Raw genomic sequence first — 576,716 nt, 5'->3', positions numbered from 1 at the left:
AAGAATTAGTAAAAAAAAAAAATAGGTAGAAACTATTAATATATTTTGCTCCAGCCAAGGATATGTCTTCTGTATAATTTACCATGGTGATCTAATCACGGCATACCTTACTAACCGTAATGAATTGGTGAGGTCAATTTCCAAATGGAGTTAAAATTTTCTCTGTGTGCAAGAGAATCAAACAGGACATTGTGTGAAGTTGCCTAACAACAGACAAACCATTCCAGATAGGTACTCTGGAAAAAAAATATCACATAGGTTTATAAGTATAGACTTTAACGGGCAGAGGGACACTCGCCTCCAATAAAACATTTTTTAAAAAAGTTAAATTATAACTATAGATCCTACTATTTGCAAACAGTAAGAAAATGAAATTGATTATGGTATTACTGCTATCCTCATCAGGACACTTCCCTGGATCATCACTAAGGTTTACAGCTTAATTTCACAGATTCACACCATCTGTAGATGGAGTGGGGTTAAATGTCTCTCTAGGAATGTGACTGAGGTGAAAAAGAGGAGGAGGAGGAGGTAGTTGTGTTAGTCTGGTCAAGTGTCAGTTTGTTTGATATTCAACAAATGCCTTTCATCTTCTAGTGGAGACGAGCAAAGAAAAGCTGGCTGATTTGGAGGGGGGTTAAATACACACAGACTGTTTTCACACATGCACTTTGGACAGTTTAGTGAGAATCAGGTCAGGATTTTTAAGAGCTGTCATTTTTCACATGTAGCACACAGCAGGAAATGGTCCCTTTCAGGAACATTTGCACAAAAAGTTGGGATCGGAACAAAATAAAGGCTGGAAAAGTAAACGGTATTTTAATTGGCAATGGATCAGTAACATGACTGGATGCAAAAAGAGCATCTTAGAGAGGCAGAATTTGTTAGAAATAGTCCTTTTACGCATATACAAGTATAATATAGAATAATAGAATATTTAGGGCTAAAGACCTCATAGCACCCCCAATAGAGTACTTCACTCTAAAACTGCTGGTTTGCTTGTGATTCCTATGATATTTAGAAGTAGATTAGGAGACAGAGTCTTCAGCTTTCAGACCTCTTTTTTGTGAAACCAGCTCCAGTTTGGATTCAGGAAACAGACACCCTCTCTACTTTCAAGGCTTAAAACTTTCCTTTTTAACAACGCTTGTAGCTAGGGCCCTTAGTTAAGATAAGATAAGATAAGATAAGATAGAACTTTATTAATCCCTCGGGTGGGTTCCTCTGGGAAATTCGACTTCCAAAAAAAGCACAGCAACGACCGAAGTTACAGTTACAGAATTGTTATACACACACACACACACACACACACACACACACACACACACACACACACACACACACACACACACACATATATAAATACAGAGACACACACACACACACATATATAAATACAGAGACAAATATAAATAAAATATACAAAGGGGATAAATAGAATAAATAGGAATAAAAAATAAAAATACAAGTGAATTGCACATTTCAAGTATTGAGTCTATTGCACTGTTGACTATTTACAAAAAGTATTGCACAAGGTATTGTACAGTGAGGTGAAGAGGCACTACAGCTTAGTTGTTCCCCCCTCCTTTGTCCTCCTGTTTCCCCTCCCTCTCCCCTCCAGGGAGGAGTTAAACAGTCTGATGGCGTGTGGGACAAAGGAGTTTTTAAGTCTGTTAGTTCTTGTCTTGGGGAGAAGCAACCTGTCACTGAACAGACTCTTCTGATTGTTTATGGCCGTGTGCAGAGGATGCCCAGCATTGTTCATAATGTCCAGCAGTTTCTTTAATGTCCTTTTCTCTGCCACTGTCACCAGAGTGTCCAGCTTCATGCCGACCACAGAGCTAGCCTTCCTGATCAGTTTCTCCAGCCTGGAGCCTAGTTACGCTAGGCTAGGCTAGGTTAGGTCTAGGTTTTATCTTATCTTATCTTATCTTAGGCTGCTGGAGGCCATAATGCACCTTTTTCACTCACTATGTGCTTACTCAACACTCTGCATTTAATCATTAGTTATTATTAATCTGTTGCTCTTTTCTACAGTGCATCTTTTGTCCTTGCAGATGGCTGTCCCTCCCTGAGCCTGATTCTGCTGAAGGTTTATTCCTAAAAGGGGGTTTTTCCTTCCCACTGTTGCCAAGTGTTTGCTCAAAGAGGGCTGTTTGATTGTTTTGATTGTTAGGATTTTCCCTGCATGATTGCAGGATCTTTACCTTACAGTAGTAAGCTATATAAATAAAAACTGAATTAAAATTGAATTGAATTGATTCTGTCATGGAAATCATAGCGTGGGCTCACAAACACCTCTAGAAAAAAACTAACATCCGGGATGTCCAGGAATTTGGTGGGATGTTTATTTAAAGACCATGCTTTAAAGAATTCTCCAGCACTGAGCGTCATCGGAAGGCTTCTCTGTGATCTTTTAAGACACCAGATAATAAATAAATGCATGGACTAGTTTTTCAGCATTATTGAGACAGAATATTTCTAGTTTTGGCAATACACTGTCTAAGAAGGAAGTCTTTAATGTTGTTCAATGTACGACATGTTACTGTAAACTGAATTTACAGGGTTGTGGTGTGACTAGCTGCTGTCTGCAGTAAATGAGCTTGTATTGCAGTAAAAGGTCTGGATAATCCCTTTCTTCTCTGCAGTATCTGGTGATGCCCCACAATGATCTCATTGACATGAATGAAGAAACCGCTGTTGCTACTTTAAGTGTGAAAGAACCGTTAGCAATCACACATCTTCCACCTCCCCATCCGTTAGTGTTTACTCACCCAGCCCACTGCAAACTTCCTCACACACATGCACACACTGCAAGCCCACTTTCAGTTCTGTATTTGATTTCCCATCAGCGCATCAGGTTTTACAATAAAAGTTGTGAAGGTGGTATTTTTATGTGTGTTTTGTGGTCTGGGGGTCTCTATGATGTGTTCCTGTTTTCTCTAAATATTACTATGTTTTCCTCTCAGTCCAAAATTAGACAACCGACACTTCACAGCAAAGGGCTGATGGTTAATTTAAAAATGTCTTCAAATTGCAAACCTCCCAAAAGCTGCAAAGACGATCAGAGACAAAACAACACTAAAGTCTGAGGGTTTGTGGTCTTTCCACACTGTATCACAGATGGTTGGATAGTGTCGCAAGCCCCTTCCTCCACACCTTTCCATCGCTCCATTGTTGTGGTGTTTGCTGTGAGTTTCCGAAACCAACAGTCCAACATTCATGTCACACTGTGATTGAGCAAGTATGTGGAGGCGAGAGAGGAGTCAGGCTTTGGAGTCTTGATTGTAGATCATGGCTACTTTTTACTAAAGTACTTGTTACGCTTTTCATGTGTAACAAGTACTTTTTACTATTTCAAGAAATATTAACAGAAATTGTAATTATTGCACTTCCATATTGCATTTTGAATTACTTGTGTTACGCCTGTTTTGGAAATTATTTGAACAATAATGAACTTTTTACATGAGATACATGCTTTTAAAGAACAAAGGCAATTTGCAGAGCTGTAGAAACTACAGAGGGATAAAGTTAATGAGACATACTATGAAGCTTTGGAAAAACTTGCTGAAGCTGAGTCAAGAAGAGGTGCAAAATGGTATCATGCTGGAAAAGCAATTGGTGGAAAAGTATAGCAAAGGTCAGAAGGAGTTTGACTGTGTTTTTGTGGATCTGCAGAAAGACATGGAAGGAGAAGAACGGTGGTGGTGCAGGACATGAATGAGGACACCATGACAGAGGTGAGTTAGGAGTAACAGATGGGTTCAAGGTAGGCGTGGGACAACATCAGGGATCTGCTCTGAGCCCTTTCTTGCTTGCAGTGGTAATGACTGGGTTGACAGATGAGGTCAAGCAGGAGTCTTCGTGGATTATTATGTTTGCAGATGATGTCGTAATCTGCAGTGAGAGTAGAGCTGAGGTAGAAGGTAGAAGAAAGCCTAGAAATGTGGAGGTATGCTTTGGAGAGAAAAGGCAAAAAAGGCCAGTAGAAGCACGACATAATAGATGTGTGTGAATGAGAGGGAGGCAAGGGGAAATGTGTAGATTCAAAAAGTAGAGAGTACATGAATTCAAATTCAAATTCAAATTCCAATTTTATTTGTCACATACACAGTCATACACAGTACGATATGCAGTGAAATGCTTAGACAACTGCTCGTGACCTAAAGAAAAAAGAAAAGGCTATAAGATAGGAAATAAATATGAAAATTAAAAAGGGTAAATTTAACTAGGAAGGAATAAAATAAAATAAAATATAAAAATTAAGGTTAAAAATGAAATAACTGTACAACACAAATTAGAATGAAGGGCAAATTTAACTGGGAAAGAATAAGATAAATATATAAATTAAAGTTGAAAATAAAATAACTGTACAACAAAATACACAATATACAGTATAGAACTATATAAGAATGTATGAAGAAATATAAATATATATATACACAATAACAGCAGCTGTACAAGTATTAACTGGAAATGAAGAAATATAATATCCAGTGTTGTGCAATCCACATCCACATGAGTTTAAATACCTGAGATCAACCATCCAAAGCAATGGACACATGGCACAAGAGAATTGAAGAAGAAAGTCCAGGTGGGGTGGAGTGGGTGGAGATGAAATAAGGTAGTGAGACCTTCTGTGATGTAAGGTATGGTGACAGTCGCACTGACAAGGAGACAGAAGGCCAAGCTGGAGGTGGCAGAGCTGCAAAAAGGGTTTTTACAGGGAGTGACCACAATGGACAAGATTAGAAATGAGTGAATCAGAGTGAGAGCTCAGGTTGAAATGGCTTGAAGAAGTTCAACTTCAAGTTAGAGGTGCAGGGTTTAGACATGTGCAGAAGAAGAAAAGTGGAGATGTTGTGCAAAGGATATTGAATATTGAGCTGCTGAGCAGGGGGGAAAGTGATTGGCCACAGAGAAGATTTATGGATGTTGTGAAGGAGGATATGCAGATGGTTGGTGTGACAGAAGAGGATGTTAGGGATAGGGTGAGAGGGAGGTAGATGATTCGCTGAGGCAACCCCTAATGGATGCATCTAAAAGAAGAAGACCTGTTTGTCAGGCTTTTAAATTCAAATTCAAATTCAAATTTTATTTGTCATGTACACAGTCATACACAGTACGATATGCAGTGAAATGCTTAGACAACTGCTCGTGACCTAAAGAAAAAAAAGGAAAAGGCTATGAATAAGATAGGAAATAAATATGAAAAATTAAAAAGGGTAAATTTAACTAGGAAGGAATAAAATATATAAAAAAAAATTAAGGTTAAAAATGAAATAACTGTACAACACAAATTAGAATGAAGGGTAAATTTAACTGGGAAAGAATAAGATAAAATATATAAATTAAAGTTGAAAATAAAATAACTGTACAACAAAATACACAATATACAGTATAGAACTATATAAGAATGTATGAAGAAATATAAATAAATAAATATATATATACACACAATAACAGCAGCTGTACAAGTATTAACTGGAAATGAAGAATGTAGTGACCAGTGTTGTGCAATCCACATTATGTCTTGTGCAGTGCAAATATGCTTAAAGTGATTTAAGTGATGAAGTGAAAACAATGTCCAGAATGTCCAGTGTGTGTGTGTAAGAACTATATGTGTGGGTCAGTACTGTGTGGTGGTGTGATTGAGAGACCGTATCGCCTGCGGGAAGAAGCTCCTCCTCAGTCTCTCTGTGTTGGTTTATTCTTGGTTGGTTTATTCTTACTCTACTTAAATGAATCTCTTGGGAGATTATGATTCTTTGTGAAAAATGGCTCCATATGTTACACACAAAAAAAAAAGGCTTTTTTTTGCTACCAGGCAGAAGTCTGGCAAACAGGCTATTTCCGCGATGCAGTATCAACACTGGTCCAAGGAAAAGAAAACAATTTGTTACCGAATGTATCCACAATTCTCTCAGAATTCCATTCTTTTTCATGTATGCCAGCGCTTCCCTTAAGTAAACTTGTTCTACAAGTTTAGGTCTATTAGAGAGTGATATGTTTAGAAAATAAGTAATGCTAATGAAGACAGTCTGTAACAGGTTAGACAGGATTCAGAGTTTTCAAAAACTGGTCCATTAGTGTGACTCATGCAGCCCCCTGATGCCTCCCAATGACCTCTTCCCCCAAGCCTGTATTTCTGCTCTAAGCAGGGTTCCTTGGTGGCTAGATGTTATTTTCATGGGCTTTTTTGAATCACCCAGGACCCATTTACTTTAGGAGAACAGACCAGGGTAAGCTGCCTATATCAAACAATCTTGTCTCTCGGACCCCTTGGGAACACATCTGTATCATCCCAGAAGAGCTTGGGAGAGGGAAGTTTTGCCTCTCTTCTTTGCTGCCTCAGTGACCTGTATCAGTAAGCTGTAGTGGATCGATGGGTTGATGGATGGATGGACATCTTCCTGGTTATTTACGCCATATTTAATGGTTCATCTCAATGTGCACTTCTTTTTTTATATTGGAGATTATGTATCGGAATTTCAGGAGCAGGACCACGCCTCCAAACACGCTCCTTCAGGCTGTCATCAATATAAGTTCCCTCAGTTCTGCAAGCTGATCATTCTTGTTTACGTGCCCCACCCTCCCTCCCTCCTTGTTCTCAATTCTTTAACTTCTTCACTTCTATTTAGTACATGGGGATCTGCCAGGCCCGGGAGCCATCGCCAGTCCCCTTCGAGGCCTTCCCCAAACCGCAGCTCAATTCATGTCAAAGCATTCACTTTTACCTACTAAAACGCTGTCAAACCTAAAATGAGGACGTGGGCCCAGCTAGTGAAATGAAGTTACAATGCATGTTTGCACATGTGTTGCACAAAATGTAGTCAAATGTTCAGGGATAACATTATAAATGAAATTAATTACGTAGCATGGCAAGGAAATATTGTTGAAATTAGAACAGCTGCAATTTCGAAATATAATTGTTCTCACATCAGCTGATTCAGATGCTGCTGAAAGCATGCAGACATGTAGAGAATGACAAAAATGAGGGCAAAAGCCTTTTGACAGGCTTACATAAAAGTTTCAAGCTTTGTTGCAGCCTCAGTAAAAGAAAGGTCATTATAGACAGGAAGGAAGGGAGGCAGTAGGAGGCCACTGCAATCATCTTGTTATCTCTGATTATTACCTGAGTCTGTATCGTTTTTGGAGGTTAGAATGACTGTAAGAGGTTTGTTCTTTCTTTCAGTTCAAACCTTTATTTCGCTTTAAGTATATTTTTCTGAATGGATATTTTAAAGTAAATCATTTTTGTGTGACTGTAGGTGCTGATCATTTTAGTTGTCAGTGTTTTCCCACCAATGACATCTCTGTTTAAAAATATCCACAGCTCAGAACAAGGGGAGAGGGTAGGAGAGAAAAACCCATCAAATTACCTCCACGTTTCTTCTGATTTAATGTCTTACTTTGCAAAACAAGCAACACTTGCCATGCACTGAGACTACATTTGGAAGTTCTCGATCTAGTCAAACTAATAGATAATATGTTTTAACATCAGGCACTAGTCAGACCAATCAGAAGCAGGCGTGCACCAACAGGTCCTGTCACTCAGTAGGAGCAGCTGTGTCTGACAACCATGAAATTAACTCCATAAAGAACGAAAAGCTTAACGATTTTGGAGTATTACTGGTTGACTTATCCTAAGATTTTTGTAGATATTTCTTTTTTCCTGTTTTCTCTTCTAGCTTAATCATTAACCTTTGATCAATAAGGAAATCAGGAAGGAGAAATCTTACCTCTTATATAAATGTTTGTCCAGTGCAGCATAGTAGAAGTGAAAAACTAAGAACAACAAAGATAATGTAGTATAAAATTGTTAGTCTTGGGAAAAATGGCAAAGAGGATATTTTATGTGTTTATTATGTTAGGTAAAAGTAGTAAAATCCCAAAGTGCTTTGACATTTGTAGCAACAATCTGTTGCATTTCATCGCTTTTTCCATTTTATTGTTTTATTTGAGCTTTGACTTCTGCTGTCCCCTAAGGGCCACTGTAGGTGACTGATGTGGCATCTCCAGGGAGTCTATGGGGGTTTTCAGTTAAATAAAACAAGGAAAAACATTTGTGTGCTTGTGTTGCCTGAGGGTACAGACAGAAGATGAGCAGGAAGTATGTAGAAGACAGTCATGGTAGGCGCAGTGTCTTCTTTGTATGGTAACAAGAGAACTACATTTTGTAACTAATGAAAAACCTGGTTGTTTCTTCTGGTGCTGCATTACCAGTCAAATATTTTCTTGAATTTGAAGCAAAACTTGGTAGAAACCTTAAAAAAATACATTTTAAAGAATAGCATTACAGTTGATGCATTGTATAAACAGTCTTAATAAAGAAAATACTTTTTTTCTTGCTGGATCTCACCAGTTACACACTAGTTTGTTGCCAATGTCCATTTTAAGTGTGGTCATTAACTGCTACATGTTTCTTATCTTGGGGCTCTTTAAAATAAAGTCTGTCACTGTCAACTTAACCTTTATAAACTGTTAAACCTTTTTGACAGGAGACTCTTGATCACTTAAATGAGACTTATACTTTTTTAAATAAATCTCTTCTGGACAAAAGTGTAATATTGTGTTATAGGTAAAAAAAAAACAAAACAAAAAAAACAATGATCCAAACAAAGACTGTAAGTTTAATGAAATTTCACATGTTTATTTTAAAATGAACAAAAAAGCAGATGAAACATTTCATTAGAGTTTATGGGCTGCACAGGTTTGGAAAACAAGGGTAAATAGTAGGAGGGAGCACGAGAGACCGAGTAAGGTTGGGAGGATTGGGGGAAGGTGTGGAGACTGAGGGTGTTGCGTAAAGAATAAGAGCTGGGTGAAGAGTAAGAAAGAGCACGAGAGGGGGGGTAAGGTAGGGAGGAGGTAGAGGGGTTGAGTTGGGGTGTAGGGACAGGAGGTAAAGGGCAAGAGTCGGAGGGAGTGAGAGGGATGGGAACCAGGCAGAGGTTTGGGTTCAGATCTTCAGTTGCTCTTTTATCTTCCATCTTCTCGTCACTTTTTCCCTCAAGGTTTTCTTCGATGTCCTCTTTTGTCTCCTGCTTTTCCTCCTTTTCTTCCTGCTTTTTCTTGTCCTTTCTTGGTTTGTCCGTTCCCTCCTCTTCTCCCTCGTGGTTTTCCAGTTTTTCCTCTTGGGAATTTGTTTCCAGGGTTTCTTCCTGGTTGTCAGCATCAAGTGCAAGCTCCTATGTAGAGAGAGTAAAATGTATTTTACTGAACTGTGACTCAGTCTAACAGAAGTTGTTAGGACCAAACATGACATTATGGTAAAGTGAAATGATAGCAGAGACAGCTTACCTGAAGGACGTTCTTCCATTCGTCCAGATTTTCCTGTAAGTTCTCCATCAGATGCTTGTTCTTAATTTGGAGCTCCTCCACTTTTTTCTTCTCCTCTTTCAGGCTCTTCTCGGTTGATTGCCACTTGCTGCTCCAGTGTTGTTCCCTGGTGTTTATCTCCATGTCTTTTATGGTCGATTCATGGAGGAGTTCTACCCAGGCTTTGGTTTGAGCTCTTCTTTTCTTCACACATCTTTGAAGCGCCTCATCCTTGAGTTTGAGCTCTTCTTGGAGGCTACTCACTTCCATTTTGTGAGCATCTTCAAGGACGGCAATCTTCTCCTTCAAAGATGCATTTTCCTCCTTTGCAGTCTTCAATTCCTGAGTGGCAAAATGGAGTGCATCTTTTAATTCTTGCACCGTTTCACTTCCAGCAATCTTGTTAGCTTCCTGCTGCTGTTTCATATCAGCAGCGCTAGTCTGCACTGGCCAAGATGCCTGAATGATAAAAACATGCACGTAGTCCAAAATCAATCACACAGTGTGATGTGTGGCATTAGAAGTTTAAGGTGACACAAGAAGAAGCAAAAACTGAGTCCTACAGATGTTCTAAAAACACAAATGTTCACAGAGTTTTGTTAAAAGTGCTTACAAATGTTTAAGTATTAAAAATTAAAGTTAAACTCCAAAGTGTACTCTGCTTCCTTAAGATTATGAAAGCTTTAGACACATTTTGAGCAAAAAATTCAAAAAAAGCTTTTGCTTGCTCACACGAGAAAAGCTTACCAGATTTTCTCAGATGTTGGGTCACAAATGTTGGGTCCATTTGGGCTCAGGAAACACTGAAGAGTCGCTGTTACACTTGTTTAGCTGTCGATATTTTTCCAAAGCGTTTGTCGAGTCACAGCAAATAGCGACAGATGCTTGTAGGTTCAGGATGGTGTTTAGAAATGAAATATCCAGGTAAACACTGCAAACACTGTGTTTGGAGAATCCTGTTCAAAAATCATCAGGCGATAGTGACAGCACTACCCAGGTGTTACCATGGAGACCATGTTGTTTTGGTTTCTGTGTTCTTGTTGTTACTGACTGAACTTGAAGCTATTTAGCTATTTACTGTGATTAAAAATTAAAACTAGTTTCAATCAGAAAGGGTCCTTTGGGTGTAGCAACCTTTTCACTTAATCCTCAGGGGACCCGTGAGGCTTTCTGTCCTATACCTTTCATTACTTTCACCTCCAGCCTCACCTGAACTGTTTTGAGCCATAAAATGTGCTGTGCAAAGATCTCCAATCCATGTTTTAATGGTGAACGGTCATTAAAGAACAGGGTGTAGGGGCTAATTGGTTTAGAGAGAGCAAAACAAGAGCAGGCACATTCAAATCGAGACTGTGGTAAATTTTCAGTGTTTAAAAGCGGAGCGTCAAGTAAAATAGAGCTGTGTGAATATCTCATACTGGATAACCAAGAGAAATAGAGACAAACTTTTTACAAACAAATCTGGTTTTCAGATTCTGGGTTTCTCCGTTTGCTACCAGAATTTATATGAATGATGAAATTTCTTCTCCATGTTAGCCGTCGACTCCTGACTGTGGTGATGGTGCCTCTTGGTGCCTCTTAATGCAGTTAATTAACATAATACGGCTTACTGTACAGCAAATTGTAGAAACAAAGCATCCAAGAAGTCTGTGATGCTCAGGTCTTTTTTTTTTTTGCATTGCATCCATGTTTGTGTGGTGGACCCAAAATGTGTTTGATACACTTATTAGCCAAGCCAGACAGCTTCAGCTGATAACTTAGCATTTCACCATCTTGCTCAAATACAGTCCAATACTAGCTCCTAAAACACAGAAGGCAACTGTTCACGTGGGTTATGTCTATCTTTTATATACAGTCTTTCATTGTTATTATTAAATAAATCCTTTTTGATAATTTTGTCTTGTTCTCACATGTAGGTTATTAAAAGGAAAGAAGATCAAATATGGAATAAAAGTTGAAGCTTAATATGCCTTCATTTTTTATACATTCTAGTAGGAGGCCTTTTCATTGCTAGTTTTCACCAATTCAAAGGCCTTGATAGTGCCATATGTCAGGTTTAGATATTTAGCATCCGAAAGCCACATTAATGATGTACATGAAACATGACATCCATTCAGCTGAAAGCACTTTATATCTAATGTAAAGATCCTACAGTAGTAGAGAGACGGGGCACTACGACCAGCACTTCTTGACAGTGGGGAGGAAGAACTCCTTTTTAACAGGAGGAGACCTCTAGAGGAACCAAGCTGAGGGGCAGCCGACCATCTGTAGCGACTGGTTTGAGGATGACAGAAGAACAATGACAAAAAAGAGCATAAAATTCCATCAAGTTTCCATCGAGGAGACTAAAAGGTTTTATGTGTGTGGAGTAATAAGAAAGTTTTAATCTTCAGGTAATCAAAGAAATACAGTGGTTCTACATTCTATTACTCTTTTTCTTGTCTAACCTTTGATTAATGTGCTTTTTATTACATATACTGTTCTTTCTTCTGAAGTAGTTCATTGCCAATTATAACACACGCTCCAAATGTTTATCTCCCCAAATATTTGCATAAAAGTAATACATGGAAACGCAATCATTTGCAATTCCTGATGCAGATTTTCTGGAATTCTACAAAGATTTTCATTACATTTGCATAGGGACTGATCCATGATAAACATCTGGGTCACTTTAAGAATTGGATAGATAGCAAAACTCTTTGGGGAATTTATACAGAGAAAAAAATGCTCCCAGCACCGGCAGCTAATCCCACTTCGTAATTCTTTGGAAGAACCCCCTGCTGCACTAATACAGTGCTCTCAATGAAATAAATGAGGAGGTTTTGTGATGAAGAGCTTTTGTTGATGTTAAGGGGCCATTAAGCAGTGTGCTAATCACATACAATCAGAGAAGAGAGTGCTTCTAACTAGCTGCTATTGTTAGAGTTACAAACATAAAACAGAATCTAAGTCCGACATTACTAGTATAGTTAATTATTATTTTTTATTCGTTCCGATTCCTCCCACTTTAAACAATGATGTCTTCTTAATAACTTGAGTGAAAAATTACAGAATATCTTAGTGTTTTATATCATTTCCCTTTTGCTTTAATGACATTGTGTTGCCATGAACTCGCCAAGTTTATGCAAATCTTGATAACTGAATAATGATATCCCAGCATGATTAGAAGATCTTCCAAAGACCTTATTGTGATTTCAAGAATGTGTTGCTTTGTTTGCTTTCAAGAGCCGCCGAAAAATGCTCAGTGGGGTTAAGGTTAGGTAATTATGGAGGAAGGTTCATGACTGTCAGAGCTCCTTTGGTTTTTCAGAAGTTCTTTCAAAGCAGACTTGAATCCTGAAGAAGATAGAAGATAGACAGAAGAAAGATGCAAACAATGCACTAAGACACCAGTGAAGATAACTGGCATGTCATTTTAATGGACTGGGTAACCCTTTAGCATAATTTTCCCATGTGCAGAGTAGTCTGATGTGAACCTAACCAAATTGTGTGTGTGGCTCTTTTAGAACTTTCAGTACCTAACACCCCCCCCCCCCCCCCCCCCAAAAAAAAGAAAAAAACACGTTTGAAAATGACAATAAAGAAGTAACTTGTGTACCAGTGTGTCACAAGACGAGATCCTGAAAGAGCATTTGCATTTGACAAGAAAATATGACCACTTCAGTACATCTCTGAATAATAGAGTCCCATTTCTCAAAGACACAGTGGAGTTGAGGGTAGTGTTTTCCTGGACAAAGACTTTACCCTATTGTGCAGGCCACCCTGCTATGTGAACTACACACCCCCAACAATTGTGTCATCCATGAACAGTTTACTAGTGGACAATGCTCTTACAGTTTAGAAAAGGTGGCTCATCAACCCCAGCACTTGTGTGTGTGTCTTCCCAAGCTGCTGACTTGCAAGCCCAACTTGTTTTTTAATATCACACAGCTGCTTGTCCATAGAAATACTTTGCACTACAACCAGCAAAGATGTGTTCCTGCTCTGAAAATCTACTCTGAGATGGAGAGCTACTTTTCTTTTAAATTGGGTTAGGAAACTGGGTGTGACTTCTTGCTGCAGATACACTCCCTTTCTCCCCCATAAATATAATCCAAATCAGTAGGAAATGCAGTGATTTAGTGCAGGTGTTCAACTCTAGAACAGCAAAACATACCAACCTGAATATTCCCACCATCTTGTTTAAGTGTGGGTTTGATGCAGTGCAGTATCATTTTCTCTACCCTTCACTTCTGTGCAAGTACCCTTCTGTTCGTGCAATAAATGCTATACATGAATACTTGAGTGGGACTTTTATACTTACAAACGGTAAAATACTGACCTGCCTGTTTTTTAAAAGCCACATTTATACAAAAACAAGCCACTTATGTGTATTATATATATTTCACTCTGTAACCCACTCTCTGAATACAACACAGTGCATATGTGGCAGGTCCATAATGAGGGATGGTATGTTAAATATGCAAGGTCTTATTTTGGATCTTCCCAGGCAGATGCTCGGTCATTACACTCCTACAAGTGGGGGCCCTCTGTTAAGTGAAGTATATGAGGTCACACTTTCATGTGACCTCTGTAACCCCAGCTAAGGAAAAAAAATCTTGTAGACATCTCTTAATAGTCTTCTTTCAGCAGGAAATTTGCTGATTGGTGTCTTGTGTTCTTTATTTACCAAATTCTTTATATGTGATAAATCTGCTTTTTTGTCCCTCCGTGGACAAATTGCCTTCCTCTGATGTGTGGTCATTTTTAAACTGCCAGCCCTGCACACAAACACAGCAGCTACAGGATGAAGCTTGTTCTTCGATTACTGCTCCGATTTGCATCTTGTTTTCCTCTTTTACTGTACTTTCCTGCTATCTCTTTCCTATACGTTCTGCTGTTCTTCCTCAGGATTCAGGTGAAATGATGAATTTTTAAAATTCTATTTTTTGTGTTCATGTTGCAGCTGACAACAGCTCAGGGGTTTTTCAGTGCTGCTCAGAAGATCTTACCCAAGATCAAGAACTTCTTTCTCCCTTCAAAGTGCTCTGAAATAAGTCCTCCAGTGGAGGCTCCCACAGTGGAAACACTGTGCACGGTGCCCAAAAAGTAGCTTGATTTACTTGAACGGACTTCTTATCTATCTTAGTGTTATCTAAAAAGACTTACCTCAAGGACAGCTGGCTTTTTGTAGTTCTTAGTTAACACTGTTAATATGAAAAATTGTTTAAATGTTTAATGTCTCCCCTAAAAGAAGTGCAGAGTCTGAAAGATTTCTTCTGTATTTTACATGTAAAAATGTGTTTTGTTTGTGTTGTAATTATTTACAGGTTTACATGAAAACAAAAACATTCACTGTGGTCTATGAGAGCTTCGAAATAGAGAAACATCTTAGCTGCATAAGCTACACACAGAGGCCCTCTATGTGTAGAGTAAACACACGACTTAACGCCAAACAGCAGCATGTGAAAGAGAACATGATAACACGATGCCTTAACATAACTGTGGAAAGTTTACATCTAATAGTAAACATAATATTTCCTGAAATGGAAGGCTGCTATTATTCTATGGTTTTCCTCAATGCTAAAAAAAAAATCCTCTGACAAGTTCAGTTAGTGCATGTTCCAGTACTTTTCTTTTTTGCAGAAAAAGACAAAAAGGTTGATGTTCAGTACTATCCTGTTAGCCCTGCTTCCATGCTCTAGCATCATGTTGCAGGAGTGTGGCCCACTGGATGTACACTGCATTCCAGTCTGTGTTTGGTGTGGGTAGAGGATGTAAGGTAACTCACAATGATGGAGTAGCTGATGACTTACCCAATAGAGGTTCTGAAGGACTAGTTGCAAACTTTCAAGAAGATGTTAATGTTTATGAGGATTTGGAGGAAGATTTCACTCTGGTGAGCTTGGCTGATGACATTGGATATCCCATTTTATGCTGCTGATGATAGTGGTCTCCAGAAACTTCACAGACTCTGCCACCTTTGCATTGTTGATAAGCAGTGGGGAATGTGAGAATGGAAGTGCAGATAAGTAGGTGCCCAGCTACTCACCTTCCCCCGTGGCTTCCTGTTTGGAACTCTTTAGTGTACTCCCAGATTACTGTGGAGTAGTCTGGTGCAGACATTCACCAGAATATTGGTCAGGCATGCTAGGACATCAATAAAGTACCATAATCTTTCATACTTGGAGTGACTCTGCTAGTATAGTAATAAGAGAGGTATAAAAAAAGAAGTCTTTCAAACACATACACATGCATACACACGTTTTTCCTACGGTTTCTGCTGAAAATATGAGCTTCTCTAACTGTTGCGTCAGTCTCTCTCAACTCTGTCTTCTGGGAATCCTATGCTCCCGCATTGCTGGATTGTAGAGATGCCTGTAGAGATGGATGTGGCCTCTAATGTGTCCACTTTGCATTTGTGTCAACTGTGCGCTTAGCCATGCTACAAAAATTAGGAACGCTGCAAGTGCTGCAGTTTTTAATGGAGGCTGAGCTTGACTGGATAATCCAAAAAACGGTTGGATCTGTAGGATAAATGCTGAGTATTTTGTTTGTTCTTTCTCTTTGCTTAAATTCAGATGTGTGAAGAGCCTATGGTCATCTTTCTCTGTTAAGGTAAGAAAGCGAGAAGTAGAAGATGTCAATGTAATTTGGTAAGGAGGAGACTTGTCTTGAAAAGATGGGGGTGGGCCATTAGTGTGCATGACAGAGGACCTCTCTAGCCTATTGTGGTAAGTCTTTTTAGTTCATCAGCTTGTCCAGGGGTTAGGGTAATTGCAGAGCTTTTCTTATTATAATGTGTTATTGCCTCCAGTGTTTTTCTTGACAGATGCAGGTTTGTTGCTGATTGAAACAAACTTACCTTGGCTTGGTTCTCACATTTGATAACATTCTTGAGTTCCCGTCTAGCCAGTATGTATCCATATCGACTTTATTGTACCACCTGTTCTTTCTGGCATCTGAGAGCCCTGAGCTGACCTATAAATCAGGGATTATGGTGATTGTACCTTAGTGTTTGGCTTGGAAGGCAAATGTGCTTGTAGAAGTTGATAAATGAGCATGTAGGGTCAACAAATGAATTGCTGTCCTCAAGATCTCCCAGCGCCTCCTAATCTTTGGACTCCAAACAGTCCTAAAGGAGGTTTTCTTTGCAAGCTCCTGTACCAAAAGCAAGTTAGTTCCTTACTATTAAAGTTAGAAAAGGGTTCAACACAGTCCTTCCCCGCAGCTGCTTACAGCCCCCAACAAGGTTAAAAAAGTCCTAAACTGAGATGCAAAGGATTGTAAATGTACCAGAGAACTCACACCCAGAGGCCGTGTTCAGTGTTTTGAGAAATTTTCACTGAGCCATGAACAAGGTCTTCCCAAAATACTATCAACATATCATTTGTCCCACCAGAGGAGAGCCAACACAGGATCACTGTTACACCCATTCAGACGCTGCTCCAAAACCCTCCCCCACCCTGCAACATTCCATAGGCCATTCAAAAGTTCAGGCTCTACCTAACCCCTGCCCCATCAGGGTTGTGTGTGCTGGTCGTTTAATTTAAATGAAGACAACTACCTGATACATACGGATTTTTTCAATTGTGATGGCTGAAATACCTGGACTTTAAAGCATCTTTGCATGTGGCATATATATATACATATTTACATATTCATTGAGCCCTTATATTCTGTTTGGTGTGACAAAGCAGTTGAACCCCCATTGCCCCCATTGGTTTGGATTTCACACCTGGTATTAGATGCTTTCAGTGAACAGTCTGAAAAATTCCACTGAGCTGTAGCAAAAGTCATGATTATATTGGTCAGCAATTGTAACCTTCATTTTTTAAAACATATTTTTACTTTAACATAATGCATGTATTATACTTTAACAAATATATCACATAATTGAGATTTAAATATAATTCAAAAAAGAAACAAAAATAAATAAATGGAGATACAAGTAATTGACATACCTCAGATCAGTGGATTATTTTGACCATGTCACCTTGCAGCAAAGGGATAGCCATTTGGAAGTGACCCACTTGCATTAGGAGCGCAACAGAGAGTTGAACCAGTCTTGGTCATGTGATTATGAAAGTGACCAGGTGAGACCGACACAGAAAGCCACTGTTGGGGTTGTAAGACAAAGCCAACGGCAATGGATGGCTTAAAATCAGCCAGGAGAGCACTTCACAGATAAATGTTGTGGTATTAATGATTCTACTGTAGGAATGAGCGTGGGTAGAGATTCTGTCATAAAAATTGGCAGGCACTTGATGACGGATCCAAACATTCATTGGCAAACTTGCAGATGAGTTAAGAATAAAGCTTTAATGTCCAGATCTTTGATCTTTGATGCATATAAGGTGAAAATCAATTTAAAAGAGAGGCATGTATTTTAGTATTTCTTTTAAAAAAAAAGTTCTTCTCTGTTGATTTATATATATTTGGTCCTATACATTATATATACTTGCAGACTGGACTAATAAATTCATAATTAGTTGTATTTTAAGATCCTTTAAATGCCAGACAAGATAAATAGCTTTTAAAAAGAATTTGATGAACCAAAACTATTTCTGTCATTTCATCTTTACTTACTTTAGTAGTCACCCATCTTTTTGGTCTGAAACTGACCTTATTGAGTTCCACACAATAATGTCAAGAAAACCCACATACAACCAAATCTCGCAGCAGGTCTTTCACTATTCTAAACCTGAATCTACATCTAACCTTAAAACCAAGCCGTTTTTTCTTTCACTTACTCACCGACACATTTAGCTAAAACCACAAAGACAAGTCAGATGTCACGGGGAATTTTCATTACTCTCAAGACACTGCATTTGTTTTTCCACTCTACATGACAAATGAGTGGGACCTCCCCTAATCTCCTTAATTTGCATGCACTGAGTAACCCTGGTTTTGTGAAGAAATAATTCTATAAGCTTGATCAAAGTGTGCAATCAGCAGTCTCCTGACCTCAAACAACTGAGCTCTTATGGTTTTTTTGATCGTCAGGTTGATGGAGGAAGGATGTGTGATGTATCACTTTTTTTTTTTAAACTAAAGGCTCACTGCAAAGTCTTTCAGGTCTTTCAGTCTTCTATGACGTGAAAGAGAGCATCATGTATCAAATCAGCGTTCATTGGTTCATTTAAAAACTTTCTCCGGGGTGAATTCAACTTCTTTCGTTAAATTCTTTAAAAGGAGAACTTGTCAGTTTTACACATCAAACACTGTTGACAATAATATATACAGAACTTGAAATGGTTAAATAGAGCAATGATAATGTTCTATCTTTGAGTAATGATGTCAGCTGAGTCAACATTAGGCAAACATGGCTTCATGTTGAAAATGACAAAGCACAGTATCTTTAAAAAAAGTGACCTATGTAATTTGAGTCTTTCTCTCCTTACACATAACAGTTATGGGCTACATTTGCCACATTTAAAATAACAACCCCAGCCTGTTTGAAACAGCATGAGGAGGCAGGAAGGGCGGTGGTGACTGTCCCCCTTTGGGAGCTTTGTTTTTGTACTTAGTTTCACTTCATTTTCACTCACTGTTTGGGTGTGTATTGGCTACTAAATCACATATTTATGTCTAGAAAACAATTTGTTGATTTAGTTAAAGCATTTCAGACTGCACTGAAAAATGATCCAAATGCAAGACCATTAGGCAGCAAGTGAACTTCAAGACAAAGCTCACATATTACACATGAACCTCCAGCTCAGCTACCTTTACTCTTATGACTCTTCATCACAGGCAGCTTTGATTTATTTCTGACTTGGCCTTTGTGAACATGTATGCACTATAGCTTAGGGTCCTTCTATAGCAGTTATTTGAGTTTTCCAATTGATATATATGTTGATATATTTCTCCAAAGCTTTCACAACAGGAAACTGTATTGTATCATCAAACGGGCATTTACCAATCAAGAGGGAGGTAAGATATCCAACACACAGCTGATGAAAACACCAGTAAGATATAAGAATAACTGCAGCTCAAGGAGAAGAAATTAATTCTCAAATTTGTGCAAAACTATTCGTGAGCAAAAAAAAAAAAAACAGATTTAGAAGAGTTCTGATGTTTTTATGTCTGATGACATAAAGTCATAAGTCTTGACTGAAAATAGGAAATAGGACAATAGCAGTGATGGTCAACCAGAGTTAGTCAATGGATGATGTAAACGTCTTAGGAGACTCACTGAAAATCCAAGATTAAGTGTTTGTGGAGAAGATAATTTAAAAGGCAGGATAAAGATGTGTTTTTAAAAAATAAAAAAACTGGCCTGAAAAATGATGTGAAGTGTCACTGGACTAAAGACGAGACTGTGAAATTAGGAATAAGGAAAATTTGGGACAAACAGAAGGAATAAAGAGAAGAGTGCAGGAGGAAAAGCTCAGATTCCTAGGATTCCAGGCAGACCTAAGAACACAGATCTTTCTTATTGAATTTATGCAAAGGTTCATTAAATTTATCTGGCATTCTCTTCCTGCTTGGAAACACGAGCCAGGGTGGAGTTTTAGTCACAGACTCAGTCTCCTCAAACCTGCGCCCCAACAAGACCAGAAAAGAGCCAAAAGAATAACAATGTTTGAGACAGACAGTGATCTGCTCCTTTTGCATGCTAATGATGTGTTAATGAGAACTTTTCACATCAGATAACCCAGAGGCGGTGCAGTGAAGCCAAAGGTGCAATCGGAAAGCAAACAAGCTTCTAAGTGATCAGGTAAAAGCCTACAGCCTGCTTGTCTCCACCATATTTGCACTTGAAAGCCATAAGACACTACTATATGTAGCATCCCACCCCCCATTCACTGAAAACTGTGTGTCAACGCTGAAAGCCTCTAATCAGCTACTCAAACAAGTTTCAACTGTATTTGACATGGAGGATGTTGGACTACAATATCAAGTAAATATAATAATTTCAAAGAAAATGTTCAAAACATATGCTCACAAATGTGGTTTTATATATAGTAAAAATAAAGGGAAAATGGCATCAGTGTAAATACGCTGGTGCCTGTAGGGGATAACGCAAAGGAAATAACTAAAAATCTCCCTTGGCAGTTTTAAAGTGATCCATCAGCCACTGCACAACGCAGGGTGTCATCAATGCACTCTTAGTCTTGTCAGATATTAACTACACACCAACAAAGTAAATTCTGTTTATGTTTAGTATGTTGTAGTAAAAATTGCTCGTAAAATAATGTATTTATTATTTTGTAATGAATTGCAATTGGAATTAGTTTTTATTTTGTTTTTAATTTTATGCCTTTGATTGCTTATCTTCCCAAGTCTAGTCGCAAAATGCTCATATTTTTCTGAAATCTGCCAATGTGCCTTTAGCAAGCTTTCACAACATTTTCCATGCAGCAGTCTTGCACCAAATATCTGAAGTTTATCTTCAATAAGTATGCACATTTCACACATTTGGCTCCTGGTCTGCGATTTCAATGTGAAGGTATTTACATTAGAACAGGCTAACTGTAAATTACATTCATTTTCTCAGCTTGAAAATCATTTAACAAGACTTATACTACACACAAAAAAGATAGAAACTAAACGCACGCACACACACACGCAGACACACACACACAGATAAGCAAACAGACAGGCATTCACACTTTCCTGGCAGCCCCACTGGCTGTCCTGCACACACACAGTGTGCCAACCAGCCTGCCTCGGGATCTTACACTCGTGACATATCTGATATAATAGCCCTATTATTTTAACATGACTCTCAGAGCCAGTAACATGTAGACAGGAAACGCATCATCATAGTTGTTCACAGCCCTGGGGAAGGCTTCTGGCCAGGCAAAAGAGCAAAGGGTTCTGGGTAATGGGTTACAGATGAGGGGAATGTAGGGCAGCTGTGTCAGCTAAGACTGAGTTAGAAAGACCACCGATTACCGGCTGTTGAGCCACATCCAAGCTAAATGTGGATTTAACATCTAGGAGGTGAACACATGATGATGAAGATGATGACTGAGAACAGCTGCCTTATAATCTATGTCCAAAAGAAAGATCATCGTTTTATCACATGGAGACTTTTAATCAGAGTTTTGTGTCATATTTATTTACAGTGAATGTGAAGACTCGGAGAAAGAATTTAAACACCAGTTATGCAGAATTAAAATGGAGTTGCAGAATATTCATGGCATTGTTGACAAATGAAAATCAGCTTTTTACATAAAAACAACTTTCTTGTTTACCTTTTGATCTGGTAGGAAAATTTGAGAGCTCTGAAATAAGGCTAATGTTCAGTATGTCTGGTGTATATCCTTAAAGGGAACCTATTATGCTGTGAGTCAAATGCTGAGGCTTCTGACTCCTCTAAACACTCAATTTCAAGCTTTCAATTTTTATTTCTACTCCCAGGTCTGCATGCTATCAGTAAGCGGGCCTATCCATATATGACCATCTGAGACATGCGTTGCTCTTGCAGAGTCCAAGAATAAAACCACGGAGCTCTAAATGAGCACACCCTTTAACGCTAGCTGGAGTATTTGATTTGTAACAACTGGATCAAGTGAAATTTAGGAAAAATGTTCACCAGCCATTGTCACCCCTCCCCTTTATCATCAGTACCATTTGCTGTCCTGTTGCTTATGGCAAACAGCAATTTCAGGGCACATTTTTCCCTATTACACAACTAACTTTGCTTAGTTATCTAACTAAGTTCTTGTGCATAAAGAAGTTTTGCGTTTAACTATTAACAGGTTAGTGGATTTCTAGACTGGGTATGAAAATTTTGCATGTCACTAAGTTTTAGCTGGTAATTTCAGTTGTCAGTTACAATAATTACCATGTAGCTGTCAATATTAGACAAGTGAAACATTTGTTTGACTGCTTCAAATATTAGCTAATAAGGAGTGGCTAAAATACTTCCATTTTTAAAAAGAAACCACTTGATTTACAAAATGTTAATTTAGGTTATTGAAAGAACTCCACTGTTAAATAGATATAAGGCCTCAAATAACCTTTTATGTTGTTGTTTTAATAAGGTGCCTGGTGTCACTCATTGACTTCACCCACATCCAATTACAAAAACAACCCAAAAACAAACAAACAGAACTACAGCAGCTCAACTAATCAGTACATAAACTAGGGGTTAATAACCAAAGATTTTCCCTGGATGTAGCGGACGGGAATTAATGTGAAGGAGACCAGATGACAGAAAAAACAACCACAACAGACTTCAGTCGTTTTCCAGAACTCTGGTTATATCATAACCAGAGGCGGATCATACCACCAATAGAATTTAAGAGATTTCCCCTTACACACTCCAGCTACAAATAAACATATACAGTAAAATACTGCACTTATTTTAACACACCCCACATGCATCTGAATACAAACAAAACCCAGCTAAATAATATACAAACTATTTAGCTAATCTTCAGCCAAATCAAACTGAAGATTCAGGCTCCTCCCACCCTCAGCTCTCATCTAATGGTTTAGACCACTAACAGTGAGTAATTAGATAACGTGAACGTTATCTTCTCACACCCCCATTCTCTGCGACCGGCTGGAGCGGGGGGCCGGGAGGAGGAGTTGGCCATCCGACTGCGGTCTGGAGTGTGGGGCCTCCCTGCTGCTGCGGAGTCGGGGCAGTCTGCTTCTCCCCACCGCAGGGAAAAAGGGTAACACCACCTGGGTCTGGGTGCAGTTTCCCCCTCCAGGGGCAAGGGTACCTAGACCCGGTTCTTAGAGTACGCTTGGGGAGTATGATCGTGTGTACAGCGTCTCTTTATGTCTGTCTCCACGTTGGGTGAGTGTTGAGTAATTGCATATGAGAGCATGAGGGTGGGAATGGATGTTTGTATCTGTGTGTGCCTGTATGTCTGTGCCTATACTGTATGTCAGGTTGGGTATCAGACGCCACCTCTCTGGGGACATCTCAGGCCCTCCAAGGTTTGGAGGCCTATCTCCCCCTACTACCACTTCCCCTGCCAGTGGCGGACTCCCTCAGACATCGGTGCGTTGGTGGTTCTTTGTGTCCGGGGGTGGGCGCCCGGGTACACACCGGCTCACTCCTTGGTGGCTGCTTATGGCCTGGAGCCTGGGGCTCACTCGGGCCACTTCCGGGGCGGGGTGCCCTCGGCCTCTCGGCCCGGGGCTCGGTCACTCTGGCACAGCTGGCTGCCGGCGGAGCTCACGGGCACGTCACTGCAACTCCCCCTGGCTTCTGCTCCGCGGCTGCTGAGTGACCCCTCATCTGGGACTCTCCTCAGCTCTTTCTGGGACAGTGGCGCGGCTGCCCCTCTGTTGGTCTTCCTTGGTCTCTTGTGTTCTGAGGGCCTCTGGATGTCTGGAGTTTTGATCTCCTCCATACCTGCTTCATGCCCTGGAGGACGGGGCTGTGGCCCCCCCACACCCTCTAGCAGATCATTACATGAAGGAACCTTTAAAAAACAAGCGCGTCCATGCTCACAGGTGTACACACGGGTGCTCACACACACAAACGACACCCTTTTTGGCTCCTACCTCAAAGCACACTGTGTTCTGTTGATGTTATGTGGTGCACAATAATGTTTAATATTTAGTATTTACTGTCATATTCCCATATATCATTGTGATGTTGTTTATTGTATTGCTCTCGTTTTCTTCTGCTTGTTTTCTTTTTTCTTTCTCAACAGGTGATCCAGGTGATTGATATATGCATTTTTTTTTTTTTTTTTTTGTCTGTTTATTTAGTTGGTTTTTGGGGGGTTTTTTGCCCTTTATCCCCGTCCCTCTTCTCCACTGTTTTTCCCCCCTCTTCCTTTCTCCCTTTTCTTTTCCTCATTCAAGTTGTCCTGTATCTAGCAAGTGAAAAAATAAAAAAATAAATAAAAAAATAAAAATAAATAAATAAATAAATAAATAAAATAAACAATAAAAGGTGAATCAAATAGACCATTACGGCAAGGCTGGGATGGTCTATTTGGTAAAGTAAATCCGTTGGGCATCTTTCCTCGCCTCGCAAAAGAACCAAACGGGACAGGCAGGAAAAAAAAAAAAAGATAACGTGAACGTCATTACCCATAATCATGCGAGCACTCCCTGAATCAGGCTTTCAGGAAGTTGACTTCAAAAGAGAAAGTGGTTAGTGAACTTCAAAATAAAAGCATAACAAAACCAAAACTTCCTGTCAGACATTGCGAGTGTGTGCTTCTTAGTGACGGAGATGCTTCCCCAACCCTCACACTGGACCACTCCTTGTATTTCAGATTGCAAAAACACAATCATATGGGGACCAGATTTCACGATAGAGTCAGAATGATACACTTATGATGAGTGTGTTGTACTGTGGTTCACGGTTTGTAGTCAGAATGTGGTTTGGAGTGAATTATGTTCTAACATTTCTTTTCAGTCTGTCATTATTTCCTGCACATTGGAAAATAAAATGGGCACTGCTTTTAGTCTCTAAAGCTTTATTTTTGCCCCCCCCTCTCTCTCTCTCCTTCTCTTTATAAACTCTTTTCATTTGTTTCCTCCCTCGTATTATTTTTCCATGTCTCATCTTCACTCTCTCTCTTTTTTACGATGTGGCAGATCAGAATAAATGACTCAGAATATTTAAGTCACAGAACCACACAAGAAGTAAATACAGCCAGCTACTGTGCAACGCCCACACACACACACACACACACACACACACACTGGGCCTGGTCTGTTCCAGCCTGAATTTAAACACTCCACCCAAAACCTTACTATGTCAAATACTCAGCCTTTGGAATTTTTTTTGTGTCCTCTTTCATAAGTCGCATGAGCACTGCAGATCTGGACTTTTGTAGACATTACACAGAAGAACTTCTTACACTGTCTTCTCAGTCTACGTTAAAGGTCTTCAATGGTCCAAGCAAACACGGAGATCCTGCACCCTTCATGGTATCAGTAGTTTTTGTTGGGTTTTCTCAAGCGGAGTGTACCATGTGTTGAATTTAGAGCATCTCAGTTGAAAGTGACCAACCTGAAACAATCTGAGCCATTCAGAATTTCCAACTTCCCAGTCGGAATGCTTTCAACTCGGAAACTCGGAGCAGCATCACCAACCTGTGTCAACAGTCCAAGGTGGCGTTAGTACACATTACACATAAGTAAGATTGTAAAACTTAGTCTGTACTACTAGTACTACTACTACTATATATTGGCGACTCACTAAATATGCCATACACAGAGCATTGACCAGGCTCTACCTATGAATGTGCTGTAGGGCTATTTTTAAGTGCAAAAAAAAAAAAAATCAAACATTGCTCGTTACTGCTTTTGATGCATGATTAGGTCTACCTTGAAGGAGCAAAACAAATCCCATTTATTCTTGCTTATGTTACTTTATCACTGGAAAGGGCTCAACTTAGGAGTGATGTCACTCACAGTTCAGATGCCCGACTTCCAAGGTCGGCAAGGAAGGCAGCATAAGCTGCTCAGTGACAAATGTTAACCAAAGATACCGTGGGAAAAAAGTATCAGAAGCATAAGCTGACCATGTGCGATGTGCATATTTGTGTGAAGAACTGAAGGTTGGTCTGTTGGTCAGTTGTTGGTTGACCAGTCAATTCTCAGGTAAGCAGCTGAAAGAGCTATTACTTCAGACTGCACTATAAACCTGCATGATTCATTCAGAGAAATACACTGTGGTAATCAGCAATCAGATTAAAGATAATCTTAACCCCAATCTTAGCAGGAAAAATATAAACACAAAGCTCCACCTTCTCACTTTTACGTCCCTTTAACTGAATACTGTGAACAGGAAAGCTGAAATAATTACTTGTGTATATTAATGTTGTTTGAGTGACTTATCAGGCTTCCCTTTCTTAAAACGACAAGCCTAATCTGCCGTTGCAGATAAAAAGGCTTTTATGGTATCTTGACCAATCTTGTAGTCACTATCTGATCCACCTGACAGTCACAAAACCACTTGCTCACCTTGACCTACATAGCTGTAAACTAAGCTGCATGTCGATGGTTTAATGTGATATTACACTGACTTACATTTATTTTCTGTACACTTTTTCCATAGTACCAATTACCCTTACCTTCAACCCCCGTCTTTGCCCTAAAATGGAATTTTTAAATCATGGGAGAGTGACAGGTGTGTGAGGGTGAGCATTTTTAAATCATGTTTATTTTTTAGTGATCATAAAGAACATATGTTCACACACATTACAGCTATCCTTACATTACTCTCTTACTCAATATAATGTGATTTTTAAATTAAGTGTACTGTGTTTTTTTCCCTAAAAGTGAATATAGAAGGGATGAGATTACTCAAGGGAGTTTAACACACACACATACACCTACTGGGCACATGTCCACGGATTGCACATGCAGACTGCAACACATGGAATGAGCTCAGATTGCACAACATACAATTGCTGCTGAGCACACTTTGCCCTGGGAAAATGCTTGCATATCTCTACACATGGGAGCGGTCTGGAGATACCGTTGATACGCGAGAGTGACAGGTGTGTGAGGGTGAGCATTTTTAAACAGAAGAAGGACTATGAATTTGCAAGCCAGACGCAGTGGGAATAACATCTCACGCAGGTCATCATAGGGACAAGTATAATTCTCACGTTCTTGTTGATATTTTGCCAGTATTAAAAATTGGACAAATTGTTACTTAAAAAAAAAAAACCTGTACATTTAACAGGAGTTTTACTCATTCTGGCTGATTAGCCCAGTACTACAGTACCGTGCAAAAGTTTTAGGCAGGTGAGGAAAAATGCTGTAAACAAAGAATGCTCTTAAAAATGGAAGTGTTAATCTTTTATTTTCATCAATCAACAAAATACAGTTAATGAATAAAAGAGAAATCTAAACTACATCAATATTTGGTGTGACTATCCTTTGAATTCAAAAGAGCATCTCACTCGATGATGTTGAGATCAGGGCTCTGTAGGGGCCATACCATCACTTCCAGTACTTCTTGTTCTTTTTTATTTTGACGATGGGTTGTATGTTTGGGTCTGTTGTCCTGCTGCAGAATACATTTGGGGCAAATAAACAATCATTAATATTTCTGAAGACATTCTGTTTATAGCATTTTTTCACACCTGCCTAAAACCTTTGCACAGATCACACATCTTTTTGTCTTGCCAGTTTAAGCCTAGCTCACCTAAATGGTTGGGAATGGAGAGTATAGAAGATAGGGAAGAGGAGAAGTAGGAAAAATAAGTGTGGGGCTATACAGGAGGGTTAGTAAAACCTTAAAACCAGTGTAATGCCAGAAAAACAGTGGAACACATGTTCCTCCTTATTTGTCTAGGGTTGCATATTGTCTAGAACATTTTTTATGATAACAGTTTATGCTAAAACCATAGACTGTAAATAAATGATGGATGTAAAATCTATGACATCACCAATTGATTTCTGGATTCTGTTTTCAAGCATTAAAGTTGTTGAAAAATGTTTTGGGGTTTTCTTGGCCTTAAGAGAGTATTTTTACACAAGAGAGTGGATTGTTAAGCTAATGCTAACAAGGTGCACCTGCTAATACAATAAAATAATCCTCTAGTACACATGTCTGAAACTCAAAGCTTGCAGGCCAAATTTGGCCCGCCATGCCGTTTTATGTGTCCTGCGTGAACTTCTCAATGATTATCTTAAAATAAGTTTATCGTTTGCTGCTTAAAAGCACACAGTGATCATAAACTACATTTCCCACAACACATTTCGATTGTTTGAAAGGGAGAGAGACAACATCTAATTTAACTTGATCTGTTATTTAAACATACACATGTGGTATCCACAGAAAAGTCAGAATCTTAGCTAAAAGCTTACAACATAATTTCAATGACCACCAAAAGCTAAAACAGCAAACAGATGTAAACACAAAGCGTGGATCCCACGTACAGGAAATGCCAATCGGGTGCGGAAAACCGACATCTCACAGATTCTGAAACTCCAGATTTCATCACTCTCCAACCAAAATTCATTGAACGGCAAAACAAGATCACTACGCTATACTTCACTTTTGAAAAAGACTTTTAATGAATTTCCACTTACGTTGGCTGTCTTGCTTCCACCATAAAATTGCACTTCCTTCATAGCTCTCTCTGTGTGCTTCGAAAGACTAGTTTCCCATCAAAAATCCCTAATTCGTGCATTATTTGCTTGTTTATTACACACCAGTCTATTGGTGAGTACAATAACAGCTGAAAGCCTAATTTCTACTATCCAGTACAAAAGAAAATTTCAACTTTCACAAATTGCAAAACGAGTTACGTCTCTAATAAAACCTCTTTGTGAAAAACAGATGTTTGTTTTTCCACTTTCAACTATAGAAATCTGGTTTTTATGACAATTAAAAAGCAATCGCCACAACATTAAAAAAAAAAAAAAAAAAAAAAGGCTTCCTGACACCGACAGAAACAAGAGTTTTGCTGGTCCAGCCTGCTTAAGATCAAAGTGGTCTATATGTGGCTCGCAATATAAAATAAGGTTGACACCCCTGTCCTAGAAGCATCATTTGAGTTTCCATGTTTATGCAGACGACTTCCAGATTTATTTGGAAGTCAGATTTACTCTTCCTTTCTCCGGGAACCAGCTAACAAATATTTCATTCTTTAGCATCTATACTGGTGCATTTTTGCTGTATATGTGTATTACTATGCAACTTCCACAGACTTTACTATATTACTTTGTCAGGGCATTCTTGTAAAATAGACTGTTATTTACAATAAAAGATGAGCTCATACTAATGGGTATGAACAGATATGTTCTCTTAGGCGATAAAAAGTTTCAGGTATATTGATCAAGTGGTTTTTTGTAAGAGACATTAATAGCATGTCACAGTCCCCCCCCCCCAATTGTCCCTTCTGGTAAGTGCTCTGACAACACATAATAAATTACCACACTAAAAACTTCATCTCTAATTTACACTTTAAATTTTATTTAAAAAAAAAAAAAAAAAAAAAGTGCATTCACAACAAAGAATGAATAAGACTAAAATAAGTTATATTACAATATTAAATGTACACTTGAACAAAAACTGTACAATATGTACAACAGAACAAAAGGCAAACAAAAACATCATAGGCCCGATTGCAGCCAGGTGGAGGTAGGTTTCCTAAAGAAAATTGAGTCATCCCTGCTCACTTTATGTTTACAAGGCAGTTATGACTAATTTCTATGAAATGAACAGTTAAATATTTGCAGAAATACAATTAAGCTTCCCTGAAAGAACTGGTTTGAAAACAAAGGAGACAGTGTCCTGAACAGCATGCATCTCAAGGCAAAACTGCTTCTGGCTATCAACGTGTCAAATACTTACTGATTTAGGAAGAACTTACTTCAAAACCTAATTAGGCCATCTGCACATTTCATTATTAACCTTAATAGCAACATCAGCAAATAAATCACCTGACAGTCGAGGATTCTGCTGGACATGTTCATGTCTTAAACTATTTTTGTGTGTTACAGCGAGAGTATAGAACAGCCTGTGAATCCAACCTTTCAAAACAGGGAATGTTTATTAGTGAGTGGCCCTTGTTGATTGATAAGTCTTTACATAAAATATTTATTTCAAATCATAAGTAGTGTGATTTTTGTTTCTTTTAAACACTGTTCATTTTTTACAATTTGATCCAAGTACAAGGGCCACCAACTGACCAATCAAAATGACACTTACTCACCTGAACTGACACAAAAGAAAAATGACTGAATCAAGTGACTATGATTGCGGTTGTTGCAGCCTCCTCCGACTATTTAAAACTTTGAGTCTGTCCTCTTTTTGTTTTTGTTTATTAAAAAAAAAAAAAAAAAAAAAAAAAAAAACCCAAACACACACACACACACACACACGCACGCAAAATATAAATGTTAGAGATTTTGCCCAAACTTTGGCTGCTTTGCAAAGCTTGCAGTTCAGTCTTAACAAAAAACAAACCTGAAGTCCACTTAATATGGCTCACCTTTGAGCTTAACAGATAACACATGACTCAGTGAGTGAACTAGTGTTGAGCTGAACTGTGGCCAAGCATTGCTGTGTACAGCGTTGGGATTAACATACATCATTCTGTAATAGTTGTGTTTAGCCCAAACATAAAAGCCATACAAGGCTGAAGGCACAACTTTGTAATGACATTAAGTCAAAGTTAACAAAGCACAATTAACTCTAAAGCCACCAAAGACCTGTGAGAATGGAGGGATCATAGTCAATATGGCTATAAAAGATCCTGAAAATAATATTCAAGTTTCATTAAACTACAACACTGTACTGCAGTGGCTTCCAGTTAATTGGTCTAATTGAGACTTTGCTTTAAATCATTGACATTTGACATACTCCCACAGATGACGCAAAAGAAATGACAGGATGTTGTCTTTGTCTTGTGTATTGAGGTGGCAGGGGGACCCAAAAAAAAAAAAAAAAAGAAAAAAAGAAAAAAAAAGAAATGCACTACACTCTACAGTCAAGGCATGACAATGATTAATTATGAGGCAATGTGTGTTATATCATGTCCAGGGAAACTGTGTGCATGTGAATATACAGTCTACATGACAGAAACAACTGTATGTGCGCTTTCCAGCAGGAAAAGCCATTTCTTACTCCCATCTATCTACAAAGTCTCTTCCCTTACCCCGCCCCCCCCCAAGAAGTCTCTGAAAACCTACAAATGTCCAATCCTGGTCCGTTACCTACGGAGCTGCTCTAGTCTGGCTTTCAGCTTTTCCTGTTTGGCTTTAAGTTTGTCTTTCCTGGTTTGCAGTCTGTGGGACTCATCCTCTAAACTATAAATACAGTCTCTGGCTTTCTTCAAGATCACCACCTTAGATGCCTTGTCATTGTGCGACAACTCAGGCACGTTGTCACGCAAGCGCATGAAACAGTTCTTTAGCTCGTTTCGGCGTTGCCTCTCCATCACATTGTGAGTCTTTCTCCGCTCCTCCTCATCCTCCGTCTCTGTTGAGTTTCGGGATGAGTGACGCGATGAGGTTGATGAAGAACTGCGTGAAAGGCAGTGGAAGCGTGACGGGCCATCGCTCCCTCGTGCACGCTTGTTTGATGGCGGCGGTGATGCAGGGCAGGGAGCAGCGTAGTTGTGCTGTAGCTGGATTTCAAAGCGGTATCGCTGCCGAGCACGTTGTTCCTCTTCTTGCTTCTGCTGACGTTCAGCCAATGTAGGCTCAGGGGAAGAACTTGAGGAACAGCGGACCACAGTCACCACATCAATTTCCTCCTCTGTAAGAAAAAAAAATTAAAAATTAGAGTAGTTCTTTGGCCCCCCATGACCATGTCATAATCTTGGTGGGTTGTGGCACACCGTATAGACTGCACAAAGCCCACCGAAGGACACCAGTCAGTTGTGAAAATCTAACTTGAAATAGTTAAAAGTTTACAACATCCACAAAGAATTCCAGTGGAATTACCAAATCACAACAAGCTATCATATCCTAAGAGATAGTAACCACTGAAAAACTAATATAAATGCCAATCTGCCATCTCCGTTCTAGCCCAGAGATGCTGCAGGGCTTAAGGCAGTAAAATGACTCATTAAAAGCGTAATAGATTGAGCCACAACTCTCACTGCTAAACATGAGTCACACACACATTTCTCTTAAAACCCCTAATCTACTTAATGTCACTCAACATCTTAAACCTCACCCACACCTTAATAACACACTTCAGCCATTAAGGCTTCTGCAGATTAAAGGTGGGTGCTGCTGTCTTGATAAGCTGAACACAGAACAGTTTGGGCTTAGTGCCAGTAAACATTAACAGAATTGTCAATGAAATGCCAGTGAGGCTGTTCTGGGTGTGGGTGTTTATACTGATAAGCACTGCAACAACAAAGCAGGACTGAGATTAAAGTAAGAGTTGATCATCAGCACTACAACTTAATGAAAACATTCAACTTACCAGAGTCGCTAGATGAATATGTGGACAGCTCGCCACCAACTGATCCGTAGTCTGATGTGGCTTCACTGGGCTCCGGAGCTTCCATAAGGCTCTGGCAGTCAAGTGTGGAGCCGGCGATCTCCTCAAAGATGCGGGTATCAATGTCAGATAGTACGGGGCTGCAACCGAGTAGTGAGGAGACAAGCTTCTCCTCAGCTGCCAGGCACTGCCAGAGGCAGTCCTCAGCTTCCTCAGAGCAGGGCTGGTTAAGCTCGCCTTCTTTCTCAGCATCAGAGTGGAAGAAGTCACACTGCCAGTTGAGCTGCATGTCATGGTCCTCCAGTAGAATATCCGACACGTAGCTGAGCTGGTCCTCCTTGGACAGAGGCTTATCACCACCCAGCCCAGACTTCATGGGGGGCGACTGCGGAGGTGTCGGTAATGCCTGGAGGTCTTTCATCAGGCTTTGGCAGAACTCGTCATCAAAGAGCAGCGGCTCTGAACAAAACCAGTCCTGCGACTGAGTGAAACTTTCCAACATGTTTGAAATCTGTGACAACGACAACAAAAAACGGTATAAATTAAAAATCTAAGAGGTAGTGGAGCTTATAAAGTTAAAATCCAGAGAAGCTAATCCAGTAGTGTCTTTACAGCAGCGCAGAGTCAGCGTCTAATGGGTTAATCCCAGCAGCAGCAACACCTGTTGTAGTGATAGTTTTAACCTGTTCCTCTAGACTGAGTCCCCAACCTGCAGGCTCTACCTTTTTATCTGTGTTTACATCACTATAACCCCGCCCCTCTGCTCCTGGGGAGGCCCTTAAGCCCCCCCCCCCCCCCCCTCCTCCTCAAAAAAATACCCCCCTACCCATGACATCACAGGAACAGCTGGGACACACAGAAACTTTACACCTCTTTCCACCATTTACATTGTTCCTACTCAGAATAATAAAACACTCGCAAATTAAGTCAGGCTGACTGCTGACACAGAAAACAATACTCTAGTGAGTCTAAAGGAATGGGTGCGTTGCATTTGCTACGATACTTAGGCCACTTGCTGCTGTTAAACAAATACAAAAAAACCTCAGCTTTCTGGCACAACACAAAGGACAGTTTCCCCAACTCTGTTCAGAAATACACTATTAAGCACACACACACGCAAAAACATGCATGGGACACTAAATGTTGATTTTCTACTCAATTAGAAGCCACTCCCAAAAGCTTTAACAACAAAAGCTTTAAAAAAGTTTCACTGAAAACAAAAAAAACAAAACAAAAATGAGCATTTCTCATTTAACCAAGGTCGTTTCAGCTGGAACAGCCTGACCTATGGTCCTATTTGGGGGAGGGGGAACTCTTATAATACTCCTGTGGGGTCGTATGGTATGTGCATGTATAGCAGGCAGTGTGGGAGAACAAAAGCAGCAGTGTGTGTCCGGGAGTTAAAGGCTGCCTTTCTTTACCATCACGGCCTGGGAAAAGCTGAGCTACAACTTAAATGCAGAGCGCAGACAACGATTACGCAGCAATATTAAATACATTCTACACTTCCCTCTCTCTTAACGTATCCAAAATATCTCTTGCACGAAAGAAGGACTTCGACCAAAAATACTTGAGACCAAGCACAGCTGGAATGTGAAAACAGAAGAGCACGAATTTCCTTAAGTTTTTGAACGCATCTGCTGTTAGGTCGTCCTGCCTTCATGCATCTGCAGAATCTATTGTGCAATGATTCATTTAACCAAATTCACTAAGGTGACACACTAGAAAAATAGAATATAAATAACTACACGGAGTCTAAGAATGAATCTCCGTAAGAAAAGTAAAAGTCAACCGTTCGTAAAAGCACAAAGTCCGTAAAAGGATTTAAAGGTTAACCGGCGTTGACGGTCATTTAAACCCCGATGCGTTAAACAGCGCCGGGACCCCACGTGAAACCGGCAGTCATTTTTTCCTCTTTGAAGCACCGCTAAGATACACCAAAAGAGAAAAAAATACAAAGAAATGCACAAAACCCCCATTCTCACATGCGTGCAATGAGGTTTCCGATAAAACAGCTGTCTTACCTTCAACTGTCCTTACAGGAGAGTGCACTCAAAATAAAGACAAAAAGTAGAAATGCCCTATTTATCCAGCAAAGTCCACAGCGAGACAAAAACGACTAGAAAATCCTGCCCAAGTGAAACTTTCTGCGTGTAAAATTGAAGTTTGTGCAGGGCAGCATTTCGGGTGTATCCTGCTTTTTCTTCTCTCCTCCGCCGCTTGTATCAGCCAGAGTAGGTGTGGCTGCAGCGGTCACTGAGTTTAATACAGGGCGTACGCCGTGATCCTTCCGCCGCCGCTAAACTCGCGCCAAAACATAATAGCCAACAAAGTGTCGTTAACGGCAATCATATCCACCGCTGATGTAACCGCAGTCGGTTTCTCTTTTGATTAAGTCCACGCGGAAAAAAAGGGGGTGACGGCAATTTGGTTTAATTGCACACTGAAGCCGGGACTATGCGCGGAGTGATACATACGCTTGCTTGATTTCCAGGAATACGGTGGCGGGTAAAGTTGGGAAGAAACACACGTGGACTGAGAAAAAGCCGGGTATCTAACTGCTCACTGCCTGCCTACTTTTCTCATTCTCGCCTTAAGGCGTCATTTGAAAGCTACAACAGAGTTAAGCCAATATAAAACCATTTAAACAGTGATTTTTTGACAGTCTAAATGATAAAACAGTCAAGTGAACCACACTTGAGGTGTTAAAATGAACATTTTTATTATTTTTTTAAATGATATATTTCAGAGATTAAAATGAGTAACACATACATCTCACTCATTACTGGAGAATGTAGAGGATACGCTCACGCATTTTACGGGTTAAGGGGTTTATACCGCGTTTCCTCCCCCTCTTTGTCCCTTTAATTGTAATATGAGAAGGGGAGACAGGCTGACATACAGATGGACTGAGTGCTCTCAGAGCCACGTTATCCTCCAAATCCAACTCTTGCGAGAGTGTTTCACCATCCACCCCTCCCCCTCTACTACTACTACTACAAACTAAAGGACCTAAAGCGTCATCATATCACCTACTCCACTTTAAGCTTATGCACAATTAAACATTTCAAACACGAAAATGTATATTTTACAGTCCTTTTTATTCTTCAGAAAATGCTAATTTTTATTTATCTATGATGTAGTTTTTGTATATTTTGTTGCAGAATAAATTCAAACAAAACGGAACGAACAAACACAACATATGCACATTTTACTGTTTCCTCCATTATTTCCTAACTGATCGTTTACAGATCCTTCCTTGTAATAAATTATCTTCCAGTCGTCCCACTCGGACACTGTAGCCCTCCATCCAGTGAGTCCCTTGCGCTGCTCCACTTACGTAACCGTCAAGGATTTTGCCGGTACACGTGCAGACACGTCGGCCAATCAGATTGCCAGTTAGCCTGTTCACGTGAGTTCTTAGCAAAGTCCAAGGAACACTGTAAGGAAATCTTATACCAACCCCTTTCTATAAATTAAATTAAACCCAACACACGTGCCAATGATTTTAAAATGAGCTTTATTACATGCATTAAAAGTGTGTCTGTATCTATTTTTTAAATTACGTATTTACTAAGATGATCATGACTTATGATATGCATAAGTCTCCACAAAAAAGTCTCTTATTATAAGCTCAAAGACCCCAGCATGTATTCAAACATGTAAAGTAACAGCTCTTCTTCATTCACTGTTATTCACACACTGCTTTTCTGAGCATACTCTGCGTCTTTAGATGTAATCGCAGCCCCCTAGGTGGTCTGCCACATGTAAACTACTTTCTGCTGAGTGTGAAAGTGTACTCTGTGTTTTCACAAGAGGGTGAAGTATTAATATCACACAGACAACAACAGCAAAGCTGCACTGAACTTGCACTAAAGAAGCAATCTGCTGCTCCACATTTTAGAAGATGGTTGTTTTTTTTTCGGGGGGGGGGGGGGGGGGGGGTTACAGATAGAGATCACAAGAACATTTTGGTACAGCAGCAGTGAACATTCACACAAAGAGCAGGGAGCAGGCTAAATAAGTGGATTAATGTGCCACCTACAGGCCAACTGGCAAACTGACTGGTGGTTGGCCCAGTTTCACCTGAGTATGTTGAACATCTTGACCGAATGACTGGATTCTTCGTTTTCTGACTAATTTCTTAATTCTGGGATTTCCAGATGCTTTCACATGAATCCTCCCTCAAACATCTGCACCACAACATGAAACCTTTGTTAAACTCAGCTGAGATCAGATGATCATTTGCTATTAGTTATGAGTGAAGTTAAAACAAGACTTTAACACATTTACAAACTGCAAAATGTTGCTAAAATCAGAGTAGTTTGAGGTTTGCTTCACAAAACCTCTCAGCATGTGATGTGTTTGCTTTCACTTCTGTTAAACTGTGTGATGAGGTAAAAGGTTTATCAACTGACTTACTGACTGACAAACCAACTGACCGGCCAGTGAACTGGATGGCATAAGAAAGCTATTAGGACACACACACACAGCCAAAGCCTAGGGGTGTGAGAGAAGGAACCAGGGAATGGGATTAACACTGTGTGTGTTCTCCGCTACGATCTCCTCCTTATTAGGAATCTTCATCCGGCAGCATGTATCTGCGCAGACAGACAGGCTGCTGCTGCTTTAATTAGACAGCAAAGCTCATTCACATAGAAGCTGTGCACACTGACGCTGGTGGTTTTCAAAGTGTGAGCTGGAGGGCTGGTTCCTGCTTAGAACTTTCAATAAAATACCCCCCCCCCCCCCCCCCAAAAAAAAAAAAAAAAAAAAACGACAACAAAAAAACCAAATCAAACAAAAACAAAAACCCACAAAAAAAACAAACAAACAAACAAACAAACAAAAAAAAAATTTCTGACTTTTTTTTTTTTTTTTACAAACAAGTCCCTTAAATGAGCAAATACAGCCAGACCTGCAAAATGGCTTAATCTAGGACACAAAGGGATCCTATGAATGCAATCATAGCAGCAACTGCAAAAATGTGTAACAGTCTAAGACATCTGCAGATTTTTCTATGTGTTCATTAACAGGTTAGAACAGGGTGGGTCACATTTTTTCCAGAGTGTTAGAGATCTGAAAAAGAATCGAACAGAACATGGTTGCAGGTAATAGTGAAACTACACCAAAATATTATCGATCTAAACACTGTAAAGAGCACAGATCTTGCCAGACTTTTTTTCTTACAAAACAGGTGATTGATGAAACAAGTTATACTGAAATTTCATTGTCATTGCATGAAGATTACACAGCATATTGCTTCCTCTTATTCAGTCTGGTAGTCATTTTCTTTGCTTTTTAGGCAGTCTGGCTTAAGGCGGTCCAGGGATAGTATCTTTGTCTGAGCTGCAAAGTTTATGCATTAGAAGACCACAAAGATCTATTTGCAGGACACCAACATGCCAATAACCTCCATAATAATAATCCATCCACATTAAAAGCCTTTGATATTAACAAATCCATCTGTTATTACAAAGCTGTGAAATATTAAGGAAATGTAATCATAAGATAAGCACTTGAATGAAATGGAAACAGAATAGGTAGATTTTTCAGTTTCCATTTTCTCCATTGAAGTGAAACCCTCATGTTAGAGTTGGAGAAGGGCTAGGATGTCTCATATCTACCATACTGCTTTGCTTAGAAACCCTGCTGCTGCAAGCATGACTCCCCATGGAGTAAGGTTCATCGGGGAGGGGGGTGTAGGGGACCGATTGGAATTTGGCTGTTGGCAGCCAATTGTTCCTCTCGGTGGGGACAGCACTAGAAAAGCCCCACTTTATCTATGGATTTCTGTCAATTCCATGATAAAGGCTGACATGCAAAAAGAGTTTTAGATTAAACATGACATGACACCTAAATGAAGTAATTTCAGTTGCCATTAAGAGTTCTGTCAGAGGTCACTAATGAAATACTGACCTATGGGGCAAGGTAACTAATGAAATAGTAAATGACATTTGAATGGCATCAGTGTCTAAAATGCATTAAAAAAGGAACTTGTGTCATCTTACAGGTCTCATACAGAAACAACCTTGACCTTTTCAGTGATGTAGAAATTGAAGTAATGAACCAAGAATCTGCTGCACAACAATTTGTCAGTGTATAAAGCGGAATAAAACAAACAAACAAATCTCCAGTGTGTCCTTTGTTTTGGTAATTTAACAGAAGCTATATGGTCTGAGATGCATCTTTAATAGAACCTTCAAAAGCTTCGAAACATTCAAGTTCCCAGATGCCAAAGAGTCATTTAAATTTTCCTCTTTTGGAAGTAAAATCCTTTCTCACAACATCACCTCACGTTGTATGATTACTCTGCTGAATTTGAAATTCAGACACGCCACATATCTAGTTATTCCGAGTGAGTGAAATGAAAACATCCACGTCATGACTGTGATCTTTCTAATAATGGTGGTTTTTCTTATTTTTAAAAACATTTTGGGACAAAAGTTGTTATTGTTGCATGAACGGTAGCCCCTAGCAGAATTTTTCGATAGTCATCTTAAAACCAGAACTCATTCATTATGGAATTTTAATGCTTTGAAATACATCATCATGCTGTGCCATTTTTACTTCTTAATTTAAACCCTTGGGGGTTCGTAAAAGCCCCCACATATATTACTGATGATGTCATGTAATTAAAGTGAGGGTGTTTGCTGACATTTTGGAAAGACAGTTTCTCCTGATAGCTAAAACCTGTAAATTGCTGCTGGTGGACCCTGAGGATCCTTTCAGATAAGCTAAAATAAGAGCATAATTGTACTCTTTTTTTAGCTGCCTCTAAGGATTTTTGGGGGTTGGCAGGGTGGTGGTTAAGGGCTGCGGACCAAAACAGTGGGGGGAGGAAAAGATGAAGAGGAGAAACAGATCCCTGACCCATCTAATAAGGCCAGCTTGTTTTTGTCACTTACAGATGAACTGCTTGTCTTTTACACCTCAGGCTCTGTTGACAGTTTAAACAGACTTCTACTACATATTTTAAAAAAATGGATGAAAATCTCCTTTGGACTCCGGCCTGCTTTGTAAAGTCTGATGCAACCTCTGTCAGCAACAATTGACGTTATCCTGTTTATCATTACAACTATAGAGTTCCATATTAGCCTCATATCCTGAATATTGTCCACAGTGGGACAGTCATCGTATCCGGGATACTTCAGGTAAATGCACCTTACTACAAGGGAAACTTTGTCACCTTCTTTACCAGAAGAAAGAAAAAAAGAGGAAATGTTCCAAAATTAGAAACCTCCTTCTGTCATAATTGCAGGTCACTAAGGTCACAGAGAGAAAGACTAGAAATGGTCTTCCTTCATTCCTTTGAAATTACAGCTCTTATGGCATCACCGCAGGATCTTACCAAACTGTGTAATGAGAGCCCTTCTCAAACCGTTAGTGCTGGTGTGTCGCAGAGCTGCATGTAAAGTCGACACCACGTTACCATCGTGCTGAAAAGCAACATTTTGCCACCTACACTACAATATTGGCTGCCGCGAGCAATGGCCACAATCAGCTCCAGAGAGGTGAGACTGCCATTCGTGAACTGCAAAACTGCAAATCAAAGGCAGGAAGGAAGTTATTTCATGAAACGTGGGTGCTGCCAGGTAAACAGAAGGAAAAAGGAAAATGTTTTTTCTGGATATTTTTATAACGACGCTAAACAAGCACAAACAAAAGCTGGTAAGGAGAGATACAAAAGCTTTTATAATGTTGCAGTTTGAGCAGGTTAATCAAATTCTCCTTGATGATTCTTCAGCCTGGGAGCCATCAAAGAGTGAGAATTAATAATAACAGCAAAAATAAAACACGTCTGATATTTTCACATGAAATTACCATAAGGTTTATCACTTGGCCCTGCTCATCATCTTCTGCTTTGTATGTGAAACAAAAGGTTCAATTTTTTTTTAATGTGATGTTGTCCTGCTGGGTTCATCGAGTAGCAAGCTTGCAGTGGGGCAGTTTGCAGCTGAGTGTGAGACACTTTGGATTAAAAAATTAGCACCTCCAAGTCTGAGGCCACGGTTCTCAGCTGTAAAAAGGTTAACGACCCTTTCTGGATTGGGGCGTCTGAGCTACTTCAAGTGGAGTTCAAGTATCTTGAGGTCTTGTTCATGAGTTGAGGACATTGACAGACTGATTGGTGCCACGTGTGCTGTGATGTGGATTCAGTACTGTCTGTCGTGTTAAAGAGGGATTTACATTTCTATGCTCACCTATGGCTTCGAACTGTGTTTACAAGAATAAGACTGCAGATTCAAAGGGTGGTTGGGCTCACACTTAGATAAGGTGGCAAGTTTAGTCCTTTGGTGAAGGGCTTACCACTTCTCCTCATCGAAAGGAGATGGTTGTGGTGGTTTGGGTATCTGATTAGGATGTCTCCTGGGTGCTTAAAAGGATTTCTCCTGGGATTTTTTTTACCATTTCCTACCAGGAAGAGGGGTACATCTTGGACATATTACAAAACTGAGCTGCTTTTCCACCATCCCTGGACTCGCACCAGTTTGCATACAGGGAGAACCGGTCAACCGAGGATGCGATCGCCACAGTGCTGCACACATTACTGAAGCACTTGGAACACAGGAATACCTATGCACAGCTCCTCTTTGTAGACTACAGCTCGGCTTTTAATACCATCCGGCCATACAAACTACGTCCCAAACTCCACCAACTGGGACTTAACTCCTCTCTGTGCAACTGGATTGTGGACTTCCTCACTAACCGTAGACAGAGTGTCAGAGTGGGTAAGAACACCTCTTCTACCCTTGTGGTCAACACCGGTGCCCCTCAGGGGTGTGTTCTGAGCCCTCTGCTATACACTCTGTTCACCCATGACTGTATTTCCTCCTGCGCGTCCAATCTCATTGTTAAGTTTGCAGATGACACCACAGTGCTCGGACTTATATCCAACAATGATGAGACAAACTATAGGACAGAGGTGCAACAACTCGAGTCATGGTGCCACGACAATAACTTGGTCTTAAACACCAAAAAGACCAAGGAGATCATTGTAGATTTCCGGAAGAGGGGTCATAACAACCATCTGCCTCTCTTCATTGGCAGTGAGGCGGTGGAGAGGGTGAGCAGTTTTAAATTCTTGGGGGTAACTGTGACCGAGGACCTGTCCTGGGGCAACCATATCACCTCAGTTGTACGGAAGGCCCAACAGCGCCTCTACTACCTGAGGAGACTGCGGAGCGCACACATTCCCAGATCTCTGATGTTGAACTTCTACAACTGTGCCATCAGCAGCGTTCTGACGTATGGATTTCTAGTGTGGTTCCCCAGCTGCACCAAGGCCGATCAGCAAGCACTCCAGCGGGTGGTGAAAGAAGCTGGCAGAATTATTGGAACAAGTCTGCCAGAGATCAGTAATATCTTCCCCACTCGCTGTCTGAGGAGGGTGCACAGTATCCTGCGGGACCAACATCACCCTGCGCGCCACCTTTTCCATCTGCTGCCCTCAGGGAGAAGGTACAGGTCTATACAGGCCAGAACATCCAGACTGGCCAACAGCCTGTATCCACAGGCTGTGAGGCTCCTGAACTCTCTGCCCCCCTCTCACGGACAATAACCATATCCAACTTCTTAATAGCAATGAACTGGTCTGCATTGGTGCATCATATCTTTATTCTCTTTCCCCTCCTGCCCCCCCCCTTTCTTAAATAGATAACTATCATATCTGATATCATATCTCACAGTACAATAATATTGAATGGGTTGCATTGTTGTATTTTGTCATGTTTCTCAGGTCTTTGTCTGAATTTCTACGAACATTATTGCTAAGGATTGTCTTATTGCATTGGAGTCACACTGGGTTAAATATGTACACTTGGGTTTTAAGGGGTATTTATTATTTTCTTCTTTTTTGGGGGTTGTATGGAAGCCCCAAACGCAATTTCATTGTTCTTGACAATGACAATAAATAAATAAATACTAAAATAAATACTAATACTAAATGCTAAACAAAATAAACGCTCTATCAACTTCTTGATGAATTTTAATGAGTCATCTTGCAGTTGTCATTTGTCATGTCTATGTATTACAGGGTTGGAACATGAGTAAGAAATACACAACTCAAGTCATGCTGGCGGACACATTGCCCGGCTTAATGAGGTCCATATCAAGTGTCAGGGACCAGGACGTACTGATGAGAAGTGAGCAAGAACAAGGTATGCATGGACAGAGACTGACAATATGGAATTCATTTTAATTGTACTAGTGTGTAGTGTACAGTTGTAAAATTCATTAATGTGGGGTCATTTTTGTGCACGCCTTCGCAACGATGACGGACAAACTGGCACCAAACGCTTACAATTACTATTGTTTCAGAACAACACACTGGAAATATCTGGACTTTACATCACAGCCAGGAAATAAAACAATACAATAAAACACCAAACAGAGCCAGAAAACATAAAACGCACCAGCCGTCAGCAGCTGGTTTTTAAAGTTTTAAGTGGTTACGGGTGGAGTTTTCCTTCAAGGATTTAAATGGAAGCCAGCGTTGACTGACCTCAGTCAGCTGCTGGGAGTAGAAAGAGGAAGAGGGACAGGCAGTCGGGAAGCATTTTTTCTGGGAACAGCCTTATTGTGGTGTGTGTGTGCGCATGTATGTGTGTGTGGCTGCACATAGTTGGTGGTAGTCATCAAAAGGAGTAACCACAGCTTTGCCAGGAACATGTAACAATGCATCCTGCTGAACTTTCTCCAGGACTCTGTGAGAGAGAGTGTGTGTGTGTGTGTGTGTGTGTGTGTGTGTGTGTGTGTGTGTGTGTGTGTGTGTGTGTGTGTGTGTGTGTGTGTGTGGACAAAGTTTAGTTTAAATCTACATTAGTTAGGATACATGTTTGATCTTTACAACTTCAAAAGCACTGTGATTTTTTTTAGAGTTATGGTTACAATTAAGTGTCGCTATAGGGTATAAACAGCTGGAGAATGTCCTCAGTTCAGTACTAACTATATTAACTATAGAAAGATCAACAAAGTTGTTGGTTCCTGTTCTTTTGTCTCCAAAAAAGCACCAAACACCCCAAAGAGTGTCAGAAAATAGCTTTTATCAGGGCAAGCTTTAGCTCTTACACCCATCAGTATCTCAGTTACTCAATCTGAAAAGGCCAATGCAATGACATTCAAAGAGGAGTATTCGTTCGTATTAGACATTTTTCACTGCACTTACCTTTTTCACCCAGAGTTCACCTGCAGTTGGTGTAGTTATGAAACTGCCAGGCTCACGCTCACTGTCTGACCCAAGAAAATCTCACTGGCATAATTATGTTGTGTCACAGCTTTAGAAAAGATGGAAAAATACTAGTATTAGATGCAAAGACTTTACACAAAAGATGTGATTCAAGGAGTGCATGTGACATGTAGTAACATGCAGTTTTCTTTATGTTTTTTCTCATAGCTGAGAAATTTGCCTTTGAAGTGTGCTGCAAGAAAAAAAATGCTTTCCAGCGTAGTCAAACTGAAACGGCTATTTTAACCCAAACCATGATATTTTCCTAAAGCTAACCAAGCGGTTTTGTCGACTGCATCAAAAGAAGTAGTTTTAGTGACTAAACCTAACCAAACTGCAATTGAAATACCAAGGAGAGGGTGGAGTGGGTGGAGACAAGACTCAGGGAAGGATAGAGTGAGAGTGAAAGGGACATTTTTGAAGATGATAGTGAGACCTGCTATGATGTATAGTTTGGTGATGACAAAATGACAGGAGGCCAAGTTGTAAGTGGCAGATTTAAAGATGTAAAGATTTTCATAAGAAGTAATCAGGATGAGCAGGATGAGGAACGAGTCCATCAGATGGACAGCTCCGGTTGTGTGGTTTGGGAATGTAGTGATTGGGAATTTTTAAGAGATTTATCAGTGTTGGGAATTTTGAGTGTGTTGGTTGTGTAATTTGGTTTCCCCTGCTTATGGAGAAGGGTTTTCACCCACTGCAAACGTGCTCCCATACAGTCCTCCAAAATCCCAACTGCACATTGCTGGATACACTGCTGCGTCCATCAAGTCTGCAGCAGTGGAGTTCACCAGGAAACAGAAAAGCACAGAAGATTCATCAAAGATCAAAAATACAGCATAAAAAGCACAGACAGTGGCTGTAGTCGTTACTTTTCATTGTTCGTAACACTTGGTTTCACTTCAGTTCTTCATTCAACCTCAGTCTCTGCCACTGGCTGATTGACCGACAACAGCACATGCATGATTTACTCACAGACTAGACAACATATACTCTGCAGGTAGACACACAACCCCAGCATAAAACAAACATTAGCGGGAGGTGCTTGGGTAACAAAAAGCCATGCATCAGGTGCAGTAGGCCTCTCTCTTTCTCAGTGAAAGAGTCCTCGGAGCTATACAAATGCCATCTAATGCATCAGTGGTAAGTTATACTTTGAGGTTTCGTCTCTTCTGAGTGTTCCAGGATGATGAGTTACTCTGGCTGATCAGTGCTGGATGTTTCCTCCAGAGGTATGTCATAAAAGTTAGTGTTAAAAGTGGTCTTAATGACGTAACAGTTGACTTCTTGTTTTATTTTTCTTGCATAGAGACTAATGCACTTATTCAGTTACTTACTCAAAAACTTGCAGGAGCCTGGGCTGTGTGGTATTTACTGAATACATGTGTATGTAAGGCTAGGATATGCTTTCATATTTGTTATATTTATGTTATGTGTGACTCTATATGTTAACTCTTTTGCTCTTTCCATATATAGCCTTCTTTGTTCTCTTGGTATCTTAAAATATAGTGCTAGTGATTCTTTGTGCTGGTGATTTTTCACTTCTTCAGGTCTTCCTGTTGGCAGCCAATGTGCACAATGGGGCCAGTATGATTAATGGTGCCACCTGGTTTTGCAGTTGTATTTAGTGATATGTGAGCGCAATTGCTCAGTTGAGTGGTGATTATAATAGTGTCCTACACTATGGTACAACATCTGCCTGGCCTCTCGTTTCCTAACTTCATCTGTATCAGGACCACTGGATGTTCTTTAAAAAAATATATTCACAGATTTGAATTTCAAACATATTTATATAATCAAGTGAACTGCTTGCAACAACCCTTGTATTGGATATTTTTGCACTGCTGCACTTAGTTAAATCTTAATAAAGCAAGAACTCCCAGAGAAAACAAAGTTGGAGGGACGAGGGTGAGGAGGTTTGGATGTGTGCAGAGGATGGATAATGGACAGAGCTGCCAGGCAGAAGGAAAAGAGGAAGAGCGCGGAATAAGTTACAAATGATGACAGGGATAGAGTGAGATGAGGCAGATGATCAGCTGTGGCAAACCCTATAGAGAGCAGGGAGAGGAACAAGAGCAGGTAATGAAATCATGAGTCAGCATGGTATTTGATTAGACGCAGGAAATAAAGCCTACTCTTCCGTAAAGGAGTATGGTTGAATTTTATTGACTGACCTTACTCTTTATATTACCTCCCCTGACTCTCAAAAAGGCTTTCTGCGTTAAACTTTTTTAGGAAGCATTTCTGTCTGAAAGCGCTACAATTTCTCCACTATTCTTCATCACGGCGTAGACACCAACTCTGCAATATCGGCTGCACTGCAAAGGCAACTCTACTGAGGGTTGGAATGTACATTTAACCAAATATGTGCCATGCATGAGAATAACCACCTTTTAACACAGCTGTTGAATAGTGTCTTATAATCAAATGCAGCAGGTTGTGCAGATGATGTGGTAATATGTCATAATTAGTTATTTGGTTAACATAAAACAAATCTTGGACATCGATGAATATAAAAAAAAGTCCTCTGTTTGCGATTTAATATGCTATATCCTACTTGGCACGTGAGACTGAAATCACATCGAATCATGTTAATACTGAAAAGAAGTGACCTCTCTTATTCCTATTTATTGTCTGTGGCTTAATGTGTTTGGCGTTCTTGTGCCTTCTCCTTCACTTCTCCTTTCCCACGCTGTTAAAACCATTCATTCATGATTTCAGTATTACCACACCCTATTGTCTATCTTATTTTCTTTAGTCAATCAGCAAGTTTCTGTTCTTTAAACCGCATTGCATTTCCACCATTCTGCTTTCAGACATTCTATTGTGCACCAACATCTAGACTCCTGTCTCCTCACATCACCTTCATTTATGGACAACTCTCAGTGAAGATGTCAAAATGTCAAAATGTTGTCATACACTTTCAAATGATCTCACTATACTTAAGGCCCGGTATATTTATCTCTAAGGTAACCAACTCTGAAATCATGCAAACTTTTTTTTAGATGTCCTATCATGTTGTCCTGCAGTGGGAAAGGACTTTGATCATTTTTTGGCACACTAGCTGTCCAACATGTTCAGCATGACGTAACAGCATGCACAGTGGTACACACATTTCTCTACTATTAAAAAAAAGTTTGTACCCATAAATACAACTAGATAATTACAAATTATTAATTAAGAAGTTATATATTATTATTCAATAAAGAGATGTTCTCTTATTTTGTATGAACAAAGTTCACAGGACATTTGGATCTGGAGTGCTGAAGATGATCCTCAGGAGTGAGGAAGACATTATGAACACTTAATCGTTTCTGATGATTAAGAACCCTGGAATGTTTTTCCTGTGTTTTCTGTTCACTAACAACTTTAAATATATTATCTCCCCCTGCTGTTAATGCAATTTTCTACATGCGGTAATGCAACTTCTGCATGCATGTCCATTTCACATTTTGGAGAGGCAAAGCATGTAATGAATATAGTGAACCGGTGTGTCTATTACACGCTTTGCCCTGATAGTGGGTTGTCTCTTTTAGGTCTACGGAAACCTCAAAACTGCGTATATTTATTTTTTGTTTATTCTGTTTTTTTCTTTTTTTTGGCCTCTTTGACTGAATATAGTATGTAATAAAAATCACCAGAAAATGTTTCCATTTTCAAATACAATTCAATTTTTATGTCACGAACACATTTATCTTTATGTCAACTTTCAAATGGAGCAAAAACAGAGAACAACACAGTTAAACCACAGCTTTGTAGCCAGCAATGTAATGTCGTGCAAGCCAGTAGATAATAAAAACTTTGTCAGACAACCATCAGAGCAGTTTAAACACATGGATAGACTGTTAAAAATGTTCTTGTGCGCCTTGTGTTACAAGACAGTACAATCTAGTACATCGCTATTATACCTTATATACCCTAACTGAGACGAGTCAGAGCTATAGAAGCAGAACAGGACATTTATCCAAAGTGGGACAAAGCTGAAAAAATTAGAGCATACAAACCTCAGTGTCTAGCAAAGTTATAAGAAAAATACAGCTGCAACCATTGCTGAAGCAGAAGCACTCAGTTTCATCAACCTTCTGCCTGAACACAACTACTTTCTTCTTTGCAGGCCAACGGGTCCACAATCGACCTCAGTAGAAGTCCCTCTGCATACATCCCATGAAGCATGATGTCACTGATGAGCCCAGTATCTGTGCCTCTGCTTTTTTGGGGAAATGGATTGAAATACAGTATTTAAATTTTTAACTTTAAATATAATTTGATAATTACAATACAGTGATATAAAATTATCTACTACTGTAATTCATGCATAATCCTACTTTGATAAACCCATTTCCAAGCCTCCAAAAATGTATCAAATGTATAACATCTGACTGCAAATTTTTTAATCAGATGTTCTTAGAAACCTCTTGGAAAAAACACATGGGTATCATGTAAGTGCCTTTGAGAAGACATATGAAAGTAGGAAAATCCCCAATGAGAATTAACTGACCCCCAAACCCTAAATTGACTTAATCTGAGATAGAAACCCTGTTTTAAGTTCCAGAAAGCATTTTTAGTGAAACCTTGGGAGTTCGTTAGCCTAGCGTTGGTTTTCAGTTCTGAGAACAGAGTCAGTTACTTTCTCTGTGAACCTAATCTGCTCATTGGCAGGTTTCCTTTAACAGACCCTGAGTTTTTTGTAATCTCCCTTCTGCAGAGCTCGAGGCAGCTTCTGAACATGTTGTGTCCTTTTGTCAAACACCCTATAGATGGTAAAGTGTATTAAATTCACTTTATGCATCCAGAGGATGCAGATGTGCTCTGAGTAGCTTGTGGAGCATTGCAGTTTTTTCAGCCCATTGTGCTTCCACCTGGAAGGACGTGGACTACACCAATAAAGTTTTGCTTGTTTGCTTCTGCACATATTATCATTTATGTACAGCATTCTTGATGCATTTAATTGGAGACATTACCTCAGATTGGAAAAAATTCTTTGCTTTGCTTCCTTTTCTTGCCGCCAAAAGTCTGAAAACTGAAAAAAGTGTCCCTCACATTCAAACACCATCTGCAAGCTTATATAATGTTTCTGGGCACAAGCCCGAATTATAATACAGAATCATTAGAATTATTTGGTATCTAGGCTCCAAGCTCATCACTCCCACACAAATATAATACACAGAGAAATAAGAAAATGATGAATAACCATAACCTAAAGCCTACAGGAGAATGCTCAGGTGGCAGAGTAGAAATTTTGCAGCCTAAATACTGTGATCAATAATTGAGGTGAGCAAAGTGTATGTGGCAGTCCAGCTTGAGCTTCCTGCCTAAACTAGCTCACAGGCATCACAACATTTATTAAATACAAGTCTACAGCTATTGTCTTCAGATCTTATACACAGATTTTTGATTAGTTTTTGTTTCGCAGGTGAGAATTTCCATAAATACCAGATTTTGTTTCACTTCTTCTTATGTTAGTGAATGACACTAATTTATAAATAAAAAGTTGGTTTTTGTGTTTTGGTAATGCATAGACTACTCAGAGAAAAGTAAGCAGCCAGGTCTCCTGGCGATGGGAAACTGTTTTTTGTTTAAAATACATTAAATATGACTTTAAAGCAAATGCATTTTAACCGGAGTAATCTTTCGTGCTAGCAACAGATTCGTTTTCGAGACTGAGGGGGAGGCTTCACACTATCAACCATGGCAACAAGGTTCTTTTTTGACCCCTTTCTCTGATCCTGAGCTAGATCCACATCAGTGTTGCAGTTTATACTTAAGTGCTACATATATGCCACAGGTGCATCATAACTGCAAACCTCTGAACCCCTATGTAACCTGTGACATAATGACACATGAACCTTCCTGGAAATGGAACTCCACTCAAGTCTATGCAGCTCCCAACTATTTTGATTGGCCTGTTCGGTGTGGTTAATTCCTTGAGTGCCTCCCATCTTCTTTTCTCTGCTGCTTTTGAATTTATCAGTGAAAGAAAGACAATCAGCACTAAAATATAAGGGCTTGTATATATACTAGAAAGTTCCTGGAGCGAAGACTTGGAAAAAATATCTTTCCCTCTCCAACAAAAAAAATGACCAAAACAAAAAGAGGAGACGCAGGAGGAGGAAAACCTGCACCAGAATTTTATTTGTTTCTCTTTGAAAACAACAGGTTGTCACCACAAGGTGATTGACACATAATGCACCATGCAAAAACATGAATGATGACAACAGTGTCGGACACTTGCATGGGCTGCGTTGTAGGCGCTCAAAAACTTCACAGCAGAGGTCTCAATTAACAGTTACATAGTTCCACAGAAGTCCTGCACACCCATGTTGGGTTTTAAGAGAGAGGAAATCAGTTGCTTGTGCGTGTGTCTGTGTATGTGTGTGCATGTGTTTAAGCACACAATGAGTTGTCTGCTGTGTCAGGGGAGATAAATGAATCCCGACTGGCAATCAATGGAAAACAGAAAAACACTGGTCCACCCCACAGTGTTATCAGCAACAACAACACTGCTGTCTTAACACACACACAGACACATCACATCAATGTATACACACACAGACACACACACACCCACTGATAAGAAAGCTCTTTGCATTATGCAACACGCAGCATCTGCTCACTCACAGTCACACACTATCACTTGATTTCAGACAGGCATCTCACTTCCTCCAGGCTGCTGACACACACACGTACACAGACATGCTCACACAAAGTTACTGAAACTTCTGACTTCTCTTTAAGTTGAAAAACGTTTAAAAGGTAGGTTTTCCTCAGAAAAACTTCCCCTGATATGAATGAAGACATACACATCCCACCACACTAATTTAAGAGAACAATGTTGCAACCACATTCTGCACATTGCTGTTGTATTAACTAAAAAAAAAAGAGTGAGCACAAAAACACACTGCTTACATGAGCAGGTAAAGACAGACTGTCTACTCAGATATGCCTGCAGCCACAGTAACCATGACTGCTACTGACTGCGGTTGCCTCATGGGACGATCAGTTTGGATGGCCGGACAAAGCCTCCATGCAGCTCTGACTCCCATCATACTGATGCATTTTTGGCAGTCTTGGTGTTGCTATGCACCAAGTAATCAACTGTGGGCCTTGGCAAGTCTTGGAGTCATTTGGAAAATGAACCGATCTTTGCAGTGTTTCCTGTTTACACCACCACAGCGGATCTTAACATCAAACAAGATTTGATTGAAGTGCAGATTTTCATCTTCATGGGATTTAACAAAAGTGTTTGGGAATTACAGTGATCTTTATGCATAGTCCCCCATTTTCAGAAGCTCAAAAATACAATTAACTGACATGCTGTTTCCCTCATTATTCCATGACAACTTAAGCAGATATCTGGAGTTGATACCTGAAAGCTGATTGTATTTGCCAGTTTTTTTACAATAGCAGGTCCAAAGTGATGTCAACACAAGTGATGGAGGCATCATTAGGTTGAAAATCAAAGTAAACCCATCAGAGAGGTAGCAGACACTGGCCAATTCAGCAGCACCAAAAGGCTTGAATGACAATGGAAGAAAATGAAAGTGCATGATCAGAGAATTATTTCCATTCTTAAACTAAACTAAAAGTCAGGAACATCTTTGAGGAGGCAGGTGTATCATTGTTGAAGTCTACAATCAAGAAAAACCTTCACGAGAGGAAAAACAGTATTTACAGCAATGTGCAACCTGCTGTTACACTTGGGCCAGAAACATCCACAGGAGTCTGATGTTATGGAAAAGTTTTGTGGACATATGAAAACAAAATTAGCCTACACCAAAACAATGGGCTGATAAAAGAAAAACGAAAGGAAAGCTCATGGTGTCCCATTACTTTTGAACCACTTATATCAACCACTATGTATAGAAAAAAATGCAATACTTCAAAAACATTATTATTTGATTTCAAATTTACTTTGGTGATGTGAAAATTCAAAAAAATTGCAAAACTTCCAAAAATCAAAGCCTATGTACAAGAGTATAATAGTAACTTTTATAACACTGTATATAAAAAAAAATCCATCCAGCTTATTGTCATATTGTTTATGTTGTAATCTTACATGTTTTTCAAGCTAGTTCTGCCAGTCACAGACAATGGCCTATCAACCTACCTGTTAGCTGCCTCCTTACTGACAGCTGCTTTAGTGCCTATAATTCAATGCTTTTCTGAACATGAGCATTTAAGTCTGCTTCCCTGGTATCTCATGTACTACTTGAATCACTGTGACTTTTAATTTTGACAAATGGGAAAGCATGAAAGGAGCTGTCAAAAAGCCTTAGATAGTCATGATTAAGACAAACACATAAGGCTGAGAGAAAAAAGAAGATGAGTGACAACAGACAAGATTTTGTACTGATGAGTTATCTATTGCTGCAAATTATGAAGATAGGGCTGAAAAGTCCAGTGCCATAAACATGCCAGTTCATTTTGTGTGGGATTACACAAAATGGAAAAGCAGAAAAAAAATGGACAGATGGATCACTATTCACCTTGCATAACACCTTTACCTTAACCTAAATTGACCTTTGTGTCATTCTTTACCCGTAAACGCAACACAGAAAGTGTGTCACCATCAAATGGCATGCTATTTATCATGCAAGATCATAATACTTGACTGTGAGCCAAGACAGCTTTGCAGTTACGGCCTAAATAAAAATGACTGAAATATCTGTAGTAGTGAAAATATTTTCTGCACTGATGTTAGTGCTACTGTCCGCACGTACTTCTTCTTTTTGTTATAGATTTCTCACCTTGACAGCTAAAAGAACACACTGCAAAAGGACCGCCATACACTTGCAGCAACATTAACACATAGTTTGCAGTGAAGAAACTCCTTTAACCTTTCACTAAAAGAGGAAGTCTGAACTTCACTGACACCACGATATGTGAGAGATTAAGTTTAAAAAACTGCTTTTTAAATGTGATATTGGCTTAAATCTGTTTGGTTTTGTTGTTAAAAAATGTAATATGACTAAGACCCCAAATGCAATCATTTTTTAATTTTATGCCATATACACAGGGTAATAGGTGTAGCATCATCATGATGATGATGATGATGATGATTATCATTATTATTTATACTATTAGTAGTAGCAGTAGTCATGATAGTGGTGGTAGTATATGGCAGGTCAGTTGTAGATCTTTTCATAGCTCTGCTGGACTAAGATTTGCATTTCACATGTGATCAAGCAGCAGAAAATCAAACTGCTCTATGAGCTTTGTACACGTATTTACTGAATGAATAAAAACTATGAATGGAAGCATATCTCCCTCCAATCTGCACATATGTACACCCAGCCAGAACTTCCCCATTCATGACTGTGCAACAGGAGGAAGAGGAAGAGGCCTCCATCAGCCAAACTGCCCGTTTTCTCTTCCCCTTTCTGCTTAAAATAGAAAGTATAGGATGTACCGGACACTTTGTGTTGCAAGCGTGGAGAACGTGTTGCATGCAGACCGCAGGGCGCACATCTCTGTCTCTGAGTACACTCTGTAAAAATGTTGAATTCAGCAGATGTGTGAAGAACTTACAGGAATCATGTGCAATGCTTTCCTTTAAACCACCATCTCTCCCTCTTACTTTCTCTCTTTTTGACAAATGAATGAACTTTGTTATCTAACTGTTAGCAGTTACTTTGTTAAACTGCACATATGACCAAGAGATAGATGTAACATATCTCTGTCCGCAGTTGTAGGAATCCACAACGTGCACATGACCGAAGTCTCGATTTATCATTTGAGAAGAGCAAGAAACTGAAACATTATTTGATGACCATGGTGCGGCTAGCTTTTCTTTAAAAAAAAAAGTATTTTTGTGTTCTGGGAATATCTCCTGCCTTTCAGGTCATACATGTAAAGCACAAGGCATTAAGTCAGGTACACCCCAAAAGGAGAAGCTGGGATGTTGGGTTGCAAAGTGGCTTGCAATGCAGCAATTGTAGGTAGTCTAAAACAGTTTCCCCTATTTGCATTCATAGCATATAGGGCAACATCCAAGCAGCATATAGGATGCCCTATATGGTAGCTGGATTTTTACATAAATATCATTGAAGCTGACTATGTGGCCTACCAGAACTGAAACTATGCTCAATTTTGATAAAGGATGCTTGCGATGTTATTATTTTGCTTTTCATTTGTCTTGTCTGGCTAAAGCCAGCACAGTGGTTGGGAGTTTGGAAAGAAGCTGCAAAATTATATGTGTTCACCACCAGATCAGCCAGTAGTTACCCCAGATATTTTATTCTGAACACCACACAGACTCATGCATCTACCTGTTTTCCTTTGCTGTCCAATTCAAGGTTGCGGGGGCCTTTATCCTATCCCAGCTGTCATAGGGCCAGAGACATAGTACACCCTAGACAAGTTACCAGTCTGTTGCAGGGCTAACACAGAGACAGACAACCATTTACTCTCACATTTGCACCTATGACAAAGTGAGCAATTAGTCTAACCCTGTGCATGTCTTTGGACTGCCAAAGGAAGCTGGATTACCTGAAGTGAGACCATGCAGAAACTTCATACAAAAAGCCCCGGTATCAGCAGCTCGGTAGATTTCTGGTAGCAGTGGATCTCCCTCAAACACAGTACACAATTGACCTTGGACCTTAAAGGATGTTTTTTGAACAACAGCTTTTAAGAACCTTACCAGATGTCTCAATGCTGTTTAGACATCTGGCAGAGTTGGCTTTGTTTTTGCATCTAGTCAAAACACCATCAGAAGAATTAACTGCCCCGCAGTTACTTATTTTTTGGCAATTAAGAAAAACTAGAAGAACCATTTATTAAATTAAAAGAACTGATTAGATGATTATGAGTTCCACAGAGTGAAGCGTGACTTTAGTGCTACGTGGTGGGGTCAAATTACAAACATTCGTGAGATTCCAAAAGACTGAAGCAGTTTGTCTGCATTTATCTTTTACTCATCTTTGACCTGTGATATTGCACATCTGGTCAATAAAAATTGGAAGATCACAGTGCTTCTTATGTTCACAGAAGGAGTAATTGATTTCTAGACATGTTGTCAACTAGTCCTTTCACATGTAATCACTGAAGGAGAGTTTGAGTAAAGAATCCATGAATTTAAAGGTCTCCTAGACAAACCAATCATTTTATCCTGTGCTAAAGTAAAAAGGGATTATTTACTTTACCAGGAATTTGAACTAATGGCTTTGCATTGCAACGTGGTAAAGTTGAGCAAAGTTCAAAAACCATTTGCCACACTGGCCTCATTAAAACGAACAAAGCTCTGGTAATGTTGATATTTACAAGGCCTTGGAGTTGCTCACAGCGTGAGGTTCCTGGGCTCCTCCTTTCTGTGTTTTCCGTGTGTCTGGCTTTGTGCCCGGTGTCTCCAAGCACTCCAGTTTCTACCACACTTTAAATTGTTCATAGGTACATATGTGGAGAGGATGAACTGCTAACCTTTGAATGTATCAGTGCTGTGATAAGAACAGAGTCCTTTCCAGTCTGTAACTCTGATCAGTGCAGAAAGAAAAATAAAGGCAAAAGCTCATTTATGTAGATGTCTGGTGAAGTACCAGCGCACAATTTCCCCTAAAAAAATGCAATGACATTTAAATGTGCTCCTGGTACAATTTTTAATCGTTTGTGGTACAATGCAACCCCTTTTTTGCTTTTAAAGGAATAATTTCACAACATTTTACGCTAGTTTTTATAGAAAGAAATACAGCAGCTGACGCAGGACCGAAGCCACTCATCTCTTCCTGCTGACCCTCTGGCTTGCCCCGCTTATAGTATACTCAGTAGTTACACTGATTCTATTGTCACTCAGCCAATATTGTACACAGACATAAACAAAGCACACTGTCCTATTGAGCTGAAGTTAATCTCCTGCAGGCCTCTGAACTCACAGTCACAGTTTCTCCTTTGTATGACTGAGTACCCATTTAGCCCCATGGAGACAATTTTACTGTCCTGTGAGTCCCTCATCACATGTTTGTTTTTTCACTATTAATCATTAAATGATCTAGAACAAGAGTGTACACAATGTTTTAGTAATAATGAATCCATTTAGGGACAGTTGTAACAGGAATTACTTACAGGAATAGAATAAGCACACGTTTCTGTACTTCTGTATTTTCTCTTTTCTGAAGGATATTGCATAATTAAGTCTTCCAATAAAACTTTTGTTACTAAATTCTGAAGCAACCCATGTAGAAAGAACTTTTTGGGATTTTTTCTGATACAAAAGGACCAAAAGAAGCTGCCGTCAGGAGGTAGGTTAAGTGGTGATGATCGAACCATACATGCATGGCCATTTTTGATTTTATTTTAACTTGCCATGGTTTTGGTAAAGACCCTTGTTTAAATTTCATTCTGCCACATCTAAAGGCGATGACACAAGCAAACATTATTCATACAGACATTGTTTAACTTTAAAGGGTAACTATAGTTCATAATAACAGTTTACACAAATGACCTTTGTGGTTGTTTCATGAGGAGGACAGTCCTCTCAGATGATGACCCTACAGTTCCAATATGTGACCCCACAGTTTGCTGGTGCGACTGACATCTGTACACATAGTGTCTACCGGACTTTGCACGATCATTAGTCACAGCCAACACAGCATTAAACAATTTTAAGTTTCAGGAACACCTGAAAACTATTAACAAAAGAACACGATTAAAGCAAGGTGAATTCAAACTTATTATGTGATACTTTAAATGCTAAAATAAAACAATTCATCGCCTACAACATGGCCTAAACTAAGCATTTAAAATAGGTGGGGTATTTGCTGTGGGGAGTACAAAAGCATTATAGCCACCATGTGATTACATGTCGATTTGTACCACAACTTACTGCAACCCAAAAAGGGCAAAAATCTTTCAAGCGTTTCAAGTGACCACCATCTTTGAGGCCCATGTGTTGTATGTAAGGAGCAGTGAAGAAACCACAATTACTTACCACAGCATTTCCACTGGTTAGAAAAACAGAGAGAGAAAAACACACTAATACAGACAGTTGCTTCATAACCTTAAAATAAAGTTCTCATTGTAATTAATTAAAAAAAGCAAAAAGTGAACAAAGAAACCTTATCTCACAGCAAACCCCCAACTAAATCAATTTCAAATGTATGTCAAGCAGCATGTGTGAAGTAAAACGCTTCTCAAATTAAAGCCAAATTCTCATTTGATGATGGTGCTTTTTTGAGACTGAAATATTGCAAATACAATTCCTCTTTTGTCCTCTATCAAGATGCTCTACTACAAAGGGAGTTCAGTATACCCAAGGTATCTTTCCATTATCTAGATTCACTTACCCTATCATTGGCAGTCGGGATAACATTCACACAAAGCTGGTAAAAAAAACGTGCTGGTGGCAGTTTTTGGTCAGTCTGAAAGGAGTCATATGACTCTTCCACAGAAAATGATCCCTACGAGCGCCACCTTCTCCAATCAGAGACCCTATCAGAGGATGATAAAAGATGACTAGAAATCTATAAAGAACATAGTTTCTTAGTTTAGTTTAGTTTAGTTTAGTTTAGTACATCTCCTAAATGACTAAAATAATACCTGGACACTCCGATGAGGCACACAGTTCATGCTTTATTCAGTAGTTTCAATAAGGTATGGTGTAACAGCCTGCACCTATAAAAAGTATACTCCCAGAAGAGAGTCTATATCATACCTAACTCAGAACATAACCTGCTCAGGGTAGTTTTAGTTTTCAGTCTATCAGCTGCAGTTTTGCTGCTATTTAAGGATTTGACAGTAGAGAATGAATTTAAAAGGACAGTTTAAGATGGATTATCACATTTTACAACATATTCACAAATAAAACAAGAAAATGTAAAAGATAACATAAAAAATAAAACTGTATAAAAATAGTTTTCATTAGATATAATGATGCTTTGTGCTGCTGGGTACACATGCTGCAGGAACACAAAGTTCTCTTGCCACCCAATAAGGTAGCTGTACAAACTTGAAGTGGACCAATCAGATAGGGAGAAGTACAAACATACAGAATGTTTGGCAGCTAACAATCTCACATGTTAACTACATGTGAAGGAGGCAGACCGTGTCTAAGGCCAGCCACAGTTTTTGGAGCTGGCAGCTTGTTGACGTTCCCAGCATTCCCTGAAACTGGAACTGTGGAAGATTCTCTGAACTTCTGGGACGTACCAGAAGGAGGAGGGGTGGAAAAAGGGCGGGAGATCAGGGTTAGTGCGGTGGAGTGTTCTTACCACTGGACTTTATTTTTAGGACTACAAGAAGAAAGACTGGGAGAGCGAGAAATGCAAAGACAAGCTGCTTCAGTCACATTTTAGAAGAAAATTGACTTATCATCATGACCCCAAGAGTGTTTTTATCATAATCTGCTATATATTTATTTGTGCTGCATCACTTCTGCATTCAGCAGCCACACTTGTCTGAGTTTGCCCAGCAAATTAAAGAAGTAGCTTCTCCTTTAGTGTTCTTCAAATGAAAACCAAAAGCAAGCAAGCAAGAAAAAGCAAGAACACGTGGGAGAGAGGAAGACGATTACATGTCTGCACTGGGTTGGCAAAATGTGTGTTTTTTTTGTTGTTCTGGCACTGAGTCAAAACTGTGTTTGACTGCAGACTCTGCAGAGCGGTTAATAACCAGCAAACATTATGAAATAACCAGTGAGAATGTTGTGTTTATCCACTTCTGCCACTCTGTGACTGCAATCAAAATGTGAAAAGGGGCCGCCCTCAAAGGTTAACTATTGCACCTAAAGTGTGGGTTTGCAGCCACGTTGACATTTAATGCAAAAAGCTGGAGTAATCTTTAAACTTGAGTTCGATTTTGACCACTCCTTACTGAATACGTTTGAACCGCCTGCAGGGCAGGTAGTAAAGACATGCCTTTTACCAAGATGTTCCATTTACCGCAAATTCCCTGGTAACAAAATATTGTTACATTACTGATTATCAACAATAATGAGTTCATGAGGTTGCCAGTCTGTCACAGACCACTATTCACACTTAACTGGTGATGATTAATCGGTAATTTAGAATCACCAATGAACCTAACCCCTGTGGACTCTGGAAGAACATGCAAACTCCACACTGAAAGGCCTCAGCCAGGTGGAGGATTTGAACCCAGGAACCCAGTGCTAACCGCCATTTCACCATTCTGCCCAATAATGGACATTTAATAGGCTAATTGCGTTTATAACGAGTGATACTATAGTTAAACTGCAGCTCAATAAATGAAATTTCTGAGACCTTCTACTGTCTTTTATCATGTTCTATCCTTTATGTTCATAAATACATGTGGTTTGAACATGTCTCTTTTTCTTTTTTATTTAATCTTTGGATAAAAGCATGATACATTGCCTGCATCAGCTGACACTAGTATAGATCAAGATAACTTTTTCCCCACGTGCACACACACATGCACACACACCACAATCCATTTGAAGGGGACGTGTTTGGATGCTTATCCATCCTCTCCATATTTGGCGGCTTTTTGCAGTCACACACATTCCCCTGCTGCTCCTTCTCACCACGACTGGGACAGAACCCAAGAACCTGACGACCTCCCTACCCGCCCCTCCTTATCCTGCTTCAGCAGGTTCACTGGGTGATCTTCTGGGAATCAAAAGCACCAGCACTGTTTTTGGACAGCTGGGCAGCGGGAGTATTTCTTTCTCCCTCCAGGAAAAGTGACGAAGTGTTCACAGAGTGACACTGAGCCTGAACTGTGTTTGGCCGCACAGCCATTCTATATTTGTAAGGCTAAATGCCAGCCTGCTCTATATCATATACAACTTATGGAAAAAAATACAAAAAGAATGACCTTTCTCTAGAGTTTACTTTGGAGAAAGTTCCTGTCACAAAGCCAAAAACATGCACCTTTGTAAAATAAAAAAAACGTATTTCAGTGATCCACACGGCACTCTTTCACTCATGATCATGTGTTTAAGCAGAGGTGGCACCAACACTGCTGATTGGCCGGCTATACTGTAGCAACTGGCCCCACCTTCACTCATGCAGCTGTAGCATGCCTCATTCAGAGTCCTCTCCAAGAATAAATGTGCTACTATGTCATCAGAGAGAATATGATGTGTCCAATGCAGCTGAGTGGGTCAGGTCAGTGAAATCCTCCACTCGCTCTATTTCAGGCAGGAATCTGCTGGCAGGAGTTTGCTGCCTCGACACCCCGGAGACCAAAAAAAAAAAAAAGGCTTCGTCACAGATTCTACACCTGACTCTGCTCTCTAGATAGCCATCCATGCCTACTCCTCTACACTTACATACATAGCTTTGAAGGGCTGTACTGTTCGAGGCATTTGGAACAGTTCCAGATGTTTTTGACTGCTTTTTGAATTGTATTTATATATGAATGAAATATTACATATGGGTGCTGTCTTCCTTAAGCTCCTGTTGTCTAGCAGAGGCCAAGGAGTTGCGCAGTATCTTAGCTGTCACCAGGGACTACACTCTTCTAGACAGAAACTTCAGATGTTGTGTCTGGAAACTGCTGCAGCCAGTCGCCTAGTTTGAGGGTTACAGCTCCTAATGCTGTACCACTGGGACCACTTTGGACTTCCACATCTGCTCCAGTTGTTCCTTCAACCACTTACTTCTCAGTTTTCTCATTCTCTTTCTTTCTGATATTGCTGTCAACTGGGATCTCCACATCTATCAGTACTGCTCTCGTCTGCTTCTTGTCAAACACCGACATTTGCAGTTGGTTCGCCAGCAGCTGCTTATGTGTCTGGAACTGAAACTCTCAGAGGATATTAGCTCTTGTTGTTCTCGGCCACTTTAGGAGGTGTATGCCATCGGGACTTACAAACTTCTCATCCATAAGCAGCACAGATGTGGCAGACTCTCGGGGGAATCTTTGCACAGACAGTCCTGCCATTTTCACGTTCTTAGTCCTAGTCTATGTGTGTCTTGTTCCAGTAGCCCACCTCTTATTATGTATTTCTTGGTCCTCGACATCTGACCCAGTCCTTGGTTATGGCAAAAGGGATAGTTTCAAAATCAAAATCCTTTGGCATCCAGGGATTTATTTTAATATACTTTTTTTTTGAATGAGTCGCCCAGTTTTGGAGAAATGCAAGCCTACTGTAAAATATAATGGAACAACGTGCCACTTTCTGTGTGGTGCTCAATAAGCCAAGAAATGCATCTGAAAAAAAAGATATTAGAAAATATCTTGCAGAAATGATCATGGGCTTTTTTTCTTTCTAAATGACACTCAGTAACTGTGGCACCGTGTCACACTGTGGAAACAAACATCCAGCTACTTACAACGCAACTGTATTCAAACACTCAGCTGACCTGTAATGTTAGCTGCAGGCTTTTACGTCAAACTGCTACCAAAAAAGATTTTTTGTAGTAACTGAGTCATGATTTCTGGAAAGAGACGCTGCTGATGAGTTTTTAAAATGCATTTTTGGGCTTTTCCACTACTGTCGGTAGAATGCAGGCTATAGTCAATGTCTCTAAAACGGGGTGCGCCACAGTAATCTAGATGGATAAGGAGCACTAAAGGCCAGAGGAAAAATGCTCAAATTAACTCCTTTTAACTTCTCATAGAAATTTACTCAGTGGCAGCACTTGTTTGGGGCTTAACCAACATGTAACCAAAAGCACACCATGTTCCCTAGCCTTAATCAAACTCATTGAATTTAGGATTGGTCTGTGTCTCCTGTTATGTGTTCTGACCTTTCCTTCTTAAGGTCTCAGTATGTTTAAGTTCAGTTTTCACGGAGTACTTTGTTAGGTTGTTGAACGCGATTTTTATTTGATTCCGTGGTATTTATTGCAGGAAGCCTCACAGGTTGTAAACTCAAGCAGTCGGTCCTTCAGAGCTCTTTAAACACACACACAGACACACACAGTCAGTGCAGAGTCAGGCTGACACAGCTGACGTGGCGTCCACACAGCACGTGGAGGAATGTGTGGAGGGAGGTTAAGAAAAAAAAGGGCTGAGAGTTTTCAGTTGAAAGGATCTGAAGGGGGAGGGCCACATTTAAAGCGCTCTTTCTCACTGGCACACATTTTGAGCCCTTACACAGGCAAAAGCACTACAACCTAAAGCTCGTGTGACAACCCTGTGTTTGTATTTTTGAACGCTTATGTGAGTGACTGAATAGGTGGCTGCAGAAAGCTGATTGGCCAGCATGACAGCTGTGGTGTCAACAGCCAGCTTGTGGGCTTTTCTCTTTTTCAAACCTGCCCCCATCATGTAAGCAACACCTTTTGTGCAGCATACTATGTGCTTACTATGTGCGTCATAGTAAACATGAAAGTCAAAAGTCAAAGTGCATGAATTCAACACAGTAAGTTGTGCTTTTATAAGTTTTCAACTTGGAGACAAAAATGTAACTTCTTATTTTTTCAGCATCTCCCTTTAGGGGTCACCACAGCAGATCATCTGTCTCCATCTTTTCCTAGAACCTTCTTCTATTAGTTGATGATCCGCGTGTTTGATTCAGCAAAGACTTTACACTAGATGCTCACCTGATTCAACCCTCATCATTTTTCTGAGTTTTGGTCTGGAACTAGGAGCACACTGGCTTGTGGCCCCATGTGGGTGGATTGTTTAACATCTACAAAAAATCTCCACCACACTAGTGACATATTATTAGTATCAAACCTGAAGCTGCATCACCACCATCTTCCTACAAGCTCCAAATTGTTTGGAGGGGCGTGTTGCGGTCCAGTCTGACCACACTCCCACATTTTTAAACATGCGTACAACAAATCAGCCTGGTTCTTCTCTTTTGGTGTGTGGTAGGTGTATAGCTTTAAATAGTCAACTAATCATTATGAGTACCTCATCTGGGTACTTGTAGCGTAGTACATGTAGCTATGCTTGTTAACATGAACATGTAGGTACTCGAGTATGCGGTATGAGGCAATTCTAAATACCCTCATGGAAGTAGTCAGAGCTGCATATGGAATGTGTAGCATTTTGTTATCTCTTTTCTCCTGTTTTTGTATGTCAGGCTCTGTGGTTTTAAGCTTTGGTTTGACCTTGGAGGTATTTTAACATAGGCTGAATAAGCCACATGCCCATAAATCTCACAAATTCTGCTGGAAAAAAGACAAGTAATAAATACTTGCATTAGCTTTTAAAAGCTATGAAAAATGGAGTTTCACTTCCATATTGTGTAAAATGCACAAATGATTCACCTCTGGCTCCTTGAGAAAATATGCAATGAAGTTGCAAAGTTTTATTGTTGCTCAGGAGGCTCATGTTCCTCACACCCACAACCAGGACTACATTTACATATGCACTTATGAGCCTACAAACATCATGACATTCAGAGGTGTAAAATGGAAGAGAAAAACAATATTCATGGCCAGAGCCTGTACATTCCTATTGGGTTAAAGTAGCAAATAAAACATAATCTGCTTCACCATACAAACCAGTGAAAGCTGCTGAATAAGGTCTAATTTGCTCATGATACCTATGCGCTGGTTGGAGTGCTTTCACAGCATGAATCTGCCCCCCTGAGAAGAAGCTGCTGGAGCCACCATGTCTGCAGATTGCACAGGACAACAGGAGCAACATGTCAGGATCAAACTGCATGATAGGAGTCTGATAATGGCTTTAGTCCAACAGACAGTGTGTCAGAAGCATGAGCGAGCATAGACCATGACATTTATCCTCTGGAGACAAAGCTTGATGAAGATTAAAGCACTCCTTTTTTCTTTTTCACTACTCTCCCTAGTCAGAGTGTAGCCTACTCAATCAAAATCATTTGTAGTTGCCAGAAGATCGCAAAAAGCAGTTTGTAACAGCTAACAAGTTATATTATGTCACAATATGTCTAAAATGCCAAGTTTTAATGAATACATAGAAATCAAACTTTTTTTGTGCATGCCTACACCCATCATACTCATCACTAGATTTGAAGGTGGTAAAGAGTGATGACATCTCCAGTCAGCTCTGACTTTAATTGGAGGGGGAAACTGCCTGTAGGTCCCATAAGGTCTGTTTGACCACTGAAAAACAAGCATAAGAGGGTGATTTTGAGGTCAACTTGGAGCTTTTTTTTAACCTCCTGTAACCTGATCTTAGTGTGAAGCACTTTGTGATTTTTATCTGTAAAATGTGCTATATAAATAAATTTTACTTACTTACTTACATGCAAAGTGTCACTGCTGAATGGCAGGTTTTATTGCCACTGCTTAAACCCTGACTAACTGCTTTGCCTCTCCCCATCTTTGTGCTAAACTGAGATAGCTACTTGCTGAAGAAGTGTCAAATTTAGGGTCATGACAGTGGCACTGGTATTCATATTTCTTGTGAAATAGTAAAATGATATTGAATGGTAGGGTCACATGGTGTGTAAGAGGGAGAAAAAAAACTACAGGCTGGTTTTCTGTGGTTGCCAGTTTGTTTGTAATTGGTAAATCATTTGTTTTTGCAGCTTGTACTATTATCATTCAGGTCCGCCCACTTTCATCTGTCCTGCAGCCCTTCGTGCATTTCTTGATCACACGAGTCCAGACTCACCGGTTCACCTGTTCTCTGTAAAAATGTCTGAAATGTTTCCGTAGTCTTGTCATGTTACTATGATCCCAGATCCTTAAGTGTGTTAAAAACCAGAAAGAAAAAGTAAATCAATGTCAGAATTTTAATATTACATGTAAGACTATCTTAACACGAACTTGGCTTTTGCAGTGTGTGGATGTTGCAGCACACACCTCTAGTTATGGCTGTGGCATATCTTTAAATTATAAGTTGTTAGGGTTTTTTTTTTTATAGCTGACATTAACTGTGGGGATTTTTTAAGCCTCAAGGGTTCTTTAAAGTCATGAAACTCCTGCACAACCTCAGTTGCATTATTTCAAAGACACTTGATCTATTATTGCATTTTTTCCATCCATTTACACATGGTTTTATTGCACTAAAATATTTTCCAGTTGCATATCGGGAAAAATGTTTCCCCTCCTATGACTCTATCTGCAACAAACAAGTCCTCTTTGTTCTGTTTCAGCTTAGCAGCAACACCATTCAGCAGACCATGACTTTCTTAACTTGCTGAGAAACTACACCAGGAGTTTGTTATCTTAGCTGGCGTACATTTCTCCAGACATGTCTTTGATTAAATAGCTGTATTTTTCAGTCATTCTCCAAGCTAGCGCTAAAGGTCCTTCTTCATTACAGACACCAGCACACTTGCACTCTGACCCAGGTTGTTTTTTCATCATGAAAAGAACAGCCCTTTCGTATGCTGTAGCTGGAAGATGGGCATCTGCAGCATGAATCTTTTACCAAATCAGGCTAGCATAGCGTGCATAAACAGTAGTAAAACTTTAGAACTTATAATTTGTACAACCACTCTTTGCATTTGTTACTCCCTTATTAAGGTTTATGCAGAGCACCGACCAGGATCTACTCATGCAGCAGTGTTTTAAAGTGCAAAAAAGAATCTTATGCTGTACTCCAGGTATTGTTAGCAATACCAATGGCTAGGAAGCAACACACTGACAACCTAGCAAGACATTTTCAACCTACTGATTCTGGAATATGGTCATAAGTGGGACATCATTCCCAGCCTTAACACTCAAGATGTAGCATAAAGGTTCCCCTCTTTGGCTGTTTGCTTCACCTGGCATATTTAAATGGATTTGAGCAGAGGCAAAATAAGGTTTTCTGGACATAGACAAGACTTATGACCCTAAACTTAATAGGGTGTTGTATGTATGTAAAGTGCAGTGCTGGACGATGGGTGGCACGGTGGTCAGCACTGTTGATTCACAGTAGAAAACTATGAAACTCTGAGGCCTTCTCTGTGGGAGTCTCTATGCTCTCATTGTGGCTGTGTGGGTTTAGTTCCTCAATCCAAAGACATGCACCTTAGGTTGCATAGCAATTCCAAATTGGCCGTGGCTACAAGTTAGATGTAGTGCATAGAATAACTAAATGTATTGGTAAATTCCAGTCCATTTCCATAAAGTCAAGTTTATTTTTGATGGAATGTTTGAGACCAGGAACATGCTGTTTACTTTACATGGAACCTCGTGCATTTTTTGGTGCCCATATTATCAGGTTAGGGAAGCCACAAGGTCTGCATGACTGGGTCTCACCATAAATATAAAGTAAAACACCTGGTAAGTTATTTAACCATGTATGTTATTAGATCAGAATCAGGACTGTCTGTGGATACCACACGTTTGAGCCACAGCAGTTCAGTGAGGTGGCCTGCCACGCACAGTTTAAAGGGTACAAACCCTGCTTATAAGGTTTCACATTTTCTGATGAGTTTAAAAGACCACACCTCCCAGTGCAGCATCTTTGAGTTCAGCAGATTCTGTAGTTCTGCTGGCTTCATCATACTGTGACCTTCAGCTTTTTCATTTGAATATCCCAGTCTGTAGTCTGAGCTGTGGTGGGAACATTTTGCTGATTTGAATCACTTAATTCAGTTTAAAGCTCTGTAGCTGTTGTGTCTCATTGTAATGGATTAGCCTATACAATGTGCACAAAGGTAATTGCTCTCATACTGACTTTTTAAATAGGCTTTTAATGAGTAAATAAAGCACAGTGACTCACAGATGAACATGGTCCTTTATAAGTCACCATTGAGGGAAGCTCACTGGTGATTCATTTCAGTCAGCTGAACAAAGACAAAAGACACAAATCCATCCACAAATGCAGTCCAGATGCAGTGGAGTGTTTTTAACAAACACGTGTTTGGAAATGTAAAAAACAAAAACAAATAAACCAGCGAGGATTGTGATGAGGTAATGGAGATCAGGTGTGGTGAATCACATTAACTGATTCACCTCCTGTTTGGAGGAGGTGGGCGGACTGAGGGAATCCAGAAAGGCAGGGAATGTCGGAAAAACAGGGAGGGACCCTGATGCATTAGCATTTTAACAATTTTGGGAAGACGGTGCATGATATAAAGTGGCGCACAATACGGTTTCAGGTGCAATTCATAACAGAATGTTGTAATGAAAAGATGATTGTCCTAGGAGTACAATACGTCATTTACTGAGTACTTTAGAGCTGTGCTCATCACTTTCAAGTAGCACCAACAGGAAACCTACACCCCCACCTTCAAGACAAGTGGTAATTTCATATCCCACTTGTCTTGGTGCCTGTGCTGTGAGGGAAGCTCAGTATAGCCAGGATATCATTTCCTTATTTGGTTTTTCTTACATTACCTTATCAACTCAATAAATCAACTTGTGGTCTCCCAGTGCATGCTCTTTCCCAGTGCACGTTTGCGCAGAAAATCCAAAGAGGTTTCACAGTGCAAATGAATAATACTGGATTAAAGTTGGTGAGCTTTAGACACTGTGGTCAGTAGGACTGGAAAGATAGCAAAATGTCAGCTATAAAAGTGTAGAGCTAGGGATGTCCTGTTGAATTATATTACTATTTAAGGCCTAACATGGCTTTAGAGTTGCCATAAGACTGTATGCTGTATGCTATCAGCACACGCTTGATTTTGGACATGTTTACTGATGCCACGTTAGTATAACAAACCCAAAGTATTAACAAAGAACAACTAATTAATTGTAAAGTGTTTTATCCTAATGTCATTTCATCCAAAATTGTGAAATTACAAGAAAGGGCCTCAAAATCTGACTTTTTGCTGGGTTGACTGAATGGAATATTAGCTTAATATTACATTACGGCATGTAGTTGTCTGGCCTGTTTAAGCAATGTTATCCACTCTGAGTGTTAGCTAGTATGATAAAATGACTAAATTAACAACAATCAGAGAAATAGCTATTTTTTTGTGATATATGGCTATAAATATAGAGTCAGAGAGAATATCTGAAAAAGTCTATAAAAGAATGTTTTTGGGCTTTTCTGTTGAATGTTAGCCTCTGTATTATGTCACAGGTCAGCTGATGGCCAAAGCAGACGGGAGATGGACTCAAATGAGACTGAAACCATGTAAGTTTAAAATACGCAACCAACTCTGAATGTGTGCTATCATACTGACCATGTATTACTATAGTAGAATATAATGATTGCACAAATTCATAGTCACTAATGACACTTGTCACTAGTGCTGGGAGATGCTGCAAATTTTGGTATAGATCTGATACCAAGTAAATTAAGAACAGTATTGCCGATACCGATACCGATACTTTTAACCTAAGGGAGCTTGTGTAGAGGAGAGGAGTCTGTCTTGATGTATTCTGTCATTTAAATCTGCCATAGGCTATAAAGAATTAACGTGATGATATTTCTTCATTTTAAAAAAAAAAGATAAAAATGTATTTAACACAGTTCAGTGGGATACAGTGGGGTTAGGTTAATTGGGGATTCGAAATTGTCTGTAGATGTGAATGTGAGTGAAACTGACTGGCTGTCTCTCTGTGTTAGACCTGCCACAGACTGGCGACCTGTCATCGTGGAACTGCAAAAGAGAATGATGGACAGTGGGATACATACTGGACTTTGAGGATAGAAACAAAGTATCGATTCACTTGCGGTAGTATTGATCCGATACTGATACCAGTGTTGGTATCGATACAATCGATATTTGGATTGATCTGCCCACCTCTACTCATCACGTTTTGTTTAACAACAACAACAACAACAACAACTAATAATTTCCATAATTTAAGTTGAACAATAAAAAAACCCTGTAAATGCATTATGAGATAATGCATTTACAGGTGCCTACACAGGTGTGTCCAACATTTTCTGCCTTTTCTCTCTCCTAACACTTCTCAACACCACAGGATCCACAGGAGGATTTAGTGGAGGCTGAAGACTCTCTACAGTAAGACAGTATGCTGACCTTGGGTTTTTCAAGTATTACCCGCTTATTATTTGTGTTGTTTCACACAAATGTGTGAAGTGTGAATATTTCATGTTTAAAGTATTACCAGAGAAATGTATTTCCTTTTGAAACACTTATCCTCATGCTAGTCCTCTTAATTATTTTGCTGCCAGTTGACATCACTGATTGTCACCTCTCAGTCTCCTTCTGACCTATCAGAAAGTCTTACATTTAAAAGTTGATTTAATTTCTCAATTACAAAATGAATCTCACACATCCTGTACATCACCTACTCTGGAGCAGGTTAGTTTTGCAGCAGAAGTTGCCCTTGTAGTGTACAGTCTACTCTGGTAAGCACCAAATCCATTTGTTAAGTGAGAAAACCCAGTGTTAAACCTGAAGTAACCCCTCCAAGCCCCTAATCCTGTTTCGAAGTACAAAACTCTGTTTTGGCTGCTTACACTAATATTTCTCAAAAAGCTGAAATGTGACCTGGAAACATCCCAGTGTGTAACAGAGGGTGTGTAACTGATTTAACAATAACAGTTTTGTCAGCAGTCTGACCACAGCCAGCCAGACATGTGCAGACTGAATCCATGCTATTTAAAGAACACTGAATGTAGAACTTCGTAATTATGATTATTATTGTTTGAAACATGTATGTTTTGGAAAAACCCGAAGTTCCTCCTCATAATAGTTGATGGTAGACTGACTCATTAGACAGCTGTCTGTTGCCTTCAGTTCCTCCTTAACAAAAGAAAAAAAATAAATAAAATGAAAAAGAGGGATATTAAGAGTCAGGACTGACTCCTAATTCCTCAAGTTTAAATATAAAACAGCTTGTTAGGATATCATGAAGTGAAACTCAGACAAAGCAGTCTGAGATATGTTTCACTTGGGTTTTTTTTCTTTCTCATCAGAGAATTAAGCAAACCAGCAAAAAATAATAATACTTTGGTTTTAATTAAATAACACCAGTTCTCAACAGCAGTCACTGCAAATGTGTTATATTGTAAGTTTATACCACACAATATTAGTATCAGAACCCTACTGACTACATGATCCTCTATGAGCAAAAACCTGGCAAAGGTGGGGAGAAAAAACTCCTTTTAAACAGGAAGAGATCACCAGCATACCCAGGCTCAGACAGAGGCAGCCATCTGTTGTGACTGGTTGGAGCTTGAAAGACTATGAACAACATCCAAGTCAAAATCCAAACTACGAGAGCAGAAATAAGAGGTGCACGCAAAAAGTCTTGGGTAAATGCATGGGGTGAGACAAAGAGGGAATTGAGAAGAAGTGTCAAGGGCTTCATGGGAAGACCTGCAGTCAGAGCACATATCTGATTATGGATGTGACAGTTTTGACAACAGGAACTCAAACTCAGAATAGGAGCTGGTTTAACAGGAGACAGGCCTGAAAACTAAAAGCTCCATCTCCCATTGTGCTTATAGAAACCAGAACTATATGTATGGAAAATGATTTTCAGCTCAATTCTGGATTTGACAGGGAGCCACTGAGGAGCAGTTAATAAAGGGGAAATGTTCATGTCTTTCTGGTTCTTGTTAGTGCTCTCTGTTTTTTGGATCTACTGAAGGTTTTCCAAAGAGAACAACAAAAAATGACAGTACTGTAGACATATGTCTGTGAAGGTTCTCAGTCATCCAGGTCATCGTAGTCAAAGGAGCTTGCAAAGAAAACCGTCTGGACTTCTTTAAGTTACATGAAGACGTTTCACCTCTCATCCGAGAAGCTTCTTCAGTTCTAAGGTCAAATTTGACCTTAGAACTGAAGAAGCCTCTTCAGTTCTAAGGTTCTAACGTCTGGACTTCTTTAAGTCCAGACGCTTTTCTTTGCAAGCTCCTTTGAGTACTGTAGACAGTATCATTTGTCAGTAACGACATACTAATTATTTTAACAATACATCGAAGACTAAATCTAAGATAACTGTTTAATGTGTGAGTTAAAGGACGTATCCTGATCAACACACTGACTCCAAGGTTCCTCACAATGGTGCTGGAGGCCAGTTCAATGCCTATTAAAGTATATTTCTGAGATTTTGGGAGCAAATGCAATGACTTCATTTTGCTTTGTCTAAGTCTAAGCATTGGTATGCCATCATCTTGAACCAAGTGTTGCAGAATAAGCACTATGTTATAATAACTTCACAAACTATAGAAACAGATATAATGTTTAACTTGTCTTAAACCAAATATCCACTTATACAACTCACAGGAGAAACACTGTTAATTCAGGGAAGGGAAGGTGCACAGATGCATACTATTACGGTGGTCAGGATATAGTACTAAAATGAAAGCACAGTACATAAATGATAGTCTATACAATGGTACAGAAGGGATTTGTAGATATGTTGTAGAAATGAACAGCACGTCTTATATTTACAGCACATTTTATAGATTGTTTGGCCCCACTGGATATTTGACTGGTGCTCTTTTAATATCACCATGTAGCATCTTTGTCTTAAGCAATGCTTAGAAAGCAGAAATCAGGAAATGATCAATTTTTTAAATTTTATTTAACAATATCATGACATTTTCATTACTGTATAGTGGGATTGGGGTGAGTTATTCATATGAGTCAACATGTTAACTTACACACTTTCCTGCACTTAATTCTTTATCAATACCTAGTTGACCAATAACCAAATTCATATACCATAGTAGTTTATAAAAATCAACAATGTGAAAAGTGCTATAAACAGTTTGAAAATCTATAACACTGAACATTTATTTGGTATTTACTCATGTTAAAGTAATGACTTTTTTAACTACCCACAGGAATGTTGGAAATCAGGATGTTTTTTTTCCATAAGCTGAAAAGCCCAGAACAACCTCAGCGTGAGTCATTACAGATCAGAGGCACAGTAATGCCTGAAAAATTAAGAATAAAATGATGGTCAGCTTTTTTTTTTTGGTGCTATTTGGTGCATGTTTGATATTTTCCTTTTCGTTGTGGGGAGAAATGAACCAGCTTCGTACGACAACCATGAGTCAATGAAGCTGTCTGTTCATCAAGGGAAGTATGGTCATTTTTAAAACTGTCTGCATCTAGCTGGCAGAGGAAATCGGTAAAGGAAGTTCATCAGTCATCTTGTCCAAAATCCCTTTGGTCCACTTTGTCGCCTGTTACCCTGTGTGATTGCTGTTGAGACTGGACAAAAATGACAGGATACCCAAAGGAGGAAAGGTCCTCCTGTCCATCTAACGTTCACACCAATTACCCGTTGCACCCTTTGTTTGGCTGCGTTAGATGCATATCGTGTTTTTTTTATCTAGAACATTGTCTTTTATGAACACTGGCAAGAGGACTTTCCTGAACTTTCAGGAAAGGGGAAGTTTGTGTACAATAATTTTGTTTCTTATTCACTAAAACAAACAAATAGCCAGTGAAAAATGAAAGAAAGCTAAACAATAAAACCCCAACAATCAGACGACCCTCTGTTAGCAAGTACTTGGTGACAATATAATGGAAAACTCCCTTTTAACAGAATAAAAACCTTCAGCAGAACCAACATCAGGGAGGGGCAGCCAAGACACACTGTGGGAGAGAGCCAGAGATTAATAGTAACTAATAATAATTAAATGCAAAATGGTTTCTAAACACAAGTAAAAAATGCATCACTGGAAGCTTCCAGTCTGGCCTATTTTAGCGCAAGGTTCAGCATCAGCTGATCCAGCCCAAACTATTTGCTTCATCTAAAAGGAAAGTTTTAAGCCTAAAGGTTCCACAGAAGAGAGGAGTCAAAGATGAAGGCTCTGCCTCCTAATCTACAACTATTCATTCATATCTCATGTTGTTGAGCTAATGAGCCAAATTACAGGAGACCACATTATGACAATCCAGAGGACCACAGAAGTAAGTTCACTATGCAACACCATTGCTTTGTACTTGGAAGTTACTTTTGACATTGCAATCTTGCATCTACATTTAGTGTAAACAGAAGGAAAGATTCATGCCAGATTACACTAAAATACAGACTCACATCCTTATTGAGGATCACATCTTTTAATAGCAAGCATAAATGAGAGTAACTAACAGGGCTGGAATAATCCAGAGAATGTTCCACCTTTAGTTAATAAATAATTAGGTCCAATAGGTATTTTAATGCAAAACAGCCTGCTGTCAAGAAAAATACATTTTCATGGGCTCCAGCCTGGCAGTCCTCATAGCTGATGCCACACAGGCAGTTAATGGTTCAGCCAAATAAAACAAATACCAAATATACCAAATATAACAACTAATATAACAAAAAAAAAACAAAAAAAAAGGTACAGATGCTGTAAAACATAAAACTACAGTTTTTATTACATTTTTATTTTAAAACGTACATCTGTATGACGTGTTAGTACTTGTAAGTTATCTGGTTATGCATCTCACAAAAAATAGAAGATGTTTATATTGTCCAGGTTATACAGAAAAGTAAATGCAGGTAAAACTGGACAGTTTTACTGTGGTGCACAGTTTACAGTGATGGGCGTTGCACTGTGGTGATGTTTTGGGGTAATTTTCTGGTCACACCTCCAGTGCCTTTTTAGCTTCATTTAGCACATTTAGGACATCAGCAGGTAGTTTTATTTCAGTGAACAACAATGCTGTAACAGTACCAGTGCTTTTTGTATTCTGGGAAGTTAATAGAAAGCCAAACTTAAAGCTTGTTGTGTTCTACAATAGTTTTCAAACACCCAGTGTAAACCTGGCTGAATTGCCTGAAAGGAGGTTTTTTTTTAAATTGTCTGTTAAATGCTCTGACTGTTGTTCAACAACATTAAATGACTGTATTTAAATTGTTAGGTGTATCCTAGACATGCTAAGAAATATTCAATTTGCAGCTCAGTTTTAGCCTTAATGTCTAGACACTTGTGAATCACCAAATCAGTGCTTTGCGCTGAGGGAATTCACCACCTGCTGAAGCAAGTAGATGCGGTTTATATTGAATGTGTAGTAACTTGGCAATTGTGTAATAAGAGATAATCCCACCTGTTATAGATTATTTGTAATTCATCAGATTTTTCTTTTCTGTGTAACAAACTGAGCTCTGCTCTGTCCATTTTCATTCCTGGTTTCCAGACAGAACATCTGGTCCCCAGAACTACTGACTACGCCTTTCATTTTTCTACCAACAAACCACTGTGAGAGGTTTTTCCTGTGTGTGTGTGTGTGTGTGTGTGTGTGTGTGTGTGTGTGTGTGTGTGTGTGAGAGAGAGTGCGCACGCGCGCATCCCAAATCCCAAAGCTAACATCCGAAGCTAGTAGATCCCAGCTGATAGTTCAGCGGTTCGCTCTGATGGCATCACAATCCAGAGACAGGAAGTCGGTGGATGAGTATGTGGAAACACACAAACACACACACAGCTGACAAAGAGAGAAAGTATGGACTTGATGTGCTTTTAAACCTCAAAGAATCACTGGTGTTCATCAGTTTTGATGGTTTTATGTCATTCAAAGCTTTATACTAAAACACAGACACAAGAAAAAAAAAAAAGACCCTTACAGCCCTGCTGTTGTATTTAATCTAAGAGTACAAGCTGTACCGTAGTAACAAAAATATAACCATAAGGAATTGTACCAATTTAACAGCTCTACACCACATTTGGCATGTTTGGCTTTTCATAACCTACAATTACCAGCTGAACTGGCACATGGGAGGACTTTGCTCTCAGGGCTTTCTGCCTGTCAGACTTAAGAGATTTTTAATAGTGCTGAATGTGTCCATTCAAACTCAAACCAAGATAATTTTTCTGAATCAAATCAAGTATTTTGATGCCTAACCCTAACTGTGACGGAAAACTTTATTCTTCTAATAGCAATAAAGGTTGCTATTGATTTCACTGAAGCTTGTTGCCCAGAGATTGAATTCTGGAAACTATTGTGATTCCTTTAATGCCATCATTGGGTCAAAATTAAAATTGATTAGCTTTTATGACCAAATACCTATGAAAATGATTAAAATCAGATGTATTTTTTAGTGTTTAGCTCAAACAAGAAGGAGATTGCATATTATATAAGATAGTACAGCACTTGAACAGTTTGTTTAGCATTTTGTAATTTATTTTATTTCCTTGATCCCAGTAAAATGAGCTATCCATACATTACCCAGCACAAAAAAAATATTTAAAACTACTGTCACAATCAGGAAATATGTGCGCTGCACTGTGCAAATGTTCGTGAACCAAAATGAATCTGGATTAAGAAGGTAGTGCAGTCTGCATCGTATCTACCTACCTGTCACACCCCCATTTCACAACATGAGGAAACAGCTTTACCTGGAGGTGAATTGGAGAAAGTGGTGAAGGTGTTTTGAGAAAGAAACCTGCAGCACTACGCCAAATAAAGCAGGACAAAATCTCTTTTTTTTGTCACAGTACAATATGAGCCACACTCCACTTTTCCAGATTTTACTGGAAATGTGTTCTTGTAATAGCTTATAAAAAGCACTACATGTACATGGAAGTGTTGAAGTATAGTGACCACAGCACACAAACTATTCCAGGAATTTTGTCCACTTTATCACTGATGCAGTCAAACTTGATAATCACAGTCTAAAGATCACAGGCAAACCTCCCCGAAGAGGGAGGAAGAAGAAAATCTAAGGGTAAGCGAGAGCAGAAGTGGGAGATGTTCTACAGTAACATTTAATCTTATCTCATTTGTTTATAAAGTCATTCCAGTGCATGCGTCAGTTTTCTGGAAGCTGCAAGGATGGGAAATGGGAAGGCAGAAAAAAGAGAAAACTATTCCTTTTCATTCCACACAGGGTGGGAGACATAATGGTTTAATGGAAGTGAAGTAATGAGATCATTTCTAGAATAACAGCGACTGAGAACAGTTTTCCTTTTTTTCCTTTTTTTTCTTTTCTTTTTTAAACAAAACAATCAGACTCTGTTTCAACCAATTTCTTTGTTTCTATTCTTTACTCCCTTGACTGTTACAAAACATTCTGTACAATTCCAGATCTGGGAAATTTTTCCTGAATCGTATCTGAGGTGTTTTCAATAATCCGAGGGCTAAAGGAAATGAAAATGTTACCTGGTGGGCTGGTGTGTTTGCTGTGTGGACCCAAAAGTAGACACAAGAGAGAGGTAAAGAGGGAAATGGAAACACCTGGGGAAACACAGCTGATAAAAATCAACATGATGCCAGAGGGGAAGCAAAACTAAACACACTGAACATGGAAACACAAGACTTTCAAAATAAAGCAGGAAACACAAAGAGAAGTAAAACGGGACACACATAGGAAGGGGGAAACGGGCAACACCAAAATAATAAACAAAACAAAGCTAAACTGATTAAATAATAACTGAATAAAGACAGTATGACCTCCTTAACTTACTCAAAAACAGGAGAAAACGGGTGATTAAAAGAAACGGCAGCTCATTCCTACCCACTCCACTTCCTCAACTGTCACCAAGTGACCGCAGCCAGCGGCTGCCACAGGTGTACTGCTTGGACGTTGGGAGAAACACAAGAACCTCTCTCGCCGCAGTGCTCCAGCCTCCATTTAATGGGCGGGTCCTCCAGCTGGAACCAGTCACTCCTGAGCTTGATTGCACAAAACAAAGACATACAATGCAGGTTCGTAACATGGGCATACATGGCATGGCTCTGGCCTGGGAGCTCCTTGTCATTGTATGTTTATATGTGGGAAGCTGGAAGTGGTGAAGGCAGCAGGAAGTGCCAATCAGGCCTCACTGACAACAGATCATACTTTAATTAGGTATAATGAAAGGGTGAGCTGGGGTAGAAGTGGGTTGCAAAGCATCTTGCAGATGCACAGCAGCTGTAGGCAGGCTAAAGCTGCTTTCTTTCTTTCTTTCTTTGTTTCCAATACCACAATAAGGCCATGCTGCTTGAAATATCTTAACCCTGCAATGTCAAGTGTGTCATATTTTATACATGTGGTTTCTAGACCTGTACATTATAATTTTCCATTAAAAAACCTGAATAAATTGCACAATATATTGTTATGCAATACACAAAACAGCCAGTTTTAGCAAAAAATATGTAAATAAAACCTCCATGCATCCATCCATCTATCCAGGGTCATGAGGGGGCTGGAGCTTTTTCCAGCAACTACAGTGTGAGAGAAGGGGTACATTATGGTTCAGGCTTTACAGGGTTAAAGTTAGATTTCTTCTTTTTCTCATCTTTGCTGCTTAATCCCACAGACAGAAAACTAGCAGAAAAGGTTTCAATTTTTAATCAGTTCCAGCCTCTACAGTTTGAGCGCAGCACACATCTGGCATTTCCAAAGCCACAAAATACCCTAAACACACGCAAACTCTGTCTGACCTTTTGTCTCTGTGTGTGAAGATGAGCAAAAGTCGATAATGATAATTTAAGGTTATCATAAAATGTGTCTGTGTGCTTGTGCGAGTGTGTGTGTGTGTGCGAGGGGTTTACAGCATGTGAATTCACAGCCACAGAAGGGTGTGTGCTGAAGGGTGGGACACCGTATGAGGTACTGTGCGCGTAGGTGTTTAATTAAGAAGATTTGTTGTAATCTGTTCTCAGACTTCACAAATAATAAATCACACATGAGCAAGAAAGACGAGTTGGGTAAGAGTTAGTTTGTTCCCTCAGTGGAAATGCTGTTATAGCACTTACTGCCAGCAAGTGGAGACCTCAAGTGACTTCATCCACACTGAAAAAGTATGTGAAAAAGTGCACAGATGAATACAAACGTTTCTACAGTATCATAACAGCTTATTTGGCCTGTTTAATTTCAGTATTGGGACATAAATGAGTTTGCAGGAAACTCATAACATTACCCAACACATTAGAGTGTATGAAAATTTCACTCTTTCCTCATGAGATCCAGACAGATGTAGGATATATGCCAGATCTGTCATTTCAACTCAAATTGCAGATGAGATGCAGATGAGGAGTTGCAGTGTGAAAACGGCCGAGCTCAACCCTTCAACTGCACTGAAAAAAATGGCAATACCATGCACACATGGTAAATTTTTTGTTTGTTTGTTTTTTGGGGGAAAATTGCAAAAATAAACAGCTACATTAATACATATTTTAAAAGGTCATGTGATTGTCTTAGATTATCTCTGAGCTGGCAGGATTATTCTGAAAGTTACTGACAAAGTGATTCAGAGCCACATGTGGATGCAGGACTTGAGATGAAATGAGATTTTTAATCTCAATGAGATTTTGTACCTGGATAAATAAAGGACTAATAAAAACAACCTGCCAAAGGAGCATTCTCCAAAAGTCTGAATCTCTGCTGTAGGGACGGAGCCCACTTTTTCAAAGATATTCCCGCATTTGGTGTTTTGATGATGCTGGTCTGGATGCTTAAATAGGGCACGCCTACTCGAACAATTTAGTAATCCCTTGTGTCTGGTGGATCGGGCTTTTGAATTCATGGAAGAGACCACTCCTGCCAGGATAGAAATGTTTCATCATTGGATAGAGGGGATTATTTTATGAAGAGTTCAGATGACTTAAAGTAAATCACAGATGCAATGGGCCATCACAGTGTTAAAGCACAACAAAAAGTGACCAAAGGTTAATCTTTTCAATAAAAAAAAATTATGACTGCGGGTCATCTGACAACATCTGACCAGTGGTAAATAACCTGGCACTTAAATATCACCTTTTTACTAAAAATCTCATTCACAGAATTACACACAGATTAGCAGACAACCTGCTCTACTACCTGACCCACAGCCAAAACCCGCAAATCACCCACTATAAAAACAAGCTGAACCCCAGGCCAGCCATAAACTCAACCTAACATAATACATCAAAGCCTGAAAACAATCCCTAAACTTATCTTGATTTTACATCCACGGTGCCACCAGCTGTAAGTGCTCTTAAGCTGCTGACATTTCGCAACTGCACCAGGAGCTGTAGTCAAACCTGACCTCTGAACCCTCTTCAGAAACCAGTCTGACTTGACAGCAGCACTTAATGCAGTGTTAAAAGGTTGTGCTCATTTCAAGCATTTTTTTACACCAGTGTAGGACTTTCCACGCCCAAAAGTCTGAGAGGATCCACTTGGGCATAATGTGATGTCAGTTTAACCATCAGGGCAAATGTTGGGCTCAAATGCGCCCTCTAATTCATTAATTTATTCTGACACATGCAGATACTACATTACAAGGGCACCAATAACACATGCGAAGTCCAGGCAGACATCAGTGAAACAAACAGCTACTTTTCAGTATAATCCAGGGAGCAGAGATCAGGACAATTCAGCCTGAAAACACAAACAACAACGCCTTAAACCTAAGACCTTTCAGGTGTCACATCGTCCCTCAATTTAAACCCAAAGATGGCCTCAGGTTGATGTCTCGACCGCCCAAGACAGAAAGCAGGTAAGCCAGAATAGTAAATATTGTAAGATAACATCCTCCATCCATTCTCTTCTGATTATCCGATTCACGGTCGCGGGGGACCATATTGTTCTAAGTATACAGCTCTCGGCTGTCTGGATCAAGTTGGCCCTAAAAATACTATTAAACACATAATACTTCAAACAGTTAAGCACTAAGCAAGTCTTTTAAGGCTGCAGTGTTGTGTTTGTCATAGAAAACTTGAAAAAAATAATTTTAAAAACTCTGCAATTTAAAATAAGATCATCAGTTCATTAAAAACAGTTGAGTTAATTAAGAAACTGCTTTAAATGTTCACAGATCTTCACCAAAAACACAGTCATGGGTAGAAATCTCTTACAACCACATCTGGATGGGAAATGACCCCACATAAAGTCACGACCCAACAGCTGAGGCAGGGCTTTATGAACTTGAATATGCACTTTTGTTTCCTCTGGGGCTCATTAGGTACATGCGACTGAGTTCATATCACTCACAGAGCACTATGACCCAGACACAGTTATATTTCCAGTATCCAACTACTGTCTGTGGACTGTAACACTGAACTGCTCAGCCTTGCGTGGCTCTGACACACTCTCACACACACACACAGGAAGTTACTCAAGCAAGCTGTAATTTCATTCAGATGCTCCATCGCTCTGTGTGTGTGTGTGTGTGTGTGTGTGTGTGGACAGTTGAAACAAGTGGACTGGTTGAAGTATATAGTCGCCATCTAGTGGCTGATGTAACTACTGCCGATTAAGAAATAAGAAGGAAAGTATTTAATACTTTATTATGTAAAGATGGAAAAATAATAATTCAGCAGGACAATTAAAGTCACAAATCCCAGCTCTGCTATGATAAAGGCAAGCCAAATATAAGATGCTCAAATCTCAGGAGTAGTAATTTAGTGCTTTAGCACTGTGTGTCTTGAGCATCTTCCAGGCTTTTGCCTTACTTTGGGGTCAAAATGTTATAATTAAGAAAAAAATGTTAAAAAAAAAACCCAAATAAAACAAAACAAATTAATGTATAAAGGCCAAAAATAAATAAGGAGGCCAGTCTATGTACAAGCAAAGCATACCCACCAAAAGTTCAGGCTTCAGCTCTAAGGACTCGGTTTCAGATATTTAGTTCTGCTCATCTCCCTGTATGATGTCTTTGACAGCCAATTAGTTGAAAGCCAGATTAAAGGGAGAGGGAGGTAAAACAGCTTGTTTCAGAGGACAATCTGAGAAAATGCACCACAGATGGTATGAAAGATGGATGTAGCTCCATCACCTACTGGTTTCACAGGTTCTGGTTTGAATCCTTTGAAATTTTTTGCATGCCCAATCTCTGAGTCCTTGCAGCCTGTCATAGGGCTAATGCAGGGATTCAGAGATTTTCAATTGGACATGCAAACAGTTTGATGCGACAAATCATTAGCCATTGAGTGTTTCATAGCACAGATAATCCTCCATTTTTTAAACATAGTATGACAAAAATTTATATAACAGGCTTAATTTCTCATTCGGGATGAGTTCAAATGAGTAACTGAGCCCATAAACAAACAGAGGTCAAGATAAGATCCACTTTCCCATAGACTTCTATAAGACAGGAAGTCTTTTTGGAACCACAGCTATCACCATCAGGTGGCTTTCAGATAGGATGCAAGTTTTAGACACTTCAGCACTGGTTTAATTTTTCGGACATGGAGGCTGTGCCCATGTTTGTCTTTAGGATCTCCACACAAGAACACCAAGGCATAAGATAAATAAGGATTATTTTGAACTGTTGACCATGTAAAGCTAATCTAGAGTCCAAGAACCAAACCATGGAGCTGGAAATAAGTATAATAGCTCCCTATGAAAGATCCAAACTCTGCTTCTGGTTTGATTTGATTAATTGTACAGATTGTACTAAGATTACATTACAATATTAAAACCAGCACAGTGATGCAGTGTTGGCACCGTCCCCTCTCTCTAGGCTTTCCGGCGTCCTCCGCGCATGTTAGATCTAAATTGGCTGTGGACGTGGGGGTGTGTAGTATAGGGAGTACCCTGCCTCTAGCATCAACTCTATCCCTCCACTCCCTTCAGTTGGATAAGAGGTTAGGAAAACGGATGGATGGAATAAAAAAAAAAAAACAACAACAACAACCCACACACAGTGGAAGCTGGTGTATTCAACATTTATTGTCTGTCATTTTAAAAACTGTTTGAGGACAATCAAAATATAAATACATTTCTCTCTGTCACTCTCCCTCTCTCTCACATACACACACAAACACACACACACGACCCCTGCCCCTGATTATGATGTTAAAAGGTGCAACAAAACAACCATCAACAACTGAGAACAACCGGGATCTTTCAAAATCAACCAGATTTCAGAAGCTTTTACACACAGAGAGATCCTTAGAGTATACAGTCATAACAAGCAGGACCCACCACACTGACATGAGCTTCAGTCACAGATTCACACCATGTTTTGCCGTCCTCCTAAGACCATCATGACTCAATATGTGGAACAGTTAAAACAGAAGGTGGGTATAACTTGAACCATATTTGAGAACAAGTTTAAACTTGGACAGTTTGATGAGATTTGATCAAGTAAGAACTGTGAAGAAGTTATTTGCATAAACAAACATCAATACTGGGAGGAAATCTGGTAATGACTTTGCAACTGACTTTTTTTGGCCAACACTGCATTGACAGAAAACTGAACTTTGAGTTTAGAGGTCCAGTGAGACTTTGAGGGTTTCCAGCTTTCCTTGAACACAGCAGGAGGGAGAGCTTCTGATTCCCAGTTCCAAGCTGCAGAATCTAAAGCTAAAGATACCCAACACTGGACTGAAAGTTGGTCTTCCCCCAAAATTATGAAATGAACTAAAACCTCAGTTCAACTCAAGGCTCAAAAAAGCTCACAGCATGTTCTTGAAATTGTTCATCATTGATGTAAGCCGAGCCTGAAAAGATCGTTTCCAAACCAACGATTTCAAACCCAGATTTCGGTTCAGTCTGATGATCTTCAGAATAAACAACAGGGGCGAAGTTCAAACTGGCAGAAACATCTGGACACCACATGGTGACTCAACATGTGAGTCAGGAACACAGTCAGACTCAACCCAACATTTACACGCTCTCTTCTTGTGGTTTGAAGCTGCCTGCTGACCCCTCTCATTTAATGACTGAAGCTTTTGGGTGAGAATAACACTCGGGTCACGAGGATGAGGAGGAATATCGTCATCTAAAGCTACTGGCTGCACCAAATTTTTAACATCCGCATTTCACAAACAAACAATAATTTAACCGCAGTCTAAGTGAGCAGATTTATTTTTAGTTACCCCGTTGTATGAGAGAAATAGACAAACCTCAGCAAATCAACCGCTTCCCTCGGTATTCTAATTCAAGAATATCGTTTTTTGTGTTCAAAGTGTTGAACTGTTGGATTCAGCCCCTCTCCTGAGGCAGTGATCAGTGCATCTGCACATATCCCGAAAACAAAAAATGATGGTAAAATCATGGGAAAGATTTCATTTCCAAGTCACATTATGGGAAGAGTCAGGGGTCATTTTGGCCTCTAGGGAGGCAACTTCCTCTAGAACCGTAAACGAATTACAACAATTTTCTGTTGACAGTCGCTATAAAATGTCATGTGACCAAATCTCACTGTTCAGGTTTAGGGGGAAAAGAAAGCTGAATGACTAAAACGGTCAAGGGAATGCTGAGGAGAGGAGGATATGTAGAGTGCAGTCTGGAAGATGTGTCATTAGAACCACAGACCACCAGTCAGCTATTGTGATTCATCTTTGTATTTTCTTTCCAACCCGGTGAGATGTCATAGCGTCGAGTTCTTACACTAACCTCAGACCAGTAATCCTCAGACTCAGATAGTGTCCCTATGTGTGTAAACCTGATGAAAGTCAGACAGATGGAAACGGTGCAATTAAACAAATATTCCAGCAGTAAATCCGAGGGAGTTTTATTCAATCCCCATTAGTTTTCCCTCCTCGGTTATCAGGTGGGCAGAGAATCAGTCCTGACATCTGTTTTTTAGCCGCCATATGTAGAATTTTTAAATTAATGACTCCTTCAACTTCCAGTAATAGTTTTGAGGCATTAAATGTTATAACTGTTAGCAAGAAAGTAAAAATTTTAATCACGTCTTTGAATTTATTTATTGTTCAGCAATTCCAATAGTTCTAATGCTGTGCCGAAAGAGGGGTGAGTATCTGAGACAGCTGTCTCTGATGGTGGAATAATGATGGAGGACACCGACATGAGGCTATTTTAAGTCAACTCAAAAAAGCAGATTGAAAAATCAGACGTCTTTACATAGTGTCTTTAAATTATGTGGGAATATTTGTAGTGCTCTGATTTTATCATTTCGTTTTTTCCCAGCTACACACAGATTGAGGGCTGGGCTACACAGCTTTCATTTATACAACACTGAAACATTTCTGTCATCTATTTAGCACGCCTGTGTTTTACTCCACTCAGGTCTTGCTTGGTTTATAACATGGCCAGGGTATTTATACGAGCTCTGATAAAGACCTGCAGGCCACATCGCCAGAATAAATTGGTGAAAATGACATTTTTCATCTTTTCACCGGACATTTTGTTTATGCGCTGTATTTGAACTTTTAGACATTCAACACAGGAACAACACTGAAACTAATATACTGGGAAAGTGCATCTCAGGAATCAACTAGGTGTTAGCGTGACTCTTTTTTTTGGAGGGACAGAGGGGTTAATTACATTTTAGCAATATTTAAACACTAAATTCATCTTCTCACTTGTACAGAAACAGACATAAAGGGAACATGTGATGAGAATTTGCAAGTCAGACTAAATTTAATATTTTTCTTGGTAATAAATCCCTTTTGAAAAGACCAAAAGCAACAAATGTGTGACTATCTAAATACAAAATACTAAAAAAAAAAAACCCAACTGCCCAGTTACTTCTTAAAATAGCTGGTTAGTTAGCTTCATTCATTTGATTTACAACTGTTATTCAAAACAGCCAGTTGGCAGCAATGGAGCATGGTTGGTTTAGCTCTTTTTGTGGAACTTGCTGAGAGTAAGAAAGATAAAATAAGACAAACATAACCAAAATAATGAGTTTGTAATCTCAAAAAGTTTGAAGACCAAGACCACGAACTGTATTTTACATGATTGTGACTTTTAAGGCCTACTGGAGCTTCAATTTTATAAAATGTCATCAGTGAGTCCAGGTTACATGAAGTGAATAAGTGATAGATGGCCTGTCTTTCTTATTCCTCTAGACACTGGGGTCAACCACGATTCTCTAACAATCATTCGGTGTAGTGATCTGACAGTGGACCGGTGCGCAGGTCCTTTTTCCCCCCGGAGGCTGGGTGTGCATCTGCTGCTGTGCTTGTAATCAATCACAGAAAAATCAATCTCTGATTCTGTCTCTGTCCTGTGTGGAGAGGAAAATTCAAAAATGCGCAAGTTCCTCTCCAGACTTTTTCAAGAACAAAAAGAGAGGCAGAGAAATTTAAAACCTGGACGATTTAAAACTTCTGTCTCTCTCTGCATTTCTCTCCCTCGACCTAAGAGAAGACAGAGAGATGGAGAGCTGTGCTCCCGCTTTCAAACTTCTCCCTCCACCTTTCTGCCCTTCTTCTCTCTGTCCTTCTGGCTCTGTCATTGTCTTGGTCTGTGTTGCACCGTGGAGGCCACTGGGGAGCGCTGTTAGGATGTCTTCCCCAGCTCTATCTTCTTCTGGATGGCACGAGCTGAATGGTAGATGAGCGAGTCGATCAGACCGGCCACTGCACAGGTCAGGAGGCAGGATAAACACAGAGACACAGTTTGATTACATTTTTAATAATATATACATATTTTATTGCACAGGTAATAACACAAAGCATATGTAAATAGCACCACTGACCTGTAAATACTCCTCCAATAATGGCACAAACTCCTGTTAGGAAATGTGTAAAGGACCTGAACAGCGAGAGAGAAATTATTTGGTATTTAGATTTGGCAAAAAATACATAATGATATCCTGGTATTCTCGCCAGCCTATCTGAAGGCTAGACCGTCCCCATTTCACAGCCTCGCACTTACAGCCTTCCCGGTCTTTGAAGGACCCGGCCCACGTAGACTGTGAAGGCCGGGTCCTTCGAAGGATGCGGCCTATGAAGGTAGCTTGAGTCTTATAGATGACCTTTTTACATTGTGGCAGAGTCACAATGTAAAAACTTATCGTGTTTGAAAAACGGTCAGCAATAATGAAAGCTACTGTTACAACTTGCCTGTGTTTCTCTGTGAATTTAACCATCATGGGTGACAGCTCATATAAAACAAAGACGCCTGGCAGCCCCTGGTCTCCTATTAGCCCGTTGGCCACTTTCTCGTGCCTGGTCACTGAGAACTGGTTTGTTTTTACCACCTGGTGAAAAAAGTGAAAACCGAAACACAACAAAAACCTGAGTAATCCAGGCTGTAATTTATGTGTTTGTTTGTTTTTTTTAATTAAATAACTTCTTAAAATCACATATTATGCTTTTGGTGCATTTGAAGAGTAAACATAAAGAGACAGTTCGACTAACCTCGCCGTCAGTTTTCACGTAGATGGTAGGAACAATTTTCACAAAATACTGGTACATCATCGATGCTGTGAGGAGGAACGTTTTTACCATTAAAATATGAAAGCAGTCACATTAAAAAACATAATAAAAAAATCTAGACTTCAAACCCAACCACAGCTCTATTCTATTGTCTCAGATATTAAAACAAGTGTTCATGACATGTTTTATATTTAGGACTATTTTTAATTCAGTTTACAACACAGTACAATCTGACAAACCCTAAAAACAGAGTCACACACACACAGTGAAGCTTACAAAGCTGGATCACAGCATGTCAAATAACTTCAAATGAATGCATAGAACTAGTTGTTTGAAGAGTCCTTCTCCTGACAATATTTTTATATTTCAGCTTTGTGCCACTTCTCATCTATACCTCAGGAAATGAGACACTTTCTGCTGGCTGCTAAGATTGATTTCTGGATCACAGGCACTAAGGACAGGGAAGACCAGGAACCGCAAATCCATTATTATATCCCAAAGAACCAAAATGTTTTTGATTAGTAAAGCTTTTTGTCAGAATCTTGAAAATTACAGGAGGGGGTTCTGTACTCAAAACATATTATTTAAATTTGGATTAAATCTACATCACAGGTTTTAAAAAACTGACCTTAAAACAAAGGAGTAACAGTGATGTGTTAAAGAACACAATAGTGTGAATGCATTCACACAATTAGCTGCTTAATGGAAATAAATGGGAAAATTTTATTAAATGTTGTAATAAAACACAACCACAGGATGGCGCTGTTTGCTCCCCCCTCCACGTTACTGTAGCTCTTTATAACCTTCCTCTATCTTTTCCTTCTTCCTCTATCCGGTTATGGAGGTCTGCTTGAAAGGCATTTAAAAGCAGCTGCGCTCAAACTCACGAGAAACCTGAAGTTTCAAATCTAAAACCCCCCTCCGTTTTAAACACACAATTAAAGGTAAGCGTGACTTCGGAGTCATTCTTTTTAGAAATCACACAGTCGGTGGGACCAGGCCTCGTCTATCTGTCAAGGCCACAGGTGACGTTAGCATGCTAAGCTAACATAACAAACCACACGGAGAGAAAAAGGTGAATTTGACAGGTTTCGCAAAAAGGAGACCACACTTTCCTTTGTTATCTTTGCTTACATAAGCGCCCTTAAACGGCAAACGTTAACACGCATGGACAAGCTATGGACAAGCTAACATTAGCCTAGCATCCCAGCTAGGGAACAGAGTAAGTCTACGACCTGATTTGTATTAATGCGAGTCAAGGCAACAGATTAAAATGTCTTTAAGCTGTAATGGTTTTAACTTGAGTGACTTAAATTACAGATTAATCTCGGGTATGTTTTTATAATATTTACTGGCAACGATGCACAAGTATATCCAAAAAGTCAGTAAACATACAGAAATGCGCACAGCTGGAAAGGGTGACGACTAATTGCTGATGGTAACTGCAGAGTAGTGGAACGCGTGTACAACTGGGATCACTGGGTTAACTCTGTGACCTTAAGGCAAAGAAACCCAAAACACAATGTACATAATTGTTATACTTGAATACTTTCATTCCAAAAAACTCAACAAGGTTCTTGCCGCACTTTGTGAGCTGTAATGACGACCCTGCAGTGATCTGAGATTGTTTACAAGCTTCAACCTGAACATTTACCCCTGACAGCTGCTCACCTACATCCTTGCAGCTATTCTTAGATTTATATTAATGCAGTTTGCACTACTCTTATACAATCTCAATCTTTACTCTTCTTTAACACAATTTTTAGTTATTTTGTTATCATTCTTGTGCATAAATACAATCTGTTATTATATACTGTACTATTTTTATTTGTTATCTTGCTTTTCTAGCACTAGTTTTCTTTCTATTTTGACATAAATCAGAGGCATTGAAGCCTCTGACACCTGAATTCACAAGTAAAGTTCAAAGCCCTGGTTGTGCCACTTAAAGAATAATATTCTTCAGAAGAGTACAACCCAACATGTAATTTTCTCATATGGGGATAATATTGTTGGCTGATATTGCCAAGAAGATTACGTTTACTGACAGCGCTGGCTGAGATTTATTTCACGATGTTTACATTTTTATGGCTAACATGAGGAAAAAACATCTTGAACAGTTCATGTATTTGGGTACTGAAGTGCTTTTTCTCCTGGCAAAAAGGGGGAATGAATAGCTTTATCAGACAAAACATTTGAATACTAGAATCAGCCCTGAGTTTCAGAAATGGTGAATCATAAGTTGCAATCTAGAACTTGCATTGGTTAATCTAATCAAATGGTCAACAAAAATGATATGCTATAAGTTTTAGTAATTGTAGTGCATTTACTTATATGGCTTTGTAATCTGGAGTGTTTCTGTTGCCACTGTTTCTGCAGATAAAATAGCTAATATTGATGAAATTAGAAAATATTATAATCTCACAAGTCATCATTTGTAGACCTACCACAAGCCGCTTTTCACAGAGTGAATTAAGGATTCCAGAGGGTCTGTTTTACAATTTTTGAATAAGAACAAATACATAAGATGATAATTTATCTAGCTGGTCTTTAACCTGTTTTTTTGTTGCAATCCTCTGTAGATGCCGGTGGCTGTAGGTCCATATGGCCAGACCCAGCCAAGTTGTTTTGATCGGGTCAAAATGGGCTTCATGATGGGTTTTGCAGTAGGAATGGCTGCTGGTGCCATGTTTGGTACTTTCTCCTGTCTCAGGTAGGTTTGAATTTGGTGTGGGAACAAACTATTTATATAAGATGTAACAGTATTGTGCTGCTCTAAGTGGTAAATACAGACAGTGCATTTTGTGCATCAAGATGTTTTGCTACAATAATTGAAAAGAATCTTATTAAAAATGTGTTTTATGGAATTTTTAAATTTGGTGTAAATGTTGCTTGCTTCAACTAGATGAAGAAATGAAAGCTTTAACATGTATCAATCTTGGGGCTAAATATGGAGTGTCTCACTCTAGGTCACATGAATAAAAAGTAAGACTGTTATTTCTCTTTCCAGGATCGGCATGCGTGGCCGGGAGCTCATGGGAGGAGTAGGAAAGACCATGATGCAGAGTGGAGGGACGTTCGGCACTTTTATGGCCATTGGTATGGGTATTCGCTGCTGAAGACAAGAGGAAAGACCTATATACAAATATTCAACAATGAGACTCTTCAACTATTTCCAGTCACAGCTTTCTGTCCATTCAGTGCTGCCATGTTCTCAGCCAACAGTCTAGTTTTGTCAATAAAAGTTCAAATTCGTGAAATGGTTTTCAGGGGGCATGTGATTTACTTTTTGATGCCTTTAAAACAAACAAACAATTTGTAACACAAGTAATTATATTTAGTTCAGTGACACAACAGGGAAATACTTTTTCTTATCAATGCTGGTTTCTTTCGGTTACCAGCCAACCTTCTATTTTAAACATGAGCGGAAACCTGGAAGTTCACAAATGGCACATCTCTAACCACAGTTAAGAGTTTGGAGGAGTTGATCAATTTGTCACTGAACAGTTGTTTGACAGGTTAGTCCAACTTGGAAACATTAATCTGAGAAGTAAACCCTGAATCGTTTGAGAGCAAGTGCCAGGCTGCTCCTGCAGCACTATTGATATTAAAAACAAGAACTTGTATCACTCACCCTGTGGTGCTGTGACATCAGTCCCATCCAGGGGGTTAACAAGACCGGGGTAATCTTTACCAAACGACAGGTGTTTTATCAGATGGGTCATGTTTATCTGTAGAAAGAGAGATTACAAGTTAGCGGATCTCAGAAATTTCTCTGAGTAACTAGAAATAAGCATAAAATTTCACTGCTGAAACAGCCAGATAGCTTGGACTGTAACATACTTGCAGTATGTATTATGAGAAATGATCAAGAAAATGTTACTTACATTGTCCAAGCCAAAACTCTGCAGGTCGTGTACTGCAAAAGAAACAAAACCACTTTAAATCACTTACTAAAAAGTAAAAAAAAAAAAAAATGCAAATACAGGCCATGTGTAGTAAATGAAATAAAATGTGTTCAAATCAGCTTGTGTGATTGAGTAGTGCCCCTTTGTTCAGCTGTTTGACTCAATTTGTGGATGAATCTGTGGCTCCCTGGCACAAAAGTTCATTCCAGAGTTGGTAGATATCTGTCAAATACTGGAGTATCTAAAATGGGATAAATTTAGGGCACTTTTATGGTAAGGAGGTTGGATTTAGAGGGACTGACAAGCAGCAAGTTCTACAATGGCTCCACAGACAAACTCGTCACCTTTTTGGAAGAACTACAATCACACAAACAAGTGACAGCTGCACAGTGCAGAAGCTGATCAGGGCAAACTCTAAAGCAAACGCCAAAGGTTTGAGTTCACCACATGCTTAGCAGTAATGTATTACCCCTTTATTGCAATTAGTACTTGTATGTGCAGTAATAAAAGTACTGGTTTAGTAAATCTTATGACAAAAAAGAAAGTAATACCTCTTCTAATTCAGAAAAGCATATTTAAAATACCTTTTTTTTTTCTTATACAAGCTGTAAGCCTGGTCCAGTATAATAGGTGCCATTATGTATTTGATCAATTTGAAATTTTACTTCTCATACACAGTCAGGGGACTAAAACAGCACAGAGACCAGAAATGTTAGGTCCACAGATGCTTGCCATTATTATACACAATGTAACTTGGAGCTTCGATCATCAAGCAAAGAAGAGGAGCAGTCTACAGATGTCGAGTTATGTTGAACCTACACAATCTTTCCATTTTCAAACTTTAAAGATGATGCTGACTTAAAGGGAGCCGATTCTGCTTTATTCCTGCTCCATGTGTTTTTTTCTTGGACTCTACTGCAGTAGTTTTGCATTATTTACAGTCAAAAATAATTCATCTTATACTGAGTGCAACTCCTCAGTTCGCCTTCTCTGTGAAGTTCTCCCTTCCCGCTCCCTGTAAGCCTGTTGTGCTCACAACTAAAGTAAAAGGACTACATTAGGGACATCCCCCATTTCTAAACACAAAGCCAGTAGGGGGGAAAAAAGTGAAACTGAGTGTTTAGAAGGCGGATCTTTTGTCTCACACCATTACTTGTGTGCTGACCTCATTATTTTAAAGTTCAGCCATGTTTAATAAGAGCGTCCACCAGTGGAGCAGTATATACTGTCATACACACACACGTGTGTGTATGACAGTATATACTGTCACACACACACACACACACACACACACACACACACACACGTGTATGACAGCCAATCAGAAAAGGCATAATAGGTCCCCTTAGAAGTAACAAAAGGCTTTACACAAATGCAGCCGGACTCCCCAACACCCATCAGCAACACTCCCCTTGAAATCCAACACTTGTGTTTTTAGCTCCTGCTTTTTCATCACGTTGCTTAATTATAGCATAGGTATATATATATATATATATATATATATATATATATATATATATATATATATTCACAGTAAGTACACTGCTCAAAAAATTAAAGGAACACTTCTTTAATCAGAGAACATCATCAAGTTAGTAAAACTCCAGTTTTAGCTGCTTTGGTTTGAATGAAATTAACAACAGACGCACTAGAGGGGCAACAATGAGACAACATCCAAGACAAGAATGGTCTTACAGGTGGAGGACACTAGCATTTTTCCCATCTTTTTCATTTCTGACAGTTTTTTGTTATATTAGTGTTGCATTTAGCTAGAGTCAGCATCACTGCTGGCAGCATGAGGAGACACCTGGACCCTACAGAGGTTGCACAGGTACTCCCAACTCCTTCAGGATGGCTCATTAATACATGCCACTGCCAGAAGGCCGTCTCCCAACACAGCCTCAAGAGCATGGAGGAGATTCCTGGAGACAAGCAGTTACTCTGGGGGACCTGGACAGGACTATAGAAGTTCCTTAACCCATCAGCAGAACCGGTGTCGGCTAATTTGTGATGAAGCAGGATGATGACAGCCAGAGCTAAAAAAATGACCTCCAGCATGGCACTGGTCTGAATGTCTCTAGCCAGGCAATCAAAAACAGGCTACCTGGCACCGTGGAGCCTGACTGGCATTTGCCATAAAATACCATACTTGGCAGACCCATCACAGGTGGCCTGTGCTTTTCACAGATGAGAGCAAGTACATGCTAAGCACACGTGGCAAATATGGAAAGGGCCCAGAAAAGCCACACAGAGCTCTACAGGTTAGGCAAAAACACCCTGACTGCCCTTGGGTATGAGGATGAACTCCTTGGACCCATTGTCAGACCTCATGCTGATGTGTTGGGTCCTGGGTTTGATTTTGGAAAAATGGTTGAGCCTTTTTCACTTTTGTTTTTCAGGGTGTCTTTAGCTAATGTGTTTTCCCCACATTTTTTTGAGCAGTGTTCTTCATTATGTGCAACTATTTATTGTAACAATAACCAGGCTAATAAACTGCATTAAAGCTGTTCTTCAAAAGAATAAAAAAAATAAAATCTGCAAAAAAGGATGGACTTACTTTCCACAGCGTGCACTACAGAAAAAAGAGAAAAGAGTCACAATAGTAATGCAGGTAGACAGCAAACCATGTTACATTAATGTGGTTGGGCATGTCAGTAGGGGCTGCACAACTTTGACAAACTGAGTTTTTATGCTTAATATTTTTAGATTTATAGCATTAAGAAACTAATAACTTAACTCAGGCAATGAAAACAAGCTCTTTGTGTTTGTGGTTTGGCTGTTTAGGAGTATTAAAAGCTTAACTCCATTATACATTTTGATTTATAAGCTTGAGATTTACAGCACAAAAAAATATCCAATTGAGGAGGATTATATTTGTCAGCTCTAAAAGGTTTGAGCCCCTTGTGATTTAGAAAACAGTTTGTATCCTGTCGGAGTAATTGTGCAGTCCCAGACACACACAGTACAGAGGGTTTAAGGTCAGTCCAGGCTGGAGATGATTTGGGACCAGAGTAAGGATGAAGCTGGTTTATTTCAGCCACAGCCTCGCTTACAGTCCTCAAGTGATTCTTGTCTCTTGTTTCTTCTGATAAGCATTTAATATTACACCGTTGAGATTCAGTCATGATCTCACATTAGCAACTTAAGAACAAAGGTCAGTGTTTTATGTTCCAGATAGGAAACTAAAATCAACAGTGGAAAGTGCAGTAAAACGTCAGCTTCCTTCACTGTTTTACCAGCCAGCCAGGTTTTTACTAAAACACATTCTTTATACTTTTAAATTTGGTATTCAGACAGTTTTAGAGTCAGATCAGAAGTAGTGTTGTGGCAGATTTGCCAAATAAAAATAAATGTTTTTAGCATGTGGTAGCTGGCTACTGTTAATTTCCTGCTCTGGTACTCCATGAGGTCTAAGTCATCAATGAGAATAAGAAATGCCCTAACCCACTGTTATTGTGTCTTAGCTGAAGATGTCCAACTTCCACATCCTGATAGTACACATAAGCAATTTTACTAAATGAACCAGTCAAAGCATAAATAGCAACAAGTGTCTTAGACCTCATGGGGTGACTGTACATATGAGGGAAACATTTAGCAGGCAGACAAAAAAAGACAACAACTTCCAGTCACAATAATGAGCAAAATGCATACACAATGATGGCAAACACAACAGAAACACAAGGAAGAAATGAATAAAAGGAATAAAAATGTAGACAAACACTATGTGAGAGGTAAAATGATGAGAAAATTGCACTTTGGCTGAAATAAACTTGCTACGAACAGTTCAGAACAGCTTTGTTAGCTCCAGAAAAAAACTTTGGTTTATCTACAAACTCAAAGTTCAGCTATCTTCTAAAGAGAAACCTCTGAGTACAGAATATGACCCCCATCAAGAAACACTGCAGTCAGCTTTGTAAAACCTGATGTGGGTTCAGTCAAACTCCCAGGCAATGCATGAAAAACAACACGAATGACATGCAGTGTCACTCGTACCTCTTTCCATTAATTGCAAAGCACGAATAACAGAATGTATTGTTTTCTGCCTGTGAAATCATAAAACCTTTTCAAAATAAAAGACTGAAGATTTCAGAACTTAATGGATTTTAGATAATATAACACACTGACCATTGCCTTTTTCAAAATAAAAAAACCAGCCTAAATTTACATTTTGTATCCGCTGACCGGTGAGTCCGTGTCTCAGATCCTGTATTGGTAGACACGATCAGCTGACTGCACTGTAGCAATCCCAGCTACTGTATGTCAAAATCTTCATCACTGAGCTAAAATCAGTTCTCAACAAAGCAGTCTGAATAGTGACAAATTGCTGTCATATTTATTTCACAAGTAATAAATACTAAAGCCAAAATGATTTATATTTATTGTTATTATTTTACATTTTTCAAAATGTAAAATAATAAGCAAGCTTATTGTGCATGATTTTCTGTTTTTAATGAACAGATTTAGATGTGTGGCTCAATGTGGACATTTGATTGATGGATGGCTGGATAAATGAATAAATACAGACAGAGAGACTGATGAACAAACATACCCATCAAAGGTTTATAAACACCCTTATGATAGCGTCATAAACTTGTCTGCTAGTCACTCCAAATTTATTTGGAAAAATATAGTCACAGTGATTCTTTCTGTTTAATTTAGGTGTCGTTCAACAGCGCAGTGATGAAATCCAGGTGAAACACTCCAGACTACAGTGTTCGTCTCAGATCACTGCTGAATTGTCTGTGATAAAATATGTTGGGTGTCTTTGCCTATAGAAACATCAATTCATCAAAAAGCTTCTTATTTAGAATCTTTGTACTTATCTTAGATCCCAACAGTTCTATAGATTCTGGCTTTTTAAAGGTATTTTGGGCTTCTGACTATAATTACATACAAAGCTCTGCCAATTAGTAAAATAAAAATAAACTAAGGGTGTTAAAAACCTTTGGTTAGGTGTGTCTGTGAGCTGAATGGAGTGGCAGCTTACCGTGGACATGAGACTGCTGGAAACTTTTTCCTGGAGCGAAGTGGAAATTTCCTGCCACCTAAAGCATAAAAACCCCACCACAAAACATGAGACATATGTATACATAGATATATCCATTTATTAAATTCACTTTGATAAAAATGTCAAGTGATAGCATTGCAAAGGAGTTTTTGTTTAAACCGCAGTTACATTTATAACATATTATTCCTAGTCAAGTCAAGTCAAGTCAAGTTTATTTATAGAGCACATTTAAAAACAACCAAGGCTGACCAAAGTGCTGTACAGTAAATACAGATAAAAATACAATAGAACACAATTTCGTAAAACACCTCGCTGATCAAATAAAAAATAAATAAACAAATAAATTAAACCTTTCTAAAAGCCAATGAAAAGAGGTGAGTTTTAAACTCCTGTTAAACTCTTTCTTGCAAAAACGCTACAAAATTTTATTTTATTTTTTTCAATATTATCTTGTTATATTTTAACTTTGCTCAAAGATCATCTCAGATCATCTTCCACACAGTGGTCCCAATAACAGGGCACAACATTGCTGCATTAGGCAAATAAGGCCAGCTTATGACTGAAACTGGTGCTCAAGGAAACGGCGAATTAAAAGCCACACAGACAAATAAGAGTGACATTTACTTATGTAAGTCTATTAATAACTTTCAAAACAGTTTCTTCATAGGCTGGAAATTCTGGATCTTGCAATACAAGAACCAGCTACGTCAACATAAAGTTACACAGTTGTGTATCATTCTGAGACTTTCTGAGTTGTGTCATCCCAGGTATGACATACTACTGATGACTACTCATCTCAGTAGTATTCTCGTTCTGAACACTGGATGTCCTCCCGAGAGATAACAAGCCTGCTGATCTTTGACAGCCCTGCCATGTTATTAAGGATGACGTGTAAGACTTCATACCTTGTTGACTTCCAGGAAGCCGTAAACCTGACAGCCTTCATTCTTCTGCTCCTGCATCTTCTGAGTGAAACCCTCTCTTTTACATTGCTCGATGGTGTCTGCACTCTTGAACGCCCAGCCTCGCCGCCGATACGCTTCGCGCACATCATCACAGGTGTTGCAGCATCTGGACACACACACCAAGAAGAACCAAGGCGAGTTAACACAGGGTCATACAGTAAACAGAGACAGAAAGAGCAGCCTGTGTTTGTGTCTTACTTGAGATCTTCAGTTTCAGCTCCGTAGCAGCTCTCGCATCTGTCTGGGTCCAGCGTGCTGGGATCAAACACTTCGCCATCATCAGCCTTACCGAGCTCTGAACAATAAAACACAAAATAATCATGATGATTAGCAGCCAAACAACATCCCTACTTCAGCACATAACTCTGAGGAAGATAAACCCTTTCTAAATTACATAGTTGTGTGTTTTTTTATATATATATGTCAGTAAAGAGACCCAATATCCTGTCAGTAATGCAAATATGACAATATTATAAAAAATATAAGAAATGCTCTTTTTGTACAGATTCTTGTCATCTTCATATATTTGTATTTTGAGGTTAATAATGAGACCACATAAGCAAAGTTACAGATGAAACTGACAAATATTTCCAATTGATCATCCTTGATCATCCTCAAGTTGAAATCTGATATCAGAACAGACCTGAGCAGCATCTAAGCAAAACAAAAGGTTCAACTGCTCCCATATTATAAGAGCCACAAACAGCTTTTAAGTAGCGGTGCCTCCTGCATTCACAGTATTGTTGACTGAGGTCTTCTATAGAAGAAATACATATGAGCTTATACATCAAAGAACTGTAAGACACTCTCTTTGTAAATCATTTTCAGAATGCTTTCATTCTCCTGGCACAATAAAAGAAAGAAACACTCCCAACAAGTTTCACCATGCATTCCTTTATCTGGGAATTAAAAACACTCCATGCAAACATTTTTCCCAAGTGGTGCTTCCCCAATTGGAATCTTTCATTTTTAGTGTTCTGCCAATAACAGATATCCACCTTAGTGAGAGTGAAACAGTCGACCAATGATGCTCCATTAACAGGAATTTCCCAAAAGTCCCCACAGTCAGTGGTGCTTTCTATACTAGAATGCCGAGAAGCGACTTGACTTCTGGATTTGTGAGCATACGTTTCTTAATTTTCTTAGGGAGTGACAAAACTATAAAATTCCTCAATATTTCTGACTCTGGAAACATTAATAAGTCACAGATCTTACGTGTGTATCAGTGATGCATGTTGATCACTGGAATGTTTTTATGTTTGAGAAGCAAAAAAAATAAGCAGGAAAATGGAACGAGTTTGCTGACTCATCGTCTGTTTTAAAACTATGCCCAGAGAATTTTACAATGCAGAGGCTCTGCAACAAGAAAACAAGCAAACAAACAAAGGAAAAAACTGAACAAAAACAATCTAACAAAAAAATCATCACATTATTTGTTAATCCACTGCGCTGCCAAACCAAATATGCACACCTCCACACACTGTCCAATCTGCTGAGCAGTATCAGCACCTTAATGGTGAGCGTAACATCAGCTTTTACCGTGCTTTTCTGCCTCCTGGGTGACAGGTTTGAGCTCTTTGTCCAACCGCTGTTTGAACAGATTGTGTTCAACGTCCAGCTGCTGCTCACCAGCCACGTCCATTGCATCTATACTAAGATCTGCCAAGAGAAAAAGCAGATGTAGGTCTTTATCATTAACATATGTTATGATTAGCATGCTAACTTCATCAGTCTGGAGCTTCTTGAGAAAAGAGAACTTACAGGCACACGGCATGTGAGGGAAAATAATATCGATGTTGATTTTGAGTTTGTCTCCCCGTGACGTGTCGACGTACAGCTCAGGATGGACCTGCCGGGCACAGGTGATTGTTAACTTAGTCATCCACGTAAAACAGAAACACCAGTAAAAACAAACGTATTTAATCAGTCAGGGAACAATTTATCTCTGATGCTTTTTGTTTTTTTAAACACCAAAGAAACAGAAAGTTAGTCTTCATTTCTGCACTAAACACAGTAGAGATTCTGAGAAAACCCTGGAAAAAAAATTGTTTTTGTTTGTCCTTCACACTTGTGTGTGTAGACTTTTAGTCTATTTCACTGTTTACATGTGCAGACTCATCAGAGCAGTCTAACAGGTATTTCAGGCCATCTTTATCATCACAGTCTGTACCTTTAATCATCGGGAGAAAAAATTAACACAATCAGGATCTTGGAAACCACGTCATCAGTGTCAGTTAACTGGTATCAGAGGAAACCAGATTTATGATTATGGTTCTTTGCAGATAATAAATATGGATTCATTCATAATGGAAATTTAATTGGAAATTTACTTTATCAAGGAGAAATAAACTGAGACACTGCACTAAGCCCCAGTATGAGACTTAAGTTGTCTGCTGTAACCAAAAGTATTCGTTTGGTATCATATATGAGAACAAGAACAAAAATAATCATCATATTTAGAGACAAGGCAGTAAATATTTTCTTACATTTTACTGAAAAGATTTAGCTCTAGTTCTAGAATATTATCTAGAATTTGCACATTCAAAAATAATTGTGAAATTTCTACTAATGAATTTTCTGACATGTTTGATTAGACCACTGGCCTGCACATGTAGAAGCTCAGAAACAAGTGTAAAAAAGCAGATTTGGAACTAAAACCTGTTATTTTTTACTTTGTGTGCCAGGTGTTGGGTTTAATTTCACAGGGTGGAGGATGACACCATCTAAAGAGGACATCAAAATAAAGTGGATAAACTCACCTCTTTAGTCAGATAGTATTGCAACTCAGAGACAAACAGGATTAGCATGATGACACCACTGATTATAGTCACTGCAGAGACAGAGGAAGTATGCATTTTAACACCACACAATATCACATTTCTGTATAATGAGAAAACTCTGAACTATAACCAAGTGACTACATGAAAGGAATACGTGTACAACAATAACATGGAAAAGAAGCAGCATTATTGTTACTTGTACCTTCTTTCCAAAAGTAATCCAATATTCATATATCACCTAATTCTGGCATATACAGACTGCATATATACATACATAATATGGCACTAATAAGTTCAGAAACTAGCCTACACCACAGTCAGCTCAGCTGGAATACTGGATAGTACTGAGTCAAAGATCTTCTGCTGAATAACTACATCTAGGTCTAGATATTTTTTGACACCATTACATTTAATATTTACAGAATACATTTAATATACATAATGTACTCAATTGTGCAGCATGGTGGCACAGTGATTAGCACTGCTGTGAAGCAGCAGTGTCAAGGCGATATTGAAATTTGGTCTTGTCCTTTGGCATCACTAAATGACACGCTGGGTCAACAGTGAGTCAGAACTGATGCTCCCAAATGCTCTTTTTTTCAAGGATCATGTTCTAACTTTCCCTAAATCTAAGCAAGTAGTTTTCAGTCCCTAAATCTGAATAGCAAAAGCAAAAACTGTTTGAAAATCAAATGAATTAGCAATTGAGGAAAAACGATGAAAGTGGAAAACACAAAGGTCCAAATGTGAGCCGAACCTCTGTCTACTGTGATTCTTATGTTTGACACCCCTGGTTTAGATGATACAAATACATCCCTCTTCTTCTTCCATATTCACAAAACAATGTGTTTTGACAGTCATGTAACAGTCACCAGTTTAAAAAAATCCCTAGATTATAAATAACAATAGCCCTGTTGGAAGATCAAAAAGACTAAAAAGTCTACTATACCTCACATTATTTATAAATCATCCTCTACACAATTTTAGTTCCTACCAAACTACACAATACTGTTGTAGTTCACACATCATGATAACAAGACTGTCTCTAAGCAAATGTCTGCATACGGCGTTATAATAGATATGTTGTATATAACCTTTCTAATGATGCTTGTCCCATCTCTTATGTTATTGTCATCATAGTATAATTAATTTAGTTCAAGCCTTTTCACGTCTGTTTTTACCTCTTGAATTCCCTCTCTCGAATTAATAGTTTTACTCTATAAAAACCACAGGAGAATGATTACAAACTAGTCAACAGTCTTGTAAAATCATGAAAAATCCCCAACAAGTCCTTCACAAAAAGCCTGTGACACAAACTCCTCAAAATGTGTGATTTTAAACCGGTTTCTCTACATTTGCACCCACACTTTATGCTCAACTGTTCTTGAGCTAGCTGCATCGCTACTCTGTTATCGGAAATGTAAATATTACCGGCATCTATTCTGCTTGATTTCCGGCTTCCCTTGAGTTGCCACAGGCATGCTAATACTGTAACTTTATTCATGTGTACTGTATTTGAGCACTGACAGGAGAAATGAAGCAAATAGCTGTGTTGTTAGCCGCTGCAGCTAACAGGCTGTATGTATGAATGGCTGCTGCTCTGTGACAAATTAAAGCCTCTCACCAGTCGCCCCTCCCCACGTCTTCACTCGGAAATCCTCCAGAGTTTTAGGATAAGCGTCAAACTGCTTCAGTTTATTTAACGTGTCCATTTTCTAAACCTCCAATCACCCGCTACAAAAAATGTTACCGACAGATTCCTTCAGACACACACACCAGCCCTCAACTTTCACTTCCGGGACACGCGAGGGGCAAGCTTGGGCCAATCAGCGTCGGCCGCGTATTTTTTTTCTTTCTCCTTGCGTTCCTTGTTTTCTTCATTCAAAGGTCTACCTGTGGACACGCTGGTTTACATACAGTTGCATACATTTTACAACAATAATCACCTTTGTGGTGATTATCAGTAGTTACATTTAAGGCTATTGGCAATCAACAACTGCATTATAATTAACACCAGTAATAAATAAATAAATAAGAAAGAAATATTAACGATTCATTAATACAGAAGATATCAAGAAATTCATTATTTATTTGACTGTGGCCAGTTATTTGTAATTTTTTATGCTTTGATACTTTTTGGATATTTCCCACATATGTTGATACTTATTCATACTTGTTTCAGCTGATGTATCAAATGTCAGGCACCAGAAGGAGCTTGTATGTTTTTGCAGTTCATGTCTGGGTTTAGGCACAGCACTGTGGTTTCAAGTTACTCAGTGGCTCTAATTTGGCTTAAGGCGTAAAAATGCTGTCTCACTTTGTTAGTCCAGTGTTGGACTGGTGGATGGTGACATGTCCAGGTTGTATGCTCTTCAATGCCTGTCCCTGAATGGGTTGAAAAAAACTGAGAAAGAGCCTAAATTATTGATCGTATCTCCAGACTCCCCAGAACCAAATCCAGTGGTGCATCTTTTGAGGTGGAACAAGCTCAATCCATACATCCTACAACCCAGAGAACCCAAAAGATCAGTGCCCATATCGTAACATGAGATACAACACTCCAGAGTCCTGGGTGAGAGCTATTTTGGCTGAATGACAGAGGCCCAGCTTCACTGTTACGCAGTCTTTCACCACCAATAAGGTGGCAAACCTGCTCAAGTCACATAGTTAACTGTTCCTGTGAGACACAGTAGGGATGGGAAAGAGACATATTAATAGTAGGTGTTGCAAAAGTCAAAATCTGAGCTGGAAGCACTACAAAAATTTCATGCTTGAGTGTGGACATAGTTACTCAACATTTGAGGATTTGTGGAAGAGGTGCAGTGGTGAGCACTATTGCCTCGTAGCAAGAAGGATTAAGGTTAGAACAGTTTGCATGTTCTCCTTGGGGGTTGCAGATGCATGGGTTTTCTCTGGATGCTACCAAATTTCAAAGACATGTTAGGCTAACTGGTGAGTCTCATCTAGATAAAAATGTTCAAAGCGATGCATAGTCAAAGTAGCATTTAGTAAGGAGTATTTTGAGCTCTCAGTAAGCACAAAATATAAATGCTGGCCCATTGCTGCAAATGTGCTAAAGTAAAGATTCACAGTGCAAAAAACAAACAAACACAAGACTCAGTAGCCTAATCGTTTTTAATCAAAATGTGCATTGCTAATAAAATAAAGACCTATTTACACAGTGAGACACAATAAGATTGTACAGAGACAGCATTACACAGACCGATCTACAGCAGATCTCACTAAACATTTTTACTTCCAAATCTCCAGAATGTCAAACATTATATTTTATCAGTATGTTCAACTTGAGGAATTTATTTTCAGTGCCAAAAAACAATTACCTGTATTTGTACCACTAACTGAGATAAAACAGTGCGAAACAACTCTGACATTAAATTGTCTCCATTTTTTTTCACTGTCATGTTTTTGAACAGAAGAAAGACAAAAGACAGAACCTGGAAGAAACTGATGATGTGTGGAGCAGTAGAACAATAAATCCTGCATAAGAGCAGGAACAGAAAAAGTCCTTAGTCAGCCTTCTTTTTCTGCCTCAACCTGAGAGAGGAGCTCTCTGTCACCTCGCCTGCCCAGCCTGACCTTCAGATGACCAATGACCTCATGTCCCACCCCGAGGTCAGCCACAGCTGTCTGAACCAGCTGCAGTCGGGTTTCTCTGAGCGAACGCCTCAGTTTGGCGCGTCGATTTTGAAACCAGATCTGAGAGAGAGAGAGACTGGGTTATTCTAAGTGGACATTTGATATTTTTTCTTATATATACACACATATATTATATGCACTAAGTCTGCTAAATACTGATACCCTAAACACAAAGCCCCAGCCTTAAAAAAGTAACTACATGACACAGAAACTTATTTTGCAACAGTTAAGATAGTTCTGCTTGGTACTATTTATTAAAACACTTTTCAACAGTGCAGACATGGTATTTCTCATTTTCATAGTTCTGATAGTCTGGGTAAAGATTCAGTTCAGTTGGTTTAGTTGCCGCTCCTCCCTGAGCCTGGTTCTGCTGGAGGTTTGTTCCTGTTTAAAGGGAGTTTTTCCTTCCCACTGTTGCCAAAGCACTTCCTCATAGGGGATCATATGATTGTTGGGGTTTTTTGTTTTCTTTGTAGTATTGTAGGGTCTTTACCTTACAATATAACACTCGTTGAGGCAACTGTTGTTGTGATTTGGTGCTATATAAATAAAACTGAGCTCAATTGAATCTAATTATTTATCAACTCCAACTCTAACATGGCAGATGGCACAGGACTATGTGAAACTTAAGCACACACATCCAGATCTGTTTTCTAACATGTAGTGTTTAAACCTCACAGTTGACCTATAAGACCTGCAAACAGTTTGATGGATGAAATCTAAGGAGTTTCAGGGGAAAAGCACAATCACTGGGTCCTGAAATTAAATATAGTAGGAGCAAGGACAGGGAATGACAAACGTGAAGCGGTAATACATTTGGTTTTTCAATATTCTGTATGAAGCTACCTGTATTCTGTCCTCATCCAAGTTGAGTCTCTCTGCCAGCTGTTCCCTCAGCTGAATACCAGGATAACAATTCACCTGAAACACTGTCTCCAGTATATTCACCTGGGAGGATGCACACAATGATATTAACCCAGGAAAAAACCTGTATTTCCTCCTATAATAGATGGATGTCGTGATTACTGTATCATAATTGAACAGAATTATTGAAGAAGTGGCTGATAAACTGATTACCTGGCTGGTGGTAAAGGCAGTGCGTGGTCTGCGTCCGATATACCAGTTTGATGTCGGCTGGGAGTTTAGCTGCTGCTGTTGTTTTCTGTTCTCGCTCTCCACATTATTTTCTGGTTTAATGGAGAAAAATAAAAGAGCATTTCACATTAATGCGGCAATTATAATCAAACGCAACATTTAGGCAGCATTAAGCCAAATTCTAAAAGTAACACTGGAAGTAAGATTTACTTTTCACACTGATGAATCTTACAAATGCAAAATATGAAATATATAATTTAAGAAAAATTATGTAGATAAATGTAACATAATAAATTATGCTTTACTTTGGCTTGATTTTGAGTTTTGTGTAATGAGCCAGAGAAAGCTTAGTTTAGTGGGTTACTTCCAGTCTGTTGCCACTGCTCAACTGTAAAATAAAAATGAAACCTGGTATGAGGGACAACAAGAAAGGAACAAGCAGGAGAACAAAGAAAGACATGAAAGAGAAGAAAAATGCATGTTCTTCAAAAGCAATGGATTTAAACATAGACTAATAAACTCAGTTTGTTTCCTGTACAGCAATAGGACATAAGGAATCGCCCCCAATCAGGTTTTAAAAAAATACTGAAAGTGTCAGACTGAAATACTCAAAGTTTAGTATCAACTGGAGGATGTTATGTTACAAAAATTACAGACTGAGCAGTTTTATAATGACACAAACATGAATCAATGTTGTGATTCAGTGTAATCTAATTGCAATTTTTTCTACAAAAAAACCAGACAAAAATGAACCTTTAAACCTAAACTTTAATATTACATATGATAACTGGTTTAGTTTAGATTTTTTTGTTTTTAAATGCTTTGGAAATCATGTCGTATTACAGACCAGAGGTTAGCACTTCATCAGTAACAAACAGACTACCCATTACTAACTCTTCAGACCTTTTGTTCCTTACCTGCCCAGGGTCGGTGGAGTTTCAGGCAGTTTCCGGGTCTTTCCAAACCCAGAATCCGATCAATGGAAAATGCCAGCCTGCTTTCAACTGTCACAGACGCCATAATGATTACTCTGACTTATAAACAATCCTGAAAGCCGAGGGCCCCCGGCCTGCAAACAACAATCTTATGTCGTTGTAAAGAAAGAACGAATCCAAAAATCAAGCAGTAGTTGATCACACTGTGGTCCTTTAGCTCTGTAGTCTAAAATAAACTGAAGAGGCCAGTGCCTGTTTTAGTCTGAGGTGCATGAAGCAGCAGGACAACAAACTGATGACTGCTGGTTTAAATGGGAATGGGAGGTTTACAATGGTCACCAATTAGAACTAAGAAGTCCTTTTTTCCATGTGAATAAGATTCCCCGAGGTTCCACATAGGAGCTAATCTCAGCTAATTGTGTCTGTGTGACCTAAAGACAGCATAAATATTTAACTCCAGTCAAATACAAGACGGCAAAAGTATTTGCAAAATTCACAGGAAACAAAAACAGCTCATCTGACAGCATTTGTGCAAATGTGTAAGTTTCTCTCCCAGATGATAAACTGTATGAGTGTATGTGTGAGATTAGGTTGGGAAGTCTTTTTTTGAAAACTGCCACCATGAAACAAATACAAAGCAACACTGACTCCTTTTCTTCTAAATTAGCAAAGTAGAAAATCAGTTTAGTTTTCACAGTAAAAAAAACCTACATCCTTCTGTTACAAGACTGAGGCAGAAGTTAAACTAATAATAATGATAATGATAATAATGATCCAGTGAGATCCACTAATGCTATTAGCTTAATCTGTTTGTGTTGTGATGCAGATGAAGCTCGTAGTGTCTGAATGCAGTCTGAATCAGCAGGCAGGAAACCCTTTTCAGAAACAGCTTAGCTCCTAATGAAGGCCTAGGGCAGCTTTAAATCAACAGCACACTTGTTTGTTTATCCATGAATGAAAGGTGGGACGGATGTGACTACATGCAGAGAGAAAAGCCACTTAAACTAAACCTCAGTGTGACTGTGGCCGTAGAGTTGAAGCAATATTTCAACATTACTTATCACAAGGCCGGGGACAAAAGAAGAACACCTTCCTTGGCTTTGTCCAAATTTAAAAATAATGAGAAACAGAAATGTAAAAACAGCAGTAACAGCTTCTTGTTTTCTCTGTAAATGGTTTTCAGAAACATTTTCAGCATTGTTTAAAATGGAAAGGTACAAACACTGCCAACTCCCAAATGGCATTTAAGACCCCGTGTGAAATCAGTCTCAGATTTCGTCTGTTTGCACTCTGCGAGATGTGGAGATTCAGCAACACACAGCAGACACAGGGAGCTTTAAAAGAAGGGAATACTAATTATCTGTCTGATTTAAAGCATCAACACTTCCTCAAACACCAGCATGAGGTCGAAGACAGACACACAAGGGCCAAAATAAAACTCTACAACCATCAAACTCTGGAAACAAACACAGCCAACATATAAGCACCACAATTTTTAAACAACAATTTAAGTATGTTATCTTTAAAGCACTAAAAAAAAAAAGAACGTAATCAACATAATAAGGAAAATAAGGACACACATAGCTTGTGATTCAGGAGGATGACAGGGTATGTGGCTATGTGTGTCGTAAATCTGTCACTTTCAAAGGTATGAATACAGTATACATGCTAAAATCCTAACATTGTGTGTGAGGACACATAGATAACATACCAACAATTTGAGGACATGACTGACACAGTGTGTACTCTAAGTTTTTTTTGTGCATCTGTAAATGCTATTGTTGCTGTGCTGTGTTTAAAATTTAACATAATAAGTGTTTTCTTTGTCAGTCATTTCTGTTACAAATTACATATTTTTCAACTAAATTTGACCAATAAAAACTGATTTTGGTGCCTTTAAAACACCATGATGTCACACCCAAATGCTACACATAATTCTGTTTTGCATTAAAATATCTTTACACTCTACACAGGCCAGCCTTTCTCACTTTATCTCCGCTAGTTCCTTCTGCAGAGCAGCATATCAAAAATCCCTTGCACATTCCAACATGTTCACTAGAAAATGAGGGAGTGACAAATAGTTCATGCCGAGCAGGAAGAAGGGTGAGTTACAATAAGTGAAAAGATTCCTCTCTTAAATAAAGACTGGAATTCATTTAAATTGGCTTTGGAATTTTACTCCTGTTTGCTGAAACAAATGACTGAGACAACCTTAAAATACAATGAAAATAATGAAAATAAAAAAATACATAGCAGTAAACTGGTTACCTTATCTTGTCTTATCTTATCTTATCGTTAATAACAGGGTGGAAGTCTATTTTTGTCATGTGTGGAAGAGAAAGCATATTTTGTTAATATTAATTCCTTATTTTAGCTCTGAATATATGACAGTTCCTAACCCTGTGATGCTAAATGTGTTGTATTATTATTCATTCACTCTGCATCATCAATGTGAAAAACTACTGTTTACAATCACACACATGCAGTTTTTTTCCAGTGAGGAATACATTATACAGAAATGCCAGATATAGCAAAAATTATATTTAATATTGGTATTTAGTTTATTTAAAAAATAACAGAAGGCTTAATAAAAAGTTTGGTTCTCAAATAATTTGAACTGAATTTTGTGGCAATTTTTTCATGGTTCAGCCTTTACAGAGTTAAAGCTCCGCCCCTTATGTAACACACTTGAGATATTCCAGTAACAGTTTGTCGTTTTTCCGCATCTTGCTTTCCACCCCTATCCCCTCCCGCCCAGCACACACACTCAAGTGACTCGAAACTTTATTTAGCTCAGGCAGATCACATCAGCAGCATCTACTGTGAGAGAGCAGGAGGAGGTTCCATAATTCTGGCACTTCAACCTGCTACAACACCGTATGCTGAAGTTTGCTGTAAGTTTTACTGAAGGCATGATCCAAAGGTAAAGTAAATATCAGTGAGGATAAAGTTGTGACTGACTACATTCCTTCTATGCTTTCAGATTCACCCAGAGAGAAATGTCTTTCAGATCAAATGATGATCTGTCCTGTCCTGTCTGCCGTGATATATTTAGAGATCCTGTTGTCCTCTCATGCAGCCACAGCTTCTGCAAAGCTTGCCTGAGGAACTGGTGGACAGAGAAACGAATACAGGAGTGTCCAGTTTGTAAAAGAACATCATCGAGGAGTGACCCAACTTGCAACTTAGTATTGAAAAAACTGTGTGATTCAGTGTTACAGAGGAGACAGAGGAGAACTTCTGCAGTGTCTGAGACCCTCTGCAGTCTCCACGGTGAGAATCTCAAACTCTTCTGTGTGGACCATCAGCGGCCAGTATGTGTCGTCTGTCTGCATTCAGATGAGCACACCAGACACAAATTCAAACCAATTAATGAAGTTGCATCAGTTAACAGAGCTCACCTCCAGAAATCCCTGAAACCCTTAAAAGAGAAACTGAAGCTTTTTTAACAAGTTAAAGAAAACTATGAGAAAACGGCAGAGCATATCAAGGTCCAGGCCCAAACCACAGGGAGGCAGATCAAGGAGCAGTTTCAGAGGCTGTGCCAGTTTCTACAAAAAGAAGATGAAAACAGAACAGAAGAGTCAGGAGATTACAGATAAGATTAAGGCTCTGAGCAGAGAGATAGACAGTCTTTCAGACGCAATCAGTGAAGAGAAGGAGCTGAGAGCTGGAGACGTCTCATTCCTGCAGAACTACAAGATCGCAACAATAAGAGCTCAACGGCGCCCCCTGCTGGATGACCCACAGCTGGTTCCAGGAGCTCTGATAGATGTGGCCAAACACCTGGGCAACCTGGCCTTCAACATCTGTAACATGAAGAAACTGTTTTCCTACTCACCTGGGATTCTGGATCCCAACACAACAAATCCAGAACTCGTTCTGTCAGAACATCTGACCAGTGTGAGACGTGAAAGTGAACAGAAGCTCCCTGACAACCCCGAGAGGTTTGATTACTGTCGCATTGTTCTGGCCTCTGAGGGCTTTAACTCAGGGACTCACAGCTGGGACGTTGAGGTTGGAGAAAGCGAGGACTGGTTTGTGGGTGTTGCTGCAGAGTCCATTCAGAGAAGGGAAAGCGCCCGTCCTGTTTATGGAGAATAGGATGCTTTAATGGTAATTACATAGCACGGTGCTTATCGGATCCCTCGTTGGCTCTTACACTGAAAACAAAGCCCAGAAAGGTCAGAGTTCACCTGGACTGGTACAGGGGAATACTGTCGTTCTTTGACCTAGATACGAACACACACACTTTCACAGAGAAGCTGTTTCCATATTTTTACACTGTAAATGTGTATCCACTGAAGATAATACCCAGGAAAATAGCGCTAAAGCCCTGGTCAGACAGTATTAGTGTAGGAGTCTAAATCCATTTTTTAAAAAGTAATTAAAGGATTTCTGTTAGTGTCATATTCAATGTTGTTACGTTTGATGTGATCAATATAAAGGGTTAGCATTTTTAAATTGGTCAGATTTCATAACTCATTAGTTTAAGAAATATTTAAGATTCATATGCAAATTATATATTTTTTGGCACTTAAAGGTGGGATAATTATTTAGTATAATTAATTTATGCATTCTATGTGTGCTTATTATTGGATGCTATTTCTATATAAGGTTTAATTTGGACATGCACTGAGAAAGGGGAAAAAAGGCACTTATTGCATTTTTAAGAATTTTGTAAGGGTTTAATATGAAACGTATCACCGCCATGACGTTTGGAAATATCTTGGTATGAAGTAAAGGGCCTCAGTGAAGTTTATCAGAGTCTCCTGGATCTGTTTGTCTGGAAGTGTGGATTCCATTGAGGGAGGAACTTGGGAGTATCGCGCTAAGGATTCATTCATTAGGATTTACAATTAGTGTTGACTGAAAACCTTTTGTAGCCATTCCAGCTGTCATTCAAATACATTAAATTACAGGTTCTACACCAGCATCACCACGTAGCTGTGGGAAACATGTACCTGAATGTATGGATTTAATCATAGTATAATGTGCCAAATTGAATGTAAGTGCAAATGATGCCATTCAAAGTATTGGAAGACGTATTTAAATATCTGAAAATTTCACTTAAAAATAAATTAATCAAGTGCAATAGAATATATTTATTTAAAAAATATATTGTAATTTTTTCTTTTAAGTTCCTTTCTAATCATGTCTTATTTCTACATACTTTGCACATTATTTGAAAAATCTATTTTCCTTTAACATGGCTAATGTGTCTGAAAACAAAACTTCAGGAGATGTGTTGAAGTGCTTGGAAAAAAAAGTCTTAAATGTTACTTGACATCAATACAATATTGTTTGTTTCAAAATTTATTTCAAACAAAGAAATCTGAAGATTTGCGGCAGTGTCATCTATATAGAAAGAAAATGTAAACGGTTTATGTGACTGATTTTATTTTTCTGTAGTTTAATGAAATACAGAGTTGAATCAGACCAAAGAAGCCATGACGTTTCTCTCTGGAGGTCAGAAGTCGGGAGATTGTTTAATGAATATGTGACAAAGTTTAGAAGCAGAACGTCACAGGCAGCATCTAAATGTGTGAATTTCGCTGCTGTCTGAAATAAAACACATGCCCACAGAAAGGTTCCTTTAAGATAATTTATTTTGTACAATAAAACTGAAGTCTAGAGCATGCTTTGTGGAGAAGACTGTGGAAGAATGACTTCTCACACACCCTGGATGTTTCACTTCTCACCACTTGCATTGCTATTGAGTATCTTACAAAGATGGACAGTCAATCAACTTAGCAGTCAATTGTGACAAAGAGACTGATACGAGATGTCAAAACAGGAACTGCTACCAGTAGTTAACTCGTTGCCGATCAAACAAACTTTGCAGCAGGTGCGTTCAAGAACACCACAAATCTGAAACAAACATGAACCACAATATGCAGGATACTTAACAAAAAACAAAACATTTCATAATATTTGTTCTACCATGCCACCAGCTTAGTAAAAAAAAAAAAAAAAAAAAAAAATCTGTAAGAATAAACATAGTACATCCACTCCAAGTTCTGTTCCACCTCTCAGAAAGGCATGTTTGTGTTTGTCAGTAATTATGTGGCTAAGATCATCACACGGTGAGCATTGTGGGGTCATTGAACGCAGCCCTCTCCGTTTTCGGCCCAGGTTGGGGTGTGTGAGAGGCGTTTTGTTCCATTTACTTAGGAGGCCTGTAGGCGATCTTCCTGCTCTTCAGCACAGACCACCTGTGTCTCTTCATGTAGTAGAGCAGAGGCACAATGATAGCTGAGCCCATCAGCAGCTGATAGGAGAAAGAGAACACAAACATTAACCAATGCCAAGATCCATGCTTAGACATGTTTTCTATGTTTTAAATATTCTTGAGACGACAGGAAGGTCACATAAGAAGTTGTACAGTTTAGTGCATGACATAAAAACTTATTTTATACCCACAACATGTGTCCTGTAAAATATCTTACAGAGTTGCATGTGTTGATTTAATTAAACATATCTAAATTTGGAGTATCACTCAATTAAGAATGGGTGTCATTTTAAGTGCTGGCAAAGACAAAAAATAGGCACTCCAGTTGGTGAGAGGTGTACCTTCAGTCCCATGCGTTTGCGTTGGTCATGCTCGGGCTCAGCAGCCCACCTTAAGAAAGTACACACATCCTTAGCAACCTGACTCATGGTAGCAGGGGTTCCTATAAGAAACCAAGAGAACAGAAACCATCAGCAACACTTTTTTCATTTGTTCCTTCCAACCCCCCCTCCAAACTGTCATGCTTCATTTATCAATGTAATAACAAATTACTTTGCAATAAAGTTATTGAAGTCATTTATGTGCAGCAAACGAGTTAATTTAACCAATTTAGCGCACTGGAAACACTTAAAATATGCTACTCAACACAGCAAATGGATTCACTCAGGCCTCACTCTGAGTGCCACAAGTCACAAAGAGGCGTCTTTCTGTCACAGCCTCTCAGAATGGTGAACAGATTTTGATCTATAAACGCCAGTGTTTAAAAAAGTAAACCTGCGGAACGACTGGGCAATATTTTCTGCCAGAAAAGGATACATTGAGCAAAGAGCTGCAAGTGTTTTTGAAATCCATGAATTTCAGAAGACTTCAGACAAAAAAAAAGCCAATTAAATGCTTGTTACTGTCTATTTGGTGAATTCCCACATTCATTTCCATCCACCATTATATTTTATGACGATTTTATTTTTTTAAATTCGCCTTAGACAATATGATCACTACTGAGCAATCCACCCTGCACTCTTAGTTTCAAACTTGAGTCACAGCTAACCAGACAGCATGGCCCTTGCAGTCTCCTATGCCCCTACCTGGAAGCTCATTAGGTGCCTGCAGTGAAACCCAAAAACACAAGTGTATGTATATTAAAAGGTAACAGGAAAGGCATGTTTTGCATGTCTTCGTTTTTTGGTTCACTCCAACAAACTGAAACTCTTTCTAAAGAGGGGGAAAAAAACAAAACAGAAAATAGTGCTCCCATTTCTGTAGCTGGAGAGAAGATTATCCAAACATGCACCTGCACTTCTTACCATCATCATACTCCAGAATTTCATTGTAGATCGGTGGGGCCATGCCAATAGCCTGCCCAGGGAAGTAGGGGTTGTAGTAAAGTCCCTCTCTCACTATCACTCCTGCAGGAGGGTCGCAGTAACCCGTCAGCAGGCTGAACACGTAGTCTTCTCCTCCGTGTCTGCAGGGAGCAGAAGGGTGAAATGAGTTAATGCTAAGGATACTGCAGATTTTGCACCTTTCAGAGTAAACACAGGTTTTCAGGACTTACCTGGCGTTCACAATGTAGCTAAGGTCTGGAGGCAGGGCGCCATTGTTGGCGGCCCTGGCTGCCTCGGGGTTGGGGTAGGGCTTTGGGAAATAGTCTGACAGCTTTCCTGGCCGGGTGAACATCTCGCCACTCTCATCAGGACCATCAACTACCTCTACCTAAACACAAATCATGAGAAGAGATGGGTCACCACCTACGGGCAGAACTTACTTCTACAGATAAAAACAATGAGACAATTTATAAAAAAAAAAGATTCGGTCTGACTAAAATACCATTATGTGATTAAATTAGAATATTGGCAGAATCAAGACTATTCACAGGATCACATCTCCCCACATATAGACTCACCTCTTCAGCGATGGTCTTCACCTCGTCCTCTGTGTGCGACACTCCCACGAGGTTTCTGAAAGCCAGGTATTCCATACTGTGGCAAGCTGAGCACACCTGCTTATACACCTGGTAACCACGGCGAATACTGTGGGAGGCAGAGACAAAGATATGAAACATAACGAGTTATTTTAAAAGAGCTGTCTGAAACTGCCAAAACAGATTTTCAATGAAAAATTCAGTCTGTATAAAGAAAACAAACGTGAATAAAGTGAAATTCTCTGCAAACTCAAGTCTTCAAAGCCAGCTAATTTTTAGTGGCAGTTTTACATTCAGTGCCTTTCATCACTCAAAGGATGTTTACAAGCACTTGAACAGTCTGTATACATTCAACTCACCTAGCATGGTCCAGAGAGGACAGAGGTCCAGCGTGACTCCAGGGGTACTGAGGGGGATGAAGCTCCAACTCGGATGCTTTAACCGACTGGTGCAATATCAGTGCAAGCCCGGCTCCACCGGCTGTGACCACACCCAGCGTTGTCAGGGCAACCTTCTTCCCCCTTGGCAGGCTGGCGAAGGACATGCTGGCCTGTGAATGGAAATAAGCACAAAAAGTTACTTTAACAAACTCATCCAATAAGGGTAATCTACAGCCGACTATCCATTAGATTAAGTTACTTTAAATTATATTAGAGCTGAAATGTACTTTGCTTGGGCATGGCGCCCAAGTCTACGGGGCTACTGGATATCCAAGCACATTTGACAATTTATTTTTTGGTCTGAGTACATAATTATTTTTCAAGTTTACAGTTTCCCAGTGAGGCTAAGGTCTTCCTGCTTTGTGTTGACCTTTTGGCTGGTATCCTTCAACATCACACAGCTCTCTCTGTGGACTACAAGAATAATTCTTGTTCTACTCTGAAGAATTGCTATGAGCTGAAGGCCAAGGCTGAGTAAAACCTGCTGCAGGTAAAGAAGTTTGTGTGCAAGGTTTAGTTAATTGAGTGGCCCTTTTTTTATAATCCAGTCTGGTTGTCCTTATGAAACTGCCCTTCACAGCTGATTTTGTAACCAGGTGTTAATGGCAGCATGCGATAACAGCATCCTCACATCAGCAAAACAAACATAACACACCAACCTCCACCTCTGACATAAAATAATGCATGGCAACATTAATTTAGGGTACTTTATTTTAGTTAAGGAAGAAAATCAATATAGTAGTTAATAGCCTAATGATTGGCATGCATGTCATTTACTAACAGTAATGCTCCAATTTAGCCATTTCTCGCTATGCCCTTCTCCATCTCTACTGGGATACTCCCTCTGATTAAGCATTAGTAAATAAGCAAATAGAGTTTGGGAATCATATCTTCGCAGTCTGAAGATTATATCCCCAATAATCAAAACAAAATGATCTCAAAGAAACTAAAGCTGAAAAACGTCTCCTTGTCCCTGAACTAGGTCACAAGCTCAGTTGGGGCCAAATGACAATTATGTTCAGCTTCTTGGGTATTTTCGGTTATATCCATCGTCTGAAACGCGCATCAGTGAATTGTAGACAGGGCACAGATATTTAGTTTGGCGATTGAAATTGAGGACGGTTTTTATTCACCGGAAGTCCTTTCAGTCCTTGAGATGCTAACTCTTTAGCAAGCTGTTTAGCTCAGCGACTTCAGCGGGTGTCGTTACTGACAGAAGTCAACAATCGCGACCCACGCCAGCTGAGTTTAAATATGCACAAATACAGTGGCCAAACAATTCACATTAATCTTCATGCATCGCTGGCCAACGTATATTTTAACCACGTTGCACGTTTGCCGGGTGCTGGATACGACATCATGGTTTAGCTCACCGGCTAGCTTCCTAAACACATTGAGGAGAACCTGCTTTAAACTGTCTTTGGCATTTCATTTTGGAGATACTGATGCCGTATCACTATCAAGAGGTTATGAGTGATAAAACGTTTAAGAAATTAAAGCTACAGTTGTTGGTCAAATCCTAAAAAGTGTGGGAACACGAGTGACCTTGTCTCACCCCGCTGTCCGCACCAAGCTAACCTTAGCCAAGACACCTCACAGCACCGGTTTTCTATTAAATCGTGTCCTAAACACGTTCATGTGTGATAAATACTACTACACTACCTTGGAAGCCCTGAGAGTTTTCGGGGTGCTGAGGAGAGCCCTCCCCTTCCCCGATAGCACCACCGCTCGTAGCGCCGCCATCTTCTTTGCGGTTCTCGCTCTGCTCTGGAAGGAGTTGAGGCAGATAAACAGCTTGTTCCGGTCTGAAACTTCAAAATAAAGACGGCCAGTGTGAAGCGTTTTGGCCTCAGTTGTCAAAATAAAATCGCTGAGACCATGCCCTCCATATCTACAATGTATGAAAAAACAAGGGAATTACTGAATACTGAGTACGTTCAAATTACTCTAGATTTATTTTGAGTTTTGCATAATTTGTATGCAGTTGGTTTATTTAAGTAACAAATTTCTGACATTTTCAACAGCTAGTTTGCCATAAACTGTGGCATACAATATTTCAGAAGTCAGTAAACGCAAGACAGAATACATGTGTGTAAATAAGCGAGAGAGAGATGTAATAATGAAGCTGCAAGGAACAGAGGTAGAAGATTTTAAATACCCAGACAACCACTCACACCTACAGACAGTTTAGAATCAGCAGTTAAACTAATATGCATGTCACTGCACTGTGGGATGAAGCCAGACTGCCTGAAGAGAAAACCCACCCAGACACATAGAACATCCCATCTGGACAGCAAATTCAAACCTAGGACCTTTTTCCAGTGAAGTAATGGTGCTAACCACTACACCATCCTAGTACTATATAATACATTATATAATATAAATGTACATATTTTCACAAATTAAGATATAAGAAAGAAGTAATACAACTTTATGCTTATTTATTTATTTTAAAATAAATACCTCTGCAAGTGGAGAATATGGGCCTATTGCGTATTTATTTTCTTCATACTGTCTCTTATTATGAAGGTAGATACAAAAGTACACCGGATCTATAAGATGCTAGCTAACTTGACATAAATCTTACACAACTAATTTACACAACATTTTTTTTTGGGAGGGGGGGGGGGGTGTTAAGTAACGTTTATTTGTAACATTCTGTCATTAATAACATAAAACTAGTATTTACAGATTTTACCCTTACAGCTTCTTTCTGACCAGATTTCTAGCAATGAATGAAATGTAAAGTTGTTGTTTTTTGAAGAAAATGTGAAAATAGCCCCACCTAGTGGCCGCTCCAGGACTTTTCAGACATCCATCCATCCATCCGCTTCCGCTTATCCTTTTCAGGGTCGCGGGGGGCGCTGGAGCCTATCCCAGCTGTCATAGGGCGAAAGGCGGGGTACAACCTGGACAGGTCGCCAGTCTGTCGCAGGGCGACTTTTCAGACATTTTTACCTAAATTGCAAAGGCTGATGTCACACTTCTATCTGCTGCTATTTTAAACTTTTTTTCCCCTGTAGGCTGACCTATGGCACTGTGAACGACTGAAAGCATGGTGAAATTTAAGGCTTTTACTTTTTAAATCAAATAAATCAATAAATCAATAAAGTAATAAGTTATTAATTAAACTAAGATCTTTCAAAGCTACAGTCCTTTTATAACAAGAGCTTTCTTTGTACCCCCTAAACTGTTCCTACATGAAGTCATATTCATGATGAAAAGATTTGTTTTCTTTCTTTCTTTCTTTCTTTCTTTCTTTCTTTCTTTCTTTCTTTCTTTTTCATGTATTCACTTTATTTATCAAAGTGGCAACAGTGAAGCTTCATTTTAACCATAGGGTCTCCATCCTTTGCCATCCATCCATCCATCCATTTTCATCCGCTTTGTCCGGGGCCGGGTCGCGGGGGCAGCAGCCTAAGCAAAGAGGCCCATCTAATCTAGTCCATCCTTTGCCCTTTATGCATATTTTTAAGGGATTAAAAAAAAAAAACAACAATATGAACAGAAGGAATGATTACAGAGAGCAAATTTTCTCACATTGTAGGTGTGGTACCTGCAAATTCCAGAAGGTGGAAGCAGAGTTACAAAAAATAGAATTCACTTAATAAGTTCATAGTAAAAACAAATAAATAAATATGAGCAAAAAATACAATTAAAGATAAAAAACAGTAGATTTCAATACAGATATAATAGATTTATGGGACTTGTTTTTAATTGTGATCACAGAAACAGGAAAATTCTCTGCAAGCATGAAGCTATAAAAACCCAAATATAAACAAAACCATTCAATAAAACCAGAAATATACTATGACCCCCAACATATTTTGAAACAAGTATAAACTGGGGAAAAATACAATTTTTTTTATTGTGTGTAATAGTAGGTGTTATTACAACATGAATGAATCTTGTGTCTCCAGTATAGACATGAGACATTTTTCAGAAACACAGATGAAGAAAGCAGAGCTTATCTAAATAATAAAACAACAAACATCCAGCTTGAAATATTAAGATACATAAAACATCTAACTTGTTTAAATGAAGTGAAGTTCATTGTAAGCTTAACTGCAGATGGATGTTTGCTGTTTAACAGCAGGCAGGTAATAAAGTATTAATCAGCCCCAGAAGTCACTGTCTTTGCTGGTGATTGTTGCTTGAAAGAAAAACTATTCCAGTTCAATTCGGTATTTTTTTTAGTTTACTTCTGTTGCACAGGTACCATTTTGCATTTTTGGGGGAGACTGGCCTGCAAGGCTGTATTTCTCATACTGTGAAAGGTCACCAGAGATTCTTTTTCCTGTTTCAATTAATATTTGTTTTTTGGTTATTTTTTTTCAGTAACATCTGTGCAGTTGTTATCTGGCAGAAACTTGAATGTAAATCTTGCTTCTTCTTCCGGTTGCGCCCTTTAGGGATCGTCACAGCAGTTCATCTGGGTCCACCTCACCCTATCCCTAGCACCCTCTTCTGTCCCACCAACCCCCTGCATGTCCTCCTTCACTACATCCACAAACCAAAATATATATTTTTTGCCTTTTAACTGGCTTTTTTTTTTTTTTGATAGGTACAGCAAAGGTCGAAAGGAAAGTGGAGGGAAAGAGAGAAGGGAAGACATGCAGCAAAGGGGCACGGCTCGGACTTGACCCCGGGTCACCCGCTTTCAGCCATGCGGCATATGGTCACCTGCTCATCTGATTGAGCTAAACCGGCGCCCGGCAACTCGATATTTAACATCCTTTGTCGAATACATGCACTATTCCTTCTCTGCACATGTGCGAACCATCTCAACCCCATCTCTCTAATCTAGTCAACAAACCTTCTCCACCTGAGCTGTTCCTCTGATGTAATCATTTCTGAATTTGCTCATTCTGATCACAGTGAAAATCTCTGCATCTTCAGCTCTGCCACCTCCAGCTCCACGTCCTGTCATTATTGCAGGTCTCACTACCATCTTGTAATTCTTCCCTTTCACTCTTGCTGCTGTCCTTTAATCATGGCTCCTTTATTGTGGCTCAAGAGTTGGGAGTTTGCCTTGTAATAGGAAGGTTGCTGGTTTGAGCCCTGGCTTGGACAGTCCCGGTCGTTGTGTCCTTGGGCAAGACACTTCACCCATTGCCTACTGGTGGTGGTCAGAGTGCCCGGTGGCGCCAGTGTCTGGCAGTCAATGCGCCCCAGGGTGGCTGTGGCTACAATGTAGCTTGCCATCACCAGTGTGTGAATGGGTGGATGACTGGTTTTGTAAAGCGCTTTGGGGTCCTTAGGGACTAGTAAAAGCACTATACAAATACAGGCCATTTACCATGTTAAATGGACTGATTTTTGTATAGTGCTTTTCTACTCTCGTGAAGCACTTAAAGCACTTTGTACAACATGCCTCATTCACCCATTCATACGATCACTTTCTTATGCTTAAGTGTTTTTCTATCTGATATTCACACACATTCATACTCCGATGGAAGCATTGGAAAGCAACTTGGGGTTAGTATCTTGACCAAGGACATATGGCATGCAGACTGGGGCAGCCAAGGCTCAAACCACCAACGTTCCAATGAGTAGATGGCCTGCTCTACCTCCTGAACACAAATCACCCCTCACAGTTGTCTCCACCTAATCCACACAGCTTGTACCGTGTTGTTTGCCTGTCTTGTGCATTTTCTGTTGCCCTGGATGATTGACTCCAGGGAGATACATTTGTCCACTGTCACTATCACAACTCCTTGCATGTTCATGTTCTCATTCACACACCTTCTGTCTTACTTCTTCTTGCTTTCATTCCTTTTTCCTCCACATAATGCCTCCCCCTCTTCAGATTCTCAGCTACCAGTTCCATACTCACTAAAGATCACAATGCCATCAGCAAACATTGTAGTCCTTGTCTGCCCACCCGTCTATTACCACAGCAAACAAGAAGGGGCAAAAGTCACATCTGTAGAGCTCTTTATGGCATGAAGCCATACAACTGCTCACCGATCACCAACTCTCTTCTTAACCTGCTTCAGCTACTGTTTCCTGTAGCTTCTCCCTCATCAGCATTCTCATCAGCATTCTCCCTCTGTAGTTGATACAGCGCTGCACATCAGCCATGTACTTGAAAATTGGTACCTGTACACTTCTTTTCAATCCCTCAGACATCCTCTTGTTCTCCAGGATTGTGTTAAATAATCTGATGAAAAAGTCCACTGCCTGTATGCTAGACAGTATCATCTAGGTCAACTCCCTGTCTGCTCTTCATAACTGTGGAAACTGGAATGTAAATAAAGCTCCAGATTTTTTTTTAGCATGTTTGTTAAAAAAAATAAAAAACATATGACACTTAATTTAACAGGTATCTCTTCCACAGCATGTCTTTTGCCCTGTCTTCTTCCCCCACCCCCCTCCCTGAGCCTGATTCTGCTGGAGGTTTCTTCCTGTTAAAGGGAGTTTTTCCTTCCCACTGTTGCCAAAGTGCTTGTTCATACTATCTCTGTTGTTTTATTGTAGGGTCTACCTTACAATATAAAGTGCCTTGAGGCGACTGTTATTGTGATTTGATGCTGTATAAATAAAACAGAATTGAACTGAATTCAATTGTATGGCAGTAACAAGGCCTGGGTGCAGCTACAGAAATGTTTTGAAACAACAGAGGGTTATTACCTTTTCACAGAGGCCCAGGTATAGACAGCATTTTATTCCCTTTATAAAATAAATCATTATTTAAAAATTGAATTTTTATTTACTCCGGTTATCTTTGTCTAATATTTAAAATTTGTTTGATGCATGTCTGAAACAAGTGTGATCTTCTGTAATGCTGCTTTTTGTCCCTATGTATGATTCCAACAGCTTTAAATAGACAGTCTTGGGAGTTTTCAGGATGCAGAAAATTACTAAACTAATCACTCGCTTTCTCAAAAAATCAGCTGTGAACATCAAGTACATCATTTCTAAGAGGTCAGAAAGAAATGTCAGTGCACGTGAAAGAGGCCATCATTAGAAGGATTTAAAAAATAAACTCATCAGACAGGTAGCAAAAACTACAGGAGTGGCTAAATCAACAATCTGCTACATTCTCAAAAAGAACAAATACACTAGTCAGCTCAGCAACATCAAAAGGCCTGAAAGACCACAGAAGTCATCTGAAGTGGATAATTACAGTATTCCTTTCTGGGGAAGAAAAACCCTTCACAACATGTATCCAAGTAAAGAACACTCTCCGGGAGATAGGCGTGTCATCGTCACAGTCTACAATCAAGAGACACCACCATGAATGGAAATACAGAGGCGATACAGCAAGGCGCAAATCACTGGTTACACTCGAGAAGAGCAGGTTAGACTTTGACAGAAAACATCTAATAGAACGAGCACAAAGGGTGGCATGATGGCTAGCAGGATCACCTCACATCCTGTGTTTGCATGTCATCCCTGTGTCTACGCGGCTACTCCCTGGGTACTCTGTCTTCCTAACACAGCCTAAAGACTTGTATGGGGTTAATTGATGATTCTAAAAACTGACCTTCGACGTGACTGTGAACTGTCAATAACTGTCTGTGTTTTTCATGTACTCCGCCTGTAACAACTGGGACAGGCTCCAGCCCCCCACAGTCCTGAAGAAATTGCATCAATGGAGTCTACAAATTTCTCTAAATTTCTGACACTTATGTCTTCCAATGGAACCAGGTCGCTAGTGTTTACTGATGATGTGACTGCTGAACGAAGCAGCTGGATGAAAGTGAACACGGCTCTGCTCTCTGCTCAGAATCAGCTAAATGCTACAAGACTCATCAGACAATGCTGCACACATGCAAATGGACAATGACCCAAAGCATACTGCAAAAAACAATCCTACCCACATATTGCCAGTATGTTCAGTGAGCAGTACTCAGATTCAGTTTCTGTAGTAGAAACTGTTCTGATCTCATTGTATAATCAAACTGCCTTGTTGAGTTCTCAGTTCTCGCTGAGTAAATATATCCGCTGAAGACTACATTTATTTTTGCAGGTGTGTGTCTGTGTTTGATGAATCAAACACATGATGGGATACTGCACACAGCAGCAGTTTTGCCCATCAAGGCCCCTGATTAAATATGGGAGCTCACTATTGGGAGTGCGGTACTGCTGCTGAACTCTACCATCAGATCAGAGGAATCCATCGCCGCAGTGTTTTTTCATTTAACTCGTACGTCAGGAATGATTTTTTTAGGTCAAAGGATGTTGGTGTGGGTTCATGAACAAAGAGTGGGATGCTTTCATACTTTTATTGATCTGTATGAATTTAACTGAACTCTCAGCGTGACAGTGAGGTGAGCTGCAAAGACACATGAGAATACTAAACAACACCTTACTTTCAGAGCAAGAAGCAATCAGAAGACAGACAAGCAAAGTTCACATGGTTAAAAACTTGCAATGAAAGTAAACATAATAGAGTGTGGAAGAAAAAAGCACTTTACTGATAATCAGAGCAGCTTCTTTCTGTTGGTTTCTGCATTCTGCAGCAAGCAGGCTATAAGACTGCCAATGTTACACTGCAAGGGATAAGAGACTAAGTGAAAGTACCTTTACTGTAGATATTTGTCTTGGGCAGCCAGAGTGGTATTACAAGTATATGTAGATAAGAGTTACATGCTTTTAATGTGAGCAGCTAATTAGTTATCTAGCTCGCAAACTGATGTGCAGTGCACAGCGCGTCTTTGTTTGGTCGTTTGTTTAACAACCTCAAAGTGAGACGTGCATATGTTAAGATGGTAAATAAAAAGAAGGCAGCAGCAGTAATTACACTGTGTTGTTGACCACGCTGAAAGTTGGTTGCATAGCCGTCCGCTGTATCGCTCAGTGAGACTTTTTACTGTACTTGTGATACAAAGCTGAAATCATTTGTTACACACAGATTCTCAGTCTGACCAAGAGTCTCAGCTGTGAGCAAAAGATGACGACCAATAAAATTCCAAAAATATATGTTATTAGCTAAATTGCTGAGGTCAATAGGAAACAATATCTGCTACAATGTTTAAAAAAATGGAGGGATAAAACTTTTCAGTGCCCCACTGGCAAAAGGGATAAAACACACAGTGCAAGGCCAGGGCGAGCTATGTCACAATCAGCTACACTTCACACGCTGACAACTACGACAGGAAACAGCAGTTGTCCTCCCAGACCCACCACCCTGTAAGTAATAAGCCGGCAATCACCCCGGCCTCAGCAAGCCAACTCTGCCTTTAGGCTGTGGTGTATAGTTGGCTCTGGACTCCACAGAGAGACAGAAAATATCAGCTTCAAATGCTTCTTAACTGTACAACTCACAGAGCAGCAAACTGTCCAGTCGGGGCATAGGACATACCTGCACAGAGAGATAGAAAATACAACAGCATTGTTTGCAGTACGGACAATAAGTAGACTATAGTTTGATTGGCTGTATGAAAAAAATTCCATTCTACAGTAGACATGTGTGACACACCATAAGAAAAGCCAGCCAAAGACCCAGACTGAGAATCCAAGCACAGATGGAAGAGAAAAAGATCAACTCGACTTTCTGATATTTCCAATGTTTCTTATCTTAACTCCTCTGTCTATGAAAAATGCAGTTTATTGAATAGTTTCTGATGCATAAACTGCATATAAACAATGCACTATTTTGCCCGAGGTCTTCACCCAGCAAACCTCTCAGTTTTGTGAGGAAAATCCCCACTCAGCAGAACCACACACAGCCTGGGGGTGCAGCCTGGTCAGTCAGCCAGCGAAATTTGCTCCCTTGGTGATGGTGGCAACTTTTGCATCCTTAGCCTGTGGCAATAACAATGTGTGGTTTGTGATGATCGATGGTGTCTTGTAACCCTTCCAGAGCCTATATGATAAGTTTAATGATTCACAAACATATTACAAGTGAATGCTTATATAACAAAAACAACAATCAACCTACAATGTCAAATCAAATTTGGTGGCTGGATGCATTTCCAATCCTTTCAACCATAGACCTCTATTTAAAATTGTAAAATAATACATTTCGCTTGAACCAAACAACAGAAATATACAGTATTTCCTTCTGTTTCCCATTGCACAATCCTGGTGTGTTCTTTAAAGTAACAAAAACAACCCAAACAACACCCATTAAATACCCCCCAGTATCACTGAGGTGGAACAGGTCTGCCAGCAGTCTTTCAACAGTCATCCTCTGTTTTTGTATTTCAATGCAGGAAACAAAAAATGGCAGTAAACGGAAAAAATAGAAAAACAAAATAGAAGAAAATTTTGAAATGATCATTTTTTGCATTGGAAAACACAAACATGCAAACTTTTACATAAATAACAAAGGCATTGCTTCTGGGAAAGGAGATGGAAGTCAAATTTACATTAATTGCCCATTTTTGCTTTTACAGCGTAAAAAAAGAAGAATTTAGTTAAAAGTTTAATGATGCTTTTCACAATGGATTCTTTTTAACAATTATGGTGTTCAGAAATGTTTATATTCTACCTAAAGACATTATTAAAATGTAGCGTGCCCTTAACATTCAGACAGATTTGCTTTATTTCGGATGCACAATTCAATTTTCCTATTATTTATGAATTTACAACACTTCATGTATTAGTTGCTCTCTAGTTTTGACAGACATTGTTGTGAACAGTGCACTCATGCATTCTGTGCAGCTCTACTCCATAGAGACTGAAGATGAGCTGTTCAGTCATCATTAAAAAGGTTGCGTTGTGCAGATCTTTTAAAAGAGAAAATCTGCTAATTAAAATGAAAATAACCCAGATTAGCATTTGTACGCCGATGGCTGAAGTAAATGACACATTGCATTATTTTATAGTTTTCTGTCTTCTGTTTAGGGGCAATGGTTTTTTGTTCGTTTGTTTTTTTCAGCTACAATATCTCCTTCTTTGAGGCCGTTGAGACTGTCCATAGCAACCATCCAAACTTCCCTCTCTGGCATGGGACAGCCAGAGAGGGACCAGTGTTTCCTTGGTCAATAGTTTAAAAATCAGACTCGGCTTTTTGTCAGACTCAGGGACCACAGTGTTGCCCGGTTTCAAAAATGGCTGTTTTGATTTTCATGAAGGACACGCTCTCACGACTCATCAAGTGATGCCTCTGACTAGCCAGTCGGTGCCATACCATCTGTTGATGCCACGTTTTCGGATTGCCTCAGAACGCTTGGAACCACAGCCGAATAGGTACCAAAAAACTACCTGGTAACAGGTACTACCACCTAATTGAAAACCCTAAAAACTGTGCCCAGCCAAGTGTTAAAGGGCTAACGGTGTCCTTTGCATCATCTGTATGGTGTTGCACTTCTGGTTCCAGTGAAACAGGTCTGCACTTCTATTCTGTCAAATATGGATAACTTGTCATATTTAAATGCATTAAGTATGTATATTTTTTAAAATGCAAGATTAGTGCTAGTGAAGAACTATATTTTAACTTAAGCCACAACCATTTTAATAACTATTAGTAGGTATGTTTGTGCTTTGTCTGACAGTGAAAACAAGGGAATCAAAAGGTAAACACAAAACTGCCAAAGGCTAATTTGACCATCAACCTTAAAGCACAGATTATGCATATACAACACATTCTCATTGTGGAACACATTTTGACAAATGTGTCTGTCTCATCATTACTGTCGTCACCATCGTTGGATTTACTGGGTACGGAAATTTTCCCCAGCAAGATAAAATGGTTCAGATTTAGACATAGAATTCTGCATCAGTAAGTTGTGAGGTGGTGAGTGCATATCTCTTATGAGACTCTTTCTATCCTGTTTGGGTTCACTTCTTTCCCCAGGTCGTTATTTATTTATTTATTTTTTTTACTTTTGCTTAGTTGTTATGTTTATGAACTAAAGTGAGCTTGGTTTATGTTCAGGAAAATATTATATAGATAAAAACGACACCCCTTCGCAACAGCAACAATCCACATTGAAAAATTATGAATCTAGAGTGATGATCGCATCTCATTAATGTCAGTGTATTATGGTACCAACATTAGAGACACTAAATGAGAACACTTTGTAGAAACATGGTGGACTTTGTGGAAAAAAATCTGCTTTTCTGTTGGTATAAAGGGCCCATTGTAATCCTGACAAAATATATAGACATATTTTTCAGACATTATGTATTGACAATATGAACACCCTAAGTCCTGCACACAATGGGCTTTTTAATGAGCAAGTATAATCTGTAACAGTTGTGAATTGAATTAACTGGGTGGTGAATTGCAACACATTTACAATGAAAGATGCATACAGAAAGAGAGGATTATTAAAAAAATGGAAAAGATCAATATTCAAACAGTGGCGAGCAGAGCTGACAGCTGAAGTAATTATCTCAAATCATTTTCATGGATGATGTTGTGTAATTACAGACGTGCTAGCTGTCGTGAAGATTATGGGCTGTACAGGGTCTGGTTTATTTGTTCATTCAGATGAATTGTGCTGAGATCCTTATAAGCGCTTCTATCGGCACGCGTTACTTGGGTTGTATCAGTTCTGTTGTATAAGTTTAAATCACAGTGAGAGGCTCTTTGACAGGCAAACGTATCTGCTTTCCAAGTCCATGACATCTGAAGCATTAATTATAATGATGAGTGCAGATAAATAGACTTGAAAAGAGCAGGTGACTGATTTAACAGCTACATTTGACAGTACATTTTTCCTCTCAAATGTACCTCGGGGGCAAACTGCCCTGGAGACATTAATGGTACTGTGTTTTTTTTTATGGTTTTTGCTTGAAACTGGTTTTCTCTGGTTTTTGTCCCATAAGTCCACAATTTTTAGTTTGAATTTTTGGTGGAAGTTGCTTTTACAGTTTTTTCTGAATGCTTAAACCCTAACTGTGATTCCTGTAGCACGATCTCTAAAACTATTCAGACTTATAGCAAAACCACTCACTGAGTTTGCAAAACTAAAAGCACAAAAACTGCTTTGCACTCAGTTTGCAATTTTGTAACACACACTTTGCAAAACTGTAGGCACAATTCACTGCACAACACTCAATTACCAAATTTCCAACACACTCCTAGCAAAAGTATACACATGTATGGCTATCATTAACACTAACTTGCCAACTGTCTGGCACACTTTCACATGTGAAAACTTTTTTAGATAATTCGTTCACTTTGCAATCAGCCTAAGCACTATAATACAGGTAAGCTCTGTGTGCGGAGTACAATGGAGGGAGCAGAAAGAGTGAGAAGTAGAGGAGGCCGAGGAAGAGGACGTGGAGGTGAAGAAGTAGGATGAAGAGGACGACAAGGACAAGGAGGAGCAAGAGGAAGACGAGGAGGAGGGAGAGGAAGATGAGGAGGGGGGAGAGGAAGGGTAGGAAGAGTAAGAAATAGAATTGCTGATGACATCAGAGCTACAATAGTGGACCATGTACTCAACCGTGGAATGACCCTGAGGGTAGCTGGCCAACGGGTTCAGCCTAACTCGAGCCGCTACACTGTAATAATAATAATAATGGATACTTTATTGATCCCCATGGGGAAATTACTTGTTTTTCTCTGCATTTGACCCATTCACTCAGTGAAGCAGTGGGCAGCCCACTAAGCAGGCGCCCGGGGAGCAGTGTGTAGGGACGGTACCTTGCTCAGGGGTACCTCAGGGTAGCCGTTAAGTGGATTCGAACCGCCGACCTTCCGATCATGGGGCGACCTCTTTACCTACTGAGCTATCCCTGCCCCCTAGCAAGTACCATAAGGACATCTTGAAATGAGAATCGGTTAGTACAGTCACTTCGCACAAAGATTTGTAGCACTGTCATATGCCAATGAGAAACACACCAATACCATTGATGTAAAAATACTGAAATTGTTACTTTACAGAATTGCTAGATGACCAGATGCTGGGGGCAGAGGAAGCATGTTCACTGCAGACCAAGTAACCCATATAGTCATTATGGCGATTGCAAATAATCCTATACTTGGAAATAAACACTTGTGTTTGTTTTGATGTACTTGAAGTTTGGATCCCTCTATGCTTATGGATCTATGACAGAAGTATGAGCTCAAACTGACATAGCCTACCTTGTGCACAGAGAAAGCAAAAGCCAGATGTGTTTTGTATTCATACCATCAGTGTGCAGTTGGCGCATTGTGTGCTTAGTAGATGATGGCTTGTGTGTACTGTTTGATACGGAAACACCATTTTTACGAAGGTGTGAAGAGTTAGTCTAGCTGTGTTTGCTTTTGCAAGAGAACTACAATGTTTTGATTATTGGGTGACAGGTTTTCTTATTTGTGTGAAGAGTTTTGCAAAATTAGCCAATAGTTACAAAAAATGTGCTTAAGCAATCAGAAAAAACTGTAATATCCACTAGATTTTACAGTTTTTTCTGATTGCTTAAGCACATTTTTTGTAACTATTGGCTAATTTTGCAAAACTCTACACACAAATAAAAAAACCTGTCACCCAATTATCAAAACATTGTAGTTCTCTTGCAAAAGCGACCACAGCTAGATTAACCCCTCACACCTTTGTAAAAATGGTGTTTTCGTATCAAACAGTACACACAAGCCATCATCTACTAAGCACACAATGCGCCAACTGCACACTGATGGTATGAATACAAAACACATCTGGCTTTCGCTTTCTCTGTGTACAGATGTCAATTTGAGGTCACACCTTTGTCATAGTGTCATGTAAACATACAAGGATCCAAACGTCAAGTATTGGTGTTTATTCACACTCATCAAAACCAAGACAAAGTCAGAACACAAAATAGGAATGCCACAAATAAAAGGAAAAAAAAAGACAATCAGCCTACATCATGTCGTCTTTCTGGGTCCGGCCACAAAATTTCGTCCACATCGCATGCGACATCCTCCAGTCCAAGGCACCGGGGAAAATATCTCCTTGCATGCCGTATCCAGGCCTGACATGATGCCTGGTCAATATCTCCACATGCCTCCTCCATTGCCTGTAAAAGGGCTACCTGTTGATGAGGATGACGGTCATACACTTTCCAGCGCCAGGCAGAGAAGAACTCCTCGATGGGATTCAAGAATGGAGAGTATGGAGGGAGGTTGAGTGCCATGAAGGATGGGTGGTCTGTAAACCAGTTGCGGACCAAAGCAGCCCTATGGAAACTAACATTGTCCCATATGATGACATATCGGGTCTGCTCTGGTCTCTGAACAGTGAGCATGTCATGCAAGGTGTCCAGGAATGCAATAATGTGTGCAGTGTTGTATGGGCCTATGGTTGCATGATGGTGAACAACACCATTTTGGCTTATAGCTGCACACATGGTTATGTTACCACCACGTTGTCCTGGGACATTGATGATGGCACGGTGTCCAATGATGTTCCTGCCACGTCTCCTGGTTTTACTGAGGTTAAAACCGGCCTCATCTACAAAAAGTAGCTCATGTCCCATTGCATCTGCTTCTAGTTCCATCACTCTCTGGACAAGACGAAACAAATGCAACACATCAGGCCCATGCACAGCACTACAGTATGCACTTCCAAATTCAGAACCAATGACACTAGCTTACCTGCACATAGTCATATCGCAGTTGCTTTACACGTTCTGTGTTTCTCTCGAAAGGAACTCTGTAAATTTGCTTCATTCTTATTCTGTGGCGCGCAAGTACACGACTTAGTGTAGAAATGCTTGCACTGTGTATATTTTGAAAGATGGTGTCATCATCCATTATGCGCTGCTGTATTTCATGCAGTCTTATTGCATTATTGGCAATCACCATGTTCACTATATGGGTCTCCTGCTCTGGAGTGAACATTCTGCCTCTGCCCCCAACATCTGGACGTCTAGCAATTCTGTAAAATAACAATTTCAGTATTTTTGCATGTATGGTACTGTTGTGTTTCTCATTAGAGTATGGCAGTGCTACAAAGTACTTACCGATTCTCATTTCGGAATGTCCTAATGATGCTTGCCACAGTGTAGCGGCTCAGTTTAGGCTGAACACGTTGGCCAGCTTCCCTCAGGGTCATCCCATGGTTGATAACATGGTCCACTATTGTAGCTCTGGTGTCATCAGTTATTCTGTTTTGTACTCTTCTTACCCTTCCTCTTTCCCCTCCTCGTCCTCTTCTTGCTCCTCCACGTCCTCTTCCTCCGTCCTCTTCTTGCTCCTCCACGTCCTCTTCCTCCAACCTCTTCACCTCCACGTCCTCTTCCTCCAACCTCTTCACCTCCACGTCCTCTTCCTCCAACCTCTTCACCTCCACGTCCTCTCCCTCGGCCTCCTCTGATTCTCACTCTTCTCGCTCTTACTGCTCCTTCCATTGTACTCCACATGGACAGCTTACCTGTGGCCTGTTCATAGTGCTTAGGCTGATTGCAAAGTGAACTAATTATCTAAAAAAGTTTTCACATGTGAAAGTGTGCCAGACAGTTGGCAAATTAGTGTTAATGATAGCCATACATGTGTATACTTTTGCTAGGAGTGTGTTGGAAATTTGGTAATTGAGTGTTGTGCAGTGAATTGTGCCTACAGTTTTGCAAAGTGTGTGTTACAAAATTGCAAACTGAGTGCAAAGCAGTTTTTGTGCTTTTAGTTTTGCAAACTCAGTGAGTGGTTTTGCTATAAGTCTGAATAGTTTTAGAAATTGTGCTACAGGAATCACAGTTTGGGTTTAGGCATTCGGAAAAAACTGTAAAAACGCCAAACCAAAAACTATACATGTTTTCATACACCCAGTGTCTCTTGTTTGTTTCTATGGAAATTGATAAATGCTGTAAATGTCAAAGCGACATTTCCTCTGGACAGAAATGTCTCCCTCTGGATCCTGGTGTACAAGCTTAAAAGGAAGTCTGAAACAACCACACACAAAAAACAACATGCACAAAAAAACATGTAATGCACATTATGGATAATGAGTACCAAATGTACTTTTATTGCTCTGAGGCCAGAAAAGTCACTGCCGCTGGATCCTCCGGGGTGTCCTTTGTTTGAAGTTGCGCTGTGTTTTTGTGCTCAGTCCCTGTCATTTGGATCAAAGACAAGATTACTGAGAGGTATTAGCTCATCATTACACTAATGCATGATTTCTTATCTGTAATTTTGTTTTTCTGTCTTTGTATATTCTCTGACAGGCCTGTTTCATATCACTTAATCACATTTTGGCTGACCTGCTCTGTCTTAGAAGTCATTGTTTTCTCAGGGTTTTTTTTTGTGTTTGTTTTCAGTCACCAAAGATTTTCCACCGCTCAAATTTTGATATTTGCAATATTGCAATATTGATACCTCTTTCATAAATGATGAACTTCACAGAGCTTTGGTTCTAATGTACTATGCCATGTTATGCACATGGGTATATAAGCTGAATTTTTTATAAGTGAGCCCTGAACAGCATTCGTATGCATGTTCATCCGTGACTGTCTATCAGCGCCTGATGTGAGTACTTAATTAGAAAGGGTAGGACAAAGTGACACCAACTGTTTCTCAAGATAAGTTTTTGTTTGCTTCGAGCACAACATTATGCTGCTGATATGCCGATGTCTATGTATTTGAAATGATTTGATTCACAGCAATTTTTTTTTTAGCTATGACTTTTCAAAGTTAAAGTGTTCTCGAGGCTCTTTGCCATCTGTGCCTGATTGATGGTTGGGTGGATTTGAAGTCACATAAGGCTACCAAGAAAGTTACCAATCACAACACAGCCATCTACCTGATCCATCTGTGTGTCAAACCCCAGCACTGAACCCATGTTACACACATGTTACGCACAAGGCCCTGTTCCTTAAAGGGAAAGGCTGGGTCAGCAGAAAGCGAATCAGAGCTCATGAGTTAAACATGAGCATCGCGTGCATGTTGTCACATGGATAAATGAAAGCTTGACTAGACGAATCTCGAGTGATCCTTCAAAGCATCGGTTTTCAACTCTCAGCATGTCAGTTGGTGATATTTAAATGTGTCAGGGGAAGCACGTGTTTCCACTTGTGAGCAGTCTTTAGAAAAAGGTAAGCTAGCGAGTCGCTTCTAAGCTTTACATCCATACAAATGCCCTGCCGGCCATATGGGGAAAGGAGTGGTTTTGATCTTCTGTTTGTCCTTTAAGCGCATTGTTACAGCTCTACAGCAGTAAAAAGGAGGTTGTGTGGAAAGGTTCAGCGTATAGCAAAATCGGATTTGTTTTCACTTAAATGCTTGTACAAATATATACATCCTCGTACATACACATGTACCACATACTTACTCATACCAGTGACTTTGCATGACTTTCTGATGAATTATGCAGCCATCAAAGTGGCACAGCACACAGGATCACTGAATTTATTAACAAGCAGTGTAGACTGAGCTGTGTTAACCACCCAACATCTTGGAAACTCACAAGCAGGTCATTTTGTGTTTGTGACCTTGGTGGATTCTTAATTCAGACGTGTAGAGCGGGCATGAAACTGTCTCCTTCACCTCCCATAACACTGAATAATTAAACTCTGAGCTTTTAGGGATGAACATCATGTGGCAGAGGAGACAGGGAGCAAAGGGAGAGAGGAGAAGTGGCTGGTGGGAAAGGCTTAGATGGCTTCAGGGTGGAGGGGTGGAGATGAATTGAGAAGAGTGTTGCTGTTGTTTCTTGTTTTTGTTGTTGTTGTTATTTTCCATTAAGAGCATGTTTTTGTTATAATTCTAGTAGTGACATGTTTAATTGAGGAACTAGCATGTTTAAAAGAACACGGGATCGTAATGTGAGTCTCCAGCAGAGATTAAAGATGTTCTGTGCATTCCATGGTTTGTATTAGTGTCGGCAGTTTAACGCTGCACCTGTTGTGGCTTTAGCAGGCCTACTGTGTGCCGGTGCTTCACTCCCACCGATTCAGCTGCCATCCATTTCTCCTGAGAAACCAGCCCACGCAGCAATTAACTACACAGCTATAAAAGCTGAGAAGACGAGCTGCCCGGTTTCAGAGTGTGAGTGCCAGCTTCAGTACTGTGGTGAGCTTGAGGTGTGTTTCTAAACTGCTAGTGAGTAGCTGTGTTTGTTTGCCTGTAGAGTTTTCCACAGTAGTGCGCTTTGCTTCAGTGCTTTGAGCAGCTGTGAGCAGCAGTTACCTTTTGTTAGTAGAAGTGCTTTTCAATGAACCATTTGTTAACACCTTGGGCTTGCTAATATTTTGTTGTTAGACTGACATAAAATGATACATGTATTTGTGTTGCATACAAATGTTCATTATTTGGATCTTAAATTAATTCTTGTTTGGATTCTGGGCACTTCTGAATTTCAAAGATGCCAACTGACAGATAGATATGTTTTTTTTATTAACTCTTTATAGTGAAACAAAACGCTGGGATAAACACACTGACACAAATAACCACTTATATCTACATATCTTTACATATGTATTGTAACCCATGTCCAAAAAACATGTAACAGAAATTTAGTTTCTCTTGTGCTCTTGTGGGCTTCCCGCATAGCTTCATCTTCTATTTCTGGGAGTCTTGTTCTGACCACATTTACTAGTTTTCCTTATTTGCACTGTAGCTCTCATTACAGTTTTTTCTGAATGCTTAAACCCTAACTGTGATTCCTGTAGCACAATCTCTAAAACTATTCAGACTTATAGCAAAACCACTCACTGAGTTTGCAAAACTAAAAGCACAAAAACTGCTTTGCACTCAGTTTGCAATTTTGTAACACACACTTTGCAAAACTGTAGGCACAATTCACTGCACAACACTCAATTACCAAATTTCCAACACACTCCTAGCAAAAGTATACACATGTATGGCTATCATTAACACTAATTTGCCAACTGTCTGGCACACTTTCACATGTGAAAACTTTTTTAGATAATTAGTTCACTTTGCAATCAGCCTAAGCACTATAATACAGGTAAGCTGTGTGTGCAGAGTACAATGGAGGGAGCAGGAAGAGTGAGAAGTAGAGGAGGCCGAGGAAGAGGACGTGGAGGTGAAGAAGTAGGATGAAGAGGACGACAAGGACAAGGAGGAGCAAGAAGAAGACGAGGAGGGGGGAGAGGAAGATGAGGAGGGGGGAGAGGAAGGGTAGGAAGAGTAAGAAATAGAATTGCTGATGACATCAGAGCTACAATAGTGGACCATGTAATCAACCATGGAATGACCCTGAGGGAAGCTGGCCAACGGGTCCAGCCTAACTCGAGCTGCTACACTGTAGCAAGTACCATAAGGACATCTTGAAATGAGAATCGGTTAGTACAGTCACTTCGCACAAAGATTTGTAGCACTGCCATATGCCAATGAGAAACACACCAATACCATAGATGTAAAAATACTGAAATTGTACTTTACAGAATTGCTAGATGACCAGATGCTGGGGGCAGAGGAAGCATGTTCACTGCAGACCAAGTAACCCATATAGTCATTATGGCGATTGCAAATAATCCTATACTTGGAAATAAACACTTGTGTTTGTTTTGATGTGTTTGAATAAACAGCAGTACTTGAAGTTTGGATCCCTCTATGCTTATGGATCTATAACAGAAGTATGAGCTCAAACTGACATAGCCTACCTTGTGCACAGAGAAAGCAAAAGCCAGATGTGTTTTGTATTCATACCATCAGTGTGCAGTTGGCGCATTGTGTGCTTAGTAGATGATGGCTTGTGTGTACTGTTTGATACGGAAACACCATTTTTACGAAGGTGTGAAGAGTTAATCTAGCTGTGTTTGCTTTTGCAAGAGAACTACAATGTTTTGATTATTGGGTGACAGGTTTTCTTATTTGTGTGAAGAGTTTTGCAAAATTAGCCAATAGTTACAAAAAATGTGCTTAAGCAATCAGAAAAAACTGTAAATAATGGTGATTTGCAGAAATATTAAATCCACTGGACTTCAAAACTATAGAGGAAATCCAGCTGTGTCTTGCTCTCCTGCCCACTGATGCACTTTCAACTTGAACCTATTAGACCTCCACCCATGTAGGACTGAACAGGTGAGTTTTAAATGTAACAGTCACAGAGCAAACTGAAGCTGAGAGCAGAATGAACCACCACTGTGATGTGCTGGTTGTTTCCATTACACGGAGCATTATTGCTGTCACGGTCTATTTGCCTCACCTGTTCGCACACATACTCTAACACACACTCTGCCCCTCAGGCCACAGTGCTTATAAAGATTAAAGGCTTAAATGCAACTGACAGACAGAGAAACAGAATGGTTTGATACATAAATACAGAGGGTGGACATCATTAGTAGAATAATCAAAACACCCTCATTTTTTATTCTAATACTGCACATAAATTAACTGTGTATATATTCTAAAAACACCATGGGTCTTTAGTTACCATAGTGCTGTTGTTACTGGCCGGTAAACCCATGTATTGTAAACCCATTATAAATCCACTGAGTAATAATTTCTGACTTCTGGGAATTTCTGCTAATAAACTAAAAAAATGTTCTCGATTGTAGTATTTTCTCCAGAGCTCAGAAATGGCAGAAAATCATAGAAAAGAAGAAGAAGGAATCCGATTTCAAAGCAATTTGCATTATTCATCAACACCTACTACAAACTGCTGGAGGGAAGGCTCCGGGTTTATAATGAGAATATTACTTAAAGAATAATGCAACTTACCATATGCTGCAACTTTTCCAAAGAACAGCTTGAGCCGATGAAGTAAAGTCTAAGGTCAGCCTTTCCTTCCTCGCATATCTCCTCTTAACTCAATGTCTTTATAACTACATTATAATTTCTGTATGGACGGAAAGAGTTCGGTGGTTAGCACTTTTGCCTCAGAGCACGAAGCTTCAGAGTCCAGAGAGTACATAGCCTCAGGTTCAGTTTCAGCTGAGATGGGCTCCAACTTCCCATAACCATAGTTAGATAAACAGTTAAGAAAAATGATGAACAGGCAGATGACAGATGTAGAGGGATTTACAGCAACAAATGTTACTGTAGGTTGTAATAATCTCTAGAAGCCTTTGGGGTTCGTTTTTTTTCATACGACTGTTAGAGTGCAGAAAGTGTCAGTCACTTTTTTGTAAGCATTAGGGAGAAACTGATGCAAGAGAACACTGTTGGCTGAAATTTATATCCCATTAATACAAAAGTTGATAATATAATACTGTATAAACACTGGAAACGGGTACATCAGTGAGACAGCTCAGGCTGAGTTGGTTTGGACGTGTGAAAAGGAGGAATACTGCATATATTGGATAAAGGATCTTGAATATGGAGCTGCCAGGAAGGAAGAAAAGAAGAAGACCACAGTGGAGGTTCAAGGATGTAGTGGAGGAGGTCATGCTGAGTGTTGCAGTAGGGGCAGGTGATTCACTGAGGTGACCATTAACAGGAGCAGCTGAAAGATATAACTGCTCACTTTTACCAATCATCATTCACAAATACTGAATTTTCTGGTAACTGTTTTCTGCAGTTGATTGTGCAGTGTCAATCTCGTGCTGGTTTTTGACTACACAGAATCAACCTGATCAAAGCCCAGTTAAGATGGTTTAGGTTGCGGCCGGCAGTGGGTGACACAGTGTGTCATAAAACATTAAAACATGGATGTTGCATCTGGGAGGTCACAGCACGGGTGGAGTCGTACCTGACTGCTCTCTCAAGTCTGGCATGGTTGACCAGTATGAGCACAGAGCGCTCTGCCAAACGCCTTTTTTCCTACCACTCACCTACGTACAACTGCAAGAACTGGTGAAGCAAAAAATGAATAACGCTTCCAGTGTGTGTTAGTCAGAACTGTGAAATTGAGTAACACAACACAGCCAGTGTTGTATACACCCCTAAAGTTGCCATTGTCTGTTTACATTAAAGTCTTGTAAGCATGATTGATCAATGGGTAATGTTTAGTCTGTCACATCTCTCAGACATGTAAAGGGATGTAATAATTAGATGAGATACAATGACCACTGATTACCTTCATGTACTTCATAATATAATGGAATGGAGAGTACACATTCTTTAGGACTCACGAAAGAAATCGTAATTAGAAACAATGAGAAACATTGCTTTGCCCTCCTCTGCATCTTCTCAGAGCTTTCCAAATTTATTTTGCTATGCCCCCAAGGTGGAACGAGTGCTGTAATTGGTGAGAACTGTCCCATTTACACACTTAGGCGCACAGCAGGAAGGAGGAAGCTGCTGTGATGTCGATAGCGATTACAGCTACAGGTTAAATCTCCTGAGCCGCAGATCGACCGAAGCTCTCTGCTGACTGTTGTCACCTTAAATGCAATCCGACAAGAATGAGCAGCAAAGGAGAGAAAGACAAAGTTTTACCATGCAGCTGCCACAGTTTGGTCTCTGCTGCTTTCTGTGCTAAGAGAATAAAAAAATGAAAGGAGTCATGTTCAGACAGTCAGCTGAAATCTGTTTCATCTGCACATCAGGTATTTATTTAATTTTGCATTATACATCATAACCAGATCACTGTTTACTTTGCAGCTTAACACAGACATAAACAAACCATAACATGTAGATTGATATTTAGCAATTTCAGGTCGAAGAAGTACGGTTACTTCCTTTAATACTTCCTTACATAAATAAAAGAGCAAAAGCATAAAGGGTCATATTTTTCTGATCACTCTTTGCATGCAAATAATTATCATGAGCACATCTATAATGATAAAAGCCCCATCCGTATATGAAGATCAACATTTGGGTAAAATAAATGAAGCTAAAAAACCTTTTACATGGAACATGACTAATGTACCCCTCTGCTGTTACACCCATTCTTTAAGCAAGAATGGTTTCCTGCTGTATGTAGCAGACTGCAGTGTGGCATAAGCGAGCCAGGTGGGGAACACTTTGACCACACATTGGTGGACATACATGCACATGACCAATAGAAATGCAGAGTGACAGGAGTGGGCATTTATAGCACACATAAAAACCATGAGTGATCATAAAAACTTTTTTGGGGGTCCCCTCAAACCTAGTAGTCAGTGCAGTGCATAATACATTTTATTGTGAAAGGGCTTTAATGCTGACATCCCTTAAACCTGCATTAATGGGTGCCAAACAAGTCGTCTTGCTGCGTCAGGAAAATAACCCTCTCACTAATTAAAAGAAATGAAATCTTATTATTGAATATAGCATAATGCTCCTTTTGCTTATTGGATAAGCAGAAGAAAATTGATGGAGTTTGTCATGTATTATATTATTAGGTTTGCTTCAGTCCACCAAACAATGATAGTTGTTACATCCTTATTTATAGAATCTATGGTACAATTGCAAGAGGTTCCTGACGGGTTACTGGTCGCACAGGATCAACAGCCAGGTCTACATTCTTTCTGCTGGGATCATTGCTAATCCATGAAGTGTGTCAAAGTGAAAGAAGAAAGATTATTGTCAACAACGACCATCACACACGTTACATAACTACATGGAGAGGACGTTGTGATATCTTTAGAGGGTGTGGATTCACTGAGTTAAAATATGGAAACTGTGTCTCAGTAAAAGTGTGTCTGAAGGTGTGTATGTGTGTGTCAGTATCAGGATCAGAGAATGACAGTTTTCCTTTGGCCCAGTCCAGATGAACTCTGATCCTCTGAAATCTCTTTCTTATTGAGAGAACAGTTGGGGGGCCGTCACTGGAGTTTGCTGTGTACTCACCATCACAGAAAACAAGTTTTAATAAGTTACATTTTTTGTCTTCACTGTTGGCAGATCTCGAAAAGACTCCTAGTGCCCAGACTGGACTGTCTCCAACTTCAGCATCCCAGCTGTGAATATCTGAGTTGAAGCCCTCAGAGCCGAGGACGGAAGGATAGAGATAAATCCTTTCAGGGTTTTCGGGAACCTTCTGTTTCCTTGCACGTCTCACACTGGTTAGATTTTCAGACAAGACGAGATCTGGATGAGCAGTGTTTGGATCCAAAATCACAGGAGTATATGAAATAATGTCCTTCATGTTGCTCCAGATGTTGAAGGACAAGTTACCCAGGTGTTCAGCAACATCAATCAGAGCACCTGAGACCAGTTGAGGAACATCAAGCACGGATAGCTGCTGGACTCTTTTCACTGCAGCTTTGTAGTTGTGTAGGAAAGAGATGTCTTCAGCTCTCACCTCCCTCTCTGTGGCTCTGATTGTGCCTGAAAGATCTGCAATCTTTCTGCTCAGAGTTTCAATCTTTACCTTCATCTTCTGACTCTTTTGCTTCTCTTCATCTTTTAGAGCAGCAATCCTGGCATCCTCTTCGTTTTGTAGAAACTGGCGAAGCCTCGTAAACTGCTGCTTAATCTGCTTTTCTGTCTCCTGGGTTTGAACACTAATGTGTTCTGCAGTTTGCACACATTTCCCTTTAACTTCCTCGTAGAGCTTCAGTTTCTCCTTTAAAGGCTTCAGACATTCCTGGAGCTCCTGTTTGTGAGTGTGCGCAGCTTCATTGATGGGGCTGAATCTGTGGTTGACGTGCACTGCTGAATCTCGACAGACAACACACGCTGGCTCCTGATGGTCCAGACAGAAGAGCCTGAGATTCTCAGAATGCACAGTGCAAAGTGTCTGGGAACCTCTTGAAGCTCTCTGTTCTGTGTTCTGTAAATACGCCTCACATAGGTTCTTCAAAGCCAGGTTACGGGGTGGATTACTCTGTAAAGATATCGTCTTACAAACCGGACATTGCTTTATTGGTTTGTCAAGCCACCATCTCTGCAGACAGGCTTTACAAAAGCTGTGGCTGCATGACAAGATAACAGGATCTTCAAAGATGTCATGGCAGACGGGACAGGAGAGATGGTCTTCTGACTGTGTGGTCATTTTCTCTCTGAAAGACGCTTTAAGCAGAGCAGATACACAGATAAAAAAAATCTTAAAGTTCCTTTACCCACCTAATCTTTTTCCCCCCTCAATGACCTCCACAAACATTCTAGTACTCACAGTATCAGGCGCTCTTTTCTGCAGCTCGTTTCCAGAGCAGACTTCGTAGTTTATGCTGATAGCGAAAGTAATTATCTGTCAATGTGTGTCTGTATTCTCTGCACAACTGCTCACATGAATCTGTGAATTCACTTTTATTGGTTGCCTCAGGTCGAGTAAGTCAGCAATGGGGTGGAGTTTTATTTCACCCTGTTGTTCTGGCTTTGTCCTTTTGCTGATGCTTTCACAGATGAGGAAACCCAGCTTTTGTGCTCTGGTACAACTGCAATGGTGGAAAAAAATCCCACTGATGATGCAGAGGCCTCAAAAATGCATAAAATCTCATGTATCAAATATGTTACACATCACAATAGATAGATGTATGTGTAATATTTCTTTGCTACGCTTCTTTCTACTTCCTGATACAAATATAGCACTTTCCATTTATTTTAAAGCTTTGAAAACATATATCTACAAATTTATTGTGCTGCTATAATATAAATAAAGCTGCCCTGCAGTATATAAATAATTAAAATGATCCACTTTATATACAAATTAATTAATTAATATGTTTGATCTGTTGTATTGTATAAGAGTATGCATGCTTTTAAGATTTTTTTTGCTTTAAGAGTACTTTTACTTTAGATACTTCAACTCTATTTTGATGCTAAAACATACTTTGACTTTACTACAAATATGAATTTTATTTATATTTATTCATATTTAATTTATAAATAAACTTATAATAAAACTATATTCTTATAAATAAACACTGCTGCTGTAATGGAATCTGAAGATTCATGTAAATTCATGCATTGAAACATTACGATTATTCTGACGGACAGTTGTTAGTTAAGATAGCTGTAATTGTAACTTGTGCATGTTCTGACTTTTCTATTCACTTGTAATTTAAACAAAGAGAACAATGCTCTCTTTACCTTGACTGTAGTAGATAAAGGGCAATGATTTGTCAGTTCGTCAGTTAGGGCTTGGTTACTGGTTACTCGGGACCAGCTGCCAACTCTACATTCTTTTAAGCTTCGCCTCTAGAGCATCTGTAATTTTACAAGCAGATTTACAAACTTAAACTACGTCCACAAGACCCGTTGACACCTTGTAATACAAAACATAACGTAAATAAGAAAAATATAATTAATCTGTCACACACCGAGACCTTTTTCAAATTCACTCTGGCTATAAACAAGTTACAAAACTCATTAGTTCTTACAGTTTTTGCCCGTTGCTTGAACACATTTGGCAAAACGTCGCTCATTGTGCCAAAACTCTAAACACAAGTAAACACGACACAACACTGGGAAATATACCATACACATCTGTGCCAAAATGAAACTCCACTCCCAAAACCTAAACTCTGCTGTCAAAACCTAACATTCCTCTGTCAAAATGTAACTCTGTTGACAAAATGACACATACTTGCATCATATGCAAACACTTACAGATCAGGGGGAACACACTAGTCTTCTTTACATAAAACACTGCAGTCCTTGATTTCCATTGTTTATTCAGAAGGCATATTTACAGGAGACACATTTCCAAACAACCAAAAACGCAAATAGACCTACTCAATAGTGTACATCGCAGTACCATGAATTCAGATAAAGCAAAAAAAAAAAACCACAACACAATAATACTGCAATAGAAAAAACACTATACTGTAAACACAAAAAACCATGACAATTGTGCATAAGTGGGCTCATGGATCCCGCCGTCTGTTGGGGTCTGGCCACAGGACCTCATCAACATCGCAAGCAGTGTCCTCTCCCGCTGGGCACCGGGGAAAATATCCTCTTGCATGTCGAAACCATCCATGGATTGCTGTCACCTGAATGTCGCCACAGGCCTGTTCCATTGCCTGCAGAAGAGGCATGCAGGCATGTAGTTGGCGGTCATATACACGTCATCTCCAAGCCTAAAAAAACCCTCAATAGGGTTTAAAAATGGTGAGTAAGGGGGCAAGTATACCACTTCAAATTGATTGTGGTTGGAGAACCAGGCCTGGACCAGAGCAGCCCGATGGAAACTGACATGATCCCATATCACCACAAACCTGGGCTGATCTGCTCTGTTCTGTACAACTATATCATGGAGAGCATCTAGAAATGTGAGTATGTGTTGGCTATTGTATGGACCCAGTATTGCATGATGGTGCAGAAGCCCTCGAAGGCATATGGCGGCACATAATGTGATGTTTCCCCCGCGCTGCCCTGGGACGTGCACAATTGCCCTTTGGCCAATTACATTACGACCCCGTCGTCTTGTTTTGCTCAGGTCGAATCCAGCTTCATCAATGAAAATGTATTCATGAGGCTGTGCAGCTCCATCCATGGCCGAGATTCTCTGAAAAAAAGGGGAACATGTCACTGTACTACAGTGCTACACATACGGCACCCTCACCCCATCACACAGGTACCTGTGTAGCTCTCAGAATAGATCCATGTGGTACTGATATGGTACATATTCAGCTGCTACTGGACTTCACCAATACTCTATTGTAAATGTAAGGGACAGTTACACGTACCCGTACATATTCAGCTCGAAGTCCTTTGACCCTGTCACTGTTCCTCTCGAATGGGACTCTGTAGAGCTGCTTCATGGTGATGCTGAGTTTACCCAAGATGCGTCTGATGGTGGTGATGCTCACATGGTTTATGTTGCTGAACACTCGCCTGTCTGCAAGTATTTTCCGTCGTAGCTGGTGGAGACGGATGGCATTGTCTGCCCTCACTAGGTCCACAACGGCAAGTTCCTGCTGTTGTGTGAACAGGCGTTGCCGTCCTCCCCCAGAAGGTCTTTGGGTCATTCTGGAGGAATACAACCACATATTGTCATCAGTTTGCTTATTTTTCTTACAGTACTTTACTGTATGTACTGTGTCATCCACTGTACAACACTGTACTTCAATATAAGGAATCAGCCACTTTGGCTGCAAAAGGAGCATTAGCACCCCGTACACTTGATATGGTAATGTGATATACTGTAGAACAGTGCTATGAAACCATCTGAGTAGAGCAGAAGGTATGGAGGTGAAGACATACCTGTTTTCTAGTCGGAATGTTCGTATTACAGATGCCACTGTGAAGCGGCTTAGATGTGGGTGGACTCTCTGCCCAGCTTCCCTCATAGTCAGGCCATGGTTGATGACATGGTCCACCAAAGTTGCTCTTATTTCATCAGAAATATGGGTCCGTTCATGGCCTCTTCGGCCTTCTCCTCCTCTTCCTCCTCCTCCTCTACCTCTTCCTCTTCCTCTTGCTCTCCCTCCATCCATGCTTGCAAAGTTCTTGAAATGGCTACGCTGAGGGCTTTTTGTAGTTGGCTAATTGGTGTTCGGTTTTGCAAGTAAGTGCCTTCAGGTGTGTATTTGAGTGGTTGCAATTATCCGATGTGTTTTGTATTTTGGATACATGTGTTTTCCGAATGGCACCCTGAGATTTCATTTTGTGAGCGAAGTGTCTTATGTATGAAATAGAGTGTAGCATGCAGGACCATGTGTGTTGCATAAAGGGGTAGGAGTGTTGCATAAAGGGGTGCAAAGCAGCGCTTTTGTTTAAGGTATGGTAACAAAAGCTTCACGTTGTGTTACTTTAGTCTGAGCATGGGTTTATAGTGTTCAAGCAACGGGCAAAAACTGTAATAGGAAAGCATGCACTCCATAAACAACAACAACAGAATCTTGATTCTCTGCAGGGGCAAACTGAGTGTTGAATATTGTATTATAAATGACAATAATTCAAACAAATACATTCACCAAAGTGCCAACCCGCAGGTTTCATACAATATACGTCCTGTAGAGTCTTTCAGTGGTCACTTTTACATTACAGCAGCAACACAGCTAAAATTTAGCCTGACTATTGTTTGCTCTAGACCTTCACTTAGGAGAACTGCTGTCATCAGTTAATAAGAAATAGCTGTATTTCTGCAATAATGACTAATCCTCAGTACATGGGAGAACTTCTCAATCAGGTGAGCTACAATGGCAGCCAGCTGCTGATATTGTTGAAAGATTAAATGGCCTTTTACGATTTAAGGTTAATTTGGATAATAACTGTCACAGTCCTGGGTCTGCGACCCAGTGTTTTGAGTTTTGTACTATTATTGATCTTTGATTTCATCATAAGTTTTCACTGCTAGTGTCTTGGTTTCATTTTTCAGTATTTCCAGCTCCCTCGTTCTTTACTATATTATGACTTCTAGTCTTTAGGTTTTGATCATGTGCCTCCCCTGTGTTCTGTGTTATGTCTACACCTTCCTGTCCCACGTTTCAGGCCTCTGTGTTCTGTCTTCATTGTCATCCTTGCCTCCATGTTTGTGTGTTTCCTGCTTTACTTTGAAAGTCCATGTCCTATGTCAGTGTAATCTGTTTTGCTTCCTCCCGGTCTCTTCTTGTCTGATTAGTGTCAGCTGTGTCTCCCTGCTGTGTGGCATTTCCTCGTTTCCCTCTGTGTGTATATACTGTGCGTGTTGACCTCTGTTCCTCGGCAGATCGTCTGCGTTATCTCTGCATACCTCTGCTCATCATCCCATGTGTATCTCTCCAAGCGTTTCGAGGTTTCAGGTTTTCTGTAGTTCTATGTTTCCAGTTCCATGTCTAGCTGTCCCCAGTTTAGGTTTTCGTTAGTTGTTTTGAAGTGTTTTTGCATCCAACAATAAAGGCTAGCTTTTTGTTTATCCTGCCTCATCTCCGTGTGTCTGCGCTTGGGTCCTCACACGTTTTGCTTCACTAACCGTGGCAATAATTTTGATTATTAAAACAACTTGAAATAAAAAGTAATAATAATGTAAGCTTTAATAACATAAAACATGATGAAAGCTAAAACTAAAACTGTAACAGAAGCGAGAGCAAATGCCCTGCTTGCTGTTTTAATTAGCAACATCCTTTGAGCTGCATGTGTGACATTATGCATTTTATTGATATATTGTAGATTAAAGTAAGTTAACAGCAAAAACAACTGTGCTTATTATAATTTTTAATATACATGGCCAATATACAACAACAAATAACTTTCCATATTACAGTCACTCACCATATAACTGTCCTTGCTGATCCAAGATTGAGGCATTAATATCAGTACAATGTGATACATGGGGAGCATGCATCATTAAGGCAAGATCAACAGTCATTCCCAGCTCCATACAGTGCTGTGAAAAAATATTTAACCCCTTCCTGATTTCTTAGTTTTTGCAAATAAGTCACTCTTAAATATTTCCTATCAGGAAACAAATTTTAATATTAGACAATAATAACCCAAGTAAATACAAATTGCAGTTTTAAATGATAATGTTATTTATTTAGAGGGGAAAAAACCTACCCAAAGCCACCTGGCCCTGTGTGAGAAAGCTATTTTTGGTTTCAACATTTAAGCTGAGTTTAATTTCACAACCCACACCCAGGCTGAATACTGCCGGACCTGTTGAATCAAGAAAGTATTTAAATTGAATTCACAACACTTTATTTTTATTCTTTTGATTCTATTAACTTGGCTTTGTATGATTTACAGTTTAATACGATCCTTATTTATCTCACACTGCTTCTTGTTTCAGGCCTTCAGTTCATCATTTTTCTGGAAAAATGGTGTTACCATGAAATAGACCGTCTTAACTACTGAGATTCTGGATTATAAAATATACAGGTTAGTGTTAGTGTTAAATTTAACACATAGAAAGTATCAAATGGAGAATTGTAGTCACCACTGATTGTCTTTGGTCCTACATACTAAACTGAATGGGAAAATCAGTAATTTCTCCCACTGAGAGTGTAGTGACAAAAGAGATTGTATGAGTGAGAATGTAAAAAGAGATGAAAAGTGAAACTGTCTAATTACTGTGAGATAAAACAGTGGATGACTTGCAGTCACATACGTTTATATTTCATATTGATCCACACTTATTCAAGTTCTTTGAAAATTCTACATTAAGTTCACGCCACATGGAAGATACCAGTCCTATTGTGCTAAAAGAAGTACAACAATAACACAGTAGAAATCTGTGATCAATACATGGTGCCTTAAACTGTTATTACAGTGTTGCTGTTCAAAGAAACCGGCTGCTGAGAAACCTTCATTTCTTGGCTCGTATTATTATATTTCTCCTCCTCTGCTTATCTGTAAATAAAATGAAAAGATAATAGTAAAACAGAGAATTCAGACATTTTTTTTCTTTGCTTTCCCTTAACCGCAACCAGGTGAGGCAGATGGCTGCCCTTCCTGATGTTTTTGAGCGGGATTTTTTTTAGGCTTTTTTTCCCATCAGTACTGCCTGACGGGTGCTTATAGAGGCTGGTTCGGCTTCTGTCTTTAATATTGTCAGGTCTATACTCACAATATTAAGTGCCCCAAGGACGACTGTAGTAATCTAGTGCCATAGAAATGTAAGTAAATTACATACTTAGTTATTAATCACACAGCATATGGACAGTGGGAGATTTGTGATGGGACATGTTGACCAAAAAAACTAAAATAAATTCACGTCCTGAAAAAACAATGACATTCTTTCTGATGCTTTGATTCTCTCTACTATATTTTTCTGAAACTTCAACAAAGATAAGAAGGTTTACTTTGCAATTTACACATAACAAATGATTATGTGAACTATGTTTTCCTCATATTTCTCTTTGGATTTCATTTCAAGTTGAAAAGCTTGAGAGCAAATTTAAAGAGCAACATTGTTGGAAATCTTGTGTATATCATGTAAACATTCATTCCTTATTAGCATGTTAGGACTGTTTGATAACTACCTTCACTTTACCCATCACCAGTGGCGTGCTGTGTGAAAGAAGTCTTTGGGAAGTGACTTCTGCCACATGCAGTGCTGCAGGTCTTGCTTATAAAAAAAGTAGTGTAAAGTGAAAGTACATTTCAACAGTATTTCAACAACAATTATTCATATTTCTCACAGCAAACTGGAGGTTTTTCTAATAATAACACAGTAATAAATAAAATAAGGTTAGCATTCAAACATAAAAAGAGCTTTTGAAAAGTTGTCTTGAAAAGTTAGTTGCCCTTTTCTTCTTTTTTTTCCTTAGCTACATTTCACATGTAAACCATTTCAGCTTTAACCCTCATTTTTTCTCTGTCTGTTTCTCTGACTCTGTCTGTTTCTTTGAACTTCTTCATCTGGTCTCCTCGCAGAGTTTTCTGTTTTCAGACATGCTCTAAACAAATTATTTAATTGGCTGAGGAGCATCACATGAGGTGAGTTCCAAAGCACAGAATTGGTTTGTGTGTGTACTGTGACTACTATAAATACAAAGGACAGATTAAGCCTTGTTGTAATTACGCTAAAAGTCACACTGTCACGGCCAGGGGGATCAGTGTCCAGCTGATCAGAGGTTTTTTTTCTATCTTTCTCTCCAAACTTCCACTCTCTCTCTCTCTCTCTCTCTCTCTCTCTCTCCTCTTCTCTATCGCCGGGTTCACGTTGTGGGTTCACGCCCTCGGTGAGAGGAAACACCTGAGTCTAATCAGGGCGGCTAGCATTTAAGCCAGGAGGCGACTGCTGTTCTTCGCTGGATTGTTGTCTGCCGCGCGTTAGTGAAAGTTAAGTCTACAGCTAAGCTAAGTCAAGTGTTTGAAAGTGAACTGTGTAACTAACCTCTTGGATTCCCTCCCTGTGTGATTCTTTGTGTCGAGTGTGGAAAAGTGAACCTGTGGCCGTGAGTGTGGAGAGTTTGGAGAACGCGTGACTACCCCCTTGGATTTCCCCAGAGCCCCGTCCTTCACTTAATTGTATATTGCACTGCCCTGCACTGCCTGTAAAGACACTAGGTGGATTCTGTAAATAAATTATTGTGTACAGCTGATTCTGGAGTCCCGCGCTTGAGTCCTCCCCGTCGAACCGTAACACGTACAGAGTAAAATAAATACGGTGCATCAAAATCTAGTAATAGGTCTGGATGGACCACAGTCCACCTGTTGGTGACCTAGGGTCTACGCTATCTACCCTGGTAGTGGGAAAATCTGGGAATTGTTTAGATAAACATCCACTGTTTGCAATTACCATATACAAATATGATGCTACACAACACAATATGATATGTCTTTTTCCTAGATCCTAATTACAGGGGAAGAAGAGCAAAGGTGCTCAGACCGCTCTGTCTCTAGTCAGTCCCTTTAACTCTTCTGGGTGAATATTGAGGCTTTTCTGAGAGACAGCTGAGAGACATTATCTCTATAATAAGTACGGATTCCCGAAATACCTCATCAGGAAGCATCCAAGTCAGACAAATGTACCTCATCAGTAGGCCCCTCAACAGGAGCTCTAGTCTGCGCCCCTTCTGAGTAACTGAGCTCCTCATCCTATCTTTAAGTGTGAGACAAGACACCTGCTCTGATAATTCGGTCAGTATCCACGGCACATGGCCGTCTGTGAGGTTAGGAAAGAACATCAACCAGTAAATCAACAGCACATGCCTTCAAGCTCAGCTTTCTCTGCACCATAACAGACTGTATATTATACAGTAACTGCACTGCTGGATGCTGCACCAATCAATCTGCCAAGCTTTCACTTTTCACTCGTTAACAAGACCCTGAAGTACGTGCTTCCTCCTGTGGCAGCAACCTGGACTCCACTCCTGCACTCCCCCTACTAAGAACCATGGTCTTGGACTCAAAGGTGGTAACACTCATCCCAGACATTATATTATATTATATTATATTATATTATATTATATTATATTTGGGCTCATGTATCCATATCTTATCGCAATTGTATGGTGGCCCAGAGACTTCAAATGCACTGCATCTTAAAAAAAAACTACACAAAACAAGACACCAGACACAAAATCTCACAAAACACAATGCAAGTTTTGGGGAGACAATAACATGATGAATAATGAATAATGTCATCTACAAAATGACAAACTAAAAAATGCAAAGGACTGCACTGAGATACACTTAAAAGAAGCAGAGGCTTTTTCTGTGCCTTGAGGATGACAAAGATGCAAGGTAATATGTGTTTTATCACATTTTTCATGTAATAGTGTAGATACACGTTTGCTATTAGCCACTTACTGTTAGCTTGTCACTTCTGCAGCTGTTCTGTGACATTATTGTCTCCTCCAAAACAATTACGTTGTTCTTTATTAAACTTCCGTTGTGTTTTTGGATGCTTTTGCAGCCTTTTTACTACTGTGCGGTGGTGTTTTCTACTTGGTAGTGTTTTCTTAAGTTGCAGTGTGACCTCTTTGACCTCTCAAGGCCACTGTATATTTGTGTAAAAAGGTCTTTTCAAAGCTTATAGACATTTATCAGGAAGTACACACTCACATCTTAACCGAGTCTTTATTCTTCAAATCTACAACTGAAGAATGAAGACTCGGTTAAATACAATAGTAAAATACGAAAGAAAAAAATTAGTTTCAAAATTTTACATTTTTCCTGTTGTTCAGAAGTAATGCACATGTTCAAATGTGACCTAGATTAATGATAGTTATCCAACCTTAAAGTGTGATTATAAACACAAAACAATATCGTGCAGGATCAGCCTGATATTATTTGTATCCCACTGTAACTTTACTGTATAAAGAGCTAACATCTCCAAAATGTCAGGAGTAGTTAGTCATTACAAGAAGTGTTTGTGAACTAAAAATCAAGAATGTGGGATACTGTTTGAAGAACCCAGCCTGTGCTCCCGCTGATGGGAAAACCAATTCTGCAGGGGAGACCTACCTTGGCATTTGTGCAGGTGAAGCCAAAGGGAAGATATGCTTTTCCTGGATGATTGAGAATGCATCAAGACATGATAGCCTTTAGTTTTTGTACTTCTTATGCAATTGTATCCTCTTCTTTTTTACCTCTTTGTGGCACTTTCTTTGCTCTCCATCTTGTCCGCAGCCATTTCTGCATGTAGATAAATGCAGCCATCCTCATTCCTGACTGCTCAGTTGAATAATTTTCTTCTCCTTGGCCTTTATGTTGAGTGGGAGCTGTTACTCAGAACAAATGACATTTTAGGTCTCTGTTGCTCAGGATGAAGAAATGAGTAGCAACTGGCTCTGTGAAACGAGATGGATCGCACAAGTCGATCAGTCAATCTGCTGGGTTCTGTTAACGAAAGAAAAATCCGATGCAAAATTTATTATAAATTTATTATTTAAATTATGTTAAGAAGAAACATGAATAATGAGTTTGTCTCAAAATAAACACAGAATATTAAAATGTCTTTGTGTGTATGTGTGTGTTAGAGAGAGACTGATTACCTGGAAGCTCTTACAGACAGAGGTGAAATAGAGGGCAGAATGCCTTTCTGGAACAACTAAAGAAAAGATGTAAAATGAGAAAGGATTTGACAGACAGACACAAAGAAAGAGACGAGAGAGACCAGATTGAAAAAAAAGACAAGAGAGAATATTTAAAAAAAGACATGAAGGCATGAAAGAAAACAAGTGTCAAGGTGAAGAGAAGAGAGCAGACAGCCTGCCAGTGACATTCACATCCAAGGCAACTGCTGCTTGCCCTTTTCAACAAGGCACACACACACACACACACACGCACACACACACACACGCACACAGACAGACACACACACACACACACACGCACACAGACAGACAGACACACACACACATACGCGAACACAGACAAACGCACGCACGCACGCACACACACACGTGCGCACACACACGCACGCAGATAAACACACACGCACACACACACATGCACACAGACAGACACAGACACACACATGCGCGCACACAGACAAACACACACATGCACGCACACACACACGTGCGCACGCACGCAGATAAACACACACACACACACATGCTGTGAAGAAGGTGAAGATGTCTCAAATATGAAGGTTGACAATATGACATCCATCATATATGGATGTCATATGTGGTGGCTGTCGAGCAGCTACCTTCAAAAGTCAGGTGAGAAGTCTGTCACCGGTATCTGGTTGTCATATTTATGAGGAGGTAGTTGATTGTGACACTGCCCCCTGGTGATAGTAAACACCTGCACAGCTATGTGTAGGCTCTGATGCCGGCCCCTTAGTCACAATTTTTTCAGCCAGGAGTCTGTAGCTTGTGTACCATTATACACACTATTTGACTTTCTATTAAGAACTCCTTTTTAAGGTTAAAGAAGTGACTGCACTAAATCACCTTATAAATATGAATCCTTCTTGTGACAAATATTTATCCCAGCTTAAAAAGGATGACAAGCTGTTCTTTACAAGCATCCATATGAGACCAGCTGGGATTGACAGACCCATCTCACACTGTCATAATGTGCTGCATCACAGGACCAACTCCAAAGGACACCTTATACCGTTCACCTTCTTGAAACAGCAGGGGCATGGGCAATGTGGCAGTCTTTGCTTCTCTGGGAATAGGAACAGATTGGCTCCATATGAGATAAAATTCTGATTTGGGACCACAGACTGTTTATAAAAGATATCCTTTCCTGGTCTAAAAAGTTGGTGCAGTTTACTTTTCTGAGTTTGCATGTTTGGTTTCTTCTGAGTACTTGGGTAAAGTAAATAAGTAGTAAATAAGTCAAACTAAATAAGTAAAAGGTATCATGCAGCTTGTAGTATATAGTGCTTACATGGTTTGGAAGACCAAATATGTTCCATATAAATGCCAGTTCCTAAAAGGAAACCAATGCAAGAAAAGGCACGGTGAATTAAACCAGAGAAAACAAAATTGCTTTGAAAAAAAGGAAAGAAAATTAGAGCTATAACAGAGTAGTGTTTCAAACTAAAGATGTTGCAAACCTCCAAACTTATTTTTTGGGTCAGAGATTATAAACAGCCTTCTTTCCTGCTCTTTGTTTTGAATTTAATCTGATCATAGGTCGTCACCAATTCTTTGTCTTTTAAACCCTTTCCAGACATTGCTGGCAATTACATATGCAGTTTCTGCCAAGTTGGAAAACAAAACCTCTGATGTATAAGATCTTTATTTATTTTCATGGATCTATTTAATTTTATTTATGAAGTCAACTTATAATACTGGGGTGGCCTTAAAGTTCTTCTTCACAGAACAGAAGACATAAAGTCAGATTAAAAGTGAATGTAATAGAAAACAACTTAGAACAAATTGCAGGAAATGAGGTCGCTGTGTGTGTCTGCATGTGTTTGTGCAAGAAACATTATATTTATTTTCTGACCTCTTTATTCTGTGTCCTCGGGGCTAATGTCAGTATTCAGATCACACAAAGCCATGAAATAGATTCAAACTTAAACACTACATCTTAATCCACCATTTGTTTACCCAACTGAAAATGTGGAGCGTTTTCTACATTTCATACACACTAGACACACATGGCGAATACAGAAATGCTAAAGACATTGCACTCAGTTGTGTGATGGAACAGAGACTTTCAGGTCAGTTATTCAGCCATCCAAGATGAACTTTGCACAAAGTACAGTATATATATGTGTGAAAAACCATATATATATGGATATATATTGTGATTGTTCTGTGGTCTCAAAGGTACGGTGGCCCCTAGAGACAAAGCACGTACAAACTCCAAAACACGTACAAACTCCAAAACACTTGCAAACTCCAAAACACAACGGAAGTGCTCCAGGACGCTAGGGGCAGTGTTGAGCTCGATTTGCAAAATAAACGGCAAGTTTGTCTGTATGGGACGGTCTAGTCTCCGTCGCGCTTCCCAGGTTGCCTAGCAACCATGATACTAACCGCTGGAAACGTGTCACACAACTTGGTTTGACAGAAATGAGGGAGAACATATTTTGTTCATTTGTTTGTTTGTTTCTACAAGAGCTTTGTGTGGTTTGATAAGTATCTGAGGCTGAGACCACAGGACAGTAAAACATGATTTTTGGGCTTCATTTCTGTACTGAACAGTTATTTCAAGATTAGTTAGTAAATAACAATTAGCTGATGTTGTTCATGAGACTAAAGTCATATCACTTTGGTAATGTAAATATAATATGGCCAATATTATAGTTATTATATTAATCATTATTAGCTATTACAGCAGTGAACATGAACTCTGTGTCAAATACTGACCAGTACAGATTCAAGTTGCAGTTATTTATATGTCTTATCACCTTAAATCTTCACTCAAAGACAAGTATCTTTGACAGTGTATATATAGGTGTATCATATATAAGAGACAAATGTTGTTCCTTCAGTATGTTGGCATTACTAAATTTGGCTCATTGCTTACATATATTTATAAAAAGAAAATGTACAAGCTGTGATAACTGTGTCTGGTAAAATGAAGAGTAGACTGATATATGAAATATTCCTTTATTGGGTGAGAAAATCAGACCATGTCATAACTGCTTTAAGTCATACAGAATAGATATCAGAGCCTTAAACAGGCTGGCTTCTGCTAAATGGGTCAAACTGGGCAGAAAGTATACAAACACATAACATCCTTATAGAATATGATGTAACACTATAGATCAACTTACCTCAGAATATATAAAGCATATAAACAATTATAGCAATATGATGCAACAAACACAGCAGTGCTACTAATCCAAAATACTCAAAGCTTCATAGAACTGAAACAAACATTTATTTTTAGGTCCATTCTGCTGCTCAAAAGCTCAACACTGCCCCTAGCGTCCTGGAGCACTTCCGTTGTGTTTTGGAATTTGCATGTGTTTTTGAGTTTGCAAGTGTTTTGGATTTTGCAAGTGTTTTGGACTTTGTACGTGTTTTGGATTTTGCAAGTGTTTTGGAGTTTGTATGTGTTTTGGAATTTGCATGTGTTTTGGAGTTTGCATGTGCTTTGGAGTTTGCAAGTGTTTTGGAGTTTGTACGTGCTTTGTCTCTAGGGGCCACCGTACAAAGGTGCCTACAGGACTACATTTATAGTAAAAACAATTTATAGATTTTAAGGCTGGTCCACCAATGAATTAATGCATGCAGAAGTTGCATTACCAGCAAAAAACAGCAAAAAACATATGAAGTGCACTCCAGGGTCCCTGGAAACAATTAAGCTAGGTGGCTCATAAATATTTACATATAAATGTGTTAATAATTTCTGTTTAAATGCTTTCCTGAGATTATTTTCAGGCTGACTTAAAATATTTCCCTCTGCTGTTACTGCAGCTTACTGCAACTTTTGCATATGTGTCCATACGAGGCAAAGTGCAAAATGGACATGGTCAACAGCGTGTCTATTACACGCTTTTACCATGCAATATGCAACAAAAATATAATGGACTCTATGTTCTGACACCTTTCTATCAGAACCAGCACGAACACTTCTAGCAATTTGAATTCCAATAGTTCACCCTTACCTTCCAATGACCCCGTCGCCCTTCATTGGACCACTTTTATAGATATTGACTAATACAGACCAGAAACACCACACAAGAACTGCAGTTTTGGAGATGTCTAGAGATCTTAACTTGGCCCTTGTCAGCGTTGCTCAAATCCATACACTTTCCCATTTTCCTGCTTCTAACACATCAACTTTGAGCACAAAAACTAACAAGTGCCATGATAAAGAGGACGAGCTAATCAGAGCCTCATGTCTATAATATGACATACCCCTCCTAATGCTACATCTCTGCGGTGGCAACCTCCCACACCAGATGAATGCATTCTGACACCCCCTAATAACTAGGAATGGATTGAGAACACACAGAAAGCCAGCGGCACTATCCTGACCTCCAGCCTCACAAAATCCAATCTGATAGAGCATTTGCACAAAGCCTAATCTATGGATCTGATTTCACAGCTGTTACAGCTCGCTCAAAAGACCACAACACTGATTTAGAGCCAAAGAAACGCCATTTACTAACAATAAAGGAATAAAAAATGTCACGTTTGAGGAATGAGGAGAGGCAGGGGAAAGGAATGAGAGACTAAGTACAGGAAGAACCAACTTACCAAGCAACCGACAGCAGAAGACACAAAGACACAAGGGAATTGGAAGTTTTACCTAAGTTTGTGGTTAGATTCATTTTGCAGCTTTGCTCATAGTAACAATATCGAATTAAATATAAAAATTATGCTACTGCAGGGACATTTTTGTTACCACTTTGAGCTTCTTCCATGAAATGATGCCTGCATGACTAATCCTGGGACAAGTTAAGGTAAAATGGCTAGGGATTATAAAGTGCCTGGTTATGGGATATGGTTGAGGGTGGTGTTGGGGCATCATTCATCTTTGCACCATGTAAGTCAGCAGAAATGGCATGACAAGGAAAAAAAAAGATAACATGTAAAATTACTTTACATGTCAGTCATGCAACATTTCATGATAGCGGGCTGGCTTTGAATTCTCTTGTACCCTGCCTCTGAGCATATCTTGGTATATTACCTTTAATATTTAAAAGTTAAGGGGAACATTACACTCTTCATGTTTTTTTCTCTTTGTCAGCTCCATTCTGCCTCAGGCTCATCGAGTCACACTTACTTGCAGTGGGAGGTTTTGGGTACGGCTACACAGCAGCTTGAGATTAAACTCATTATTTACTCCCCCTTATGTCAAAAGAGTCAGTTAACAACATACCAACCTCAAAACAACCTCAAAAATGTAAAACATTCAAAAACAATTTTACACAGAAAAAAGAAAAATGTGTGGTTTGTGATGGATTTTGTGTGTGTGACTGGTGTACCTTGTACCTCCATTTTTAACAGGACTACCTTTACACCTTAAGAACTTTTGGCCTTTTTCCCAGCTTTCACATGGCTGCTTGAGGATAGTGTCTTTGTTTTAGACTAAAACTCGCCCTTTCATAAACTTGTGGTTGGGTCCTCACAGTTACTCAATAAACATAAATGTGTATTAGTATTCCATGATAATACTTTATTGTTATCTGAGTCTGATTCATTCAAATAAACGCTTGAATAGCTTGAGGGAAGGAAACAATCCATCTGTGATGAGGTCTGGGTCTGTACCAATGAACATCATACTTAAAAAGAAAGGAGACCATAATAAGCCCTTTTCCACAAAAAAATATTCAAAGACATTATTTTTCAATTAGAGTACATCAGAAGTGAATTAAACCTCTGGGCACAGATCTAGTCAGTTAAGAGGTAGAGGAGGTTGTTTGGTTGATACATTTCATTTTCATCAAACATGTGGCATCCTTTCATTCTTAACACATTACCCAGTCATATCAGTATAGATATACAGAATATTTTTCTTTTTCACAGTTAGATCTGATGTGTATTCAAAGTGTCCCTTCCCATATGGTAAAGATATATATAAATCTTATAAAGTTTGTATCTGTCTTGTGTGAAACTTGTATGAAAAGCATATAAGAGTGAAAACAGATATAAGATCCCTTGAAAAATTAAAATTATATAATGAAACTTGTATGTTTTGGATACTTACTAAAACAATATATGAAAGTAATGAGAAAGTGGCCACTTTCATGAGTAAATCATGTAAACCTTATATGATTTACTCATGAAAGTGGCCACTTTCATGAGTAATCATATAGAAGTTTTTACTATTTCTTTTCCATATGGGTTTAGGAGTCTATGTTAGTCATACTGTTCATTTTGCAAGGGCGTTTCCCTGCCCCAAAGAACTAGACACAGAATGTGCTTCTTTCCTTTGATGGCATGCTGGGGCTCTGCTTCAGATTTGTTATTTTGGCTCAACATATGTTGAACATGTGAAATTAAATAAGTTACATATGTAAGTGATGCAATGTTTGACTTAAAGAATTTTACCTTTCTGGAGAAACATAAAAGTAGGGTGACAGGGGAGGGAGGGGGGTAAAAGAGTAAAACTGTAGAATACTACTACTACTACTGCCCATTACTCCTCCCAGGGTATGGGCTGCCAAAAGTAGATCTCCAGAGTTTTCTGTCCTGGACCATTCTTTCTAGATGGGTCCCGTTGTAGCCCATCTTTTTTGCTTCTGCCTCGAGGTCTCGTCACCAGTTTTTGGTCAACTTACTTGAAAAAAGTAATCAGTAACTAATTACCGATTACTCTCCCCAAAAAGTAATCCTGTTACTTTACTGATTACTTATTTTCAAAAGTAATTAATTACTTAGTTACTTAGTTACTTTTTAAAAACACGATTTACAACCTGAAGAGGTGATAAAGCGATGGATCTTTCAGCCCAATTCTACTTTTTCTGGATAATCCATCATACAAAATGTAATCAAATGGAAAAGTCTCTTTTTAAAACTTTTTTTATTAGTTTTAACCTTTTAACTTTATGCATCAAGCAAAAATTTAATTATATGCAACATTCTCTGACTGGAAGAAATTTTTTTAACATTTAAACTTATTTTCTGCACATTCCAGCACATAAAATATATTTCTTTTGTGTGTTTACACTCACCCTTTCAAATAGATGCAAGTAAAACACAGCAGAAAATAAATAACATCAAAGACTAGTGGTCCTGTTGCTCTATTTTCACCTGTAAAGCAGGAGTGGCATAGGCGGAGGTGTGCTTTGGTGCAGGTGTGCTGCAGCGGTCAGTGGAAGAATCCGCGACTTTCTCTGTGAGTTTCCCATTACGTCGTAGCGCACTCGGTGCTTGCTTGGAAGTTTAGGGGGGGGGGGTTTCGCTTTAAAAAGAAGTTTTCTTCCCACGCACAACGGACACTGTTTTTGTCACTTTTTATGGAATCAAACTCAAAATAAGGTCTGTACTTCCACGACCCGTCTAGGGCCAGGCCATAACATGAGTGAGGCACTCGCTTCCCCCCCAAGACCCAAGCAGCCACAAGAAACAAAACCGGTAGATACAAGGTGATTTATTTACAATGTGAAATAAAGGAACCAAAACGGGAGTGTCAACACTTCAGGGTGAGCCAAGGCCAAAACAATAAACAAAACAAATCTACACAAATCCCGCACCCCTGACCTTACCAAAACAAAGTCAAAAATAAAGACAGAGTCTGACCTCCTTAACTAACTCAAAACAGGAGAAAACGGGTGATCAAAAGAAACGGCAGCTCACCCCTACCCATTCCACTTCCACAACTTTCAAGCGCACTGCAGCCAGCGGGTGCCACAGGAATACTGCTGGGTCATGAGGAGAAACGCGAGGACCTCTGGCCACTGTAGCACTCCAGCCTCCTATTAATGGGCGGGTCCTCCAGCTGGAACCAGTCACATCGGGGCGGTGTATCCATGCACCAATCGGAGCAGGGCCCTGGCACAGCTAAATTAACATAAAAAAAAACACAACACCTGCACAAAACAAACACATGGACATGCCAGTTCGTAACAGCTGGATGAAGGTGACTCTTGCTTTGCCAATCCTTGCCTTGCAAAGTAGAAGAATGACTCAATAAACATCAAGGCTAGCTGGGTGGGTATCTAGTTGGAGAATGCTTAAAAGAAAAGCACAGCAAATTGATTAATGCATTGTATTTCCTATAGCCCCTTAAAAATAAAAGCCTCCTGCTTATTTGTGAGTAGCAAGCTTCGGATGTGAAGCTGGTTAAAATCTTTGTTGTGCTTCAGCAGTGAATTCACACAAGCTCTGATAGACTTACAGTGGCATGGTGATATCCTGCGGATTCTCTGGCTTCCTGCATGTTAGGTTAACTGGTGATTCTAAATATGCCATAGGTGTGGATGCTGCTGCACTGAATAAAAAGCTGTATGAATATATGGATGCGAATTGCAGTGTGGCGTGGTGTGAATAATCAATAAGACTACAAAATCTCTACATACATGGCATTTCAAAGCAAACAATATAATATCTGCAACCAGACACGAGAAGTACAGTCTTGGGGTATACATGGTACTTGAACATATTCCTCTTTAAACAAAGTGTTTATATATATATATATATATATATAAATAAACACTACATCTGGTTTTCTTCACACAACAGTCAAAAGCATCCTTGTTCTTTTAAAATTAGTTGAGATTAAGAAAACCCCAAAAGAAAACTAAAAAAAAAAACAAGTAAGAAATAAAACAAGTAAAGAGTGAAATCCCAGAGGTAGTTAGTTAGTTAGTTAGTATTGGCTGATGTTGAGCTAATGGTGCTAATAACACATTTACTCACTATTCATCTGCTCCTAATTTCTGCTCATGTATTTAGGCCTCTATGATCGATTGCAGCTCGTCCTTTGATAGCTGCATTCTTTTTAAGAGCTAACGTTTTATAGACCTTAGTTTCAAATCATACACTGACATACTGCATCTTTATTCAGCCAACATGTTTATTTTCTCTCACTTTTTTGTTTCTCTTTAGCACTTTGCAGATGAGCACAGAAAACACACTCAGAAATTTGCTTGTATTTTAAGAAAAAAAAAGGTATGGGCATCATTTGCAATATTTTAATATCTTAACTTTATTTTCCCCAGTTTACACAAAGGTTCTCCCTAGCATTAATTTTTGTACCTAAAGGCAATCATGTGTGCCTTTCTGATCTAAATGTAGATATGAGGTAACCTGTATTTGTCAAATAACAAAATGCAATTGGAAACTTTAAAGTTTTACCATTTTATTATTCATTAAAACTAAATCAAAAACATATATTACCTCCTGACAACTTATATTCTGCATCTGTGGGAGACTTTCAGATTTTATAGGAAAAGATGAGACTTTTATTTGGACAGAGTCAGAAGTTAACAAAAGGCCATCAAGCCATCTGCCTTCTTCCTTTTATCTAATTCAGGATCTCAGGTTTGGGAGCAGCTGGAGCCAGCTTTGAGAAGTGGAGTATACCCTGGAAAGGTTGCCAGTATGTCAAGAAACAAAAACAACTAGCCACACTTATGGGATTAAATTAGAAAACACATCATTAAATAACATGTGTATGGTCCGGTCTGTGCTGCCTCTCTGTTTGGTGATAATTTGAGATGTGCTTAGTTATGCACTTTTAAAAAAATGTGTATTGTTTGTATTGTTACTTAAAGGTGCACATTTGTGACCAGAATTAATGACTGACCTCTATAAGGTAGAAACTAAAAGGGTAAAAACACCCCCCTGTAAAAAGTACAAAGTCTATACGTTTTTCCTGCAAAGGTACTATGAGGTGCTTTTCTGAAAGCTGACCTTCTGATATGTATATTAGTACCACGTGAATGCATGGCTACTTTTAATCAGGATGTGAGCTGTCAGGCTAGAGCAGGCAGAGGTTAAACTTTTAATCAGGGCTCACATGATCTGATTGACTAGTGAGCTCATTCTATCATTTGTCATATGTGAATATCAAACTGATGTTTGACATAATGACCCAATTATCCTCTGAAAACAAATCCAATGATTGCTACTTAGAGACTTTTCTGCTTTTACATGGGACACTGCTTTAGATGCAGATCTGGAAACAAGAAAGAAGAAAAACTAAGTGAAAATGTTCTAGAACCAATGTCAGAAAATTAATCAGAGTTATAGAATTACAGGCATTTGCACTTTTTTTAAAATCAAAGAGCAGATTAAAATGCTCATGGACACTACCCAATGTAAAACTGACAGATGAAATCTTTTTTATCAGCGTTAGTTTTCAGAGATTTTTCAAACTAAAGTCAACAAAATCATCCACTTCATGTGTTATTATGCTTTAAAAAGCATGGAAACGCTTGTGCAGGCGAGATCTATGTCCCTGCTGTGCAAACACTTTGAAAAGTAATAACTGATGCTTATGGTTTGATGTTTTTAATTTTGAAACTCAGCACGACAGTACGTCGACACTGGAGACAGCAAGTGAAGTGTCAGCAGCTCAGGCCTCTAAATTACACCACTGTCACAGTAATTCGATGACATGTTCTGTTCCATGAAAATTATATTAAATCATATTTATTAAATTCCATATAAGATTTTTTTTGTAGTTTGGTCAGATATTTCTGTATCTGGAAGGCAGTGAGAGTAGTAAGTTAATATCTAGATATTGCACTGCATGCTGAGCTGATATTTCTCACATAAAGAGACCATTTTTTCTCAAATTATTATTCTCTTACTCATGGAAGTGGGTTTGTTTAAGCATAAATGCTTAAAATGCATCAACTAGTTTCAAAATATGACACCAATTGAGGTGATATTAGAAAGCAACAGGCAAACTGGAAATACTCAGTGTAGTTTAGACCTCCATGCAGGAGGCAGAGCACATAAAACCTACTCCTTTGTTATAAATGCACTGGATTATTACCGTCACTATTCTCACATGCACAACAAACATCACACAGATTTTCTATTAAGAAGTTGTTGTTTTAAAGACTGTCCCGAATTCGAAAATGTGGCACAAAAACAAACCAATGGAGGCCCAGTACAGTGCAATCAGATGAAGAGTTTATTCAGAACACACCATGGGAAGAAGCACACAGCATCACATCAGCAGACTTCTTCGCCCAAAAATACACAAAAGAGTTGCTTTTATAACGTCAGGGTTAAACGCCCCTTCTCGTGTTCTAAGAACATAATTTGCATCTTAAGAACATTATTTGCATCTTTTACAGACAATGATCAATTTTTAGAGCTAAAGGCAGACACAGAAGTTCCTCTTTCTAGCATCTTTTCCAAATATGGCGATGATTTCAGGCCCTGAAGGCCCCCGTGGACTTGCCCTCCTCTCTGACACATCTTCTGTCAACTGTTACTAAGCAAACTCAAATGCAACAGGTTGCTGAATAGATTCAGGCCTTTGCTCAGGCCTGTTCCTAGATTGTATGTATTATATATGTTTTGCAAGCGTGTATGCAGTTTTAACCCTCTATAGCTCCAAGTCACTTACACAATAGATCGTCCGGACATCTCGCCAAACAAGGCTTATGACCTTTCCTTAATTGCCTGAACTTCAACTCTTTAATAAGCACAAAATGCAATGTGTGTGTACAATCATTATGGCTGCACCTGTAATAAAAAGGTTAATGTGAGCAGCAGGTTTAATAACCATCTTAATGCAATATCAATGCTATAGAAAAAATAGGAAAACTGATTTTCTTAAATCTTGCCTCTGACATATGCCCTCCATGGGGCGATCGTGGCTCAAGAGTTGGGAGTTCGCACCTGTAATAAAAAGGTTAATGTGAGGCCGGCAGGTTTAATAATTGTGGCTCAAGAGTTGGGAGTTCGCCTTGTAATTGGAAGGTTGCCGGTTCGAGCCCCGGCTTGGACAGTCTCAGTCTCAGACACTTCACCCGTTGCCTACTGGTGGTGGTCAGAGGGCCCGGTGGCGCCAGTGTCCGGCAGCCTCACCTCTGTCAGTGCGCCCCAGGGTGGCTGTGGCTACAATATAGCTTTCCATCACCAGTGTGTGAATGGGTGGATGACTGGATGTGTAAAGCGCTTTGGGGTCCTTAGGGACTAGTAAAGCGCTATACAAATACAGGCCATTTACCATGATTAAAAAGGCTAAAGCTAACACTGAAACTAAGAAACACTAAGGATTTTCAAACAATGAAAAGTAAACAAAAAAAATCCTCTCTGGAAACAGAAACTAAACTTTTTTTTTTTTTGAATCTGCGTTCGACTACTCCGCCTAGGCTGCACTGTCGAGCGCAGATCCACTGAGCGCTCCATACAGACAGCATAGTCAGAAGGAAGAGCGCAGGGCAAGCTAGCGAGACAGAAGTTAAGCTCTCCTTGCAACATGGCAAATTGAACCTCCCCCACCCTCATTCAGATCTGGTGTTTGGAATTATTTTGGTTTTCATGTGAGGTATGACCCTGAAGGTAAGCGCTCATGGACTAAAGTAAAACAGTATGTTGGATGTGCCACGCAATGCTCAATTACATGGGTGGGAGCTAGTGTGTTAGCGCAGTTAGCTCGTTAACGTGTTGGCCGTCTAGCCCCATGCACGGGTAGGGTTGCCAACTCCCTGAAAAATAAATAAGGGACACCTCGTGGCCAGGGCCGGGCGACCCAATTGTCTTCACCCTTCCCAGTGTGGTGAATTTTCTAGCTCTTTTTTTGTGTGTGAAATTATTTTTTTAACCCTTTGACTTGAATTTGATTTAAGTAGATGTGTATTCTTTGTGATATGAACACATGTGAAACAAATGATCATTTAGCCATTTATTTTTAGCTCAAAATGACAACATTAACACAATAAAACAGGTCTCCTTCTTAAACAGAAGCCTGTCATGCTTAACTTTTGAGAATATAAGTAAATCTTTCTTTAAAAGAACTCTGTCCTGCTTAACTTAAAATAATAGAAAACAATAGAAAGAAAAACATTCTTGTAACAGTGCACATTTAGTGCATTTAGTACAATCGGCTTCAGTTGAAATATTATTTCAGCTTTTCTAATGCTAATCAGCTGCTCCTGTTTGTAAACCCGCTTGTTCCCATGATTACGCATCTTAACTCATCATCATTATTCATCTATGTATTACTTTTATGTATTAGTCATCTATTTGTTGTAATCATCTATCCTTGCAGTTGTTTATTACACAAAATAAATTATATTATCACACTTCTGGCCACATAGCGCTGATATTCACTGCACATGCCCATATTAACTTTTTCCAGCCAGGTGTTTTCCTTTTCCCATTCTTCCCTTTGTCTGAGGGGAACAAACATTGCTGCTCTAATGCTGGGCGTACACCGTGCGGTTTTAGGCCCATTTTGAGCCGATTTTTGAGTGATCGGACCGATTTTGGCCTTCATCGTGCATCGTGTAGTATACGTGGGGTAACGAGAAGTGATTAACACCTCACGACCAGCTCCCGATCATCAATCGCTCGTGAGGTTCTCACCACAGCCGCTCACACTGCTCGCGCGCAAACACGTAAACGTTGGTGTAAAAGATGGAGCAGCACGGCTGTGCAGCGTGTGATCTGGACACAAGCGATGGAGGCACAACTTGTAGAACTTTGGAAAGCTCATCCGAGCCTTTTCGATGTGGCATCACAAAATTATCACGACCACAACAACCGTGAAAACAGTTGGATTTACACTGCTGCTCAATCACAGCTGCCTGATGAGTGTTTTTCATTAGCAATTTAGCAAAGTTGATGGTGGTGGTGTGTGTGTCTGTGTGAGTGTAAGACGGAGAGAGAGAGAGAGCGCGACAGATTTTCTGTTATAACCTTCATGTTATGGAGGCACAGTGTGAGCACTCAGGTCGCATCAGAGCATCGGGCGGTATAGTGTGAGACCCTGCATCGTGACCTACCAACTTCTAACCCCTGCGAGTCAACCGTACAGTTTGAGCAGGTGCTGAATAACGTGACTGAAAAAATCGCACAGTGTCTGCCCAGCTTTAGGTGTACTGTCGTCCGAGACTTGCACCGCAGAGTCGGCGTTTGTTTCCCTGTTGGCCATGCTTCTTGTTGTGGTCATCTGTTGTCTTCCGGTATTTTCTCCGTAAGCGACCTTTCCTCGACCAATGAGATGAGCGGTAATCTGAATTGTCATACTCGAATTGTCATAAGTGTGCTGTCAGCTCATTGGTCACAAAGCAGGAGAGGGGCTGGGAATTATGTTTTCAAACAAAGCGTTAATTCCATTAAAAGTTATAGACTACTTTTGATTCTCACTGTATTACGGGACAAAGTGCGTCCCTTATTAGCTCAATACGGGACGTGTACTTTTGTTCCGTATTTTAAGGGACGGTTGGCAACCCTATGCACGGGGCTATCAGGGGTAGCTCGTTAACGGAGATTTGCCGTGTTGTGGCGTTAAGGTCATTTTAACGAGGTTAACCTGAAAGCACTAGTGGGAACACAACGAATATGACTGCACATCGACGTCCCAGGGCTAGCTATTTTTCCAGTCGGGCTACCAAAATCTATCTCTGCCCTGCCCGTCGGGCTATTGTAGGAAGGAAAAATATATGTCAATGCTTTTGCATTCTTTCGGAAATGTAGCTGGGTAATTATGTCATTGGCATCGGTGAGCCACTGTCAATATGTGACATATTGAAATCGCGTTTGAATTTGCGCTTGTTTTTTTGCTTTCACTTTGCAATCGCGTGAACTGTGTATAGAGAGCGACAGCACTGATCTGTGAGTGATGATAATTTGTGCACCAATTCCTCTGACATTGTCTTATTAATCGTTAGCTTACTACGCAAACATGACAAGTGAAATCTCCCACAGCAAGCTTAACCCTTTACAGCCGATCGGAGCGGGCACGCTCTGTTTTGCGTAACTATTTTTAAATCCCGGTAGCTCTGCAACCAAGTAAGCTAGCGCAATAATTTTTTTTGCATATGAAACTGGAGGAGTTGTACTTACATCTTATGCCATCAGCTTGTCCTAGGTCACAGTTTCCTTCCACATATAGCTTTGCAAAAACTGCATAAAAATCACTTGCAGCAACAAAAACATGATATTCCAGAAACACGCTTCGCCGATCCATCAGCTGTTTGTAACACTTCCTACGTCCATCAGCGCGAACTATCACATGACCGCATGACCTGCCCGAAACCGGAAGTGACGTCATTTTGCGGAAATGTAGTTTTTTACGATCGGGGCCTTATGAGCTTGTGTTTTACTTGTTATGTGTTTTAAAAAGTTATGTTTGACTTTATGACTTTCTGTGTCGTTTCTGGGATGCTTAAGACTCATATTGCACTGCTGGAAATAGTTTATTTTGATGCATATGCTGTTATTTTGCAAATTTGCACTATAATATTTATTTTCGTTTTTCCTGCAGTATATAAAAATTGGTGTATTTCAAAAATAAAACTATGAAGACACTCAAAATAAATTTCCTGTGGTGGGAAACTAGTTTGTGTAACTTTTTTGTATTTACAGTTTTGAGGGATAAGCCTCTTAAATTTCTCTAACTAGAAATATATGTTAAAAAAACAAAAACGATTTTCAATTTTTTTGTAGTTTATTGCACTTTTTTGCAATTTATGTAATTACTATGCACCTAATGCAGACATATTATTAAAGTTTGGGCTATAATGGTTGTATTGATGTATAGCAACTTGAAATGCTCCCAAAAATGGCTCCACAGCATGTAAAAATATAATATAAGCTCTGGCGAACTTGGTTCTATGGTAGGTCTTAAAGGGTTAAACATGTGAGAGGTTGATCGCGCAGAGGATCGCTGAGCATTATGTGAATGCGTGTGTAAAAGCAGCAGGATATATATTTCAGTTCTGCTGAGCCAAATAAGACAGGTCAGGGTGAAGAAGTGACAGCCAAAGAAAAGCTTACCGCAAAACGGAAAAGTTATGACAAATCAGACTATAAGGCAAAAAGAAAGTGCAGCTTTATGGTTTCATGGACAAAATCATTTCTGTGGCTGCGAAATGATGAGCTAAATAACCAGGGGTGCACATAAGTGGTCCGCAGGTGCGCATTCGCTGTCAAAATAAAAAACACGCACAAGTGTTAGGGTTGAACTTAAAAACTGTACTTTTGAGTTAAAATATATATTTATAATTTTAATAAATGACAAATTAACTCATTCACTGCCAGCCATTGGCAGTGAATGAGTTAAACCCATTGACTCATTCACTGCCATTGACGGCTATAGACGTCAATCAAATCAAATCAAATCACTTTTATTGTCACATCACATGTGCAGGTACATTGGTACAGCACATGTGAGTGAAATTCTTGTGTGCGAGCTTCACAAGCAACAGAGTTGTGCAAAATACAATAATGTAAACAAGCAAAATACAAGAATGGCTACATCTGAAACTAATAAATATATGTACAATATATAATAGTATATGCATTTCTGGATGTGTATACTAAATATTTTTCTACGTGTGTGTGTGTGTGTGTACACATATTTTACAAATTAAATAGAGTAAACAATAAATAAAATATATAAAATAAAATATACAGAGTGAGACATGTGCAAAACAGTGGCATTACTGTACAGTATGGAGTGCATAATGTTAAAGTTCCAGTAGTGAAGCTGAGGTGTCTATGACGTGTTCAGCAGTCTGATGGCCTGGTGGAAGAAGCTGTCTCTCAGTCTGCTGGTACGGGACCGGATGCTGCAGAACCTCCTTCCTGATGGAAGTAGTCTGAACAGTTTATGGCTGGGGTGACTGGAGTCCTTGATGATCCTCCCCGCTTTCCTCAGGCACCGCTTCCTGTAGATGTCTTGGAGGGAGGGAAGCTCACCTCCAATTATCCGTTCAGAGCACCGCACTACTCGCTGGAGAGCTTTGCAGTTGTAGGCGGTGCTGTTGCCATACCAGGTGGTGATGCATCCAGTGAGGATGCTCTCAATGGCACAGTGATAGAAGGTCCTGAGGATGCGGGGGCTCATGCCGAATCTTTTCAGTCTCCTGAGAAAGAAGAGGCGCTGCTGCGCCTTCTTCACTGTTTTGTTTGTGTGTACTGACCACGTAAGATCCTCAGCCAGATGTACACCAAGGAACCGGAAGCTGCTCACTCTCTCCACAGCAGCGCCGTTGATGGTGATGGGGGTGTGTACTTCTCTGCACCTCCGGAAGTCCACTATCAACTCCTTTGTCTTTGCGACGTTGAGGGTGAGATGGTTGTCTTGACACCAGTGGGTCAGGGCGCTGACCTCCTCCCTGTAAGCCGTCTCATCACCATTGGTGATAAGACCCACCACTGTAGTGTCGTCCGCAAACTTCACAATGATGTTGGAGTTGTTAGTGGCTGTGCAGTCGTAGGTGTAGAGTGAGTATAGGAGAGGGTAGAGCAGGGCGATATGGCCAAAAATATTTATCACGATATATATTTGAAAATTTGCGATAACGATATAACCGACGATATAATTGATGCGAGACAAAATACAACTCCACAACATTACTAGCGCAAAAAGACAACCTTCCATTTATTTTCACTTAAACAAGAAGCTGGTTTTTATGTACATTAAAGCTTTATAAAAATGTAACAGTGCAAATGCAAATTCCTTGCTGAAAGTTTAACCAAAGGCATTTCCAGTAGAAATGGGCTGACATATCCTGAGCATAACCATGTATAATATCCACTGAAGTTAAAAAGAGGTGCTTTGCAACATTAAACTGCAGTGTGCAGTACGCATTTTTCGGACCATAAGGTGCACGGGATTATAAGGCACATTAAGCGAAACAAAGCAGTCAGATAAATCAAACTTTATTAAACTCATTCTTCTTGCTTCCTCCACTTCTGTACCATTGATTCATTAATGTTGAATTCTCTGGCAGCTGCTCTATTCCCATGTTGTTGCAGTATATTAATGACTAACCTCGTATTGTGGATGGATTATCTCAGTTGTTCTCCTGACTGAAGTTTGGTCCGTTTACAGCATCCTGCCATGCGATTGCATTTGTTTCTAACCATGAAGAACCTTCACGTTAACTTTTATAAGTGGAAAAGTGTTAGTGTTCGTCCTCCAGCTTCACTGTTTATGTTATGCTAACATAGCTGTGTCGCTAGCGATCACGTAGCACATCATTATATACCAGCTAGCCCAACTTCAGTAACCCTACAAACGTCACTGCTGTTTAGTTTCCTGTCTTCATTTATGTTGGAAGTGATAGCAGAGCTGTACGTTTGATTTTTTTTCAGAAATCTCTCAGTCAGAACATGCAATATCATGCTTAGGTAACTAGCGAGCTAACTTCCGCTAGCTTCCTGCTAACCTCTAACTCCGTTAAATGTAATAACTTTTGTTTTCATGGATGCCTGGAAGTTAAACTTTATAGTTACACCTGGTAAAGCAGCAATGCTGATCGTTTTATTAAAGATGAAAGAATTTAGACAGTTTTTAACTCTAAGTGATGCTGCAGTGTTGTTTGACCTGAAGTATACGGAGTTTAGGACCCAGATTACTCCCAGATTTAAGAGCATCTTAGTCCGACAAATACGACAATAACAACAGCCGCTTGCATGTTCTGCAAAAAAAATGTGCTTTGTTGTGTATCTGACGGACAAACACCAAACCAGTTCCACATCACGGAAGTTGCACCATTTTTACAAACCAATTCTGGTTCATCTGTTTCACTCAACAATCGGCCATGTGCGTATGAAAACAAAGGCACTGCGCATGCGCGTTTTACTCCCATTCTATTGCGATATTTCATTTTCCTATCGTTGCCTAACATTATACCGGTATTACCGTGAACGGTATAATATGGCCCAGCCCTAGGAGAGGGCTCAGTACACACCCCTGTGGAGCACCAGTGTTCAGTGTGATGGGGGATGAGGTGATGCTGCCCAGTCTGACCACTTGGCGTCTGTCAGACAGGAAGCTAAGGATCCAGCTGCAGAGGGAGCTGCTCAGTCCTAGATCCTGCAGTTTCCTGTCCAGCTTCGAGGGAACGATGGTATTGAATGCTGAGCTGTAATCTACAAACAGCATTCTCACATACGTGTCTCTCTTCTCCAGGTGTGACAGGGCAGTGTGTAGTGTCAGGGCTATGGCATCATCAGTGGACCTGTTGTGGCGGTATGCGAACTGTAGAGGGTCAATGGCAGTGAATGAGTTAAAAAGGCATGAACATTTTATTTTGTATCGAAAAAATATCGAACCGTGATACCAAAGTATCGAACCGAACCGAACCGTGAATTTTGTGTATCATTGCACCCCTACTCTCGCCCCAGCCGGCAGTCTGTCCTTCCAGCTCGGGTCCTCTACCTAAGGCCTGGGAGCTTGAGGGTCCTGCGTAGTATCTTAGCTGTTCCTAGGACTGCACTCTTCTGCACAGAGATCTCACATGTTGCTCCTGGGAATCACTGCACCTATTCATGTAACCCTTCTCGCTGGGGTTACTTGCGTAATAGCATTCCAACAACACCCTGTTTTCATCTCTTGTCCACCGATGCCTTCTTGTTCCAGTAGCCCACTTCTCATCAGAGTGCCCTCAAGGGGTCTCAACTCCTCAACACCTGACGCGGACCTTGTTGATCCGGGCGACATCCGAGCCGGCATGACTTCATATTAATCTCGCTCACTCATGTCTGCGGCAGGCTCGCTTAACATGGGGGGGCCTAGCCTTAGGAGGGTCTAGCCTTAGGACCCTTCCTGGATACAGACGCCCCAGGCGTGTGTATGTGTCATTGGCAAGTTACAGCTGCTGATGAATGCTTCTGAGCATGTGAGAAAGCTTTGAAAAAAAAATGAAGCAAAAACCTTCAAGCAAACCTTAAGTGTTCATTTTGGGTTGAAAAGGTAAGAGCTGCGTAATACAAACAGCACAAAGCTGTCTTGTTATACTGGCAGCAAACACAAAAGTATTCTTCATAATTTGTATCTGACATGTTTGCTCAATAATCATCAACTTTTCCCCTGTTTCATTTAAAATTCTTCCAATCGTCTTTCCATTTTGCACTTTGCTTTACTTTCTGAATAAAACCTAAAAACCAGAAACAGCCAGTACCTTGTTGTTTTGCATTACCGCCTCATACTGTACATATTCACATTCACCAATCTGAAAACGAGCTATCTAGATTCATGATACTTTTCATAGCCCACCAAATAAGTAGTTGACTGATTAGATACAAAATAAATTAAGCTCACCATTTGATGATTTATTCTGAATCAAAAGCTTAAAGACCCACTGATTCCCCCCCCCCAAAAAAAAGTTACTTTATGGTGTGAAATCAGTGCTGCTTCTTAACTACATGTGGTAGAACTACCTAAAACTGATTTTTCCTTGTCTATAGTACACTGTTAAAAAAAACATCCTAAAACAACGGTAATATTCCGCCTTTTTCAAGTGCCGCTAAACATTAAATTAGGAACATGGTAATGTGATTAAACAATGAAATCATCTATAAATAGGAAAAAAAAACATCTTAAAAAAACGGTAATGTTCCGGCAGCTGGGGCGCCAAAATACGACCGTAAAATAGCAGAAAATAACTGTCCCATAAGAATACGGTTATTTTCAGTAATGAAAATAGAGTTTGTTGCGCTAATTTGACATGGGATTCTGCCTTTTCCAAGTGCTTTCAGACATTAAATTAGGAACATTTTTACGTGATCAAACAATGAAATTACCTATAAACAAGGTCACTGAATGTGGAAATATGAATCATAATACGTAAATGTACAGAAATATACAGTTAACAGTTGGTTTAAATAATAATTGATTGCATGCCCTGGGACAGACTGACATAGGCGAGGCTGCCATATCGCACCATCGGCCATCACTAGTAGGCGGTAGGTGAAGAGTCTTGACCACGGACACAATGACAGAGAGTGTCCGAGCCGGGGCGAGAACCGGCAATCTTCTGATCACAAGGCGAACTGCCAACTCTTGAGCCACGAACGCCCTAACTAGCAATGATAATAATACTTATGTGATGTAACACAAGCTTATAGGGATCATGTTATATACTTTTCCATAGCATTACATTTGAATTCAACAGTTCAATATTTCAAATAACGGACAGATATTTGTGAAATCATGATAAATTTGTGAATGTATTTTAACAATCTAAATATGCATATGTACAGACAGATACATTTAATAATCGTGAAAATTATGTTGTATTACATTACACTGATTTAACGTTAATTTACATTCAAAATGTGAAGTCAAAGTCTATTATAATCCTTATCTTTATAATCTCTTCTGCTATTTGCACATTCTTTACTGTAAATTCCTAAGTTAATTTGTAAATTTTTGTAGTAAACTGTAAATTGTAAATATTGTAAAACTTTTCTTCTGTCATTTAATGGTCGGGCATTGTACAGCTACAAGCATTTCACCCCCATGTCATACTGTGTATGGTTGTGTGTGTGTGACAAATAAAATTTGAATTTGAAATTTATTTACGTAACTTTAATGATATTCTAGAAGAACAGAACATTACTGTAAAATGCACAGTAAAATACCTTCATATTAGGGTTTTTTCCTACGGTCGCAGCCATACCCGCCACCTTGTTGTTGTTAGTTCACATTCATTGGCTGATGCTTAGCATCATGTTATTAATATTAATTGCAATTCCTACCGCTACATTTCTTTTTCAAAATTTATAATTAGCACAGCGTGTCCGTGCAATGTTTTACATTGTGGCATGCAGAGAAATCTTAAAAAAGAAGCTCACAGAGAGAGATTGCGCTTGTTATATAAACCCAAACTGGTAGGGGGAGCTCTTTATTAAAACACTTGCTGGTGCTACAATGTGCCTCAAGGTTCAACAACAGCACAACAGAAGTCACTCATGGTACAGCACTCTCTCTGCAAAACAACAACTGTCAGTGACTCTGCACCACGGCGTAAACACAACATTCAAGATAACAGTTAAAAGTAACGTAACCATAAACAATAAAACAAGAACATCTAAACAGCAGCACATGTCCCAAGGCATGATGGGAGACATTTCTGGATGTATTTTTACAATCTAAATATGCATATGTACAAAAAAATATATTTAACAAGCAAGTAAATTGTGTTTTATTACATTTACAGTGATGTTACGTTATCTTACATTTGACATGTCAGATCACAGTCTACTTATGTAAATGTAATGATATTCTAGAAAAACAGTACACAACTGTAAAATACAGTAAAATAATTTGACATTACTATTTTTTGGAACAGTGTAACATAAGCACACAAACATTGAAACAAACACACACACACACCTTTTGGACGCTGTCATTAATTCTATCAGTCTCTCGCTGACACACATGCAGACTTGCAAATGTATCTCTGTCACACACACTAACTGGGAAAGATCATTTCCCTGCTTCCTTCATTAATCCTCCCATCATGACACACACATGCCCAAGCGAGTTGTGTTGGTGTTGAAGGAAGTCTGAGCTTCCTGAATGTTCCGGAGGGACCACTCCATTAGATTGTCTGCTAGCAATTAGCATGAGTGCTAATGACAGGACAGTGACTGATGGTGCATGCACATTGTGTAAACACAAAATACACACTGCTATCCATATGCACACCACACACAGACACAAGCTCTCTTTCTCTCTCTCTCTCACACACACACACACACACACACACACACACACACACACTGTATTAGTCCTTCATCATTCATCAGCATTGATGCTAGCAATTAGCATTACTGCTAACAACAGCAAAATTATGGAGTGTGCATGTGCGTGCATCCACACACACACAAAAAATACTTCATTATTTCCTCTGTAAGTAATTAGCATTAGAAGTACTGGGCGCTCACACACACACACACACACACACACACACACACACACACACACAGAGACATGTTTCCAGGAATTTAGAGGAAAAGTAAAATTTAGTCTAACATTAACCACAATCACAACTTTCTGTCTGCAAAAATGTCTTCACCTTAACTTTTATTTATTTATCTATCTCCATAAGGAAAACAAGACCCCATAATATGTAAACTGTGTAAACACATTTAGGATCCCACTGCATGAGTACAGGGGCGGATCTAGAGAAATTTTCATAGGGTGCCAAGAGGGTGGCAAAGAAATCAAATGGGGTGGCAAAATCAAGGCCTTTTTTATTCAAACACATATGCAGGTGGTTACATATGGTTAAAATGATTCAAATGCAGTAAGTATACACGTTTTTCATGTAAATATAGTCTATAACTTAATTATTGTCTGTAGCCCACATAATTAAACACTTTAGTTGCATAAAACATGTGAGTTTTGATTTTATGTACTGTATAGTCTGAATAATAAATAAATATATAGCCCAATAAGTATAAAATCCAGAACGCTACACGACATGGGGCGGTTAATTTACAAACACAAGTCTAACTTAAGTTTCACACTTTTTTTGTTAGTAAAAAATCAAATTGTTACATGTTTAAATTACACAAAATGTCAGAAATCTGCACTGTCATTAACACAAATTTAAACCTAATTTTTCATGATTTGTTGGATTAACCCTCTGAGGTCCGAAATACAACCGGCTATTTTTGACTGCTTTTGAGTTTACGTTTGTATTTCACCCTCAAATTGTTTCAATTTATTTTTTTCCCCATTGCCTTGTTTGCCATCATTCTTTTCAGCTTAACCTCACGTGTCTGAATTAAGTTCTTTTTTCACTAACATACTGCATTAGTATTACTGAGCTGAAATCATACAAAGAACTTAAAATCCTAGTAGTAGTTTTTTTTTTTACTGTAAAGAAAAACACAGACGTGTTGAGTAAATTATTATAACTTGAAATGCAAATATAAATTGTACATTTTGAAAACTTATGCACACATTTTGTAAACATATACAACTAATTACCTAAAAATGCAGCCAATACACCTGCCGAGGTTTTTTTTGTACAACCATTTAAAAATATTACTAAAACTAAAATGAGAGAACAATCAGGTGTCGCAATAAGATGCCCCACAATTGATGTGTGCCAGTAAAACAAATTGTTTGTCCACCAAAAGACAGAGGAGAACAGCACAGGGACAAACCTGCAGGCCTGGCAACAGGAGGTGGTTTTTCGCTGGTTTTCTACTTGGTGACAGTATTTACACTGCAATCTGCCTTTGTGACATTCATTAGTGCCCTCACTGACACGCAAAACAAAACAACGACTACACAACAGAACTACTGCACAACACAACACACTAACGATACACTCCACGCTAAACGTCACAAATCTCCTACATCTAAAAACTCTCTCTCTCTCACTCGGTCTTTCACTCGCTCGCTCGATCAGTCTTGCTGCCTTTACCTTCACTCCCAAAACTTTCCCGTTTTCCTTAAAAACCGAATCCCACGTGACTTAAAAAAAAGGTAGAGATGGTACAATTTCCCACCGATAGGAAAGAAGTGGGTTTTCTTTCTTACTGTTTTCGAGCTTTCCTTAGAAAACGCTTAAAATAAAATTTACAAAAACACACACACACAAAAACGTAACAACAGTATTTAGAAAAACGCATGGCTTATATATATATATATATATATTTATCATAACTCTGGATTTACTGGGCTGTAATTACAATTTAAAAGCCGATGTATACTTTGAAGTCCGAATTTTCAACTTGGGCTAAAATAGAGACTCAGCGTGGCTGCAGCTTGTTGCTGTGTCAGTTTACAGTTTTTTACAGACGCTAGGACACATTTCTCAATACTTAAGTCACTTTTGCAAAACTCTTCACACATTTCTCCTAACTGACCATCAGCCTGGCAAAGCAGTTCATTTCACATTCAAAATGCACTACAACTACCAAAACACTTCATTCAGGTCTCCAATGAACACATTCCTCCAGAACACTAGCAAAGGTTGACAGCCGACAAACACACTTTGTCACCCACAAAACAATGACCTAAAAAACACTAACAACATGTAGCATTACACAGTGTTTTCCTGTGTAAAACAAGGACACATCTCTGTTTATAATTTCAATATATGTTACTGGAATGAATCAGACATCATGTATTTATGTTTATGTATTTTTATTTTTTTGCACTAAGTAATCCCAAAATACAAGAATTTGTATACACACCATCCACTGATACACATACAATAGTAATGCTAATCTACTCGGTCTCCTCCATTTGGCCACAGGTTCTCATCCACATCAGATCTTATGTCATCTAGGGTAATACACCTAGGAAAGAATCTTCTGGCATGCCAGAATTGAAGGAGTTGAAAAATTGAAGGAGTAACAACTGTGTAGATGTTCATCCACAATGAGAATCAGCTGTGGCTGGTTAAACTGCATTGTTAGATTTAAAATATGTTTCAATAAAATATTGCCGTTGGATTTTGCTGTCTTTTCAAGTTTTGCATTGTGTTATTGTTTTGACCATGAGTTTAACAGTTTTGAAAACAGTATGTAAGCACATGCAAAATGTCCTGTCCGTACAAAGCTTTTTGGCAGTTGTTGTGTCTGAGTGAGAAGATGATTCATGAAATTTGAGAGATGTAGTCATTGAATGCATTTTGAGCCAAGACAATGATAACTGGTCCTCAGTTTAGCCCACATAGACTTCTGTTGTGCTCACTGTGTGAGGAGTTTTGCAAACGTGACCTAAGTATTGGGAAATGTGTCCTAGCGTCTGTAAAAAACTGTAAATCAGTTATTGGATTTGGTGGTGCAGCGTGTCATTCCATTTCCAGAGTGCAACAACCAACCACCTGTGTGAAATCTGAAATTCCTATGGTGTGCTCTGGTACAATCATAAGCGTCGCTTGATACTGAAAAAAAGAAAAAAGCCGGTCTGCGCTATGGGCTGAACCATTTGTTAATATTGGAGGGGGGTAACACTATGCAATATATTCAGTTTTAGCATTTATATTCACTGCTAACTGTAACTACGCTCACAGTGTTAATGCTGTCTTTTTTTTTAAAATAAATAACGCTGTCATATGCAAAACTAGGGTGGCACTTGGGGTGGCAAGAGATAATTTTAGGGTAGCACTTGCCACCCCACCCTTCTAGATCCGCTCCTGCATGAGTGACCCAGTTCTTCTCAGAACTTTACCATTGATTGCACAGCGATCAGTAATGCTGCCACTGAGTAGAACGAGGCTCTGGGCGTGACTAAATAACAGATTCAGTTCCCTCTAGACCTCAATGTTAAAGGGTAATCCACAACCATGATTTTATAAGCTTTAGAGACATCCTTATTCTGTCTCACTTAACAGATGAACCTTTATTTCTACATTAATTTCTGTGCAGTTCACACCAATATTGAGAGAAGCAAGCAAGTCACACTTGGTTACTCACACTCAGAGGAATGAAAATAAACTAATTTGTTATTTATTTTCAAAGCTGATATAAATCTTTCCATCTGTGTCTTAAATAAAGAGCTGGAGCATGGAAGTAATCAGTTTAGTTTTGCATAACGCCTAGCAGGAGGCTCCTTTCAAAGTTAAAAATTGGACTCAACAACCCCAACAAAATTCATTATTTATATTCTGGGTGACAGAGCATTTCTGCTGGAGAAACATAGTGTCTTGGCAATGCAGAGGCATTACTGAGTGTTTAGCATTTTGTTTTTGCAACTATGAGTATAATTATGATAAATACTCTAGATGTGGAAACATTCAGTAGTGCAGAAGGATGACAAGAATAATTCTCAGTCTGTTCTAATGGATCCTTCCATCCATCCAGTGCTTTTTATTTAAGTCCAACTTAAACTGTAAATAAAAGTGTAAATAAGTCATTTTCTTCAGCTGAACACGTGTCACAAAATCCTGCAAACATTGCATTAGTAAGAAATTTTACATTGCATAACTTTTATTTAAGAGCACAATTTAGTGCGCATTGTTTTTTTTTTGTTGTTTTCTATTTTGTTGAAAGAGGAGGTTAATCCATTAGTCGGGTTGAACAGCCAAATTTGAGAAGTTATTGTACACTACCAGTCCAAAAACACAGTTATGTGTATAACATAACACATGCAACATACATGTGTATAATGGCAATTCTATTCTATTCTATTTTATTCTATCCTATAACACAAAGACAGACACAGCTGACTCATGTTTATGAGAATGGGGGTGAATAACAAGTTAGTTAAACTTTTATTTTGTTGAAAACCAGTTGTAACTCATTTATTGTACTTTTTTTTAATGTTGCTTTTATTATAGTCTGGTCACATATACTGGTACATTTATTGTTATGAAAGTGCATAAATGGATAGACAGTAGACCAAAACAACAAAAGATGCAGACCAATATTTCTTGATTGTGCAGGGACCAGAGAGAATTCTTCTCAGCAAAGTAAATGAGGTTAACTAACTCACTGACAGATACAGTGATCAGTGTGTGTTGGTGTGTGCGCACTCTGTCACCTTGACTCTAATTACAGGCAGACATTGTAATAGAGTTCGAGTATGTGCGTGTACAAGATGTATTGCAGGCTTTTCTGTTCATCAGCATGTGCATGTGTGTATGATTGGGTGTGTGGGCAGCATGCGTGTGTGTGCGCGTATGTGTATGTCTATGTGTAATACCACTTAGCATTGCAATTACTGCAAAGGTAAATCACGCCCTGTAAAAAAACAATGTTGGGTATTTCCTGTTGTTGACGTTGTCCGTCATTTTAGATCTACCAGATTGAAACACCGCACACTTTGTATTTGCTGTAAAAAGGTGTGTATTAGACCTTTGATGAAAGATCTACCATCATCACAGTGGGTAAAATGCAAAAAAAAAATATATATATAATAATTTTAATGCAACACTACATACACTTAATGAGAAAGTACATAGTACAGAATAATCTCTAATTTTAAACTTAGACATAGATAAACAATGATGTTGATGTTGTATATTGTCGCTTTTCCAATAGAACCAATTAATTTTTTTTTTATTATTGCCTCACAATAAATGACTACAAGAAAAATCTTATCATTTAGGTCATTATTAGGGTGCAATCAAAGATGTGATCGGTGTATTTAGTCAAAACTTCTACTTAGCTTAGTGCTAAGTCACACAAATGCTGGACAAAGCACCTAACAAACCATAGTGAGTCTAGTCTCCTAACTGAGAGCAGGGGACAATGCGATTGGCCAATTTGGGTGTTCTATATTTTTAGAGATGGGACCAGTATTTGTTTGTTTTTGGCTGTATTGGGTCAGCAAACAAAAAGGTTGTCTTATACTTACTGATACTATTCAGTGCAAAGATAAATTAGACATTAGGCACAAATTACTTACATGCATACAGTCTTCTGTTGGTCAGTGTTGCTCAGAAGACAAACTGTTCCTTGTCTACAGAGTCTGGATATTCTTATATCTGCAAAGATTATTATATTTATACTGTCAAATCTACACAAATATTATGAATAATAACGCTCACAAGAAACTGGGACTCATCAGCTCAATCAGCCTTCTTAACATATCCAGTTATTGTATCAATGTCAGCCCATCAGAGCAATTACTGATTAGATGGTGTTAATGAACTCTAGGTCTGAATAGAGTCTAATTGTAGTGATCTTTCTTTCTATTGTGAAGATTTAGTTTTGACTAATAAGAGCCTTCTTGAATACATACTAAATATCTGTGGCTAGATGCTACACAGGGCAAACAAATCATTATAAATTGTACTATTGTTGGGAAATGTGTGTGACGGGACTTACAGTCTGTTTTTTATTGATTTTTTTAGACCATTTTCTAGAAGCATTGTGTGGTGTTTCTCAGCTGCAGAGGGAGAGGTGGAGCAGATTGGTTCAGGGAGCAGTGCTCCTTGGAGTTGATTAGCACAGCTGCTGTGCATTAGGTAGTCTTTTCCCTTTCTCTTTAAGCAGCATGGTCGGCGCTGTCATGAGATGGACAGTCCTCATTGGAGCATGGCATTTGTGTTTATTGTAATGTGTTTTCAACTTAAGTCTGTCTCAGGCATGGTTAACTGGATCCTATGTTCCAAAAATCAATCATCTTAAATGCATTATTATAAAATCAGAGAAATGCTTTTTTTTGTGCTTTTATGTTTGTTTGTTTTTGTGTACATTTTTTTCTCTTGGAGATAGTTAAGGGAAATTTAACATGAAATCTAAAGGCAGTTCTCTTCCTGAGAATAAATTAGCCTTTGACGTGCCTGCTGGAGCCAATTGCTCTCACTCAAGACAATGCTTACTATTCTTCCAGACGAGCTGTATTTTAGAGATTGTGCTACTAGTAGTGTTTGTCTGCCCAGTTTCACTAATAAATAGTGCCAGGTCCATTTTTCATGGAAGATAACTTAAACAGTACAGATGAGATTATGAGGGCAGGAAGTCAGACACAGGAATAGTATACACAATCCATTCAAATTTCAAAACCAATAATTATGTACAGACTGAAGTGTAATTAAGTGTAAGTGTTATTGGCAATAAATCTTGCACCATTGGAAAACCTGTTTATTTCCCCTTATTTGAGGCTATATTTATGAGGAAAATGCATTCATAGGTTGAGCAGCAGTGTTAAGTATGTGGGTTTTACCCATGAAAAAATGAAAGAACCATTAACAGCCTGGCATCTCCTCCTCATGCTGGTCACCAGCTTGGTCACAAAAATTTTCACTGGGGTTGAGGTCAGAACTGCAGAAGAGTCAAAAGTTTAGAATTTCTTTTGGTCCATAAATTGATTCCATGATTTCTTTTTAACTCTAATTGCCCATTTGTATTATGCTTTCATTTCAGAGTGTGATGAGACATTAAATTGCATAATGTTCAATAAAAAAGTGGAAAAATTGGGTTGTTCTAAAACTTTTGTTACTTTATTAACACAGTTTCTCTGCTGGATTCCTTAATTATTCATACTGAGGATATGAAACAAACAAACAACGAATTTGTATCAAATGTTGATAAGGTGTACACACCCAGCAACACACTAGGGCTTTAAAGCACAAACATGCTGCACAAAGTCTTCTCAGTTCTTTCTGTTCAGTCTGACCTCCAACCTCTGGTGTCCCCTTTAGAGTCTTCCATCCTTCAAAACTGCTCAGCAGACACAGAGAGGACCATGTGCAAACTGAATCTTTCACTTTGCAGTACAGAGGCTTCCCATCAGTTTTTTGTAAAGTGTCGAGGTCAGATGACCCTTATTGTATTTTCATGCTTTGCTCTGGGCACTTCAGTGGAAAATGTTTTGACACACTCCCCCTGACGCACTCATAGACAGGAATTTGCATTTGTTTGTGTATGTGAATCATTTTCTATGTTACTGTGGGTGTATGTGTGTTCACCCCAGGCGACAGTTAATAAGATGAAGTATTAATTAACAGTGATGTATTTGGGAACATTGGTTGATTTCTGAACGAAGCCTTACTGGTAAACACTTGACTAATCAGAAGCATACTACTTTAGCCTCTAATAGTAAAATGATAATCAGCTCAGTGGCTGAACAGACACATTTACTTTTTTGGTTAAGCTGAAGCTATGGTGTTACATTACATTTAAAAAATATCTGTACATTCTTGTTGATGCCACCATGTTATGTATGGCACTTGATTATCTGTGACATTATACTTTAATGGAGTTGAAAATCTTTGAAATTGTGACATAAAGCAGTATATGCAGTATAAAGGGAAGCTTTATACTGCATATACTGCTTTATAACACTTCTTTGTTATGTGGTTAACAAAGAAATCTTTCCTAGTTACACATTTCCAGGTTCAATAGCAGCTTTGCTCTGTTCTTCTGCCAGGAAATATTGCAGCCAACAGAAGCCAGTACTTAAAAAAGTTCTCACCTGAGCTTGCCTTGTATATTACACTGAAATGATTACATCCTTGAACATTCAGAGAAACTGATTTGCTTTTTGTAGCTAAATGAAAAAAATATGTTTTTTATGCTCAGTTTTACTATGTTTACTACACTGATGACTTTTCTGCAAGCCTGGGACATGTTTTCAGTGGAAAAAACAGTCATGCAGTCAGAAAAAGTGAAATTGAAAAACAAATTACATTTGATGTCAACAACATATTTGAGTAAAAAACACATTGAAATTTTAATTTACAGCTAATAATTTTATTCATGTGCATGACTGATTTAAAAAGAGCACCCAAGAGAGGGTGACTGGGCTTGAGGACCAACAGTAACGTTGTCCACATAAGGGGATGAGCAGACTCTTCTTTCAAAGAAATCTCAGATCCTTTAATGCAGTGGAGCCAAACATAAGGAGAGTTTCACTGGTCTGGCCCACTGAAGATTAAAGTGAGCTGTAAGTGGTCTACTATGTACTATGAGTTTGGCATCCCTGATTTAATATGTGCAGCAAAATGCTGAAGATCTTCTACCAATCTGTACACCAGACTACAGACACCTTCTGCAGTATTTTGCTGTTGTCTGCTGGGAGGCGGCATCAATGCTAGAGATGCCAGCAGGATCAACAAACCAATTCCCAAAGCTGGAACCATCACTGGCCAGAATCTGGAGGCATTTCAGTCAGTTAGGGACAAGAGGTCACTGAACAAACTGCTCTCCATCACAGACAATCCATCTCAGCTCCACTCTTCATTCCACACTACTGAGGCAGCAGAGCTCATTCTCCCTCAGACTTCTTCAACCCTGCTGCCATAAAGAATGCTTCAGGAAATCATTCGACGGTTCTCTGTGAAACTGTACAATAACTCTTCTCTCTGTGACAGGTGGACACACCTGTCAAGCATAGCACTCTGTAACATTCCACTGGAGTATAACCTCCTGCAGCAGTTTCTTAGATTTACAGTGTACATATTATTTATTAATGTAGTTTGTGCTACCCTCTTGCATAATCTCTGTGTTACTCTTTACTTTTATTCACTTTGGTATATATTTATACAGTGTTGGGAAGGTTACTTTTAAAATGTATTCCATTACAGAATACAGAATACATGCCCCAAAATGTATTCTGTAACGTATTCCGTTACGTTACTCGATGACAGTAACGTATTCTGAATACTTTGGATTACTTAATATATTATCATGCTTTTTACAACAACGTGAATGTACTATTGCTGTGTGATTTATTACTATTACTGAAGGTCCGCGACTCCGAACTGTAGTAAAGGGACCTCTGACTAATACGGCGGGGTCCCTGTCGGCTTGTAGCTGAAAAATAGCTTTACTTTGTTGTGTGGGTCAACTTTTCTTGCGACAGACAGAGAGAGGCGTTGAAAGGCTGCTCCAACGGAACTTGTTGTTTTCGGAGGAAAACACGAACACAGTGTACAGTCGAGTCTTAATAGCTTACTTACAACTGGGCTCGTCAGGCACTCTTCTTGGCTGAAGTGGTTATTATTATATTTACATGCTTCCAGCTCCCGTTTTTCCTCGATGACAACTCGTACCTTTCCACTCCCCTTTTTCTCCCTCCTCGCTCACAGACACATAACGTGTATGGCAGTCCATTCTCCCTGCAACACGGACTACACTGCCCATGATGCTACATTCTTTAGAGCTATGCTTGTAGCATTCTGCCTGTTAGCTTAGCACAACAACAACAACAACAAAGAAAAGGCGCTCTCTCACCCAGGAAACACACAGAGAGAGAGAGCGTCGCCCTGTAACCATGGCAACCGTAACGCTGCCGCCTGGAACAACAGAACGTAGCTGTCAAACAAAACCCAAACAGTCCTGACCCGCGACAAAATGAAACAGGAAAGTACCGCAGTGTAATCCATTTATTTCAACAAAGTAACTGTATTCTGAATACCACCTTTTTAAACGGTAACTGTAACGGAATACAGTTACTCATATTTTGTATTTTAAATACGTAACGGCGGTACATGTATTCCGTTACTCCCCAACACTGTATTTATATATACAATTTTTGGACTCACAGTATAAGGCCCTCATTATGTGCCAGTTGCACTTTTACTCTAAGTATGATATTTTATCGTAGACTGCACTGTTTTTATTCTTTATCCTGTTGCGTTAACCTTTCTGTCAAAAAGCCTCTTGGCTAATTTAGCTTGTTTATTAATGCGGATTGCGGTTTTATCACTGTCTCTTTTTTCAAAGTACTTTGTGTAATCATGTATAGCTTGTTAGCATGAAGACCATTTAGGCTGAACTCAGAGGGCTAACAAGCTGGCTCATGCAGTGATCAGTTTAAGTGCAGTCGACCTATCACTTACATGTAAGCCCCACTCACATACTCAGAGACGTTATAACTGTCAGTGTGGAGCAGAGGGACTCGTATTGTGTTAGCTGCTTGTTAACATCTCCACCTTTTATCTGTCAAATTAGCCATGAAGTCAGAGCGGCAGAGATCATCCCAAAGGAGAGGATGGAGCAGTGAGCTATCAGGACGTCAGGTTCTGCACAAATGTTCACGTCAAACAAGTAATTTCATCTTTTCCCAAATTACTGCAGGTGGAAATATGGAGATAAGCACAGAGAGAATTCACAGAGCTCAGCTGTCACTGAAGATAAATGGGAGAATTTAAAATCATTTAAAGGTGCTGCATGGATCATTTTTTACCACAAGTATATAATTGTCTAATTAGTACTCAGTACTTGGTGCAATTAACTTGAGCAAATTAGATCACGGCATTGATGACTAGCCACCTCTCACTACCTTAAGTGTTGATGTTTCTACAAACCAAACCATTTTTTCATGAAACACTGCTCCTCTTTCCAGCCTTCTTTTTTAAAAAAGAGAAACATGCCTGTATCTTTTCACTTTCATCTTTTCAATTAAATCATCACAGACGACTTTTAATTTTGAGCCAGCGATAATGAAAGCATGTGTCTTTATTAGAATTCGTAGTTTTAGAAAATGACTCTCTTCTTTTTGTTGTCAACATTTCAGCCAAGATCAAGATACACTATAATGGTAGTGAATATGCAGACACCTATTTCACATCCAGTGTAAAGTTTCTTTCTATGTCTTGGGCCAGTTTTCTCACAGTATGGTGGAATATTTAGATTTATGTTGACTTAATCAATGATATTTTAGACAGGGCTTTAGTGTGCTTCCAGCATGTCAGCATGTCACTTCCCATACAGCAGTAGTAGTGGCACATTTTACTTGAGCCACCTCATCTAACACTTACTCATTGTGTGTTATGATTATCCAGCGATCATGTTTCAAATACATGTGGTGTTAAAGATCATGATCCTTGCCATAATTGTTTTCTCTCTCCTCTCTCATCTATCTGTATTTGTTTGTAGTAGTCTGTGTTCATGGGTGGGACTCATCTCGGGTTCCCACCTCTGGTCTGTTATTCTTTGCTGGATTGTTGAACTACACAGTTTGTGAAACCCTGGCTTCTTCTGCTCTGTGTGTTTGTGCGGCTTCTGGATTCTCTTCTCCCAGTGCGGGGTGAGCCAACCCTGAGTTGAGAGAGTGTGTTTTGTGGCTTATTAGATGTGTAGATTCCCTTCCCTCCTGGATGCCTGGAGCACTTTTCTCCTTTTTTGTATTGCATTATTGTGTAATTATTTCACTGTAAATGCACTGAACTTTGATTTCTGAGTCCTGTGCTTGAGTCTAACCTGCTTACCGGCTGTAAAAAAAATCCTTTGTCTCCTCTGTGTAGCATCACCATCAAAAGAGATCTTGTCGAAAAGATTAATGTAGAGTGTTCAGGTACAAAAGTCTTGACCTATACAAAAGATTGAGATCTCCAACTGTATTATAAGATTGACTGCCAGCTGAATGCAAGCTGAATTACTGGCAGCTACTGACAGTCTGCTTTGATACCTTCATTTAATGACAGAATTTACTTAATGATTCATGTTTACACTAAGATGAATCCTATTGATTCAGTGAGTCAGTCAACTGTTTTGTTAAAGCTACATCGAGGCTTCCATGATAGCATTTACTACAGCTTTCAAGTAGCTGTGTTTTGTTACAGCGTGGTTTTTATTCTTGCGTGTTATTACCTAAAACCTTGAACTTAACTGTGGAGATGAGCAAGGACAGTGAAATCACCGCAGAGACACTGAGCAGTAAGGTGCTTCAAAAACATTACGAACAAAACAAGAGTTTATTAAACCTCTTTAACTGAAGGTCATAATCACGTAGTGTCTGTAATGTTACACTACATGGATAAAAGCAGCCCATACTCATTTCTGAGTGTGATGCAATGCTGTTTTTTTAAAGTGAATAGTTAATGCACAAGGTGCGCTTTGGCCCTGGTTTGCGACACACCAGTGAGGAGCAGTTGTCGTTAGCAACTTGTCATTTTTGAATGCGCAGGATTGCTTTTGTGAAGGGGCAAGACACAATTTTCTCCTAATCATAAGCAAGTAGTCTGTAGGATCTAAGCCCCACCAGTATATGAAACCAAATAAAAATCATACAAATAAACAACTGAGGGAAATGAAAGGTAGAAATTTCGAACGCGACATTAACCACAGTGTCGGTCCATCGCTACCCTTCCTGGCTCATGATCCGGTGTGTAAAGGGGGCCATTATCTTTTGGCGGCCAGCATTGCCTCGCTCGATGAATAAAGGCCCTGATGCCAGAAGGCACTATGTGTGACACAAGTGCATCTGACAATCTGGAATTACGTGATGGCCCAGGATGAGAATGTGCTGCATAATCTAAAGAAGCAACTAATATCAGCGTATCAGCTGATATCAGCTAATAATCAGCGTTACAGGTTTTGAAACCACCTTGCAAGTTCTTCTCAGTTAACATTTAAATGATGAATAAATTCAAAATCCAGTTAACTAGCCTGGTGTTTACCGTGTACTGCCATTCAGATCTTACTTTTTGGTTTGCTTTTAACTTTTAGTCATTGCTGAGGTGAGAAAATAATCTATGCTGCTGCACCTTCTATTATGTAATCATTTTTGTGGCACTGTTTAATGATCATAGCTGCGGCAGACGCATAAAGATGATGACAATTCTTAAAGTTATGTCCAACGTTCTGATTGGTTGACTGACTGACTTTTACAAAATGTTTGAACATCTATAGATCTGAAAACTGTAAATGGAACTGTATTAAACTATATTAAGATGTGAAACTTTTACCGAGGTTATTACAGCCCTGTAATTACAAAGACCCTAATAGATCCTGATGATACACCTTCTTCCATTTGTCAAATTCAGTGTCTGCCTTGCTAACACACAGCTTTGGTGCTGTGAGACTTGACTGTGTGGATAATTAGAAACTTGGAAAGGTGAGAATAAATAATCTGGCACTCCAGTGACTGTTAGTGTGATGGATGAATGGCTAGATGGCAAATGGAAGGAGACAAGATTAAAAAAAGAAGAATATAGATTATAAATGCTTTAGGAGAGTGCTGGTGGTGAAGGGGACTAATAACTGTATGGATTATAGAGAAATATTAAATACATTGGCATAATATATTGTAAGAACCTTATAAACCTGTCAAAAATGCCCCAAAAATGTTATTGGAAAAAATAGCAAGACAGGACCAAAAGTCCAAATTGCAATCTCTTTAATGAAGCCCTCATTTCCAGACAGTGCTAAACAATAAGAAAACTGTCGGATTTGCCTTGCAGGCTGAAAGTATTTGGAACCTCCTGCTAAGTGCAACCTGGGGAAACTGACAAGAGAACAGTGACAAGAAACTCAAACACAGCATGACAAAACCAACAAAGGCTTCTGAGAACTTATCAGGATGCAGGAGCTGTTTGAGTGGACATCAGGGTACAGGATGTCGCTCCTCCAAACCATGCATTTAGAGTTGACAATAAGATATTACCAAACACAATGACCCAGAAAATGAAACAGCGACCCTTTTTAATATTGCAACAGAGATATGCATAAATCTTTAGACAAACTATCCTTCTGAATATTCATCTTATAATCCTGTTTCCACTTCTGCCTCTGAATCACAAGCTGTTATTTGCTTTCTTTGATGGATCTTCTGAGCCTTGTCCATACAAGATGTGGCTGGTTTGCAGCCACTGGTCTCCAGGGTCCCGTCTGGCTTCATCTGACAGTTGGAAAGAGCACTGAGGGCCCTCAAGAGCCTGTCAGTCTGACACCTTTGTCAACAAACCGTTATATTAGCTACAATGATATGCACATATTGTGTGAGTTCATGAGAATCCATGCGTTTTGATGGATTTTTAAAATTATTTTTGGACTTGAAATAATGAAGGTTCTACTTCTAACACTTAGTCTTCATAGTTAAATGTCATGTTCTTTGTGCTAGCGTTAGTCCCTTCTTGCATCACCTGTACCATGTCTTGCCTCTGTGAGTAGTCAGCCTTTGTCTCTTTTTTTTTTTTTTTTTTTTTTTTTCCGCCTGTCCCATTTGGTTCTTTAGCCATCAGAATTGTTGTCTGAAGACCAACAAGGATACCCAATGGATTTACTTTGCCAAATGGATCATCGTGGCATTGCCGTATTGGTCCATTTGGTCGATCTTTGTTTTTATTATTTATTATATTTTATTTTCAGATGTTACAGACGGGACAGACATGAGTGAGGGATAGGAAAGGGAGAAAGAAAGAGGAAGGAAAGGAAAAACAGAAGGGGAGAGGGACAGTGAGAAAGGGGGGAGAAAAAAAATAAAAATCTCCTGGATCACCTGTTGAGAGAAGAATAGAAAACAAGCAAAAAAAGACAAAAAAACAAAACAAAACAAAGCAACATACTAAACACAACACCATCGCATTAATCTAGCTAAGTGTAAACAGCAGTAAATACTAAATATTCAATGTTGTTGTGCAGCACGCAGGACAGATGTGCTTCGAAGTAGCAGCCAAGAAAGGTGTAATTTGGGTCTACGAGCAGTGAACACCCGTGTGCATACCTGTGTGGATCAGCGCGCTTGTATTCCAAAGGTTTCTTCATGTAACGATCTGCTAGGGAGTGTGGGGGGGCCACAGCCCCGTCCTCCAGGGTGTGAAGCAGGTATGGAGGAGATCAAAACTCCAGACATCCAGAGGCCCCCAGAACACAAGAAACCATGGAAGACCAACAGAGGGGCAGCCGCGCCACTGTTCCAGTAAGAGCTGAGGAGAGTCCCAGATAAGGGTTCACTCAGCAGCCGCGGAGCAGAAGCCAGGGGGAGTTGCAGTGACGCGCCCGTGAGCTCCGCCGGGCCGCCAGCTGTGCCTGAGTGACCGAGCCCCAGCCTTTGTCTCTGCATTTGTTTACCTTTGACCTTTGTTTAGTTGATAGTTTCATGTCAAAATCATAGTTTGCATCTGTTTATCTCCTTAGTTATGTATGTATATATACATGTATATATTGTACTATTCTTAGTTAGTGTATTGTCTGTCTTGTCTTAATGTTGGTTTATAATGGAGCACTGTAACAAAAAATAATTTCCCCCAGGGATCAATAAAGTATTCTGATTCTGATTATGTCTCTTTGTTTGATACTCTCTTCCCGCAGCAAGTTTATGTGTCGTGAGTCTGGGTCTCTGTCTCTGAGTTTATTTTTCCTGTCTTATTTTGATAGTCTATTTTCTCACATGTGTTATGTTTAGTTTTGCCTTCTGTGCTTTGCCAGTTAGATTCTGTTCAGCCATGTTTATATCATCCGAGTTGTTGATGTAGCAGAACAGTAGTCGGTCCCGCAAGAGTTGGGGTTGTACTTAGTTTTTTGCAGGACTGTATGGCCTGCAAAATGTTAATAATAAGAGCCTGTGTAAAGTTTGCATGGGTTCTATTTTATCCATGCATTTGCACATGCACATGGGCACTACAGTGCTGAGTCCTGCTCCCGCATTAATTCACTGACCAACAGCTGATGGTGTAAATGTAACAGGAATGTACTCAAACAATGCAGGGAAGATGACTGTAGAAATGCAACAGTATTAATCTGTGCAGCTTTCAAAATGTTCATGAGGGAGAATGGATACACCATTTTGTTTGCTTGTGATTTCCCGGCGAGAACAGATTGCATGAATGTCATCTAAGATCTGTCATGATCCTGTTTCTTATTTATGAATATACATCAGTGTAAACATGCTGCAGATTGTAAACAACTTGTAGCTCATATGTACAGCAGATAACTTACTGAACATATATTGGACAAATATTTATTATTTACTTTTGTAGTTCAGGTTAAATTAATGTTCATTTTAAACTGATTTATGGACAAAAAGAAATCATGTCAAACAGAATATAAAAAATGATGGTTCAATTGAGCATGCTGGGGGTTGAGGAAATGAGAAGCAAGAGTCTGCCAGCTAAATCAAATGCATACAAGATAAACACACTAATAGGCTCAGTGAGGTTCAGAGGACTATATGTCAGCTGTCTCTCTGTACATCATGATGTGCTAGTGTTGATCACTGGAGGCCAAATACCTCAGGTGTAATGAGAGCAGGTTTCTAGTTTATAGTGTTTTCAGCAGCTCAGTGTGGTTGTTCAGACACATAATGATGTACATCTGTTCCCATGTTATTGCTAAATTAAAATAATATACAAAAAGCAAATAGGAATTAAAGTAAGTCATGCTCACGCAATATTTTCTGATTGTGGACAATGGAAACTTTACAAATAAACTATTAACAGCCACAGTGTAAGCCAAGAGATGCAATTTCATCACTTTTGGCAGATTATTAATAATTACTAAATAAATACTGCGGTTTCCTTTATTTATTACATTTTCTTATAAAGTGCACAAAGAGCTGTATCATTAAAGAGGCTAAATAGCCATATAATTTTCTCTTCTTATTTAATAGCAACTTTTGTACATTTCTATACTAATAGTGGGAACTATTACAAAATAGAAAATACACTGTATTGTTACACCCACGTCCTCCTGCTTGACACAGTCAGTCAAACTTAAGAAAGATCTCACTAGAGGACATTTGGCTTCCAGTGGTAGGGATCAACATTGCTGTATGTGCACAGAGTTCTGACTGACATACCATTTCCAGAAATGTTTTAATAAAATGTATATTTATCCAGGCTTTCTGGCTCCCACACAGGAATCACAACATATAGACACATAAATGAATGGGAAATATAATAAAGCATATTATGATCATGTACAAGAGTAAGACAGCAGTAAAAGCAAAGGTAATGTTATAAACTCTAATGTGAAGAAAACCAAAATAGAGTAGAAAGTCAATATTAATCGTTGAACTACACGTGTACAACTATCCAGCACAATAAACTCCCTTAGTTGTAACAGGAGCACTTTTTCCTAAAGCTTTTGTTCTTTTAGAAGCTTCAATTAAATTAACCCATGTAATTTGTTTAATGAGAACATAAAAAAGGACACACTGTCTGATAAAGAGGCCAAGAACTAAATAAACAAAGAATACAGCTACACAACAACACGGGAGAACATGGAAGCAGAACAGTAAAATATCTAGCAGCGATAATGCTGCAGGATGTATGTTAATAAATCTAATTACCTTGTTCTTTTAAGTTACCACTGCTTCTTTTTAATACACAATCTCCCCAATCTCTGTGTTAATTAAGGTTTTTGTGACTTGGTGGTCTGCGACTTAAAACACTTGACTAAGAATTTAATGATTGTACAGGACAACATAATTATTTGTAGCATTACTAAGATGGGGCTGTGGTGCTATGGTTGGCTGGGAGTCAGAGTTAAGAGTAGGCTTTATTTCCTACGTTTTCAAGCTTTACATCTATCAAAATTGGGTTTTTTTTACTGAGCTCCATGCAGGGCTGCTCAGTTTAAGGGAGTGCTGGTGTCTAACTGGGTAAGAGGAAACTGTTACAAATAAAACGAGAATAATTTATTTTAACACAGTGACACTGGCAGTGTTTTCTACTTCATCAAAATGTAGGAAAAGGAAAGAGATCTCTGGGCTTTAACAAATCTTTATCGGTGAAGGATATCTTTAGCATAGTGTGACACTTTTGATCCACTATATAATTATGATGTTCCACATTATTATACTGAACAGCAGGGGGGAAAGACGAACCATAGGGCTCCAGGATGTCAGTTAAGGCTACAGCTGTCAACCTTAGAAGTGTGAAAGCAAAGGAAGAAATGGCTGTTAAAGCAGTCTTTTTCTTTATTTATGGAGTCATTTAGAAAACTGGTGTTATTGGTGTTACATGTTATATCACTATGGTTTTGTTTTTGTAAACAAAACCCATTAGAACACTCAAACTAAAAATGAAGAAACAATGTTTATATTTATGAGTTGTGATGACTGTGATGATAAAATCTAGCAACCATCTTCAGTCCGTGGATACATCCTGGAGCCAGGCCTGGTCAAAAGACCTATTTGCAAATGTCTAGTAGCCATGCCTCAACCCACATGAGTCTTGTGTGGTGGGTCCACTTAATGGGTGGCAATTTTTACACACAGAAGAAGCTCCAGCAGTCACTTCATTAGATACAATGTAAGTGGTTAAAACAAAATAAGCAGTCCCTTTTCTTCTGTATTCTGTGTGAACATGTGTGCTGAGTTTGTTCTGTAATTTGATGATAACTCTTAAAGCAAGATTATTCACACTTTAAATCACAACTAACCTGTAATGCAGGAAACAGACCTACTCTCAAAGCCTGAAACACTCAAAGGCATCACACTGCTTTTTTAATGATCACAGTCATTAATTCTGTGAGTAAAATGCTGATATCCACACACACACACACACACACACACACACACACACACACACACACACACACACACACACACCCAAAACTCATGAACACACAGTCACATAATGGATGTGTAAGTCAGTCAGACATAAAAGTAAACAAACAGCACAGCTTTAAGCCACTAATGGCCCTATCAGTCACACATAAACTCAAAAATGCACTGCATGGGAGTGCTGCTGAACTTCAGAGTCAATGATGAATATACTCTAACTTTATTCTTGATTTTCTACAGTGGAAAAAAACACATCTAGTTTTAAGCTTCTCAGTGTTTGAATTAATGACTCGAATGCACAACTTAGAGCTTTTGTTTGTTAACGGAAAATTTGTCGCACAGTTTTTGGCTCAGTCCAGTTGGTTTTTTCACAACTTCACTACACTACTCTCAATTCAGCCAGCGGGTGTCCTCAGACTTTTTTCACGGTCCTTTTGCCTAACGCCACAGTCCTACCTGCTCACCTTTCTTTCAATGTGAAAGTGCCATGGTTTCTAAGTTGAATAAAAAGTGTCCTTGGAGCTGTGTGCAGCAGGCTCTGGGACTACAGTTTTCTCATTTAGTGTCAAAGTCAAAATGTTACTCAGTTCTCCCATATGGCAGAGGCTGGGCACAAGTCAGCTGCAACAGGTGCAAACCAAACCAAACTGGTTTGGATTCAAACCCAAACCCTTTGAATGACAGTACTGTATTTGACCCATCCATCAATCACCTGTGGCATGGCACCATCAGCATAAAAACACTTTGTTTCTTTTCTTTTACAGTTTTTTCTGAATGCTTAAACCCTAACTGTGATTCCTGTAGCACAATCTCTAAAACTATTCAGACTTATAGCAAAACCACTCACTGAGTTTGCAAAACTAAAAGCACAAAAACTGCTTTGCACTCAGTTTGCAATTTTGTAACACACACTTTGCAAAACTGTAGGCACAATTCACTGCACAACACTCAATTACCAAATTTCCAACACACTCCTAGCAAAAGTATACACATGTATGGCTATCATTAACACTAATTTGCCAACTGTCTGGCACACTTTCACATGTCAAAACTTTCTTAGATAATTAGTTCACTTTGCAATCAGCCTAAGCACTATAATACAGGTAAGCTGTGTGTGCGGAGTACAATGGAGGGAGCAGAAAGAGTGAGAAGTAGAGGAGGCCGAGGAAGAGTACGTGGAGGTGAAGAAGTAGGATGAAGAGGACGACAAGGACAAGGGGGAGCAAGAGGAAGACGAGGAGGGGGGAGAGGAAGATGAGGAGGGGGGAGAGGAAGGGTAGGAAGAGTAAGAAATAGAATTGCTGATGACATCAGAGCTACAATAGTGGACCATGTCATCAACCGTGGAATGACCCTGAGGGTAGCTGGCCAACGGGTCCAGCCTAAACTGAGCCGCTACACTGTAGCAAGCATCATAAGGACATCTTGAAATGAGAATCGGTTAGTACAGTCACTTTGCACAAAGATTTGTAGCACTGCCATATGCCAATGAGAAACACACCAATACCATTGATGTAAAAATACTGAAATTGTTACTTTACAGAATTGCTAGATGACCAGATGCTGGGGGCAGAGGAAGCATGTTCACTGCAGACCAAGTAACCCATATAGTCATTATGGCGATTGCAAATAATCCTATACTTGGAAATAAACACTTGTGTTTGTTTTGATGTGTTTGAATAAACACCAGTACTTGAAGTTTGGATCCCTCTATGCTTATGGATCTATGACAGAAGTATGAGCTCAAACTGACATAGCCTACCTTGTGCACAGAGAAAGCAAAAGCCAGATGTGTTTTGTATTCATACCATCAGTGTGCAGTTGGCGCATTGTGTGCTTAGTAGATGATGGCTTGTGTGTACTGTTTGATACGGAAACACCATTTTTACGAAGGTGTGAAGAGTTAATCTAGCTGTGTTCGCTTTTGCAAGAGAACTACAATGTTTTGATTATTGGGTGACAGGTTTTCTTATTTGTGTGAAGAGTTTTGCAAAATTAGCCAATAGTTACAAAAAATGTGCTTAAGCAATCAGAAAAAACTGTAATAAGAGCGCATCAGCTCTAGTGTAAATGATCTTTAAGTGATGATAATATAATTACTTATAGATTCAGGTTTATGCTTAAAATGTTTCCTCTTGTGGACTGCTACAGTAATTATGACTCTATATAAGAGCATTATTAATATACTGAAGCAGACTGGCCTGTCTACCACAAACTGTCCCCACATCTGGCCTCGATTGGAGACAAGAATCCAGATACATGAGCAGATGCAGACATGGCATAAATAAGGCAAGGTGTTCATGCACATGTCAGTACAGTGCTGGTTTTTCAAACTCCTGTTAAGAATTCATTCATCATTAATTCATTCATCTGGAACTAACACTGTAATTTTGTATTCTCTTTTATTTTATATGAGCTTTTTTTGTTTTCTTGTTTTTTTATTGGTTTACATCCTTTGAAGTCATTTTCAAATCTGTCTTTTGTATTCTGTCTTTTTACATGTCTTATGTTTCCTGAACAGGATTTTCCTTGTTGGAAGGTGACATAAAAATTCACTTACATTGCCTCGGGACGCAGGTTCAAAGAGTAAAAATGGTAAATGTTACATGACATAAAGTACACAAAACCCCAAAGGATTCTACTGCCCAGCAGTTGGTGAAATAGTCATGTAAATTTGTAAATAGCTAAATATTTGTAAATCTATTTTGTGTCAAAGCAGCCTCTCAGTTGTCCTGTGCTGCCTCACCACTTTTCTATCTCTCTTTCTCTGTCTTAATGCACAGGATTTTCCTTGTTTAGAAAGTATTGATTGCAAAAAAGCAATTATAGACATTTATATTAAAATTAAACTTTATGTAAATGCTCAATGCTTCATGTAATTTTTTGTTTTTGGTTTAATTTGTGTCTAAAGGTAAATCAGTTGGATACACTTAAATGTTCAAATATGGGGACATAAAATGTAAAGTTTAAAGTGAAACTCTAAACATGTCACCCCTACATTCAATGTGAATGTCAGCATTGTTATGCAGACCTTAAATTACAGCACAAACTAAACACTCATATGGCCACATTTATACATGCACTGCAGTTTTCTATTAGCCAACAGAAGCATTTGTCGAAATGAAAAGCTGTAATCTGCTGTGTGATAAGCAATTGTGCCAATGTGAGGATAGCTGCAAGATTCTGCAATCATTGCTAAAGGATTTCCAGTAGCATCTCCTGCCTATTAGCTGAGACAGGACCATTGTGCTGTGTTTGGACCAGTTTCTCATCAGTTGTACCAGTTGAAGTGCAAAAATGCTGCACTACGGCCATTAAATGAGATAAGAACCCACTTGGAGGTGTAGCAGGTTGTCCACCAGCGATACCTATTGGATTTATAACATGCTAAAAAAGAAAAGCACTTCCACCTCCTTCAACTATAATTCAAAATTAAAATGAAAGAAAGAGAACTGCAAATAGTTTTCTTAACAATGAAAATTTTAAAGAAAGAAGACCCTAGAAAGGCAGCAAACTCATCAGTTTTAGCATGAACCCTTGTCTCAATAGAAAACGGCTTTTCATAGCACCTCTTGGTTAGACACACACACGCACCCCAAAGCCTTTCCTTAATCCACCCTGCTGCTTTCCTTTTCTTTCTTGCAGAACATCTCTTGTTCTCCTCTCCCGACTCATGTAACACCCAAGCTTCGCGATTCTTTCTTTGCTTTCCATCATTAATACTTTTTTTCACCCACATGGTCTCGAGAGCCTGAGGACTTCTGCTGACACTGTCACATTTCTTTTTAATCCACGTGGAGGCAATTGGATAATCTTGAATAATGTGAAACTTTAGCACTGTGGCTTTGACCAAATTTTATTAAACCCGACTGTTGTCACAAAGTGATTTTTCAGTTTGAAATTAGAAAACAAAATGATAAAGGCACACACTGTGCAAACTGAATACTTGTTATTTTTGCGGCAATTTCCTTTATATTGGGTTTTATTCTCGAATTAGCCCAGCTGTGTGCTTGCATTACATTTGCATTTCATTTGATTTGATTGTTGGATTTGCATTAGCACCATTCCAACCCCCCACCCCGCCCCCACTTTGCCTTCTGTCATGTTTTGTCTTAGGTCATATATGTGTATGTGTGTATATATATATATATATATATATATATATATATATATATATATATATGAACAAAAAAACCAGACTGTCCTGGGTCATAATCCAAGTATGAGTGATATGAAAGTAGTCAACAATATATATAACAATACGATGCCATATTCGAGAGCGCGGATACAAGCGGCAGAAATGAGCTTCCTCCGAAGGGTGGCTGGCCTCTCCCTTAGAGATAGGGTGAGAAGTTCGGCCATCCGGGAGGGGCTCAGAGTAGAGCAGCTGCTGCTCCACATCGAAAGGAGCCAGCTGAGGTGGTTCGGGCATCTGACAAGGATGCCCCCTGGGCGCCTCCTGGGTGAGGTGTTCCAGGCATGTCCCACCGGGAGGAGGCCCCGGGGCAGACCCAGGACACGCTGGAGAGATTATATCTCTCGGCTGGCCTGGGAACGCCTTGGTATTCCCCTGGATAAGCTGGAGGAGGTGGCTGGGGAGAGGGAGGTCTGGGCCTCTTTGCTTAGGCTGCTGCCCTCGCGACCCGGCCTCGGATAAAGCGGATGAAGATGGATGGATGGATGGATGGATGCCATATTGTTTGCATTTATTCTACTTTCATAATTTATCTAGTTTTTGTGCAGTTTGCATTTGAGCATCTGTGCATTACTGTAAGGCCTGTCATCTGTTAATTACAGTCTGCCACAGTTGTCAACATAAAACAAATGTACTTATTTTCTGTTTTATCAGCTGCATATAAAACCAGGGAAAAAACTGCTAGTCAAACAAAGCAGGCTGGGAAATGATGCAGATGTTACAGTGCAAAAAATTTGGAAAGTGGCGTAATTGGCAGATTAACGTTTGATGTTACTTTTGAGCACATCTTACTGAGTAAAGTTAATAGTCACTTAACTTTTATCAACTGTCACAGAAGCGTTTTCCTTTGTACTAACCTTACATGAAATGACTAGTAAGAAAATTCATTTTCAGCCATTTTTATTTTAGCTCAGAATGTGTCAGTACCACAAAAAGCTGTTCCAATTGGGAACCGGTTAAATTCCTTGGAATTGTTAGTCTGATTGTCTATCAATCACGCTCATTGATTCCACTTTCACTTGACAATCAGATGATTTCAGTTTGTGTGCGGGAGGAAAACTTTTATTTAATTTTACTTTTATTTCTATACCATCGCACTCTCGTCCTTTTAAAGCGCAAACTGTGTCCAGGACAGAAACAATTATGCTGCTCACACAACTTTGGAGCTTTACAAGAATGCTAACGCTACGTTAGCCAAGAGCCCAGAGTGAAAGGTGAATGAATGTCGTCCCTGACCCAACAACCAGACCCTGAACTTTGTAAGAATATATTTTTATCGTTAAAGCTATATACCTCATAATTTTCACCACACATCTGTTTTATCCTTTACTTCACACAAATAAGTATTGTTAATAGTTTTGGATGTAGACTGTGTAGATTGGTCTGATACTAACAGACACAAGACCATGACCACCTCTCAGGAATGTGGGTGGTGGTTGTGATGCCTACAAGAACACAGGGCCATAAATTGTGGTGTTAGGGAATGCTCTTTTGCCCCTTCTCTAACTCTACAGGCCTGAACGGAGGACAAGAGGTGGTTGTCATGGTGATGGAAGTGTTGCCTGCAAAAGTGTCATCTACACATAAGGAGATGCCCAGAAAGGTTCAGAATAAGAAACGTTAAATAAGGGAAACTGTCACTTCCCTCCAACTTTTGACCAATCATGTTATCATGTCTGTTTCTGTGACCCACAGTAAAAGTGTTTACTGCCTGGGTGTGGCAGTGTTACGGCCGAGAGGGCCAGGCTGTTTGTGTGGACTCAAATGCAGACACAGAGGGAGGCAAAACGGGCGTGAACACGGTGCTTTATTTACAGTGCCTAGTTAAATTACAAAGCAGGAAACTGTGAAAGCTATGAACTGAGAACTATGAGGCCAGACTATGAACATGAAACTAAGACTGAGTGCTTTCAGATGACCAGATGCAAGATTTCATAGACGGGTCCTGGGGAGGGAAAAAGGGGCAGCGGCTTCGAGGTACACGGAGTCAGCGTTGCAGGTGAAAGTGTCATGCGAGGAGGGGGGTGTCCAGGGGGTCCGGGTGAGGAGTGTCCAGAGAGGGGCCAGAATATACTGGGAGCAACGGACAGGGAGGGAGGCAGGTGAAGTCTTACGATGAAAAAGGAGCAACATGATAACAGAGAACCAGCGTCCAGACAGAGATGCGTGTAGTCCAGCTTGTGATGCGTGACGGCCAGGGGTTCCTATGACAAAGAGAAAACACGGTGAGGAGAAATGCAATTGTTAAGGGGCTCTCACAAGAGCTTGGCGGCCTAGCACTAATGTGAGTTAGCAGTAGATCTGGCAGAGGTCTTCTTCTTCTTCTTCTTCTTCTTCTTCTTTATAGGGTTTATTGGCGGTTTGCAAACAGCAAAATGGTGCATAACCGCCACCAACTGATGTGGAGTGTGGACCGAAATGACAAAAAAAAAAAAAAAAAAAATTCAAATCCTCCCGAACAAATGGGTCTGCCTTAAAAACCAAAATACAGCCTGATAACTTTCACTTATAGAGTTCATGCAAAATAAATCAAGAAAGTCCAACTTCACTCTCATATTGTCCAGCTTTTTGATCAGTTGTTTCCTTTCAATATCATACTTCTGACAAAGCAATAAACGTGTTCTATTGTTTCCTGTCCCCTACTGCAGTCACACTCCCCTGTATAGTGTTTTCCTATTAAAAATAATGTGCTATTCAAACCAGTGTGTCCGAATCTAAGTCGAGATATAACCATCTCCTCTCTCCTGTTTCGTCCTGTACTTCTCATTTTCCCCACTTTCCTTTGGATTTTGTAAAACCATCGCCCTTTCCTCTCTTCCTCCCATTGCTTTTGCCACCTTTCCTTCATTTTCTATCGTATTCTACTCTTGAGCTCCGTCCTACTAACACTAATAACCATATCTACCATCGGTCTCCTTGTTGCTTCTTTTGCTGTCCTATCTGCCGTTTCATTTCCTTTAACTCCATGATGCGCTGGTACCCATAAGAATGTGCCCATAAGCCCCATCATAATAATTCTGAATAATGTTTGCTGGATCTCTATCAGAATGTCAGGTCTGCATTCTGAGTGACTGTCTTGCAGACTGGCCAGTGATGAGCTCGAGTCTGAACATATCACAGATCTTAGTGGCTTTATTTCTTCAATCCACTGGACTGCTAACAATATTGAAACCATTTCTCCTGTGTACACTGATAAATCGGCACTGATCCTTTTCCCTACCGTGATATTAAATTCAGGAACAATAAATGCTATCCCACTTTGGTTGGCTGTATTCTTTGTATCTGTGTAGATTTTGACATAACTATAATACTGATTAATATATTCCTGCGCTGTATGTGAATTTTAGATAAAACCCCTCTCCTTGTTCTTTTTGTTTAACAATGTGAAATCTACTACTGCATCAGGGAGCATCCATGGTGGTATTGTAGGCAATGGTACTATTTGACTTGTGTTGATCTTGTCCAGATTAAGTTCAGCTGCTTTCTGTCCCACTGTCCACCCAAAGCTCTTCAATTCACTTTTCTCTTTTTCCCAGCATGGTTGGAAAACAGTTTTTGTTGGATGATCTTGACCATGTCCTTGTAAACTTGCCCAGTAATTCAATGTCAGTTGCTCTCTTCTTATTTGTAATGGCATTTCCCCCATTTCTACCTGTACTGCTACTGCAGATGTTGTTTTGAATGCACCTGAGCAAAGTCTTAACGCTTGATATTGGATACTATCTAACTTACGAAGACTTGTTCCGGCAGCAGAATTATATACTATACACTTCGATCAACCCGCTGGTGGGCAGCTCTGAACACCACATCCAGAACACCCTGGATTTTGTTGAGAAGGTGAGAGATGTCATTATGGAGGCAGATGAAACCATGGTCTCATACGACGTTACATCTCTCTTCACTTGCATCCCAGTCACGGAAGCGTTGGAGGTAAAAGAGATTACTGGATGACAACAGCCTCAGCAACAGGACCACTCTCAGCATTGACCAAGTGTGTTTGCTTTTGGAACTGTGTCTTCTTTCCACCTACTTCACATACAAGGGTCAGTTCTACAGGCAGAAACATGGGTGTGCCATGGGCTCCCCAGTTTCACCCATCGTGGCCAATTTGTACATGGAAGAAGTGGAAAAGAGGGCTTTGCTATCCTACTCTGGAACACCACCAAGCCATTGGTTCAGATTTGTGGATGATGCCTGGGAGAAAATCAAATCTCAGGACGTACCACAATTCATGGATCACATTAACTCGGTGGACCGACACATCAAATTTACCAGGGAGGATATGAAAAGTGGCAGGTTAGCCTTCTTAGACTGTGAGATTTCCATCAGTAATGGGAGACATCTAAAAGCTGACGTGTACCGTAAACCTACACATACGGATCAGTATTTAAGGTTTGACTCTCATCATCCACTGGAGCACAAACTGGGTGTCATCAGGACGCTACAACACAGAGCGAACACCATCCCCACAGACACAGCGGCCAGGGAGGCAGAAGAACAGCACATCAAGAAGGCCCTGAGTAAATGTGGTTATCCCACCTGGACTTTTGTCAAAGCTGGAAAGGCACTTAAAGAAAGCTCCAGCCGATCCAGGAGAGAAGGACAACCGCTGCCCAAGTGAAAACCTGTAGTGATCCCATATGTGTCAGGAGTATCGGAGCAGTTGAGACGGATCGGGTCCCCCGACACAAACAGAGTAACATAGTGTACGCTGTTAAGTGCCAGGAGGATTGCCAGGATTTATACATCGGGGAAACCAAACAACCTCTGCCGAAGCGGATGGCACAACACAGAACAGTTACCTCGTCAGGCCAGGACTTTGCAGTCTATTTACACCTACAGGCCAGTGGACACTCTTTCAAGGATGAGGATGTGCACATCCTGGATAGGGAAGAACGCTGGTTTGAGCACGGAGTCAAGGAGGCCATTTACGTGAAAAGGGAAAGACTATCTCTGAATCGAGGAGGGGGCCTAAGGGTAGGGATGGGTATTGATAAGATTTTCACGATTCAGATTCCATTTTACGATTAGATTCTTTATCGATTAGATTCTTTATCAATTCTCTTATTGATTCTTTTTAAAAAAGGAGAACACTAAGGTCGATTAGCTTAGAACTTTGTTTTATATCTTCTCTTTGAACAAGATAGAAATTTAGGAGTAACATGGCCTTACAAACCCAACAGTGAGATCTTTAAGAGATCCAGCCTACGGCTCTTCAATGGGGTGTCACAGGGTCCCCAGGAAAAAAATTGTAAATGTAAAATAATAAAATATATTCTTCTGTAGCAATAACAAAGTATAACATAAATTATTCTGTAGCAATTACACAAGAATATCCAGTAATGTCCCTGCCTACAATTAAACACATTCACTTACCGAAAATCGGGGGCATCTGCTGTGGCAAATGGGTTCAAGCCTTTTACCACAAACTTAGTCACTGCTCGGTGACATTCATCTATCCTGGCCTGAAAGGAGACGCTACCAGACTGCAGCGAGAACTGCCAGCATCTGAGCCAGCCAGACTCTGTCTGTCTCTCTCATCATGGTCACCTAAATGCACAGTAATGGCAGGTTTTGTAATAAGGCAGATCGTGCTAGCATAATATGCACTGTTAGTTGATTATTTACCTGCCACATTAACGGGAGAGGACGTGCAAATGTTATTGCTGCTGATGGGTTGATATTCACTAGTCCGGAGCGGAATTAAAACACGACATTCATTTAAGGTTATTGCGTGTTTTGTGAGCAAATGCTTTTGCATATTCGTAGTGTTTCCTCCCTTAAATGAAATATCTACTTTGCAAGTATTGCAAGTTGCCCTGTTGTCATCCGTTCTCGTAAAGTATAATCAAACTTTTGAGCATTTAAGCCGCCATGTTTCATGCCATGATGCTCCGCAACGTGGTGACGTCATTCGGGGCGACTGGAATCGATAAGGGAATCGTTTGCAAAAATGGCAAACAATTCCAAGGAATTGAAACAGTGGGAACCGGTTCTCAACAAGAACCGGGTTTCGATACCCATCCCTACCTAAGGGTACATCTGTCGCCATCTTACAATGCTGTGATTGCAGCCATTCTCCAACTACCTGTGAATGGTACTCATGGCCATTGATCAGTGGTCTTTGATCAGTGGTTGTTGATCAATGGTCATGAGAATTTGCATAATTAAGATTAAGGAACTGACCTCCCAGCCCATTGTTCCTTCAGTCTGCTGGTTTCAGTCATTATGCAAATGTACTGTTTATAAGATTGGGGAAACCTGCAGTCAGCTGAGATTGAAGAAGTCACTTGGATGAGTGACGAAAGGTTTCTCCCACAAAACGCTACGTCCAGATGAACAGAATCAACTTTTGGGGATTATTATGCAGTTCTAATAAAATGTCTTTAGCTGAGTCTCTCAAGTGACTTATCATTGTGTAACATGGCAGAGGGCTGTTGTGAGCGCTGGTCTTATATGCTGGTGACTTGATTGGAATCAGGTGTGAAGGCTGATTGGAGTCCCCGCCTGAAGGTGGAGCCCAGCAGAGTGGAAAAACCCAGCACTCACCCGGCCCATGACAGGCAGCCTTTGTCTCTGAGCCAGAGAGATGGAGGTCCATGGCGTCATGTAAAACTAATGTGAAATGCTAACCATTTGATAATAAATTGTGAAAATGTATAATTTGAGCATATTTGTCTTCTCTCTCGTTAAAAAAACCCAAAAAAACTGAAAACTTCAACATGTTTCTACAGGATAATTACTGTAGCGATCGCTTTGAAGTCTCTCTGTGCTGGTTTTCATCTTTGCTTTTTGCTGTCGGCTTTGTGTTCATACCTAAATAATAGGAGAAAGATAATATGTGTGTCCTCATTTAGATATGGATTTGTGTTGACGTGTGGGAGTGTACATTTTAGGTTTATACTGTTAACTGGTAATCAATGACAATGGCTTTCAGGTAATTTTACACAGAAACGCAAAAATAATATAGTGATTAGTAAAATGAATTACTTTCTTCTTGAAGTAATTAAGTAACATACTACATTACTTGTTCTGTTCTGTGTAATACATTACTTTTTTGGGGGTAATGACCCCAATACTAATCACAACAAAGAGGGTAAATACCTCCAGTATAAACATATGACCACCCAGCATGCAATAACTTTGTATGAATGTAAAGTCTCTAAAATGCTGCTTAGCAACAGTGGCTATCTTCTCTCCTCGTGTCCCTCGTCTTTGTCTCGTTCTTTTGTCCCTGTTGTGTATGCGTGTGTGTTAGCAGCTCCTCCTGGTTCCTACACTTTCCTGCTGGCTGTTTACCTGTCGCAGATCAGCTGACCAGACTCACCTGCAGATTGTTGGATAATAAGGCTGCCGACTTACCTGTAAGGCTGGATCAGCCACTCAGCCATAAGTAGGTAACATACTTGGCCTCAGTCTTGTTGTGCTTTTCAGTCCGTCCTTGCCTTGGAATAATCTGTTTCTGTTCAGACCTTTCTGTGTTTTCTGAGCTCCGTGAGCAATTACGATAGGGTGTGTGTATGTGTGGCCTCGGACAAACCTGAAATACCTTTGCCATCTCACCTGGATCTCAATGCATCACTGCATTATTTCTGTATCCTCTAACTACCCTGCAAATAAACTTGTTAAACTTCCTCCTGTGCTCTTTTTGTCAGTTCATGACAAAATCTCTGTCGTGTTTTTTTTTCCCAAAGAACTTTCCTTTTTCTGTATGTAAAAATCCCAACAATACATGCAAAACCATGCATGTAAGGTAAGTTCTTACTATTCTGCATCAACAATCTACAATTATTGATTTTAACTATAAAGGTAGTTGGATAAGGTAGTTATTAGAAACTAGCTAATTCAGCTGGACTGCTAAATGTTGAATAAAAGTTTTCAAAGGCCTTTTTGAAGTTGAAAAGTGCAACTCAACAGGAACAACAATTCCTCTCTGATTTAATCAAAAGGCATTACTCAGCAGGTGGCTGCTCCCTTTGTGAGTGTCCTTTCACGAAATGTTACTCCGACTCTCTCCTCCCTGGTAAGGAAATTTTTTTTTCTTCCTGCAGAGCTTTACAGCCAGACTGGAGTGAAGCCACCAAATCCTTCCTCCAACAATTCTTCCACCTGCCACCTTCCTGACTCCCCAGCATCTTTGTCTGCATGAAGAGGAGGGGGTGGATTTGGATCAATATGACTCATTCTCTTGTTTCCTTTATCTAAGGCATTTCTCCTTTTTAAATTTCTTACCTCGTTCCAACTTCCCATCATCCTGTCCTCCCTTTATTATCTACTGTTTCTGTTCTTCACTTTTTTCTACTCTGTACTCTGTATTTAACAGCTTGTCATTCGACCCTCTATTTTTCAGACCATTCTTTCACTTTTCACCTTACCTTTCACCCTTCTCAACTCTAACTTTTCCTTGAATATTTTTATCATCGTATTTTCTCACTTGCACTGCCTTTTTTCACCTTCTACTTTTCCTTCTATAAATTAATGATTTCTAGTCATTACTTTTCTGCTCAAACTATCCACTCATTTATACATTTCTTTTACATATTTCTTCTTTAAAGATAGCCACAATATTTCCTGTGTAATTTTTTGTCTCATTGTAATTATACCATCAATTTTACCTGTACATGTCACATAAAATTTTACAAGACATGTAAAAATAACATGCAAAAACCCAATTCTTTTCAAATATAAACATTCACAGAAATTTTAATGGTTTTAAAAAAAAAACAAAAAGTAAAGATGATAGTGGTATGATGTTATCATTACTCTAGTAATGCAAGAACTAATGCTTTATCCTGTTACAGACAATACATTTTGAATATGTATTGTGACTCACTGTGGCACTCAGAGTTATTGCATTGCTGTGATGTGTAGTTACATTTCTGGGGAGAAGCACAGGTTGTGAATTTGGCTATATAATAACTGTCTGTTTATATTACCAGATATGGTTAAAATTTAAATTAACTTTGAAAAATATGTCTCATGTTGTTAAAATTTTCAATACTTTTCCCTTAATATCAGGAACGCTGAAGATACAAATTCTATGATTGTATTATTTGTAATTGAACTCATAATTAGGGGGAAAAGAAGTGAGACAATACTAACCAGGACAAAATGGATCATTGCAAAATAACCACACGGCATGTTTATACTTGCCACATCAATATTATAGCAACACAGTCATTTCTTGGTATATGTATGATATGATTTGGATCATACATATATCAAGAAATATCACATATATGGCTACATCAGGATGTTTTCAAGCAATAATTTCTGAAGATTATAGACTGCTTGACAAAAAAGCCTCATGTAAATATTAATAGATTAATGAAAACATATTTTACAATGTCTGCAAGTTCACGTAAAGATGGATGTTATACAGCCTCCAACATTTTCCCAGTATCTTCAGAGACTTTGGGGGAACAGATTAAGGATGCAGGAAACATTGACTTTACAGGAAATATCAAAGGCTAGTGTGAACAAAGTTCATGCAAATGCCAAAAACAAGTCAAAGCTGTTAATTTTTAGACAGCCAAACATCACTTTCTCCGTTTCCTGACACACACAGTAGATGTTTAAATTAATTCAGGGCATCTCCACATTCCTCTCAACTTCTCTATCCCCTAGATTTCAGTGGGGAGATTTAGTTCCCTGTCTACTAGAATAGGATAGAATAGCTTTTTATTGTCACTGTTACAAGAACAATGAAAGGCAGTTTGGCATCTCTCCATGTGTGTGAAGTACACAATAGCATACAGTGGGGCAAAAAAGTATTTAGTCAGCCACCGACTGTGCAAGTTCCCCCACTTAAAATGATGACAGAGGTCAGTAATTTGCACCAGAGGTACACTTCAACTGTGAGAGACAGAATGTGAAAAAAAATCCATGAATCCACATGGTAGGATTTGTAAAGAATTTATTCGTAAATCAGGGTGGAAAATAAGTATTTGGTCAATAACAAAAATACAACTCAATACTTTGTAACATAACCTTTGTTGGCAATAACAGAGGTCAAACGTTTACTATAGGTCTTTACCAGGTTTGCACACACAGTAGCTGGTATTTTGGCCCATTCCTCCATGCAGATCTTCTCGAGAGCAGTGATGTTTTGGGGCTGTCGCCGAGCAACACGGACTTTCAACTCCCGCCACATATTTTCTATGGGGTTGAGGTCTGGAGACTGGCTAGGCCACTCCAGGACTTTCAAATGCTTCTTACGGAGCCACTCCTTTGTTGCTTTGGCTCAAAATCTCACGATACATGACCCCATTCATTCTGTCCTTAACACGGATCAGTCGTCCTGTCCCCTTGGCAGAAAAACAGCCCCATAGCATGATGTTTCCACCCCCATGCTTCACAGTAGGTATGGTGTTCTTGGGATGCAACTCAGTATTCTTCGTCCTCCAAACACGACGAGTTGAGTTTATACCAAAAAGTTCTACTTTGGTTTCATCTGACCACATGACATTCTCCCAATCCTCTGCTGTATCATCCATGTGCTCTCTGGCAAACTTCAGACGGGCCTGGACATGCACTGGCTTCAGCAGCGGAACACGTCTGGCACTGCGGGATTTGATTCCCTGCCGTTGTAGTGTGTTACTGATGGTGACCTTTGTTACTTTGGTCCCAGCTCTCTGCAGGTCATTCACCAGGTCCCCCCGTGTGGTTCTGGGATCTTTGCTCACCGTTCTCATGATCATTTTGACCCCACGGGATGAGATCTTGCGTGGAGCCCCAGATCGAGGGAGATTATCAGTGGTCTTGTATGTCTTCCATTTTCTGATGGTTGCTCCCACAGTTGATTTTTTTCACACCAAGCTGCTTGCCTATTGTAGATTCACTCTTCCCAGTCTGGTGCAGGTCTACAATACTTTTCCTGGTGTCCTTCGAAAGCTCTTTGGTCTTGGCCATGGCGGAGTTTGGAGTCTGACTGTTTGAGGCTGTGGACAGGTGTCTTTTATACAGATGATGAGTTCAAACAGGTGCCATTCATTACAGGTAAAGAGTGGGGGACAGAAAAGCTTCTTACAGAGGATGTCACAGGTCTGTGAGAGCCAGAGATTTTCCTTGTTTGAGGTGACCAAGTACTTATTTTCCACCCTAATTTACAAATAAATTCTTTACAAATCCTACCATGTGGATTCATGGATTTTTTTTTCACATTCTGTCTCTCACAGTTGAAGTGTACCTCTGGTGCAAATTACTGACCTCTGTCATCATTTTAAGTGGGGGAACTTGCACAATCGGTGGCTGACTAAATACTTTTTTGCCCCACTGTAGGTGTTACTACTGTCCAGGTGTGTGAGGACTGTGTGAAGAGCTGTTATTATGGCATCCTCTGTCGACCTGTTTGCCCTGTATGTAAACTGGTGTGGATCGAGGTCTGCAGGGATGGCAGCTTTAATGTGTGGCATGATGAGCTGTTCAAAACATTTGGCAATTATGGGTGTTAAAGCAACTGGACGATAGTCATTCAAGCAGCTCACTGTCTTCTTCTTGGGCACTGGAACGATGGTGGCTGACTTAAGGCAGGATGGTACTACAGACTGTAGCAGTGAGAGGTTGAAGATGGTGGTGAAAGCCTCTGCTAGTTGGTCTGCACATGCTTTAAGCACTCTACCGGCTACACCATCAGGACCAGCTGCTTTCCTCGCGTTGACTCTGCACAGTGTGGCTCTGACCTGATGTTTCTCAAGCTGGATGGGAGCGTCGTCCCTCTCTGTAACGGCAGGATGGGTGATGGTGTCCCTGTTTTCTTGGTCAAAGCGGGCGAAGAAATGGTTTAGGGTGTCAGGTACTATCATTGTGGCATGTTGGTTTATATTCTCTTATCAGGTTCTGACACTTTTCCTCTCTGAACTTTTCACCTCAGGTGTTTAATAACACTTAGCTAAACCTTTCTGCTCACTTTTCATCTGTTTTCATCTGTAGAACCTCACCTATTGTCCTTTTGGACCACATAAATTCATAATGAGCACAGATTGCAACATTTTGGGGAAAAATCAAAATGGCACCAAATGCTAAAACTGACAAATTGATTGTTTTTGTTATTTATTTAAGAAACAAACTAAGATACAGAAACACTGTTAGCTTCTCTGAGCCAACATTTGTGATATATGGGGGTACATGGGTAGCCTGCACATCTGGGAAGACCTAATTAATACTGAACAATACCTACGGATTTTGCTGCCATCCTGACAATGTTTGTTTTGTTTATTTATTTATTTTATCAGAAATATGTCAACAAGACAGTGCCAAGCCACTTCATGTGTATATGTCAAAAGCTTGCCTCTCTAATAAGAGTGTGGATGCCTACTTGCAAGTCTGGAAAATATTCAAATTGAGAAGAGTAGGCCGTAAACTCTGAGCAGCAACAATGGGAACAAGTTTGGCTTCTAAAAGTGTTGTTAAAGAGAAGAGTTTACCCAATTTTCTAAAATGTTTTGCAAAAAACAAATTTAAAATGAACATATTAAAAAATAAAAAATAAATCGTTTGTTGTCGTTTGTTTGTTAAGCGAAGGGTTTACATGAATTGCCATGTGTTTTTTTTACACTTTACATAGTCAGCCAACATTTTATTTTGAGTCGTGATTCTCAGAGTTTTAAAAAGTCCACACTTTATTTTATGTCTTCATCGCTCATATTCTTCATTTTTCTCACTTTAGCTCCAATTTTGTAAAATATTAAGTTGTCACTTCTTTGGAATTCCTTTCTTTGCTTCCAGGTTTTAAAAGAAGCATCATTTTAACAAATCACATTCTTTACAAACAGCACCAACATACATATATATGAATAAACATCACGGTGATCACCACATACACACAACCTTGGAAGCCTCTGGGTGCCATGGCTACCTTCCAGTGAGCAGATTAAACTGAATAGACAGTAAGCCAGGGTTTTAATTAGTGCGTGAGTGTGTGTGAGACTGCTAAAGAGACACACCTGTCGCCTGGCGGGAACACATTGTACCAACCAGATGCCTGACAAATGCCAGCTTCTCATAGACAAACACACACACGTACTCATGCTTGATTCGTACCCATATCCAGAGCCTGGGGATCAATTTGGGTGTAGTCCCATAAAACAAACACCATGAAAGTGCCCCTTTAATTTATTTCCATTTATTTGCAATTTCCTAATATGATTTCTTCAAACCCTTGTAGGACATTTAATTAGTATAAGAAAACAGCAGATCCAAAATACACCTTTAAGTCAGTTTATACAAGAAGACATGTATAAAAAAAATGAAATGTCAAAAATGCTGTTGAAATGATGTCCAAACAGTTGTTTTTTGTCACATGTAGCTCACAGCAGGATGCTGTAGACTATAAGTTTACGGGACACATGCCCTGTCTATTTTCACTTTGTAGCAGGGAGGTAAAAGAAATGTTAATATATGAGGAGGTGTTGAAAAGTTCAGGTCTGCAAAACAATTTTAGCTTAAAACTATTGAGGAGTGTTAGATGAGTATTGAGGAGCTGTTGACAGTATGGTGGAGCTTGTCTATGTCAGAAAGAATAAATGATTTAACTACTGATAAACCAGCCTTTTATGAACTAACCAAGTTTAGGTATTTATTGGGCAAGCAAATAATTCACCAGCCTACCTTTGTAACCTAGGTGGCCTTGCTAGTCATTAAAGTCACAATTCTAGCAGTAATATCCTTTACATAGTCATTAGCATCTCCAGGTTAGTGATTAGCATTCTTAGACTAGTCAGTATTCTAGCCAGTAACTCTTTTCAGCTCCTCATTTTGTATGTCTGTGTAAGATTGTGCAATTGAATGAATACAATAAAATAATGTACACTGTGTGCTCATTTTATCAATGAAACATCATCATGTATTGCTGTATGAATTTATGACATGATGAAAAATAGGTTACGAGGTTACATGCAAAATACTACTCAGTAGGATCAATACATACTGGGATTTCTGTCCATTTTTTATAGTGAGTTAGATCCTGTAAACTGTTTTCAATTTTCTGTGTTCAGTATCAATTTGTTTCAATTTAAAGCTAGCACCTCTGTGACTCAAGATGGAAGTTTAAACAGGGTGCTAACATGGTTCTCTTGTGCAATAATTAAGTGGAAAAAAAATTGGCCCTTGCTTTTCAGAGAGGAATTCGAAGGCACACATCCTGATTAGTTGGCATCTTCCAGCTGCTATTGTCATCTGTGTTGCCTGTTATTTCCACAAACATGAGCAGATGAGACCAACAAATTGTATTTGTGAACATAACATGCAAATTAGCCTCATATCCCCTAAATTCCCCCACCAGAGACCACCTCCAGACCTGGATGCTGCCCCAGTCTCTGTCCAATTTAGTCTAGAATAGGATTTTCACCTTGCCAGAGTGCCTGTTAATGTGGGTATGTATCCTAAGAACAGTGAGTATAACATGGTAAACAAATACGTAAACGACATAGTAGTTGTTGCTCAAGGACTATAGAAAAAATGGCAGTGCCATTTGTTATGTTATTCAAAGTTCTCAGATTTTTAAAAGCCAGCTTTGTTGAGCAAAAAAAATGAAGCCGTAGTTGAGATAAACAGAAGTGAGGTAAAGGATTTTCCATTCAACAGCCTAAAAATAAAATTAAAAAATATCTTTAAGCTACTTTAAAAAAGTTATTTTATTTAATTTTAATCTAAGATTGTGACAAATGTCTGTCTTCACATACTATCAGTGAATGTTTATGTCAGATATCTCCCACTATGTGTTATTATGAAAGAAAAGTCTGGACTAAAAGAATCAGTTGAATGTTTATTTACATGTCTGGTACTTTGAAATAAAGCAAAAGAAATTCCCAATGAGTTTGAAATGAAGGGTTGGTAATAAAATAATGTTGAATGTACTGGAATGTAATCTTAAAATAACGGCTGGTTTTTATGTCAATCCAATCTTAAAGGACCAGTAAACCATGTATGTTGTTATGACAACATTAGGTAGGGAAAGGATTTAAGTTTTCCAAACCAATCACTGAAGACCACCACGTTTTGTTTTCACAATTGTTCATGTGTCCTGATATTCACAGGTTACACAAACATGACTTAAACTCCCTGAAAAAATAGGTTGGTTACTGTAATTTCTCATTTGACTCAAAGGTAATGTACTACTTCATGTTGTATTGTCCTATATGTGAAGTTGAAAATAAAAAACACTGAAATTTCTAGAAGCTCTCTGTGAAGTTACTTATAACAGGGTGAAGTTGGTGAAAGGTGATTCTCAGTCTTGTAACCCTTGGATGACCCACAATTTTCCCTGCTGGGTGTAACGTTTGCACTGAGGGACGACAAAAGTGAAAGGTTAACCTGCAGGTTTCCCCCTGATGACACCTCTCCAGCTTTCTTTACAAAGTTAGAATTTTGAAAAGTGCCCTTCCAGCAGTGAAAACTAGAATCAATACAAATGAGTGATGGTGTCTCAATATGTGGGATGAAGGACAAGGCTTAAAAATTCAGCCATGCTTAAAGTGGGACCCCTGGTCACCCAAGATGGAAGGTATTATAGGTACCAACTAGTTTCAAATAACACTGATTTATACTGATTTAATACACATTCAAGGAACATGTCAGCTGCTGTCTTTGTTTTAAGGTTAAGGTTCAACTAGTCGCAATAGGTCGTGTATATCTTTAGTCGTTTTGCCTTGTCTAAACAGAGACATCTGCAACAAATTACCTAAGAAACACAGCAGACATTCTGCATAGCTCTCTCCCATATCTTCTGGTCTACATATTTGTAGGTATGAGTCACTCTGCAGTGGAATGATACATAGATCAAAGGTTTTCTTAATGTTATTTGACAACCAAAGAAGTCTGACAGTTGAGGACTTTCATCCACAATTACCTGGTTCCCTGAACCTTTACAGACGACTTTGGAACATTGACAGATCAAAACATGGGTCATCAGGTTTGAATAAAGTGAATACAGACTCATACTGGTTTTATTAAATCAAAAGTGGGAAAATAAGTACTGAGATATTCTGACATCCATGACCATTTTCATATGTTTAACTTGACTCAAACTGTTAAGTTGAATCATCATCAAAATGAAATAAAGTTGTTGTTTTATTGTGTTTTTTTTCTTCAGGGAAAAGAACAGGGACTCTTGATTGTAGTTTCTCAGACTCTACTTTGCCCCTCTAATTGCTGCATAAAATCCATATGATGTTTCTTTTTGCATTCCTTTATGTCAAATTATTTGATGGCATTGAACTAACTGCCACCTCCTGCTCCACATTCTTTTTTATGCAGTGAATATCTCTGTCACTATGCTGCCCTCACAAGCTGCAGTTCTCTGCCCGACTGTTTCTTCGAGCTCACTTCAAAAGAAAGGCTGCGGTGCTAATTACTCCCACAAGTGGAACCCTGCTGTTGAGTACAAAGCATGAAGCATAGATTTTCAGCTCTCTTTTCATCTGAAACTCAGAATGGCTCCTCACTCCTTCAACTCACTTGACCTTCTCCCTTGAAGTCATACATCCCTGTACTCCACTTTCACATTGCACCATGTACACTTCTGCAGGAATTAGGCAGTGATCTGCCTCCAACAGTCTCAGCCCAGAAGATCCGCTGTCTCCTTCAGACTCTTTACCAGCTCTGTGATCAGACAAAAAGGAGGGAACTTCTTCAAAGAGAAAGACGAGCATGGTTGTTGTGTTTATACAGTGTTACCCTCAGCAGGTTTCCCTTAATGAGCTTATCCTTCATCTGTTGTACTGCATAGAACAGAGGATCAAGCATTCCTATATTAGCACTCTATACTCTTTAGTGAACTTTGTTTTTACCCCATTGTGAAGCGCAATACCTAAACAATCTCACTAATATTCTTGATATTCACAAAATGCTTTGCAGAAGTTTGGACAAACAAATTAGCCACAACAAATCTACAGTAACATCTTTGTAAAGTTTGAAAAACCGCAGCTGCCATGTCTCACAATTTTGGAGCCCTTTCTTAGTTTACTTGCCAGGTCAGTTTACTTACCAGAAGGGGTAGAGTGACATTTGATGTAGACATTTATCATACAGTCCCAATTGAAAATACACTGAGGATTGCTTGATATATATTTTTTTGAGCTTGATCCCATTACTTTGTACTTTTTTTCTTCTGCCCCTCTCAAATCTTTCACTTATTTTAAAAGGTGGAGCTGTCAGTTTTATGGAACAGTTAGAGGAGTGGAAGTTAACTTCAAGAACAGCAGCACAAACTGTCTGATTTATTAAGATGTGCTGTAGAAGCACAATCAAGAGAAAGATTTAGTATATTTTAGTAAAAGTCACCCTATAGTCCATTATTAGCTGTTCACGCCTGTGACAAAGTGGTTAGGCATGAACTCATTTACCATTTGTCCCTTAACCATTGCATCACTGGGTGTAACCAAATGAAGGGTTTTTCATTTTGTATAGCATTGTTTATTTTCTTTACAGTAGCCTTTTGAGTTGTATTGTATGCAGTGTTTTACTTTTCAAACCATTTAGCTGAGTAAATGAGTTTGTCAATTTCATGCATAAGCTTATTCCTGTTCTTTGTTTAGAATTGCATTGTTTGGTCTGACCTATTTGTTTCAATGGTAGAGACTAACGAGGTTCAGGTGAGGGTAAAGTCCTGTATAAAGCAAGTGGGATTTTTGCCAACCAGGTGGATTGTTTTATGGTAGAATGGAGATGCCAGAAATAAAGTATACGCAAAAGAAACTTAAATAGTCTGCTGATGCTGTTTACTTATCACCTTCCTTGCTGCTTACGTTATGCTACCTCACAACGCACTACCTTTGTCCACCCATCAAAGACGGCCTCTCAAAGTATGTTAACAACAAAACTATGGGAAAATTCTAACAAAGATGCCAAACATTTCCCTCACCTAGCCAATAAGGACAGATTTCAACTGTATGTTGGCAGATATGTCCACACACATATGGTAGAAGGTAAAGATGTAGGTAAGTATACTTTGAACTTTCTTGACTTACTCAAGCAATAATCTAAATTTTTGCATGCAATTTGTTAAAATGCTCTGGTGGGAAGAGCCAAGTGTGCTGGTGAAGTAGCCATTCTAGACTGACTCAGTGATGCGTAATGTTGTTGTAACTTTAAGCATGTGGTAGGAGGTAATGTGCAGGAGAAAGGATTAAGTTCGGGCAAAGTCATCCAACATCTGAAGTTTTTATTTTTTTAATCAGCGGTAACTATTGAAAATAAAGTTATGTCTTTCTATTTAAATATGTCCTTTGATCCTTTCCTAGTACATTAGTCAAAAATCACAGCTTTAAGGTGTCACCAACATGGCTGCCGACTGGAGAGTCCAGCAGTGCAATACCAAATCACTGCAATGCCACTTACAGCATTTTTTTTTTTGCACTGTCTCCTTGACTAAACTTCCAGTCTAAAACTTTCCACTTCTAAAACTTCAAAATGCTTCCTAAAACGTGTCATTATTGTTAAAGAAAACTATTTGGTTGGGTAACTGTATTGGATTCTTTTACATAATGTAAAATGTTGAAATTAACTATGACTTACGTGATGAACTGGACTCTGTCCTATACATTTTACAATAAGTCTGAGCTTCTATCTCTATACTGCTGGATTTAAATCGCCAATATTTTATATATAATTGCAATTCCTTTTTTTTTTTTTATAGCCATCAATGATTTAGATGTAGGTTAATGAAACATTTACATTTCCTCTTGCCACTCACTCCTCCTATTCTCTCTCTCTGTGTGTCGTCCTCAGTGCCAACAGTCTTATAATTTGGTCACCAAAATGCATCAACAGGTGGTTATCTGCTCTGACATTTGACTATCTTCAAGAAGCTGTGGTGTAACTCTGTGAGGCAGTTACAGGGCTTTATCTGTACGTTGTGAGTTGGAGTAGAGTGTCCGGCTCTGCTTGGCATTTTATTTCAGTCAGACACCAAAACGTTGGTGGATGCAAGTTCAGCAGTGGAACCTGTTCCTCTGGGCAGAGAGCCACACTTATCACACAGAGGCTTATTAAGTCCCAGAGGGGGAGCACACATATGCACAGACACATGCGCACACACACAGACACACACACTCAGTGGGACAGAGAAATGCAGATACATGGACCGACATAAGAAATACACACAGACATGCAGAGATTAAAGGACATACTTGCACAAGTGTGTACACCATAGGCACATGTGCTCTGACATCAGGAAAGGACACACACCTGCACAAATTAGAGGTCAATGCAAAGTGAATTCTGTCAGTATCTTGCTCAGGGGAAGTGTTGAACTTTAACATTTATTCATTCTGAGTCATTTTCACTTCTGCTGCTCTGCACTTTAGCTCTCACTGTGTCTAATTCGCTCTTTGTTCACTGTCACCTTACTATCCTACCCTCCTCACAAGGGCACTGGGTTAGACTCAAATGAAGAGGGACACAACGAACTAATAGAGTACATAAACACAACCAATGTTATTCTAATATACTGTTGTGAGAAACTATTTCTGGTGTATTTGGTTTGTAATTAGTTAATATGAATTTTAGCTGTTGATGCTTAGATTCCTTCAATAAATTCCACCTTCATACCAATATTGACAGTATTAACCAGGGCTGTCAAACATCGGGCTCAAAATCAGCCCTGCAGACGCCAACACTAATCCAGCCCACTGGGTGGCTTTGGAAAATGTGAAGGAAACAGAAAGTTTGGATTTTTTAATTGTTTTTTCATAAGTTTTACAGCTTTTCTTACTTATGACTTCCCATGTGGTCATTCATACTACACCAAAGTAATTAGTTTATAGATTTATGTAATTTTACACATTTACTTACTGTAATTTTACATTTACTAGGAAAGTGAGACATACTGTTGAATTAGCACTTTTACATATTTAGCTATCACAGGGATTACATTAAACATCCGCACATTGACCATAATGGCAGTTTCACTGGTCTGGCTCATATGAGATCAAAAATGGGCCCACAATGTAAAATGTGTTTGATATCTCTGACATAAGTAGTATACTGTCAGTGAAGTGGATGGAAATCGGCCAGCAGAGCTCATAAAAGTGAGATCAGTTTTGTAAATCTACAAAGAGCAAAAAAACCCAGAGCAGCAGCATCACTGCCTGCACACAAACAAAACCTAAAGGGTCTCACAATAGAAACTATATTAAGTTGTGATTCTTTTTCTGAAGCTAAGACTCTACAACCAATATTAGGGCTTCCTCCACCTGCTCACTGCCACTTTAACCCCTGACTGTGGTCATTTTCCTGTTTAGATGTGTGGGCAAAGTCTCCCTCTATGTAGGCAACAATGTAATGTAGGTTTTTCTTAGTGGCAACGTGTTCTTAATTTACAGTATTTACAGTCTCCCCTTTGGTGCCACAAACCACACCCCTGAATCACACAGACATCATGGGTTGAAATTTTAGACTACACAGGGTGGCCAAAGCCCTGACACACACACACACACACACACACACACACACACACACACACACACACACACACACACACACACACACACAGGTAGCAGCTGGCATCATCTGGGATAGGATGAAGCATGTGATCAAAGCTGTTTGTTGCCAATCAGGTCTGTCTTTGATGTGAGCTCCTTCAGGTTAAGACTGAGTCCTCTGAGGGTCCTTCAGCAAGATCCCCCAGCCAGAGAGAGGTAGAGTATGATAATATTTATATTCCTAGAATCCCTCTAGAAGCATGTTTTGTCACTCCAGCCCTCTCAGCTATGCCCTCCTGACATTTCTTGCAGTTATTTTTACAATCTAGTTATAAATAAAAGTGAGTTTTCCATAATTTTAATTTCAGTGGGCACGGGGATGTAAAATTGCAAATAAGTAACCCAAACAAAACAACAGAAAGTGTTTAATAAATTTACCCCAAAATGAGGTTTATAAAAGCTTTCCTCAGAAAATTACATTTCTACTGGGCTTGAATTCTTTAGAACTGGAACTGTAGAGCCTCATTAACAATGTGTGATCAATATCTGTGGTCATACAATGAACATTGGAACACTGAACATCTACAAATGCGCACTTTGTACCTCTGACCACATTGCAAGAGTCTCTTGAATCTATATCATGCTGGTGAGATTTCTATGAATGACCTCACATATAAGCTGTCTTCCTACAGATACTTTTTCAAATTCCACCTGAAGACAAAAAAACAAAACAAAACAAAAAACTTAGTCTACTGTGAATACCAAAATAGCAAGTATGCATTCTGGGCATATCTTGGTACTCATGGCCATTGATCAGTGGTCTTTGATCAGTGGGTTTTGGTCAGTGGTTGTTGGTCAATGGTCATGAGAATTTGCATAATTAAGATTAAGGAACTGACCTCCCAGCCAATTGTTCCTTCAGTGGGCTGGTTTCAGTCATTATGCAAATGTACTGCTTATAAGATTGGGGAAACCTGCAGTCAGTGAGACTGAAGAAGCCACTTGGATGAGTGACAAAACGTTTCTCCCACAAAATGCTACGTCCAGATGAACAGAATCAACTTTTTGGAGACATGCTGGGCATAATTTATGCAATAGTGTATGGTAAACTGGCATAATGTAGAGTCAGCTGAGGACATAGAGACATGAGATTTACGGTGTCATTTTGGTAAAGTGTACTTTTGGGTTGCTTTATTCACAAACCCACTAGATTAAAAAAAAATCAAGAAAAATGAAAAAAATAGAAATACACACTCTTGGGTAAGAGAAAGTCCTTACGGGCAAAAATATCTCTGCACAGAAGAATGGAGGAAAATAAGTATACAAAGACAAAAGAGAATTGGAAAAAAGGACCCACATGACATCAAAACACAGCTCAGATTGAGTCTGGTACACAAGTAAATAATGAATGAAGGAGATAAAGTAGCTTTGATGCAGATACTGACAACCAGAGAAGGACAGCAGATATGACCTGCAGAAAAATGTGTTGCACATTCCACATAAGGTTTCTGTGGATGAGGTTTTTCAGATAACTTACCATTCCCCAGTACCAGTTACTCTGCCCACGTCTGCCAAAGCAGGGCCCAGCCATAGCCTGCTTTTACATCTGTATCTATCCAGGGCCTGCTATCGGGTCCCCACCAGTGACTGCTGCTCTGCCTGAGCCACCAGATTCTTCAGTAGATTCTGTTTCTGAGTGTCCTGCCACAGTCACCTGATTCCATCCCATCCAAGAGTGCCTCGTCTCCTCTGGCAGCCTAGCACCCTGAAGGCTCTTGTCTTCTATTAAAATACCGGCCGCCAGCAAAGCCTCTGGAAAAATTCGGTCTCCTTGTTGGTTAAGTCCTTGTCGACACTGGCTTCCTGCTAATCCTTCGCCAGGAGCTCCATCTCCTCCACAAGAAACAAAGCCAGCCACCTGAACTGCTCCGTTTCCACTCCCAGTCCTCTGGCTGGCCCGCTGATCTGTTTTGCCTCTTCTGCTGTTTTTCCAGGCTGTTCTCCTGAATCAGTCTAGGTTTTGACACTGGCCTCCAGCCTGGTTCCCAGAACTGCTCCATTGCCTTATACTTTTCCCCGTTTTGACTTAATCTGGTGTTTAACTTTTGCTTCATTATTTTTCCAATTTTTTTTATTGGATAAAAAAATGCATTAACTCAAGATAAAGCATACACCGACTAATTATATTGCATGGTTAGGGCTGGATCCTCCAGATCCTGAATCTTCCCTTAGTTACACTGCAATAGGTCTAGGCTGTTAAGGGTTTCCCATGATGCACCAAGTGCTTCTTCTTCACTTGCCTGCTTCACTCACTATGTGTTTATACACTACTCTGCATGTATTCATTAGTTATTATTCATCTCTGGCTCTCTTTCACAGTGTGTTTTTGTTCTGTCTTCCTCTCCTCACCCCAACCAGTCATGGCAAATGGTGCCTCTCCTTGAGCCTGGTTCTGCTGGAGGTTTCTTCCTGTTAAAAGGGAGTTTTTCCTTCCCACTGTTTCCAAATTGGTTGGACGTAATAATGTGATTATTTCTAAGTTATTATCATCACTTAATTACCAAACTAGAGTAATATTAATTACTATTACTTACAATATTAATTAGTAATATTCACATATTAGAATTTCAATTGTAATAACCTCATAATAATAAAGTAATACTGGCTGATGTTTTAGCATATTTGGATAGTATTCTATATTATAATGCTTGAATGAATCATACCTTAGTTTCTCAGCTTTCTCTTTTGCTTAAAAGCAATGATGTAAATATAATGTTGAGTGCTCATTATGTTTTTCACAACTGTAAGGAAAATGTATTACAATTGCCCTAATATAAATTAATTTAATCTATTTTCATAATAAACCAAAATAACTGGTGCACTTTTTTTTACTGCTGTGAAAGCAGAGTGAATTGTGGGACTACTGACTGAAAGACCTTTAATCTTCCCATTTAACGTTAGGCAATGCTGGAAAGAGCCGCCTGCCAGTAGGTGGCAGACTGCTGGCTGGTTTACTATAATATCTATAATAAAATATCCCTCACTGTTATTGCTGTTGGATGTTATTGTTGACTCAGTATGTTCATATTCTGCACTAACATTTCTTGGATGGTTGTGACTGAAGCTTCTGCTATACCTGTGTGCTCTAACTAGGGATGGGTACCGGTGTCCGGTGCCATGATGGCACCGGTTCTGACATAAACGGTAGTAACCAGACCGAAAAGCAGCGCACATTTCGGTGCTTTATTTCGGTGCTTTTTTTTCCTGAGCTGTGATACACTTCTAGCCAATCATTTTACGTTTCCGAGGATAGTGTGTGAGTGTGTGTGAATGGGTGGATGACTGGATATGTAAAGCGCTTTGGGGTCCTTAGGGACTAGTAAAGCGCTATATAAATACAGGCCATTTACCATTTAGTAGGCGGGTCCAGGTACGTACGTTCTTTTAGAGCAGAGCTACAGATTAAAAATGTCCAAGGCGAAGCGGTCAAAAGTCTGGCTGTACTTCACAGCAAAATATGCAAACTCAGCAGCCTGCAACAAGTGCTTTAAGCTGATACTGTGATACTGTCAAAGGAGGTAACACCTCAAATCCGATGAAACACCTGGCGACGCATAGCGTTTTTTTTAAAAGCCCAGAAATGCGCCGTATTTGATAGCTTGCTGTGAGACCTCACACCGAGCACATCTACTGCGGGTGGGTTGCCTGTTATGCAACATCCCCCAAAAACAAGAAGAGGAGAGTCCTGGCCCCTAGCCCTGCCAGTGTAGCATAAATGATGACGGATGATGATGGCAGCAGCAGCCGTTCTTTTCTGCGTGAGTAGCTTAATGTTGTTCGTGTGTAATTTACATTGAGTAGGCTAACCACGTTATTACATTAATGCATGTAAGGTGAACTAGCAAACATCATCATAGCTACATGCGGCTGTCTTCTTGTTTGATGGCAGATACTCCCTTCACCCTGGCCAAAAAGGCTAAAATGACCAAAGAAAAAGTGGAAAACAGTTAAACATGAGAGGTTTAGGACAAAGTTTGTGTTTTTTCCATTGTTTAAGCACTGCTTCCAGCCAAGAGTGATACCATATATGCCCCATAGCTGCAGAAAAGGCTAACATTGTTATCTTTTTACAAAAAACAGCTGAACATGAGAGGTTTTTGGACCAATTTTGTGTTCTCCATTCTTTAAGCACCGGTTTGAGCACCGTTTGAGCACCGGCACCGTTTCAAAAGTACCGATTTGGCACCGGTATCGGATAAAACCTAAACGATACCCATCCCTAGCTCTAACGATCTTCAAAGTCACTTCCCTTTTGCAAATTGGCCACAAAATACAAATTAGTAGTCACTATTCAGAATTTCTGTACATGTTAAAGTGCCTACTTTCAGTTCAGTATGAATACAGTATAGATGCTGCAAACAGTTTATTGTAAACTGACCAATGAATGACCAATAAAACCTAAAAAAGTGCATTATAAATATGGAAAAATGAAATATAATCGTTGTTTCCTGACATAAACCTAATGCATATACAAATCCCCTCATGTACAGCTCTGCTTAAAAACACAGTCTCAGCCGTCAGTCCATTACATGCCATAAAACTTTTAAAAGCACAGTCTGCCTCATGTGTGTATATGACACTAAATAACATTAGCACACACCCAATTCATTGATAATTTATTGGAAATGTTAAAACCACCAATCCACTCACTGCAAGTGATTTTCCCGTTCAACTCTCTTTTCCTCCTTTTTCTTCTTTGTCCATCAGCCCTGCACAGGGATAGAGGGATGTTAGATTCCACGGAGAAGATGTGTTGGGATGAACAAAAGCTCTGCTCCTGGGAGAAGCAGAGCAAACATGGTTGGACTGGACCTACTGGGATAGCTGATAGAGAGGCAAAGCAGCGGTGAAGTGTTTTGATGCTGGGAAACCTACCTGGATAAAAGGAGTATATGCTCTTACTGTATATGCAAGAGTATATACATCTGCTGTTGTGGTTGGAGGACTGGGCTGATGTAAAATTACACAGTACAATAATAGTCAAAGTCAAATTTATTTATATAGCACATTTAAAACAACCACTGTTGACCAAGGTGCTGTACATTTAATCCGCTGGACGGATCAATCGGTGGCCGCGTTACAGGACGCACTCGATGACGCAGACTGGGGCATGTTCAGAAACAGCTCCGATGATGATGTCAACGTGTTTACGGAAGCGGTTGTGGGATTCATCGGGAAACTAGCGGATGATACCGTGGAGACAAAGACTATCACAACGTTTCCCAACCAGAAGCCGTGGGTGGATAAAACCATCTGCGACGCTCTGAGATCCCGCACCGCTGCCTACAACACGGGACTCATGACGGGGGACATGGACCCGTACAAAGCCGCGTCATATAACGTGCGGAGGGCGGTGAAAGAGGCGAAGCAGCGCTACGGGAGGAAACTAGAGTCACAACTCCAACAGAGTGACTCTAGGAGCCTGTGGCAGGGACTAAGGACAATAACGGACTATAAAGCACCAACAACCGGTATGACGAACGCGGCCGTGACTCTGGCAGACGAGCTGAACACTTTCTATGCTCGCTTCGAGGCTGCAGCTAAGGACTCCAACAATGCTAGTGTTAGCGGCGCTAACGGCTGCAGACAGGAAGATACTGCCAGCACCGGAAACGTGCTCGTCATCTCCGAGCATGAAGTAAGGAGAGCCTTCAAGAGAGTGAACACCAGGAAAGCAGCAGGACCAGACGGCATCCCAGGTCGTATCCTCAGAGACTGCGCATACCAGCTAGCTCCTGTGTTCACTATCTCAGTCGGTGATCCCCACATGCTTCAAAGAGTCCATCATTGTTCCTGTCCCGAAGAAACCCCACCCTGCTTCTCTCAATGACTATCGCCCTGTAGCCCTCACCTCAGTAGTGATGAAGTGCTTTGAACGCCTGGTCAGAGACTTCATCATTTCTTCACTACCAGACACACTGGACCCACTACAGTTCGCTTACCGTCCAAATCGTTCCACAGACGATGCCATCTCTCATCTCCTCCACACATCACTCACTCACTTGGACACTAGAAGGGGGAATTATGTTAAAATGCTCTTCATAGACTACAGCTCTGCATTTAACACCATAATTCCCTCCACACTCACCACCAAGCTGGAGCATCTGGGACTCAGCTCATCTATGTGTCAGTGGATCTCCAACTTCCTAACTGGCAGACCACAGGCAGTAAGGATGGGCGGACATGTCTCAGCCTCCACCACTCTCAGCACTGGAGCCCCCCAGGGGTGTGTTCTGAGCCCCCTGCTGTACTCTTTGTACACATATGACTGTGTGGCCACTACCAGCTCCACCACCATCATCAAGTTTGCTGACGACACCGTCGTGGTGGGCCTGATCTCTGATAACAACGAGACGGCCTACCTGAAGGAGATTAAGAATCTGGAGAACTGGTGCCAGAGGAACAACCTCCTTCTAAACGTCAGTAAGACAAAGGAGCTGATAGTGGACTTCAGCACTAAGCAGGAGAGGAACTACCAGACCCCTGTCATCAACGAGTGCCCAGTGGAGAGAGTGGACAGCTTCAAATACCTCGGAGTTCACATCACGCAGGACCTGTCATGGTCCTGTCACATCAACACCGTGGTGAAAAAGGCCCGTCAGCGTCTCTACCACCTCAGACGCTTGAGAGACTTCCAACTGCCCTCCAAGGTGCTCAGGAACTTTTACTCCTGCACCATAGAGAGCATCCTGACGGGAAACATCTTAACCTGGTTCGGGAACAGCACCATGCAGGACAGACGAGCTCTACAGAGGGTTGTGCGGTCAGCTGAGCGCACCATCCGCTCCGAGCTCCCTGACCTGCACTCAATCTACAGCAGGCGGTGCTGGACCAAGGCCAGGAAGATCGTGAAGGACCTCAGCCATCCCAACAACAGACTGTTCTCTCTGCTGAGGTCAGGAAAGCGATTCCGCTCCCTGAAGACCAACACAGAGAGACTGAGGAGGAGCTTCTTCCCGCAGGCGATACGGTCTCTCAATCACACCACCACACAGTACTGACCCACACATATGGTTCTTACACACACTGGACATTCTGGACATTGTTTTCACTTCATTACTTAAATCACGCTGCTGTTATTGTGTATATATTTATTTATATTTCTTCATACATTCTTATATAGTTCTATATTGTGTATTTTGTTGTACAGTTATTTTATTTTCAACTTTAATTTATATATTTTATCTTATTCTCCCAGTTAAATTTACCCTTCATTCTAATTTGTGTTGTACAGTTATTTCATTTTTAACCTTAATTTATATTTTATTCCTTCCTAGTTAAATTTACCCTTTTTAATTTTTCATATTTATTTCCTATCTTATTCATAGCCTTTTCCTTTTTTGTTTTCTTTAGGTCACAAGCAGTTGTCCAAGCATTTCACTACATATCGTACTGTGTATGACTGTGTACGTGACAAATAAAATTTGAATTTGAATTATTAAAAGTAATCATTGTTTTTATTTTTTGTTGTTGAAGTTACATTTATATGCTGGGTTATTAGGAAGTGTTGGGGTGAATAGTTGAGAAACTACAAAGGAAAAAACTGTCAGACCGCAGCTCACATACTGAGTCTTTTGTTTGAGTTTAGTCAACTATTAAACCAGCCAATAAGATAAGATAAGATAACCTTTATTAGTCCCACACGTGGGAAATTTGTTTTGTCACAGCAGGAAGTGGACAGTGCAAAAGTTATGAGGCAAAAATTAGAATACAATAAGAATAAATACAGTACACAGCTGTACAGAATAGAATAAAATACTATATACAGTAGAATACAATAAAATAAATATACAATAAGATAAAAATAGAATACAAATACAAATACTATATACAACTGAGTAAAAATACAACGATGACAGAAAGGATTATTGCACTTAGTATTATTGCATATGTATGGATGTGTGTGCTTGATCAGTTAAAGTCTTTATTATGGAGTCTGACAGCAGTGGGGAGGAAAGACCTGCGAAATCTCTCCGTCCCACACCGTGGGTGCCGCAGTCTCCCACTGAAGGAGCTGCTCAGTGCTGTCACAGTCTGCTGCATGGGGTGGGAGATGTTGTCCAACAGGGATGACAGCTTAGCCGCCATTCTCCTGTCACTCACCACCTCCACTGGGTCCAGAGGGCATCCTAGAACAGAGCTGGCCCTTCGGATCACCCTGTTCAGTCTCTTCCTGTCCCCAGCAGAGATGCTGCCGCCCCAGCAGACCACACCATAAAAGATAGCAGAAGCCACAACAGAGTCATAGAAGGTCTTCAGGAGTGGGCCCTCCACTCCAAACGACCTGAGTCTCCGCAGCAGGTACAGCCTGCTCTGCCCTTTCCTGTAGAGGGCGTCTGAGTTATGAGTCCAGTCCAGTCTATTGTTCAGATGAACACCAAGGTACCTGTAGCTGTCCACAGCCTCAATGTCCATACCTTGGATGTTCAGTGGTTGCAGTGGAGAATGCTTGTGCCTGCGGAAGTCTACCACTGGCGTTGATCTGGAGGTAGTTCAGCTGGCACCAGTCCACAAAGTCTTGGGTCAGACCTCTGTACTCCTTGTCGTTCCCATCAGTGATGAGGCCGACTATTGCAGAGTCATCAGAGAACTGGGTGGAATTGTGGGAGAAGTCTGCAGTGTAGATGGTGAAGAGGAACGGAGTCAGAACCGTTCCCTGTGGGGCCCCCGTACTGCAGACGACCCTGTCCGACACACAGCCCTGAGTCCTCACATACTGTGGTCTGTCGGTGAGGTAGTCCAGGATCCAGGTAGTGAGGTGATGGTCCACTCCAGAGTTCACCAGCTTGTCCTTTAGAACCGAGGGAAGAATAGTGTTGAAGGCACTGGAGAAATCAAAGAACATGATTCTCACAGTGCTTCCAGCGGTCTCCAGGTGAGCGAGGGAACGATGTAGGAGGTGAATGACGGCATCATCCGCTCCAATGCCAGGCTGGTAGGCAAACTGAAGTGGGTCCAGTGATGAGCTTATTAGGCGCCGAAGCTGAGCCAGGACCAACCGCTCCAGGGTCTTCATCAGGTGGGATGTCAGAGCCACCGGCCTGTAGCTGTTGAGGTCCTTGGGGCGTGAAGTCTTTGGCACTGGTACAACACAGGAGGTTTTCCAGAGCTGTGGGACTCTTCCCAACCTCAGGCTCAGGTTGAAGAGGTGCTCCATCACCCCACACAGTTGGTCCGCGCAGGACCTGACGACCCTCGAGCTGATGCCATGTGGACCCGCTGCCTTCTTGCCATTAATCCTCCTCAGTTCCCTCCTAACCTGGGTGGTTGAGAGAGACAGGCTGGAGCCTTGTGTTGAGTGTGTATTGGATGCTGCAGTTGGGGGTGGGGGGGAGTGAGCAGGGTGAATAGAGGAGGTGTGAAGTGTCTGAGGTGGAACAGCAGCAGTGGGGGTGGGTGAGTCTGCAGCCGATGTTGCAGACTGCCTCATGGCTGAATCAAATCTGTTGAAGAAATGATTCAGTTCATTTGCCCACCTCACATCCCTCCCAGGCAGAGAGTTCTGCTGTTTGTGGCCCGAGATGGTTCTGAGGCCTCTCCAGACTTCACCAACGTTGTTTTGTTGAAGCTGGTTCTCCATCTTCTGCCTGTAGCTCTCCTTCCCATTCCTTATCAGTCCCCTCAGCTCTCTCTGCACCCTTTTCAACTCCTCTTTGTCTCTGGATTTGAAGGCCCTCCGCTTGAGGACGGTTTTAATTTCTGGGGTAATCCAAGGTTTGTTGTTGGAGAAACACCGTACAGTCCTAGTAGGTACAGTGTTATCCACACAGAAGTTTATATAGTCAGTAATGCATGTAGTAAGGCTGTCGATGTCCTCTCCGTGGTCATCACAAATCACCTCCCACACAGTCGACTCAAAACAATCCTTAAGAGCCTCCTCGCTCTCCTCTGACCATCTCTGCACTGTGCGGGTGGCTGGTGGCTCCCTGCGCACTAAGGGCTCATACACAGGGACAAGGTGCACCAGGTTGTGATCAGATCTGCCCAGGGGAGGGAGAGGTGATGAACTGTATGCCTCTTCTGCATTGGCATACAGTAAGTCCAGTGTTTTATTGACTCTGGTTGGGCAGGTCACATACTGGGTGAAGGTGGGCAGTGTGGAGTCCAGTGAGGTATGATTGAAGTCAATGGTGTTTTGTTAACCTCAGTCAAGTGCTATGAATAGCCAATTATAACCATATAAAACAACAAGACAACAACAAGACAACATTTTTAGTAATGGCCTTTTACAGATTGTTTTACTAACAATAATTTTGATTTTGTTAAAACCTCAATTTCAAATGTTTTTAAGAACAACACTTTAAAAGTGCTTAAAACAAAGAAACCCCTCCCAGCAACTAATCAATTACTAAACTTTGGTTAAACATTAGTTTCAGTAAACAATATTTCATTAGTGAAATACTGAACAAAAACAGGAACCACTAGAGTTCAATATAAGGAGATAGTTCTGGGCGATGGCATGGGGCTAGACAGAGGAGGTGCAGCAGTTCGAGAGAGCACCTCGGTCACAGCGGAAGGTCTAGTGCCAGAGGCCAGGCCAGAAACAGATAATTATCTCACTCTTGAAGCAAGGAAACTGCTCCTCCAAGATGATGTCTGCTGGGTAGCAAGCAGGTTGTAGGTCCAAATACAGAACTCAGGATTGGAAGTGGAACACACTGGAAATCTTGTGAAACATGGAGCATGGAGCACAGGAGGAGGATGTGACATTGAACAAAGAGTGATGCAGACAATAAATACTCCGAAGATAATGAGGGGAGTGGAAACAGGTGAGCTAAGACTCATAGGGGAAAACTAAACAAGGGAAGATATGTCTGTGTAGGTTCTCAATCATCCAGGTTATGGTATTCTAAGGAGCTTTGAAAGAAAGTGAGTAAACTTCTTTCAGTTTTGTGAAAATGTTTCACTTCTTATCCAAGAGGATTCTTCAGTTCTAAAACCAAATGTTGGAGAACCCCGGGTATTCCAGGTTTCAGAAGCCACTCAGATGAAAGGTGAAATATCTTCACAAAACTTTAAGAAGTCCAGTCACTTTCATTGCAAGCTCCTTAGAAAACAAGGGAAGCAAAACTAAGACCGCACAAGTTGAAGGAATGAAGGTAACTAAACACAAAACCACAGAAAGACAAAAACTTGACAGGACATGGGAACACAAACAAAGGATGATGGATGATTGGGATAGAATACAAAACAGACCTAACCTTAATAAAAGGAAAACTAAGGACATCAGGAACAAAGGACAAAACAACAGAGGAATTACACCCAATGTGACATAAAAGGAGAGCATAGCTCCCCCCGAAGGGCAAGAGCTTTGGTTGTAGGGTGTCATATTGAAAAAAAAGTGTGCTGCACCACTATCTCCATGTCCTTTCATATGATACATATTTCAGTGGTATGGTCCTCGTCTGTGGAACAACCTGCCGGAGGAGCTCAGGGCTGCAGAGAACGTACATGTTTTTAAGAACAGGCTCAAGACCCACCTTTTTAATTTAGCTTTTACCTAACGTTTATTTATTTTATGCTTATTTATTATATCCTGTTATTCTATTTACATTATTAATTTAGGTTTTACCTAATATTTATTGATTTTATTCTTATTCTTCTTTTTTTTAACTTCTTACACTATTTATATTTATATTGTATCCCATTCTTATTTATTTTATCTTTTTATCCTGTATATATTCTTATTGGGTCATATCTCCAGTGTTTCCTCGGAAGGGGCTCTCTGCACCGGGGCTGTGATCGACCGTGGCTGCTGGGGCTCTGCCGGTCTTCTCAGCCTGGCTGGGGGGCTTCTTTGCTTCCCTCCTGCTGTGTGCCCAGCCTGGTGGCTGCGGTCTGTGACCGGCTCCCGGTGCAGACGGCTCCCTGTGATAGTGTTTCCTTACCTGGCTCATGTGTGCCCAGCCCAATATACTCTTTAGGTGTGTGTGTGGGGGGGGGGTGTATGTATTCACGATCATTTATGCTGATGAGAGTGTGGGGAGTGAGTTGGAGGGCGGAGTGGGGTGGGCTGCTTTTAACCATGCAAAGCACTTTGTGCTACATTTTTGTATGAAAAGTGCCTTATGAATAAAGATTGATTGATTGATATGTACATACATATATTTGATGCAATTTCTTGAAATTTTTTTAAGGTCAGCTTTGACTTTGGGCACTAATAATAAAGGTAAAGGACAAATGTTTACCCAACCTAGGTACTCGTTTTCCCCAAGGCCTAGCATATTCTTATGAAGGTTGAGAAGATCCATCAAAATGTGGAATATATAAATTTTGGAGTGACTTTTTCACCAAAAATAAATCATCTCGAACTATTGTCAGTATCTAGCATCACACAAAATTTGAAAATGATATCTTAAAAACGGTATACTAGACTGCTAGCAAACAGATAGGCAGGCAGACAAACAAACAGAAACATTTACTTACTTACTCTCTTCAGGGGCAGAAAAATACCTGTGTGTGTGCGCAGCCATAGATTATTATATCCAAACTAATCGGTTTATTAATTCGGAACTCTATTTTGTGAAGTATCTACATGGTGTATTAATGTGTATGAATGTAAATCAAAGCACAACTGCTTGAAATTAAACTTCAACAAGTCTAACCAAAACTATGGGACAGGTGAAATGTGTTTTCACTTTGGTGAACTGAGAAAATTTTAACTACAAAAAACTGAAAGTTAAACAAAGAAAGTCAGTGAGGGAATTAGCAAAATGGAGGAAGAAAAGATTTATGAAGGGAAAAGACAGAAACATAAAATACTGACAGGCAAGAGGGACTGATACACAGCATCAGACCAAGCAAAACAACAGATGGATGATTGAATAATAGATAGGACCAAGTCAGACAGACAGATGAAAGACACAAACAGCAGGCCATTGCAATTGACAAAAAGGTCAGATGATTTAAGAGCCATGAACCAATAAATCAAACTGAAATACATTCACTGAGAGACAGGAAGCAAACAGAAGTAATATATAACGGATGATGGAGAGACATTTGTTAGAGGAGATGATGGAGAAAGTAGATGATTAATGTGTGTTTTTTTTCTCTAAGCCAGCTCATCCCGGCACTCAGTAGATACCAGTGATGGGAATTCCAGCTGTTTTTACAGAACCGGCTCTTTAGGCTCGGCTCACCAAAAAGAGTTGTCTCTTTCTTCAGGTTGTTTTGTTTCTTTAATTAATTCATTATCAACAACAATATAAAATTATGCACAAAATGAATTACTAATGTAAAAAAAAACAGTGTTTCTTATTTACATGTTTATTATATAAATCTGCTTTTATTTATTCACTCCACATAAAATGTAAAAAAAATAAAATAAAACAACTACAATTCATCTTCCCGCAAAAACTGTCTCATAGAGCTCTGGGTTGGGTTTAGGTGGTTGTGGTGGTATACTGCATGATGCTGTAGATACTGCAGCAGCAACACTTGCAGTAGACACACTGGCACCTTCATTAATATCACACTCAACTGTGTTTAATCTTCCCATTGCACTGATGGGTGGACAGTTCTCAGGTGCCTGTGCAGGTTGTCTGTATTCTTTTCTGGCAGACTCTACACTCTGCCTTTGTATTGTGAATAAAATTGAAATGGTTCCAGATTTTGCTTATTGGTGTCACTCATTTTCTTTACTATAGCTTTCTAATGTGTCAATGTTGTCTCTTGTTGTTGCTCTATTTCTCTCTCTACCTCCTGCTCTGTTCGTGTGCTACTGCTGCTGTAAGTGTAACTACCGCCCCTCCCCTCGCTGCTCAGCGTAAACAAAAGGCACAAACACATATTGACCAATCACGTGCGGCGTGAAGCGGAAAAAAAGTGAGAGCAAGAGAGTGAGGGTGAAAGAAAGAAGAGGAAGAAACAACAAACAAACCACGGCTCCCAATAAGGAGCTATTACAGTTAGGTCTGTAAGTTCAATTTGCCTCTGAACGTCACCACAGTCAATTTAAAAACAAACAAGATTTAATTCAGAGGGATTGATATAAATATTGTATTAACTGTTATTGTTGAAAGAGTTATTGACATTTTGATCCATAGACTCAAATTTTCAGAAAAAACAAAACCTAATTCAAGATCCTAAGAATTATCTTAATATTTAGTAATAATACTAATTCTAATCTGGCCTTCCTGTACTAAACCAGTGGTTTGCACCTTGTTGCAAATGCTCTGTATTTACACTGGATAACATATTGTGAATGCTAATGAACAGCTATCAAGTAATTTATTTCAAGTTCATTTTATCTACCTAGCCATGGAATAATGCGGGGATATGTCTTACTTAGCTATACAAATCCTTGTCAGTCAATTATACTGAAGTCTGGACTTCGTTCAAAACTTGACTGTTTGATTTTTGATTTGATTCTTACACACACAAAATTGTTACTGAAGTTTCTTTTTAATTTCCTAAAGTGTTTTCCATTTCACTAAGGTCACTACAATTATGGCTACAACCGAGACTTAACTTAGCCATTCTGGAAAATGTTTCCTGAAGAATTTCACCATCTAAAATGAGACCTTGAACAGCTGGAGCAGGGGACACTGACTGCAGGATGTTAGATGGTAGGTTAGGAAATCCTTTCATGCTTAATTTCATGATGTAGAGTCAGATTCTGGTATAATACTAAATGTTGACTGAGCAGTAAAATCAGAACAAATTCTTGTTTATCTGAGTCTAGATATGTCTTTCAAATGTTCTTATTCTAAGTAAATCTCATATAAAGAATATAGTGGTTGAAATTATATTCCTCCACCATAGAACTGCCTTTTAAAAACATATTGTGGATTACTTTGACTCAGTCTTACATAAAGTTTCTGGAAACAAATTCATCTTTATCTATTTTGACCACACCGAAAAGTGCACGTAGATTAGAAATAGACAGAATACATGTCAGGAACTTCAGAAGCAGATCCCTGTGCAGAAACCCACAGACTTAATGATTCAAAAGTATGTGAGGTGCACATAAAGTCACACAGTCACATGAAGCAATGTTTAACAGAAAGTATGGCTGGGCAGCAATAGATGAACATAAACCAGCCATCTGACAAATCAGGAAAGGAAAGTAAATAACAACAAGTATAAACAATTGAGATAATCAGATTGAAGGAAAAAGTAAAACAAGACACCAAAGGAAACTAGCAAAGTAAAACAGGAAACAACAAGAAAAGAAACAGTGAACAGAGACAATGGAACATAGACCAGGAAACACTGAGGTGGCTAAAATAAAGAAACAGAATTTAAACAAAAACTAAAGACATGAACTAAATCTGTTCATAAAACAAGATTCTAAAACTTGGAAACCTAACTAAACCTTGTGACCATGGCACAAAATAGTGAGAGATGGTTTGGGAGAATGCTTCTTTTTTCAGGTGATTTACTGACTGCAGAAAATACAGAATAATGGTACCAAGCAACAGTTCTTACAGGCTGAGATGCTGTTTTCTAAAAGCATCTCCAGGGTAAGATACATGCAAATTCCATCTAAGCACTGTCATTAGTTTTCATAAGGGGAGCTTAGGTAGCTTTCACTGAACGTGAAAAAAAAAAAAAGAACAATCACTTGTGCAATTACTGATTGAGGGAACTAATAGCACTGCATATAAAGGCTGCAAAAAGCGTCATAGACAGAATCTCATATTAAAACAGTTCCCCATCAGACCGATGCATTATTTTTTATCTGAAGGCCGAATTAGAAAAAATTCTGCTAACATGGAGAAATATGATCTGAGGGAATCTTGTTGTTTTTACCGGTTTTGAGTTAGCATGGTATTTTGAAGATGCTAACGGTGATCAGTAAGACAGATACCAGTTTGATGTAGCACATGAAACTCATTTTCAGCCTCCATGCAGTTGTTTACCCATGACTGAAGAGGAACAACATTCACTTTCCTGTAGACAACTAATCATAACTAGCACTTGTCTAATCTGCGCCCAAAACCTTACATTACCATTAACTAAAATGTTATTCTTACTATAAAGTGTTTCTTCACGTTTCTTTTTGTCCCTATAAGAAAGATAAGTCCCTTCAAGTCCCCACAACATTACAGTTTTTTTCAGTCGCTAACAAGCGTTTGTCCAAACAGTTGTCACATTTGCAAAACTCTAAACACAATTAGCACAACATTGGTCTGTTGTGGCCATACCATTCACACATTTCATGTCGTGTTCACCCAATATGCAGTCAGTGAACACATTTCCACAATGCTTACATTTTCTTAACAGACAAGCTATACCTCCCAACAAAATTATGGACTGTTTCTGTAGTATCTACGAATGTTAACACACAACATCCCACAATAGCAAAAACAATATTCCAAACCTTAGATACAGTATAAAAACCTCTCCTTCTGCAATGATATCAGTACAAAAACAATATCAATATCAAAAATATATCTCAGCTGATAATAAACAAACAATTGAATAATTGACACACAGCTGATTTATGTTGGGTAAATTGGGCCAACCACAGCTTCTTCCATTCTGGCTTAGAGTCAGTGGGGTTTATAAGGCAAGACCTTGAGGAGTGATGTTTTTGGAAACAAAAAAAAGACAAACACTGTAATGTCTGGTCGAGGAAGAGTAGGAGCAAGGGGCCCAGGGAGAAGAGCAGGCCCAAGGAGAGGGCAAGGTAGAGGTGTAAGAATGCGTGGTGGTGGCATTCCAAGGGCTGCAAGAACAGTAGTCAGTGATGAAATTCGTGCCACTATCGTTGACCATGTAATCAACCATGGTCTTTCACTAAGAGAGGCTGGTGAAAGAGTGCAGCCCAATTTGAGGCGGTCAATGGTTGCCTCCATTATACGCATCTTTCAACAAACCAACAGGTAAGTATTGCATTTTACATGGATTGTTTCTATTCTCACTTGACATGTCAATATGGTCATACAGTAATGCATATGTTGAATTTTTTGTCTTTCTAAAGAATGCAACGTCTTCCACCCTCTGGGGGAAGAGGAAAGCTCCTCAGTAATGATCAGGAGCTTGCCATTGTAGAAATGGTTACTGCAAATAATGCAATAAAACTGCGTGAAATTCAAACTAGAATTGTGGCGGACCATGAGATATTCGACAATATCGATAGAATCAGCCTCACAACCATTTCGCGGACATTGTCCAAACATAGAGTGCGGATGAAGCAGCTCTACACTGTTCCCTTTGAGAGGAACAGTGAGAGGGTCAAGGAGCTACGACGACAATATGTCCAGGTATAGTGTATATTCAATCCAATGTCCAGTTCTATAAGCTTTGCACTTTGCAAGTAGGTAACCTACACAATACTAGGTTACAGTACAGTATGGTATACAGTAATAACATGACTTACATAAACTTTGTTTCAGAGAGTTATGGAATTGGAGGCCAACCAGGCCCCTCATGAATTCATATACATCGATGAGGCAGGATTCAATCTGGCCAAAAGGCGTCGACGTGGACGAAATGTAATTGGAAAAAGGGCCACAGTTGATGTGCCAGGACAGAGAGGGGCAAACATTACCATGTGTGCAGCAATTGCAAATGCAGGATTACTCCTTCACAGATGTCAGGTTGGACCCTATAAATACAGAGCGCTTGCTTGCCTTTCTCAATGATCTCCACCAGTGCCTGGTTCCAGAGCAGGGTCAGGAGGGTGAAAACATGAGGACCTTTGTAATTACCTGGGACAATGTGGCTTTCCATCACTCGCAAGCAATAACAACATGGTTTGAAGTCCACCCAAGACTGGTAAGTCTCTTCCTTCCACCCTATTCACCTTTCCTCAACCCCATAGAGGAGTTCTTTTCTGCATGGAGGTGGAAGGTTTATGACCATCAGCCATATGACCAGATGTCCCTCCTTGAAGCCATGGATGCTGGCTCCAGGGACATCACAGTTGACGATTGCCAAGGGTGGATCCGACATACCAGGCGGTTTTATCCCAGGTGCATCGACTTGGATAACATCAGATGTGATGTTGATGAAAACATGTGTCCTAACCCTGAAGATCGCAGAGATTAGATGCAAATTTTTTGCCTTTTTTTAGCCCCCCTCCCCCTCCCCCCCTTTTTATCTTGGCTTTTTGCTGTTGTTTTTTTGTTCAGAATGCGCTTGTGTGTTTCATGGATATTTTGTTCACTGTAAGCAATACTGTAGAACTTTCTCTGTCCTATCATACTGTGTTTCTACTGTACCTCCTGTGGTAAACAGTAAAGAAACAGAAACTTGTTTGCTTTTTACTGGAATGCTTTTGAATGTGAACATTACTGTACATGTGGACATACAGTTACCAACCAAGACATTTCTGGTGTCAAAATGGTGGATTGCATGTTTCGCATGCAAATACCTGTAAAACTGAATCATAAAGGTCTATGCAGTTTTTGTAATGTCAATAATAGCCAGTATTTTGAAACCTGGTGTACTTTGATTGACTGCATGTACCTTGTGAAGTGAAAACAAGTGTTATTCTTTGACAGACTAATTTCATTTTGAGTCAGATTTATAGTGTTTTTGTACAGTTAGTGTGTGCAGAGAAAGATGTGTTCTATTTTGAAATGAAGAGGTAGTATATATTTAACAAAATGTATTTTTGAGAAGAAAATTATCCATTTGGCCAATTGTGTTTTGTAGGTGTGAGTCTGTGTTAAGAGTTTAGAAAAAGTATCTGAAGTATGGGTAGGCGCTTGTTAGCGATTGAAAAAAACTGTAGTAGTATCTAGTCCACACACGCACACACACACACACACACACACACACGGAGTCAAAAGTTAGCCAGCAGGCATGCATGTATTACGAGACTTTCACACCCACTATTTGATCACACACAGTGCACAGAGATATACACACACACTCTCCTCCCTTGACCAGAGGGAGAGGGAAGCAGCACCGATTAGCAGAACAGAGGTTTTTACTCTGCGGGGGAAGCAAAACTCGTTTAGCAATCATATTACTCTGCATAATGCTCCATTAATGACATGCTAATCATATGTAAATTAGATGCTAATTGAGCAAGATTCAATTCCAAACCAACAGATGGTTCCCATACTGCTGTAATGGAGCCTCTGGTGGCTGTTAGAGTGAGTGTTTGTGTGTGTGTGTATGTGTAGGCAGGTATATCTGTTGGATGGTTGTGAACATCTACAGAAAAGAAAGAAAGAAGGCTGGGGAATGCTGGGTGAAAGTGGCTGCCGCTGAGCGCTGCACCACTTGTTATTGCTTTGGTCGCTAGCACATGCTACTGTGGCCTGTACTTTTCATGGAAGAAGACAACTTGTCTGTAAACACTTGTCATCAGTGGTAGTGAAATTTGAGAAAGTGAGACTTAAATAGTTGCAAAAGGCTGCAAACGTTCACCATCAAGGTAACAGTTATGCCTTGGTCCAATCAGTGTGCTTCAAGAGGTGAAATTTTCACTTTGAACGCAAATGGCATCTAATTCCAGTATTCCTTTGCCTGTATCTTAATGTGAGTATCTTAATGAGTCGTCTTGTATCCATGTTTGATCTTCACTTGTGTCTTGTTCACTCATCCCTACATATTCTACAATATGCTCCAGTCTTCCTTGTGTCCTTTGTCATGGCGTTTAGTCAGTGTGCCTCTATATTTCCTGGTATCATACTGGTCTTTTAAATTTGGTTCTGAACTTTTTGTATTTAGTTCAGGACTTTGATGACCTGCAATAAAGGCTTATCTTTATTTAGAATTTAGTCTGCAGTATTGTGAAATATTAAAAAATAAAAAAAATTAGTGAATTGATAAGCTGAAGAGAAAACAAAACAAAGCAAATAAGTCACATTTTTAGAAATATATATTTGATGATTCTAATGTATACAACATACATTTTATGATTACAACGTTCTTGGGTTTTTCCAGTGTCAATTTATCATGAGATGAATTTAAGAAAAAATATGAACAATTATTCAGACAGAGCAGCTGTCCAAGTCCATGAGTATACACAGATATACTGGAAATATACAGGGGAAAGGCAAGTTGGAACACAACATGACACCACACTGAACACCAGCAAAATGAAAGTTTAAATACACACATGCGGTCATTAGGAAGACGGTGGTGATGAGACACAGCTGAAATGAATTAACTCAATGAGAGAGGAGAAGTAAAAACTAGAGACAATGCACAAGAGATGAGTTAAAGACAAGGTAAAACAGGAAGTAGCTAAGTGCAGACGGCAGACACACATGGCAGATTAACTCAGGAATACTGGTGGAGGCTAAGGAAATAAAACAAAACTATGAACTTCCGATGAAGAAACAACATAAGCCAGGGACCAGGGCCCTGTGCTTCGTACGTCGCTTACTACATCCAAGATCAAATGAAACATCCAAGACCAAACCATCGCGCTAACCGTGAGCGCGCTAATCCGGTTCCCCGAACACACCTGCTGTTGACGATTAGTACAGCTGGACGCAGTAATGTGACATCACTGGGTGTCGTAAAAGGGGCTACGCATCGATAGTAGAAACATTGATCGGCAACCCTCTGATTGGTCGGCGAAAATGTCGACGGAGCGCGCTCGGCTCGGTATTTTTCGGCAGCAGAGCAAGAACTCTTGAGTGAGGGATTTCAGGAGTTTCAGAGTTTAATCAGAACGCAAGGGAACACTGCAAAGGCTGCAAAAGCAAGGAGAGAGGGCTGGCAGGAAGTTGCTGACAAATTAAACTCGTAAGTAATTTAATAATAACAATAATAATGGAGTGGATTGATATAGCGCTTTTCAAGGCACCCAAAGCGCTTTACAATGCCACTATTCAGTCACTCTCACATTCACACACTGGTGGAGGCAGCTACAGTTGTAGCCACAGCTGCCCTGGGGCAGACTGACAGAAGCCAGGCTGCCATATCGCGCCATCGGCCCCTCTGGCCAACACCAGTAGGCGGTAGGGTAGATTTATTATATTACACTATATTATCCAATATTATATTACATTATATTATAATATGTTATATTTTATCCTCTTTCACATTAGAGCCACGACAGGACCCACTAGAACATGGGAACAGGTAAAAGTGAAATATAAGAATATTCTACAGAATGGTAATATTTATCACTTATATTGCTTTTAGTCTCTTGGAAAGAGACCCTGGAATAATCTGTTTGTTTATAACAGCAACCAAGAAAAGGGCAGAGCAACAAAAGACAGGTGGTGGTCCTGCACCCCCTCGTCAACAAGTTGGTTAAGTAAATAATACCCTCACGGGAAAATCGATATCTCTCTATGAGCACACTGTCGCGCTGAGCTAAAGGATCCTGTCTGTCCCGCAATATACGCTGAATTCTGAGGACTCTCCTTATCAATCTTGCACCTTCCGCAATGGGTGGCTCGCGTAAACGGACAGGACATAGCTGCGACAGACTTCCCAAATCCACCTTCGCTTTTATAGCCGTGGTCTCTCATCTTGATTACACGAAGTAATTTACAATTGCTACTCTGAAATATGAATTACATCTGTAATAATCACATACATGTAATAGAATGTTAATAGTACATTTCCCTTTTTTAGGAAATGACCTGTGTGAAATCAATAAATGGATCAGGTGCTGCATTGTCTTTAGTTACATTGATGTTATTTATTTATGGTGAAACAGTGGTGGAATATCGCTGTTGCTTTCGTATGAATGACGCGGGCATACCTGCGTGGCCGCGATCTAATCCTGTTTACATAAAGTAAACCTGCTCCCCAGCAGGTTTACGCTTACGGCTCTGTTGCTATGACAGCAAGTCCCGGATGGGCTTCGGGGAACCGAACGATCCAGGATCACGCGAAATCGTCAACAATCTCATCCAGCTAACTCACTTAGCCCTCTTTAATTACTTTTATTTTTTAAAGCTTGTTGTGGAAAATCAGAAATATAACACTTGTCTATTGGATTGAAAGTTTTACAAAGGTCCATATGTGCTGAGTTGGCAGTGACATGCCTGTCTTAGTAATAGCATTGGATCCCCTTGGAATGAGCAGACAGGAAGACTTCTATGGTCAAAACAATACTAGGCATGCTTCCATGGTTGTAAGAGATGTCAGTAAAAATAATATGATTTCAAGTACAGTTAATAAGCTCAAGGCAGGGTGCTACTTAACTGCAGGAAAGCAGTTTTTTTTAACACATGCAACCTGCAAAAATTCTGGCTTTAAAAATCCTTGTCAGGTCATTTGACTTTCTGGGTTAGATGAGTGACTTTTTTTCTCCCTGATGTGTGCAAGAGAAGTGTGGCTGGAAAATAATGGGACCAACCAGAAAGACTGTCAGTTCTCACTAGCTGCCTGGGTGAGGCAAATCACCCAGTACAGTGAGACTAGCACCATTCTGAGATCGGGTTTAATCATTAATTAGCTACACGATGACGAAAATGGCTCCAAGAAAAGCGGAAAGACTGGCAGTCTGACATCTAGCTATTTTCTGTTTTGTGCAGATTCACCAAGGTGCCAATCTCACACATATTCACTATTAAATTTAAGCTTGAGTCTGTTTTCTGCTTCTTAGTAAGCACCCAAAGCAGGAATTTGTGAGTCAGTAAATTTAGTTTTAAAACATGGAGTACAGCTCTGAACTTTTCTGGACAATATCTGAAGGAGATGCATGTAAGGATGCAACTAATAAAGTGATTGTACTGAATTGTACTGTTGTGAGTGTAGCACAGATAATAGCCTGTTGGATTCACAGCAAGGGAGAGATTGTCCTGCATCCCACTACTTAAGCAGCAGCTCTGCCAAACCAGAGAATCTCCATTAATGCTGAACATGGCCAACGAAAACTCACACATATTGTGTGCATGTGAGAAAAGATCACGTTGGACAATATCCAGGCCTTATTTTTGCAACATTTTCCACAGATGTATGAAAAGAAAGAGTTTTTCAAATTTGAGCAATTTAAAGAAAACAAGTATTTTGATATCTTGCTATAAATACACTATTCAGCTCCTCGCTGAAATTACAGGGAGTGCAGAATTATTAGGTAAATGAGTATTTTGTCCACATCATCCTCTTCATGCATGTTGTCTTACTCCAAGCTGTATAGGCTCGAAAGCCTACTACCAATTAAGCATATTAGGTGATGTGCATCTCTGTAATGAGAAGGGGTGTGGTCTAATGACATCAACACCCTATATCAGGTGTGCATAATTATTAGGCAACGTCCTTTCCTTTGGCAAAATGGGTCAAAAGAAGGACTTGACAGGCTCAGAAAAGTCAAAAATAGTGAGATATCTTGCAGAGGGATGCAGCAGTCTCAAAATTGCAAAGCTTCTGAAGCGTGATCATCGAACAATCAAGCGTTTCATTCAAAATAGTCAACAGGGTCGCAAGAAGCGTGTGGAAAAACCAAGGCGCAAAATAACTGCCCATGAACTGAGAAAAGTCAAGCGTGCAGCTGCCAAGATGCCACTTGCCACCAGTTTGGCCATATTTCAGAGCTGCAACATCGCTGGAGTGCCCAAAAGCACAAGGTGTGCAATACTCAGAGACATGGCCAAGGTAAGAAAGGCTGAAAGACGACCACCACTGAACAAGACACACAAGCTGAAACGTCAAGACTGGGCCAAGAAATATCTCAAGACTGATTTTTCTAAGGTTTTATGGACTGATGAAATGAGAGTGAGTCTTGGTGGGCCAGATGGATGGGCCCGTGGCTGGATTGGTAAAGGGCAGAGAGCTCCAGTCCGACTCAGACTCCAGCAAGGTGGAGGTGGAGTACTGGTTTGGGCTGGTATCATCAAAGATGAGCTTGTGGGGCCTTTTCGGGTTGAGGATGGAGTCAAGCTCAACTCCCAGTCCTACTGCCAGTTTCTGGAAGACACCTTCTTCAAGCAGTGGTACAGGAAGAAGTCTGCATTCTTCAAGAAAAACATGATTTTCATGCAGGACAATGCTCCATCACACACGTCCAAGTACTCCACAGCGTGGCTGGCAAGAAAGGGTATAAAAGAAGAAAAACTAATGACATGGCCTCCTTGTTCACCTGATCGGAACCCCATTGAGAACCTGTGGTCCATCATCAAATGTGAGATTTACAAGGAGGGAAAACAGTACACCTCTCTGAACAGTGTCTGGGAGGCTGTGGTTGCTGCTGCACGCAATGTTGATGGTGAACAGATCAAAACACTGACAGAATCCATGGATGGCAGGCTTTTGAGTGTCCTTGCAAAGAAAGGTGGCTATATTGGTCGCTGATTTGTTTTTGTTTTGTTTTTGAATGTCAGAAATGCATATTTGTGAATGTGGAGATGTTATATTGGTTTCACTGGTAAAAATAAATAATTGAAATGGGTATATATTTGTTTTTTGTTAAGTTGCCTAATAATTGTGCACAGTAATAGTCACCTGCACACACAGATATCCCCCTAAAATAGCTAAAACTAAAAACAAACTAAAAACTACTTCCAAAAACATTCAGCTTTGATATTAATGAGTTTTTTGGGTTCATTGAGAACATGGTTGTTGTTCAATAATAACATTATTCCTCAAAAATACAACTTGCCTAATAATTCTGCACTCCCTGTAAGCTCAGTCAACAATCAAAAAACGTCTTTCATGCTCATTCACGTTGCTTTTTCTTAGCCCCCTTTGTGTGTTGTATGTAGCTGGTAATGTGAATGCTTTGCAATACATTCAGCCTTGGAACCCAGAGGAAGAGTTAAAATGTCAGTAGGTCTCGATTTGACAACCTGACAGAGCGACTTTTAGAGGGGAAAAACAACTCAAGGTTCTTTCTTCAATGCAACACTGACATGTAAAATTGCCAGAGAATTTCCAGTGAAATGCATTTATTTGTGACGGATGTTTGCGTGTTTGTGAGTCTGCAGCAACATGAAACGCAACATGCCCACAAAAATAAAAGGTGCAAAGCCTAGTTTCAACAGAAACTGACTGATTGAAAGAAAATGGTTTCCTGAGTTTTGCGTTTTTCTGTGTTTCTCTTTCTCACTTCACACCCACATGTAACAGCAAACAGATTAGCAAGGAACAAAAGGGCAAGGAAGAGGTTCACTGTGGTGAAGAGACCGTGTGAGTAATATGGGGGCGACTGAGAGAGAACCACCACAAAACCCTTTCTGATGCAACTTTTAAAAAAGATCACATAAGATAGCATTTTTTTCCTTTATAAAAGTGCATTACTACTTTAAAACATATTTAATTACACAATGAAAAAGTACTTCAGAGGGCATATTTTATTATTCAAACGCCAGTAATTATTTTTTGTTTGTTTTATGTAGATGAAGAAAACCTTACTTTTTCAAACACACTGTCCTTTGCAAAATGCCAACTTTTCTAACTTCCTAAGTGCCCATTTACCCATTTTCATGCCATTTTTCACCTAAGTATTTTGCCTTTATTTTCGATAATTATGTTTAAAAACAGTAATCTATTTTCAAACCCACTGCTCCCCACCGATCTGGTTTCATTCATATCAGTAATTGTGTAATGTTAGGTTAAGAAAATGTAGATGAGATGGAAACATTGTTAAAGGTTTATATATTAGATTGGATCTGTTTTAGTTTTCTTCCCTAAAAAATGTTAGACCTCTTTAGAATTTTTGTTGTTGTTGTTTTGTTTATTTTTTGGCAGGAAAAAAATGTTAAAGCCACTTTACTGTATTTCCTACTTGTAAGGAAACATGATATAAAAGAGACTTGTTCTGTAAAACCCAGGTTTCGAGTATAAGTGTAAATATTTGTCATGACTGAAATACGAGCAGTTTAGGTTATGAAATGATCAGAGTTAACTTCCTCGGTGTCTACATTGATGGTTCTTTTAAATTGAATAAGCAGGTGAGTGCAGTAGTTCAGTCCTGCTTCCTTCAGTTAAGACAGCTAGCCAAGGTAAAGCCATACCTCCTGGCTAACGTCTTTGAACGTGTTATTCACCTTTTCCTTACTTGCAGATTGGACTACTGCAATTCATTGTATTATGGTCTAGACCAGGCCACCATCCATCGTCTTCAGATGGTCCAAAATGCAGCTGCCCGCCTGCTAACTGGTACCAGACGGAGAGAGCATATAACCCCAGTTTTAGCTTCTTTACACTGACTTCCTGTCTTCTACAGGATCCAATTTAAACTTTTACTTTTTGTTTTTAAGTCACTTAATGCCCGAGCCCCTCCTTACCTGTCTGAGCTCCTCTCTGCTTATGCTCCAGGAAAAACCATGAGGTCTAGCTCAAAATTAATGCTACCCATATGTCAGCATGAACACACTCACTGACATAACACATGCCCTTGCCCATCATTAAGAGCTTCATGTCTAACCCAATCGTTATACTCACTTTAACTTAAACATACTTCTAATATTAACATTTAAGCCATGTGTTTCAGCCAGCCTCTTGAGGAAAAAAACTCTCCTTATGGAGAAAACCTTTGAAAAGTATATATGTTTTCAAGTGAAAATGTGACTGTTTCCCAGAAGGTTATTTCTCCAAAAAGTGCCCATTTTCCAAAAAGGTATGAAAACCCACTTTTCATTAACCTATAAATAAAACAGCACGTGTATGAAATCATCCATATTAAAAATATGCGTTCTTTCTTACATGCTGTAACATTTTATCATAAGTATAGAAGAAGCACACGCGTGATGTTATGAGGAGCATTCCACCTCTCCCTGCTTGGTAAGATTATTGATGGCAAGCTGAGCAATTTGTCTTTTAAACGAGACGCAAAAATATCTTTTTACTCTGAGGATGCTCACATTGCAATTACGGGCAGCTTATTAATGATGCTCAGATGTGGAGAGAGAATTTCTGCTCTCGTTTATTCATCACACATGACTTTTTCTCCCACAGAGGAATCACTGCTGGCACAAATGGACCAGTCACAGTTTATTCATTCACAGAGCACACATTTTTTTCACTTTAAAAGCCAGAGTCAGTGAAAAAGGATGAGTGGTTAAAAGGTTCTGATAACAAAGGAACCCATTTGCTTCGGTTACCTACAAATTTTCACAAACAACATGTAAGCTCAGCTGTTATTTTACTGTAAAACACACTAATAGGATCAAGTTGGGATTTTTTGTGCCACATATTTTTGTTGTCTACATTATCGATCCACTCATTGTAGATCAGATCAATTAATTTGTGTAGCCCAGTGGCAAACAGATGGAATTAGAGACTGTTTATTGTAATTATTATTAAAGGTGTTTTATTTTGTTCAGTTAAAAGCACTCATGATTGGAGAGAGACTCTAAAGAAAAAATCCAAATTATTTTGTATGGAATTGCATTATTTGTGTTATTTATTTATTTATTTTGTTTCTCAAAGGTTATTTTTTTGACCTGGATACAAATGCAGTCCAACCAATGGGATTGTTTGTCCCGCCTTGTTTTTCATGTTTGGTTGCGCTGCTAAGGCTGCTTAGACCACACGCGCCATAGCAGTACCTGTGGGGAAAACGTGGTAGCTGTTGAAACAGCGAAGCTGTTGGTGTCTGCTTGATTAGCCGCCAGATTTGGATAGCCGAAGCTAGTTTTATGAATACGAAGTGCTTTGCACTGGTGAGTAACGAAACTGTTATAGCCGCTGATCGGCATCCTGAAATGTTAATGTTGTTCGCTTCAAAAAACAAACGCTAATGGTGACGGTACTATGCAAGTAGCTAGCGAGTGTGCTAAACGCTCACTCCTGTTGTTAAGCGTTAGTTGAGAACTTATTAGCTGTTGTTAGGTTAAGGAAAAAACAGTATGTCTATCTGTTGTATTGAAATGTTTTATTGTGTTACTTTTATTCATCACTGTTGTTACTTGACCGTGAGCAGAGTATATTGAGTTTGCTGCTTTTAATGAGCAGTGTGAATTGCTTTAATGATTGGTGATAGCTACATTGCCATGTAATGAAAACGTTTAGAATTTGATTAGTTGTACAACATTAGAAATTGAAACACATTTTGTTCATGATTTATACTTTAAACAGAAGTGTTAGTTAAGTGTGAACCGTGTTCATTTGAAGTAATTCTGACCTCACTCTTAGGTCAGGTTTTTTGAGTTGGAGAAAGGAGCCGAGACTCCTCGGAGAACATTGGATTACAGACTTTGTGGAAATCCGCAGAAGAGGAATAATTTTCCATTGCAATGGATGGCGAGCCACAGCCCATTTGGAATTGAATCTTGAAGTCTGGTTGCCTGAACTGTGGTAGGACAAAACAGTGCGAACCATACATCGATCGTGGACTGAACTCACACCAATAACTCACCAGATCACCAAACAGGCCTGATCTGGATCCTATTGACACTTTAAAAGACCCGGGTCTAACATTCTTTTCTTTTTTTATTTTGGGTATCTGTGCGCGCACACACAATTTTGGTTGTTATTGTAAAGGCAATACAGTGCACAAATTTCAAATACAGTTGAACTATTGCTTCATCATTTGCAGTTGTGTTTTCATTGTGGTTACCCATCCTCTGGGCTCCTGTCGTTCCTGAAATCTTCTGATTTGCCCATTGTTTATATATTTTGTTACATACTGGTTACAGTGTAAAAGTGGCGAGCCAGCCAGGAGCCTTGAATTAATGGGTGACGATAGTGAAGCATATTTTGTGTGATTGAGCTTTTGGTAAGACCGTCTGTCGCACCAAAAGATGGATTTTGTTGAAAAATTAGGTATTAAGGTCCCAAATGCTGTCATAGTGCGTGGGGTAACAGGATCAGAAAAGGATGAAGAGATTTTTGAGTTCTTAAAGCAGTACGGCTCTATTAGTAGGGTCCTCACCATTGATGATCAAGTATCTGAATTCAACAAGGATCAGATAGTGGAGTATAACTCAGGAGTAGCAGTGCAAACATTAGGACCCTTGTTGCCCTATGTCCACCCCTCAGCTGCCAATCCTGATGTAGTATTTTCTGTACATGCTTTGACAGATGTTTATTCCCAGAGAGTTGGGGGGAGTGTCACAGATACTTACCTGAGTGAACTGCGAGGAATAGCCAAGCTAAGTGGGAAAGATTTTGAAGAGGTACTGAGAGAGGTGATGACAAAAATTGAAAAGTCTGTGGGTGTCGCCGAAGAAAGTGTTGCACTCAGTACTGAGGTTGAAATAGAGGAAGTTGATCATACTGACAGGCCCAGCCAGACCCCTGCTACTTTTATTGAATCAGCTGGTATTTCAGTCTGTCCTAAGCTTGGCCACGCTGATGATGAATATCGCACACCGACTTTAAGCTCTGGAACCAAGAGATCCCTGACTCTAAATCCTGGTGAGCTTAACCCACCAGACGTACAGAGAATTGTGGTTGAACACATTGTAAAGAGTGATGATAAGATGTCACGTACCCATTCCACCTTGAGACTGAGAGCTTTTTCTGGGAAGATTCCCCGGCCATATAATGAAGCTGATTATGATACTTGGCGCTCTCATGTTGATTTAATGATGGAGGACACTTCTGTTTCTGACTTGGAGAAGACTCATAAAATTCTCGAGAGCCTCCTCATTCCTGCTTCAGATGTAGTTCGACATCTTGGACCTGAAGCGCCACCATCTACCTACCTGCAATTATTGGAATCTGCCTTTGGCACAGTTGAGGATGGGGAGGAATTGTTGGTGAGGTTCATGAACACGTTGCAAGATCCTGGAGAAAAACCCTCAGCTTACCTGCATCGCCTGCAGGTGGCATTGAACCGTACTGTACGCAGGGGAGGTGTACAGCCACAAGAGGTCGACAAACACCTCCTGAAACAATTTTACAGGGGTTGTTGGAATCATGACTTGCTTGCTGTCTTGCAGCTAGAACTTAAGGATCGACAACCCCCATCACTCGCTGAGCTTTTGTTGCTGCTGCGTACTGCAGAAAATAGGCAAGAAACAAAAACTAGTAGAATGAAACTGCACCTTGGTACTACCAAACCTAAGGTTGTCTCCCATAGACAGAGTGTTCAGGAAACAAGCGAAACACAAGCTGAATCTGAATCAAGTGACCTAAGTAAGTTAAAGAAGCAAGTTGCTGACTTGAAGAGTCAATTGACAGCACTCATGAAAAAAAGAAAACCCACTGCTTCTAAGAAAGAACACATGCAGAAAGATGAAACTAAAAAACCTGACCATGCAAAGACTGAACCAGGGCCCCCTCCACACAGCGCTTTAACTGTAAAGCCAAAACCGTGGTACTGTTTCCGTTGTGGGGAGGATGGTCATATTGTGGCCACCTGTGAGTCAGATCCAAATCCTGCCCTGGTAGCTGCTAAAAGAAAGGAACTGAGAATCCGTCAGCAGTTATGGGAAAGCCAACACCGAAACACACCTTCGTTAAACTGAATTCAGTCCCTGTCGTGGGACAGATGGGGACTGCAACGGGTCAAACACGTCCCGCTGATAAGAAGCCTAAAGTGACCACTAAGAAGGGTGCCATGTTAACATTGAATGCTGAGCGTGGTAATTTCAAATTACCCAAAGGTTTAATAGGGGCGAAAACTACAGCACAGGTTCAAATAGAGGGCAATTGTGTTAGCTGCTTAATGGATACAGGCTCTCAAGTCACCACTGTTCCCCAGTCGTTTTACAATCAGAACCTGTCACAACATGAGATCCGGCCTCTCTTTGAGCTTTTGGAGGTTGAAGGAGCCAATGGCCAATCTGTGCCTTATCTAGGCTACATTGAGATTAGTGTTGTATTCCCCAAAGAGTTTTTAGGTGCTGAGGTTGAAGTCCCCACACTAGCATTGGTGGTTCCAGATGTTCGTACAGTCCCCCAGCCACTAGTTTTGATAGGTACTAACACACTAGATCTACTTTACGAACTCCATCGTGATACCTGTCCTGAAGAGTATGAACCATCACAATATGGTTACAAAGCAGTGCTAAAGATTTTGGGGCTGCGACACAGGCAGTGCAAGGATAACCGCCTTGGTCTGGTCACCTCGCTCGGAAAAGACCCCCAGCTAGTTCCAGCAGGACAAACCGTAGTGTTAGAGGGGTTCATTGATGTAAACAGTCATACCACTGAGAAATCTGTCCTCTTAGAACATCCCTCCTTGTCAGCACTGCCAGGTGGGGTGTTAGTTAAACCTTGCCTCATTGACTTGCCCCAGAAAGCGCCATATAAAGTGCCAGTCGTAATGACTAATGAGCTGGATCATGATGTTGTTATTCCCCAGAAGTGTGTGATTGGGGAAATCAGTGCATTTCATCGTGTTCTCTCACATGAGCATTGTGTGGTGACACCAGATTCTAGCACCAAGCAGAAGCTAGGCCTCAACTTCAACTTCGAGGACTCACCCATAAGTGCTGAGTGGAGAGAGAGAGTAACACAAAAACTTGCCAATATGCCGGAGGTCTTCGCGCAAAATGACATTGACTTTGGGAGAACTAATCAGGTAAAACACCAAATCAAGCTATCTGATGAGACTCCATTTAAGCACAGGGCACGCCCCATACACCCAAATGATCTGGAAGCTGTCCGAAAGCACTTGCTAGAACTTCAACAGGCAGGTGTGATCAGGGAGTCCACATCACCCTTCTCTTCTCCCATAGTGGTGGTGAGGAAGAAGAATGGGGATGTGCGTCTCTGTGTTGATTACAGGAAGCTCAATCTGCAAACAGTGAAGGATGCTTATGCACTCCCAAACTTGGAGGAGACTTTCTCCACGCTGACTGGTTCCCAGTGGTTTTCTGTCCTCGACTTAAAATCTGGTTACTACCAGATTGAGGTTGAAGAGGCTGACAAACCGAAGACAGCTTTCGTTTGTCCCATTGGATTTTGGGAGTTTAACCGTATGCCGCAGGGCATTACGAACGCTCCAAGCACATTTCAGCGTCTCATGGAGAAATGCATGGGGGATATGAACCTGAAGGAGGTTCTTGTCTTCCTTGATGACATCATTGTTTTCTCTAAAACGCTGGAAGAACATGAGACCCGACTGATCAAAGTTCTCAACCGTCTGAAAGAGTACGGGTTGAAATTATCCCCTGAGAAATGTAAATTTTTTCAGACATCAGTGAGGTACTTGGGACATGTTGTGTCTCGTAATGGGGTGGAGACTGACCCTGAAAAAGTGAAGGCTCTGCAAACTTGGCCAGTGCCTACTGATCTGAAAGAACTGAGGTCTTTTCTTGGTTTTGCAGGGTATTACAGACGCTTCATTAAAAGCTATTCTAACCTAGTGAAGCCCCTCACCAATCTGACCTCAGGTTACCCACCCCTTCGCAAAGGTACCAAGCCCAAAGCTAACACTCCTCAGTATCATGATCCGAAAAAACCCTTTGGTGAGCGATGGACTCCAGAGTGTGAACAAGCTTTCCGAGCGATCATTGAAAAGCTAACTACTGCTCCGATCTTGGGTTTTGCTGACCCCAAGTTGCCCTACACTCTCCATACGGATGCCAGCACTATGGGGTTGGGTGCTGCTTTGTATCAGGAGCAGGAGGGGCAGATGAGAGTAATAGCATATGCTAGCCGAGGTTTGTCCAAGAGTGAGTCTCGCTACCCTGCCCACAAACTAGAGTTTTTAGCTCTAAAGTGGGCCGTTACAGAAAAATTTTCTGATTACCTCTATGGTAGCCAATTCATGGTTGTAACTGACAGCAATCCCTTAACATATGTTCTGTCTACAGCCAAGTTGGATGCAATGAGCTATCGTTGGCTAGCAGCACTCTCCACGTTTAACTTCCAGCTTCAGTACAGAGCTGGAAAGTTAAATTCTGATGCAGACGGTCTTTCAAGACGACCACATGGAGAACTGCTCAATGACACCGTTTCACAAAAAGAGCAGGAACGTATACAGCGGTTCACTGAAACACATCTGTCTGGTCAAGGAGTCACTCTTGGCCCAGACGTGGTCCCAGCTATCTGTGAGAGGCACCTCATTGGCTGTAGCCCAAGTGAAAACAAAGAGATGGATTGTGCTTTCACCCTGGTAGACTCTTTGGCCATGTCTGTATCTGCTATACCAGATGAGTTTGTGAATGAAGATCAGTGTGGTGGGTTACCAGTTATTCCCCATATGCCAGTAGAGCAGCTAAGGGCAGAACAACGAGCTGACCCGTGTTTGAGGGAAATTATAGCTCAACTCGAGACTGGGGACAAGGTTCCACCCACCGTTAGAAAGCAACTGCCCGATATTCCCTTACTAATCAGAGAATTCAGTCGCCTTGAGCTACACAATCAAATACTGTACCGAACACGACAAGATGGAGGTTGTGTAACCTGGCAACTTGTTCTTCCAGAGCAGTTTCGAGACACAGTCCTCCATAGCCTCCATGATGATATGGGCCACTTAGGGATTGAACGCACTCTCGACCTGGTGAGAACAAGGTTTTACTGGCCAAGGATGGCTGCAGATGTTGAGAAAAAGGTTAAAACCTGTGATCGCTGTGTTCTGAGAAAATCCCTTCCTGAAAAAGCTGCTCCTTTGGTCACCATAAAGTCCACCAGACCTCTTGAGCTTGTTTGTATGGACTTTTTGTCCATTGAGCCTGATAGGAGCAATATTAAGGACGTCCTCGTACTTACAGACCACTTTACTAAGTATGCCATTGCCGTCCCAACTCCCAATCAGAAAGCTCAAACAGTTGCCAAGTGCCTGTGGGATAATTTCATTGTCCATTACGGCATTCCTGAACGTTTGCATAGTGACCAAGGGCCTGACTTTGAGTCACACATCATCAAAGAACTATGCAACATCCTGGGTGTTCACAAGATTCGTACTACGCCCTACCATCCTAGGGGAAACCCTGTAGAGCGTTTTAATAGGACGCTGTTGAGCATGCTTGGCACATTGGAAAACAAGGACAAATCACAGTGGCATAGCTTTGTGAAACCATTGGTTCATGCGTACAATTGTACAAAGAACGACGTTACAGGGTACTCACCTTATGAATTAATGTATGGCCGTAAACCCAGATTGCCCATTGACCTGGCTTTTGGTCTTCCCCTCAGAGACGACGGCTACAAGTCACATTCGCAATATGTGCAAAGTTTGAAGTCACGTCTGGAAGAGAGTTACAGGATCGCGGCACAAAACGCAGCAAAAATTGCTGACAAGAATAAGACCAGATTTGACTTGCGTGTAACCGCTTCTAAATTGGAAGAAGGAGACAGAGTTTTAGTGCGTGCTGTACGCCTAAGAGGGAAACATAAGCTTGCTGATAAGTGGGAGTCAGATGTTTATGTGGTGGTAAAGCAGGCGGGAGATCTCCCAGTTTACACAATAAAACCTGAGAACAGAGACGCTCCTTGGCGAACTGTCCATCGAGATCTCCTACTCCCTTGTGGTTTTGTCACACCCACTAAGGAGAAGCCTGTTATGACAAACTCCACACGCAAGCCTGTAACACGGCAATCAGCTAAACAGTATGATGAGACTGAACCTTCTGAGACAGAGGAGGATACCGTTTGGTTTCGTGAGAGGCGTCCCAGAGAAACCATTCGATTCACCACATTGTACGAGATTCCAAAATCATCCCCTGACACCGATGATGGTGAGGCAGCACAGATAAATTTAACTGAAGACTGCTTAGCTGTTAATGATACGGTAGTCAGAGAAGACTTGTCTCATGGAAATGCAGAAATCATTTTGGAGGATACTGCCTTGGATGCCGTGAGTGAAAAACGCTCAGCTGCTGATGTACCTGGAAGTGGAAATGACTTAGCAGACACATCCACCTTTCAGGGAGATGTTCTTCTAAGCAGAGAAGACTCTGACAGTGAGCCGGAGGCCTTTAACAAAGAAGATTCACAACAGAGCGTGGAAGGTGATAAAACGGACACTCTTCGACGTTCAGTGAGGAATAGAGGTCCGCCAGAAAGACTGCAGTACACCCAGTTGGGTAATCCACTGATATCTATTGTGCAATCCTTATTCCAAGGCTTGAGCTTAGCTTTTACTGATGCTTTGCAAGAGAGTAAGGAGGTTGGAACTTACCAGGAGCCACTCTCTCAAGTGGTGAGGTCACAGCCATCTCCCATGCAAAGGGACTTGCATGAATTTAGGAGGGGAGAGTGTAGCCCAGTGGCAAACAGATGGAATTAGAGACTGTTTATTGTAATTATTATTAAAGGTGTTTTATTTTGTTCAGTTAAAAGCACTCATGATTGGAGAGAGACTCTAAAGAAAAAATCCAAATTATTTTGTATGGAATTGCATTATTTGTGTTATTTATTTATTTATTTATTTTGTTTCTCAAAGGTTATTTTTTTGACCTGGATACAAATGCAGTCCAACCAATGGGATTGTTTGTCCCGCCTTGTTTTTCATGTTTGGTTGCGCTGCTAAGGCTGCTTAGACCACACGCGCCATAGCAGTACCTGTGGGGAAAACGTGGTAGCTGTTGAAACAGCGAAGCTGTTGGTGTCTGCTTGATTAGCCGCCAGATTTGGATAGCCGAAGCTAGTTTTATGAATACGAAGTGCTTTGCACTGGTGAGTAACGAAACTGTTATAGCCGCTGATCGGCATCCTGAAATGTTAATGTTGTTCGCTTCAAAAAACAAACGCTAATGGTGACGGTACTATGCAAGTAGCTAGCGAGTGTGCTAAACGCTCACTCCTGTTGTTAAGCGTTAGTTGAGAACTTATTAGCTGTTGTTAGGTTAAGGAAAAAACAGTATGTCTATCTGTTGTATTGAAATGTTTTATTGTGTTACTTTTATTCATCACTGTTGTTACTTGACCGTGAGCAGAGTATATTGAGTTTGCTGCTTTTAATGAGCAGTGTGAATTGCTTTAATGATTGGTGATAGCTACATTGCCATGTAATGAAAACGTTTAGAATTTGATTAGTTGTACAACATTAGAAATTGAAACACATTTTGTTCATGATTTATACTTTAAACAGAAGTGTTAGTTAAGTGTGAACCGTGTTCATTTGAAGTAATTCTGACCTCACTCTTAGGTCAGGTTTTTTGAGTTGGAGAAAGGAGCCGAGACTCCTCGGAGAACATTGGATTACAGACTTTGTGGAAATCCGCAGAAGAGGAATAATTTTCCATTGCAATGGATGGCGAGCCACAGCCCATTTGGAATTGAATCTTGAAGTCTGGTTGCCTGAACTGTGGTAGGACAAAACAGTGCGAACCATACATCGATCGTGGACTGAACTCACACCAATAACTCACCAGATCACCAAACAGGCCTGATCTGGATCCTATTGACACTTTAAAAGACCCGGGTCTAACATTCTTTTCTTTTTTTATTTTGGGTATCTGTGCGCGCACACACAATTTTGGTTGTTATTGTAAAGGCAATACAGTGCACAAATTTCAAATACAGTTGAACTATTGCTTCATCATTTGCAGTTGTGTTTTCATTGTGGTTACCCATCCTCTGGGCTCCTGTCGTTCCTGAAATCTTCTGATTTGCCCATTGTTTATATATTTTGTTACATACTGGTTACAGTGTAAAAGTGGCGAGCCAGCCAGGAGCCTTGAATTAATGGGTGACGATAGTGAAGCATATTTTGTGTGATTGAGCTTTTGGTAAGACCGTCTGTCGCACCAAAAGATGGATTTTGTTGAAAAATTAGGTATTAAGGTCCCAAATGCTGTCATAGTGCGTGGGGTAACAGGATCAGAAAAGGATGAAGAGATTTTTGAGTTCTTAAAGCAGTACGGCTCTATTAGTAGGGTCCTCACCATTGATGATCAAGTATCTGAATTCAACAAGGATCAGATAGTGGAGTATAACTCAGGAGTAGCAGTGCAAACATTAGGACCCTTGTTGCCCTATGTCCACCCCTCAGCTGCCAATCCTGATGTAGTATTTTCTGTACATGCTTTGACAGATGTTTATTCCCAGAGAGTTGGGGGGAGTGTCACAGATACTTACCTGAGTGAACTGCGAGGAATAGCCAAGCTAAGTGGGAAAGATTTTGAAGAGGTACTGAGAGAGGTGATGACAAAAATTGAAAAGTCTGTGGGTGTCGCCGAAGAAAGTGTTGCACTCAGTACTGAGGTTGAAATAGAGGAAGTTGATCATACTGACAGGCCCAGCCAGACCCCTGCTACTTTTATTGAATCAGCTGGTATTTCAGTCTGTCCTAAGCTTGGCCACGCTGATGATGAATATCGCACACCGACTTTAAGCTCTGGAACCAAGAGATCCCTGACTCTAAATCCTGGTGAGCTTAACCCACCAGACGTACAGAGAATTGTGGTTGAACACATTGTAAAGAGTGATGATAAGATGTCACGTACCCATTCCACCTTGAGACTGAGAGCTTTTTCTGGGAAGATTCCCCGGCCATATAATGAAGCTGATTATGATACTTGGCGCTCTCATGTTGATTTAATGATGGAGGACACTTCTGTTTCTGACTTGGAGAAGACTCATAAAATTCTCGAGAGCCTCCTCATTCCTGCTTCAGATGTAGTTCGACATCTTGGACCTGAAGCGCCACCATCTACCTACCTGCAATTATTGGAATCTGCCTTTGGCACAGTTGAGGATGGGGAGGAATTGTTGGTGAGGTTCATGAACACGTTGCAAGATCCTGGAGAAAAACCCTCAGCTTACCTGCATCGCCTGCAGGTGGCATTGAACCGTACTGTACGCAGGGGAGGTGTACAGCCACAAGAGGTCGACAAACACCTCCTGAAACAATTTTACAGGGGTTGTTGGAATCATGACTTGCTTGCTGTCTTGCAGCTAGAACTTAAGGATCGACAACCCCCATCACTCGCTGAGCTTTTGTTGCTGCTGCGTACTGCAGAAAATAGGCAAGAAACAAAAACTAGTAGAATGAAACTGCACCTTGGTACTACCAAACCTAAGGTTGTCTCCCATAGACAGAGTGTTCAGGAAACAAGCGAAACACAAGCTGAATCTGAATCAAGTGACCTAAGTAAGTTAAAGAAGCAAGTTGCTGACTTGAAGAGTCAATTGACAGCACTCATGAAAAAAAGAAAACCCACTGCTTCTAAGAAAGAACACATGCAGAAAGATGAAACTAAAAAACCTGACCATGCAAAGACTGAACCAGGGCCCCCTCCACACAGCGCTTTAACTGTAAAGCCAAAACCGTGGTACTGTTTCCGTTGTGGGGAGGATGGTCATATTGTGGCCACCTGTGAGTCAGATCCAAATCCTGCCCTGGTAGCTGCTAAAAGAAAGGAACTGAGAATCCGTCAGCAGTTATGGGAAAGCCAACACCGAAACACACCTTCGTTAAACTGAATTCAGTCCCTGTCGTGGGACAGATGGGGACTGCAACGGGTCAAACACGTCCCGCTGATAAGAAGCCTAAAGTGACCACTAAGAAGGGTGCCATGTTAACATTGAATGCTGAGCGTGGTAATTTCAAATTACCCAAAGGTTTAATAGGGGCGAAAACTACAGCACAGGTTCAAATAGAGGGCAATTGTGTTAGCTGCTTAATGGATACAGGCTCTCAAGTCACCACTGTTCCCCAGTCGTTTTACAATCAGAACCTGTCACAACATGAGATCCGGCCTCTCTTTGAGCTTTTGGAGGTTGAAGGAGCCAATGGCCAATCTGTGCCTTATCTAGGCTACATTGAGATTAGTGTTGTATTCCCCAAAGAGTTTTTAGGTGCTGAGGTTGAAGTCCCCACACTAGCATTGGTGGTTCCAGATGTTCGTACAGTCCCCCAGCCACTAGTTTTGATAGGTACTAACACACTAGATCTACTTTACGAACTCCATCGTGATACCTGTCCTGAAGAGTATGAACCATCACAATATGGTTACAAAGCAGTGCTAAAGATTTTGGGGCTGCGACACAGGCAGTGCAAGGATAACCGCCTTGGTCTGGTCACCTCGCTCGGAAAAGACCCCCAGCTAGTTCCAGCAGGACAAACCGTAGTGTTAGAGGGGTTCATTGATGTAAACAGTCATACCACTGAGAAATCTGTCCTCTTAGAACATCCCTCCTTGTCAGCACTGCCAGGTGGGGTGTTAGTTAAACCTTGCCTCATTGACTTGCCCCAGAAAGCGCCATATAAAGTGCCAGTCGTAATGACTAATGAGCTGGATCATGATGTTGTTATTCCCCAGAAGTGTGTGATTGGGGAAATCAGTGCATTTCATCGTGTTCTCTCACATGAGCATTGTGTGGTGACACCAGATTCTAGCACCAAGCAGAAGCTAGGCCTCAACTTCAACTTCGAGGACTCACCCATAAGTGCTGAGTGGAGAGAGAGAGTAACACAAAAACTTGCCAATATGCCGGAGGTCTTCGCGCAAAATGACATTGACTTTGGGAGAACTAATCAGGTAAAACACCAAATCAAGCTATCTGATGAGACTCCATTTAAGCACAGGGCACGCCCCATACACCCAAATGATCTGGAAGCTGTCCGAAAGCACTTGCTAGAACTTCAACAGGCAGGTGTGATCAGGGAGTCCACATCACCCTTCTCTTCTCCCATAGTGGTGGTGAGGAAGAAGAATGGGGATGTGCGTCTCTGTGTTGATTACAGGAAGCTCAATCTGCAAACAGTGAAGGATGCTTATGCACTCCCAAACTTGGAGGAGACTTTCTCCACGCTGACTGGTTCCCAGTGGTTTTCTGTCCTCGACTTAAAATCTGGTTACTACCAGATTGAGGTTGAAGAGGCTGACAAACCGAAGACAGCTTTCGTTTGTCCCATTGGATTTTGGGAGTTTAACCGTATGCCGCAGGGCATTACGAACGCTCCAAGCACATTTCAGCGTCTCATGGAGAAATGCATGGGGGATATGAACCTGAAGGAGGTTCTTGTCTTCCTTGATGACATCATTGTTTTCTCTAAAACGCTGGAAGAACATGAGACCCGACTGATCAAAGTTACAGGGTACTCACCTTATGAATTAATGTATGGCCGTAAACCCAGATTGCCCATTGACCTGGCTTTTGGTCTTCCCCTCAGAGACGACGGCTACAAGTCACATTCGCAATATGTGCAAAGTTTGAAGTCACGTCTGGAAGAGAGTTACAGGATCGCGGCACAAAACGCAGCAAAAATTGCTGACAAGAATAAGACCAGATTTGACTTGCGTGTAACCGCTTCTAAATTGGAAGAAGGAGACAGAGTTTTAGTGCGTGCTGTACGCCTAAGAGGGAAACATAAGCTTGCTGATAAGTGGGAGTCAGATGTTTATGTGGTGGTAAAGCAGGCGGGAGATCTCCCAGTTTACACAATAAAACCTGAGAACAGAGACGCTCCTTGGCGAACTGTCCATCGAGATCTCCTACTCCCTTGTGGTTTTGTCACACCCACTAAGGAGAAGCCTGTTATGACAAACTCCACACGCAAGCCTGTAACACGGCAATCAGCTAAACAGTATGATGAGACTGAACCTTCTGAGACAGAGGAGGATACCGTTTGGTTTCGTGAGAGGCGTCCCAGAGAAACCATTCGATTCACCACATTGTACGAGATTCCAAAATCATCCCCTGACACCGATGATGGTGAGGCAGCACAGATAAATTTAACTGAAGACTGCTTAGCTGTTAATGATACGGTAGTCAGAGAAGACTTGTCTCATGGAAATGCAGAAATCATTTTGGAGGATACTGCCTTGGATGCCGTGAGTGAAAAACGCTCAGCTGCTGATGTACCTGGAAGTGGAAATGACTTAGCAGACACATCCACCTTTCAGGGAGATGTTCTTCTAAGCAGAGAAGACTCTGACAGTGAGCCTGAGGCCTTTAACAAAGAAGATTCACAACAGAGCGTGGAAGGTGATAAAACGGACACTCTTCGACGTTCAGTGAGGAATAGAGGTCCGCCAGAAAGACTGCAGTACACCCAGTTGGGTAATCCACTGATATCTATTGTGCAATCCTTATTCCAAGGCTTGAGCTTAGCTTTTACTGATGCTTTGCAAGAGAGTAAGGAGGTTGGAACTTACCAGGAGCCACTCTCTCAAGTGGTGAGGTCACAGCCATCTCCCATGCAAAGGGACTTGCATGAATTTAGGAGGGGAGAGTGTAGCCCAGTGGCAAACAGATGGAATTAGAGACTGTTTATTGTAATTATTATTAAAGGTGTTTTATTTTGTTCAGTTAAAAGCACTCATGATTGGAGAGAGACTCTAAAGAAAAAATCCAAATTATTTTGTATGGAATTGCATTATTTGTGTTATTTATTTATTTATTTATTTTGTTTCTCAAAGGTTATTTTTTTGACCTGGATACAAATGCAGTCCAACCAATGGGATTGTTTGTCCCGCCTTGTTTTTCATGTTTGGTTGCGCTGCTAAGGCTGCTTAGACCACACGCGCCATAGCAGTACCTGTGGGGAAAACGTGGTAGCTGTTGAAACAGCGAAGCTGTTGGTGTCTGCTTGATTAGCCGCCAGATTTGGATAGCCGAAGCTAGTTTTATGAATACGAAGTGCTTTGCACTGGTGAGTAACGAAACTGTTATAGCCGCTGATCGGCATCCTGAAATGTTAATGTTGTTCGCTTCAAAAAACAAACGCTAATGGTGACGGTACTATGCAAGTAGCTAGCGAGTGTGCTAAACGCTCACTCCTGTTGTTAAGCGTTAGTTGAGAACTTATTAGCTGTTGTTAGGTTAAGGAAAAAACAGTATGTCTATCTGTTGTATTGAAATGTTTTATTGTGTTACTTTTATTCATCACTGTTGTTACTTGACCGTGAGCAGAGTATATTGAGTTTGCTGCTTTTAATGAGCAGTGTGAATTGCTTTAATGATTGGTGATAGCTACATTGCCATGTAATGAAAACGTTTAGAATTTGATTAGTTGTACAACATTAGAAATTGAAACACATTTTGTTCATGATTTATACTTTAAACAGAAGTGTTAGTTAAGTGTGAACCGTGTTCATTTGAAGTAATTCTGACCTCACTCTTAGGTCAGGTTTTTTGAGTTGGAGAAAGGAGCCGAGACTCCTCGGAGAACATTGGATTACAGACTTTGTGGAAATCCGCAGAAGAGGAATAATTTTCCATTGCAATGGATGGCGAGCCACAGCCCATTTGGAATTGAATCTTGAAGTCTGGTTGCCTGAACTGTGGTAGGACAAAACAGTGCGAACCATACATCGATCGTGGACTGAACTCACACCAATAACTCACCAGATCACCAAACAGGCCTGATCTGGATCCTATTGACACTTTAAAAGACCCGGGTCTAACATTCTTTTCTTTTTTTATTTTGGGTATCTGTGCGCGCACACACAATTTTGGTTGTTATTGTAAAGGCAATACAGTGCACAAATTTCAAATACAGTTGAACTATTGCTTCATCATTTGCAGTTGTGTTTTCATTGTGGTTACCCATCCTCTGGGCTCCTGTCGTTCCTGAAATCTTCTGATTTGCCCATTGTTTATATATTTTGTTACATACTGGTTACATTTGCACTTAACTAATTTTATATCAGACAAATAAATATTTTAGTCACTATTTTTTTCTTTCAATTTGATAATAAACCTTCGGACAGTCTAAATTAAGGTTTTATACTGTAAAAGTATACAGCTGTCGCTTTATTCACAAAATGTTTGCTAAACAAAACCACAAACTTATCAACATACTTGGGGAAAATTAATTTGTATTACATAAGCACAGCTTCTGCGAGGGGGGTCCTCTTGTGGCCTCCAAATCGAGGCAAACGAAGGCTACATTTAGATGAGCTTTAGAACTGGGACTGGCCCCGCCGGCCTGTAATGATGCATTCAGCCTTGAAATGCAGACTTCAGCCTTGAAATGCAGACTTTGGCTTCGGCTCTGAATTGTGATGAAGCATGTGTATGCATGCACACCTGGAAAGTTTGATGCTCTTACTTGAGAAATAGGCAGCAGCAAAAACAGTGAGATAATCTGGATATTCTGTCCACATGTATACACCATCGGGCAGGCTGAACTGTGATTGATTGGCTAATAGCAGCTGGCTTTTGCAGGATCCTTGTCTGAGTAATAGGCGTTTCTACTGTTATGAACTTTATATGTCCAATAGCTTAATAAACTGTCACTTGATACAGTATGCCATTGCACGTTTCCATTTATTTATATCAATAACTAAAATTTTACTCAAATCATTTTAAACAATAGGTCATATTGTTTGATTCACATTTTAATGTGCACTCTATAGAAATGTAGTTGAAACTTTCAGATCAAATAATTTATTATTCATATTAAAAGATTTTTACTATTTTGCATTAGTATGTCTTACTTTGATCCTGGTATATATTGCACTTGGCTGGTTTATCAGGTGCAACTGTTCAACTGCACATTAACACAAATATTTAATTACCCAATCATAGCAGCGGCTCAATTTATTGAGGCATCTAGGTGTGGTCTAGACAACTTACTGAGGATTAAAATGGATGAAGGACGGTAATTTAAATGACTATCAATTTGGCATCTTTGTTGGTGCCACACAAGCTGGTCTGAGTACTTCATGAACTGATGATGTTTGGACTTTCACAACCAGCCACCTTTATGGTGCAAAAAAGAGAAAAGATTCAGTGAGCAGCAACAAAATACCTTGTTGATGCCAGACATCAGAAGAGAATGGCCAGACTTTGGGGAAGAAAAAAATTAAGGTTAATTACAACCAATTTATGCAAGAAGAACATCTCTGAATGCACAATATGCAGCAGATGAGGTGCAGCACCAGAAAACCCCATCTGGTGTTTTTCGTGGACTCGTCAAAATTAAGCAATAGAAGATTGGAAAAATGCATCCTGATCTGATGAGTTTGCATTTCTGCTGTGCCAGTCATGTGGCAGAGAGAGAATTTGGCCTAAAAAACATGGAAGCATGGACCCATTCCACCTTGCTGGTGGTGATGGTGTACTGGGGAACAGTGTTGGGAAGGTTACTTTTAAAATGTATTACAGAATACATGCCCCAAAATGTATTTTGTAACGTATTCCGTTACATTACTCAATGAGAGTAACGTATTCTGAATACTTTGGATTTCTTAAGAAATGCAGCATATCAGAGTATTGTGGGCGCCATGTCCATCCCTGTATGACCACAGCATACCCACCATCTGATGGCTGCTGTTAAGGTTCAAAATTGAGGAGGGAGAGTACAAACCACCCATGGTCCAGAAGCTCTTGGTCAAACAATGATTTTTAATGAATACACACGTGTGGGAAGACAACTCTGTACGCAGACAGCAATTGAGCTTCAACTTAATCAAAGCATGAACAGATATTTTATAGCATCAGGGTTTGATTTACTGACGCCCCTTCATGCGTCACAGATACATTTTATACATAGATCAGATCAACACCACAATGACTTTTAACCCAGAAGATCATCTTCTATTTTCATGGCTGGTACTTTCCGTTCTTGTCTTAAAGTGAATTGTTCCTCTTTCTTACCGAGACATGACTAATCTCTCCTCTAAATAAATCTAACTCATGTGTGTATGTTGACCTCACATGCTCTTTGTGTCACCTCTTCACCTACTAACTGTCTGTGTCTCGTCCTCAAATGCTCTTTCTCAATTCACCTGTTGCACTTCTGACCTTTCACCAGACCAGAGGCTCACTGAGACTATATGTATGTCTTCTACTAAATAAATGTTTTAACCAAGAACTTCTACTAAAACCTTAATATGAAATGACCTGATATATAAGTGTTTTGTAAGCATGTACTGCAATTCCTTCTATGGCTCCAAGTCACTTGCACAATAGATTGTCCGGACATCGCGCCGAACAAAGCTTCCAACCCCCAATTAATTGACCGAGCTCCAACTCTTTAATAAGCACAGATATGCATTGTGTATAAAATAATCATAACTGCACCTGAAATACAAGGTCAACATAATAACTGTATGCATAACATCTTAAGGCCTTCTTAAAGCTATCTGTTACATTGTTAAAGCCTCGTCTTAGCCTGCTGCTCAAAATAACTTTCACTTCTGCAAAACTCTCCAAGCCTGTTTCCTGTCCTGTTACTTTTAGCCTTTCTGAAAGACACACTGTTTAAACCTCTAAACGCAATATAAACTCCAGATTATATTATTAATGCAATGGTAATGATGACAATTATTTAACAATAGCAGTAAAATAATTTCCCTGCTCCACACTGCTTCTATGAATAACATGCCACAACATAAAACTCAAATGTTTCCTAATATAAAATAAACAAATCCTTCCAAAAAAATGTTTGGATCCAGATCTTGATCTTGCTATGTTTGGTTCCAGGATTTTTACCTTAGAGTTTTTGGTTGCTTTCTGTATGTTTTATTGTTTGTTTGTTTGTTTGTTTGTTTGTTTTAAAGAAATCTTATTTTTTGGTTATTGCTAGGTTGTGGTTTGATTCCTGTTTTTTCCATTATTCCAGTAATGGGATGGGTAAAGTTATTTGTGAAATAGAAATACAAGAGGCCTGCACTACAAAGCAGGATTTGGCCTTATTCAGGTAACTTCAGGGTTAATCCTGGGTTATCTGTAGAGAAGGCAGATCACTGTTTACCAGGGTATGCTATGGTAATTAATACTGCAGACCTCTATTGGAGGAGGTTTTGTTAGAGATAAGATATCAACAGTTAGTACCTTCCAGATAACTGATCAGTAAATGGTGATTTCCTGTCACCATTTCTCGAAGAGCCCTTTGACCTCTGTGCACTAATAGCAGGAGGGTGTAAAAGTTTATCAACAGCATCTAAAGTCTGTATTTCCTTTTGAGCATCAGTAATAAATATGGATTGTTAGACACAACTTTCTTTCTTTCTCCTGTTGGCTTCAAACAATTTTACAACTGTTTTATTCAATAAGCATTATGAGGCCACTGGGGCTCCAGTTGAAAGAATAAAACCTAAAAGTGTCTTACACACATTTAAAGGTTTATTTAATGGAATACTCAAGTTATAATCTGTCAGATTTTCCTGTGTCTTAATGAGAGAAATGTGATATTTATAAGTCAACTTATACACTGAGCATTTTTGTCAGCTTTCTTTCCTGGCATCACATCACTGCTTTGTCTGCAGCAGCTGTTTGTATTATTTATTTAACCTCCTAATATTTTATACCTCTTCAAATCAGCCGCTCTGCTGCCAGTACACTTTCATATTTCCATATTTGTGATTGATGATATGCTGCCAATACCACATCTTTCATGTGAACACACGCATGGCTAGACCAGGAAACCCTGGGTTTAATAATTGAGATGATAACCACGTTTGTGTGACCTCGAAGCCTGACTGGTGATGTTATGACATGTGAAGCAAAATAACTCCTTGGTTATGCTGAACTACAGGGTTGGTTTATTTATGTTTAGTTCCTTTGGTTTTTATGTATTTTTAAAAGATTATTCTCACTCCTCAGTATCCCTAGTCTTGTGTTCAGTGTGATTTAGCTTGTTTCTGTGTTTATTTTAGTTCTCCTGTTATGTTTAAAGATGACGCCAGTGTACATGGCTTGCCATCCTTGGCTGTACCTGGTATGCTGCTTTTTACCCCCTCTACCTTTTTTTATGGACCTTGGCATTGTATTTTTTTTATCCTTTTAGTTGTATGCTCATCTAGTGGCTGTGCACTGATTACGTAAGACAGGCAAACACTTAAATCTTCGACTCTCCCATTCGTCTCGGGCTGATCCTTGCTGGAATCTGGGCAACGCCACCCCGCCACAACTGGACCCTCCAACCAGCTTCTTCCACCTACCCCTTCCTTGGGGTAGGTGTCTTGGGGTGACTGTGCGTTTGCTCTGGCTGCCCCGGGACTGTGGAATAACCTCCCTCTCACTATCCGCGCCTCTGATTCTGTTGCATTGTTTAAATCACGACTAAAGACCCACTTGTTCAATCTTTCCTTTCCTTCTAGTTAACATTTGACTTAGGATTTTACATTATGTACTTTTATGCTTATTTTAATTCTTTGTTTGATATGTATCTGCTGCTTCTCCTATGTATCAGTGACAGTGATCTGCTTGCATACCTAGTACTTGCTTTGGTCCCATTTCTTTTACCTTTCTTTTATTCTATACATTTACTTGTTAAGCACCTTGGTATACCCTTGGTTTTTAAGTGTGCTTTATAAAAAAAGATTATTATCATTATTATTAGATTACTTTTTACAAACTTTTGGATTTTTTTGTTGATGAAGTTTTGTGATTGGTTTGGACTTTGTGCCTTGGACTGCAGAGATGGGCAGTAACGCGTTACTTGTACTGACCTTACTTTGAGTTTGATTCCATAAAAAGTGACAAAAACATTAGTGTCCATCGTGCGTGGGAAGAAAACTTCTTTTTACAGCGAAAAAAACCCCCTAAACTTCCAAGCAAGCACCGAGTGCGCAATGACGTAATGGGAAACTCACAGAGAAACTCGCGGATTCTTCAACTGACCGTGGCACACCTGCACCAGGGTAAACCTCCGCCTACCGCAGTTCTGCTTTACAGGTGAAAATAGAGCAACAGGACCGCTGAGTCTTTGACTTTATTTATTTTCTGCTGTGTTTTACTTGCATCTATTTGAAAGTCAGAGAATGTTGCATATAATAAAATTTTTGCTTGATGCATAAAGTTAAAAGATTAAAACTGATAAAACAAGTTTTAAAAAGGGACCTCTCCATTTGATTACATTTTGTATGATGGATTATGTAGAAAAAGTAGAATTGGGCTGAAAGATCTATCGCTTTATCACCTCTTCAGGTTGTAAATCGTGTTTTTAAAAAGTAACTAAGTAACTAAGTAATTAATTACTTTTGAAAATAAGTAATCAGTAAAGTAACGGGATTACTTTTTTGGGGAAGTAATCAGTAATTAGTTACTGATTACTTTTTTCAAGTAACTTGACCAACACTGTTGGACTGTGCAACTCAATCTAATAAAAGTTTCTTTGGCTACGTTCACACTGCAGGCGAAAGCGCATCAAATCAGATTTTTTTTTTGACCCTATGCGACCCATATCCGATCATGCTATGACAGTGTGAACAGCACAAATCCGATATTTTCAAATCCGATCTGGGTCACTTTCGTATGTGGTACTGAATCCGATACATATCCGATGTTTCAGAAAGCGACTGCTGTTTGAATGGTCTAGTCGCATTAAATCCGTCTTTTACGTCACTGACACAAGACAGACGCCAATTATCAGCACTGGAGAAGCGCCCGATAAGACATCGCGAACGCTTCCTGGCCATCCCGTGTAGATGTCAGTGAAACTGTTGGGAAGACAACGTTGGAGAAACGTGAACATTTTATTTGTACTGTATAATCTGGAGATTGTGACAGAAATCTGCAACTATCCTTTGAAGCACCGCTCATCTCTAAAACAGCAATAAGGATAATTATTAGTTTATCTACATTATTATGTAAATAACAAAATAACTTAAAGCAAAAATTGGGAAACGTGAAGTCCGAAGTCTTTATATTAAGGGCCATCAGTCAAACAATATTGTTTGCTCTGGGTCTAAACAGAGCGCGTTGTGTGACATCTTCTTTTGCGCATGCGGGCCGCTTTGAGCGTTCACACTAGAGCGCGTTTGCTGTCGCATTTTATTTGTAGTGTGAACGAGCAGACAAAAAAATCGGATTTGATCAAAAAATCGGAATTGAGCATTAAGACCTGCAGTGTGAACGTAGCCTTTGTTTGTTACTATCTTCTGCTTTGGGTCTTGCACTCTTAAACCATCATCAACAAATCTATCACCTTTAAGTTGGTCCAGACATATCGTAGTGTAAAAGTTGGATTCAAATATGTCCCTAACTTTTTCAACAATACTTCTACAGTGCAAAAAGACAAACCGAGCGCATTACTTGATCGCCTAAACTGAAGTGATAGATGTACATATTTGAAATTACGATAATAGATAGATAGATATCCTGATTCCATTCAGGCAATAATGTCATCAGGGTGTGGCTCGTCGAAAAGTTTATTTCAAAAGACTCAATTAAAATGTGTTATACCCTGAATAGCAGCGGGTTTTATGAGAGCACAGACAGCAGAAGCACCAAGCAATGAGGCGTTAATTTGAGGTTGGGGCACAGAACGTATTGGCCAAGTTAAATTCAAGACATTGTTTGTATCAGTACTGCAAGGTCGTGTTTCAACACTTAATTAAAATGGTGTAAAGATAAAAATAATATTTGATATAATACCAGTAAATGATTGTGTTCACATGTGATGTATCTAATATCTAAATATTTTAAACAATATAAACCAATTTGCCAGGAAACTGTCCCACTGGTGAGGTAGCAATACCTGTGAGGCACAAGCAAAATTTTCACTACACAATTATTTGTTCAGCAGCAGGATATCTTCAGAACACCATATTGTCGGTCTGTTTGACCTGTCTGCCGTATCTCAACTGTCTGTCTCGATGAGAGCATGAGATACTGGCCACTGTCAAGACATTAAGAAGTTTGATTTCAATGTTTAAATAAATTAGACACGAACACCATGACACTGGGAAAATAAATCAGCATAAGGGAACAGGAAAGTGACACTACTAAAAGAAACAAGAGCAAGAGCCCATATGGATAAATGTTTTCTGATAGATTTGCATTTTATTTTACTCGATTCACCTTACAGTTCTAAGCGCAAGTTCATGCAAGTTCTTTTTTCCCCCCTGCAGCTATTCCTGTATTAATTTTTAGCATTCCTTTTTCGATGTGTACCAGCTGCCTTTCAATTTATTAGGAAAGTGGGACCTGCAGCTCAGCCTGGAGTGACAAGAAGATTAGATTTGTGGAATTTGTTTCACTTCACTGCTGTTGTTGTGGCTTTATTTTTCAGCTCCATTAGTAATGGTATTGTCTTAACAAGCAGTCCATTGTCATACTGATTATCTTATTGTTTGCAGCTGCTGGGATGAACTCAGGGTGTATATACAGAGAGACATCACTGCTGATATTTCATGGAGACGGAACGATTAAGGGGGTTTCCAGGTTGTGCTAGAGGCTGTTGTACATATCCCTTTTTTTTCTTAATGATAAGTCCAGTTGTTTACGGTGGTATGCTATTGCTATTCCTGTGGTGTTCTTTAACAAAGCCCTGCTTCTGAAATAGTGTGCTCCCTTCAAATGCTTTTTTCTTAATAACTTGTCTCGGTTATACTTTAATCCATACAGTGATAGTAACCACAGTATTCACCAAATCACTCCCACTTTTGCACACACTGGGGGCTCTGCCACGTGCCGGGTGGTTGTTGGGCACCTGGGACACTGGGTCCTTTGTCTGTGGTTTCTCTGGGGGTTCCTGCCCTTTGACTTTAGGTGCTCTACCTGGGCCTCCCTCTTCCTTCTGCTGGGGTGTGTACGTGGTTAACACCAAAATGTGTGACCCTAGGTCTTCAGTACTCTTGGGAGGCTGTGAGGATGAGCTGCAACTCCTGGACCTTTCTCTTTCTGCCTCTGGTTTCTGGGGGGCATTGCTTCAGTCCCTCATCCTCATTACAAGGAAGAGTTTTTCTAATATTATAGCTGATTAATTTTTTGTAAAATCAGCTGCTGGTACAAGAAATCAGTGTGATTGGTCTGCTATTGCCAACCTCAACCCTTTTCTTTGAATGTGCTCGTATCTAGATCAGGAAACTATGGGTTACCTTAGAGGGTTACCACTTGTTCCGGTCGCCTGTGTTAGGGTAAGTGAATCCAGATAACAGAAAGACACTCTGGTGATGTTGAACTGACGTCATAGTACGGCGCCCAGATTGCATTCCCAGGTGTGTGGCTGCACTGAGCAGGGGTTTTCATCTCATAGCTGAGAGGTTTGCTAGGATGAAAACTGGAAAGTCTGGTTGCTCTTAACTGCATCCTTATTTGGCTGTTTCGGGGACTGACTTCTTCCCAGACAAGTGGGAAGAAGTCAGTCAGATGAGGTCCAGCATTTGTTGCTGACCGAAATACCTTAACCAAAGCCACTCATTGTCTGAAGACATGGTGAGGGCCTCTTCACCTTTTTAATGCAGCTGCTTATGCTCTTCCAACACATTTCAATAGAAAATGTAATGACAGTATGATACAGAACTCATTTCTGCTGATAGAAAAGCTCCCCAGAGTCATATTAACTGCATGAGAAATAATCTGTGATCCTCTCAAACCACTGGGGAATGTCTTTAGCTGTTCTGACACCTCATTAGCTTAATCTAGTGTGTTCAACTTTTCAAGAACTGGAAGGCATCAACTCTTCATCACCTCCAAACCTTTGCTTTTTCTAATAAGATGTGTGCACAGCTGGTGGAGAATATACTGTAGAATATAAAGGGTGACTGTGGATCCAAGAAAAGTATCTTGGCAACCACTGGTTTCTTTGGAGTGCCTGGCTCTGCTCTCCCAGTTCACTTTAGTTCATTTTAGTGGCTCTTTAGATGTGTATAGATTAGAGATGGACCGATCCGATATTACGTATCGGTATCGGTCCGATACTGACCTAAATTACTGGATCGGATATCGGAGAAAAATAAAAAATGTAATCCAATCCATTAAATATCAGGAAAGCACCTCACAAAACTTGCAACACGCCGTAACTCACCTCAGAACGTTAGCACGTTGGAGCAGTATGCATCACGTGACAGAGCGGCTGTGGCATGCGGGACCTGTCGGTGGTCTAGATAGCATGTGGAGCTTCGCTAGCAACCCGGCATTTCATCTCCGACAAAGTTATCCCCGAGAGAAGTAAAGCAAGTGTGTAAGTCCATCTCTGAATGTTTGTAAAGCATTCCTGCGTTAAGCTTAACGAGCGACTGCCTCTCGCTCTCCGGCTGCTACTTCAATCATGAAACGGCTTAATGATCAGCTGATCGGCTTTTCTGTCGCGAGTCCGTCTCTCTGGTTTGTTTTTGGCCCACTTTGCACCAGACAGAGGAAACCAGCGGCTGAACAACAGCAGCACGTTTAAGCTTGATCAGCTGTTGTTAGAATGTATTTAATATTACTTTCTACTCGAGGATCTTTTTCTACGTAGCTGACGCTGGTAACTGTGCAGGGGCGGATCTAGCAAAGTTTAGCCAGGGGGGCCGATAGGGCATTAACAGGGAAAAGGGGGCACAAAGACATACTTTTCTTTCTTATTCTCATTTAAAATGTCTAGCTTTTAATTATTTAATATTTATCCGAATCTTACACCCAAAGTTTTAATCTGATGTAAAATGTATAGAAGTCCATTATTGTATATAGTGACTATTAAGTCTAATATATATACCCTAGTAAGCTATAGTACTTTTTCCTTTGGGAAGGTACCATCTGTGCAGTCTGCAATTTTGTTGAAGAAAGATGTTGAATCTATTTAATATTTCTTGAAAAATAATTGATTTCTGTGCATTTTTTTTCACACTGCATCAAATTAAGGTTGATTACGTCGATTAAGCATCATGAGGTGGAGCGTGAGGGGTGGTTCCCTATTTTTTATTTATTTATTTTTGTTGTTGCTGGGAGTTGGAACCCTGTTAGTTAGGTTGCTTAATATTTACGCTAAGTACTCTTTAAAATACCAGAATAGGGAGGATGGTGTAGGTTTAAGTTTATTAGATTGATCAGTATTGCTGAACTATGAAATTTTTTTTGCATATAGGTATAACAGAATAGCTTTAGTGTAGTTGTTGTTTTAAACTTGAGTATGAACATATACAAAATGCAGCAAGATATTTTAAAAAAAACAGTTTTGTTGATTAAAAAACACTATATCGGATTCATATCGGTATCGGCAGATATCCAAATTTATGATATCGGTATCGGTATCGGACATAAAAAAGTGGTATCGTATCATCTCTAGTATAGATGAAGGAGTTGATCAAACCAGTCCTGTAATTGGATGCAGTTTATACTCACAACATGCCCTGCTTTCGGAAAAGGATTTTACGCAATTGAGGATGTATTCCACCTTCAGGAACCAATCTTAAAATTCAACATTATGATCCAGGGGACCAGTCCTCTTGGCTTCCAATTGGTAAATGATATGCTCTGCCACCAGGGCCATAGCTGCCCAGTCCTAATGGTTACTGTTCAACTTACTGTTCAACAGTAAGAAGTAGTGTTCTACATTTAGGATTGCATTTAAAAATGTGCATGTAAGTACATTTCCAGATGCTATGTATAATTATTAAAGAAAGAAATCTAACTTGTTGGGACTCTGTAAATTGATGATTTGGGCATTGAATTGAGTAACTCATTATGGATGGAAAATTTCTTAATATGTTATATAATTATTCATTATAAGACATTATTTCTTGCTTAATTTGATTAACAAGCTGTCATTTTTCTGGAAGTATTTCAGATGTTTAATGTAAAAACACAACAGAAACATACTTTTTACATTAGCGCCATGAATGTGAACTATTTCCAAAAACGTAGTGGCAGGCATGCGAATCTGATCTAACAAAATGACACATGCATACCTACTTTCACTCTGTGTATGGAGAGAAGACAGACAGACTGAGTCAGCCAGGCTGGAGGTGACTGGATTGAGAATGAGCAGACTTGTATTGCGCTCTGGTGATTCTTCCCCTCTTCAAGGCTGAGTGAAGGAGTCAACACCACTGCCAGCTGCTGAATAGCCTTTCTTTGTATGAAGAGATGTTTTTGGTTTGTCTTCAAGGACAACTGTGAACAGAGTCATAAACAAGCCAAGAAAACTTTTCTTCTTGCTCCAAAATGTAAAGGGGTAGGTTAACACAAAGATAAAACTTAATGGCAGCGAGAGAAATGAGGCTTGCAATGAATCACAATACCGACCTTACGATCATTACATCATACCTCATATGCATCAAACTTCAATAGAAAGAATGCATGATATGCTGAACTTTTATCATCCTTACACACAGTACACTTTCTGTTGATGTTATGCCTCCCTGTCAATGCAATTCTATCCTGCCAATGCATACATCAGGGCAAGGATGCAATTTTCATTTCAAATTCAGGAAAAGCCACCACAGAAAATTGACAGAGCTAACACTAAGAACCCAGCTAACATGACATCCAGGCCTGAATAGTGTTTGAAAAGTTTCATCAGAGATGTAATTCTGATGTACACAAAGTGGGGGGAAAAGTTAGATGCATCAGTATATTTATATATAAATGTTAAAATAAGCTGAAATTTAATGGCAACTTGAGATGTTAAAATGGTTGCAAAAAGTGAGCCGCCAAGTTTGGTAATGTGCCCACTGAAAAAGGAAACGTCACTCTGGAAAACCCCTTTCAAACGCAGCAGTGAACAACCTGTAATTGCCTTTTACTGCACTGATGTAGCAGAGTGGCAAAATGTTTTGATACACTGAAAAGTGGCCGTAGGTAAAAGCAAAACAGACAATTATGTTGGCCTTTGGTAAACAAAATAATGATTATTTTTAACCTTATATAACAGCATGATGTGGCAAAGAGGGAGGTGGCAAAGGCAACAAAGGGCACATAATGAGTTTCAAGTGAGATGCTGAGAAATGAGAGAAAGACTTGTAAGGCAAGACAATGGATGTGATGAAAACTAAAAAGTAAGGCAAGTGTGTAAAGATGGACGGAGTACTTTGAGGAGCTGATGACTGACGAAAATGAGATAGATGGAGGAAAGTCATTGAATGGAATTTTTTTAATGCATGAGATCAGCATATATGCATTTTTTTTATTTACCAGATAAACATAGCAACGACCTTAGAATTAAAAAATAATCCAACAAATCATCACATTTCTAAAGTGCTAAAGTTCATAGTCAATATTATGAAAAAAAAAAAACGTTTTAAACTATTGCAAAATGTTAAGTTTAAAAGTAAACCAGTTATACAGTAAAATGCATATTTTACCATATTTTTAAATGATTTTTAATTAGAAAAGCACCTGCTACATAAAGATTACTTTCTGGAAGGTGTATTCTGAACACATTTGGAGCACACATTGGATCAAAAGACAAAATAAATCAGAATCTTCTTGAAGAAATTCTAATTAAAGCCAAACACCATGTAGTGACTGTAGTTTAATACATTGAGATTTTTAGTAGATAAGGTATAAATTTGAACATGATGATGTCACTTCGTTCTCGAGTTATCACATTCAAAAAAATTTGGCTGTCCATGCTGCCAACTGCCTGCCAGCTCGGCAGGGTGACAACTATACGCCATCAGCGTGTTACAGCTGAGGGCTACAAAGTATTAAGCTAAATAAATGTCCTCCTATGGTGGATTACTATATATCAACTTAGAAAATGATGGACTTTTTTTCCTGCAAGATGTCACAGACAGTATCACGATGCAAAGCTGTAATTCAGCAAAATGAAAGAAAAAGCTGCACAACTAACCTCTGTAGGGAATTGTGATGTCAGCTATCAGGGAGTCTCCCAATACTTTGAATTGGTTCACTGCTTTTTATTCTGTAACATAACACAATGCTGTTTGGATTAATGAAAAACTGGAACAGAATGGATTACTGTCACATGGAGAGTTGTGAGTACTGTAATAGGATGAGTGTCAGGAGTGCTGAACGTCAGTATCAGATTTAAATGATGTTCATGCTGTGGGCTGTTTCAAGATGCAACGGTAAATATCAAAGGGAGAGAAATTTTTTTTATCCCTACCAGAGATGATTTTTTTTTTTTTTTTTACCAGGGGCAGGCATGTGTAGACAAAATGGGGGGATTTTTCCCTGGGTGAATAGCGCCCTGGTTGCAAGTGTTAGACAATGTCAGAGTCTAGTGCCTTCAAGTCCACATGCAACTCTAACCACACCACAATAACAATTCCTAGGTGCGTATGTGTCAGTGTGTTTAAGACCTATCCATCATGTGTCCCACTAGATGTGGTTATCTATCATGTAATATGGAGTTAAAGAGAGAAAAATGTTCACCCTTTTGCTACATTCTTCTTTCCCCCAAGGCAGCCAAAACACACACACACACACACACACACACACACACACACACACACACACACACACACACACACACACACTTTTACTCTCACTCACTAAATCGCCTCCTGAAATGAATCATGGGATGTCAAATGAGACCCACCACAATCAGTCAACCTGCTTAACAACCCAGAGGGAGCACAGGGAAGGTGGGCTTCTAGTAACAGAAATGCACACAAACTGACACACTTTCATGATACACATAATATTGACAATGTTGCCACACACTTTAAAACACGCCCACATGCAGACAAGCAGTATCATTTACATAGTCACTATGTTCCCTTTAACACACAATTATTCACTTTCATCTCATTGTCTTGGTCTCTTTTCTATTTTCTCTTGATCTCTCTTCCAGCACACACACAGTTTGTGTATCTGACGGCAGTAGAGGTTTCAGCAAGTTTTCTCTGCTGCAGATGCTGAGATGAGTTCCCTGCTCTAATTGAATAATAAGGAAGCAGCTCAGGAGGGAAATCATAGCAAACAACAGGAAGTGCAGACAGAAGTATGGTGTGTGTTTATGAATATCTACAGAGCATCCTCTTTTATTTTGCATTTAAACAAAATGCAGTCCATGTTACAGCCTATAAATTATATTATTAGAGAGGACACCTGGAATTTTTCACTTGCAGTTGCTTTTTGGAACACCATGACACGCTCAACATAACAGGCTTTACCATTAGTTATGTTGCCCTTGTAGGTATTTGTGCCCAGTCTGAGACTTGCATATTAAGTAAATGCTGGGATGGTTTGATCTGATTCTTACATTTTTGTTTTTTTTACATTTATTCCTTTTTTTCCTGGAAAACACTGAAAAATCCCTGATAACATGAAATGATCATAGAATATCTGAACTTATAACCTGTAGTAGCTGAAAACCTCAATAGCAATAATAACTCAAATTTCTCAGATATTCAGATTTTTCTTGAAGGTAGAAGTTAAAACTTTATTAATTCCCTAAAAGAAATCTATTTTTTACACTTTACCTATCCTAAGTATTATGAGGGGTGGACAGCCTTGCATGGCACCTGGGAACCAACTCTAGTTCTAAGCCTTTGCTTTGGTCAAGGACGCTTTGAAGGATAATTAACCTATCATATTTTTGATGGTGGGAGAAACCATAGCTCCCAGCAGAGCCTGTGAGGCAACAGTATAATCTATTGAACCACTGTGCGGTTTCTGCCACTCTGATATAACAATCAAGGCTTAAAGGGGAGACTGTGCTTCTAGAGCACTGGTTATCTGGGAAGGTTCTCAGTCATCCAGGTCATCGTAGTCTAAGGAGCTTGAAAAGAAAAGCGTCTGGACTTCTTTAAGTTGCTTGAAGATGTTTCACCTCTCATCCGAGAAGCTTCTTCAGTTCTAGGGTCAAATGGTGGAGAGTCCCAGATTTAAACCCTGTGGGAGTATCCCCCCAAATAGGGACAAAGGACCAGGTAAAGGGTCATCAGGGGGTTCTTTGTTTATTTCCTTTACAGTGGCCACTTCAATCACTGAAAAGCACTTTGGAATGAAAGTTTGGAGCACTGTATTATCACAATTTTCTTTTGTGTTTAGAAAAGTATATGAAGCTTTCATTATATTTACTGTGTTTTCTCTAAAATCAATACATTTTTTTTCTCATGCCTACCTCATCTTTGCATTTTCCTTTTCTCTTACTTATTCTTTTTCTTCTTCTGTTCTCTCTCCTTCACTGTACTTCATATAGTCTGCTCAAATAAATTACAGGAACTCTTTTTAATCAGAGTATAGGATCAAGTCAATTAAACTCCTGTGCTATTGATCTAGTCAAGTAAATAGTGTAAGGGGTTGTTAAATCAGTTTCTGCTTGGTGTTAATGAAATCAGCAACAGGGTCACTAGAGGAGCAACAATGAGATAACCCCGGAAACAGGAATGATTTTGCAGGTGGAGGATATTGACAATTTTCTTTCCGGGGTTGCCAGTTCACAATTTTGCATTTGGCTAAGGTCAGAGTCTCTGCTGGTAACTTAAGGTAATACATGGACCCAACAGAGGAAGCCCAACTCTACTAGGATGGCACATCAATATGTGCCATTGCCAGAAGGTTTGCTGTGCCTCCCAGCACAGCCTCAAAAGCATGGAGGAGATTCCATGAGACAGTTACTCTAGGACAGAGCTGGACAGGGCTGTAGAAGTGGAGGCCCTTAGCCCATGAGCAGGACTAGTATCTGATCCTTTGTGAAAGGAGGAACAGGAACACTGCCAGAGCTTAAAAAAAAAAAAGACCTCCAGTAGGCCACTGCTGTAAATGTCTCTGACCAAGCAATCAGAAAATCAGACTTCTTGGTGACCTGAGGGCCCAACATCCTCTATTGCCCCCTGTACTCACTGCCTGGCACCATGGAGCCCAACAGTATCATAGGGTACTAACATTGGCAGGTCCACCCCTGGTGCCCTGTACGTTTCATAGGTGACATCAGGTTCACTTGAGAACATGTGACAGACATGAAAGGGTCTGCAGAAGCCTTCAAGAATGTTATACTGCCATAACATTGTTCAGCATGACTGGTTTGGTGGTGGGTCAGTGCTGGTCTGGGGAGGCATATCCATGTCCGGATGCAGAGACCTCTACAGGCTACAGCACAATGACTGTCATTAAGTATTGGGATTAAATCTTTGGACCCAACGTCAGACTGGCACAGTGGGTTCTGGGTTTCTCCTGGTCCACAACAATGCCTGGCCTCATGTAGCCCGAGTATGCATCAGTTCTGGAGGATGAAGGAATTGATACCATTGACTGGCCCTACACTCGCCTGACCCTAAAGTCAATAGAACTCCTCTGATACATTATGTTTTGGTCCATTTGACGCCATCAGGTTGGACCTCTGACTGTCGAGAAGTCCAGTGATGCCCTGATGTTCTTAGGCATGTGTACACATGAGGGCCAAACACACTACTGAGTACCATTTTGAGTTGCTGCAATGAAATTTCAGCAATTTCACCTTGATTTTTGTGGTATATATTGTATATATTGTATATATATATTGCATATATTGTGGTATATTGTACATATATTTATTAGTTTCAGATGTAGCCATTCTTGTATTTTGCTTGTTTACATTATTGTATTTTGCACAACTCTGTTGCTTGTGAAGCTCGCACACAAGAATTTCACTCACATGTGCTGTACCAATGTACCTGCACATGTGATGTGACAATAAAAGTGATTTGATTTGATTTGATTTGGTTTCTGAATAGGGCTGGGCGATATGGCCTAAAATTTATATCGCGATATAATTTGAAGCACATGCGGTAACGATATATATCGCGATATATTAAAACTGACTCGCATGCCAGATACATTCCCGAATAATACACGCATTTCAAAAAAGTACAGAATGCCATTTTAAAGAACATTTATTGTCAAAACTTTTATAAAATATTTTATAAATTACAAAACTTTTCAACTTTACAAAATTCTTAAATAACAAATAAAAATGACACTAAATGTGCAAACATTTTTGAATAATAAATGGAAGTAAAATATCAGTAAAACACAATTCTAAATTGTGCAAAATGTTAATAAATAAACATTAAATTTCTCCCTGCTGTCCTGATCACGTATTTATCTGAACTGAAAACCCTTCAAGTTTTTTTTTTTTGTTTGTTTGTTTTTTTAACTTTTATTGCCAAAAATAACAAGGCAATTCACATCGACAACATGACCTGAGACCAAATCTGCTGCATATAATGGTGGGGGTTATTCAAAAACTTAATTTAAAAGAAAAAAAAACATATATACACATACAGTGGGGCAAAAAAGTATTTAGTCAGCCACCGATTGTGCAAGTTCCCCCACCTAAAATGATGACAGAGGTCAGTAATTTGCACCAGAGGTACACTTCAACTGTGAGAGACAGAATGTGAAAAAAAAATCCATGAATTCACATGGTAGGATTTGTAAAGAATTTATTCGTAAATCAGGGTGGAAAATAAGTATTTGGTCAATAAGAAAAATACAACTCAATACTTTGTAACATAACCTTTGTTGGCAATAACAGAGGTCAAACGTTTACTATAGGTCTTTACCAGGTTTGCACACACAGTAGCTGGTATTTTGGCCCATTCCTCCATGCAGATCTTCTCGAGAGCAGTGATGTTTTGGGGCTGTCGCCGAGCAACACGGACTTTCAACTCCCGCCACAGATTTTCTATGGGGTTGAGGTCTGGAGACTGGCTAGGCCACTCCAGGACTTTCAAATGCTTCTTACGGAGCCACTCCTTTGTTGCCCGGGCGGTGTGTTTTGGATCATTGTCATGTTGGAAGACCCAGCCTCGTTTCATCTTCAAAGTTCTCACTGATGGAAGGAGGTTTTGGCTCAAAATCTCACGATACATGGCCCCATTCATTCTGTCCTTAACACGGATCAGTCGTCCTGTCCCCTTGGCAGACAAACAGCCCCATAGCATGATGTTTCCACCCCCATGCTTCACAGTAGGTATGGTGTTCTTGGGATGCAACTCAGTATTCTTCGTCCTCCAAACACGACGAGTTGAGTTTATACCAAAAAGTTCTACTTTGGTTTCATCTGACCACATGACATTCTCCCAATCCTCTGCTGTATCATCCATGTGCTCTCTGGCAAACTTCAGACGGGCCTGGACATGCACTGGCTTCAGCAGCGGAACACGTCTGGCACTGCGGGATTTGATTCCCTGCCGTTGTAGTGTGTTACTGATGGTGACCTTTGTTACTTTGGTCCCAGCTCTCTGCAGGTCATTCACCAGGTCCCCCCATGTGGCTCTGGGATCTTTGCTCACCGTTCTCATGATCATTTTGACCCCACGGGATGAGATCTTGCGTGGAGCCCCAGATCGAGGGAGATTATCAGTGGTCTTGTATGTCTTCCATTTTCTAATGATTGCTCCCACAGTTGATTTTTTCACACCAAGCTGCTTGCCTATTGTAGATTCACTCTTCCCAGTCTGGTGCAGGTCTACAAGACTTTTCCTGGTGTCCTTCGAAAGCTCTTTGGTCTTGGCCATGGCGGAGTTTGGAGTCTGACTGTTTGAGGCTGTGGACAGGTGTCTTTTATACAGATGATGAGTTCAAACAGGTGCCATTCATACAGGTAACGAGTGGGGGACAGAAAAGCTTCTTACAGAAGACGTTACAGGTCTGTGAGAGCCAGAGATTTTCCTTGTTTGAGGTGACCAAATACTTATTTTCCACCCTAATTTACGAATAAATTCTTTACAAATCCTACCATGTGAATTCATGGATTTTTTTTTCACATTCTGTCTCTCACAGTTGAAGTGTACCTCTGGTGCAAATTACTGACCTCTGTCATCATTTTAGGTGGGGGAACTTGCACAATCGGTGGCTGACTAAATACTTTTTTGCCCCACTGTATACATACCAATACCTAAGCACAGATGTAACAATGTTAAGGCTTGAATGTCCTTTCAAGATATTTTATAATTAGTCTCCATTTTTTCTCAAAGGTTGGCACTTTTAGTTGTAGTTGAGCTGTTATCCGTTCCATCGTATAGACATGTCTAGTTTTCAGAAGCCACTGGGCAACTGTGGGTGTTTCTGGTTTGAGCCAGTGAATTGTTATCATTTTTCTTGCAGTCATGAGGAGGAGATGCAGGAGAAAGTGCTGAAAACCCTTCAAGTTTAACAGGTTTCTTTTCTGTTAAATATAGAACAACAAATTTCAAACTTACAATGTGTATTGGATATACAACACAACATCAGTATTTATGGTTCTTGCATGCAGGACCATAAACTAACTTTCTTGCACATTAGAGGTTGTTCGCCAGGAACACAAGTTTGTCAACCGTCTCTGGCTTTAGTGCAGATCGGTGGCATGTTACTATGTTGCCACTGGTGCTGAATGCCCTTTCTGAGGGGGCACTCGTGGCAGGAATGCAGAAGTATTTCCTGGCTAGGCTTGCCACCCTGGGAAAATTAGCCTGGTGCAGCCTCCACCAATCCAGTGGGTCAGCTTCTCCGTCAACATCCAGTGCCTGCAAGTAACTCTTAAGCTCAATTTCAATCACTTCTCTGTCAGTGAGGGCAGTTGGGCCAGGCTGAGAAGATGCCTTTTTGAAAAAGTTGCCCAGACTTCTTTTACTCCTCTTGGGTTCTTTTTGGGCTTCTCCAGCAGTGCTTGTGTGTGATGGTGGTGACTCAGACACAGCTTGCATCTTTAGCAGTGACTGAATGTCATGATCCTGGGTCTGTTGACCCAGCGTTTTGAGTTTTAGTTTATGTAAGCCCTTCAGGTTTCCTAAGTTCATTTGTTATCATGCCTAGGTGTTTCTAGTTCTTATTATTTCCCCCTCATGTTTCCAACTATGTTAAATCTCCCCTGCTCTTCATGCGTTTCATGTCTGTGTCTTACGTTGTCAAGTTCGGGTTGTCATGTCTATGTCTCATTATGTTTCCTGTTTTATTGTGAAGAGGTCTGGTGTCTCTGTGTTCATCATGTTCAGTTTTACTCTCCTACTGTGACGTCATTATGTTCATGTGTGCCAGCTGTTTCCCCATGTGTTCCCACTTCCCTCATCATCCTCCTGTGTGTATTTAGTCCGTGTGCTTTCAGTCATTTGTTGTCAGGTCGTCTGCTCATCCATGTCTCATCTCCAGGTACCCATGTCAGTTCACTATGGTTAAGGTTTTTCATGTTTTGTTATTAGTTCACCCAGTTTAGGTTATTGTTTAGTTTTCACCGATGCCCTATTATTTTGTACCCTCGTTGCTAGTCTCAATAAACGGCTTGTTTTGTTAATCCACACCACGTTTTGGTCTGCGTTTGAGTCCTCCTCTGCAACACATACGGTCTGCCCCAGCCAGACCGTGACAGCGAATTTCTGCTGTTGCTTTTGTTAAAATGAACTCTCTTCGGTTATCAGCTCTATATGATGATTGTTACACCCTTAGTCTAGGCGTGTAGGGACGCACATAAGGTTGGAGGAGAGAGAGACAAATCCCCGCCTTGGTTCCCAAGCCAAACATCCAAACCAGTTGTGAGTAAAAAGGTGATTTTATTTAAGGAAAAGAAGCATAGCTCCAGGGTGAGCCCAGGCCAAAATAATAAACAAAACCAACTAAGTCCCACCAAAGAAAACTAACTAAACCCTAGGAAAGAAACAGAACAAACAAATGACAGCACTATCCCTCGCTCCCTAACCCGGAAAACAGGAGAAAACGATTCCAAAAGAAAAGGCGGCTCACCCCTTCCGCTTCAGCCCACGAGTGCCTAAGCTCTCAGCTAATGCACCAGGAGCGGCTCCAGCAGTACACGCTCACACAAATACACAATAAAAGTACAGGCTGGGAAAACCAGGGTCAGGGCCGCGTCGGCTGTCAAGCTACTCGCTCGCTCCACTCTCTCTCCCTCTCTCTGTGGAGCTGTCAGAGCGGCTTTTTGAAGGTAGTCACCCGCTCCATGGTCCAATCAGCCGCTCACTACTCTTCATTAGGGGAGGGACCTGGAAAGAGTCTTAAGCACAGTACAGAAACACAGAAAGAAAACAGCCCACACAGGGTCCTCATGGCCACAGCCGTAACAATGATCTGGGTCGACAAAGGAGACCATATCCAGGAGGTCATCAATTGCAGGGTCTGAGTATTTCTCATTTAAATACTTGAGGATGGCACTCTTCATGCCCTTCGTCAGTTCTGTGTCTTCATCAGCTAGAGGAAGAACTGTGTAATTTAGGTGGAGCACAGGTTTGACATACGAAACACTAACATATTCTTCTCCAGACAGAGCATCTGTGAACTCAGAACAGATAACAACTGTGAACAGATTCTAACACGTCAATGTCCTGCCAAGTTGGTACCAGGTGCCTGGTTTTTCTATCTGCCTTCAGGACCTGTGATATGGCCTTCTCCTGTTCAAGTACCCGCTGAATCATCTGTTGTCGAGACCCCCATCTTGTTGGCGTTTCAGTGATGAGGCAGTGAGGAGGCAGGTTTAGCTCAGCCTGGGCATTAGCCATTTCTCTCTTCCTTTTCCAAGTGTAAGAAAAGGCACTCACTATTTTCTTGCACTTGCCAATTGCACGTTCAACACAGGTGTCTTTCATGCTTCTCTCCAAGGATAAAATTGGAAGATATTATTATTAGTCCCGTTACACTTGCACAAGATAACAAAACATCAAATCAAATCAAATCAAATCAAATCACTTTTATTGTCACATCACATGTGCAGGCACACTGGCACAGCACATGCAAGTGAAATTCTTGTGTGCGAGCCCCACAAGCAACAGAGATGTGCAAACACAACAACACAAACGAGCAAAATACAAGAATGGCCAACCTGAAACGAATAAATATATGTACAATATATAATAGTGTATGCATTTCTGGATGTGTATACTAAATATTTTCCTACGTGTGTGTGTGTGTGTGTGTGTGTGTGTGTGTGTGTGTATATACACATTTTTACAAATTAAATAGTAAAAAAAAAAAATAATAAAAAAAATAAAATAAAATAATAATAATAATAATAATAAAATATATAAAATATACAGAGTTGAATATGTGCAAAACAAGTGGCATTTATATACAGTGTGGAGTGCATAATGTTGAAGTTCCAGTAGTGAAGCTGAGGTGTCTATGACGTGTTCAGCAGTCTGATGGCCTGATGGAATCTGTTTGTACATCTGTACAAACACATCAACAACATATACAAATACCGGCGCTGGTGCCCTACCCTCAATTTTAAATGCATATAGACACTAAGGGTTTTCGGGAGGAGCCGTGCTGCCCTCTGAGAGGAAGCTAGTACCATGCTCTCCTGTGTTTTAAATGCACTTTAGAACAGCACACAGCAACACTACATATGAGCGGGCGTAGGGAGGTTTGGGGTCTTCACTCACCCCGGTTCTGTTAGCCGTCAGGGCTGGGGGGCTGGGAGGAGGTGCTGGCCGTCAGATTGGGGTCTGGGATGCGGGGTCTCACTGCCACTGCAGATAAGGAGGTGGTCCGCTTGCCTCCACCACAGAGAGAAGGGTTACATCTCCTGGGTTTAGGTGCGGCTTGCCCCTCTGGGGGTGGGGGTACCTGGACCTGGGATATAGAGTATGTTTGGGGAGTGTGACTGTCTGTGCAATGTCTATTTGTGTCTGTCTACACGTTGGGTGAGTGCCGAGTATTTGGTTGTGTATATGGAGTGGGAATGCACGTTTGTGTCCGCGTGCGCCTGCTCGTCTGTGTCTATATGTCAGCTTGGGTCTTAGACTCAACCTCTCTGGGTACATCTCAGGCCCTCCAAAGTATGGAGGCCTATCTCCCCTCACCACACTCCCTGCCGGTGGCTGATGCCCTCAGACGCTGGTGTGTTGGTGGTCCTTGTCGACTGGGTCTGGGCGCTCATGTATGTACCGGCTGACTCCTGGTTGGCGGGGCCTGGCGCCTGCGGCCCGGCTGGGCCCCTTCTGGGGGATGGGGTGCCCTCAGGCCTCTGGCCTCTGGGCCTGAAGCTCGGTCCTCTCTGGCACAGCTGGCTGCCGGCAGAGCCCGTGGGCACGCCACTGCAACCCCCTCTGGCCTCTTCTCCATAGCTGCTGGGTGACCTCTCGTTTGGGGCTCTCCTCAGCTCTTCCCAGGAGGGTGGCACGGTTCCCCCCCTTTTGGTGGTCCTCCTCGGGTCCTCGTACTCTGGGGCCTCTGGATATCTGGGGCCTGGATCTCCTCCATACCTGCTTCATGCCCTGGGGGACGGGGCTATGGCTCCCCGCACTCCCTAGCAGATTGTTACAAGGAGAAACCTTTGGAATACAAGCATGCTGATCCACACAGGTATGCACACAGGTGTACACACGGGTATTCACAGACGGGGACTACAGCTTTCTTGGCTGCTGCCTCAAAGCACATTGTGCGCTGTCTATCTTGCGTGCTGCACAATATCGTTTAATATTTAGTATCTACTGTTATCTACTGCTAGCTAGTTTATTGTGATGGTGCTGTTTTTTATTATGTTGCTCTTTTTTTGTTTGCTTTCTCTTCTGTTTTTTTTTCTCCATACAGGTGATCCAGGTGTTTTGTTTGTTTTTCTTTCTTTCTTCCCCCCTTTCTCACCGTCTCTTCTCCCCTCTGGTTTTCTTTCTCTCCCTCTCTTTCTTTCATTCTTTCTCCCTGTCCTATCCCCCAGTCATGTCTGTCCCGTCTGTAGCAACCGAAAATAAAATAAATACATAATTATAATAAAGGTCAATCAAGTGGACCAATATGGCAAGGCCATGATGATCCACTTGGTAAAATAAATCCGCTTGGCATCTTTCTTGGCCTTAAGACAACAATTCTGATGGCTAAAGATCCAAACGGGACACACACAAAAAAAAACATATACAAATACTACTGGTATTTATCTAATCCTAGATAAGACTGAACTAATTATTTTATTTGATGATTAAAAACACCACACCATACTTAGTCATTAATATGTAGTATTACTAATATAGAATGTTAAAAGCAATTATACACTGTATAATGATGTAATAATAACACACACATTGTATGTGTGCGCATGTTTGAGAAACCCTGTGATGGGTCACATATAATCAGGGGTTGACTTTTTTTTTGCTTTAGAACTCTAATGAGTACCTACATTGGTACGACATTATAATTGGTACGCACCAAAATTAAAAATGTTTTATGTATTTCGGACATGTTGGAAAGTGCGCACCGGGCTCGTGGTCTCAGTCGTAAATTAGGTACGCATTTGCACAGTAAAGCCTGAAAATTGGTGTGCATTTTGCACATCACTTATGCGCATATTATTGAACTAGGACTAAAAGAAACGTTTAACTTACCAATGGCGAGGTGGAGCCTGTGGCCGAAGCACTGCAGTCTTGTCCAACCGCTCAATTCCACTGCTTTCACAATATTTGCGCCATTGTCGGTGGTTATGCAGACTTGAAATTCATGACTCCAGTGCTTCCTTTAATCCCTGAGATATCTGTTCACCTGTGTGATCCTCGGGGAAATAAGATGTCTGTAGGTCATGTGCTGCACAACTTCCACTCTTCGTTGATGAAGTGGACTGTGAGACTAATGTAAGGCTCCATTGTGCGACTCAACCACAAGTCCGTAGTAGTTGCATAGTGTTTTATGCTCCGGAGTTCTTTCTTCACTTGCTCGCGGACTTGGTCAAACAGTTGGGGCATTTCAGTTTGGCTAAAACGTTTCCCGTCAGGTACCTCGTAATGTGGATCAAGTGTTTTAACCATGTCCTTAAAGCCGCTTTTCTCCACTGTGAGAAACGGCACCATGTCCTTGCACAAGTACACTGTTATGGCATTTGTGATGTCAATCCACCGCTGACTTGTTTTGGCATACGGAGTGCCTTTGGAAAAGGCTTGGAAAATATTGGTCTGCTGGCGTCTAAGGTCACCTTTTTTATTTCCACTCGACTGATTGGGCGTTTGTGCAGTGCGCAGTTTTTGGCTTTCCTGGTACTCCAAAATGTGCTTAGTCTTGAGATGATAAAACAAATTACCGGTATTTCCTGTCTTTGAAATCACTGTCGCTTGGCATACTTTGCAGATTATATTTTTCTGCTCAGTATCTGACTGCCTAAAACCAAACCAGTTCCATATGACCGACGTCACACCGGTCTTTTTTACGAGCACCTCGTCCTCCTCCTCACGTCTATGCTCCATGCTTGCAGCCGCTGCCATGTTTTCGCCCAAAACAGGCGCAGCTTGATGACATCATCAACATGTGCTATTGTGATAGAGCGGTATAGTCAAAATCTCTATTGTTGGCCAAATTTATATTGTTTTTATCGTATATCGTTTATATCGCCCACCCCTATTTTTGAATGCATTCTTCTGTAGGTTGATCATTTTGATTTCCATAAAACTATGGCACCCACACACATTAGCCAGTTCATATCAGTATAGATATCCTGTATTACTTTTTTCCCTTTGAGATCTGATGTGTTTTCTAAGTGTTCATTTAATGTTTTTAAGCAGTGCACTTAGAGAGCATGGTCTGTGGCCTATAATTTGAATCCAATTACTTGTCAGCATGGCTAGAAGCAAGATCCCGGAACTGAAGAAAGCTTAACATGATCACTTGAAGTTATAAGTTATAAGATTTTGATTTTGTTTTGGGCTATATGGTAAGATTTCTTAATATTTCTTTTTTTGGTTTGCTTTTCATTTCCCTACTTTTCCTGCTCTTTAAAGTCTTTACTCTTTAAAATAAATTAACCAGAGACATTTCAGACAAAATATAATTGGTGCGAGCTTGCCCAGAGGTTTCTGAGATATTTGTCTTGGTGGTATTCATGTCTTGTAAATTTTATCTGTACCTCATACAAAATCTGATCATCACTTTTAATGTTTTTTTAACACATGTATCCATTTTTCATAGTCTTAAGGAAAAACTGGGGTAAATAGATAGCAATTTACTATTATTTTGTATCACAACAGGTAATGTCTTTTACTTTTCTTAACATTTATCTATTCTGTTTCCCTCCTTTGTCTTTCAGTTTTCTCCTCCTCCATGCTTCAGCTTGTTCCTCCCTCCTAGGAGAAGCTGGAAGCAACATTCATAATGTATACAGCCTCCAACACCAAAGCAGATTTTTCATGCGGTGTTTCTAAGACCAAGGTGGAGCTAAGAAAGAGAAATGCTGTGTGAAGGGTGCAGGAAGTATAAACTCAGTGTTCTGGGGATTCACATGTGGGGGAAAAAAAGATAGTTACAGTAGACTTAATGTATACAGTCCCGATCAAAAATTTAAGACCACTTGAAAAATGGCAACAAAAAAAAATCATATTTATCATATATACACACATATGTATGTATATATATATATATATATATATATATATATATATATATATATATATATATACACACACACACACACACACAGTGTTGGGAAGGTTACTTTTAAAATGTAATTCCACTACAGATTATAGAATACATGTCATGGTCCTGGGCCATGTGGGCCCAGTATTCTTAGTTTCTTGTATTTTTGTATTTCGTTCCTTATTTAGGCCATGTTTCCTAAGTTGTCCTGTTGTGGTGTTCCTTATTTGACTTCCCCTTGTGACTTTTATCCCCTGTGTGCCCCTCTATGTATCTGTGAGCCCTCATCTCCCCTCCTTGTGTTTCCTTCCATGTTTCCCCAGCCCACTATGCCTGTGCTCTCTCTCTCCTCCTGTTTGCACCTCTGTGTACTTCCTGTTTTACTTTGACAGTCTCCCGTCAGTGTTGTTTACTCCTGCCATGTCTTGTTATGTTTATCTGTGTCAGCTGTGTTCCCATGTGTGGCCACTTCCCCTGATCATCCCTCTTGTGTATTTAGTCTCTGTGTTTCATGTAGTCTGTGTCGCGTCGTCTGTGTTCTCACCCCCATGTTTTCACGATCAGTCTTTTGTGATCATCTTCGTCTCAGAGTTCTCTTAGTTTGTCACAGTATTAGTTTTCCCAGTTTAGTTATAGTTTAGCCACGCTAACCCTGCTGTGTTTGTATTCCTGGTCTTCAGTCATATTAAAGGCTCGCTTTCTGTTAAACTCACTCCCGTCTACTCACTTGTGTACGCTCCTGGGTCCATTACACACACCACCGCACGGCCTGCCTCTGCAGACCGTGACAATACATGCCCCAAAATGTATTTTGTAACGTATTACATTACGTTACTCAATGAGAGTAACGTATTCTGAATACTTTGGATTACTTAATATATTATCATGCTTTTTACAATTACATGAATGTACTGTTGCTGTGTGATTTATTACTATTACGAAAAATAGCCTTACTTTGTTGTCTGGGTCTGGGACTCGAGCTTGAAGGATAGACCACCTGCAGGGGCAAGAGGGATATTTTTATATATAGTATAATTTATATAAATATAATAAAATGTATATAATTTATATTTTTGCTATTGTCTGAACTTTATTTTCTTTATGGGCCAGTAAGTTGCCTACATATGTAGTTGCCCTATTAATTAATTGTTAATTTAATACCAACAATGGGGGCTAGTTGGACTTTGGGTAAATGGTAAATGGTCTGTACTTGCATAGCGCTTTACTTGGTCCTAGGGACCCCAAAGCGCTTTACACTATACACAATCATCCACCCATTCACACATTCACACACTGGTGATGGCAAGCTACAATGTAGCCACAGCCGCCCTGGGGCGTACTGACAGAGGCGAGGCTGCCGGACACTGGCGCCACCGGGCTCTCTGACCACCACCAGTAGGCAACGGGTGAAGTGTCTGAGACTGAGACTGTCCAAGCCGGGGCTCGAACCGGCAACCTTCCGATTACAAGACGAACGCCCAACTCTTGAACCACGATCGCCCCAATCGTATTTAGTTGGGTAACTAAATACTGTCTGAGCTTCTTTTCTATTTATTTTGCAACAGCAACCAGCAGTTACTAATGCAAGGTCTTACGCTGGTCCATTATTTTCTTGTAATCCTGTATGAGTCTCTTTATTTTTCATCTAAATGTCTTTGGTGTCTTGTGGATGCCTAGCAACAACTTGAGGGGAATTGTGGATCTTAATATTATACTTTTGTGAATAAAAATCAATAGTCCCCACTTCTTGCAATACAGAGAACAGAGAAAAAAAGGGTACTGCTTTCAACAGTTATTATGCAAAACTTATTTCAGAATGCCCATGTACATTAAATATTCATCACTTTTTTTCCCCACACCTTAGAAATCAAAGGCTTCATTTTTTTTTCATCATGAATCTTTTTTCTTAAAAAAATCTGCTAGTTATTTTTCCACACAAACCATGTTTTCCTAAACATCCTTACTTAGGTTACTGAGCTTGAGAGAGAACCTAAGAAAACTTTCTACTTCAAGAACAAAGTACTAAGAATGTACCTACTGCAAAATGTGACTATGTATTACTAAAGTCTTTCTTGAAAACACTGCAAACTGCAAGCCCAAAAAAGCATGAGGACTTCTATGATAGCAGCCCTACTGAAAATTGGGTTGTCATAGTCCTGGGTCTCCAGACCAATATTTTCAGCCTGTTTTGGACTTTTTTAGTTCTTTGGAATTATGTTCAAATTCTCCCCCCTCAGTTTTGTTACTTATATTTCTAGTTCTTGTTTGTCTATGTTTGTGTCTAGTGTGTTCTACTTTCGTATCTGTGCTTCATATTTCCTGTATGAAGTCAGTCGTGTCTCTGTCTCCACAGTTGTGTGCCCAGTTGGGTCTGTTTGGTCACCCAGTAGGGTTGGCCGATATGTAAAGATTTTCCAACCGACAACTGTCAGTCCAATAATCAACGAAGGGCGATATATTTGCGCATGCACAGACCTTTTGATGGGAGGAGCAATGTAATCATGGACGGACCGATTTGTGCATTTACAACACAGAAGAAGTCCAAGCATTAGTGATGTGCGGATCGATCCTGAAATATCGATTCCTCCGATACCAATCATTTATGTTCTAGAATCAATTCTCACATTAAAATATCGATATTTTAGTACTTTAGGGTAAATGTGTAGTTTATCATTAACAGGAACACAGTGGAAAGAAACTACATCATTCGGATTGTCTACATTCAAAGGAACTACTTCCTCTTCCGCCTTTCATACTTATGTGCGAAATACTATAAATGTCTCGCAGCCACTGGCGTGCACTCACAACAATGGCTGAGCATAATTGGAGTCATGTGTGGACGTATTTTACCTCCACAAACAGCTGACACATGGTTGTCTCATGTGGCAAAAAAGTGAGGTGTTGTGGCCATACATGCCAACCTTGAGACCTCAGAATTAGGGAGATATTCAAAAGGGCTGTTGCTCCTTGCTATCTAAAATATAACCGGGCGCTGACTTAAACTCTCGACCGTCTGTTTAATCAGTTTTCTGTTTGACGTTTATTCAGCTGTGTGAAAACCCCGGAGGAACCCACCCGATGGATTAATAAAATTTAATTTCATTTAATCTAATCACTTTAATCTCAGCCAAACCGATTTACCCACGAACAAATAAAACACTGAAAAAGCCAAACAATAACATTTTTAAGTTATCAAAGTGACTCATACATCATGTTTAACCCGAGTAGCGAAAGACCGCGGGGGTTTGAAGACGATGTGTCGGTCGGCTCAGATATTTGAAGTTTACACAGCTACATTCTCACCTGAAAATATGTTAAAGGTTTTTTGCGACCAAGAAAGAGAACTAAGAGTAATATTAAAACTAAGTAGCTGCCGTCATTGTTGGAAACTGGAATTGGCTGAATTCTGCGATATGGTTTTTCAATTTTGTTGTCCTGGTGGAAAATCGGGAGAAATTCGGGAGAATGGTGGCTCCGGGAGATTTTTGGGAGGGGCGCTGAAATTCGGGATTCTCCTGGAAAAATCGGGAGGGTTGGCATGTATGGTTGTGGCAACATCAATAACCTTGTCAAACACCTCAGAGTAAATCATATCACAGAATATGAGGAGAATATGTTGAGGCGAACTGAAGAGGAGGAGAGGGACAGGCGCTGCTAGGGCGAGACAGACGTCTCTCACTGAATCCTTTAGTGCTGCAGGCAGGCAAGGTGTTCAAATAGGGCACAACTTCAGTTTTTTTTTTATTTCTATGTGATGAACTCTGCATTGTTAAGTGATAAGAACAAGTAATCTGATGTCCTGTAATCATTATGACACTATAATTTGAGATACAATAAATAAAATAAGTTTTTGTACAAAGTATCGGTATCGGATCAGTATCGTCGATACCACCCTGAATATTACCTGGTATTGGATCGGAAAGGAAATCAGTGGTATCGCACATCACTACTGATCAGTGTCAGTTTAACTGTAACACATTCATTATTTAGATCCAGCAGAGAAATAACTGAATGTAAAAATGGCAGCCCACAGGCAGGTTTATAGACATATATGCATGCATTATGAAATTTATGTATCCCAGATAATTGTTATTCATCTAGTCATGGCAGACCCACCCCTTCCTCCCAAGTTAACTGCAACCCAAAAGAACTAGTGGGGCTATTTACACACTCACAACCAGTGTGGGGTAAAAAGAGCCACCAAAAAGCTGTCAGCCACAGATGTGCTAGAAGAGTTAGAAACTCTACTTATGGAGAAACTTTCTAAGTCTAACAGAGGACAGGTACTCCTGCCCAAATAACATGATATAACCCCACATACAGCCCAGCCATAAAGTGAACCAAGTCATTTAGTTAAAGACAGCATGGGACCAAATGCATGTAACCAGCCTGCATCAACCTGACATTTCTTCCTCCTGAATTAAATGAATGAATGGATGAAAGTTAAATGACTACAAACCTAAAGCCACTAGTTCCCACACTGGAGCTCCCTGACACTGTGTGTTAACCGTATTTAGCTTGTATCAACAGTTGTAACAGGCTAAGCCACCTGAGACACTGCATTGAATTTGTTCCTGTCTTAATGATTTCAGCTGACTGGTTTCAACTCAGATGTTCTGCTTTTTCATTTCAGTAGATCAAAGCAGCTCGTGCTCCTTCTGCTTCCAATTTAGAAGAAGAAGAAGAAGAAGAAGAAGGCGAAGGCTTCAGCAAAGTGGCGTTCATGGTCTCAGTGAACAGTCACGGTCACACACTGCATGTGGTTTTAAAAGCAACATGTCTGTTCACCACAACAATGGAGATGTGTAATATTAGTGCAGCTACGGTTTGTTTTTGAGCATCAGTTCTGTTTTCTACTTTGATCACTTAGACCAAAAAAGTGTTGTTTTCAGATTCTTTCTTTTACATCTATTAACCACCTGTTCATTTTTTTATTACAATTAGTTTCACATAAATGTTAGTGTTTCCTTTATGATCTTTTAATGCTTACACTACACTGTACACGTCTACATTAGAGACATTTCTGTTACCTGTTCCTGTTGACTCAGAGTTGTGAAATGTTCTTTTATTTGATACACAATATGAAGCTCATAATTTTCTTACAAATAAAACTCTAATGACAAACATGAACATCTGTGCTTATTTCTGAGACATGAGTTTTTGAATGTGTTCATATTTAGTCAGTGTGCATCTGTCTGCTGAAACTGTAATGGTGAACCTGAGGTGATGGTCAACAGAAGGCAAATATATATCAATATAAAACAATATTGAAGTAATGTCTTTACCCTCTGCAGCGTGTGGACGCAATCACCTTATTCACTGTAGTAAACGTGCACCGCTAGCTCACGTGACTGACTGTCTCCATGGTTACATCGTATATTATTAGCTATGTTAACAGCTTCCAAAGATGCCGCCATAGCTCTCTACAGCTGTAACACTTAAACACTTTGCAAATCATTTCACGTGTTTGATAGTTATGAAGACAGAATATGTTTTTAAGGTCATGCTAGGCGGTTGCTATGGTGGTTGCTGTGGACTCGGGTGGACCGCGTCCGATTCAGTTATTAGCTGTCCGCTGTAGGGAGGCTGCGTTCCATTTACAAGTAGTGACAGTCTGCCGCAACTCGAACTCAAACCCCGCTTTGTTCTTTAATTATAGGCCTTTTATAGCCGTTCATGACACGCACATACACACATAAAGCACTTTGCCTCACCATGAGAATGCAAGTTTACCTAACCTAACCTTAAAGTATCTGATATAGGATAGAAAAATGAAGCAACCAGAGATTTAATGATGAAGACTCTGGGTTCTGTAGTTCACGTTTTACAGTCCTGAATGACTCTTTGCATATGATTTATTGAAGAGCAGTTTAGAATGCACTTTACATTTAGACTGTTGCTGTTTCATTTTTTACATTGTTGCCGTGTTATGTCATGAATAAGGTTCACCTGCTGGGGGTTTGATGGATCAGCTGGACAATACAGTCAAAGACAGACTTCATTCATCATATGCAAGAATCCTAGTTGGATTTTTGTTGTCACTCGTGTTTTTGAACCAAATATTGAAAACAATTCTGACAGACTGGATACCTGGCCAGGGTGTACATTACCTTGTACTCAAGCATCCCAGGACAGAGCCCTGCCCCACCATGAGCCTGGGTGGATACGTGGTTATAATATAAAAGGACCGATACTGAATATGAATATTTCATGAAAATTGAATTATAATACAAATTAGTAATAAGGGTTTCTCTGCGCCCTTATCTACCCCATACTCAAAGAGCTGCGGGCAGAGAGGGTGACAGGAGAGGATGGCATTGAAGAGAAGATGCTCGGCTTCTGGAGTCTCCTGGTCCTGTCAGTAGGATGCATCTGCTGTGTCTTCTCGTGGATGCTCACTTACCTTGACTCATTCCAGCCTGGTATGGATTTCCCAACACTGCGGACAGTGGCCCACGTCAGAGACGTTTAATATTGATTACATATGTCTGAACTGCTAACCCTAACCCTAGCTCAACAGACCACAATGCCCTGGACTGTCAGTATTATTACATGCTGTGAACACAAGTACCTTTGATCACAGTTTATGTTGTAAAAGAGAAGGAATATTGGAAAAAAGATCAACATTGTGATATTATTTCTTCCAAACTGACCAGAAACATGCTTGTCAGACTCTCACAGCAAAGGATCAGACTCACTGTGCATGACGGCTCAGGCCAATGATGTCTGTTAGATTGTCAGTTGTTTAGTGCTTCTGTACAGTTAGGGTCACGTCTCTATTTCAGAATAATTAATATGCGGAAAACACAAAGTTGATTGTCTTCCAGTATTCTAGCATAATTAAAAAACTTTGACTTTGTAAGTACATATTATTAGTCCTAATGCCAGTATGAGTCTTCATAACTCCTGCTTTAAAATACTGAACTTTGAAATTGACCTGATGAAAGATCATTTACAGTGGCACTCTGTCAGGATCATTCTGACTGTAAGATCACTGTATTAATCTGAATCCTTCTGAAATGTGCTGTGAATGAATGCTGATGCAACTCACTGTGGGAAAGCTGTTAATAAAATGAATCTGTGACACATGCAACACATTCACAGAGGAAGAGGACACAAAGGGAGGACACGCAGAGGCTGTGTTGAAGTCAGAAATCCAAATCTTTATTAAAAAACAGGCGGCGGTAACAAACAGGAAGACAAGCAGTCCATCAAACAGTCTACAGGGTCAAACATTCAGAGAATTCAAACAGCAGTAAAAAATAACTGGAACTGAAAAACTTAAAGCAATGTGTGACGCAATAAAAGGAAGCAGCGCAGTATATTCACTGAATTATCATCAATTACAAAAGAGAAAAACCGATTTCTAAGGATTATTTTCTTAAATGCAGTTAGAGTGGCTGGTAAAGATGGAAACATACAGAATGTAAACTGTGTGAGTTTGTGAACTTTGTTAGTAACAAATGAGGTAAAAAAAAAAAACAACCCCAAAACAGACAAAACAGAGAAAGAGGCTCTCACTATTCATTCATAATTAGAAAGAAACATTCTGGTCGTGGATTTTTACAGTCTTAGTTCCGCTCGCTGTCATCATTATAATCATCATGATCAATGGCGAGGTCCTGAGGTGGGCGGGGCTGTCTCTGGTGATGTCACCATGAAGGAACAGCATCTGGCACGTGTTGGTGAAACATCCCAGTACGCTGGTGTAGTTTCCTCTCCAGCTGTTTGACATGTGACACTTGAACATTAAGGGGAAGAAGAAGAAACAGTGTTAGGTCAGGTGACCACATGGTTTCTAAAGTAACTGACAGGAAGTAACCAGGCCGTTAGAAATGGATGGCATGTGTTTAGAGTTACTGGAGTTGGGTAACTCTACTTACCAAAAGCAGCAGCACACAGATGAAGGATCAGATGCTGAATGTTGCAGGAACATGCTCATGTGTGGTGGTCATTCAGTGCTGCAGGTTAGACAGTCCAAGACTGATATGCTGCCCATCTGAGAGTTTGAAAACACACATGCAAAGATTTATTTTGTGTTACAGTCAAAGTTGGATGTTCATTTTTGTCCTTTAAAAATGTTTGTGTATTTGAAAGCACTAACATTTAAGGATGACTTGGATCGTCTCCTTTAAAGGGGAGACAAGTGTATCCACTGATCCACGTCACTTTACCTGGATGATGACTCCTCCCCCCTCACTCGGAAACACTCCTAATATAACCAAGCAAATAAATAATATTGAAGATTTACTTACATCATTACAAAAACAGCAAAAACATCTTCCTTTGATTCTATTTCTCCATTCCTGCTGAACATCAGGCAACAAATATCTCAATAAATCACAGTAAAATGTAAAGCACATGTTTTCTCTGCTTTGTCTAACCTCTGCAGAGCCTGTCAAGAAAAACATATCTGTAAGCATAAAACAAATATACATTTCATAACACGTCACTAGACAAACCTCGGTCAGCTGATTTCCTCTGTGCAGTGCAGACGAACATCAGTCAGCAAGTCAAGGTGGTGAGATGGACTGGTGCCCTTTGTGACTCTGCTGGTTCTTCTAAGGAAACACCACCGTCTCTCCACACTGTCACCATCTGTGAGCACAAACTGCCGCTCTGCTCTGCCAGCATGTAGGAAATCACATATCACACACACAGGGGTGAAGAAACATCAGAGCTCAACTTTGGATACTTTAGATCTAAACAGATCAAAGCAGCTCTTAGTTTCAACAATCAGTGAGCAGACAAACAATGATACCAAACTGATTCTGTATGAATACAATATGGTATTTTCAATACAGCTGTCAAATTAATTTATTAAAACTAATACAGATATATGTATATATTTTTTTGATAAATTAGTTTGCTAAATTATAAGAATATATATTTTTATTTTTTTCATTTAACAATTGCAACTGAAAGAAATTAAATATTGAACAAAAATATATTGTCACATTCTGAGCATGCTCAGCACGCTGACAGACTTGAAGTTGCTACAGATTTTAAGAAGTGATAATTATAGGGAAGAAACTTCTCTTTTTCATCCGTTTAATCAAACATTTGATGCCTTAGATGTCTCAGTCCTGTAGCGTTCTGCAACTACAACTAACCTGAGGCTTGGATTTGGCTGCAGGTGCCCCTGTACATCCTTCTCAGCAGCACACATGTGGGTACCATTTAATCCCACTTCTTCCTGAGCTTTGCTTCATCACAAGACCAAAGGTGGCATCACGTGTCAGTCTTATCATCATCCAGAAGAAACATTTGAAGAAACATCATGGAGAAGAAACATTTACGCGCCTCCTGGTTTTGTTTTCTGATCCTGCGAAAAGACTGAGGACAACAAAGCCCAGAGAACACGAGATACACAACATCCAACATTCAGACTCAACAGCCTCCATAAATGAAGACCACCGCGTTTGTTCAGTTATAGTAGATATGAGCATACTTCACATTACTGGGTATGAATAATAATGAGGAGGCAAACTTTGAAGATGCAGAGCATGATGTCCCACCATCAGACTGTAAACAAACATCCACCAGGCTTCTTTGTTGCCAAAATTGATGATTCTCCCATCAGGGATCAGTAGAGTGTATTAACCTGTGGTATAAGCAGCAGTCACTGAAATATTACTGTTTCAGATAAGAAATCTAGCACATAAAAGCCAGGGTGGGAGGGATCTCTGCAAACTGACTTAACTCTGCAAGTGTGAAGCTCAACAAAAATCTGACTCTCCAGTCACAGACAAACAAAAACTCCAGCTGGGAGATAGAAAACGCTGTCTGGGTCTTGCTGGATGTTGCTGGTCAGAGTCCCACATTAGCAGAGTGCTTCTTGGTCCCACTGACCCATGTGGACAGTGACTGTGGAGAACTGTTCTGGAAAACAGAGAAGAGAATTAAAATAACAAAAAGCCAAACAGGATTTCCACAAAGACTCTCTTGGAATCAGCAATCAAAAAAATCACTGGTTCATATTAAATATGAACAGGTTCCTTAAATGTGCGCAGTTCAGATCTGATTTAATTTAATTTCCTTCACACAGCACATTCGTCCAGGCTGACAGGTAAACATAGAATTAATCTCAGGTAACATGACTCATAGTAGAGTTTCAGTAAGAAAGACTGCAGGCTCTAATATTATTACCACACAATCCAAGGACACACCGACAGCTCAGATTTGTAGAACTATTTAAACAAATGTCTTCTGAATATTCAATTCATGTTCACAGTGGGAGGGGGGGGGTGTCGTGGAATTTTTTAAATAAAGTCTGCAACACAGAAAGAGCTGTGATCAAGCTTTTTATTACTGCGCCAACACACATCAAACATCACAGTTCAGTCATGTCAGCGCTGCCACAGAGGTCGTGCTCCTGCTCCTTTATGCATTCCAAGGAAGAGGGAGGAAGTTAAACTGATCCTACCACACTTCACGTGTCTCGCTATGAAACCTAACAGATCAATGGTTAAGCTGTTTTGTGCCCTTGGCCTTATCAGCACCTGTAAAGGGAGTTGTTTTCTCAAACTGCTGACGCTGAAGTAAGTTCATCTAGTTTTAGAAACTTTCACTGAACAGTAACAGTGTCACAACTAAGCACATGCATAAGCACTTAAATACTTTAAATGAGAATAACAGAACATTTCTATTACAGAGGCTAGAGCCTGTCCCAGTACTCATAGGTAGAGCACACCTGGACAGGTCACCAGTCTGTCAGAGGACTAACACAGAGACAGACATCAGAGTAACAAATCTATTTAAAATTAATGTAAGTTTGCTGCAGCTGTATGTATGAACATGTGTTTCTGTGCTCACAGTCCACCTCTCAGGAACCTGCAGTTCACTTTAGTCTACTTTAAACAGACCTCACAAAAGGCTGATGTGGCTGGATCAGTAGTCTGATTTAAGTACGATACCTTTGGCCAGGGATTCATCTGGTGCATCGCTTCACTGCAGTCTTACGTATTTTCCCCACACCTGAATAAAAAATACTTATATATACAAATAACAGCTTCAGCTGATGCAGCCTGACCCAATCCTAGATGTTCAGCACACAGAGGTGCTGTTTAAAGTTTAGTGATAACCTGAGTCACTGCTCATTTGCAGTATTACAGAGTCTGGCAGTCTTTGCATGATGTCCACGTCACTAAGTTTCTAGCTGACTCTCAGGTGTGACAGGTGTGCCAGCAGGAAAGAGTAATAATAGCCTGCATCCTGAGGTTTGTCATGCAGGATTAAAGGATCCAGGCTTTGTTCACACAGCTAGGATTGTATTTTACACTGACCCTGGGTCAGTATAAGTATCATACAGTTTAAACGAAGCACTGAAACTTGCACATATTTATTACAGATGCACTGAAGCTAATCGAGATATTTGCTGTCAGTCTGTGGCTGCGATTAATCACTTTACTGAAAACTTTATCAACTAGTAACTTCATCAGTCATGACAGAAGCTAATATTTCTGTGCTAACATCGTTTAACCAGTAACAGCTTTCCTCCAATATAAGCTAACGTTTACACCGTAACTTTAAGCTAGCACCATAAAGACGGTAAAACACGTAATAACATCTACAAATGCATCTTACAGCTGTTATATTAGCACTCGGTGTATTACTAACATAACCACATTAACATTATTGACACTCGCTGACTTTTAATAGTCATTCTATAAATGCTGTCCGTTTAAATGGTCTTACCTGTACACACTGCATATCCACCGGATTCCAGCCAGAGTGGATTCTGGAGTCTTCCACGCTCCTGTTAGTGATCCTCCATCTGGATGGATGAGAACAACCTTCTGAACAATCTAGCAGGAGATGGCCCATATCTATGGGACAGATTTGTGCTAATAACGCCCATTGTATGGACTGATAACAGCCGAAGCGGGTGAATAAAGTCACCCAGTAGCTAGCTGTGCCATTACCCAGCATACATCACTCCCTCCGTAAATGCAATAAACCACACAAAAGTATTGTTCTACCTGTTTTTCAGGTAGTTGTTTACATTATATAATTTATTGTGTTCTGTATACGTCACTACAATGTGATTTGGAAAATGTCTAAATATACCGACAAAAGGCACTTCCGCGGACCCTTCACGTCAATTCCCGACGCGAGAGGGGTACCCTGTGCGTCCATAAGTGCAGCAGAGGGAGCCTGACCATGCGTCACACGTTTGACGAGTTGGGAGTGAGAACGTGTTGCTATGTCACATCTACACCAGTGTAGACAGGCCCACAGTTGGAGAACCACAGGTTAAGGGGAAGGGTCCACATATATGGTAGTGTGTCAGTAGTTTTTGTAAGAGAGACAGTTTGTGAGCAGGGTTTTTTCAAGGTTACGACTTAATTTGGGATTAAGGTTTGAATTAAGTTTTGGTAAGGGTTAAGCTAAAAGTTGAAAAAGATTGTCTAGTTGTGATCAGTAAGGTTAGAGTAAAAGCTAGGGACTGCTTTATGTTAGAGATGGCACAATACCACTTTTTTATGTCCGATACCGATATCATACATTTGGATATGTGTCAATACCGATATGAATCCGATATATTCGGATGCATTTTTTAATCAATAAAACTGTTTTTTTTTTTACTATTTTTCTGCATTTTGTATAAGTTCATACTCAAGTTTAAGACCTACCATAGAACCAAGTCTGCCAGAGCTTATATTTTTGCATGTTTTAGTGCCATTTTTGGGAGCATTTCAAGTTGATATACATCAATACAACCATTATAGCCCAAATTTTAATAATATGTATGCATTAAGTGCATAGTAATTACATAAATTGCAAAAAAAGTGCAAGAAACTACAAAAAAATTAAAATTGTTTTTTTTTTTTTTAACATATGTTTCTAGTTAGAGAAATTTAAGAGGCTTATCCCTCAAAACTGTAAATACAAAAAGTTGCACAAAATAGTTTCCCACCACAGGAAATTTATTTTAAGTGTCTTCATAGTTTTATTTTCATATACTGCAGGAAAAACAAAAATAAATATTATTCATAAATTTGCAAAAAAACAGCATATGCATCAAAATAAACTATTTCCAGCAGTGCAATATGAGTCCTAAGCATCCCAGAAACGACACAGAAAGTCATAAAGTCAAACATAACTTTTAAAAACACAAGTATAGGCTCATAAGGCCCTGATGGTAAAAAACTACATTTCTGCAAAATGACACAACTTCTGGTTTTGGGCAGGTCATGGCGGACATTTGATAGTTTGCGCTGATGGATGTAGGAAGTGTTACAAACAGCTGATCGGATCGGCAAAGCATGTTTCTGGAATATCATTTTTGTTGCTGAAAGTGCTTTTTTATGCAGTTTTTGCAAAGCTATATGTGGAATGAAACTGTGACCTAGGACAAGCTGATGGCATAAGATGTAAGTACAACTCCTCAGGTTTCATATGCAAAAAATTTTTATTGCGCTAGCTTACGTGGTTGTAGTGCTACCGGGATTTAAAAATAGTTACGCAAAACGGAACGTGTCCGCTCCGACCGGCTTTAAAGGGTTAAAAAAACAACAACAACAAAACACTAAAGCTATTCTGTTATACCTGTATGCAAAAAATACACTGCACCCAAAATATTTCATAGTTCAGCAATACTGATCAATCTAATAAACTTAAGCCTACACCATCCTTCCTATTCTGGTATTTTAAAGAGTACTTAGCAGAAATATTAAACAACCTAACTAATAGGGTTGCCAAATCCGAGCAAAAATAATAGGAAACCATCCCCCACCCTCCACCTCGCGATGCTTAATTGACGTAATCAACTTTAATTTAATTAAAACTTTGGATGTAAGATTTAGATAATTATTTATTAAACGCTAGACATTTTAAATGAGAATAAGAAAGAAAAGTATGTCTTCCTACCCCCCTTTCCCTGTTAACGCCCTACCTGCCCCCTTGGCTAAACTTTGCTAGACCCGCCCCTGCACAGTTACCAGCCGTCAGCTACTTAGAAAAGGATCCTGGTGTAGAAAGTAATATTAAATAAATTCTGTTAACAGCTTATCAAGCTTAAACGTACTGCTGTTGTTCAGCCGCTGGTTTCCTCTTTCTGGTGCAAAGTGGGCCAAAACAAACAAGAGAGACGGGAAGTTTCATGATTGAAGTAGCAACAAGCGAGGGAGGGGGAGAGAATGAGAGGCAATTGGTTGTTAAGCTTAATGTGGGAGTGCTTTACAAACATTCAGAGATGAACTTACACACTTGCTTTACTTCTTTCTGGGATAACTTTCTTGGAGATGAAATGCCGGTTTGGTAGCGAGGCTCCAAATGCTCAACCAGACCGCCGAGAGGTCTCGCACGCCACAGCCGCTCTATCGATACCGATACGTAATATCGGTCCATCTCTACTTTATGTCAGTGAGTACTAACTCAAAGACAGATGTAAGTGTGTGTGTGTGTGTGTGTGTGTGTGTGTGTGTGTGTGTGTGTGTGTGTGCGCTACCCTAAGTAATTCTCCAACGGAGCAGGAACTGGGGTAGCCCAATAGCCTACAGTGATGTGAACCTCGTTAATTACCCCTCTGTCTTTGATCTCAGCCTAATGAGCAGAAAACGAGGTGATAACGAGCCTAGATGAGCTTTTTGAGACTTTCAGCTACTAATCACTCCATGGGAAAAAGCTGCTATTTGTGTGCGTGCATGTGAGTCTGTGTGGTGTGATAGTGTACTATGTAGAAAGGTACTGGGAAGGTAACGGTGGTAAATTGAAAGTGGTTTGCAACTGCTCCTGAATGTGTGGAATAATTCTCCAAATATCCCAGAAAGGTTCTTTTCAGGTTTTCAATGTTTATAGACTGATCCTTGAAAATGTAACGGTTTGCATACAGAGTGCTGACTGCTAAAGTTGTCTGAAAGTTCTTTAGAAGAGGTGAGATTAAGGCTTTAAGCAAACGGTGGTCTGCCAGAGACTTTGGATAAGGTTATTGCAGTCATAGTCTTGGAAATTTTCCTATATGTGATGTAAGAATGGAAAACAACAGTCTGCTTTCTCTTGATAGCTTCTCAATTGGTTATACAGCACCAGAACTGCATTAATCTACAAAAAAGGGGGTTATGAAAATAATTAAAAACTGACCAGTAAAGAGCAACATACAGTTACTTTAATGTGCATTACTGATTAATTTCTGTGTGAGAACCTTTAGTAGTGGCTATTTGGCAGCAAGTGAGCTGTAGAATTCATTGGACGCTGATGCTTTTGTCTTTTTGTTGTTGTTGTTGTTGTTGTAGTAATTGTTCAATGGCATCACATAAAACATACATCTTTGGCCCTTTGGCACTTATTAGTTAATACTTACTATGTATTCACAGCTTAGCATGGTTCTATATTCCATTCACTGAAATTGTCTTTCTTTAATCAGTTGACACAATAATCAACAATAATAAGAATGAAATCGAAAGTGAATCGTAAGTAGTGTAAAATCACTTGAGGCCCATGCATAGTTACTAAATGTTATGCATCTCTTGGATATCCTTTTTTACTTAAAGATCAAATTTCACGTTTTTTTTTTTTGTTTTTTTTTTAAAAGAAGGTTGTTCTCTTCTTACTAACCAAAACACCTTTTATATTTAATTTTTATAGGAGTTTGAAAAAATCTAATGAGTGAATCCTCAAGAAGTCTGTGCAGCAGAATAAAATTGTGTTTGCTGAGATGGGATGGTTTTTATGTAGTGGCGTGCCCAACAAGAAAAAGTGTAACTTCTTCTTTATCCCTCCCTCTCACTTACACATTAACAGCAGATAAACCAAGAGAAGGGAAAGGCAAAGGATCTGAAAATACTGACCTCATCTTTTTCACACAAACCTTTCAGGCTTACATGAATAAGAATTCTGCAGCAGTTTATTCATTTCCCTTTCCATATTTTTACCTTTATTGCTCTACATGCACAGCCAAGTGCCACACCATGAAAATATTTGAAGTCAATTCAGTGTTGTGAGTGGTTGTTTGTTCTGTCTGTTTGTTATTGTAGGTTTGTTTAGTTTTTTTCCTCTTTGTAAGACTATTTTGAACCTCAGTTATAACAACTTTTTGTCATCATCAACTTTTCTTTTTGTCATAATTTTCTTTGTGGTTCTTTGCTTATTTACACCTTTTTGATTTCTCACCCTTTCACCTGTGCCTTGTTTTCAGATTTGTTTTTTATTATTAGGACAGTAAGTGACTTTGTTGGTTCTCTGTCCATCTGTTTTACTCATTTACCTTCTTGTTCAACCATCTTCTTTCCCTGCAAAGCTCCTTCTGTTAGCGTCTTACCTTCTGTGGTTTGGCTCTGGCTCATTGCTTTAACCTGTCAGTGGTCTCCATCATATTTCGTTCTCCAGTAAATTCCATTAGAATTTCTCTGATTTCTTGATATACTTCACTCATGCAAAAACGCACCTTCTCTTTCACCTTCTAAGTTTTTCCATATAAGCACATAATAAATCAACAGGTGATAGCAGGTGTTAAAATTAATTAAATAAAACCCTGGATGACATTGACAGGCTGAGGCTATACCATGTCAAAACTAATAAATATAGTCTCTTATAATCTCTTTCTGAATATTATGCATATTTCACTGTGGACTGAGTGTTTGATACTTTCACAGAATTAATATGGCAACATGTAGTGCTTCATAATAAGAAACAAATATTCACAGAAATTTCTAGAACTTGAGCTTCACATATCCTTAAAAATTTCCCTTTATTAGATGCGGCTTTGTTTAAAGTAAACAAATCTAGAACCAAACATCTTCATTGGCAATTGATGAACAGAAGGGAAAATGCCTGTCGTGAGTTGTCTGACAAACCTGGCCTAGATTTTTCGCTACAGCTCTGACACTAATCAGCCAATGAGGGAATTCAAATAGTGTTTAAACAAACAAAAAAAGACAAACTACATCAAAGATGTTCAACTGTCAGGCAGATTTCTGGTTGAAGGTATCGCTCCATGCTTGCCTTCAGGGACTTCGATATTGTGGGATTTTTTTTATTTTTATTTTTTTTAAAGAAGTGGCAGAAGAAAGCAAACTTTAGTAAGCAGTTTTCGCAGTAAAACAATATAAGTAAGCAATACTGTTTCTTGCCAAGTGAAGCAGAAATCTCTCGTGGCTTGAAACTATAGAACTTTTTGAACTAATGACAATATATATATACAGCATGCTAAAGTGCAAATCTGACAGTTTCTTTTTTGTTTTTGTAGCTCGTTAGTTTACATTCACCAGTTTAGCATTTTAATATTTAATATCTGATCACTGGGCTTCTTGAAGAAATATTTGTCTTTCTTCCTCTTACCTGGGTACATTAGTCATGAATAACCTTGAAAGTATTATTCCATCTTTTTATGATTATATGAATATTCATCAGTTGACCAGTTATAGAAAACTAATAACGCAGAACTCAATCATAAGTATACATAAAGAAGCAGGAGTAAAGATCATTGACATGCGTTTTTTTTTCCTCCGTTTTTTTTTTTTAAGAATTCCTGTTGCATTTTCAGCTTGCCTTCCAGTTCGCTGGAAGTTTGTTTTATGGTGGGTGAGCCACAGTTCTTTCACTTGTCAAATAATCTGAGATTCAAATATTTATATACCTGTGAAGCCCTGTCTGATCAGTTTTTGAGCCTGTGGTGGATTGTGAGCAGAGTATAGCCCTGCTGTTTCCTACCATTCTCTAAGAAACTGTACAATAACACTCTTTTCTATGACAGGTGAACACACCTGTCAGGCATAAGATTCCACACACATATATCTGTATAATACCTTCTTACAGCTGCTTCTTAGTGTTATAGTGTACATATAGTTTATTATATAATTTTGCACTACTCTATTGCACATCTCAGTGTTACTTCAGTTTAATTCAACCATGTTAACAATCTTTGACAGATAATGCAGTACACTATGCTTCATATAATGAGCTCATTCTGGTACTTCTGGTACAAGCTAATTTCTTCACATATTCTTTCCAGAAGTAGGTAGTTTTTTTTTTTTTTTTAAAGATGTGTTAAGGAAAACTCTTATCTGGCGTTCTGGTTCTTGACAAGTGTCCTTGACTTGGTTAGATATTAGATATTGTAGAGGCTTCCTTTTTTGGAGAGATTTCTGAGCTGTCCACTGCAATCTTTCTTTTTAAGAATGTTTCAGATTGTTGATTTGGCCACTCAAAAAGTTGTGTTTCTTTGCCAAGTTTATTTTGGTTTTTAGCCTAATGATGGTTGACTTCATTTGCAATGATATCATTGGACCCTATAGTGTGAGTTTGAGTAAACAGCTACCAAATACAAGTTCACTACTTGGAATCAACACAAGATCTTTTATCTACTAAATTTCCGATAGACTACAGAGGGAAAAGGTCACAATTGGCTATGAAACTGCTCGTCAGGCAATTGTCCAATTATGTAGTATTTACAAAAATGACTAATTCCTTAGCAGATGATGCAGTACTTTTGGTAAAAGCCTTGAATTAAAGTTGTTCTGGTAGGATATAGAGTCAATCATTAAAAAATAATTACAACGTCCAAATACTTGCCCCAAACTATAACTTTAACCTGTGTGATTAGTAGGGATGGGTACCGGTACCCGGTGCAATTATGGCACCGGTTCTGACATAAACGCTAGTAACCAGTAGTGATGTGCGATACCACTGATTTCCTTTCCGATCCAATACCAAGTAATATTCAGGGTGGTATTGACGATACTGATCCGATACCGATACTTTGTACAAAAACTTATTTTATTTATTGTATCTCAAATTATAGTCAAAGGAGCTTGCAAAGAAAAGCGGCTGGACTTCTTTAAGTTACTTGAAGACGTTTCACCTCTCATCCGAGAAGCTTCTTCAGTAGCTTCTCGGATTGAGAGGACAGATGGTTTGAAAGAGGAGTGAAAGAAGCCATCTATGTCCACTGTGAGCGACCATCTTTGAACAGGCGGTGGTTTACGACACCAACTGTCTGCCATCTATAATCCAGTTTTGAGATCCCTTCCCAGACGCCTTAACGCCCACTCACATCCTGGGCCATCTGACCTTAGGAATTTGCATGATAAGGTGGGGCCAGGTTTCACAATGAACACACCCGAAACTCTGGCTGATTGGGACCCACACCCAGTTTCACACCTTGGCTCAGGCGATTAGAGGATCATCAGGGGGTCCGTTTGTCCCTCTGTGGGGGGTTACTCCCACTAGGTTTATATCTGGGACTCTCCACCATTTGACCTTAGAACTGAAGAAGCTTCTCGGATGAGAGGTGAAACGTCTTCAAGTAACTTAAAGAAGTCCAGACGCTTTTCTTTGCAAGCTCCTTTGACTACGATGACCTGGATGACTGAGAACCTTCACAGACATCTCAAGTGTCATAATGATTACAGGACATCAGATTACTTGTTCTTATCACTTAACAATGCAGAGTTCATCACATAGAAATAAAAAAAAACTGAAGTTGTGCGCTATTTGAACACCTTGCCTGCCTGCAGCACTAAAGGATTCAGTGAGAGACGTCTGTCTCGCCCTAGCAGCGCCTGTCCCTCTCCTCCTCTTCAGTTCGCCTCAACATACGCTCCTCATATTCTGTGATATGATTTACTCTGAGGTGTTTGACAAGGTTATTGATGTTGCCACAACCATACATGCCAACCCTCCCGATTTTTCCAGGAGAATCCCGAATTTCAGTGCCCCTCCCAAAAATCTCCCGGAGCCACCATTCTCCCGAATTTCTCCCGATTTTCCACCAGGACAACAAAATTGAAAAACCATATTGCAGAATTCATAGCGCGGCCCAGCCAATTCCAGTTTCCAACAATGACGGCAGCTACTTAGTTTTAATATTACTCTTAGTTCTCTTTCTTGGTCGCAAAAAACCTTTAACATATTTTCAGGTGAGAATGTAGCTGTGTAAACTTCAAATATCTGAGCCGACCGACACATCGTCTTCAAACCCCCGCGGTCTTTCGCTACTCGGGTTAAACATGATGTATGAGTCACTTTGATAACTTAAAAATGTTATTGTTTGGCTTTTTCAGTGTTTTATTTGTTCGTGGGTAAATCGGTTTGGCTGAGATTAAAGTGATTAGATTAAATTAAATTAAATTTTATTAATCCATCGGGTGGGTTCCTCCGGGGTTTTCACACAGCTGAATAAACGTCAAACAGAAAACTGATTAAACAGAAGTGTGAGACGGTCGAGAGTTTAAGTCAGCGCCCGGTTATATTTTACATAGCAAGGAGCAACAGCCCTTTTGAATATCTCCCTAATTCTGAGGTCTCAAGGTTGGCATGTATGGCCACAACACCTCACTTTTTTGCCACATGAGACAACCATGTCTCAGCTGTTTGTGGAGGTAAAATACGTCCACACATGACTCCAATTATGCTCAGCCATTGTTGTGAGTGCACGCCAGTGGCAGCGTATTTCGCACACATAAGTATGAAAGGCGGAAGAGGAAGTAGTTCCTTTGAATGTAGACAATCCGAATGATGTAGTTTCTTTCCACTGTGTTCCTGTTAATGATAAACTACACATTTACCCTAAAGTACTAAAATATCGATATTTTAATGTGAGAATCGATTCTAGAACATAAATGATTGGTATCGGAGGAATCGATATTTCAGGATCGATCCGCACATCACTAGTAACCTGACCGAAAAGCAGCGCACATTTCGGTGCTTTTTTTTTCCTGAAATGTCATACACTTTGGATTCTAGCCAATCATTTTACCTTTGCAAGCGTAGTAGGCGGGCCCAGGTATGTACGTTCTTTTGGAGCAGAGCTACAGATTAAAAATGCCCAAGGTGAAGCGGTCAAAGTCTGGCTGTACTTCACAGCAAAAGATGCAAACTCAGCAGCCTGCAACAAGTGCTTTAAGGCAGCGGTTCCCAACCCCCGGGCCTCGGACCGGTACCGGTCCGTGAGTCGTTTGGTACCGGGCCGCGAGAGTTGAGGCTCAGGTGTGAAATGTATAGTTTTCAGGGTTTTTATCGGTTTTCAGCGTTATTTTGTTATCGTTTTTATCGTTTACTCGGTTTTCCTGGGTCCTTTCATGTGTGTTATGAATAAATCTTCTTTTTTTCGGTACTGGTACTAGTTTTATTTTGTTGTATTTATCCGCGACACCTTAAAGGCCGGTCCGTGAAAATATTGTCGGGCATAAACCGGTCCGTGGCGCAAAAAAGGTTGGGGACCGCTGCTTTAAGGTGATACTGTGCAAAGGAGGTAACTCCTTGAATCTGATGAAACACCTGGCGACACAGCATTTTGTTAAAGCCGAGAAATGCGCCGTATTTGATAGCTTGCTGAGAGACCTCACACCAGGCACATCTACTGCGGGTGTGGTGCCTGTTATCTGACCCGGAGTTAGCAACATTCCCCAAAAACCCAAAGACGAGAGTCCTGGCCCCTAGCCCTGCCAGTGTAGCAGAAATGATGACGGATGATGATGGCAGCAGCAGCCGTTCTTCTCTGCGTGAGTAGCTTAATGTTGTTCATGTGTAATTTACGTTGAGTAGGCTAACCACGTTATTACATTAATGCATGTAAGGTGAACTAGCAAACACCGTCGTAGTTACATGAGGCTGTCTTCCTGTTTGATGGCAGATACTCCCTTCATCCTGGCCAAAAAGGCTAAAATGACCAAAGAAAAAGTGGAAAACAGTTAAACATGAGAGGTTTTTGGACAAAGTTTGTGTTTTTTTTTCCATTGTTTAAGCACTGCTTCCAGCCAAGAGTGATGCCATAAATCCCCTATAGCTGCAGAAAAGGCTAACATTGTTATCTATTTACATAAAACAGCTGAACATGAGAGGTTTTTGGACCAATTTTGTGTTCTCCATTCTTTAAGCACTGGTTTGAGCACCGTTTAAGCACCGGCACCGTTTCAAAAGTACCGGTTTGGTACTGGTATCGGATTAAACCTAAACGATACCCATCCCTAGTGATTAACTAATTTCACTACACAAACGGCAGTTGCAGTTACCACAGAAACAGCCACAGAGATACAGCACGAATGGGACATTTTCAGTAAAAAAAACCCCCAGATAAATAAGAAAAGTTTTCAGCATCATTATCTTTAGAGAATCTGGTTGTTTATCTTTGCCTAAAGGTTGTCAGTTCAATCAAACACCTCCACCTGCTCAACATTTATGAACAGCCTGTTTTATTTTAATGTGTTGTCTGACATCTGCCAGGATTTAACCACCGATCTTTTGTTTGACATTCACTGGAGATGAGGGTTGGATCATCTTTATCTACCAGGTCCTAATTAGTATCATCATCTTAAGCATTACCAAAAATGCATATAATTATAGCACTATTTGGCTATATTGATACTGGTACATTTAACAAGTCTAACCTTGAATTACATTCATTAGCCATGGCCATGAGGTGCAGCAATTTCATCCTCTGCTGATTGATTACCCGTCACGTTTCTCTCATAGTGCAGGTTTACAAAAGTAGAATGGGAGGTAGAGCCTTCATCTATCAGGGCCCTCTCCTGTGGAATCAGCTCTCAGTTTAGATTCAGAAGACAAAAACCCTCCCAACGTTTAAGAATCAAAGTTTGGCTGCAATAGCTGTATTTGATCTCAAATCATGTTTCCCTAAACCTAACAAAATAGATTTTTTTTTAGCGAAAGTAAAAAGGCTATAGATAAGAAACAGTAACAGGAGCACACTTTCAAAGATTGAATACATATTAGAATTGCAGAAAAAATGAGACTCACTCATAATAAGACCTTTAAAATCTTTCCATATCTTCTATTTGCATTTCTTATTCTTTAAAACTCTTCAATAAATTCCGGTGTACCAGACGGGGCTTGTTAATAAATTCTTGTCATCACTGCCATGATAATGTTTATCTTCACAGTGTTGTATTTATCTTGATCCAGCTTTCTATGCCTAGTCTATTTAAATAGACTTCTCATCTCAGCAGGATAGTTAACGAACAACACATAAACCTTCAGAAAGCTTTAAGATCAAACTCAGATTTCAGTACATTTCCCAGGGCAAAAAAAGGTTAAAAGAAACTGTTGCTCTATCATCTAGTTCCTACCCCTGATAGATTATTACTGGACATTTACCACAAAAAACCCCAATTCTTTAAATTAAATTAAAAGCAGCCTGGATTAGTGCTACTTATGTGGTGTTGTGCAGCCATATATGTTTTTGAATTCAATTAAGGTGAAATTAAAGAATTAATAAAGTATTTAATCTTTTTAACACCATGCTGTCAAGTTCTGAAAGTATGGTGTTATGTTGGATGTGATGAATGGGAGATAGTCTCATTCAACAAGACATATTTTCTAAGTGTATTTAGATAGTATTCAGTGAAATTCATAGGAGGTGAACACTGTAGAGAACTGAAGGATAACAAGAAATTCTGATTACCGTATTTCCCGGACTACAAAGCGCACCTGAATATTAGCCGCACAAGCTAAAATCAGGGGAAAATCCTGTTTTGTACATACAATAGCCGCACCTGACTAAAAGCCGCAGGTGTTTCAATGTTGACTTATCATATGTAAGAGAATATGCACAAAGGGAATTGTCAGGAAAGAGATGGCTGTTTGGAGACACATCCCTTTTATTAATATTTTGAAAAACAAGTTATGGGTACATATTTGCACATGTAGTACATAACAGTAACCTATAGCACACCAGAAAAATAGATTCGGCCTACCTTTTAGGCTCAGGTGCAGTGACACAGCTTTAACAAGAAGAAAAGTCAGTCATTCACCATCATCTTTCTCTTCTTCCTGCGCACTAAAACCACCAAAGTCCTCTCCTCCAGTGTCGGATACAAACAGGCTCAGGATGGCTTCGTCATCCACTCTCCGCTTCTCTCCTTCGTTGTCACTTTCAAAACCAAAGAAATCCTCATTGTCAGTGTCAGAGTCGAACACCCTCAGAAGGGCCGTGGCGGTGTCCTCCTCTCCATCATGCAGCAGTCCAGCCCTTCAAAATCCGTTGGTGATCGTGGATGTTTTCACACTTTTCCACGCTGTCAGAATCCACCGGTGGAGTTGGGCATAACTTGCTTTTTGGGCATAACTTGCAAGTTTATCGCCGCTCATCATCCACGCCTCCCGCTGAACGCGTAGCGCTACTTTGAAGTTTGTTTTTCGAGCTACTTCGTACGGCACTACGTTGCCTGGCGGACGGACATGTGACTAACATACCACTCTTGAACCCCGATCCTTCCGCCAGGCAACGTAGTGCCGTACAACAGCGGAACAAACAAAACAAATCGCCTTACGATATCACAAAAATCATGGACAATCCATAGAAAAGCCGCACCTGACTAAAAGCCGCAGGGTTCAAAGCTTGTGCAAAAAGTAGCGGCTTATAGCCCGACAATTACGGTAATAACTTAAATAAACCAGACCTCACAGTCTTATGTGATGCATTGAACTGCACATCTGTTAATCAGGTGGTTATGGGATATCAGAAGTGTGATCCCGTTCAAACATATTGAACAACAAAAGTGCAACGCACCTGGTCTGAAAGCAAAATGTGTCTCCGCAGAAAATCACACCAAAGAGCTCTAATTTATGTATCAAATGTGGTCAAAGTACACTGAAAAAAAAAGTTCTTTCAATTTACTTGATTTTATTGTGTACATCGGTCCCACATAATATGAATAAGTATGACTGACTTAATTTTCCACTTTCCCTCAAGTAATTAATGCTTGTCAAATCAAAGTATTTTATTTACATCAGATTACTTAAAAAAAAATGTTTGATGTACTAATATTAATCTGTTATCATAATATCAATGTATTGCATAATGTCAATATATTTTAATGTTTAACACCAACTTATTTTTATTTGCCAGTGGTATGCAATGATATTATGTAATGTAAACACATTGCAATTATGTTCCTGCAACCCAACGTTTGGCTTTAAATTCTACTTAATTTTTTCAATTGAAATATTAACTGATCATTATTGACAAAAAAAGGCAAAGACTGTGAGTGCTACTGAACAATTCACCTTTATTAAACTGTAACAGCAGTGAAAGCAGCAATTCTGCCATGAACAAGTCCAAAATCACATCCATATAAACTTGTTAACACATTTTTAAAGATAGCCTGCAGAAATAACTGAAAGAAAAAGTTAGTTTGAGAATATATTTGCAAATATTTCACAAAAAACTGACCTTAGCAGCAAATAAAAGAAATTGCTTATAGATGATCCTGTCATCTCTTACATATAACATTTGTATTAATTACACAATTGAAAATGTAAACTAAATTAAGACTACCTAAAAAAAAGCAACACGCTTTTATGAATAAACAGATTTACACAAATATAACTTGTGTACTATTTGACAACAGTTTCAGCTTCTGTACAAGTATTTATCTGTACAAGATTTCAAATAAGTTAAGCCTTAAATGACATTGTTACATAACTAATACCAAACACCTACATGAATTTTAATCTTCATTTTAAACATGTAAGCAGGACATTAAGGTTGACTTAGAACATATTGCTAAAAATCGTCAGTAGAAATTTCTTACAACATGATACCAAAAGGAAAAATCATCCTGCATTGCAGTCACATGAGGGGAAAGCAATAAAAACATAAGCAGTATAACGTTACTGAACACAAAATGAAAAACTACAAAGAATTGCAGAAGTGCAGTCTCTGACTTCTCAATGAAACAGATGGTTTTTGAAAGCAAGAACTTTAGAGAGTTTAGCTCCATCCAGTTCCATGAAAACCTTCTGGAAAACATCAAAGTTGTAGCGAAGGTCCGCAGGGTAGGCAAGGTTTAATGTATACATTAGTCCAAATAGCATTATCACAGCAAATGCTACATTATCCAAATTCTTCGCCACCCTGATGCCTGCAAGGACAACTCTTGTTCATCTGCTGAAGCTTGATCTTTAAGAAGATAAATTCAAACAGTGGTGTCTTCAACAGTCTCACTGATGGCATGTTCTTCCATGCCCTGTAAAAAAGAAGCCATGTTAGTCATTTCATGCCAAGTAAATAATATGACACTGTGGAAAGTCCGGAAAAAAAAGAAAAAAAAAAGACAAGTACATACCACATACTCCCGGATAAGCATGCCAGGGTCTTCACCCATGTAGATACACACTCCCTTGACATACTCACGTTCAGCATCAACATCTTCACACTGAAATGAAATGTATGTAATTAGCATCTTCATTCAGCTCTTGTCCTTCATTTAAGTTTTAATAGTGTACTTTGCATGAATGTTTTTAAAGTAAAGGCACACAAATTAATAATAGGTTTACTGGCAATTAATAATAAGTTGACAAAGTGAAGGTTAAAAAAACAAGCAGATGTAAAAATACAATATGAGAGAATTTATCATGGAAAACATTTGAAATCTTCCACAATTGTAAAGTTTCATCCAAAGAGGATCATGTTAAGTGAATGTTGAGGCTTAATCACTTACATTATCCACACAATTCTTTTCAGTATTAGTCCAAGCTCTCCTCTTGTGTTGACCAACTTCACCAGGTTGTCCAAGTGGAGATCCAGCTGAGCCAGGAACTTTGTCTGAGGGGGGATGGTGGCAATTCTCTTCAACTCAGCGTTGATCTGAAAACATGAGCACAGAGGAATGAGCTTTAAAGGTTTAATACCTGGAAGAAGGCTGCAATCACTCATGCTGAAGAAATGGGCTGTCAAATAACAACTGTGCCTTAACCATTTAGGCTAATACCACAAGAACACCGTGTATGAGGCAAACCTTACCTCATGGAAATCAATTAGAGCAGGCCATCTTGCCATGAAAGCCTCCACCATTGGTGCATCACGAACACCTTCATGTCTTCTGTATGAAAAAGTCTTTCCCATCTTGAGTTTCACCAACTCTGTTACTCTTTTTTATGTCCAAGTCTGAAACTGCCCTGAAGACAACACTGTCTCTTGACTTCAACGATGAGATCCTCAGTTGATTCAGGTGCTCCATTAGAGAGTGAGCCTTCGACAGGTTCCGTCAGCCAAAACAGTCTTTAGGACCATAGGACTCCCCATAGGACTCTGTAGGCAAAAAAGAATTACATATTCAGAAAGAATCCTTTCAGTTTAGTTTTCATAAAGCTATCCATACCCAATAGTCAAAGTTATAAAGATCAGACATAAAAAAAGAAGAATTTATCTAATGAAATACATGCGACTGAACCTATTACACTTATATGAACACCTTTTATTTCTATATGCCTTTTTAAAGTCACAATGTGGACTGATCCAATCTCATAGTTAACTAATGGATAAGTATCAAGGAGTTCACAGAGTGAAATGAGAGTGAATAATCTTGTGGATACTGGGCTGAGCTCAAAAGCTGTCGTGCTCTCTGTACCAGCCACCAAGCTCTCTGACAATGTAGAATATGCTGTGGTACAATGCAGATATGGTTTTTCAGTATTCTGGCAATCCACCTGCTGCCCTTTGGGCCAGTACCATTCCATTTCTATAAGTTATGCCCTTTAATGTCACACACTGTGCAAGGTTGACCTCTAGAATGTCAGGGAATATGTACCTAATGACTTAAGGTATCTCCTCTTTAAGTCTTTAACTCTTTAAATCCACCAGAAAGGCCGATACAGCTGAGCCCTCTAATTCAGAATTGCCAAGAGATGGGGAGTTTAGATGGTAAGCTATCATCATCTGATGTTTTGACTTCTGTAATCATAAAGGTAAAAATTCCACCATCACAAAAAACATTAATTTTAATTGAAAAAAGGTATTCCAGTCCAGAAGAGCATCAATGGTTTCTTTAAAGTACCAATCTTTCCCTCATTTATATATAATGTTTTGAGAAGCAGCTCACATATGTTCTACACAAAGTAGAAAAAAAAAAGGGGGGGGGGGCTCCTAATTTTTGTTAGGACGATGTTGGAAAATTCACAATACATCACTTAATAAGACATAGTCTGTTGAACAAACTTATCTCCTTGTAGATATCTGCTGTATTATTTGGGCTTGACCAATAGAATAGTCAAGTAAGTGACACTTCACCTAAAACAATGACTAAATGGAAAAATGATTTGGCATTTATGGGCACAGGTTCTTAAACCCACGTCTAAGGTGGCAGGATCCTTATTATAACTTGAGTGCGTGTCAGCAGCAAGAATTAAGGTATGGCACTGTGGGGCTCCCAGCTTCTTAAACTCTGACGGTTACAGCCGGACTAATTAGCCACTGTAGCCATAACTAGCACGAGTAACACAAACACTATTGCACTCTCTCAGTGACGTTTTAACTTGCTAAGCCATCAAAAACGTCAGTGCTCTCTGTCACATGCATAAATTCCATATCTGACCGACAACAGCTGCTTTCTCCCGACTATGTGCAATTTGTTAATATTTTTCAGCTTTAGCCATAAAGCTAATACCAACTTTAGCTAGCACTGTAAAAACAACATGCAGATGCATTACAGATTACTTTTCATATAGCATGCACTACAACAATTCTGTGAAAACGTACCCAACTAAAACAAATGTATTTAAATTACTTACCTTCTCACTATGCCTGACTCAGTGCCAAAGGTTGCATGTGGCTGAACAGTCTTCCAGAATCTGGCGGTCAATTGCGCTCTCCTTAAATTATGTTGTTGTCTTATTGGATAAGACTCTAGGTCTTATTATCCAATCATATTTAGTTGTTGTCTTTGAATATATTGCATCATTTCCGGTTGTGGTCAAACATGATTACAATGGTTTTAGTATTCTAATTTAGTCACTTTAAATCAATGCAAGAAAAATTAGTAGTCTCAGTATTGTTTATAATCAAGTAAATGGTACTTTATTTAATAATGTAAATAAGAGAAACATGAAAAGCTAGTGTAGCATTAACTAAATTCATTTGTGCAAATTCAAAAGCCTGCCAATTCCCATTTTTTCAGTGTACTGCTTGATGATGTGGTGCTTTTCTCCCCTGCATGTGTGTTAAATTTATTGTTTCTAACAGTCAGTAGTTCCTCAGTATTCTGCAAATCAATACACTGTAATTCAGCAACAAAGGCAAATGAAAAGCGTACCTGACAGGAACTTTGACCACTATTGAAGACTAAAAAGCACCCAACTTATCTATTAGACAACACTATATTGTAACACAGTTTTAGAGCCATCTCTCTTACTGAGATCTGGGAGCATGGTGAACATGGTGACATTCTTAAATGTAATAAGATGAGTATCAGTAAGAATTTCACCTGGAGGTAAAACAGTAATTTAAAAAAAGCTATGCAAAAGTATAAATTATATTTTATATTTGGATTCAGTCTTCTGCAGTCATCTGAGTTAAATGTAATTATTTTGATACTAAAAACCGTAGTTGAAGAGTTTATCCCTAAAACATTCAATTGTATGTATTCTGAGGAAATTCTGGGATAAAAGGAGATGATCTAAAGCCATTTTAAAGGCTGTCTGGGGTGATTTAGTGTCATTACTGAAGCTGGATCTATTACACTAAAGATAATGAAAGTCATAATAGCTTTTCACCGTGTGTTATCAATCGATCACTCTGTCATCTGGTTCGCTTTTTAAAGTGAATTGTCAGTGAAAGTGATGAAAAAGTGGACCAAGAACACATTTAAGTGGCAAGTGCAGGAGTCAATCAATCAGCTGAATATTCTTTTTAATTATACACTAACATTTTCCACAATTTTGAGTGTTTCATAAGATCTTAAGCAAACAAGAACATGACAGAAGGCTGTCTCACACAGCGTTTGGCTGCAAGTGTCCTGTCCCGATCATGCATTTACTAACAGGTCATCAGAATTAAAATGGCAATGTACAACTCCACTCTCCTGCAACACCTCATTTAGAGCAAAATTCTGTAAATGCGTACTTCTCCCAAGGCTGAGCATTCCCCTGACACCATGAAAAAATTCAGTCCCTAGTTCTTGAATTATCTGGATCTTTGACAGCTGGCAAATTACTTCAATTTAATTTGTATGACATGACATAAAATGCCCAGTGATACTGTATCTCTCAGTGGTCAAGAGTATTTAGAGAAATTCCTAAATCCATCGGCAGAATGATTCCAAAAATGAATGCCATCTAACTTGGGCCAAATCCCATCTTTAGTAAAACTTTCATACAATTCACCCCATATTTTGAGTGATTCAGGTAGAACAGCGGCCCCAACCCCCAGGCCACGGACAGTCAGTGAGTCGTTTGGTACAGGGCCGCGAGTGTTGAGGCTCGGGTGTGAAACTGATGGTTTTCAGGGTTTTTATTGGTTTGTAGCGTTATTTTTTTATCGTTTTTATCGTTAACTCGGTTTCCCTGGGTCTTTTCTCGTGGCAAGACAAAGTGAACAACCACATAACCTTGTAGGCAGACTCCACTAATGATAAAGCAAAGCAAATATAGACTTTGTAGCAGCCTTCCAGATCCACACATACTGTAAAACACTGGATACATTAGTTCTATTTGTAAGCACACATTTAGAATCAGAATCAGAAACTTTATTGTCATTGTCACAAGAACAACGAAATTAAGAATGGTCCCCGATCATTGCATCATCCCTAGCAATATCAAAATATAAATTTAGTTTACTTATGCATTCATACCAGTTCATTACCTTGTTTGATTTTTGACTAAGCGTTGTTTCTTTTACTTGCGTCTTACCTGCCATGATCCCTGGGAGTTGCAGGACAAAAGGTGGTGGCCAGGGTTTGAAGCCATTAAATACAAAGAGGGATAACTGGACCGCACCACCGCTTCCTGCTAAAGGGGGAGAATGTGTATTTTCTTTAATTAAAAAAAAAAAAGCTTTTGTATTTGATTGGATATTTGAGTTTAGGGTTCAGTGGTTTTGATTTTCTTCTTTGGTGTTTATTTTATTAACAAACTAGACTGTAATGCATCATTTTTGTGGTTTATGATTGTGTTTTGTTTCTGATCAGCCATTATCTATACCCTTCTTGTGTGTCGTTTCCTGTTTGGGTCAGTTATATTTGTTTGGGCAGTTGTTTGGTTTGTTAAGTTTGTAGTTCTTTGTCTGAGTTCAGTTTTGTTTCTTTGACCTCTTTTATAAGCTCAACATTTATTACTTTTGTAAATATAATTTTTGGGGGTTAAATAAATGAAAACTCTGACTCCTGCAGTTTACTTTTGTGTGTGTTTGTGTGTGTGTGTGGATTTGTTGTTGTTGTTGTTGTGCCTGTCCCGTTTGGATCTTTAGCCATCAGAATTATTGTCTGAAGGCCAAGAAAGATGCCAAGAGGATTTACTTTACCAAGTGGATCATCATGGCCTTGCCATATTGGTCCATTTGATTGACCTTTATTATAATTATGTATTTATTTGATTTGATTTTCGGTTGTTACAGACGGGACAGACATGACTGGGGGATAGCTAGCAGTAGATTCTAAATATTACATGTTCTTGTGCAGCACGCAAGATTGACAGCGCACAATGTGCTTTGAGGTAGCAGCCAAGAAAGGTGTAGTTTGTGTCTGTGAACACCTGTGTGCACACCTGTGTGGATCAGCACGCTTGAATTCCAAAGGATCTGCTAGGGAGTGTGGGGAGCCATAGCCCCATCCCCCAGGGCATGAAGCAGGTATGGAGGAGATCCAGATATCCAGAGGCCCCAGAGTACGAGGACCCGAGGAGACACAGACAAACAGGCGCATGCAGACACAAACGTGCATTCCCACCCCCATATACACAAACAAATACTCAGCACTCACCCAACGTGGAGACAGACACAAATAGACACTATACACACATTCACACTCCCCAAACATACTCTATATCCCAGGTCCGGGTACTCCTGCCCCCAGACGGGCAAACCGTACCTGGACCCAGGAGATGTAAGCCTTCTCTCTTTGGTGGAGGAAAGAAGACCGCCTTCTTATTTGCAGTAGCAGGGAGGCCCCGGATCCCAGACCCCAATCTAACGGCCAGCACCTCCTCTCAGCCCCTCAGCCCCGACGGTTAATAGAACGGGGGTGAGTGAAGACCCCAAACCTCCCTCCGCCCGCTCATATGTAATGTTGCTGCGTGTTGTTCTGAAGTGCATTTAAAATACAGGAGGGCATGGTGCTTCCTGCCAGAGAGCAGCACAGCTCCTCCTTGTGTGTGTGTTTTTTGAGGCATCTTAACACATGTAAACACTGATGGACAGCATGTAAAAGAAAAAAACAGAAAAACAATCTCTATCTTTGTGAGCGCTTGTGCTGCAGAGTCGCTCACACATTTTAATACACAGGCAAAGTTTCATACATTCCATAAATGTTCCATTCGTACTGGTCAAGTCTTCTCCAAGGTTTTTGTCATAAATAGCACTGACATTTGGTTTTAAAAAGAGCTTTAATGTTTGAGTGAGGGCTAGTATTTAAATCTTAGTGCAGGCTGCATGGAAATTTAAACCTGACATTTTTTTTTAATCAAGCACTGATATTTTGGCAGATCCTCAGTTCTTCAGTTTACTGTACTTTCTGGAAAGTCACTTCAGAAAGTACAGCCATAAAGTCATAAACATATTCCATATCCTTTGCAGCTTTGAGACATCTGCCGTCAATGCAATATGTAAAGCAGTGTGTGTGTTGACAGCAGTGTGTTTTTCAGTTAAATTCTCCACAAAGCTGGTAAAAGGTTGTGACTGAACCTGCTTTTTATTGAAAATAAATAAAATGTTCTGTATGTAATTAAAAACATAAAGTCTTGGCTGTGTCACTGATACATTCTTTTATTTGTCATTCAACACTGTCATATGTTTGATTCAAAGTGCTGGTGCCTTGGATTTGAAAATCTGATCCAATCCTTATGGTTTCCCATAGTGAGGTAGTTATTAAATAAACATGTTTACACTTTGCCTGACACGGGGTGCTATATTCAACAAATGTCTCTATGCCTCACCTGATTTAAGTCAATAAACTTGACCTGACTAATACAGCATCCTATCATTAGTGATAACTGATAACTTTGCACTCCACTTCCACTTCAAGTTCAATAAGGAAGATCTGTAATCACTCATCTGGCTGCTTTCCTTGGTTTTCAGCTGCTACGCTGTTCTTTACATCACTTCAACTTTCCCACGCTGTCAAACTCATGACTGACATCATTAAACTAATCCAATCATCTTCTTGCCCACCTACTATGAGTCAGTCAGCCTCCTCACTGTGTTCTTTAAATTTCAGTGTTTTTCCGCCGTTCTCCCTTTTAGTCTCTGATTCACTCTCCATCTCTCCATCACAGCTCCACCCAAGCCTCCATCTTCATCCATTCTTCCATGATGATTTTCAGACTCTAACCGCCAAATAATTGATCTCAATGAGTCAAGTTCTGTTCTTCTATGATCTGTACTTATTTAAAATTCCACGTTTTGTGTTTTAAAAAGGTAAATGTAAAAACTAATATGGTGTATAGTGGTTTGCACACACACATGACAAAGATATACCATACCAACTCCACAATCATTCAGTCTTTTTTTTCCTTTCCTTTTCTTTTTTTTATCATCAGTGTCTGTAAATGAAATGGTTGCTGTGTGAAGCATTTCTGCATGACATTGATTTTTATTGGTGTTTTGCAAGGTTACCTGACTGTGATGAAGATAGACTAAAAGCTGTGAATAGGCCTGGGGAATGTATGTGGGCTTTAGATGATGATGAGATGAGATAGCCTTTTTTTGTCAGTTGCAGGTCTTTTGCCCACAACCGAGATGACAGATCTTGCCGACCGTACATACAATACAAACATCACATTGGGGAGACAGGTCAGGCTAGGTAGCGAGGAAAAGAACATCGAAATGTGTAACACAAAAGGATAATACAGGAATGCACAGATAACAACACACCATAGCACAATAAACACAGACAAGCAACATGGGAAAGAGTTCCAGTGTGTACATCTGATCTGGGACCGCTGCAATCTTTCGACTGCGCCTCCAGCTGACCCGATGTCCACATCAGAGGGGAGGTAAGCGTTGGAGGTGGCGTTGGATCCGGGGTAGGGAGGGTGATGCGTCAGTGAGTGCTTATCAGCATCAGTATATGTATGTGTTTGTGTGTCCATAGTTCAGCTGTGACAGTGTCCTTCGCCCTGCCAGGCTAAGTAAACAGTCTTCCAGCCAACCCTGGTGGCCTTGTAGGGAATGGGAAGGAACAGACTCAACACAGTCGTTATCAGGGAGTTTTTGTTCAGCTCCAGCCTTGAGCTCCGGCCTTGAGCCCACAACTGGCGCTGAAGGGGTAGCCGCATTATGATGGTAATTTTTCTTTTGCAACAACTCATGAGAATTTCAAAGCTGTTCTTTAACACTCCGACACTGGTCTCTCAATCTCCCGTTGGAGAACCGCGAGCTTCCGCATGATGGTATCAAACTTGCACTCCGTGGTCTTGTCATTCCTTTGCTCAGAGAGCCGATTCTGAGAACTCACGACTGCAGTGAACTGTTCCACAATGTAATACAACTTTCGCTCAAAGGTATTCTGAGCAGGCCTCTCCTTGATGTAACCCAGTATAAGCTCAGAGGTGTTATTCTGAGTATTCACGGCAGCTGTAAGCGTCTCCAAGGTCTTAACCATGCTGCTTTCGATGAGCCCGTTCTAAGAAGTCGCGCCTCGTCCCATCGTTTCAATCCCAGCGGGCAGCCTTGGGGGGGTTTGAACAGCCGGTTCCGCTTTCTTAATTCTCCAATAAGCCAGGGCCAAGCCAGCTCCGATCAGCAAGAACCCTGTTATCATGGTTCCGAATAGGTAGATATCTTCAGCGTCCTCGATCGACAGTCCCGCCAGGCACACGACCCTCCATTTCTGCCACCCATCCATCGTGTATCCAGCGGAGAAAGTCCCTCCAGGGCACTCGGGCTCTCCCGAGCCCAGACTTCTCGTTGAGAAAAGGGTGTCAATAGCATTCAGAGACCAGTTGATCAAATCCATAATTCTCTTTAGGTTTTAGAAACAGACTGTGAGAGAGTGTTCCAGGGAAAGTAATACAAAAAAACACGAGACTAGACAAGGACATAAGAACTAAGCAGGGGAGATAAGGGAGAGGAGAGGAGAAAAAGTGCGTCCGCCTCCTCCGAGAGCCAAAAGTGCCTGAACATATCAGTGAATGTGTTGTATCAGATGGTCAGATGGAGAAAATTAAACTGTCATGTTCCTGGAGACGGCTACATGCCGGCACAATGCACACCTTGTTCATGTGCACTGCAGGCTGACATAAATGCAGTATATTGTGAGAAACAGCATGTGCATGATGATTTTTTAAAATCATTTTTAAAAGCAAAAGAATAATAATACACTTAAATATAACCGCACATGTGTTTAATCCCACTGACCTTTATTTGGTATCATGGAGATGCAGCTATGCTTACATTCCATTGTCAGACATTAATTTCAGTCTGGGAGCTTAGAGAATATGATGGTCATTTGAGTGGTTAGTTACAGAATTTTTGGCCTATCAGGCACGGTTTAGGGATTTCAAAGAAGCAACCAAAAGATATTTGTAGTGGGAGCAATCAGCTCCTTCACAAAGCTAAATAACCAACGTACAATAATAAAAGTTGAGAAAAATTAACAAAAATAGAAAATAAGAATCAAACTAAACTGAAAATTATCAAAGTGAAAAATTATAAAGCGTCACATTCAAAAACAATTAATAATAAATACAAATATTCAAAACCTAAAAGAGGCTATATTTATATTTTAAACTTAATTCTTTATATTTATCCCACGCTTCTCCAATATAGGATCCTAGCTGCTCAGCGGTGACATTCTTTTATGTTGCATTTTTCATTTTGTGATGTAACAAATGTTTTTAGTTGTTCTGGTCTCCAGGCTGGCCAGTTCAACATGCAGACTCTTCTACTACGAAGCCGTTATAACAGATGGTTTAATCTTGCTGAGATATGCAAGACCTTCCCGAAAAAGATGTCATCTGGCTGGGAGCATAAGTGTTGCTCATATTCACATATGGCTTCTTCTTTAGCTTGTGTTTGTGAATGGCACTGTGAACTGTACTCACAGACAATGTTTATGTTCTAGAAGTGTTCTTCAACCCACACAGTGATTTGCATGACAGAATCATGCCTGGTTTAAATGAAGGGCATCCAGAAGGCCCCAAATCATATCCATACAATATTGATTTTTGGCCTTATTCCTTGCACATATAGATTTCTCAAGATTGTTGGACTGTTTTTAGGATATTAGGGACATAATACTATATTTGAAGACAAAGACTTGTTACCACTTAACCCAATTAATTGCAACATATTGCTTGAGCTTTCTTTTAAGTACTCCTTAATTTTCCAGCATTTTATTTCCTCAGGTCGTAATTTTTGAGACATGTTGCTGCTGTCAAATTCAAAATACTTTTTGCGAAATAGGAACATGTCTCAGTTTAACATGTTTCTATGTTCTGTTGAAAATAAATTTTGGTTTATGACATTATTGCATTTGGCTTTTATTTACATTAATTTTAACAGTCAACAGGGCAAAACTCAAAGAGATTTCTAACCGTGTGGAAGTTTGTGGGAAAGTTAGTTTCCCTATGACCTCAATAAACACTATCTTGATGAGTTATGGGCTTGAAAGCTTGTTTCAAGTTTTACTGATTACAAAATGATATTGATTTTGTAAATAATGGCCTTCATTACAGTCAGAATTGACGATTAACAGGGGTATGATGAATAATTTCACTTAATTTCACAGTCAGACATGTGCTTGTTTTCTCTGACTGACTAAACAAGAAGAAGATGATGAAAAGAAGTTTGTGACTATGGAAACACTTAGCTTCAGGCTGCACAGGCTTTGACTAACCAGTGGCTATTTTGCACATTGTACAAAATATACCTTCATATGGTGGTGGTGGAGCAATCAGCAGCCCATAATATGTTGATTGCCAAGGTTACACTACATGATTCACATCATTTCCTACTAATAGAGACAGCTCAGTGACTCTTTATGGCTTATGGATGGGCCCATTGTCATCCTGGAAGAAGGTACTTCTGTCAGGATATAAATATCTATCTATCTATCTATCTATCTATCTATCTATCTATCTATCTATCTATCTATCTATCTATCTATCGAGTGTGTGGTCTAATCACATCATATGCACTGGCTGTCTCGGACATCTAAAAATGTACCATACTGTACAATGTAATAGTATAGGATTGTTTTTACATTCAGACAATAAATGATCAAAGTTGCTGTTCTTCACTCTCATAAGAACATGAATTCAATCTTAAAACCTCTGAAGGAAATATTTAAAATCCTGGATTAATTATTATTTAAGATTATTCAAGCTTTTCTATTTATTTATTTATTAACAAGAACTAAAATGGTATTACAGCTCAGGTCCTCTCTTAGCCATTTACTCTAAGTGGAGATTAGGTAGATGTTGTATAATGACTGACTTAACAGAGTTTTTTTTATTGACTTTGATGTTTAACTTTCTTTATGTATCAGGTATAAAGGGTTAAAAAATTAGCACTGAATATACTGTTCTGTATACTCAGCCTACACTTGGGTTTAATAATCTGCTCACAAGCCCACTTCTCTGGCCTGTATATGTGTTCCCATCAATTTATTTTCAGGATGTTTTTTATGCCTTAACAAGATACTCTTTGTTGTGTGTCTCACATCACAAATCAAACCAGGAGACATTATTAAAGTGAAGTTAAGCTTTATTCACACCAGGCAAAGCCCACTTGCTTACGCACAACTTCCTCAGCTCATTAGGCACCAAAGTTGCCATCCCAGACATATTTTTGGGAACACTAACTTGTTAGGAAGCTTTTAGGGGGAAAAACAAAGATGTAGAATTTCCTGTCTAATCTGTGTAAAAGTTTCTGTGTAACATCCTCTAATTGGGGCTAACTGAGGAGAGAATGTAATTATTGTCTTTTTTTATCTGTTGTGTTTTGATGGCAAGATCTTCTGTGTGGTGTTAAATAGGTAAACTATATATGGCAACTAAATAAAGCTGTTTAAAATTTGGTTTCATATGGCCGATTTGTCCAGCTGAAATTATATATTTCTGCAGTTATTTTACATAAAATTTCTTCATTAAAATATTTTTTTTTTAAAAAAGCATCAGCATTAGTATCAAAAAGAAGAAAAGTCAAGACATTAAAGTTCATGCAATAAAGAATGAAATTGTGAAATGTGTTGCACCTAATTTTAAAAGATTGGTTGTGATTTCTGGGCTCGCCCTGCATTTCTGCATTTCTCACACTTGTGTATTTAGTTGTATATTGAGTTTTCCTTTTTTTAATTAGCTGTGTTGGTTTTTATAATGCTGTCAATGCGCCATCAAATGAGACAGTTCTTATTACCAGAGTGTCAAATAGTGCCATTCTGTCAAAGCAGTGACATTTCGCGAATGCAAACAAGCTGTCCTTTCACGCCTGTGCCAAGACCCACCAGGAGCCAGATGCATAGCACTGTGTGTACACATTATCATAGCTTATAACAAAGGAGAACAAAACAATCATAAGAAAGGCAAATGCAAACCCTGCAAAATTGTTTTTTACATTTAGTCCCACCTATCCCTATTTTTCCTGCTCCTTTTCCATCTGGTCTTATATTTCCATCCATATCAGGCTCGACTCTAGAAAAATGAGTGTATGCATCATCTGAATTATGTGTGCGGTCCACACTTTTTACTGCAGACACATTCTTTATAAATGGCCGTTTATGTCTGGGAAATGGTTGCGGTGATAGTGATATGGGTCTCAAGCTCCAAACACATAATATATGGACACTGGTAAAGGATGCCTCATGATTATGTTTAAACTGACTGAGAGTGGCTGGGAGTCATTATTCAATGTGATGTTTAGGGCACCCAAAACCTTTAAGTAAAACAAAATGACTTCCAATGAGGACTGTGGCTGGGGACCAACTTTGCCAAACAGGAGATCGCTGGTTGGCAAACTTGGACATAGTCATGTTTTTGTTTTTTGTTTTTTAAAGAGGATCTCCCGGCATCTAAAGCCAAAGATCATTTTGCACGAATGTTTGGAATTCCAGGCATATCTGACAGCATTTGGCACCTTACAAAAAAAGATGTTGGTGAAAATGGCAAAGGACATTTTTGCCTGTATGGATGTATCTTCTTTAGCTATAGTACTCTAGTCCAGCGGTCCCCAGCCGGTTTAATGTCATATTTCCATGGACCGGCCTTTAACGTGTCGCAGATAAATACAACAAAATAAAATGATACGACCAAGACAACAACTGTGGTAAATATAATAATAAACGCAAATTCACCGTATAATTGTGTAACTGTATCAGCAGCATCCTCCTGAAATGCGCCAACAACATTGAGAGTAACAGCCTCCTCTCTGCCCCTTAATGCTCTCTGGTCACTATTGTAATGCGTAAATATTACTTTCGAAATAAGACACATAACTACAACACGGGAAAACACCCAGGGAAACTGAATTAATGATAAAAACCCTGAGAACCATAAATTTCACACCCAAGCCTCAACTCTCGCGGCCGGTACCAAATGACTCATGGACTGGTACCGGTCCATGGCCCGGGGGTTGGAGACCGCTGCTCTAGTCTGTCAGTGTTATTGTATAAATTACTACAATCTTAAACCAAAGATGAAAATGTTACTTTCTAAAATTTCTTTTACTGTACATCTGCAGAAATCACACACTCCACTGACACCCACAGCTGTTAACACTGTTAAAGGTCTCCCTGGACTACAGCACACACCTGTCCCATCTGTTTTGTACAGTAAAATGTCACTTGGAGGACATACAGGGACGTCTGCCCATAAGAAGGTCTATGTTTCTATAAAACTTTAATTCACATGTATTTTCTTATGTTTCTGGACCATCTGGAGGGCCAAAGATAAACTTGTCGAGCAAGGCAGGCATTTTTATATTGATAGCAGAAAGCAGGTCAAAATATTTTCACCAGAGCTTAGGGGACCTTATTGGAGCTTAATGACTTGTCCAGTCAGATTTCCTTTCATAAATATGTGACCAAATGTTGAGCAACTGGATTATTTACTTATATTATTTAACAGTAATATATATTAGGCCTAATGTATTTTGATGGATGGCTAAGAATGACAGACCATTAAAAGCAATTACATGGGTACATTTGGTCAAAGACTGTTGTGTAATGTTTTTATTTTGTTATAAATGTAAAAAAAAAAATTTTAGGTTTTATTTGTCCTCGATTTAAAATGTCACAAATTTGTTGCTATGCTTGGGTTTCTTGTTTATTTGGGTTAGCAATTAATCAGACCTTCCAGAGCCTTCATATTGCTTTTCAAAGCAAACAGCTGTATTAAGAAGCTCTCTTTCTAACTCCTCCAGTCTTTTTTTGTCTGACAAAAAAGGGGAACAGCATTTGGATTCAGAGAACTTTGTTTCTTTTGTGCTTTGAAATCGGACTTCTCACTGAAGAAAATCACATAACTTGAAGAATCTCCTCAGCTCACTGTCTTTGTTGAGTGCAGCACCGAGTGAAGGAATATGAGACAATATATTCTGAGAGACTTTAATTAAAACATCCAGTGTGAAATCCCTCTGACTTATACCATAAAAGTGACTTTTAATCTCATATTTCAGTAATGCATATTTCATTTTTGTCTGCCTGCTGTTGTTGAGTTATTACAGTTTTTAAAAACTTAAAAGATACTTGTGATTCTGAGGTTTCTGCATTATATTTGCAGGTATAGTTTCTAAAAAAGCACACTGCCTGCTAAAATAAGTGGTGCCAGGAGCTTGTTGATTTTGCCTTTTAAGGTAAACACATTTCATTGTAATGTTGAGCCTTTGTTAAATTACATTCATTCATTCATTCTCATCTGCTTATCTTTATCAGGGTCCCAGTGGTGCTGGAGCCTGTCCCAGCTATCACAGGGTGAGAGGCGGGTATGTTGCAGGGCTAACACAGAGAGACAAACAACCACTCATACCTATGTGCAATTTAGAATTACCAATTAACCCAACCACTGTTAAATTACATATGACAAATAAAATTTAAATAAAACTGAAACTGAAATAGAGATGTAAACAAACCCTCCTGGTATTTCTTTTCTCATTTTGCAGTGTAGAATACAGCCAAAAGGTTTCAACACTGCCAATATGATGGTCTCAACCATTATACACTCTTTGTTCTCTCAAAGGTCAACACTGTCAAATCAAGCTTGCAGTTGGTCAGTAGCACATTCATGTAATAAAGTTTACCAGAGTTCATGCTTTCATTTACCTTTGGGACTAAGCCTGCTGACTGGGTTGATGCCACTTAAACAAATGTATTTTTTGGTATTGATGTAGTTCAAAGAGCTTCAAATCTTATCATAGAAGAAAAATAACATTGTCTTCACTACTCATACTGGAAAGTTATAGCCATCTTTTATATACAGTTCATGTGTTAAACATTAGCGTTCATTTAGTTGGCTTTCTCGACAAATTCCATTAAGGAGAGTAAATCTAGCTATAAAGCATCAGCTAGATTAACACAAAGGGGATTCCAGAGTGAATGAAGTTTTGTAGAAGGACTTTGTAGAAATTGACTGGTTCACTACTTAAAGACTAGTAGACTCTTATTTATATAAATGCATAAAGTATATGTCTTTCCATCAAGGTGAACAGGTCAGACAAAGCAGTATATTTTGTAACACCAACATTGGCTCATATTTTGACTTACTCAGTCAGTTACAACTGTCTGCTTGTATTTTCTTCATGAACGTGGCTGCTCAAAGAGCAGGGGATGTTCTCCTTCTCTGCATCTGTTTTTCATCCTCTCTGGCTGTCGGTATCTTTCACCGTCTCCGTCTGCTGATCTGCTTCTTCTTTCTTCCCCACTCACTCTCATTTTAACGGCTCCTCTTTTTGCCCTTGAATGAAAGAAAACAAAACAAAAAAAACCCCAGAAACAAACAGCACAACACAATAAACAACCTTGCTCTTCCTGTCTTCGCATGCCTCTTCTCCTTGTCTCAGCTGAAATGTTTTCACAGATAACCGTGCTCGTGTGTATATGTGTGTTCAGGATTGCCCTTTGGCTTTTAAGACTTTGCAACTTCACTGATGTCAACAAAACAAACAGCTTAATGCTTCGCGTTCATAAAGTCTCCCTGGCACCTTTGCAGCAGCAGTACAGAGTAAACAAGAGTAGCAATACAAACAGGGAGACACTTACTGTACATAAGATAAGATAAGATAACCTTTATTAGTCCCACACGTGGGAAATTTGTTTTGTCACAGCAGGAAGTGGACAGTGCAAAAGTTATGACGCAAAAATTAGAATACAATAAGAATAAATACAGTACACAGCTGTACAGAATAGAATAAAATAATATACTATATACAGTAGAATAAAATAGAATAAAAATATACAATAAGATAAAAATAGAATACGAATGCTATATACAACTGAGTAAAAATACAACGATGCCAGAAAAGATTATTGCACTTAGTGTTATTGCACATGTGTGGATGTGTGTGTTTGTTCAGTTAAAGTCTTTGTTGTGGAGTCTGACAGCAGTGGGGAGGAAAGACCTGCGAAATCTCTCCGTCCCACACCGTGGGTGCCGCAGTCTCCCACTGAAGGAGCTGCTCAGTGCTGTCACAGTCTGCTGCATGGGGTGGGAGACGTTGTCCAACAGGGATGACAGCTTAGCCGCCATTCTCCTGTCACTCACCACCTCCACTGGGTCCAGAGGGCATCCTAGAACAGAGCTGGCCCTTCGGATCACCCTGTTCAGTCTCTTCCTGTCCCCAGCAGAGATGCTGCCGCCCCAGCAGACCACACCATAAAAGATAGCAGAAGCCACCACAGAGTCATAGAAGGTCTTCAGGAGTGGGCCCTCCACCCCAAACGACCTGAGTCTCCGCAGCAGGTACAACCTGCTCTGCCCTTTCCTGTAGAGGGCGTCTGAGTTATGAGTCCAGTCCAGTCTGTTGTTCAGATGAACACCAAGGTACCTGTAGCTGTCCACAGCCTCATGTCCATACCCTGGATGTTCAGTGGTTGCAGTGGAGAATGCTTGTGCCTGCAGAAGTCTACCACCAGCTCCTTGGTTTTACTGGCGTTGATCTGGAGGTAGTTCAGCTGGCACCAGTCCACAAAGTCTTGAGTCAGTCCTCTGTACTCCTTGTCGTCCCCATCACTATTGCAGAGTCATCAGAGAACTTCTGCAGGAAGCACTGGGTGGAATTGTGGGAGAAGTCTGCAGTGTAGATGGTGAAGAGGAACGGAGCCAGAACCGTTCCCTGTGGGGCCCCCGTACTGCAGACGACCCTGTCCGACACACAGCCCTGAGTCCTCACATACTGTGGTCGGTCGGTGAGGTAGTCCAAAATCCAGGTAGTGAGGTGATGGTCCACTCCAGAGTTCTCCAGCTTGTCCTTCAGAACCGAGGGAAGAATAGTGTTGAAGGCACTGGAGAAATCAAAGAACATGATTCTCACAGTGCTTCCAGCGGTCTCCAGGTGAGCGAGGGAACGATGTAGGAGGTGAATGACGGCATCATCCGCTCCAATGCCAGGCTGGTAGGCAAACTGAAGTGGGTCCAGTGATGAGCTTGTTAGGCGCCAAAGCTGAGCCAGGACCAACCGCTCCAGGGTCTTCATCAGGTGGGATGTCAGAGCCACCGGCCTGTAGCTGTTGAGGTCCTTGGGGCGTGAAGTCTTGACCTGTGCTTTGATGGGGTGAGAGTTAGGAGACGGGTTGCCAATCTATTCGAGGGCCAAAACAGAATGAGAGACAATCCTCACACTCATGCTTATGACTAATTTAGAATAGTTAATTATTTACTTAATTAATTAAGTATGTCTTTGGACTGTGGAAAGAAGAAAGTACATGGAGAGAACATGCAAACTCCACACTGGGAGGTGATAGTGCTAACCCCTCCATATTCTTTATAAATGTTTACCTTTCCCAGTTATAGAAATCATTTTTGCAGTAACCTTGTTTCATAGCAAACTGGGACAGAACAACGTAACCACTTTTTTAAAATAGTTTGATCTTTTATCATCTGTGGACTATCAAAACCCTAATCTTTGCTTACTAGTGTACACTGTGTAATTAACCACATCAATCTTTACTTGTGCTGCAAAGCCAATTCTGCTCATATCCCTTTTCCAGCACACTATAGACTTTCTTGTTAAATGAGAATTGCAAAATCTCCCCTTCAGCATTGCATCACTTCAAAGAGTTCTAGATTTGATAGCTTATCAGACAGCTGCTCTGTTTGAATGGAAGAACAGGTCAACAGAGTTTATGGTGATGTCCAGAGTAGGGTGCAACTAACAAACTATATCCCCTTGTTGAAACACCAAATTAGAGGTGATTCTAGGATCAAAGCTTCAGGTGGGCTAAGCACCCAGTCACAATGTCATGCATACAGTGCTTTGTAATTAATATTAATAGAATAAGGTATTTGCAAACAAACTGGATCCTTTTTACTGTTACATATCTAAAATTAACTGGGCACATATTACTCTTACCTTTAAAAGGAATCTAATTGGTTGGATGATCTTTTCTAATGTTGAAGAAATGATTCTGAATGAATAATCATAGTTCTAATATAATACACCAGTTTTAGGGTTATCATATCTGAGCCCAGGGGGTCAGTTGTGTTGATTAAATGTAGTAAATTAACGAACAATTTGTAGCAAATTAGATTCACAGCATTGTTTCAGTCTCTCAAACACATAACTGCAGTCTATTTTACTTTTCATGCTTTTACATTAAAGTTTTTGAATTTATACAAACCCTTCTTTTATATTACACAATAAAGACACGATCCCAGGTACCCAGCTCTGTGGAGGATAGATTAGCAGTGTCTCACTCAAATCTATTAGCAGCCATCCTGTTCAAGCCATGTTCAGAGTGATATGAATCCAAATCAGTGATCATCAATGAATGTGGGTGAAACAGAGGATACCTCAGCTTTATAACTTTTGATGACTCTGACTAGTCCACTCCTATCTGTTTCTTTTTGCGCTCTTGCCTTTTTGCTGTCTTCATCTAGCCCCCTCTCTCTGTTCACCCTCTCTATCCTCTTTTCTCAATCTTCATGCTGTCATCCAATAAAGAAGCATTTTTACATAACTAAATTCGCTAGGAATTGGCTGCTGGCCATTGACACATAAGATCTTTCTGACTTGCACTCTGAGGCTCTGCAATCAGTAAACAAACAATGAAGCCCAATTCGGCCAAACTAGAAAACTTTATTGAACTAATAAAATAAAACACACCAGCTCACTGGCTGGCAACTTGTATTATGGTAGCAGATTTATAGCTTATAAGCTAAAGTTATCTAAAAAGCTCTACTGCATTACCAAATGTTTTGACGCTATTTTGAGAACAAATATACATAATCAGCTCTTTCTGTAACCAAATGCAGGGTCATTGCTGTGACCCCCCAGAACCACTTGCACTTCTGCTTGTTGAAGTTTCAGGTAAAGTGTACTTTGAATAATCTCTTCATTTTCTTTTAACAGCAATAACCTTGTCGTGTTTATTACTAAGAACCCACAGCGTGTGAGAGCTATGTAACATCATGACATCAAGAACAAAGAACATTTGACCTTGTTTTCGTTGTAACTTAAGCTGACAAAATAGACCATTAGAAGATGATGTCAGAAAATACTAGTAAAATACGTTATTATTGTTACTATAGTGTTTTTGAGAGGCTCTATAATGAAATTAAGGGATGCTTGAGCACCCATTAAAAAAAGGTCTAAATTCGCCAATGCACTAAACCAGGGGTGTCCAGTATAAGGTGCAGAGGCTAGAGTCAGTCCGTCACAGACTCCAATCTGGACCATAAACTTTTGATTTTTGACTGTGTTCATAAACTCTACATCTTTATGCAGATGAAGACCACCCCCATGGCCATTCATAATACAGCAAAATAATTAAGTAATAGATCAACAATTACATGATATTTTTTCCCTATGTAAATGTATGATGTTGTATTTTTTTTAACAATGGGTCCACATTTTTTAAGCCTGTGTTCTGTGAATGAACAATGAACAATGCTTTATGATTACAGGAAAATCTGGGCAATTAGCTACCAGCAGCTATGGAAAATTAGACACATGCAGTAAATTTTCTTTCGTTTTTCCTTCTAAGTGAGTTTGTCGTGCGCTTTTTAATCCAAGTGCCAAATTACCCACAGAGCTCCCAGCAGCAGCAGCAGCAGCTCCCCCTCCCTGCCCGTGATCAGTGGTTTGCTCCAGTCGACACGCTGCTGCTGTTTGTCGCAGCTCCAGCGGCTGCTCTGCCACTCAGAGCTTCAGCCCGTTTACCGAGCGCACTCCGGACGTCGTCCCCGAACGCTGTCAGCTCTTCTCACCTTCTCACCGTCAGCCTCTTTCAGCGTTTTTACCTCCTACGTTGGAAGGTCAGTTCTTCCCCTCCTCTTGTCTTCATTTTTTCTTTCTTTCAGGTTTGATATCCCTTCTTTTTCTTTTTTTTGTCTTCTTTTTTGTCCCCCTCATCCCCTTGTTTTTTAGCTGTTGGATTTCTCTGTTATCCTGCAAGTCTTTGCCGGAGCTCTTTACTCTCTGCTTTGTGTTGTTGTTGGAGGGAAAACCAGTTTTATACCCTTTCTTGTCTTTATTTTCAGTTTCTTTTTTTTTCGTTACGTTTTGTTCACTTTTTAAAAAAAATGAAATCTGCTGTTTTTTTAATCTCTTACAGAATTTATTTGGATTTTCATGAGTTTGGCTCTTCAGTTTGCCCACCCCATCGTAATCACACAACATCTTTTTTTTAATTCTTGTAAAGTCCAAAATGGATTTTTATGTATCTTATATTTGAATGCTGCGGGTGCAGCATGGCAGATGTGGGGATGCTGGTGCTGCTGATGATGGGCAGGTGTTTCATGGACCGATCAAATTCCACCGAACTGCTCGTGTCTCTGACGGGACTGCTTTTGCCCGAAGAGTGATCTCAGTTCTGTGAATACGTGTTTGCAGCTGCACACAGACAGAGACACAAACAGACACTAAAGTCTGTTTTACTGTCGGTCTTCGTGAAGCAGACCTGGAGCTGACAGGCTGGGTTTGTTACTCTGTCATGTCCTGTTCAGCGTTTCTGGTGTGTAATATCAGCAGACTGGCTGTTTGTTCCTGTTTTTGCAGATATGAGCTTCAGTGCATGCTGAGAGCTTTTTTTGCTCTTGTAAACCGTCACTTGGCTCCTTTAAGAGCTGTTTTGACATGCACACTTCATTCTCAGATCTATTAATTTGGTAGCAAATCTTGTATCTAGTTTAGTTTAATATTGGTAATATATTTCAAACTTACAACAACCAGTGTAGACTTTTGGAAGCTGTCTAACCTGAATACACCAACCTGCCGTTGTGTGTACTGGATTTTAAAATCAAACTTCTTTTTCTGAGCCAAAATTAAGTCAGTGAGAGTTTAAAACAAAGAAAAACATAAACATTTGCTAATATAAGAAGTAAGCGAAGGTGTAAATTTATATAAACAGTTTGGTGAGACATCCATCTCCTCAGCATACACAGAAAACTTTGTATCAAGCGCTTCGTAAGTGATTAAGATTTTTTTCTATTTCCCATTATTATAGGCAGCATTTTTTTATTCGTCTATGCTCTTGACAGTTCAGTTACTTATCAGATCAGTGAAGATTCAGGCTGCTGCAGCTGTGCTTGATTCTGCAAATGTGTTTCGTCATATTGCCAGAGAGCACTTGTAATAAATTTATGATTCTGGGTTAGTTTGTGTTTCTCAGTCTGTCTGTTCTTGATGAGAAATTGGATATATTTGGAATTATAATCATTACGTTTCAATTACTGACAGATTCTCAAAAACAATTTAATAATTTGGTAGCCACGATATTTAACATTTACTCTCACGTATCTGATACTCTAAAAGCTCCACTGATTAATACATTTGTGTATTTAAGTCTTGCAGGTGCTTTCAAGAACTGTTTGCTTAAGAGTGGTTGTGGCTCAGGAGGTAGAGCGGGTCCTCTAGTTTGTATGTCAAAGTATCCTGGGGCAAGTTACTGAATCCCAAGTGGCTCCTGATGCATCCTTCAAAATGTGTTCGTGAATGTTAGGCAAAGCGCTTAGCATGGAAAATACCCATATGGAAAAGATATATATAAATCTTATAAAGTTTTTATCTGTCTTGTATGAAACTTGTATGAAAAGCATACAAGAGTGAAAACACATATAAGATCCCTTGAAAAATTATATAATGAAACTTGTATGTTTTCTATACTTACTAAAAAATATATGAAAGTAATGAGAAAGTGGCCACTTTCATGAGTAAATCATATATGTTTTTACTATTTCTTTTCCATATGGGTATGCTTATATCAATGCACAGGTATGAGAACTGTGCTTGTAGTGATGACTGATGGACTATGCTGAGAATATTGTTGAAACCAGACAAAATTCTCTCTCTTTATACATTTCTGAGGTTTGCCTCTTTGCAGAGAAATCAATCAATTTGCAGTTTGACACAAACACAAAACTCTGTATTGTCTGGAGGAGAGAGACTCGTTTCTTGGTAGAGAGCTACTGCTCACCTGTTTTATAGAATTAATTCCCTGCGGGGGAAAAGTATGGGTAAGGCTTGACATCTTGTTCGTCAGGATGTAATTATTAGAGCCAATGCGTGTCAGCTTTCTTGCACATATAAAACGTTTCAAATTATTAATAAGTTTAAAAAAGTTCATTTACTTTTCAAAGTCAGTGAGGCAAATGCTGTGACTTAATGTTGTTTCGCCTGCTCGGATGATTATGATAACTATCACATACTACATCATTCTAGTATGTGAGTGAGGTTAACCAGGACTCGGTACCCTCTCACTGCCATAGACGACATCATTTTCTGTTCATCCTAGAAGCGAGGAAATAAACTCCCCGGTGTGTCTCACTCACCAGCAGCAGTGGCTGTTTCGATTTTGTTTATGTGTCACACTATGTATGATATATGGGTAGAATAGTGCTACCTTAACCCCAGCACACATATCTAATAGCAGTATAAGTGGTCACAAAATTATATCTTTGTTTAGTCCTGGTTCACTTGTCAGTGTTTAGTGCTTAGGCATGAGTCCTGGCAGGTGGTGTTTTCAGGTGAAAAGCTTTTATATGCAAAATGGAACTAAGGAACATATCCTGCTGAATAACAAAGCATGTTAGGTGTTAATTGCAAGGCTTTGAAGGCATTTTTGAGCCTTACTGTGCATTCAGATTAAGAAAGGCATTGTATTTAAAAATGCTTTATTGATGGGTGCATGACTGAAGCGCAAGAGAGCGGATGAATTGCAATTCAAATTCGCAGGTTTTAAGGGTTCTCTAATACCCAAACAGTGTTTAATAGTTTATAATGATATGAGGTATATTTTATAAAAAGCTTGCACGTATTTGATAGGCCGGTGGTGCCCATGTCACTGCACTGTACAAATGTACAGTGTATGTATTTATTGTTTACTCTATTTAATTTGTAAAATATGTGTACACACACACACACACGTAGAAAAATATTTAGTATACACATCCAGAAATGCATATACTATTATATATTGTACATATATTTATTAGTTTCAGATGTAGCCATTCTTGTATTTTGCTTGTTTACATTATTGTATTTTGCACAACTCTGTTGCTTGTGAAGCTCGCACACAAGAATTTCACTCACATGTGCTGTACCAATGTACCTGCACATGTGATGTGACAATAAAAGTGATTTGATTTGATTTGATTTGATGTAGAACTGTTTTTCTTTTTTAAACTGTTCAGTTCTCTCTGTTTCCTCAGACATCTCTGTGCAGACCTCTGCACTTATTTGCTGAAAGGTTTTTTAGTCCGTGAATAGCCTTTAGCATTTAAAAAAAAATCTCACCCCACAGAGTTGCATGCAAACCTTCAGATCAGTTAAAAGCAAAAAAAACCCAAAACAGGTGAGATGAAAGGTTCTGACAGCGACAATATTGCTCTTGAAATTAGCTCAGTGAACGCAGACTCACAGCTTAGTGACATAATAAAACCTGTCACAGTGAGAGCTACAGCACTGAAAATTAGATGCTCTTTCTCTTTTACACAGTGTTCTTGTTCAGCATTCAGACAGCTGTATTGATAGAAAAAGAGAAAAATGAAAACATGGATGAATAAATAATGATTCTGAATTATTAGAATGGTTTTGTTAATTATTCAGTACCTCTGAGCTGATGATAAATAGATGTTACTGCATTTTGGCTCCATATGTAGAAACTCATTAGTGTTTGTGGATGGTAGCATAATTAGTGATTTTTTCCTTTCTGGGGTTTAGCTATGTATATATATATATTTACACAGTGGAATGATCCAGTATTGTTAAGCATGTATACACCAAGTTAGAGAGAAATCATTTTTATGTCACATTTTTTTGTTAAATATTGTTCCATATTTATAGCTTCTTTTTTTTTTTTTTTTAGAAATGTTGTGGCAAGGATCCAAGTCATATCAAAAGATCATGAATTAGCCAAATGAATTTTATTTGTATTTCTGGTAATCAATAGTAACCGAGGTTTATTTAAAAACATTTCATTTAAAACTGTGTATTAGAAATGTTACATGTAATAATAATAATGGATTGCATTTATATAGCGCTTTTCGGGACCCCTCAAAGCGCTTTACAATACCACTATTCATTCACTCTCACATTCACACACTGGTGGAGGCAAGCTACAGTTGTAGCCACAGCTGCCCTGGGGCAGACTGACAGAGGCGAGGCTGCCATATCGCGCCATCGGCCCCTCTGGCCAACACCAGTAGGTGGTAGGTGAAGTGTCTTGCCCAAGGACACAACGACCAAGACTGTCCGAGCCAGGGCTCGAACCGGCAACCTTCCGATTACAAGACGAACACCCAACTCTTGAGCCACGATCGCCCAGATGTACATAAACCATGTTCTACATTGATATTTTTGCTCAACTTATCAGCACCAGTGGAAAAAAATCTATTAGTCTTAATTACAATTTGACTTTTTTTATTTTTTTTTATTTATTCCTCTGTTTAATTACTATAGGTCAAGCTAGCATTGTCACACTAGAGGTATATCATTTCAGTAAGGCAATAGAGTATGTTAATGCTGGTTTTGTTCACATTGACTGTGGATAAATAACAAAGTTTGCATGTTATGCCAGTTAATATAGTGGAATACTGTGGGGACGGCACTGGGTCAGGGATCAGCTCTGAACACCTTGCCGTTTGCTGTGGTGTTGAACAGGTTGATAGATGAGGTCAGGCAGGAGTCTCTGTGGACTATGATGATGGCAATTGTATGTAGTGAGAGTAGGGAGCAGGTTCCTGGAGAGCTGGAGGCATGCTCAGGAGAGAAATGTAGTTCAGTAACAGCAAGGCTGAATACTTGTGTGGAAATGAGAGAGAGGGTAGCAGTAGAGGTAGTGAGGGTGGTTGAGTTTAAATAGCTGGGGTCAACTATCAGAAGAAACATACACTGAATGAGTTAGGTGAAGAAGAGAGTGCAGGGAGGGTGGAGTGGGTGGAGACAACTCTCATGTGTGATTTGTTACAGAAGGATAGCAGCAACTTCAATGGCTGGATTCAAAATGAATGAAAAAGCATTCAATGTGAAAAGAAATACTTTCGAAATACAAGAAATTCTGGCTCTTTACAAGCAAAATATAAAGAAATGAGGGGTGGCTCAAGATGTTTGCACAGACATTCATACAGTACTGTTAAATATCTGTGGCAAGGTGTGGTTTGTGGCTCAGGAGGGGTGGAGGAGTGGGTTCAGGGTGTGGTGTCAGGGGAGGCTGACACACACCTGAGCTCCATCAGCTGATCGTGTCTCCCTTATAAAGGATGTGATGGGACCTGAGGTGGGGTGTTTTGTGTGTGGGTGGCAGCTGGAAAGCTGCACCCGATTGATGAAAAAACCCTAAACAATAAAACGTGTAGTAACTTGCAAGCTGTGTGTGTAGGTCCTCATTCATGTCACAGTATCCTTTGGTCCATAACTAGGATGCTGGATGTGCAGTTCCCAAGTAAGAGGAAAAGAGAAGACTGCAGAGGAGGTTAATTGATATTGGGAAGGAGGACAGGCAGACACTTGGTGTAAGAGAAGAGGATGCTAGGGATAAGATGAGATGGAAGAAGATGATCTGCCTTAAGGGGACAACTGAAATGAGAAAAAGACAGTTCTCAAGCCTACACATGCATTTTTTAAGCACAAATTAATAGTACAGGATAGAAAGTTTTGCCTAGGATTGGATAAGCAGAAGAAAATGGGTGGAAGGATACAAAAGGAGCCCGTCTCAAGTGTCAAGTGTCACTCTACTGGAGAAAGTACAGTTTTCACACTTAGATTGCATTAGATTTATTTTCCGGTTCCCGGAGCTGCCTTTTGGTTGCTCAATGGCACTTGGATTTCCATTTGGATTTACTGAAAGTTCACATATTATAGCAATGGCTATGATGTCAAATCAGTCATATTTGTTTCAGGAAATGATTTGTTGTTGCTTTGTGGCTTTAAATTATTGAAATGACTATAAAAGAAAGACGTACAGAAGGGTGAATGTTCACCATTTTGTCTCTAGTTCTCTGTGGCAGTAAAGCTGTGGGGTAAGTTCAGTTTTTTGGTCGAGCAGGCTACTTTTTTCTAGTGCAGGTGTCACTCCAGATGTTTTTCTCAGAACTGGATCCTATAACATAAATGTGAAACGTAAAACCTGCTCTCCTTTGTTTCTTGTTACCTTCCTGTCCTCTTTGGTAATGATGGTAATTTCCATGTAGAGATGGCAGCACATACACCAAGGTGCAGATATGTTTAAATCTAGAATCAAGGCAAGACTGAATCAAAAGTACACCAGTTTTGTTGATTGGAGTGTACACAAAACAGAATAATTTTTTGACACCTACACATTTTTCTTAATTGACCTTTTTAATGTGTTTGATGACACATGAGAGAATACAAGGACTGAAGCCATCAATGTCTGCGATTGTAAAGACTGTCAGTGCTTCCCTCAAGCCTCAGCAGCTTATATTAATGCATGAAAGGGCTGGGAGTCAGAATGAGAGATGCCATTTGGATGAAAAAATGTTTCAAGAAGTGCAATATTAAAAACAGAGTTTAAAGTGGCAGCTAAAATTGGCAGGTGGACGATGTATGAATACAAAAAAAAAGTGAAGCTGGCATTAAGGAAAAAAGTCAAAGGAGAGAAAAATCAAATAATGCGCAGGAGAGTGGAAATGATATGTGACAAAGTGGAACATGTGGTTAGATTGAAAATATGTAATTTGTCAAGTTAATGAGTTCTTAAAGTGAGGAAAACATAGATGTTTTTTTGCGAGCGCCTTGATATGCTGGATGGTTTAGGGACAATTTGGATTCATTAGCTTGCTCATAGACACTTTTACAAGTAATTAGCGGATGACTAGCACTATTCCCTAAACCAAAAACACCCAAAATGTAGTTCTACTAAGATCTGTTTAGTGGGAGGAAGAGAAGTAAGTTGCAAGATTGTGATCCAGGAGGCCATAGTTCAGGTCTCATTTTGGAGTTTTCACCTTTTTCCTCTTTCTCCTTCACTTATTGATTACATTTAGAAACTAAAAAAAAAATGTGGTGATGTTCAGTAAAACTTCAGTTTTGTTCTTTCACAATAGTAACACTCCATGTAGAACAATTATGCTTCCTGGGTGTGTTTATAGGTGATATCAAGGAGTGTTTTACAGGCGTTCACATGCATGGGGTAAGAGTTAAAGATCTGCCACATTAGTGCAATAAATATCACCAAAATATCAGAGTACAGTTTTTCTATCTGACAGAATGGCAGCATGTGACACCCTAGAAATGACATCATCTGCTAACAACAAACTTCCAGTGATTTTCAACTCGTTTCCCAAAAACATCACTTAAAAAAAAAAGAAGCTTTTCCTAGACTTGTGCTTCGGGGAAAACTGCTTCAATGTTTACTGGATAACTAGAGCAGAAAGTGAGCAGAAAGCGGGGGGGCACGAGATGAAATACGCATGCAAACAAGCCATATTAATGTTCTTCTCTGTTGCATGACCTTGACTTCAATTAGGCTTCTTTATTAAATACATTGGCACATATTTTAACTATGCATGTGATATGATTTATCCTTTTGTTCTATGGGAGATGTTAACTCTCTTTTATAGATTGCACACAGCTGAAACACATTCAACATTAAACACATACACTGACCCACTGAAGCTTACTTAGACACATCACATGCAAACAGACACCCACTCACACAGGTCTATCCTTTTCTCCCCTGGAGACACTCACACCTGCATGCAGACCGGATGCACTCTAGCACACTTAGCCAGCGGGCAGATAATGGTAGTGTGGCACGCAAACCTTTCTTTCTCACTGTGATAAGTAAACTTGGGTAATACGATGCATTCTGTGATATTCTACTGAGAAATGTTTTTATGTCCATTAAATGAGCTAGAATATTCAGCCTGTGGGCTTTTGACCTGATTCATTAATAGCTGTCAAGCTTTATTTTGGCAAATAGATTGTCTAAATATTTATATAAATTTCCACTTTTGCTTTTTGAGTTAATTGTTAAAAATGAGATTATAATGTTGCTGTAGTGTAGTGGTAGTGGCAGCCATCCACTGTGGCGAAGCAGTAAAGAAGCAGTAAGAATGGGATTATACTTGCACAGTTTGCATGTCAGACGCTCAGATTGTGTTAGATTTCCTAGATTTTAGGTCACTTATTTTTGGTATAGTTTAAAAAACAGTTTGTAGAAACATAATCCAGTTAATTCATATGTCTAACACAGCTATCAATCATGATAATACTCCTGTGAAAGGGGGCTGTTCTGAAAACTCTGATGCGCTTCGCTGCAAGTTTGTTGTCAGCTACTCAGAAAAAAAATATGTTGTGCCCGAAACGACCGTGTTCACAAATTCCTGTTTTATAATGCGGTTGTTTTTCCTTTGTTTGTTTGTGTCTCTTGTGTTTGATTTTCTGACAATGGAGCTCATGAATATGCCTGTATGGTACACTGACTGGTGATGTTCTTGGCTGGCTGGTTGTTTACTGAATAGTCAACTGAGAGACTGCTTTCTCTCCTCTGTTTGCCATCTTTGTAATCATCTTCCTTTTCTCTCGACTCTCTGGCTTTGCCAAAACTTTCAGTTTTAATGCCATTAATGCTCTGTAGCTTTGCTCTATGTACAGATACTGTGTGTGTGTGTGTGTGTGTGTGTGTGTGTGTGTGTGTGCGCGCGCGCGGTCAGGAGTCAAGAGGAGTCCTGACATTTAAGAACTCAGCCACCTTCGTGACTCAGCAGAAACAGATGGAGAGCTTTCTTCCTCCTCCTTCTCCTCCTCTCCATCATCTGCTTATTTCCTCTTTTATCTCTCATCCCCTTTCAGTGTCTCTTCTCACTCTGTGTACTCTTCTCCATCTGTACTGTCTCATTTGTCACATATTTCACCAGTTTTCTTTAAGTTGAACACTTCTGATAAGTGCAAATCCTAAATTTTGATGTTCTGACTCTATGAATTCTCCTCATCCAGTGGGAATGGTCTTGGTAGTTTTTAGTTTGCATGTGAGTGTAAGGGCTGAATGACACATTGACTGCGAACAGGCCATTGTTCCACCAACAGAACTGCTTAGTGAAAAGCAAGATTTATATGAAAGTGATGTAAATGTCAATGGCCTCATAGTTCTATAGCCACTGCATTGTACAGTTTTCCTTTATAATGGAGAGTTAAACCAACAAACGTGTCTACTAAAGCTATAGCTAAGTAAGTAGATGAGGTAATTTACTATAACACATAATACACAAAGTAGAATAAAAATACATATTATTTTACAATGCAAGACTTAAGTACAGCATTTAGACTAAATCAACTGAGTGGTTGATGAGACAGAGACTGAAATGTTAGCATGGTTGCCAAGTAGCCTGTTAACAACAACAATAACAAAATCTAACTTTAGCATTATAACATCTTGATCATTTATAACATTTACTGCTGTAAACATTTTAGCTGTGGGACATAGTACACGATGACTATGCGAGTTGTCTCATTTTGTTTTCCTTCACTGAACATAAAGTACAATAATTATAGTAGCACACACTCATTGTCAGCTGATTTAGGTTTGCCTGAACTCACATTTATTTCCTTATTGAGCTTTTAATTAATAAACTACCATATAACTTTTTTTAAAAAATTAACCATTAAATATTTACTTGCCACAAAAGCACAAAAATGGAAATACATTGCGCTTTTTTTCTATATCAGGAAAGATATACACATACAACATTTACTCTCTGACTCTTATGTGATGCTGGATGTAGAGAGGAATGACTAGGACAAACGCTGTGTAGTTTAACTTGTAAAGTGAAATGGAAAACAAGCTTGAACTAGAGCTGTCCAGTGAAGCAGATGATGGGAAAAGGAAAACAAAGAAGAGTGACAAGAGAAAAGGAGGGACAAAAAAGAAAATGATTACATTCAAAAAAGAGAGAGAAGATGTGGGAAATGGAAGGAAAGACGAGACAAAGGCAGAGCAAAGGAGAGTAGGAGAGATCAAAAGAGATACTAAGAAGAGAAAAAAAAACAAAGAATGTAGTGGAAGGTAGATAAAAACTTGATAAAAGGCATAGAAAAGGAGGAGGAAAGAGTAAGCCTAATACTGAGTATGAGAACGCTCTGTGTACTTTCTGTGTATGTACGTCTAATGACTGATAAAGTGAGGCTGGTGTTGAATTATAGATGCATTTGAGATCAAATTTTTATGAAAATGTTACTAAGCCATTCAAAGATTAGCCAAACAACCTAAAACATGACCTGAAAGATAAGAGGGGTGAGGCAAGATAAAAAGGAGAGGTGGAAGAAATAATTGATAGTGGTAAAATAAAGAGATCGAGACGTATGGAGGCGATAACAGAAATGCTTTAGCTGAGAACAAAAACAGATGAACAAAACAAAAAATCCAAACACTTCTTTACTTTACTCTGGGTTGCACAAGTTTGCAGCTTTCTGCAGTCTGATGATTCTTAATGGGAACCTGGCATTAGGAGTATATCTCGCAGACACAGTTGCATTTCAATAGCATGAGAAAGAAAGATGGGCGAGCCAAGAAAGACTTGGAAGTGTTGTTAACGAGTCTGTTAAAAAGCATGTGTCAGAAGAAACACTGATTGGTTCAGGCTCATTTCCCAGTAGCTGTGGAACTGTAGCGGAGGACACAAATGCTCAGCTTCATTTCTTTCTGTGTTTTGACCTTATACAGTTAAACTGATAAGCAGCTAATTATTATGACCCTTGTCCAACACCCTGACTCCCAGCGCAGGCAGAATCCTTGGATAAATGGGGAATTTTGTGTGTATTTACGTGTGTATAGTCTAATTACACTCCCCAGGCATTATAGGTTATTTGCATTAATAACATCACTGTTGCTAATTTCCATTTAACAGACTCATTATCTGTTTAGCATGGTCTCTTTTATTGTTTCAAACTAATTTGCTGAAAACACTGCTGTTCCAAACAAAGCACTAACAATGAACACGGTGACAGTGAAATATACAGTATGTTATATTTCAACAAAAATATGTGAAGTAATAAAATATGCGGTCTCACCAAAACAAGATCATCTAATGTGCTTCCCCGTGTCTTCCTTTTCCAGTTTGCCAGCTGGTGTTAAAATAAAAATTACATTTAGCAATGGAACATGGATTTATACAAAATATAATATAGTTACCATCTAGCCTCAGGAAACAGTTTGAGCATGCTAGAAGGAAAAAACCTGTGCTTTCCGTTGATGTTTTACTCTATTACTCAGACACATACAATTTTAACGTTAATTTTCTTCTAATTTATAGAGTGCAGAGAGCAGAGCAGAATGCTCTATGCTTCTGCTGCTACCTAATGTGCTGTGTACATTAAGTCGTGGCAGACATCCAATCAAACATTCATTTGCATGGAGCAAGTACAGTGTGAACTGAAGAGGATCAAGTGGAGAAGCCTTGGGGGAAGCTGGAGGACATGGGAGCTGTTGGAGGAGATATGGTTATTGATGCTGATAACCTAATAAAATATTCCAGCGCACAAGCCTTTTCACAAGTTCATGAAAACACTTTTTCCAGTTGTAGTTTATCCTGTGAACACATGAACCTGATTAATGGTGATTTAAGGGAGATCTGGCTCATTATATCGCCACTCTCAATTTCCCCAATTCCATTTAGTTTATTTCTTTCATTTCTCCACCTCTGGACTGTATGTTATAAAATAATCTAAAGAATATTTTGTTGGTTTGAGGACATTTCATTATAGTAAGGTTTGTCCCAGTGTTTGGTTCTAGTGAACAGTTTCTGTAGGGTAGTCTTTCTCTGTCTGTGATCATCATTACAAATGTGATGTGGATAGTTTGGTGTATTATAGACATCATTAGTACAGTTGTAGCCGCTAATTAAATAAAAACACACAAACTAGAAGAGAGACTCATTTAAATAATCCTAACTTGGTGATTTAACGAGCTGCCCATTCTAAAGGTTTTATCAAACCACTTTTTAAATGTCATTTTTGTCATAGTTCAGAAAGGCAGCATCATGTTTTGTTTTTTTAATGAGTATTTCTAAGTTAGTACTTGTTACTTGTGAGGGTAAGAATATTGTGCAGAGAATTATACTATTGTTAGCCTGTGCACTAAGTGACACCAGCCACCAACAGGCCTCACACCCACACAGTTTGACTGACAGCTGCTCCCTGCAAAATGGGGAGAAGCAATACAGAGGAAAAATGGATTTCTAGATATTTCTTTGACCTTTAGTTCATGCTAACTAACTAAGAGATTGTTAATGATGATAATTATCAGCCAGCTTCATCATTTGTATTTTTTTTCAGTGGCTGTCTGCACTTCTTTGCTTGGCTGCTTTAGAGATGCATCTTGTTCCATAAAGTATTGCCCTGTCATTCCCAGCAGCTCAGCTGCTGCCAACTGCTTTGGCTCCCATTTCCTCCATCCATCATTCAGTCATCCATCCTAAAACCTCGTCCTCTCATCCAGCCACCAACCACAGTCTATAGAAACCAATAGAGTTTATGTGCGTCTATCAGGTTAGTCACACTGATGTGAGTGTCTGTGCATTATTTATCCATGTCTGCCTGAAACATTTAGTCCAACTGCAATAACACTAACGATATATCAGATTTTACTGTGTCACTTTATCCTGAAAAGAAAGACTGTTGGCACTATTACTGGTACAAACCCAGCTGGAGGTTTTCTGAATGTAACTTTTCTGTTGCAATTTAAAACAAATATAACACTAATATACTTGGGGAATGTCCCACTTGAACATGATAAAAGCTAAAGAAGTAATGTGTTATTAACATGCTTGGTTCATAATTCAGCAATGGCTAGAGGAACCACTCGTAATTTATTCTCCTGTGTGGGGAGATAATTGATTCCGATGAAATTGACTGCTGCACCACGTAGAGATAATTTGATCGAAAGTACACTCTTTTATTTTGTGTGTTTGGTTAAATAATTCACAACATCAAACATCATCTGCATCACTTAATCATTGTTAATGGAAAAAGAGATCCTTTGTTTTGCGCATAAACTCTCATCAGCACATTCAGTATGTAACAGCAGTCGGGTGGCTGGCAATGTTGTGCAAGTTCACAATTTGCAAGAATTTGCTCAAAGCTCATGCCGTAAAGATTAAAGTCAACTAGCTCACCATTGTCATTCATAATTCAGAGATCAGTACTGAGTTCACAGTCCCAAAATTGAGCTGGTTCACTTTAATGTTCGCATATTCCTTCTATATGACCTGCTCTGTGCCAGCACAGCCTGGAATGATTGAGATTACTACTGTGGAGTCACAGATTCATGTTTTTTTTATCACTTAAACAATGATGTATTTTAATGAAGTAGGACAAATCAAAATGGACCTACAAGTTGTCTGTTGTCTTAACTTTTGCTAATGATTTTTTTGTATGTTACAAGACCCAGCAAACACAATTTGCATTACAATGTGAGTTTTTTTCATGTCAGAAGTCTTCAATTATGCATGTATGTTCATATGACCCCTAGCTAACATTTCTCAAGTGCTAATGGTATGAAAGCAGTTATCTATTCTCCTGTTTAAGAAGCCGATTACTCAGTATAACAAAATTTGTCACTGGCCTTATAAGTGCATTAAATACTGACATATATAACATGTAATAACTGGTGTAAATGTCTATTTTAGATTAATTTTATTTATTAAATATGAAGACATTTTTGCATTCAAACGTCAAACTGGCATGATTTTTTTAAACCACTTAGGTAGTTTAGTTGCCTCTGAGCCTGCTGTGAGGAGAATAAATGTTTTTCACGAAATTAGACAAATACCCCAGGGGTATGATGATACTACATTCCTCAGATAATAAATTAACTGAAGAAGTATAACGTTTTAAAAAGATTGCCCTTCCAATCCCCATGGTGGAAATTTGCTGGTCAGCAAAACTTATGAGTAGTTCCCCCCTCTCTCTAAATATATATTTTCTCTGTGAAGGAATGAGTTATCCTTTTCCCCGAGGAGGCTGAGTGGACCACCATCCACCACAGGTTTTTTATTAGCAGCTTTGATGGATACAGTGAGGAGGCAGTAAAGTAGGAAAGAGTGCAAAGATAGAGGTGGAGTTTTTGTAGTTAACTGCAAACTTCCATCTCACAGTGATGTCCCACAATCTTATTAAGTCTTAATAAATAGTCATTTATTAAGATGTGTGTGCTTAATGGGCAAAATTAATGAATGAATGGCTGAATTTGCTGAAACTGTCTATTTTAGGAGTGATTGGGGAACTCTGTATATGGCACGAATTCTCATCAAAAAAGGATAAAGGCAATTATGCTTACTCTCTTTGGAGGGGGTTTCCAGTAAGCAACGCACTTCCATTATGGAACAGCATTACTTACTACACTTCTTTATGGGTTCATTCTTCAGAGCCTTCCTGTCTGGAAAATACCATTGCCTGTTAAAACCAACACCACCAGTTTGTTTTCCCATGGCCTTCCAGTTCCCACAAAATACCAGCGTACCCGAACTGCTTACACATTTTTAATTTGTATTCTTAGTATTACTTCACTGACTATACAATCAGCTTTATTTATTTACTGCATTAGTTATTGTGTAATGGTTATTAGTCAGACAACAGCGAGTCTTAAGATTATTTTGTTTTCAATAATTCTGACTGCCAAAATATTAAATTTAATCAGCTGTGTTTCTGGGTAAGAACTGCAGGGATGTGCCAACTATTCTCTCCCCTCTGTTTCCGCATTATCTTCAAACAGATGCCATCTCCCTGCAGTCTGTCTCCATGCTCCACTTGCCTCTGTACATTTATGAAGCAGATTCATAAAGCTCTGGAACAAGTGCAAGATTTTTTGCTTCAGCTGAAATACTTTCAACTCTGGTAAATTTGCAAATATTGTGACTTTCCATGCTTCTAATAAAATTAGTTTGACATCTGTCTGACCACGCAATGTGACCAAATAAGTCAAAATAAATTCCTTCACACTTCCTGACCAGTGCTCACTGAAATAAACTCCCCAGTCTAAATTCATCAAAGCTTTCCATCTATTTAACAGTATGCAGTACAAAATTTAGAAGACATTCTAGCTGTCTTAAAATATACTGTAAGTGATAGTATGTTGAAGGTTTGACCTTACTTTAATTATTCTCTTCTACTTTTCTTAATCAAAGACCATAAAAAGTGAACATAATCCGAATCCAGAAATAGAAAGGGCGTTGGGAAGAATGTTTCCGGAAAGTGCTCTTCATTCAGACCGAATCCTTTGTCCGTTTGCTCTGTCAGTTTGAATTAAAGAGTTTTAAAAAGTCCTGCAATTAAACCCAAATATTTTTGCCTTGGTTTCCAATATCCTCACTTTCAGTGAAGGAACAAATGAATGAATGCAGCAAAAATGTAATGAAATCATGAGAAATGAAATTATTTCGATTTTATATTACCACCACATAAAAAAATAAAAGGGTAAATAAAGGGAAGAAGGAACAGAAGGGAAAAAGAAACAATGGGGAAAATGATCTTGTGTCAAATTCAATTTGGAAAGTGAAGGAATGAAAACTGGGCAGCAGTTCCAGAATGTCGATAATTATAGAATTAGTATTATGATCCAGGTGTTTCCCTCCTTTAACAAATGTATAGTAAACTAATAAATGCATACATTTCAAATTATTTGAATCTAGTACATAAAATGTTAAAAAAGTTAAGGTTCCATTAAAAAAAAAGAAAATAAGAAGATAAAATAGAAAATAAAATAAGAAGTAAAATAAGGACTTATTTTACCTCTAAGATAGATGGCTCGATCACAGCAGAACAAGAACAAGTCCTAAACAACAGATTCATTCAGGCAGGAGGCTATCACACCTTTAGGCTGTGCAGAGGTGCCCCAGAGGCAGTCCAAAACCCAGTAGAATGAACAGGATGTAAGATGCAAGCAGGCACAGTGTACTCTAACTGGGATAATGGGCCTAGTGTAAGATTAAATGACCCCAAGTCCCAATGGGAGACAAGCTCGAAAGTGGTTGAGAGCAGCAGGACTAAGATCCTGGGGGAGTTTAAATTCCAGACAGACGAGTAGCTGCTGGGTAACCAACCAGACATCGTGGTGGTTGACAAAGAGCAGAAGGCAGCGGTTGTGGCAGTCCCAGATGATGGTAATATCATAAGGAAGGATGATGACGAAAACTGAGAAGTACCAGGGGCTAAAGAAACTATTGGAGCAGATGTGTAGGGTGAAGTGTAAAGTGGTCCCAGTAATAATAACAGCATAAGGGGTTGTAACCCCCAAATTGAGAGATTCCAGACACAAAAAAGGAGTTCTCTGTCCTGACGAGTACAGTTGTAATAACAGCTAGCATACTGGATAGAACCTTTATAGAGTCCATATCTCCATTTTGGACGTGTTTGGGGGTTTTATTGTTTTAATGGGCAGCTGGGGCTGAGGTGATAAGCAAGTTGTGAAAACTGAATCTTAAATAGTTTGATACCTAGCTCCTCCATTCCATAAGTCGAAATGTCCTTGGGTAAGATACTGAACCAGAGATTGCCCCAGTGCATCTGTGAGTGTGGACACGATGTGTAAAAAGCTCCTAAAGACACCATGAATGTGTATGAATGGCTAAATCTTCAGTAACAGAAGAAAATGCTATATAAATACAAGTTCATTTACCATTGTTTAACATAGTACATGATGAGATTTAAAATTAACATAAAAGTGCTTAAAATGGGTTTCTGTGTAATACGAGAGGGGTTTAAATACTTTTAAATGTGTAACACATTTTGTTAGAAGCATACTGAGGTCTTAAAATTTGGGCTGAAAGGCAGCAGCTCATGTCCATTGACTCCTACTAAAGACTAATTTAGAGGTGGGTGCTAGGCAATCTCAGCCTATGACGCATCCCACTGCACACTCTGGCAACAAATTAAAAGGGAATGCATTCGCTTATAATCACCTGCTAAGTCTAGAGAGGTTTTTAATGTTTTATTCATCGATGAGTCATAAAATTGATACTGTTTAAAATAAAACGCTGAGGTTAGTCTAGGTACCTGAGCTACGTATACATGTGGGTGAACTGTAGTCTATGTGTGCGAGCCTCAAGTACACAGGCCAAAGAATACATTTAGTTTATCTCTGGATACTACATGCTTAGGACATGTGAACGTGCACATTTCATCAACTGGGGAAAGCAGGGAGCATACATGAATACAGGATAGTTTGAACTTTGAGATCATCAAATATAAAGCACCAAGCTTTTAATTTGAATCTTGTCTGCACTGGATTTTGGCTGCCATGATTTATGTATTCACTGTTACCCACACAAAGACTTTACTTGGGCAAGCTGCCCAGGTATATTGGTGGATGCCGGAGGATATTTTGCGATTTTTTTTTTTTGTCATCTGTTCGAGACAGCATGATCAATTTGCTCTTGGACAGTCGTTTTGAAGAAAGGAAACAAGGAAAGTAAGAATTAGTCGTCTAAATGAGTTTGCTTAGTTTAGCTGCACCAGCAGGTGTTTTCTTGCAGGTGTGTGCATGCCTCTGATGTGTGCACTTGCATATCTGTGTGCTGTGCTGTGCCATGCCTCAAGTGCTGAATTATAGTTCAATCTGGTTCTGCAGCCTCCTGCATTGAAAAGGGCCTCACAAATCATAGACTACATCCACACACGCACACACACATGGGGAGGATGGTAATGTAGGACCAGGATTTATGTGGCACCATTTATGTACAATAATGTGAATCAAGCTCAGACTCTTGTTTTGCCTATTTTCAACAAAGAACTTCAGACTCAAATAGAGGGGCTAAATGGGTTTTCTGATCTGTGCAGCTGATGATGATTTGCATTTTCTAAATTTGTGTGTTACAGTCAGGAGTGCTGTGGACATGCCACTACCACTGTTAGCGTATCACAGGGTGGAGTTTGCTCATTCATTTCATTGTGCTCACAGTGTTGGTTTACTTTGTAACACAACACAACAACATGTGGCAAAGCACATGTCAATCTAAAATGTTGCACATTTCTGTTTATGGTAATTGAATGAGTGCATTCTTGTTCTGTTTCTGGTCTTAACCTTACATCAGTGTTAACATATATCCAAATCTATCTAATACTTTGGTAGATAAAGTAGACTATTTCTGTAATGACAATGTATAATCAATATATGCTGTCAAAGTCTTACTCCCTAATTGAACTGCCTCTTTTTTTGTATTGTTGATATCAGGTTGAAATTTAACCTGAAAGTATTCTTTTTAATGTAATAACTTTTATCCAGGGTCCCATCATAAAAATCAGACTGACTGAAGAAACTTAGCAGCACAGTGGTACAAAGAATATTAAGGGTTGTTAATTTTTGGAGCTTCACATGCCGTTATAAAAACGTGTAATACTGTGTAACAGAACTTCTATGGCACCTATAGTGGACACTTCACTGAATTACCATTTGCTGAATGACCATTTCCTTGAAATGGTCATTCAGCAAAGTAAATGACCATTTCCTTTAACTGCATTCGTTCAGATTTACGATGTTTCTCACTGGAAAAGGGAGGTCTGACTTTATTGGCCCCTAACCAGTCGCTAATGATGAATCCTTCATGTCATTTTCAGTTGACAAAGACTCAATGAGAGTGGTTGCTTGGAGCATTTAACATAATATTGTTCACTCTGATCGAAGAAGTATGCAAATCAAGACTTTCAGAAAGCCAACTTATCAGCATGCGGAGGTGTTTCTGTCTTATATTTAACCCCATTTTCAGGATACTTTGTAAGTTATTAAATTGTAAGCATAGCTGGGCATCAGTGTAAAAATATCTCTGTATTTTTAATCCTGAATGCTCTGATTGGTTTTTACAGCCAGAAGATGCTGCTGTCATATTCATAACACCCACCCCATTTGGATGTTATTCTTTTGACAGAAGAGTGGATATAAACCTTGAAGGAAATTATGTGCAACACACTATTTACCTTTATATCTTGGGTTACACTGAACATTGAAGCCTCTAGAGGCCTTTAGGAGGGATTTAGAATTTGAGTCTTGTATGCTTAGAGCCAGTGAAATAAAATGTTTCATGCTGAATGAAATTTGTCTTCAGTGTAATGTGTCAGTTTGAGCGTGGAGCAGTATGAATGTAAATTTGGTTCAAAGGATCAAACAACATGTATAAAAGATTTCAAATGCTAAGGCCATGGGGATGCTGTGTGTTTAATGTGCAAAATGAGTTTGAAATGCATGAGCTTGTGTAAATTTGTACATTTGTAAATTGCTCAAATACAGCTTGACACGTCCTTTTTATGCTGTTCTGTGTGTGGAACTTTCTATACTTGGGAAAATGAGCTCATTTTTCATGCTGAGCATGGTATGTGCAACTTAAGTTGCAGTACCAGCAGGGGGAGATAATATATATTTATATATTTAATATATGTAAAGCCAAGAAATCACTAGTGACCAAGGAAGGTATGAAGTGGATTGCAGGGTTCTTCTATGCCAGAAACGATTTAGCTAGGTGGCTAATATGTATTTACATGGAAATGTGTTAGTAATGTCTGTTTAAACACTTTCCTATGATTATTTTTAAGTTGGCTTGTAATTAAATTATCTCTGTCTGTCTGCTGGTACTGCGATTTACTGCGACTTAGTGTAACTTCTGTATGCGTGTACATTTCATGAATTAGAGCGTGACATGGACACAATGGACTGGTGTGTCTGATACATGCTTTGCCTTGATACTGGGTAGGTATGACTTTTAACAGTGAATCTGTATCATTGTTGTTTAACCCCAAAATGGAAAATAATTTTTATTTTAGAAACATGAACTATTTTATTTTAACATCCACAGTTTTGTATAATTTTAATGATTTAGACATAACATTACAACCTATTGATTAGAGTAGCCATATCTGTCTTCATGCTTCAGAATTTTGCATAATTTTTCTGTCCTGGTGTAGACACAATTGTTCAGGTCTGAAAGTCAACCTGTGTGCTGTACAGCTACAGCGATTGCAACCACCGGGACTCTTTTTTTTTTTTTTAACCAGAAGAGCCTTTAGTACTGAAGAAGAATGTTTATCCCCTCTCCTAACAAAGTAAGATTGTGTTTAATATAACCAGATATGAAACCTCAATCCTTGTTGTGACATTTCAGTTTAAGCCTGTGTGGTACACACGGCAGCACAAAGAAAAGGCGATGCTCTTTGATTAAAACTGTGACATTCTGGGAGGAAAACTGAAGACAAGGCTGTCAAAATTAAAAACGAGCGAACATACAAAGGGCGCTCTTCCTTTAACTTTAAAGCACTTATTGCATGAATAGTTAATATGGCATCAACACAATCCCTTCATTATATACACACAAGACCAAAACTGCCTTTTAATGAAGAAAGTTCCACAAATTGTTACATTAGCTTTGTTGTGAATGTTACTTTTTGGTGGGGCTAAGAAATCACCCAGACACTGCTTTAAGGAAAGGAAACAATATTCTTTACTTGTCCTCAGTGTCAGCTAATCCAATAAGACTAAAACCAACAGTGTGATTATTTCAGCACTGCATTGTCTGTTGCACTCAGCTCCAAGGCCTCTCTGAACTAGTGATTAGAAAATGACATCAACTGAGTGAATGATTGCGTGAAGCTAATGATTGGATATGATGTTAACGTAGCAGAAAGTAAACTGTGGAGTCATTCCACGTATTTATTCCAGCTAAATTTCCATATTAAAATGTAGGCCTTTGTAAAATGAAAAATCACAGACTTTAATAGGAATGGATCAGCCTCACAACACTACCAGATCCCTCTGCTACATCTCACTTTGCAGCACTTCACAAGTACTTGGCTGTGCTGAGAAGTTGAACTACGGCACCAATACTGAGTTTGAGAAGCAATTAATATATAACATATAAACGCCTAAATTGTCAACTTGTTTTTGCACCTTATCTTAAATCCTTTATTTACTTATAAATGCTTATCTGTTAAAATAATCACATCACTGTACAGTCGATTGCTGAGGTCTTCAAATATTTACTGACTCTGCCTGAAGGGCAAATCCACAAATCCAAAGCAAGAAATTAAATTATACACATGAACACAAAACTGCACTTCCTGTGTTGCACTGTTGGCATCTAGTTCTGAAACTCATTAACAAGATTCGATAGAACGAGCAAAAGGTCAAAACAGGGAACAGACGGTCCTGATGTTTTGAATGTGACACAAATCATGTCAAATGTTGTTCTGAAGAATTTGAATTAACAGGCTTTGTCACTCAGAAATAGAGATTGATGTGAAAACAAAGGGTACAGTTCTGCGAGAGCGAATGAGAAGGTGAGTGTGCCTGTGTGATTATACTAATGAATGACAGCTACTTGTCAATTTCAGAGTGGCACATCTTCTTTGGTCATACTGAGAGTTTTGTTTTGGAAACAAAAATAGGCAATCGAGGGCTTTGGATTTATTAGTTGTACTCCAATAGATATATTATTTTCTATACTTAGTTGCTAAATGTATCAATCTTGTTTCTGACATAAAATGCCTCATAACAATTTGTGTAATTTACAGATAAAAATTTAAATGCCTACACTGAATGTTTTTGTCGGGGCAAGCCGTGTGAATTATTAAAGGACCCAAAATGCAGGTGGTTTCTGAGGTGAGCGAGCTTTTATTGTGACGATGATGTACAACACAAAAAAAAAGGGTGGCGAGAAACAGAACGGAAAACACTCTGAACTGGGAAAACTAAAACTTAAACAACAAAACTAGAACACGAATGAGAGTACCTTGCAGGGAGAATGTCCAGGAAGATGGAGGAAAATACACAGAATGACGGGAGGAATAACACAGACAAACCAGCAACTACTACGACAGAAGACACGACTTAAATACACTCAGAGAAACACAGGGAGATTACACACAGGTGGGGGACACAGCTGGGAGTGATTAACGTGAGGAGACCAGGGAGGCAAACTGAAAACACTCACAGGTCGTGTCCAAATTCATGGGCTGCATCCTCCTGAGGACCCGGTCTACGTGGGCCGGGTCCTCAGAAGGTCGGGTAGGCCGGAAGTAAACAGCCGCGAAATTGGACGGTCTAGCCTTCTGATTAGCGTCACCGCTGTCTCAGTGGAGTTTAATAAACTCGGTCGTCTGCTCCTTGCTATCTAAAATATAACAGGACACTGGCGTAAATTCTCGACTGTCTCATACTTCTGTTTAATCAGTTTTCTGTTTGACGTTTAGTCAGCTGTGTAAAAACCAAGGAGGAGGGGGATTAATAAAGTTTTATTTTATCTAATCTTATCTAATAACTTTAATCTCAGCCAAACCGATTTACTCATGAACAAACAAAACACTGAAAAAAGCCCAACAATAACATTTTTAGGTTGTCTAAGTGACTTATATATTACGTTTAACCCGAGCAGCGAAAGTCCGCGGTGATGTGAAAATGATGTGCCGGGAGTTGTGCCGTTCTCGGCCGCATCAGTAACCCTCGAGCTCCCGGCTAGCTATCGAGCTGGTGGGTAGCAGACGCCTTCGAAAACGTCGACGCACTTTTGCAAATATGCGATATCTTGATAAACCGAGCAGATATTTGATGTTTACACAGCTACTTCCTCGCCTGAAAATATGTTAAAAGTTTATTTTGTGACCCAGAAAGATTAGTATGAGTAATTTTAAAACTTAGTAGCGGCCGCCATTGTTGGAAACTGGAATTTGGCTGGGCCGCGCTATGAATTCTGGGATATGGTAGGCCACGAAGGACACACCCGACCCATCCTTAAAATTCGGGGAAAAGGAGGACGCATTTGTCGGCTACATTCGGAGGAGTCTACGAATTTGGACAGCCTTCGGCGCGTCGCTGTGACGTAATCGGTCTACAAATGCGGCCTCAGGAGGATGCAGCCCATGAATTTGGACACGACCACATAAGACGCAGACCTTCACAATAAAACAGGAAACACATACACGTAATGACACAACACACAGACTTAACACAGACAGGGGGACACACAACATAGGAACATGAAATGGGAAAAAAGGAGACAGAAACCCATAATAATAATAATAAACTTAACCATAAACACTGAGCCACAGACTCCGAACCATGACAGTTTTATTATGATGCGTTTCCACTTTTGGTCTCACTAGCAAAAATACCTTTCTCAGTCATCCAGGTCATGGTAATCTAAGGAGCTTGGAAGGAAAAGCGACTGGACAAAAGAAGACCAGTCGCTTTTCTTTCCAAGCTCCTTAGATTACCCTTAACAGAGCGTTGGCCAAGAAACTTAAAGCTTCAATAGACATAAATCTAAATTGAGGGAGGGGGGGGGGGTGCAGACTGAGGCAGACCTTCTCCTTTAGCTCTCTCCTCTCAGTTCTAAGCTTCTTGTGCGACCCAGTACTTGTGTTTCAGACTCAAAGAAATTTTCTTCTTTGATTATTGTTGTTCAAGGTTTTAGTTTTCTTTAGTTCTCAGTGATCTTCGTTCTCCCTCCCTTAGTGTTTATCTCAGCCTGTGTTTAGTCTCTGTGTGTTCTCTGGGCTGTTCCTGTGTTCCTCGTTTCTTGTTGAGTCAGCCTTGTCTCTGTGTTCGTTCATCTCCTGTGTCTCCCCAGTCAGTCGTGTCTCCCTTCAAGTCCACGTCTCCATGCCTATCTCCTGTTTCCCATTTTATTTTGATCGTTCTTTGTCCTGTGACCAGTGTATTCAGTTTTGCTTCCTCCCTGGCAAATTATGTTACGTTATTTGGCCATGAGTAAGTTTGCTAAGAATGATGGAGCTAATAGAAGCAGTCAACAGGAAAAAAAAATGAATAGTGCTGTTTTAACAGCATCCTCTTTCATCTGCGAGCAAATGCACCCTCCTCAGACTGAGCCCAAATGCTTGTTGATGGAGCTGCAGAAGCTGGTGATAGCATAGCATACTCAGCCGGATGGTGGATACGTTCATGCTCATGTAAGTTAGTCGTGTTTGAGTACTTTGCTGGCACTATACGTGTGCACAAGTGGCACACCGCTTTGGCTACATACTTAGGTTTATCTCTTTCATCCCAACTTTATATTTTTTTAGCGCTGTCAGCCTTAACGCGCTGTCATCACGACTAACGTGATTAACAATTAACCCATCTGGAGCACAGACAGAGTCAAAAGTTTGTTCATTCTGCGCTCCAGATGGGGTGAGCGCGTTAAAATGTTTAATCATGATTACCGCGTTATCGCTGACAGCCCTAATATTTTTGGGAAATTAGTTCGTCCATGTTTGGACTTCTGTGTCGTAAATGCGCAAATCAGTCCGTGCATGCTTATATTTCTCCGCCCATCAAAAAGTCTGCGCATGCAAGAATGTATCGCCCATCGTCGATTATTGGACTGACGATTCTCGGTTGGAAAATTTACATATCCCCCAACCTTAGTATATGAACAAATATTGTTTATGTTACAATAACATAATATTGTTTTGTCAAGTTTGAATTCATGAATGGTAGACCTCTGCTTTACCTTGTAAAACCTTACCTGCAACTGCACCACCATCTCTTACTCCCCACTGTGAAATTTCTCGCCAGACATCAGGTGTGAATAAGCGTTGCTACTCTTCTGCAACTGGCTAGATTTTCTGAAACTTTTGAAAACAAAACCCAGAGGACATGCAGCAGACTATGTCTCTCTCAGATGACATGAATTAAAAAGAAATTAATAAAACAGAAACAAACAGACAAAAAAAGGCTGATTGTTGTCTTCAAAAAATGTTGGCTACCCTAGTTTTGAGCAGACCTGAACAGTTTCCATTGTAAAATATTTGAAAGGTACAACTGGGACTTGCTCTAAAATAATTTGTATGATCGACCTGAAATTTCAAATTACTTGGCCTTATCTAAAAAATTTTTCTTTATAGTTTCAATACCGAGTTGGCAGCAAATGGTAACAAGTTAGCAAGTAGCTTAAATGTGTTGTTACACATGGCTCTTTGAGTACTTGGTAAGATAAGAAAGTCACTAGATAAATACTACTGTATCTCTTATTTATGCTCCTTTTCCTAGTGTACTAGTGGTAAATGTCTAGTGGTACATCTAGGGTAAGACAAGCTAAGAAATAAATGCATCTTCAGATTTCATCAACAGAAGGACTGTAATCTGAGATCTCAGTTATATTTATTATTATTTTGGTTTTCAGCAGTAGAAGTAAAACTTTTATGAAACTTTCTTTTGCTTTTTTAATGTTTCTCTTCTTTCTTCTGTCCAGCTTATAATTTGTTTGTGTGTATGTTGTGTAAGTCCTGAGCACATTTCAATCATCGTGTGTTTTAGAGATAATGAATTATTTAAGATACCACTCGACAGGGTAGCTAGGCAGGGGCTAGAGAAATTTTCTTAGGGTGGCAAGAGGGTGGCAAAGAAATCAAATGGGGTGGCAAAATCAAGGCCTTTTTTATTCAAACACATATGCAGGTGGTTACATATGGTTAAAATGATTCAAATGCAGTAAGTATACACGTTTTTCATGTAAATATAGTCTATAACTTAATTATTGTCTATAACCCACATAATTAAACACTTTAGTTGCATAAAACATGTGACTTTTGATGTTATGTACTGTATAATCTGTATAATAAATAAATATGTAGCCCAATAAGTATAAAATCCAGAACGCTACACAACATGGGGCGGTTGATTTACAAACACAAGTCTAACTTAAGTTTCACACTTTTTTTGTTAGTAAAAAATCAAATTGTTACATGTTTAAATTACACAAAATGTCAGAAATCTGCACTGTCATTAACACAAATTTAAACCAAATTTTTCATGATTTGTTGGATTAACCCTCTGAGGTCCGAAATACAACCGGCTATTTTTGACTCCTTTTGAGTTTACGTTTGTATTTCACCCTCAAATTGTTTCAATTTATTTTTTTCCCATTGCCTTGTTTGCCATCATTCTTTTCAGCTTAACCTCACGTGTCTGAATTAAGTTCTTTTTTCACTAACATACTGCATTAGTATTACTGAGCTGAAATCACACAAAGAACTTTGTGTCCTAGAACAAAGAACTTAAAATCCTAGTAGTAGTTTTTATTTTACTGTAAAGAAAAACACAGACGTGTTGAGTAAATTATTTTTATAACTTGAAATGCAAATATAAATTGTACATTTTGAAAACTTATGCACACATTTTGTAAACATATACAACTATTTATCTAAAAATGCAGCCAATACACCTGCCGAGGTTTTTTTTTTTGTACAACCATTTAAAAATATTACTAAAACTAAAATGAGAGAACAATCAGGTGTCGCAATAAGATGCCCCACAATTGATGTGTGCCAGTAAAACAAATTGTTTGTCCACCAAAAGACAGAGGAGAACAGCACAGGGACAAACTTGCAGGCCTGGCAACAGGAGGTGTATCACTTTGCTGGTTTTACTTGGTGACAGTATTTACACTGCAATCTGCCTTTGTGACATTCATTAGTGCCCTCACTGACATGCAAAACAAAACAACGACTACACAACAGAACTACTGCACAAGACAACACAACACACTAACGATACACTCCACGCTAAACGTCACAAATCTCCTACATCTAAAAACTCTCTCTCTCTCACTCGCTCTTTCACTCACTCACTCTGTCTTGCTGCCTTTACCGTCACTCCCAAAACTTTCCCGTCTTCCTAAACAACCGAATCCCACGTGACTTAAAAAAAAAAGAAAAGGTCGAGATGGTACAATTTCCCACCGATAGGAAAGAAGTGATTTTTTTTCTTTCTTTACTGTTTTCGAGCTGTCCTTAGAAAATGCTTAAAAGAATTTTAAAACACACACACACACACACACACAAAACGTAACAACAGTATTTAGAAAAAAGCATGGCTTATATATATATTTTATCATAACTCTGGATTTACTGGCCTGTAATTGCAATTTAAAAGCCGATGTATACTTTGAAGTCCGGACTTTGGGAAAAGCGCGATGACGTGTGTTTGCGGGTCCCACGAAAATTCAGAAGCAGATTTGCGTCGTGAAAACTCGTCAAACGCGCGTCAAAGTAGCGCGTCTGGTGCGTTTGACGCGCAAATAAAAATACGCGCGTCAGTTTTTGTGTTGCATTTTGTGCATTCACGTGTATCGCGTCTACCGCTCGAGTTGGAAAAATCTGAACTCCAGCATCAATTCGCGCCGCGACAACCAATCAGTTAGCCTGGTGATGTGGCTCTGACCTAGGTCAAAGGGGCAGGTCCAGCCAAAGCCCATCATACTTCATTCAATATGGAGGAAAGGCTAATAAGCGTGGTTGCAAACCACCCGGAGCTGTACGACACCCACTGCTTTCTGTACCGAGACAGGAATAAAAAGGACCGAGCTTGGAGGAAGATATGTGAAGCTGGCAACCTGGTAACTTCATTCATTTCTCTTTTGAAATTTTTGACTGACCCGGGGAAGCACTTTGAGAATCAACTTGTGAGAACTGTGAGTAATATTCATGTGTTTGTGTGAAAAAAAGTGTATAAAGTGCGTGGCGAGGGGCTAGTTATTCTGAGAACCCCTGCTGCAATAAATGAGGGACCACTGTATATACTTTCTCTATGATTATTGTTTTCAACCTGTTAACATTTAATATTGTCCTGACAGAGCCATATGATTCTGCAGCAGAGCCATCACCTGTTGCTTCTCCTGGCTCCCCAGTCCCTGGTCCCTCCACTCCTGCTGCTGCAACCACAGGTATGAGATTGTAGCAACAGATGTACAGCAGCACTGATAACTTTTTACTCTGTTAGATTCCCTTGTGATTGATTACCTTCACTAAATATCTACAACCAATCTGTTTATATCCTGTTTTTTTCATTGTTGAAAATGAAAATCTAGGTCCTTTTTATTCCTGTCTCTCTGTAAATGGTTCTATTTTATATATTTATGTTTAATGTTTTTCTGTTTGAGAATTTTAATATTATTTGAAATAAATTTTTGTAATGACTAATGTCTCAGTTCTATTACACAGAAAATATTGGCACACAGAATTAATTTCATATTATACTAATGAAAAAATATACTACTATATAGGAACATAGTGAAGACCAATTATTTAAGAGAATAAAGAGAGGTTAGTTTATTTTGGAGTAGAGCTCCATTTATTAAGAAAATTTTAAAAAGGCAGGGTTGTAGGGAAGTCAGTGGGTCTTCAAACAGGCTATTCTTTTGGCTGCCAAGACACTGCTCCCTCCGCCGAGAGGTGGGCCATGAACTTCTCCCTCACCAGGACAGCCTCTCTGGAGGAGTTGTTGGCTGCTACACGACCCAGGCCTTTTTTGAAAAATTAACCTGTGATAAGACAGCATATCAAGATAGAATTGTTATTATAATTCACGTTGGACACGCGTCTAGGTGCAAATTTGCATGCGTCAAGTTAGGGGCGTCTGGCACGTTTTGGTCGCGTCTATCGCGTTTGGTGTGAACACACCGTAAGCATCCCTTGCTACTGAAAAAAAGAAAAAAAAAAACGGTTTGCGCTATGGGCTGAACCATTTGTTAATATTGGAGGGGGGTAAAACTATGCAATATATTCAGTTTTAGCATTTATATTCACTGTTAACTGTAACTACGCTCAAAGTATTAATGCTGTCTTTTTTTTAAATAGACAACACTGTCATATGCAAAACCAGGGTGGCACTTGGGGTGGCAAGAGATCATTTAAGGGTGGCACTTGCCACCCCATGCCACCCTTCTACATCCACCCCTGTAGCTAGGTAGCAACATTGTTTCAATTTAAGATGAGGATTTACTCAAGAGGATGCGAAACACATTTCTCTCTTGAGTGTAGACAGTTTATCAAAGAAACTGTGAGTTTTCTTTTAGGTGTACAGAAATTCTGGAGATTGCTTGATACAAAATAACCTATACCTTTATTATAACATGTAACTACACCTACGTTGTTACACAGTCTGTAACTAAATTTACAAGCTGCTGTTGTGGTTTTTCGTTTTTTAATTGTGTCGATGTAAAACTCCTGCAAGTTATGACAAAACAGTGAACAATGTATGAAAATATGATTAAATATTGATATGACTGGTAATAAATATATATTGGTGTGCAATGGCTATTTGACTACCATGTCTTTTTGTTTATTAAGGACACTGCTGGAATAGTGTGTAGCAATTGAATACACATGTATTTATATTATTTATTCATCAAGGTCAAATGTTAGCATCCTGCATGTAAACAAAGTTTCTCCCCTTTTCATTGTATTTCAGCAGCACTCCAGCTTGTATTATCTTAATGACAGAGTTTTGACTCTGATTGTGTGAACATGCAGAAACAAAATCTATTATCAAGCTGTGAGTAATGAATAGACATAAATGTGTGGGTCATAATAATGGTGTGTGTTGTTAATATGGATTACTCAATCATATGCGTTTGGGAGTGAGGTTATTGAATTTGATCCACAGAGTAATGTGTTCAGGCAGTGAAAGACTCCTCATTGAAATGGGAAAGCCTTGACCTTTGTGGATGCATCTGATTACTGTCGGCTTCACTTTATCACGTTTGCGTGTGTGTGTGATATGCAAGGGCATAGTTTTGGCTTTTAAAGGTGAAGAGACAGTGAAATTAGGGTTTTATAATCTGATATTATATCTTATCTATCTCAGATGGATAATACAAGATACATCTTTGTTATATCGTATCTTCTATATCTTATAATATCATAATGTTATGATGAGACTGAAGAAGTCACTTGGATGAGTGACAAAATGTTTCTCCCAGTGAAAACGTTATATCCAGATAAGCAAAATCACCTTTTGGGTTTGAGGCATTTTATTAGTTTTGAAACAATTTAGATAATTCATTACAGACTGTAAAGATAATATATATTTATAATACACTAATAAACAAATGGCACAACAACGCAATACCCAATACATGTAATACATGTGGTGGTTTTACATTAAATTCTATGGGTTCAAAATGGTGCACTTGTTGGTTCTAGGTACAAATGGTCTTTTTTTTTTTTCTTTTCTTTTATCCTACACTCCCTGAATTTCAGCATCTGATGACTAAACCCATTTTAAGAAAAGTTATGAAATATTAGATGATGGGATTTTTATTTAACACAGTTATGGGATTTTTTTTAAAGCCCAGGGGTTTAATGACCTAGTTGGCAATTCTAGTGTTAGCATACACTAGAACACAGTGATAGAACATAAAACACAAATCACACTACATAAAACATGTTTAGATGAAAAAAATAAGCATCACGATCTTTGTGATAACGATAAATAGATGATTGCCGTAAAGGTTCTTTTTCAAGCTTCTTTTGTTACATGTCACAATTCCTGCATGTATCACAATATTTCTGACTCTCTAATCAGTTGAACAGCATATGTTCTTCTATTCAAGATTTTCCCTTATTAAGCAGGGTTCTTAACAAGGCTCCATAATGAGCAGTTTCTGCCTTAGCGTTGTCAGTGTCGGTCTATTGACTTAGCAGGCTGTTGCCCTCACAATGGTGCTGACAGCCCATGTCTGCCTGGATGGTGCCCAGATGTCAGCAGGGGGAGCTCAGCTTGGAGCTGGAAGTTATTTCTGCTTCTGAAATATAATAATTTTATTTACAAAGGGTGCCATGGTGGTGCTGTGGTTAACACTGTTACAGCAAGGAGGTTCTCACTTAGAACCTATTGGTCAGCTCAGGTTTTTCTGTGTGGAGTTTGTGTCATGTCCCTGGCCTGCGAGTTTCCTCCAGCACTAGCCTTTCATATATACATTAGACTGATATCTCTCTCTGAGGTCTATGATGATCTAGTGTCCTGGCCAGGGTAAACCACACCATTAACCCTTGGTTGGATAACTGGTTAAAAAAATGGGTGAATGGTACCTTCATTAACTTGAACTGATTGCAACCTGACCTGTTGCTGTTGTGTTATTACTTGTGTGTTCATGAAATGAATGAATTGCAAAAATAAGCTTACATTAACATTGCCACCCTCTATTTTAAATTATTCACTAATGCTGCTTGGCTCAGGCTTTACAAAAAAGATTGATTTCATATCACGGTAAATCTTTTGCCTCTAAAAGACTAAATTCAACTAATTGTAACAATATTTATTTGATTAACGCTGAGCAAAGTTGCAGAATCCCATTGCTCACCGTTGGAGTGGAGCCACTGTGAGTCACTTGAGAGTCTGGACTTATATAAATACTTGAGCTTTTATGAACCATAAAAACATAGAGCACTTTGTTGCATTTGTGGAGTATGTGTGTATGAGTTACTTGAGTGATTCATAATTAACCGAGGAACATAAATTGCTATTTGCAAAGTTAGGTTATAGTGGCTCTTTGTTTTCGTGCATTAGTTTTCAAGAATTTGTGACACTGTACAACTCATACAAAACGTCAAAGGTTTGCTTCACAATAGTTAGTAATCTCTCACTCCATCTTCAGTTTATTTTCACTGACATTTTCAAGTGCATTAATTCTGAAAGGTAACATGCGATAAAAAGGCACCTCATAAGAGTACTTTACCGCTCTATTTTCAGTGTTAGTTCACTGTTAGTGTGCAACAGCTGTCTATGAAAAGAGTTCAGCAGCTGTGTCCAAACCTGTTTTATTATATTATATGTTATACTGCCTAAATTTAACCAGCAACTGAAAGTTAAAATTTTTTTTTTTTAATTGTGTTAGCATCTACAAACGCAATTTTAAGTTGTTGTTTTTTTCTTTGAGCTCTTTGATTTGTCACCTTATAAGCCTAATGCTGTGAAACAAGGGCAGTCTGACTCAAATGCTATTATTATTATTATTATAAGTAGTAGTAATAATAAGTATCTTAAAGCCTGTGACACAAAGATTTAAATATTGCTGTCAGTTTAGTTATCACGTGACAACAATGCACCATACTTCAGTCCTGATAGAAAATGTATGCGAATCTGTACACGGAGACTTGTTTATTTCCTAGCCATTGCGTTGCCTTTACCTCGTTGTTCAGTAATAGTCCTTCCATAACCTTATCTTCCTGTTTAATATTACAAAACAAAGAAACTGCTTCTTTTAATTCAAACCATTTTTCTCTACACTTATCAACAAGAACATTCAGTGACAACACAATCTGTCCCGTTGGAGTAGTGGCGTGCATCAGCCTGAGCCTTTTCTGGTGAAAAACACAGGAAGTTACCGTGTGATTGTTGTCTTTTTTTCCCTGTTATTTATATTATGTACTCAGTATGTTGTCTTAACACTGGCATTTAATGCTTCAGTTTGAAAATAGTAATTATATTGCTTGTATATAAGATGAGTTTTTCCAAACAAATATGTAAATGAAACGCTTTTCATCAGTGTCATTGTGCTAATACTTCTATATGAACTAAATGGAACACAAGGCCAAACCAAAGTTAATTTGCCAAATGAACGTGAAGAAGCAAATGAAAATAAATCAAGAAACCTTGAGATTCATTCGTCACTGTATCGTGTCTCAAAAGGAAAAGAGGAAGAAACACAGCTGTGTGTCTTCACTGACGTTATTGGCTACCACCAATTATATGGCCAATATCAAGCTGAAAGGTTCTTCCATGAGGAGGAAGTTTGTCCCTTCCAAGAAAATTTTTTTCTCACAAGGATGCAAGGAGCTCGGGTAGAAAAAAAGCTAATGTAAATAGAAAAGGTTTTTGAACAACTTGACTGTAATTAAGGGTGGGGCTAGATCGTTTAAGATGATTTAGAAGTTAGAGATTTGTGAGTTTAAATAGATTTGCCAGCCTTTGTGGTGCCAGCTGTCCTGTCCATTTTAAGTGCTTGTAGTAGATGCTGACTCCGTCCATCGAATATTTATGTGTATACATTGCCAGGAAACACAAGTGACTGAATACCAAGTGAGTTACACACACACACACACACACACACACACACACACACACACACACACACACACACACACACTATTTATTTGTTATTGGCTACAGTAATGAGACGAGAAATACACAAGTAGCTCTCATCTCATCGCTGTGTATGTTTGTGTGTTTTCTTGCAATTACAAAGGACAAATAGCCAATACCAGCATTTTATTATGTGAAAGAGAGAATGCATCACAGAAAGCCATTTTTTTGGTGTTTGGATGAGTTTGATTCAGACTAACAACCTTCTGAGAAACAATCATTGTTCTTTGCTTTTCCCTATCCTCTCTGTTATGCCTCTTATTCAGAGCTGCAGGTCACAGGCAGGATTCAATTTAAATCACTAAAGCGCTCAGGGACATTTGGTTTGCACACAGGGGTTGCAGTGGCAGCACAAAACACAGACATAGAAATAGAAATTAAAAACACAACCACCATAACGACACACAGAAGTGATGAGAGCTGACAGGGAGGTAGGCTGGATGTAATGAAACAAAAGGTTTGCATATCTGTTGCATATCGTGAGTGTGAGCTATGAACACTTGCATTGTTCCTCTGGGCTTTTATTTAACAAATATAATTTATATATCCCAGTGGGACTTATTTCCTTTTTTGTGCTTTTACTTTGTGCTAATGTAGACTTCACTGTTTTGGGTGGCTCTTTCATCTTAATATGGTGATATTTTCTCTTAATGTCAACAACTTCTCATAAAACATTACAACTTATCATGTACTGACACTTGGCCAGCATCCCTATTGTACTGCAGCGAGTAGTGTTAAAGTGTAGTGTAAAACAGCATTTTGCATTGTGAAAAATAACAATTTACAACAGTGCTTTTAGTCGGCAACTAAGTCAGCAGAAGCACAAATCATTGGACCTTCAGTATTCAACATTTTTGACTTGTTTTCTGCCACTGAATACATGAAGTCGTGGGAGTATAGTTTCTAAGGAGAGATGTCAGACCCTTGGCCAGCTTGGAGAAACAAAGGTGGCTCCTCTAGTAACAAGATGTTACCAAGTCAGCTATGTCGACTTACACATATTCCCTTGAAATATCTATAGACATTACAGCTTTCGCCAGACTTGCATGCTTTAACCAAAACTTCTTCCTAAATGCTACTAATAATCTTATATTTATACACATGCTATTAATTCTGACACAAAATGTGTTCTTAATAAAAAATTGTTAAGCTATTTGCTAAAATGCTAGTGCCCCGGCAGTTAGCTGTAGCTGTAGCTGTGAAGTGACTCTTTGTTTTGCTGTCATACCTGTAACACAGCCCAAATTTATGTGTTCACATTCATGCACTGAGCTGCTGCACTTGACATCCACAATGTCTTTATGTCATCTCATCTTTAATAATATGTAAGAGTATAATAAAGATTAGACAGTAGTATCACGACATGGGAATGTACAGATGTGGAGAAAAGTATTAGCCCCACTATGAATTGTAATTTTTTTAGAAAGTATAAATTATTTTTATGCGCATGTAAATACAGAATTATTTCAGAAAAAACCCCATCAATTTTGAAAAACAAAACAAAACAAAACAACACAACAATGCGCTTTAACTCTGTAATGCTAAAAGCTTGTAAAGTCAAGTTAAACTGAGGGTCATCTTTCAGTTTTACACCATATAAAGAACTTCAGTAAGGGTTTGAGCTGTCACTTGAAAAACATTCACGTCATGAATGAAAAAAGAAAAACAGTTTAAACTAGAGAAAGAGAAACGTTGATTCTTCTGAGCGACAAAGAACTGGAATGAAAATGAGAAACAAGAAATTCAAAGAGAGCCACACAGTATGGTAGAGGTAAGTGAAAGATTTCAGTGACTGAGGAAAGAAAACTAGTAACAGATGTGTCAGAGCAAGAGACTGATTGCAAGTAGTTGCAGTGACCAACCACTCACCCAGAGGTTAATCGTGCAGGACCGACAACCTCTGGGCAACCACGTTTGTTTGGAAGACGACTGAACAGTTTGCCTGGTGGAAGGAAAACTGTCTCAGTCTGACTTAGAATAACTTCATTCACTCACAAACAGATTGGTAAAGATTTGCAATTAATCACCATATAATTTATGAACGCAGAGTGACTGACTTTTATTGGTTACAGTATGTTAGCAGTTTGCTCTGAGGAGTGCAATTCATCTGTTCCATAAAATAATGAAACACACAAAGGTTTGTGGGCACAGGTTTTACTGTAAATTGTGCTAAAAATCACGTTTTATTTTGCACCAGATATTCATGTAATAGTTGCCACTAGGAGTATTTATCTGGAATGGAGAAGGAGATGCTATCGGAGTACTGGAATAACTGGCACTGGTGTGTAGAACCAAAACTTTGACTCTGTCCTGTTGCTCTTTACTCACCAGAGTGTTTCTAGCTGAGCCACACAGAACAGCGTGAGAGTAAGGGAAGAGGAGAATCCAGATACAAGATGCATTCAAGGATATATCTAGTTTACCTTTTTCAGAAACCTTGGCATCATTTTGGACAGTGAGCTCAGTGTTGATGGTCGTTTTAAAAGGTCACCAGAACAGCTTTCTGTCACCAGAAAAATGTATTCAAAGTTAGAAAATTCTTAGCTTAAACTGACTCAGGTGGTCGCGGACACCCAACTTTGTGAACACAATAAGCTGGGAATGATACTACACCAGATTTTCATTTGCTGACACCAGATGTGCTTCTACTAAAAAGGTTTTTTGAAAATCTTGTGAATACAATCACTCGAGAAAGATGTCAGCTAGGATTTTCAAACTGATACCATAGGTGCATCTACCAGGAGGCTGAGGAGTAGCACTGGTGACCGACAGTATTTTGTATTTGTATTAAGTTTAAATATAGTGAAATGTGCTATATAAATAAAACTGCCACTTTTACAGTGAGCATAGCACGTTCCAGTGTTTCCAGTATATCTACAGAGATCACCTCACAATGAAAACCTCTTTTCTCAGCCATGTACATGCATGGAGCGACATTCATGCTTCTTTTCTTACTTTCCTCGATATCAACAAGAATGTGTGTTAGTGTGTTAGATTAGTTTCTTTATATTACAGTATGTTACAATAATATGCAGAATATTCCCAGCCACAAACTTGCATCTTCAGACACAATTGCAGTCAGACTCAAGAATACACACAGTTTACGGTGCCAGAATTAAATCCCCTGTCAACTTAGTGCTTTGTCCAGCTGTACTACTTAACTTCAGTAGTTAACATGCAATGATGCCAGTTTAAAAAAAACAACATTTGTTTCTACTTTTCTGCAGCCCATCACCCTTTTTTAACCAAATCTCCATGCATGGAAGGAGGCAGCTTTAGGGTTGATCTTTTCACTCAGGAGCGTAGCTGTTCTTCTCGGTCTGCCCATGACGGTAGCTGCGTGTTACTTGCAAAGCCAACAAACCTTATGTGTACAATTTCCTCCTATATGTCCTCATAGCAAGGCTTTCTAAATACATCAGTACTGTCATTCTGACCCTATTAACACACCTGAAAAACAATTCAGCCAGAATAAAGAATGAAGCACCCTGATAACAGAAACCCATTGCAAGTAGGGAACTGGTCAGCAAATTGATTTGCCTTATTTCACCTGCAAGTACACAGTAATGCTGATTCAGAAATTACTATGACAAAAGTAACTCAACAATATACACAAATGGAAAATTCCCTGTAATATTACTGGTGGAACGACAGAAGCAATTTTGATTACCCAGAAAAACAGCAGTTTTCAAAATTAGTAGGAGAAACAGATGGGGAACACAAACACCTTCTGCTTATTTCTATGGGTATGTAACGGAAATAAACTTTATACATTTTAGAAACTGATATTCATAATATAAGATTGAGAGCAATGGCTAGACGTGAAGATTTGTTGATATGTGGTTTAAACAGGAGGTACAAGTAAACATAATCCGTTATTAACATGCTGTTGATCTGTGCAGTTAGGATTTCCCTGTACTGCCTATGCCTGCTGGATTTGATGTGGAGCATTTCAAAAGAGGGATGTTTTTCACTATTTCTTTACTGTAATGTTCTCAGCACTGGCCTGTCAATCAAACTGTGCTGGCGTACTTGGTACTTTTGATGGTGCCGCTTGAGTTTCGGTAGATGGCATTTGTTCTCAGACATGGTGGAGACCGCTGTGCACGCTAACTACACTGTGAGTCTTTGACTTTGTTCTGTCACAGAATCACTAGACTTACTTTTTTCAGTTTCACTACTTTTCTGTCATAATTTTGTATCCAGAACCTAAACCTTGACCTTCTTTCTTTCACACATATTCCCACTCTGTTAGTGCCTTATTCAGCAGTTGTCCCTAGCTCACACCCTGGCATACATCAATACACTTACATTTCCTTTTTTCCCTGTAATTTCCCTCTGTAACCTTTTTACCTCATACCAATACACAGAATCCATCAGGAAGAGGTCAGAGGGTCACATGACGCCCACACATCTCTCGCTTTCATCTCCAGGGAATCCTAAAGGGGTAAAAAAGGTGTCATTTTAGCACCAAAGTGAGCTGATCCCATTATTAATAACATTAGGTGAAGTTAATAGGCAGGCATAATTCTCCAGATGCGGATGACTTCATTGGAGAAATTGGCCTAGAAACATTTAATTTAAGTACAAATTACTGTGGAAGTTTCTCATTCTGCTAGCAATTTAACAGAAAATAACATAAAATGGCTGTGCAGGTTATGATGAAGCATACAAAGAGGGGGAAGTAATTGAAAAGTATTGTCCTTCAGGAAATATAAATGGGGTGAAAAAGACAAGAGAGAAGTATCGAGAAGGGAAGAGAAAGAAGGAGTGATGAAGAAAATAGAATAAAAGGACACGTTTCAGAAATAATAAATGGGCTAAAGCCAAAAATAAGATAAACAGCAGGAAAAAATTAGGAATAAAAAAAAGTAAGAGGGCAGGTGGCAAGAATGGAGAATGACTTTGATGATAGACAAAAGGGAAGGGGATGTAGAAGCTGAACACACAAGAGAGAGTGTCATTTTATATGTGTGTGTGAGGGAAAATTATATTAAAACGGACATACTGCTTAAAAGCACTTGAACTACCTTAAACATACATCTTCTAAAGTGACTTTCAGAGCTTCGCTTTTTGATCTGAGTGTGGTTACAACAAAAACAGCCCTTGTTGCACAAACCTGAATAATTCAACATCTTTAGTTCTTGCAAAGTGGAAGCTGCATGATGGCCACAACTGAACTAGACAGTGAGGGCACAGTTCCAGCTGTGCCTTCTGCTTTAGAAACTCTCACTTGAAGCATCTTTGATGTGTCGTGATCTCTCTGTAAAAGCACAACAATAAAAGTAAACAGCTTAGTTAATTAATTTTTGATGTTGTGTTTTTGTGTCTCCGCAGTCTTTGCTCATAGACACTTAAGTTGGGTCGAGGTTAGGGAGCTGGGAGAAAGAGGAGTGCTTTATTAAAATTTATGTCATGCATCCAACTTTCAAAAGGTCCCCAGAAGCCATTCATAGTTGCTGACTAGCAACATCTTGTGATCTTTGATGAACTTTTGTGTGCTTGCAAAGTAAGCTGTTAAGAAGTTAAACTGCATTATAACTGTGATTTTTGAAAGAATGCATTTGTAACATTGAATATTTCTATAATTACAAGCCAAGTTTCTACCAGCATCTGATTATGATTATGCCTGTAGAATCATCTTTTTAGCTTAGGGTTTACTGCTGACTGTTTTTAGATTGTAAAAAGTGACCTCATCTTTCCTTCTTTCAGCAACTGCAACTGCAAATATTGTTAGTCCAAAAAAAGTTGTAAAATAAGGTATATGCAACAATTGCAGCATTTTGCAGCCTGTTTATTTGACTATGTACTCGTATTTGTGGGAGAAGACCCCATTTACAAGACTTAGTGGATTATATAGGAGTTATGGTAGTTAGTTGTTTAGGATTTCTGGTGACTCCCAAGGTCAGCTATAGGGAATGGTTACTTGCTTAGAATGCTATAACATGTTAAACATAAAATATATCTAATTAAAATCCAAGATACTGTATTTGTGCAAATGTTCTATTAATACTTTAGTTGTAAGTAATTATTTGTAATGCAAAAAGAAGAAAATTATCCCTTTTCGTGCTGTTACATTGCATTTCAATATACAGTGCCCATCTTGGTATAAAAGACATATCCAGATAATTACAGGAATAGTAAATGGCCTGCATTTGTATAGCGCTTTTCTAGTAGACTGTGCTTGCAACAAGAGAGGTCAACTTCAGGTGTACATGTCCAGCAGCGCAATGGTACTGGGAACCAAAGACCTAGTGCTTAATAAATTATTGTGGGATAAATACGAATTAAATAAGTAATAAGGTTTGTACTGAAAGTTTAATACTGCAGTAATGTGGGTATTGGTGGTGAAAAAGGATCATTGGTTTCTAGCGGCGTTTGATCCATTAGTTCATAGCCAGTTCCCACCAGAGTACATTTACAACAGGCTGGAATGAGAAGATGAATTATTAAGCCCAAATAGAGACAAAAGAAAAAATCTTCTGACTGCTGCTATGGTGCTCAGCTTGCACTGCTCAGAGGAAAACAGCTTACTTTAATATGTATGGAAGAATGACATATACAAAGAAAGAATAAGTGAATGATGAGTGAAATGGAAGATCAAAACTAGTTGTTTGATAAAGGTTATGTGAAAGTCTGGACTGGGACCAAAAATCAGCCCTGGGATTTTTAGTTAAGTTGGCCTGTGATTGGTCAAAATAGCCCAAATGGTCCAATTAAATATGTCAAATCCTCAAAGCACTAGTAAAGCTACACGAGTAGTAGTACATGAAAAAAATATAAACAAAACAAACATAAAACAAATATATGCATATATGTTTGATACCGAAAGAGTTTGTCTTTTTGATCAGATTGGTACGGCTGTTGCACTGCAGTGCGGCATGTGACAATTAAAAGTTAAAATTAAGTCTTTATCAACCACACCTTCCACACTAAACTTGGTTCTATGAGGTGCATGAGCAGGGTAGGGGCCTGGCAAATGATCACCAGACCAGCCCTGGTTGTGTGCACATCCTGCAGCAAAGGTGGGTTTAAGACACTCGTCCCCACAAATTTGTGTTGTGAATGTCAAATACCCAGCTTGCTTTTCATCAGTTGCAATGGATCCATTGTATAGCAGCCTTTCAAGCCTCTGCTGTCTTATATTTTATATGTTAATCTTAATTTATTACATCTCCAAGAGCAATGACGCAGTTTGAACATATGGTTGAGCTGTGAAGGGTTTAACATTTTGGAGAAGTACTACAACAACCTCATTTTGGTTCCAATTGATTGCTTTTCATTTCCCATCTGTATTTGTATTCCTCTTCTCTCACTCCTTGGTGAATTGACCCTTTGTTTTGTTTAGTGATACAGAGATGAAGCTCAGTTTGAACCATAGTTTGATTTAAGAAAAGATGTTGTGTCCTAATCCCTTCAAACTCTGGTTGTGTTTGATAGTGATGTGACCTAACCCCTTCACTGGAGCACAACAGAGGTACTTTTTTATTTGCGTTGTTGTTTCATCATGCATTTATGAAAAACAGTATGTTTGCGTGTGTTACTGAGTGACATGCTACTTCTTCGCTTCAGTGCTTCGTGTGGCAACATGCATGCATTCCTCCCTTGAATAACTCTTGCTGTTCTTGTTTCTCTTCTTGTCTTGGTGAAATAAACAAGGTTGTTGGCATTAACTGTGACCACAAACCAAAGACGTTATTTACTTTGTGAACAGCGAGCATTGTTAGAAGGTAGGAATCATAATGATGAAGAAAAGGTTAAAAAGAGCTCTGAAAGTTTTACAGAAAAGAAGAAGAGCGAGATCAGAAGCAGCATACGGAAACAATAGATTTGCATTTACGTAGAGGTTGTTAGCGAGCACGCACAGAAGAGCCAATGTTAGAAACTCTTTTGTGTTTCTTATTACAATTTTGTAATGTTCTGCAAAGGATATTCATATTATATATTGTGAAGGATGAATAATTTAACTTTTTTAGTATGTCGCACAACATAAAATTAACTGTTATCTTAATCAGGTTCATGTTGTAAGGCAAAGATCTTACTATAGAGATAGAAACTCAATGATCCCTGTAATCAGAGATTTTTGGGTGGAAAAACTCATTGGGTACGGAGTAAAGGCAGTGAAAAACAAACAGGCCAAAACACAAACCATGCTTAGAAAACCGCCTTTTCCTGAAAGTCGTAAAAGCTTTATTCAACACAGCAGTTTAGTTTTCAGCATTCGAAAAACTAAAGGCTGCTTCATCAAAAGTTTTTGTCTTTGCACCTGGGTAAAATACTGGAAGCATGCCAGACTTGATAAATGTTTGGAAACAGTAGTGAGGAAGCACGTTAGGAGGAAGATAGGTTAGTGGATGATGCAATCACCAGACCTCCAACCAAGAGACAAGAATGCGAGTCTTCTGTGGGATCTTCACTTTGTTCTTCGAGTCTCTCTTTGTGGGATTCCGCTTCTCATTTTTCCTTTTTCTGATCAATGATGTGCCACACTTTTAGTAATTGGTCTGAAATTTGCAACTGTCCAAAAAGCATTTTCACACTGAAAAATGAACAGAAGCCTATTTCACATTAACAATGCTGCCTTTTTTAAACCAATGTTTTTTTCTCTCTCTGCTGTAGTGTGGGGAAGGTTTCTCACCTGTACTTTGGTTCAGCATCAAGCTGAAAAGTGTAAAGGATCTGGAGCAAAAAGCACCCACATAAACTGTGTTTCTCCTGAAATTAATTTTCAGTTCATTTTAATCACAGTTTTTTCAGTTTCACTTAAAACATAATAATAAAGTATTTTAAGTGTTAGTATTACATTTTTACATTCATATTAGTCTTACATTTGCACACATTAGTATTTAATGAACAAACGGAGCTGTAAACACTGTGGGTTTTTTCATTCGTTTATGTCTGTTTAATTAAATCATTTATATACTTTATAAATGATGGATTAACATTTCTAAATAGAGTATTTTGTCAAGTGCAAATCAGTTATTTAATGGGTAATATTGTCAATTAGCAAATTATTGAGATGCACAGATCAAATGGGGGTGAGCGTTCAATTTATTGAAAACAATCACGGTGAGGAAGCTACTCATTACTGAGTTCATGTTGGGAACTTCTTGGGGATTTAAATGTTGTTTTCAACTGCATCTACAAAAAAATGTTTTGTCTCACTCCCATTTCTTCCTGTTGCATTTTCAAGCTCTACTTGGAACCTTGTTAAGATCCAACCATGAAAAATATAATTTTTTGCTATTTTTCAAATGGTTTTAAACTTTTGATCAGGACTACTAGACCATGGGAACATGAGTGCCTGTTTTGGCTAAGCATTTGACCTTGACCTTTAATGTTAGTGACCAAGGTCAAAGATCTTGAAAAACAATTAAAACATATTGAGTATAATATATCATATCAAAGGGCATGGAGAGAGCTGCACAACACACTTCTAATTTTTTCTATAGAATGCCCTTCAACATCGCAATGAGGCCAGAAAGTTTGGCAAAATTGCACACTGCATAAAAACATCTTAAAAAAGCAGGTTTTTACATCTTATAGAAGCCAAATATTTCAGACAGTTCTGCTCCAATCATAGGGAAAAATATAATAAAGCACACTATTTTCATATGTCATGCTTGAAGGTCATAGGTCAAAGGTCAAGGTCACACAAGCCAGGATCATCTCCAAAATTTAAAGCAATACATTAGTCATTCTGGGACATAAGCACTTTCTTTGTTTGAGCTATTTTTTCAATATATTGTTTCACTTCAGAATGACATAAAAATATATACTAGACCTGATTTCCAAATTACCAATGCTGACATTAGCTACTCCCTCCTGTTCCCTTAGGTCCTCATCCACCGCTCACCTTATGGTTCCCCTTGCCCGTTTCTCCACTATGAGCAACAGAGCTTTCAGCCGCTCTGCTCCCCAGCTCTGGAATTCACTTTCTCCTGATATTAGAAATACCAGCTCTCTTCCCTTTCAAGTCAAAACTCAAAACCCATCTCTTCAAACTGGCTTACTCTCTTTATAATTAGTCTTAGTCTCCCATAATTTCACTGTACATGTACAGTGACAATAAAGGGCTATTCTATTCCATTCTATTCTATTTAAACATTGCCTCCAATTATTGTCTAATGTTGTTTTTATCCTTTTTACTGTTTGTCTTCTATGCTTTGTACAGTGACCTTGGTTTTTAGAAACAAAATGTAATATTATTATTACCATAAATGATCTATAAAAACTGCTGATGCCATCAGGCTGATGTCAGCATGTTGCAATAAAAACATGATAAAACATCAATATTTTAGTAAATTAAATAAAAATGTATTCAAAAGAAGCACTTTTTAATGATTAAGAAATTGGCTCATTTGCGACTATTGGTGATTCAAATTTGTCTTGAAATGTAATATAAACAATTCTGCTGGTGTCACTCTCTGAACAAAGAGTGTATAACCACACAGTGATGCTCCATGTCCTGTATTATTGGGGGTAATGTTGTGCTGAAGTGCTTAATATTATATTGAGAAAAAAACCCTAAGTCCCATGGAAATACAGACCTATCAGTCACAGATTTGTCCTTCAGCATTATAATGTGATCCAAAACCTTGAAAGAAAAAGCTTCAAATATCGGAAGAGCAGCATAATTTCCAGACATAAATCCTATCAAAATCAAAGTGTCAAACCAAAGCAGTAGCTACATTTGTGGGAACTTCAGCAACAGTTTTGGAATGAACTTTGCAGTGTAGAAAGGATTCCACAGGGATGTGTTCAGCTGCTGAATGAGAAAAGCCTTTTACAGTTACTGGAGTATATTTATGCATACACAGTACATATTTCTACATCACAGGAAAACTTTCAGGGTAAAAATGGCAAAGAGACAAATGTGTTGGTTTTGCTTCATAAAGATATTAACATATAAAAACCTATAGCTATTATTCAAACAAGTCAGTTCTATTTATTTGCACAGACACAGTGGATTCCTCTAATAAAGTCCTCCCCTTTTTGCACTCCTGCTGCCTTTAAATATAAACCGTTTTCTTAAATACCACCACACACTCATACAGAAAATCTTGATCATAAAACAGCTGTGGTTTTATATAGATTAAAGTAATTGTACATAAAGGAACTGAATACAAAATGTATGCACAAACAATGAATGTATTCTGAACCTAATTACATGCTGTTTGATTGGTTTTACAAGAGTAAAAGAATGTAACACCAGTGAAGGAAGGAGCATAAGCAAACATCTGAGAAGTCTAAAGCTCATTTTTGCGAGTGTTTTAATAGAGAAGCTCCTGAATCATCACATAAAAAAAACAGAAAGGCTTTTCTAGCTTAAAGACTCAAAGACTGAATCTGCTCCTTCTATCACAAGAAAAAACATCCTCCCAAGAACAAAATAATCCTTATTTACATTACTTTAATTGCTCCTAGTGTAATTCATTTATGTCTGTTGCTTATTGGCCCTGGCTGTAAAGTGCCAAACATCCACTGGAGCAAATCTCAAACCCAACCCCAGTTTTTCTCATTCTAAACTCACTGTACATAGACTAGGTTGGACTTCGAGCTTTTGTATTTTGTTTATGACTGAGCAACAGTAATAATGATTATGGTAATTAATCTTGTTGTTACAATATTGGTATAACTTGTCTCATTCTCCTCTCTGTATAACTTGCCTCTTGGTTGCCTTGGCAATGCCAACTGAACACCCATCGAATGCCAGTCACTCAGTTTCACCGTACGTAATGAACGCTTCCTGACTTTCAGTCTCCCTCTCCTGTCTCTTCACATTCATTTACTACTTCCCATGTTCTTCGCTGTCTTTCGCCTTTGCCTTGTTTGCCCTCTTCCCTTTTCTATGCTGGTTTGCTCTTTGCATTTTAAGCCATCACTCTTTGTTCTTTTTGGTTGTTTTCCACACCCACTTTTATTCTTCTTGCTCCGTTTTAAGACACTTCAGGGTGTATCTGTATGTGTGCAACCACTCAGTGTATTTACTTGCATTTAAATGTTTATAATATAAACAGGATTTATAAATGTTTTTTCAAGGAAGTGTGCATACATAAGCAGTTTGCAGTATATGTGGGTTGCCACACATAGAGGAAAAGCGCCATGACTTTGCATCCAGTTGCCTCATTATGGTATTTAGTCAGGCTTATGTTTAAGCATAAGGCTGCGGGATGGTATGGATCTAATCCTGTTTAAACACATCCTGTGCTTGTGTGTTATTTGAGGCTTAGTTGTGTGTCAGAAAGTAACTTGTGTTTGAGTCAAAAACTGAAACAAAGATAGAGACAGAGAAAGATCAAGGATATAAAAATAACAGGGTTAGAGGGCACAGAATCGGTGCACATATCTCAAGCACTTTGTGAACCTATTTTTGAGAAGCAAACTATAAATAAATGTAATATTATTTATTATCTTTTAAAAAAAATTGATTTAGTTCCAATGTGAACTCTTTATGTGGTGATCTTGTGATCCACAACGAGCCTGTGCGTGGTTCACACCCAGATTGTTAAAGGCAGTGTGAGTGCAACCCATCAGTGTAATAAGGCAAGACAACCGTACCTCATTTGAGTTAACCCTTGGCCTCTGTCACATTATTGTAGGGCTTTCAACATAGTCACTATCTGGACCAAGACTTCCTATTTTGCTCACTGGTCTATGACTGTAGATAAATTCAAAAAGTGAACAAAAAGCTCACTTGTAGTTGGGTGATAGCCAGTAGTTTCAAGATGGAGTTTTAGCAAAGACAGACTCTTGTTCTACCACACAGATTGGTTATATTGCACCCAAATCCTGCTTAAAGTGAATGATCAATTAAACTTGGCCACAAATGGAAACCAAATTAGTTCCAGTACCAAAACATTTGTCCCTGAAAACATATATTTATATAAAGCTTTGTGTTTCTAGAGATTACTGAGGAAACAACTTCCAAAAAGAGCAAATATGGAAGGCCCTTGGTGGGTTTATAATGGTGAATGGACTTCACTGAAGGGATGAAAAAATGTCTATAAACAAAAATAACAGAGTCAGATGTACAAAAAATTTGTGCAGAAAGGTTCATACCTCACATATTTCAAGTTATATATTTATACTATGTTGTAAATAGTTGTGTACATTTGGGTTCTCTTTTGTTGCATACTTTATTAATCCCCTGTAGGGAAATTACTCTCTGCATTTAACCCATTCTCTCAGTGAAGCAGTAGGCAGCCACCAATCCAGCGCCTGGGGACCAGTGTGTAGGGATGGTACTTTGCTCAGGGGTACCTCAGGGTAGCTGTTCGGTGAACCCCGACCTTTTGATCATGGGGCGAACGCTCTACCTGCTGAGCTATCTCCTCCCTTACTTAAATATTAAAGTAGTTATTTGGTGAGATTAAAAAAGAATTTGGTGGCACTTGTTTATCTTGATGCAAGATAACTCTTTGTGTTCTTTAAATAATACCAAATGACTAATGCTGCAGCTTCTAAATTCTCTTACTACAATAGCGAAAAATAATAAAGGCAAAAAAAAACACATTTGAATTGATGTTTTGCTTTTGAAATAAATACAAACTATCCTGAGCAGCAAACTAACCTTTAAATTTTATACACGGTCATGTTTCAGCAGGACGATGCTGTTACAAATGAATGCCATTTCACCTGGATGAGGGATTAGTATCTAAATCAGAAAGAACAGATTTGTGGTGTTGATTATTTAATATTTGTGCTGTTTCTGTTGCAATGCTATATGGAATGGCCTTCATACCCACTAAAAAGTTTCCTCTCATCTAATCTTACTCCCAGAAAAAAAAAGAAAAAGAATGAAGGCTGGTGATTTTGGAGAAAAAGAGAATGTGGAACTGAGGTCAAATGGGCCCCACACCTTGTTTCTTACTTGACTGAACATTCAGCATTCTTCACCCCAGGGCTCTGTCCACCATGTCCATCTCTCTGCAGGTGTGTGTGTGTGTGTGTGTGTGTGTGTGTGTGTGTGTGTGTGTGTGTGAACACAAAAAACAAATACTGTCATGGTCCTGGGCCATGTTGGCCCAGTGTTCTTAGTTTTCTTGTATGTTTGTATTTTGTTCCCTGTTTAGGCTCTGTTTCCTGACTTGCCCTGTTGTGTTGTTCCCTGAGTGCTTTCCCTTTGTGACTCTCACCCCCTGTGTGCCCCTCTGTGTATTCATGAGCCCTCGTCCCCTTTCGTGTTTATTCCGTGTCTCCCCTGCCCGTTATGTTGGTGTTCTCCCCGTGCTCTCTCTCCTCCTGTCTGAACCTCTGTACTTCCTGTTTCACCTCTACCGTCAGTGTTGTGTTCACTCCTGCCATGTCCCGTGATTATTATCAGTGTCACCTGTGTTCCCCGTGTGCTCCCACTTCCCTCGTTAACCCTCTGTGTATTTATGTCTGCGTCTCCCTCAGTTCTGTGTCGCGTTCTCCCTCATGTTGTGTGTGTTCCTCCCTGTGTTTCTTGGCGAGCTTTGTATTTAGTTTTCCCAGTTTAGTTTTGTATTTCCTACGTTCTGCCTCTCCAGCATTAAAGCTGTAATTTTTGAGTTCATCCCCGTGTCTGTGAGTTTTGCATTTTGGGTCCTCCTCCTGCCTGCCACACAGCGATCCATGACAAATACTGAAAGGAAAAAGGACAGAAAGGAGCATAAGAATAGGACAAATAAAGCAGAAGTTGAAGGACAAATTTTAGATGATGCTCGACAGAGTTTGCGATTGCCCAAATAATACTTGCACATGTAACAGGGTTAAGATGAGGTGACGAGATACACTTGGTTGAGAGTAGTGAGGTTGAATATTTTAAGAAATTTAAAAAAAGGGGATTGTTAAGGAAGATGCAATGCAAACTTGAGTTGTACCCTGTGGCTACAGTGAACGCATATTTTCAGCATCTTTATGTGCAACACACTGTGGCTGTGAGTCACAGGCAAAACAAGACAGTGAGCTTTAGTATGTGGACCCAGCATTGCACTGTGAAGTTTTTCCACTGAGTTTATGTAGCAAAGTTAAATTACCGTGTACAGACTGCAGTAAACTATATGTGTGTAAAGTTACTAAGCAACTGCCAGTTAGTACGAACAACAAATCCTGGAGACATTTCCCATATTCTCATAGTATCATTTAGTCAAACACTATATGATTCATATGTGTGTAAAAAGGGATGTGCACACCTCATGTAAAAAAATAATGACTGGCCTATTTTTACTCTTGAGAAGAACATTCCTGAAGTGCATATGTACCACTTACACTCTGGTATAGCCTCTTTCATTGATTATCAATGTTACAGCATCTGCAGACGCTACATGCACAGGGTTACTTTAAAGATTAAACTCATATCCAATCCACCCCCACATCCCCAGTCCGGTATCTACTACCTTACCACCTCGCACTGCATAATATCATTGTACTTCCTGCATTAGTAGTAGGGAACGTGGGCATTTGTTAATGTAAAACCTGTCCTGTAGGATCATCCAGTATGAAGAGTTGTCCTTGGGAGATGGGGAAATGAGTAAACACAGGAGTGGTTATGAATTTGTGTTCAAATTTTCCTTCAAGGTGCCCCATAGCATTTTCTTGATTACATTCAGTTTTACTCACCAGAAGGCTTTGTATTTATTTTTTTTGTTCTTTTTTTGTTGAAACCTATCAAAAAAGTTCTGCCAGTGGTTTGCAAAGTTGCTTTGCTGTTTTTGTGTATTGCTTACCAATATGAATTATTTTCTAAAGTGTAATGTGAATATATTTTATGCAAAATCTGCATCTGCAAAGTGGCAAGCAACTAGAGGAAAAAGTGAAAAAAGAATCCCACTCAGGAAGTGTTAAAATTATTTAAAGTGGCGTTTGCTTAACAAATATGTTTAAGCACATGCTAACAAACACTGGACTGAGCATCTTCACCTAGGGTGACTGCTTTTGAGACACAGATATACAAACCTTCAGCCAACAAGGGAGACCCAACGATAATAAACGGCATTAGTTTTCAACTTTCTCATCACTCGATCCAAACCTGAAACAAAGAGGCCACAAGACAGAATCTAATGACTTTAAACTGACAGATAACTGGACTTGACAGATTTTTTTTTTTCAAGAATTAATCATTCAGACACACACGGTACAATTGTAGCCTGTGGTAATATAGATAAAAATGCAACAACACTGAGATGTCCATTTTAATGATTTTGAAATGTCTGCATGAAAAATACAGACATAAATGCTAAAAGTGCCCATCAATTACACACACACACACACACACACACACACACACACACACACACACACACACACACACACACACACACACACAGAGTCAAGACTGTGATTTTATCCCCGGGCTGTGGTTCCCATTAACATCCTGTATCTGCTGCAGTGTTAACCGCCCGCAGTGCCAATCAACTGGAATGCCAATTTATAGCCAGTGGCAGGAGCCGCAGTTGTTGTATCTTACTATCGTAGTGGTTTTTTTCTTCCTGTTTCCTGCAGGGAGAAAGATGGAGAGAAGCACACAGACAATCAGAGGATTGTAGAGGGAAAGATAAAGAGAGGACATGGGCAGAAAGAAGTGGTGACACATTTAAAAGAAAAAATACACATTTGTGGTGGATTGTTGATTTCATATAAAGTAAGTTATTCTGCGCCAGTGGAGAGGAAGCACAAGGAATAGTTTCCTGCAACACAGGAAAAAGTTCCTCTGGCACTGCAGGAAACTGTAACTTGGAAAAAAAAACATGCACAAAAACTAAACTAAATTTTATTTTCCTCCATTGTATTAGGTAGAAACAAAAGTTTAGAAATAGACCAACTAAGGAGTTACAGTGGTCCCTCGCTATGACGCGGTTCACCTTTCACGGCCTCGCTGTTTCGTGGATTATTTTTGTGTGCAATTTTGCATGCTTTTTTTTTTACTTTTTTACACAGTGCATTGGGTTCTGCATCCTGATCAGCTGTAAACCACAGTCAATCAATCTCCTCCGTGCCGTGTCACCAGTACAGTACAGAATGCGTTCAAGATTGTCAAATTTACATAAATCTTCAATCGCTAGCAGTGTGACTCTGAAGTGCTGTACTGTATGTTTGTAAGTTTTCTCCTCAACAAAACACAACAATGTCGACGAAACATTTTGCACCATCAAAGGCAACCGTAGTAGCACCTGAAAGGCAGAAGAAGATGCTAACCATCGCACAAAATGTTGGACTTCTGGACATGCTATAGGAGGGTAGAAGTTACCGTATTTTTTGGATTATAAGGCACATTAAGTGAAACAAAACAGTCAGATAAGTCAAACTTTACGCAACTCATTCTTTTTGCTTCTTCTACTTCCGTACCATTGATTCATTAACCCTTTAAAGCCGGTCAGAGCGGGCACACTCCGTTTTGCGTAACTATTTTTAAATCCCTGTAAAACTGGAACCATGTAAGCTAGCGCAATAATGTTTTTTGCATATGAAACCAGAGGAGTTGTACTTACATCTTATGCCATCAGCTTGTCCTAGGTCACGGTTTCCTTCCACATATGGCTTTGCAAAAACTGCAGAAAAAGCACTTGTAGCAACAAAAACATAATATTCCAGAAACACGCTTTGCCGATCCGATCAGCTGTTCATAACACTTCCTACGTTAGAATAGACATCAGCGCGAACTATCGCATGTCCGCCATTACCTGCCTGAAACCGGAAGTGACATAATTTCGCAGAAAATGTAGTTTTTTACCTTCGGGGCCTTATAAGCCTATACTGGTGTTTTTAAAAATTATGTTTGACTTCATGCTTTTCTGAATAGTTTCTGGAACTAGAACTCAAATTGCACTGCTGGAAATAGTTTATTTTTATGCAAATGCTTTTTGTTTGCAAATTTGCATTATAATATTTATTTTCGTTTTTCCTGCAGGACATAAAAATTGGTGTATCTCAAAATTAAAACTATGAATACACTCAAAATACATTTATTGTTTTTGGAAACTATTTTGTGCAACTTTTTTGTATTTACAGTTTTGAGGGATAAGCCTCTTAAATTTCTCTAACTAGAAATTTATATAAAATTTATGTAAAAAAAAAAAAAAATTGTAGTTTATTGCACTTCTTTGCAATTTATGTAGTTATTATGGACTTAATGCAGACATATTATTACAATTTGGGCTATAACTGTTGTATTGATGTATAACAACTTGAAATGCTCCCAAAAATGGCACTACAGCATGTAAAAATATAAAGATAAGCTCTGGCGTACTTGGTTCTATGGTAGGTCTTAAAGGGTTAATGTTGAATTCTCTGGCAGCTGCTCTATTCCCATGTTCTGGACCTGAAAACAGGGTTTGATCTTTGGTCTAAAGGGCAGGGATAGCTCAGTAGGTAGAGTGGTTGCCCCATGATCGGAAGGTCGGGGGTTCGATTCCCCTTAACAGCTACCCTGAGGTACCCCTGAGCAAGGTACCGTCCCTACACACTGCTCCCCGGGCGCCCAATGGCTGCCCACTGCTTCACTGAGTGAATGGGTTAAATGCAGAGAGCAATTTCCCCACGGGGCTCAATAAAGTACAATAATGTACACTTTCTTCTTCTTCTTCTTTTATTCTATAATACTGGACCTTTCTACGAAGGTTTGAACTTTGAGGGTGTTTAAACAAGAGAGAAAAGTGTGAAAATGTTCATCCCTGTCTGAGAAAAGTGTATAAAGTGTGTAGTTAGGGGTTTTACAGCCTTAAAACATCTATAATAATTGTAAAAAATAAAGTTGGCTACTTCGCAGATTTCACCTATCGCGGGTTATTTGTAGAATGTAACTCCAGCAAAAACCAAGTAACCAACAGTAACCTACATTTTTACATTGTTACCCTTCTTCCCATGTTAATGAATACTGTGTCACAGGCTGGGTCTGTGACCTAGCATTTTGAGTTTATTTTGTATTTTTGATTTCTTATGTTATATTGGAAATATGTTAAGTTCTCATGTTGCTGTTAGAAGTTAGGATGTAGTTGATTTCATTCTAGTTTTTGTTCTTCTATTACTCTATGTAGTCTGTCTTGTCCTCAGTGTTTTATTGTTAGTTATGCCCGTGCTCTCATCTCCCTTATCTGTTCTCATGTGTCTCTCCTTGTGTTTTATGTCTGTTCCATATTGTCAGGCTTGTGTTGCAGTGTCTACATCTCTCAATGTTTCCTGTTTTATTTTGAAGAGTCGGGTGTTTCCATGTTGTATGTGTTTTGCTATACTTCCCCTGTGGCGTGTTTCCACTTCCCCTGAGGAGCTCTTGTGTGTTTTTAGTCTGTGTGTTTTCATTCAGTCTTTGTCAGGTCGTCTGTCTATCTCCCTCCATGTCATGTCAGGTTAAAGTATTTCATGACTCTGTTGAGGTCATGTTCATGTAACTTTGTCAAAATTGTCATAGTCTAGATTTTTCCAGTTTAGGTTTTAGTTTAGGTTTTGCCTCCCGCTGTGACACAACGGGGCTGTTAATTAACAAAAAAAATAATCTAATTTGGAAATAAAACAGAACTAAAGTTGCCTCATAACTCAGTGTGATTGAGTGTTTTCTATTTATTATCTGTGAAATCTCCTTTATCTTTTATTATGACACTGAGAATTTCCAGGAAAAAAACAAAAGGCCATTAAATGAGCACTGAGTTCCCATCAGCCCCCCTGTCAGCTGAGTTTGCCTGTTATTTGTTTGTTTGGTTCTAATTGGTGCAACATCCAGCCTCAGCTTTGGGCTGCGATTGTGAGAGACTGATCACAAAGAGGCTGCAGTATAAGCAATATGCCAACTACACTGTTTAATGATGAGTGCCAGGAGCGTGTGCTGTGCAGTCTCTCTCTTTCTCTCTCTCTCCATATGTGTGTTTGTTTAGAGTGCAGCTATGCATGTTTGTTAAGAAAAATAATGAATATCGTGGTTCTACATAATAATGAAGCAATAAATAATAAATGTCTCAAAAGACTGGAATCTTACTCTTACATCATTCTTATATCATTCAGTTCTGCTGTTATTTGTTTCAGAAGTCACTTTTCATATCGATAGTTTTATTAACTCTAAATAAGCAAAAAGAAAAAATTAATTTTTTTGACTGCTGTTAACTTCAGAAGTAAAAATGATCAAATTAACTTCATGAGTTTATATTCAGCAACTTGTATAGTCTGATTCCATCACAATCAACTGACAACAGAAATACTTTGTAAAGTGTCTCTATGCACACTCATATTTTAGATGAAACTTTCATATCAGACGTCATTTTTAGAAATAAATCAGTTGTTCCTCTGAGGGAGTATGGTTTATGGTTATAATAAATATCAGAGAGAAACTCAGATGTGGTTCAGTTTTCTACAGGGGCTCTACTATTCATTCTTTTGAAACCCATGGTTTTTATCACATGTTTGGCTCTCTCATCAACCAACCTCCATCCGCAGTTCCCCAGCAAGCAACACACTGCATTCTAACATCACCAAGGTTAGCTATGAAATAGATTGAGCACTTTAGAGAATAAGGAATTATATATATTTTTTGGTTATTTTAAGACAAAATCAGAGCTATCACTGCAGTCAGACATGAACATGTGCCTTGTACCATACCAATAAAAAAGATGAATGTCTGATTTAGACAAGTGCTTCTCAACCTATTCCTTGCATGTCCTACTTCATAAGCAGAGAAAGGTTCACAGGCCACACTCTAAAATTTCTATTAACAATAAAAATAACTAAATAAATAAATAAAAGGAATCTTATACTCAGCTTAGCTTCACCACACGTTCTCATCTTGGTTACTCTTCTGTGATTTTTCCCAACATGCCAAAGAAGAGTTAGGTTAGTCATTATGAAAGTTGTTATGAAACTTTTTTGGGGTTCAATTTGGTGTTGATGTAATGTGCATGTAATGGATACATAGTGGTGATTGTGTCTATGGAGTTAGGTTTTCTTTTGAGCACTAAAGTAGCTAGCTTAAATGGCATTGGTCAACTGTTTCTATCAAAAATAAGTTTATTATTTATTTATTTATTTATTTATCGTGATTTTGGGGACTTATTTCAACTTTGTATTGAGGCTGAGAGAAACAAGGAAACAAGGACTGCCTTCCATTCCAAAAAGACACATTGGACCAGATTACAGCATGCTGTCTTTATCCTTTCATGTATGCTCACAGTCTCCAGCATCCTTCTGCATTCTGCCTGGATGTCCTCACATTTCTGCACTTTTCCTGGGTGAAACATTGTATTATTGTTTTTTAGCTGAATACCAAATATCTGTGTATGATTTGCAGCAAAATAGTAAAAGTAGTCATTTTTGTTATTAATATTACACTGGAAAAATGTTTTCCATCATTGTTATTAGGTTTGTATAAATATGACTGCTAAACATATTTACAAAAAGGCTTTTTTAAACTGTTTGATATTTGATATGAAGACATCAAAAATATACAAACTAGAGATATAGAATATCTTTAATTTTAACATATTTTGATGAGAAATATCTTAAATCATGGTGATTTTAAAAAATGTCTAAGAATTATATTAATATAAAAATAACAAAAGCATGTCTTCTTCAATTATGGGGTCCATCTTTTGTGGGATTTATATTTCTCCTATATAAGTATCATAACCCCAAATCAGGATAGATCCTGATCTGAGCATTACCTCACAGGATGTAGCACAAGTTTATTCTCAAGAATCCCAAATACATTATAATCCTGCCTATACCTCAGGCCTCAGTATTCCAGATGAAAAACAAGCTAAAATTAGAAAATAATTGAGATGTGTGCTGCGCATGGGCTGATGTCAGGTCAGAAGCAGCTGATGAGCCCAGCATTGCAAGTCCATCTCAGTTTGTTTTGATTGGAGTGGACTGCAAATGGCTTGGTTAGGAGAGACAGAAAGGAATCAGCTGCCAATGACAATTGACTTAGACCGGCACTGATCCATGTGCAAGACAGAAAGCACTCAGCCTTCAGTATGAGTGTGTTTGTGAGGGATTCGGTTGAAATCAAGTAGCAATGGAGCATTTGTTTTTAAGAATGAGTGTGTTTTGGTGCGTCTAGGTGAGTAGGCTATGTTAAAATCCAAAGTATCCCCGTGTGGTAATCACGCATGTATGCATGGGTGTATGTTGATTATGTGTAAATGTAGTGTGATTGAGCAGGAATTATAATCAGAGCTTTCAAAGTTTCTCATTAGAATTCAAGGTTGCTGTAAAACATGTCCTTATACTAATGCATGAGAATATGTCCACTGACAGTGACTTTAAAAAAACAACACACTATATGTGAGGGAATGCAAAAAATAACACGACTCTTCCCACAATTTTACTGTTTTTAAGTGATGCGGTATGAATAACGACAAAGTCTGCATTTGTGCTAATGAAGCAAATCAAACACAAAATTCCTACTTTTCAGTTCATTTGTTTGATGGGAAGATTGTGATGCATCTTTAACCTGCAAAGCCCACACTCAGCTGTAGTGTCTTCTGTCAGTGCTTAGAAGAAACGCTTAAAAAAATGCACTCTGTCATGGAAATATGTTAAAACAGGTCACTACAGCATAAATTCCATCCCAATTGATGCAAGGTTTGGAGTACATGTTATTTTACCAGACAAATCCAGAGTGGACGGATTTTAACAGCTCAGTCTTTAATCTCCTCTAGGGTGCTGAATTAAGTGTTGATCCCATAATCCACAACTGCAAAGGTGAAGGTGGTGAAAAACAAGTAAAACACAAGAAAGAAATCAGTTTAGACAAGTCGTATGTATATAAGGTATTTATAACTGTACTTTTATTAATCAAGGACACAGACCTCGGCATATTCAGGTGTATTTCTGTGGCCATGTAAAATATTTCCGCTCACTTTGATGAAAGCACAGTAGTTACCACACAGACATGACCCTCAACGGCCATCACTATGGTAAAGCCACAAGACACACTCTTGACTTAAAACTAAAGCATTTTCAAAGCAATTTAATAATGTCTGATCACATCTAATTAATCAGTTCACTACTGCTTACATTTTTTACTAATGTTTATTATATGACTACCACAAAGCTACACGTGAAATAACAGGTTAATATGTTCAGCTCCTGTGCTCCCTTGAACAATGTCTAGTGAAAAGAAATTGAATTACAAAAAAAGAACCAGGGTTATTTTATTCAGCTATGAAGGTAACATGAACTGAGAGATAAGGGGTTCAATAAAAAGCTTACAGCTGACCAAAGGAGGCAAACTGGTTGCTAAGCTGCTAATTCAAGTTGATGAATGTAAAAAATTTTCATCTTAATTTGGCTCTAAAAGGAGTACACTGCAATTCTTAAACATTATGGTTAGACTGATTTTCATGTTAAACACTGCTCAGCTTGTGAGAATGGTGGTTGCTTAGAATTTATATGGGAGACCCTGCATTATGCACCGGAGGTGTGGCTCTTTGATGATATGGTTGTTTACCAAGCAGGAAGAGCAATGGATGTATTTATTTATTGGTCTGATGATTTAATTTTATCAATAGACAGACTGAAAAATGATGATGTTGTTGTGTCTCGTTTCCTGGTGCCTCAGTTGTGAAGAATTATTATGCTTTTAGTCCTTCATTCTTCTGATGGACAAAGAAGAGCAACTTTAAATCAGGAGTGATTTCAAATGGTTTGTTGGCTTGCTGTGAAAAAGGGCCCTTTTTTTCATTATACGACCTAAGAGTAAGGTCTACTTTTTGAGGAATTTGGTACAAGTACAACTTGATATTAAATCAATAAAAACTGCACAACTGAACTCGTGCTTTTATTTACTTGACTATATTGTACAGCAGTTTGTATATTATGATTTGTCAACAGTCAATTTGTTGTACTCCACTCCAATGCTTTTACAATAAAACATTTTTGAAACAAAGCAAAGTGAAGAGCTGGAGGGATGAGGCAGGGAAGCCTTGATGGAGAGAAAAGGACTGAAGGTGGAGAAAGAGAGAGAGAAAGAGAGAGAGAGACAAAGAGAGGTAAAGCTGTAATGAAAGAGGTATTGATTTTCTATAGAGGCTCTTTAATCAGAAGCTGTACTGACACATCCTGCTGGAGGATATATACATGTGTGTGTGTTTGCATGTTTCTGTGCAGGGCCAAGTATATTCAAATACACTTCATTTCATTGTAGACACTTTCAGTTTGTGTCTGGGTTTCATGTTGGTTGTGTGTTCCAGTGTGCATGTTTGTTTGTTTTTTTTTATATATATGTCGTGTGTGTGTGTGTGTGTGTGTGTGTGTGGGGGGGGCAGGCAGTAGATAGATAGATGAGGCTGCCCAGTAGATGGATGAGTGGAACAACCACTCGTTCATCATCTGGAGAACAAGGAATTCAGGAAATGCTGTGAGAGAGAGGGGAGGGGATACAAGGGAGGGAGGAAGAGGAGGGATGATGATGAGGATAGAGGAGAAAGGGAAGGTGCAGAAGGAAGAAGAGTTGCGACAGTGTGAAAGAAATGAATGAAAAGAAGAGAATACGGGAGTAGGAAAGGGAAAATGGAGGAAGAGAGAATGAAATGCTATTAAAAAGTCATGAAAAGGGGAGACAGGGAAAATCGGTGGGTGAAAAGAGCAGAAGTTTAAAGGGTAGAAAATCAAATGGAGAGGGACAGAAGAAGAAGGAGAGGGTTTTATGAAACAAGAACTCTAGGGAATGTTAGAAGAGAAAAAGGAGGGATAATAAGGAAGGAAAGGAAGAAAGAAGGGAAAGTCAGGGAGGGAACAGCAGACATGACAGGAAATGAAAAAGAAAAATAAGGTGAATCACAACATTATGAAGAATTATAAAGTTGGTAGATTAGTTAAAGATGACAAAAAAAATAGGATTTTGGTTTTTTTGCTGACTTTTTGTCATTTACATTTTAACTAGTATAGCTATTGGTATTGATTCACTTCTTCAGGGTATCAGAAAAATCAATTAGCAGCACCTTGATTATTGATGATGTGTGGGTCTGTATTGGTTTAGAAAATTATGTGCTGCATTGTGATAAAAAATGTAAAAGGTTCTCTAGAAAGACCTAAAATAGACAGTAATTCATTCAGTATTTATTGTTGATTTGAATGTGCAATATATGCTGATTCTCAAGCTTGTGCTTGAGCTACAAACTAACTGGAATTTTGCGTACACTTGTGCGTTTTTAAAAATATCATCATGAATGTTGGAACTGAAAAAAAGTGAAATGAGCAGATAAATGCAGCCCGAATAGGAAAGTTGGACTACAGCCATTCCACCTCTAGTCAGCTCAAAATGGAGGCGGATACATTCATTCTTGAGGATCTATACATTTTTTATTTAATGAAATGTAGGTTGCCCTCTTATTAATTGCCTACCTGAGCTCATAGTGAACAGATGTTGAGTCTGCAGTGATTGCAAAGCAGAAAACAATGCAGTATTGATCCGTTCATTGGCTTCCCTGGTTCCAGGAACAACAGTTCATTAATGCAGTCTAAGAGGGACTATCTGTCTCTATTACTGCCTTGTTGGCCTGCATGGCAATGATTTATAGGCAACCTGTGGACGCAGTGGAGACAGCTAATGTTGCCCTGAGTGGGAATTGAGGACTTATCTGTGGTGAAGCCTGTGGTGAACGGTGGGCTGTCGAACATGTAACTATCACCACCCAGAGAGGAGCTTACAAAGCTTTTCCCCTCCCCCACCTCGGCGCCTCAGACCATATCACTGTCATGCTAATGCCTGCTTACAGACCGCTCGTTAAAGTGACCAAACCGGTTCGTAAGCGGATACAAGTGTGGCCAGAGGGGTCTTCAGAGGCTCTACAGGACTGCTTCAATACTACAGACTGGAACATGTTTAAGCAGGCTGCCACCTATAACAACACCACTGACCTCCAGGAGTACGCAGAGACTGTTACTGCCTACATCAACAAGTGTATTGAGGATGTAACAGTCACGAAAACCATAACTGTCCGGGCCAATCAAAAACCATGGATGACAGGAGAGGTCTACAGGCTGCTGAAAGCTCGGAATGTTGCCTTCAGAGTTGGAGACGAGGCAAGCCTGAGGACAGCTAGGGCCAACCTTTCCCGTGGCATCAGAGAGGCTAAGAGACAGTACTCCAGGAAAATATCTCATCACTTCAAAGACAGCAGAGACTCACGGAGCCTGTGGCGGGGCATTCAGACCATCACAGATTACAAGCCCCCACCACAGACCTGTGATAGCACTATCCCCCTGCTGAACGAGCTGAACACTTTCTTTGCTCGCTTTGAAGTCCAAAACAGCACCACTGCACAGAAGACCCCACCCCCTCCTGGTGACCAGGTGATGACTCTGTCACCGGACAGCGTGAGGAGATCCCTCAGCAGGATCAATGCACATAAAGCTCCGGGTCCTGACAACATTCCTGGTCGTGCACTGAGAGACTGTGCAGTGGAACTCACTGATGTCTTCACAGACATCTTCAACATATCACTCATCCAGGCTGTCGTCCCCACATGTTTTAAAGCCACCACAATCATTCCGGTTCCAAAAAAGTCATCTCCCTCCTGCTTTAATGACTACCGTCCTGTTGCACTTACTCCCATCCTGATGAAGTGCTTCGAACGACTAGTCATGCAACACATCAAGACTGTCCTGCCCCCCTCCCTGGATCCCTTCCAGTTTGCCTATCGGCCCAACCGCTCAACCGATGATGCCATCTCCACTGCACTCCACTCGGCACTCACACACCTGGACAAAAATGACTCATATGTTCGAATGCTGTTCATAGATTTCAGTTCAGCATTCAACACCATAATCCCCCAACAGCTCATTCAAAAACTGGTCCAGCTGGGGCTCAACACCTCACTGTGCAACTGGCTGTTGGATTTCCTCACCGGAAGACCTCAAGCAGTACGGGTTGGCAGTAATACATCCAGCACCATCATTTTAAACACGGGGGCCCCGCAGGGATGTGTGCTGAGCCCCCTCCTCTTCACTCTGCTGACCCATGACTGCACCCCATCATACAGCTCCAACCTCTTCATCAAGTTTGCGGACGACACAACGGTGGTGGGTCTCATTAGCAACAGGGATGAGACCGACTACAGAAGTGAGGTGAGACGCCTGGCCACGTGGTGTGCTGACAACAATCTCTCTCTGAATGTGGAGAAGACGAAGGAGATTGTTGTGGACTTCAGGAGAATGCACACCCAACATGCTCCTCTGACCATTGACGGAGCGTCTGTGGAGAGAGTGAGCAGCACCAAGTTCTTGGGTGTGCACATCACAGAGGATCTCTCCTGGACGTACAACACCACAGCACTGGCCAAGAAATCACAGCAGCGTCTCTTCTTTCTCCGCAAACTAAGAAGAGCAGGAGCACCAGCCCCCATCATGTACACTTTCTACAGAGGCACCATCGAGAGCATCCTGTCGAGCTGCATCACTGTGTGGTTTGGAGCCTGCAATGCGTCCTGTCATAGAACCCTCCAACGCATAGTGAGAGCTGCAGAGAGGATCATTGGTGTCTCTCTCCCCTCCCTCCAGGACATTTACAGCACCCGTCTCACTAAAAAAGCCCTTTGCATAGCGGCTGATCCCACACACCCAATGCAAAGCTTCTTCAAGCTGCTGCCGTCGGGGAGGAGACTGCGGAGTCTCCAGGCCAGGACCAGCAGGCTGAAAGACAGCTTCATCCATCAGGCTGTCAGGAAGCTTAACTCCCTCCCGATTCTGCCCCCTCTCCCCTCTCTCCTCCACGGTCTCACTGAACTCTGTCACACACACACAACCACACACACTCTCTGACTCACTCACTGGCCTGCACCAGTTACCAGTCACTTTGTGGAGCATTGGACTGCCATTACCTCATAAGACTTTGTTGTTACACTTTCTCTTACCATACATTACCAAATCTCCATTTGCACTATTTGCCATTTGCACTACTCTGCCTGGTTTACACTCAATGTCACTTACCCATTATATTGTATATTATATAGCTTTCTTGTTATATGTAAAATTGTATTTATTTAAATTTTTACTTTTTAATTATTTTACTTGCATTTTTTAATCACTTTTATATTTAAATATATTTAAATGTTCATTTGCTATTTATCTAGGGAGTGAAGAGTAACGCAATTTCTATTCTCCGTATGTCCTGTACATGTGGCAGAATCGACAAATAAAGTTGACTTTGACTTTGACTTTGATTAGAAGCTGTAATATCGTCAGAATCCTTTTCTCAGCCACTTACCAAACACATGCAGCTTCTATAACTTTTTTCTTTTATTTCATTCATTTCTTACTTGCCTTTCTTATTTAGTGTTTTGCAGAATTAAAAAAAAAAAAATGGGACAGTAAATAATAGCTCTTCTTGCAAAGGGTGCTGGACATCAAATAATTGCCATTGTGCCAAAGGTCACACAGTGGTAAGTAGAGTTTGCAGGTAGTTAGTGTAAACTTGAAGCTAGTGTTGTTGTAACTTTATTTGTTGCAACAGTTAATTGTGCCTCAGCAATAAGTCTCTTTACACTGCAGTGATACTGTATATCTGAAGGAACTTACCTTTTTTCTTGTTCTGTTTTCCTTGACCGTTGTATTGTTTTGCTCGAGGCCTGACTGGACTTAGACTGTCCATTTCTTCTCTAAAATTGTGGGGAGTTTATTTTATATTAATTTAAGTCAAAGAAACTTGGACTTAAAAGACTTTTGTGTGACAATATGTTCATGGTTGTAAGGGAAATCTTTTTAAACCTATTGCAGGATTGGACCAAGTGCATCCCAATGAATATGGTGAGGAAATTTAATCAAATGACAACAGTAAGGATAAAAGCAATGCATTCATTTAATCCCTGCACTCACACACTTACATGTTTAATACATCTCAAATTGTTCTATACAAAGACAGCATGCTCCAGTGGCCAGTATTTAGTGGTATATTAACTCATTCACTGCCAGCCATTGGCAGTGAATGAGTTAAACCCATTGACTCATTCACTGCCATTGACGGCTATAGACGTCAATGGCAGTGAATGAGTTAAATGGCTTACTCAGTGAGACCTCAGCACTGGGATTTATAGCAGTTTGCTGGTGTTTTACTTCTTCTAATTAACCACATTTTATGCCAGAAAATCGTTCTAAATTTTTTACATCGAATTTCAAATAACATCAGATAAATAGCAAATAACAATGCCGTGCTCTTGCAAGTAATGGTGTTTATTTCTAGGAAGTTCAATTTGGTTGGACACTGTAAAATGAGATCTATACTTTGGAAACTATTGAAATATGGTGGCCAAAACCCTGAAGCTGCTTTTAAAATATTAAACATACATCATCGCAGTCTGATGTTCAAAGCACTCCAGAAATTATTTTATGATGAAAGGCTGTAATGTGCTTATTGTGGTCCCTGTTGCCTGAAGAAAACAAACCACCAAACAACAAAATGAGGCCAGAAATGAAAGGTACCCTGCCACCGAGTTTAGAGTGGTGTTAGAGTAGTGTTTTCCCTTACTATGAAAGTCACAAAAACCAAACAAGGCAGAGTAAGACTGGAGGAAAGGCAGCAAGAGTTTTCTGGTAATTGTTAAATTATCCATTTTGTTTATTTTCCTTTAAGAAATTAAAGGATCACACTCATTTTCCAAAATACATCTATTATTCATTGCAGCTCTCTCGCTCCACAAAATTCGCTGGCGAGTCCTGAATCAAAAGTTGATATACAAACAAGTCGTGCATCATCAGACTGTATTACTGATGGCAATTCTCACAATAAGAATTACAGTCTATACCACGTGTTCTCAAGCCTTTCATTTAGTGCTGAATCACAACAGCTGGATACAGTTAATGTATTTTGTAAAAGTTCTTCAGTCATTTTGGTCAAATCAATCCGCAATTAGAATAGTATAATTATTCAGACAGGGATGACTACATGACAAGTGTTTTTATTGTAACACCTTATGTGATTTTAAAATCTAATAAAAGCTTAAATGAAAGTGAAAATTTTTTTTTAAATGAAATCTAAACAGAAATGAGAGAACTTAGAAATCACCCAAAGACTCTAAGTAAAAATAAAAACTGATGCTAATTACAAATGTCACAATCTTTCTTTTTTCCTTTTTCCATTTTGATATTTAGTTTATACCTTTCTGATTTAGTGTTCAGGCTTTTGCACTTCGTGGTGTAAATAATTGATTTCTTGTGTTTTTGTTTATTCTTCACTCACCTATACTTTCTTATCTCTTAATGTCAAATTGTCATCTCTGTGTTCAGTATTTCATTTAGTTATTTCCAGTTGTACTTGCATAGTCCTCCGTCTTCTGTGCCTTGTTGTTAGTTTTATTTCCTTTGTGTCATTTGTATTGATTAGATTAAGCTGTTCCTCATTTCCCACTTGTATCCTCGTTTGCCCTGATTACCCTCAGTGTCTCTGTATGTATATATAGCCCTGCTCTTGTGTTTATTTGCTGTGTGTGCTTGTTGTGTTAGCCTGCACTGGTTGTTACTGCTTCATTGTCTCATGCCTGTTTGAGTTTTGTGTACTATCTGCAGCCAACCTTAATAAAGGCTAGTTTTTGTGTTCTTTTAGCTTTTGTTTTGAGTCTCTTGTTTGGGTCAAATTCCTGCAAACCATGACAGCTATATTAACCCAGCTTGTAGTTCTGATGAGCACCTCCCTTAAACAAATTTTTGAGCCACTTTTTTAGTTATTAACACATTCATACTGAAGATGAAGGTAATTAAATTATAATTTGTATGACATATTTAGAATCAGAATACTTTATTGATCCCTGGGGGAAATTATTTTTTTTGTTACAGTGCTCCATTATAAACCAACATTAAGACAAGACAGACAATGCGCTAACTAAGAGTATTAAACTATACTGGGTGGCAGATTAACAAACCTAAAGAAGCCTCCTTCAACTCATCAGCATATAATTCCTTTAACTTTCCTTTAAAGAAATGTGTAGCACAGCCAAATGCTATATGCATCCATTCACTGAACCTCACCCAATACCCCCAATTTATGCTATACAACAGGGGTGGGCAGCTCAAGGACCGGTGCCCTGTAGGGTTTAGATGAGTCCTTGATCCAACACATGTGATTTAAATGGCTAAATTACCTCCTCAACATGTCTTGAAGTTCTCCAGACACCTGGTAATGAACTAATCATTTGATTCAGGTGTGTTAACCCAGGGTGCTAGCTAAAACCTGCAGGACACCAGCCCTTGAAGCCTGCAGTTGTCCACCTCTGCTATACATGCTTTCAAACATTAATTCATTGCATTCAATTCTTTAATTGTGTACTATTTTTTTTTTTTCAGTCATTTTTTAATTTTTTTTTTTTTGTTCACTTTTCCTGACAATGTTTGACAAGCAATAGATACTGTCTTCTTCCAGTAAGAGTAGAAAAGGCAACAGTGGCACTTTTATTGCATGAAGAAAACCATCAGGTGGGCGGCTGCATTCTTTCTCTAACAAAATGGATTGTGATATGAACTTCACTATATCCTCACTGGAAGACTCAGAGGCCAGTAATGGGTTGTTGTGATCAACTCGACTTGTATGTGGTTTTTGGATGACTGCTGTAAATGTTTAAGATTCTGACTGCAGTGGACTTCATATTCATAGTATATTTATCATCCTCAGGTTATAGTCTAACGAGATACTGTTTCTATAGTAACAGATAAATGGGCTCTCCCTGTTTTCCTTTCTTGCTCTGGACTCCAAAGCCACATTTCTCTGCACAGTTCACCAAATCTCAGTGATTCTACATGAATGCAGCTCGTAGGCTGCTGGGACTTGAAGTGGCATCAGTCACATGGCTCTGTGCTGATCTGTTGGTAAAACAATGGGGGGGAGGTGGCGTTAGGAGAAGGAATGACAAACAAACAGGGCTAAAGAAAGAGACGAAGAAAAATGCAAAAGGGTACAGGTGGAGATGGATGGCTTAAATAGAAAGTGTTGTTTTTATCCTTCACTTCTCAAACTGAAAACTTGAGCTTAACTTACAGTGTTTGGTAAAAAAAGTTATGAGAATTTTAACTTTGTTTTCATTTAAGACTCCATGGTGATTCAAAATTAGAACGTGAAATGTTACATTTTAACCGTGTGAGTGAGTGATGTTTGGCCAGTTCTTCCTTCAAAAAGACTTTTAAAGGCTGTTTTTTAGGGTTAAAATTACACTTGGGTCAAATTAGGTTAAGGTAAGGTAGGGCTAGGCATTTAGCTGTAACGGCGAAGTTCAAAATAAACCAGGTGAGATTAAACATGTATCAAGTACAAAGATGTGAGTTTTTGTTTTATTGTCATTTTTAATAAGCTATTTGCATTTCTTTGAGTTAGGCTCTTAACATGTAATTTTTATGATTTGTTTGTGAATTTCCAGTCTTAATTCCATGCAGATTTGTGTGAAGTGTGAACTGGTGTGTATGTGCAAGTGTGTGTTTTAGCCCAGCCTCTAGCCTCGCTCGGGGGTGCAGCTTGACTCTTCAGTTATACATCAAGCCAAAAACCCAAGTGAAAGTATATGTCTCTGTGCCTTTCAAGGATCTGAGTTTATCCTCACATCCAGCCACAGCTGTTACCTCAAGCAACAATTCTGTACATTTGGGGCTGCATGAGTACTTGTGTCACAAGGTCTTGGGCTTTAAGAATGGACTGGGTAGGGAAAAAAACATCTCCAATGAAGGAATTTCAACTAGCTACCAAGGTGGTTTTTTGTGTCAAAGTTTAATGTGTGGTTCTGCATATGCATCACTACAAATGCACTTGTTTATATTTGAGCTCATGCACTCATCAAATGTTACATTCACCAGATTTAGCTAATCTACTGAAAACATAAAAATAAAAGTGTGTGTGTGTGTGTGTGTGTGTGTGGGTGTGTGTGTGGGTGGGGTATATATGTTAGAGAGTGAACGAGAGGGAGAGAGTGATGGAAATATTCCTTATGCCTGTGGAACACATCATCCATTCAAGTCCAAACATATATGCGTCCAAGAGAGCGCAAGGTAAGAAAATAATTGCCAGCCTCTGCTTGAAGGTCAAATGTTCAACATATTCAACATGGGTTGTGGCTAATAAATAATGAGCCTAACACTGGTTCGACTTAAATAAACCTTTTCCTGTTATTTAATGGGCACATCTCATACACACCATGACAGTGTATCACCCTGTGTGTGTGTAGGGGGAGTCTTCATTTTACCACATTAGTCCAGTTTTGCCTTGTTATCTCTGACAAACACCCATGTTTCCTTTCCCTTTCCCTCTTTCTCTTTTTCTCACACACTCACACGCACAGAGCAACAAATGCACAAAATAGCTGTATTCACTAAAAAGGGTTAAGACACTGTCCTTGGCAGTTCAAAAAGTTCAGATCCTTCTTTCATACATACCCAATGAGTTGAATACCAGCTCCACCTCAAGTCTTCCCACTGCTGTTTGATAATCATTAACTGTCTAAATCTGTACCATGCTCCTTCGTGGGATGCACTGTATATATGTTTAACTACTGTCTCAGAAATTAGCATAGAATCTGTCATACCGACATACGCAGCTCATGCAGCAGACTCATGTGTGCAATCTTACACCCACCAACTGTATAGGTGGTTAGCTACTAAACAGAAACTTAAAAAAAATAGGACTAATGTGATTAGAGGTGATTTAGATGTCTTGAGTTTGCAATCCTCAGTTACCCAGAAATGAGCTCAACAGCTGTGAGGCATTAACTGCAAATATGCTGGTCACCCTTTATCTTAAACTCTGCCCGAGGGCCTTTCCCTACAGTCTGGCATTATAGCATTATATCCTGGAGTCATTACACGGATGGGTAACTACTGAAGACAGATGAGAGCAGGAGCGATACTGAAATGGGCAATATGAATTGTATTTAAGTTACTTGCAGTATTGTTGTGCATGGCTGTCAAAAACAGATTATACTTTGGTCAAATAATCTATCACTTCCTGTGCAATTATTACTTATTCTCACTGATTTCATTATCCTATTTCTTCCCTTTCTTCAATGTTTTATGCTGCTATCTGTGATTTACTCTTAGGTTTAAGGTTAATATTAGTTTGATAACTGAGACAAAATTGTAACAGTCTTGGGTTTAGTACCTCCTGCTACTGTATCAGCCAGTGGCATCATGAAGAGTTTGATGGTCATTGCAGAACTTCTTGCAACGCAAAAGTCATACACGATTCGTTTTCTGTATACATTATTCTATACATATTTGTACTCATATAATCTTTTGTTAAATGAATCCTTTAAAAGGAGGAGAGCTAAGCTAATCTGCAAGCCTGGCAACTCCAAAGCCCAGATCAGCCGATGGCTAAACTGATGTTCTTCCAAACAACCGATTGGCAGATCTTCTCGAGGGCCGCTGTGTAAACTGCTTTAAACTGCCCATAGTTGCTTCAAACCCAAAAGCCCCTTTGCAGCCTCCGCTTTTTTATGCTATATCTGAATCATGTCATGTCTGTCATTTGATGTCTTATTCTACTGTATGGGGGCCTCAATGCCTCAGGCTCTCTTCTTCTATTCTTGAAATGTACTTGGAAAGGTGTAAAGTGATCTCTTGGGAACTGTTTGGACAAAGCTATATCACCAAATAGAAGTTGCTAAATACGGAAATAACAATCCTTTTTGCTTGTTTTCCAGTACTTTTTTTTCATAACCATCATGACAAGTCTCTCTCTTTTATAGAGAAAGAGAGACCTGTTTTCTCTATAATGCAAAGCTCTTGAGATGCAGAAGCCATCTTTATAGTTTTAAAGGTCAATAATGTTTGTGAACGTATCTGAGCTTGAGCCATGGGGCTGACTGTGAGAGTATTGACTATAAGCCCATAGTGATTCTTTCTATCACAGCATTACCACCTTGGGTTGTGAGCACAGTTTGTCGAAGTAACTCTAATCCCAAATGTGCTGCTGTCTCATCTATTTATCATTATGAAGTGTTTCTCCCTGCTGCCTCCCCTGGTGGTGAAATGACCTTTCCTCACTGTGGGCAGAATCACCCGTCATCTTCCAGACTGAAATTCAACTTTTTATGATATAATTCACATTGTGGTCTCCCTTCCGAGTCACAATTTCTTTCAATTCAAACACACTTCTCTGGCTGATCTTCCTGAAAGCACATCTCTTCCCTTTTTCGGGCGCTTCACATGATCAATATTTGTAAGGCAAGGATTTTGAAACATAACATAATGAACTGGTGATCATTTAGACTGATTTTAAAATTGCATCTAAAGAAGTGTAGGCCTCATTCGTCTAAGTTAAAGTCAGTTTTTATGATGCAACAACAAGAAAGAGACTGGCATCCATGAGAGGATTCTAAGGTGAAAAACAACTGCAGAACAAAAAGAAAATTTTTTACTAAGCTCGTGTCACATTTGCCAAAAAAACATCTTGATGATCATCGAGACGCAGACTTCTTGCTGTTGCCTCACAACAAGAAGGTCCTAAATTTGACTCCACCACCAGGCCGGGGCTTTTCTGTTTGGATGTTCTCCCGGTGTTTGCGTGGGCTCTCTGGCTTCCTCCCACAGTCCATGACATGCAGTTAATGGGGTTAAGTTAATCAGTGATTCTAAATTACCCATAGGTGTGAATGTAAGTGCAAATGTCTCTCTGTGTTAGCCATGTTTCAGGCTGATGACCTGTCCAGAGTGTACTCCATGTCTCGCGGTAGCTGGCATAGATATCAGCCCTCTTGTGACCCTGATAAGGATAAGCAGAAGAGAATACATGGATCCAAAGAGGACTGGACCAAAATCCCTCCCCAGCAGTATGAAAGAGTCAATTATCAAATAAATACTTGAATGCAGTTCTTACTGGGTGGCACAAGTAGTTATTAGAATTTATTCTATGGGCTTTTTCACATAGGGCCTGTTAAAAAATGAAATCATTATTTAAAAAGTGCATTTTGTGTATACTCTATCTAATATTCAAATTTGTTTGATGTAAATGTGATAAATATGCAAAAAAAAAAAGAAATCAGTATGAGGAAAATACTTTTTCACAGCACTGTATCTACAAAAGTAACATGAATTAAACATGGGTACGCTGAACGAAGCCAAGATCAGCAAACAGGAAATTACATAATGTAGGATGGCCGTGGTGAAATATATGAAATCACGCCATGGATCATACTGTGTATCACTGAGGCCCAAGGGTGACTGCCTTAAAAACCTAATCTTTCAACAGTATTTAACTTGTCAGCTTGTCTCAGACATTTGCCTTGTTATGTTTTATTTGCAGTGGATTTTTTTTCTCATCCATTCCCATACGTTTCCAGTTGTGTCAGAACTATGCTTAATGGTAAAAAAATAATCATTGATATCAGCATCAAGATTTTGATGCATGCAAATTGTGTGTGTGTGTGTGTGTGTGTGTGTGTGTGTGCGCATGCTAAAATCCTAATTATGATATTTCCAACAGTGCCTGGAGATCGCATTTGTTCCATCATTATAATCACAGCCAATTACCGTATGGTGTTAGCTTTAATTGCTAATCCTGCACACATGGGATCACTGAGAGAAACTGTGTGATTTTTTTAATTTTTTAATTTTTTTACAGTTATGTGCGTGCACATGTCCAACTTTGGTATAATTAAACACTCAGGAAATAAAGCTAATTTTAGTGTAAAGCTGGGCTTTTCTCTTGCAAGACTCAGAAGGTGGACATTTTAATGAATGCGCATCGTTGAACCTGGGGAGCTTATCTGCATGTTAATCCTGCACACACAGAGCAGGGAGTAAGTCCATTTCATATTACTGTGGGGTGATTTGACTTCATTGATCTGCACTGGACTTGGCACAAGGTCAGCTTAATCTCGCAGTGTCTGTATCGTTTGCTTTAGAGCACCTACCATGGATGCTTGTTTTTTCTTGAGGTTTTGGGCACTAGGTCAAGCCATGACATGAGTTTTCAGGGAAATAAACAGTGTGTCAAATGTGGTTAATGTCTTATTTCTACAAGATGAAAAGAGTAAAAATTCCAAATATTAATGACAAATAAAAATTTAAATTAACACATTACTTTTTTTAAATAGATAAGCAGTATGTGTATGTGTGTCATTGACATCATTGACACATCATTGAAACAATTGTATTGTTTTGGTCTAAGGTTTATTTGTCTTTTTGATAGCAAGTATGACGCTCTTTTGAAGACTTTTGTGTGCAGAGGAACACAAACTGGCAACAGTGGCAACACTGTGACATCCTTAGAAAATGTAAAATATTCATTTTTGAGAATCTAAATCTGTATTCAAATATTTCTCTTGTTTTTATTACAGTTCGTAATACTGCGCCTCTGCCATTAAAAATGTTATACAATAAAGGAGTTTTGGGAAGAAGTTGGAGCAATGATAAAGGAGATTTTGTCAATTAAACTTGTGATGGATCCCAAACTTTTCCTACTGGGATTATATCCTGTAGGGTGTAACATAGATCATTTTGAAAAAATCTTCATAAACATGGGAATACTACAAGCAAAGAGAGTGATAGCTCTAACGTGGAGGAGTCTTGGCAAACCAAGTATTTCACATTGGTTCAAAGAATTGTCTTTATGTTTACCATTAGAGAAAATTACATATACTCTAAAGATAAACAAGAAATTTTCCAGAAAATTTGGGGGCGCTACATCCAGTATATTTGGAATAAAGATCTATCTGGTTTACTGTGTGAGACAGGGACAGCCTAGCTATTCCCTGTACAGGACCACAACCATATGCTGCAATCTGAAAATTATTCTTTAAAATCTGTCAGAGGTCTCATGGACTCAAGTGCTTTCATTGAATGTACCTTGTGTTTCGTTTATTGTGTAAATTTGTTTGTGCATGTACTTTATATATGTATATATGTAAAACTTTAATAAACATAATGTTGAAAAAAAATGTTATACAACTTAGCTCCATACAGATGTGCTTTGAGCTTTGAGGTTGATTGCTCTGGTCACAAGATTTTCAGAAAACTTGCTTTGACCTTGAGGTCGAAATAACTAAGATTCAAACGGACTTTTACGGCTGAGTGGCAAAGATGCATCCCTGACATGTTATCTTCAGACGTGATCTTACTTTGTTTTCAGAATCACTGCAATAATTAAGGTTGTGATCCAAACTGTTTAAAAAAAAAACAACCAACTATGCCTTGAAGCTCATTTTAGCTTAAAAGCTATTATTGATATTAAAATTAGAGTCAGTTCTCAGATTCATTGGATGCATGTGTCATTGAGCCAAAAAACTCAAACAGAGGATGTTAATTTGCTTAATGAACTTGAGGATAAGCAGAGACATATAATGTGTTTGCATTTTGTTGTTTAATGCTTGATAATGTTGATCCTATGACCCTCATCCAAGTACAGTGAGAGCCTCTTCATAGTGCATTGTGTACATTTTGTATAACCTTTTATGCTAATAAGATGTGTACCAGCACAGGAACACTTGTTATGTACCAGAAAGCTATTTCAGGAATTCTAGGCTATTTCAGTATCTACATACACTGTCAATCAATTATTTTTTTCATCTTCCTTTTGCTGAAAATATACTGTATGACTATAATTATGTTGTTTGTATGCTTTCATGCTGTAGTATGAACTTATTACCAGTTAAATGCCTTGCTAATGGTATTGTGGGATGGATAAGACTATAAACATATTTCTAGTGCCTAAAATTTTTTGTAGTAATTTACATCTGTGGGATGTTGATAAGTTCCTGCAATAGAGTGCAGTAATGCTATATTAATGGCAAACAAAATAAATAAATAGAATCCCAACCTTCACTTCAATTCAGTTCAGTGCAATTTGGCTTTATTTATATTGCGTCAATTCACAACAACAGTTGCCTCTAGGTGCTTTATATTGTTAGGACCTTAACCTTGTTATGTATGCGCAATTCAAAACAGGTCAAAACCTGTTTACATTTACCAAAGTCGTCATTCATTTTTCTTAATGCATTTACCACCCCCCACACACACCCATACACATAAACACACTGGATGTGCTGGATCAACACTATTCTGTTGTCCACTAATTGTGGACCTCTAAAACAAACAAACACACATACACACACATGCACACACAGCCATAAACACACACAGGTCCTCAAGGCCAAGCTCAATTTGATTTATTAGAGTTTCACCAATCAGTTTTAAGACAGCTCTGTCACTGGGAAGGTCAGTGGAGAAAGGACGAGAGATCATCAATGCACACACACACGCGCACATGTACACAAAGGAAGTTGGTTTTACCTGACTTTTTAACCTTTTAACTTTTCTCGAGTTGCAGGTCTGAAACTAAAAAATTGGTTTAATACTCACAAACATGCCCCCCCCAAACTCACACAGGCACACACACACACACACACACACACACACACACACACACACACACACACACACACACTCAACAGTGCTGAATCATAAAAAAAATCTTGCTTCCTAGAACTCTAACTCATTGCTGGATATTTCTACTGATAGAGAGGAAAGGAGAAGATATACCATGACCAAAGTTATAATTACAGAAAAGTGTACACCAACATATTTATCAGAATTACCTTGTTTTTTTTAATCACTTGTGCCTCTTTGTGTATTATACAATATGCAGTGGGTGAGGGGTCATTGTTCTAACCAGTATTCCAATGTCCATACAGAAGGTCTAAGATAACTCAAAAGTTTTAAAATCAGGATCCGCGCAGTTTTTTCTAACCTTGATAATTGATGAGTCTGACAAAGCTTTGAATATTTGTATTGTTCTGGTGTTTGGCACGATTTCCAGCCCCCACAGAATTCTTTGAGCTCCTTCGTCTATTATACTTAGCGCTGTTTTCTGTGTACCAAAGTTCTTCTGTTTCATGTCATTGCTGACAGAACAACAAGTTACATTTTTCCATCTCCTGTCTGCTGACTCATCTGTCAGTTTTCACTCCCACTACTCTGCTATCAGTAGTTTACATAAATCACTCACTCATTTGCATGATTCCCTTGGCTTTTTGTAAATGCCAAGTTTATATCTGAATGTCAAGTACAATGAAGCCATGATGAATCAAATTTCAAGTGAGCAATGATCTCCTGGAGCTTTACAGCGGTTTGTGATAGAAGTAGTTAAAAGTTCTTCAATGGTGGATAAGTTACCTGAGATCTCCTCACTTAGGGCTTTGTTTAGGGCTTAAACTCTAACACTGGTTTTGGACACTTTTAACTGGTATGAATCAAATATCAGCAGTTCCTGTTTGCAAAGCAATCATGGGTGTGGAGGACAGTAGAAGTATCAGTACTTTGACTCTAAAGAAAGATTAAAGTGTTCCTAAACTTTTGATTAAGTTTGTTTGGTTTCACATCCTTCCGTGCATGTGCAGTATTTGGACGGGCGGGGGGCATGCACCCCCAAGTTTGTAAATGTGATAAGTCAAGAACAAGGTGACATAAGACTTTCAAACTGATACCATAGGTGAATCCCTGTGGCCTTGAACCCAAGTTTAAGGTCAGAAGTCACATTTCCTGAAAATCCTGTGAACTCAATAAATTGAAAAAATGAATTTAATTTGATACCACAGCTGCATCTAGTTCAAATCCCATGGCCTTGGCCTCAAGATCAGCTTTTCTGAAAATCCACTAGGATTTTCAAAACGCAGGTGCATCTACTAGGAGGCTGAGGGATAACACTGGGAGCTGCCAGTACTTTTATTTTTGCCATCAGCATTTCTCTTCTCTCCCCTTCTTTGTTTTGATGCTTCACTGTCCACACACCTGTTCTGTTTTTCCTCGTTCTTCTTCTGTTACTGATTGATAGTGTTTTTTCTTTGACCCCTTTAATCTTCTTTTATGTTTTAAATGTTTTTTACTTTCCTTATTTATCATTTTTTCCCATCTTTCATGTTACTCATTTATCCAGCTGTTATTAACACAGATAAAAGGAGGAGATCACTTTGTGGAGAGGGTGGTGATTGCTACGTGATGCTTGTTATATTAGTTTTCAAATTCTGCTCTGTCATCGATTTTGGTTGTCTCGTGATAAAACAGCTGCATTTTGGGCCACCATAACTTATTGGATCAGATCAACATTGTTGCTTGTTATCATTGTTTTTCTAGATATTCAGATTAGACTGTAGCTGTTCTTTCCTTTTCACTTATGGAAGTGGTTAGTAATTACATATAATTATAAGTAAATACAATTTTAGTCTCTGTTTTGTGAAAGACTTTATTAGAGGAATGAGAAGAGCTTAGTTACTGCAGTTATTGCTGATCGGCTGTTCTTTCAGTATTTGTTGTATTTATTCTCTTTAATTAATGAATCTATAGGAGAAGAAGAAGACTGAGTGGATTATAGAAAGTGGTTTGAACCTAAAGCAGCATAACTAACAAATGGTTTAGGATCATCTGATCCCGAAATAAAAACAGGCTTCATCAAAGAAGAAATGTTTATACATGTAGATGAATTTTTGCAAAAAAGAACTTTGAATTTTAGAAAATAACCTTTCAAATCCTTGTAATGAGTCATATCATGTGCACCGATGTCTTTAAATCTGTATGAATAATGATCGAGTGCCTGTTTATTCAACAAAGAAAACTAATTTTCTTTCAGTCTAAAATTAAAGGCCCAATTTTTATGACTAATGAAGTAGAAAAGAAGTGGGAGGAGAGGGAAAAAACTTAAGAAGAATTCAGAAAATAATCAGCATAACTAGAGTAATTGGTTGCTATTGTGTGGAGAAATACATACATATACAGCTGTTGTCTGTGTTTTTGATGGGACATCAGTCTACCCTGAATTTAGTGTGTTGAAAAGGAAGAATGTTGGTAAAGAAATAAGCATTTACCTCTTTGCTCAGTTATGAGAATAATTCTTAAATGTCTGTCAGTGAGACTCCTGCAGCTGTCCTCTATTATCTGTCACTGAAACTGAAAATGTATCTTCTCTCTCTCCAGATACTTGTCTGTCTACATTGCTGCCTTCCAATCCATCCATTTGGCACTTACCTCCATCGCCATTCTCTCCAGGATGTCACTGAAGGTACAGACCAGTAATGTGACCAACAAGACAGACCCAAAGTCCATCAATTCACGGGTGTTTATTGGCAACCTGAATACAGCGGTGGTCAAGAAGTCTGATGTTGAGAGCATCTTTTCCAAGTATGGCCGTGTGCTCGGCTGTTCTGTGCACAAGGGCTATGCCTTTGTCCAGTACGCCAGTGAGAGGCATGCCAGGGGAGCTGTGATTGGGGAGAACGGCAGGGTGCTGGCAGGACAAACACTCGGTGAGTTGATGTGAAACAGCATGTGAATTGTAGTTTTACTTAATAAAAAAAGATGAATAAAACTTGACTTTTAGGACTTCCACATTGCGAAAAGACACTGTTGGTCTTTTGGATTAGATATTCAGCTGAAGCTTGTAACCCACAAAAGGATTGATAGATTAATGGCATCAGAATCTACAGTTTTGTTATAATAAAACTAACATCCAGCAGCTCTGACTACAACAAAACTCTCTAACCTGTGACAACCCTTAAGCATCATTACATTCAATTTCCTCTTTAGTCTGTCTGTCTCTCTCTCATATTTTTTTGTTTTTGCTATTGCGGAGGAAAAAACCATATCAGAGGAGCAAAAACAGTTAAGCGGAGTGTGCCTTTAAGCTGCTGGAGTGATTTTCTCCCCCTGCCTGGTCCCCTGGCGAAGCAGGAAGAGACGAACTGTCAGTGAGCTGGTGTGAAGAACTCGACTGGTTTATGCTCAGTCACTGCAGGGCTTCAAGCACATTTCTGTGTGTGTGTGTGTGTGTGTGTGTGTGTGTGTGTGTGTGTGTGTGTGTGTGTGTGTGTGTGTGTGTGTGTTTTTATGTGTAATGGAGGATAAAGCTGTGACAGCTAAGGGGTCTCTAAGTGATGCTCTCTGCACCTCTGCAGCTTTTGTGTAGGTGTGCGTGTGTTGCTGTAGAAATCATATAAAAGCCATCTTCTTTTTCTGTACCAAATATCTTTTCATTCTCTTATCCTGTCTGTTTCCCCCTCTCTGAGACACTTTTTAAACTTGGCCACTACCTTAGGGATTCAGTTTCCTTTTTAACAGAAGACTCAAACAATGCATCCAATGACATGAAGACAGTTTATTTTGAAACTGTCAAAAGACAAACTCTGCTAACAGACTGCTTGAAAAAATAGTCATAAAAAAGCAAAAAAATGTGCAATACAGCAGAAAAAAGAAAATCATCATAAGAAGAATCATGCAATTTTCAGACACAGTAAAATTAACAGTTCACCTGTAATACGACCACTCACTAGAATGGGTTTCAGGAGACTTGGGCAGCCTGAGGTCTACAAAACAAGCTGTAGTCCTCGAATTCTTAAATCATATGAATTTCCAAATATTTTCCAAATATGACAATATTCCTGAATCATGGTCAGTAACATCACAAAATCAGTTATGCAGCAATTAAAAATGCCCCATGAGGTTTGCTTTTGTACATTTTAACACACGTGCAACATGTTTGTCAGTTATCAAAACCATTCGTATTTAAATTCATGGGGAACATACGTATATACATATACATGTTATATACCTATGTGGTATGTGACTTTTGTTGCTATGATGCCAGGTCTCTCTTGGAAATAAGATTTTTAATCTCAATGAGATTTTTTACCTGGATAAATAAAGGATTAATAAAAACATGAAGTATATTGCACTCATCCTGTTTGTTTCCAACTATTTAAATGTTAAATTAAAAAAAGTAAATCAATAAGCAGAATATAGAATTTGGCTGATATATGTAGCTGCCATAACTTTGCTTATAGCTAACTTTATCTGCACAGTATTAGTTAGTTTGTAAGAATTAAAAACAAATTATAATAAATAAACTCTATAAAAATAATCAGCATGGATTACTTCACATATGCAGGCATAACCACATATTATTATTACAAGAATTTATGTATAATTATGTCGTCCGAAAGTGTTTTCATAAAATCTGGTGTCACCTTTCTCTTCTCAGTCTAGTCCAGCGAGGTAGGGAGGAATCAGTACGCTGGTTTAATACTCACCTAAGGCACAAAGAGTACTGTACAAGGTATTTGCCTCAGTGTTGTCCTCAAACTTCTGTAAACACTGTAAAACATGAGAAAAAACCCAGCATGTTGTGTCATCAAACTAATATTTTGACCTTTTGCTTTAGATAAAAAGACAAAGTTAGTGCTCCACCCAACGTTATCATATCAGCTGAGAGTAGTATTGATGTGTGTGTGTGTGTGCTTGTGTGCTTGTGTTTCCCTTACAGGCTTCCTCTTTAAATAGCAGGACCTACAGGTAAAGTCAGTGAGGCATATGGAGCAGCAGGTAAACTGTGTGTGTGCGTGCGTGTGTGCGTGCTTGCACAGTTTTTCACTAGGTCATAGAGGGGAGGGTATGTGTGTTTGTGTGTTTCCTGCAAACCAATGGACTCCAACCATTTTCACACCTGGCTGGAGTCACAGTTCTGGATCACTGCCTCAAACTCACACACACACTCACACACACACACACACAGGCACGTGCACACTCTCCTTCACGGTGAAGTTAAAAGGCTTGAATCTGTAGCCTCTGGTTGCTGAAAACTCACTTTCCGTCCTCATCCTCGCTCCATCCTGTTATTATCCTCAGTGGATGCTTTTTCTTCATCTTTCTTCATCTCTGTCTTCATCTTTCAACATTTCTAAGATAAAAACAATTGTCTGCGAAATTTAGTAACTCCGTGTTTTCCATCACTGTAAAATGTACAGGTTTGTTTTAGGCGATAAGACCTCATGTAAGTTCAGAAATGTTACATCTGCCTTCGTAGTATTTGCTACAATTTGCTTATCCGTCAACTTCAAATCCTTTTATATACTTTTCAACTTGTGGTGATGTCTTTATGCTTCAAGTGCTGCCTGCACTACATAAAATTTAACAAGACAGGAGCATCACCTTATATTCAAGCAGAGGAGGATTTAAGGGGGGCTGGTATTAGATGACTAGCATCAGCTGCTTTTTTTAGTAGCTCACAGGCACTGGCTCATTAGCAGTTTGTTGATTAACAATCATACTCAAACAGATGAACAGAACGGCCAGTATGAGCTTAGACTGTTTGCTCTCCTAAAATGCTCGTGTCACCAGCGTTTCCGGTTGCTTCCTCTGTAACCAGCCCAAACAGCTCTCCATGTAACATTTTGTTTCTGCCTTAACTCACACTGCATTACAATAATGTTATTAAAACTACAATATTATTACATATTGTTTTATCTGATTCTTTATTTAATATTTCTGATTTTAGCAACGTGCTATGTATCCTCTCCTTGTAGTCAAATACGATCACAAACTAGTGCTAGTAGTTTTGCAGAACTGAGATCACAATATTATTGATTTATTACTAATTTAGCTTAAGCAACAGCAATTTTAAACTAGCCGGTTTTCAGCAACTTTTAATTTATTTTATATTTGAGTGTATTTTACTGCTTTACTGCATTTGTCTGAATTTTTACTTCAGTAAACTTTACAATCTAAAGATACTTTGGAGAGTGAAAAAACCCACGTGAACACTGCACATCAAACCTGAAGAGGTATTTTCCCAAGTTGCCAGTAATTTTTGCTTGGAAATATCTAAATATCTCACTAATTTGTGAGAGGCTGCAGTATCAGTGCTTGATTCCGAGTTCTGGGTTCCAGTCTGATACAAATCTGCTGAACCTTTTTCGTCTGTATGGAGTTTGTTTCCTCCAGTTTTGTAAGGCTTTCATAGAGATGCTCTGGTTTACTCCTACAACTAGAAAGTAAATGCTGTTCTGTGATAGACTGGTGAGCTGTGGTGCTCCGTGACCCACTGCATGCTGGAATTGACTCTGGTGCTCTGGTGACCTTGAACCATGAAGTGATTTAGAAATGGATGGATGGTGATTCATCAGTGCAAGTTCTGTTTTCCCCCTCTGTTAGCAGACTAGCCATTAACCATCTACCCATGCTGGGTGGAACTAAAGCAAATGAGCTCTAATATTCTGTTAAATTTAAGACCACAACGTAGGAATCAGCTCATGACATTTTCATCATTCATAATGACAGATCCTTTGTTTTCCTTTCACTGTGTAATTAACAACACAAATTTGAACCAAAAAAAAGAAAACCTTCTCAACGAACTGTCTTTAATAATCTTACAGTGAGGACGCTTTGTTCTTAGTTTCTCTACTATTTCCCCCCCCAATTCATTCAAATCATTTTGCCTCCTGAAAACATACATATTCCATTAATCCTAACTTGGTGTAATTAAGTTTTCATACTTTAGTTGATCATAATTACTATTGCAGTATTTACAAAACATTAGAAGAACACAACAATTATTTCAGGACTTGAGGGGAGAAAAGTGATTTACAGATTATAGTTGTTGCCTCAAAGGAAGATGATACTGGGTTAAAACATGCTTTCCAAGGTTTGTTTGGTTGTCAGTCTGTCTTTGTTAGACCTATGGTTGACAGACAACCTCTTCAGGGTATAGCCTGCTTTTATCCCAGTCAGCTGAAATCAGGCCCTCCACGTCTTTAACTGGATGTCTGATTCAGAAAGTTTGCTGACAGTTTCTTTCTTTTTTCATTTTCTTTCATTTTATTTGGCCTACAAAGCAGCTACATATATTTTTAATTGCTTCTACAACCATGTAATTATTGTAGAGCATGTACTTTGGATGTACTGTTATATTCCTTTTTGACATAAGAGAATGAGCGAAGTAACAAACACAGCTGAGGGGTTAGTTTCTTGTTTTTTTCCCCTCCCCTTCTGCACAGTAAGGGGAACTGACCTAACAGCTGGCACTGTTATTGTTGTAAAATAGCTCAACAGCTACCTCTAGTGGAAGTTACAAGATAACACAGGAACTGTCTTAGATCTAAGTTAAAGGCACAGTTAAAGGTACAGATAGGGTTACTGTTTTGTGATCTAGCTACAATACTTTTTAATGATCGATTAATATAATTTTATTTGGTAGTTAACAGAGTGTTTGTTCTTTTTTATATATATAAATATATATATATATATATATATATATATATATATATTCCAGATATCAACATGGCGGGAGAGCCAAAGCCCAGACCCAAAGGCCTGAAACGATCAGCAGCTTCTCTCTACAGGTACACACTGCTATTTATCAGACTTATTGATTATTTGATTAATGTGTCACTCAAATTCCTAAGCAGCTCTTTGAGTGTTTCGGGAACTTGCTAAAAAGCTTCTTTTTAAGGCCAAGGGATTGATTAGGAAGCCTGGCAGAGAGTAATGTGACCACAAACGGTATTACTACATAAACAAATGCACACACACACACACACACACACAAGGAAAGTTGTAGTATAGCATCAAAACCACCTACAATGCATAACAACAATTTTCCTTGTGGGATCAATAAAGTTTCTATCTATCAATTTGTAATAAACCCACAGCAGACCTCAGGCCTTTCAGCACTTTATTCACAGTTGCTTGTTTACACACTGGCTGCAGCTGTTCAGCTCACAGCCACATACTCCAACAACAACAACACTCAGGACCCAGCACAGCCTCACAGCCTTTTAATACAGGTGCGGCGTGATAACTAATGGCGCTCAGGTGTGTCCGCCTCACCGCAGAATATCAACCGACCACGCCCTACCGCACTATCTATAAAGAAGTAATGAGGACTAAGAAATCCTTATTAAAGTCTGTTCTGAATGATTTTATTTTATAGTCTTTTCTTTATATTTAAATTGGTGCAGAGTCATGTTGTACGTCACTCTACCATTTAAACCTGTCATTGTCTGAATACTAATGTAGGCTCATAGCTACCAACTGTCATACTGTGACGCTGGTCATTTTTAGTGATAAAAGGAACAGGTTTATTTTTCGACCTGCTGCTCTTCACTCTGCTTCTCAGGACATGCTAACAGACTGTGGATGCTAACAGTAATTTTAAAATATGTGTCATAAATGCACTCTTGGCCTCTAGCAGTCTGTTTGAAGATCTATTGTCTCTTGTTTTATCTCTGGTTTGAGTACCTTTTGTCTGTTTTTCTGGTTTCTTTCCCACACAGATTGTAACTATTTTATACACTCTTATTTTTCATTTGTATTTTTAACTATAAACTGCATTGAAAACCTTTTTTTTTGTCATATTATTGTGCTTTATATGCAGTTTCATGCTCGTGTAATGAAAAATACTCTATGACTCTATGTTGTGCTGTGCTTTTTCTACCCAGCGGCTATGAGTTTGATTATGACTACTACAGAGAAGACTTCTATGACAGGTAACACATGGACTGTTTTCAGCTGTCAGCAACAGGTTAATCATGATAACCCATTTAGGTAACACATGGACATCTCTATCCAGCAGTAACAGAGAAAGTATGGTTTTTAGGCCTTTTATTGGTTTCCAGTTGCAGATATATATATATATATATATATATATATATATATATATATATATATATATATATATATATATATATATATATATATATATATAAATAAAATAAAAGAAATTTGTAAAGGTGAAAATATTGGGTTGGATATTTTGATCTATAAAAAAAATGCCATAAATTTGAAAAAGTTACAGTATATCACTTGTTTCATTATTTTACAGTTCCCAGTTTCTTCCCAATAACCGTGACCACCCTTTACTTATCCAATAACACAGTCCCACCCCCCCACCCCCCATCTATTAACCACCACTTTGCAATACCAAATTCTATGTGTCATAACCCAAATTGTATATACATAACACTATTATTTACATATTTACTTTTTAACAGCGGATTGTATATTTGCACATTTTATATTTTTTTTCTGTTAATACTGTTGATACGTATATACTGCTGCAGAATTGTGCTTCAATAAATTATTTCTAAAAATTTGATTTCACATATGTCAGCCTAACAATTTAAGAACCATAAGGTGTGATCTAAAGTTTTTGACTTTAACGTAACTGATTTAAATCAGCTTTCCCATTAAGATTTTCCAGTTATACACTACTTTCAACTATTTTTAGCTATTGTTATTTTTAGATCATTCCCTTCATGACCGCTTGCTCTTCCGTGTCTGCAATTTCACTCTGGACAAACATCAACTTCTGTTTCAAATGAACACAAATTACGTGTGGAGGATCTTTCTGATGATGATAGTTCGGTTTCTGGCTTTGACCCAGATGTTTTCAGCAGATCTTATTATTGGAGGCCTCCAGGCTGAGACTGTCAAAGCAGAGTTCTAATACTCAGCAGAAATGACCTGTGTGCCAGCACATTGAAAATTCAGGACTTTTTTCACCATACCGTTTGCTCATCATCTGTCTTACATACCAGTTTTTGCATCCCAGAGAGTTCTCCTTGTCCCTAAAATAAAAAGTCAAAGCTAAAGTCTTGATGTTGGAATTTCATATAAAAGAACCAGAACATCTCCTAATGATGAGCCACTACTGAAAATGCAAAAATGCACGCCTTACTTCACATCACAGAGTCCAAATGCTGTGATAATGGTTAAACAAGGTCTTTTCTCACTGTTTCATGTGCTGGGTCGGATCTCATTTAGTGGGAACAGTGGGGACTTTTATACTTACTGATGAACTGCAGCTTTTTTGAAGAGACTGATTTATATTACGGTGCCCACTGTGGAGGCTGTCACAAATCCTTACAGCAGCAAGATTCTATGAGCTGATATTTATGACAGCAAAACTTGACAGTTGATCAGATTTAATGCTAACACAGCAGGAAGACTAACAGTATCTTTCATCATAGTGATAAGATCTACAAGATTTCAGACAGAATCTTTCAACACAATATTTTCCTCCTTAAGAGCATTTTTTTCTTTTTCTTTTTTTTTGTACCTTTCTTTCAATAAGTCTTATCAGAGAAACATCTGGTTGAATTTAGACAATTTGAATTGACCTCTGCAGTCATGTCACAGTGTGGTAACTATTACTGCTCTGACAAGACCAGGTGAAAGTCATCATCAAAGGCATTGCAGTTGTGGTTAAAAGAAAAATAACTTCATCTGTACACCAGGAATTCCTCAGACTCTAAGCTAATTGTTGTTCCAGTCATGTATGTCTGAAATGATTTTATTCATTAGTGTTAAGGCCTTCAAAATAAAATTTTTACATATTTTTGTTTGGTTTTGCTGCTTTTTTCTTGTTGAAAAGAATAAATAAAGTTTTAGGGGGAAAAAATAAAATTTGGAATAGGCAAGATAAGTCACAAAAAAAAAAAAAACTGGAACCTTTTTTCATTTTATTGAAGAGTCTGAGCAATCACTTTCAGTCCACCCTGGAAAAAAGTGAATGTAAGTGATAACAACCTCTTTAAAAGTTATTTGGAGGCAGGTATTCCATTTAAGGAAATAAAATTTAAAGTGTGGGTTGTAGAGATGGCCCTTGATGTGTCTGCTGTATTTGATCTGGTGTGAACCATCCCCAATCTCAATTTCCAAAGGACATTAAAGGAAGAATTGTTCTTGACATGCAAGAAATTTAATACTGTTATTATTCTCCTACTCACATCAAAAGCACAATAAATAATCCTAAAAGACATGAGAAACAGCTAAAATAAAAAAAATAAAAAAGCAGAAACCTCTACAATTTGCAAAAAAACCCCAACTTCTTTCTTGTTTTTGTGTTTTTTAAGCTTTAAAATAAAGGATACCACGAGTGAAAGATATATCAGTTTTACAAAGACTAAAGGTTCCACAACACTTCAAGACAAAAATAAAAAAATGAAGTGCACACCATTAACGAAACTTCATCGGAGCTGTTGTACTTCATTTGCTACCTCAAGGCTTCCACGCCATATAATGGCTGAAGGTGGTGATGGTGAAGCTGTTTGTGACCTGACGTTTGGGATAGTTTCACGATGCACCAAGACAGAAAAAGAAAGAAAGAAAAACAAAGCACACAGGAAAAAAGAAGAAAAATTGATCTGTTGATGATCTGACTCCAGATATGTCCTAGAGAGGAAAGCTTTAAAAGGATATGCCAGAAATAGTGATGAATTGAAATACTTTTTTGGAAGGGAAATGGTCTAAAATTCCTTCTTGTCATTTTTCACGGTTCTGCAAACAGCATCAGGAAAAATCCTTTGAAAGTCCTTTGAAAGTGGTGGCTGCTAAACTAGGTTCTGTTCTATGAATCACTAAATTGAAGGGTTCATATAATTTTTTCCAGACTTTACTGAGTGATGACGAAACTGCATTAAAAGGCACGAAAATTACAGCCGTTCGCGTGTAATGACACTGTATTTACATATAATTGTGACAATATGAGATCAGACCATATTAAGCATATTCACTAATCTTAGTAACTCAGCAAGCAGGGAGGCTTTTCCTCTTTCAACTTTCAACAACTACATGTGTGAGCAGAACAGAAAACAGAAGTTGCTTGGTGAGAAGAATCTATGATAATGCATCCAGATGACACTAGATGTTAAAATAGTATCTGTATCCAATCTTTGCATTTACCCAGAGGAAAGAAAATCACTAAAACAACAGGGGGTTATTCGGTGTCATTATATGTTGAGGTTTTTGAAGCTTGTGGTACCAAGCATTCGTGTTTCAAGATGGTCATGCTAACAGTTTGAAATACAAAAGTCTAATGGAGTGAAGTGGAGGTAATTGAGGTTTCTCCGTCTCCCAGAGAAGAAGACCAGTTGCGTTTATTAATCCTCTTATACATCACAATTCCACTAAAGTTTACCTCTAAACAAAGAGTGAACTGAGAATTTTGCTCTCAGGGGTGTTTGAACACATGGCTAAAATGTGGGCTAGTGTGGGATGCTTGCCTTGGGATGCTTCCTGTAACCCATGCAAACCCTTTCTTTCACTATTTGGGTGACAGAAAAAGATATGTTTGCCTTTCTGTAAAAGTTACCGCACACCACTGCTGTTTAGTGTCAGATTATCCCAATAGAGCAATTCGCTCTTAGAGTACATGCTTACTTGTGGTTCTTGGAGCTGCTAGAAGCATAATGGAAAGTATAGCCTACAGCTATTATAATTTTCTTTCTTTAAAAGGCAAGCCTGAAAGCCTGTGGAGCAGTTCATAATTTGGGTTCAGATACCAGACACCTTCCGCGTTAAACTTTGTTTTTTTATTAAAGCTTATGGTTAGGTCAGCTAGCCCTGAGCCATCCCTTAGTTATGCTGCTATAGGCTTTGGCTCCTGGTGGACTTGATCCATGATGCACTAAGCATTTCTTCCCCTCTTGCCTGTATATACTTGCATTACATTTATATGTTATGGCTGCATGTCATGTCACAGCAGATGGCTGGGTTAGGGCCCTGTCTGTGACTGTTGGAGGTCACTTTCTGTGAGAAGGGAGATCTTCTTTGCCAGTATTGCCAAGTGCATGCTCATAAGGACTTTTCAGATAGTTTCCATCTAACGTTGTGGGATCTTTACATTGTGATTTGAAATGCCTTAACACAGCTGTTATTGTGAATTGGTGCTACATTATATATTGGCATGTATTCCTTTATCCATACAATTTCCACTTCTAATAATCACCCACACAGTTTCAAATTTGTCAAGTAATATCAAATTTCCACCCCTTCAAAGGCTGACTGCTTTCACCCCATCTCCAGTTTAGAGAATCGAAATCAGCTAAGACAGCTTGTGAAGCATTGGGTTTGAATTCATTTGTGTAAAACTATAAAGAAGGTAAACCTCAAAGCAGCACGAGTCAGCTGATTAAAGCTTGTACACTGGAACTGTCAATGGAAATTATCGCCACTACAACCAATCTTTGTGTTCCCCTACCTGCTGAATCCCACTTTAACTCCTGACTGTACTCTTTTTCCTGTTTAACTGTGGAGGCAAAATCAACTCTATAATGTAGGCAACAGAAAATTAAGGTATTTTTAAATTGTTTTTCACTGTGTCCTACATAACAGATTTAAACTGAGTACATTCATGAAAATTAGAATTTAGATTGGAATAACTTTCATATTCATTTTATATTATTGTGTACTGAATTAATATAGCACATGACAAAAATAGCTGGTAGAATTGTCCTTTAAAGTGCTCCTTTTTATTTTCATACTTGGAGTACATTTCCGAGTCTGTACTTTTTATTATTTATTACTTTAAGTTAAGAAGTTGATTGAGTACTTCAGCTTTTAATGTTTTCAAAAATGTTCTTTTACTTAAGTATCTCTACTTTTGCCACCTCTGAAGTTATTTTGTTTCTAGTCCAGGGTGGTATGATTGTACAGCAGACATCTTTAATGACATTAGAAAACAAGAACTGGGTGAACAAGTTTGAAATGTCAGTAAGTATATGACTTTTGACCACAACTGTTTGCTACAGTATACGTAAATATAACTGAAGTAATGTTGCTTTGTAATGTGTTACACCCAACACTGGTTATGGCATATGCACACTCAAAATCACAGAGTTACAAGGAGAGCGTTCTAACCTGCAGGGCAACTAACAATATTTGGAGAATATTTAATATCACAAGTATATAAAAATTAACTCAGAAGAGGTAGCAGAGAAAATAAGCATCTTTCTACCATCTTATTCTTTCACCAAATTATTAGGAGTGTAAATATGTTTTATGAAAAGATAAAATTCCTATATATTGGAAAGACTAAACTGTAAGCTCTAGTAGGTTGATTTGATGTCACAAGGACGGAATGAACTGAGGTGCAGACCAGCGGGGTTAGAAAGAAAAGTCACAATTTTATTTACACAATCACCAGGTGAAACTGTATTCAGTGCGAAGGGTTAAGGATTTCCAGGGAAGGAAGGGAAACAGGTCCAAAAAACACACTCCACGCTCTCGCTCTCCACTCCTTTGTCCGTTGTCGCGTTTCCACACCACACCACATTGCCAGACTTCAGGGAAAACAGGTCAGGAAGCAGGTCCAGGGAATTGAGGTTACTCAGCAATCCAGCAAAGAAGCCCACTGAACCACCATCTTAAATAGTGGCTTGGGCAAAGAATGCAATCAGACAGATCCGTGGCAAGTGGTTGATTACACCAGGTGCGTGGGCCAAGGGCGGGAGCCCAGGTGAGCTCAACCCACGCAGACAGAGGAAAAACAGGAGAAAGAGAGACAAAAACAACATGTGGCCTGAAAACTAGGTCAGACATGGAGACTATGACTCTAACCCCCTTTCTGTTGGAAGACTAGCTGAGGTAAATATTGTATGTGCTCACAAAGAAACTGGAACATACATCTAACCTAGAACTGTCACTAACCAGTTTGGTAGATAATAGTTATTATTTATTTCTTGTCATGTTCCAATATTCTGTCACTTGCGAAAAAGTGTCTAAATTTATTTCATTCAGCATGCCATAAAGGATTAATGGCATTTGTGTGGATAGCATATGCAATCCTGTGAACCCAGCGTAAACCAGTTTCTGTGGTTTGGACTTGAAAGATCATTTATACGCACCATCAGTTTGAAATTAAATAAGCACCTCATCCAAGGATTACCACAGCATGACTCTCACATTGCCAACTTATTTAAAAGACAAGTATATCAGAATTGTAGAACGAAGTGGTTGCTTCCTACAACTTATTTAATACTTGTATATACTATTAGGACAATATTTAAAGAACACACATATTTAATGACTTCCCAATTGTAGACCCTATACATGTTTAAAGCTAATCAGAAAGAAACCGATTCGTGTATTTACACCCATAGCAAAGTCAGTGAAGTGTATGCTCACACTTACTACGCATCCACAAGTCATGGTCTTAACAATAAACAAATGAAAAAAAACTTCTCTGTACATCTCTGCCACACCAGCTGTGAGCCTCACGCAGTGTAGATATCTTCTGTCAACAGATATCCTCTTTTAAAATTAAAAACTAAATTTAAAAAAACAAAACAAAACAAAAGACAGCCTCACTCTAATTAATTGTGGCTTTCTTTGCTAAAAATCAGAGCATAGGAACAACAGAGAATTTATGGCCAAAGGTTTGTGAACACCCTTGTGTGGCTGGTGAAGATGTTAAAGCTACATTCATATGCTGTGATAATAATTCATTGCTCTGGAAAAGATTAGCACAAGATTTTGAAACCTTTCTGCAGTAATGTGCTTTCATTTAGCTACAAGATCATTTCAAAAGTTGGGAACAGGCTCACAGCCTTATCCCAAATAATGTTTGATGGGGATTGATGTGAGCCAAGTTATTCCAGGCCAAACTGGCAAAAACATTGCTTCATGAACCTGGCCTTGTTTACTGTTACAAGTTTAGGATCATTGCACACACAACAACTTGATTGTATTGTGTATTTACAAATAAAGCATTACATCAGTGAGTTTTTTTGTCTAATATTGGCAATGTGCAATATTCCATCTATTACTTCTTTTATGTGACACTTGCTCCAGACTGGATTGTCGTGTTGGCAGACTTGGGAAAGGGCGGGTAAGATGCGCCTCCACACGGAGGCATCCGTGTCCCATTCTTAATCAGGTATCTGAATCAGCCACCTTAACTGGCTTATTTCCAAAGCTTTCCAAAGAACAGCACTGCTACGCAGAATTCCTTCCAGATGTTTACAGTCGTATTCCCAGTGTTCAACCACCCTGCGAAGAAAACAAATCAATAGCTTGCACCCACTCACCTTTTGTCCACAATTTGGGTTCTCAAACCCATTTCGGTCCCTCCAGCTTCGAAACCATAGTTGTAGATTTTTTTCTGAGCTCAAGTGGGCAGACACATTTTGTTAACAGTTGGTGAAACATGCTGACCAGCTGGGCCACAGACCTCAGCACTGATTTACACCCATCCCATGTGTCAATCTTACTTTTTCACTCACATTTTTAAATGTAAAAATATTACAAACAGTCCAGGCTATAAGTATTTTTATAGCTTAAGAGTGTTCAGGCTGAGGCTGTGCACATGTGAAATAAAATACGATGACCCTAAAGTTAAGTGGATCTACTTCTATATCAAAAATGGACTCTATGAGAGAGAATGCTTCTGCTGTTGTCTTTTTCCCCCATTCTTTTTACTGTATCTTATTTATTTTGAAACTCATGACCCTACATCACCTGAGCTGGGATCAAAGTTTATCCACCTCCTAAAGTATGATCTTTACAGTAAATCAGGGGATCAGGGACTTTTTCTGCTGGGGTTTGCGTGGCCCAGCAGAATAGCTTTGCTTTAATGGTGGTATTATGTTTTCATATTACACAATATGATTTACCATTTCATGGTTTTTATTAAGTTAGTGGAGGAAATCGCCATGCCATCTGGACAAATTATGTGCGATGACTATCAGCTCTTTGACTTTACAGTTTTATTGCTATCTGCAAAAATCTCAGTTTATCTAATATCTGAACAACTTCCAGGAGTGTGTAAATCTAGAAGTTATGGACTTTGTTTGGGCGTATTACTGAAAACAGACCAAAAAATGATGTTGCTTGTCCAAAAAGTTTCAAACTGCAGGCTTAGCAGGACATCCTGTGCAGGATAGCACATAATGTAGTAAAACCAAATGGAGGTCATTGTTCCCAGAGTGGTTGAATTAAATCACCATAATCCAGAAGGTTTCTAAAAAATGTCCTTATTTTTCATGACCCGAATTGAATAACCAACACATGACATGTTTTCTCCTGGGTGTAAATAAAGATTTTGATTTAAGCAGTTAACTTTTTAACTGTGCCCAAATATGTACTCTGACCTGAGGTTCCTGGAACCCTTTTTCAGACTTGGGACGTTAAATTGTAGTAGTTCATTGCTCTCCCACAAACAGAAGAAATGGCCACATTCTTACCATTTAAAGTAAATCAGTGTGTTACGCAGAATGGGATTATGTTGTTGAGATTGCATTATAGAAATCTGCATAGTTTTATAAATTTATTACTCTTTAAATTATTCATTCTTCTCAGCGTTTAATACATTAAACAAGCAACTGTTGAGTTCCTGCTTTTTATTCAGCTACAGAGATCATTAGAGCTGGCAGTCACATCTTTTGCTTTTAATCTCGGGTTCTTTGGGATGGGAGTAAAATAAATACAAATATATTTAAAAACAGTAAAATAAATGTATGTAATAGATTATTTATCTGTTTCTCCTAATCAATGCACTTAATAAGGGCTGGCCTTTTCCTCATTATAATTTGTAAAGCTGCTTAAGGTTGTGGACTACACCTGAACCCACAAAACGAGTTCAACATGGCCAGGGTTTCTTACCATTAGCTAGCGCAACAAAATTTAAAACCTCAGTAAGAGATGATGGCTCTCAAGCAGATATAGAAAATATGTAAATGTTTACCTTTTTATGCGATAAAAGACTCACTGGCTTTAAATAGCCTGTATTTGTACAGCGCTTTACTAGTCCCTAAGGACCCCAAAGCGCTTTACACATTCAGTCAGCCACCCATTCACACACACATTCACACATTGTAGCCACAGCCACGCTGGGGCGCACTGACAGAGGCGAGGCTGCCGGACACTGGCGCCACCGGGCCCTCTGACCACCACCAGTAGGCAACGGGTGAAGTGTCTTGCCCAAGGACACAACGACCGAGACTGTCCAAGCCGGAGCTCAAACCGGCAACCTTCCGATTACAAGGCGAACTCCCAACTCTTGAGCCACCATCGTCCATTTAACTGACATTCTGTCCCTACATTAGCCTGGTTGTTGCTAATCTTTGCCAAATAAATAACCAGTGGCAGATATTGCTAAATGAAGTTATTTCAAAACTATTTTACAATTCATAATTAAGAATCAACTTGTTTGGGCCGTCGTAATTCATTTCTGCTCCTCAGCTTATTCTGCTTATTCCAATTTGTTTAAAGACATTTGATGTTTATTGAATTGCCTCAGCAGTTTCACAGCATGAGCTCATGTTTCTTTTATTTGCAGCAACATGTTCAAACACAACTGAGATTTAAAATTGAAAATGTTTCAAAAGGTTTAATTTATTACAGATTTATGTTTGGCTGAACTGTAATGTAACCCAATTGTATTACTTTGGCAACATAACTTTGCATATATTTTTTAAACTTGTGAAACATGAAGTTCATAAATTTATTTAAGCCATCAGCAGACTGTCATCAGGGTGTACCACAAGAAAATGAGGCTCATATGTTGGATTTCAAAAAAGACATTTTTCCTCTGGCTCTTTCTGTGGACTCTTTCATAAAATGATAAAATGATGCCTGCGTAAATTATTTTGCCTTGGAATTTCTAAACCACTTTTATTTAGATGTCATGCTCAATAAAACACAAATGCCAAGCTTTGAAATTACTAAAGGCTCAAAACATTACTAAATCACTGTGTTAAAGCCACAGGGGTAACAAACTACCAGAAGTTCCACAAAGAAAGATCAAAAATATTGTTTTTCCACAATAGTGATAAAGTCTTTTTTCAAAGTGTTTATCCTCATAAAATCCAAGTAAACCATTTGCAACAGATGTTTTTCCCAAAAGCTCTGCTGAGAAGTTACAAGGCTAATAGAATACCTTAATAGTTGTTGTTGATTCTTTGCTGAGCAGTTGCCAATGGAAGTACTAAAAAAGCCAGGAACCTAATAAATGTGGCCATTAAATCTTGGTGTTGTTTGGGTGATTTTTACGTATAGCTGTGAGCAGCACAGTCACAAAGCCAGACATTCTCAGCTTTACTGTCAGTTTTTGGGGGTTTTTTGCATAAATTATTTACTTGAATGTACTTTTTTTTCCCGCTTTTTTTTAAGCAAGTTTCCAGACACATCCATATATCCAATCTCACACTGCTTCAGTAAGGCTGTCGAGGTCAAGGCTCTGGGGAGGCCAGTCCATGACAGATGTTGTGTATTTTTCTATCCAGGTATACTTGTACTGTACTGCAGCGTATTTGGGATCATTGTCATATTAAAAATTGAAGCTGTTGTCAATCTAATGCTTCCCAGATGGTGGATACAAATATGATCATACTTTTCTGAATTTGTAATTCCATCAATTTTGACAAGCTTCCCCACACCACTAGGTGAAATGAAGCCATAAACCATGATAGAGCCTCCACTGCATTGTACAGATAGCTATCTGTCAGATAGTTTATTTTAGGCTCCCAGTACATTCTAAGGCAAATTTTTATTCATAAAGCACATTTAAAACAATAAATTTGACCAAAGTTCAGCACATGAAATAAAGGATACAAGATACAACACACACACACATACACCAATAAATATCTAAAAAAAAAAATCAAAAGAATATAAGCGATAATACAACATCTAAAGCTTCCATCTTCTTTTTTTATCTTCCACGTCCAGTTTTCTCAAATTTTTCCGTGACACTCAACACACAGTAGCGAGGTATCCCAGGTTTTATGCAAAATACTATTTTATGCTGTCAAACTGTTTCATCTTTGGCATTTTTCATAGATTCAGCTAAAGATAAATGTAGTTTTTTTTAGCACAACGTCATTTTCAAAACATTGCCTCCTTATTTGACCTCTATTCTCCTATCTCAACATTTCCTCTTGTTTCCCTCCTTTTCAACCCTCCTTTCTATCTTTCTTTACTTTGATGCCCCTGCTTCCTTCTCATTCTTTCTGTCTCCCCTCACCTTCCTCTTCGCAGGTTGTTTGAGTACCGTGGCAGAGTGTCTCCTGTTCCACGTGTGGTGCCAGTCAAACGCCCGAGAGTGGCTGTACCCCTCGTACGACGGGTCAAGTCTCTGCCTGTCAAACTGCTGGCGTGTAACGCCTCCATCCTCCCAACCAGCAATGGCAACAAACAAAGATGTGAGTTTCAACGTGTACAAATGAACCATCAGCCAGTTTTGCTTTACAAGAAGCTGTTGTAAAGCATTGCAGTACCTACACCACATTAATCCACCATTAAAGTCTGATGTGTTGACTTTAGTTTGTCACTGTTTACTTTTCCAAGTAGAAGTAAAAATAAATATCAACATTTTAAGAAAGTAAATATGCACGTACATATATTGATATACAATTCTGTACATATAACTTGTTAAATTCTCAAATTGTCAGTGATATTGATTTTAGGAAAAACACACAGCTCTGTCACCAAACATTTTCCTTCTGACTACATATATTTCTTGCTTTTCTCTTATTCATTATCTCTTCTGGTTAAATTTCTAACCAGCTCCACCCTGTCTCAAACCTCCTCTTCATCTATCTTTCAAGCCCTGCTTTTACATGACATTGGAAGGCCAAAACATCAGGTTAATCCTTGTCTCTCTCTTGTTTTTTCTCTTGTTTTTTTTCTTTCCTTTTTTTTACCAGTTGCCCATCACATGAATTGAAAGCATATTCAGATTCTAAACAAATTATGCAAAGGCCCTGTCAGCTCCCTGAATTTTTCAGTCTACGTAGAGCTCACAAAGCAATTTACATGTCACAGATTTAAGTGTCTTTCTGTGTATTCATTAAACTTACATTGCAAATTGTTTTAAAGAGAATAAACAAAAGCCTTTTTTAACTGCAGATTTTTTGGGGATATCAGAACAGGTTTTTTTGGCCTAATGCTCGCTGATATGAACTAAGTTTTGCTTGCAGTTACACAGGACATCCTTAAACAACTGGACCTATGGTCAACGGTATGACATTTTTATATTTCACATGATTTTAATTTGACTATTAATATTTAGTACTGCTATTACCGCTCGTTTTCATACTCCCATATAGAAAAAGCCATTCATGCTTTTATTTGCTTTGGAGACTACATCTACTACCTCTTTTCTGGGCTAAATATGAAAAAATTATCTTTCTTGCCTCCAATTCAGAATGAAGTTAGAATGAGTAGAATAACCAGTCCTGGCTTCTCTACAGTGTTCCTATGTACTGTATATTTTGGGATTTATTTTTGTTTTATTTTGCTGATGACTTTCGTAACTTATCTGGGTCTGGCCCCGAGCTACATAGGAGAAATGTTTGCAGCCTTAGAGCTTGAGCTGGGGGCTCTTCTGTCTGTTCCAAATCAAGACTTAAATCTAAAGATGATCCTGCTTCACCGTCAAGGGACCTCAGCTTTAACACAACCCACATGAGGACATAAGCATATTGAGTGTAATGAAATACACTATATAAATAAAATTGCCTTAATAAAACTTTTTTTTTTAAACTTTTTTTTACTTTTGAATATTTCTTTTTTAAAATTGTTAATAAAGGATAATTAAATAATTATCTAGTAACGGCCCAGCTTTTAGATTTGTATTTACATGATGTGTATTCTTTTCTTTAAATCTTGGTTTTCTTGCTTTTTTACTTTAGATTTGTGTATCCTGTTTTGCATTCTATGCATTAAGTAAGTAAATTTTTATTTATATAGCAGTTTTCAAGACAGAGATCATGAAGTGCTTCACGACAAAAAAGATACCAGAGCAGTAAAGCAGTTAATGTTAATCAAACTCCAAAAAGATGAGTTTTAGTTGTTTTAGTGAATACTTTAACCATTATTACTCACTTCCATAACAATTTAGCACATTTCATGTAATCTTTAAAGATTTTTTTGAAGAATTGAAGATTTTACCTTTCAAGCTGCGATAAGCTTTTGTGAAGAGGCATCTATGTATACGCCGAATAAGACCAAAATAATAATTTAAGCTCTATCAATCATTTCCAAAAACTAATACATGGAAAGGGGTTTTTTTGGGTTTTTTTAATATTAAAACTATCATAGACAAAGCATAAGCATGGTCACATCCATCACAGCGCTGCCTTGAAGATACTTCCCTCCAGCATGGAAATGGGAAACAGATGACATTTTAACAAACCTTGGATTAAGTTAGGAACTTAGTTGTAGATAGAAGTGATATGAACTTCAGCGACTTCTGTGTCCAAAGAACTTTACTAACCCCCCTGTTTTGTGAGGATAATAACACATAATGTTTTATTTTCAGTTTCGCCATGTTACAGTACCATGTTAGAATACCCAATTCTCGTGCAGCCTTAAGGGTTAGCGGGTTTATATGAGCAAAATGCTACAGGAAACTAATTAAATCAAATTCAAATTTCAGCAGGTCTTTGTCATAGAAAGGAATGGTACATCATTACCTTCGTGGTACAGTCATGAATTGGATCCAGAGTTGTTTTTTTGGTTCTGGTTCTTCTCACACAGCTGTCCAAAGAGGTGACACTCTCCAGAATTCAGCAGGCGCCAGGCGTGGGTTGAACAATGTGGATTAGCTGAATGTTGGCTTGAGCTGACGTCACAGTGTGTGGGCTGGGAGATATTAAAGGCAGATTCTGGGTCCCTTTTGTTTGAAGTCAAATAACTTGGTGATTCTGTATGCTGTAAAAAACAGATCTTCCCTAGAGGTCGTGATAAGTGGTAAAGAGAAACTAATGCCAAGTCACTGCAGCGATGTGTCGATTTATTACTAGCTTCTGGCAGACCTCTTATCTCAAGGTTTGTCTTTGTGTGTGAGGCTGTGTGTGTGTGTGTAAGATCACTGAAAGGTCATCAAAGGGTTCAGCTGTCTTATTTTTATGTCAAACAGAGATGCATCTTTTGGATTTTTGGATCTGTTCCATTGCCTTTGATATCTTTATTGTAGGAATAATAAAGGGAGCATTTTTCCAGACAAAGAGTCTGTCGAAATTCAAAGTTGAAAACAAAAATTTAATTGCCCTATAGGTTTAATAGGATTAAGAGGGTGAGGTTGTCACTACTACATTACAATAACAATAAACTTTGGCTGAGAGAACCAAATTGTCTGCATTTAACCTTATTCAGGGAGGCATGGCTCAGCAAGGTAATGCAAGCAAGGAAAGAAAAAATGATCTATTTATACAGTATTTTTCACAAACAAGAGTCACAAAGTGCTTTAAAAAAGAGGCACACAAAACTAGAATTTTAATACAATGTAATACAAATACAAATACAATGTAAAACTAAAAGAAAAGGACAGGACAACGGAGTAAAAGACCAGAAAAGAAGGACGGGGGCAGAAGTGAGGACACAAGAGGTACGCTGGTAGAGTTAAAGGGGGAAAATGGAAGGCTAAATAGAAATAGTATAAAACTTGAGTAGATTTCCTCACATTTCTATCTTCAAAACACAGACAAGCTTTCATCCATTTGATCAGAAAAATCTATTAAGTTTCAGAGAAATACATCAGAATACTTTGATTAAAGAAAAAGATGAAAAAGTTTAACATTTACTGAATAAGACTGTAATTCATCACTTTGATCCACAGCAGGATATTTGTCTGTAATGTCATAAAATCTGGCACAGATGCTCATGAATCCCAACACACGACTCCAGATGTTCTTGGTGATCCCCTGACTTTATCTCCGTTGCTGCTAACACATCAAGTTTTTGACTAGCACATGATGAAGATCAAAATATATTTACGGATTTCCATCAAAGCGATCAGAAGAGGGACCTGATGTAGCCAGGGCCATAACTTTGGAGACAGTGACACATTTCTTGTACAGTTTTGTCGTTGTACATCACCGCCATGGATTTTAAATCAAACGATCAGGATGTGATTAAAGTGCAGACGTCCAGCTTTCATTAAAGGAGCTTAGCAAAAGTTTTGTATTGCCTGCTTAGAAATATGAGATATGAGATCAAATCAAAGAGAATCTAAATGTTTAGGGGGGGGGGCACTTTTTTAAAGGAAAAAAGGCGCAAATGAAGCTTCAAAATAGGATCAAAAATGAAAGACATGTTACTGTCATAAAAGGAAAAAAGATAATTTAAACAATAGAGAATGTTTAAAAGTGTGTGGATCCACTGCTTTCTTTGCAGGCTTATCAATCAGGACATGGACACTTACATCCCCTCTCACCTCCCTCCCCTCTGTCTATGTTTGTCTGTGTCTCTCTATCAGCAGTGAAAGGCACAGAGCTTCAGGCGATAAAGTCAGAGTTGACTCAGATTAAAGCCAACATCGAGGCTTTGCTGGGCAGACTGGAGCAGATCACAGAAGACCCACACATAGCTGCCACAGGTGACACCCCCACCCCACACACATACATACCTTACATTATAAATGAAATCATTCAAGGAATTGGAACTCTACAAAACCAGTGCACACTCTGATTATGCTAATCAGAGTTAAACAGTAGTAAAATAGTAATGGTCAACTAAACAAATGCAAACAATTACCTCATTTTCAAGGGGCCTTGACTTTGTCCCTGCGATTTTGCACTAGCTGAGTAAAATCAGTCATTGAACTGTATAGGTCTTCCTTGAACCTTGGAAACCATTATTTGTATCTGTTATTTTTCTTCTTTCTTTTGTGTCTTAGTGCAGCCTTTTCTCTTATATCAACATTGTTTCCACTTCACCTCCAAGCAAACTTGTTTCTTGTATAGAGCAAAGGGGGTCTAGCTGGTAAACAAATAGTATGCAGACTGGAGACAGCGAGCATGAGCCTTCTGATTTAAAATGAGTCTTATTTACTAACATACACATGGCGGTAAGACAAAAATTGGCCGGTGTGCACGTGTCATAAAACTGAGCAATTTTGCATGCAGACTCTTTTTTTTTTCACATCATAAGAACATTTCCATACACATATTATATGAGGGGCCATTAAATTTAGTAATATTTGTGTGCTTACTGAGAAAGCTGCTCAAGATCACCAGTATCAAGGTTAGAGCACAGTTTGTTTGTTTGTTTGCTTTTTGATGTTTCCAACCAACCTTGGAGTCTGTCCTCTTCAGGAATCAGAATTAGTAAAACAAATAAAAATATTTTCCTGGCAGCCACAGTTTGTGAAGGGAGCAATGGTGGAAGTCAGATGTAATGGGACTTTTTCTACTTCCAGAGTAATCACAGCATTTGAATCGTTCCTCTATTGCATAAAGCTTATGGTTAGGACTGGATCCCTCTAACTAACCCTCGCTTAGTTAAGCTTAAATAGGCCTAGATTACAGGGAGCTCCACACAACGCATGGCCCCAGTTTGTTTGTGTTTGTTTTCCTCACTCACCTCTTTCCACCTTCTCGTTTTTCTGCGTTTGGTCATTTTTCGTTTGTATTGTGAAGTGCTGTCCATTTCAGTTTTCCAGCGTTTGGCTGGATTTGAGTTGAGCGTATAGCCTTGTACACTTCAGAATTCATCCTGTTACTCCAATCATAAAATCTAGTGATTCACTTCCAGAAAACTGTATCCTCCATGCTTATGATCATGAGATGTTTTTTTCCCTTCTCCATACTTTTTTCTTCCCATGATTCTTGGTTTCATCTGTCCAAACATGTTTTTTTTGTTTGGTTTTGTCTCTGGGGTGTGAAGGCTTTTTCTTCTGCATAACCAGCAGTTTGCAGCTTGTTGTAAACCCTCTGTATTTAAAGCTGAATTCTCATTGGAGACAACAATGCCTTCACCCTCAAGACTGTTTTTGACTTGACTAGGTGTTGTGAAGGTTTTTTCTTAACCGAGGAAAGAGGAAAGGGAAAGGAAATTCTTTGATCATCCACTTCAGTTGTCTTCTGTGGTCTTTCAGGCTTTCTGGTCTCACTGAGCTGGCCAGTGAATTATTTCTCCTTTAAAATGTATCACATTGTTAATCTGGCCAAATGTAAAGTTTTTTGCTATCTTCCTGATAGTCCATTTTGTGTTTTCAGCCTAAGAATTGGCTCCTTCCCTGGCATCAACCTCTCCTAACCCTATATTGAGAATTTCAGTGGATAGCCAACAAACACAAGTTGAATGCTTTGAATCAACATCATGTGTTATTTTCAAATAACCTCACTAGGCCATGCATACAGTATAAATCAAAGCCTTATAAACGATTTTCTACTTCACCGCTCAACTAAACAAAGTAATGGTAAGTGTTGATAAAATAACCATCGGCCTTTATATTGGAAAAATTTAGAGAGAAAAAAACACGAACAAAGAATCGTTAAAAGGACCGAATTGGTCAAAAGGACTAATCACTGCAGTAAAAACTGTACCAAAATGTGATTACAATACTGACTATAAATAATAATAATAATAATAATAAAAAAAAAAAACGTAAGAAATGCAACGGCACAAGCAAGCAAGTCCAAGATGAGAAGAAATCAGAAACAGTTGACTTGTATCCGTACGAGGAGTCTGGGATGCAGCTTTAGAAACACAAAAATGTTAGTGTCTGTGTTGCCTGATTCCAGATTTCTGAATGGCAGCCCACCTTTGAAACTTTGCCAAACAATTCTGAAGCCTGCTTTTGCTCTTTTCCATAGATTCGGCCTATGCACAAGAGGAAAGTTGCTAAGGATGGCTGGAACCATAATCCATTTGTTTTAACAAGATTACTGATGCTTACTCACTTTCTGTACTTACATGAAGATGTCTCTTGATTTGATTTACTGCAAGAGGGGTAGTAACAATAGCACTTGCCTGACTAAGACCATTGAACTGTTATCCTGCAAAAAAAGCAAAGCAAACAAAAATTACTCCTTCATTCTGGATTGAATTTCCATTCTTTCTTTATTATCCCATGAGGCCTATTTTCAAATCAGATTACCCCGTGAGGACGGCCGTGTTTTCTTTCCTCAAAGACATGGATCATCAGCATTTGTAAAATCTGATCTACAGTTTTCGCAGTTGCGACATGTCCATCTCACGTTTGGGTTTCTTGTGTGTGTTCGCGTTCATGCAGATTTGATCAATACAGAGGAGTGCAAGAGTGAGGAGGCATGGCAGGGAGGGGAGGAATCAAGTTCAGAGCTTGAAGATGAGGATGAGCAGAGACAGAACAGCGAAGCTGAAGAGGAGGAGGAAGATGAAGAAGAGGAGGAGGGAGAGCACACACAGGATGACACCCACAACCATATGGTGAGTTAATGTGACAAACAGTAGTGTGATCTGCGGTAACCTAAGTCGAGACTTCTTATTCACACAAAGATGATTTTAGTGCAGGATTCAACCATTTGAGCCCTAATTAGTTCATTTTCATCAACATAATTCAGTTATATTTAAACAGTATCAGTTTATAATAACAGTCATTACAAGATGCCTTATATATAGGTAAATATCCTACAATATTACAGACAGAACTGCAATCATCAGAGTATCTTCTATCATTTTCCCTGCATTACATGCATCTTATTATTTTACACTGATACTACATACATTTAGAGCTTCTGTTGGAACTGCAGGATTTTAAACACATTTAAACTGAATGACAAAAAAATAATAAATAGAACAAAATTACAGTCCATCCCACTATATATATGTATATATATATATATAGAGAGAGAGAGTCATGGGTGGTTTGGATTCATAGGAGTTGTTCAAGGAGAAAAGGAAGCACTGACCCTTTCCTTCTGTCTTATTATCTCATAGTCAGGCATACAGTGGCTTGCAAAAGTATTCGGCCCCCTTGAACTTTTACACATTTTGTCACATTACAGCCACAAACATGAATCAATTTTATTGGAATTCCACGTGAAAGACCAACACAAAGTGGTGTACACGTGAGAAGTGGAACGAAAATCATACATGATTCCAAACATTTTTTACAAATAAATAACTGCAAAGTGGGGTGTGCGTAATTATTCAATACTTTGTAGAACCACCTTTTGCTGCAATTACAGCTGCCAGTCTTTTGGTGTCTGTCTCTACCAGCTTTGCGCATCTAGAGACTGAAATCCTTGCCCATTCTTCTTTGCAAAACAGCTCCAGCTCAGTCAGATTAGATGGACAGCGCTTGTGAACAGCAGTTTTCAGATCTTGCTACAGATTCTCGATTGGACTTTGACTGGGCCATTCTAACACATGGATATGTTTTGTTTTAAACCATTCCATTGTTGCCCTGGCTTTATGTTTAGGGTCGTTGTCCTGCTGGAAGGTGAACCTCCACCCCAGTCTCAAGTCTTTTGTAGACTCCAAGAGGTTTTCTTCCAAGACTGCCCTGTATTTGGCTCCTTCCATCTTCCCATCAACTCTGACCAGCTTCCCTGTCCCTGCTGAAGAGAAGCACCCCCAGAGCATGATGCTGCCACCACCATATTTGACAGTGGGGATGGTGTGTTCAGAGTGATGTGCAGTGTTAGTTTTCCACCACACATAGCGTTTTGCATTTTGGTCTCAACTCCTATGTGCTCTGGTCTCATCTGACCAGAGCACCTTCTTCCACATGTTTGCTGTGTCCCCCACATGGCTTGTGGCAAACTGCAAACTTCTTATGGTTTTCTGTTAACAATGGCTTTCTTCTTGCCACTCTTCCATAAAGGCCAACTTTGTGCAGTGCACGACTAATAGTTGTCCTATGGTCAGATTCCCCCACCTGAGCTGTAGATCTCTGCAGCTCGTCCAGAGTCACCATGGGCCTCTTGGCTGCATTTCTGATCAGCACTCTCCTTGTTTGGCCTGTGAGTTTAGGTGGACGGCCTTGTCTTGGTAGGTTTACAGTTGTGCCATACTCCTTCCATTTCTGAATGATTGCTTGAACAGTGCTCCGTGGGATGTTCAAGGCTTGGGAAATCTTTTTGTAGCCTAAGCCTCCTTTAAATTTCTCAATAACTTTATCCCTGACCTGTCTGGGACTTCATGGTGTTGTTGCTCCCAATATTCTCTTAGACAACCTCTGAGGCCGTCACAGAGCTGCTGTATTTGTACTGACATTAGATTACACACAGGTGCACTCTATTTAGTCATTAGCACTCATCAGGGAATGCCTATAGGCAACTGACTGCACTCAGATCAAAGGGGGCTGAATAATTACGCACACCCCACTTTGCAGTTACCGTATTTTCACGACCATAAGGCGCACTTAAAAGTCTTAGATTTTCTTCAAAAAGTACGGCGCGCCCTATAGCGCAGTGCGCACTGTGTGTTGTAAGGAGGACGTAGTAGAGAACACCATGAGAACGCTAAAGGGTGAAGTGTGGGCGCAACCCTGAAAATGGCAAAGAGACACGCTTACGAAGCACAGTTTAAACTGAAGGCCATCAGCTACGCGGAGGAACATGGAAATCAAGCAGCGGCGAGAGAATTTAAGATTAACAAATCGATGGTTCGCAAATGGAGGAAGCTAGAAAACAAGCTCCGGCAGGTCAAGAAAACGCAGCTGAGTTTCCGCGGACATAAGGCGAGGTGGCCCGAGTTGGAGGAAAGACTCGAGCGGTGGATCATCGAGCAAAGAACGAGCGGGAGAAGCGTTTCGAAGGTCACCATTCGGCTAAAAGCAGTTTCACTTTCACTTTTTATGAAACGGTGCCATTTTTCCATCCGGACCAGGACTACGGTAGCGCAGCAACTTCCAGCGGATTATAAGGAAAAGCTGGCCATCTTCCGCTCCTACTGCAGCAAACACATCGGCGACAAACACATCCAGCCCAGCCACATCACAAACATGGACGAGGTCCCGCTCACTTTTGACATCCCGGTGAGTCACACTGTGGAGAAGAAGGGGACCAGCACGGTAGCGATACGCACAACGGGGCACGAAAAATCTTCTTTCACTGTTGTGTTTGGCTGCCATGCTAATGGACAGAAACTGCCGCCTATGGTGATTTTTAAGCGAAAGACTTTGCCTAAAGAGAAGTTTCCAGCAGGAATCATCATTAAGGCAAATGAAAAGGGCTGGATGGATGAGGAAATGATGAAAGAGTGGCTGAGGGAGGTGTATGTAAGGAGACCAGGTGGGTTTTTTTCCACGCATCACCATCGCTCTTAATCTGTGACTCTATGCGTGCCCATCTCACAGCCGATGTGAAAAAACTAGTGAAACAAATGAACTGTGAGCTTGCTGTCATTCCGGGAGGCCTGACAAAGGAACTCCAACCGCTGGACATCGGTGTGAACCGCCCGTTCAAAGTAAGGCTGCGAGTGGCCTGGGAGCGATGGATGACCGATGGGGACCACAGTTTCACCAAGAGTGGAAGGCAGCGCCGGGCGAGTTACGCCACAATTTGCCAATGGATTGTAGATGCTTGGGCTAACATGTCTGCTGGCACTGTTGTTCGAGCTTTCGCAAAAGCCGGCATCATTTCCGAGGAGCTGCACGGCACGGAAAGTGACTCTGACAGTGAAGAAAGTGAACCTGGCATGTTTGATGGAGATTTAGCGCAGCTGTTCAATTCAGACACAGAGGATGAGGACTTCCGTGGGTTTGATGATAAAAATGTGAGTACCAAACTTCGTTTTGCTCCTGCTTTATTTTTAAATATGCACACTTGTATGCTTGTGTGTTGTTGATGATGACGATTACTGGTAATAAAAATGTGAGTAAGGTACCGAACTCAGGTTTGCTCCCGCTTTATTTTTAAATACGCATACGGTACTTGTATGCGCCCTATAATCCAGTGCGCCTTATGTGTGTGTTAAATACAGTAATGGCACACATAACTGAGACTGCGCCTTTTAGTACAGTGCGTCTTATGGTCGTGAAAATACGGTATTTATTTGTAAAAAATGTTTGGAATCATGTATGATTTACGTTCCACTTCTCACGTGTACACCACTTTGTATTGGTCTTTCACGTGGAATTCCAATAAAATTGATTCATGTTTGTGGCTGTAATGTGACAAAATGTGTAAAAGTTCAAGGGGGCCAAATACTTTTGCAAGCTACTGTATGTAACAGGCAGCTGACAGAGCAAGCTGCAATCCAATACTCTCTCAGCCCATACACATCGCTTATGCTGCTTGTTAAGGACACGTTAGTGTAATTTCTCATTATGCACAGTAAAATCTTGTCAAAAGAAGTAGTATAAAAATGAACAAATGTCCAAACGAGGAACTCAGTGGAGTTTGTGGTATAAAATCCAAACCCAGAAGGCATCCTTGTGTCTAAAACTTTGTTTTTAATTATCTAGTTTTGTTTTGATTTTACTTTTCGTAGTCTACTCTTGTAGTTATGTTAAGGTACAAAAACTGAGAAAGGCTTAGGAAAAGGTCATTCTTTGAGTTAAAATATACCCTTTCTGAACTTTTACTGTGTCAGAAGGCAAACGTTTTTCACATGCAACAGACTTCTCCTACATTTTTTTTTTAACTTTAAAAGTGCTAGAACAGTGGCATCGTGAGTGGAAGAAATGTGTCCAAGGTCTCACTGTGTTGATTTAGGATGTAGAGGGGTTTCTGCTGCACTCTGTGAGATATGCTGAAAAATGTTATACCCGCAACATACTCGTTAAGTAATTCAGTGGGATCCCTACTATGCATCAGTATGTGACAACTGGACCAAAATGTATCTGATATACTATACTTATTCCAAAATGTAATGCCTTTTAAGCTGTGGAGCTTAAATGCTAGTAATTTCCCAAACATAATTTAGCTACAGATGACACAATTTGTAATAAAGAATAAGAAAAATCTATCATGTGAAATGCTAATTATATTCACGTTTTCAGTTCCTTATTTTGTCCTAAAATTTTCAATAATAACAAAAACTTGAACACATGTAATCAGTATTGTGTGTGTTTTGACTCTTGGTTGATATTCTGTTCTTTCTTTAATGTATTACCTGGGGGTAGCTAATCATGTTTGGAACAAACAATTCCAGTCACTACCAGATTTTCAGTTCTAAAGATTGAGTGTTTTAAGACTCGGAGGCAAAATGTCTGAAATGCTTTGAAGAGGCAAGTCATAGTCAGTCTGGACTTCATCTAGTTCAACCAGATGAACTTACTAGAAATTACCAAACAAAAGCTTTGCACTAGTCATGTAAAATTCCATAAATGTCACTGAGAACTAGGCTTTTGATTCAGAAATAGTTTGATCAGATTCACTGGGAGCTCCGCTGAGTAAACTCACCCACCTCAACAAGTGTTGCTTTTGAACTCGCCAGTCCAGTCCAGTCCAGTAAATGAATGATGATATTAAGTTAAAGGGCCGATGGCATTTTAAAAGCACCTTAAATGTGACAGTGGTCAAAGTATATAAAAGGAGTCAGAAATAATATTAAAAAGATGGAAAATCTGAACAATGTGAAACTGTTTTCTCATAAGAGCGGAGGAAATTTGCAATTTGTGCAGGCTTAGGGCAAGAAGTTATGAAAATAACACATAGCACTGTTCAAATGTACACACACACTCATACACACAGCACAGTCTCTTGCGTGCCTTCGTAAATATACGAGTGACTGAAAACATCCATGGTTAACAACATAAATTTAAAGCTGTGGATTTGAATAAGCCCAGGTCCTTATAATGTTACATGGTTTAATCCCCAATTTCTGCAGCCTGCACTGACTATGTGTAGTTACACAGACATTACTGTATATTGTTGTATATGAGGGAAACAGTGTGGCACTCTATGCTATTTATTTTTCTCTTTCTTTTGATTTACCTGCACATTATCTACCACATCATAACATATATGACCAGCTGTAACTGTATATTTAGATTCATGTGTGGTTTTGGAGCCAGTATACAGACATGTTCCTCTACATGAGTACTGCTTTGGTGAGAACACAGTGTACAGTATATCTGTATAACATTATTCCAGGCATTTTCTTACACTTACCCAATTAAGGGTTACCTATCTCCAGTGTTGGGGAGTAACGGAATACATGTACCGCCGTTACGTATTTAGAATACAAAATATGAGTAACTGTATTCCGTTACAGTTACCGTTTAAAAAGGTGCTATTCAGAATACAGTTACTTTGTTGAAATAAATGGAATACACTGCGGTACTTTCCTGTTTCATTTTGTCGCAGGTCAGGACTGTTTGGGTTTTGTTTGACAGCTACGTTCTTTTGTTCCAGGCGGCAGCGTTACGGTTGCCATGGTTACAGGGCGACGCTCTCTCTCTCTCTGCGACTGTGTGTTTCCTGGGTGAGAGAGCGCCTTTTCGTTGTTGTTGTTGTTGTGCTAAGCTAACAGGCAGAATGCTACAAGCATAGCTCTAAAGAATGTAGCATCATGTTCAGTGTAGTCCGTGCTGCTGGGAGAATGGACTGCCATACACGTTATGTGTCTGTGAGCGCTAGGAGGGAGAAAAAGGGGAGTGGAAAGGTACGAGCAGTCATCGAGCAAAAACGGGAGCTGGAAGCATGTAAATATAATAATAACCACTGCAGCCAAGAAGAGTGCCTGACGAGCCCAGTTGTAAGTAAGCTATTAAGACTCAACTGTACACCGTGTTCGTGTTTTCCTCCGAAAACAACAAGTTCCGTTGGAGCAGCCTTTCAACGCCTCTCTCTGTCTGTCGCAAGAAAAGTTGACCCACACAACAAAGTAGAGCTATTTTTCGGCTACCAGCCGACAGGGACCCCGCCGTATTATGCTGGGCTTACACTGTGCGATTTTTTCAGTCGCGCGATTCAGCTCCTGCTCAAACTGTACGATTGACTCGCAGGGGTTAGAAGTTCATAGGTCACGATGCAGGGTTTCACACTATACGGCCCGATGCTCTGATGCGACCTGAGTGCTCACACTGTGCGTCCATAAAAATGAAGGTTATAACAGAAATTCTGTCGCTCGCTCTCCCTCTCCGTCTTTCACTCACACAGACACACCACCACCATCAACTTTGCTAAATTGCTAATGAAAAACATTGGTCAGGCAGCTGTGATTGAGCAGCAGTGTCGATCCAACTATTTTCACGGTTGTTGTGGTCGTGATAATTTTGTGAGGCCACATCGAAAGGGCTCGGATGGTTCTACAGGTTGTGCCTCCATCGCTTGTGTCCAGATCACACGCTGCACTGCCGTGCTACGCCGTCTTTTTCGCTGACATTTGTGTTTGCGCGTGCGCAGTGTGGCAAACTGCGGTGACACCCTCACGACCAAGCGATTGATGATCGGGAGCTGGTCGTGAGGTGTCAATCGCTTCTCATTACCCCACGTATACTACACGATGCACGACGCACGATGAAGGCCAAAATCGGGCCGATCGCCAAAACGATCGCACGACTCAAAAATCGGCTCAAAATGGGCCAAAAATCGCACAGTGTGAGCCCAGCATTAGTCAGAGGTCCCTTTACTACAGTTCGGAGTCGCGGACCTTCAGTAATAGTAATAAATCACACAGCAATAGTACATTCACGTTGTTGTAAAAAGCATGATAATATTGTAGCGGGTCAGGGCTGTTCGGGGTTCTGCTTGTACAGTTATGTTTTGTGTAAGCTGATACTAAACGGGGTGAGAGGCAGAGCGCCGCACACAAGGAACAGGACACCGTGGAACACAGACGAACAAGCAACAGGCAGGAGAACACACAGGGCTTAAATACACACAGCAGTAATCAGGGGATGAGAGACAGGAGGGCAACACACCTGGGAGAAATCAGAGCTGACGGGACAGGGGAAACATAATTTGAACACATTCACATGACACGGGGACCTTCAGAATAAAACAGGAAACTCAGACACAGAGAACCAGACAAGACACTGAACGAAACAGACAGATTCACAAACAGACAGTGTGACAGCATAGACAGACAGAACACAGGGACCAGGGCAGGCACAAAACAGAAACCTAACAAATGGCAAATCATAACAGAATACATACTCAGAATAAACAAAAGCATAAAGAAACACAAAACACAGAGTCGGCAGACTCAGGACCATGACAACGTAAGAGTTTAGTTTATTATTGAGCACTGAGCATCGGCTCCCCACAGGGCTGTGTGCTGAGCCCCCTCTTGTATTCTCTCTACACCCACGACTGCAGTTCGACCCACAACAACACTCTCGTCATCAAGTTTGCTGATGACACCACGGTAGTCGGACTCATCTCGAAGGGAGACGAGGCAGAGTACAGAGAGGAAGTCCTGAAGCTGGCAGCATGGTGTTCAGAAAACAACCTGGCACTGAACACTAAGAAAACTAAAGAGCTCATTGTTGACTTCAGGAGACACAGCACCGACTTGGCCCCCCTCTACATCAACGGGGAGTGTGTGGAGAGGGTCCACACTTTCCGGTTCCTTGGTGTCCTCATCTCTGCTGACATCTCCTGGACAGACAACATCTCAGCGGTCATCAAGAAGGCCCAACAGCGGCTGCACTTCCTGAGAGTCCTCAGGAAGTACAAGCTGAACTCCAACCTGCTGCTGACCTTCTACTGCTCCTCCATTGAGAGCCTGCTAACCTACTGCATCACGGTATGGTACGGCAGCTGCACCAAGGCGGATAGAGTGAGGCTTCAGAGTGTGGTCAAGACAGCACAGAAGATCATCGGCTGCCCTCTCCCCTCCCTGATGGACATCTATTCCTCCCGCTGCCTCACCAGAGCAGCAAACATTATCAAGGACAGCTCCCACCCTGGCTTCAACATGTTCAGCCTGCTTCCCTCAGGGAAGCGCTACAGGTGCATCAACACAAAAACCCACAGACTCAAAAACAGTTTCTTCCCCCAAAGCGATAACCACCCTGAACTCACACATGCACAGATAACACAGCCCCCCACTTCCCACTTCCTCTATGGACCATCACTGTGCAATACCAATTCTATGTGCAACAGCTCAACTGTATATACATATCACTATTTATACCAATTCCATGTGCAGTAACTCAACTGTATATACATAACACTATTTATTACATAATACTTGCGGCTTGTATATTGTACATTTTATATATATATATGTTTTTCCCTATGTTAATACTGTCCATATGTACATAGCGCTGCAGAACTGTACCCCCCCCCCTCCCCCCCAGCATGTTTACACTGAGTAGGAGATGCTCTGTATCTCATTGTACAACTGTATAGTGACAATAAAGGCATTCTATTCTATTCTATTCTATTGGATAAACAAATTGCTAAGCCACAAAGATTTGTTTAAAGAAAAAAATTTAAAGTTCAGTATTTTTGTAGATTTGTGTTGCATTATTGTGATTCTCAATTGTGTACAATGAGGATTCGTGCAAAACATGGCAGACACATTCAGTTCCCATTTATCAAACAACTTTGAAATAACCTGGGGGTAGCTAATCATGTTTGGAACAAACAATTCAAGTCACTACCAGATTTTCAGTTCTAAAGATTGAGTGTTTTAAGACTCGGAGGCAAAATGTCTGAAATGCTTTGAAGAGGCAAGTCATAGTCAGTCTGGACTTCATCTAGTTCAACCAGATGAACTAGAAATTACCAAACAAAAGCTTTGCACTAGTCATGTAAAATTCCATAAATGTCACTGAGAACTAGGCTTTTGATTCAGAAATAGTTTGATCAGATTCACTGGGAGCTCCGCTGAGTAAACTCACCCACCTCAACAAGTGTTGCTTTTGAACTCGCCAGTCCAGTCCAGTCCAGTAAATGAATGATGATATTAAGTTAAAGGGCCGATGGCATTTTAAAAGCACCTTAAATGTGACAGTGGTCAAAGTATATAAAAGGAGTCAGAAATAATATTAAAAAGATGGAAAATCTGAACAATGTGAAACTGTTTTCTCATAAGAGCGGAGGAAATTTGCAATTTGTGCAGGCTTAGGGCAAGAAGTTATGAAAATAACACATAGCACTGTTCAAATGTACACACACACTCATACACACAGCACAGTCTCTTGCGTGCCTTCGTAAATATACGAGTGACTGAAAACATCCATGGTTAACAACATAAATTTAAAGCTGTGGATTTGAATAAGCCCAGGTCCTTATAATGTTACATGGTTTAATCCCCAATTTCTGCAGCCTGCACTGACTATGTGTAGTTACACAGACATTACTGTATATTGTTGTATATGAGGGAAACAGTGTGGCACTCTATGCTATTTATTTTTCTGTCTTTCTTTTGATTTACCTGCACATTATCTACCACATCATAACATATATGACCAGCTGTAACTGTATATTTAGATTCATGTGTGGTTTTGGAGCCAGTATACAGACATGTTCCTCTACATGAGTACTGCTTTGGTGAGAACACAGTGTACAGTATATCTGTATAACATTATTCCAGGCATTTTCTTACACTTACCCAATTAAGGGTTACCTATCTCCAGTGTTGGGGAGTAACGGAATACATGTACCGCCGTTACGTATTTAGAATACAAAATATGAGTAACTGTATTCCGTTACAGTTACCGTTTAAAAAGGTGCTATTCAGAATACAGTTACTTTGTTGAAATAAATGGAATACACTGCGGTACTTTCCTGTTTCATTTTGTCGCGGGTCAGGACTGTTTGGGTTTTGTTTGACAGCTACGTTCTTTTGTTCCAGGCGGCAGCGTTACGGTTGCCATGGTTACAGGGCGACGCTCTCTCTCTCTCTCTGCGACTGTGTGTTTCCTGGGTGAGAGAGCGCCTTTTCGTTGTTGTTGTTGTTGTGCTAAGCTAACAGGCAGAATGCTACAAGCATAGCTCTAAAGAATGTAGCATCATGTTCAGTGTAGTCCGTGCTGCTGGGAGAATGGACTGCCATACACGTTATGTGTCTGTGAGCGCTAGGAGGGAGAAAAAGGGGAGTGGAAAGGTACGAGCAGTCATCGAGCAAAAACGGGAGCTGGAAGCATGTAAATATAATAATAACCACTGCAGCCAAGAAGAGTGCCTGACGAGCCCAGTTGTAAGTAAGCTATTAAGACTCAACTGTACACTGTGTTCGTGTTTTCCTCCGAAAACAACAAGTTCCGTTGGAGCAGCCTTTCAACGCCTCTCTCTGTCTGTCGCAAGAAAAGTTGACCCACACAACAAAGTAGAGCTATTTTTCGGCTACCAGCCGACAGGGACCCCGCCGTATTATGCTGGGCTTACACTGTGCGATTTTTTCAGTCGTGCGATTCAGCTCCTGCTCAAACTGTACGATTGACTCGCAGGGGTTAGAAGTTCATAGGTCACGATGCAGGGTCTCACACTATACGGCCCGATGCTCTGATGCGACCTGAGTGCTCACACTGTGCGTCCATAAAAATGAAGGTTATAACAGAAATTCTGTCGCTCGCTCTCCCTCTCCGTCTTTCACTCACACAGACACACCACCACCATCAACTTTGCTAAATTGCTAATGAAAAACATTGGTCAGGCAGCTGTGATTGAGCAGCAGTGTCGATCCAACTATTTTCACGGTTGTTGTGGTCGTGATAATTTTGTGAGGCCACATCGAAAGGGCTCGGATGGTTCTACAGGTTGTGCCTCCATCGCTTGTGTCCAGATCACACGCTGCACTGCCGTGCTACGCCGTCTTTTTCGCTGACATTTGTGTTTGCGCGTGCGCAGTGTGGCAAACTGCGGTGACACCCTCACGACCAAGCGATTGATGATCGGGAGCTGGTCGTGAGGTGTCAATCGCTTCTCGTTACCCCACGTATACTACACGACGCACGATGAAGGCCAAAATCGGGCCGATCGCCAAAACGATCGCACGACTCAAAAATCGGCTCAAAATGGGCCAAAAATCGCACAGTGTGAGCCCAGCATTAGTCAGAGGTCCCTTTACTACAGTTCGGAGTCGCGGACCTTCAGTAATAGTAATAAATCACACAGCAATAGTACATTCACGTTGTTGTAAAAAGCATGATAATATTGTAGCGGGTCAGGGCTGTTCGGGGTTCTGCTTGTACAGTTATGTTTTGTGTAAGCTGATACTAAACGGGGTGAGAGGCAGAGCGCCGCACACAAGGAACAGGACACCGTGGAACACAGACGAACAAGCAACAGGCAGGAGAACACACAGGGCTTAAATACACACAGCAGTAATCAGGGGATGAGAGACAGGAGGGCAACACACCTGGGAGAAATCAGAGCTGACGGGACAGGGGAAACATAATTTGAACACACTCACATGACACGGGGACCTTCAGAATAAAACAGGAAACTCAGACACAGAGAACCAGACAAGACACTGAACGAAACAGACAGATTCACAAACAGACAGTGTGACAGCATAGACAGACAGAACACAGGGACCAGGGCAGGCACAAAACAGAAACCTAACAAATGGCAAATCATAACAGAATACATACTCAGAATAAACAAAAGCATAAAGAAACACAAAACACAGAGTCGGCAGACTCAGGACCATGACAACGTAAGAGTTTAGTTTATTATTGAGCACTGAGCATCGGCTCCCCACAGGGCTGTGTGCTGAGCCCCCTCTTGTATTCTCTCTACACCCACGACTGCAGTTCGACCCACAACAACACTCTCGTCATCAAGTTTGCTGATGACACCACGGTAGTCGGACTCATCTCGAAGGGAGACGAGGCAGAGTACAGAGAGGAAGTCCTGAAGCTGGCAGCATGGTGTTCAGAAAACAACCTGGCACTGAACACTAAGAAAACTAAAGAGCTCATTGTTGACTTCAGGAGACACAGCACCGACTTGGCCCCCCTCTACATCAACGGGGAGTGTGTGGAGAGGGTCCACACTTTCCGGTTCCTTGGTGTCCTCATCTCTGCTGACATCTCCTGGACAGACAACATCTCAGCGGTCATCAAGAAGGCCCAACAGCGGCTGCACTTCCTGAGAGTCCTCAGGAAGTACAAGCTGAACTCCAACCTGCTGCTGACCTTCTACCGCTCCTCCATTGAGAGCCTGCTAACCTACTGCATCACGGTATGGTACGGCAGCTGCACCAAGGCGGATAGAGTGAGGCTTCAGAGTGTGGTCAAGACAGCACAGAAGATCATCGGCTGCCCTCTCCCCTCCCTGATGGACATCTATTCCTCCCGCTGCCTCACCAGAGCAGCAAACATTATCAAGGACAGCTCCCACCCTGGCTTCAACATGTTCAGCCTGCTTCCCTCAGGGAAGCGCTACAGGTGCATCAACACAAAAACCCACAGACTCAAAAACAGTTTCTTCCCCCAAAGCGATAACCACCCTGAACTCACACATGCACAGATAACACAGCCCCCCACTTCCCACTTCCTCTATGGACCATCACTGTGCAATACCAATTCTATGTGCAACAACTGAACTGTATATACATAACACTATTTATACCAATTCCATGTGCAATAACTCAACTGTATATACATAACACTATTTATTACATATTACTTGCGGCTTGTATATTGTACATTTTATATATATATATGTTTTTCCCTATGTTAATACTGTCCATATGTACATAGCGCTGCAGAACTGTACCCCCCCCACTCCCCCCCAGCATGTTTACACTGAGTAGGAGATGCTCTGTATCTCATTGTACAACTGTATAGTGACAATAAAGGCATTCTATTCTATTCTATTCTATTGGATAAACAAATTGCTAAGCCACAAAGATTTGTTTAAAGAAAAAAATTTAAAGTTCAGTATTTTTGTAGATTTGTGTCGCATTATTGGGATTCTCAATTGTGTACAATGAGGATTCGTGCAAAACATGGCAGACACATTCAGTTCCCATTTATCAAACAACTTTGAAATAACCTGGGGGTAGCTAATCATGTTTGGAACAAACAATTCAAGTCACTACCAGATTTTCAGTTCTAAAGATTGAGTGTTTTAAGACTCGGAGGCAAAATGTCTGAAATGCTTTGAAGAGGCAAGTCATAGTCAGTCTGGACTTCATCTAGTTCAACCAGATGAACTTACTAGAAATTACCAAACAAAAGCTTTGCACTAGTCATGTAAAATTCCATAAATGTCACTGAGAACTAGGCTTTTGATTCAGAAATAGTTTGATCAGATTCACTGGGAGCTCCGCTGAGTAAACTCACCCACCTCAACAAGTGTTGCTTTTGAACTCGCCAGTCCAGTCCAGTAAATGAATGATCTACGGTAGGCCATTTTCTTACTTTAATCCATCGCAGTCTTGTAGTACCAATCCGGGTATTTTAACATCCCACACCAAAACTTTATTTATGACTTGTTTTCTGCTGAATTAACTTCTTTAGTGGAGTTTTACAAGTAAGTCTTCTGAAACAAATGAGTTTATTCAGCTGATATTAAGTTAAAGGGCCGATGGCATTTTAAAAGCACCTTAAATGTGACAGTGGTCAAAGTATATAAAAGGAGTCAGAAATAATATTAAAAAGATGGAAAATCTGAACAATGTGAAACTGTTTTCTCATAAGAGCGGAGGAAATTTGCAATTTGTGCAGGCTTAGGGCAAGAAGTTATGAAAATAACACATAGCACTGTTCAAATGTACACACACACTCATACACACAGCACAGTCTCTTGCGTGCCTTCGTAAATATACGAGTGACTGAAAACATCCATGGTTAACAACATAAATTTAAAGCTGTGGATTTGAATAAGCCCAGGTCCTTATAATGTTACATAGTTTAATCCCCAATTTCTGCAGCCTGCACTGACTATGTGTAGTTACACAGACATTACTGTATATTGTTGTATATGAGGGAAACAGTGTGGCACTCTATGCTATTTATTTTTCTGTCTTTCTTTTGATTTACCTGCACATTATCTACCACATCATAACATATATGACCAGCTGTAACTGTATATTTAGATTCATGTGTGGTTTTGGAGCCAGTATACAGACATATACAGAGCGAACATGAGTACTGCTTTGGTGAGAACACAGTGTACAGTATATCTGTATAACATTATTCCAGGCATTTTCTTACACTTACCCAATTAAGGGTTACCTATCTCAACAGCCAAACGGGTACAACCATGGACAGGTCACCAATCTGTCACAGGGGTAACACATCGAGAGGCATTCACTGTACACATTCACATCTACGGGCAATTTGGACTCTCCAACTGACCTAACACTATGCATGTTTTTGGGCTGTGGGAAGCTGCAGTACACAGAGCGAACCCATGCAGACACAGCAAGAACATTCAAAATCCACACAGAAAGGCTGCAGCCAGATTGAACCCAGGATCTTTTTGCTGTGGGGCAGGAGGGCTAACCACCACTCCACCTTATAACAATATTCAACATAATAAATATGAGAACAGTGTTTACACCGTGTAGTGATCCTCATACTTGTATTCCTGCGAGAGTAGCGTTTTTGTCATCTTAGAAATTCTTACATCTGGATCCGAGTGTTGACACAGCATGCAAAGCCCTCCCCCGCGCCCCATTCGGCCAATCAGATCACCACTCCATCCTGCTCCTGCCCGCCTACAGGCAGAAGCTGAAACAGGAAGCTCCAACCTGGAGGGCGGTGCACTGTTGGACGGACCAATCGGAGTCTGCGCTGCGGGACTGTTTTGATCACGCGGACTGGGAAATGTTTCACGTGGCTGCTAGGGACATTGATGAGTACACAGACTCAGTCTGCGGATTTATCAGGAAATGCGTGGAAGATGTCGTCCCATCCAGAACAGTTAAATCCTTCCCAAATCAAAAACCCTGGATCAACGGAGATGTTCGCGCGGCACGGAGCACCGCCTTTGCCTCCGCGAACACATCGGACTACAAACACGCACATTACCAACTCCGGAAGACGATCAAAGCAGCCAAACGTGAGTACAGGGACAGGGTGGAGCAACAGTTTGACAACCCTCGGAGTATGTGGCAGGGACTAAACACGATCACAGACTTTAGAGGGAAAACCAGCACACCGCAGACCACGGCCTCTCTGTGTGAGGATCTAAACGTATTCTACGCTAGATTCGACACAGCGAACACCATGAGACCGGACAGTGTGCGCACCGCGGATGACGTCAGTGCGCACACTGTGTCTGAGGAGGATGTGCGGAAGTGCTTCAGGAAGGTGAACGCACACAAAGCTACTGGTCCGGACGAGATTCCCAGCCGCGTCCTCAAGTCAGCTGGCTGGAGTGTTCACGCACATCTTCAACCTTTCCCTCTCTCTGTCTGTAGTCCCAGCCTGCTTCAAAATGGCCACCATCGTCCCTGTACCCAAATCCTCCACCATCTCCTCATTAAACGACTGGCGACCTGTAGCCCTGACCCCCATCGTAAGCAAATGCTTCGAGAAGCTGGTCAGGGACTTCATCTGCTCTGCACTACCCGACTCACTGGACCCTCTACAGTTCGCATACCGCCACAACAGGTCCACTGATGATGCCATAGCCCTGACACTACATACTGCCCTGTCACACCTGGAGAAGAGAGACACCTATGTGAGAATGCTGTTTGTAGATTACAGCTCAGCATTCAATACCATCGTTCCCTCGAAGCTGGACAGGAAACTGCAGGATCTAGGACTGAGCAGCTCCCTCTGCAGCTGGATCCTTAGCTTCCTGTCTGACAGACGCCAAGTGGTCAGACTGGGCAGCATCACCTCATCCCCCATCACACTGAACACTGGTGCTCCACAGGGGTGTGTACTGAGCCCTCTCCTATACTCACTCTACACCTACGACTGCACAGCCACTAACAACTCCAACATCATTGTGAAGTTTGCGGACGACACTACAGTGGTGGGTCTTATCACCAATGGTGATGAGACGGCTTACAGGCAGGAGGTCAGCGCCCTGACCCACTGGTGTCAAGACAACCATCTCACCCTCAACGTCGCAAAGACAAAGGAGTTGATAGTGGACTTCCGGAGGTGCAGAGAAGTACACACCCCCATCACCATCAACGGCGCTGCTGTGGAGAGAGTGAGCAGCTTCCGGTTCCTTGGTGTACATCTGGCTGAGGATCTTACGTGGTCAGTACACACAAACAAAACAGTGAAGAAGGCGCAGCAGCGCCTCTTCTTTCTCAGGAGACTGAAAAGATTCGGCATGAGCCCTCGCATCCTCAGGACCTTCTATCACTGTGCCATTGAGAGCATCCTCACTGGATGCATCACCACCTGGTATGGCAACAGCACCGCCTACAACTGCAAAGCTCTCCAGCGAGTAGTGCGGTGCTCTGAACGGATAATTGGAGGTGAGCTTCCCTCCCTCCAAGACATCTACAGGAAGCGGTGCCTGAGGAAAGCGGGGAGGATCATCAAGGACTCCAGTCACCCCAGCCATAAACTGTTCAGACTACTTCCATCAGGAAGGAGGTTCTGCAGCATCCGGTCCCGTACCAGCAGACTGAGAGACAGCTTCTTCCACCAGGCCATCAGACTGCTGAACACGTCATAGACACCTCAGCTTCACTACTGGAACTTTAACATTATGCACTCCATACTGTACAGTAATGCCACTGTTTTGCACATGTCTCAACTCTGTATATTTTATATTTTTTATTTATTGTTTTCTCTATTTAATTTGTAAAATATGTGTACACACACACACACACACACACACACGTAGAAAAATATTTAGTATACACATCCAGAAATGCATATACTATTATATATTGTACATATATTTATTAGTTTCAGATGTAGCCATTCTTGTATTTTGCTTGTTTACATTATTGTATTTTGCACAACTCTGTTGCTTGTGAAGCTCGCACACAAGAATTTGACTCACATGTACTGTACCAATGTACCTGCACATGTGATGTGACAATAAAAGTGATTTGATTTGATTTGATGAGTTTGTGTTGATGAGGTCCGCCCCGAGTTCCTGAAGGCTCTGGACGTTGTAGGGCTGTCCTGGTTGACACGCCTCTGCAATGTTGCGTGGAGATCAGGGGCAGTACCTGTGGACTGGCAGACCGGGGTGGTGGTCCCCATCTTTAAGAAAGGGGACCGGAGGGTGTGTTCCAACTACAGGGGGATCACACTCCTCAGCCTCCCTGGGAAAGTCTATGCCAGGGTGCTGGAAAGGAGAGTTCGTCCGTTAGTCGAACCTCGGATACAGGAGGAACAATGCGGTTTTCGTCCTGGTCGCGGAACACTGGACCAGCTCTTTATCCTCTCCAGGATACTTGAGGGTGCATGGGAGTTTGCCCAACCAGTCTACATGTGTTTTGTGGACTTGGAGAAGGCATTCGACCGTGTCCCTCGGGGTGTCCTGTGGGAGGTTTTGCGGGAATATGGGGTGTCTGGCCCATTGCTACGGGCCATTCGATCCCTATACAACCGTTGCAAGAGCTTGGTTCGCATTGCCGGCAATAAGTCGGACTCGTTCCTGGTGCGTGATGGGCTCCGCCAGGGCTGCCCTTTGTCTCCAGTTCTGTTCATAATTTTTATGGACAGGATTTCTAGGCGCAGCCAAGTGGCGGAGGGCTTTCGCTTTGGTGGCCTCAGAATCTCATCTCTGATTTTTGCAGATGATGTGGTTCTGTTGGCTTCATCGGGTGAGGGCCTCCAGCTCGCACTGGAACGGTTCACAGCCGAGTGTGAAGCAGCGGGAATGAGCATCAGCACCTCCAAATCTGAGGCCATGGTTCTCAGCCGGAAAAGGGTGGAGTGCCCACTCCGGGTTGGGGATGAGTTCCTGCCCCAAGTGGAGGAGTTCAAGTATCTCGGGGTCTTGTTCGCGAGTGATGGGAGAAGGGAGCCGGAGATCGACAGACGGATTGGGGCTGCAGCTGCAGTAATGCGGACGCTGCACCGGTCCGTCGTGGTGAAGAGGGAGCTGAGTGTAAAAGCGAAGCTCTCAATTTACCGGTCGATCTACGTCCCTACCCTCACCTATGGCCACGAGCTGTGGGTAGTGACCGAAAGAACGAGATCGCGGATACAAGCGGCAGAAATGAGCTTCCTCCGAAGGGTGGCTGGCCTCTCCCTTAGAGATAGGGTGAGAAGTTCGGCCATCCGGGAGGGGCTCAGAGTAGAGCAGCTGCTGCTCCACATCGAAAGGAGCCAGCTGAGGTGGTTCGGGCATCTGACAAGGATGCCCCCTGGGCGCCTCCTGGGTGAGGTGTTCCAGGCATGTCCCACCGGGAGGAGGCCCCGGGGCAGACCCAGGACACGCTGGAGAGATTATATCTCTCGGCTGGCCTGGGAACGCCTTGGTGTTCCCCCGGATAAGCTGGAGGAGGTGGCTGAGGAGAGGGAGGTCTGGGCCTCTTTGCTTAGGCTGCTGCCCCCGCGACCCGGCCCCGGACAAAGCGGATGAAGATGGATGGATGGATGGATGGATGGATGGATGGATTTGATTTGATTTGATTTGAATTCCCTGAAATTGTTTGGAGACACTACTAAATAAATCCTGATACATGCCTTTGCATAATATATGAAACATGAGCACATATGTATATATTTTTAACTGTCTCTTTCAGCTTATACTTGATTAGTTCTACAGATCTCAGTAAAAAGAGAGCTTACAGAATCTTACTTGAGCAAATCTGACTGTCTAAACCAGGGATAGGCAACCTTTCTGATGGCGAGTGCCATTTAAAATTTCCTCAGAAGTCAGTGTGCCATATGATTGCATTAGCAATAAATTTAATAACGCTCTATATGAACAGTTACACAATATATAGAACCACTTTATAGAATTATATTTGTTCGCAGATGTTGGCAGCTATCAGTGAATAGTTATCAGCTATTTTGAAACAAAAAAAGACACTTTTTATCCATAACAAGAATTCCATAACAGCAAATGAACTGTACAACAGAAAATACAAATGCTATTTGGGGTGTCCTCACAACAATGATAAGAAAAATAAACTAAGCCAATATGGCATGTCTGTTAATACACATTAACACACATGTTATGTGATCTCTGGTCTCCCACTCAGAGACACAGGTCTCAGAGTGTCCAGCATTCAGACGGCTACCTGAGGACACTCATGTGAGAGAAAATCTGCTCACACAGACATGTAGAGCCAAATACTGTCAATAAGGCCTCTGCAATGTTCTGAAGACAGTTAAACTTGTCAGGTAGTGATGTCCAGCAGGTGAAAATGCAAGCTCCATGAACACGCACAGCTGTGGATTTCAGCTGCTTCGATGTTGTATTAACCCTTTACAGCCGATCGGAGCGGGCACGCTCTGTTTTGCGTAACTATTTTTAAATCCCGGTAGCTCTGCAACCAAGTAAGCTAGCGCAATAATTTTTTTTGCATATGAAACTGGAGGAGTTGTACTTACATCTTATGCCATCAGCTTGTCCTAGGTCACAGTTTCCTTCCACATATAGCTTTGCAAAAACTGCATAAAAATCACTTGCAGCAACAAAAACATGATATTCCAGAAACACGCTTCGCCGATCCATCAGCTGTTTGTAACACTTCCTACGTCCATCAGCGCGAACTATCACATGACCGCATGACCTGCCCGAAACCGGAAGTGACGTCATTTTGCGGAAATGTAGTTTTTTACGATCGGGGCCTTATGAGCTTGTGTTTTACTTGTTATGTGTTTTAAAAAGTTATGTTTGACTTTATGACTTTCTGTGTCGTTTCTGGGATGCTTAAGACTCATATTGCACTGCTGGAAATAGTTTATTTTGATGCATATGCTGTTATTTTGCAAATTTGCACTATAATATTTATTTTCGTTTTTCCTGCAGTATATAAAAATTGGTGTATTTCAAAAATAAAACTATGAAGACACTCAAAATAAATTTCCTGTGGTGGGAAACTAGTTTGTGTAACTTTTTTGTATTTACAGTTTTGAGGGATAAGCCTCTTAAATTTCTCTAACTAGAAATATATGTTAAAAAAACAAAAACGATTTTCAATTTTTTTGTAGTTTATTGCACTTTTTTGCAATTTATGTAATTACTATGCACCTAATGCAGACATATTATTAAAGTTTGGGCTATAATGGTTGTATTGATGTATAGCAACTTGAAATGCTCCCAAAAATGGCTCCACAGCATGTAAAAATATAATATAAGCTCTGGCGAACTTGGTTCTATGGTAGGTCTTAAAGGGTTAACTAGCATTAACTCAGCCAGTTAATGCGAGACAAATCTAGCTGCTCATTAAAGATTTCTGGTTTGTTCAGAAAATAAAACATTGGTCCATACACCTGAATGTCCCAAAAATGCATTGTGTCTCGAGTCTACGGATGTATCCATGTATTTCCGCGTGCTGATGCTGTGCTGAGCGAACAGCTCCTGAAGCTTTTGAAGTGTCGGAGTGTGGAAAGCTAACAACATCCCTCTTACCAGTAGGCTAAGTTATTTTTAGCCAATTACAAGTTGAATCTGGTAGTTGGGGTTATTAGCTAAGATACCGTCATTAAGAAGCGGCACAACTAATGTGTCTATGCGAGCTGATTTGCGATGTGCACCGCTGGCGCGGCCATTTGTTTTTTGATGCACCTTCTCAGATTAATTCACTGCGTGTCGTGCCCAGGGCTGGACTGGGACAAAAAAAAAACAGGCATTTTGACTAGAGATCGGCCCACCAGGTATTAAAGCCATTAAGCCTTTGAATGAAAACAAACGCTGTTGTGACAGTGATGTACAGTCTTGTTGGTATATGTATAATTTCTATACATTTTATGTCAGATAAAAAATTTGGTTGTAAGATTCAGATAATTATTTAATAACAGCCCGACATTTTAAATGAAAATAAGAAAATATTTCTTTGTGCCCCCCTTTCCTTGTTAATGCCCCACCTGGCCCCCCTGGCAACACTTTGCTACACCCGCCCCTGCACAGTTACCAGCTGTCAGGTACTTAGAAAAGGATCCTGGTGTTATTTGTCTCTCAGAAACAGTTCATAACTTCCCTTCAACTCACTCATGTCACCTAAAAAGGTAAACCTGTTTCTCCATCACTTGTTCAGCTCTGATGATTCAGTAAGGACATCTCCTGGTTTCATCTTCATGTTTCCCTCTCACCAGATATACAAACCGACATCATGACCAGCAGCTTTTACAGCTGTGGCTCCAGCAAACATCAGCTGATACTAGAAATTAATATTAAATACATTCTAGCAACAGCTCATCAAGCTTAAATGTGCTGCTGTTTAGCGCGACAACCAGCGGTTTCCTCTTTCTGGCGCAAAGTGGGCGATAAACAAACAAGAGAGAAAAGCCGATCAGCTGATCATTGATCAGTTTCATGATCAAAGTAGCAACAGGAGAGGGAGATAATGAGAGAAGAAGAGGCAGCTGTGCTGCGTAACGACACAATAAATCCACCTTTGTGTCTTTTTCTATCCTAGACAAACTGCGTCCCTTCTCAGTTCAACACGAAACGCGCAATAATTTCTCTGAATGCGGGACGATTCCGTCTTTTTACGGGACGGTTGGCAACTCCACTAACTAACCTTATGAATAAAATAAAGTTCACTATCAGTAACATCATAGCACCCACCCAGCTGTATAGAAACTCTGTCATGCTAGCTAGTACGCAGTATGAGTTATTGTAACTGACTGTAAAAAGGCAGCACAACGAAAATAAACTAAACTTGGTTTATATCTGACCCAGATAGACTGCAGGTCATAACTTCTTACCTGAAGTTCAGTTCACCTGACACTCGGACCAGCGGCTGCCTTGGGTCTCTCCTCCTCCTGCCTCCCCTCTCCCTCATCCACCTGCTGGCCTCCACCACTTGTTAATTTTACTGAACCTGTGGAAGCTCCGCCATAGCCACCATCAAACAACTGAGTTATTTTTACACATGGCCAGCATCTGGCCAATCCACCACCTTTCATTGTTTATATTGTTACAAAAAAAAAAAAAAAAATCATCGGCCCACCGAGCAAATGCCCGATGGCCAGTCACGCTATGGTTGCGCCATCAGTTAACCCTTCGCGTGCCAACTGTGGCACGCGTGCCAACTGTGGCACGCGTGCCTAGAGTTGCCGACCCCTGGTCTAAACAAAGTAGGTCACTGATAGACAAGGTAAAGCAAGCAAATCAAACTCTAACACAGATGTGACATGCTGATTTTATATAAATTCATGAAGTGAAATTATTCTATGTTCAGCATTGTTCTATATAATCAGGGAGGAGTTATAATATTTTTTATTTTATAATATTAAACGGAACACCATTGATTTCGTTATGTTACAACATTTTTTGTTTTGTTTATTAATTTATTTGACAATTAAAGTTCACATGACAGAGCAGTCCATCATAGATTTGCTAACTTTGGGGAAAAAAAACATTAAAAGACAGATGGATTATTTTACCTTTAGTCAAATCAGCATTTTCTTTTCCAAAATGCAAACAACTTATGATACAGATGTTTAGTTAGTATATTGAGGCATTCACATTACATTTTTTTTACATTCTTTTATGTTTTTTTTTAACCTTTTCTTCTCATTCTCTCCTTTAATAGTTTTAAATGTACTTTCATATCGTATCAGTGTTTTAGTGTCTTATTTAACAACAGCAATTTCACTGCAGTCGTGCTGATTAATGTACATTGTCACTAGCAAAAGGTTACACTTCCTTGTGCACCACACAAGAAAGACAACTGCCTTGTTATCAGCAGACAAGACAGCAGTTCACAAATCACTAATAGTTTTATGTGCATGTAAGCAGCGCTGATGACCTTAAGTACTTTTCTGCATTAGCCTTACATTGTTCAGCTTCTTCAATTTCTCCACACTCCCACATCAAAGCCTTTGTACACACAGGGTACCTCGCACCCTGCGCAGATGTAGCACTTCACTTCACGTCATATTTTATGCATCGTGTCCATCATGCTGTTCACATATGGGCTCCAATGTACGCATCAGCATGAAAATAAGCAACTGTGTAATGAAAAAAACACAACTGAAATTTCAGCATGACAGACAACTATTTTACTATTTATTTATATATTTTTTTAGGTATCACTGTTTTAGAAGCAAACCTTTAGATATTGACCAGAACAGGAGATATGTTCAAGATAATATAAAAATAATCAGTAATAATAATCATCATCAAATTTGTCCCCTATAAGACTTAAGCCATGTTATAGTGTTCTGTGGCACTGTCGTTAGTATGTGGTATTGTAATTTGTCTTTGTCCTATATTTAGAATAACACCATATTAACTACTATTTCTCCTTTGTAAATAGAGGAGAATAAATAACTGAAAGCTAGTAAGCCTGTCACAAATAGATTAAAATATTTTATATCCAGCAAGTCTGATTTACACACCTGATCTTTCCACCATCAATCATGTCCACGGGAAAATTATACTTCTGACATGGATTCCCTGAATTTTTGATACTATTTCAGCTCTGTTTCTAAGTTTCCCAGACTCTTCTACTATTGCTCTTCCCTCTCTGTTGATCTATTATTGGGAAAAATAGAGTTGCTCAACAGCTTCAACAGAATAACTCCCTGCCTCTTTTTCAAAGACGCATATTGCATCCTGTTAAACATGAACAGGTAGAGCTGGGCGATAGAACGATAACGATATGTATCGCGATATAACTTTTACTCGATAGAGAAATTAAGCTATCGCGATAGACCTCGCCGCTCTTGTCCTCAAAAAAAAAAAAAAAAAAAGGTCAGCCAATCCAAATTAAGTAGCGCAGAGCCGAACCAATCACAGCCGCAGCGTCACGTCGCGTGACCTGTTACGTACAGCACAAGTGCCAAGCCGCACGTGTGTTTGTTTGGGAAGCAGCCAGCGCGTAATGGAGGAAATGAGTGTGCCGACTAGAAAAATCAACCGAGCGTGACCGAAGAGAAAACAGATGATGGTTCCAATGCCGGAGAGATTGTCGAACGGAAGAGCCATAGAAGTTCCGTAGTGTGAAGGTATTTCGGCTATTTCAAGTCTGACAAAAAACAGAGTAGCGTGCACTGTAAATGTGCCGAAAGCAAGTCTGGAAATACAGTAAACTGGTGCATGCGTCACACTGTGCGCCACGTTATTGTTTCGGTGAAATGAATTTCTACAATACTGTTACTGTTAATTCTACTCTCTGCAGTGTTTAAATGCTTACATATACACACAGTTACTGTCCCTCCACACATACGACTCTGTTCTGCTTCTATGCCCCAGCTTTGTTTACTTTTTCCCACCGAGGCTTCTAGACTTCTGATTGGCCAACATTTCTGCACGGTTAGGAATCTAGCGCCACCTGCTGCTTTGGCATGTTCATAGCAGCGTTTTCCTTCATTTCTGCCTTTATGTGTGGACGGGATTATTTTTTAAAACGGAAACGGAAAATCTCCGTTTTCAAAAATACCCGTGTACGTGTGGACGTAGCCTCAGTCTCTGACTGGAAGCGCTAATTCGTCATTCGGCTTTTGTCAGACTAAAGTAACTGTTAAAACTGTTTGAAAAGCTCAGCTATACAACAAGGAGAGATTGAGAATTTCCTTTTAGTTCTCAGTTTATTTGATATTGACAAAAGTTAGTCAGTTTTGTCTGTTCTTCTGTAAAACAAACTAAGATTTATTTTTAGAATTAATATTTTGTTTCTAAGTGGAATTGACAATTTAGTCTGTTTCATTTGTTCTATTTTGAAACTTAAACGCTTTAGCGGCTGCCTTTTGTGTAGTTTGCAATATTTGCCTTTATTTATCTGAAAAAGTCTCATGTTCCTTAAGTACAGCTACCCTGTTGAACTTATTATGGGAAATAAATATTTAAATCAAAACAAGCTGCTGATTATTTCACATTTTACTTGTGAGCAACGGCACATTTAAATCTTACAAATATAGTTATTTGGCTTATATCGTGATAGATATCGTTATCGCCTGAAATGAAAAAAACATATCGTGATATGAAAAAATCTCATATCGCCCAGCTCTATGAACAGGTGGGAAAAGAAGCTGAACTGACTGTGCCTGATGTATTACATCATTAGAGCCACAGTTTCTCAGAATGTCAAGAAGTGAGAATAATAAGCTGAGAGTCATAAAATATTTGAAAAAGGGAAGTTGTCTATCACCTTGACAACCTCAAAAACACGCATGGACACAACACAGTCATTGTTGTGACAGAGTTTGGTTATTAATTAGTTTTATTTGTGACACTGATATGATTTTGTTTCTATAATTTGGGACATCTTTTCAGTGGAAATTACTAATAGCAGTAATTATGAAGATGCATTATTTTTTACTTTCGTCAACCAAGCTTATACTGGACATTAATGCAACATCCACTGACTATAAATCAGAATCAGAAATACTTTATTTATCCCCAAGGGGCAATAGCATTACTCCCTGCTTAGTTTCTGAATGTTTTGATGAATTTGCATGCACTTTTTCTGAGATAATGATGTTTGCGATGCTTGTTTTGTACCACTTTTGTGAACTATTCTTCCCTCTTTGTCTTAGGTATTAGGAACTGTGGAAGGAGAGACAGAGGGAGAGAGAGAAAAGCGCTCTGGACAGACAGAACTAGAGAACAGAAAAGGAAGACCATCAAACAGCAGGGATCATGAGACTCACAAGCTCACTCACTAACACAGACAAAACTGTAAAAACACAGCAAAGAGATATACTTGACACTTTGTCCAAGCCACAGGAAGATAATAAAACAGCAGGTTACTGCCTGAGTGCATAAAATGAATTACACACACTAGCACACAAACACACACATTGATATAAAGAAGACAAAAAAAACCCCAAAAAAACTTAGTGATGGAGCCAGATTCACTGTGTCAGAGCAACAGGGGGATAGTAAAGACAGCAGGCTGTTGTCAAAACACATCTTAAACTGACAGGTTCATTCACTCACAGAAGAGCTCTCTTTGGGAAAGCTGGAGCTTGTCAGACCGTCTGCTGCTTTATAGGCCATAAAATATGACTGAATGGACAACATATAGAGATTGTTATTTTTAGTATAGATTCTTTAATATCAAGGTTAAAAAAATCCCGGGGGCTATTATTGTTGCAGAATTATTTGCAAGAGTTGAGCAGAGAGTTGCATACCTCAATCAGTGTGCGAGTAATCAGATTTGTAAACATGTAAAAAAAATCTTCAAATATGTACTGAGATTTGTTCATGTCTACATCAGTCATGTATTCAATCTGTGTATGTTTGTAATGACATTTGTAATCAAATCCCAGCACGCGTAGATTATCTGTCACATTTTGCAAATCTAAGCATGCACACCAGGACTTTTCTAATCGTTCTGTTACAATTACAGCCTCATAAAATCCCAAATATCAAGTGACAGTGTTCTGCCAGGCCGGGCTAAAATTACAAGGGAAATAGGATGGTAAATGCCGAACATCATGCAATGAACTAAAAAACAACATAAAAAGATGCTGATGAGCAAATATTTCACATGTGCATGTATTCACTGTCGCTTGGTAGTATAGGCTCTACACAAATAAACCAACATGTAAAATTAACCAGACAAGTACACAAAGCAGCAACATTTTACTTGACAGTTTCTGATGGATGGAGTGCTGAAGGGCGTATATATGCTTGGCGATTCATGCTCACACATGTGTGAACATGCATACATACATGCCTCCATGATTGAAAGACTGTAATAGCCACATTTTATTTATCGCAACAAGACACCAACAAGAATGTCGGTTCACATCCTGTTTCTTTACCTGTTGATGAAATTGAAGTCAGCTCTACGTTTTTGCTGTGTCCCAAAGGATGTGGAGACAACTCACTGGATTACTTCAAGTCTAATTTTTAATGTAATTAAAAAATAATTATACTATCAAAATGCATACTTTCATTCTTTCAGTCCCGGTTTTGTTTGGTTTCATAATAATAAGATAAGTACGATAAGTACTGTGTAATGTACAACAGAGTAATGTGACAGAGTGGGGATGCAAAAGAACTTAAAGTGGGAGTGAATATCTGTCCATGTGAAATCATTATTTGGCAATTTTTGGCACATTTTACACAAATATGACATCATTAAGTAGCATCATTGATACAATTACAGTGACTTATTTAAAATAACACAAGCCAGAGTCTTTTAATCAGTAAACAGTAGCTCAGGGGAACATGAAAAATTGGAAAACATCTACAGTCAATCATTTTTCAGTAGATTATAATTTTTACTGTAAATGGAAGTATTACAGCAAAGACTAACACTTCAAATTCAGCTTCTATTTTAAAATGAATAAAAAAATAAATAATGAATTCAATGTCCCATTACAAACTGAGGCTGATGCCCTGAAAATACTAGCTATTAGGAAAAACCCTTTCAAACTTCAGGTTTTTAGCCTCCAACTAATATAAAAGTCTTTGAAACAAATTGGTTTTAATCAACATGTATGATTTTACAAAGAAATTTGCTCAGAGGATTATGGGAAGTATGCTTACAGAAAGACAAACCCCTGAAATACACTGGACTTATCTGTGTCACATTCCAGCTCCTATGCAGCCACCTGAGTTGATTAAACCATCCAAGACATTGCTTGCAATTCCACAAGACATACACCAGTGAATCCCAAAGCATCCCAGAACAGACTTGCAGCTCTACATCACTTAAAATTGTGCCGGCTCTAGTTTTTACAGAGGCCACATCAAGCTGCACAAAGCTGATAAGGAGGCCAGGAGGCTGGGCACAGAAACAGCATGGAGAATCCAGTCAATTAAACAAAAATACATGCAGAGTACACTTTGCTTCTAAAAGGCTACTGATGTAGTCTGAAGCTGGGCAACGAAGGCTTTAAGTAACACTGGATGCCTTTTGAAGTCGACAGTTTAGTCACAAGGTGGTCTTTTATATTTTTAAAACTGACCAGATTTTCTATGCCATCCCTGTGTCTGACGTTATGCCCTCCTCGCCAGCTTCTTGGATGCTTCTGAAATGCGCTGTGGTGGGTCCTGGGATGTTGTCTTAAAGCTGTAATGAAACAGAGCTTCATCTAGCGTATTCCCAGGTTAATGGTCATAAAAATCTAATTGAATAAATGGAATGTCAGAAAAAATCATTAGAAAACTGACAACATGTACATTCCTCTCTTATGCATTAGGCCACCATAAACCCTTCTATTTAAAGTGAATACATATTTATTCATACTGAGTAATGACATAGTGTACAATATTAAAACTTGACATTTATGGAATAAAACAACTATTTTAATCACATTGCTCAGTTGATATAAATTTGTTATTAATACTGAGTGAATTTATACAACAAATAAAGTAATAATCCCACTGTAGAAGTTGGATGGTGACGTCATTTAAACCAAGAGGTTGGAGGCCCAGAATGAGTCCTTAACAACCGGACACTGCAGCAATAAACTGGTCTCAGACAACAGTTGATATAATCTTAAACGTTATTGTCTATTATACTATATACACTATAAGATTGTTTTTGATCCTGTCTATTAACTAGTAATTAATTGGTCATAAAATAGTAATTACATAAAATGATTTTTGGTGAAAAATGCCAAGGTTGGAAAGTACAGTGCACATTGTCTCTACCAACGGGAAACAGTCAGGAAAAACATCATTTATTACCCAGAAACAAGAAAAAAAAAGTTTGATTACATAGTTTTATTAAAGGATTCATTGTTTTTATAACATGTATTTGAGTGCACTGAGAATATTTTTGCTGCTCTGTGTTTTGTTTAAAAGAAGCAACATTCATTTACACAATTACTGAAAAACCTGTTTTTTTGTGTGTTTATGGTAAGTCATTCATTTTGGACCAGTTTCAGGAATAACCCTAACTAAAATGATGTGGGGACGCAGTCATGCATTGCTGTAACTGTTCAAGAACTTGGTCATTTTTGCTTTGAGAAGCTCCATTGTGGAAGTGTATTACTGTTGCCTGGTAGCAAAGAAATCTTGAAAGTTTAAAGTATTTGGGATGTTTTGTCTGTGTCTATAGTAAAGGGAAAAATAAGGAAAGAGGTCATAAAAAGGTGGAATATTGATTTTTTTTTTCACTCTTTATTGGTGGTGTAAATTTGTCTCTGAATGACTGTACTGCCTCATCACTGTACTTTCACTTTCTGAACCTTTATGATGGCTTTTTTAATCTTTTTTATCTTCTGTTCAATTCTTTTTTATTACTTACTTTCAGATTTCCAAATCTATTGTAAATATTTATCTGTTACTTTTAATTTAATTTGTTACTTTTCCCCTCTTTTCTTGTTGGACATTCTACTATTTTTTTTTTCTTTTTCCATTCTGAATCACCACCATGTTCTTTAAATGTCATGTATGAAGAGACAGTATTTATTTTAAGTAACAATATTATTTATATCCCCTTCATTGTGTAAATTAGGAAGCCAGTTAATGTTTGATCCGTATTGATTGTTAAGGTGTAAGGTTGTGTAAGGTTTTTATGGTTATTAAACACCCTTGAATAATCAGGCCTTACTGCAGATTTTTACCCATCACGTCATGTAAAATTGAGCTATGTTTGACTATACAATGATCTCTGTCTTTACTTCTCATCCTAGAATGAAAACTGAATATGAATTGAAAGTGTTTTAAATTGTATATGGCTCTTGTTTCAGGCTCTCTTCTCTTCTCCCCCATTTTCCCCACCCCTACCTGCCCCTAAAGTCAAGTCCATCCCAGTCTGCTTTTTACATGCTGATGTTGGCTTTACTGTTATTTTTAATGACTTGTGTATGATACTGAATACTCCGTCAGCACTGAGGGTGCTGGAGGCCTTTACAACACATGTAAATAAAAGGGTTGGAACTTGTGATTGTTGTCTGAGGACTTTTGGGATCAGAGTCTTATAAACTGAAGTTAACATTCTTAACATTGCTTAAGCAGTGCTTTTTTTCCTCAGTGCTATTCTCTCCATTCTCTCTCACACTTTGCATCTGTTCTTCACATAACTTGACAACCAATTTCGGAAATCATTGCATGCATGTGATGCATTTAGAGAAAATGTCGATTGTACATTTGAAAAAAAAAAACAATTAAATAAATAATTCAGAGTTTAATCTCACAATTCTGAAAAAAAGATGTCCCCACTTTTTTCCCATGGTCCTAATCCTCTTCTGTATATATATAATTCAAATAATTAATCATAAAGGAAAATGTGCTGTGTTATAAACTGAATGTATACCAATCAAAATTTTATTTGACCAGACTCCCTTAAACATAATATTTCACACCGTACTTATCCATCAAAGTTATTAAAAACAAATACTCATTGTTCACATCTGAAACAGATTTTTGTTGGGAAAATGTTAGCCAGTGGGCCCACACTGCTTTTTAGGCGAGAATAAAGCTAAAGCAAATAATTCATTAATTTTAAAAGCATGAATGGGCACTCAAAAAGTTACAGTAATAGATTGCTTCTTGATGGAATTATTGATTTCCAAAGCCACAATCAATGCAGTAGGGTTATATATGTGTATATATATATATATACACATCCCGCACTTGATGGTGACTTGTGCTATGGGCTTGGAGTTGGCCTCTAGTGTTGTATATATATATATATATATATATATATATATATATATATATATATATATATGTGTGTGTGTGTGTGTGTGTGTGTGTGTGTGTGTGTGTGTGTGTGTGTGTGTGTGGTTTGTCTGTGGCTGTCTGTGTTTCCCCCAAGGTGAGATTGTAAGTCATGTACAACCTTTGCACGTGTGAAACCTTTCTATGTTTCTAAATTACCTTCTCATGCTTTTAAAATAAATGATTTGCTGGCAGTTTTTGAGACTGTGCAGCACTTAAATAATTCAGGTTTTAATGACGCCATTTTAACAATTTGACATACTGTACTTGTTAGAGTATAGTGAGTGAAGGTTTTAATTGGCTTTTGGAAAACAGTTCAAATTGGAGGCAGGCTTTGAAGTCACAACCCTCACCATGTCTGATTTTCTAGGTGTTTTGGCCTTTTGACCCACTTAGAGAGTTTCACTTTAATCTGCATGCTGTCTTTACCTGAAACTGAAAAATGTTAATTTCATAACTTGATCTCATTACTTAACAACAAAGCCCTGGGGATTAACGGCTTAAGCCTAGTCTCTGTTATCCCTTGTCGCTCTGGCTGCCAGCTTACTCATTAAACAAAAACATTCAACGATGTAATATTTTGCGTCTCTATATCAGAGTGACACTTCATCCACCACAGCAAAAGCACCAACTTTTGTTACACAGTAGCAGACCAGAGATAGATCCCTTGAGAGAGAAAAAATTCCAAAGAATTTTGTATTTCTTGTGTCATGGAGAGTACATATAAACTGCTACTTGATACTGAAAAATAAAAACAAACCAAAGGAAGCTGAAGTGCAAGGTAGAAGTCCTGAAAAAACACAAAACAATGGCTGATAACTGACTCTATTCTCAGGTTTGTGCAAGGAGTCGACTGTCTACTCTGGAGTCATGGGTATGAAAATGTATCCCATGCCCCAACATTTACAGCAGTAAAAAAAATGTTCACAACTTTCAACTTTCAAGCAAAAATTCTACACGATGGTTAAATGTTGCTGCCCTTACTTATTATTACCATAAAGGAATTCATGCATAAGTTCAGTAAGGAAGATCTGTATCGAAACATCTCTGCTTCCCAAGTATTTGTGGCTAATCTAAGCTTTACATTACTTCCACTTTCCCACGCTGTCAAGCTGATTGTCAATGCTGGCCTTCTTCAGGCCAATCAGCCGTCACACCACATACTTTAATTCTTCTGTAATTCTCCCTCACCTTTGTGAGACTCACATCCTCCCCACCACAGCCTCTCGCTCGTCATTCAGGCTCCATTCAAGCTTCCATCTTCACCTCCACCACTAGCATCTAGACTCCAGGGGGGTCCTGCCCTAATCCTTATGACCACTGGGATTCCGTTCTGCTTTGATGGGCCATCAGAGTCTAAACGCTAAATACCCTAAACTGAATTCTGCACATCAATAAATCATGTTCGGTTTCTTCTGAGGATCTCTCCTTTTTGAAATACTATCCAGTTATACAACTTATTGTTCATTCATGAATGTACAATGTTGGACCTGATACTATTTATATAGTTCGTAGTTTGCAGTTTCCCATACGAAACACCTTGTGACCAGTGCAAATAAATTATATTGGTTGTGCCTGCAAACTGGCGGTTCTCTTATTGTACTGTGAAAGAGTTTGGCTTTGTAATGATCTTGAAACCAAAGATACCCTGGGATAATGACAGTTTCAGAAATTTATGACAGCTGTCTCAAAATGTATCTGCAGAATGCAGTCTTCTGGGTCTGATCCAGGGGTTGGAGTCTATCCCAGTTGTCATATGGTGAGCAGTAGGGTACATCCTGAACAACCTGCTAGTCTATAACAAGGAAACAGAGAGACAATCAATATAATCAGCATTTTTCTACCAATGATATCTTTCAGACAATTTAAACTCACAAACTGGATTCAAACCCAGGACCTTCTTGCTCTGAGGTGTGTGTGTGTGTGTGTTTTCCTTGGAAAATTGGCTGTACCCTATCATACTTATTATTGTTAAACTTTTATTGTCATTTCTAATATTTGTTTCGACCCACAGTAATATTTTTTACAGTTTTTCTCAAATGTTAAAACACAAAAGCCAATCCTGTAACCCAAATGACCAGTAGTCTAAACACATTTACTAAATGTAGCCACCATATTCCAGTACCATAAACACATGTCACATGAAGACACAATTCACAAAACACAACCCTCTGTACTCATAAATCTAAACACATTTTTCCTTGCTAAAACACATGTTGCAAAACAACTCTGCTCATATCCTCAAATGAAAGCCCATGTGATGCAAAATGCTTGCCACAGTCACCAATCTTTGAACACAGGGAACACACCTGGCGTCATTCACTACACACAATGACTCAAAATTGAAGACACTTGTTGCTAATGCTGTACCCACATGTAAAAGCAAGTTCAGAGTGCACAGTATGCTGAAGGTTCCAAACAAACACAATGGATGAAGGCAGAGTCAGGGGAAGAGGAATTTGATGCAGAGGAGGGAGAAGAGCTGGCCCTGGAAGAAGAGGAGCAGGCCAATGAGGAAGAGGAGTTCAAATGAGAGGAGGAAGAGGAGCGACCAACGAGGAAGAGGAGAAGGCCAACATGGGAGAGGAGAAGGTCCAGGAGGGAGAGCAAGACAACCTCGTACCATCATTACGGACGAGATGCGAGCAACAGCTCAGCGACATGATGCCGCACAGTGATTGTGGTGTGTGTGTGGTGTGAATAACGTAAATAAAAAAACTTCACACCCTGTTCATGTTTTCAAGATTACTGTTGTGTGCAATAGATTCTGTTTTTGCATTGAGTTGTGTTACAGTAGTGTACGTACATGCAGGATTTTCTATAGATTTATACTACTCATATGAAACTCACAAATCTAAATGCCTAATCCTCTGCAGGGATCTACGACGATCCGTTACTGTATAGTTTCTAAAATATGCATTGGCAGTTATGAAACAAAGAACCTTCTCACAAATTGAGCATTGTGTTTTCAATTGTTTTGCTGTAGTGTGTAATGCTGTGTATAGTGTTTACAGTTTTGACAGCTTCGAGCTGCTCTCTTGGTGTGGGAGTTTGAGTTTTGCAGTGGGAAGGTGTGGTTGTGTTTATGTAGCTTTAGAGAAGGGTGTTGTGTTTGGACATTGGGGGACCTGGTGGTAACGTTTGTGAAATGTGTTTTAGCATTTGAGAAAAACTGTAAACTTGAGAACATCTGTTGCTTGTTCATCTGCTTAACTCTTTGCACCTGCTGCTTCTCACAGCAAGAGTGTGACTCATTCCATCTCCCATGACACCACTCGTCAGATAATCTAAACTATGACAAAGATGTCACAGTCATGGCCTGACTATTGCAAGCTGTGTTGTAGTTCAGGTTGTGTTTCATGGACCAGAAACAACTTTGTGCAGCCGATCAGGAGGGATATATCTGTGACGACCTGACACGTGATGGTTGATCTGGAAAGAGTTTTCTCTGTAAGCTCCTCGTGTATTAGATTCTGAATTTTTACACATTTTCTAATTAAAGCCCAGTGGGAATAATTTGATCTCCATGCTTTGCTGAATCTGGCAAATTGTATTTGTATTTAGTTGCATTGTCAAATTATGTTTTCAGCTTGGTGATAATCAGGGCCCATGTTTTCAATGTACACAATCACAAAAGGTTAGCATCAGGGTGAATAGGCAGTGCTGCAGGATTTTAACAGGATGTTTTGGTTTGACTGCGCAAGGAAAAAGAAAGCAGTCGTTTTTGGATCGGTTTTCATGTTGATTTATTGTTAGTACAGTCATATATTCAAGGCTCTGACAAGAGCTCTAGACCAACATACTGGTTGTTATGTCTGACCTTTAATGCATTTCTAACTTGGCAAATTGTTCAAAATTGACTACCTGACATTACACCTAAATCCTGACAAAAGCCCACAAAGTATTTGAGAGCTAGTTTATTTTCAGTCCATCATCAATATGCTAGTTTAAGAAAGTAGTACATCTGTTGTACATCTTTCAAATTGGCAATCACGTAATCTTCATGATTTTAATTTTATGCTCTGGTTCCGCTGGTATTTTGTGTGTGTGTGTGTGTGTGTGTGTGTGTGTGTGTGTGTGTGTGTGTGTGTGTGTGTGAGAGAGAGAGGGTGGGGGGGGAGAGAGAGAGAGAGAAAATGCAAATGAAAAACACATTGGAAATCCTTTTGCAGAACCACCATGGTTAAAATGTTAAAATGTAGACCATTTACCATTAAATCGGGGCAGTCAACAGTATGAAAGAAGGTTGTTCCTCCTGTTGCTGTAATCATGTTTTAATTGCTCAGTTATGTTTTAAATATACTCTGTAAAAAAGGTCCTGTATACTTAAAGGGCTGGTTTGAGTATCTCTTTTTTTTTTTTTTTTTTTTTTTTTTGGCCTGTCCCGTTTGGCTCTTTTGCCATCAGAATTGTTGTCTAAAGGCAAAGAAAGATGCCCAACGGATTTACTTTACCAAATTGACCATCCCAGCCTTGCCATAATGGTCCATTTGATTCACCTTTTATTGTTTATTTTATTTTCACTTACTGAACATGGGACAGACTTGACTGGGGGAAAGAAGGGGAGAAAGAAAGAGGGAAAGAGAAACAGCTGAGAAGAGGGACGGGGGAGAAGGGCAAAAACCAAAAACCAACAGAATGAGCAGAAAAAAGAAGAAAAAAAGAAAAAAAATGCATATATCAATCACCTGGGTCACCTGCTGAGAAAGAAAAAAGAAAACAAGCAGAAGAGAACAAGAGTAATAGAATAAACAACATCACAATGATATATGGGAATATGACAGTAAATACTAAATATTAAACACTATTGTGCAGCACATAAGATCAACAGAACACAGTGTGCTTTGAGGTAGGAGCCAAAAAGGGTGTAGTTTGTGGGTGTGATCACCCGTGTGTACACCTGTGAGCATGGACGCGCTTGTTTTTTTTGTTTTTTTTAAAAGGTTCCTTCATGTAATGATCTGCTAGAGGGTGTGGGGGGGCCACAGCCCCGTCCTCCAGGGCATGAAGCAGGTATGGAGGAGATCAAAACTCCAGACATCCAGAGGCCCCCAGAACACAAATGGTAAAATGGCCTGCATTTGTATAGCGCTTTTCTAGTCCATAGGACCCCAAAGCGCTTTACACTACATTCAGTCATTCACACACACACTGGCGATAGCAAGCTACATTGTAGCCACAGCTGCCCTGGGGCGCGCTGACAGAGGAGAGGCTGCCGGACACAGGCGCCACCGGGCCCTCTGACCACCACCAGTAGGCAAACACGGGGTTAGTATCTTGCCCAAGGATATTTGGCATGCAGCCAGGATGCAGCCTGGGATCGAACCACCGACCTTCTGATTAGTGGCTGACCTGCTCTGCCACCTGAGCTACAGCCACCCACAAGAGACCAAGGAAGACCAACAGAGGGGCAGCCGCGCCACTGGTTTGAGTATCTCTGACCAAACATCAAAAACAGACTTCATGAGGATGGTCTTAGGGCCAAAAGTCCTCTAGTGCAGCAGTCCCCAACCTTTTTTGCGCCACGGACCGGTTTATGCGCGACAATATTTTCACAGAACGGCCTTTAAGGTGTCGCGGATAAATACAACAAAATAAAACTACCAGTACCGAAAAAAAGAAGATTTATTCATAACACACGTGAAAAGACCCAGGAAAACCGAGTTAACGATAAAAACGATGACAAAATAATGCCGAAAACCGATAAAAACCCTGAAAACCATACATTTCACACCTGAGCCTCAACTCTCGCCGCCCGGCACCGCTGCTCTAGTGGGCCCTGTGCTCATCCTGGAGCCTGCACTCAAAAAAATAATTCATTGGATGAACGTAATTTTATCTTGCCACTTATATTCCATCTAAACAAATCGTGTTATATTAATCCATCTTGATTGTGTTGTGTCAACACAATATATGTGTGTAGGTTTAACATAATATTAACATTAACATTCAATTAATTTGACTTTTGTTCAATCAACATGTTTGCACCACGTTAGTCTAATTAAATTTATTTAAATCCATCTTATATTGTTTAAACGCTTTGGCACATCAAAAATCAGTCTTGTTACATGAACTAGTAAAATATTTGTTTGTTACACCAATGATAATCTTGTTGAATGAATAAAATGTAACTTATATCTGTAGTACATGTTGTATTCATATTAAGTAATGTTCAACCAAAAAAAAAAATCAATGGATTTACAGCAACTTCCAATCCACCCATCTTCTTAGCCTTATCTGGGCTGCGGAAGTGATAGGGCAAGGGGTATCCTGGACAGGTCGCCAGTCAATCATACAGAGACAAACAATCATTTGCACTTTAACACCTTTGGGCAATTTAGAATAACCAGTTACTCTTACAACTGCATGACTTTTAACTGTGGAGGAAACTAGAGTACGCAGAGAGAACCCACTGCAAACTTCGCCACATTGTGGATTTGAACCCAGGATCTTCTTGCTCTGAGGCAACAGCACGAACCACCATGGCATTAATCTGTCAATGCAGACTTAACAAAAGTAGGAAAGCTATGCTTGATGATGCTTTATGTTGTTGTTCTTGACAAGTTAAACCATAAGAAATAGTAACAGCATACACGTGGTGTGGTTGTCTTCCTCTTGTAACCCCACTGATTTTCCTGTGGTTTGACATCTAATGTGATCTTGTGAATTTCGTGAGTCGACCCCCAAAATGAAATTGGGTGGTTGTTACATGCATAAGATCCAAACTTGTAATTTGAACGAAATAATTCCATGTTTCTATGGTGAACGTAATTAAATCATGTAGCATCTGCATGAAATTCAGCAACTTAATTTGTTCTTGTTGAGATGACATCATACAATCTAGTAAGAGCGGTTAGTTGCCTGGATCCAGCCACATGGAATTATTTAGTTCAAATTACAAGTTTGGATCTTATGCGTGTATCAACCACCCAATTTCATTTTTTTGAGTGTGATTAAAATTTGCTATAGTATACCAAGTCCACCACTGGCACCTTGTGCTTTTCACAGATGAGTGTAGGTTCACTCTAAGCACATGTCACATATCGTTAGCTTCATAGCATAATTGCCTAAGTCATTTGACTAAGTCAATGACTTAGGCACTTATGCTATGAAGCTAACGATATGTGAAAGGGTCTGGAGAAGCCACGGAGAATGAGGCATATTGATGGATGGACACCAAGACTTCAACAGACTCAGCAATCGCAACCTGACTGCCATTAGGTGTCAGTGCTAAATCCTTTGACCCACTGTCAATTGAATTAAGCTCAGATTTATTTACTATATAGTGCCAAATTACATCAATCATCTCAAGGTTTTTGTCAGACCCTACACTGGTGCAGCGGGTCATGGGGTCCTGCTTGTCGTCAGCTACACAGAGCCTCATGTGGTGAGAGTATGAGGCATTTCCTGGAGTCTGAAGTAATTGATGACACTGACCAAAAAAAAAAACATCTGGGAAATTATGTTTTGATTCATCTGATGCAACTCAGATTGTGCAGGAACTCGGTGCCCAGATCTGGGAGGAGATTCCCCCAGAACAGCATTTGTTGTCTCATTTAGCGCTGATGTTGTCAGGAAAGCCTGGATCATACAAACTACTGATCATTGTGAGTTGGTGCAGTAGCTTGGTGCATCAGTTTTCACTTTGATTCTCTTCAAATTCTGCCCTCTGTAGATTGATCATGTTCATTTTGATCAAACTACTGTTCATCAAACTGTTGCATCCTTCCATTCCTCCACTGTGTTTGTGTGTGCAGCTGTGTTGGTGTTTGTGCATTAGCAGGACACACCCCAGATTTCCGCCTTTCGGTTTTCACACGCCATTTTTATGTAATCACGTGATTTTATTGAAGCTGCTTTTTAAGGACGTTAGCTAAACATCATTTTTTGCTAGATTGTTCGCAATAGTTAATGTTTCCCGGCTCCTTGCCTCAGCATATGTTTTCCTTTATCTACAAAAATGTTTCTTATCTTCTTTAACTTATGCTCAGGTTTTGTCTGGTAGACCTGTGGATAAGGAGCGACATGCAGTTATTGTTTGGAGTGAACATTTGGATTGGAGATTTTTTAGACTCTGAGGAAAGCCTGAAGGGAGACTGGGACCGTCATTACTGTTGATTGTTTTTTTATTCACTGTAATTAAATGCACTAAACTTTGACCTAGAGACTGCATTTGAGTCATGCTTATACCAAGAACCTTGACAAGCTCTTGTAAATTATTGATTTGAACTTAAACTTTGATATTTTTATGACCCTTTGCCACTGACAAAGTTAAACAAAGAAAGTGTAATAGACTGTAAAGTTGTTCAGTGGCTTGTATTTTATATAGAGGCAGCATTCAAAGTATTTGTAGCTATTCACAAACAATAGTGCAAATGAATGTGAAAAACATGGATGTCATAAAAAATCTGGATACCTTCATGTCATATTAAAGTTTTCCATATGGTCACTTACAACAAAATTAAGACCTAATTGATTACCACAATCATCCTTAAATTTTTTCAGTCTAGTTAGCATTGCCATGAGCACAAGTCCAACGGTTAACAGTCCAGAGCAAACACTTGTGCTCAATGTGCTTTACCAAATCTGTTGTAATGAACTAAAACACATGAAAGGGGCCAAATCTTTTCATTATAATGCATTTTAGGGCGATCACCATCACTTACTATGACCTTAAAAATGAATATAAAATGGAAATATCACTTTTCTTTGGCGTGAACATAATGTTCATAACAGTAAAATTTATGGCACAGCTGTTAAATGGGTTTATGTTAAATTTCACAGGTGTACCTAATAACGTTCCCAGTCAGTTTGCTTTACGATGCTTTGTCAGCCTCTTTACGGAGGCTTTCCTACACAGACCAAGTTTTTTTTTTTTTTTTAAAGCATCTCTCTGCTGCTCAAAACATCCTTGTAAACCCGAAAATCACTAATCGTAATCATCATTTCATGTAAAATTACAAGTACATATTTTATAGAGTGCCACAGCATTTGGGTCATATTTAGCTAGATATTATTGCAGTGTCTCTTTACTGGCAACAAGAAATCAAAAGGTCTTGAATCATGAAGAGCTAATTTCTGTCACAATATTTTCCTTACATATCAGTTAAATATATCATATATCTTTACTTCAGCAAACAATCTAAACATTAAGCACTTCTCCTCTCATAAATCAAATTTTTATTCCTATGGCTAGGTTGCGAGTTGCTGGTGAAGCAACCCTCGGCCCTGTGTTGAATGCGTCACTGCACCGGTTGTATTTCACAGAACTTGTTACCTCAGACTCCTCTGACTATTTTTTAACACATGTTCAGTAAGCAGGGTGCTATGCATCAACATGTTGTAAAGTGGAAGAATGAAAGTATTTCAAAATGACATTGTATTTAACACATTTACACATTTTCTAAAAATCCATTGCTTGTGTTTTCTTTCTCTCTCTGTAGCTCCTCTTGTCACAGGTCACAGATCAGTTTGGCCCACTATTCAGTGTGGACAAGATTCCTTTGACATTGCCCTGTGCTCATGTATAAAAATGTCTATATAGGGAATAACAGAAGCAGGAGTATGTATTTATTGGTATAGTATGTCTTTGATTTAATATGTGTTTTCTGAAATTAGCCTCATGCTATTTAATATAACTGGCCAAGCAGCAAATTAAATACTTTTTGACATACTAACTTCTTCATGCCTAAATATTCTTTCTTCTTTTTTTTTTACTAAAGGTCACAAGAGGCAACAAGAAACACATTCGACACGCAAAGTCCTGATGTCACATTTAGTGGACTTCTGCTAACAGCTTTGAATAAAAGGATCCATAAAATAGCAAACTAAGAGGAATTTAGTGTGATCTGCTCTCTGTCAGTATTTCAGTATCTTTCGCCTGTCCCTTCAGAACTCAGAACTGCCTTCCAGCTGTCTGTGATAATCCTTCCTGCTCTATCCAACTTTTTTTTCCAAACCAGATGCCTTAACACACACTTTAGACTAGTGGAATGCTGCAAAAATATTCTGACCCAATAAAGTCAGTCTGAGTCAAGTAATGATGGGGGAAATTCTCCTTAATAGTAATTTTGACAACTAGAAATTAAAGTATCCATAAATAAATAATGTACATGTTTATATTTGTAGGAGATCAGAATTTATTCCTTCCTCAAAGTTTTTTCTCCTCATGTGAATTTTATTATTATTATTTATAGCAAACTTACTTGTTTGAATTCAGTGGTACAGATGTTGGACAAATATGTCTGAGCAATCCTGTCAATACTCACAACATGGGATTATTTATTTGAATGTATTTTTCCTCACTGTAAATTGCTTTTAGCTTTTTTAGATTTTCACAGCTTAACTACTAAAAAAAGAAAAGAAAGAAAGCTACTTGCTTAACCTGATAAAATGTTCAAGCTTACAAAATATTGCTTTACACATATGGCACAAATCACAATCATGCTAAAAGTACAATATAATTTACTTTTACCCTCTGAAGTATCTGGAAGTATCTAAAGTAGCTTTTTAGCTGTGTCCAATTTAATTAATTTCATTCAATTTATTTTTCACAGCTGTTTCAACAACAGCTGTCTCAAGGCGCTTATTTGCGTATTTATTGTAAAGTAAAGATCCTACAATATGAGCGAGAGCAAGAGACAGTGATGAGGCACTGAGTGATGGTGAGGAGGAAAAACGTCCTTTTAACTGGAAGAAACCGCTGCCTGAATCAGGTTCAGGAAAGGGCCCTGACCAACTCGGCTGAGGGGACAGAGAAGAGCACAGAGAGACAACGAACAGCAAACAGGCCAAAAACAAACAAAATGAAAGTAGAGACAAAAGTTAATGACTTGCAACTATGGCGCAGTTTATATGGGTTTTTTTTCAAAGGCACTTTTAAAAAGTGGTTTAAAAAGAGTCATGACATTTAACCATAGAGGTGTACATGACTGGGACAATTTTTTCATCAAATGATGTTTTAAAGAAAAAAAAAATCCTAAAACCCATAGCTACGGTTAGACTGGACTTTTCTGGATTACAGCTCCATGTGCTTTATGAATAGCGCCAGATAAAGAATTGCTTTTCTATAAGCTTTAATTTACATCACAGAGGTCACATTAAAGAGTGGTTGTGCTTGTAATAATAATATAATAAGGGAGCGTAATGTGTGTGCACATTTATGTCTTTTTTGTGCACACAGTTTTAGTTATGAATCTGCATAGTTTTATGTATCTGGCTCTTTATCTAACTAGCCTAATATTAATCTAATATTAATGTGGAACATGAGCAGAGTCTATAAAGAAAGTGATATTACTGTGCCTTTGAAGAATTCAATTGACAATTCACTTCAAGTAAGTTAGAATGAGTTTCCCCTGAAGCATATGTATGAAGCATATGCAACTCTGTAACTGATTTGGCAAGTGAAACATTATTCCACAGAGAGAAGACAAGATAGAGAAGGAGCTGCAAGAGCACAACAGATGAAGGAATGAGGCAATGAAGATAGATATTATCAGACTGAGAGATCATAGAAAAGTTTTTTTTTTTTTTTTTTTTTTTTTTTGAAAGACTGAAGAATGCATATCAATATTAGTCTGTTATTGGCATCCAATAGCATTGGCCAATATGGAGCAATGAACATCAATGGCCGGATCCTATGGGATACTATAATTTCAAATATTGATTTCTGTATACTAACCAGTTAACTCAATGTTTAAAATAAACCTATCAAAAACTGGTTTGGTTCAAATTTGGCTGATTTATGCTGATTGCGTCCTTTGAATGACCAAAATAGGAGAGTTGAAAACAGGAGACCAGGGCAGAAAACATCAAGAATTAGAAAAGATAAAGAAAAATACCTCTTCTGAAAAAATGAAAAACAAAAAAACAAAAAACTTTGTACCATACAAGGTGATGGCCAGGAGCAGCTGTGGTCACTTTTGATTCATTGGAGCTTCAGGGAGGAGATGCTTTTTGTTCCCGTTTACTTCTTTGGGCCAGATTTTCCTTCCAGTGGAAATATATGATCATCCAGGCTGACACTCCCTTGTAATCAATCATCACACGACAGTAGTTGATAGGTTTGTAGCTTGAACCCATCCGCTGGAACGTTGAAGACAATATAATTACACTGCTAAGCAAGACACAAATAGGCAAAGTTCTTCATGTTACTCGTGCACGGGAGAGACCGGACAGAGCGCCGTCCCTTCGCTTGACCCCAGTCGCTCTGGTCCGTCCTCCCGTACCACTGTCCTTTTATTGAGGTTACATGAATATGCATAGGTTCATTAACATACGACGTCTACATACAAACAAAGAGTACCTTGCCTGTGTGTGTGTGTGTGTGTGTGTGTGTGTGTGTGTGTGTGTGTGTGTGTGTTGCTGATCAAAGGGTCAAACATCCTTGGCCAGGAAGAGGGTAGACTAGACCCCCCCCCCCGGTGAGGAAGTCCAGCAGTTCATCTAAACAGAAAAGCACTTAGACTAGAACAGACGTAGCTACGTTAATCCTACCATAAAACAATTAAGACAAGGTACGAACTTTCCCATGCTCCCAGGATATAGGTGTGCATTCTAGTGTGGAATACACACCAAGCCTCTGTAGCCTGTTAAAGATCACACAACTTATCACTACACAATTGATTATACACCTCTAAGCATCTATGGTTAAATATTTCTAAGCATAAATGACAATCAACAATACAAACTCTAACAGTAGTTATTACTAACATCTCAATATTCCTTATTAGTCATCTCCAAAGGGAATGTGAAAAGTCATGTGTTTATCATAATGTAGCAATTACTTGGAAATCACAACATAAAGGTCCCTGGAAATATCTTTAATTCTTGCTCAACAGGCGGTAATTTAAAACTGGGGAAGGACTCCACCACTGAATTTATTTCCCTCAGTAACAAAGCACAGATGATAATAAAACACTGATTAAACAATCAGTTTAGCATAATGATATGCTGGTGAAGAGAAAATGCTTCTGGAGAAACCTGGGCTTTGTTTTAAATAAGATTTAATTGAACTAAATATATATATATATATATTTTTCAATTCATCACACAATTTTATTAAAAAAAGATTGTAGGGTTTTTACCATATACAACGCTTTGAGGTGACTTTTGTGATTTATTTATATATAAATAAAACTGAATTGAATTGAAGTGAACAGTAGGTTGAGATCATTGTACACACAGCTCAGTATAGTACATTTTTAAAAAATTTGATAATAAAACGTGTCCAACAACCAATATTGTCCTGTTTGCAAATAGACTTTTGAGCCCTTTTGAGTCAGTAAGAAAAAATGTAGACATTTCTGTTTAAGTAGAAACAATGTATGTCTATACACCCCAAAGACATGAACTCAAATAAATCAGATTTAGGATTTAGTCACTTTTTTATTAATTTACTTGTAAATGCAAATTCATACACCTTCATTTTAGAAAACAGGCATGATTTTGTAGACTGTGCGCTAAATAGAACAGAAACAATACTTTTTTTTTCCAAATAATTGCTTTAACATTACAAACATTTAATCCGTAGAAAGCTTAGTAAAAAATACAACCATTTTTAAGTATACTGTTGCAGTCATGCATTCATGTGAAAAATAAATTGATTATTTATGGAGAATGTAAATTGTTTTTATGCATGCTGAAAGCTCAAAGTACAATAAAAACTTGCTTTATAACTTTTATTTGAGAGTTTCCTAGCAGTGCTGTAAGCATCACACCCTGTAAGAGTTTAGGAAAGTTCCCGGTGGTGCAATCCTCTGTGATAAAGTGCTTTCATGCAGTGAATTTTAGGGAAAATTATAAACCAAGGGGGAGGAGTGATTAACCTCTCATGGTGTTCATTGCAAGTGGTTTGCTGGAGCATAAACATTTGTTCTCTTAGCCTGGAACTGGGTTAGGCTGCCGGTGGCTATTCAGCAGCGAGGGTTACCCATTCGGCAGTAACAAACAGTTCTGAACAGTCGACACTGGCAGAAAGCACAATAATCACAGCACACGGTGCCTTGAGATTTACAGCTTCCCCACAGGGAAATACAGTTGGCAGGAGGAGGAGGCCGCTTCTTCACACCATATTTGTTCTGAAAGAAAAGGAGAGAGAGAGAAGAAGAAGAAGTTATAACATAGAAAATCATATTTTTAAAACAGGTTGCTGTAAAAAATTAGAAACAATATGTTTATGGAGTTGCTGAACTGTGCAGCTTACCCCCTTTTTTCTACATGCCTGCACAGAGTAGGAGTTGCTCTGAGTCTCATTGCACATGTGCATAGTGACAATAAAAGGCATTCTATTCTATTCTATTACAAAAAAAACCAACAACAAGCACTATTAATGATGTTATGTTACTGAGTGTTTTGACTGAGAATTGTGGCATTTATTAAGTGTGTTTATAAAAGCCAGGCACAAGGACCTGAGGCAAGAGAAAAGAACGGCATCCTGACTGCCAACAGAAAACCACACAGGGTACATTTCTGCCCCTTGAGTGCACAGAAGAATGCATGCGAGGAAAAGCATCTTTGCCAGTAAGTTTTTTCCTTTCTCCTTTTCCACGAGCAAGAGGGTGTGATAAGAGTTCCCTTGCTCTTGTCCACCTTTGATTCTCTGGATGCGGGCAGTTCTCACTGTTCTTTCATATGATCAATTTAAAAGGTCACTCTAAATACTGACATGCCTTGATTGGTTGTATGGTTTGATCACTGACACACTGATCACTGGTTGCAACATTCAGTCCAGCTTGTTCAGTTAATGATAGTAATCAAATCATGGTATATTATAAAACGTTTCATATGTAATATGTTGTTATAAATCTTTCTTTTAATTATTGAATTCTTTAATTTTAATTTGGTTGTTTTAACTGTATTCAAAATTGATTTGATCAACTAAATTACATAATTAAACATAGTTTCCATAGCAAGTTCACTTGTGTAGGGTAGACAGTTTTCATTTTCATTACTTCACTTTAAAAACTAGTATATTAAATGAAAAACTATAATATAATGACGCTATATGATAAAAGGTAATGGAACCCAGTATTATATCAATACCATGGTATTATTATTATTATTATTATTATTATTATTATTATTATTATTATTAATTATAATAATAATAATAATAATAATAATAATAATAATAATAATATTAATAATAATAATAATAATAATAATTTTTTGAAACAACCTTTTTCTGTTTCTTTGGTTTCTTGCTCTTCTTTGCAGATTTTGGTAACTCTGGAAGAGAAAATTAAGAATTGCAATTATTAGAAAATGTGTTAGAAAAGAAAAGTGTCATCAGCATAGATGATACATGATGATCCTTTCAAACTTACCTACAATAACCACAGGGGGTGAGTCTATTTCTAGATTTTGAGACAAAGCATTAGATGCAGAAACTCTGCTGGTGGAGAGTCTCTCATCTGGGATCATGTGGGCACAGCCGAGGAAGTAGTCTGTCGCAGCCAGAAGAAAGCAACTTAGCAGCAGTGAGATGTGCATCTTTCTGTGAAAACAAAAACGAGTAATGGATGTCTGTTAGATAAACAGCACATCAGGAACTCACTCTGCAGGAGGGGGAGATATAGGAGAGGTGGAGTAAAATCTCAGCCTGGGTGTCTATTTTCTTGTGTAGTCTGGAAGATGAGTGGATGACGAGGTGGGTGCAGTTTTATCTGTGGTGGGGTCGGGTGGACTGTCCTGGGCTCTGCGGGGCAAGGTGGCGCTGCCAAACTAGGCCCCAGTCCAATGGGGCCTGGCCCCCCCCTTTCCCTGGCGGGTTGCAGAGTATCCCTCTTCCCGCTCCACCACAATCACCCACACATGCAGGGCCTTGGGGTAAAGATGTGTCACCAGGGTGCAGAGGAGGCATCCCCCCCCCCCCTCTGTCCCGTTCTGGCTGCCTGTGCCTCAATTTTATCCCACAACTTAGACATTCACATTACTCACACTCTCATAACACATACATATAGGATCTTGAGGGTGGGCACGCTACACGGTATCCAAAAGACCATCAGGGTGTACAACCTCACCCCTGGCATCGTTGCCCACCTCTCAATTTTAAATACATGAAGACACTGAGGGCTATCAGGAGGGGCTATGCGCTTACCTGCTGCTCTCTGGCAGGTAGCTCCATGCCCTCCTGGGTTTTAAATGCACCTTAGAACACACATGCATCAACACTACATATGAGCGGGCAGAGGGAGGTTTGGAGTCTTCTCTCACCCCCATTCTCTGCGGCCTGCTGGAGCGGGGGGCTAAGAGGAGGAGTTGGCCGTCCGATTGGGGTCTGGTGTGTGGGGCCTCCCTGCTGCTGCGGAGCCAAGCCGGGGCAGTCTGCTTCTCCCCACCCCAGGGAAAAGGGTAACACTACCTGGGTTTGGGTGCAGTTTCCCCCTCCAGGGGTAAGGGTACCTAGACCTGGGGCTTAGAGTACGCTTGGGGAGTGTGATCGTGTGTACAGCGTCTCTTTATGTCTGTCTCCACGTTGGTTGAGTGTGGAGTAAGTGCATATGAGAGCATGAGGGTGGGAATGGATGTTTGTATCTGTGTGTGCCTGTATGTCTGTTTCTATATGTCAGGTTGGGTATCAGACGCCACCTCTCTAGGGACATCTCAGGTCCTCCAAGGTATGGAGGCCTATCTCCCCCCACCACTTCCCCTGCCAGTGGCAGACTCCCTCAGACATCGGTGCATTGGTGTTTTTTTGTGTCTGGGGATGGGCGTCCGGGTACACACCGGCTCACTCCTTGGTGGCTGCTTGTCGGGGCCTGGAGCCTGGGGCTCGCTCGGGCCACTTCGGGGGTGGGGTGCCCTCAGCCTCTCGGCCTGGGGCTCGGTCAGGCGGAGCTCACGGGCACGTCACTGCAACCCCCCCTGGCTTCTGCTCCGCGGCTGCTGAGTGAGCCCTCATCTGGGACTCTCCTCAGCTCCTTCTGGGATAGTGGCGCGGCTGCCCCTCTGTTGGTCTTCCTTGGTCTCTTGTGTTCTGGGGGCCTCTGGATGTCTGGAGTCTTGATCTCCCCCATACCTGCTTCATGCCCTGGAGGACGGGGCTGTGGCCCACCACACCCTCTAGCAGATCATTACATGCATCTTTCTTCGCCTTCAGACAATAATTCTAATGGCAAAAGGGCCAAATCCGGACAGGCAAAAAAAAAAAAGAAAAAAAAAAAGATAAACAGCACATCTGTTTATCTGTAATTTGAAAACAATAACTACATTTTAAAAACATCACTAGAAAAACAGTAAATTGGCCTGATGAGAAGTGTTTTAACTTCAAATAAGCTTTCTCATCATATCTGTTAATGAAAGATATTTATATTTAAGATATTATATTTAATACATGTTTTACTGTGATAAATCTGTTTACTTTATTCTCTGCTTTATCAGTTTGTCTGCACACAAAGTAAAAACAGACAGCAAAGAAAAATGAAATGAAAGTAGCTCAAAAATGATGCTGTTCTTTGAAACACAAGGCAATCCGTATAAGCTCCTACAATGAAATGCAAATATTTCAAGCACAGTCAATGGGTTTTTTTCTCCTTCCATTTTTTAGAAAATAAACAATTGTGACAATGCTTCAGTGGTTTTTTAAAAAAAATAAGTTATCCATCTAAATTTTATTAAAGCTTAAAACGTGCGTAAAAAAGTGAATAGTCTCTTTGACTCTCGGGTAGACTGTGCTTCAGTTTTGGTGACTGCTTTTAGTATTTTCTCCATCCTGTTGTTACTGAGCACTGAGTTGCACTCCACCTGGTCACTTTTGACATTTCAGCTGAGTGCAGTCAGGATAATCTACAGAGAACCAGTAATCAATTTTCTTATTTAGGATCGGGGGGATTTCAGCTATTCCAGCAACAACTGAATTTTTGGTCAAGCTGTCTGTCCAACACTAGACAGGTGAATTTCGAATCAGCAGTTAGCTTCAGAAGCATGTCTTTGGACTATGGGAAGTAACCAGATAACCTTAGGGAAAGCTACACAGGCTCAGCAAAAAAAAAAAAAAAGGCTCCACACAGAAAGGCTTCAGCTGAGTCGGAGGTTTTTACTCTGTTATTGTATTTCAGTGTGTTTCAGATTAGCAACAAATACACATTTTACGTTCCAAAACAATGTTTTTCTGTCTGTACAAAAGGTTTTGCTGTATTTTTCATACTGATCAAATACTAATTAATATAAATAACATCATAGATACACTCTGCACAGAAAGCAACAGCTCTGGTGGGGAGTGTAATTTGAACTGTTGGGAAGGATTACTACTTTGAGGTCAGTGAGAAGGTTTAGTCGGGCTCTATGTTTTCCTTTTACTTTTCATTGTGATCATTATCTGGACTTAAATATCACAGTTTGTTCATTTCTAAAGGTTTGGTGTGAGCAGTGTCTATTTTGTTTTCAGGGAAAGGCTGTAAAAATAACTTGCATGCAAATATTTGATGAGGAAAAAGGAAGAAACAAGGAAATTATGAATGTTAACAGTACTTTTACACAGTGCTTTAAAAGTATACATAAAATAAACCTAGACTGAATTTTGTTGTTTTGTTCATACTTATTTTTAAAGTTTTTGTACATCATAGTTGTATGTTACACCTTTTTCTGGCTTTTAATTTAGGATGACTAGAAATGTAAGAATGACCAGTGGTGCAATATGACATTATTATTATTATTATTATTATTATTATTATTATTATTATTATTTCTAATCATATCAGTGTCACACAACCAAAACAAATCTAAATTGTGAAATCTATCCTCAAAAAATCCAAAATCCTAAACAGTCTCATGAATTTTTATTTTATGCATGTTGTTCTTAATTTGAGATTGCCTTTCTATTTTTTTCTGCAAATGAAATCCATATCATAAATGGAAAACACCAACCAAATTCTGTGCACCATCCCAGTTACTCCTTCCTTTGGCAACTGAACAAGAAATTCCCATACCCTCACCACTGAAGTTCACCTCTGTGCTTTAAAAGACATGGCTCCTATAACATATGCTTGAAATATTGTTCAAGACTCTGGATAGTATTATTGTATCCAGCATCCTCAAAACCACATCCTCCTGTAGTATCAAAGCTGAGCCAACCAGTGAAAAATAAACTTTTGTAGAAGCTGAAACGCTAAGCTCAGCTAATAGTTTTATTCATCACAGACTCAAGAACTCTTCCAGCTGATTCTGCCTTGACTTAAATAGCCTAGGCTGTATAAATCCCATATGTTCAGAGACCAAACCAAAATAGTTTTAAAAACACAGTTTTATAGCAGTTTTTTTTATAGGGGACTTGCCTTTAATATCAGGTTGTTTTTGTACTGACTGCTAGTAGTTTATTTCAATTTAATTCTCCATCACATGGTGGTTAACCTGATTTAAAAACCTGTTTTGAAAAGCATCATCATTTTTATTATTATTTAATATAAATTAAACAAGTTGGGGCATATTTCCTATTTCCAATACAATTTCCAAATATAATTACAAAATTGATTGTAATTAACTATCACAGGATGGTTTTCCACCTTGCGTCAGTCCAGCTTAAAATAGTCCAGGCCCAGCTTATAACTTTTTTTTTTTTGCATGGTAAAGGTTTAACTGACATATGTGGACGTGGTGACAAAATGTGTTCACTGACAATGGTTTTCACTACAGAATGGTGTCTGTTTTTAATGCTGTGCTTCGTGAGGGCCTCTAAATTCTTGGCAATTTTATGCTGAGAAATGTTATTCTTACATTATTGAACTATTTGACCACACAGTCTTTCACAGAGTGGCAAACCGCACCCCATCTTTACTTCTGAAACACTCTCTGAGATGCTCTTTTAATACCCATGTTTAAATCAAATCAAATCACTTTTTATTGTCACATCACATGTGCAGGCACACTGGCACAGCACATGCGAGTGAAATTCTTGTGTGCGAGCCCCACAAGCAACAGAGATGTGCAAACACAACAACACAAACGAGCAAAATACAAGAATGGCCAACCTGAAACTAATAAATATATGTACAATATATAATAGTGTATGCATTTCTGGATGTGTATACTAAATATTTTCCTACGTGTGTGTGTGTGTGTGTGTGTGTGTGTGTGTGTGTGTGTGTGTATACACATTTTTACAAATTAAATAGTAAAAAAATAAAATAAAATAATAATAATAATAATAATAATAAAATATATAAACTATACAGAGTTTAATTCTCATGTTACTGATTTGCCAGATTAGTTGGCAGATGTTCCACCAGATGTTCTCTGCATTGCACAACTTCCCCACTTTTAATTGCAATTAAATGCTGCTGGCGTCAAATTCAAGACTCGGTAGACATGTTTTTAAAACACAAAAAAAAATGTAAAAAATTGTCACTTATTAAGGGTTGAAAATCACGACCCTTGCCAACTCAAATTCCTGAATACTCATTTTGTAACTAGCCAAAATATGTGGAATAAACAAACAACTAAATCAACTAAAACAATAAGATATACACAAGAATTTTTGACAAAGAAGATCTGAGTCGTTCGCAACTCATGCCAAGTGGACTTGGCGTGAATTCAAAGGTGATCATAATCACCGTGATATAATAAAAACATATTTTAGCACCTTCTCCCACAGATCTGATAGAAATTAATTTTAAATTGAGTACAGTGTTAAGAGCTAAGCATTTCCTTTGAAAGCAGGGCAAACATAAAAGGAATGCCAAACACATACACTAAGTCAAAAAGCACCTAAAACCACCTTAATATGGCTCCTTTCCTGCATCTGGATAGACTTTAGCACGTCAGCTGAGGATCATGGATGCTGCTTCTCATGAGGTTTTGGAAACCACATTATACTGCATTGAGACATTTCAAAGCGGAATGATTTAAAGAGGTGAAATGATGACAGTAAATGCAGAGGGAAGGTTAACAATCAACAAAAAATATGTACAGATGTGCAGGCAAAATATGAAGTGCAAAGTCTTTTTTCTCTCACGGCAGTATTTTGTTCTTAGAAAAAAATCCTAAAAGGTGATTTGTAGGCTAAGACAAGGGTGATACAAATTTCATAAAACTTTAGGAGCATATTTCAGTATGAAGTAGGTCTAATGACTTCTTAAGACATTTTGTTTATATATTTTTGTTATCATCAAATCATCAAATAATTGTTTATTGCAAAGGTAATCATTTATGTGGAAAGAGATTTTTTTTCTTTTCCCGACTCAGCTCATCCAATTAAACTAAATTCAATTTTATTTATACACATGCCAAATCAAAACAACAATCGCCTCAAGGAGCTTATATTGTAAGGCAGGCCCTACAATAATACATACAGAGAAAATCCATGTCTAATGTTGTATTTCTCTTTCACTCACTCTCTTGCTCAACATATGAAGAGTTAGAAAATAGAAAAGCTAAAAGTTACACCCCTGATCTTGTAAGGTTAAATGTGAGGTGAAAGCTACGTAATAATCCAATGATTATTCATGATCCAAGTCAAGACAAAAAGCCTCGAATTCCATAAATATACCAACAGAATACATCAACATTTTCAACTCCATGAACTACAAGGATTACTTGATGAAACACCTCTAGAGAGAACTCCTGAAATAAGTCATTCAAAAGTCATGTGTATTAAAAATAGAAAAAAAAAGGAGGTATGTTTACAGCCAAATTCAGCATGCAGTGGAAACACCACAAATCAACTAAAATTATCTTTAAGAGAGCTTTGTGAAAGTAGTTCACCTAAACACAGTCTAACTCTCTCTTATGACAAGCTCCACCAATTTAAAAAAGGCAATTATGATATATCCATAGGACACGAAAAAAAATTTTCTTGAAAAATGCATAAATACAAATCAGTGAATGAATTAATGAATGAACAGATAAACAAACAAATTAATGGCCTATAATTCTGGTCATCTGATATATTTGTCATGTGGTGCTGAATGGAAAGCTCCTTTAAAATGTACCTTTCATGTTGCAATATCATGTTGCAGAATGCCAAATCTTTATTACTGCTGTTTATGTAGTTTAGATTGTGGATTCTATTCCTAAGATGTTTTTAATAAAAACATATAAAAAATAATTATTATTATTTTTGAGAGTTCTGGATCAACCAGTCAACTGGTGCACGGGAATGGCAGCTTTACAACCTAAATTCTAATTTTAAAGAAATTTCTCAGCTTGAACATCTGTTTTGTAGAACAGCAGAGAAAAGCTGCTCTATTTGCTTTTCTCTACATTTTAACCTTTGGCTCTATTTCTAAACAGAAAAATAATCAGAGTCATGCATTAAATTGATATTTGGCAGGTGGGGGGTACTCTAGGATAAGATGTTGCTCTTGAGCATTGGGAAAAGAATTTAGATAAACTCATGAATAAATAAGAATAATTCCTATTGAAAGCGCCAGTAGATTTTCTTTGTATACACACTTTGAGCAGCTGACATGTCCTGCTGCTACTCCCATGTTTCCTGGTGGATTTTAATACAACTGAATTTATCAAATTATAAGCAGGCATTACATGATGACTGATTTCCCACCTTTAGGCACTACAAAGCTGTTATGAAGGTGGAATTCAGTAAGTAAATCACCTTAAATTTGATTTGATATGCATTGCTCTTGATGTCATTTAATTCCGACCATCAAATGTTACTGAGCAGTCCTCTCATTTTTTTGTCCTCTCTGAATGATGTTATCTCACTACCAGAAGGATTACAGTCCAAACAACACAGAAACAGTCTGTGTGTTTGCTCATATTTGTTGAGCTGAAATGAGCTGCTGCATTTGAAATTTCCTGCCATTTATAAAACAAAAAAAACCTTTAAAAAAATACTGCTTCATTTTCCTCTTTTGTAGCTGTTAGCTTCTGTTATTGGTTCCTCCACTTAGGTTCAAATCTTGTGAAGACATGTACATGGAGTAAACTACAGATACCTGAAAATTCTACCTAAACACAGTAATGAATATTTGTACTTTGTTACTTCCCACCTCCTAAACGGACCTGTGTTTGAGTGAGTTTTCATTCAGCTGTGAGATGGTTTTCCATTTGGCTTTGCACACTTCTATTTATCTTCAAATTTTGTGGCACATGTCTATTTCAGGGACATAACATCTGTGTTAAAAGACACAGATGTCATAGCTGTCAAAACTGTCATACTAGACACTCAGAGAATCCAGGGTTTCCTACCTAGCCATAAACTAATTTGCTTACTCAGAGATCTACAAAGATTACCCCCACCTCAACAGGCTGATGCCCACTGTTTTCGCTCTCCTTTTGCCTCTTAAACACACGTGCACCTCATAATTGATGCCTTGTGTGCAGGACGAAGAAAGAATCATATCAGCACAGTATTCTGTTGCTAGAAATGTTACATCATCCCAGATGATTTGTAGCTTAAGGTAGAGTAACATATAACTAACGTTTCAATGGTATTTGACTGATTATATTACAGTAAAGTAGTCCTAACTATGTCAGTTCACTTTTGACTTGCACATCAGTCAACTAACAATTACTGTTATATTACTGTCATACCTTAATGTGGCTAGGAAAAAAAGTTTTTGTTTTTTGTTGATGCCTAAACTCAATTTTCTGCCTTAGATGGTCTTTTATAATTAAAAAAGCAAAGATTTTGGTTCATCTTTTGACCACATATGCACCAATACCACTTCATGATGAACATTTTTCAAAAAAAGATCCCAAATTCACACACCATGAGATGCACACATTCATACCTGGAGTAAGTTTTTTTTCTTTTTTGTGTCATAGTTGGAGAAATTACAGCATTATAGTTGCTCAGAAAAACCCTCTTGACCTCGCTGCTGTGTCACATACTGAGCGAATTATGTAATTTACGTACCCCTAAGGTGACCCTTGAACACAAGATTATGCACCTTGACAAGAAACACATTTCTTCTGCCATCACGTTCCCTCTACACGATTAGATGTGTGTTTGTAAGTGCATGTTAAGACTGAAAGGCTTAGCTGCGTAGAAAAAAATGCACACTAAGAGAGGCACACAGGAATGGCTTATCTTATCAGTCGTACACCCTTCATGTTCTCTCAAATACACAAAAGAAGAGGTTTCTTTTACAATAATACCAACATATTATTATAAATAGCCAAAGAAAAAAGGGAATCTAAAACTAGAAAAACTGTGCATTAAGTTAATTGAGATAAAGAAAATATGAGGATAAAAATAAGGCAAGGTTCAGCTACACTTTGAATAAAACTGGACTCTCCAAGCTAATCCAATAATTTGAGGTTTTGGATAACGAGCTCAAATTATGTCATTATAACACTACAGTAACTATGTGTTTTTTAGAGGAAAATAAATGTGTTCTTCTTTCTGTTCTCCTCTGATAATCACATTTTCTGTGGTTCAGCTGCACTAGGTACACATGTAATGCGTGACATAAAGAACGTTTTCGCCCTACCACAGCTGAATCTCCCCCGTGGGAGCCTGAATTGGATAAGCAGAAAATAATAGATGGATGGATGGATATAAAGAAAGTAGGCAAACCAGGTGGTATCTTGTTCAGCTAATGTGCCCTTAAATAACTGGTTATTTCATGCAGGTGTAATAATCGTCGTTACAAATGAAAGAAAATGAAATGTAACCACGTAGAATCTGAATTGTAAGAAGTTGGATCTATTAGTGATAATATTCTCTATAAGATCCGCATGTGGTGGCACTTTTGCCTGTAAAAAAAAACTGAAAATCAACTTAATTTAACCAGACCATCAGCTCACGAACAGTTCTCACATCAAAGATGGTGAGATGTTTTTTTCTGCCCACACCAAAACATCTGACCTTCACCTCAGAGAAATCAGTTCAAGGATCCTTCTCTGAGAGTTGTCTGTTCAAACACACACACTCACACCCACACAGACTCACTCACTCATATTTTTTGAAGACACATGGTTAGGAAATTGTGGTGAAGCTGAGGGAAGAATAACAGCACAGTGTCCCAGTGGCCTGGTTCTCATTTTGAAATAATTTTCAGTAATTTCCATCACCATGGAAGTCAGCAATAAACTCACGGGGTTCCCTTTTAAATTGATCTGCTCTGTTGCAGAGGCTGTTGGCTCTGTTTTTCGCACACAGCCCTTTGTGCCTTTTTCCTTTTTCTTTTTTTTTTTTAAATAACTTTTTTTTTTTCAAACAAAAGGAACCAAACAGCAGGGAAGCATAAACAGAGTTTGTTTTTTTTCCTATTCAAAGAAATAAAGCTGACTTTTTCAGAAAACAAATATCCATTTATTTGTATTTTTTAATTAAACAAGTGTCAATACCATCAACGGCTAAATGGACAAAATCATTTGAATGTTTTCTTTTGCTTTAAAGAGAAAAGAAAATCCACCCAATATTTTTCTTATCCATTACAACACGTAGAGAGAAAGTTCACCCATTCAGTTTTAAAATGAAATATTAGCTTCAAATAACCCTAAAAAATGTCCTTTCAATGTGCCAATAAAAATCAAACTTTTAGCCTCAGTCTTAAACACAGACAAACGTTTATCATGTTTTAGGGATAAAGGAAGGTCAGTGCCTTCAAAAACAACTCTTTAAGGCCAGCAGCGTTTTGTGTGTGTGTTCTGTGACGTGTTTCTCATACTTTTCATAATCCTTATCCTTGAGTTTGATTTTTTACCAGATGGATTTGCTCTGACTGTCCAAGTGCCAGAATCCAAAAGAGAGATAATTTTAGATTAAAATGGTTTCTGCGCTTGTCTAAGTTGCCCTGAACTGCAACTGTTTTACTATTTTGTTTTGTTTTTCTTTTCTATTTTTACATTTTCTAGGAGCTCCAGCTTCTAAATATGTTTTTCAGGTTTCAAAATCTGAACGTTACTGGAATATAAAATATTTGTCTTTCATTCATTCATTTCATTCATTTATTTATTCATTTTCAGGCACAACAAATACCTATATTGAACATAAAATACACAAAACAAAAAACAAAACTTGCCTGAAAAAGGAGTGGGACGAAGAAAACTTATTAAATCCCACCCCTATACTCACTCATCAACAAAAAAAAACAATAAACTTCCCGCAGCTACGCCCATCATTGCATACAGACCCATCAACAGCCCCGGGCAGATACAAGCATCTAAGCGGCAGCTCGCAACCAACAATTAGAGCCTTCATAACTGAATACAGAATATATAAATTATAAATTGCATTACCACAGGTAACAGGCAGTAATAACTACAAGTAACAGACACACATACATATACATACATATATATCTACACACACAAGTACATATATGTACATACATACGCACACTTTATTTTTTATTTTTTATTTTGGAATCCATACCAGCAATGGTAAGAGGACAGACATTACAGAGCACACTAAAACCCATCATTGAGTATACTGTGACCAGACCAACTGTTTGTAGAGAAATTTAAATCTATGAATATTTTTGCATTGTTTCAATTGTAAACTCAGACTGTTCCAGATTTTCACACCACATACAGACACACAAAAGCCTTTACGGGTTGTTCGAGTTCTGGGTAATTTGAATTCTCCAAAGCCTCTCACATTATAAACCTTTTCTCGAATTTCAAATCTAGTTTGTAAATTTGCCGGTAAAAGTTTAGTAAAAGCTTTATACAAAATTATGGATGTATTGTAATTAACCAGATCCTGGAATTTAAGTAACTTTGCCTGAAGAAAGAATTTGTGAGTATGATCTAGATAACCAGCCTTGTGAATAATACGCAGTGCTCGTTTCTGTACTGTGACTAATGGATTAGTTGTATTTTTATATGTATTTCCCCACACTTCCACACAATATGTAAGATATGGAAGAACCAGGGTACAGTACAGAGTACGAAGTGCATCTTTATCAAGGAATTGTTTCACTTTGTTCAAAACTGCGAGGCTTCTGGAAATTTTGGTTTTTATGTGTCTGACGTGGGGTTTCCATGAAATTTTGTTATCAATTATAACTCCCAAAAATTTGTTTTCACTCACATTATCAATTGGTACACCTTCAATGATAATTGGTAATTCTATATTATATTTTAAATTACCAAAAAACATTGCTTTAGTTTTATTTATATTTAATGATAATTTATTTATGTCCATCCATTTTTTTATTAATTTTAGCTCCCTGTTTACAGTCATTACAAGATCAGTATAATCATCGCTACTGAAAAATATGTTGGTGTCATCTGCGAACAGTATGAGTTTAAGTACTTGAGAAACATCAAAAATATCATTTATGTATACATTGAAAAGTTTTGGTCCCAACACTGACCCTTGGGGAACACCACATGTAATACCAAGTTTCTCTGAATGGTAATGCCCTATGCTAACATATTGTTCCCGACCTGTTAGGTAACTTTTTAACCAGTTACCAGCTTTCCCTCGAATACCATATCTTTCCAATTTATCCAGTAAAATTGAGTGATTGATTGTGTCGAAGGCCTTTTTGAGGTCAACAAAAATACCAACTGCATATTTATTTTTATCCAGTGTATCAGTAATTTCTTCTACTGCCTCAATTATCGCCATTGAAGTGGTTCTTTGCGTTCTGAAACCATACTGACCAACATTTATTATTTGATGTTTTTCAAGGAATTTTTCTAATCTTGAATTAAAAAGTTTTTCTAGAATTTTTGAGAATTGAGGCAGTAGAGAAATAGGCCTATAATTGGTAAAACTGTGTTTGTCATTACTTTTATATAGTGGTATTACTTTCGCAATTTTCATTTTTTTTGGAAAACAACCGGACTGAAATGATAAATTACAGATATATGTTAAGGGACTAGCAATATTCAGAATAACCTGTTTAACTACAGACATATTTATGTCATGATAATCCATTGAAGACTTACTTTTACATTTTAATGTGATATTTATTACTTCTTGCTCATTTGTAGCTGAGAGGAACAGTGAAAAGGGATTTGATTTTATATTACTGATATTTTCATTTTTATGACACGGGATGTCCGCTGCTAGTTCAGGGCCAACATTTATGAAGAATTTATTGAACCCATCGACAATATTACTCATGTTGTGATTTTCACCATTTGCATCAGTTAAAATATTCAGGATATGATGTTCCAGAAGATCCTTGTTTAATTAAGTTGTTTAACACATCCCAAGTTCCTTTTATATTGTTTTTATTTTCATATAATCTTCTTCTATAATAAAGTTGTTTGCTCGTTCTTATAATATCAGTCAATTTATTTCTATATGCTTTATATCTTTGTTCCACTTCTTTTGTTTTTACTTTGATAAACTGTTTATACAGATTGTTTTTCTTTTTGCAAGCATTAATAATTCCTTTTGTGAGCCAAGGACTTTTTATCTTTTTTTTCTTTGTCATGTGTTCGTTTACAGGACAATGTTTATTGTACCACATAGTAAAAATATCTAGAAAATTATCATAAGCCTTGTCCACATCTGACTCTTCATACACCGAACTCCAATCTTGTTGTGCTAAATCGAAATTGAAGGCATGAATTGCTTCTTCATTTATTGTTCGCTTTGCTATCATGATCTTGGTATCTATTTTTTTTAAATCACAGTCACACAAAGTAAAAACTGGTAAGTGGTCAGTTATATCACAGACAAGCAGACCACTATTAATTTGGAAATCCATGACATTAGTAAAAATGTTGTCAATAATAGTGGCGCTATGTGAAGTTATTCTGCTTGGCTTTGTTATTGTTGGATATAGTGATAAGCTGTACATTGTGTCAGTAAAGTCATCAATGGCTTTTAACCTTGTTGGATTTAGCAAATCAATGTTAAAATCACCACAGATAAATAGTAATTTTTGGTTCACCGAAGCAAACGTTTTTTCTATCCATTCATTAAAAGTGTCAATACTTGAACTGGGTGTCCGATATATACAACTTATTATAACATTTCTCTTTTTTTCATTCATAATCTCAATAGTCAAACATTCCAAAATTCCATCAATAGCCATAGACATAGTTGTTACAACATTATATTTTATAGAGTTATGAACATATATAGCAACCCCGCCGCCCGCCTTATTTAATCTATTCATGTATTTTAAATAATATCCATTCAAACAAAAATCTATTCCTTTATCGACATTGAACCAAGTTTCAGTGATGGCTATAATACTAAAGGGGCGAGAAAATTGTTGCAAATAGTCCTTAATGAAATCAAAATTAGAGTACATACTTCTGCTGTTAAAGTGAATTAATGAGAGCTTCCCGTCTAGGTTAATTTCTTTTTCATATTGTTCCTGAGTGAAATAATTACAATTTTTAACAAAAGAAGAGAGAAAGTTACTTTCAGAATCTATTTCTGGATCTATTATATTATGCTCCTTATATTCACAATCTAGATCAATTACTTTCTGTTGAAGAACTAATTTCAACGTGTCCATGTCATTTCCTGGTGTAATTGATACATTGGTGTCAGTTATACTTGTCCAGATCCTCCATGTTCCTCACTATCAGTACTTTTGCCTCTTCTGGTGTCCCGTTTAGCTTAATGAAAATCTTACAGTTTGTTACCCATGTATGTTGTATTTTACCGTTCTTCTTCAGTTGCCTTGCCTTCCTCGCGATGTCTGCGTTTTTTCGTGTCAGATGCTCATTAATGAAAACGTCCGTGCCTTTCAGTTTGCGTCCTTGTTTCAGCAGTGCGACCTTGTTCTTCCGATTGACAAATCTCATAATGATGGCCGGCAGTCTGTCACTCCTCCTGGGCAGTGAGTGACATGCTTCTATGTGCTCCAGGTCCATCTCTATCCCCTTGCTTTGGAGGAAGGACGCCACCTGTTGCTCTACCGAGCGGGTCTCCTCGTCGCTGGGCTCCCCGACGTTCCCGGCCACCGCGCGCGCGTACGAGCGCGGCTTGATTTTAATACCGCTGATGACCACGTCGTTCGTACGGGTGTACTGCTCCAGCTCATCCACCCGCCGCTCGAGATCCATGATCCGTCTGTCCTTCTCGGCATTTTGGAGGCGTAGCTGTTTTACCTCCTCCAGAAGCCCCAGAAGCAGCTCCTGCTGTGCCCTGACTGCGGCCACGTCTCCGCACAGCGCTCCGAGGGAGGTTTTAATGTCCTCAACCTCCTCTGGTGTTGGGCCTTTCTTGGGTGGCATACTGAAGCGAGAGCACGAGGCGGCCACCACGAGGGACCCGGAAGCGGAATTTCTGATGATGGCGCCTGGCTAGGCCTGCTGGCTGATGGTGGAGCCTGGCTGTGGCCTGCTGGCTGATGGATTATCTGTCATCAACTATTAGGTTGCAAACAAATGCCACAGTATATAACATATGTCATTTTTATTTTTTGTTTATTTTTTGTATATTACCCTTACTTTAGGAAGCACATCACCGAGTTTATTTTATAGTGTTACCTTGAGATAAACTTATATTAGAAATAGACTTCCTCTTTGTTTTTGTACCAAAAACCTTTTTTGTCACTGCTCTTGTTAACGTTTACTCAGAAGAAAAAATTATGTTGTCCAATGTTTTAAAAAAAAATTAGGGGAAAAAAAAGAAGTGCAAGCTTCCATGTTTTTTATTTATTTATTTTTAGAGCTTCTGTAGGCAGTCAAATAGGTCAATCATCTGTGTGTTTTTGTTACTGCGGGCACAGACTATGCAGAGGTCATAATAATATTTTCAAGTGTGAAGGGATAATGAGAACAAATATCCTTTTAAGTGGAATATTTTTAATGCTCATCAACTATAACCATGAAAAGAGGAATGCGTCTTGTGCCTTTATGAAGGGTGGAAAGTATACCTTTAATTATTGATTCCAACATCAAACCAGTTTTTCATCAAATCAACGAATCAAATGCTCAGAGAAACTTTCCAGCCCTTTCCTGCAGCATTCTTCACTTTCACACTGCTGGTTCGTATGTTCAGTCTGTTTCAAATTCTCACGTTCACTAAAATATGTGCATCAAACCTCCACAGCGTTCCCATTTTTACAAGCACAGTGGGCTCATTAAAGCCGAACAATGTTGTCTGATACAGCTGGAAACATGCTGATGAAAATCTGATTACACAGAAATGTTCTAATAACTCAATAATAATAATTTAAAAAAAAAACCATTTAAACAGCAATGACATGGAGTATTAATGAATGTGTCCATAAGAATGCTCCTGAGGTTTTCGGTGAGACACACCTCTGGGGAAGTCTGTGGGGAACTATTAAATGCCGTTTCACATTTCTGCTGATTTTCCAGTTGAAAATGAAAAGGTTATATTTGTTAGTACTAAAATCTGACAGCCTTTCATCAGAATCAAATACTGACAACACATAAAGGTGGGGCACCAAATGTGAAGTTCAGTTTATTTCGATTTTCAAAGATGTGATGCAAAGAGTATTCAAAAGTAAGCTACTTCATTTTTGCAGCATGACTAATGCTGCAAATAATCAAATATGGATTAGATAAAATCATAAGGACTGTATCTGAAATTACTGTAAACTTCAAAAGCTGAATGTAAATGAAAATCACTAAATGCTGCAAAATCCTTTACTTTTTAAAAAGTGAATAAAATTCATTTAAATCCACAGTTTTATAGGTTTTACAGTTACAGTATTTTGATTACCTGTCCCCCACACGTGGACATTGTAATACCTGAAAAGTTTTGTTTCTAGATATCACTTCTATAAAACATAGAAAAGAACAAGAGTAAAAGAAAAATCCCCAGCAGACCTCATAACAAAGTTCAGGCTCTCCTGTTCCAAGAAACAACTCTTAAAAAGGCCAAAGTTCAAAGGTCAGCTGCTGAATAATACTAGTGTGGCTCAACCTTTTGTTTGTGTTCGGACCCAGAAATCTGGGAACAGAGCGTTTTATCTCTCTCATCAGTGTGTGTGAGGCAGCTTTAAAAGAGAAGACGAGAGGCTTCTGGCAGATTTGGGGTATGACTTCAGGAGGATAAATCAGCCAGACAGTAGTTTTAATGTCTGTGTCTCATCTATCATCTACCATCTGGGGCTACTTTGCACTGCGTGCCTTTTATCTGTTAGTTGTTCCACAGGTAGATGTAAATTATTCTAAATGGCAAAGTGTTTGGAAAAGTGAACAACATTTTCTGATCTTCCTTTAGAATTTAAATATCTTAAAATGAAAATACTACAATATATCAGACCTTCAAGGATTTTTATAATAAGATCCTATTTTTTTTTTCCCATCATGAAATCCAGCATATTAAAGCACTGTAGCCAAGCCACTGTACTACAAACTGCTGATATTTCACGCTTCACATATCACATACCCGTGAGTTTAAAAAGCAACAGGAGTTTCATTTTACAAAGTAAATACCAACTTTATTACATTCCCACCATAGCATATTGACAGTAACTGCACGACTGCTAAATTAAGACCTAACATGTCTTGATTTCTGTTCTGTTACAGCATGCTTGAAGACATAGTTATGGAGCGAGAGAGAGAGAGAGAGAGAGAGAGAAAGTCACAAATTTGAAACAGAAAACTTAAAAATTTTAATATAAACTCGTTACCTGATGGTAAAGATTGAACTGATGTGCTGTTACATCGCACATTTTATACAACATTATTGCCAGCTAATAATACTGTCTTAATTGTCAGGAAGATATCTAAGAAACCAGAAAACAGACACAGGTAGTATTCTTTTTCCATCTCCTGCTGCTCTATTAGGTCAAGGTATGTAAAGACACAGTAAGAGGAAGCAGACCAACCAGAAAACCATATCCAGCGAAAGCGTCTATGAGAAAATTCTGACGACTGCTTCTGTGTGCTTATTAAAACTAATCAGCAGCTATAAACCTGTTTGAAGATGGCTAATTATTCAAATGTGTGGCAGCACAAGAATGTACTCAACATTACTGAATGACTGTTGCTCCTGTTTTTTAAGTAAGACTAAGCTTAAAGAAAAGTCTGTCTTTAGCGACCGCCACTAAAATAGGAAGGAAAAATGTATTTATTGAGGACTATATTAAGTGGTAGATTACAGCACTTTCTGGTAGCAGATCCACAAATAAAGTGTGTTTGATTTGTCATACATTTATAACAACCTGCCAACTTGTGCAAAACTGCAAAAGAGTTCCTAGACATGACAGAGACGAATAAGCGATTACGCTCTTCTCAGTTTTATTTGATCATAGTATAGAAACATTTAAATAAAGACAAAGTATAAATTTTATTCCTTGTAATTGTGTTAGGAAATCTTCTCCTATTGAAAGGCAACATTTGTTTTTCAACACTGACTTTGCATGAGATCTTTAATCCCTAACCTTGAAATAATCCTATTCTCCTGGGATTATACATGGACAACACAAAATGAGAGAGAGAAAAAAAAAGAAGCTTTTTCTTAATATTTTCAATTCATCTTTGTTTCTATAAGTGATATCTTTGCCTGTTGTGAAGTGTATGAATATTCACTATATTGGGAATGTCGCACCAGACAGCGTCCACTGTTGCTAGCGAGTGCTTAACAATCACTAGTCAATACTTTGTATCCAAAACAAAACTGAAACTCTTACAAAGTGTTTATTTTAAGTAAAAGAAACAAAGCATGCAATACGTCGGTCCATCACAATAAACATCATGTACTGTCACACAGGATCCCAGATGGCACTGGCTTTAACTTGCATTGATTGTTTATAGTTTTTTAACATACTAATTATTAGGTGCCATTTCTTAATTAATATTTCTAATATGATTAACTCAAATAATAAATTATAATGTGTTTTTTTTCTCTATTTAACAACCATAGAAATAAAGATAGGAGAAATTATGTTAAAAACATATGCAAGCGCTGAGACACACATATTTATATTCACTCTTTTAATGTTCTGAGGACGATCATCAGTTTCAGAATGTGTTCTTAAAATATTAGTACACTCTGCAGGTTGCAAAAATTCGGTTTAATATTTTGTAATAATAATATTTAATTTTTTAACATATAATCAAACATAATATAATAAATAATAATAATAATAAAAATATTTATATACATACAATGAAAAGACTGTATATTTCATTATACATGTGAACTGTTATGCATACATATTCTATAGGGCTATTAATGTAATGTATTTAAAAGGGGAAATGAACTGGAGAAATTGATCCTTTACGCTATCCCAGCAGCTCAGACTCAGACCCCTGTGCAGTTTTACATATTCAGTCAGCAATCTGCTGATGTGCTGTTCCTTTGGAGGTTCTACTGACATTTCAAGAAGACTTTTAATGTAAATACAAGAAGCATTGATTATTATTTATTTTTCTTATTATTCATTTCAGTGAATGTCTCGGAACGATGATACCTGACAGCTGCCAATAATGGAACAATACGGTATAGTCGATAGATGGAGCCCTGAGAACACTGGCGCTCTACCGGAAAACAATCGGGAAAACTGCTCTTGTTGTTTCAGTTATACTTCGCTACAGATCTTACTATGAACACGTGTGAAGATGTAATTCGGTCCTCAGTTACCAGTGACGACTTGATCAGCGTCAGTATTTTCGTAATAATTTAGCATTAGTGGTCCGAAACTCTAAGTCACATGACAAAATAAATCAAACACATTGACAACTGAGCTTGAACAATGACTAATTTGTTTCTCATTATTGGTTTAAGATTTTGATTTCAGCTATGTAACTGTGTTGTGCCCGTTGTATTTTACAGGCCACAGCTGGGGAAATCCTGCTAAAACAATTGGCACATGGGAGACAACATTTGAAGGATTTTTTAACAAGCTCATAAAGGATGACTACGGCCGAAATCTTGTTTGTGACTTAAAACAGGATTGAGGAAAAACGATCATAAAAAGCATTTTGAAATTTCTCATACATCAGTGATCCAGGTCTCTGAGCCTCAGATGTCTGTGTTATACTTTCGTTACCGTGTCTTTCCGGCGCTCAAACGATTTCATGGAACATTTCAAACAAAACAAGACAGGAAGAAACTATTTGTCTTACCTGTGTTTGCCAGGCCAGCTGTCTGATAGTATGTCACACTCAGTTTCTCGTTCTTTCTTGTTTCTCGTTTCTCTGCGCTCCTCTTTTCCCCCCCCTTTTCCCTGTCTTGCTTCACGTCTTTATTTCTCTGCTACTTTTAAGCAAGTCACCACTCTCCTTTTCTCTCCTCCCTCTCTTTTCCCACACTTCACCTCTGATTTCGTCTTTTTTTTTAAGAATCCTTTTTTTTTTTTGCCTTGTTTAACTTCCCCCCCTTTAGCTGTCTTGTCCGCCTTCCTCTTTTTCGCTCTGTCTGTAAAAGTTTGCCTTTTTTTTCCAAAACGTCTTTTTATCCTGCCCTCCTCTGTTTCTTCTTTTATCTGTTCTTAAGGAGCAATACCTTGCTGTTGATAATGAAGACATACTGGGAGGTTTGTACTGGAGGCGGGACCAGTGCTGCAGTGCTTTGGGGGATGGGAAAGGTCACATTATGCAGAGAATAGACAGATAAATGTAAAACAGACCCTCCAGTGAAGTGCTCTTATGGTAGGCGCTGTCATTATAGCCCTCTTATGCTTAAAAAGCCAGTGTTTGGCCTTTTGTGAAAAATTTCCTTAAATAACTTTCATCTGTTTTATCTGTCTATGATGTCCAATTTAGGAAACTGGCAATCCCCCAGCCTGTCCAGTGTACTTTTGCTTCTGGATGTAATTTTTTGGCATTTAGCGTTCCAATCGGGTCATACAATATAACCTATATCCAGACAACACATTAAGTCTAACTGTAAGCAGGTGCTGATTCTGCTGTGTGCTCATGCTGGAAAAGTGACAAACTCCTTTTCTCAATTCTGTCATCTCCCTCTCATCACCCCCGGCCAGTGAGGCAGAAGGTTGGTCCTCCTGAGAGAGTTCTTCCTTCCCACTGTCACCAAGCACATGGGGATTCATCTGCTCATTGGGATTCTTTCTTTAATATTTGCAGTCGTCACCTTATATAATATAAAGCTTGTGACTGTTGCTGTGAGCTGATGTTTTTTAATAAAATTGAATAAAATGACACCACTTGGCAGCCATCTTTTTAATATTTCATTTAAACTGTGTGTGTACTGAAACACCAGTCATGTCTGATTAAAGCTGCTTAAAATGATTGCTGATTTTGCCTCAAAATATATTTTAAAAAAAGCTTTGCTTGCCCAGTTCTCAGGGGGAAAAAACACAAATGTTTTGAGATGGAAAGGGACATCTCATCAGAAGCATACCACATAAATTTTTCGAATATGGTGTAAGCAATGTTACAGCATGAGCATGAATGGGTGCCAGTGCAATCATGGTACAAAACTGATCAGATAGTGCTCCACAGTGCAAATGGATAACGATCCAAAGTATACTGGGAAAGCAATCCAAGAGTTTGTCAAGGCAAAGAAATGGGATAGTCTTCAATGGCCAAGTCAGCTTTCACTCAATATAGCATGCTTTTCAGTTAATGAAGTTAAAATTAAAACAGTTAAAATTGAAGGCAGAAAGATCAATAAACAAGAAGCAACTAAAGGAAACTGGCATAAAGGCCTGGCGGAGCATCTCAAGGGAGGAAAAAACAGTATTTGATGATGAATCCGAGACATCAGACAGTCATTTACTGCAAAGGATTTTCATTAAATTTCCATTTTTCATCAATTTTCTGATCAATTTTGAGCATCTGAAAATCATAGGATATGTTTAAAAGGGGCTGTAATTATTACATGATTTATGCAGCATTTCAATAAACCCCTAAATCAAAGCCAGAAATTGCTAATAAATTTAAATTCAGGACTGTTTAAGTGTCAGTTTTCTTTCTTATCTTGTTTTTCATAAATGAAAAGTAAAGTATCACTAAAGATAAAAAGGGGAAATATGATTGTAGCAAATCTTAATTTTTCACAACATGGTGCTAATTTATAAAGAAATCTTTGTATGTCTATGTTTTTTTTCTTACACAACGTTTAACCTGATTTACTCCAATTAAAGTTGGTTTATTGCTTGGGACCCAAGTAAGGGCAGTGTCCAATTAAGACTAGTTTTATTTCTGGCATCTTCTTCACAGGTTGTCTAGTTAGGAAAAAGAGGGATTTCTGACTTCATCGTCAACATCACAAGTCTCTGTGACTTTGTGATGTAACCAGGTCATAGAACATATAACTTAGTTCATATAACATAGTTTATAAACTGCTGACTCTGATGACTGCTTGTGACAACGTGCACTCAACTTGCTAATGCTGGAAGATGAATTCAGGTCCAAACTTTGTGGGCACTAAATGGATCTACAGAATTGCTTGGCTCTTGGCTCTACTTCCTTGTGGACCAAAGTTTTGGAGAATCAGATGAACAACCAAAAGAGTCAATTTTTTTTAGGTTAATTTTGACAGTCACCATAGCCAGTGGAACCTGTAAAAAGTAGAATAAAGTACCTAAATAAAATTATTATTATTATTATTATTCTTTTTTTAAATACAGGCTATTCAGACCACAAAATAATATGAAAAATAAAAATAAAATTAGAACAGTAAGACAGAATATAGAAGTTACTGACTTAACATTAATTTGCACTGAATGGGCTCCTTTTTAAAAATAACACTTTTTTTGTCTTATTTTGTTTTTGTTATTATTTTTGTAATCTACCTGAATTTCATCCATCAAATGAAGAACCCCATATTAAAACGACAAAAATGTATCTGTCCCACTTGAAAAGACTGGTATAGTGATCAGTAAACATCACTGATCTCAAATCTTATGAGTTACTATAAATGACATTAGGAAAACACACGGAGAGGCTACATGTAAAGCAGCTGTGTGCACACACAACAAGGCTTCAAAGACACATATGGCACATACCATTGTTGAGATTAAAAAAAAAACAGAACAAAAAAACCTGACCCCTGCATGCCCACATTTTGGAAATTGGGAAAACTTTGCAACACAGATGGTTTCGCCTTGAACTGAAGCCAGATTTTAATCTCCTCAGATTCAATTTCACTCAGACCAGCAGTGTTGGGCCACCCTTTGTGCTTGTAAGACACTAATTATTTCTTTTAAAGGATAAAGATCAAATCAAACCTTACCAGTTCACATCTGTCTCTCATTTTTAACAAATTATTAAACCACTTTGCTGGTGCATTAACACATTCCCAAACTGTGAGAGGTAAGGGTTTGTCAAACATCAAGAATAACGCCAGGATAGATGAGGTGGGAGTTTGTGCATGTCTTTTCCCACTTATATCTTCATGTGGGTTCATCACAGCCTCATTAATGGAAGGATTAATTATCATGTGTATCTCAAATAGTGACTGTAAATATCTAATACACCACATAGTTCCTGATATGAATTTGCTTGATCTTTTTGGTAGACGGTGGTGGTTATTGTTTTATAGATATTCAATGTAAATGTTTGGAAGTTACATAATACACACACATAACACACACCAAGAATACCTGTGTAATCAATAAAAGTTATTTCACTTTGATCTGCAAAAACATTTCATTTATTAGGCTTTGAGGCAGACAGATTTTATAATGTGCAGATGTCATGTTAAAATAATTAATTCAAATCAAAATATTTGTTATTCTGTGCTAAATTGATCAATTATCAATTTTCAGCAGCATTAATTTCCCGTTTTATTTGCAAAATTGTTGCATTGTACTGTTAATTTTTTTAAAATATAATTTTCTATCACAACTGTATCGTCATTTCTGATTGGAGTAGGCTGCACTCACACAGAATATTTTGGTGAAAGAAGAGTGATGTGATGCATGGAACACCCATTTATATGTCTGTGTGCACTGACTCCGACCTTGGCTACTGACCTAAATTCCTAAACAGTGAATATACAGTGAATAGCCTGTGTTTCAATTTTACTCTCAATGTGGACTTAAAATCATCCCAACGGACCCTCAGTTGCAATTAAATATGGTCCACAAGATTCTGCTAAACCTCCCTGTAACTGAATGCCTAAGCCTAACCATGTCTAGTTAATCTTGGTGGACGATACTTGCTCTAACCAGCTGATTCAAGTACCCAAGCCAAGTCATCTCTAGTTTAAAGCAATTGTTAAAATCATAAGATAAAAGATTATTCCCGAATTACTTACAAATTAGTATTAGTCTAAAAAAAACATTCCACTTTTTATTCACAGAAGAGTAAAAAAAATTAACTCAGAAGATAATTTAGGTAGAATTCAGACAGTCAGCCAGTTCAATGCCTTTGACTTCTTAGTTTAACCACCTGGTCGATGGACACAGACACTCCATGAATCGAATCTTTTACGAAGTAATTTTCTTTCTACCAACACCTCGTGCAGCTGCCATCTGAGATTTCACATTCTCCACAGGAACAACATTCAGATCAATATTTAACAGATTGTCCAGTTGTGGAAATGCGATTGATGGAGTGTTAGGATAGAAAAAAGTGATCCCACTGTGTGATTTATATTAGGAAATGTACATGCACCTGCATGCACACCGTTCTATGTCATTTATATCTATCAACTTTTGGTAAGGATCCCACACAAAGTCTTACCATAGAGGAGACGTCAGGTTTTGCTGGGCTACTCTCCAAAGATCGCAGTGAAAGGTTTAAAGTTTAGTTAAAAGATGGCTGGCTCGCTGATCGGAATTAGTCTCAGAAAGACAGGCTGATTTCTGGTCACTTGGGGGGCCACAAATTTATAAACTGACTTGCCAAAAACAGTTATTGTCTTCCACAGGCATGTTATGGGATAGAGTTCAGCTAAATTAAAAAAATAATAATAAAAAATTCAGATGAGGACACGGCACTGAACACAGATGTCACAGCAGCTGGAAGTTCCTCTCCAAAATTTGCAAAGTGTATAAAAAGGACATGGCCTCTTATAAATAAAATAATCAAATAAAATGATATAAAATAAACTAATCACAAGCTAAACAGGCAATGAAGCAACAAACTGTGAACAGGGCATCCACTGATACTGAGACCCTCTGATGTGTGCTCAGGCTGTAAGACCATATTTAAAAAAAAAACCAAAAAAAAAAAAACCTCTTCATTAACTAAAACAGTTGGATCAATGTGATATGTCCACATTATTATACAGAAAATGTAAACACTGATCTTAGATTTTTTTTGACACTATAGAAGATTAATCTGGTATCAAAATTTAGGTAGAAACCTACATGAGACCTTATGAAATTACTCTTTTGACCAGACACGTATCCCTCAAAACTGTTTACTGAAAGTTTTCAAATCTCCATGGGTACTGAAATTGCAGCATATTTTTTCATGATCTCTGCATCTCCTGTGCAGTTTTGGTTCTGTGTCTCATTATGCGTTAGTGCTCACTGAAGATTCTGGAGGCATGGCCACCAGCTGGAACTGTGACCTCACTATGCACCAGTATCATCATTTCACATCTCCTTCAATACCAAAGGGCTGGTTCTTCCTAGCCAACATTGCATGCTTGTTTCGGCCGTCTCATTGGAAATCTCCACGTGTGTGTTTGTCCAACTTCCTCACAGACAGACCCCAATCAGTGAGGGTGGGAAAACAAGTCTCCCCCTCCATCTCACTCAGCACTGGAGTGCCTCAGGGCTGTGTTTTAAGCCCCCTGCTGTACTCACTGTACACTTATGACTGTGTAGCCACATCCGACACCACCTCCATTGTCAAGTTTGCTGACGACACTGCTGTTGTGGGCCTGATCTCCGACAACATCGAGACGGCCTACCTGGAGGAGATTAGGAACCTGGAGACCTGGTGCCAGGAGAATAACCTCCTCCTAAACATCAGCAAGACTAAGGAGCTGATCGTGGACTTCACTACAAAGCAGGCGAGGAATTACAAACCCCTCATCATCAGTGGCACGCCAGTGGAGAGAGTGGACAGTTTCCGATACTTGGGTGTCCACATCACTCAGGACCTGTCATGGTCCTGTCACATCAATACCCTGGTTAAGAAAGCCCGTCAGCGTCTCTTCTTCCTCAGAAGACTTAGAGACTTCCATCTGCCACTGAAGGTGCTCAAGAACTTCTACTCCTGCACCATCGAGAGCGTCCTGACGGCAAACATCTGCACCTGGTTTGGGAACAGCACCAAGCAGGACAGACGAGATTTGCAAAGAGTGGTGCGCTCGGCCGAACGCATCATTCAATCAGAGCTCCCTGACCTGCTGTCCATCTACACCAAGCGGTGCAAGTCCAAAGCTAGGAAGATTATGATGGACCTCTCCCATCCCAACAATGGACTCTTCTCACTGTTGAGGTCTGGGAAGCGCTTCCGCTCCCTTAAAGCCAAAACAGAGAGAATGAGGAGGAGCTTCTTCCCCCAGGCTATTCGGGGCCTGAACCAGGTGTAGGACTGGACTCTCCCACACGTCACCACACGCACCACCACACATTTCCTATAATCCTATAATCCTATAATTCCTATAATTTATAATCCTTATCTTTATAATCTCTTCTGCTATTTGCACATTCTTTACTGTAAATTCCTAAGTTAATTTGTAAATTTTTGTAGTAAACTGTAAATTGTAAATATTGTAAAACTTTTCTTCTGTCATTTAATGGTCGGGCATTGTACAGCTACAAGCATTTCACCCCATGTCATACTGTGTATGGTTGTGTGTGTGTGACAAATAAAATTTGAATTTGAATTTGAATTTGTCTGGATCACTCCTCCATCTCTCCCACTAATACTAGATTAAGTCCGGGATCCTCAGACCTTTATCAGTCAGTGATCTCCCCTGTGAGAAAAAGCTGACTCAGTTTAGGAAGTTCAGTTTACACATCTGCCTGCTCACTCCTCAGGGGAACAATCAGCTGAAGGACAATTCCTTTGATGTCTCACTTGCCTGGTATAAAATCAATTAGGAATAAATCTTAACCTGTTCACTACTGACCTTAAGAAATGTACCTCACGCTTCCTTTTTCTGACTCTTTTGTTAACAAACTCTGTGTTAATAAATCTGTTAAACTTCTCTTGTTGGCTCTTTCTGTCTTATTGTTAAAATGTGATGGGAATAAAATCAGAATATAACATGGCCTAGCATTCCTATACTGTTTCTTTTCATTTGAGTTATTCTCACTATCCTTCATGTTAAAAATACCTAAATGCAAAATGACTTCATATTTTTGGAAATCCACACCCCACTCTAGGACTCTCTTTCTCTCTGACATGTGTGTGTGTGTGTGTGTGTGTGTGTGTGTGTGTGTGTGTGTGTGTGTGTGTGTGTGTGTGTGTGTATGTATGTGTGCTCACAAAGGTAGTTCAGTTACTGTAACAAGCTATAATGTCTAGATGTTAAACTTACTTTACATGCTGGGCCACGTAGAGCCCACTTTGATCTTAAGTGGGTCAGACCAGTATAACACTTTTCTGTCAATACATATTTAATTCCTGAGATAAGTTATATAAGAAAACGAACTTGTGTAAGTAATAATAAAATGAGTTTAGCATTCATGCAAGCAAGAACATTAAAGTAGACCTCCCACTATCCAAAGTGTTTATATTTCCTTTCTCAGATGTTAGGATTTAAGTGAAAATCCACAGGGGAGGTTAAAGCTGGAAAACTAAAAGAACTACTAAAGGCCACATGCAGAGTTTTATTCTGAAGAGGAATTATTCACGAGAGCACAGAAGCCCGCCAAAACTGTCGTAGCAAACTGCATCGTTATTAAATAAGGATTACAAAAGCTTGTAGTTAATGAAGAAAAAATGTATGATTACAGTGAATGATGTTGTTTATAGTTGGTCCATTCTCTGAAACCTGTGGATAGACAATACATTTGCTTCTATGTTAGTCGTTTAAATTAAAATTGAGAGAGAGAGAGAGAGAGAGAGAGAGAGAGAGAGAGAGAAACCATTAAAACCATTAAAAGTTACTAAAAGTAACAAGAATAATCCACTCCTTGCTTTTTAGACCTTGAATCCTTGTTCTTTTCAAGTTTAGATGACATGTATGCAGGTTAAAATCTTTCAATTTTTAAATTGTTCACATTTTCATCAAAAAAAAAAAAAAAAACGATGATGAACTTCATTTTGGGTTTTCTTTGTGAAGATACTACACTCTCGTAAATTTATGAAGAAAGAGAAGAAGCATGGCTTTACCCTGGACCTCACTTCAGTGCAATTTGGCCAAAGAGTAATGTGTTTTTAAGTAAAAACTCTGTAACCTGCACAGTGATTAAACCATCAGACCAAGACAAGCTTCTTAGTCCAAAAATGCCATGCCAAGTCCAAAAATCATGGCCATCTTTTCTAAAATTTTTACACTGTACATGAGTTTTCCCATGTTATTTTTGCCATTTTAGACATTTTTCAAATCTATTTCCATTTTTGAAGTGACTCTTGCTTATATTCAGGCTGCACATAAAAGATGCATTCAGGTTCCAGCTCCGAAAAGTGAAGTAAGACCAAAAGTGTTTGTAATGGCCAGCGGGGGGGGGCAAAGCGGCCCTTGGCTCCCTCGCTCTCTGACCTCAGTAAACACTTTCTGATCAATTAAAGGCCTACATTGTTAGTTTAAGGTTTCAGTTAATTAAATATGATATTCATTTTGTAAACTATGCACCCCATTAATGTCAAAAAGAAGGATGCAGCAGAGTGTGCTTTAATTAGCCCACCCTTCACATTCTTAGTCATGTCTGTTTTTTAAAAGGCCAAGATGGAAACAACAAAAATGCTCAGCTTGAGGCTTTAGCAGTCCTCAGTAACTGGTGATGTCATTTTGGCTACATCAGTGTTCTAACACAGAGCTGATGGTTTCCTCATCGTATAAACTTTAGACCAATTAAATGCAGCTATGTAGGTAGTTTACCATTTCTTTGCTTTGCAGCATGTTGTGCTGGAGCCTCTCAAAATTGCAATCATTGCAAAGTGGTAAAGGTCAAACATTAAAAGTTTGAATTTTGCATGTTTTTTTTTCATATACAGAGTTAAAGAGCTAAATAAAACATTCATTGCATCAGGAATAACACATATACAATACTCATGAGGGACAATGAGAAGGAACATGTAGCCACTGAAGTCTCTGAAATGTAGTTGTGAATAAAGAAATAAACTATAAACTTTTACAGCTATCTAGCAAGGCTTTAAGGTTTAGATGGTTGATACTAAATATGTACGGGGCAGGTATAACGTTTTTCTTTCGTGGGACCGAACATCTGGGTGATCATAAAGTTGTCACATCTTTTGATACTTGTCTTTTTTCCATTGCTAGCTTTACTGTTGGAATTTTCCTTCAAAAGCATCTCACATCTCTCGCATTCTCCCGTTCACTGGTATACTGAGACTTTTGGCCCTTTATTATTCACTTTAAATCAGCTTTTAAAATACACGCTGGAACTGCTCTAACTGCAGATTTTTGCAGCGTTTTCATCTCCATGGGTCCATTTATTTAGCAGCTGAGCACATATGCATAAGCTGCAGTGGGTCAGTGGGGATTTTTCTTTTGCTTTCTTTAATATTTATATTTGTGTGTTAAGGTTGATACAGTTCATTATGATACTGCGTGCATTCTTCAGTCTTCGTATGGCATGCCAGGGTCATATTTACAGACAGAGACATCTAAAAGAAAAGTGGTTTATGCTTGCTTAGAGACCAAAACAGGATTAATATTTCATTTTTAACTTATTTATAACCATTGCAGCTGTTTGGCTTGACGTTACAGCACTTCTTTGTTGGCACGTCAAACTCAAACCAGTACCTTCTCAAGCATTTCAAACGAAAGAACTGCCAGCAGCAGATACTCACTCAAAGCCACGAGAGACTGAATGTGGTAGGAACCAGGGACTCTTTCCTGTGGCTTTGAGACATTTTAATTGCTGTTTATAGATTAATTTTGAAGAACTGTAGCACAACAAAGAAATTCAGCAACAGATGGTTTTGAACAAGCTGTCTGATAGGTTAGATAAGTCATGCCAGTGCTCTCATAAAGCATGCCATTTTGCTTTACTGGTTGTAGCGTCGTAAGTTTACTTTATGGTGCTGTCTGCATAGTTGCTCTGTGTCCAGTAGGATGGTTTGACTGAAGCCAATATAAGTGTGTGTGTGTGTGTGTGTGTGTGTGTGTGTGTGTGTGTGTGTGTGTGTTCAGTGAGCTGCAGGACTGCATCAGTCATTCAGTCTGAACTCAGACTAGATGAAAATCACTGTCTGTTGTGAGGTTGTTTTGGACTCTATCTTTAGTTGTTATCAGCTGTGCTATTTCTTTCAAAACACCAAACTAATAAAAGTTGAATTCGATTACTTAGCTGTAAGACAGCAATTGCACTTTGTTACCTCTGCTGCTCAGGTTCACCTTGGAATACTCAAATACAATTAACGCCATTCAGTGAGTCTGTTCTTCTAGCTGTCTTCTTAAAAAATAAATAATTGAACTAATAATGTGCATTTGTGTGTGTTTACTCAGCCTGAACAATCATATGGACTGTTTGATCCTTCTCTCTGAACAGCCTGTGCAAGCATTCCTAAAATAAACACAGTGTACGTTTCACCAGAAGCAGATGTGGCGTGGTGTTATGGGCTTTTGTGACAACCAAACAGTATGAATTATGAATGCATTATGAAACTGCACAAAAAATGTATAAGTGACATGTTGGTTTATTGTGTTTACTGTTGGAAACACACATCAAAGTGATCCCTAGTTTGTTTGCGCAGTCACCGGATGGCGTCTGATTGACAGTGAGGAGGTTAATAAGGGGGAAAAGGGAAGACTTTCTACTGTGGAGAAAACCACAATTTACTCTCATTAGTGTGAGAGACCCACAAAACTAAAAAGACAAAAAAAAAACCTGTTACTACATAGTACTGGCAGTGCTTAAGTGTCCTCTGGCTTCTGCTGGATTATGGATTTCACTTCTTACATCACTATTTTGTACAGATATGAATATTGGTGGACATTAATTCTTTTACTTCTCCTTTGGTTCATTTTGAGCAGCAAATGTCTGAAAACCATTGACTAAGAGGCTAGAGTTCAATTATAGTCTTCCTTTTAACTCAGTGTGTTAACACAGCTTTGGTGGTTTAGGCACCAAAGGGAAGTGTTGTGAAAAGATAATCAATTTCATCTAAAAATAAGCAATATTGAAGACATAATACAGTTATCTAGCTCGCTGTTCCCTATCTAAAACAAGCACATGTGTGCCCAGTCACAATCCATGAACAACAAAAGGGTTCATTCACGCTAAATCTCACTTGAAATGTACACAAATGTGGTAGCCGCAGCGCTCATGTCAGTGGGGGGGATCTGGGGTTTTCTCGTGCGTGATTTGAGGTTTAATTTTTCGCTGTAGAAATAAGTTTTCTTCCCACGCAAAGTGAACTGCGGATGCTAATGTTTTTGTCACTTTTAACATAATCTAACTCAAAGTAATGTCAGTGTTTTCAAGCTTTAAACACTTCATGGTCATCCTCTCTCCTGCACTCCATATTATCCATTGTTGATCTACACACGTCTGTTGCTTCCACGGACGCCGCACACTCGTACATCATTGTCATGAGACATTCTCACAAACAAAATCATGGTTTAGTAACGCAGTAACACAGCGTGCTTACGGGAAAGTAACAGTAATCTAATTATTTTTTTGCAATAGTAATCCCCTACTTTACCCGTTACTTGAAAAAAGTTATCGGATTACAGTAACACATTACTTTTAACGCGTTAATGCCCATCTCTGGTCTGCTGTAACAAATAGCTCGGTACATTTAATAAAGCAAAGAGCACTGTGTTGGACCAAAGTCGCCAACTGTTCCATAGCCAAAGACCTATGCTAAAAAGACTGGGACTCTTGTTTTCACCAGTACAACATGTCACCAGACAGATGAGATCAGCTCATATTTCTTCAGTTTAATATTTCCCTCTTTAGAGCTCTCGTGATCTAGCCATATCTTTTGTTTTCCTACCATAAAATGGGCCTTATAAGCATGATCAGTCTTGTCTACAGCAAGGGGAAAGAGGCTGTGTTATTATACAGGAATCTATTTTTTGTCCTGTTAATTCTGACCATTAATTCATGAATATTGTGTCATCTTCATGAACATGACATTCCTGGTGTTGTCTTTTAAGAACACAGATGCATCACTGAGAAACAGTTGAGGAGGTCATGGAAGTATGTGTGGACCTGTGTGAATCACTTCTTCAGCCAGGAGTGTAACCTTAGATCATTCTCATCTGCTGGAAAAATAGTCTGCAGTTTGGCCTGGCCTCCTACAGAGGAGCAATTGCCACACGTACCACAGTGAGATCAGTGTTATCTATCTCAGTTTCTCTGATCAAACTATGCTTTCGCCCCAAAATGCCAAGAAAACTGGAGAAATGACAAACATGGTGTCTATACAATCATTAATATAGAGTAATGTACAGTCAGTGTTGGGAAGGTTACTTTTAAAATGTATTCCATTACACAATACAGAATACATGCCCCAAAATGTATTCTGTAACGTATTCCGTTACGTTACTCGATGACAGTAACGTATTCTGAATACTTTGGATTACTTAATATATTATCATGCTTTTTACAACAACGTGAATGTACTATTGCTGTGTGATTTATTACTATTACTGAAGGTCCGCGTCTCCGAATTGTAGTAAAGGGACCTCTGACTAATACGGCGGGGTCCCTGTCGGCTGGTAGCCGAAAAATAGCTGTACTTTGTTGTGTGGGTCAACTTTTCTTGCGAGAGACAGAGAGAGGCATTGAAAGACGGCTCCAACGGAACTTATTGTTTTCGGAGGAAAACACGAACAGGTGTACAGTCGAGTCTTAATAGCTTACTTACAACTGGGCTCGTCAGGCACTCTTCTTGGCTGAAGTGGTTATTATTATATTTACATGCTTCCAGCTCCCGTTTTTCCTCGATGACAACTCGTACCTTTCCACTCCCCTTTTTCTCCCTCCTCGCGCTCACAGACCCATAACGTGTATGGCAGTCCATTCTCCCTGCAACACAGACTACACTGCCCATGATGCTACATTCTTTAGAGCTATGCTTGTAGCATTCTGCCTGTTAGCTTAGCACAACAACAACAACAACGAAAAGGCGCTCTCTCACCCAGGAAACACACAGTCGCAGAGAGAGAGAGCGTCGCCCTGTAACCATGGCAACCGTAACGCTGCCGCCTGGAACGAAAGAACGTAGCTGTCAAACAAAACCCAAACAGTCCTGACCCGCGACAAAATGAAACAGGAAAGTACCGCAGTGTAATCCATTTATTTCAACAAAGTAACTGTATTCTGAATACCACCTTTTTAAACGGTAACTGTAACGGAATACAGTTACTCATATTTTGTATTTTAAATACGTAACGGCGGTACATGTATTCCGTTACTCCCCAACACTGTGTACAGTGCTATAAATATGCAAGACTTCCAACCATCAAATGTTACTTATCTTTGGTCCTTGCTCAGTAACGTGTCTCATCTAATAAGAGCATAAAAAAGGCTTGTTTCTCATGTACTTTGCATATAGCTGTATAGAAACCTGTGCAATGACTGAGCATTTAAAGTAGTGTAGAATGACAGCTTCAGCCTGAGACTTCAGAATTATAGGCAAGGATCTGTTCAACGATGTCATCTTATGGAGACCAACCTACTGCAGAGACCTGTGAACCTGTGCAGGTGTCACTTGGAAATACTTCCCCCAGGCCACATGGCGGTACAGGAGTTGTAGCAGGATGCCCTGATGTTGTTTATCAAAGCAGGCATAAAATGTCTGTCTGAGTGGTTTGCTGAAGGGGTGGAAGAGTGTTTTTACTGTGGTTGTCTGTGACAGCTTGGAGTTCTTTCAACCAACTGTTAGTGTAGTTGTCAGAAAAGGAAAACGGATCCTCTTTGCTGCCCTGATCAATGTCAAAACAGCATAATTACTTGTATTTTGGAAAGCTATGCAGCCTTCTCTGATCTTAAGGGACCATTTTTCAGATGGAAGTTATTAGCCAGCTTCTAGTATTTCATCCCCATAATCCAATGTTGATGCTCTGATGACCACCTTCTAAGCTGTTGGCAGTGGATTTCTCAAATGTGAGGAAATAAATGTGTTGACAACAGCAATATATCTCAACTGTGAACTGTTTCCTAACTCATTTTTCAGGTCTCCATTTCTTTATTATCTTAACCACCTTAATCATGTTCAAAAGCTGAGAAACTGCTGTGAATCTGCATTGTGACTATAGGAAATTTAAAGGCTAAGTATTTGTTAGTCTCCTGCCTTGTCCTCCTACAAATTCAGTTCATATTCCTCTACATTGGCAATTAAAGATATTTAATATTGGCCTTTAAAGATGCAGGAAGAGAGATGGATTGAATTCTACATCAGGTTGTTGCCACTATTACCACAAAACAATGAGTTGCAATAGCGGCAAAGATTTTCACTGCTTAGTAACATTTTCAATAGATTTTTTTCAATAAATTGGCTTTATGACAAAGTCTGGTTGGAGGCCTAGACTGAAAAATAATGTTTTGACAGATGAAGCAGTATGCTATGGTCTAATTATGAACAGTTTTCTCTCCTTCTGCAAGCTTTCCATCTTTCTGGTAGAAGTTAATCTTGATTTCATCTGTCCAAAGAATTATTTGCAGAATTGTCCAGATTTTTGTAGATATTTTTTAAATTTTTTTGGCCAAGCCAAGTGCAGCCTTCCTGTTCTCAAGTGTACCCAGGGGTGTACATATTGATCTAAAGCCCCCTGTGATTCCATTCATGAAGTTATGATAATGATATTGCTACCTCCTCATGAGTGTTGATGGCTCTGTGAGATGGCATCCGGGCGTCTGATTCTATTCAATCTTTTAAATCACGGCTTAAAACATATCTGTTTGAACTTGCTTTTTCTACCAGTTAAATACTGGCCTTGTTTGCAGTGAGTTATTCTATTAATTTTTCTGTCTGTCTTGCGTTGTCTTGCGTTGTCTATGTTCTCTATCACTGTGTTTGATGGTACAGCTTTACTTTGCTATAGCTATGTGCTATAGTTTACTCTTATTAGTGGTTTTTACCTGTGAACATAATTCCACACTTATATGACTCTGATATTATAGTGTTAATTGTTTTATTCTTTTATTCTTTTATGTAAAGCACTTTGGCATGCCCTTGGCTTTTAAATGTGCTCTATAAATAAAGATTGTTGTTGTTGTTGATGTGTTAAAGGTATTTTTCTTCATTAATCATTTAATTGTCTTTTGTGATTTTTCAGGCCTTTTGATGTTGCTGAGGAGTCGAGTGCATTCCTTCTTTTTGAGAACCTGCCAGATTGTTGCTCCTAAAGTTTTTGCTATCTCTTTGATAGGTTTGTCTTGGTTTTTCAGCCTAATGGTGGCCTTCTCCACTTGCATCAACATCTCTTTGGCCCAAAGTCCAAAAACGTCTTTTCTCAGATCTTTTATCCACCCAATCTGTCATGGAATAATGAAGCCACAGGGTTTACCTGGTCCTGAAACTGCTCATCACTCAATGCTAAATTACTGTGCATAAACATGGCTTTAATTCTTAAACAGTACATTCGATGCTTGCTTTAAAAATCTTGAATTAAAGCTGAAAGTCTGCACTTTGCTTTGAGGTGACTGGTGTTGTGATTTGGCACTACATACTTGAAACTGAACTGAAAATTGACTTTTATGTATTTTTAAAAAATCCACCGTGATGTTGTTTAGAGGCAAAATTACAAAATTGTGTCATTCCACAAAGACATATGGACCTAATTGTATTCCCCAACCTCTCATCTAAGCACTGTTGTTGTATTTTTCCAATATTCTTAATTTCTAAGCAGCCAGTGGATGTTTTCTTTTTTGCTTGTTAGCAATTACTGAAAAAGTCAATTCTGGTATCCTTGAATATTTTATGTCCATTTTTTAACTTGCAATGGTGTATCAGAGCCAAGAAACAGAAAATTGCCATACTGAGGAGAAGTAGTAAATTCTTGAGAAACAAAGAAATAATAAATTCTCTGATATTAAAGTTACAAATTGGTGGGAGAAAAACTAGGGAAAAAACAGCAGACCCACTTAATTTCTCTTTACTAGGTTGACTCCACTTTATCATCCCACTGACACCTTTGAACAGGAAGTGCCACGTACAAACTTTCATGAGAAGCTGCAACAGCACACAGAAGGCCTTATTCTTGGTCAGTACCACATTCACAGGTATGTTGCTTTAAAATCCTAATGCTTGTGAAAAAATTGTGGTACTAAGGTAAAATCGTAAGTGTTTGCATATTGCATCTCGTGCAAGGTATAATTTGGTAAATGCTCCCTTGCAGCCATAATTATGTCAAGTGGCGGTGTCTGTGATGTGATGAGGCTGGCTTGTTCAAGAACACCATCAGTGAAGTGATGGTGTCCTTGAAGGGGGGAAAAAAACCTCTCCCACACACTTCTGAGAATTGTACCGCTCTCCCCTGGCTGTGATTTTTTTCCCCTTGGTCCAGGAAAGGCCCTAAGATGCAATTGTAGATCACTCCACTTCCATTTTGATTATTTATTTGATACAGTTACCATTTGTCCCGGGTATGTAAACTATGTATCTAACTATTCAGAGAAGCTATACAATTAGGCTTAATAGCACACACATTTACTAAATGAAAGCCTCTAATGTGCTATTTACGGTTATTAGGGCTAATGACTGACACATTTCCACCAACAAATACTGATGTTTCAGTTGATGGCAAAATAAAGTGTAAATGAAAACCATATTGGTGTGTGGAAGACAGGCTTCTGCTGGCTCTGGTGGTCAACTAAAACTATAACCACATGGAAATGCAGTGAAACCTCAACCAGCGCAAACAGTGAAGATAAAGAAAAGAGCTTTCGTTTAAGGAAAAATAGTTGGCATTTACTTAAAATATGACAAACAAGAGATTTAATGATTACCTGCATTATTATAGATCAAATGAAAAGGCAAAATCAGCAGCAGCTGCAACATTAAAGTGATTTGCACATCAATAAATATAATTCTGAAAAGTCTCATTCCACATAATGGGGACACTTACTTTAGTACTTTTATTAAAATCTTTAAAATGTTTTATTTAAATATTTTTAATACAACATGTCCACTATTAAGCTACAGTCAGATTATTACTTTTTCTCTAGTAAACAATCTAAATGCTTTTTTCACCAGTTCTCTACACAAATTTCTAAATAAACATTTTTGTCTCCAGCTGTGTTCTTGGTCCCCTTGAGTCAAACCATTTTTAAAAAATCCTGGAAACACCCATGTTGTTCAGCTGGAAACTTGAAAAACAACTCATCAGATGGTGCAGGATGAAAATACAGCCACAAATTTTATAAGATTGTGTTGCTTGAAATAATATGTGCAGTGCGATATCTGTGTATAATTACATGTTACCTTTGTATGTGAATGTTTCTTGTGTCTTAATGGAAGAACCTGACTGCAAAAGTGAAGAGAAAATGCTTCTTTTAAAAGACTTAGTATTTCTTCTGAGTAAGGCTGTTAAATTCAGTGCAGATAATGGGGATTTCTCCATGAGTAACTGTTACAGTGGATTTTCATCAGTAGGTTGAAAGTTGGCCCTCATATGATGACACCTTGGTGTAAGAGCACCTTTCCACACTATAGAATACAAAACAGGTGTGGCTGTGTCTTCAGCCTGAAGAAGAAAGAGCAGCTTTTCATAGCATGACAGTTACTTTTAAAAATGAAATATGGTCTGAAATTCTCACTCTAGTCACTTCTCTCTGTAGTTTTCTCACATGGCTGATGCAGAGCTGCTTTGGACACCAATTTTAACTCACCTCAGGCTTACAAGGTGATGATATGTCGTGCAAACCTAAACATTTGGGTAACTTATCAAGCATTGTGTCTAAATTAAGCTTGTAATAGATTTACCCAGGTATCCACTTTAAAGGTTCAATATCCTGGAAAAGTATTTCAGTTACGTTTTGTGGCTTTTTATAGACCTTAAAGTATGACAACAGTTACATTTTTAAAATATATAAAATCTCCAGTCCCACCAAAACCATACTGTGTCCAAGTTTGACAAATAGGTTTAGAAAATGTTATATTTTAACCTAAGTTTAGTATTTGTGGGGCTTGCTATTTGTCCTTAGTTTCCTCAGTGCTGTGTTTAGTAGTTACTCTGTGCATTACTTCCTGTTCTGTTTTTATGTAGAATCTGTGTTTGATGTTGAGTTCGACTCCTTCCTTCCTCCCTTTGATTATCTAATTGTCTTCTCCTGTTTCTTGTCATCCAGCTTTGCTCAGTCCCCAATTAGCCTTGAACCACAAATGAGTTCAACATACCAGACTATCTTTCTATTATCTATAATTATAATTTGAAGCTTTGAAAAAAGCCAGCAATTGCAGAAATGCAATCTATGCAACTCAACAGTCACAATTCTACCTAAACACGAGAGAATCTGATTGCTTATAACTGACTTTTTATTAAATGAATGTGTTAAAGACTTTTTTTATTCTTTCTTGTGAAGGCTTGTTGGCAGTTAGTAAATAATAATCATAAAAACAGACTCCAAATGAAGGCTTAGACTCCACGGAGATTTGGTATAAGGCCTTTAAGGATAAACAGGTGTCCTGTTTGAGAAAATGGAAGCGTATTGAACAATAGCATTGTTGTAAAATTGTTTGATTTCAATTGCAAATGGATTTCACTGTACTCCTAGAGGTCGACCCAGATAGCTGCCTAACAGGGTTCTAGTTGTGTCTGAACTTTCTTCCTGATGAAGGAGAGTTTCTCCTCTCAGTCTGAGGGTTTGCTTAAGAGGAAATTACTGGGCTTTTTTCTTTGACACCATAAGGTCTTGACCTTACTATATAAAATGCCCTGGTATGACACATGTTGTGAATTGAAGCCCGTATTGAAATTGTCTTTTAGCTTAGGGAGGTAGGCAAGGCCCTGACCTTAATTAAGAAAGCATGGGTCTAAATTTGTCTGTTTTCTAACAGCACTTTTAAAGGCTAAAAACCCTTTGGGGATGAGAGAGAGAGAGAGCTATTTGGGGTTATTGCCCTGTTTTCTACGATTTGTAAAAATCGTAAAATGTTGTTTATCTCTGTTCTTTCCGAAATGTTGAAACTTTGAAATGCCACTACATTGTATGTTTGCTGCAACTTTGACATCTGGACTGTGGTCAGAAAATTGCAACTGCTGAAAATAGGATAGTTTGTGGAAAGCACTACTGTTAGTTAAACTAAGGCTATGGATGAACTCTTTGTCCAAGTCACACTCAGTGTCACAAGAGTCACAAGCTCTTGTGACTTCATCTTGTGACACAAGATGAAGTCACAAGAGCTTGTTCTTCTGAGATGACAAATCCATCTGTTTCTCTTCTGTCAGTGAGATCTGAAGCTATAAACAAGGGTTTTGGCACCTAAATTTCATTCACAGGGAGCTGGTTCATTTGGAACATTTTCTGTTGCCTCCCAAGCTAGCTCTGTCACTCATCAAACGTGGGATTATAAGGATTTTAAGGAAAAGGTCTCAGCGCAGACAACAGATTTCATCAGCAGTCAGTGTTTCCACAAACAAAGGGGATTAAAGTGGAGTCTTTTTACAGGCGCCAAGTTAATGCCTTTGCCTTCAAAACACCAGACATCTAATCCTCATGTATGTTTTTCCCACATGTAATCCTCGCAACAATATTAGTGTGCTTACTTTTCATTAGTGTACTCCAGTGCCATTACAGAATCATGGGCATTCATTTTAATGAGATGTAGAACTATTAAAGGTCCTAACCTTTCTTAGAAGTCAAATGAGGGTAAGCTTTTCAGTTTGTTTTGTTGTTGTTGTTCAGGTTTTATTACTTCGTCACATTTGCTTTACAGATCAAAATATATACAGTGAACATTGTTTTGGTCTCCTTTGTTGATGAGAACTTTTAATTTGTATAGGATGGTTGTCATTACTGAGGGTTTGTGCTGGACATGGTTTCAATTAAAGCTGAAATATGAGTCGTTTTTTTTTTTTTAATTGGTTTTTCTGTACACAGTGGTTTTAGTACTGTGCTATTCATGCACATCTAAGCAAATGCTTAGGGACGGTAGTTTGATGTGCTGGTGGATGTGTTGGTATGCTGATTAATACCACTATGTTAAAAACTATATGGGAAACTTCATTATTTGTAAATCTCCACACCCCAACCCCAAAACACAGAATAGGTGGTGTGTTTTTAATAGCGGTTCCTCTTCGATCAGGTTACTGGTCACTCTCTCTTCAAATCATGTTCCCAGACAATCTTACCATTCGTGACTCAGGTAACTTACCCTGGGTTGGGTTGAATGCTAATATGTACAAGAATGAACCAGGTTTCACTGGCGATTAAAATGATCCAGCGAAGACTGACGTTCAGCTGCTTCCTTAAGAAGAATTATGAAGTAATCAATTGCAGGCATGTGATGACCCACAGGTGTGTGGAAGCCAGAAGGCGATAACTGAGGCAGAGTCTTGACAAAACACTTAAACTAGTACACATGCGCACGCACACACACGCACGCACGCACGCACACACACACAGAGATACTGGGAAAGGAGAGAGGAGGGAACAGAGAACTTAAAACACTATGCAAACAGAAAAAGGCAGGTTCACACAGTGAGGGCTGAGGGACCATGACACCAAGTCTACAATCATTTCCACAAAACCAAACATACTTTTCCTTTTTTTTTTTTTTTTTTTTTTTTTTTGCCTGTCCCGTTTGGCTCTTTTGCCATCAGAATTGTTGTCTAAAGGCAAAGAAAGATGCCCAACGGATTTACTTTACCAAATTGACCATCCCAGCCTTGCCGTAATGGTCCATTTGATTCACCTTTTATTGTTTATTTTATTTTCACTTACTGAATACGGGACAGACTTGGCTGGGGGAAAGAAGGGGAGAAAGAAAGAGGGAAAGAGAAACAGCTGAGAAGAGGGACGGGGGAGAAGGGCAAAAAACAAAAACCAACAGAATGAGCACAGAAAAAAAAAGAAAAAAAAATGCATATATCAATCACCTGGATCACCTGCTGAGAAAGAAAAAAGAAAACAAGCAGAAGAGAACAAGAGTAATAGAATAAACAACATCACAATGATATATGGGAATATGACAGTAAATACTAAATATTAAACATTATTGTGCAGCACATAAGATCAACAGAACACAGTGTGCTTTGAGGTAGGAGCCAAAAAGGGTGTAGTTTGTGGGTGTGATCACCCGTGTGTACACCTGTGAGCATGGACGCGCTTGTTTTTTTGTTTTTTTTTAAAGGTTCCTTCATGTAATGATCTGCTAGAGGGTGTGGGGGGGGCACAGCCCCGTCCTCCAGGGCATGAAGCAGGTATGGAGGAGATCAAAACTCCAGACATCCAGAGGCCCCCAGAACATAAGAGACCAAGGAAGACCAACAGAGGGGCAGCCGCGCCACTGTCCCAGAAAGAGCTGAGGAGAGTCCCAGATGAGCAGAAGCCAGGGGGAGTTGCAGTGACGCGCCCGTGAGCTCCGCCGGCAGCCAGCCTGAGGGACCGAGCCCCAGGCCGAGAGGCCGGGGGCACCCCACCTCCGAAGTGGCCCGAGCGAGCCCCAGGCTCCAGGCCCCGATAAGCGGCCGCCAAGGAGTGAGCCGGTGTGTACCTGGACGCCCATCCCCGGACACAAAGAACCACCAACGCACCGATGTCTGAGGGAGTCCGCCACTGGCAGGGGAAGTGGTAGTAGGGGGAGATAGGCCTCCAAACCTTGGAGGGCCTGAGATGTCCCCAGAGAGGTGGCGTCTGACACCTCTCTGGGGCGATCGTGGCTCAAGAGTTGGGAGTTCGCCTTGTAATCGGAAGGTTGCCGGTTCGAGCCCCGGCTTGGACAGTCTCGGTCGTTGTGTCCTTGGGCAAGACACTTCACCCGTTGCCTACTGGTGGTGGTCAGAGGGCCCGGTGGCGCCAGTGTCCGGCAGCCTCGCCTCTGTCAGTGCGCCCCAGGGTGGCTGTGGCTACATTGTAGCTTGCCATCACCAGTGTGTGAATGGGTGGATGACAGGTTGTGTAAAGCGCTTTGGGGTCCTTAGGGACTAGAAAAGCGCTATACAAATACAGGCCATTTACCATTTACCATTTACCAACCTGACATATAGACACAGACATACAGGCACACACATATACAAACATCCATTCCCACCCTCATGCTCTCATATGCACTTACTCCACACTCAACCAACGTGGAGACAGACATAAAGAGACGCTGTACACACGATCACACTCCCCAAGCGTACTCTACGAACCGGGTCTAGGTACCCTTGCCCCTGGAGGGGGGAACTGCACCCAGACCCAGGTGGTGTTACCCTTTTCCCTGCGGTGGGGGGAGGCAGACCGCCCCGACTCCGCAGCAGCAGGGAGGCCCCACACCCTAGACCGCAGTCGGACGGCCAACTCCTCCTCCTAGCCCCCCCCCCCCGCTCCAGCAGGCCGCAGAGAATGGGGGGTGAGAGAAGACTCCAAACCTCCCTCCGCCCGCTCATATGTAGTGTTGATGCATGTGTGTTCTAAGGTGCATTTAAAACCCAGGAGGGCATGGAGCTACCTGCCAGAGAGCAGCAGGTAAGCGCATAGTCCCTCCTGCTAGCCCTCAATGTCTACGTGTATTTAACATTTAGAGGTGGGCAACGACGCCAGGGGTGGGGTGTACACCCTGATGGTACTTTGGATTCCGTGTATCGTGCCCACCCCCAAGATCCAATATGTATGTGTAATGAGAGTGTGAGTAATGTGAATGTCTAAGTTGTGGGATAAAATTGAGGCAGAGGCAGCCAGAAGGGGACGGGGGGGGGTAGCCTCCTCTGCACCCTGGTGACATACCCCTACTCCAAGGTCCTGCATGTGTGGGTGGTTGTGGTGGAGCGGGAAGAGGGAGGCAGCTGGAGATGGGGAGGGAAGGAAGGGAGGGGCAAGTGACCCCTCCCTGGGGCCAGCTCCCCCGCTGACCCCAGTAGGCACCCCCATACTCCACGACCCACCAGGGAAAGGGGGCCCAGGCCCATCCAGACTGGGGCCCAGTGCAGCAGCGCCTCCCGGCCCCACAGAGCCCGGGACAGTCCACCCAACCCCACCACAGAGAAAACTGCACCCACCCCACCATCCACTCATCTTCCAGACTACATAAGACAATAAACACCCAGGCTGAGATCTTCTTCCACCTCTCCTGTATCTCCCCCTCCTGCAGAGAGAGTTCCTGAAGAGAGGAAAGTTCCTGCAAGATGTGACAATCTCCCCCACCAGTTGAATAATAATAATAATAATAATGGATTGGATTTATATAGCGCTTTTCAAGGCACCCAAAGCGCTTTACAATGCCACTATTCATTCACTCTCGCATTCACACACTGGTGGAGGCAAGCTACGGTTGTAGCCACAGCTGCCCTGGGGCAGACTGACAGAAACGAGGCTGCTATATCGCGCCATCGGCCCCTCTGGCCAACACCAGTAGGCGGTAAGGTAAAGTGTCTTGCCCAAGGACACAACGACCAGGACAGAGAGCCCGGGGATCGAACCGGCGACCTTCTGGTTACAGATACGCTTCCCAACCCCCTGAGCCACGGTCACCCACAAAGAGTTGAAGAGCCCCCCAGGTGGCTCGATGCACCGGCGACACCCTGCTCCAGGGCTGGGCCCCCATGCACCCACCCGCCCACAACCCCGGCAACACACCAACCAGGACCCAAGCCCCTGAGGCCCGGCCCGGGCCCCAGCCCAGAGACGGAGCGCCCCCAGAACCTCACGCCCATCCCGGACCCACCCAGGGGCAGCCAGGCTACCAGGTCAGTAACCCACGTCCGTCAGCACAGACCCTCCCCTAGCCCCGCTGCACGCAGCCGCGAGGAAACAGTCACCTGAGAGCCAACAGAGCCCCTAACCGGACATGACCGCTACCCCGGGTTGAGCCCCCCAAGGAAGATGCCTCCGGGGAACCCCCCGACGCCCTAAGCCTGTCCCTACCCCCACACCAATCACAACAGTGAAGGCGGGACCAAACTATGACCCCCCACCCCCACTAGGTGATGGAGCTGATCAAAGGAGCCCAGAGCAATTGATCTGATGTGGTGGCAGAGGCTGTATCAAGACTAATGTAATCTAATAGATAATTTCTATATTGGTTAGAATTAAGATTATTTTTATTTTTCCAGTTCATGAGGACTGTTTTCTTGGCTATGCATAGGGCAGTGAAAACCATATGGGCGATATTCTTTTCTGAAGTGACATTATCTAAGCTGCCCAACAAACACACTAAGGGGGAAGTTGGAATGTTACATTTCAGACACTTCGATAAGTCTTCACATATCTCGCGCCAAAACTTCTGAACTGGTGGACAGAACCAAAGAGCGTGGATATAATTGTCCAGTGAATTGGTTTGGCAGTGTGAGCAGTTGTTGGTAGACGTAAAGCCCATCTTGAACATCCGATGACCTGTATAGTGCACTCTATGTAATATTTTGTATTGAATTAATTGAAGATTGGGATTTCTAATTAGATGAGAGGTTTTTAAGCAAATCTGAGACCAGAAGTTTAGGTCTAAGTTAACTGATAAATCCGCTTCCCATTTTGCAATAGGAAGTGATATTGATTCATCTGTTTTAGAAAGCATTCTGTATATTTTGGATAGTAATTTGGGGGTTTTAAGAGTAATTTGGGGGTTTTAAGAACAAAACATACTTTTCCAATTTCCCTGCTTGCAGACTAATAACCTCTCTCAATTTTTAATTTCAATGCTAATTTCATGTCGTGAATAATTGAATCCATACCTAGAAGTAATAATTTTGTAAAAATAAGCAATATTATTGCAGATTAACCTATTCAGCAATATGTAAGGTAGAAAAGATTACCTTTTACCTTTTTCTTTTGGCAGACCAGTAAAATGCTGATGTTTGATCAGTGTGGGAAAATGTTACATCAGATGTGGCATGGAGACAAGAAAAAAGAAAACCACCAAAACAAAGAAAGAGCAAAAACACAGCAATGCTGTAGCTAGAGGGGAATGATGCAACACAATTTGAGGTTAGAATATAACAATGTAAGGGCTGTAGTTAAGGTCACAAGTAGTATCTAAATATATAAATCCCCCTGTTTGAAGCATTTAAAGGCAGTCTTTCCCATGAATTTGAATATATTCATTTGAAGCTTTGTCTCTGCAAAGTAGTAAGCCCCTTCTCACGTGATACCCCAAATGCTGCAAGGGGTCAAGAACAACTCCTAAATATTTTTTTTAAAGTTTCAGAGAACAGTCAAACTAGAGTATGTCACTGACAGTCAGGTTTAACTTTTTCCACATGGTGAGAGAAACCAGGCTTCTGCATTATGCTTCAACTTGGACTCAAACTCAAGAAGCTCCTTTAATTGAATACCGACTGCAGAAATGATTGATACAGTAATAAAATGCATTAACAAATTGTGGAAGAATTTTAGAAAAGTATTCCTAAATGTAAAATTGCTTTGACTATCTTATTGTGTACAATATATAATTTCATCAAATGATTCACATCTAATCTGAATTCAGATTTGAAGAAATCTCTGTGTGTGAAGAACAAGGCTAAAAATCAGTATTAAATGACCATCAGGTGGCACTGTGTCAAAAACAGGCACGATTCTGTCATGGAAATCATTACGTGGGCTCTTCACATTGCCATCGGCAAATGTAGGTTAAAGCTCTATCATGCAAAGAAAAAGCCTTGATGCATGCTCAATCATCCGGGTAAGGAAATCCCAAAAAGTTGATTCTGTTCGTCAGGACGTAGCATTTTCAGTGGGAGAAACACTTCATCAGACTGACTTCTTCAGTATCAGCTGACTGCCGGTTTCCCAAACCTGACAAACAGTACATTTGCACAATGACTCAAACTAGCCCCACTAACAAACAATGGGCTGTAAGGTCACTTTCTTTATCATTAATATGTAAATTGTCAGCAGGGAGTCAAGGAGGCCATTTAAGTCAAAGACTGTCTCTGAATTGAGAAGGGGACCAAAGGGTACATCTTTCATCATCTTACAATACTGAGATTGCAGCCATTTCCCAACTCTCTCTGAATGGAATTCATGACCATTGATCAATGGTTATTGATCAATTCACTTGAAGAATTCACTTGGATGAGTGACGAAATGTTTTTCCAACTGAAAGCGCTACGTCCGAATGAACAGAATCAAATTTTTGGCAAAGAAAAAGCCATCTGAAAATATGATCCAGTAATGCCACTGTCTTTTCTATGGACAAGGCAAAGTGGAAACCTAGGTTCAATCAAAATCTACCCCTCTGATGCGGGCATTCCTTGGTGAATATGGAATTTGCTGAAATGCACCATAAATGCTATATACATGCTTTGGAATTGGCTGGATGGGAGATGTTCCCATTATTGCATATTTTAGTAGGACAAAAGTAGGCTGTTGTTAAAAGAAGATGGGAAGCTGCACAATGATAAACATGTTGCTGTCATTACGTTAAAAATGGCAATCTTATTAAATGCTACATTTTCATAGTTCAAACATTTGATGTTTTCTATGTTCTATTGTGAACAAATATGGGCTTGTAAGATTTGAAAATCACTGCATTCTGTTTTTATTTGCATTTTACACAGTGTCCATGCTTTTTTGAAATTGGGTTTATATTTAAAAATTTTCAGAATTGAGCATCATAAAAGTTCAGCTTTGTTCAAAAGTACATGAAACAGGAGATGTTGGCTGTCCGATTGGCCTCCCTGCTGCTGCGGAGCCTGGGACGGTCTGCTTGCCTCCACTCCGGGGCGAAGGGTAACATCTCTTGGGTCTGGGTGCTGTTTCCCCCTCTGGGGGCGAGGGTACCTGGACCTGGGGTATAGAGTAAATCAAATCAAATCAAATCAAATCACTTTTATTGTCACATCACATGTGCAGGTACATTGGTACAGTACATGTGAGTGAAATTCTTGTGTGCGAGCTTCACAAGCAACAGAGTTGTGCAAAATACAATAATGTAAACAAGCAAAATACAAGAATGGCTACATCTGAAACTAATAAATATATGTACAATATATAATAGTATATGCATTTCTGGATGTGTATACTAAATATTTTTCTACGTGTGTGTGTGTATATACATATTTTACAAATTAAATAGAGTAAACAATAAAATAAAAAATGTAAAAATATACAGAGTTGAGACATGTGCAAAACAGTGGCGTTACTGTACAGTATGGAGTGCATAATGTTGAAGTTCCAGTAGTGAAGCTGAGGTGTCTATGACATGTTCAGCAGTCTGATGGCCTGGTGGAAGAAGCTGTCTCTCAGTCTGCTGGTTCGGGACCGGATGCTGCAGAACCTCCTTCCTGATGGGAAGTAGTCTGAACAGTTTATGGCTGGGGTGACTGGAGTCCTTGATGATCCTCCCCACTTTCCTCTGGCACCGCTTCCTGTAGATGTCTTGGAGGGAGGGAAGCTCACCTCCAATTATCCGTTCAGAGCACCGCACTACTTGCTGGAGAGCTTTGCGGTTGTAGGCGGTGCTGTTGCCATACCAGGTGGTGATGCATCCAGTGAGGATGCTCTCAATGGCACAGTGATAGAAGGTCCTGAGGATGCGGGGGCTCATGCCGAATCTTTTCAGTCTCCTGAGAAAGAAGAGGCGCTGTATGTTTGGGGAGTGTGATTGTGTGTACATGTCAATTTATGTCAATCCTTACGTTGGGTGAGTGCTGAGTGTTTGTATATGTGTGCATGAGGGTGGGAATGCATGTTTGTGTCTGTGTGTGCCTGTTTGTCTGTGTCTATATGTCAGGTCGGGTCTTAGACTCCACCTCTCTGGGAACTCCCAGGCCCTCCAAAGTGTGGAGGCCTATCTCCCCTCACCACACTCCCTGCCGGTGACTGATGCCCTCAGGGGTCGGTGCATTGGTGGTTCTTGGTGTCCGGGGCTGGGCGCTCAGGTATGTACCAGCTCACTCCCGGTGGCTACTTGGCGGGGCCTGGCGCCTGTTGCTCGGTCAGGCCTCCTCCGGGGTGCGGGGGGCCCTCAGGCCTTCGGCCTCTGGGCCTGCGGCTCGGTTCACTCTGGCACAGCTGGCTGCCGGCAGAGCCGGCGGGTACGCTGGTGCAGCCCCCTCTAGCTTCTGCTCGGTGGCTACTAGGTGACGCCTCGTCTGGGGATCCTCAGCCCTTCCCATGAGGGTGGCACGGATGCCCCTCCGGTGGTCCTCCTTGGGCTCTCGCACTCTGGGGCCTCTGGATGTCTGGGGCCTGGATCTCCTCCATGCCTGCTTCATGCCCTAGGGGACAGGGCTATGGCTCTCTACATCCTCTTGCAGACCATTACATGTGGAAACCATTTGAATACAAGCGCGCTGATCCACACAGGTGTGCACACGGGTGTTCACTGTTCGTAGACTTAAATTACACCTTTCTTGGCTGCTACTTCAAAGCACATTGTGCGCTGTCTGTCCTGCGTGCTGCACAACAACATTGAATATTTAGTATTTACTGCTGTTTACACTTAGCTAGATTAGATGCGATGGTGTTGTGTTTAGTATGTTGCTTTGGTTTTTTTTGCTTGTTTTCTCTTCTTTCTCTCTCAACAGGTGATCCAGGAGATTTTTTTTCCCTTTCTCACTGTCCCTCTCCCCTTCTGTTTTTCTTTTCCTTCCTCTTTCTTTCTCCCTTTCCTATCCCTCACTCATGTCTGTCCTGTCTGTAACAACTGAAAATAAAATAAAATAAATAATAAAAACAAAGGTCGATCAAATGGACCATTACGGCAATGCCACGATGATCCATTCGGCAAAATAAATCCATTGGGTATCCTTGTTGGTCTTCAGACAACAATTCTGAGGCTAAAGAACCAAATGGGACAGGCAAAGAAAAACAAAACAGTACATTAAACAGTTCAATCTAAAGCATCTTAGAAATGAGAATGTTGACTGCTGACTGGATAACACTTCAGATACAAGCACCAGTTATATGCTTGCACCAGATTAGAGAGCTCATTTTACCTATATGAAACCCACTGGTTAACTTACAAATTATAGCAAATCATTATGCAGCTTTTGAGCCTGAATGTGCTGAAACACCCGTTTTGATTTTGGTTTTTCCCCAGAATAATTAAAGTAGTTGTTGTAGTTTTGTAATATACTTGAATCTAATGCATTTCCACAGCTAGAGTTTGTTTTCTATAGTCTGAATCAGATGATAAGTTTGGTTTCTTTGCACACATAGAAAACTACTTCTCTACAAACCACGAAAGAATACTGAGTGCTTTTATTGGCCAGGTTTTTGTGCTTTACGAGCAACCAAAGTTATTACAGCAAGAAGCTACCGTTTTCTGCACTAGTGAATAATGTGGAGAATTTACATCTATTAATTAGAGATGGACCGATCCGATATTACGTATCGGTATCGGTCCGATACTGACCTAAATTACTGGATCGGATATCGGAGAAAAATAAAAAATGTAATCCGATCCATTAAATATCACGAAAGCACCTCACAAAACTTGCAACACGCCGTAACTCACCTCAGAACGTTAGCACGTCGGAGCAGTATGCATCACCTGATAGAGCGGCTGTGGCATGCGGGACCTGTCGGTGGTCTGGATAGCATGTGGAGCTTCGCTAGCAACCCGGCATTTCATCTCCGACAAAGTTATCCCGAGAGAAGTAAAGCAAGTGTGTAAGTCCATCTCTGAATGTTTGTAAAGCATTCCTGCGTTAAGCTTAACAAACGATATATGGAGCGACTGCCTCTTCTTGCTGCTACTTCAATCATGAAACTGCTTAACGATCAGCTGATCGGCTTTTCTGTCGCGAGTCCGTGTCTCTAGTTTGCTTTTGGCCCACTTTGCACCAGAAAGAGGAAACCAGCGGCTGAACAACAGCAGCACGTTTAAGCTTGATCAGCTGTTGTTAGAATGTATTTAATATTACTTTCTACTCCAGGATCTTTTTCTACGTAGCTGACGCTGGTAACTGTGCAGGGGCGGATCTAGCAAAGTTTAGCCAGGGGGGCCGATAGGGCATTAACAGGGAAAAGGGGGCACAAAGACATACTTTTCTTTCTTATTCTCATTTAAAATGTCGAGCTTTTAATAAATAATTATCTGACACCCAAAGTTTTAATTTGATGTAAAATGAATAGAAGTCAATTACTGTATATAGTAACTATTAAGTCTAATATATATACCCTAGTAAGCTATAGTACTTTTTCCTTTGGGAAGGTACCATCTGTGCAGTCTGCAATTTTGTTGAAGAAAGATGTTGAATCTATTTAATATTTCTTGAAAAATAATTGATTTCTGTGCATTTTTTTTCACACTGCATCAAATTAAGGTTGATTACGTCGATTAAGCATCATGAGGTGGAGCGTGAGGGGTGGTTCCCTATTTTTTATTTATTTATTTTTGTTGTTGCTGGGAGTTGGAACCCTATTAGTTAGGTTGCTTAATATTTATGCTAAGTACTCTTTAAAATACCAGAATAGGGAGGATGGTGTAGGTTTAAGTTTATTAGATTGATCAGTATTGCTGAACTATGAAATATATTTTTTTGCATACAGGTATAACAGAATAGCTTTAGTGTACTTGTTGTTTTAAACTTGAGTATGAACTTATACAAAACGCAGCAAGATATTTAAAAAACAGTTTTGTTGATTAAATAACACTATATCGGATTCATATCGGTATCGGCAGATATCCAAATTTATGATATCGGTATCGGACATAAAAAAGTGGTATCGTGCCATCTCTACTATTAATCATATTTATTTGGACAAAATTTTATAGTTTGAATCTGTCATTGTACGGCTGGAAGTCCATTTGAATATTTGAACAGGGGAAGGGTTCAGACATTCGAGATCAAGGATATCGCTGCTCCCCAGGCAGAATGTAGCCACGGAGTCTATCAAAACTCATTAAGTAAGTGTAGAAAAGATGTAAGATGGCAGGAAGTATCTTAATAACGGAGACGTTCCACACATGCCTTTAATTTGAATCATCCAAAATGCATTGTTCATCCTTTTCTGCTTTGTGCCTACTTGATGGATTAGCTCTGTCACCGAAAGGTTTTTGTTGTCTTTCTGAAAGGTTTTAATTTAATTATGTGTGACATCTAACCAGGGGCGATTTTAGCCCATTTTGATGATTGAAATGATTCAAAGCACCCCCAAAGATTTCTTACTTTTTTTGACAATATTTTTAGTTGTGTGACACACTGCTAAAAATATAAAAAGCATACAGTACTGTACTTGTTTGAGACGTAACATTTTAACAACAAAAGTATAGATAACCCCCCCTCCCAAAATGGTTTGTTCCAGCTCTCCCCTGCTCTATCGCTCTTGCTGCCAGAGCGATGGTGGCTGAGATGCAGCGGAGCGGAGGTGTAAGTACCTGGCTTAAAACAGGACATATTAGCTGCATTTAACCTTCAGTTACTCTTTATATAGTTAGGTAGGAGTCAGACCATGTTTCTTTTTAGCTGAAAAACATTACACCAGGTAACCTGCAGTGTTGAAAACGTGTTTTCCGACGATGTTTGCTACCCTTCAATCCGTCTTGCTCTGTAGTAAATTCAGCGACATTTCACCGTCCTGTTGCTAACATTGAAATGTATACAGCCTATTTAAAAATCTAAAACTTTAAATTATCCGTAGCCTGCTGTTGTTACCACTGTCCTGTTTGAAATGGATACTAACTAGCTAACTGACTGGATGCCCATTAACCTTATAACTCCTGTTGTGTGTGTGTGTGTGTGTGTGTGTGTGTGTGTGTGTGTGTGTGTGTGTGTGTGTGTGTGTGTGTGTGTACAGAGAGACAGCCAGGTTCATAATGGATATGAGGAAGTTTTTTCAAAATAAGGAGCCACATTCAGGTAAAATTGTAAAATCAAATGATCCGTTAATCAAGGATAATGTTGGATCAGTGTTTCAATATTTATCTTTTATTAGATGTTCATGTGGTTTGGTTATTTGCCTTTTGGTTGAAAGTACACTGAGAGTGGACTTTTTTATTAGTGATCTTAATAGTATTTTTTCATATTAATTTAATTTTTCATCTAATTGAATACAATCTATTTGTGTATGATTGTCAGTCCGAAGAGGGAGAGAGGAAAGAGGGGAACGTGAGGAGAAAGTACAAGGTCAGGAAGAACCAGGTAAGAAAACAGAGAGGGAACAGTGACAGGCACAACAGAACCTGTTAAACTGACAAAGAGAAAAAACCTGATTTTACTCAACACAATCTGGAAGTTGTGTTCTCCCTATATTAAAGCTGCTATACAAAATCTGTAAAACAAACTGGGTTGAAACATTTTTGACCCTCTTTAACGACATTCCAACATAACATTATCATTGATTGGGGAGATTAAAATTAATGATATATTTTTATGTGGTTCAGCCACAACTCTACTAAAACCTCAGCTAGTAATAGGTAGGCCAACTTTTGGACCGTCCAGTTGTCTGTATGACTGCTGCAGTACGTACATCACATTTGCACACTATCAGAAAGTGCCAAACGGTGCCCTGGTGGAGTGAGGAGCTGTAAAGAGAAGCAGATGCTCTGTTTATATTCTAAAAATGTTTTAAGCTAACTTGTTTCAAAGATTTTGTACAGCAGCTTTAAATGTTTTCCAAAAGCACACATACGCTTATCAGTGTTTCTCAAACTTTTTACAGTGTCAAGCTCTCCTAAGTACCACTATGAAAGCATGAAAGTCATAAATCTTACAACACAAAATTATTATTATTAAATTAGTAAAATTAGTATCTGCATACATTGTATACATTGTATACATTCTACCACAGCCAAAGTTGCCTCCAATTTTATAGTTTTTATTAATATTATGTAATTTATTTGTAACAATTTATTCTGTTTTGGGAGTGTTTTTTATGTATCTGTATTATATTATACATACATATTAAAAGTGAATCTCTGTCCAAAAAATGCACTCAGTTTACTTTTTACTCACTATGAGCATCACTCATTATTCTCCCCCAGTAATTAAGGTTAGGATATGTATTTATTTTTTATTCCAATCCATTCTTCTTTAGCAGCATTTAAATAACCTTTATCAGATTTGATGGTTTTGTTACAGACTTTTCAAAAAAGTGTTTTGCTTTTCTTTCACAAATGTGGGGATTAAATTGTGTGAAAATGTACAAAACAGTGATGCCATGTTTTGTGACGAGGACCCAGGCACAGAGAGACTTGATGAATTTAAGAATCTTATGATTTAATAAAGAAATTTGCAGACTTGCACAGAGATGGTAAAATTATGATGACTGATAATGAAGACAACAGACGATGAGGACAGGGAGGAACAGGGGTTTAAATGCACCAAAGTGACAGTCAGAGAGAACTCGGGACAACATTTAAGGATGCAGGGACTGACAGAGACAGGTTTATCTTGCCTGGCTGGGCAGCTCTCTGGGTGCTCAGCACCCCCAAAGCTCTGATTCTAGAATCGCCCCTGCATCTAACAAAGATATAACTCACATCTATCCCTTTATTTAGGGAACAAAAATGTGTCTCTTGATTTGAACAGGTTACAGTCCTCAGCATTGGTACTTCCTCAGTGAACATTTATACCAACCAAGTTTAAAGGAAAATATTATTTTGTTCTTGGCCTGTCCTTTTAAGCCATGTGGTTATTGTGCAACCATCTCAAGAGTCTCTCTGGGTTCTTTATGTCTTCAGCTGTAATGTAGATAACAACTATAAAAGCTTTTATATGTGCCAAAATATTGAAATATGTCTCTCAAAATATAAATCCTGAACTTGTAGCTAAATAACTGCACATTTCAGGGTTATTATTATCTCATTATATGCTATTGTATTAGACTTCTTGTCAGGGTCCTGGGTCGGAGTGACCCAGGATCCCTGAGCAGTTATGAATTATATTATTATGGTATGTATATTTGGTGTTGCTGTCCTTCTTCCTGTTTGCGCGCGTGTGTGTGTATATGTGTTTCTGCGGGCGCCTTCAGGCCTGGTGGGTGTGGCCCTGCTGGCGGACTGGCACACGAAGCCACACACCTGCTGCTGATCAGGCCTCGTTGGGGGAGCTACTTAGGAGAGTCTTGGAGCTCCCACCGACGCAGGATCATTTCGTGAGACTTCCCGTCAGTTCTCCAGCTGGTCTGTTTGTGTTATGAGTGGCTGTGTGCAGACAGGAATAGGACCCAAGGTGCAGACTCCGGAGACAGTCGTGAACTCAAAACAGCTTTAATGTAAAACTCAAAATATAACATAACTGGAAAAAATCAAAATAAACTTAAACCAGAGGACTGACAGAACACACAGCTAGGTAAACGGTAGATCACGACACAGACACAAAGAAACACAGGGCTTAAATACATAGAGAGAGCAATCAGGGAATGGGTAACAGGAGGGAAACACAGCTGGGGCAAATCAGGCCTAACGAGACAAGGGGAAGCAAAACCAGACACATTAACATCAGACATGGACTTTCAAAGTAAAACAGGAAACATAACACAGACTCACAGGCAGGCACTATAACAAAGGGAACAGAGACGTGGGACCAGGGCAGACACAGACACTGACTGGACGTGGGAATATAGCAGACAGGGGAGACAGCAACTAAGGAACACAGACAGAAAACCAGAACACTAAAACTCTAACCAAACCCCACCCAGAGAACCTTAACTAAGAATAATCCTAAAACCCGTAAAGCAAAGCTAGAATATAATGAAATGACAAAATCAAAGAACCAAAAAACACAAAACACTGGGTCAACGACCCAGGGACCCTAACAGTTTGTGAGTGTGAGCTTACCAAGTGAACTGAGGGTGCTAACTACTCCCAGGAAGGATTGCTGGACGAGAGGGCAGCAGACACAGTGCACTGGCACGAGGGAGCAGACACATGAGCACAAACACTGGGAGAAGACACAGAGTGGAAGTCGGGAGCACACAGGGATGTATTATTGTTGTGTATCAGTTCCATCACTGTAAATAAACGCACTGCTTGTACATAGAGCACCGCGCCTGGGTCCTCCTTCCCCCCACCCCCCACGGTTTGCCATGCCAAAGCGTGACACTTCTGAAACCCCACAGACCTTGAAACTTTACCAAACAGATGGATGTAGTGGAGCTATTGTGTTGAACTGAAATACAATATTTTAACAGCTTTTTGAAATTGGCAAATATAGCATCTTTTCATTTACATTTATTTTTACACTGTTTATTTGTCTGGTACTTACAAAATTAATTCAAAGAACAAATAATTTCACTGGGTATTGATGTTAATGTTAATAAAAAACCTGACATGATGCAAAACTAGTTCAAAATGTCATTGTACTAACTGGCTTCATTCACACCCACTGAAGCGTTTCCTAACAGTATTTTACAACAGACGTTTTCTGCTTTCCCTGAACAACAATAAAGCAGATTTCATGAACAACACAACTGTTTAAATCATTAGCTTGCAGCTACATCGATAATAATAATGAAAATAATAGTAACAATAAAAAGAGAAGCATTAGGATAGAACCTAAGAGTGTAAAGAGTTCTTCTTAGGGTTTCTTTCTTTCTTTCATTGCTTTAAGGCCAATATTTTTTTTTTAAGTATATATTGTAATTCTTTTTCCTTTAACTACTGTGTCAGATAACAGTACCAAAAACAATCCACTAATGAAAAATAACAGACAGCTTCACAAACACAGGCTTCTGACCTCGACTGAGACTGAGACAAAAAGCTAAAAATTCCTTCAGCTGCAAGATTTTTGAGGTTTTCTTGCATGCGTTACCTATTACAAGGCCTCGAGTATTTCAACTGGATTCAAATCTGGGTTTTTTTCCCCACTGGCCAGTCCGTAACAGTTGACTTCTTTTTTCTGAGCCATTCCTGGTTGGATAGACAAGTGTGTTTAGGATCAATCTTACATAGAGACATCCACATTTATAACTTTTCTGTTTTTTTGTAGTCACATTTAAGCCAGTCAGATGCTGAATTATGAGGACTCATATCATTCCCTTTAGACTTAAAAAACTGACACTAGCGCCTCTCTGTTGGCATGCCTGTTGATAAGCTAGAGAATTGATTCACATGCTGTGTGCCTTTTGCTGGTTGGTTAAAAAAAAACAAGACCGCACAGCTATCATTAAAAAAAAATAACTGAAAAATTGTGTTTTCTTAGTCTTTTTGGCTGCCAAAAGAATGTTTCTGTTAAAGCTTGAGAATTTGCAAGCCAACGTGTTTTGCAATAAATGCTTTTATCCTTCTGGAAGTGATATGATTAGCTCTACTAGCAGTAATTCTGGAGCAATTTGTGACTATGTTTTGAAACATAATTCCAACATCCCTGAATCACAAATAATGATTGATTTGTTTGTGCCAATTTTTCCCCTTATGTAGATCAAAATCTTATGATGATGAAAAGTTCATTGAGGACCTGAATTTTACACCCCTAACTGCATCATCTTCAAGTACTACTTAATATGCCAGGTTTATACTATGGTATAATAGTGCAACCTAAACTAAACTGACTTCTTTGTCAAAATTCTGTATACATAGAAAAAAACAAAAAGGTCTTCAGAGAATGCACCCTTCTCCAAGGTTAATACTCTACATACCAGTAGCCCTGACATCACATCTGATGAAGACCCTCGAGAGGTTAGTTCTAAACCATCTGCGCCTCCCTGGTGAGGTCTTCATTGGATCCGCTGCAGTTTGCATCGGGGTGGAAGACGCCATCATGTACCTCCTGCACCGAGCTCTGATCATGTTTTTTGATTTCTCCAGTGCTTTCAACAGCATCCAGCCACGACTTCTGAGGGACAAGCTGGAGCTATCTGGAGTGGACCACCACATGTCCCAGAGGGATACATGTCCCTCATCTCTCCTCCACTCGCACACTGAGCACCGGCTCCCCACAGGGCTGTGTGCTGAGCCCCCTCTTGTATTCTCTCTACACCCACGACTGCAGTTCGACCCACAACAACACTCTCGTTATCAAGTTTGCTGATGACACCACGGTAGTCGGACTCATCTCGAAGGGAGACGAGGCAGAGTACAGAGAGGAAGTCCTGAAGCTGGCAGCATGGTGTTCAGAAAACAACCTGGCACTGAACACTAAGAAAACTAAAGAGCTCATTGTTGACTTCAGGAGACACAGCACCGACTTGGCCCCCCTCTACATCAACGGGGAGTGTGTGGAGAGGGTCCACACTTTCCGGTTCCTTGGTGTCCTCATCTCTGCTGACATCTCCTGGACAGACAACATCTCAGCGGTCATCAAGAAGGCCCAACAGTGGCTGCACTTCCTGAGAGTCCTCAGGAAGTACAAGCTGAACTCCAACCTGCTGCTGTATGGTACGGCAGCTGCACCAAGGCGGATAGAGTGAGGCTTCAGAGTGTGGTCAAGACAGCACAGAAGATCATCGGCTGCCCTCTCCCCTCCCTGATGGACATCTATTCCTCCCGCTGCCTCATCAGAGCAGCAAACATTATCAAGGACAGCTCCCACCCTGGCTTCAACATGTTCAGCCTGCTTCCCTCAGGGAAGCGCTACAGGTGCATCAACACAAGAACCCACAGACTCAAAAACAGTCCCCAAAGCGATAACCACCCTGAACTCACACATGCACAGATAACACAGCCCCCCACTTCCCACTTCCTCTATGGACCACCACTGTGCAATACCAATTCTATGTGCAACAACTCAACTGTATATACATAACACTATTTATACCAATTCCATGTGCAATAACTCAACTGTATATACATAACACTATTTATTACATAATACTTAATACTGTCCATATGTACATAGCACTGCAGAACTGTACCCCCCCCCCCCCCCCCCACACACACACACACACACACACACCCCAGCATGTTTACACTGAGTAGGAGATGCTCTGTATCTCATTGTACAACTGTATAGTGACAATAAAGGCATTCTATTCTATTCTATTCTATTCTATACTGGACTACCTGACAGGACGCCCACAGTATGTGAGGACACAGGGCTGTGTCTCTGATACGCTGGTCTGCAGCATGGGGGCCCCAGAGGGAATTGTGCTGGCATTGTTCCTCTTCACCCTCTGCACTGCAGACTTCTCCATCAACTCCAGATCAACCTACAGATGTTCTCTGACAACTAGTCGGCCTCATCACAGGTGTGGACGACTCAGTGGACTCTGGACGTTGTGTACTGGTGCCAGCAGAACCACCTGCTGATCACTGCCAGGAAAACCAAGAAGTTGGTGGTGACTTGAGGCGACTGTTGTTGTGATTTCGCGCTATATAAATAAAATTGAATTGAATTGACTTCTGGAGACACAGACCCACCACACTGACACTAGTGAACATCCAGGGAGTGGACATTGAGATAGTGGACTCTTATAGGTACCTGGGTGTTCACCTGAATAATAAACTGGGCTGGAGCCACAACACTGAGGCTCTTTACAGGAAGGGTCAGAGCAGACTCTGAGGCGGCTGAGGTCATTTGGAGTCCAGGGAGCGCTTTTAAAGATCTTCTATGACTCTGTGGTGGCATCTGTCAGTTTTTACAGTGTTGTATGTTGGAGCTGCAGTTTATCACCAACTGAGAAGAAGAGGTTGGATAAACTCATCAGGTGTCAGACTGTACAATCAAAACAAACACAGACATTTACATCAGTGCTGTAATTTGCACTAATCCACCGAACAACTACTACTGTTATAACTTGCACATTATTTTTCTCAGTTCATATTTTAAAAAAAAAAACACTATACTTTCATCTTAATAACTGTACAGTACTCGGTTTTTGTAACTATTGTCCATGATGTAAATATTTTTTTCTGTAAAAGTTGTGTGTCTTTCTGTTCTGTGTATTGTTCTGTTTGCATATGTGCTTTTCTTCTGCTGCTGTTACAACCAAATTTCCTCTTGTGGGACAATGAAAGGATTATTCTATTCTATTCTATTTCAACAGAGCGCTAACAGACTGAAAATATCTCAAACATACCTTGAGTTGTTGAGCATTGGCTCAGGGTTTGGGGAGGAATAAAGTTACTATGCAGGTAGTTTGAGGGGGGAAAGTAGCACTATTTCAATAGAACACTGCCTTTTTATAACGCTGACACATCTGTAGAAGTCTTTGTACTGGCTCCTATTCTGGAAAATAAATACAGGCTTTTCTTTAAAATAAAGTATATCCCGTCTCAAGATCAATATAGATTAATAGCCTTCAATGATTGTTTAATACTTTTGTCTTTCTCCAAAATAACAGATTGACCCTTATAAAAATTATATCTGAGCATGAAAAACATTAATCCAATTTTCATCCATTGAAACTTCATAGTACCAGAACTTCCCTATTCACAGGGTAAGCATTTTTACAAGTGCACTTGCATAGTACACACATAGAGAAATTAAGTTAAATTTATAAAAATGCAAAAATATGTCTCAGATTGCAGAGGCATAGTATGAGATGAACAGGACAGACATTTCCTCTACATCCGGAGGTGGATCAAGGAACTTAACAAATACTAAGAAAGTAGCACATGAGTGCAGAATATCTTTAACACATTTCCATTTGTTTTGCAATTTTAAGAGTGAGGTCATGCTTTAAAACTGGCTGCACAAGATGATGAATGTACTCTTTTTAGTTCTGAAGGGACATGGGGGCACTTCCCAAAGTCTGACATGCATAGGTCAAAGTGTCACCTGCGGTATCCTCTTTAGTCATGCTGGTTACCACGAGTGCTGCAGAAGAACTCGACTGTTAGCCAGATACTTAAACTGAAATTACATCTCAATAACTTGGGTGTTAACTCATTCATTACCAAACTGTATGAAATGATGTGACTCATAGTTATAGTATATAAGACTGGACAGGCCTTGGATCCCAAAGTCTGTCCATGAAGCTGACGCTGCATATCAAATGCTAACCCTATTCTAGAAATGAAAAGGAAATTTATTTTGTGTGCATGCGTGTTTTTCCAAGATTTCCAACTGTGTGTGTTCTGCCAAGATATCTGAGAATATGATCCATCAAGACACACAGCAGGTTTGAATGTTCATCAGCGGGACTTGTCATTTCACTGAAGTACACAGTTATGACATTTGATCACAGTGTCAATAATTAATTGCAGAATTTGAAACTCTTGGAAAATCCATCACATTTCTCATTTCATTTTGGCAACAATAGTTGGGCTCAGGCCTTTAGTTCGACGCAAAGGAATTCTTGATGTTTAAGCACATCAAGAGCTTATGGATAATTTCATGTTCCCAACATTAAGGGGAACAGTTTGTGGATGACACCATCCTGTTCCAAAATGACTTCCCAGTAGTGCAAAGCAAGGTTCATAAAGACATGGATGAGTGAGTTTGGTGTGGAAGAATTTGACTGGCATGCACAGTCCAGTCATTTACCTGATACAACACCTTTGGGATGAATTAGAGTGGCTGTTGGACAGAAGGCCAGCTGAGGCCTTCTGCTTCAGCATCAGCATTCCCATAAACACACTGCCTAACTGGTGAAAAGCGGTTCTGGAAGAATTGAGGATGTTATAACTGGGACAACATTGAATTCAATCCAATTCAAATAAACTCAATTACCAACCCTCAAGGAGCTTTATATTGTAAGGTAAAGACTGTACAATAATACATCATATTACACCATAGGGATTGAAAATGAGACTGAGTAAATATGACCTTACAAAACTAATTTCACTGAAACTGAATTGCATAGTGACTTAATGCAAACAGAAAATAGATGTACTTACTGTAACCTTAACATTTATTATCAAAAACACACACACATCTTCACATGCTGCCTCGCCAACAACTTACAGCCATACCATTCTAAACATCCTGGATCTTGTCTAAGTGCTATGTGGGGTTAAGCTTTGTTTAGTCTTTGATGGGAGACTGCCTGCATATACCAGGTGATTACAGCTCAGGGGGGAGAGAAGGTCATCTAATGGCAAGGTTGGTCTGGATGCCAAAAGTGGCCTTGGGCAAGATACTCAAGTGCTATATAAGAGCCGTTTTTGTGCATGTATTCGCATTTCCAAAAAACACACACAAAAATCCAGTTTGTCATACATCATTATGTGAGTGTGTTTAACAGAGTAGATGAGGTGCTTGGAAGTTATGCTGCTCTGCGCTTTGTCAGATTACTACCAGCAGCTTCTAGGAAAAACAAAACCATATGATATTTTTTTAAGTATTATGACTGCACAGAAAACCTGCTAAGCTTAGTCTCATGTGACACAAAAATGTACAATGGTCCGTAGAGCTTATCCTCTTTTAGACACAACATTATTCAAGTAAGAAAACACAACCACATATGGAAATGGACCGCAAAAACAGGAACCTGCTGCTAGTCAAGCCAGCAAACATGGTTGGAACATAAGTGTTATCTCAGGCAAAGCCAAGATTCTACTAGAAACAGACCAGTTATAGGTATTATTGCTCATACAAGGTTATACATATTGATCACATTATTGCAATTAAGCAATAACAAAAAAAAAAAACAAATACAACCATCTGGCTCTTTGGTTACTAAATGGTTGTTCAGACACTCCGCTCCATTTTCAGTCTTGCATTACTGGATATCAGGTAGCTTTGTACTGTGTTTTTACTTTTTTTCTTTATATTTGATAACTAAAAAAAAATGATATATGCATATATCATAATTACATGTGTGTGAACTTTTCATTTTGATTCTTATTTTTATTATTATTATTTTAGCACAATCATCACCTCTGCTTGATGTTCAAGAAAAATATGACTGATGTTATTCAGTCATATTCAGTGCTTGCTGGGAAGTGTTTGGAGGGTAGAGAAAAAAACAAAGTTTTAATCAAAATCACAGCTGACACATTGTTTTTTGCTATCGTTTTTGCTGATTTAGTAAACGTGTTTCATTTTAATTGTATTATTTCAAACCAGAGACACAGCAGCTCATGAAATTTACATCTTATATTTTTTGTATGTGCAGAAAGAGACATTTCCCCGTGTTGTTTTGAGTCCCTGCACAGTATGTTCTCATGACAAAAGAAAAATTTTTTAAAAAGCTCTAAATGAGGGTTAGGGTTATTTAATTCACAGGCAGTGTTGAACGTCTAGATTCATAGCTTACGGCAGCCTAAGGGCTAAAAGGCAAATTGGGTTGTTTTATGGCCCAACATGTGTCAACTATAACTCTTACTTAAATGTTGTCCCTCACTAAAATCTCTTCTGGAGGGAAGTTTGCACGAATAAGGCTTTTTGTTTTTGCTGATAAATATTTTGACCAAAAAGAGTTGGCTGCCTTAATATAACCATATGTTAAGAAAAGTGAGGGTAGATCAGAAACAACATGTGTCATTTTGGAATGCGCAGACCCATTTTGCAGTGTCAGATTGAGAATTTGTTGAACCACATTGTTAAAATAAAAACACGGAGCTGGGGAGAGGCATAACTTCACTCATCACATAAGAGATAATAAAACATAAAGTAAATGGCACTCAGTTTTTCACATGTCAAACACTGCTCACTGGATTTCCAACCCTGTCATTATTACACCCATGAGCCCGAGCTTGTTCCAAAGTTCCAAAGTCTCAGGATCTGCTTTCGTTTTTCCTTTCAAAAAAAAAAAGAAAAAGAAAAGAAAAGATGTTTATTTTTTCTTTCATGATGACCTGACAAAAGACATGGGATTTGCTCACTGACAATTGCACTTGGGTAGAAAGTAACATAGGAGGGCCAAGGAATAAAGGATGATTGCCAGTTTGGCTGAAAATGTAGATCTGGTGGGACACCAGCCACAGAAAAGAGAATAATGAGCTGTCTCAGAACAATATCCAGATCTGTGGCCACATCTAAAAAATGTAGTTATCATTTTTTTCTCAGGAAAACTATACCCTTATTGTGGCATGGACAACTAACACAAGGGACTTGCTCTATCTGTTGTTTTTTAGTATTGTTTGATACAAGTATATGTCCAAGCATTTACCAGACTGAACGATGTGACAGAAACCTTTGTTTTACCTTTAAATCATTTTGGTCAAAAGCCACTATTAACTAAACCTTGGAGAAGGAGAGGAAGGAAGTGAAGAAGACTAATCGCACCCTGATTTTCTAAGGGGTCACCAACATATAGTTGTGATACAGAGTAGTAGCTTGTGTCCCACAAAGGTCTCATCTCGGTCTCCAGCTGGGGATCTTTTACATTTAAGGCGAATATGTTAAAACCACTACACCATGGAGCCACACTGATATTATATAAACTCCCCATCAGAGAAGCCCTTTCATTTTTTTTTTTTACAATTTTAATGGAAATCACACTACAAGTATGTTGGTTTTATTTTTAAGGTACCAGATATTTATTTATTTATTCTTATTTACGCACCTATGTATGTGCAATCAAATGCAGCTGAATTGTCAATGCAAGCATTTTGCTTTTGAGATTCTTTCAGCTGTACTTTAACAAAATTCACTTGTTGACTCAGAATTTGAAACCTTTTTTTGTCTAGCATGTCCTGGTGTTTTTTTAGGTACAGTGTTCCAGGTGTTGGACAACTAGGATAAATGGACAGAAACAGCAATGAGTTTCAGCATTTAAAAAACAATTTTGGTCTCAAGAAAATTGAGACCGATATTAAGGAAGGTGTTTTTGTTGGTTCTGAAATCTGTGAACTGATATTTGATAATGACTTCAAAAGGAAACTGAATCAGCAGCATGCTAAGAATTTTATATCACAACTTTTTTCACAAAATCTGGGCAGTGTCTGCAATAAACATGGGAGAAGATTTCATTGAAATATTAAAGTGAGGGGGGGGGGAATTACATATAGTGAAGACATTACCTGCAAAAAACTTTTCTTTTTTTTTTACTTTTGTCTGCTCCGGGGAACTACAGAAAATAATAGCTATGAGACAGACTAAATAAAGTGCTAAGAAGAGTTTGGGAAGTGAGAGCAGAAATTCAAGATTTTTTTAGGAAGAAAGGTAAAGACATTGTAGAGCTCTCAGGTGAACCTGACTGTAATGCATTTGTTCAAATCCAAAATAGACTTGATTTCTGTGAATGAAAAAGAAAAATATAAATAAAATATAAGCAAAATAGCAACAGCACTTTGTATGAAGCTTGACTTTTTGGCTAAAATGTCCACATTTTGTTCACAATTGTTTCATGGTATGTTGATTAAACAGTGAGAAAATGCTGCTTATTTCACATTTTTATTGTTTATTATAATTATAGCATCTGCTTTTGCCAGTAGCGGTTCATAAAGAGGTCAAATTAATTAATATTGAGCAGCACTTAGTTCAGCTTAGTGATTCGGCCATTCTCATTAGTCCCAGTTTGTCATGTGGTCCCTTGGGAAATTACTGCATCCCCCTGTTCTAGATCATAGCGATTGAAGACATGAACCATTAACTTTGAAATTCCATTTTGGACTTTTGTCAGCCTCTTTTTTTTTTTTTTTTGCTAATGCTAATGTTAATGCTTTGTGGGTGGTGGTAGCTCTATGTAGCGGAGATGTTTCTTTGCTCAGTGGAAAGAGGTTGTTTCTATGTCACTACGTCTGCATACCACATCTTTTTCTATCTGTGAGCTCATGACCATATATGAGGTAGCTGAACTGGTAAATCAACAGTTTTGCTTTTACACTTAGCTCTCTCTTGTTTTATACTAAGCTGCAAACATATTTATTTGTGCTCTTAAGTTGTTAAGTTGATAATTTAGCTTGAACATTGAGCCTCTTTTGGAACCGACCTTGTATGGTACTTTGGCCTTATTTTTAAGCCCCACCTGGCCTTTACTTGACATAAGTAATCTTCCTGCTGGTTATATAATGGAACTATTGATTTCCCCAAACATTAACTTAATTCCACAGTTATATATATATATATATATATATATATATATATATATATATATATATATCACTATTCTTTCCACTGAGCTGATTTACTGTTACTATTAGCCACAATTTTTTGTTTTTATCCTTGTCTTTTGTCATCTTAACAAACTGTATATGTTACCTATCTTCATCTGCCCCAACTGTTGCTGCGACTTTGTCCTCCAAAAACTAAGCATTCCTTTTTTTGGTATAGGCTGTTCCTTACTATGTCCCCATTTGTGGCAGGAGATTTATAGGTAACATTACATCAAATAAGGTTTCTGGGAACCTGCTCAAGCAAGATTTTTTTTTTTTAATCAAATACTCAGCATCTTTATGGAATTAAGCACACAGTCGGGAATGATCTAATGTCTAAGGTCAAGTATAAATTCCATTTTAGAAATGTGGTCTCTGAAGGGCTCATTAAGGCTCCGAATGCAACTTTCACACCATGTAACATGTTACAGACCTTTTCCTAAGTAGACAGGTCAGAGCCTTTGTAGGAAGTGGCCCATGAAGGTGTGCCCATTTCAGACTGACCCCGTCCACAAGTCAGTGTGAGTTTGATTTGTAACAGCTTCTCACATATCAGAGCTCTAACAAGGACAAGCACCAGACAAACCTTTATTATTCACATCCTGTCATGAATTTCATTTGTCACCTAAATACAATATAACTCCAGCATTCAGGAGACTTTTTGATTTTAGACTAAGACACATAAACTCTGCAAATAGATCTTTACTCTGTGTCTTGGGCTTGGGAAGTGCTCACCAATCTATCGATAGAAAATTCAGTCCAGAAGGAGCAGCTCCTGAACTGGGACACAGCTTGTGTTCTTTTTTGTTTTGTTTTGTTTTGTTTTTTGGGTTTTTTGTTTTGTGAAATGTAAAAAACAAAATGGGTTAATCCAACACAGCCACACCTGCTGCCTCTTAGATAGGCTATGACTGAAGTCCTTGTATTTTTGATTTTAACAAATTCTGCTTCCAAACAGGAACAGGCGCCTTGGCCCTTCAGATTTGATTTAGTGTCCTTCCCCAGTGTCAAAAAGAAGTTCCACATTTTCAAACCACTAGACGTGCAGAATCCAGATCATTTCAAAGGCCAAAAATTATGCTTTTCATGATTGTTTGTTTCCTATCAACTCTACTGCAGCTCTAGGAAGTGCTACATGTTTTAAAAACATACATGGTAAACTTTGTGTGTGTGTGTGTGTGTGTGTGTGTGTGTGTGTGTGTGTGTGTGTGTGTGTGTGTGTGTGTGTGTGTGTGTGTGTGTGTGTGTGTAAAAATACATAAAAATATATATCAGGTCAACTGAAAATCTGACTAAAGTCATAATCCAGTCTGTCTTTCAGATTTTCTGAAGGAGATGTCGCTTCTCTTCCTCATTTATTTGTTTATTTATGTGTTTTAACGACACTTCTCCTTCACCCTAGCTTTTGGCTGCAATCCTTTTTCCCAGTTCTGTCAGAGTTTTCTTCCTTTTAAAAGGGAGGTAAAAAAAAGCCCAACAAAACAAACTGAAATTACCCTAGACTGATAGGCACCAGCAGTTTCGGCCAAACCACCTACACTTAATTTGTTTTAACATGCTGACAATGATGAGGAAGAACAGAACTCCACCAGAAGCAGGCTCAGGAAGGGTTATGAGCAGACAGAAAAGCAGAGCAGACAGACACAGCAAACAAAACAAAACAGGTTTGTTACATGCAGTAGCATATGAATGCATATAAGTGATCCCTGCATCGAGGGTGTTTGTCTCTTGAACCCAAACTGAGAGCTGGTTCCACAAGAGAGAGAGCATGAATTTTTTGCCTCCTATTCTACTTTTAGAAACTTTGTGGACTAGAAGTGTACACTCTGAGAGCTAAGTGATCCATTGAAATACTGGTGCCATATTATCTTTAAAATAGGCAAAAAAGAAAGGACTTTAATAATAGTACGGTTCCCTTATAGCAAAAAGGTCCTGGGCTGGAAACTACCATCTGACCGGGCCCTTTCTGTGTTGAGTTTGCGTGTTCTCTTCGTATCTGCATAGGGTCTTTCTGGGTACTTCAGCTTCCTCCTACAGTCCAAAGACACACAATTAGTGAGGTTAGGTTAAATGGTGATTCTAAATTGCCCATAGGTGTGAATGTGAGTGTAAATGGTTGTCTGTCTCTCTGTGTTAGCCCTATGAGAGGCTTGCAACCTGTCCAGAGTGTACCCAGCATCTCGCCATATAGTATCTGGGGTAGGTTCCACCACTATGACTGACACTTTGACAATGAAACTTAACCGGTCAAACAGTCTTTGTCATTTAAACTCTTGTCAGTATGCTAATAGTACTTCAGTTTTTTCAAGTTTCCCCTAAGAGTCTAAGTGCTCATACGTAAAAGACAAACACCCACATTAATTTGTTCTGTGCTGGAGTTGCCGTGGGTCGCAATGGATCATGCGTTTGCTTTAACATCTGGTGTTTTATTACTAGAAGCTGAAAGGCAATAAATACTGATGTACCATAAAACCCTGCAGTCATTTCCCCAATCACTGCTTCACCTTCAACGAGCATTTGAGTTACTCAGCTCCCCTCATGAGAGACCTGCGGCCCTCTGAAGGCAGCTTAGAGCATTAGTCTGAAATGGTAAGAAAAAAGATGCCTATTATATTAAAGAGTGTTTTAATTGGGCTTTGTAATTGTAGGAGAATTGTATAGTAATTATATTTGTTTGTAAAGGCAATAACAATATCTTTGCAGTTAACAGGGGAAGTTGTTGTAATGATTTTTTTTCTTTCTTTCTTTCTAACAATCCACTAATGCACCCAAAGCTGAGGGTGAATTGGAAAGTGATGCATCTGACCTGACATGGGTTAATTTAGTGTTGAAGTAAGAGGATATATTTGCTGTATCTATTTGTCCATATATATAAAACACATTATCCAAAACCTGTAAAGTGACACACTTTATCTGTAATTGCTTCCTATGTGCATGAGGTCTACTGTATGCATGTCAGCGGCGGAGAACGTTTGTAAGCAGCCTGGACCTCACCTTGAGGCACCTGCATATTTTTAAGTCTGTTGGAAAATTACAGGTAACCATAGAATTTTTCTACCCTTCCTAATACAAAAGCCCTTCCAGACCAGCATGTCAGATTCACTTCAGTTAATTGGTCATGTGCACACCAGTTCAATCTCAAGCAGGCCAGTAAAACTATTGCGTGATAATCTACCTTTCTTTTAATGTGAATGAACTGGTTTACAGATCAGAATTTTAATATCTCCTCCTTGAATCGCTACCTTATCGTGGTGAGGGGGTTTGTGTGTCCCAGGGATCCCAGGGGCTATGTTGTCTGGGGGCTTTTGCCCCCTGGTAGGGTCTCCCATGGCAAATTGGTCCTGGGTGAGGGACCAGACAAAGAGCGATTCAGAAGACCCTTATGAAAAGAACATTGAGGGAACAGTTTACCCTGCCCAGGATAGGGTTACCGGGGCCCCGCCCTGGAGCCAGACCCGGGGAGGGTGCCCGAGGGCGAGCGTCTGGTGGCCGGGCCTTAGTCCATGGGGCCCGGCTGGGCACAGCCCGAAGAGGAGACATGGGCCCATCCTCCCGCAGGCCCACCACCCCCAGGAGGCGCCATAGGGGTCAGGTGCATTGTGTGCCAGGTGGCGGCCAGGAGCGGAGGCCCTGGCGGACTGACCCCCGGCTCTGGAACCAGTCTCCTGGAGAGGGGCTGGACTCTGTCTCAGTCTGGAGTTGCCCCTGGTGAGAGGCGGCGGGCTGGGGTGGGTATTCTAATATCCCCTCGGCTTGCTGCCGGTACGTTGGGGTTTTTCCCGGTGGATGAGAGGGTTTGTTCCCTGCCCCTTAGGGTCGGGGAACGGGTCCTGACTGCCATCTGCGCTTATGCGCCAAGTGGCAGTTCGGAGTACCCAGCCTTGTTAGAGTCCCTGGGCGGGGGGGGTGCTGGAAGGTGCTCCACCTGGAGACTCTGTTGTCCTGCTGGGAGACTTCAATGCTCACGTGGGTAACGACAGCGAGACGTGGAGGGGCGTGATTGGGAGGAACGGCCTCCCTGATCTGAACCCGAGCGGTGCTTTGTTATTGGACTTTTGTGCTAATCACAGTTTGGCCATAACGAACACCCTGTTCGAACATAAGAGTGTCCATAAGTGCACGTGGCACCAGGACGCTCTAGGCCGTAGGTCGATGATCGATTTTGTAATCGTATCAGCAGACCTGCGACCATATGTTCTGGACACTCAGGTAAAGAGAGGGGCTGAGCTGTCAACTGATCACCACCTGGCAGTGAGTTGGATAAGGTGGCGGGGGAGGACGCTGGACAGACCTGGTGCACCTAAACGTGTAGTGAGCGTGTGCTGGGAACGTCTAGCAGAGGCCCCAGTCCGCGAGATCTTCAACGCACACCTCCGGCAGAGCTTCAACAGCATTCCGAGGGATACTGGGGACATTGAGTCCGAATGGACCATGTTCAGTGTCTCCATTGCCGAAGCTGCTGCATTGAGCTGCGGTCGCAAGGTGGTTGGTGCCTGCCGTGGTGGTAATCCCCGAACCAAATGGTCGACACCAGAGGTGAAGGGAGCCACCAGGCTGAAGAAGGAGTCCTATCGGGCTTGGTTAGTCTGTGGGACTCCGGAGGCAGCCGACAGGTATCGACTGGCCAAGCGGAATGCGGCTCAGCAGTGGCTGAAGCAAAAACTCGGGTGTGGGAGGAGTTCCCCCGGATAAGCTGGAGGAGGTGGCTGGGGAGAGGGAGGTCTGGGCCTCTTTGCTTAGGCTGCTGCCCCCGCGACCCGGCCTCGGATAAAGCGGATGAAGATGGATGGATGGATGGATGGATGGATGGAATTTTAATATCTAGTAAGCGGTCCATTTACAAAACAGATAATAAAGAGAGCAAGTTATCTTTAAAAAGTGAAATTTCAACAGTGTATCTTATTACTTAAGCACAACACATCATAATGTATCTGCAAAAGAAGAAAACCTGAAAACTGACTATTTTTGCCCTTTGCAAATCCAGATTGTACCTTTGAATCACTGGTTCTGTTGAGCCGCCTGCTTGACATTCCTCCTCCAGAGGAAAGTCACTCAGCTTGGAAATGTTTTCCGACAGATGTTTAGGACTACCAAAACTAACCTTCTAACTAAATGAATGGGAAGAGAGCCACAAATTTTTATGATCACTGTGGACATGGAAACTGTATGTAGAGACTTGTTAATCAAATCTAATAATAACTGCTTAAAGAGTTTAATGACTTTGAACCAAAACAAGTTTTATATTGCAGGCTATGCTTCTATGGTCTTTCTTATCATTTCTATGTAGATGAAATTCAGATGTATATGTCTTTTAAGCCTCACTGATTGAACAGGTCAAATCAAATCACTTTTATTGTCACATCACATGTGCAGGTACACTGTACAGCACATGCTAGTGAAATTCTTGTGTGCAAGCTTCACGAGCAATAGAGGTGTGCAAAATACAATAACATAAGAACAAGCACAATATAAGAATGGGAAGCTGAGACTTATAAGTATAAATATAAGAATGTATGCGCATTACTGAATATGTATGTGTGTGTGTGTGTGTGTGTGTGTGTGTGTGTGTGTGTGTGTGTGTGTGTGTGTGTGTGTGTGTGTGTGTGTGTACATATGTATAAAATTCAATTAAATATATAGAGGTCAGCAGTTGGATATTGTGTTCCGGTAAGTGAAGGTGAGGTGTCTATGAAGTGTTCAGCAGTCTGATGGCCTGATGCAAAAAGCTGTCTCTCAGTCTGCTGGTTCGGGACCGGATACTGCGGCATCTCCTGCCTGATGAAAGTAGGTTCACCCTAAATCACTGTTTAACCCAGATTGTTCCAAGGTTGAGACCATGATTATATTTTAACTTTGACATAAAATCAGCTTGGTCAAACTAGAGAAAATTTCATCCATTTGTGTCATTAGATTACTGTGAAGGCCTGTGAGAGCCAGCGAGAAGGGGGAGATGGGTTGTTTTTACCTTATATACTTTATTTTCGTGTATATTTGTACCTTTCATTAAATCATTGCTCCAATTTCCCTTGTTACAGATAATAATGGGCGTGGCTCTAGATTTTTTTACAGTACTCTAAATTGGGTATGGTTCATATTATTGTCCGATAACACAATTCTTCTAGATGTGATAGCAAGAAAGATCTTGTTATCAGAGAATATATGGCACTGAAATGAATGGTTTTCAATTTTATTGAAAAACCATAATAATCCATCCCCAACCAAGTTGAGCTTGGTTGGGGATGAGCAGATTGAACACAAGACATCCTGTGGAAGAGAGCCACAGGAAACACATATTGAGTGAAAAGGGTGAGTGAAGAAGAAACACAATGCACAATTCCTGCAATTTAATTAATTCCTATATGTTATCTGGCTTCACGGATAGATAAAGTTAAAGTGTCATCTGCATAGCAGTGAACATGTATGCTATTTCTTCTAATGATACTGCGTAAGAGAAGCATATATAATGTAAACAGAACTGGTCTTAGCACCGAACCTTGTGGAACTCCATAATTGACCTTAGTGTGTGAAGAGGACTCCCCATTCACATGAACACATTGGAGTCTATTAGATAGATTACATAGATACAAACCACTGCAGTGCAGTACCTTTAATAGGTAGGTACCTTTAATACCTACAGTATACAGTATACTCCAATCACTGTAATAAAATGTTATCGGCTACAGTATTAAACGCTGCACTGAGGTCTAGCAGGGATGAGTCCACTGTCAGAGCCATAAGAATCATAACTACTGCATAAATTTAACACACATTTTAGTTTTTCTACCAGCAATTGTCATCGAGGGGGAGCTTTCTGTACACCACTAGTAACATGCAGGTAAATATACTGTTTCATGAAGCGATGTGCTATAGTGAAATCAGCATTATATGATTAGTCTTGTTACAAATTAATTCCAGTTTTATTCTGGTCACAGTTTTTGTTGCTCCACTAAAGTGGCTGAGGGCCATAAACTGGAATTATAGTTTAAAAAGGAATGGTATTAATTGTAAACTCAGATTTACAAAGTCAGTAACAGTGACCAAGAAATGCTGTATGAATTCTTTGAAATATCATACACGAATCACACACAGGCTGAGGCAGAAGACCTCCGGGAAGAGAGTTAATAGGATCAACTGATCCTGTTTTATTATCAAAGCCATTTAAGATTATTTTATATTTTTAAAGCAAAATGATCAATAGTCAAGCTCAACTTTTTTTAAAAAATGTAAGTCATTGCCATGGTAAATGTATCTAACCTGGTTTACAATTCTCTGGGAGATTTTGAATTTTTTCAAATAAGTTGTTTGACAGAAACATGTCAGGTAAATTAAGGCTTAATTTAAGAATAAACTGCAAATTCCAAGAAGATTACATGAAATGCAGTACCTCTGTTTACTCAGTCGCACACCTCTGGTTATAATGGACACAATGACATAACTGCTCTGTTTGCACTTAGCGTAACCACTGTGCCTGTAGCCAGCTATGAGGTCACTGATGTTTGGACATCAGTGAGCTGAAGTGCAAATCAAATGTAAAATTAAAAAAAAAGGAAAAAATTGTTTGTCCCTGCATTCTTTAGTCTTCTTTTATACTTTAATGTTTGTTAGTTTGTGTCTGCTGTGCTAATAATGAGTTGTAAACATGGGCACATTCATAAACACCTTGCTTTAAGAGCATTTCTTGTATTCTCTGTAATCATATATCTTCTAATTGCCTACAGCAATCTGCTTGTTTCTGATCTGCCAGACTACAAACCATTCTGTAAGACGTTATGCTCTTATCTGTAACAAACGTTTAAAAAAAAGTGACCTGATACAGTGTTTGCTATTTGGCTTTTTACTAACATTTAAATATCTATTAACAGCCAGGGTTGAGTTTAAATCTGGAAAGGTTTGGACATATATAAATAAAAAACTGGGTCTTGATTTCAGCCCCTCAGTTCATTCTTGAAATAATATAGTTTTCTCCTTTTCCCTTTCTTCTGATTGGCTGCCCCTCACAAACACAAGCCTTGAGCAGAAGGTGGGTGTGGCCTCTATACTTATACAGCCAGAGCTGTGTATCAGAGATTACCATGTTCATTTTATGAAGAGTAACTGAGCATTTAGAGCAGGCTGAAACCTGAACCTTTGGCTCAAAAGGATTAGTCCTCATTAAAGTAGCGAATGGTACTCATGGCCATTGATCAGTGGGTTTTGGTCAGTGGTTGTTGATCAATGGTCATGAGAATTTGCATAATTAAGATTAAGGAACTGACCTCCCAGCCCATTGTTCCTTCAGTGGGCTGATTTCAGTCATTATGCAAATGTACTGTTTATAAGATTGGGGAAACCTGCAGTCAGCTGAGACTGAAGAAGTCACTTGGATGAGTGACGAAAGGTTTCTCCCACAAAACGCTACGTCCAGATGAACAGAATCAACTTTTGGAGATTTACTTCCCTGGATGATTGAGAATGAATCAAGATGTATTCTTTCTAGCTAAAAATAAATAAATAAATAATTTAATAAGCTACCATCTATCCTTTGGACTTTTTAATGTCTACATTCTCAGATCAACACAGCCCTGCCCTTCAGCACATAAAAAAGTGGTATAGTATGATGTGATTCCATATTAGCTTCTTGATGAATGTGGGTTGTTGGTATTGAGCCTGGTTCGATGGGCCCCTTTTTAACTTTGAGCACCTGTCCCTACAAACATCTCTGCACGGCTCTGATCTCAGGACTAACACAGACAACCATTCATACTTATAGCCAATTTAGAATCACCATTAACCTAAGATGCATCTCTTTGAACTATGGGAACAAGCCAGGCTACCTGGGGAGTGTTATGGTTCAAAAATATTGGAGATGGACACCAGAGGAAAAACCCACAATAACAACACTGGTCCGGTCGGGTTGAGTCAAACGATGATTTAATGATCACACACGTGGGAGATGGACACTGTATGCAGACAGTCTCAGATCTCATCTCAAAAAACACATTTCCATAGTTTTATGAAATCAGGGTATTAGAACGCCCCCTCATGCGTAGTGACAGGTGTAATACAATCAATGTTGACAATTTTATTTAACACAAAGAATAACATTGTCTCCTTCCCGAGGGCAGACGCTAACTGCCCCCCTTCTCCTGGAACCGTCTGTACCCTGCTGAGACACAACATGGCAACTACAAGGACTCTTTCATTTATTAAGACCATCAGTGTGTATTGCTCCAAATCAAGTATATAATATTAAATGAATATTGCTGGATCAGCTACTTCTACTTAAAACATATTAAAACATGACTAAGCACAAAATCACCAAGAATGACATCTTATAAGTGCTGTGTAAGCGCGTGCGGCCTTCCAAGCTCAAAGCCTTTGCCCTCCATAGATCAGCCAGACTCGCACTGGCTGTAGCTTTTAACCTTTAATTACCTTGAGCACAACTCTAGAATGAGCAACAAACTGCAATGTGTATGGAATGATCATGATTACATCTGCAATGGAAAATCATGTTATTATTCCGGTACCTGTAAGAAAGATCAAATTAAAGTTATCACCATCACTGTAATGCAAAGAATAATGTAAGATCAAAAACTTCAATTTATGCTTAATGCAAAGCTGGTTATATACTTCTAAGGAACTAATAATGGCATATTAAAATATTAAATGATAATGAGAAAAACATCCCCTCCTTATTCTACAATTCCCTCTGTTGACCTCTGGAGAATCCAGAGGTCACAAACAGTTGTGTCCCTCCTTGGCCTACACATTCAGCTCCACATGCATCATTGGCATCATGGACATTGGAGTAATGACTCCAGGGTCCACTGCCCTCACAGACATACTTTTGAACATTCGTCTGGCACAAGGGATGAGACAACAACAAATAACCATAATACCCACCACAATAGACAAAGAAAACATGACCGAAGCGATGACCCCCTTCCACCGTCCGAACACTGAGGTCAGCCAGCCTTCTAACGGATTACCAACACCGGAGTGATCATGCATAGTATCAGAAAGGCTCTTTAGGCCCTCCAGAGCCTTGGTTACCGACCCATCTGCTTCGCTAGCCCCTCCAATCCGTCTCTGGTCAGGTTAGAGAGCCTCAGTACATTGTAATGAACATAATTAATCCTATCTACATTCTTATTTGGAGTCACTGGAAAGAAAGCAGAACGATTAGTTTTTTCTAGGAAATTAACTTTAATTAACCCTTTTGGATCAACCCCCGCTATTTCCACCCCCAAAATTAAATACATAGATTGTTTGCGATGCCAATTCCCCAATGATAAAGTTAACGCGTTTCCAGAGGGGCTAAAATCCCTCTGTAGTTTAAGCCCGTTTTCTGATCCTGATTCTAACGGTTCCCAATTTTGCCCAGTGTAACCCCTTACCTGGTCCCAATTACGGCACCAGCTGTCATAAGGACGATTTCCCCTCTCACAGTGCGTACTCACTGAATAATCCCAACAGACCCACCCATTGTATCCCCTCCAAGCACTGCCGACGTCCCTGCAATTAACAACATCACACAGATCAAACGTAAAGGAAGTTGTGGAGCCAATAACATAATCTAATTCTAAACCACCATATGTGCTGAGACACTCATCCTTTTTACCAGAGACCTCGCGCTTCACTCTTGCCCGCAACCTTAAATCACTATGGACCACGCGTGATGTACTTGGTGTATGAAACAACGCCGGACTGGCATGGCCTCCGTGCTCAGACTGGTTTCCCGGGTCGGTCTGCAACAAACAAATCAAAAAACAAATAGCCATGATTAGCAACATAGTTAACATCAAACTCATAATAATTTTAAACATTGTGATGGCTTTTGAGACTCTTTTTTCATCACCAGTGTCTAATTGTTGTGATGGCATGGTGGTATGTGAATGTTATGGTGTAGTAAAAAGTTCAAAGCCCTTTATCAGAGCCTCTCTCTTGTTTTAGGTGTTCAGTGTGGTACCGCTCCTTTTCGTTGGCGCGGCGATCTCCTCCTTGTCTGCTCCTCTTTCTTTGACCTTCCGGGTAGACTACCGGTCGGTCCGTTGCACAGGTGTGAGGGATTATTGTGCCGCTCAATTTCACCTGCGTCGAGTTGAGATTGATCCTTCCTCACCAAGCCCTCGTGCGCAGCTGCGCACTGCGTCCAGTGATACCAGGTGTCGCCTTTCCCCTTCAGTTGGACCGCTGTCGCCGTCCGAGCCGATACCTCATATGGACCAGTCCAGCGGGGCTCCTTCCACTTTCGTTTGATGACTCTCAGCCACACTGTTTTCGCGTCCGGGACCTCTCCTTCTCCTGTGGGCCCCTTACAAGCCGCCTGTTTCGTGAAACTGGACACTAGCGCCTTTAGCTCGTTCCAGTAGTCTGCGTGGGACCGGTTCCCCTTTTTGTCCCGTTCACCCGAGCCCACCGTCCAAGGTGCCGGAAACTGTCTCCCGGTTTGCAGCTCGTATGGTGTAAAACCTGTGGATTGATTAACAGAACATCTTATGGTCATCAACGCAACCGGCAGGGCTGCGACCCAATTTAGCCCTGTTTGCGCGCAGATTTTTGCCAATTTGTTTTTCAAATTTAGGTTCATTCTTTCTACTTTCCCCTGAGACTGAGGATGATAGACCGTTCCAAATTTATGCTGGACGCCCAACATTTTTTCTACTTTTTCCAAATCTTGATTTTTAAAATGGGTTCCATTATCTGATCTAATTCTTTTCGGGAACCCATGACGGGGAATGTAATAATTGATTAAACACTTAATGACAGTCTTAGCATCCTCCTTTTTTGTAGCCCAGGCCTCTGGCCAGCCGGTCAAAGCGTCAACACACACTAGCAAATATCTTACACCGCCCGGCCCGGAATCAATCATATCAGTGAAATCAATAACAATCTCCTCTCCCGGCCTCTCAGGAGGCCGAAACTTACCCACTTCCGGTTTTACTGCTGGCTTAGGATTGTGTGCCCCACAGATTAAGCACATCCTGGCCTTCTCCCTTATCATTCCTCGCAGCTCAGGATGCCACCAATGACACAAATTTCTTTCCATCTGGGCTCTCCCCACGTGGGCAAGTCCGTGGGCTTCATCCACCTTCTGTTCTGCCATTTTGGCTGTCAGCACGGGGCGCCCGTCTGGCCCCCTCCACAAATGTCCATCCTGCCAGGCTCCTTTGTTTTTCCACACCCCCTTTTCCTCTGGGGATGCCTCCTCCTGGGCCCGTTTAACTTCCTCAATCAGGTCAACAGGTATCTCTTCTTCTGATGTTACCTGTATCATTTGTCTCTGTCCTTTGTAGCCTGCGGCCTCCTTTGCGGCTTCGTCTGCTCTCTGGTTTCCTTTTTCCACCATACTGGTTCCTTGAGAGTGAGCTTTGCATTTTATAATGCTCACCTCCTCTGGGTCAGCCAAGGCCTTTTCCAGTTCCTCCATTTCATGTATGTGGGAGATAGGTGCATTGGTTGCTGTTCTGAATCCTGCTCTTTTCCACTGAGGCAGCTCCACATGCGCTGCTCCAAACGCATATGCCGAATCGGTGTAGATGTTCACTCTCCTGTTCTTGGCTAGTCTCAAAGCTCGAGCTAAGGCTATCACTTCAGCTCTCTGGGCCGACTGCTTTCCCTCAATCCTTCCTGACTCTCTGACCTGATAATCTCCTTCTACTCTGCAGACCACCGCATACCCTGCTTTCAGTCCTCCTTCGTCTCGGTGGCAACATCCATCGGTGAACCAATCCTCAGCTCCCGGTATGGGTTCGGCCTTCAGGTCCTCTCTAATCTTTTCCTCGATCTGTGCTCTTTTGGCGCAGTCATGTGGTTCCCCTACACCCATTAAATCTGCCATGTTAATTCCTTCATGTGTGAATGTCAAATTTGGGGCCTCTAAGACTTTGCTCAGTCTCTGTTGTGCCCGTGGTGACATACAAAATGCTTGTGAATTTACGTATGCCACTATGCTATGTGTAGTGAGTATTTTTAGTGGGTGTTCTCTCACTACATGTGCTGTTTTTTGGATAATTCTAGCAACCCCTGCTGCATGTTGTGTGCATGTAGGATGCTTTGCTTCTGTTGGATGTAGTTTTACACTAACATACATGAGCACTTCTCTACCCCCCCCTTTTTTCTGAAACAACACTCCATTTACAATTGAGTTTGTTTCAGAAACATCTAAATAGAATGGCTCATCATAATTGGGTGTGGCTAAATCTGAGGCCCTTGACAAATCCTGTTTTACCCTAATAAATGCGGCTTCAGCTTCAGGCGTCCAAGGCAACTCAGCCTTAAAGTTTCGAACACCAACTTGCTTCATTAGGCCCCTTAAAGGGGCAGTTTTGCCTGCATAATCCGGAATGAACTGCCTGCTGTAACCTGTTAAACCAAGAAAAGAAAGCATTTCTCTCACAGTTCGCGGTTTTGGGTGTGTCAAAATTTGGTCTCTGTGTGTGTTCATCAAACCCACTGATTTGTGTGCGATTACCCGGCCCAAAAAGGTCACTTCAGGGCGAACTAACTGCAGCTTGTCTTTACTTACTTTAAAGCCACATTCCGCCAACCTATTCAACACAACGAACGATGCCGCTGTACAATCCGCTGCTGACGGGGCTGCAATGAGAAGATCATCAACATATTGTATTAATGTACAATCATTAGGCAAATTACATGACGACAGGGCTTCTTTAAGCACCTGATTGAAAATGCCTGGAGAAAGTGCAAAGCCTTGTGGCAAACGTGTGTATCTGAGTTGTTGGCCTCTGTATGTGAATGAAAAAATGTCTCTGAGTGACTCATGCAGAGGAAGACAAAAGAATGCATTTGCCAGGTCAATGCACGTGAACCACTTTTGGTCACATGTGATAGCTGATAAAGCTGTGTACGGATTTGGTACCGGTGCAGTAGTAGAGAGCAATATTTCATTAATGGCTCTCAAATCATGTGCCATACGGTATTTTCCTGTTCCATGTTTCTCCACTGGTAGAATTGGTGTGTTCCACAGTGAGTGAGAGGGCTCTAACACCCCGGCCCTTAGCAGGCCTTCTATTGTTTCTGTAATTCCTGCCTCTGCTTCAGGCTTGTGTTTATACTGTGGTCTATTGATTGGTGTGTGTGACTTGAGCTGGAACAAGACAGGAGGACACTTAGCTAGGCCAACATCCGTGGGCCCTTTTGACCATAGACTGTCAGGCAGATTCGACAGTCCAGCAACTGCGTGAGGATGATCTACACACTCCTCACCATGTGTTTTTGAAATTTCTTTATGTTCCAAGATCACTGTATCCTCACAGGCACAAGTTATGCGATAGGTTTTACAATTTGGAGCATAAGATAAGTTAGGAATTTGGGTTCTTTGCCACCCTGTGTCGTCCAGTGCTCGCCTGACCATTGGACCTAGATCACCTGCACCATGACCTTGGTGGACCGCCAATGTAATGTGAGGGGTTGAATTTTCTTCCACATTGTACCAAGGCAGTTGTTCATCAGTTAATTTCACAGCCGCGGCTACACCTTCTGGTCCGATGTAGATGTCATGTGTTTGCACATTCCACGTCTGACCTTCAAGATCAGATTGAAATAATTCACGATAGGTGTCGTCATTCTCTTTATCATAAAACAGGGTAACGTGGTAAGGGTCGCGCGGAGGGGAGTAAACTGCCAAGCTCATTATCCAGGGTCTCCACAGCTGAAATTGCCTCAGAACATCCTCTTTCACTAGTCTCCCCCAGTAGATATTGACTTTTGCTCTTTCACAGTCTTGAAGCAGATATTGAGTCTTTGAACTTGTTCCCAGGCACGGAAAATGCTGGCCCCCTGGCAGAGTCACAGATAATCCATCTGCTGTACATGTGATTGTGGCGCCCAACTTCACGAGCAGGTCCCTGCCCATAAGATTCACTGGCGCTTGCGATGACACCACATAGTTGTGTTTCAAAGTCTGCTTGCCCAGCTTTGTCAAAGCTGGGTCAGTCACTGGCAGAGTTGTCGGGATCCCGGAAAAACCCACCACGTTCACTGTGTGGCAGGACAACGTTGCACTGTCTGGTGCTACTCTCAAGGTTGAATATGTTGCTCCAGTGTCTACCAAGAAGGGCAATTCTGTCCCTTCTATAGTCATTAACAGCATGGGATCTGCCAGCACCATACTGTTTGGTCCCTCCGGGTCCCTTCAGTACTGGTCCTCCCTCCAGTCAGCCACTGGATACTGCGTGGCTGGTGCTGCACTCGGGTTTGGGGCCTGATATGCTCCCCTAGAGCCATCTCTTGCTCTCGGAGCTCCACGTGCCTGGGATTGGTAGCCTCTTCTTTGATAGTTCTGACGACGTTCTGGGCAATTTCTGTTCCAATGACCCTCTGCTCCACACCTCCAACAGACATTCCAAGGCACACTGCTGAGATTCCCCGTGTCACGAGCTCTTTGTACTCCCCCCGCTGAGCCACCACGCCCTCTGTACGATCCACCGGTTCCCCAATTCCCTGTGGGTTGGTTCTGCCTTGGTGCATTGGCGGGCCATCCGTCATTAGTGCATGGACCCGGGCCACTATCTGGCCATTCAGGCCCAGGACCAGGCTGGGTCGCAACTATCATAATTTTTTCTGTTTTTTCTTTTTCCTCTTTTTTATTTTCGCTGGCTTTGTTTCTGGCCTCCACCAACTGTAGTTTGAGTAGAGACGCTTGTGCCTCCTCCAACTCTTTTTTCTGCTTGTTCGCCCTGTCCTGCTCCAACTGCAAACGATGTGAGACGTGTCTTTCCCACTGCACCGAATCTGCTACGGCAAAATCTGGGTTTTTCTGTAGATCTTCTGTGACCTGGTTTGGCAGCCCTGCCAGCACCGCTGAGCGAAACCATGCCCGATGCTCACCTTCTCTACCCGGATGGGTACCTGTTTCTAACAACCACTGATCTCTGGCTTTTTCTAAAAACTCTCTAGGTGTGTTTTGGGGGTCCCAAATTATTTTAGGTATGGCTCCTGTATTAGGGGTTGGGTACTTTTCACGGACTGCGTCAGACAAAGCACATTGCACTTCATGGTAAGGCAAATCATTTGCATGGCGAGTTGTGCGAGCTATAGCCTCTACATCTGCTAGCCCACCACCGAGCATACACCGCGCAGAAATGGCGCGAAAATCGCCAATCGCAAGCTCCTCTCCTTCTGTTAGTCTGCCTAATTCACGCAACCACCTTGCTCCTCCCCCAGTTATAGGTGGAAGCTGTTTAACCAATGCCTCCAAATCTCTTACTTTGTATGCGCGGTACACTGGTTCATTTTTTGCACCAGCCACTAAAGGCAAATTATAATGAGTACCCGCAGCTTTTTCTGCTTTGGTCACAGTTTTACACTGTCCCAATTTTCCCTTGCCTTTTGAACTCTTAAAAATAGGCCTCCTCTGTCCCTGCTCTTTTTTCACCTGTCTTGACCTAAGATTCCTGGCTATACTTGGTTCTGACGCGACTCCTCCTCTGTCGTTATCTTCGTCATCTTCTTCCTCCTCTGTGGTAGATGAATCATTGTCACTCTCCTCTTCTGCCATGCTTTTGGTCATTTTGTCCTTTACGGTCTTCAGTGTATTTAATACTTCCAGTAGCCCTTGCGGGGCTTCAAGCATTCGTCCGAATACTTCTCCTGCCCATGTGTCTGACTTGGCCATTGCTTTGGAGTGTTTTGACTTGGTTTGGGCCTGCTCTTCTCTTGCTGGTGTTGGCAGTCCGATGAAAGCCGGTTGTGCCATCCTTTCCACCGGTGAAATCATTTCCTCGTTTGTTGGGGTCCAATCCGCTTCTCCAGTCTGGTCTGGCAGGCTCTCTCTTGATGCTTCGGCTTTTGGCCTGTCTCCTCTCTCATGTGAACTAGAAGGCAAAGGCAAGCCTTCCTCTGCGGCTGATGTTATCTCTTTCCCTTCCCCATTCAGGGACTGACATTTAACTGTCATAGGCCCTTCATTATGAAACACCCTTGGTGCTCTGGTGTATTCAACATCAGCCACTCCTCCCACAACCACTGCCGTCTGTCCATCGGGGCCTTGAACTTGTCCTCCTCTGAGGGTCATTACAGGCATGACATATTGTCGTCCTACGGCATTAGATGTTAATGTGGCCCAAGGAAGAATCTCTGCTTTGTGATACTTGTTAGCATCTCCTGGTTTTGGAATCCAGTTCTTCATTTGGTTTTCCAGCTTCTTATTTTGGTCTTTCAGTTGTTTCAAAGCCTCCATTATGCTTTCCATATCTTCTGTTTCAGGTGTGTCCTCCTCCTCCATCCAGGAAGATGCTCCATTCCACAAGAACATCCACTTGCAACACTTTGCATGAGTTTGCTGTAGTTTCTTGATTTGTTGTTTAATCTTCCAGTTAATTGAACGTTTCTCTGCCTCGGCTTGCAGTTGTTCCAATTGCTGCTCACATCTCTCTCCTTCTATTTTGAGCACAAGACTTAGGGCTATTTTGTCATCCAGCCCTCTCTGTTGGGAAGCAATAAACTTGTTTAGCTCAGCTTCCATTGCTTTGGCTTCCTTCTCAGCTAACTTTGTTGATCCAGGGGAAGCTAAGCGAATAGCTTTTTTTAACTGTTGCTGCTGCTCCTTTAGAGGCTTATAGCCTCTGTGCCCAGTAGGTGTCGTGTTCGGGCCGTCAGCCATTATCCTAAAACACAAGCTTACCTCCCTTTTTTGTGACGTTTTACGGCTCCTCCTTCTGGATCACTCCGCAATGTCTGCCTGTTAGCTTTCAGAAATACTTTCGCTCCTCCCAGGGTCACTGTCTCCTTGTGATCTGCTTGGTAAGACACACAGCCAACGCAGTGTGTCAAGACTTAACCAAGCCTCTTTTATTATTCACTTTTAATAACTACTTTTCACTCTGTAACATAAATGTTATAAACTCATACACACTGCATGTTAACTTTGGGGCACAAAACAATAACACAGCTCGAATACATTCACACAGCCTTAAATTTTTCACAGAAAATTGCTCCAAAGCAATATCATGTTTGCTCACAAACTAACAAATTCACTGTGTTGTTTACCGAGCGAGGGAGCAATGGACCAATTAAATCCAAACTCCTCAATAATTAGCTGTACAGCTCGCTCTACTTCAATGCCAAACCATAGTACTGTGATTAGCTTTATTCAAATCAAATATATGTTTCAAAGCCTTTCAAACACACACCCACACCCACAATTTCAACCACGCACTCTCAAGCACACATTTGTCTCCTTTAAATCTACTAATCGCTTGGAGACATCTCCACAGATAATTATATTATTTCCCAAGCAAGCATATCAAAATCAAAACCGTCTAGTACCGACTCTATCATAGCCTGAGCAAAGTGGGCGGCCTCTGTGGGCTCCCAATTTGGATCATTTTCATGCTCAGTCATCTCCTTTAAGCCTTGAAATAAAAATAGGCAACGTTGTATATAGGCATTTAGCTCATGCAGCTCAATCACGGACCACACTGTCATCTCATAAGGTGAAACACCTTCCTCAGTCACTATGTGACATTTACAGGTCACCTCCAATTGACCGTCTTCCTCTGCTATTTGTATGTTACAGGTTGCAAAATAAAGCACAGGCACGTTTGCTTATTCTATTTAAACAACGATTTAACAGTATTAAATGGGACTGTTTAGTGCATGGGACACAATATAATCATTTATTGTTGAAGGGACAAATGTCAAAAGGGGTTCTAACAGGTCCACTTTATTGCGTGCTCATAAATTATTGTTATCTGGGTCACTCACCCAATGTGCTTTATTGTTTGAAATTATTAATTATGTCACGCTTATTAGTGGCTCATATTTATTTAAGGCCTATGTTTGAACTTGACAACAAAGGCAGAGCATCATTTCATCCTTTCAGGGTGAAACACTCCACTTTCTCTGTGTCATGGCAGCTCAGAAAACTTCATGAACTTTACTTATTTAAAGATATGGCTTAAAATCAGTTGTGTTATCAGTATAAAATATTTAAGATTTAATTAAATTGTTTTCAATTGACTTACAGCAGCTTACTCTGATCTAGGAACACTCTCTTATGCTCCTCAAAAACTGAAGTTACTCAGTCTTAAATGATTTTTACATTACATAAATCAACTGTGATTAACAAATAACGTTCTAGTGGTTCCCACTTGGTTTAAAACATTCAAAAGTCTTCTAGGGACCTATTCTGATCATAACCTATGTGTTTGTAAGCTTGTTTGCATTTAACCCTCTGCACTCAAAGCATTTATTACACTTTATCAATCCGGACAGTCACGCCGAATGAAGCTTCTGACCTTCAAAGGCCGAGTGCCAACTCATTATAAGCACATTTGCAAGGTGTGTCTGAAAATTATTTAAACCACTCTTTTTAAATCAAAAACTATTTACATTGTTATAACATCAAAACCAGCAGCATATTTACAAACTTTCAGCAATAAAAAGCCTTCTGCTTATAAGGCTCACACACACTCTGGGCAGGAAGTGAAAAGCTCTGTTCTCCTCCCAGCCACACGCTCATTTGCATGTTCACACCGTCTAAAAATAGCTCTCAGCGCTGCAGCTGCGCTCTCATCACACACAGGGTCACACAAAGCTCAGATAGAATTCTATTTTATATCACAAAGACGTCTTATATTTACAACCACTGACAGGCCTGACAAATTCAGCACCTAACAAATTTCGACAAATTTAAATTAACGGGTCCAACCGAAGAAAGCTTCACTTTTTTGTAATCAATCAAACAGTATCTGTTACTTCTGGGAACAGTTTCTGACCTAACTTCTAAATCCCTAACTCAATTTAACTTTGTCCAAACAAGCACATGACACCGTTTCAAACGATGAGGAGTCTCGGTAACTCCTAGCTTATTTCGGGATGCCCTGTACCCCACAGTTAAACCAAAACTGAACTACCCCTGTTCGCCGACAGGTCAAGACCGCGCGTCCACGGCCAGGAGGGGGCGTAACCCCCGGGCTATGTGCTTCTTAGCAGACTTCTGGGCTGCCGTCCTATAATAATTTTAACCTAACCGATTTTGAAAAATTTTACCATAACGGGTCTCACCGAAGAAAGATAACTTTTTTACGACCAATTAAACAGTCTCTGTTACTTCTGGGAACAGTTTCTGTCCTAATTTGTAAAACTATTAACCAGTCTCTGTTACTTCTGGGAACAGTTTCTGTCCTAATTTCCCTACCAAACTACCTGAGCCTTCAGCTCAATATCCAGGGACTCAAACCCAACATTCTCTGTTACTTCTGGGAACAGTTTCATATTTCTTCAACTTCATTAAATACTCTTAAACAACTTTAACTGCATAACACACGGTGATTCTCATCAAAATCAAAACAGACACCCACCAGCAACGTCAGTGAGCAAACTTTTAATTTAATGCAGCCCAATTTGGCACAATTTGGGAATCAACTCAACAGGCAGTGCCTTACCTTTTAGATGCACCCGGGAAGCTCACTCACATCAGATCCCTGGTCCGTGCCTGTCCGCTCGACAACCTCAGACCGTCCACACCTCGCACGTCCACCCCAATACCACAGGACGAGCCACCAAAATGTTATGGTTCAAAAATATTGGAGATGGACACCAGAGGAAAAACCCACAATAACAACACTGGTCCGGTCGGGTTGAGTCAAACGATGATTTAATGATCACACACGTGGGAGATGGACACTGTATGCAGACAGTCTCAGATCTCATCTCAAAAAACACATTTCCATAGTTTTATGAAATCAGGGTATTAGAACGCCCCCTCATGCGTAGTGACAGGTGTAATACAATCAATGTTGACAATTTTATTTAACACAAAGAATAACATTGTCTCCTTCCCGAGGGCAGACGCTAACTGCCCCCCTTCTCCTGGAACCGTCTGTACCCTGCTGAGACACAACATGGCAACTACAAGGACTCTTTCATTTATTAAGACCATCAGTGTGTATTGCTCCAAATCAAGTATATAATATTAAATGAATATTGCTGGATCAGCTACTTCTACTTAAAACATATTAAAACATGACTAAGCACAAAATCACCAAGAATGACATCTTATAAGTGCTGTGTAAGCGCGTGCGGCCTTCCAAGCTCAAAGCCTTTGCCCTCCATAGATCAGCCAGACTCGCACTGGCTGTAGCTTTTAACCTTTAATTACCTTGAGCACAACTCTAGAATGAGCAACAAACTGCAATGTGTATGGAATGATCATGATTACATCTGCAATGGAAAATCATGTTATTATTCCGGTACCTGTAAGAAAGATCAAATTAAAGTTATCACCATCACTGTAATGCAAAGAATAATGTAAGATCAAAAACTTCAATTTATGCTTAATGCAAAGCTGGTTATATACTTCTAAGGAACTAATAATGGCATATTAAAATATTAAATGATAATGAGAAAAACATCCCCTCCTTATTCTACAGGAGAATATGGCAAAATCCACACCACTGTGTGGCCATTTTCAAATGGAGAAAATTGCACACTGATGCACACACTGACTACTTCCAAATGGACCTGTGCACTTTCATCAGGAATAGTTTGCACATTGTTCCGCTGCACCCTTTGCTGGCTTAATGATGCAGCAGTCATTCTGTTATTTACAGGGAGTGCAGAATAATTAGGCAAGTTGTATTTTTGAGGAATAATTTTATCATTGAACAACAACCATGTTCTCAATGAACCCAAAAAACTCATTAATATCAAAGCTGAATGTTTTTGGAAGTAGTTTTTAGTTTTAGCTATTTTAGGGGGATATCTGTGTGTGCAGGTGACTATTACTGTGCATAATTATTAGGCAACTTAACAAAAAACAAATATATACCCATTTCAATTATTTATTTTTACCAGTGACACCAATATAACATCTCCACATTCACAAATATACATTTCTGACATTCAAAAACAAAACAAAAACAAATCAGCGACCAATATAGCCACCTTTCTTTGCAAGGACACTCAAAAGCCTGCCATCCATGGATTCTGTCAGTGTTTTGATCTGTTCACCATCAACATTGCGTGCAGCAGCAACCACAGCCTCCCAGACACTGTTCAGAGAGGTGTACTGTTTTCCCTCCTTGTAAATCTCACATTTGATGATGGACCACAGGTTCTCAATGGGGTTCAGATCAGGTGAACAAGGAGGCCATGTCATTAGTTTTTCTTCTTTTATACCCTTTCTTGCCAGCCACGCTGTGGAGTACTTGGACGCGTGTGATGGAGCATTGTCCTGCATGAAAATCATGTTTTTCTTGAAGGATGCAGACTTCTTCCTGTACCACTGCTTGAAGAAGGTGTCTTCCAGAAACTGGCAGTAGGACTGGGAGTTGAGCTTGACTCCATCCTCAACCCGAAAAGGCCCCACAAGCTCATCTTTGATGATACCAGCCCAAACCAGTACTCCACCTCCACCTTGCTGGCGTCTGAGTCGGACTGGAGCTCTCTGCCCTTTACCAATCCAGCCACGGGCCCATCCATCTGGCCCATCAAGACTCACTCTCATTTCATCAGTCCATAAAACCTTAGAAAAACCAGTCTTGAGATATTTCTTGGCCCAGTCTTGATGTTTCAGCTTGTGTGTCTTGTTCAGTGGTGGTCGTCTTTCAGCCTTTCTTACCTTGGCCATTAAAATAATGGTTGTAATGCATCAGCTACTTCCATTGATGTAAGATTTTACTCAGATCCGTCCTTATGAGAGACTTGCTCCCAAATACACCAAAACGAGGGCACAGTGCTATATCTCTCATTTGTTTACCATATTTAATTGTTCGACTCATTATGTTGTATTTCAGTAAGATTTGCACAATCATGTAAATGCTTCTGTTTCATTTTGTACAAATGGGAACTGTCATGGTCCTGGGTCGTGCGACCCAGTGTTTTGTGTTTAGTCTATTTTGATGTTTATTGATTGTTTAGGTTCATTAAGTTAGTCCAGCCATCTGTATATACCACCCTTGCATTACGTCTCCCTTGCCCTTCGTGTGTTCATGTCTGTGTGTCTTGTACTGTCAAGTTCATGCTGTCAGTTATGTCACCTCCCCCTGTACTACGTCTCCCCGGTTCATGTCTCATGTTTCCTGTTTTACTTTGAAGGCCTGCATTCACTGTCAGTGTATTCAGTTTCACTCCTCCTGTCCTGTCGTTAAGTTCATGTGTGTCAGCTGCGTTCCCATGTGTGGCCACTTCCCCTGATCATTCCTCATGTGTATTTAGTCTCTGTGTTTCATGTAGTCTGCGTCGCGTCGTATGTGTTCCCACCCTCCATGTTTCCATGCCCGGTCTGTTGTATTCATAGCCTTACCTTAGTTCATTCCCAGTTTAGGTTTCTGTTTAGTTATTGCTTTTGAGCTGCCCTTATTCTTGTTTGTTTCTCTTGCGTTACCAGCCACAATAAAAGGCTCGCTTTTGTTTAAAGTTTACTCCCGTGTCACTCATGTCTGCACCTGAGTCCTCCACGCACTCTCCACACGGTCTGCCCCGGCGGTCCGTGACAGGAACAGCCTTTTCAGCAGGGATTGGAGGCTTGGCTCAGCTCCTGCAGCGCGGCTGTCTGCTTTGGACTTTGTAAAAGGTCAGGATACAGTCTAGTTGCAAAAGCAGAGTTCCAAGCAGTAACACTGAGACGAGTCTCCAGAGTGTCACACGGTTCAAAAACTATCAAACACTGCTGATATCATTCTCTGGTTTTGTCTAGCATCCATCACAGATGTCAAAGTTTAAATAAGCTTTTAAATAAAAAATGAGGTGTCTCCTTTAACTGGTCCTTTTTGACAGCGTTCAGTTAATAGGTTGCCAGCGCCTGCTTAAGCTGCTCTTCACACCACTAAAATAATGTATTGTTGAGTTAGGATGGCTAACAGCTGTGCTTGAAGTTGGTCCAAAAAGTAGTTGTTGCTGAATGACCTGAGGTAACTCTGGACCTCAGCACACCAAACAAAGCAGCAGATGTTTTGTCTTTGTTTAACCTTGAAGTCGAAACACACTGTGAAGTTGCGGGCTCTGTTCACACTGTTTTTCAAAGTTCAGCTTGTCTGTTCCTGTTTGTCTTTTTTGTTGTTGTTGGTCCCTTTTGCGCCAACATTTCTTTTCTTTTTTTTTTCTTTTTTTTAAACAGACTGTTTGTTCTGCATTTGTGGTTCTAATTTCTGAATTTTCCTTGAATGCAGCACATATTCTCACGACTGAATCGGTCTGTTGAGCAAAATATATCATTTTCATTTTTTCTGAAATTATACTTTGGCTTGTGAGTCTAGCTTTACAACATTAAGTGATCATGATAATCGGATCACATGACTGATATACAAGGATTACTCTTATCCTTCTGTGCCTTAACAATTGTGCAAGAAAATTGAACTTTTAATATTTAGTCTTACTATAATACAAAAATCTCTGTCTGTCTGCAAATGTCTCCTACATGATCAGGAGTTAACCAACCAAACAAAAGTATTTGCCACCTAATGATTTCTTCCTTTCTTTTATTTTTTATTTTTTGCAAAACATTTTTTTTGCATCTTTCTGACCTTCCCTGGTTGCCGTTTCTGTTTCTGCTGTATGCCCCACAGCAGTGAATGCACATTAATGCTCATATGTCACAGCATGAATGCACAGCTAGAGATCTCCCTGTTTCTGTATGTATACTCCAGTTTCCTGCTATAATCTCTAGTCATTTATTTTATCTCTGTGACCTATAATGGACTAGGAGCTTATCCAGGGTGAACCCTGCCCTTTGCCCAGTGTCAGCTGACTCCAGCACACATACACATAAGAAAAAAAACAAACAAGGCATATTCTTAGTTTTGTATAACAATATATTGGGAGGGGGGGGTTGACATTGTAAATGTAACTTTTTTAAACCATTACCTTAATCTTTAATAGCCTTTTTTTTTCCAAACAAGCCTGTAATTGCAAAGTGTCTTAAACAGCAGGGAAGCTTCAAACCTGCAAACTGAACCAAAAGAAGTTTGTGAGTTTCTCAGACTAGCTTTAAATATGAAGAGTATTTTTAAATGGAGCCGAAATCAACCAGATCCACTGGGCACAAGGCTGATGGAATGGTTTGATTATAGGGCGGAAACAACAGTTATAGACAGCACTGTTGGAATAATGCTCAAGAACAAAGTAAACCAATATAGAAATGACTGGAAAAGGGTTTAGCTGTTACGGGCCATGAAGTGCAGTGGCAGGTAATCTAGAAATGACTGATGATACAGCAAGTATAATTTGACTCTATGAACAAACAGCCAAGAGGCTGCACTTTACTACCAGGTCCTCGGTTTCCAATAAAAAGGCAGCTACACAGTAGAGAAAACTCATGTGTCACCACAGCGGAGATCAAATAGCAGGATGTAGAATACGATGCTTTTAGGAGAAACATTTTGGGATCAGCAGGGTGGACTGATTCCTGCCAAGCGTCGCCATTAATAAAGTGAAAAATACCCACACGTGCACATCAGAGACAGTTTTAAAAAGACAAACTTCAGGACTTATCCAGAGCATTAAGCTAACACAAAATGAAATAACCAAAGTCATTATTCATTCCTTTTGCTAGATATTAATTAGTTTAATGATTGAGTATATTATTTTTTCCATCGAGTAATCAGATAAGAAATACTTTTATCTTATTAATGAGCAATAATGAATAAAATAACAGACAAAAATGGGTCTTTCAAATTGTACTGCTCATTGGTTTCCATGTTCACAACTGTAATTGCAAAACTGTAAGTTAACTACATACAACATATCTCAAAAAACAGTTTTATTGTGCTCACGTGCCATATTAAAATTGCATTTTTAACCTCTGGGGGGTCCTAGAAAAATGCATACACTATCGGACCTAGAGCCACAAATCGACCACGCCCAAAAAAGTGCTATAAAAAATTTATATATTAATATTTTATTCCACTTTAAATTAGCCAATCTTTTAAAACTACTTCTCCCTGAACTATCCATGTAAAGTTTTAATTATATTTCGGGGGTTTTAACCCTTTTAATCGCAGTTTAATTACATGAGCGCACCGTTTTTTTTAGCCCCCCAAAACAAAACGAAATATTTTTTAAAAAAAACATTTGAAGTAATATTTGATTGTTATTATAATTAGGCCTTTAGATGGACTAAAGATTGGCACCAACCTTCATTTCGATCGCCTTTCTTTTTTTTTTTCAGGACCAGAAAATGGTCTCCAGGCGGCAAATGCTCCTCCTCTAGGCCGAAATCAGTGCATCCTCCCGGGTTAACTCCCGACGATGACCGGGGCATGTTGCGTCGGACCCCTTTTTCCAACACACACGTCCGGTACCACGTCACAACAAATACATCATTTCCTGTTGATTAAAAAAAAAAAAACCCTCAAACGGTCCTAGGGGCCGAAAATGGTCCCGCCCGATCAGCGGGCGAAGCCGCTGCTGCACGCCGGAAATGAGGCTTCGTTTCCCGCAGGTCTGTTTAAGCAGCCCGCTGTTTTCCAGCCCGGGGTCAAATGTGGAGCAAGGGCGCCACCCGGTGGACAAATAAAAAAATTACAACTCTAAGGCCAGTACTGCAAACGGAAACGGAAACATAACCGATCACGATCGATTTGACCGTAATTTTTTTGCCGTGAAAAATAGCGTTTATAATGGGTTTCAATGGGGCACAAATCGACCACTAGGACCGATAGTGTAAGTTTGTCTGTAGCTTAGCCACTGAAGCTAATTTCCGGAAGTCATACTGAAATTTTAACAGTAAATGTGACCGAACTTTTTTTTGCAGACTTTCGCTATATTCCATTCAACACAGTGCAAATGGCGTGTAAATGAACAATGAAAAATGGCACAAATCGACCCAAGACCACCCAGAGGTTAAAGAATATATGTTCTTAATTCCAAAAATAAATAATCAGAAGTACAGATTCAATTAAATTAAGGCATAAAATAAAACAGCCTTTAGTCTTTTCTTAGAAGGCTTCCTTTCATTAGCAGGAGAAAAAACAGAACCGGACATAACTGTATCTCCTCATTGAGGCACATTTGGTGTGTGTTCATGTGCATGTGTTTTTGTTCAAATGTGTGTGTCTGTGTGTGCTAGTGAATGCGTGAGTATATGTAAGCCTTTAAAGGAACAACTCAATATTTTGCAGAGTAATTTACTCTATTTAAACTGACGTCTTCTATTATCATCATGGCTTCACATGAGCGTTTTCAGAACAAACCCTGACCTGTAAAGTGCTATTTGCATTTTTCAGTCAATGGATTTTGTTTGCCCGTAACCTGAATGCAACCTTTTTATATTTCTCCTCATAATGTTCTTTAACAATCAGAGAGAAGTGTATTAAACAAAAAGAACCTGGCTGTGAGGTTGAGTTTAAGTCTTTGTTATGACATTTTTGCTAATGGTAGGGTGCCATAAAAGAGGCTGTCTGCTTTCCAATGTTTTTTTGGCTGACACCAAGTGGAACGGCTTAGTACAAACCAGAACTGATGGCAGCCAAGAGCTGGAACCTAAATCACAGTCATTTCAGTTTTGTGGAAAATGTAAAAAAACATTGTCAAGGATTTTCTTGAAACCTGTGTAGCATCTCTATTAAAAGTTGAAAACTCATTTTAAAAAAATAAAAAAAATAAAAAATAAAAAAGACTGAAACGGCAGAAAAAGCAGATATACAACATCAGATCAGACACATGTTATTATGATTCTGTCAGTTTAACACCTTTTCACTCCATACCAGCATAAGTGGTAAGTTTCATGGTTGATCAGTCATTCAGAGAAAACCTGACTGGAGCTGAAACATAGCCAAGAGACGGCCCGCACTGTGGGCAAAGCATCAATTTTTGTCAAAATACCAAAATCCATCAGCCAAAGTTCTGCTGTTAGTTGAAGAACTGGCAAGAAGCCTTCAAGATCTAAGCTTAAAGTGAGAGCCTTAAAGTTAAGCTTGACCATTTATCTTTCTGCTTGTAGAGAAAATATAAAAAATTAGAGCATGATGATGGGATACTTGGAATAGGGATCCTTGGTTTACAGCAGGGGTGTCAGACTCCAGGCCTCGAGGGCCGGTGTCCTGCAGGTTTTAGATCTCACCCTGGGTCAACACACCTGAATCAAATGATTAGGTCATTACCAGGCCTCTGCAGAACTTCAAGACATGTTGAGGAGGTCATTTCGCCATTTAAATCAGCTGTGTTGGATCAAGGACACGTCTAAAACCTGCAGGACACCAGCCCTCGAGGCCTGGAGTTCGACATATGTGGTTTACAGGATTCACAAAAGAATGTATTTTTAACTAATCTGGCCATGAACCAGATGTGCTAGAATGTCACTGATTATAATTACATATTATAAAATAATAATCTGAAACAAAAAGATGCATAAATTAGATTTTCAAATTGAAAGCATTTTACAACCAAACTTAAACTAGTAGTAGTTTTATTGTCTATCCCTAACCAGGTACTTTCCCCCCATACCAATAAGTTATACTAGTATAGTTATTATAATACTAAAGGCTCATTAAGATGCTTTGGTTGCATAAATCTAACAAAATAATTTAAGTGCCAAACCGAGTAATTTTATTTCAAACAAAGACATTGTGGTTTCCCGACCTAACCAAACAACAATGTAAAACACAACTTGTCTAACAGTCACACCAAAGAAAGTGTAAGAAAATTATTGGACTCATCTTGGCTTAAAACTGTTGTATCTGCTGTGATAGGCAATATGAGGTGATGGTACTGTGGTTGTATTTGGACAGGTATCTGGCTCCACAGAGTGGATGGTTGTTCATATGCAACACATAAAGATGTGTTTCCATGTGGTCCTCTTAAGAAAAACAACAACGTGCAGTGATGGTGCTGCACATAGAGATGGCAGAAAAGTGGGTTTAAACAGGAAATGGTTCAAGAAAGTGTGAAGGTGGAAAAAATAACACCAAAGACCAAAAAAAGCAACATTAAAAGTAGAGACAAGCTGCAGGAGACAGTTTTTAACATTCAGTTTTTTCTGTCTTGACTTCTTCAAGCTAAAGGACCACCAATAATGCAAACACAGACAATAATACCCCACAAATAAGTTGCTGTTCATATTTTTGACGCTGCCTCCTGGTGATGGTGCATCGATCCTTCTAAAGCTCGGAAGGATCGATGCACTACACCACTCAAAATGTCAGCTTTTTCACATTTTAAAACTGGAAAAACTGAAACTCATATCCAGGTAGATATGAGTTTCAGAATTATTCAGTAGTCTGGTACATTTCATTTGTATTTCACAAATTGTTGCATTTTAATTCATGCATCACATGATATTTTATATATCTGTTACTATTCAAATGTTTTATTATTTAAAATTTAAGATTCATTTGTGCATTCTGAGTAATATGAATTTCTACCCCTCAATGATACAAGCCGGAGACTCAGTGGATACTCAGGCTCAGTCTTGCGTCTTTTATGAATGATAGTCTAAGTACGCAGTCCAACATCCTGAGGAAGGAATCTGTCTCTTTAGCCGCTAGCTGACTTTGTTTACCCACTTGCCTCTAAACATGTCTTTCTACTGGAATATTGTGGGTGTTTCAGTGCCTGTTTGCCAAAAACAGCTGCCTGCCATTCCTGCCCAACACAGTGCAAATGGCGTGTAAATGAACAATGAAAAATGGCACAAATCGACCCAAGACCACCCAGAGGTTAAAGAATATATGTTCTTAATTCCAAAAATAAATAATCAGAAGTACAGATTCAATTAAATTAAGGCATAAAATAAAACAGCCTTTAGTCTTTTCTTAGAAGGCTTCCTTTCATTAGCAGGAGAAAAAACAGAACCGGACATAACTGTATCTCCTCATTGAGGCACATTTGGTGTGTGTTCATGTGCATGTGTTTTTGTTCAAATGTGTGTGTCTGTGTGTGCTAGTGAATGCGTGAGTATATGTAAGCCTTTAAAGGAACAACTCAATATTTTGCAGAGTAATTTACTCTATTTAAACTGACGTCTTCTATTATCATCATGGCTTCACATGAGCGTTTTCAGAACAAACCCTGACCTGTAAAGTGCTATTTGCATTTTTCAGTCAATGGATTTTGTTTGCCCGTAACCTGAATGCAACCTTTTTATATTTCTCCTCATAATGTTCTTTAACAATCAGAGAGAAGTGTATTAAACAAAAAGAACCTGGCTGTGAGGTTGAGTTTAAGTCTTTGTTATGACATTTTTGCTAATGGTAGGGTGCCATAAAAGAGGCTGTCTGCTTTCCAATGTTTTTTTGGCTGACACCAAGTGGAACGGCTTAGTACAAACCAGAACTGATGGCAGCCAAGAGCTGGAACCTAAATCACAGTCATTTCAGTTTTGTGGAAAATGTAAAAAAAACATTGTCAAGGATTTTCTTGAAACCTGTGTAGCATCTCTATTAAAAGTTGAAAACTCATTTTAAAAAAATAAAAAAAATAAAAAATAAAAAAGACTGAAACGGCAGAAAAAGCAGATATACAACATCAGATCAGACACATGTTATTATGATTCTGTCAGTTTAACACCTTTTCACTCCATACCAGCATAAGTGGTAAGTTTCATGGTTGATCAGTCATTCAGAGAAAACCTGACTGGAGCTGAAACATAGCCAAGAGACGGCCCGCACTGTGGGCAAAGCATCAATTTTTGTCAAAATACCAAAATCCATCAGCCAAAGTTCTGCTGTTAGTTGAAGAACTGGCAAGAAGCCTTCAAGATCTAAGCTTAAAGTGAGAGCCTTAAAGTTAAGCTTGACCATTTATCTTTCTGCTTGTAGAGAAAATATAAAAAATTAGAGCATGATGATGGGATTACTTGGAATAGGGATCCTTGGTTTACAGCAGGGGTGTCAGACTCCAGGCCTCGAGGGCCGGTGTCCTGCAGGTTTTAGATCTCACCCTGGGTCAACACACCTGAATCAAATGATTAGGTCATTACCAGGCCTCTGCAGAACTTCAAGACATGTTGAGGAGGTCATTTCGCCATTTAAATCAGCTGTGTTGGATCAAGGACACGTCTAAAACCTGCAGGACACCAGCCCTCGAGGCCTGGAGTTCGACATATGTGGTTTACAGGATTCACAAAAGAATGTATTTTTAACTAATCTGGCCATGAACCAGATGTGCTAGAATGTCACTGATTATAATTACATATTATAAAATAATAATCTGAAACAAAAAGATGCATAAATTAGATTTTCAAATTGAAAGCATTTTACAACCAAACTTAAACTAGTAGTAGTTTTATTGTCTATCCCTAACCAGGTACTTTTCCCCCATACCAATAAGTTATACTAGTATAGTTATTATAATACTAAAGGCTCATTAAGATGCTTTGGTTGCATAAATCTAACAAAATAATTTAAGTGCCAAACCGAGTAATTTTATTTCAAACAAAGACATTGTGGTTTCCCGACCTAACCAAACAACAATGTAAAACACAACTTGTCTAACAGTCACACCAAAGAAAGTGTAAAAAAATTATTGGACTCATCTTGGCTTAAAACTGTTGTATCTGCTGTGATAGGCAATATGAGGTGATGGTACTGTGGTTGTATTTGGACAGGTATCTGGCTCCACAGAGTGGATGGTTGTTCATATGCAACACATAAAGATGTGTTTCCATGTGGTCCTCTTAAGAAAAACAACAACGTGCAGTGATGGTGCTGCACATAGAGATGGCAGAAAAGTGGGTTTAAACAGGAAATGGTTCAAGAAAGTGTGAAGGTGGAAAAAATAACACCAAAGACCAAAAAAAGCAACATTAAAAGTAGAGACAAGCTGCAGGAGACAGTTTTTAACATTCAGTTTTTTCTGTCTTGACTTCTTCAAGCTAAAGGACCACCAATAATGCAAACACAGACAATAATACCCCACAAATAAGTTGCTGTTCATATTTTTGACGCTGCCTCCTGGTGATGGTGCATCGATCCTTCTAAAGCTCGGAAGGATCGATGCACTACACCACTCAAAATGTCAGCTTTTTCACATTTTAAAACTGGAAAAACTGAAACTCATATCCAGGTAGATATGAGTTTCAGAATTATTCAGTAGTCTGGTACATTTCATTTGTATTTCACAAATTGTTGCATTTTAATTCATGCATCACATGATATTTTATATATCTGTTACTATTCAAATGTTTTATTATTTAAAATTTAAGATTCATTTGTGCATTCTGAGTAATATGAATTTCTACCCCTCAATGATACAAGCCGGAGACTCAGTGGATACTCAGGCTCAGTCTTGCGTCTTTTATGAATGATAGTCTAAGTACGCAGTCCAACATCCTGAGGAAGGAATCTGTCTCTTTAGCCGCTAGCTGACTTTGTTTACCCACTTGCCTCTAAACATGTCTTTCTACTGGAATATTGTGGGTGTTTCAGTGCCTGTTTGCCAAAAACAGCTGCCTGCCATTCCTGCCCAACACAGTGCAAATGGCGTGTAAATGAACAATGAAAAATGGCACAAATCGACCCAAGACCACCCAGAGGTTAAAGAATATATGTTCTTAATTCCAAAAATAAATAATCAGAAGTACAGATTCAATTAAATTAAGGCATAAAATAAAACAGCCTTTAGTCTTTTCTTAGAAGGCTTCCTTTCATTAGCAGGAGAAAAAACAGAACCGGACATAACTGTATCTCCTCATTGAGGCACATTTGGTGTGTGTTCATGTGCATGTGTTTTTGTTCAAATGTGTGTGTCTGTGTGTGCTAGTGAATGCGTGAGTATATGTAAGCCTTTAAAGGAACAACTCAATATTTTGCAGAGTAATTTACTCTATTTAAACTGACGTCTTCTATTATCATCATGGCTTCACATGAGCGTTTTCAGAACAAACCCTGACCTGTAAAGTGCTATTTGCATTTTTCAGTCAATGGATTTTGTTTGCCCGTAACCTGAATGCAACCTTTTTATATTTCTCCTCATAATGTTCTTTAACAATCAGAGAGAAGTGTATTAAACAAAAAGAACCTGGCTGTGAGGTTGAGTTTAAGTCTTTGTTATGACATTTTTGCTAATGGTAGGGTGCCATAAAAGAGGCTGTCTGCTTTCCAATGTTTTTTTGGCTGACACCAAGTGGAACGGCTTAGTACAAACCAGAACTGATGGCAGCCAAGAGCTGGAACCTAAATCACAGTCATTTCAGTTTTGTGGAAAATGTAAAAAAACATTGTCAAGGATTTTCTTGAAACCTGTGTAGCATCTCTATTAAAAGTTGAAAACTCATCTTAAAAAAATAAAAAAAATAAAAAATAAAAAAGACTGAAACGGCAGAAAAAGCAGATATACAACATCAGATCAGACACATGTTATTATGATTCTGTCAGTTTAACACCTTTTCACTCCATACCAGCATAAGTGGTAAGTTTCATGGTTGATCAGTCATTCAGAGAAAACCTGACTGGAGCTGAAACATAGCCAAGAGACGGCCCGCACTGTGGGCAAAGCATCAATTTTTGTCAAAATACCAAAATCCATCAGCCAAAGTTCTGCTGTTAGTTGAAGAACTGGCAAGAAGCCTTCAAGATCTAAGCTTAAAGTGAGAGCCTTAAAGTTCAGCTTGACCATTTATCTTTCTGCTTGTAGAGAAAATATAAAAAATTAGAGCATGATGATGGGATACTTGGAATAGGGATCCTTGGTTTACAGCAGGGGTGTCAGACTCCAGGCCTCGAGGGCCGGTGTCCTGCAGGTTTTAGATCTCACCCTGGGTCAACACACCTGAATCAAATGATTAGGTCATTACCAGGCCTCTGCAGAACTTCAAGACATGTTGAGGAGGTCATTTCGCCATTTAAATCAGCTGTGTTGGATCAAGGACACGTCTAAAACCTGCAGGACACCAGCCCTCGAGGCCTGGAGTTCGACATATGTGGTTTACAGGATTCACAAAAGAATGTATTTTTAACTAATCTGGCCATGAACCAGATGTGCTAGAATGTCACTGATTATAATTACATATTATAAAATAATAATCTGAAACAAAAAGATGCATAAATTAGATTTTCAAATTGAAAGCATTTTACAACCAAACTTAAACTAGTAGTAGTTTTATTGTCTATCCCTAACCAGGTACTTTCCCCCCATACCAATAAGTTATACTAGTATAGTTATTATAATACTAAAGGCTCATTAAGATGCTTTGGTTGCATAAATCTAACAAAATAATTTAAGTGCCAAACCGAGTAATTTTATTTCAAACAAAGACATTGTGGTTTCCCGACCTAACCAAACAACAATGTAAAACACAACTTGTCTAACAGTCACACCAAAGAAAGTGTAAGAAAATTATTGGACTCATCTTGGCTTAAAACTGTTGTATCTGCTGTGATAGGCAATATGAGGTGATGGTACTGTGGTTGTATTTGGACAGGTATCTGGCTCCACAGAGTGGATGGTTGTTCATATGCAACACATAAAGATGTGTTTCCATGTGGTCCTCTTAAGAAAAACAACAACGTGCAGTGATGGTGCTGCACATAGAGATGGCAGAAAAGTGGGTTTAAACAGGAAATGGTTCAAGAAAGTGTGAAGGTGGAAAAAATAACACCAAAGACCAAAAAAAGCAACATTAAAAGTAGAGACAAGCTGCAGGAGACAGTTTTTAACATTCAGTTTTTTCTGTCTTGACTTCTTCAAGCTAAAGGACCACTAATAATGCAAACACAGACAATAATACCCCACAAATAAGTTGCTGTTCATATTTTTGACGCTGCCTCCTGGTGATGGTGCATCGATCCTTCTAAAGCTCGGAAGGATCGATGCACTACACCACTCAAAATGTCAGCTTTTTCACATTTTAAAACTGGAAAAACTGAAACTCATATCCAGGTAGATATGAGTTTCAGAATTATTCAGTAGTCTGGTACATTTCATTTGTATTTCACAAATTGTTGCATTTTAATTCATGCATCACATGATATTTTATATATCTGTTACTATTCAAATGTTTTATTATTTAAAATTTAAGATTCATTTGTGCATTCTGAGTAATATGAATTTCTACCCCTCAATGATACAAGCCGGAGACTCAGTGGATACTCAGGCTCAGTCTTGCGTCTTTTATGAATGATAGTCTAAGTACGCAGTCCAACATCCTGAGGAAGGAATCTGTCTCTTTAGCCGCTAGCTGACTTTGTTTACCCACTTGCCTCTAAACATGTCTTTCTACTGGAATATTGTGGGTGTTTCAGTGCCTGTTTGCCAAAAACAGCTGCCTGCCATTCCTGCCCAACACAGTGCAAATGGCGTGTAAATGAACAATGAAAAATGGCACAAATCGACCCAAGACCACCCAGAGGTTAAAGAATATATGTTCTTAATTCCAAAAATAAATAATCAGAAGTACAGATTCAATTAAATTAAGGCATAAAATAAAACAGCCTTTAGTCTTTTCTTAGAAGGCTTCCTTTCATTAGCAGGAGAAAAAACAGAACCGGACATAACTGTATCTCCTCATTGAGGCACATTTGGTGTGTGTTCATGTGCATGTGTTTTTGTTCAAATGTGTGTGTCTGTGTGTGCTAGTGAATGCGTGAGTATATGTAAGCCTTTAAAGGAACAACTCAATATTTTGCAGAGTAATTTACTCTATTTAAACTGACGTCTTCTATTATCATCATGGCTTCACATGAGCGTTTTCAGAACAAACCCTGACCTGTAAAGTGCTATTTGCATTTTTCAGTCAATGGATTTTGTTTGCCCGTAACCTGAATGCAACCTTTTTATATTTCTCCTCATAATGTTCTTTAACAATCAGAGAGAAGTGTATTAAACAAAAAGAACCTGGCTGTGAGGTTGAGTTTAAGTCTTTGTTATGACATTTTTGCTAATGGTAGGGTGCCATAAAAGAGGCTGTCTGCTTTCCAATGTTTCTTTGGCTGACACCAAGTGGAACGGCTTAGTACAAACCAGAACTGATGGCAGCCAAGAGCTGGAACCTAAATCACAGTCATTTCAGTTTTGTGGAAAATGTAAAAAAACATTGTCAAGGATTTTCTTGAAACCTGTGTAGCATCTCTATTAAAAGTTGAAAACTCATTTTAAAAAAAAAAAAAATAAAAAATAAAAAAGACTGAAACGGCAGAAAAAGCAGATATACAACATCAGATCAGACACATGTTATTATGATTCTGTCAGTTTAACACCTTTTCACTCCATACCAGCATAAGTGGTAAGTTTCATGGTTGATCAGTCATTCAGAGAAAACCTGACTGGAGCTGAAACATAGCCAAGAGACGGCCCGCACTGTGGGCAAAGCATCAATTTTTGTCAAAATACCAAAATCCATCAGCCAAAGTTCTGCTGTTAGTTGAAGAACTGGCAAGAAGCCTTCAAGATCTAAGCTTAAAGTGAGAGCCTTAAAGTTAAGCTTGACCATTTATCTTTCTGCTTGTAGAGAAAATATAAAAAATTAGAGCATGATGATGGGATTACTTGGAATAGGGATCCTTGGTTTACAGCAGGGGTGTCAGACTCCAGGCCTCGAGGGCCGGTGTCCTGCAGGTTTTAGATCTCACCCTGGGTCAACACACCTGAATCAAATGATTAGGTCATTACCAGGCCTCTGCAGAACTTCAAGACATGTTGAGGAGGTCATTTCGCCATTTAAATCAGCTGTGTTGGATCAAGGACACGTCTAAAACCTGCAGGACACCAGCCCTCGAGGCCTGGAGTTCGACATATGTGGTTTACAGGATTCACAAAAGAATGTATTTTTAACTAATCTGGCCATGAACCAGATGTGCTAGAATGTCACTGATTATAATTACATATTATAAAATAATAATCTGAAACAAAAAGATGCATAAATTAGATTTTCAAATTGAAAGCATTTTACAACCAAACTTAAACTAGTAGTAGTTTTATTGTCTATCCCTAACCAGGTACTTTCCCCCCATACCAATAAGTTATACTAGTATAGTTATTATAATACTAAAGGCTCATTAAGATGCTTTGGTTGCATAAATCTAACAAAATAATTTAAGTGCCAAACCGAGTAATTTTATTTCAAACAAAGACATTGTGGTTTCCCGACCTAACCAAACAACAATGTAAAACACAACTTGTCTAACAGTCACACCAAAGAAAGTGTAAGAAAATTATTGGACTCATCTTGGCTTAAAACTGTTGTATCTGCTGTGATAGGCAATATGAGGTGATGGTACTGTGGTTGTATTTGGACAGGTATCTGGCTCCACAGAGTGGATGGTTGTTCATATGCAACACATAAAGATGTGTTTCCATGTGGTCCTCTTAAGAAAAACAACAACGTGCAGTGATGGTGCTGCACATAGAGATGGCAGAAAAGTGGGTTTAAACAGGAAATGGTTCAAGAAAGTGTGAAGGTGGAAAAAATAACACCAAAGACCAAAAAAAGCAACATTAAAAGTAGAGACAAGCTGCAGGAGACAGTTTTTAACATTCAGTTTTTTCTGTCTTGACTTCTTCAAGCTAAAGGACCACCAATAATGCAAACACAGACAATAATACCCCACAAATAAGTTGCTGTTCATATTTTTGACGCTGCCTCCTGGTGATGGTGCATCGATCCTTCTAAAGCTCGGAAGGATCGATGCACTACACCACTCAAAATGTCAGCTTTTTCACATTTTAAAACTGGAAAAACTGAAACTCATATCCAGGTAGATATGAGTTTCAGAATTATTCAGTAGTCTGGTACATTTCATTTGTATTTCACAAATTGTTGCATTTTAATTCAT

At 39.5% G+C, this 576,716-nt stretch overlaps 13 protein-coding genes and 2 long non-coding RNA genes across 34 annotated transcripts; 5 read left to right on the top strand and 10 right to left on the bottom strand.

Moving 5' to 3' along the window:
• Positions 1-30,040: 30,040 nt before the first annotated feature.
• Positions 30,041-34,637, bottom strand: mych (myelocytomatosis oncogene homolog). The gene is made up of 3 exons (XM_082533004.1): positions 34,180-34,637; positions 32,138-32,666; positions 30,041-31,459 (listed from the first exon to the last, which is right to left on the bottom strand). Exons 2-3 carry the CDS (start codon positions 32,655-32,657, stop codon positions 30,912-30,914), a joined length of 1,068 nt encoding a protein of 355 aa, XP_082389130.1. The 5' UTR covers positions 32,658-32,666; positions 34,180-34,637; the 3' UTR covers positions 30,041-30,911.
• A 45,954-nt stretch (positions 34,638-80,591) lies between these two features.
• ergic3 (ERGIC and golgi 3) lies at positions 80,592-99,498 on the bottom strand. 2 transcript variants are annotated; one of them, XM_082532966.1, is made up of 14 exons: positions 99,300-99,498; positions 97,655-97,725; positions 96,657-96,744; positions 96,435-96,554; positions 95,094-95,190; positions 94,836-95,001; positions 93,910-93,967; positions 91,480-91,494; positions 88,902-88,933; positions 88,649-88,745; positions 85,000-85,064; positions 84,703-84,839; positions 84,336-84,391; positions 80,592-84,216 (listed from the first exon to the last, which is right to left on the bottom strand). In XM_082532966.1, exons 1-14 carry the CDS (start codon positions 99,385-99,387, stop codon positions 84,137-84,139), a joined length of 1,170 nt encoding a protein of 389 aa, XP_082389092.1. In that variant the 5' UTR covers positions 99,388-99,498; the 3' UTR covers positions 80,592-84,136. The 2 variants fall into 2 exon arrangements, with proteins under 2 accessions (XP_082389092.1, XP_082389093.1); XM_082532967.1 differs by lacking the exon at positions 91,480-91,494 and having other exon boundaries at positions 99,300-99,497.
• Positions 85,821-88,278, top strand: romo1 (reactive oxygen species modulator 1). Its single transcript, XM_082532972.1, has 3 exons — positions 85,821-85,961; positions 87,597-87,727; positions 88,025-88,278. The coding sequence occupies exons 2-3, from the start codon at positions 87,597-87,599 to the stop codon at positions 88,131-88,133; spliced, it is 240 nt and encodes a 79-aa protein (XP_082389098.1). The 5' UTR covers positions 85,821-85,961; the 3' UTR covers positions 88,134-88,278.
• A 1,708-nt stretch (positions 99,499-101,206) lies between the features above and the next one.
• On the bottom strand, positions 101,207-103,447 carry hesx1 (HESX homeobox 1; the record flags this gene model as incomplete). Its single annotated transcript, XM_082532657.1, has 4 exons — positions 101,207-101,392; positions 102,179-102,280; positions 102,410-102,519; positions 103,345-103,447. The coding sequence occupies 4 exons, from the start codon at positions 103,445-103,447 to the stop codon at positions 101,207-101,209; spliced, it is 501 nt and encodes a 166-aa protein (XP_082388783.1).
• A 3,292-nt stretch (positions 103,448-106,739) lies between these two features.
• LOC309707613 (E3 ubiquitin-protein ligase TRIM35-like) lies at positions 106,740-107,543 on the top strand. The gene has a single exon (XM_082535030.1). The coding sequence runs from the start codon at positions 106,828-106,830 to the stop codon at positions 107,464-107,466; it is 639 nt and encodes a 212-aa protein (XP_082391156.1). The 5' UTR covers positions 106,740-106,827; the 3' UTR covers positions 107,467-107,543.
• A 1,410-nt stretch (positions 107,544-108,953) lies between these two features.
• Positions 108,954-113,743, bottom strand: cyc1 (cytochrome c-1). Its single transcript, XM_082532263.1, has 7 exons — positions 113,618-113,743; positions 111,875-112,065; positions 111,498-111,624; positions 111,150-111,307; positions 110,899-111,059; positions 109,936-110,036; positions 108,954-109,633 (listed from the first exon to the last, which is right to left on the bottom strand). Exons 1-7 carry the CDS (start codon positions 113,696-113,698, stop codon positions 109,529-109,531), a joined length of 924 nt encoding a protein of 307 aa, XP_082388389.1. The 5' UTR covers positions 113,699-113,743; the 3' UTR covers positions 108,954-109,528.
• A 12,840-nt stretch (positions 113,744-126,583) lies between these two features.
• LOC309707397 (uncharacterized protein) lies at positions 126,584-134,434 on the bottom strand (the record flags this gene model as incomplete). The annotated part of the gene is made up of 4 exons (XM_082534705.1): positions 126,584-127,324; positions 127,416-127,698; positions 127,784-128,132; positions 134,410-134,434. The coding sequence occupies 4 exons, from the start codon at positions 134,432-134,434 to the stop codon at positions 126,677-126,679; spliced, it is 1,305 nt and encodes a 434-aa protein (XP_082390831.1). The 3' UTR covers positions 126,584-126,676.
• Positions 134,435-135,256: 822 nt separating this feature from the next.
• On the bottom strand, positions 135,257-138,339 carry LOC309706102 (nuclear factor 7, ovary-like). Its single transcript, XM_082532337.1, has 2 exons — positions 137,701-138,339; positions 135,257-137,597 (listed from the first exon to the last, which is right to left on the bottom strand). Exon 2 carries the CDS (start codon positions 137,578-137,580, stop codon positions 136,192-136,194), a length of 1,389 nt encoding a protein of 462 aa, XP_082388463.1. The 5' UTR covers positions 137,581-137,597; positions 137,701-138,339; the 3' UTR covers positions 135,257-136,191.
• A 115,315-nt stretch (positions 138,340-253,654) lies between these two features.
• On the top strand, positions 253,655-256,078 carry LOC309706161 (uncharacterized protein). The gene is made up of 2 exons (XM_082532446.1): positions 253,655-255,213; positions 255,686-256,078. Exon 1 carries the CDS (start codon positions 253,676-253,678, stop codon positions 254,822-254,824), a length of 1,149 nt encoding a protein of 382 aa, XP_082388572.1. The 5' UTR covers positions 253,655-253,675; the 3' UTR covers positions 254,825-255,213; positions 255,686-256,078.
• A 9,114-nt stretch (positions 256,079-265,192) lies between these two features.
• On the top strand, positions 265,193-528,135 carry LOC309707057. Of its 4 annotated transcripts, none has more exons than XR_014276902.1 (3): positions 265,193-265,419; positions 525,996-526,057; positions 526,277-528,135. It is a non-coding gene; the product is annotated as an uncharacterized lncRNA (long non-coding RNA). The 4 variants fall into 4 exon arrangements; XR_014276903.1 differs by lacking the exon at positions 265,193-265,419 and adding an exon at positions 523,828-523,865; XR_014276904.1 differs by lacking the exon at positions 265,193-265,419 and adding an exon at positions 525,479-525,568.
• LOC309707056 lies at positions 289,562-306,610 on the bottom strand. Of its 11 annotated transcripts, none has more exons than XR_014276894.1 (7): positions 294,123-294,379; positions 293,342-293,416; positions 291,539-292,307; positions 290,888-291,049; positions 290,530-290,637; positions 290,309-290,424; positions 289,562-290,166 (listed from the first exon to the last, which is right to left on the bottom strand). It is a non-coding gene; the product is annotated as an uncharacterized lncRNA (long non-coding RNA). The 11 variants fall into 11 exon arrangements; XR_014276895.1 differs by having other exon boundaries at positions 293,342-293,402; XR_014276891.1 differs by lacking the exon at positions 293,342-293,416 and adding an exon at positions 306,137-306,610 and having other exon boundaries at positions 289,563-290,166; positions 294,123-294,201.
• LOC309707054 (uncharacterized protein) lies at positions 307,381-311,914 on the bottom strand. The gene is made up of 5 exons (XM_082534143.1): positions 310,896-311,914; positions 309,130-309,417; positions 308,828-308,973; positions 308,453-308,542; positions 307,381-308,353 (listed from the first exon to the last, which is right to left on the bottom strand). The coding sequence occupies exons 2-5, from the start codon at positions 309,229-309,231 to the stop codon at positions 308,221-308,223; spliced, it is 471 nt and encodes a 156-aa protein (XP_082390269.1). The 5' UTR covers positions 309,232-309,417; positions 310,896-311,914; the 3' UTR covers positions 307,381-308,220.
• Positions 328,456-458,585, top strand: raly (RALY heterogeneous nuclear ribonucleoprotein). 4 transcript variants are annotated; one of them, XM_082534131.1, is made up of 10 exons: positions 328,456-328,718; positions 403,580-403,908; positions 408,705-408,774; positions 409,873-409,920; positions 421,190-421,353; positions 422,131-422,171; positions 422,845-422,878; positions 425,412-425,531; positions 428,172-428,347; positions 454,314-458,585. In XM_082534131.1, exons 2-10 carry the CDS (start codon positions 403,653-403,655, stop codon positions 454,440-454,442), a joined length of 1,038 nt encoding a protein of 345 aa, XP_082390257.1. In that variant the 5' UTR covers positions 328,456-328,718; positions 403,580-403,652; the 3' UTR covers positions 454,443-458,585. The 4 variants fall into 4 exon arrangements, with proteins under 4 accessions (XP_082390257.1, XP_082390259.1, XP_082390258.1 ...); XM_082534134.1 differs by lacking the exon at positions 328,456-328,718 and adding an exon at positions 394,571-394,666; XM_082534133.1 differs by lacking the exons at positions 422,131-422,171; positions 422,845-422,878 and having other exon boundaries at positions 425,415-425,531.
• asip1 (agouti signaling protein 1) lies at positions 472,760-507,576 on the bottom strand. Of its 2 annotated transcripts, none has more exons than XM_082534619.1 (4): positions 507,037-507,576; positions 474,729-474,898; positions 474,581-474,630; positions 472,760-473,480 (listed from the first exon to the last, which is right to left on the bottom strand). In XM_082534619.1, exons 2-4 carry the CDS (start codon positions 474,892-474,894, stop codon positions 473,316-473,318), a joined length of 381 nt encoding a protein of 126 aa, XP_082390745.1. In that variant the 5' UTR covers positions 474,895-474,898; positions 507,037-507,576; the 3' UTR covers positions 472,760-473,315. The 2 variants fall into 2 exon arrangements, with proteins under 2 accessions (XP_082390745.1, XP_082390744.1); XM_082534618.1 differs by lacking the exon at positions 507,037-507,576 and adding an exon at positions 494,281-494,815 and having other exon boundaries at positions 472,765-473,480.
• A 20,946-nt stretch (positions 528,136-549,081) lies between the features above and the next one.
• Positions 549,082-554,748, bottom strand: LOC309707044 (uncharacterized protein). Of its 2 annotated transcripts, XM_082534128.1 has the most exons (3): positions 552,572-554,748; positions 550,972-552,408; positions 549,082-550,515 (listed from the first exon to the last, which is right to left on the bottom strand). In XM_082534128.1, exons 2-3 carry the CDS (start codon positions 552,347-552,349, stop codon positions 550,001-550,003), a joined length of 1,893 nt encoding a protein of 630 aa, XP_082390254.1. In that variant the 5' UTR covers positions 552,350-552,408; positions 552,572-554,748; the 3' UTR covers positions 549,082-550,000. The 2 variants fall into 2 exon arrangements, with proteins under 2 accessions (XP_082390254.1, XP_082390253.1); XM_082534127.1 differs by having other exon boundaries at positions 550,972-554,748.
• Positions 554,749-576,716: the final 21,968 nt, after the last annotated feature.

The sequence above is a fragment of the Aulonocara stuartgranti genome (assembly GCF_965226115.1).
Source record: "Aulonocara stuartgranti genome assembly, chromosome: 5".
Taxonomy (NCBI): Eukaryota; Metazoa; Chordata; class Actinopteri; order Cichliformes; family Cichlidae; genus Aulonocara; species Aulonocara stuartgranti.
The sequence above is the reverse complement of the archived record's forward strand: the minus strand, read 5'-3'. Positions and strand labels throughout refer to the sequence as shown.

Excerpts from the sequence above, each read along its gene's own strand:
- mych (XM_082533004.1), bottom strand. The coding sequence starts at position 32,657 with ATGTTGGAAAGTTTCACTCAGTCGCAGGACTGGTTTTGTTCAGAGCCG. Across the intron at positions 31,460-32,137 it reads ATATTCATCTAGCGACTCTG|AGGAGGAAATTGATGTGGTG; the intron begins GTAAGTTGAATG and ends TTTTTCTTACAG.
- romo1 (XM_082532972.1), top strand. The coding sequence starts at position 87,597 with ATGCCGGTGGCTGTAGGTCCATATGGCCAGACCCAGCCAAGTTGTTTT. Across the intron at positions 87,728-88,024 it reads GGTACTTTCTCCTGTCTCAG|GATCGGCATGCGTGGCCGGG; the intron begins GTAGGTTTGAAT and ends TTCTCTTTCCAG.
- ergic3 (XM_082532966.1), bottom strand. The coding sequence starts at position 99,387 with ATGGACACGTTAAATAAACTGAAGCAGTTTGACGCTTATCCTAAAACT. Across the intron at positions 97,726-99,299 it reads GACGTGGGGAGGGGCGACTG|TGACTATAATCAGTGGTGTC; the intron begins GTGAGAGGCTTT and ends CTGTCTCTGCAG. Across the intron at positions 95,002-95,093 it reads GCTGAAACTGAAGATCTCAA|ATGCTGCAACACCTGTGATG; the intron begins GTAAGACACAAA and ends GTGTGTGTCCAG.
- LOC309707613 (XM_082535030.1), top strand. The coding sequence starts at position 106,828 with ATGAGAAAACGGCAGAGCATATCAAGGTCCAGGCCCAAACCACAGGGA.
- cyc1 (XM_082532263.1), bottom strand. The coding sequence starts at position 113,698 with ATGGCGGCGCTACGAGCGGTGGTGCTATCGGGGAAGGGGAGGGCTCTC. Across the intron at positions 111,060-111,149 it reads AGCTACATTGTGAACGCCAG|ACACGGAGGAGAAGACTACG; the intron begins GTAAGTCCTGAA and ends TGCTCCCTGCAG. Across the intron at positions 109,634-109,935 it reads GCAAACGCATGGGACTGAAG|CTGCTGATGGGCTCAGCTAT; the intron begins GTACACCTCTCA and ends TTCTCCTATCAG.
- LOC309706102 (XM_082532337.1), bottom strand. The coding sequence starts at position 137,580 with ATGACCACACAGTCAGAAGACCATCTCTCCTGTCCCGTCTGCCATGAC.
- LOC309706161 (XM_082532446.1), top strand. The coding sequence starts at position 253,676 with ATGTATGGCCGTAAACCCAGATTGCCCATTGACCTGGCTTTTGGTCTT.
- LOC309707054 (XM_082534143.1), bottom strand. The coding sequence starts at position 309,231 with ATGGGAAAGACTTTTTCATACAGAAGACATGAAGGTGTTCGTGATGCA. Across the intron at positions 308,543-308,827 it reads AAAAGAATTGTGTGGATAAT|TGTGAAGATGTTGATGCTGA; the intron begins GTAAGTGATTAA and ends ATTTCATTTCAG. Across the intron at positions 308,354-308,452 it reads TGCTTATCCGGGAGTATGTG|GGCATGGAAGAACATGCCAT; the intron begins GTATGTACTTGT and ends TCTTTTTTACAG.
- raly (XM_082534131.1), top strand. The coding sequence starts at position 403,653 with ATGTCACTGAAGGTACAGACCAGTAATGTGACCAACAAGACAGACCCA. Across the intron at positions 422,172-422,844 it reads AACTGGACCTATGGTCAACG|ATTTGTGTATCCTGTTTTGC; the intron begins GTATGACATTTT and ends TTTTTACTTTAG. Across the intron at positions 425,532-428,171 it reads CCCACACATAGCTGCCACAG|ATTTGATCAATACAGAGGAG; the intron begins GTGACACCCCCA and ends GCGTTCATGCAG.
- asip1 (XM_082534619.1), bottom strand. The coding sequence starts at position 474,894 with ATGCACATCTCACTGCTGCTAAGTTGCTTTCTTCTGGCTGCGACAGAC. Across the intron at positions 474,631-474,728 it reads ACCCCCTGTGGTTATTGTAG|AGTTACCAAAATCTGCAAAG; the intron begins GTAAGTTTGAAA and ends TTTCTCTTCCAG. Across the intron at positions 473,481-474,580 it reads AACCAAAGAAACAGAAAAAG|AACAAATATGGTGTGAAGAA; the intron begins GTTGTTTCAAAA and ends CTTTTCTTTCAG.
- LOC309707044 (XM_082534127.1), bottom strand. The coding sequence starts at position 554,176 with ATGGTGCTGGCAGATCCCATGCTGTTAATGACTATAGAAGGGACAGAA. Across the intron at positions 550,516-550,971 it reads AGCAGTAAAACCGGAAGTGG|GTTTTACACCATACGAGCTG; the intron begins GTAAGTTTCGGC and ends ATCAATCCACAG.